The 576,716-nt window shown below is 39.2% G+C and overlaps 15 protein-coding genes and 1 long non-coding RNA gene across 19 annotated transcripts in view; 6 read left to right on the forward strand and 10 right to left on the reverse strand.

Annotated features, from left to right (window-relative positions):
• The first annotated feature begins 24,167 nt into the window (after positions 1-24,167).
• elovl6 (ELOVL fatty acid elongase 6) lies at positions 24,168-40,832 on the forward strand. The gene is made up of 4 exons (XM_054597471.1): positions 24,168-24,364; positions 37,792-37,923; positions 38,589-38,740; positions 39,134-40,832. The coding sequence occupies exons 1-4, from the start codon at positions 24,282-24,284 to the stop codon at positions 39,574-39,576; spliced, it is 810 nt and encodes a 269-aa protein (XP_054453446.1). The 5' UTR covers positions 24,168-24,281; the 3' UTR covers positions 39,577-40,832.
• Positions 40,833-43,857: 3,025 nt separating this feature from the next.
• Positions 43,858-48,357, forward strand: LOC129090087 (uncharacterized). Its single transcript, XR_008531179.1, has 3 exons — positions 43,858-44,075; positions 47,511-47,617; positions 48,029-48,357. It is a non-coding gene; the product is annotated as an uncharacterized LOC129090087 (long non-coding RNA).
• Positions 45,262-63,756, reverse strand: egf (epidermal growth factor). The gene is made up of 22 exons (XM_054597594.1): positions 63,568-63,756; positions 63,122-63,303; positions 62,033-62,260; positions 61,735-61,937; positions 61,488-61,601; positions 61,255-61,377; positions 59,000-59,125; positions 57,991-58,116; positions 57,721-57,857; positions 57,251-57,399; positions 56,804-56,908; positions 56,403-56,626; positions 54,055-54,222; positions 53,577-53,726; positions 53,073-53,240; positions 52,857-52,973; positions 52,173-52,297; positions 51,681-51,844; positions 50,690-50,854; positions 48,662-48,764; positions 47,515-47,611; positions 45,262-47,362 (listed from the first exon to the last, which is right to left on the reverse strand). The coding sequence occupies exons 1-22, from the start codon at positions 63,748-63,750 to the stop codon at positions 47,157-47,159; spliced, it is 3,363 nt and encodes a 1,120-aa protein (XP_054453569.1). The 5' UTR covers positions 63,751-63,756; the 3' UTR covers positions 45,262-47,156.
• A 7,924-nt stretch (positions 63,757-71,680) lies between these two features.
• On the reverse strand, positions 71,681-77,736 carry lrit3a (info leucine-rich repeat, immunoglobulin-like and transmembrane domains 3a). Its single transcript, XM_054598226.1, has 4 exons — positions 77,621-77,736; positions 76,072-76,538; positions 72,931-73,236; positions 71,681-72,708 (listed from the first exon to the last, which is right to left on the reverse strand). The coding sequence occupies exons 1-4, from the start codon at positions 77,734-77,736 to the stop codon at positions 71,681-71,683; spliced, it is 1,917 nt and encodes a 638-aa protein (XP_054454201.1).
• Positions 77,737-81,359: 3,623 nt separating this feature from the next.
• On the reverse strand, positions 81,360-97,788 carry gpm6aa (glycoprotein M6Aa). The gene is made up of 7 exons (XM_054597753.1): positions 97,738-97,788; positions 85,681-85,873; positions 85,272-85,428; positions 84,092-84,245; positions 83,265-83,341; positions 82,916-82,981; positions 81,360-81,512 (listed from the first exon to the last, which is right to left on the reverse strand). The coding sequence occupies exons 1-7, from the start codon at positions 97,772-97,774 to the stop codon at positions 81,360-81,362; spliced, it is 837 nt and encodes a 278-aa protein (XP_054453728.1). The 5' UTR covers positions 97,775-97,788.
• Positions 97,789-104,727: 6,939 nt separating this feature from the next.
• On the reverse strand, positions 104,728-107,078 carry spata4 (spermatogenesis associated 4). The gene is given in 7 exon segments (XM_054597136.1): positions 104,728-104,760; positions 104,762-104,823; positions 104,991-105,095; positions 105,212-105,432; positions 106,075-106,193; positions 106,537-106,666; positions 106,978-107,078. Coding segments are annotated over 7 exon segments (771 nt in total).
• A 1,053-nt stretch (positions 107,079-108,131) lies between these two features.
• asb5a (ankyrin repeat and SOCS box containing 5a) lies at positions 108,132-113,146 on the reverse strand. Its single transcript, XM_054598069.1, has 7 exons — positions 112,942-113,146; positions 111,422-111,501; positions 110,382-110,489; positions 109,994-110,144; positions 109,440-109,574; positions 108,525-108,716; positions 108,132-108,352 (listed from the first exon to the last, which is right to left on the reverse strand). The coding sequence occupies exons 1-7, from the start codon at positions 113,144-113,146 to the stop codon at positions 108,225-108,227; spliced, it is 999 nt and encodes a 332-aa protein (XP_054454044.1). The 3' UTR covers positions 108,132-108,224.
• Positions 113,147-115,655: 2,509 nt separating this feature from the next.
• On the forward strand, positions 115,656-125,200 carry ctso (cathepsin O). 2 transcript variants are annotated; one of them, XM_054597758.1, is made up of 8 exons: positions 115,656-116,022; positions 118,297-118,402; positions 118,536-118,660; positions 121,249-121,416; positions 121,818-121,939; positions 123,195-123,358; positions 124,313-124,405; positions 124,532-125,200. In XM_054597758.1, the coding sequence occupies exons 1-8, from the start codon at positions 115,843-115,845 to the stop codon at positions 124,564-124,566; spliced, it is 993 nt and encodes a 330-aa protein (XP_054453733.1). In that variant the 5' UTR covers positions 115,656-115,842; the 3' UTR covers positions 124,567-125,200. The 2 variants fall into 2 exon arrangements, with proteins under 2 accessions (XP_054453733.1, XP_054453734.1); XM_054597759.1 differs by having other exon boundaries at positions 123,195-123,354.
• A 96-nt stretch (positions 125,201-125,296) lies between these two features.
• On the reverse strand, positions 125,297-129,767 carry tdo2a (tryptophan 2,3-dioxygenase a). The gene is made up of 12 exons (XM_054597757.1): positions 129,664-129,767; positions 129,444-129,549; positions 129,198-129,288; positions 128,768-128,838; positions 128,051-128,178; positions 127,728-127,914; positions 127,428-127,535; positions 127,206-127,317; positions 126,986-127,043; positions 126,666-126,745; positions 126,223-126,313; positions 125,297-125,899 (listed from the first exon to the last, which is right to left on the reverse strand). Exons 1-12 carry the CDS (start codon positions 129,696-129,698, stop codon positions 125,746-125,748), a joined length of 1,221 nt encoding a protein of 406 aa, XP_054453732.1. The 5' UTR covers positions 129,699-129,767; the 3' UTR covers positions 125,297-125,745.
• Positions 129,768-140,348: 10,581 nt separating this feature from the next.
• Positions 140,349-266,578, reverse strand: si:dkey-237h12.3 (teneurin-3). Its single transcript, XM_054598066.1, has 29 exons — positions 266,062-266,578; positions 263,692-263,967; positions 215,291-215,516; positions 206,666-206,904; positions 199,286-199,411; positions 197,311-197,525; positions 193,112-193,322; positions 191,955-192,056; positions 191,031-191,225; positions 189,757-189,957; positions 184,661-184,846; positions 182,218-182,238; positions 181,745-181,768; positions 180,474-180,620; positions 179,771-179,987; positions 173,428-173,547; positions 171,456-171,717; positions 170,234-170,501; positions 168,733-168,876; positions 160,357-160,606; positions 155,085-155,317; positions 153,137-153,291; positions 148,924-149,801; positions 147,684-147,859; positions 147,003-147,238; positions 145,972-146,268; positions 142,317-143,928; positions 141,722-141,852; positions 140,349-141,156 (listed from the first exon to the last, which is right to left on the reverse strand). Exons 1-29 carry the CDS (start codon positions 266,330-266,332, stop codon positions 140,404-140,406), a joined length of 8,172 nt encoding a protein of 2,723 aa, XP_054454041.1. The 5' UTR covers positions 266,333-266,578; the 3' UTR covers positions 140,349-140,403.
• A 57,591-nt stretch (positions 266,579-324,169) lies between these two features.
• On the forward strand, positions 324,170-336,158 carry aga (aspartylglucosaminidase). Its single transcript, XM_054597474.1, has 9 exons — positions 324,170-324,306; positions 327,263-327,416; positions 329,388-329,500; positions 330,237-330,349; positions 331,770-331,878; positions 333,208-333,283; positions 333,926-334,033; positions 335,194-335,327; positions 336,058-336,158. Exons 1-9 carry the CDS (start codon positions 324,201-324,203, stop codon positions 336,156-336,158), a joined length of 1,014 nt encoding a protein of 337 aa, XP_054453449.1. The 5' UTR covers positions 324,170-324,200.
• Positions 336,159-336,592: 434 nt separating this feature from the next.
• Positions 336,593-345,278, reverse strand: neil3 (nei-like DNA glycosylase 3). The gene is made up of 10 exons (XM_054597473.1): positions 345,041-345,278; positions 344,847-344,956; positions 343,366-343,500; positions 342,772-342,985; positions 341,744-341,818; positions 341,258-341,424; positions 339,646-339,809; positions 337,459-337,873; positions 336,953-337,133; positions 336,593-336,777 (listed from the first exon to the last, which is right to left on the reverse strand). The coding sequence occupies exons 1-10, from the start codon at positions 345,143-345,145 to the stop codon at positions 336,595-336,597; spliced, it is 1,749 nt and encodes a 582-aa protein (XP_054453448.1). The 5' UTR covers positions 345,146-345,278; the 3' UTR covers positions 336,593-336,594.
• A 30,898-nt stretch (positions 345,279-376,176) lies between these two features.
• Positions 376,177-419,037, reverse strand: pdgfc (platelet derived growth factor c). 3 transcript variants are annotated; one of them, XM_054597814.1, is made up of 6 exons: positions 418,816-419,037; positions 392,225-392,417; positions 387,665-387,845; positions 378,413-378,620; positions 377,954-378,171; positions 376,177-377,299 (listed from the first exon to the last, which is right to left on the reverse strand). In XM_054597814.1, the coding sequence occupies exons 1-6, from the start codon at positions 418,925-418,927 to the stop codon at positions 377,186-377,188; spliced, it is 1,026 nt and encodes a 341-aa protein (XP_054453789.1). In that variant the 5' UTR covers positions 418,928-419,037; the 3' UTR covers positions 376,177-377,185. The 3 variants fall into 3 exon arrangements, with proteins under 3 accessions (XP_054453789.1, XP_054453788.1, XP_054453790.1); XM_054597813.1 differs by having other exon boundaries at positions 377,954-378,174; XM_054597815.1 differs by lacking the exon at positions 418,816-419,037 and adding an exon at positions 407,354-407,441 and having other exon boundaries at positions 377,954-378,174.
• A 13,376-nt stretch (positions 419,038-432,413) lies between these two features.
• glrbb (glycine receptor, beta b) lies at positions 432,414-455,487 on the forward strand. The gene is made up of 9 exons (XM_054597774.1): positions 432,414-432,535; positions 435,607-435,713; positions 437,075-437,142; positions 442,062-442,288; positions 444,672-444,754; positions 445,320-445,460; positions 447,725-447,877; positions 451,856-452,148; positions 455,131-455,487. The coding sequence occupies exons 1-9, from the start codon at positions 432,414-432,416 to the stop codon at positions 455,425-455,427; spliced, it is 1,491 nt and encodes a 496-aa protein (XP_054453749.1). The 3' UTR covers positions 455,428-455,487.
• Positions 455,488-464,338: 8,851 nt separating this feature from the next.
• On the forward strand, positions 464,339-512,184 carry gria2b (glutamate receptor, ionotropic, AMPA 2b). The gene is given in 17 exon segments (XM_054598088.1): positions 464,339-464,423; positions 464,633-464,773; positions 488,566-488,805; positions 497,420-497,616; positions 499,942-499,995; positions 500,109-500,267; positions 501,929-502,096; positions 503,653-503,757; positions 503,931-504,038; positions 504,490-504,696; positions 504,784-505,151; positions 506,485-506,683; positions 507,381-507,628; positions 508,951-509,045; positions 509,048-509,064; positions 511,218-511,352; positions 512,020-512,184. Coding segments are annotated over 17 exon segments (2,691 nt in total).
• A 64,239-nt stretch (positions 512,185-576,423) lies between these two features.
• gask1b (golgi associated kinase 1B) overlaps positions 576,424-576,716 on the reverse strand; it is a 10,428-nt gene continuing 10,135 nt past the window's right edge. Inside the window, exon 4 of the mRNA XM_054597638.1 lies at positions 576,424-576,716. This exon is cut by the window's right edge and continues 2,064 nt beyond it. The gene's annotated coding sequence lies outside the window, so the exon portion shown is untranslated.

The raw sequence follows: 576,716 nt of genomic DNA on the forward strand, positions 1-576,716 counted from the left end.
CAGTTGTGTGTTTCTAACATATTATAAATTTATTATTAATGTCTGTGTGAATATCGATTTAGAATAGCAATTCTGGATTTAAAAAAAAAAAAAAAAAAAAAAAGCATCAAAAAAAATGTTCCTGCGACAAAATGATTTGGGTTTTTTTTTTTTTTTGCTCTGTGTATACTATTTGGTACGGAATTATGTTTTTTTTTTTTTTTTTTTTTTCAACATCCAAAAAAACTATTGTGTTTTATTTAATGGAAGTAAATATATTGTTCAAAAACATTCTGATTTTTATTGAATCTTTGTGTTGCTTAGTCTGTTAAGTGGGGTGTAAAGCAATGACAAGTCTGTCTATAGCCTTTCGATTATGTGAGGTGCTTGTGCGGCTAATCTATGGAGGACAACAATGGGCCGTCCCAGTACACACAGCAGAGAGATGCTGCTCAGATTAACTGCTGAATACATGTCTGCCGCTCAGCCAAAGGGCCTCGGCTGGTCACTGGTGCTTGAAATAACACGGGAATCAACAAACAGGAGTCGGACCACACAGTCCATTAGGGTTTGTTTTTGTCTCCCTGGGTTTGAACTCAACAAGACTTTGTAGTCCTCTGAAGGGGATTATTATAAAACCTATTACAATCCACAGCTTTCAAAACATCAGTTGATTCAATTACTGCTTTTTTTTTTTTTTTTTTTTTTAGGGATTATATCTTTTTAAAAAAAAAAATGCAATTTTCTAAATTAGATATTACTGATTTATTTATTTACATGATGCGTAAAATGTAATTGTGAGATCTAAATCAACCAAACAGAACTTTTCTTTAGAGCTTATATGTTCAAGGGCTGCTTTTTTTTTTGTTTGTTTGTTCCTTAATCTAAATTCCCCTTTATGCAGTCTATACCTGACTCACTAGTGCATCTGTTTGCTTTTACATTGTGGCCTTTCTTTTGTAATTTGGCACTTTTTTTTTTTTTTTTTTTTGTATAGTGCGTAAATGCGCCAAAGCAAAACAAAGCTACGGTCGAGGGGGGGGGAAACTATGATTCACAAGCTTGAGCAAACAACCGAGAGATACAGAGGTATGTGGGGGGGCCGAGGCTGAGTGGAGGAGGCCGGGGGACGAGCGGTGGACACCGGGGAGGAAGCACCGCAACACTCCCCTCAGAGGAAGGAGACGGGCTCAATAGAGACTCTGGTGGTTTGCAGGCATTTCTTCCAGCCTCGTAATGTTAATCATGTGTTTATAGTCTATTAAATAACTTTTCACTATAAAATCAACTAGAATATTCAAGCAAAAAAAGGAGCAAATGCGGCTTGTTGAAGGAGCTGATTTGGGATCTGATGTCATGCTAGAGGCCTCAGGTCACCCCCATCCCTCCCGAGGGGAGGTTATTATGATGAGAAACAAATCAGTTAGTCCAAAAAAGCTGCTTAATAACAAACACAAGAGAAGCATCCTGCAGACTGAACTCCTGAACCCGACCTCCAGAGTTAGATGTTCCTTCTTCTTAGCAAAAAAAAAGAAAAGCTGGGGGGGCCTTTGAGTGTCACCTTTTGATGGAGTCGGTAACGCGGAGCAATAATCAGCTGACAGACTGGGGGGGGGGGGTAAGCCTCGGCTGCTGTAGAGGCGAATACGCAAGTCTGCAGTCTCAATACACATCCACACAATCCACATGTGAGCAGAGGATGACCCGGAGAGGAGAGGCTTCATTTGGCTGAAACGGCGCACAGGACTGCGGACCTTTAGCCTCTCTCTCTCTCTCTCTCTCTCTCTCTCTCTCTCTCTCTCTCTCTCTCTCTCTCTCTCTCTCTCTCTCTCCTCTCTCTCCAGCACAAGGTAAGAACTTATTCACGTTTAATTGGGAAGCTGCATGTTCACAAATGTTTATTTCCACCAAATAAAGCATGTTTTTGCTGCTTATATTCTGCTCACGTTTTAAGCTGGAATTAATATTCTAAATTCAGACGCTGCAGTCATTTTATGCGTCAAAGCAAACTCCTTTTCTTTTTTTTTTTTTTTTTATATAAAAAAAAAAAAAAGCAAGAGAACTACATGCTTCCTAGTCATAACCATAAAAACAATAATACCCTTGAAATATATACAATAAACTTTATAAAACATACAGTCCATGTTCAAACAAAAAGATACAATTAGCAATGTCTTTGTTTAAAAACGAATTCAAATTGGTCCTGCCTCCGTTTTCGGACACATAAAAGCACACTACTACATCTTAATGTGAGATTTGTTCCGCCTGCTGATTTAGAGAAGAGAAAAAATGAAAAAAAAAAAAACACACACACACACACACACACACACACACACACACACACACACACACACACACACACACACACACACACACACACACACACACACACACACCTCCACTCCACTGGGAATTCAAATAGAAGGCGAGGAAGTGCAAATATCCAAACATGTATGGTTACACCTCTCAATCTAAATAATTAACAAGCTCTCCATATTCATATTATTCATGCAGCGGCGGCATTAGGACACGAGGCGGGTTGTTCATGTTTTTCTAGTGAACACGCTAACGAGGACTGGGATTCAACTATTCAAGCATTTAGACCTGAAAAACAAACAGGTTTTTGCTCCAAGTTCCATGACATGTTTGCGTAATTTCAACCAAGAGAACACCAAAACAGAAATATATATTTATGTGATGATTGCTTTCAAAAACTAACGCAGGAAAACCACAGCAGCATTTAGCAGGTAAACAGTTAGAATTTTTGCATGTTATTATTAGACATGGAAACTATTGAAGCTTCAAAGATATATATTCATTATTTACAATTTGGTATTCATTTCCGATATTAGCTAGAAATAAAGACATATTAAGACTTTGATTTTGCATTTGTGTCTCCTCTTCAAAAAAAAAAAAGGTGTGCAAATCCTTTTTTTTTTCTATTCAAACACAAATGATATCCAACATTCATTTAAATCAGTGTGGTTTTAGGTTGTGTTTTATAGTGGGAGCTGTGGGTTAAGGGTTAAGGAGATGAACACGGATTTCAGGGTGTTTCAGAGCATGGAGGGGGGTCTGATCAATAGTGTATTTTTGTGGCAGGCAGTGATGCAACAGGCCAAAATTAAATAACAGCAGGACCTAAAGTGCTGCAACCAAGCAGCTTTCAAAACCCAACCATCATTATTTTGGCTTGCAGACCCTTGAAAAGGTGCAATTTAGTCATTTTCATGTTTTAGAGTATAATTTGTATTTATAAAGATCTGCACATGCCTCAAGAAATACATACAAATATTGTAGACTGGTAATAGTATACACCTTTACACACAAACAAACACACACATATGTGCAGTATTTTGCTATGTATTTTATTTAGCGCTGCCATAGAAGGGACTAAACTCTTTCTACATATATTTCTGAATAAATGTAGGACAATAGCAAGAGAAAAGATTTACAGAACGCACCACTGATCTCAGCACTTTGCCCATGAGTGCAGCGGTCAGGCAGCAGAGATGGCTGCTGCTGTGTGTCTGAGGGGGGGGTTTGGCTCTGGACCAATGGCGGCCCAGCGGCTACAGCCAAAGGTCACATGGTGTGACCTCACACATTCTCACCCTCACCTCAAGGCCCGAGGAGAAGTTCTCAATAACAAGATGCACCGACGTCCATCTCAGCTGAGCTCTGGACGCCTCCCAGATCTTTTTTCAGCACGATTATGAAATAGAAATTGTTTAAAAATATATATATATATATTCTCACTGCAATAGTTCGCACACTGTAAAATAAATTTCAAAAAGTTATACGTCTGTGCCTCTGGCTGGGATTTAAAGTGTGCTCTGTGTGAAAATGTTGAATTGCTGGTGCCTGCATGCTTGAGAATAGCCGAACAAAGGTATGCAAACTTGCTCACTGCGGATGACTGTTGCCTGTATTTTGGCTATTATGTTGTGTATCTTTTGTGTGGCTCTACGTGTATGTGTGTGTGTTTGTGTGTACCAGTCCCTCTCACAGTGGAGGCTTGGTGCTGTTTGAGGGCAGGCGGCTGGCCAGAGCGTGTGAAAGCAGATAACCAGGGCGAATTTCATGACGCACACACTTCCTGCTCTCTGAAGTTCTATTAAAAAAAGGAGGATAAAAAAGAAAAGAAAACGCACATCTGAGATGTTTTCCCTCCAAATCAATTTCTACACATTGAGCATGCGGAAAAGATCAGTAGCACGGCTCTCATGGACCTTGAAATGATCCATCAGGAAAGGCCTGTAAAGCTATTTGATAGATGAACCATACCTTGTGTAAAAAAAAAAAAAAAAAAAATCTTTGAGATTACAGTTCACCTGTCGTCTTGTTGTGTAGTTCACTACTGAACCTTCTACCGTAAGGTCACGATCTGGAGCGCCAGCTGAAGACCTAAAATGTTGTTTGAGGCGTCTCGAAGCCATTTTGCTCTCTGAGGTCCTCAATTGTACGTATTAAAACATTAAACAAGAGCAGTGAAAAGGCACTCAGCACCCAATCAGTCCGTAAAGAAAAGAAAAGCTGCTGCTGGAGCTCCCTGATGCGTCTGTGTTTGTGTGAGACGGGCTAAGAGCTTGCATGCTAAAACATTCTGGGGGAAAAAAATGCCGTTCAAGTGGCATTATTGAGCTTTAAGGCTAAATATAGTAGACCTTCGAAGCTGCAAGAAACACCTCTAATGCCCTGTTGTCCACATGAAACACAGACACAGCGTGCCTCGGATTGTTAAACGGTTGGATTTTCAAAAAAAGCACACGACCAAATGTGCAGAGAACATAGAAATAATACCAAAAGTCTTCCTCATGCCCCTTCACGTTAACCTGACAAGTCTAAAGCTGCTAACATTTTAGCCATAGCTCATGCATCGTGTTCAGACACCTTCGGTTTACACAGTCTGCCCCAGATGGCATCCCTCAGCACTGTTTTCTTTAGGCCTGTCATCTACTGTAACGTCTTAATTGACGTTTACCTCTGCTCGCCGCCGTCAGCCACCCGGAGTCTGTGTCTGACGAGCAGCGAGGCAGGATAGTTTCCCAGGCTCCAACTCCGGAGCGAAGATTACACCTGGGCGCTTTTGTTTGTTTTTGAATTTTCCATTTTTTTCTCTCTTCTCCTTCCCCTTCATTTCGTGTTGTGCAATTTCCCCCTTCAAATGCAGGTTGAATGTTAAAAATGCTGTGAGGATTGTCAAAGTGTAGCTTCTACCTTCTGTTTGTTCACTGGCCTGAGTGAAATCCTGGATATCCATATCTTATTTCAAAAATCCAAGATTCGGATTACAGCCCATTTTGCCATAACGGAAGCAAACCATGAAACCACTGCATGCATGCATGAGGACTTTTACTGTATGGCAATAATCCCAAACTGCTCCGTTAAGTACTATAAGAGGTTTCAGAAAGGTCGAATCATGCAAAACATACAAATAATGTGGACTCTAATACGCTCCACCGTTTGCATTGTGGGTTTTCTTTTTTGTGGAAACAAATGAAAAACGCTCTCAGTGTTAAATTCACACTTGACACGTGGATCGGACTCTCCAGCTGTACAAACATGGCATCTTTGGGCATAAAATGCACAATAATGTGGAGGGGACCACTTAGAGAGAAGCTTTACATCGTTTATCCCCCTAATGCCACGTTCAGTTCAAAGCTAGAGAAGTCAGGAATCAGTTTCCTCAATGAAACCTCTGGGCTTTCATGTGATCCAGTTATGAGGGAAAAGGAAGAATTATGGACACCCACCAGCTTTATATTATACAATGACTAATAATAAAAATGTCTCTTATGCAACAGTTAACTGTAACGTGACGTTTTTTGGGGGGTAACACTGAAGTAAAATCTATTTTAATTATTGCAAGAATGTTAAAATGACTCCTGTGTAGCATTAACAGAGTACACAGTCATGATACTGCAGTGCATTATATTACTACAGCATTATATTTTCAATAAAAGGAAGTGCTGACGCCCTGGAATGGGGAATAAAAGTTGAGCAGTTAACCAAAGACATATTGAATATTAAAGTTATGTACAGTCTTTATTTCCTGCCCTGGACCCAGTTTCTGAAAATACTAGCCCACCATTACGGTTGCAAAATATTGAAAGGCAAATAGCAGCTCAAATTTTTACATCCATAACTATGACTTTTGTCGTTTTACACCCTTTACTTAAAGTCTTTTTGGTTCTATTTTAACATTAAACATTAAAGTTACAACTTTGCAAAGTTTAAGCAAGTTAAAATCAGGCTTTATGCAGCCAGATATTTAGCGTCAGTATCCTTTCTTATGTATCCTACTGTGTTACATCTGGGGACAAGCAGAAGAAATATAACTTCATTCTTCTTCCAAACTTTAAAAGATTAGTTACATCTTGTTCAATATAATGAATGCAAAAACATAATCTTTGAGGTTTTTTTTAAATGGTAGATTGTGCCTTGTATCCAATATTTACATGACTTTTGCCCCTTCTTTGTGATGTAAATCTAAATAAAATCTCACAGATTTAATAATATTACAATGTGCCCCTTTCACGCTGCATCTTCTGTTAATAGTCAAAGAAGGTCAAATTTGAAATTTGGCAAACAAAAACTCAAAATCTGGGAATCACCGAATGTGACTGCAGACAAAAATAAAAGAAACTCAGTTTTAGAATTTTACAGCGTGCTTCACAGAGGAGCCAAATAATAACTCTCAATCCGCTGTCCTAGTGTGGAATTAATGTTGGCGTGAGCTGAGTGAAGTCTAGCAGCAGTCAAATCAGAGCCTGCCTGTTAATAAACACATGTCAGCCATTGTTTTTATTGCAGGCCATTTGTCACACAGCTAAATGGTGTAATTAACTTCCTTGTTATATTGCACATGGCCTGAGATCAACAAGTTCTTGTCCATTACTTCCAGGGCCAGTTGCCGATCGTCTCCAACCTGCCAGCAGCCGCTGGTGGTTTCCAGCCTCCAACTGTCAACAACCAGTGCATCCATCGAGAGCGAAACTTTTTGAAAAGCTCGGTCCGTCCAGACACCGTAAGTGTTGGCTGATTTATAAAATGTTTACTTCTCGTAAAAATATATCTATTTGGATCGCTCTCTTATTAAAGCCAGATGTTGCGAGTTCCATTTGCCCCGATGGTGCAAATATGGAGCCATTTGTTTCTACTTCAATTTCTGGCATTCATTTTTTTCCATCTCTACACAAACCCAGTGATCAACAGTCGTGCACAGGTTTATTTTTTTCCGTTGATAAGCAGCTGTTTGAGAACAGCAACTAATATATACAGACAGACGTAAACTATACAACATGTCTGTTGTCTCGTTGTTTAAAGGTAATAACATAAATATTCCGCATTTCTCCCAGTGTTATTGTTGATTTAGTCCCTTCTTTGCACATTTTAAGTTCAGCTTATTAGTGATTTTCCATTTTTGTGCAATGTGTTTTGTTGCAATCCCCGTGTATTATTATATGATGATGCCATTCATGATGTTTAAACTTCAATATTTTCACAATTTTTCCATTATGTTTGCCATTAATCTCTTTTTTTCCACAGTGTAATTCCAAAAAGTAATGTTGACTATAAGAAAAAATGTATTACTCTTTAATCAAAACTGTATAAATATTAACATTTTGTAAACTAGTGCACTAGGACTCACACTATTCCACTAAACAAACTAATTTGTCAGGGAGGGACACTGTTAAAGAAATAGTTTGACATTTTGGAAAACTTTTTTGCTTTCTTGCAAAGAGTTAGACGAGAATGTTGAATACCATCCTCATGTCAGTACGGTAAATATGAAGCTACCACCAGTTAGCTTAGCTTAGCTTAGCACAAAGGCTGGAAATGGTGGTGGTGGTGGTGGGGGTGTGGGTGACAGCTAGCCTGGGTATGTCCAGAATTACAAGTAAGTACATCTGTTTACACAAGTCAGTGTGAAAATGACACATCTGCAGAAACTTCCTGGAGTCTGCCGACCCAACCTCACCGTGGCAACGAGACCGGCCAAGAAATCGCTGCCGGTTTTAAAGTAACTTGATGTTTTTACACTTTGTTTTTGAGAATCTCTGAGCTTAGAATAAAACCTGGTCATGATTGGTTTTGGCCGCACACTTCTTGCTGTGTATATCTGTAGATGTGTCAGACAAGTGGGGAAAAATAAATTAATCAATTGAATTTGACCTGCCAGACAAACAGCAGTGAAATAAAAAAATAACTGGTCAAAAAAAAAAAACAGGTGAACACTCCACCTGGTGTACCTGGTGGCTCCACTCATCCACCTTCTCCCAGCCTACAGCATTTCCAGCCCAACAAGAACAGACGGTGTGGGGAGCGATTTATTGGATTGGATCCCACCCAGCAGAGACTTATATGCTCAACCTATATGTCACAGATGGTAGGATTTCAGCGTGGTTGATATAGGAAATCCACTAAGGAGTATTGATCTTTCTAAGATCTGCTCTCTCTGCCTGATCTCCACAGGATCTGAACATCCACACAGACCCCGGGTGCAGGAGGGAGTGGAGCCGCTGGAATCTAAAGTCAAAGGTAATATGGAACATTTTCACAAAACGTCACCCAGATCCATCACTGTAGCACAATGACGGTTCGACCTATAGAACCGCTGATTACAGGTTTTTACAAATTTCATTCATGTTTTCAAATGGTTTTCGAATAAACTGAAGCACAACTGGGCCGATAGCATGACTTAGCATTAGCCGCCATGTCTGAACAGGAGAAGAGAAAATAATTCCACCTACAGCAGCTCAAACTGTAACCACCGAGAAAAATCCAAGGAAACGCACTGTTGACTCACTGTTTGCTTGCCAACGGATCTCTGGGGAGCTTAAGTCCAAAACCACAACAGTAATAATCAGTTTGCATCAAAGATGTCACCAACATGAAGAAACTGGCAGATTACTCCTTTAAGAGTTACACATGGGATATCTAGGTTCAGTGCCATTTGTTTTACCAACAGGCATTCTGCTGGCACTAGACAATACATCACCTGTTACACCTCAAAGTACCAAGTCAAAAGCAACTTGGTACCACATGTCTTCTAAAAACTCAATGCTTATACTGCATCGATGATGAGTGGTCATTTGAATTGGGTAAATCTTGGGTTTGCCATCCATTAAATCTTCTACCATGATGATTTATTTATCATAAACCATGTAATTACCAAATCCTGTGTACAAATATTGTCATATTCTGTACCTTTTCAAAGCGATATCCAATCTGTGTGGCTGTAAAAAAAAAAATATCCTGATCATTCTAATACTCATGTTAATAAATGCTTAATTTATGCGTACCACTGTTGTGTTGTCTTGATATGTATTCCTATGACATTCTGTTGACAGACAGATCAAGAAATGACTGATTTTGGTGTTGATCCCTAAATCAAACTTCCAACATTAAAGTATCCTTTTTGGTTGTTTTGTTTTTTGTTAGATAAAATAATGACATTTATGAAGATCTGAGTTCTAAATATTGAGCGTACGTGTGCCACAAGTCATCTGCTCATCTTTGGGTGCAGGTTTTGCAATCTCCAAGTGCCCTCTGGCTGAATCACTGCACAGATGTGACACCTGAGAGACTTCCTATATTTTTTTTTTCATTGCTTTTCTTTGATTTCCTGGACCGTTAGCCAGCGATCTGGTGTTCAATTGCACAAGCAGCAGGTTGATGGAACAAGTGCATAAAGCATACTAGCCCCCTCTCTCTCTCTCTCTCTCTCTCTCTTTCTCACTGTCTCTCCGTCTCCATCTTTCTCAGACAGTTTTAATCTCTGGTAAGACAGTCACGTCCAGATTTGTCATCTGCCGTGTAAACTCTGGTGGAAAGCGACCCCTCCGCCTGCGCCTCCAGTCCCCACAGCTCTGCTTCATTACTGCGCACGGTGGGAGAGCCAGAGCGCACGGTGTGGTAATCCCTGCTGGAAGGCATCACCATATACCATCATTAATGAAACGGAAGACACACACACACACACACACACACACACATATATAAATATATAAATATATATATGTAACCTACACACACATATGCATGTACACACCCACAGTCAGGATTGGCTGAAAGATGACTGGTTGCAGCAGCAGCAGCATCTTGTAGAACCGCAGCTAAAGGTTTAGATCTCTCTGCAGGAGATGTTATGTCGGCTCAGATTCATCCTCCGTCAGTTATGGGCATGGACTGCTCTTATTTGTTGTTGTTGATGTCATCTATACAGTATGTGGTATACTGCTGTGAGGTCTCATGCTGTTTGCTTATTTCTGTGTAATGATATCGCCCTTCTCAGAATCTGAAAAAAAATGATTTGGTTTCTTTTAAAAGCCTACAGGGATTTCAGTGGTGGAGCTCAACTTTGCATATTTTTTTGCATTTGTTGCAGAAAGTCTGCTCTTGATCCTCCTTTAACAGAAAGTGTAAGTCTACCGGTGGAGTGTAGTTCAACCTTACTAAACCAGTTATTCACAGGGGAACAAAAACAAACATTAAGGACATTCAGAGAAATTAAAGATAGTTTTGTGTTGCAGAAATACATGTTTTTGTTTATCTTGTTCTGTTCATCACCTCACAAGCCAACAGATTTATCTTGCAAACCCCTTGACCCTTGACCTACAGAATATGGGTTTTAGGCTGATCATTTTTGGATTTTATCAAACTATACTGCTATTAATTTATGCAAGGATTATTAAGCATTAATAATGGGATCACAGACGTTGACTAGTGAGGTATTTGTTTGGCGTACAACGTCAGTTCCCCTGTCGGGCCTTTATTATAATATGATGTGTAATAGTATAAAGACGATAACACATTTAATTTCTTATTATTATTATGTTGTTTTTGATGTTGCTATCAATCATTTGCTAGTAACTGTCTCTATTTGAATTATCAATATACATTACGTTTTGTATCATTCATTTACAGTAATAATAAACAATTATTAGAGGCTTCAGGCTGTTTTATGTAACCATTTCTCCAAAAGGTTTAGCGGTGATAAATAAAGAATGAAAATTAAAACTTTTCAAAGTTTCATTCTTTATGATTTGTCATTGATTAAGTCATTAAGTGCAATGTTAATTGACGAGCTTTCATTCATTCAGGCATGCAGTTTATGTGGGACACTCCGAGGGACCAGCAGAGGGCGCCAAAGATAATTAAATCTATTAAAAGAGCAGTTTGTCTTGTTTTGAAGATTTGTTTCGTTTTTTTGTGGAAACTCAGTGCTCCAACAGTTGATGTAGTGTTTTTGCAACACTGATATGATATTCCTTTCGTATGTCTGTTCTCCATTCTCACTTTATACTTTGGTAATTAATGCCTTTTTCTAATTTTTCTACAATTAAATATTCTTAAAATATTTCACCACATCTTTAGGACTTAAATCATGAAATTACTTACAAATAATTCAAATGCATTCATCATTGGAACCCTTATGGTTTTCTTTATGGTATTATTGCATAGCGGTATGTCTTTTTTGACATCATGGTAATTTAAGTTATATCTAACAGATCTACAAGGTCACAAAGACATACTCAACACAAACAAAGTCAAGCAGACAGTCTGAATCAAACATCAAGTGGTTAAAAAAAAAAAATGGAGAGAAAAAACCCCCAAACCTGCAGCTCGCTTCTGTCGTGACACCAGCACCGTCTTCTCCTCAATTTATGAGGCATCATGGTGTGTAATGAAGCGGAAAGGTCAGGGGGAATATGTTTTTATCCGCTCTAAACCAATAGGTCAGATTTCCACTTTCCACGCCACCACTCTGTGACTGCAGCTGGTGCCCTTTTTTGCTTTAAAACAATACATTCACCTTGGCCACTCATACATCATATCACCAATTCTCCATCTTATTGGCAATGTCACACAGACGGCTGGCAGATATTACAGAATAGATTTACTGCAAGGTTTCAGCCTCAGATATGATATAAATGGCGTGTAATGTAAGCCATACATTATGAATCCAATTTGTTTGGCCGGGATCAGAAAATAGGTCTCCTAGGATGAAGGTCACCCCGAGAACCGCTAGATGGCAGTGTGCTGGAGAATATAGATAGAATATGGAGCCGATTCCTCCACTGAGGCCAGTTTGAATGGATCATTTATGGATCATTTTCTAACAAAGATATCCATTAAAAATGAACAGCAGCCTTTATTCTTCAAATTATGAATCCTATTTTAGAAGAACATCAATGCAAAACAATATTTTCCATCAATATATAATTGAAATATTATAGAAATACCATAAAAAATGGCAAATACCCTGATGTATGAATGTAAATATAACAATATGAAGAACACCAACTGTTAGAATGCAAATTCAAAACTTGTAAACTGTAATATTGTTAAGTGTTCATGTTATTTTAATCCCACATTTTATATATTAGCTTTGGGAGGGGGCAAAATATAGAGATATACAATAAGGTGTGGACACACTTAATAGATCTACTACTACAATTCACATGTCGAGTAACCAGCTTTCTGACCAGTATCAACAACAATATTTGATCACAAGCTCTGCAGGGCTATTGCATTGGACTCCATTAGACTGCACAGCTGGTAAAAATATCGAGTGTTTTATTTTATTTTTTTCGTGCTTCAGGCCTTTCCTGCAAGGTTGTATGTATCTTAAACGACTGTCACCACAATAACAGGTTCACTCCCGGCCACAGATCCAACACATTACTTTTGTTTTTCCAAAAACAAGAGTGTCCAAACAGCCGGGCTGCCACTGACAATTATTGCAACTATCAGTTTACCTGTCAACATGCCATTGTCATAATTAGCATGGTAATTATAAAGTTTCCGCAAAAAAAACTGTTTAGTGAAGTTACATTGACCTTTAAACCCCCAAAATCAATTCGCTCATCCTTGAGTACATGTCAATATTTTTTAAAACATTAGAAAGAAATGTGCTTATGGCGTTCCCAAGATAGAAAAGGAATTAAGCAGACATGAGGTCACAGTGACGTTGACCTTTGACCACCAAAATATACACCGAGTTCCAAATCGCATATTTTTTCTTTCTACTTTTACTGCATCTGCCATTAAAAAGTAGTACTGTTGCATGCAGTAGGCCTTTAATTGGGAAACACTACCTATAGCCATGACATTGCACCTTGAAATTTGTTATGTTTCTGAGATATGGCCTTCACAAGCGTAGAACGGATGGACGGACAAAAGAAGCCAAAAGTGACACCAATAGTCAAAAAACAAAAGTATTCAATTTACAATACAATTAAATAAAGTGGAGAAAACTGCTCACATTTAAAAGATGGATTGCCATTTTTTTGTTTGATTAATAACTCAAAGGATTAATCAACTATCAGCATTAATTGTTTCAGCACTTACTTCCATACAGCATCATGCTGATACTGTGGTGCGGGCTTAAGGAGGAGCTGCACATACACTTAAAGAGCACAACTACAACTTAATCCATCATAGCGTGAGCGCCTCGGTGCGCCCAGATGGCCGAGGAAATGTGTTCACAAACTTTGCGTTTCAGAACAGATGGGTTTTTGCCTCAAGGACACGACGTGTTTAAAGAACACAACGTGTTTAAAGAACACAACGTGTTTAAAGAACACAGAGCCAAACAGTAGGAACAAGGTGTTATGTGAGGAAGTGCTGATTCTAGGAAAGGCACAGGTCGGGGATATGAGGACGGAGTACGCGTCATGCTCTCTTCCTTCAGAGGAAAACACTACAGTAGATAACACACTTGATTAAAAAAGCAGATATCCATGCCTCTTAACTGCATCAGATAAACATCAGCAATGTGGAGTGCAATGTACAGCACAGCCAAGAGGTCATTTCAATGTCACGGGTTATGAGATTACTGGAACTGCGTGATTACTTTCTCTGCTCTTCTGTGACGATGTCGACATGATCTAATAAGGAAACAAAAGCTTTTGTTTTGTGGCTACAAAATGCTGATAAACCGCTGAAAAATATTTTGGTTTCCAACGCCGCTTATCAATGTGTCCTCATATTTTTTATAAATGTTGTACATTTTTTATCTATTTTGTTAAATATATGATGTAGAACAACTGGTCACTGTGTAAAAAAAAAGGTCTTTAAGTACTCCGCCTAAAGATACGAGGCCTGATTTTGTGATGATGACATGATGGACAATAGAACTTTGCAATAGTAAAAGGCACATGGTTGTGTGGCATAATTGAAATAAGACGAGCAGTCTTCGGTCAGTTTAATGACATAGCAAGTTCACCCCGTTTGGAGGGTCGATTGAGATGAAGGGTCTTTGTAGATTACATACTTGGAGTTCAAAGGGTACCCTTTGCATACGGGAGCTGCTAAACATGCTTTAATGTAATGGCTTCGGGCAGAAATCTCGTTATGCAATCTCGATAACATCCACGTTGTTGAAACCAGCTAAATATTCAGCCATGACGTTGAAAATCTTTTGGATAGCACTAAGCTGCTCGTCATGTACTCCGACACATTGACAACACGTCCTCACTACAAAAACTTATTGTCCCCATTAGTCACGAAAACATGGGGAAAAAAAGGGTTCATGTTGAAAAATACCAAAGTTACCCTTTAAGTATCAAAATTAAAAAACATCCAGAGTCAGTGAAAAACAAGGTGAGAAATGTACTAGCAAACAAAACCATGTATGGACCCAGAAAGGGAAAAAGAGTGTAAGTTATAGAATGACAGCAGAACAATGTGAAGAACCCCTCACAGCAATTACAAACATCTGTAATGCCCCAAGTCCCCAAAAAATCTGTGTTTTCTGATACTCTGCAGCAGTCTCTCTCTGTGATTTTGTCTTATTCTCTTTCTGTCTGTCTCCCTGAATTACATTAAACATCCATAGCACAATTATTTAAATATTAGAATATTAGATGTTTGCTAAAAACTCACAAATACACTTTTCAAACTATTTTTGGCTGAACCAGGATTTTAAGCACTAGCCTACCTAACTACTATTCGAACAAAAGCGGAGCTGCAAATTTGAATGCAAAAATGTATTTGAATCTCTGTAAACGGATTTTGCATTCATTTGCAGACACATAACACATGCAGCAGGAGAAGATTTTGGCCTTGCAAGTGTTCAGGTTTCTGTTTCTAGTTTGAATACTGTTCACAAATCATGTCTGAGAAAGTAAACAGTCCGTGTGGAGAGCAAAGTAGGCGCAACGGATTGGGCAAAATGAAATCTCAGATCCCACTGGCTACCCGATGGAGAGGACTTAGCTTTTAATTGCTTTAGAATTTTCTCATTAACCGGCTACCTGTAAAACAATCAGGTTGTACAAGCTCCACATTTACCGGCTCTGTCTATGGTTTGTGCTTTTATTAAGAAATGTATAAAATAAATGAATCTATTAAATGTAAAAAAAAAAAAGAATTAAAAAAAACTGTATTTTTTATTTATTTACAATGAATAAGAGCAAGTAAATAGTTACCATGTAAGTGCTCACATTGGAGAAACTGAAGCCAAATAACATTTTCAGTTGCACTAAAAAAACAAATACTAAATCCCTATAGATAATACAGAAACAAAATCGTATTTTTATTATTCAAACAATAAGAGCAAAAGCGCAACAGATATTTAAGATGTTCTGCTTTAACGCATTTCCTCTTGAAACCAGTACTGAAGGTAACCCTGCAGTCCTAAAAAAACATTCACATTCCCTCGCATATTCACACGAGTGACTTTACCGGATTTCTAAAGAACACAACTCATGTTTTGCAGAAACTCCCTGTACTCTGAAACACAGCGATCCAGATGCCTGACATGCCAAACTTCACCCTCGAGGCCAGATACACACAGGTGCACCCACTAAACACACAAAACCCAACAGAGATGCAGGTAAACACATATGTAGAGACAACTACATTTACACAACCCGTATAGGATTCTTCAACAATGCTTTATTTGTTGTGGAGAGAATGAACTGGGATGATGAAATCCCAGCTCATTCAGCGGCAGTTCACTCTCCACTGGGAGATTTTAAGATGATTTGTTTATACAGACGAGGTGAGAGGTCACACCGTTCGGTCCTGCAGCTGAATTACACTCAAAGACACTCGTGGGGATGCTAATGACACCATGATATAACCTAAAGCTGGGTATTTTTGGAAGGCGTACGTAATTAGGTAACAGGGGAGAAGAGTGAGGAAGGTCCCTGAACATAAGTGCAGTTCAGCAGGCCGTCTGAGGTGGAGCAGATTAATTTATGTGAACTCGGAAGCCCATCCAGGCTCTGACCTCATCAGTGCCTGCAATGCCTATAGATCACCACAGAGGAAACTGTGGAGCGACAGTTATTAACTCATGCCACTCTGCCATGAAAAATTAAAAAAACTGCAGCAAGACATGGCAGCTCACTTGCATTCATAATAAAATAATTTATAATCGCAGCAGACACTCTAAAAATACCATATAGTATTAGTAAACAGCAGATGAGCATCAGTAGGTGAATACCAACAATGAATCAGAGTGTCGCATCAGCAGAAACCCCAGCAGCTGAGCAGTTAATACGTTTATGATAATGATGGCAAACAAGCTATTTCCAGTGTTTCTAAAATGATAATTCAGCTGAATCAACAAAAACTGAACATTATAACCTTTATGATAAGCATTTGCATGACTGTTGTATTATACTACATTAGTTTTAGCTAAATATTCCTTATGCACTGGCAAAAATATGCACACCCCCCTGCACAGGGTTTGCAGTGAGCCAACAGCAAACCCCCAAAACAATTGTAGCTTTCTGCAGAAGGATATAATGTAACCAATTCAGCCCATAACACACAACAAAATGGCCCCCAAACAACAACAGTAGTAATAATTAAACATGATTCATATTGACCCCAAAGTTAATAAGCAGTAAAGCATCACAATGCATCCACCAAACAGAAAGCAAAAGCCACAAGTTTATGAATAGCACGTAAAGAAAAAAAGAAGGCACGTGCAAGATGCAAGATTGTAAGAAAGCAGCAGAGCAGAAAGCAACAGCCAACAGCCAGCAGCCTGCAAGACAGTGAGCACAGCAAGAAACAGACAGGCAGGCAGGCAGGCATGCACGCACACGCACACACACACACACACACACACACACACACACACACACACACACACACACACACACACACACACACACACACACACACACACACACACACACACACACACACACACACTGTACAGAGACATTGAGTCATAATGTGGAAGGAAACACAAGCAGCAAGAACCTACTTGGTGATGTGTCTCAGGGAAGCTTGAAGTATTTGCAGGCCGCAGCTGATCATCTGACTCTGGGGGGGGGACACACCAGGAGAAACAGCTGATGGCACCAAACACATTTGTTTGTTTATTTCCTCTGCAAAGTCATTCTGAAGCGACATTATGAGTGTAAACAGAGGGGGATTGGTTATGAGATGTCCATTGAGCAGCAGCATTATAGCAGCTAAAGATTACAGACATGTTTAAGCATTGTTAGCATTGTTTTAGCAGCTTTGCAGACCTAAACAGAGGGCAAGGGCACTGCTGGTTCAAAAAGGCCGCCATGCTGCAACAGGGTACGTTAATTATATGCCACAGCAGGTGAAGACTGTCACGTGACAGTGTGGCGCCATACCTGGATTAACTGGGAGCTGTAAACTCAATTTAAAGGGAAATTCACCCTAATCCTAATTTTTTATTTTTTTTAACAAGGCCTTGCTTTATTGTTTGTGATGTTTGCTGGTGATTTATTATGTATGTGTATATATATTGACAACATAACAGTAAAGATTAAAATAATCAGAATCAGAATCAGCTTTATTGGCCATGTATGCGTAAACATATAAGGAATTTGACTCCGGTTTCTTACGCTCACTAATACAAAGAGATCCAAGAGGATCAAAGGGTAGACATTTAACCATTAAGTCAAAAAAGGAGTATTTGACTAACGGGTGGGTTCAGGATGCATGATTTCCTGAACCCACCGACAACCTTTGTTTCAAATGCTTGTAAAACATTTTGTAAGTAACTGGTTTAAAGTCAAAGACCTGAAACCCATCCTTTTCCCTCATTCAGGTTTTTCAGGGTGTGTGACACATTTGTGTGAGAGAGACACTGGCATGCTGGAGATGTTGTAAGCAAGACACCATATTAACCATTTCAGTCTACTCAATATGTCTATTAAACTGCCTAATTGTTACAAGAGTACGCTCCAATTTATTTTAACAAACATTTCAATTAACTTATGTCAATAACTCTTTTAATAATAGATAAAACCACAAAACAGATAATGTCTTTTTACAAATTTCTTTAAATTATGAAAACTGGCAATCAGTAAATCAGCTACATCTTTTACTGACTTGATTTTCCACATGTATGTGAGAAATTTAAATAAGCTTAATAACAATTACATAATGTAGCAGATTTTGAAAACATATAAGGATTTATAATTTTGACATCTTCAATCTGATGTGAACCACCATCCTCGACATTACAGCACCGCACAGCCAAATGTATTATTCTATTTAATTAGTTTGTAACATATTGCAGAAATGCTGCTTTAAAGAAAATGCTGAAAGCGCCCCAGTTTCTTTCCCCAGTATCTGAAAACACTGTCCCAGTTTGGCAAACGACATCAGCAAATGTGGGACAGTGCTCCAACGCTGATGAGTCAAATTAATTTGCCCGTAAACTTCCACTGAACACATGCCAACCAGTCTCTCTTTGATTTTTAACCAACGCCTGTGCAATGATGAAATAAATGTGTGTCTAGTGACAAAATGGGGGTGTGGCAAGATTTTGGGTTCCATTACATCCAAAGCAAAGCAAGGTAATGCTTTTGTTAACGGCCTACTGTTGCGAAACCCACCCTACATATATTGTTAATATCAGATTTGTCTTCAGTCCCTGAGACTTAAAAGGTGGAGCTTCTCTACAGTCTCACCCATTTGTTCAACAGTGTGGTGCCAATATCTTGACAGACTCAGTAGACAATGTATTGCAACAGGAAGCAATTTTCTATTTCGAATAAAATGATGATATGTATAAATTCCAGTCCATACACACAAAAGCACAGATGTCTATATCACACTAGAAAAACATATTTTCAATGTAAGACAACATGTAATGGATGTAATTGTAACTGCATAGTCCCGATGCATTGTTATAATTAAAGTATTTGACGTTTCGTTTTATAGTCAGTCAGTATTGGGAGAATATAGACCGTGGGTGTTGTGGTGATTTTGGTGACCCACTTTCAGATGTGAGTGCAAAGACGATTCGTTGCTGAGCTGATGCTCTGCTCTGAGGAGCTAATAAAGAACACGGTTGAACGGGTTGAACTGGAAACTCCGACTCGCTGAGTTTTCGTTAGAGGAAACATTTCTATAGCTTGCCACAGTATTGTGGGTCTCCCTTGCTTGTGAAATTCAAAAGTTCTTATCTATGTCAATTTCAATGTGGCAAAACTTTTATCCAGATAATTTATTGAACGGTTTTGCTGACGATGAGGTAATCTATCCTATCTGAAGAGAATGTCACAAGCAAAACGATTTCTCCATGTTTGAATCAGGAGATGTTTGACCCTGTGTTTGATCATGGGTAAATGTGCTGAAAGTCCAAGTCAAGCTGCAATATCATCAGAACACATCATCAGCCCACCATCCAAAGGACAGTCTGCATATCAGTGGTGAAATAGTTCAACCTGCAACCAATTCTGGAGGAAGCATCATAGTCTGGGCTCCAGGTATGCACGCATGCGGTCGCCTGCAGCCCTGTAGTTGGTATCTAGGTGAAAGTTCAATCGGGCTGCATGAAAAGGGTTCACCGCACCTATTTGTCTTGATGAAGAAATAGCTCCAACCTGTATTGGGTGATAAGGCAGTCGTTACAACACTAATTTTAAAGATCTGGAAACGGCTAAGGATTGTGCAACAAAGTGGCAAAGCCAGTCATTCAAAACTGACTTGGTATGATATAATCTATACCTCTTATCTATTTCTGCAGAACTGTATTTTGGAGGCAATAATGAATTGAAAAAATGATGAAAGAATGCTGCTTAAATATTAATGCATCTGTTCCAATAATATCAATGCAATCATTTCAATGAAAAAGAAAACTGACAGGGTGCTTTTTCGTTGGATACTTAAAGTACATCAGACATACTTTGAATCATTACTTTTAAAGGAGTTGGCTACTCTAAAGGATCTGAACACTTCTTCCTCCACTGCTAAAGTGAAATATAATTCATTTTACAGATTGAAATAGAGCTGACAATAATCAGATAGTTGGGTGAGAGGGAACTGGAAACTATATTGATATATTTTTTTATTTCAACAAGCAAATCTATGATGTCATATTGGGCTTTTAGAAAAAAAAGATGAATGATTTTCACAACTGTCTGACATTTTAGAGATTTATAAGATGATTCAAGGGAAATAAACATTAGGTGCAGCCCTAGATTGATTTCCTGATTGTTTTGAAAGGAAATGAGCTGAAAAGGCCTCACTGAACATTACAAAACTGAACTGACTGATGTAATGTTATTGTCAAATTATCTGTAAATAATTTTAATTTGTGTTTTGTTATAAATTATTCTATTATACAGTACCAGTCAAAAGTTTGGACACACCTTCTCATTCAACTACTTTGAAGAATCTAAAATCTAAAACATATTCTGGTTTATTGAGCATTTGTTTGTTTACCACATAATTCCATATGTGTTCCTTCATAGTTGGGATGTCTTCAATATTAATCTACAATGTCTGTCATCATGCTGACCAGCCCCCCCCCCCCCATGTGGATACACTGTACATTTTTATTTTTTAATCTATTTTATTTTTATTGTATACTATGTTGTATTTATTATCTGTTTCTGTAGTTGAGCTGCTGCAACCCCCGAATTTCCCCCCATGTGGATCAATAAAGGAATATAATAATAATGTAGAAAAAAATAAAAATAAAGAAAAAAACATTGAATGAGAAGGTGTGTCCAAACTTTTGACTGGTACTGTATATTAATTATTAATTAATCAATTTGCACTCAACATATTCTCAAAGCCACTATTATGGCCCGGTGTGTGAAGGAGAGGTACCGCAGGTCCTTCATTCCTGCTGCTGTCAGGTTGCACAACCAACTCTGCTCCCAGCAGACCACATGACACTAAAAACCTGTGCAATACATTACACATTACACTGTGCAATAATAGTTAAAACAGTTAAAATAGTTGGGGGTTTTTTCTGTCTGTTTTTTTTTTTTATTGCTTATTTATAATACTTGTTTCATTTTTTATTTTTTTATCTTGTCTTCTTCTACTATGTCTCTTGTGTGCACTTTACTCTATGCTGCTGTAAGCCTGCAAATTTCCCCGCTGCGGGACTAATAAAGGATTATCTTAACACATATTTAAATCAAATGCTTTTTGAATGAATGGATCATATAAAATTGACTACAATGTGTGCATTTATGTGCAATAATAGTTAAAATAGTTTTTTTCTGCCTGTAAATATTATATTTCAGTTGTTGTGTTTTTCTACTGTTTTTGTTGCTTATTTATAATACTTGTTTTTTCTTTTATTTTTATTTTTCATTTTTTTACTTTTATCTTGTCTTTCTTTGCTATGTCTCTTGTGTGCACTATCCTCTATGCTGCTGTAAACCTGCAAATTTCCCCGCTGCGGGACTAATAAAGGATTATCTTATCTTATCTTATCTCTTATCTTATCTTATCATATCCCATATTTAAATCAAATGCTTTTTGAATGAATGGATCATATAAAATTGACTACAATGTGTGCATTTATTTCTCAAAAACTGAGTAGAAAAAAAAACAAACATGACAATAAAAACCTGTGCAATACATTACACATTACACTGTGCAATAATAGTTAAAAAAGTTAAAATAGTTGGGTTTTTTTTCTGTCTGTAAATATAATATTTCAGTTATTGTTGTTTTTTTCTACTGTTTTTTTTTATTGCTTATTTATAATACTAATATATATATATATTTTTTTTATCTTGTCTTCTTCTACTATGTCTCTTGTGTGCACTATCCTCTATGCTGCTGTAAGCCTGCAAATTTCCCCGCTGCGGGACTAATAAAGGATTATCTTATCTTATCTTATCTTATCTTAACACATATTTAAATCAAATGCAAAATATAAAACATATTCTGGTTTGTTGAGCATTTGTTTGTTTACCACACAATTCCATAATGTGTTCCTTCATAGTTTGGATGTCTTCAATATTAATCTACAATGTAGAAAAAAATAAAAATAAAAATAAAGAAAAACCATTGAATGAGAAGGTGTGTCCAAACTTTTGACTGGTACTGTACTATGAATATTGCAAATAACAAACAAAAAGGCTTGAATGTATATTTAATAATATTTGTGACTAATGTGACATAAACCTGGCTCTTTTGTTATTGCCCTATTTGTATACTGCATCTATAGTATGTCCTGTTGTCATACAAAATATATTTTAATTAATAATATTATATATATATATTACCAGTCAAAAGTTTGGACACACCTTCTCATTCAACTACTTTGAAGAATCTAAAATATAAAACATATTCTGGTTTGTTGAGCATTTGTTTGTTTACCACACAATTCCATATGTGTTCCTTCATAGTTTGGATGTCTTCAATATTAATCTACAATGTCTGTCATCATGCTGACCAGCCCCCCCCCCATGTGGATATACTGTACATTTTAGTTATTATTCTATTTTATTTTTATTGTATAATATGTTGTATTTATTATCTGTTTCTGTAGTTGAGCTGCTGCAACTCCCGAATTTCCCCCCATGGGGATCAATAAAAGGAATATAATAATAATGTAGAATTTTTTTTTAAAATAAAGAAAAAACATTGAATGAGAAGGTGTGTCCAAACTTTTGACTGGTACTGTACTATGAATATTGCAAATAACAAACAAAAATGCTTGAATGTATATTTAATAATATTTGTGACTAATGTGACTTTTGTTATTGCTCTATTTGTATACTGCATCTATAGTATGTCCTGTTGTCATACAAAATATATTTTAATTAATAATATTATATATATATATTACCAGTCAAAAGTTTGGACACACCTTCTCATTCAACTACTTTGAAGAATCTAAAATCTAAAACAAGGAATATAATAATAATAATAAAAATAAAGAAAAAACATTGAATGAGAAGGTGTGTCCAAACTTTTGACTTTTTTTTTATTATTTATTATTAATTAATCAATTTGCACTCAACATATTCTCAAAGCCACTATTATGTCAGAGGAAAATTAATTTTAAAATGTAATAAAGGATTATCTTATCTTTGTATAGTATGTGTATTTATTGTCTGTGTAGTTGTATAGTATGTGTATTTATTGTCTGTGTAGTTGTATAGTATGTGTATTTATTGTCTGTGTAGTTGTATAGTATGTGTATTTATTGTCTGTGTAGTTGTATAGTATGTGTATTTATTTGTCTGTGTAGTTGTATAGTATGTGTATTTATTCTCTGTGTCTGTGTAGTTGAGCTGCTGCAACACTAATTTCCCCATGGGGATCAATAAAGGAATATAATAATAATAAATACTTGTTTTATTTTATTTTCTATTTTTTATCTTGTCTTCTTCTGCTATGTCTCTTGTATGCACTTTACTCTATGCTGCTGTAAGCCTAAATTTCCCCGTGTCGGGACTAATAAAGGATTATCTTATCTTATCTTATCTTAACACATATTTAAATCAAATGCTTTTTGAATGAATGGATCATATAAAATTGACTACAATGTGTTGCATTTATTTCTCAAAAACTGAGTAGAAAAAAACAACCCAAAAAACATGACAATAAAAACCTGTGTAATACATTACACATTACACTGTGCAATAATAGTTAAAAAAGTTAAAATAGTGTATGTGTAGTTGTAGCCTATAGTATGTGTATTTATTGTCTGTGTAGTTGTATAGTATGTGTATTTATTGTCTGTGTAGTTGTATAGTATGTGTATTTATTGTCTGTGTGAGCTGCTGCAACACTTGAATTTCAATAAATAAAGGAATATAATAATAATAATCTTATCTTATATCAGAGTAGAAAAAAAAAAAAAAAAAAAAAAAAAAAAAAAAACCCGGCGGCGCTAGGACCCGGAGTCCCCTCCCGCAGGAGGAGGGCGTCGGCTCGCTCCCCGCCGCTCGAGAGAGAGGAAGGTGTTCGCGACCGGAGAGCTGCTCGCGCGCAAACACCCCAAAAAGGTTCAGACAGCAGCGCGAGCGATGCGAGACGAGGGTCGCGAGGAAGCAGACTAAGAGCGAGAGACCAGAAACGCGAGGATGTCGGTTCTAGCCCTGCAAGAGTACGAGTTCGAGAGGCAGTTCAACGAGGACGAGGCCCTCCGATGGATGCAGGACAACTGGTAAGGCTGCACGCGAGCGGCTCGAGACGGCGCCTCGCTGCAGAATGCGTGAGCTCGCGCAGGCCTTAATTGGATTCTTCACAGGATTTTTGTTCTTGATTTCCCGAGATTTACCTTCTCCGTGCACGAGTTACCGCGATACTACAGCAGCCTGAGCCGATCCCTCTCAAAGCCAGCTCTCTGTGCTTCAGAGTTGATATTAATACTTTGTTTTTTTGCAAACTGATGGTTACTGTGTGTGTATATATATATATATATATATGTGTAAAGACTACAGATCAAATAATTATTATATTATATTCCTTTATTTGATCTGTAGTCATTAAATTCAAGTGTTGCAGCAGCTCAACTATATATGTATATATATGTATATACAGTAACCATCAGTTTGCAAAAAACAAAAGATTAATATATATATTAAAGATATATTAAAGATATATTAAAGACTACAGATCAAATAATTATTATATTATATTCCTTTATTGAAATTCAAGTGTTGCAGCAGCTCAACTATATATATATATATATATATATATATATATATATATATATATATATATATACAGTAACCATCAGTTTGCAAAAAACAAAAGATTAATATCAAGTTATATATATTAAAGATATATTAAAGATATATTAAAGACTACAGATCAAATAATTATTATATTATATTCCTTTATTGAAATTCAAGTGTTGCAGCAGCTCAACTACACAGACACAGACAATAAATACACATACTATACAACTACACAGACAATAAATACACATACTATACAACTACACAGACAATAAATACACATACTATACAACAAAATAAAACAAAATAGAACAGGAATAAAAATAGAGAGGAAAAATGAGAAGTTGCTGCATGTTATTGTGAGATCACCATCTATTCTGAGCAATTTAATTTCAGCTCTGCATGAGAGAAAACTGTGAAGGCCTGAAACCAACACTTGTTTTTCATTATCGATCCATCTTGTTAGACTATGAATAATATATCAGGATATAAGAGAATAAGGGCCATCACAAGCTCCCGGGCGCTTTATTTCCCCAACCAGGAGTCCAGAACCTAAAGATATTTTCTTTGTAATGAAACTTAGATAAACAGAAACTGAAACAGTTAACCAAAAACTTAAAAAATGTTGGCAATTCTCCCATCAATCATCAGATCTATTCATAGACCTGGTTAAGAAATGAAAGTGGTTTTCCGGTAAAAGAAGGAACAGAGAACACTGAAAAAGTTATGACTGATTTAAATATACTAACAAAGTAGCTTGCAGCCTATTTCATGAAACCTTGTAATGACTGAGGACTGTGACTTAAAATGAAACTATTTCTTGTACATGTTTGCCGAGGGCAGAATCGCCCACGCAACGTGGCTCCTTGGATTTAAGTAAATATCGCTTCCTGGTTCGCTCGCATCGATGAATTTTCATATGTAGGTCATGTGCTGGTCCATTCCAACCGTCCTTCGCATGAACTCGCTGAAGGGTCATTATTGTCCTAGTCGGTGCCAGGTTGAGCCAAGAAACGGTCGTAAGCCAAACAAAAATGAGTCATGCGTTAAGTTTGCATAGGCTTCATTAGGCATTCAGTGGCACTGGGTTTGTGGAAAGCTGCACACGGTGAGCAGCAGGCATTCATCTGGCTTCTTCTATCATCTGCTAAAAAGAGTCACACATACACATTCAATATTCACATACATTTGGATTTAAGTTTAGTCCTTGCAGACAGTTTTAGAAGAGTTTTGTTCTTATTCATTGAAATGAAATCTGTGTTGGTGTGTGTGTGTGAGAGAGAGAGAGAGAGAGAGAGAGAGAGAGTGGAAGCATGGGAGCAGTGTGTAGGAGCTGTCCATACCCTGGTACTGACAACCGACCAATAGCGTTAATCTTCTGATGTCGGCTGACAGAGCGCTAGCCAATCACGTTGCAGCTGATCTGTGCTGACTCTTCTGCACTGCTCCTTTTGGTGGAGGATGTCAGACTGGGCCCCCAGTGCACATGGCTGAAAGAGGCAACAGCTGCAGAAAATGGGATTTGATGGGTTGTTTATTACATTCTGAATGTTCAGGGAGAGACTGACTAGATGTGGCGTGTTTTTATGTCTTAAGGGTGAGACGGAGAAAGAAAAGAGTGAGCTAGTTTGAAGGCAAGCGTCATGGGTACATAGAAAAACAGGAAGCTGTTTTATGACGGTTAGTTCACTTGCAAACCAACTGCAAAGCTTTTTCACCATTCAGTGACTCAAATCACAGACTTGCACAACACACATTTGTTTTTTTTATTTAGCCTGGGGCAAGGCACCTTCATCAAACATCTACTACCGTCTGGAAATAACATCAACTAAGCCAAGTCAAAATTCCAGTTAGATTAGTTTTCGGCAGACAAAGGGTTGTGTGTTCATATGTAATTGTCTCAGACTCTGTCCATGAATTCCAAGTTCTGGCTCAACTTTTGTTATGTATTTTGATCAAGAAAAGTAAAATAAAAATAAGCCTATTTTCAGCAGATTGAGGCTGCCGTAAAAAGTTGTTTGTAATAAATGGCAACATACTATTTTATTGATATTTCCAATTGAGTGTAAATTCTTGTCCATCAAAATGTAAACACCATACAAGTGCACTGATGCGGGTCACAGTTCAGTAGGTCTAAACTACTGTTGCACTGCATTCAGGTGTCTTACCTTTTGACTGCTATGACATCACTGTTTTGGGTGTGGCCAGCATTGCAACATGATTTTTTAAGTCTGAACCAGTTTCGACAAATTCAGTATTGAAAGTGAACAATTAACGTCTCCTTAGATCTGATTTTAAAAAGAAAAAAAAAAAAAAAAAAGAGACAGATATGCAGACGGTTGCAGGATTTATCTGAAGCACAAAAACCTAATTTGTCGCTACGGAGACGGAGCTGAGGATCTCTCTTGATAAATGATGATCAAGAAAACTATGCAGACCTCAAAGGTAAGATATATATATATATATATATATATATATATATATATATATATATATATATATAGTTTCAATATTGCATTCCATTTAATGCAGCCATTGCTTCTGTAGTTGTTTCAAGTTGGTCATGAAATCAGTTAAAAAAGGGAGAAGCATTATTTGTGCACTTAAAAGAGTGAGAGAATCAGCATACAATCGGATGCACTAGACTGTTGGTGTTCAGGAGAAGTGATGTTGACGACTAGTTTCCTCTTTCTGTCCAGCAGTTTTAACTTAATGTGACAGTTTGGACTCAATTTGCTTTACACTGCATTATATTCTTTGCAGTGCGCCTGTTACAGGTACATGCTTATCTCATAGTGTTGATGGAATGATACGGTGTTCGGACCTGGTGATAACACAAGCCAACTAGTGGCTGATTTGGGTAGATTATCCATTTTCTCATTAGTATCAGAGCCAGATGGTAGCTAGCTGAATTTAGCTGCAGACTGCTACTCTTGCTACGCTCAAACAGATATTGAAGAAAAACATCTTTTCTCTTTTTTTAATGAGCAGGAAATCATTTAGCTTCGTTTGGAAGAAGTCCATCTCTTATTATTCTGTTGATGGGTGCTGTCACTTTTCATCACCATTAGGGCTGATGCATACATACATACATACATACATACATACATACATACATACATACATACATACATACATACATACATACATACATACATACATGCATACATACATACATACATACATACATACATACATGCAAATACATACATGCAAAGTGAGATGTTTGTTTTCTGTTCAGGCTAAGTCCTTAGCTAAGTTATGTAAAGCATGCCTTTCAAAACAGGAACGGTGAGACATCTTAAGACACTATGAATATATATATATATATACACACACACTGTGCATCATTGTTCTGCAGGGATGAATGGAGACTGGTACATTGATCCGATGTGTTCCCTGGAAACTGGCAGCAGAAAGCTCAGCATTGTGAAGTAAGGATGATTAAGCAGCCAGTTGTCAGAAGAAGAGGAAGAGGAAGGAGTGGACATGGACCTAGATGTCATTGTTTAGCAACAACATGAGCGCCATCCTCTTTACCTCCTATAACCAGCATCATGAAAGTACCAGAGACACTTCAGGTAGTGTAGGAGCAGGACGATGGATTGGATGTGGATTTGAAAGACATGCATGTAGTGCAAACCTTTTTTGAATTTGCTGCACAAACGACATGGTAGGGGGAATATGGGCAGCCAACTCAAAGTCATCAGCAATTGTAATAGACGTGCTGGAAATGTGATAGCGTAGACCCAATAACACGGTCGCTTCTGCAAAAAATGGACATCAGATATTGCTATCGTCAATGCTTTCCTATTATCAGGATTGTCAGCAGCTTCACTTAACACCTGGGACCTGAGAAAGTGCAAAGAGAAGTCCGGTACATTTTGGAGTGAACCTGGCATATCAGCTGGGTGATATTAACTTGGCATTTCACTTTTTACAATAACATTTTTTTTTTTTTTTTTTTTTTGAATCTAGTGATGTCATTTAGCCAGTACACATTTTCTGTCCAAATCTATTGGACTGCATGCTTTTACTTGTGTCACAGTTCATTAGTAGGAACTGCATTTTCAAAGTGGTTTAATTTTCAATGATATACTACAGTGTAATTTTAAATATGTGATCTTAAATTAAACTATAAACGTTGCTGTATGTCATTATTGAAATAAACTGGTGAAATATAGTGCAGTGGGCATTTTCCCAGACATATTCTTTGATAATATTTGGACTGTAGCCATTAGAGATAAAACATCTGGTATCAAAAGCTCAACTGCTTGAGCAGCATATAATATATATAATTGAAAGCATATCGTTTAACAGGCTGATGGCTCAGTGTTTGAGTGGTGAAAAAAATTGAAAATTATCAAATTAAAATGATCCAATATCAGACGTTTATGTAATATAGTATTTATGATTTTGTATGTTGATCAGTGTGAGCTTTTGCATTATGTAGATGCAGTTTGGGATTAAGTATTTTCCCTTTATAGTAATGCATTTGTTGTGATTCTGATTCATGATGGTAAAATCTGCTGTTATGTATCAGGATTATGTTTGCAGCGTGGCGTTAGCATCCAAAACAGAGCTGTTACCGTCTGTTACATACACATCTTCAACCTGCTGACTCACTCTGGGCTCACACAGACGTCATCCTTTCCCCATTACCATGCAGGTTGCTTTGAATCTGCATTCTCTGCTTTTGAAAAAGCAAAAGGGTCTCTGATGTATTTGCCCTGGACTGATAATAATGGATGCAGAGCCTGAGATGAAGAAAATGCTGCAGTGAGAATGAACAGTGAGATCCTTGTTGTGGTCTGTTCTCTGTATCCTCCACGTTGATGTCTATTACCACGGTTTATATGATTCTGCTGAGGGATGTATAGCAACGTTGGTCACAAGTATCACAGCTCATTTCGAAGTTCAGGTTCCGATTGGTTCTTGATGAGATGAGGAGATACAGTAAGCCTCTTCCTGACAAGTCTCATGTTGCTTATCCAGTCCAAGAGCTGTCCATCCTATTGTTCCAGAGCACTGGAGCCCGGCTGTTGGATTGATGAGACCAGTAAATATACACCCGCCTTACATTTGGCATCGGGGTATCATTTCAGTGGTCAGTGGGTTTCCTTCCTTCTCTTGTTAAAGATTCAGTCGAGTCTTTTTGTAATTGGAGCTGTTTTAATATCTGAAGAATGAGTTGGTGATTTTCTCCATAATGTTTTTATGGTTTTTACACACAGAAATAATGTAATAATGCATTTCTAGTTGGCAGCATTACTGCTGGGCATCTATCAAAGGGTTTATAATACAAAGCCACAGTGTTAACAATGTGGTAAAGGTGGTTATAGTTAATTCGGAGCCAATTCAAAATGTTTATTGAAGAAATGATTTGTCAGGTCAAACCGGGGTTTAATGCAAAGCTTACAATCCAAATGACCAATGACATTTTTCATTATGTGCTAAATCAAATGAAAGCAAACAACGCTGTTTTATTATTTTTTGTTTCCCCGTGCAGTTCTCGAAGGTTCCTGTCGATGGTCGTGCAGTTCCATTCACAAGGTCTTTCCTCTCTGCGTGCTGCCACGTTAATGAGAGCGACGCGTGCTGACGCTGATCGTTTCTGACCGCGTTCACAGAGTCCACCGCAGGCCTGACGCTTGCTAGGCTGCTCTCCTTCTCACGGCCGGTTCACTGAGATGAAGATGCGGGCTGGCTCCTCAAGAATGAAAGTTCTGCCTGGAGTGTCATTAGGTCCGGTTTCACTTTCAGATTTAATCAGGCTGTCAAGGAAAAGCTGCATACAAAGAGAGGAAAAAGAGGTTGCACAGTATTTTATATCCTATGCAAACTGCAACGTTTCCATTGGATACAAGTCTTCCTCCTCCACGCCTTAGCTGACCATGCATCATTTCTTGGCACTTTGTTTCCATCAATTTTCAATTAGTGGAATAGCATTCCTAGCATACATCACATAATTGCATTACTGCCCCCTTGCATTTCCAGGAAATCGTACTTAGTCAGCCTTGTGCTTGACCGTGTACATGCGTGCCATTATCAGGTGCTGGTCGAGCACACGATTGGTCTTCATCACCACCAGTGGTCGGCGGTGTACCATTTTGTCTGAGATGACATGTTTGGTTGGACAGTTTGATCCGGAGCCTTGTAGATTGAGGGAGCTTCCATCACTGTGAAAAGAAGCCACTGCCTTTCTAGGCTTTATTTATTTATGTTATACAATAAGTGGACAGTATAGAGGTGCCATCAAGGTGCAAGCGTCCTACAAGCCATTTGTGTTGCTTCTTTAAATAAGCATGACTCAAGGTGTTCTTAAGCGCATAACAAGCTGATATAATTACCACTCAACTAAAGAACTCTTCTGTGCCTTAAATGTGTAAATTCTCTTTCCGTGTGGGCGACCAGATGCAGAATGAACTAAACCAACACGTGATAGCATCTCGCAAGCCTGGTTATTTTAAGTTCCCTCTAGAAATTGCATGCAGTAACTGGGTCTGGTGGGTGTGCTACTAACTGGATTATAAGAGGCTGCTTCCTGGAAGACATTATTATTCTGCGACAGCCAGGTCTTACTTCCAGCACCTCTCGGCCTTATTTAGTGGTCCGCTGCTCATCCTACACGTTGGCACAGCAACTCTGATTGCCTTTCCTCTCTCCAGACAACAGTGAAAATGAACTTACAAAGGAGTTACAGTCCCCCGAACTGACCCGAGTGACGTCGTGTTTTTAGACACACATAAATACACACACACTTTTTGTTGTGCATACATTTGCATACGCTCGTGTGACACTGCACACACACACACACACACACACTTTGGTAAGGCAGTTGGACACCGGCTCAGACGCACAGGCCTGCAGACTCACCCTCGGACAGCAAACTCAGGATTACGTAACGGGTGAAATCTCCTGGAACAGCTAATACAGATCCAAGTTTCACAGCAGGTTATCCAGCAGCTTTGTACAGCACTGTGAGTGGGGGAGGGGAGGGGCTGCACCGCCGACATCCCTATTATTATATTACGAACTGTACTATATAGGCAGGAGACCAACTACAACCACAAGTAAAGAGCACACACCCGTATTGTGATGAACTGATACAGTACTTTAAGTAGATGTCTATGCCGGCTTGTTTATAAATGGTGTATGTGATATGATGCCTTTTCTCAGTGGCAGTTGTCTACATATCTCTTGTATGTTAAGTGGAATCTCGTATTAACACGGATCCTTGCTTTGTCGGCTTTGTAACTTAATGTTCTTCATATATAAACATCTTTTTTTGGGTATCTCAGATTTTCAGAATTCTTTGGCTCCAGATCAAACTGGGCCCAGGCCCAGCGTCTCACCCAGCATCTCACCCTGTGATAACAGTCACACATGGGAGTAAGAGATGGCATACCCACCTAGATTTTCTGAAACCTAGATTCTACTTGCATACGGAGTGCAGCAGGGATGATATATATATATTTGTAGGCCAACAGCAAAGTCAGCATCTCACTAGTTCCCTTGACAACAAGCCAATGGGATTTTTCTATGGTTTAAAGCTAACTTTAAGCTATAAATGAACTACACCATGGTCGCATGACTTCAGGTAACCGCCACTAAGATTAAGACAGACTGGTGATTGGCGTGATGATGTTTTGTAGTCTCATTTAAACACTAGTTAGTGTTCGCCTTTTAAACACATTAAAAACCTTCAAAGCCACGAGTTTGGTATTAACTAACATGTCTTATGTCGTAGAACAAAATGTTAAATCACCTCAGCTTGTACTAACCACAGACTTTATTTAAGGCATCGAACCAAAGATTCCATTCAAAAAAAAGAAGAGGGAGCTGGAAGTACAAGAATGTCAACTCCATTCCTGGGTTTCAGGACAGGAGCATTCCATTTTCCTGGTTACATATAGTGATCGTGGTCTTTTCAGACAGTGGTTGTTATCTAACATTTTACTCATTACGTTCTTTTTAATCAAAATAAGGAATATCTGATTTGTGACCAAACCGTAACAAACGGTATATTTGTTATGTTTTGACGCTGTATCTTCTGTAGCAACAGAAATATAACATTTCTAAATCTATTACAGTATATCAAACTTTGGCTGCAAAAGACCATATTCATGTAAACACTTCTAACACGTAGAACTTATGCAGTGGATCTGGGACATCTACTTTTTCTAAAATGAAGCCACTGCTGCCTTCTGTTATTTTGAGGAAAACTCGATAGTTTCTGACCTTGAGCCAGCAGGAAATCTCTGCTGATTCTGTCACTGCTCCATGCTGATCCTCTCCAAAAAAGAGCTCCGATTTTGCACTTTTTCCATTTGTGCTGCCTCGGCCCACATTGACAAACAGCCGAGTTGAGCCTCTCGCCAAACACATCTAATTTATTGCCCTGTTGAGATAGAAGTCAGGTTCAGAAGTGGTGGTTAGCACTTATTTTTTTTGCAATTATTGGGTGATTGAAAGTGCTCATTTATACAATATTTTATGGGCTTCGTCCATCTTTTGACACAACTCGAAATCCTTATAGGAGCTTGTTATTTCATCTCAAGTTCTTGCTTCTATATTAGTTGCTGGGTTGTGTTGTGGACATTATTTGCTCAGTGAACTGAAAGAAGTGTTGTTTCTGAGCCTCCGACTCTCTAAATACACACTGTAAATCCCAGCTACAGAGTTATTACCAGAGCTTGTCTGCAGATCCAACGTCTTTCAAAAAATCTTCATTATAAGTTACAGATCCTATGACTGTGACTTCATGTCATTTTTGGATTGTCAAAGCAGTTCTAATAGATCTTTTGGCCCTTGGATCATTAAGGAAAAATGTATCACCTGCCTTTTGGCTTTCATTTTGGAAAGTTCATCTTGTTTCAAGTAGGACAAAAGCTACTTTGAAAGTGTAATGTCTGGTGTTAATCTGAATAGTGAAGGTCAGGAGTAGCGCTGTAGAGGATCCTTGGAGCATGAAGGGATGATGTGAATTCACACTGATGTCTCAAATAGATTCCCGTGACTGTAGACGTAGCTTGGCTGCAGCTGGCATTTTGCAAAGACAACAGCAGCTCCCCCCAACACCCTCTACCAACTTGTCAGCTTTGACCATGCCCTTGGGTTTCTTTACCCTTTCTTTTTTTTTTTTTTACTTTCTGACGCCGTAATCCATCTTCTAAACATAACATGGTAGGCCTTGCTCGTCTTAACCTTTTGGCTTAGTGTACTTGTACATGATGATGATAAAACACCGAGAGTAAGACAACGAAACCCCTCCATATCTTTGTGCTCTGGCTGGATCATAAAGAGCAACAGGTTGAAACAATGTTTTAATATTGATATCATCTTTTGTTCCTGTCTCTGTTTTGGCTTACATACAGAATCACATAGATAAGACATGAGAAACAAAGACATGATGAGGGTACATGATCTTCCAAAAATAATAACAAGAATACCAGACTTGGTCAGCTTATACAACACTTTTTATAAACTGGTATAGTTCAAAAGGGTCTGTATTGTAAGACATTTTTTTTTACTTTAGGTAAAGTTCACAAAAGTGGCTGAGGTTATGATAGCTGGAGCAATTGTAATGTTGTTATATATGCCAAAAGCAAGCACATCTTATGTCTGAATATCATAACTTGATAAATAACTTAAAGTGACTCTATGTAACTTTTGGTTAAGCACAAAAAAAACAACCCACACAAATGACAATAACACATTTCTTCAAACTCCTAGCCTGTCGGCGTGCAGCACCTAATTTGTTCCGGCTAAAGTGAGTTATGCGAGAATGGTCGTCCATAGCATGTGAAAGGTTTGTCATGAGTGATTACCGGCTGCCTGATCAAATAAATTGCCGGTTACGGTACAACGCACCATAAATAATGTCACATACTGTAAAAAGCCACCTTCCTGACATGTAATGTCTGCTAAACTAGCTAGGATTAGCTACATTCATGTCACTTCTCACTCAATTAGTCAATGGGGGAAACTAACTAAATACATTTGCTCAAGTACGACACCCATGTACTGATTTATGATACTTGTACTTTCCTCGTGCATTTCCATTTTCCGGCAACATTGAGGCTGAGAGTATTGAATATAACAAGCGTTTGTTTTGATGCTTATTAATTAACATTTTAACTCGTAGAAGGGAGAATATGCCATTCATTCTGTCAAAACACACGAGGTGACACTTGATTACAAAAAGAATGATCGGCAAATTAACTGCAGAAGGAATTCTTCATGGTGTGTACTTGCTAGACACACAATGAAACATATTGCCCAATGAATGTCCTATGCCACAGCTTTGCAGATCATCATTAGACGTAAACAGCACTCTGCAGGATCAAGCCTTAGGCCGTACATCAATCTGACCTGTCAGCGATGACAGCAGTAAACTTTGAAATGCTGAGATTGTTGCTCCTCTCCAGTAAAACCGGCTTGGCTACAGTGTGTAGGCCGCTGTGTGCTCTGCGTATAGCTCTGTGTATCGCTCTGCTCTCCCCACCTTCATGTGCAGTTGAGAAAACACTGATGTCATTCTGCAGTCCAAGCCCGTTGTCATTCTGTGAAAGCTGCTCCTTTTTTCGACTTTGACTGGACTGCTTTGTCCTTTGTTCTGTGGAGGTGGCCTCAATCGGTCTGTGGGCTTCCCGCAAGAACAGAAAAGTGGCATCTTTCATCATCGGAATACTGACGAAACAATGAAGCCCTTTTATGTTAAACAGCTGACACTGTTCTTTTACTTTTTGTTTGTTGTCTGTCTGTTCTTAATCAACTTGGGTAGAGTTATGATAGCAATAGTTGCGAGCTTCACATTCTGAGCATCATTTTCAGATGGAGGGGGGAAAAAAGAAAGTTAATACACAAGTATACATGAGTGTAAGTTAATACACTCATGTCATTTCTTAAAATATACAGCTGGCCATATTCAAAATGAATCTGAAAGACAAGTGGAAGTGGGAAACATTACTGCTATTTGGTATCCAGCTTAACATGACTGATTCTCCTAAATGGCTGCCACAAAAGCATAACAAACTCGCCTCTTAAAAATATCACCATGGGGGTTGTATAAATGTTTGTGTGACACCGACCTAATAAAAACCAAACACTAATGAGAGGTTTCCTGTTACACATCGCGCCCTCCCTGCGTAACACACAACCACATTTATCAAGTTTGAGTGCGAAGTGCTAAGCAAAATGCACACTTTCTTTTTTTTTCTTTTTTTTTTTTTTTTTTTTTTTTTTGTTTTGTTGCTCTTTTCTTGCTTAGCTCCACAGCTGATCAGCAAAAAAAAAAAAAAAACCCAGTGCTGCCGTCGCCGTGCTCTGCTGAGGCTGCGGAACGGAACGGGATGGATCGCTGTTCACAGGCGATGTCACGGTTCTGTGAGAAATGTTTGCATTTGTAACATGATCCAATATACCAGTGAGCTACTGCACTGTACATTACAAAGACAGTTGACCTTGAATATGTTCCTGTCCCGAGGAATACCACACACACACACACACACACACACACACACACACACACACACACACACACACACACACACACACACACACACACACACACACACACACAGTGATTTTTAAATGAAATAATGAATTCCCACTGAGTAATACATTTATAATTTGGTGATTAATGTTGCGATCATGTTAAGCTCTTTATTTAACCTCTAAAAAAAAAAAAAAAAAAAAAAAAGCAGCACAAAAACAACCTGACTCCTGGGCTAGTTTTATGCAACTCATCATCCCCATGGCTGTAAGCTCCAGAGCTCCCAGAATGCCTCTCATTCCTGGTGCCAGTGCACTGTTCTTCTGAGAGCAAACCTGAAAGTGTTATGTATTATTGCCAAGGGTGTAGCTGCACATGTTTCTTTTCACAGTTACACATGTCTCTACCCCTGGCTGCTGAGCGCTCCACTGCGGGTCTGATGTCTTACTCGTTGGTACTTGCAACGTTTGCATCATAATGCGTTTATTTTCCCTAATTTCTTTGGGGCTAATGTTGCTCCAAACTATTGCTCTTCCTCCCTTTCCAATAGACCAAAACAGTATTGGAAAAAAAAAAAAAACTGCTCTACATTTAGGCAGCGTGCCCCGATCCTCTGTCGGCCCGACTCAGCATCCAGTCAGTCAAGTCTGACCACCTGCGCTTTGTCAATTGTGCTGAGTGCTGGGAAATGCTTTTCTTTCGATTCGGTTGGGCCAGGTGGTGCTTCAGCACAAGTCCTCCACTTCACTTTGGCACGGCCGTGATGTCTGACAAGTCAATTAAGGCGAACACGCGTAACAGGACGGTGGGAGTTGGAACTGAATAACAGCAACAACTGTAAACTGAAAGCGAAGCGTTGAGTGGCTCTTGGAGCTGGACTCGAATCATTAAATCATTACTCCGGGCATTGCTTGTGAAGGCAGTACAGCTATTGCTTGTGTTGTGCACACAGTGTGTTGGACTCATTATACTGGCTCTGCTGGGAGAGGAGCAGTTAGAGACTTTAGGTTTGGGCATATGTGACACTTACTACCCCCCATAGTAGTGAAGTCCATAAAGGAAAAGTCCCCCTTTTCTTATTAGATGTCACCATCTTGTGATGTGCATAAAGTGTAGTATCATGGGCCAAGAAATGCAATGTTCACGGTCAATTTCCAACTAATTAATTGCTGTTTGTACAGCAACGTTAAAGCTGATAAGCTTTGTGCTATTTTTGTCACATTTCTGCCATTTTATCTATTTGACTCCTCACATTTGTTGCCCAGTGGTTGTATGAATATTAAGCAGATACATTGCTGGAAAAAAAAAGACCAAACACAATCGGCACATTACGCCGTGTAGTTAAAGTAAATGAGAAGTGAAATAAAAGGTTAATCTTGGATATTTGTTTTTTTTTGTTGTGTGTGTTCACAGGAAGAAGTCGTTTCTCTTCGCTGCACTCTACGTTGCCTTTATCCTCGGCGGACGCCATGTCATGAAACAGAGGGAGAAGTTTGAGTTGAGGAAACCGCTGGTGCTATGGTCGCTCACGCTGGCTGTATTCAGGTGAGAAAGCTCTAACATTATTAAAAACAGCAAATAAACATCCATTTTCAAACACAAAGAGTAAACCTAATTATTTCAAATAAAGGCTAACCGCTTATTCATTTTGTGTCCTAATTAAATGACATTGATTGTGCCTTAAAACTTCAGCCATTCATGCCACTCACGAACATTTCTTGAGCCATTTCTTTATATTTTTGACTTTATGATGGTAAAAATTCAATGTGTAATCACTTTGCGATTATAGAAATATGAGGTCTCTCCCAGTTGTCTTGTCTATATAGTATATTTATATATATATAGTATGCTTTTTCCATCCACAATGCCCAGTGCATCAGATCCTACCATCAGCAGAGGGAAGCAGGTGATGTGACGTTATGGAGCCAAAGCACCTCCTTACACACCAAGTACAGAGAGTGCAACATTAAAGTCATTGTTCAGAGTATGATTTAAAAAAGAATAAGTCATGGTGTTTTCAAACCAACAAAGAAAATTCTGTGCAGTTCTGTATCGGGGGGAAAAAATAACAGAAAACGCATATTTTAGCATATTATTAAAGCTGCTGACACATATGGCATCGACATGATTTATTGTCTACTTGACTGAATGGTACAGATTTTGCCACCTCAGTAATTTCTCATATTTGCTTTGTCTGCCTGTCCTTGTAGTATATTTGGTGCCATCCGTACTGGGAGTTTCATGATGTACATCCTGATGACCAAAGGGCTGAAACAGTCAGTTTGTGACCAGAGCTTTTACAACGGGCCCGTCAGCAAGTTCTGGGCCTACGCCTTTGTACTCAGTAAAGCACCAGAACTGGGTAAGTCGCGACCTTTTTTATATATTTCTGTGTCATCGTGTCCATGTGTAATATATCGTTTCCCATAAACCCTGTTTCCCAAGTAAATTAACAGACCGCCAAGTAAGTAAGTAGTGTTTCAGACAGATAAGACTTAATATGGCCGAATGGAAAAGGCATGTTAATGAACTGCAATTACAGTAATTCAGTCTTCCATTCATTATAAATGCTCTGTTGCCATTTGTAGTGTAACCCAATCTGACTAAACACATACACATCAGGCATTACAAACAGGCCCATAGTATCCTACTGTTCCATTAGAGCCATTACCAAGCGTAGATTTATTATACCTGTTCTCCACAAACCTCCCCCCCGTCTCCTAAACAGCCAAACTTGCTCTTATCGTGCCCGCAGGCGACACTCTCTTCATCGTCCTGAGGAAACAGAAGCTCATCTTCCTCCACTGGTACCACCACATCACCGTGCTGCTCTACTCCTGGTACTCCTACAAAGACATGGTGGCCGGCGGCGGCTGGTTCATGACCATGAACTACTTGGTCCACGCCGTCATGTACTCTTACTACGCGCTGCGGGCGGCCGGCTTCAAGGTGTCGCGCAAGTTCGCCATGTTCATCACGCTGACCCAGATCACCCAGATGCTGATGGGCTGCGTGGTCAACTACCTGGTGTACTCGTGGATGCAGCAGGGCCAGGAGTGTCCATCCCACATGCAGAACATTGTGTGGTCCTCCCTCATGTACCTGAGCTACTTTGTGCTCTTTGTCCAGTTCTTCTACGAGGCCTACTTTGGCAAGCCCAAATTATCGGCCTCGGCCGTCACCAAGAAGAGTGAGTAAAGAAAATGCCGCGAGTATGGGAAGAGGGGAGATAACGAAGAAAAAAAGGGAGTTGGTTAAGGAGGAGCTGGGACCAGTGACTTGAGATAATCTGTTAGCGGTGACTGTTTTTGGAATGAGAGATGGGTGATGCAGAGGTTAGAGTGGGGGTGGGGTGGGGTGGGGTGGGGTTGGGGGAGCCAAGAGGAGGGCTGGTGTTTGTGCTTGAGCATTAGTACTAATGTGCAGATCTAAAACGCCTCAGTGGACGCGGCGTCACCGTTGAGGGATGCCGAGGAAGCAGCGCCGCCATGATAAGAGCCATCGTGACTTGTCCACCTGAAATTTTAAATCCCTTTTTTCTTTTTTTTTTCATCATAAATAATTTTTTTTAATACCTAAAATATAACAAAAGGACAAAATCACCAGTTCAAAAAATATAAAAAAGATATCCCATCGGCCACAAACATACGTTTACTTGATATTAAAAAAAGAAATAAAAAAAAGAAATGAACTGGTACAAATGAAGATGGATGGAGTCAACTTTAACTCGAGCCATCGGAGTGTGTTTTTGTCCGTTTGTTGTCAGTGTTTGTTGTTTTGTTTTAATCTGTCAAAAGAAGAAGTGTGAAACACTGGTGAGAGGTGGTGGTTGATTTAAACTGACGGGGTGAACGGCACTGTATCTTCTGTGTCTTACATTGCAAAATGCGATAATTTTCTCAGGTCTTAGGTTTTCTCTTTCTTAATATAATATGCATATCAAGACAAAGTAGACATGTTTAACATCAGCACCGGTTTAAAGTATGGCTGAAAATGTACCCAGTACGGCCGTATAGGCGAGAAAGGTATGAATGAAGCTGATTGGACCGACTGCCTCGGATGATCACTCTGCTCCTGGGCATGATGGGAAACAGATGCTGACAGTGCCCTGCTTCACCACTTCATGACCTCACAGAAGCTGCCGACCACACTTGGAAAATGACTTGCCATTGATTTCCAAACACACATCTCTGTGTTGAAGTGAAGAAAAACGTGTCTGTTAGACACCAAAGGCTTAAATGGAGGACAAACATATTTATGTTTAGCAAAAGACAAAAATAAAATAAAAAATCAAACATTGCAAATTGTCGAAATCTGCTGTATTGACTTTGGAAAATATTACGTATCCTTAATGGTGTCTGTTGTGCTATTGTGCATTTGCACTGTATCAATGTCAAAAAAAACAATTGTTGCTGAAAAATGTAACGTATGAACAAAGAGTGCAAAAAACGTGACGTGTGTCTGGTGTGTGTTTTTTATTGTCTCAGCTCTAACATCTTGTTCTAACTAATCCCTTTTTTTGGCGCTGAACCCAAAAAGCCATTTTTAGGCAGCAATAATTAAGAGGTCTGAGGGGTGATTATCTCTTCCAGATATTCAGTGCTTCTGTGCATGGCAAACATGATTCAATGGATCTTATGTAAGTAAGTAATTACAACCAGTTAAGTGGTCTACCTGCTATGAGCTCTTACGCATATCAAGGATTCCACTTTGTGGTTTTCCCGTCGGTATCTTAAGTCAATGTTTGTCACAGCTGGATAAAAGTGGCCGGTATTAACAAGCATGCATGACGTGAGTAATTGAGCTAATTGGCTCTACCAACTCACTGTTCTATAATTACTGCTGGACCTGCATTCAATCGTGTCCACGGCAACTGTACCTGACCTCCCCCTAGAGGTGCAACAGTGCAATAAAGCTCAATCATTGAGACTAACTATATTTGTAAGGAAAAAAAATGTTAAAAGAACAGAGAGTAAGAACATTTTATTTATATTTTAAAATCGGTATTAAAACATAATATTTCTTTCTTTCCTGTGATTAATGGTTGGAGATGCTCATAAGCATACATTAAATCAATATTGCTGGATTCTACAATAGAGACTCACCTTAAAAGTAAAAACTTTACTAAAGTAAAAGAAAAATATACTAGTCCAGCCCATAGTGTTTCTTTGATGAGCCGACTATGGTTTATTTGAGCTTAAAAAACAAACATGGTCGCCGGAAGTGACCGTTTCCTCTCCCCTCTTGTGGGACATCGAATACGTCATTTCCGGCTACCGTTGTCTATGGTACGAATAGACTCGCAATTTGCTGATAACATTTTTTTCAAAGGTTGAATTAAACTAATTAAATAAGACTATTAGCCTCTCCTGTCACTGCAAACAAACAGTTTAAGATATGAACCAATGCTAGAAAAATGGCTTAAATAGAAAAAAAGGTTTTGCAAAGGTGATTCTGTTTGACGGCGATGAAGTCACAGACATGGCTAACGCTTAACGTTAACTAGGCCCCAATGTACACTTTAGCAGAATGAACTTGCCTGTTGCGAAATACCAAACTTAAATAACATGAGGTCAGCTCTATATGACATTTACATAATATGAATCAGAAATAATTTAAAGAACATTTATGCATAAAACTGCTAAAGATGGTTTCCATCACTGCAGTGTAATTCCAGCTTCCAGTGCATTATTTAAGCATTATTAACTTTCTATTTAACGTAACACTTATATAGAAAAATGTCACCCTCCACATATACGTTTTATCCTTAATGCATATTTTTATATTGTAATAACACACAATTAAAAGGTTGAATACATTGCTACCAGAGTCATTTGACTTTGTATGAAGTGGTTTTCCTTGTACACTATCGCCATCTCCTGGAACAACATGGGCATGACAAATATGTCCTCCCATTCCTCCTTCATTTTATCTGAACTCCAGTTGGATTGATGTGTCACCAGAATTTTCATCTTTTAGCTTCTCTTTGTGTTTGTCTTTATCCTGACTGTAACACTGTCAGAAAGAGTGAGCATTTACATTTCTAGAGCATCTACATTTATCAGCCATTTCTGACATATTGGTCTGTAGGCCGTTTATTAGGTCTGCAGGACCACAGGCCAGAAATGAAGATACCTAATACAACCACTATATTACTAATACAATGAAATATAAATCAGGTGGGTCATCTTACCTGAAAGCACCACTAACCCACTCAAAATAACTTAGATCTTTAGCAATGGTTCCAGCTGACTTTACTGTCCCATGCTGGTCCTCAAATGTTTAAAAAGCTCTTTCATCCTAACAAGAATGCAGTGGAGACTTGTTAGAGTTTGCATATGAATAGCCAACTTTATATTATGATGTATAAGAGTATTAAATACCATACATAAGCAGTTTCAGGACAAAATTAAAATTGACTCCATATCATAGATAAAGGCTATGTTTTTGAATGAATATATATAAAGTATTGGTTGAAAGTTATCAAACACAAATGCAGAAATACATTCTTCTGTTTGACTGGATAGTTTTTAGCTTGCAGTAACGTTCATTGATGTACATTACGTTTGTATGGGCTGTCACTTAAGGGGAAGTTCAGGCTTTAAAACTCCAAATGTTCTCTCCGACTGCCCCCCCCAGGAGACAAAAACCTCAAGGGATCCCCTCAGGTTTGTGACTTTCCCCTCCTCGGTGGTGCACCCATAGATTCTGGCTCATGTATCCATGTCCAACACATGCATTAGTCCCCCTCCCCTTTTGATTTCAAATCTGCCCAAATCCTCGCAAACTAGTGTTACTCTGTCCTGCTCAAGAGCTAGAGGGACCAACTACTGACCTGAAGGATCAGAACAAAGCCTTTGAGTGGGTAGCTAATTCCCTCTTTAGCCCTCATCAGCTGTCCTCGGGGCTGGGATGGAGGCGTGAGTGATGAAGCAAAGCTTGCCCCATCTGGCAGAAAAGTACAAAATTAGCTAATAGAGAAGGAATGAAACTGTTCTAGTTACTTTTATTGTTTTCACATACATGAAATTAACTTTGGGTAACTCAGACTTCACGTTTGTGCCTTCTCTTACTGTGTCTTTCAGATAATCCCTTGGCACAGTCACACCTCCCCTTTTTTAGATGTTTAAAGTATTCAACATCTTAAGCTAAAACTTAAACTTAAAGCTCATACATAGCTAAAACAAGCAACTTTAGTAGAACATTGGGTTTATGAAACTACAATCGTTTCCATACTTTCAACTCAAACATGGACAATTAGTCTGCTGACTGTGGGACAAATTACTGTTGCCAATAAATAATCCAGACACTTAATTTGGTGCAGAATATACCTTTGCCTTCAGTACTTAAAGTATATTTTGATGCTAATACTTATGTACTTTTAGGTAAGTAAGATTATGAATGCAGGACTTTAACTTGTAACCAACTATTTTTTACACTGTGGTTCTGCTTCTCATAATCATGCAGGTTCACCAGAAAGTCCTTCATCTCAGACTCCAGTGGGGCCTCCGGGGGCGACCAGCCTACCGCGGACAGTCACACATCAGGCTGAGCTGCAGCCTTTAACCTGCAGTTGGTCTGCCGGTCTACGCTGGGACCAAACGCAGACACCACACTGCTGCTGGAGGACCAGGCCGGATGGCTAAACCTGCTGGACAGTAGGGGGGCACGAGAGAACCAGAATCAGGATTGATCAGGTCAGACTGTCAGACCCTGCTACATTAAAACGAGAAGTTTTCTAAAGGGACTCTGCTGCTCTTGTAAACACTACCACCGTTCACAGAAAGTGAACGTTTATTTTGGTACCTTTTAAGTAGAAGATCTGAACACTTCTTCCAACACTTGACAAAACACAGTACGATACAGTAAAGAAAGGATTAGATTCCATTTTTGGCGATCATAATCCATTAAGATACGTTTGGATCAGATCTGATATTCATCCTGAGGATCCGATTACACCCATCCTTAGGATAGGCTCGGGAGATCCCTACTAGCAAGTTAGTAGCTTTTAATGTAAAAAAAAACAGGTATTTGTTCAGGTGTTAATAAATTGTCAGGTAGTAAGAGTCGGTGTAAATCTATAGAGTAACAAGCTAAAACGTGTGCAGTCTTAATAGTCCTGCATTATATTATAATGTCCAGTGTTGGTTTAAACTGTTCCACAGATGTTTTGATGATCATTTCCAGAGGATGTAGTGTGTATTGCATTATAGAGAGGTAGTTCTATTATTTTCTCCACCTTATTTATATCAGTGAGGCTGTGCTAAATGACAAACTCCCCTCTGTATAGGTGTAGTCTACCTATTTAATGGGCAACTGTGTGTTTATTTATAATAACATTTAAAACAATGGCACCCACACAGAAGATACAAGACGGAGGCCCCTCGAGGCCCCTGTTACTTACAGTGTCTGTGACTCTATTGCCCCCTGTTGCCCCAATTGAGGAGTAATACAAGATAAATTGACACTGGGCCCAATTTCATCTTTACTTGAAGGCTGAACTGCTGCTGTTTAGAGTGGTGCCCTAACCTATCTGTTAGCTCTAATGGAGGCCAATATATAGATAAGTGTGTCTTGCCAGGAAAATCAATATCGATGTGGCCCCTGATGGTTTTTGAGTTAAAGTGCTTTGTTTTCGGCCATTGCCTCGAAACAAAGAGGCTGTGGGTCCTTCTATTAACAATTCCCAGTCAACCTTGAGACAGAGCGTCGCAGTCAGAGATAGAAATAGAAATAGACAGATGGGGCGGTGGTGGTGGTGGTGGTGGTGGCGGTGGAGGGTTGCAGCACCGGTACCAACATCACTAGAGCGTTAGATTTGGTGGAGGAGGGAGAAGCATCATTGATGGAGCAAGGGCAAGAGCTGTGAAGAAGAGTGCGATGGGGTGTAACGAGACAAAGACTGGCTATGAATGGCCAAAATAATCTTTCAATTATAAGAAGATAATGTCATTAAAAAAGGGTATTTTGCAAAGAAAAGAAAGTTTGGTAAAGAAGAACAGCAAACGTTTAGTACAAGTTAATAGTTCTGATGCGTCCAGTAAACTCAGGTAGATGCCAAATACGTCGCAGTTATTAACAGAGCATGTTTTGTTGTGTGAATATATATTTTTATTGATGGAAATAAAAGCAAGCCTCATCCTGATCATTTTGTAATTCCAGTTATAGTACATAGGGGCTGAAAAGAAAACATAGTCAGAGAATTATATACAGTGTGAATGAAAACTCTGGCAGGAGGTTGTGTTTTCCAAAAAATATATTACCATTATTTTGCTTGTTTGGATATTAAAACTCATACTGACAATGACATTAACTAGAAGTCAATAACAAGAAACCTTCCCTTTCCAAACCAAGCTATCCAGTTCAGTCAATCATCAATCCATCAGTAATCCAGCTCACTGTGCCCTCACTATATTTATAAAAGCATAGATATTAATAGAGCTCTGGCACAAGTAAACAAAGATCTTTTGTATAAAAATAAATATACAATACGCTAACAATACCACACTTGTCAGGTTAGTTGTGTGAGCGGAGTTGAGTTCATGCCCTCAACGTGCTCGCCGTCACGCTCTCTAAAAAATGATCAGGCAGAATGCATATGGTGCATTTGCTGGTTTCATATAGTTGACATCACATTGTGTTCCATGAGCTGATCGACAAGATGAGCAACAAATGATTTGAACTCAGCACAAACGCTGAATTTCAAGATAAAGATGAATACAAGTCCAGTCAAATGTCACACTTCACAAAGCACGGCATGGAGTTTACAAATAGGGAGAACATAAATGTGATTTCTAAACAGCAAAACTAAACGCATCCCTTTTATAACACAAGCAAACGGTTGTTATTATTATATTCTTATGCGTTCCCCCACCAATATTTGATAATTGGGGGGGGGGCAATGGTAGCTCAGCAGATGAAACATGCGGATATATGAGTTGTCGTGACAGAAACATTGTTTGCTTCAGTGCACAAACAGCATTTCTACCTGTTCTTTCATTTATTTTTAAAAGCAAGCAATGGAAGCGTGTTTTCGTATCAAAATATGATCCGATTTCATTCTTTTTGTTTGCTAGTTATGTGTGATTCTTTTCTATATTTTTGCTGACACTTGATAATATACTAAATATCTACTTTGTAACTGTTAGAAATAGACATACTGTACATAGTATATGTATTTTACATGACATACAGTATATGCAGCTACAATATCAGGTATTCGTTAATGCAGGGAAGAGTTTTCTCCAAATACTGTATTTTAGAAAATGAATCATAATATGATATTTTTTTTTCTAGGTATTTGGCACTTAGCTTCAGTTAACATAACGGTCTTAGTGTGTTAACCATTGTTTCCTCTTACTTTGCACCACATTGGTGCAGTTACACTTTCTGCACATAGCACTCTTTCCTTCGTCATGCTAACTGGCCAGTGTTTTATTTTATGTGTAATAGAAAATTACCAAAAAAGAATGTCAATAATTTTCTGTGCACGTATTTATTTATCCTGGGTAATGCTACCAGATACTTGTGTTTAAAATAGCTTTCATGAACTGGTGTGGCATTAATAAATTGTGCGTGTAATAGAACTCTACAGATGAGAGTAGCAAACCAGATGGAACAAATAACCTTATGGGAGGTAACAGCTTTTGTGACATTACTTTCATGTGTGAGGTATGTCTTTTGGTAAAGAAACTCTTAGTTTAGCAGTTTGCACATCAGCCAGATGTTACAGTATGTGTGTGTTTTAACTGTGCAGCTGTGTCGGTCTCTCTGGTAAATTAGGAGGCAGGGGACTCGAGGCTGGGAGTCTGGGAGAGCACCGGTGGCTTGAAAGACGTACAACCATATGAGCTTGACAGAGGCGGACTTGAGTGATGGACAGGGGGTTGCTTGGTCTCCATGGCAACAGCGGACATCATGGAACACTCATACCCTCTGTTGTGTTTGGACAATGTTCCGGACTCGTCAGACGCATGATTGTCACCTTGCATAAAAAACAACATAATTTAGGGATTTTATCGCAAATATCACAGTATAGAAGATTTATCTTTGTTACTTAGTAAGAAGAAAAAAATAAATGATATCAATAATGTCTGAAAAGATGACTGCCAGGCTGTTTCTTTCGGTTTCAGGTACCTGTATCTGAAGAGCAGGATGGACAGACAGCTCTCCTGGGACAGCCCATTGCAGGGATGACCATTCCTTCCACGCCATTGTCTCCCACCATGTAGAACTGTAGGTTTGTACAGTAATTCATTTAGACGTTTTGACTTTTTATTTACTAGATGTAGCCACCAGGAACTGGTGAGTAGGGCAGGTGTAGCCAATTACTGATGTAAGTCTCCGCCCACATAACAGGACATATAAATACAGGCCTAGTGATGGCCAGCTCTTGTTGTCTGGGGTCCTACCACTTCCTGTTTGTGTTGTAAGTTGGCAAACAAAAAGACGTGGCAAAGTATGTACTTTTGGGCTTTAACTTAACAACTAAAACTGGTAGCTTTAAACAGGTTTCATGTTTTGATTGTAGTCACAGCTTTACATGGTTTCAAAACTAATTAAAAAAAACTTGGTTCCTTACTATATATTTTGCATTTATCTTTTATGTTTTGATGTTTTGGTTCATAATTGTAATTTTATTTAATTTCAGAGCCTTTGATCACATGGCCATCGGTATGGTTGTCAGCTGCTGTTTCTAAGATTTATTCTCCACATTTCCCTTTGCAAACCGGAGCCAAAGCACAAGGTTTTTATAGCTTTCAAGCCAGGCCCCAATGATCTGAGGTCCTTATTTGCTGTCACCTGAGTGAAGTGTTTATTCTATTGCATGTTATTTATCTCCACGGAATTAACTTTGTGTGTGCTTTTTAAAAGTGTGGATTCACTGCATGTTACCTATTTTATAAAAGTTGTCGGTTAGGTATTTAAGTTGTATATCACTTGTCCCTACTTCAATAAGTCCTGCTTGAAAGCTTAACAGCCTATTGTTGCAAAATGTTTGTACAATAAAAGATGACTGACTCTCTCTCCGACCTAGTGTCCTTGTTTATGATTTTATTATTTCTTATTCCTGTGTTGTAGTCTAGTAGCTTTGGCGCTTTGCTACATATAGCTCTATTATTCTACATAATACTGGCTTCTTGCTCTTTAGAATGACATGTTTAGTTAGATCAAATGCTCAGAAAATTTCCTCAGATTAATATCTGTTTCTGTGGATGACTTCCTTTACTTAATGTATGTATGTATGTATTTATATGACAGGGCTTGGTGGTGATGGTCTTACCCGAGGCACGCTGGTAGTGGTGGTCTCTGACATGCTCTCATCCGTCACGCTGGTCTCACTCACATTATCCACTGAGGGCTGTTTGTGGAAGAGTTTTCTAGTTCTGCAAAGAGAACAGTCAAAGCAAACATGCAGTATTGTTATTCATTTAGATATCCCAAGGGTCCTCAAACTCACTGAACACGTATATTAACATGTAAATATTCATATATATATATAAATAATCAATCAATGCCACAGAGGTGGTGCCCTTGCAGATAAATTATATATTCAACTTCAACATGAAAAGACTTATGAAATTGACCTGCGCTCTGCATGAGCTGTTCAGTTTAATATCCTGCACCTTTAACTGCACACACAGATGTACTGCAAAAACATGTTATATAAAAAAAAAAGGCCAGAATCTGCAACACAACATTGTTTGTTAAAGTTCTTTCAAAACACACATACTTGTTGACCAGAGGGGCTAAATTTAGTTTTAGAGATAAACTACCCAAAGGTCTGTGTGTTTAAGCTTTTAGTGTATTTGTTTTGCATATTTGAGCCTAAAAAGCCACAGCATGAGAAGAGAGTTGTGTTTTTCAGCCCACACCACTATGTACTGAATGATAGTTTACTTGTGTGTATGTGTTGCACAGGTTGTGAGTTTGGTGGTTTAGTTTCCTCTTCAAGTGCACTTGCACTCAAGTGCAGAAGGCAATTTGAGGCAGAGCTATTGGCGGCCATGTAGCGTTTCCTCTGGGGTCATACCTCACCGGCTCCATTTTGTAGCTGAGAAATGACCTATTTTTATGTGTAATTGCTGTAGAACAAGCTAAACCAAGCATGTAATTGAAAGCGTGCCTCTTCCACAGGGGAGCCGAGAGCGCAAACGCTAGGATGCAGTAGGTGGAGGGGAGGGTTGTGCTTTGTGAGTCAAAAAGAGTGGAGAATGCCAACAGCCTTGTCTGTAAGCCGGCGAAACAAACGCAAAACAAATCAGCTACTTGGAGACAGCTCAGGTGGAAATGAGAGGGAGGAGGGTCACAGCATGTAGTTTACGTATGCTCCTCACTACCGCTAACCAGCGTTGCATGATGCCATTGGTTCCACATGTGATCCGCTCCCTGACCCCCCTGCGGTCAGGCCGAGACACCTACATTACACGGCTCATGCCACCCTGGGTTTGATAGACACCTCTAAATGCTGTCAGCTCATTCATGGCCGGAGCAGCTCCGCCCTGGCTGTCTGTGCTGCCCTGGAGACTCAACACAACCCTGCTGACTGCTTATATTATACAACATTATTGCAATATTTAATGAATGGGCGGATGATACGTACTGTAACAGAGCTCTCTTCTAACCATTGGGGTGGAGAAGCCTTATTAATCCCATAACTGGATTCTCACATTTACCGTTTTAATCAAACCCATTATAAATATAATTTTGGGGACATGAGTATCTCATTATGTCCGGACAAGGTTAGCTTTGCATAATTATATCCTTTTGAGATAACGACTTGGGGAATTTATTATACGGAAGGCAGTTTTGAGCAAATTGTTAAAATGGTCCTGTAGGCTAATTGTAGAACATTTTAGCAGGGAGAATATTTCACATTCTTTGCATTTCTAACTGTAAATGAAACATTATATTCTTGTTTGATTAGTTTCTCCTCCTTTCACCAATCATTTCCTTTACGGCTCATCTCCCTTTTACCATCCTTTCTTCAATGCATTGTTCCTACTATGCTTTTTTTGGTGTCTTCTTCTTTTTAATTTTGACATTCTCCATACAGTATTTTTTTCCTTTTTATCTGTTTTGCTTATTCTTCACTTTCATTTTCATCGTGCTTCCTTCCTCATTCCTACATAATGCTTTGCCATTTGTTCCTTTTCTCTAAACCCTGATTTCTTCCTCCTTAGACTCTTAACAAAGTTCTTTCTTCCTGATTCCCTTTTTCTTCCTCTCCTCACTTCTTCTCTTCATTCAAAATTTCAGTTTTGTACGCCTTGACCCTCATTTACCACTTCTCCTCCGTCTCCCCTCTCACCCGTAACAGTAGGTGACACAGGCAGTGATGGAGAGCAGGGAAACGAGGGCCACCATGCAGGCCGCAATGACCACGTTCCTCTTCTTCTCCTCCTCAGCCTGCTGAAGCTCCCACCACTCCAGGTCACTGAATTGACAACGCTCTCCCATGTAGCCTGAAACACAACTGCAACAGGAGAAAAGACAATACGGAGTGAGTACGTAGATTCTTAATCACAATCTATTACTGAGCAAGTTAGAGTGTACCTAGAAGAGTTCCACTTATTGTGGCACATGCATACGACACATTAAACACATTAATACAATGCAAAAATATAAATACATTTCATTTTAATACATTATGAGCAAGGTTCTGCTTGAGCCTGACTAACTGCACTCATTGGAGGCTCTAAGATAGACTTGAATGAAAGACTCAAATCATAAAATGGATATAACTGTCTCATGTACAGCTGGGTATAGTTATAACATTTGATATGACATCCAAAAAATGTTTCTGCTCATTGAGTTGAAATTTATAACCTTTTTTTTCGTTTATAATAAATACGAAAATGTCAAATTCAGAATCCTCTGTGGTATAGCCTCTTTATCATGAGGTTATGGCTTTAATAATAGGACAATAGTGACACCTACTGGTTGTCCACTGTAGTGAATAACATAAGAGATGAGCAAATAAGAGAGAAAACTCCAGGAAACCTGTAATGTGTGGTGCAGGAAGTACTCTTAATATGGCCTAATATGAATGCCACTTGAAAATAAATACTTTTCAGAAATCATTTAAATATTTTTTTTCTTTTTACAGTTTCAGATACTGCATATTTCAGAATTTAACCAACTATTGTTAACTCTGAAAAGAATGAAGAGCAGCCTATAATTGAACCCATCTACTAAAAAAAACAGATGATCAAATTGTGTCAGCTTGGGAAAGCGACATTATCTCATTTGAACACAAGATATCAGTTAACTGTAAAACTTTAAGATCAGGGGTTATTTACTTGCAAGCATAGGACTCCATTTCAGGAAAGTAGAAGCAGACTCCCTGGTAGAGACAGTAGGACTCATGGGAGGACGGGCAACTCTCTACTGAGTCACTGTTGTGGTGCCGGGTGGAGACATCAGCAGGGCTGCCAGTTGTCACCCATGGAGATGTGGTCTCCAACTCTTAGGATGGGAATGGGGAAATCATGTTCTTTAAATTAGACAAACCTACAGTATGGCGCTGTTACCTTTTCATATCTTTAATAATTGTCTGCTCTTTAGAACACTAGTCCCCCTTTGAGGTGACTTATGGAAACACTGTTTATGATAAAGGGGGTTATATAACATCCTAGTAATGATAGCTGTACTATTGTTAGTTATGTTGGGTCACACTGGATACAAGCTTTGACTCTCTCAACACTCTAAAAAGTACACCAGATGATCAGTAGCAAGAGCAAATACACTTATCCTCTCAAACACAGTTTTTTCTAATACTCCAATGGAGACACACCTTGACATGTCTTCCCATTGCCTTGGTATCCAGCCTGGCACTTGCAGAGATACGTCCCCAAGGCATTTTGGCATTCTGCGTTTTTGTCACATATGTGCGTTCCATATGTACACTCATCAATATCTAAAACAAAAGGAGAATAGACATAAAATTGTACAATATTTTACAATTTTATGTATACATTCTATGCCACCAGCTCATCAAAATGAGCATTCATTATTTTCTTTAGCAATATGATCAAACAGAAGAATTGTGATTGACTTCTCCATAACTAGGCATGCACCTCTCTGATACATTGGTGAAAGTATTGTTTTTATCTATCAAATTAGTTGACACTTGACCTCCTGAATGCTGCATACAGACAAAAAGAGCAAACACACAAACTGGTCGAGTGATATTTATTGACTTTCCTATTAGCCATTTTGGCTTTAGGTCCTGTTTTAAATATTGTGACTATCTTTGCTTCCAGAGCAGCTCTGCCTCTGTGTAATGTTTTTTTAATGTTTAAAACTCAACTCCGCTTCATTCCCAGTGCTGTCAGCTATGACAAAATGTGCAATTTCACCCCACTGCTGCTGAAAGTGGGATAAAAGTGTTTCTGTGTCAAAATGTAATCCCATAAGTTTTCTTCAAGATATGTTACTTTCTCCCAATACACATTTGTAGGACCAGAAATACTCACCCACACACGACTGTCCATCACCCGTAAGCCCATCTAGACATAGACAGGTTGGGCTCCCAGCACGCAGCAGGCACTGAGCATTTACATCACAGCGATGCGAGTAACACTCATTCTGGTCTGACGGAGACGGGGACATATGGAATCATACACATTTTAGTTAGTATGACATCTAAGATTGGGAAGAATCAGAACCGATCTGCACTGTTACACTGTTACCTGAAACCATGGTGTCTGTGAAGAGAGTTGGCTCACTGCTTTCTTCAGAGTTTAGATCAGGCTCAGCTTCATCAGTTGACAGCCCGGGTGTTGTCAGGGGTGCGCTCTCATCGTGGAGTGTTTCGTTTTTGAGAGACGTTGAATCGGTGGATTCACTGTCTCCAGATTCTACACAATGAATTCATATAGTTAACACAAGCATTCATCATTAGTCAGTTGAACCTCAAAGCTTATGAAGTACAGCACCAGTCAAAAGTTTGGACACACCTTCTCATTCAATGGTTTTTCTTTATTTTTATTCTTTTCTACATTGTAGATTAATATTGAAGACATCCAAAACTATGAAGGAACACATATGGAATTATGTGGTAAACAAACAAATGCTCAACAAACCAGAATATGTTTTATAGTTTAGATTCTTCAAAGTAGTTGAATGAGAAGGTGTGTCCAGACTTTTGACTGGTACTGTATATACACTTAAACGAGCTAGGTAAAATGTAGCACCTGTTGTCCCATTCGAAGCGTCGGCTGGCAAGCAACTTTTTCCATCGACTGACAGGATGTAGCGTGACAGACAGGAGCAGTGGGCGAATCCCAGTTTGCTTTCACACACCTGGGCACAACCTCCATTCAGGTGAAGGCAAGCGTCTGCCCCTGAAGATGTGGAATGCAAAATCCCAATCTGAAGCTCAATCATACATTTAATGGATGACTTGTTTTGTTTTGATTTAGCGTTAATATCAAATGCTTTACAGCTTATTTTTTTAGAAATTGACCATCTATGATGAATGTGCAGGAATTTGTTTCGTCAATGTTTTTTTTGCATAGCTAAGTAAATTCTGATACATGTGGTAGAAAGACAGACGAGGCTGCAGAATATACTCCTCACAATGCACAATCTTCCATCTTGCGATCATCCTTTTTAAACCTCAGTGTATAATTTCTGCACGAATGGATCTCTAAAATGAATCCCTCTCTGTACCTGGTTTAGCAAGGGGATGAACCACCACAATGGACGCTGGTTGGACCATGTTGCCGTGGATTCGTTGCAGTTTTCTCCCAGTCCGCTTGTGTACGCTCCTCAGCTGCCGGTGCTCCCGATCGGACATCCACAACCTGTCCTCAAACACTGCAAGGTCAAAAGGTCGACCTGGAGGAATCGGAAGAGACACCCAGTGTTTCAAGGTGAGAAGTGTTCTATATCTTGTGTTCATATTATCTAAGACAGTGCTGTTATTGCAAGGAAACTAGTTAAAGAGGGAATTCAACATAACTGAATTCTGGGAACACATTCATTATTTTAATTTCTCCCTCTTCTTTGGCTCTTAAACTCTTAAATTCAGTTTGTTCGTCTTAGCCTTACTTCGTCAGGCTCAGTTCTGTTTATGTCTGTCTAAGGCGCACTCTGTCAGGCTTAAGTTAGCGTCTACCGGACTCAGCTGTATTACATCGGCCTCAAGTGTAGTTTTCTCCAGGTTTTGTTTTACTTTGCACTTGAGCTCTTCACGAGTCCAAAAATGTATGCCAAAGACCCAGAACTGTACTCGCCGGAAGTAAACCCGATGGGTCTATTATCTAAAACTCTGATTCATGTAGAACCGGGAAATGTCAGACTTAAATGTATCCGGGAGACACAGACCCGATCAGCACCAATTTCACAGCAGATTTTTATAAACAATTTTACGTACATTTTCTGGGTGACAGACGACAAACACAACTTGTTAAAAGTAAGCTCTGCAGTTTTGTTACAAACAACCTCTTGGACTGTTTGCAATTTTGAGCTATACTAAAGATGGCTTATTGCCACGTTGGCGTTGATCATTTGCAATCTTCTAGGCTCTTTCGAGTCTGACCTTTGCGTTCTGTCGGTCTGACCTTTAACAGTATTTACATCATTATCTGCGTGTCTGATCGGCCGGGTACTCTCAGATCCACTCTGGTATTACACATACTGTTAAAACAGACCTGGAATCCTCAGGGCGCCCTTAGTTAACCAGCTAAAGCGTTTACTATGAAGGCTTAGTCCGTAAGGCCCTGAGCCTTCCTCGTAGCACTTATCAGGCTTAAGTTAGCGTCTACCGGACTCAGCTGTATTACATCGGCCTCAAGTGTAGTTTTCTCCAGGTTTTGTTTTACTGTGCACTTGAGCTCTTCACGAGTCCAAAAATGTATGCCAAAGACCCAGAACTGTACTCGCCGGAAGTAAACCCGATGGGTCTATTATCTAAAACTCTGATTCATGTAGAACCGGGAAATGTCAGACTTAAATGTATCCGGGAGACACAGACCCGATCAGCACCAATTTCACAGCAGATTTTTATAAACAATTTTACGTACATTTTCTGGGTGACAGGTGACAAACACAACTTGTTAAAAGTAAGCTCTGCCTCAGCCATAAGAAATATCTCTTGGACTGTTTGCAATTTTGAGCTATACTAAAGATGGCTTATTGCCACGTTGGCGTTGATCATTTGCAATCTTCTAGGCTCTTTCGAGTCTGACCTTTGCGTTCTGTCGGTCTGACCTTTAACAGTATTTACATCATTATCTGCGTGTCTGATCGGCCGGGTACTCTCAGATCCACTCTGGTATTACACATACTGTTAAAACAGACCTGGAATCCTCAGGGCGCCCTTAGTTAACCAGCTAAAGCGTTTACTATGAAGGCTTAGTCCGTAAGGCCCTGAGCCTTCCTCGTAGCACTTATTGCATTCGTATTAGTTGTTGCACTTACTGTATTCGTATCAGTTCGCTGCACTTATTGAATTCGTATTTGTTTACTGCACTTATCCTATTCGTAGTAGTTTGTAGCACTTATTATATTCGTATTAGTCTGTTGCAATTATTGTTTTCGTAGTAATTTGCCTCTGCACTGTACTTTTGCTCTGGTTTATGCTTTAGGATGCTTGTTTAAGAAAGGAGATGCACTTATGACTTCTGGTGACTAGTAGTTCTCTTGAATACCTATGTTGAATACACTTCCTGTAAGTCGCTTTGGATAAAAGCGTCTGCTAAATGACTGTAATGTAATGTAATGTAATGTAAGGCAGCTGCCAGGGTTAGAGGTTTGTCCTGTGGCCTTTTGCTAAATGTCATCCCCTCTCTCTTCCCCCTGCCTTTTCTGCCCCAAAAATAATAATACAAAAAAAAACAATCGGTGACCCGAACCCACATGTGTCCCTGGTCTAGGATTTCAGTTATACCCGTAAAGATCTCTACCTTGTACCTAAAGACAAGCAAATCTACCCAGAATTGCAATATTATGATCAAACTTATTTGGTCAATACAGTGGACTTGTATATGTGTGTGTATGTGTCACACAAGCCTCACCTACTTGGTTCTCTAACAGGACCCGTCGATCTGAACCATCCAGAGCAGCAGACTCCACCAGGCCACTCCTCTGGTCGCACCAGAACAGACGATCCTCCGTGAAATCGATGGTGAGGCCGCTTGGTGACACAAGGTTGGTGCGAGCGATGACATTACGGCCTTTCCCCTCCAAAGAGGCACTTTCCACGACAGGATGGGCCCCAATATCGGTCCAGAACAGCTTCCTCAAATAGTCAAGGGAGTGAGTGTAAATTAGGCATAGGAGATGAATGAATCCCACAGAACCTCAAGGTGTTACATGCTATAAACACAGCTGTTTTTGGATGTCAGATGAAATCCCTCTAGCTGAGTTTGTAGTTTAAATTTCTGGAACTATGACACTCATACAGCCTCACACTCACTTTGCCAAAGGATGAACTGCGATTCCTCTCGGTTTTTCCAGCCCTTTGCTTACGATGGTTTCTCTGTGTAGCCCAGTTAAGGTACTGCGGTCAACAGTTGATTGGCTGGAGGTCAAAAAGACACAGAAGTGTCAAACGGAAAACAAAAAGCATATCAATTCTGACAATGATGAGCAATGCAACTGTTGCTTAAAGATACTATGAAAAACAACTACTAATGTTTACTCTTAAAAGTCAGTGTGGATTGTCCAAATTGTGGATCTGTTTGAGGTTTAAAAGAAACAAAACAGAATAATAAAATCTAATATGACCTGAGTATCAAAATCAACTGTTTTCCGAAAAAAAACACATTGAAATACAAATGGTTAGGTTAAAACTTTCAGCACTTAATGAAACAACCTTTTCATGATTTATCCTCCACATTTACTGTGTGCAAACAACACCCACCCTTTATCCGTCCAGTACATCCTACGGTGGACCCAGTCGATCGCCAGTCCCTCTGGAGAGTCCAGACCATCAGAGACAAGAACGTCTCTCGACCCGCCGTTCAAATCGATCCGCTCAATTGTCTTCTGGCTTGCACTAGCAAAGTACACCTTCAAATTGCATTCAAAAAAAATATTAAGAAATGCATTCAGTATTTAAAATAAATGAAAATATTAAAGATGTTCCGTATCACTCCAATATAAAGTAGAAAAGATAGTTTTTCATTAAACAGGCCGTCAAATGACAGTGTCTGTCCACTAGGTGTCCCTGTTTGTCTGCACAACAACCTGAATCTGGCCTTCCTAAGTTTTGTTACTCCAGAGGACTTCTGACACCTTAGGGCAGTATAGTACCAACTGTCATACTATTCTCTCTTCTGAAAACATCTGAAACATAACAGCAGTAAAAGATCTAAGAAGTTTCCACCTTACATTTTTCTGGATAGGATCATAGTCCAAAGCTATGATTGTCGCTCTTGGATCCTCCACAATGATTTGATCCCCAGTGCCTTCAGGATTAATTTGTCGTATATCCACTAGATTGGCAACTAGTAGATAAGGTGGTGGTCCTGAAGAATACAAATACATTATTTTACGATTAGATGTGCTGCAGTAGATGTAAACCCACTGTCATTTGCGTAAAGTGTTTATCCGTGTGGGCTTATCCGCCTCAGCTGACGGCTTTGCCATAGCATGACTCACCAGAGGCAATGCAGCGCTTGCCATCTTGGTGGAGCTGGTAGCCAGGCAGACAGCCACACCGCCACCCACTAGGTGTGACAGGAGTACAGAGCTGACTGCAACCGCCTCTGTCTGCAGACAAGCAGCCTGCAACGGCAACAAAGTGTGTTACACATAGTCACACAGATAAGCCTGTGTTTTCACATAGAGGCCTCATTTTCTAACGACACTTTGATACTTTACTGTATATCTTATTACTGGTAAGACAACATTTGCATGTCTCTTTCCTAATCTTACTTGCTCTATTACGGGATACAAAAACTGAAGCTATGGAATTAATTCTTATTCAGTCCAGTTAAGAAAGGCAGCTTTCTTGTTTACAGCATTATCCACTGTGCCACTGTGGCGAATCATTGGCCACAGAATATCTCTCAAATTTGAAAGAACCAAAAATCTTTAGGCAGGCGAATTTAAACCTCTAATAAAACCTCAGTCTCCATAGATCATGTATTACTCTGAATTGATTACATCACTTGTTTGATAAGGATCTGTTAGGCAGTAATGCAAAGCCACCTGATGCTTCCAGACTTTTGATCCGTCTCACCTCAGCTTGACCACTTTAATCCAACTCTTAACTACATTATATTTAGATGGCTAGAAATAACATAGGGATTACAATATTAGCTTATCAAAATGACCAAAAATCTGACACAACGTGCTGTTGCATTAAATCATTCCTAGTATAAGTAAATGTAATTAGTTTTGTTGTTTATATTATTGTACTACATTTATATTCTACTATGTTTATAGTGTAAGAAAATAAATATAATAATAATGATTCTTTATGCATTGAGCTTTAGCATTTAAACACAGGAAAAAAAACAACTTTATATACAGGTGTATTACTGAATGTTAAGCACTAAATGGCAAATTATTAGCAATATAATTAATAAATAATATAATATATATGAATATTATGTTAATTTTTATTTCAGAATAAACAGCTGATTAACTGTAATATAGTCCTTACCGGTACAGGCTTGTCCATCCTCCTGTAGTGAAGATCCCTCAGGACACACACAGACAGAACCCTCGTCTGTTGTCAGGCATCCATTGCCACACTTCCTGGTCATATTGCCATCACATGGTATAATTTCTGATAGTGGAAAGAAAATCAAGTTCTTAAAATATTGTTATTTTCCATTATTACAATAATGGTATCTGATGAGTTAAAGCTTTATGAGTTAAAATCCCAGAAAACATAGGAATGGCCAACAAAAGTTAGAGAATGTGCTCTTATAGATCAGTTCATTTCGGGCCATACCACGAGATCAAAGGGATGTTATGTGTTCGAGAATTTTCCAGGTTATTTGGAGGCTCAGCAGGTTGTAGAATCTAACAGCCGGATGGTCAACAAGCTTCTTAGTGAAATCCCTTTATGAAGTCAGCCCTAACCCTATCAAAACAGGTGAATGTGTGATGAGAATGCAGTCAAAGCCCAAACAGTGAAGGATGATGTGATGTTAGCTCACATGAGCGTGGTATGTCCTGAGCCCGCAATGGCCATGAATACAGAGGCAGACTGTACAGATATGAATCTGATGTGAAATAGTTACAGTATCTGTTGCTCTGCCTCTGACTGGTAACTTCTCCCTAGTGGTAACGGGTAAAAATGATTCTAGCCTTCCAGCTTCTTGCTGTTTTGAGGTACATTTCTTTAATGAAAAGATGTAATTTCCCTGACTAAATACTGCACTTTGAACATAATAATAATAATAATAATAATAATAATAATAATAATAATAATAATAATAATAATAATAATAATAATTAAATACACTAGGACTGTTCTATATATAAAAATAAAAAACAACTGAAAGTCAACATGAAAATATAATGCTCTACTCTCAAAATCAACGAATAATTGGGAAAATAATAATTAAAAAATGTTTTTTTCCCATTTGTATTTTTATTTAATCAAAAATAAGAGATGTTAGCAGCCCGGCTTTAAACTCTGCCACTTAATCTCTGTTGTCGCCTCTATTGTCTATCCTGCCACTTGGCTGCATGTTTGTTTTCTTCTGGACCTTGGCAAAGGTGCTTAACAGCTTAGGACAGACAAAGCTGCTGACCAGATATGTTCCCATTGCAAATGTCACCTCGTCATCTAATCTCATTGTGTATGTGAACCTCCCCCTGCCTCATGGCTGTGTGGTTAGAAGAGAAGAGATTTCCCATGTGTTTTAGTATGTTGTAAAGTTAAGTGCTGTCCAGACATTTACACTATGGTTTCAGGGTAAACTAGAACAAAAAAAATAATTGTCTTTCCAGTTTATTTAACTAAATACATATTCTCTATAAATTCCCTCATGATTGCAGTACGTTTGTGCAAAAGCATTAGATTGTCTGAGTATCTGCTCACTGAAAACAATCGGTTGTTTAATGCATGCAGACAATAGACCTTTATTATGGCAGAGAGGAATGACCAAACACAGAATGAGATCGAAAAACTATTTGGAATACCTGGATTAGTAAAACAATCAAAATATCTCCAAACAGCACATGTTTTAGTGTAGCACTGATTTTTAAGCCAACAGATATTGGTCTATTCCTAAAATGGCTGAGAATATGTTAACTAACTTAAATACCTTACATAGCTTCTCAGCCTAAGCAGAACTAGACCTTTAGTGACAAAGTGTCCCTGTTTTGACCCAAATAACTTAACACACAATTGACAGCTCACATAAGTCTGGTCCAGTATGTTTAGCATATGACCCAGCCTTTTTATTGGCTCCGTGGGGTCAAAGTAGTGTCTAGGGGACAAATGCCACCTTTCAAAGCACGACAAAAAAGAAGAGGTTCCAATCTGAAACCAAAGCTGCTTTCATACTGCTGACCAAAACAAAAGCGCAAGTGTTGCCACTATTTGACTAAAACACATTTTTTTCTTTTCTCCTTCTTTATTTGGAAAATGGACAACTCTGGACATTTATTATGCAATCCTGCTTCACATATCACTTGACTTAGCTTCACATTATATGATAGTATTATATTGAATACTAATACTGGAAATGCATGAATTCTTTAGTCTGTACCCAGTGAACTTCATCACTCCACAACAAACCGCAAGTACTAACTAGCTTTTATGCTTTAAATAACTTCCTGTGTGAAGACCACAAAAATTCTATTATGGAAACAAAAGTAAAGCTATTAAGAATCTAGACTGGATAGAATAGGATTGAAATGAGTTAACATAATAACAATAACATAATATTTCCACTATACCTCCACACGTCTTCCTGTCCGGTAGGAGGGCATATCCTTTAGGGCAGGTACAGAAATATGAACCTGGGATGTTTTCACAACCAAGAGAGCAGCCGTGGTTCCAGTGCGCACATTCATTCACATCTATGGCACAAACAGACAAATATGGTGATATAACCATATTTTCGTAATGCTCTTCTGGGTAATAGAGTGCAAATTGTGAGACTCATTCCAACTTCGGTAATGATACCAACCTTCACAATAAGTGCCTTGCTTACTGAGAGCAAAGCCTTCACTGCACTGGCACGTCTCTAGCTCGACTCCATTGGAACACACATTCACGCAATTTCCGCTGTGCTCGTCACAACCTGTTTGAAAGGGTCATTGGTAAAACATTACTAAAGTATGATCATTTGAGACGTTATTAAAGTAAATGTAAATACAAGAGGTTAAATTGAGAGAGGCTACAGAGTAATTTAAATGTCAAAGTTCAGCTGTAACCTGGAAAAGATGATTGGGAGTCTGCCATTGGCTGGCTGAGGGGATGCACCACCTTGATATTAACTGGAGGTTTTGCCATCTGTTTTATGTTAACATTCAGTGGCTCTCCACCAGCGTACTTGTTTACTTGTTTAATAACCCGAGATGCTGCATCAGTGTAGTACAAGTGCTCCAGAAAAACTGATATCCCCAGAGACTGAGACCTGACCAAAGGGGACAAAAACAAAATCATTTAATCCCACTGTGCTAACAACAATATAACGATAAATAAGTAATGGGAATACATCAATATTCTCACCGTAGTGGCTGAGCTATGATGTGCAGGACGTTGCCGTTGTAATCACAAGAGGCGATGGCACTTTCTCCTTGTAGACCAAACTGAACCCAGAACAGTCTTTTGTCCTCTCGGTCAAGCGACAGGGCCTCCAGTTGTTCTGCTATCTTAATAAGTGTAGTTTTCATCCGTCCGTTCACATCAGACCGCTGGATACTTGGGGTCATCCCGCCAGACAGCCAAAAAAGAAACCTGCAAAATATTAGTTTTGAATTGAGAAAGGACTTTGCAACTAGCCATTTCCAAATTTCTCTATTTTCTTTTTTCTAGTGGTTTGCTCGCTTTGTTACAAAATAGTAGCTGCTTCTACTAATGTCTCTGTTTGGCTCTTTTCTCCTTTTAATACGTTGAGTTGTCATGTCAAAATTTTGGTAAATTATGATATTGTTTTTTTTGCGTCGTGGCTATAAAGATATGATAAGGCTATATACCTTCACACCTGTTCTTTCATCATGGTGGGCACCTCTCCAACACTGCTGTGCCTTCCTCACTCACACTCTCATATGAATACTAACAGGAATGGCCCCAAATCGCTTCATAATCCTTTTGCCTCATAGTCATATTATAGTAATGTTTAATAAATTATAACACACCCCACAGTCATTTAAGTAAAAAAAAAGTAAACCTGCTCTTGGCATTTTATTTCTTGGAGAAATATTCCAAATGTTAATATAAATCCTTCACTTTTGCATATCCACTCAGGGGCATGAATATGGACAGTGCGGGGCAGAGAGCAGGCTGGGAAAATGAGATTAATTCTCAGGAATATGCCTGAATTCACAGAACTCACTTTAACTGAAAATGGTGCTATTTGCTATATAAGCCCTGGTTAAGGCAAACCCATCTCCATCATAGTTTTCTTTTTTTGGCAGGGTAAAATAATAACAAAATGACATGCTTATTCGTCATGAACTATAAAACAAACTATAAATGAACTATATGATATATGCAAGGATTGCTTGGTAGTGTTGACGTTGTCTAATGTTAATCTGCCTATATGAGAAAAACGTGCCATCGTGAGAAACATTAAAAGTGTAATACAGAGTAGATTACCTGTTAGTGGGGTCAACGTTTATAGAATTTGGTTGGGTCAAGTGTCTTAAAAGAGTCCTTTCATTTTTCCCATTTATATCCATTGTTTTGATTTTTCCCTTTTCTCCACTTGTCCAATAAACACGGTTCCAAATCCAGTCCACTGCAAGGCCCGAGATATGTTTGCCAGATGAGTACAGTTTCTGGAAAACAAACATTAAAATTAAAATGATCCTAATCAAACCAAAGAGGAATTCATAATTGCTGAATATCAAGAAACATAAGTATAAGATTTGAGTTTTGGTAGTTTCATTTTAGGAAGGGTCTTCTTTAGAGTCCTATATATTTGTTTACTCTGTTCATTAACGGCTATACTGATGCGTTGAATGACTAAATCTCAGACAAGGGACTGGAATCTATTCGCGGCAGCTACGTTCTCTCCAACTTTATAGTAGTTACATATTCACCTGTCGTGGTGCTCCTCTCACTGACGCCTTGTAGATGACCCCAGTGTGTTTGTCAGCCCAGTAAACTCTCTCCTCTCTGAAATGAAAGTCGAGCAGGATGGAGCTTCCCACTCCAGCTAGTAGCCTTCTCTGGTTCTTCCCATCGAGGTCCATCCGATGAATAGCTTTCCCATGGCCGAACATCAGGAACGGCTGTGAGGCTTTACAAAATATAACATCACATGTCTGTCGTAAATATTATGAATTCCATTCTTAAGGCCCTAAAACACAAAGCAAATGTACTTTCAAAGGCTCATATTTGTTGACTTGACTACATTTGGTTATAGTGATTATTTGAATTATATAAATGCATTAAAAATGAAAAAAAAATGAAATCCGCTTGATTGCAGTCAGCTACAACATTGCAAACATGAGTTTATGGTATCAATCCCTAGTTTTAAGTCTTTATCAGCATGATGTTCATTTAGTAAATTATGGTCCCATTTAGTCCCATTCAATGGACAATAAAGCGGGATATGATTTAGAGGGTGGCTACCTTGTGATCAACGGTTTGCTACCACGGTTTTTGGTTTGGGAGTTGTACATGTTTTTCGTCTTAGAACTTAAACCTCCAGCCTCTCGTGTCACTTGTGTTTGTAAAAAGCCAAGATGCCGATGGCCAGAAACCAAGATAGCATTGGCCAATGTCTTGAACTCGATGCTTCAAAACTGCAGTCCACAAACCAATGGGTGATGTCTCTGTGACTACCTCCACTTCTTATTTACACTTTATGGATCTCTATTGTGAAAATAAGTAACGATAAAGCTAGACTTTAAAAAAAAATATCATTAATATAAGCACCAGCAGGTCAAATTCAACCCTATAGAGAATGCAGTCATCTTTGTGCTGTTCATTTTGCGTGTATAGATTAATCTTTGTTGCTATAGCCTTTTTTGCCTTTTGTCTGCTACTTCAATAGAGCTGCGCCATAAGTCATAGGCTAACCTTCCTTTGATTATGATTGTTGTTGTGAGTAGCATAAAGGGACGACAACTATAGAATGTCATTATACAACCCTGTGTAGAAAATCCATACATTCTACTAGCGGGTACATTTGACTCGGTGGTATACAGCCACCTCTGGCAGTTCTAGTATTAATGAAATGAATTCCAGGGACAGGAAGGTAACCATGGCAGCATTTAACATGTCAACAGCGGCTTCTTCCCTCTTTGTGTCACGCCGCAGTTGTCGTTAAATTTGTCAAATTATCTTGTTAAATAGCCCATTCAAGGCTGTAATGGGATGAAGTTCAAGGCAGACTCGGCTGCCTTTGGATAAAACATCATCCCTTAGAACCAAATCACTCACTGAATCTTTTGATTCTCATAATATCTGCAATGAATGAAATGAATGGCTCAAGTGGTAAAAGTTAGGTTTCTGCTTCAGTACATAACATTCACATACTATGGTTCTGATAAACAGTTTTGAGCAGCAAAACATTTCTATGTTTGTAAATGGAATGAGTGGACGTCCATTCCAACAAGTCAGTTGCTGGAAAGACTGAGTTAAATTTCATAATACAGAGATTCAGTTTGCTCTAGAGCCCATTAAACTTTGACAAACTCTGACGTGAGGCCAAATCTGTGGTCGCTGTCTGGATGACTTTTGATGAAAGGTTCGCTGTCATGGGCAACCATGGATACCACTCTTAACTCTGTGGAATGAAGAAAACAATGAGAAACCCCAGATAAACAATATAATGAATGTCTGGCCTGGGATCCCCAAGATGGCTACCGATAAGTTGCTCGGAGGCATCCAGATGAATCACTAATTGACAAGTTCACATGGTGGTCAGCATGATTCTTGACCTAGTAGATCAGTTCATTGTTTCTTATTGGAAAAAAACCAAAACGTGAACTCAAACCAACATTTTCCATTCTACGAAAAGACACAAGAAAGCAAGCGCTTCTTAACAGCAACGCCCAACATCAACATCTGCTCCTAATGCATGGCAAAGCAATCTATATGGATGTTGATATCCCAGTTTACATTCTTATAACATTCATTTGGACAGTGTAAGTGGCCATTTTGGATGCAAAGCCAGTTCATTGGGTTAGCCTATGCAATCCTGTGGCTCATCAAAAGAACCAAATACTTGATTATTTGATCTGTGGATTAAATGTTAAACCCTAAATGAGCAAGACTGAATATAGACAGTTAGGGTTGGGCTTTATGACAACAAATACAATACATGAGACAATATTTGTTTGAGATTTCAGCATACTGCCTTAAACAACCTTTATACATTTGGAGATATGTGGTTGTATTTGGCTCTTTATGTTGTAAATAACTAAGCAGGGCTACTTTATGGTAGTATTGGATTTACAGGCTTGTTGCATTAATGTGTTGAACTTAACTCTGCCATCTGCCATGACAGAGGTTATTCGTACAAGATTTTGGACATCAGCCTTTACCATCTGTAAGCACTTACTGATGTCCTTGTGGCATCCCACAAACAACTTGGGCTCAGCCTGAGATACTCCCACTCAAGCACAGGCCACTTTACTGTCCCTTTGCTACAGTGCATAGTATCGTCTGGTTAGCAAAGTTTACTTTGCCACACATGCTGTAAAGTGGCTGACATTTACACTCCGTCTCTGCTTTACTTTATGGGGTAGGGGGGTGGGGTACTTCTTGTTTGAGCAACTTGTGTTTTATTTCACTTGATTTATTCCAACTAAGAATATTATTAAATGTCTATTGTTGAAATTCAAAGATATACAAACTAGATATACAGACATGAACTTCAAGTAATACTAAACTTAAAATTGTGACAGAAAATTGATCAAATAAAATGTTATGGTGGTCAAACACTTTTTTTGCTGTACACTGAGGATTGGACATAACAAAAAGATCTTTGTGCAGTGTGGCTCTGTGCATTTGTATACATAATAATATTTAGTCATATATTGAGCATCATCACATTTTACCAATATGTATTTGTGCCTTATGAAAGCAGTTCTTCTTCCCTGGCCAACCTGCCCTGTCATATTACTGAACAATTTCACCAGAAGTCCCAACTATACTGAGAAGATACTGTTTTGATTGTTTGGGTTCTCATCCTAACTACAATCCCAAAAAACTTCTGGCACACATGGTTTAATGATAAAGGACCTAATACACAGCAGAGTATACAGTTCTCTAAAGCACTGTCAGCATCCCCTCTGTCAATATAATGAATTAGGAGTATCGGTCTAAACAGGAGAAGTTTCAACCAAACTCACCCACACAGCTGCTGTTTCTCCCCGCTCGCGACAGTCGTTCATCCCAACATGCCGTTCCGAGGGCCAGGGCTCCAGAGCTTTGCACCATGAAATAGATGAGCGCTGCTGTGATCGTTGCAGCCAACATAATCCTGCACGCCGTCCTCGCCTCAGGAGCTGCACTTGTTCACTTTTTCTCAGGCATTCCCACTTTTAGCACCGGCACACAAGAATTCCCCAAAATTAAGCAACATTTGTTTATGGACTGTTGGCATCCTTGTCCAAGGCTTCAACTTGAAGAGACAGTGGAGCTTCACATAACAGAAGATGTCGCGCTAAAGAGAAATGTAATACCCCAATGAAAAGATGGAGTACGCCGAATGAAGAGTGTAATACTGTCAGTGCAGAGTTCAAGAAAAAAAGAAAAGAAAACGGTGTGTGGGATCCTCCTCTCTCCCCTGTTTGGACCCCAGGCTGCCACTCTGTTTTGGAAGCAAAGATTGAAATTCCTGACACCCCCGTGGTAAATTTTGCACATGCTAGTCCAGCATTGGAGCAAGATCTTCTTTAAGCTACAGTCAGTGTCTCAAGCAGAATGTGGAATATGTAAGAAATGAAGCAGGGCTGAAGAAAGGTCCCACATAATAACAACATCTTCCCCCTCACCCCACCCCCTGACCCATGTCCTTTATGAATGTGGATGGATGTGTCTGTCTGAGTGTTTGTGTCTGGGAGAGAGAGAGATTTCGAGGTGGACATTGCATTTAAAGCTATTAGACTGAACAAAACCCCTCAAATATTCATTTATTTATTCATTGGGGATCTAATTTGAACTTTTTCAAACTATAACAGCATTCAAAAATGACAAACACTTACAGCACGAGAGTAATTTACACACTACGCACACAATAGACACACTGTTTTGTGTCTTGTGCGTGAATGAGAAGTCAGACTGTCTCCTGTTGAAGGCTACTTGGGGGGAATCGGTAGAATGAGTCATTTATAGAGAACGAAAGGAGGAGTGGAGCAGATTATCCATAAATTGTTTGTCCTCTTTTTACCCATGAGAACAACCAACAGACTCCAGGAACCAAAACCTCTATTCATTCTCTCCATGACTAGGATATTGTCAGCAACAGCGTCACCAGTAACCTTGTAGAGGCGCAGTAAAAGATGTACACGGCTGAGAAAGTTGCCTCGTCTCCAGACTAATGTTAGCCGTCTGAAGGGCACTGACCTTTTCCCACGATTTCACCCCCTGGCAGATAACAATGAAAATGTTAATGTCTATAATTTCACTTCAAGTGACCGGTGTGGTGAATGTCAATCACACATGGGTTTGAATCATCAGGAAAAGTGCGTATCTAGGAGACGGCAAGAGTGTAGATGCCGCTGTCATATTTAAATGCCACCTCATGTCATTGCTTATCTAAAAATAATAAAATAAAAAAATAGTTCCAGTCCTTAATTTCAGCTGGGTGAGTCACCTTCATGCAGTTACAATACAAAGCATTTTAGACAAAACTCTTTTTATTTAAATAATGCCATGCTGCCAAATTGTCACTCGTACTAACATTGTCTGCTGCCTAAAGCCTGCTGTATATATTTAAAAAATATATACTACAGTATTGTTGTAATAATGTGTTTATTTCGGCTGCTTAAATGTTTTCTATGCGTTTGTCAGGTAACGTTACCTTACAATTCCATTTTTTTTTATGATTTCAGTAAATAATATACTGAGTTTCTGTACATAATATACTATGCTCTTTCTTTTTTATATATATATTTTTGCCACATTGTTAATATACTCTTCAAATGCAACCTTACTGTAGGTGCTCCATAATGTTTGCAGTAATTTAAATGAGTGAAAAGTAAATGGATTGCAGATTTACGATCAACCGCACTGACTTATCAAGCTCATCAATGGCTTTGTGCTTCCCCTACGGCTTAAAGGGCTAAGGATAAGCTCAGTGTTTCACATAAACATCATGCTGACAGAAAATTTGCTTCCAACATTAATATCATTAATCTCTTGTATTACAAAATGGTTCATCAATCTATAACGGCGCCAAGTCGTGGTTGGCAGGAAGTTTGTGGTGTGATTGTAAAGCCTCCAGAGAAGTGTCTGGATTTGCTTTTGTTGACCACAGCCCAGCAGCAACTGGTTCACAATTAAAGAGGAAATAGATTCATGGGAGGCAGAGCTCCGTCTGCAGATGAACTTTAGTCAGAAGTGTCGTATTTGTTCTGCCGTAGTCTGTTTATCTTTACATTCAGAGGCAAGAGCTGAACTGGATAAAACAACGAGAGACATAATTGGCATTTGCAAAAATCAATAGCAAGTTTATTTCTATAGCACATTTCCAACACAGGAATTAGTGTGCTTTAAATAAATAAAAACAAAGTGGGATGTCTATGTATAATATATGCTTAAGAGATAACACAAAGTATATAAAGAAGTTATTAAACAAAGAGTAATATAATTAAAAGATACAAAATATGAAAGGAAATACAAAATTAAATTAAATTAAATAAAAGATTTACAAAAAATTGTAGCTGGATCATAGGCTTGTTTGTTTCCGTTGCATAAGGCATAACAGCTACATTGGCACATAGCCAAGGTGTAACTAATTGAAACACTCTCCCTAATGCGAACATTTTTATTCTATTTATTTCAGTTTTATGGCAAAAAAAATATGGTTCTCAGTTTCAAAGAATGTTGTAAGCTGTTGCCTTTTGGAAAAGAGTTAGTTCAGTCGAGTGTAATACAGAAGTGTTTGAAATGTTCTTTACTTTTACAAGGAACTTAGTTGCCAGCAGGTAAAATTCTACCTCAGTCTCCAGCAGGAGGTTTATATCTGTCTTTGACATTTTCACTACTGCCTTGGGCTATTAGGATAGATCGTGAGTGTGCAGTCGGAATAACAGACAGTGTACAGTCAAATATGTTAATTTAAAAGTGATGAGAAAAAAGCTTCTTTCCTCTGGCAGTTCATATCAGTCCGTTCATTGATCCGTTGTTCTGTCTATCTCTCTCTTCCTTCTCTCTATCCTCATAGCCCTCGTGCCTCTGAGAGCTATCCATCAATCCATCCATCCATCATTCCATCCATCCATCTACCTATCTATCCATCCATGTACCTATCTACCTCCTTACCTACCTACCTATCAATCTGTGTATCCCTCTGTCTATTCATTCATAGTTTATTTATCATTATCAGCCCAGCCCTTGTCTACCATCCGTTCTTTCTGTTTGTCAAAACAGCCTGGTTGTTGCCATGATAACAACACAGCTGTTGTTAGAGATTACTTAGTGCTGCGGGCTCATACAGCTGGTGGCACAGAGGTATCCATGGAAACAGTTTTCCACATCTACCCATCATCATAGCGAGGTTTTACGAAAGCACCTGTTCAGAGGTTCAGAAAGCGTGACAACCGTGACCCATTGATTTTCAGGATGAACACGTCTTCTCTGGTTCATAACTGAGACATGCATTGTGTCCGTGTTGTATAAAGTATTGTGTTTGAGTCATAACTGACGATATGCAGCTTTTTTAAGCACTCTTTTCTTCTTTGTGTTTGTGTGTCTTAGCCCAAGCACCAGCATCGTACACATGGAAATCGACTGTGCAGTCCACACAAAGATAGTATATGATGAGCAGAGCATCCTCATCGTATACTACTGTGTACAGTACATGGAGTACAGTTTGCATTGTAACACTGGGATTTAGTTTCAGCTGGAGAAGCCCAGAGAGAGCACACAATCTGCTGCTGAGATAAAACTGAGAGATTATGGGAGAAACTAATTCTGCAAAATTCAAAATGACATAGATTTTAAATGTACTTGGAGAATAGTATGGTGCCAGAGAAGGGTGATGTTTCTGGTGGGGCTTTTGACATCTGAGTCGTATTATCTTAAATGTGTTAGTCTTTAAAAAATGTCAAATTTATCCATTTTGTTGCATCAGAATATTGCTGGTATATTAGAGAGGGACAGTAAAAGTGTGTTCTTGAGGCTTTCTATCAAATACACAAATAAATGGCAATTAAAAACACCTATTGGCATCATTTTGAAAATTGCATTCGAGAGTGCACCTGTCTACGCCAATAACACAGATAGCATACCACACATAGAATTTAACAATTCTAGTTCAGTTTATTAAAAACCAATGTACAACTCCATTTATAGACAAATGCACACACAAAGTCATAGAAACTGGCAATGTTTATCAGACGAGACACATATTCTATCAAACACACTGAACATACTTTCTTGTCCATTAAGGCAACAATCAGCTTGATGCTTAAAGTAACAATAATGTTGTAAATGTGATGGGAACTGGATAATGGGTCTTTTTTTTTTTTTGACACCACCACATAATATTCATTCTGACACTTCATCTTTGGCATTGGGTACAACATAAAATGCCACACACAGCTAACGGACAGGCTCTTTTATGGTACTTTTTATACATTATATAAGTCCACCAAAGATGCCGTGCTGTAGTGACAAGCATTCAAACTCTCTTTATCAAATATAAGGCTCCATAATAAATAAGGACATGACATTCAGTAATTGACTGACTTAAATGGGCTTTTAACAAATCCCTAAATAACATGAAAAATGTTACCTGCACCTTTCTAAATCACTATTTAAATCTTTATAGATTAATAGTTGATGGAATATGCAGAAAGTGTTCAATACTGAAATTGATGTGCCCCAATGTGTGAAACAGATAGATTTGTATAAAGATTTATGAATTATTTCATAGTTAATAGTTTATCAGTGTTTTTAAAAGGCATATAAAGAGTATTTCATAAAAATGACTTACTAGCATGGTGTTTGGCCATTGACCATGGATTTCTGACGTCAGCAGAGATACTCAGAGCGGGAACTGTCACTCTTATAGGTCATCTGAGAGTCGATGCTTGACCGAGAGCACAGCAGCATTCGCTCTGATTCATGAGTTGCTCTCCTTGCCCAAAGCTCAGTTGGATGAGAGTTCAAGGTCCTTTGTTTCATTGAAATTGTCTCAAACTTGACATAGCTGTCTTTTTCAAGCTCCTCTTCATCTGAAGCCGTGTCACGTCCCTTACAGTACAGATCGAGAATCTTGTAGATCAACAGTGCAATAAGGGACACAACCAAAGCACAAGCAATGCCGCTTATGATAATGAAAAGCGAGCTCTGCCCACCATCCTCTACATTGTCCAATGTGTAGAAGTCAATGCAAGGATCTTTTCCAGCAGTACTACCTTTTGCTACGAGGCAAACCGAGTACCTCATCCCAGAGGACAGTCCCTCGAGAAGCACTTTTCCACTGCCCGCATTAGTCTCCAGTGTCCTTTTGATGTCATCCTCATCATAGGGTGAGTATACCACCGTTAGTGGGGCATCATTTGGTAACCCATCTGCTGTCCAGAGCAGCACTGCAGTGTCAGTGGTTTCCTCTACAATCTTAAGGTCTTTGACAGACATTGATGCATCACTTTTCTTGCTCTTTTCATCTGCTGCGAGCTTTCTCCCATTACCTCCTGGCTGGGGTTTTGCTTGTTTCGATGAGCCTTTCTGTAAACTGGTGCTGGTGGTAGTTTTCGGCTTCTTAGGAGCGGCCAATGTCGACGTTCTTGGTAGAACTGTGGACGTGGTGATGGGCGAGGTGGGAATGTCCGTGGGGGGAGTTATCGTTGTGCTTTGGCTAGTCGGTTCGGTTTCGATGGTAGGCGTCGGTGGAAGGATGGTGGTGCTGATGGCGCCAGCAACCGAGATAGAAATGGTGGCGTCTGCATTGCCAGCAACATTCTTGGCTTTGCAACTGTAGTTCCCGGCGTCTTTGTGCAATATTCCGTGCAAGCTCATGATGGACCATCTGATGCCCTCTCCAGGTGACTCCTGGACTGTAGAGGGGAACAAGAACACAATAGTGAACAAGGATCAAGTCTTTAACTGCTTTTCCATTGGATTATGACTTTCCGGCACCTTGCTCCTCTAATGCTTCCCACACACCAGACAATGAGAATTTACACACGATATATTGTTACTAAAGGTTCAATAAATCTGAAAACAGCCTTGTTTCTGCTATCTAAAATGCTTGAACTTTAATAGCCTGCATATTATACCTGTGTTGTTGACTTGTGTGCCATCTGACTTCGCCCAATAAAGAGTTGGTGTTGGAAACCCTGTGGCGTCACATCGCAGAAGGACATTGCTGCCCAAAGGAGATGTGATCTTTGTTGCCGAAGTCATGACCGAAGGCTTCACACAATTGTCAAGTTCAGCACGCTGAAAAGGGACACCAGCCAGATTCTCTGGTCCACCGCATACTAGAGATAGGTCCATCAAAACTACTTGTGTGCCAGACATTTTGGAAAGCTCAATCAGCTTGGATATTTTGCAGTCACAGTACCAGAGGTTGTCTTGGAGGCCTGCAGATGAAAAAGATTAGACAAATTAAGATCAGATTGCTGTTTCATACCAATGCAGTGTCAAACAACATCCTTTTAAACAATATATATTTCTTTAAAGCACTCTGTTGATCATAATTGAAAGAATAGAGCACACACATGGTACTGAATTATGTTACAATATGGCTTATTGACATTCAGACAACAGCTGCAATGATTTTGGTGCTATGAAGTCATGTTTGGAGAAAAAACTTCATAAAATGGATAATAGTATTTAAGGCAGCTTTTAAGACTCTGCAAGTGTTGCTTTATTCCATGGATGGCATGGATAACCAGTAGAATAGCAATAATAGTGTCTCATTGGCAAATTCATAAGTAGGTCACAAAAACCCCAAACCAGAAATAACTTAACGCCTAATAATAAACTCAATTGACTACCAAGCAGGTAGTTGCTACCATTCGGTTGCACCCATGCAGGCAAATGAACATACCCCTTATACCTATATATATATAATATATATATATATATATATATATATATATATATATATATATATATATATATATATATATATATATATATATATATATATATATCTCCCTTACACATTGCTGTAAACACCTGCTGCACACAATAGGTAAGCACATGTACTGGTTCATATTAAAGCCCTTTAACCAGATTAGTTTGTCTTAACAATAGCAAAGCACCTAAGCTGGCTCTGGCCTCCCTCGAGTTTGTAGCAACACACTCTTTGCATTAACCTTTCTCTTGGCATACATGCGAATAGATCACTGACAATTTAAACACTTTATTATCCATGTCTTAAGATCCCTGAAATTCTGGTTTCAAATCCAAACCCTATTTTAATGTTTTATATTTTAGAATTATAAAAATGAATAAAGACATCATTCAAAACAGTAAATATACCTCTTAAAAAAATGTAATACACCTCTTTTATAATACGAACGTGAAATGGTGGGAAGAAATGCTAAAGAAACTGTCGTTAATTAGTGTATGGATTTTTCTCTCTCCGTATGGCCTAATCCTGTTTCTCCTTCAGGTAACCAAAGTACACGGCCATGTCTTTCGGAGCGGATAAGCTAGCTTGCCCTCATACAGCCTATTAACAATATCCCTCCCCACAGTACATGCAACACAGAGTGAACAGATAAACAAATATTGTAAATTGTATATGCTAGGTTGGTAGAATCTATAATGGTAGAATCTACCTGCTCACATTCAGTAAAATGCAAGGAAGTGTCAAATATAAGGCTATAATAAATAGATTATTAAAAAACACAGAAGTAATTGTTTTACTTTTCCTACACAAACATCCTTTTCCCCCTGCTTTGAAACAAATACGCAAAATTTCCATCTGCATATTTCCTCCCTTCTTGCCTCCCCTTTACTGTTTCTCATCAATGAGGGACAGGGCTATAAATAAGTTACCGTTGGTTAAAGATATTTAAATGACAATTCCAAAATCAGTGTTTTTGTTTTCGTGCCAATGAACAAACAAGAGATTGTCGCTGGTAGTTGTTGCGCTTTCTAATCTATCAGCTCGATCAGAATCCATTTTACTATCAGTGTATGCTGACATATCGCCGTGGTAGCCCGAGCTGTATATGCACAAACGTAGGGAACACCACTCTGTTATCAACTGATTGCAATCCCCTGACAAGATGAATATAGAATAATTTAACTGAAGTCGAAATACTGTAACATTTACTTTGGACTAAACCTTAAAACACTTTTCTCTCATTTTTGAACCAAAGGTGTATCAGTGTAAGTTTGCTCTGAATTACCAAAAGGAAATAAATCTGCTCTATTCATTAATCACTACTGTTTTTAGGAATGCACAGAAAGTTTTTGTAATTGTCTCATTATAATAATAATAATGTCTGGATAAAGTAAATTATAATGTGCACTCAGTAACTGTAATGTAACTTAAAGCAGTTATTGACTGAGAATAAACTGCGCAATGCAGTATATTGTGTACTCTTAACTGCAGCATCACATAATTGTTAATTTCAGTGTCTTATGTACACTCTTAACACTACTTCAGCACTAAAGAGAAAGCCCTATTCATTTTGAGCAGAGCTTTTTTTTTCTTCTTAAAACATGTAACCATGTGTCTCGCCACTGCAAGCTATCCTCCATATACAAATGTTGCTCAGGCACAATTAGCATAAGTGTAATCTTGTCACTGTAATTGACTTCAGCTAGAATGAACTATGACACTAAATCTTGGAGTGTTTGGGTTCTGGGCGTTTCAAAATGTCAATGAAGCAACTAACAGTAGGAGTATCATAAATTGTGATAAATGTTTGAACACTTGAAAATATCACAGGTCAACTTTGCTTGAGCTTTTCACACTGCCCTTAAGGGGGCTGTAGCCGGGGGGCTGAGAAAGCTTTCACACTGGCGCAGTCCTTAAACATTTTTGCGGGCCTTTCCCCTGAAAAATCGGAAAAGTTATCACGGAGCCAAGAGCCCTGGGCTAAGAATAGGCAGTGTGAGGAAATGCACTTGCTGTACTTGGTTTGTCTAATTTGTTCAGCTGAAGTTGACCCTGGCTTGGATCGGCAGGAAGCAGTCTGTTAAATATTTAACAGTTGATTAGGAAAATAACTTGATCGTGTGGATTGAGTGGCAACTCTGCCAGTACTTAGAATAAGCTAATTTGATTGTGACCTGGCATTTACTGCCAATAGAGGTTTGAGTTAGTTAGTCTGACTGGACGAACAGGTGATGGACGGAAAGTTCCTGAGGTAATTACGAACAACCCCAAAAGTATCCTGCTGTGGCCCTAATGTGTTATAAAACTAAGCCGGACACAACCTTTCTACCCTTACCTAACACAACTTTCTGGGTGACATTAGCGGAGATAGGTGCTCCATTGAAGGGGGGCCAGATGTCCATGAGGTCAGAGGGCAGGGTGGCTAATTTGTTGCTGGAAAGATCCAAGTAGTTCATGTTGCGGAGGTAGGGTATGGCCTCGTTGGGAATACTAGCGATTCTGTTGTTGTGTAGATCCAGTGTCCTCAGCCTGGGCATCTCTTTGAGAGACTCCCAAGGGAAAATGGAGATCATATTCCCATCCAGCCTCAGCTCGTGGAGCACTTTGAGGTTGTAGAAACTTGCAGTATCCACTGAGCTGATGGAATTGTAAGTAATCCACAGGTACCGCAGATCCACCAGGTAGTAAAAAGCTTCTGTGGGGATTCGCCGCACCATGGTTTTCTCAATGCGAAGTTTGACCGTATCCACAGGGACGTTGACAGGGATGTCAGACATGTCTGGATCATTGCAGAGCACTGATCTGAAGAATAAAGATAAAGAAAAAAGATACATGGGTTAAATAGTTTGAATGTATCCTATGTCCAGATAACATAACTGTTCTACAAAGCGTAAATCTATTATAGTCATGGATAAAGTCCTATTTACACGAGAATCATTTGCATTACTTGATTACCAGCTATTACTTTTAGCTTTTGGTGGCTATGATGATGTTGTCAATAGTCCTGTACCAGTACATGCGCTGATATACCTTTTTATAATGTCATCTTTATTAATGTCACTAATGCCCCAGTCACCTTTTTCCCCTGTTTTGTAACTGGCAAATCAAACTTCTCACTCTTGTCTAACTTTTTAGTGAAAATCCCCTAATAGAAACCAAACCAACCCAAGGAATTCTGAAATAGCATGCTGCTATTTAGAATTTCCTCTCCTTTATGTTAGACTCCACATTAAGGACTAACCTTGTCCTTTCTTTGTCGCCAAAATTCGACCGCAAGGTGATGGATGCTATGTGGAACAGGGTTCAACACTAATCAGACTGATTATGCAGGTGGCCATTAGGTCTTCCTCAGGGATAAAAGGATTGGCACGTTGCCAGGAGACATACATTATGTCAATACAGGTCGGTACAACCTGTTGGAAATTGTACTGTGGTGCATTTTTATATCGTATCTATATATCTTTATATTGACAGTACAATTTTTTTACTTTAGATGCAGAGTTCAAAGCTACAGTACAATGACTCTGCATTTTTTTCCATTTGTTGATTATCCAAATGGGATCACAATAACAAAACTGGTTTCACACAGTGATGGAGACGGCATGGCGGAAAAGGTTTTAGCTTTGTTCTCCTCATCAAAAATGTTAATGTAACTCATTAAGTGCTTCCTCTTTACTTTCCGTTGATTTAACACAGATAACACACCAGGCGGTCTGCGTCCGGTCGTACTTAATGTTGTGCTCATTCAGCGTTTAGAAGGATCTCTTTTATTTGTAAATTAAGGTATAGAGAAGGTGACCTAATTAGACAAACTTTATTTTTTTATTATAATTTTCCAAATTGCAAGTGTGTGTGACTGAGAGCACAATGAAAGAACAATTTACCTGGTTCCTGTTCCATCGGTACGTCCGTGGAAGACACAGGTGCACTGGGACGGACAGAAGGGATGAGCCATAGTGAGGCAGCAGACGAACACATGCACATAGAGAAGCCGACGCATGGTTTCACCGAATGCACCCACAGTCCTCACATCGAGAAAAGATCAGGAAAAAAGACATCCGGATTCATTGAAAACCTGAAGATTTATTCTTCCCGGGAAAACAAAAAAACAAATGGAGAATAATGAAAAGAGCTTTCGAGGTCCATAGGAGGTAACAGGCTGAGGATCTAATTACAGTACAGGTCACCTGTCAGATTGACTGCGTGGGGGGTGGGGAGGGTGGTGGATTAGCGGAGGATTTCTTAGGTTTGACAGGGTCACTCAAGCTAGGCGACGGGGCAGGACCACTCATTTGGACATGACGCTAATCAGCTAATTCCGGAGAGGTTTCCCATCAGGTGAACAGCTACGCCTTCCTTAATCCATTCAGTTCCTAACCTCACCATTGCTTATTTAAATTTACCTCACTGATGTTCGTGCCCTCACATATGTCAAATCCATTGTTTGACCCATGGGAACACTTTTAATATGACGCTATGTACAGCTTGGCCCTGCTTACTTATATCCAATCCCTGTGCATTCGTAATAAACCTTGGCTCTGACTGCAGATCCGAGGTGTTTCTTTGCATTCTGACGTAGGTTCCTCTGACTCTTGAGACATTTCTTAAATGTAAATGGATTATTGAGCTGGAGGCCATTTGTAAGATGTGTGAGTGTGTTCTGTCTGGCACTAGGGTGCAAAGTGTAATCTTGGATGTGATTTATTACCTGACTGGGTGCACCAGTGACTCAGGACAGGGGGCCGAACTCAACCTGCCTGCCAATGATAGATCCACAGTTTATCCCTTTCATATTTCTGTGCACACGTTGGTTTAACACTGCTTTGACTCCCAGCTCATTTTGAAAGGGTTGGCTTGAATGTGCCAGAATGTGATGTAAGAGTATTTTCTACCTAGCTTTTGTTATGTTGATAGAAATTTAAGCGTTGCATATGTTACAGCACATGTTTCTCACATTTTGAACATTGCCCTAAAACCCAGATAGTGCAAACTTCCTCTAGTTTAGGATAAACCTCAATCTTGATGGTTCTCCTATTATTAGAATTGTCCTTGATTGTGTTACTTTGCAAACGCAACTTTGGGATTTGACCTCTAGTATTATTATTTTTTTATTTTTTGTCTTTGCTACAGAACGATATATATTCAATATCTGCATCGCCACCAAAATCAATTAACCTAGACTAAAAGTTATATTTATGAACTACATTTAATGGAATCTGCATTGTTGACAGCCAGACATACAGTACAGCCTGATAATCAACATGTATTTACTGTATCAGGTCAATTGTTAAACGACCATCTATATATATATTCTGTATTCGTTTAAATTATAAAAAAGTCTTTGAGAGGGCCTCATTATACAAATCATGAAGGTGTAATACTGTGGTGTCCCAACTTCTGGCTCCCAATACTTTATTTGAAGCGACTAAGAGCAAAGGGAGACATCTAGTGGTATGAGTTAGTAATAAGTGTATCTCCTGGTGATATACATTCATTTCCTTTATTCTCTTAAAATTGTAATAGTCTCTCAAAAATCTAATCCTGCCTAACCATATTTGACGACCCACCTGAACAGGGATATTTTGGCTCATGGGTAAACTATTACAAATCCTATAATATCACCAGCAGGACTGCTAAATCATTTTAACCTGAATGGACACAAGACACAAAAAGTATTTATTAACAAGTACACAAGTGAATTTTATTAATGCAAGCAAATTTGATCATACAGGTCAAATAAGCCACTTCAAGCTGTTGGCACATGAATGTACAAAACATATTCAATTTAAAGCCTGCTACTAAGCATTCGTAGTGAAAGTACAAAAGACTAATACGAGGAGAAAGCTGAAAGCAATTTTTCAGATTACAGAGTAAGCAATGTTGGTACAAGTATTAGTTTTAAGACATGGTTGAGAGCTCATCACAAACTAAATAGACACAACTCAAAGACTACAGTCTCTAATATCAGTAGCATAACGCGGTAAGCGTGGGAGATTTATTACTGCACATATAAACAAAGGGTTGATCCAGCAAGACAGTCAAAGTGTGAAAATGAAGAAGTGAAATAAAGTAACTTTTGAGTCAATAAGACTATATTAATGCATGTCCATGCCACGAAAAACATCTAAATTCACAGTCTTTACTAACAGTACAGTTATCCAACTTTCAGTTGAACACCAATGCACTTACATCTAGAGAGAGAGAGAGAGAGAGAGCACAGAAATGGTCAAATAAGTGCATGAAACTAGCTTTTAGGAATACCGACAAAAAATCAAATTTTGCCAGGCAATGAATCGACAGGCCAACCTTTTGTAATGGGATGGCATCAGGATGTGTAAGCAATACAGTTACCGTCATGAACAAAATTACTGTGACACACATCTCACATCTGACAATTCACCAAGGAGTGCCATTACACCAACAACTGTCAGGGTTTCTTTTCGGTTTGGGACAGATAGATTCTCAGTGGACTGACCCACAGTGACCTCTTTCTTATTCTCACGTGAATTGTCCTTAAACGTCAGTGCTTAACATATAGGTTTGCTTTCATATAGCAGTATATACAGTGCAGAGTTCTGCAAAAACAGGAGTTTTGTATTTATAAAGTTCAACTTTTAAGAAATTAAAAAAGGGGCTTATGAAAGTATGTTTGCGTGTGCTTTTGTGGCTCATGATTCAAAGACCATGGAATTCATTCACAGTCCTGCAATACATTAAGTTGGCAAGATTATCATAAAATAACAGATGATTTATCTTTAATTGACTAATCACGTGTCTGATCTATCAAAGTCATTGTTTCCTGTTTAACAGGCTTGGCACATCTAGCAAATATTTGTTTTACTCTAATGATTTGGTATTTATTACTGTGTTGACTTAATATTGTATAACTTCAAATAGAAAAGCAAATTGAATTACTTTCATGTGAAAGCAGTTTTGATCCCTGCGAATACTGGTACGACAAAAGGCTTGTGATGCCTCATGGTTGCCTTGTGAGTTTTAAAATATTTCAAAACTAACCACCCGTTCACATACAGTACATAGTTTTTGAACATGAAATCTCCAGACACACGACACGAGAAATGTGCTTGAAAACCCTTATAAGCCCCTGTTGACCCCCTCAGAAATCAGCAAAAATAAATTATGCATGAGAGCAAAATGACACGTAGCATCAAATAAAAAATAAGAAGAAATAAGAAAAATAAAACAACTATACGCAAATCATTCAAAGTAAAAAAAAAAAAAAAAAAAAAAAAAAAAGAAAGTGAAATACTACTGCTACTTCTTATTCTACAAACTACACTATTACTACTATCAGCACTAAACAACTTTTATCAAGATCAATATAACTGCCATAATGATAATCATAACACCATCCATGAGAGAGGTAAAGGGGCTTTTTTTTTTTTTTTCATCTGAAATGCTGTTTGTGACTGAGGAGGTTTGTGTGACGTCCCCCCCAGACCACATTGTCATATGACGCACCAGTGACATCAGCGGTGGCGAGGGCCCTAGGCGCCATCCGCCCCCCCTCGGGAGGGGATGGTAGAGAGAGACAGATAGAAAGACAGAAGAGAGAAAGAGGGAGAGAGGCCGGAGTGGCAGGGCCAGGCCTCCCGCTGGTCTTTATGTGTAGGCGTTGAGACGCTCCTTGGAGCGAGTGGAGTGGATGTCGTGAAGCTCCTGCTCCTCCTTTGACTTGATGTCCTCGTACTTCTGCATTCGGCAGGCGTCCTTCACGTAGGCCCAGTTGGCAGACAGCACCATCAAGTAGTGGATCTGTGAGAGGTGGAAAAAGATGGGGAATGACACCAATGCAAAGACTTTTAAAAAAAAAATCACATAAGATCTGAACACTATGTTTTGTGTTCATTATTTTCTCAGTTGAATATACAGTACCAGTCAAAAGTTTGGACACATCTTCTCATTCAATGTTTTTTATTTTATTTTTCTTTTATTTATTTATTTTTTTCTACATTGTAGATTAATATTGAAGACATCCAAACTATGAAGGAAAACATATGGAATTATGTGGTAAACAAACAAATGCTCAACAAACCAGAATATGTTTTATATTTTAGATTCTTCAAAGTAGTTGAATGAGAAGGTGTGTCCACACTTTTGACTGGTACTGTAATTGTGAAAACACATTATATATTCCATTACATCTTATTAGGATATAATGTAGATATTGTTATTCATTTCTCAGTTTCATTGTCTTTCGGTGGATCTTTATATTTTACAAAAAAAAAAAACAATGAATAGACTTGTAAGCTTTTTAGGGTGTATTGGCCCTTTTAAATTAAGGATTTCCAATGACCCAGCAGGTGGCAGCATAATGCTAGCTGTTGTCTCAGACTTGCGTTACCATGGCAGCTAAGAATATAATGAATGTATTGTGCTTTAATGACTGAGGTTGTAACACAGCTTCTCCTTTCACAAGCACTGACAGTTTCATAGCTGCACTGCTCTTTGTGTCTGATGTGCAGAAAGACCAATTAGGCGACTGAGATTCAAACACTGGATTTTGAAGATTTTTTTTTTTTTCCACTGATTGTGTTTGTGGCTTTGAAGCTGTTTTGAGGGCAGCTCATTATTGGGATGCATCAGTGTTTCTGTGTTGATATGATAGCTCATAAAAAAAATAAAAATAATAATCAGTATGTACAGAAACGATTCCTGCATCATTTGGCAACATCATCCTCGAATAGCAAACACTTTTTGTTTCTCAGAAAATGGCTCCTCACAAATTACTGAGTGATGTTTGCAACAATCTCCGAGCCTTTCTTCTCCCTGTTTCCATGACAACGGCATGACATGCCTGGTGCCTCCGAAGGAGGGAGGGAGGGAGACAAACCCTGTCTTTTTCACTGCGCCAAAATGCCTTCTCTCCCATCCACAGCCGTTCTCTCACAGGCAAACAAAACACAGGCCAGTCATGAAAACAAGCCACAACAAAACACAGCTATTCACCCAGCTGCTGTATTTTCCCACAACTACCATTATGTTTAAGGGTAAATAAAAAAAATCATTAAAAAGAGATTCCTTGCACCAAAGTAGATATTAGAGAATGTGTTCTTCTGTTTTGAGGTTGATTTTTAAGGATTGTAGTTACTGTTTTGAGTTACGTTGTGATTTTTCACCCCGGAGAGAGAGAGGTTCGAGTTTTATTGATTCCTCACCATGGCAATAACAGCAGCTCCTGCTCCAGCGAGGGCGCAGATGAACAGGTGGAATGTCATATCCAGCTGTAGCAAAAACAAATCACAGCACATATTACTCTTCAAGCATTAATGGACGACTCTGCCTTGAAAAAGCACCGGTCAGCATGCAGTTCATTCAGTTTTACATCCACAAACCCTGTGTGATGATAAACAACTTCATCATTTAACATTTGTGAAAGTGTTTACTTAGATGTAGAATGTTGTTTTGAATTTCGCATGTAAGTAGAGTAGAGGCGTTATTCTGAATTTATGTAATCTACACTATTTAGTATCATCGTTCGATACTTGTACATTACTTTCACCTTACCTCATTGGATTCACACATCTTGTAGAACTTCTCTGATCCAGCACAAACTGTTTTCGCCTCAGCAATTGGCACAATACCTGAAATGAATAAGCAACACTTGCATTGAAACTAATGTGCTACAAAATGTAGACAAAGAGCAGAGAGCAACAATGTGCAAAAAGCAGAAAAAAGGTTCATGTACAATTAATCCATTATAATACAGACTTAATGTACATCATGTCGCACAAAGACAAAACATAGGCCTCCATTATGATGGTGGCAGCTGAAATGGTTGTTGACACAGAGGCAGTATTAATGGCCGCTGGTGGCTAATGGTCTGAAAGATGTGTGGCACTAATTAAAAGTAATGAGCCGGCCATATAAGCTGCTGATTTAATGGACCTTTATCCAGCTTTACACAATGTGAATGTGGACCATTAAAGTTTTCAGGACAGTCATTTGTGGAGCAACATTGGATCAAACATATTTAAATATAAAAAGATTTCACTTACAGTGTTTACTCTGAAAGTGTGAAATATATCATAGATTATTAGACTCTTGTGTAGGAGGAGATGAGTTATGTTATAAGCCAAAATATAACATGGCTCACAATCAGCTATCCATAACCTTAGTAACTGCACTTTCCATCAATAATTTACTTTTACAGAAACAGACTGGGGGGTTGGGCTTGTTTAAACCTTATAGTCTGCCAAATGAGTTGGAAAAGAACAACTTTTTACAAGAAGAAGCTAATAAAAGCTATATCCACAGTACAACAAGTACAAGTAGATGATATTGAGATCTGAACATAAGGGGGTGGGGGTGGGGGGCAGAATATCCATCCTTACCATACTGGCGTGGGTCCAGGCAGAGTGTGGCCCCCTCCAGCACGGTAGCATTTTGGCAAATATTCCAGATGTTGAAATAAATGAAGACTGGGAGGGAGGTGAAAGCAGTCACTCCAAGCCAAGCCAGCATGAAGATGTATGTCAGCATGATGAACTGCAGTGGCAACAGAGGAACACAGATCACATTTAGGCACTTTAAGTCATAAATATTACTACCACTGTTGTAGAACGGGTTCCAGTGCATTATGGAAAGGCACATGGGTTCTTGAGGGGAACAAAAACTGTCTGCTGTGAACCTGTGCCTCTTTTACAAGGTGCTCCAATGCCACCACTAGCTCATTTCAGCTAACCGGTCTTATTTTGGTTTGGATATTTCCATTGGGGCACAAGATTAGTACATACACACTTACTGACCCCAATGACCGCAAATACCACAGCACAGCTCATTTCCTTTGCCTCCCTGTGGAACTTCAGATTTGCTAAGCAATTATTATCCCAGAGATAATCTTGTTAGGATTGCTGCAGGCCCTCTGATTTGCTCCGTATGAGAGTGCTCCTAATTTTGTATTGTGATGACACTGTAATGAAATTATTTTGATAAATGTTTTCAATGTGTTTTTTTTTTAGAGCACTTCAGCTGCGTATGTATCAGGAATAAATTTTTTTCAAGATAAGCTACACAGATGCATGAAAATCAACTTATCATTTTGTGCACAGAAGCATTACCTTATGTGTTGCTGCCTGATATTTCATTCTTACTCAATTTCTACACGTTCTACATATTAAGATGGCTTGTAATAAGCTAAAGTGATCATCCATAATATTTGATTAACATTTGATGTAAAAATCTGTTACATTTTTCTTTACTTTCTGTTGAAAACATCTGACAGTGTCAGGCTAAAGTGATTTGTTAAAAAAAACAATTCAATAAGAGCTGGACACACAGCATTAGTGAGTGATGACTGCCACCACGACTGAAAAAAGAAACCTTAACTCCCTGGTAAAAGACCTGACATTTTACACTGTTTGATTACCAGGTGATTCCTTGAAATAATCAGCAACAGTTGAAGCGTATACACATTAGTAGATATTATTATTATATCAATGAACAGTGGATACAACACAACCAAACCCCTTAGCTGAATTGCACTGTTGATATGCACTTAAACTGTAGTCGTACCCAAGCGCTGACACAGCGTCCGCAGGTGGTGATCTTGAAGTCTCCGTACAGGTCTTTGATGGCTCCACTGGTGAAGAAGCCCTCCACCATCAGCAGGATGCCGTAGACGAAGAAAGCCGATGCAATGCCGTAGATCACGTACTTGATAATGTCAATCCTGGAGAATGAATAGAGAACCACTGAAAACATCAACGACAACACATTGTTACACTTTGTTTAGCGAAAATGACAACAAGTCTTCAGGTGAAGGACGGGGAGATGTAGTTGTGGGTCTATGTCTATGTCTGGTGCAGTGTGGGTAATGTCGTGTTTTCCCCTTTTTGGGTATGCAAATTGGCAATTTTTTAAGGGTCAATAATGTTAACAACTCTGTGACCCTTGAATCCGATGCGATCCTTTTTCCACTCACATGGTGAAGACGTCCAGTGCATCCACGGGGCTCCGCACCACCTCGAAGTAGTTCTGGAGGATGGTGACGGTGCCAGACAGGGCCTCATGTCCACAGCCGCAGAACAGAGCCACGCCCGCGTACAGCAAGATGGTGGCTATGAGAGATGGGTACGGGATCCCACCCAGGCATTTGATGCAGCATTCAAGGCATCCTAAAGACACACAAAGAGATAAAACAATTAAATCAACTATTTGTCAACAAAAAACAGAAAAGGACAGTTGAACTTCTTAAACAAAATCCAGGTTGGATGGACATGTAGGTGTAGTGTGCTGTGACACAAAGTAAGACAGGATCTCACCAGTTTGCAGAATTTTGAATAATTTAACAAAACTTTGCCATTGGGCGAATACACCGTGCTGCCATTTCCTTTTTGAGAACCTCAAACATTCAAACCACAGTTGGGGGGCAGCGCTGCACGCATTCATGCACAAAATGCAACAACTTGACATCTGGACTACAGACTACAGCATTTGAAGCCACAAAATGGAGTAAGAGATATAATGGCCGCTCAATCTATGCAGTGATCTTGCTTCACATTTTCCCCTTTATTTTTTGGTTTGTGCAACATATTCGTTGTGTCAGTCGTGCAGCCCTACAGAGGATGCTGACATTTTATCCAGCACTTAAAAAAACTGAGCTTTACATAGTGGTCCTGAACTTTAACCCCATTCTTCTTTGCTTCCTGTCCCCGGGGGCCCTTAAGGTGACTAATCGCTGTTCGGCCCCAACTTCAATCTCCTGTCGCACAGATTGCTCACAGAGAAGCTGAGTCTGTAAATACTTGTGCATGCGAGTGTGTCTGTATGAATTGCTTAGATTTATGAGTCTCCCCACTGTGCTTATGTATGTGTGTGTGTGTGTGTGTGTGTGTGTGTGTGTGTTTGTGTGTGTGTGTGTGTGTGTGTGTGTGTGTGTGTGTGTGTGTGTGTGTGTGTGTGTGTGTGTGTGTGTGTGTTTTTTGGGGTTTCTGAGACCGCCATTTCTCAGAGTAACAACAGGAGAAGTGGAGTTTATTTCCTGTGGAAGCACCGAACAAAACCAGACTTAATAGGGCTTGCAGTTCGCTGCAGTATATTAACCACACAGACACATTTTTCACAAAGCCCAGCCCTTTGTGAATCTTTTTTTTTTTTCTCTTCATTTAAAGCCGTAAACATTGTAGAGCTGCTTTTCTAAACGTGCATTAAATGTCTGAAGTCCAAATCAATACACGCATGCGAAATGCACCAATGTGATTCCATCGTCGTAGAAACGGAAACTTCCTCTTGATCAGTTAAATCCCTTTCATGGCCCCGTGATTTGATTCATCTGCATTCACACGGCCGTGCTCGTTGAGAAAAGAGGCTCCATGACAGCGCAGTCTGTTTTCAATCGTCAGTTCTAGAGATAAAATAAAATATTTTAGGATTGTCAATCAAGGGTGTTTGTAGCACCGTCTCTCTCATGGTTACCTCGCTGTCTTCACCTGTGTTACGAAAGCGGGTTTTGGATGAGAGTCAGAAGCAGAGAGTTGAGGAAGAGGAGGAGGAGGAGGAGGAGAAGGGATATTTGCTCAGGCTCCTGAGTGGAATACCAAGTAGCTGGTCCTCCTGCTGGGCTGCGCTGAGCGCTGCGATGCTTGGTGCAGCTCAGACTCTCGCCCAGGCTTTCCTACATTATCTGCATCCTCGCTGATGTAATCCAGTGCTAGACTGTGGAATGTCAATCTGCCTCCATGCACTTTTTCTTTTGTCCAGGAAAGGTTTGCTGACAATACATATGCTATTTCCCAGTATCCTCTGCAGCTTCTCACACTTAGAATCCACCCAGGTCAGCTGTAGTTTTAAGAAATATAAATAGCTCAGTAAAAAATAGTCAAAATTTAAAGTTTAAGGTTACCAATGCCTGTTGGACTGTTGGGTTTCTGTTCTCTGTTTTTTTATTCCCTGTTTGTGGGAGTTTTCTGGGTTCAGTGGTGCACAGTAGGAGATATGCCCAATTAATGCTCAAGAGGATGGTTTAAACAGAAGGTATACCTCTGGATAGGTGCGCAGGATTTCTTCCAAAGCAACAGGCTATGGTGGCTGTGCCGCCAGCTGTTTGCTGTTTATAACGTTCCTGAATCCTCGCTGCCTTGGTATTTCTCCATCACGCCCACTCTCTCTGCCCAGGGGAATGGGACATTACCTGGCAAGGGATATCAAATTCAGGAAACACCTCACCTTTGGCGCCTTTTAGACTATCAGGTACTGACGGTGCCATCTGACTTCCACTCCCGGGTGCTTTCACACCAATTCACACTTTAATTCATGTCACCCTGTCAACCCGCAGTGGGTTTAAATGGCTGGGACTCCCTGTCTGGTGCTGCTTCTTGAATGAGGCAAATTCAGTCCAATGGAAAGCATAGGGTTGATACAAATATGAATCTCTCTGTTAAGATTATTAATGTGAAACAAGTTATTGCTTTGTCATTTTGTTGTCACCAATTGCCCTCAACGTGATTGTTGTTAGTTTTTTTCCTAGAACACTTTTGGATTGATACATGTACATTATTTGAAAGTGTTACTATTCAGCAGTGGGTTAGGAGTGTTTATTGTTGTCTTTATTCAAAATGCTTATATTCTAAATGGAAAAATGTACTTCTGTCATTATCATTACGCCTGCACTAGAAAGACATCAGGTTGACTATACTTTGCCAGTTATGCGTCGAAATAATCAGTATGCGATTCATTACGTTTTAACGGGGGATGGATCGTTCACCATCGACCCCCCCCCCCCGAGGACGAAAAATCGGGACTTAGAGAAAAAAGTCGCAATAACAAATCTGTCTGCTACTTCAGCACCACAGACAGCGCTGCGTCACGTCTGGTGGAATTTTTGATGGCATCAACCACCCCTCCTGTCAAATCGCCCACTGGAAATAAAAATATAAACAAGCTTCATTAAATGAATGTAACCAGAAATGTGCGGTACAGTACCAATCGCTTTTTTTTCAATATGTCTTGGGCTGAAAGGGATTCTCTCATCACTCCTTCCCTCAAACTCATTATATCGAGTTACCTTTTCATTTCAGTGACAGTATTTATTGATGCGATGATGATTTCTGACAAGGTGAGAGAGGGCAGTCACATTTAGCCTCTGTTCCTGTTTAAGTAGGTGTAAATGGTCAGACTGTCCAGTAATTTGTCTATATATATATATACACAAAAAAGTGACTATTCAGAAGATTAAATACTCTAGATTGTCCTAAATGACATATGTGAGCAAAGCTGTTCGGGTTTTTAATGAAGCAACCTGATGGAGCACATTAAACTTCATAAAAGTACAATATTTATTTTCATTTGTCAAATTCGGTTTTTGTATTTATTCTCTAAAATTGGCTTTTTCTTCGCTGAAGTAAGATAAAAATTCTAGTTTTTAACAGAACGTCTTACAGAGATCCCCTGGAGCGGGAGCAGTTACTACAACCTTGCATGGTGAGCAAACTGTTTTCATTTTTAGAGGAAATTCATGTCTTTTTTCCTTTTAGCCACCTTTGAGACACGCTGGTTAATTTTGGTGCTGAAGATGTTCGGAGCTTGTGCTCATCTTTCCCTCATGTAGACTCTACATGAGGGCAGATGAGCAGTAATATAAATGATTTATGTCATGGCCTCAATCAAGGTTTATCACCTCTGCATTATTTACATTTCTGCACACAGATTAAACCAACTGGAGCTGGCATCTTGCTGTTCTTCACCTTAAATGTATTTTACTTTTCCCAGATGTACGTCCGCAGCAATCAAATCAACAGTCAGGAGTAAATACTGCTTATTACCGACACACATATAACAGACCTGGTTGGCTCGTTTGCATTATTAGAGTTTAAGAGCTACAACAAAACAAGTAGTCTTGTGACTGACTTGACTGGATGGAAGTGATGTTTCCATGGAAACAGTTGAAGATAGAGTTACAGGGTAGGGAGGGAGCATTAGTCAGTGGATGTAACAAGAGCAATGTTTTATTGATTGCCTACTTTTAATTTTGTGGGGTGGGGGTGGAGGTTTATTAGGAAAAGGCAATTTAAAAATGACAGGTTAAAATGACTATTGAATAATGAATATTACATCAGGGTCCTTCAGATAAAAACATGGAGTCTCGAGTGGAAGATTCAGTCAAGGCTACAGTTTTGTCTGAGTTTAGTCTTGCATTCTAGCGTTTTCCATCTCCTTGGACAAAACCTCTCATACCAGCACCTCCGCTCATTTCCTCTCCGTAACTCGTCATTGATCTTAACTGACTGCAGATCGAGCCGGTGAAAAATGGCAAGTGGTGACTCTGAGAGCTACTGGATGCTTGATCCATAATTTAGAAGCGGCACAGAGCAGCAGAGCACAAGCTTCTCGCATTCATTATTCATGCTTTCTGCTTAGCCCAACATTACCTTTCGATGAAAATAAAAGATCCCCTGCTTGATGAAGACCAGCAATTATTTGAACTGATCTTGTTCACAGATGTAGTACTGCTTGTCTTTTGAAGCACAGCGGGAGAGCAAGTCAAGTTGGACCTTATTGACTTTGGCTTTTTAAACGGACCAGTAGAGGCAATGATGAAGACTCTTATGTGTGCTCTTTAGTTGGTATTGTTCATGCAGTAGACAATATGGAGCAATTCTATTATTTTGGGGTATTATAAGTTATTGTTTTAGTCCCAGAATAGGCAAATTGCTCCCTAAAATTTCTTTATTTTTTGACATTATCACAGTCTGGAGGCAATCCCTAAATCATTGAAGGTTCATGAGTTTATAAAAAGGTAATTATTTCCAAGTAACACTCAGATTTGAGTGTCTTTAGTTCTATATTTGACTCCAACTGAGTCTAAAAATCTGATCATATTTTTCCAACTGAGTGGTAATCAAATGAATAACACTTGCCAAAATTGAAAATCTGGCAACATGAGGATTAGTCTGATGAATTTTAAACAAAGAGACAGGATTTTAGGAGACGGTGGGGTGTTAGATAATTTATCCCCCGACACAAAAAAGCCTCTGTTTTAACAAAAAAAAAAAAAAAAAAAAAAAAAAAAAAAGAAGCCTACGTGACCCCAAACACAGAGGTCCAATCAACAGAAGGCATCTCCCTAATACAAAGAGAAAGGATGGCCCCCTCCCAAGGCCCCTCCCACCTCCTACTTCTCCTCCATCTGTCAGTGTCATATCCGACAGGCAAAAGGGACACAAACACTCACACACACACACACACACACACACACACACACACACACACACACACACACACACACACACACACACACACACACACACACACACACACACACACACACACACACACACTCTCAGACACTCTCACTGACCCAGTCAACACACGAGGGATGAGGTTATCCATAACTGAATGACGTCCTTCAAAGAAAACATGACTTTAACCTCCGGGAGACATTTGGGGTTAAATAACAAAGCATATGCTGCCATTTTGAAGGCTCTAATGAGTTAGATATTGTTCCTTTTTATTGATAATTGCAATATTTTTCAAGTTATAGTTGCATTATGTTTAGATTTGTATTTTACCAGGGTGGAGCATTTATTCAAGCATATTCAAAAGTTTTAAGAACCACCAAAGCTCTCAGATTTACCTTTAGTGATTTAAATATAACATATTATTCTTCTATCAAGCTGAGAGCAAAAATAACTCTTCATATAGGCTTAATCACTTCTTTTTGTCTTTTCTCCTGAGTTGCTGATCAGCCATGTGCAGACCAAGTATTTCATATCTATGATGTGTACTGTACCAGTGTCAGTAAATGACCCTCTAAACTCAAATCTTACATCGATGCAAAAGGTTTTTGGCCTATCAGTAATTTGTGGAAGCCTTTATCGATCTCTGAATCGTGTATTTGTGACACAACAGTCAAGATTTCACTTGTTGTTGTGTTTGTAATGGAACTGTTTTCAGTGCCTGTAACTTGAAATTATTCTTTTTAACTGAGCTTCAGTAACATAGTGATCTTTACTACTTTAGCTTTGTTTGAGTCAATACCATCAGCAAAAGAATATTGTTTAAAAAAAATGTTCATCCTGCTGGAAGGTCGGATTAAGACCAATATACAATGGACATATCTGATACTTTCTGATTTGGCCTACTTATGCTTTTGTGTGTGTGTGTGTGTGTGTGTGTGTGTGTGTGTGTGTGTGTGTGTGTGTGTGTGTGTGTGTGTGTGTGTGTGTGTGTGTGTGTGTGTGTGTGTGTGTGTGTGTGTGTGTGTGTCTTTATCATATAAAATATAAAATACATATTGTATCATATAAATATATATTATTTCATAAAAGGGCTGGTCCCACAGCAGAATATAATATTGGGTTGATTCCATATAATTACTTTTTAAAGATTAAATTGGCCCATAATGTCTTTGTTCATGCATCCTTAATTAGAATCATTTGGGCTTTACTTTTTATGCAGTTAAAGCCACAAAGAAAATTAATAAAATTCCTTGTTAGAGAAGGAAATTAACAAAATAAAAAAAGGTGCTGAAAGAAAAGAAAATGATCATCTAAGTTTTTTTGTCTAGTGCATGTTGTCTTCACATCCACTGCAATAGATCTAATCAGACTCCATTTTTGCGCATTCAGCTAGCAGTTATTAGTTCCTCGTTACCAGAAAAAAATGGTATGGGGGTGGGGTGGCAGTGAGCCTGGTCCTAGATAGAGAGAGAGAGAGAGAGAGAGAGAGTAGGAGAAAGAGAGGGAGATCTCAGTGGGGGGATGGTGTGTCTGTGTCAGTCTGAGAGTAATGGGTGAATACATGTCTCGTTGCTTTCCTATATTTAATGCGCAGCCCCCCTTCCCCTGAAGCGAGCAGGTTTTTTTTGGGGGGGGGTTTTCAGTTCCCTTACACCCCCCCATCTCCTCTGCGCATGTTTAATCAACCAGTATGGTTGCCATGTCAACCGCAGCGCAAAATCTGAGAATAGACCGGGTACTTCAGAGCCATGACCCACTTACTGTATGTCAACAAATTCAGTGGGACAATAGTGACTGAGACACATTACACAGATAACCCCTCTGGGCAAAAAGGACGTTACAGGCCAGGTCGGGAAAGCTCAGCCACTGATTTCCTCTCTTTCTTCTGCACTGAGGGATGGAAGAGTCTGAACATGACTGCATGACTGCTGAGCAGGGACGGGGTCTTTTGTCTGTGCCGAGTTCACTCCAGGAACTGCGGAGCAAATGTCAAAAACTCAGGAGGAGACACCAGGGTTGTTCTTTTACTTTCAATTTGTGCATTTTTAGGCGTGCAGCGGGGTGAAATCATCTTAAATGTCTTGATCTTCAACATTTTACGCAGCAAAAAAACCAAGGGGTGTAGGGATTTAAGCCACAGCTGCTAAACAATAGATCATAATAGTAGAATGTCTTCAGTGTATGATTGAATGTGACAACAATCTGTACAGTTGCATTCAGTTTTTTTATTATTGATTGCAAATACGCTTTACTTTGCATAACCTACATTTTTAAGCTCGATCGAAATTTCTTACTTTAACTAAATTTCTTAGCTTCTTTGTATCTTTGATATAAGCCTCAACAATGAGAACACCTCAGCAAGTAAATAAGTATATGTATTGTAGTCCTACTATTAAAATAGGACAATGCAAAATCACTATTATGTTGAATGGCTGCACTATCATATGATACTATTTACTATCAAATGTAAAGATAACAACATTGCAAGGATCAGATAAGGTTTGGAAGGGTGTCAAATTGCATCATTATGTTCTGAACACCTGTTATCCTCTATCTAAAAATCAACACTGGGGACTTATTCCTGCGAGAACAATGAGGGAAAAAAAACCTAAAAAGTTCTCCACTAATAGCTCAGACGAATTTCATTAGAACAATTGGTGGAACTCCCTCGACTTCTTCTGGGCCGGGGCAGGTTAGGACTCAGAACAATGAGTGAGAGAGGGAGGGAGAGATGGAGCAAGGGGAAGGGTTGAGCACTGATACTGCTCTGTGAGTGAAAGCTATTATGTCAGAGCGGTATAGCCGCGGAAAAAAAGGATTTAGGCCATCATGAGACACAAACTCCAAAGTGAAGTCTGTTCCAATTTAATTCTTCAGGGTTGGAAGCTCTTTGAAACGAGATAACCAGCCCCAATCGATGCCCAAAAAAATCAACTCTTGGATATTGTAGTACTTAGAAGTTAAGGAATTTGTTCATGAATGTTGTACAAATTGATATCTTAAAAAATAATAAATGATACACCCTTTAAATATGTTAAATTAGGAATCAATTGTGGTCTTGTATATTGACAAACCATCAGTTCCACCACAGCATCTATATTCAAAGCAGCCTGTTTTCTAACTCATCGTGTCTTGACCTCAATACAGGTTTGACATTTATCATGGGAGCATATTTTATAAAAGTGTATAAAACCAGATGGACCATTGAACAATACCACAAAACTTGAGCATTGTGTCTGCTGTGTTCATGTCGTGACAAATTCGTATGCAGATTGACGGAGATATCAATGCGATTGTCGTCATGTATCGACTTGCCAAGTTAGTGGCCTGATCAAACTGATCAAACAGAAGGACAAGCGGTGCCTTGCAGAGTAGATTCTTGGCTCAGGAAATGCTAACAGGTGTGCCTTTTCTCAGTTTTTCCATTCAGCGACGATTAACAACACCAGTGAGAGCGATCTCCAGAATGTGTTTCGGTTTATTGTTTAAAATGATTGACCCGTCTTGTGCCGATTTGCAGAACTTCGCTGCAAAACTTCTATAATTTCACATTAGTGAAAGCTGCTTTTGCAACCGTAGGGCGTTGGTTTGCTTCCCGTTGCTGATTGGGCCCCTGTGGTCCATAGTGTGCACTGCTACATTTGGCTAGCAGCTGAAGTGAACAGGGCCCACCTGGTGCATCTGACTCATAATCTGAGATTTGCAGCTTCAGAAGAGGAAGACAGAAGGGCATTAGCGGGCTGCGAGTGCACTCAATGACCCATCCACCTTTTCTGCGGAGGAAGTACCTATTTGCAGTTTAATTGACTTTTAGCAGGGGCATAAATTTCTCATAGTGAATATAAAACACCGTTGGCAATAAAAGCCCCAGTAAATGTCAACACAGAGCGGCCCTTATAAAGGTAAACAATGTTGCGTGACGTTCATAAGCTTTTAAAATTGTCATGGCTGAACTTTGTCATAGTGCTTGTGTTTAAGCAATGTTCGCTTGAAAGCCTTTAGCGTTTTCTGCCCAACCTCTGATTTGGTCTTTGATGGACTGTAGCTTGCTTTGGGCCAGCATCAAAGTGACTTCTTCATGCTATCCCTGAAAATATATCTATTTTTCCCCCACTTAGTAGTCAGCCTATTTATTTTCATGTGGTTTCTGGTTGCGGCTTTCATCTCTCCTGAAAAATGAGCAGTGATTCCTACAAACCATTACAGATTTTTACAGAACGAAAGGCATGAAATCAAAGTGACATGGAACGAAACCTGACAGGGTGGCGTCATTGTTCACCGTGCTTCATCAGAGCAATCATCTCAATCATCTGTTGTCTTCCGGTAGCCAGTAAAGGAGCTGACAGTCACACATGGTTAGCAGACCTGTGAGCCCTGCCACCTTGTCTTAACATATCTATCTTACATTGTGTCATGCTTTATCAACCAATAAATGTTGTCATGATCCTATTGTAGCCTGGTCTTTAAATCTTCTTAAAGCACCAATTTTTTCACCCAAAGGAAAAAACCTTCCAAGCCCATGAGATTGATATAGAAATATATTTTACAAAACCCCTTGTTCCGAAGTATTTTTTGTGTTTTTATTCTTGTATAAGTCGAGGTAAATAATATATATTTTTAAGGATCTGCTTAAATGCCTGAATGAAAGAAATTGCTTGGTAGGGCCTTGGTTTTTAACTGGCCTTAATCAAACTTTTAATTGGTTCATCTTTTACTCCCCAGATGTTTCCTTTAGCATACTATACACTTCACACACACTATACAATCAGCTCTGACGGCTTGCATCGTCTCCACGCTAGTGTATATATGGTACGGTAACATCAAAGAATGAAGAAATAAAAAGTTTGAAGCAAATCATTTAACTCAAAGAAACAAATCTAACTGTATCCTTATGTTTGTTGTGACTTGTGGCCAGTGATTCATGAAGGCATGTCGCCCAGGTGACTGCATTCATTTGTCAGGCAGCTGGACCAGATTGAGTGTCAGCGTCTGAGGTAACAGGTCGGTTATTTACGTTGTAACAAACGCTTGTTGAATGGCGGGAATGTTGACAGCAGTATCACACAGCGAACGTTAGCCAATGTTGACATTTTTCCTTATTTTTCTTTGAGCAACCTGCATTTTATCCATAACATCTTTTCCCTGCTTGAGTTTAAACGTCAAAAACCAATCCTCTCTAACCATCAAAGTTTAACAAGCTCCAGAAAAACAATTACGTCATCTGCAAAAAAACTAAAAATGACGTTCCTCTTTTGCTTCTCTGAAATGTTTTTTTCTGGGTTTTTTTTTTTACAATCTTTTAGATATTCAGAAGAAAAAGGTCTAGATGAACAGAGCCCACAGTATATGAGACTCTAGCTCAATAAAACCAGAGCTTGGCCCAAATAAATGGACATGGCACACAGAAATTCATGTGCAGCTTGCATGGCTGCACCTTTCAGTTGGTTGAGCATTTCAGTTAGTGGCCAAGGCTGACAGATTCTGCTTTCTGAATAGGAATGCCTGAGTACACACCTAGTAATGGCGACCGTGAAGAGCTGGATCAAAATCTCTTAAGGTTTACGGTGCATACGCTAAACATAACAAATCGTCATGGTAACAGCGGCCTCATAAACGATCTTGCAGTGATTTTTAATCAAAGGGGAACAAAACAGAATCATACTGATTATAACAACTTATAATCAATCATTATTCTCTCCCTGTTTTAGAGGATTGTTCCTTCCTATATTCTTCCAAACCTTTAATCTCTCTTCCCCTTCGCTGTGTCTGTCACTCAATTTCTGTCAATCTGACTTTGCCTCTGTACCTCTCTCCGTCTCTCTTCCTCCCACACTCTCAGACACAGTGAACTATTCCTGTGATACTGAAATGTCATCAGCAGGAGTGGGTGAAGAGAGAATAGATAATGACTACACTTGGCCACTGCCATGGCAACTGTTTTAGCTCATGTGTGTGCCTGTGAGGAGCGCTGGGTTGCAGGGATGAGAGGGGCGGGAGGGGAGGAAAACACAAACGAAGCCATGCCTGTCTCACCAAGTAAATCTGAGAAGGAGGCAGACGAAGGGAGGCAGAGACAAAAGGTGTATTCTTCAATACACGACAAAAGCATCCCGTCCGTATCTGCTCATGTATCGTTTAAATTAGAAAAAGGAACATCGTTATTCTAAATGTTGATGCCCACGTGTAAATAGATATAAACTCCCACTCTCTTGCTTTTGTGGCTTCCAACCATACACTGAATCATTCATGCAGAGAAAAGGTGGTGGTGGTGGGGGGGGGGAGTGTGAAGTAAAAATAGCAATACCACTTTGCACAAAGCAAAAGCTGCTCCTCTGATATGAACGAAAGAAAGAAAACCTTGCTCCTGTCAAAATCAAATCCTCACTGAATGTCCCAAAACAACGTCTGGGTATTTGGGCACAAAGGAGAGAAACCCCAAAGCTGATGGATTAATGAGCGTAGAAGCTTGGGTTGCTTCTTCACTCTTCGTGTTTCCCTCTCAGCCATCACGACAAGCATGAAAGCCTGATGGAGGCAAACAAAGACAGTGCACCCCTCGCCGAGGCGGTTCACACCCCTCTGACTACCCAAACAGCTCATATAGACGTGCACTCTTCAGTGGAGTGCTGACACTCAATGGACAAAGGAATCACCACAAACAGCTGCTCTCCTATTCATAAAGGGAAGGGCTAACATTTGAGTGATTGTCTCTGCAGAGGCACCACTGGCACACTGAGAAAAACACCCATGTCAGATCTACTTTGGGAAATCTCCCCAAACATGCAAAGAAATACTTTTCTTACCTTTCTGGGTCTGCCCCTCATCCAGGTCTTCTTCCATTGTGCTGGATCTGTTTTTTTTAGATGCAAGGAGAGATATGTGACAGAAAATGCCTGTTTGGGCAGATACACCTTATTTTTTTTTTAAGAGGTAGTCCACACGGCACTTCCGCTTTCTTTCTCCCTGTCTCACTTCTAAACTGCCTCTGGATGTCCCCTACTGAACACCGAGATTGCCTGTCAGTTGTGGTTTCTGTCAAGCGTCCGGGGCGATGTGAAGGATCACTGAGTCTTTGTGGTGCTGTCCATTGCGAGCTGCCGTGGCAAGTGCTGAAAACCTCCTTGGTCCCTGGTGGAGGAGGAGGAGGAGGAGGAGGAGGGGGGGAGGGAGGGAGGGAGGGGGGGGGAGAGGGGGGCTGTTTGGAGCAGAGGGTGGTCTCTATGGTAGGCAGGAAAGCGCATGTGTGATGGGAGAGGGGGTGTGCAGCTAGAGAGGCAGGTGTGTGAAAAATGTGAATTAAAACACTGAAAACACCATAAGAATAAAGGCAGAGCAGTGATTCTAGACCTTCTGACTGGGTCATGTTTGGACAGGGGTGTTCACGAGTGCGGGTCACCACTAATTGCCCGGCCCACCCTAAACACCCCCTGGTTTTCTCAGACAGAATGGTTAAACCCGTCGCCCCCCCGCGGCCGTGACTCTACTGCATTAACTCAACCTCTCCTTAAGTAAGGGAGGGGGGGGGGACATCTGATTTCGAAATGGGATTCTCCTAATCTTGTTAGTCATACAGATTCAATTATACGATCACCAAGGAGGTGTCATTGGATTCCTATCATGTAAAAGGCATACTATATGTGTAGACAAAACCCTGCTTATGAATGTTGTTGCTCACTTTGGGTGATTTTAAGATTCAAACTCAATGATTATGTTGTCTAGTCTGGGTTGAGGTTTTACAGCTCATGGTCTTATGCAACTCTTTGGATGGCCGATAAATTTGCTTTTTTCCCCTAATTCCTGAGAAAAAATTGACATATTGGGAGATATGCATTTTGTCATTGGTTAAATATATGTAAATACATTTGGTCATCGGTTAAATGTATGTAAATGTTTTTTACACTAAACAAGAAGACTTCCATGTTGGCTTCCATATTGAATATACTGTCATGTATCTAGGAAGGTTGTGCAAACGTCTTGAGTAGGAAGCAGTGTGGCGCCATGGCAACAAATGCATAATACTGTATGAAACAAGTATTTCATACAGTACTATGCATTCTGTATGCATAAGTTATACTTAATTTTAATCGATGCAAAACTAATAACTCAAGATTTAATACTTAATTTCCATTTCAACGTAGGAATTTGGTTTGGTGAGCTCACACAAGGATACCTTACACTCATAAAGACCAAGGCCATAAAACAAACATAACAGATATTGACGAATTGAGAGGTGGAGAGAGGAATGGGAGCCACAGAGGAATAATTGGAAGATCATTGAGGTACATTAAGTTGCTGTGGGATGAAATGTGCGGTATGAATAGAATCTGACTTGACTTGAAGTACGGACAGATGGCTGTATGGATGGATGATCAGACAGGTGGATTAGATGAAACTTTAATGATCCCTGTGGGGAAATTGAGCTTCTGCCGCAGCAGAGAACTGGAAAGCAGTGAAATAGGAGGCCAGTAAAGAGGTCTGAGAGTGATATAAGTAAACACGTTAGCTTCAATAGATTGTAAATAAAACTGGGATAGACTGGTGCACAGAAAGACCAATTTGAACAGGTGAATTACTTTTAGAGGGATGGTTTGACCCAGCAGACCCTAATTGTCAAATAACGTAATGGATGGTGGCAATTTATAGCTTTACTGGTGCAGGAACATACTGAAAGTTTCCTAAGCCGTGGTGGCCTACAGTATGTCCTCCCTGATTAAAGGAACTCTAACAACGTAATAATTGCGCCTTCTAGAGGGACCGCACCATCATCTTGATGTTTTGTTTATTGTAATTATGCTAATGTTTCAAAATGAATGATTTATTGATGTTAAAATGTAATGCTTCATAAATGTTTGATAACTTAATGCAACATATTTAATTAATATTTAAATTAGCCTCCCGTAGTAGCATATTGTCCAAACAAATGGTCTAACCTCCTGTGTACCGTACCTTTTTTTTTTTTGATTTAGGAAAAAATCTTTATTAGCCCTGCTTGCGACATGGTTTGTTGGTCGGCCAGTGTTCGATATCAGACACATTTTACCTTGTATCTTTTATGATAATGTCCTGTTGCTTGTAGTGTCCTGACGTTTTCCATTCATAATCCTGCTCAAATAGATAAAACACTAGTGAAACATTAAAAACTGTTTTAAAGGTGCTATCTATCGCCTCTCAACGGCTCTCATCATGGCGGTGGCTAAGCCCGCGGCTTGCTAGCTAACGGTGCTAACAGTGCAAACAGCACCAACAGGGCTGACGGAGCAAAAGGTGTTTAGCTGATGGGGAATCAGAGGGTGGGTGCTACGTTTCCACGACGACACCTACAGTCGGGACGGCATTATCAGCTGCAACCGCCGTATGAGAACAGTGCATAACGGCGGCCGCGAGCTAACCAGTGGCGCACGCTCACATGCACTAAAAACACACGCAGCCATCTTCATTATGTAAAGAAAGAACATCGAATCACAGATAATAACACATACACAGAGAGAGTGACTTCATTCTCTGCTCAGGTAGACATATCTTTACATAACAAATAGTTATTTGTGGCTATATTAATGGTCTGAATATTGAATTTAGCACCTTTAAATGACTTCAAATAAACTTGCTATGAATGCAGTGTCTGAAGTGTAAGGTTAATATCATATAAATATCTATATATATATCTTTTATTCTGCTTTCACTTGGGCATTGTGCTACAAGGTATTGTTGAAATATTACCAACTAGGTAAATATACTGAGTGTTGTTATAAGTGAAAGACTGAAAAGAGTAAATGCTTGGCAGTAAGACATTTTCTTTTCTTGCTTTTGACCCAAAATATATTTTGCCTTGTATTTTTACATTAACTGTTGCCCTTTCTATTAAGTAAGTATAACACTAGCGGAGGGAGAGTGGTGCCGTTTTCTAGCATTCAAAGGTTATTGTGTAATCTTGCTTTCACTGTTCAGAGGTATTTAAGCTCCACTACTCATCTGTTTAGTAACCTAGGTCTCTGAAATGTGTTGGGCTTACTATATCCGTTCTTTTTTCCCCCTGTGCCAGTTATCAATATTCAGAAACTTAATCACAAGCCTACTGTGTTCACTTAGCGCACTGTAAATACAAAGCCTTTCATTTTGATTGTTGTTATCTTATAAATATGTTGTAATGCATATAATAATTTAAAATGTGTATATAACAGTAATCAAATGAAGTCCGTCAGCGAAGGAGGTGAATTTAATTCCAATCTAATGAATAATGGTGTATTATTTGTTTAAGGACTATTGTTTGCATGTGGCACATAAAAAAAGAAAAAATCTAATTTGCACTTCATTATCTTTAGTCTCTAAAGCCCAGCAGCTTGTTGGTGACTAATGCATCGTAGCTAAATTGAAAATGTATGCATGAATAAAAGCAGTTCATTAGTGGTAACTGAATATATATATATATATATATATATATATATATATATATATATATATATATATATATATATATATATTTATACATATATATATATATGTGTATATATATATATATATATATATATATATATATATATATATATATATATATATATATATATATATATATATATATGTATATATATATATATATATATATATATATATATATATATATATATATATATATATATATATATATATATATGTATATATATATATATATATATATATATATATATATATATATATATATATATATATATATATATATATATATATATATATATATATATATATATATGTATATATATATATATATATATATATATATATATATATATATATATATATATATATGTATATAACATACACACACATGTATATAACATACACACACATTTCAGACACACAAAGTGCCCCACCCTTGGCCTGGATAACATGGCCACATACTAGCTCTCCATGGCTTTGTGTTAATAGGGGTGGGAGATTTGCAGTGGGGGAATGGGGGAGGGCCTTTTTTTTTTTTTTTTTCTAGGGGAATCCTTAGCCTACAAAGACTCACAATAGCCCCCCCTCCCTGGCTAGCCGTGTTACTGTCTGTGTTTCCAACGAAGCACTGACCCTCCCCCTGCTGCATCCCATCGCCTTCGCCACTAGAGCTTCCTCCACACTGTGGGTACCATGACGCCGATAGGGAAAATCGGCAGATGGCGAAACACTTTCTTAGGGCATTTGAGACATCCTCATCCTCTTTTTCTGTTTTTTGTACATGAATATTATATATATATAGCTTTTTTTTTTTTATGCATGCGTGTGCTCCTTGAAAAACCTATAGCCGTTGCCTGTACACTCATGACCAACAGAACGAGCCAAAGAAGCTCACAGTAAGCTTATTAATGTCTCCTGGTCGCTCTCCAGTATGGGCTTGCTAGTTGCCATAGCAACCAGGACCTAGATATTGTTCAGTGGGAGAGGTGTGTAGATGTAGAATAAATATAAACATCACCCTGTAACCCTGGCCAGTGTTTATCATGTAAAGCAACTAATCTCACTCACCATTATTAGTGATACTTGTAATTTATTGAATTATGAAAATAATGTATCAGGACTCTGGCTATTCTGCAGTATACACTTCATTTTCTTCGCATTTCTATTATAGCACTTGCTGCCGATTGTAGTTGTAACTCACATTCTGGATTTTAAATACAAACCAGTGCAGCTAAATGTGAGGCTCGACACTGAAAAACCTAAATTCCGATGCTCATCTCCCAGCGCCTGCAGAAATCAACAGGCGACAGCGCTCTTCGTCTTAAGTGCTGATGTGTGTTCACGCCCAGTCAAGCTGAGGGGAATCAAAAGACACTGAAAGATTAAGGAGGTCAGGTTTTACAGCTCCACTGAGGGAGGCAGGGAAAGAGGCTTTACCAGCCATTGACTACCATGGAAAACGGGATGGGCTGCTTTTCAAAGAGACCCTGAGATATATTAGAGGCTGGTGGATCTGTTCAAATGTCAGATAACCACACCTCCTCTCTTTAAATGGTTGATGAATAGATTTGTTTTGAAAATGTGTCATGTTACAACATCTTGTTTACGGATAAGCATTAGGTGTTGTAATTGTTTGGTTTTTTGCAGTTGACCCAAATGATGCTCTGCTCCACAGCAGCTTTAAGAGTCACATTCTGGTGTATAATACAGTAAATCTCACGGTCATCTGCAGCTAATAGTCTGTTGAAACTGTGGAGATCATATCATTACAGCGTTGCCCTATCTCTCTATTGAAAGCCCGGTCTCTAAGACCACATGAGAAGCCAGGCAGTCAGCCAGAAACACTTATCATCCTGTCATCCGTTTTTCACTAGCTTCACAGCTCAATTGTGCTCTACACTGAGCATCCACGAGTGCTTGGAGGTTTGGGGCCAACGGAGTGATCTCAATCTCAAAGTGAATCTAAGTGGCTCTGGCACCAAAAACAATAAATGTTCTCCACTAAGTATGCAAAAATAGGCATATACAACGGAGACAATAATAGAATTTGTTTTGCAGGATTATCATGGATGCATATCAAAAATTCAGTTCAATTGGTTTGAAACTATACACCGAAAAGGACAAGTCAATAAAGTCCATAGCACTATTCAGCTATACACTAGTGTGTTGTTAATGCAGTTTAGATCAAACAGTTTCCCTCAGCAGTCAGGTAATAACTGTACATTGTACAGTTGGTTTATACATAATTAATCACGGATATGTTCACAGTGATTAATGTGGCAGCAGCAGTAACCATGAAGCAAATCAGTGGCAGAGTTTAATATTACACCATTAGACAAGGCTGTTAAAGCTAAATGACCAGAGTAAGAATCAAGAATCATGAATACAAAATCTCCAGTTGTTTTATAGTAAATGAAATACAGCTGATTGTGTGTGTTTATCCCCATTCGTAGATTTGTTTACCCCCTTTGAGGGAACCATAAAAAGTATAAAACCAAACAATTTTAACTTAAGCTTTAACCGAAAGGTAACTTGATTAAGCTCAAAGATAAATCCATCTTGCATACATTAAGATGTGGGAAGCGTTTGTTGTCAACCACCAAACCAGGAGCAGAATTACTCTCCTGTATCTGGCTTACAATGACTGTGAGGGCAAGAAAATCTGGAGCAGTAAATGAGAAACAAGACAGAAAAAAAAATCTGTAATGTCTACATGTTACTGTGACTCATTGTTCCCCAAATCTAGCAAACCAATCAGTTATCAGTTACATAAGTGGTTCCTACCACGGTGAATGTAAAAGGTTTCCCTTGTCATTCAGGTAAAAAAGGTTTCATCCTGTAGCATCATTTAACCAACATTTGGCAGGTGCCTGATCAAAGTCTCTTAGAACGCAGATTGAGAAGAAGATCTGATGCCTCGGTGATGATAACAAAGGGTAAATGTATGTTCCGTAATGGGTGAAGGAACTGAGGAATAGCTTCATGGTGAGAAACACAAATGGATGAACAGTATTCCAGTCAATTTCTGCAGCATACAAGGATTTATATCCTCTTTTTGTCAATGGTACACCTACAGCAGTGGGTTTCAGTCTAAACCATTGATGAGAGCTCTGCTCACGACTCAATGCTGCCACCTACTGGTACAAACAGACATAGCACAAACATGATGGCAGACGCACTAAAACATTACATAAGCCAAAACAAACAGTGACGTCTTCTGTGTTTCAAAAGAAATCATACTCCAGAAAATACTTTTGATGCATAACAGTTAAAATCGGCTATTATTTTAGATAATAACTACATCAAGAGACACACACACACACACAATATAATTATAGAGCACAGATTTCCACACAGTTCATTTAATAGTTAACCAAGGAGCGTCGGACAGGCTGGGTGGACCTTTATCTCCTTAAAGGAAACAGCCGCTCCACTCCATGTTGAAGAGAAGCAGAACTCTAAAACAGAAAATAGATCGGTTAGGGATTACTAGGTCTCAAAACAAAACTGTTCCAATTCGCCCCCCAAACAAAAAAAGAACTGGTTCACCCAAACAATGCACATTTGCAGATAGAATATTCTCTGCTGATTATTGCTGCAAGACAATATATGACTCAACACTTACTGGATGAAGTGTCTCTAGATGAAGCAAAGCACTCACCACGGCGGCTGGACGGCTCAGGATGTTTGGCTGCCAGCCGACCCAGATTAGGCTTCCCTTTAAAACGTCCTGTCACCAAACCAAAGAAATTGTCCAAAGGAAAAAAAGAAAAATTAGAATATTAGAATACAATAATTGAATATTTGCCCCTACAAAAAGCCTGATAGCACACCTGCGTGACTGACCTGGGTTAAGGACCCTATCTGCCGCCCTTTGCTCCAGGTGCCTGTGGAGGATGACTTCTGCCTTCCATTTGTTTGTGCTGATGTCGGGCTCCGCCATGATCTCTGTAATCCTCAGGTTGTTCTTGATGGCCTTGGAGGCCGTGGAGCGGGCCAGTGTGGGTAGAAGCTCCTGGTACTCTTGGTCAGTGAAGTCTGACTCTGGGCCCTCAACATCTCTGATGCTGGGAAGGAGTTAAAAAAGATTAGGATTAGAATACCTACATGATTCTGTTATTATTTTTGTGATTTGGGAATATCATTTATACACTGAGCAAATGTGCTGTTTGCCAACTGAATAGCATCCTCTTCAGTTGTGTTTGGTTGGATTCAAGTGCACTAGAAGCGCTTTAGTGGAGTGTTGATGTTTTTTTTCATTGCCCCACCTATTGTTATGAAATATCCTCATTATCTAGCAAAAGCCAATGTACAGTATCAGCATGCTTATGTTTTCAGTTGAAATAGGCAGTAATGTGTATAAGGTGTAATAGCAATGTCAGTGTTAAATGATGATTACACTTATTGTTTAGTTTTATGTGTAGTGACATTGAACACATTCCTAAGGGAAACATAAACTAAACCATTCGGCAATTTTCAATTCACAGTAATGTCTCAAAAATAAGTGCAACACTGGGGAACTTTTGAGCTATTAACACCGACACACAGAGAAATATATACCAATATCTCACTAAACTGTTGACAGTAATAGTTCTTTTTTTTGAAACTCCAAGATGCTATATAAACTTCCTATCTGTCTGGAGATGGCAAGAAAGGATCTGCCTCAAACAGTGTTCATTTTCCAGCCCCGGCTCCCAAACGACACTTACCTCCGGTTCGTTAAAATAGTATAAACCTCCTGCACCAACAGTTCAGCTGCTCCTGGTTTACAGTGGATGCTTCCATCAATGATCTCTTTCATCAAGTGCAGATTCTGCTTCTGTAAAGACTGTGACAATAACAAAAAAAGTGTTGGTAATTATCTACCTCAAAATAAGAACTTCCTGTGTCAGATCCCTCAAGTACATGTAAGTAAAGAAAACATCATAACGGGTCTTCAGTATAGACTTCATATGATTTAATATTTAAAGAGTTGTTTTCTGTGCTGGTAGGTAGAGCTTCCTCACAAAATGTGGGTTAGACACCTAGAAGCTGAGTCATTTTTAATACTAATTTAGTTAGGCTGCATCAGGGGAAATTAAACCACATTTAAACCACATGCCAGCTAAACTGAACAAAGAGACATTTCTTCCTCGCTCATTATATTTTTGTAGGTTCTCTCCTCCTCTTACCCTCTCTATCTGGCTCCAGTTCCTCTGTTTGGCAGAGAGTGATGTCCCTTTGTCATACGAATGCACCAGAAAGTCTTGGGGGTAATAACGAGACAATATCTCTGCCACCAGGTAACCATTGGAAAAATCTCTGCAAAAATAAAAAAAAAAAAGCAGGGAGAACAATCTGATTTATATTTTTCTCTACCAGTGAAATCCTATTTAAACACTTTGCTGTCTTGGCACCATTGCAAAGCAATTTTTTTTTCTCTGATCTGTTCTATGAGCCTTGATTATTTAATCATATTATATCTAAATAGACAGTATTTAATTTAATTTTAATTTTTAATTTTAATTTTAAAAAAAAAAATTAATTATTTTTTTTATTTTTTATTATTTCTCACTGATAAATCTATAATATACTGTTATATGGTGTTAGATTAAATTAGTTTAATACTTTACCTGCGCACATTCCTCCAATGAAATGACAGCTCGAGGCTTTGCAACCATTTCATGACTTCTCTTTGCAGTCCTGTGTTTTTGGGAGACTTTGCAAAAGACATGCTGCTCTGAGCCTGATGATATCTAGTAACATATAGTGTTAATACTGTGAACTATACAGTCAGTCGGTCCATGAAAGCATGCCAATTAACCCCACTAGTTTCCTCTACAAAGTGCCTGCATGTGTGTGTGTGTGTGACGCACCTGGACTGTCTTTGTTTACATTGCCATAGCAACGACACGACACACCTCTGGAACACGTGGTTCGGTTTATTATTGTCCATCAGATCATGAAGCATTAATAAAAACAAACTTGCCTAAGAAATTCCAATTCATTATTTTCAAACAGTATTTAAATTAAAATAAGACATTATGAAATAAGTCATGTAATAACACTATACCATTGGGAAAATTGCAATATTTTTTTTTTTTGAAATTCAGCCCAATATTATGAAATGTGATTTTTAAACTGCGATTTAAATCATATGGCTTTGTTCATATTGTCTTTGGAGCTTTATTGAATTGCGGTATTAGCTATTGAAACAAACAACTCTTCCTGTTCCACTCTCTCTTGCCTTTCCACTCCCTCATATTTTCCATTTGGGACTTAACAATAAAGACAGCTGCCTCCAGTTGTCAGTACTCAGTAATCTAAGCTTAAACATGTCAATGTATTATTGTTTTTTTGTTTTTTTTATGTTTGTATTAATAATTCACCCTCTGCACCTCTAACACAAACATATTTTGGAATGCACCAGGTTTCAAAATATTTTTTAATCATATAGTCGTGCGCAATACATTATATATCAAACGCAAAACTATCAATACTCATTCACACACAGCATATTGTGCATTAATATTACATTCAAATCTCAAAGTTTTCAAAGTGCATCACTCTTTGGTAAATATTGCAACTATTAAGGCTTCTTCTAAATACAGCAAACCTGAACTGCAAATAATATTTTATTTATTATATTTTTGAACCATAATTTATCCAGAGAAGGCCAAGCCATGAACTCATTTGAGAGACCCCCTGCTTCACATCCATCCAGGTTCACAATCACAAATGTGATGCAGGCCAGCTCAGCACAGCTTGGTACTGCAGGTACTCAGTGGCTACTGAGTCACTTAATTGACATAGCCACAATTGAAGGAAAGGCTTATTTCGGTAGATCCTATTAAGGCGGGCAGTTTGATTCTTCTGTCTGTCATTGGTACTGCAGGTAGTTCCGTAGCCTGTTGGGCAGGGGGAGGTGGGAAAGAAGGTGGAGTCTGTCACGGCCGACGCAGCTCCTGATGCACTGACGACACAGCTGGTTCAGCCGTCGTGGTGTAACTAGGAAAATGTGACAATGAAACATAATATGAGCTGGTCCTGATTCATGGACAACCTTTATATCTAATGATGAAGTTGTTCGAACGAAGACATAAATAGAATAAGGTAGACAAAATACAAGCAAACATAGGCTTGTAGTGCCTTATAAAGCAAGTTACAAGCGTTCTTGTACCTTCATATATCAGTAGGAAGCCCTCTGTTACACTGCTGGGTGGAGCCACGTCTACCGGCCTCTGAAACTCGATGTTCCTGGCATTAATGTCCGCACCAAAGTCCAGCAGCAGCCTAACTACAGCTGGGCAATCTTTTTCTGCAGCTGCATGTAAGGGTGAATCCAGGTATTTGCCTTTCTGTACACTTGCACCTGTATGGAGGACAACTTGATTATCCATTTTTGACACAGTTCTGATGTAAAGGCTTCAAGGTCTGATGAGTCCACTGTTAGATATCATCATTGAAACCCAGCAGGTACTCTGTGACTATATATGCCTATTTTTCTTTATTTTTTCTTTTGCATACTCTAATTGAATTGTCCTTATATGATCTCTACAGAGAAACGAATAGCAGTTTGAGGAAAAGCTGACAGACCATCATCTCCCGCTGGAGGTTATCATTGCCTTGATGATTCACATAACTGACAAATAATAAAGCTGTGTTGTTGCTGCTGTGCGGGGAATGCCTGTCACCTGCAATTAGGTACTTCATCATAAATAATGAAAGCAAACCAACATAAGGCTGAAAAAAAATTCTTATAAAGAACTGCTCACCTCAAACGATTATATAACTCTTTGTTTGAATGTAGAGCTTTTGTGTGTCGGGGTCTAAATGCTTTTTTAGAGGCTTTGAAAATCGACTGTGCTTACGTATGTTTATGATTCTGATGTTTATGAACAAATGTGCTTGTGTTTCTGTGTGTGTGTGTGTGTGTGTGTGTGTGTGTGTGTGTGTGTGTGTGTGTGTGTGTGTGTGTGTGTGTGTGTGTGTGTGTGTGTGTGTGTGTGTGTGTGTGTGTGTGTGTGTGTGTTCATACAGGACGTGTGCCTGTCTGTATGGAAATGCAAAGATCCGCACTGTGCTGCGCGCTGACCTTCCCTCAGGAGTTTCCTGGCACACTCCAGCTCTTGGCAGACGCAGGCTGTGTAGAGCGCTGTGCCCAGGTGAGGAATGTCCATGTCCACATCTGCCCCCCAAGTCACCAGAGCCTCCACACAACCGTAATGACCTGGAAGTAATGGAGCATGGAGACAGTAATCAGTAAGTGACAATGTGAGATAACTCTCCAAGCTGTCTGCTCGGGTCCTGTTGTGATTTATTTCTAAAGCTGTTTTTCACAGGTTTAATAGCACAGTAAAGGACACAAATACAGGTTGAAGGATATGGAGTAAACTGTAATTAGTACAGTTGGAATTCTATATTGGTTCATTTTATTTATTTATAACAGACATATAGTGGTAATGTGAATATATTGAAAATCAGCAGCAGACACAGATACAGATAGTATTGGTTAATCCCAGAGATGAATGCATTGATCCTGAACACAATACTGTTTAGATACACTATATTCAAAACGTCAATAGAAAACTACCTGATATATTAGTTGATGCATTCCGTCATAATGCAAAATATTTAGTCACAATATACCTTTACTGGTAGCTTCATGGATTGGTGATGGATGGTATATAAGGCTCTGGGGATTTGCTCCATTTTCCAAAAGAATTTCAGTGCATGCCACACTGCCCGCTGTACAGGCGTTGAACAGAGGGGTGACTCCATCAATTGTAAAAGCATTGACCTGCAAAAGCATTTTCTTAAATTGTTATTTTTAGGCCTTGTTTAACCGTGCAAGTTGACTAATAGCAACAGCCTGGGGGAACAGTTGAAGGGGAACAAGAACTTAATAGCTCTACAGTGACTGTGGAGGAAGAGCAGCAGTGCTCATTTGTTACTTCTACCCAGATTCTCCCCGGCCATGGAAATGACATTTGACCCTGTGCTGCATGGCAACATTAAAGGCCAATACGTGACTTACATTTGCTCCTGCATCAATGAGAGCTCTGGAACAAGCGGCATGGTCCCCGACACAGGCCTCGTGAAGGGGTGTCACATGGTCTATAGTCAGAACATTCACACTGTGACCCTGGAAACCGAATCAAACAGCCACAGATAATACGTTGTTATATGGTGCATTAATACATGACCTTTGTCAGCCTCTAATGGTGAACACCCGGAATTGCAAGAACAATAGCTTATCTTTTCTCCTAAACCAGACCCGTTATGGTTGTCAGTAATTGAAAAACTACACTGTACAGTCACATTTGAACAATAGCAATTAATAAGCTTGCTAATTAAAGCACAGACCCAATAGAAGGCTGGTTAAGAGCTAATAAATCACCATGCAAAATACTGTAATGCTACCACAGCGTTGCAAAGAGCTTGTCTGAGTTGAGAACAAGGCATTGTTGGCTCTGTGGCTGACATGTCTTACGCTCTAGTCTCCCATTTATCACTATTTGGCATTGATCAGCGACTTTGTCAACGTCGTCACATACTGTATATAATGGTTACGTAATACTGTATATTGTGATTTTTCTGTTTTTCTGTGTGCATTGACTTAAAAAACATGTTTTAGTGCCGTTTTGATATTGTAAGCTAAAGCTAACACATCAAATGCCAACATTTTGTATTGAGAAGTAATGGAGGTGGATACACACAAATTCAATAACACTTCTGTGTTTGAAAGTACCAATAAGATAATTACATGTTTCCCAGATAACCCTATCTTCATTTTCTTTAACATCTAATCCAGGAGTCTACAAAGGCATTGATACAAATGTAATGGCCCAAGGGACAGTTACATCAGTCCCCACGTATACTGATGAGAGGATGCACATAACTCTACCAGGGGGATCGTGTTCTGCACATGGGAGAAGTGTGCCTTCTGCCAGAAATCTCCTTAGGTTTAAGCAACAAAGCTACTGAGTTAGGTTTAGAAAAAATATCATGACTTGGGTTAAGATCAGAAAAAAGCCCTAAAGGCAAACTTCCTCCATGTGTTTTTGTTCTCTTCACCTGTAAAATAAGGTTCTTCAAAGCCAGGAGGCGGCCCTGACACGCAGCATCGTGGACGGGTGAGCGGTTCGCCCAGGATCCTGCAGTAGGAATAAGTAAAGTAAAATAATCTTTTAATGTTATATGAATATAATCAAGCATCATGCATGTACCAGTGAAAACAATTGTGATTTCAGGTCTTTATGAAATCAGATTTTAGTTTTATCAAATCTTGTTGATTCTTCATGTCTTGTATCATAATCCCTTTATTGTTAAGCCAATCATGGCTGCTTTATGAAATCCCAACCACAAATCTAAATGTATCCATCATCTTTATATGTTTATCAATGTCATGTTCCAAAAGTTAATGCATGGGTCAGCTTATTATTATGTGACTAATGATGCTTGAAGTCCAGTATAATTCATCATATTAACACTCCATTCACATAAGACCTTATATAAACCTGATAATTGTGATATAGACGTTTGATTGCAAAAAATCTGATAAAGCACACCTGAGTCAATGTCCAGAATAACAGCCGATACATTCCACATGTTATCATCATCATCATTCTCATCTCTCTCCATTTGAATCATAATTTAGATAACAACCGATCTAATGTTTTTGTCTAAAATTCAAGCTTTTTTTATTCCTGGAACCTATTTCCCGTGACTGACATTCATTTGAAATACAATATACAATACAATAAAAGACCCAGCTACGGACATCAAACAGATTTTCTTAGAACAAGGAAGAGCATATCTACAGGACTGTGACTAAAACACTAAGCTTAGCTAATTAGTATTCCATGGAGTAGGTCCACTTTAAATTAAACACCCCCCTTGAATGATAGATACAGATTATGTTGTCGTCGTGTCCCTCTTCCCCCCCCAGAATGTGCCTCCAAACTGCCTGTCCCCGAGACTGAGGAGTGTTGTTTTGGTTGCTGTCTGAGTGTGAAAGGGTGCACCGCATAGCTGGGAATGGAAACTAGGGCAGGAGGGGGGTGGGGGCGTCAGGAGGGGTTGGGGGGGGGATATCATGACTGTGTTCTAATAATACATCAGAGAAAAAGAACTGCCAGCCTACGGTGTCTTCGCTTAATATTGAATGTGCGGTTCGGGATGTAAAAGTAGATATTAAGCTGACGAAAGAAAAGTCATTCATATCCACAGTTTGCTTGAATGTGAATACAATTCACGGCTTTTATACTCATTGGATTAAAAATGCTTTAATAGCTCATTTGTAAACACGGAAATTGTGAAAGTGTGGTTGTGTGTGAGCAGAGAGTACTTCAACTTAGTTTTAAAGAATACAATATTGAATTATATTGATATATCCTACCTAGGTACGCATCAGGTAAACATGTTGCATGGTGTATAATGTACACACAGTTGTATTGTTCTTACATTTTACACCAAATGTGCCTTTAGAACACAAACCTGTATGCTTAAAATGATTCAACTTCTGGAACACACAAACCACCTGAAGACACAAACAACCCTTTAAGGCTTTTATTGTTTCTTCTCCGAGTACTCACTGTGTCGTTGGCCATAATCATAGAACTCTGCTGATATCCTGGCAGCCTCTTTGCGGTTCCCACGGACAATGTAGAAGTATGTCAGCAAGTTGAGAGAGATCTTAACAAAGAGCTTAAAGCAGAACAGTGCCAAGATGCTAAGGTAAACACTGGACAACCGGGCCACGAAGGGCTTATTGGAGAGTTCCTCTGCTGGCTCTGACATTTCCTCCGACACGTTACAGAGAGGCTTTGGTTATGATGAAGGCAGGATCAGATACCACTGCAAAAAAGCACAAGAGTAGTCTGCTTTTTCTCCCAGTGTACTGACTGACTGGTTGGCTGGTGCGGACTGGAAAAAAAGTGCCCTGCAGCTGCTACTGTGCCTGAGAGCAAATACTCCAATGTTAATGTACAAAGTGTTTGTGTGTCTGTGTGTGCATGTGTGTGCGTGCGTGTGTGTATGTGTGTGTGTTCACAAGTAATACAAATTAGGTTTTACCCACAGTGGTACCAGTTCCACTTGCAAATATGACATTAATTACATACAATATAACTTATGATGATGTTTAATTATGGATAAATTGTTACCAATATTTGCGTTCATTTCAAATAATGGTAGTATTTAATTCAGGATAAATTATGTAAAAATGTTCACTCATGATAGCATGCAATTCTAAACAGAGACCAATCAATTGAAATGAACCCAATCGCTTATAAAGCACATTTAATCTTTTAATTAAGTGAGTGAAATTTCATTTATTCTGATTATTGTATTGAATACTGTAGTGATACTGATCATATAATGATTTGCAATGTGTGGAGGACACTGGATTTTATGATGATTGTGATCTCAGGAGCCTGTCTTGTCTGTATGTGTGTTTTAGTATTGTCCCTTTTATTTTTAATTAATTTGGCTATTTAAATTAATATGGTTATTTTTCATATTTATGATATACAATTGGATGCTGTTTATTGAATATTGAAATGCCTATTCTCTATCGGTTCTTCATTTGACAGTTGAACCATTGATAATCAGACCAATATAAATCACCTCTGAGGCCAGTCAGCTCATTTCTATTTGTTTTATATTGAAAGGGAAGTCCAACAGTTCCAACCTAGTGGTGTAAGCCATGTGGGTGAAGATCAAATAAATAAACATTGCACTATAATTGCAATAAACAGCATCCAATTCTATATCATAAATAAATAACCATATTCATTTAAATTGCCAAAATCAAAATATATCCAAAGTGCTTATTCTGTTGTGCATAGCTATCATTAAATTAAAAACAAAATCATCCTATTCCCACTTAGTTTATTTTATTTTATTTTATTAGGATCCCCATCAGGCAGCTACATAATTGCAGCAGATATTCTATCTGGGATCCACAAAACAAACAATACATTATGACGATGCAACCATGAAACTTGTATAGAATAGAGTAGAATAACATTTTATTTTATTTTTTTAAGGACCAGCCTCACCCAGCAATATATATATATATATAAAAGGCCCACAAAATGAAAACATCACATTTACAGAAAAATAGTTACTACATTAAACCCACAGTGTACATCCTTCACTCTTCTATTTAAGTTTACTGTCGTTTGTTGCCCACATTGACTACATTTGGGATAAAGGAACCCTTATAGATTATTCTTTATTCTTTGCCAGGCGTATTCTACAGCGCTACCTTGAGGGGAGCCACTCAAACTCAAGTGGGGTGGATGTGTTTTGTCATTGATGATTGACAGGGTTCTCCTGTGTACAGTTGTGATATAGAGGTCATCTAATTGCTTTTGTTGGCGGCCCACTATTATCCCCACTTCCTTGACAATCCTGTTAAGCTTTTTTTGATAAACTAAAGTCAAGTGTCGATACAGGGCTGACATACACGTTTTCTTTACAAAAAGACTGACCCTACACCCTTTCAGCCTCCTAATTAAAAACAGTCTCTCACTAACTTCATCACATATAAAATCAACATTTGTCTTCTATGTGTGTACCTGGATGCTTAAAACAGATGAGTTTCCAATGCTTTTATTCAAACGGCATGTTATAGCCAACTCTAAGTGCAGATTAAAATACATTTTTCTAGCTAAAAGAAAGACAACACAGTAATGTGCATGGAGACATTTTAAAATACCCTAAAAACAAAACCATGAATGCTGTATTCCTTTTAAAACATAGGGTTGTGGTGTCGAAATGACTATTACAACAACAAACAATTTACCTGACAACATTTTTATTTACCTGTTTCTACACATTGGAAAAGGGGAAAAAGTAACAAGTTATTTATTAATGTTTTAGATAAGATAAGATAAGAGATAAGATAAGATAAGATAATCCTTTATTAGTCCCGCAGCGGGGAAATTTGCAGGCTTACAGCAGCATAGAGGATAGTGCACACAAGAGACATAGCAAAGAAAGACAAGATAAAAATGAAAAATAAAAACAAAACAAGTATTATAAATAAGCAACAAAAACAGTAGAAAAACACAACAACTGAAATATAATATTTACAGACAGAAAAAAAATATATATATATTTTATTTTTTGCCAGACTTTATGTGCAGGATTATTAAAAGGCAAAAACCTGTTCTTAAATCATAAATACACAACAACTGAAATATAATATTTACAGACAGAAAAAAAAAAATATATATATTTTTATTTTTTGCCAGACTTTATGTGCAGGATTATTACAAGGCAAAACTTTCTTTTTCACCTGTTCTTAAATCATAAATACTGGAGAAAACATAGATCACACTAGGATAACTTATTTCTTTTTGTTTGTCCTCTCAGTGCGTCTGGCCTCTCCAGGAAGCGCCTCTGACCACTGCGCATGCGCCGTAGATTACACCTCACCTTTTCCGCCAACATCACTTTCGTATTTACTTCCCTTTTATAATCACTGAATGTGTTTTACCGACTATCTAGTTATTATATCGACCCTTAACACTCTCCTCTTTCCTCTTTGCTGTCAAAATGTGAACGCGGATCAGACTGCGGCTGATTTCGACTCATTCATGGAGCAGTTCGGCCGCAGGTCCGAGGTCAGCGGCGAGGAGCGTCACCGCCGCAGTCTGTATGTCCAGGTAACATTTAAGTGCTTTAAGGAAATCAGAGCAACAGAGAGACAGAAACGTGAAGAGAGAGACTGTTCATCACTTTTGACCCACTTCTTTTTACCACGTTTATAAATAAACAGCTGTGTGTCACAACAAACTTCCCCCTCTTGTGCAATTAAGGAAATGTTTGTGGGGGGGGGGGGGGGTAAAAAAATACAATTTAATTGTAGTTTAATGTGCAATAAATAACGATAAAGTCCTGCAATTCAAAATTGCACTTAAAAAAAGTGAAGTGATAGTATGTACAGTACCAGTCAAAAGTTTGGACACACCTTCTCATTCAATGGTTTTTCTTTATTTTTATTTTTATTTTGTTTCTACATTGTAGATTAATATATTGAAGACATCCAAACTATGAAGGAACACATGGAATTATGTGGTAAACAAGCAAATGCTCAACAAACCAGAATATATTTTAGATTCTTCAAAGTAGTTGAATGAGAAGGTGTGTCCAAACTTTTGACTGGTACTGTATGTATATATTTATATATATATATATATATATATATATATATATATATATTATATATATATATATATATATATATATATATATATATATATATATATATATATATTTATATTATATATATTTATATATATTCTACTTTACAACAACTGTGGTAAAAAAAATGTTTTTACGATATCACAGTTTAAAAAGTGCAAGTAAAAGTCCTGCATTCCAGTTTAAAAAGATAATATCAGAAGTATTTGCTACAAATCTTAGCCTATCAAAAGTAATAAATAATCATAATGCAGAGTGGCTATTGTCAGTGTTATACCATTGGATCATTGTTAATCGTGTATTTATACAGTACCAGTCAAAAGTTTGGACACACCTTCTCATTCAATGGTTTTTCTTTATTTTTATTATTTTTTACATTGTAGTTTAATATTGAAGACATCCAAACTATGAAGGAACACATATGGAATTATGTGGTAAACAAACAAATGCTCAACAAACCAGAATATGTTTTATATTTTAGATTCTTCAAAGTAGTTGAATGAGAAGGTGTGTCCAAACTTTTGACTGGTACTGTATGTTATGAAAGGGTCAATACTATTATTGACATATTTCAAAGAAACTATGAATTACCAAAATTATATAAACCTACTGCGCATGATTATTCAGTTCCCTTACTCTGTATGAGAATAAAATTATGGTGGGAATTATAAGCTGAATATAACCAAGTTGCTGGACTATAGGGATTTCTTAGTCAGTTCATTGGCATTGTGAGCAGTCTATATTTGTGCTACTGTCATATTAGGTTTTAGCATTGGCCGGTAAAATTATTGACACTCTGTTCAGCAAAAGTTATAGTTTTAAAGGTAAATCTTCAACTGAAAAGTCCCCCTTTCAGAGATCTTTAGACTCAGATACCAGTCTCTTAAGTACAGCGAGGTCAAACTAGAGCATGTAATGAAACGTCAAGAGTAAATCTTTATGAAGGTTACAATGTTCAGTTTTTATTGAAACTGTTTTAAAGTGGTATTGATTACATTTTCAAGGTAATTTTGAAAGCTGTTAGTTTCTTGTGTGGTTGCATTGTGTTGTGTGTTAAATTGAGAGGTTTCTAACTTTACCTTGAAGGGGTCCGTAACAAAACCTGAATATTGTAACCTTTATGAAGGTTGTCGCTTGTTGTATTAGACTGCATTCATTTAAATTAGGTGAACTCGCTGGCTAATACAGTAAACTAATGGTAACTGATTATAAGTATTTTATAATTATTTATTTTTTATAAATAAAGCAGTAACATTGAGGCAGAATGTCGATGCTGTAGTCTGTTGATGTGGAAGTATGATTCATTTTCTATATTTTGAATCTGCAAAATAATATATATATATATACATATATATAGTGGAGAAACTTTGACAATATTTCCTTCTGAAATAGGGGATAGTTTATTATACAATGGAAATACTAAAGTAAAGGGTTATGTGGTACAAATACAGTGTGTGTGATCGTATTTAGTTCTCTTCCACCACTCGTTAGTAATTCAATACTAAGATGTAGATTGCATGTGGGATGTATTTCAGACTCACTCCTGTTGTGTTATCAAGAAAAAGAAATAAACAAAGCGGCTTTAGACCTTTTGTACTTGTTTTTCCCTTCACTTTTGAGTATTGTTTTATGCAAGAAATTATACTTACACAACGCATTTTGCCTCCAGTTTCATACATTTTGCTGCCCCCGCAGTTAACAGTATCCCACCCAATCTGTGATTTGTGTTATTGCAGGATGCTGCAAAGCGGCATGCATACCTTAACGCATTCTTCAAAGTACCACAGTCTGCCAAGTATGGCATTAACCGGTTCTCTGACCTCTCCCAGCAGGAATTCAGAGGTAGGCTGAGAGATCAAGTGAAATATATTTACTTATTTTGTATCTTAAATGTAAATGTACTGAGCGACTGGGCAGGATAGTAGTAACATCTTTGTACCCAGGAATGACTCTGAACTGTAACGGTCCTCCACAGATCTCTACCTGCGAGCCAGTGCAGACAGAGCTCCTCTCTTCTCTGGACTGAAGACAGAGGGGCTCCCAGACAAATTTGACTGGAGGGACAAAGCAGTGGTGGCACCGGTCCAGAACCAAGAAGCAGTAAGGTTTACACAGATGGATAATATATCCTCTTTTATAGACATTTTTTAGCATTAACAAATAAAGCAATCAGATGATTTCATTACAAACAGGTGTGTAATAGACAACCCAAAATCTAAGGGTGCCTTTAACAGGCCTCAGAAATGACACAGTCAAAATGGAGACGTTGGTCCTCCACTCGTGTTTTCCTTGCTTTAAACTTCATACAAAGGTTTATGATGCTCAGTGAGACATATTTTCAAGCCTCAGCTGTAATGACAGATGTCAATTTATTTAAAAACTTGGAATGATAATGTGTGCCGGATATTAGGCCTGCCACAATAATTACTATAACGATTTATTGTACAATGTGTGGACATGAACTCAATACATGTTTATGTTATTGACTTATTGTATGATATATGAGCATGACCTCAATCTTTTTTAATAGCTTTGTTATCGCCCGTATATGCATGTTTTTTTTACATAAGGATGTCAAAAACATTTTAGCTAGAATTATGCCATAATAAATAGCTTTTTAAGTAAAGATTTTAATATTTTTTCCACATTCCAAACCAATGTCTGAATATCTTTCAAATTTAAAAGGTTCTTTGAAAGGATTTGTGCCTGAATTATTATGCTATTTAATTATAATTATATAAGTGCCATAAAATTGTTTAAAAATGACAATAATATTGTTTTTAGCAATTATGTATGGGACAATATATCATCCAATAAAATGAGTTATCAAGACAGCCATACCTGATAAATTATCTCTTTTAAAAATAATAGTTCAATTTCATAGTTAGAAAATCTTTTTTAAAATGACATCAACTCCTCCCTAATTGAAAAATCCAGCATCTTTAAATAAACAATAATTGCCTGTTTCAAAAGTTGAACTACTGGACACATGATGTCTCTTACCTCACTGAAAAGTCCAATATCTATGTATGTGTAGCGAAGGCTTCAGTATTTCACATCACACAACATGATTGGCTTTCAATCCTTATATGATAACACAAAATCGTGATTGGACGTGTTCATCTGCAACAGATTTAAGGTGAGCCCCAAAAAACTTTACCTCTTCAGCAGATGGATTTGAAAAAAGCCTTCCAGCCCAAGTCAGGACATACATCATTCTGCACATGGAAGGTCAAATACCCAAGGGGATTAACAATAAACAAGCTGCATATTTCAGTGGACAGGTGCTTTAAAAAAAGTGGTCAAAGGACAAACTAGGCCATTAAGTGTGACTCTAAGTGAGATGGAGCTGTTGCTCGTCCTCGCTGAAGCTTCACTTCCTGCTCCTTGTTTCGTCCTTTATCTCTGTAGTTGGTCAACTTGCCTTTAGGGATAACATTTTCACTGTGAAACTGTTGCCCTGGGGGAGAGAGAGCAAACATCCTACATCACAGCATATCTTTTGTTCTCTTGAATTCAGGAAAGCTTTACCACTCCAGGGAGAACCCGAACATGATCGCACTCCTACCAATCTGATGCAGTGCTTTTTATTTTTTTCTCTGGTCCTGTCTGTGGACCTGCCTCGCCTGAGTTTCCACAACAGATAGATAAACAGAAAATGAAATGCAGAACCATGCACAAAGACACCAAATATCAAGCCACTCACACCTAAAAAAAAATGTCTTTATTCAGTTTCCCCTTCTCTTGATTCCACTTTTATGAGTCGAGTGCATTTCATCACTTTAAAGGAGAGAGCAGATGGTCCTAATATTTTGTACACTCAGCGCATACTTATCTCTAGTGCAAGCAATAATTACTTATTTTGGATTCAGTATTGATTGTAAGCCATGGAACCAAATTGAGCAACAAAATATTGGATTTTTACACGGAGAGCTGAGGTTTTTATAACATTGCTGGGAATTAATGCTGAGCAAGTGAACTCAGCAGAGTCTGATGCTGTTTGGAGAAAGAGATTGCCTGTGCAAGTGTTATACAGCTTACATAATGAAATACTGTGTGTTTGACTGGCTCCGGGAAAGCAGTGTCATCTACATGAGATATGTTGTACAAGAGCAACTTTTGCAATCGAAATACCTCAAATGATCCTCCGACTTTAAAGCTGAATACATCAACCGAGGCAGGGTTGAACATTTCATGCGAGACACAGCATACCTGAGGTGTGTCCGTCAGTAGATGGCAGCAGAAAACAAACAGTTGACTCAGACCGGCCAGATCATCTCACCTCAGCACGATGAACAGCATCCACTCTCGCTGTAGATTCCTGTTTTCCAAATGTTATCAAATCCAAAGCTGTTTTTTTCAATCAAACCTTTCAATTTTTAGTCAGTGCTTTACCCAACAATTTAACCTGTATTAAACTTTAATGTTATGTTGATATTACAGTTTTTTTTAAAGATGATTTACAACATTGGTTTCAGACAGCAGAAATTGCAGAGAACATCATTCAACATTAACCAAGTCTAGTGTACTTCAGCACAACATCAACCTCTTTTTTTGATGGGATAAGCAAAATGACAATTTCTTTCTTCTGGCTATCATAAAATGGGATTGTATTTGTGAGTTTAATTCCTTAACTTTATTCCTATGTTGTTCTGTTTTCCCTGATTACTGTCAATTTCCCTTTGCAGTGTGGGAGTTGTTGGGCGTTTAGCGTGGTCGGTGCCACACAGTCCGTCCGTGCTATAGGAGGCTCGCAGCTGGAGCAGCTCAGTGTGCAGCAGGTTCTGGACTGCTCCTTCCAAAATGGAGGCTGCAATGGAGGCTCCACATCCCAGGCCCTGAATTGGTTAAAGCAAGTATGTTGATTTTGAAGTTGTTGTTTTTTTTTACACAATTTTAGGTCTTTAAACATGTTTTCAGTTCTTTAACAGAAGCTTCCTAAATGGTCTACAGTGAGTACAAAGGTAGCATGAACTCCCAATACTTCACAAACACATAAGAGATATAATGAATACTTGTGTCCTCCCAAAGCATCTGTTTATGAAAGAAGAAACCTGTTTGAGGATATGTCCATTTAGCGTTAGGTAAAAGTGTCATGTATTTTAATTAGAGAGAGGCAGTAGGCAAAATAAGATTGCTGTCTCTTGTCAGACATAAATTAGAAAACTGCCTGTGCCCGGATCTTTCATAAACGAGTTGTGTGGATATTTTGCATTCAGGTAACACACTGACTGAGACTAACAATTTGTTTTTCTAGACCAGAGTGAAATTGGTGCCTCAGTCAGAGTATCCCTACAAGGCCAAGACTGGAATCTGCCATTTTTTCTCTCAGTCACATGGCGGTGTTGCTGTGAAGAACTTCACTGCACATGACTTCAGGTAAAAGACTCATTTTTTTCCCATTTGTCTAGATGCAATAAGGACATAAAATGAATAGCGCTATAGTTTGGTAAAATCACATGGATTTTAATGTTGTTTTCAAAAAGTACCAAGGACAAATCAGAGGTGAGGTAAGTTGGTCCTGCGCAATGACACACCACAGTGTTTACTGTGTCAACTCAGGCACCGATTGCTTAAGTAGCACAGAGGTTCATCTCTCTGGTCACAATGACTGGCCTAGAGCTACCTTGAGTTAAAGTGAATCAGACCCTCTTTATTTAATATTGAACAGGATCGTGACTCTGACTCATGCATCTGTAATGCCTTTTATTTTTCTTGAACTTCTATGATAGCAAGGATCAGGGTCAGCTCTGAAGAGTTGATGGACTTTTAAAGTATTAGTGAGCAGAGTTTACAAGATTGTTACATTTGCCGACCTAATGTGACACTTTTTCGTCTCTCCTTTTATGTATAGTTTCTCTCCTTACAAACAATTTCTATTGGATGTAGTTTTTTATTTATAACATTTTGAAATACAATATTTGTTTTTTGAGCATAAGCTACAAGGACAGCATGATAAAAGATGCAATAGTCGAAATGTCCATGTCATGCAACTCTTTATTACCTCTTTATCTTAACAATCCACTAATCCCAGTATGAAATGTTGCCCTTGTCTTCAGAAAGGTCAGAGAACTGTTTAGTTAAGTACTTCAAGCTGCTTAAAATGTGAACTTGTGCGGAGTGAAGACACAAGGGGGTCATGGGGCTTCTGATGCCAGACCTTTACTGCTGCAAAGCAAAAGATAAACAGGATCATACAGTTTCAACAAGACAAGACCTCCTCTCACCATGAACAGAGTGTAAAATGGCTTTATTTAATATAGTTTTGGCACAGACTACACTCCATGGCCCTTATGTCTTAACCTGGCAGAGGAGGGCATCACAGCTATCCCCAGTGGGAATCATTTGCTGGAAGGCGGAGATGGTGTGGCAGAGGGCGCCTGCATATGTCAACAGAGAGAATGAGGAAAATACCAGTTTTATGAATAAGAGGGGTGGAGAGAGATAAGAAACGGTGCAAGCATGGCCCGGTAAAACATTGAACTTAGGTAATGTTGCTTTAGGGACTGATCTTGATTTTGCAACCCTGTGACTTTAACATAATAGTTCACATGATAATCCCACAAAATACAGAGAAATCACAGGGCCAGTCTTTGCTGCCTCAAGAGTAATTTTTTCCTCTATTCCCCCTCAGTGGTCAAGAGGAGGCAATGATGGGTCATCTGGTGGAGCGCGGTCCCTTGGCTGCTATCGTGGATGCTGTCAGCTGGCAGGATTACCTGGGCGGAATCATCCAGCACCACTGCTCCAGCCAATGGTCTAACCATGCCGTCCTGGTTGTTGGATACAACACTGTTGGTACATGCAGTCACTACACTGGCATGAGAAAGACAACAGGGATTTTATATTTTACTTCTGCTAACGTTTACCTTTTACGGTCAAGAAAGCTTTGCAACCCCTCGGGTCTGTGAAAGTAACTTAAAGCTGCACTAGGGAAGGTTTTTAGATGTAAAAAAAAAATGCCAGTCTTAATCACAAATTGCTGCTGCAACAGAGCAGACTGTCTCATCCTCTCTAATTATTTTCTAAAACAAAAGGCGAAACCTATTTCAACAAGATGTTTAGCTAATAACTGACCCCCAAAATTACATTATTTTTATTCAAGTGAAATATCTGTTGCACGTTTCTAGGGAAAATTAAGGTTTATTTTGTAATTTTGTCAGTATAGTAGTGACTTGCCTTACTAGTAAAACTTTATTGGGAAGATTTCATTATATAATGACACTGGTTAAATATTTCTGTATGTTTACGAAAAGAAAAAAACAAACTTTGGACTCCTTTGTCCTGGTTGTGTGCACACGATTTCTAAGTATAGAGGTTCCCATTATTCAGTTACCTGGTAAAGCTCTGTGTCACGAGTTTAAGACATAAAATCAGTGTGAGAATTTTTTTTTAAGTTTGTGAAAGGTTGAATTTAAAAATAAATGTGATTTTTATCAGCAGTTTTCAGAACATCATCACAGCAACCTCACTGTTTATTCCTTGGCATTGTTCACACACATCGGTATTTGATATTTCTTAACATTAATTATTTCACACACACTTATGTTTTGTGGGTATTACACAAGGATTATGTAACAGTCTAAAATGGTTGCAGCTGCAGTGTACACACACACACACACACACACACACACACACACACACACACACACACACACACACACACACACACACACACACACACACACAAACATCTAATGCTCCTCTTCCTTGTAAATAATTCAATCTTAAAATGCATGTTGTCTATTTTAGGGGATATTCCATACTGGATTGTGCAGAACTCTTGGGGAACCACATGGGGAAATGAGGGCTATGTTTATATAAAAATTGGTGGAAACGTCTGTGGTAAGTATGATCTTTGCCTTTTGTCTTCCTCTGTTTGTATCTGCTTTTAGTATGTCGTATCCATGTTTTCTGTCCCCACTATCCCCTCAGGGATTAATACCACATCCTTCGGTTTTCTCTTCCCAGGTATTGCAGATTCTGTGGCAGCAGTTTTCCTTTGAGGAGATCGTGTGTATCAGTGTCATTGTTTGTGTGAGTGTGTGTTTCTGTGTGTGTGTTCACCACTGCCAAAAATCAAATCAGTCATCTGTTTGCCTTCAAGAGTCACTTTAAATAAGGTTTTTATTGAAATGTCACCTGATAAATGTAAAACAACTCGCACAACACTGCGCAACAACAATAATAATAAGATAAATGCACAGTACAAAAATTGTTAGATACATGTTTTGGGTGATATGGCTAGTAAATGTATCTATACATAGATCAATCACTGCATAAATACACAACAAAATTAATGTAACACAATATAGCATACTATACAAAACACATTATTAACATTATGTACAAATGATATAGTTTGTGTTTTGAATTTAGGAAGTGCAAATTGTTCTATATAAGATATTGGCATTGATTGTTAAAACACGGGTTTATTAAAATTCTATGTATTCTAGTATCAATAGTCTGAAATTGCTCCCTCGCTGACACCTCCTACATGCGGACATGAAAGATAATGCGTTTGTTAAAACCCATCATAGCCACCAGTTTGATCACTGCTCTCACTGATCCATTTGCTTTCAGGTCAGTCACAGTGAATTTACATAATTGTACTGAGAAACATGTGAGCAAATTTTATCAAGGAGCCATCTGCTTTGCTTGTCACCGGTCATAATTGGAGATTAGAGTAAAATAGTCTCACTTGGCCATCACAATGAGATGAAATGAGAAATGAGATTAACTTGCTCTACATTAATGTCAACACATTTTGTTAGTTTTCTGTATTTACATGTCACAATTCCAATACTAGAGGTCTAGATCTAGACATTCTACATGGTGTCAAATGTCTCTCCATAATGGATTTTGGGGTGTTCCGTCAACCATGACAAATGACCCCACCCTGTGCCATATTTCACTCCAACAGCTTTTTTTTTTTTCAACTGGAACCCCCTCCCCACCAAATTAAGATGCAAGATGCTCCAAAAATGCCATCTGGTTTAAAAAGTTTCTTGGATCCTATGCAACTTTGAACTGTTGAGCATGCGTTTCTTGTTGCTTGTTTTTATGGCCACCTATCCATCTACGCACCTGTCACTGAAACTTTTCAACTGTGCAAAGGATCTACTTTTTTAGGGGGTCAGTTACAATGAAAGACGGGAAGGCAGTAGAGACGACTGAGACACCCGCTAGTCCGAGTCTTCACTGCTGAAGTAGGAGCTGTCGTTACATTCGGCCATGTAGAGGAACTTGTGAATGGTGGGATTTAGCTTGGGGACCCAGTGGCGAGGCACCAGGAACGTTGCCAGATTGAACAGATCCACAAACACTTTGTAGCGGTCACTAAAGGGAAAGAAAGTCATTTATTAAATACTTAACTCATGCACTCTCCTGGTATAATTGCACATCTGTTACAAATTGTACTTTCTGAAGGACAAAAGCAAAATTAAACTGCTGCCAAAATTCAATGCAAAGCCAATAAAGAACTTGTCGCTCCTTCTAAATGAACTTGAAGTATAGTTTGTGCATGTCAGCCGGAAGTGACCATAGTCACCAAGTTAATTTAGATAAGCACAGAGTAGAAGTGTCCTGTCCTTATCTAAATGAACTCTGAAGTGTTTGAGATAGTGTTTAATCAGTGGCTTAAAGTTTGGAGCATACAATACCTGACAGTAGATCTCAGGTAGTGGTAGCCAGAGGAGCCTCCTGTGCCGGCTTTGCTGCCAATCATACGATGCACCATGCATACGTGATTGTCTAAAACAAAAGACAAAAACATATCCTCTGTTGTATGAGCATTGTTTTGGCTCTGCATGTTTTTTATTTGAACTTTAAATTGTTTAGACATCAGTGAGACATGGGGAAAGTAGAAGTTTCATGGGAATAGGTTGTTGGATTGATCAGCTGGCAAAGAGGATGTTGTAACAATCTTCTGACTCTGAGGTCTTGACCTAACTTAAGCTCTGTAAACTCCCTTGATAGTGCAGCTCTGCCCTCGGGTGAAATGTGAAAATAGTTGATTCTAGAGTTATTTTTTTCCTGCACAATTTTCTGTAATTATTGACTAGTGAGCACATGGAACCAGGCCAGGGTTTCTACACAAACTTACATCGCCATTTTGTCATGAGGGTGTCAATATCCATGAGGGATGTGAGCAGCTGGAAAGGAACCTGGAATCTCGGCTCTTCCCTGAAAGGTAAAAGAAGATTTTAGTATTTGCTTTATTTTATTTTGTTTAGGATTTATGATATTTTGTACAGATCATTAAGTGGCATAAGTATTCTGGGTGGTGTTCATAGAAGTTGTAAAACAAAAGCGATAACAGCGACCGTCACATGACACTGCTGACTCTTGTGTAGCCTCGATGAATCTTGTAACGTTGCGTCACGACATAATAAAAGATGAAGGAATGCTGTAAAAACCACAAACCTGTAGAAGAAGATCATCAGGGCGCCTTGGAGAGCCTTGTAAGAGAGCCGCCTCTCACCTTTTCAGCAAAATTTTAAAGGTGTTACTTTTTAAGCAAAACTAATTGTCTTTATGTTTTTGTTTTTTTTTAGCATAATTCACAGAATGATACTTAGAATTGATACAGTTTTCAGTCAAATCTAGACCACACACATTCTTTCAATTTGTGGAAAGCTCTCACCTTTGCTGTAGAGATGGTCATGGCGCTTTTCATCAAACAGAGAAGTGAACACCTCTTTCTGTTTGATCAGCTCAGCCATCATTTCCTCCTTGTCCTCAGAATCTTCCATTTTCTTTAAAGAAAAAGATAAAACACAAAATATCAACAACACTCTTTCAGTCATCTGTGCTCTCCGGGGGAGAGCAAAGAAAGTTTATTCTGGAAGCTTAAGTCATCTCTTACCTCGATTTTCTCCTTCTCCAGTTTCAGCCCCTTAAATATATTGCTTTCCAGCCTTTCCCAGAAATTGAATCCATCCACCTCCAAGCCAGGAGTTCTCTCCAGCCACTCCTGTAGAAACAACAACCAATGGTTTTATCAACTTTATACCCTGGTGAGTAGCACATGGGCTTATCCAGAGCAAGATACAGCAAATAAAATCTTACAGAAAACATATACAGAAAAGTAAAATGATGCCTTCTTCAATTAACTAGGTAAAGTTTAAAAGCTGATGACCATGTGTTCTGTTGTTGTAAGATGTACCTCGACTAGTTTTAGGAGTGTCGGCTCCCGTTCAGTGGCGAGCAGCTGCTCGCTTTCCTGACCCTTGAAATTGTCTCTGTAATGGCGTCGGTTGTATGGAACCCTCAGGTTGTCAGGGACCCCAATTTTGTTCTCCAAAATCCGGAATTGGAGGCTTTGGAATCCGGAGGCTGGTGCCAAGTAATCTCTACATGCAAACACACACACACACACAAGTAAGCGTACATGCTAAAAACACAGAGTGCACTATCATGTAGGAGTGCATCTTAAACAAGTTTGAGAGCTGAAGTAGAAAGGGGGCTGGAAGATCTTTATGAGCTTACCTAAAGTCAAAGAAGTCCAAGGCCGTCATCGTCTCCAAAACCGTGAACTGGTCCACCAGCAGTCTGAAGATCCTCACAATCCTGTGGATGCGGTTGTTGACTTTAAGCATATTGCGTTCATCTCGGACCTGAAGGGATATTAAAATATTGAAAGAAGTAATTAGAAATCATGGAATACTTGTAAGCACAGAGCGTCAAACTAAAAAACTAATAAAAAGTTACTGAAATAATTAGAGATTAGATATTTTACATCTATATTTCATCAACCTAATGTGTCACTCTTCAGGAAAATAAATGTTAATATTTCAAACTGTTGCTTTAATTTTAATGTAGAACATCAGCCCGAGTGATGCACAAAATGTATTATTTTTGGCTCACTGAACTCCAAAACCAGATTGATTGAATAAATTTATTCTGATTTGATATTACTTGAGATCTGACTATCAAAATGTTGTCCTCTGAGGATTTTGTGCTCTACTTTGGGATTTCTTATTTTGAGCAGGGTTCAATCTTCAACACTGACGGTTCACATCTAAAAGTTCTGAATTTAGTGGAACAAAATGTTCTTCTCTACTTCAGAAATAATCTAAAAACTAGAAAATATATTTTTCTGGATTTGATCCGTGCCATTTTACCTTCTGTTGTCATGAACAAGAAAAACAAAAACACATTCACATAAGGTTTGTAACATTCTTTCAACAGAGAAATGTGACTTACGTGTCCACTGATGAAGATGTTTCGCACTGAATCAAGTTCAAACAAAATCTGTTTGAACCACAGTTCATAGGCTGAAATAAAAGACATAAAAGGTTTAAGCATCATAAACATTTAAGCGTAACTTTACAAGGTAAACAGGTCCATTAAAAGTCAGGGTCAATTACACTAAAACATGTACATTTGAGCAAGTTACTCTCTTGTATTCAGTCGTATACATTTTAAAGTAATAATACAATTCGTATTGAAAAAACAACCAAAATACAAATTTATATTTTTGTTATTTTAACACAAGTGAAACTGCATTGCAAACCAGTTAAAATTGCCAAGACAAAAAAAGACTAAATACAAGATTAATACAACTTAATAATTTTATTTCTGTGAGACAAGTAGAAAGAAAACATCTCTAGAAACACATTAAGGCTGGTTTTACCTTGATGGGTGACAATGAAGAGGTGCTCATCGTGGATCTTGTTACCCTTTAATTCACTCTGCAGCACCTGAGCTGAGGTTATTTTGTCGAGCTGGGAGTTGAAAAGAAATGAAGCAACTTAACTTAACTTAAAAGCACAAATTGAAATGAAAACAAATCTAAATTCCAGTTCTTATCTATCTTTAAATAAATAAAAAAAAGCCAGACACAAAGAGTGATTATTATGATAGGTAATGTGTTTCATACCTGCAGGTAGTCTCCGTAGATGATTCCCCCTTTACTGGCCTTGTTCACCCCGGCCTGGGAGGCATCCCCCTCTTCCTCTGTTTTGGGAGGCTTGTTTTTGAATAACCTGCAATGAGAAGAGAGAAGCCGTTTGGTTATTTGATGTTTTTCCCATCATCAAGATTTGAACTGAATTGTTGAGCTGCAATTTAGTTGAATTTGAAAAACAATTTCAACGTACAAATGCCTCTTCTCAAAGTACGGACATCCACTCATGACTTGTGAAAATCAGTTGCAGCAAAGATGTGTTCTTCTTTCTTGACTAGTATTTACTAAAATTGTTGTCAACGCGATGAGGGGTTTTAAAGACTCACCTCATCCAATCACTCACGAGGATACGGCCACCATCCGGCCCACCTCTATTTGCCCCTAACTTCTGGACTTTGTTAGATGTGCTTAAAGAACATAACAGGACCCTTTCAAAAAGAAACAAATATATATATATATTTTCTTTAAAGATAGATAAGAAATTGGAATTTGGATTTGTTTTCAAAATGTGTGCTTTTAGGTTTAGTGCCTAGCAATAAATGTTTAATTATTGATTGAGACCTTTATACTTCAATAAATAGAGTATTCGGGAAACTTCTCTTTTAACATTGACGTCTCGTTCACAGGGTCATCTTCAGTGTTTACTCTCCATGCTTTGCTCTGCTGTTTATGTCTGTGTGTACTACCTCTTACAAATAGGACACTTGATTATGTAAGCCTCTGACTGAAAGTAGTGGAATCCTTACTTATATTTATTGGCATCAAAGGTTTGATGCTTTGGCTGGCAAACCTGATATGCATTTCATACCCTTATTATTATTATTATTATTATTATTATTATTATTATTATTATTATTATTATTATTATTATTATTATGCCAGTTTCTAAACAATAAACTGTATTTTAAATAGAGGAAGATTACAGTGTAGCAGACATCCACCAAGACATTATAAACCTAAGGGTCACTTTGGGTCACTCTGGGGTCACTCCATGTTTTATTAATGTTGACATTAATGTTATCCATTAATTTATTATGCATATAGGTAAGATAAGATAAGATAAGATAATCCTTTATTAGTCCCGCAGCGGGGAAATTTGCAGACTTACAACAGCGTAGAGTAAAGTGCACACAAGAGACATACACATACATGTATATCTACATAGCTCTGTCTGTGTCATGATACCAATGTCTGTCTATGTTGTGTAATTGTTTAATTCTTTCTGTCTTGAATTTATCAGGTTTTATTCAGTGATTTATATCAAACTATTTGGTATCATTCTGCGGAATAATTAAAACAACTTTTTAAGCAGCTGGTATTAATTCGGTAAAGTTAGGTTAAATGAAGTAATGAAAATAGTTTTAAGATGGGAGTGGTTTGTAAAACTGCACCCCTGCTGCTACAAAGGGGGGTGAAGAGACGACTCATCCTCGTGCTGAGAGAGATGAAGACGAGGAAGAACGGTTCAAGCCGAACCTCAACGAAGAAGACGACCAGGTTAGGAAGACATCAGAGAAAGCCACTGAGCGGGAAAATGGAAGAGTGAGATTCAAGAAACTACAATCATCCAACCAGACGCTGAGACCTTCAGAGGAACAGCCGCCATTCCATGCAGCTTTACCTCCAATCTGCCCATCAGAGCCATCAGGTGAAACAATACCATTTCCAGATGTAAACGAGTTGTATGTTACTAAACCAAATAAATTTAAGTTGCATTGTAAAATAATCTTAGATATAAATATCTTGGTAAATATCCTCTTTATTTAGTTGTGGTTCATTATTTATTGTACTCTTTCCCTTTATTTTGTTTATTTTATCATTTATTTTATGTTTAGTACGTTAGTTATGTAGTTTGTCTAATAAATATTTCATTTATAAAGGCGGCTGTGGTGTAGTGGAGAGCAAGGTAGTTCTCCAATCAGAGGGTCGGTGGTTCGATACCCGGCCTCGGCAATGTGTCCTTGGGCAAGACACTTAACCCCAAGTTGCTCCTGAAGGCTTGCCATCGGTGTGGACTGGATGTTGCATGAATGTTAGTTAGAGTCTGATGGTGGCACCTTGCATGGTAGCCTGTCATCAGTGTGTGAATGGGTGAATGATATGTAATATACTACTGATTGTAAGTCGCTTTGGATAAAAGCGTCTGCTAAATGACTGTAATGTAATGTAATAAAGAACTTCATCATTTGATTTGTGTGTATATGAAATAATAGGTCACTGTACACCTTGAGAAGAACTCCGTAGCAACCCTGAGATTAAGAACAGATTGATTAATATCACATTTAGAAGTTTTCCCTATTTTTCCAATATGGGGTGGCGTCCAAATTAAGTTCTATGTCAAATGTTAGTTAAACTAATGATGGTAAGTCCAAGTACTGTCGTTCTTTTTTTAGTTACATGTCCTGATATTAATTACTTATTATTTATTAAATCTGCTACCAGCAAGAACACTACAACAATATGTGAAAAATTCTTTAAAAGAGCTTTTTTTTTGGAATCACAACAGCCCATTACATTCAATTTCGGTCAAACTAAAAACACTGGAAGAGGCTCAAAGACAAAAGTTAAACTAACTTATGTAAAAGTTGACTATTTTGATATTTTTTAATTTTCAACAACTCCTCTTTTGACATTTTTTTACCCGTCGCTAAATCATAAACACCAAGTCATCATGTTTGTTGTAGTTGAAGTCATTGGACTCATCTGTAAATATTTGCTATCTGGTTAATATTTTATTCCCCTCAGTTGCATCATTGGAGATGTGTAGTTACTTAGGTCTTTGACAGAGTCTATAGACGTTACATAAAGCACACAGAGCTATGTTTCTGTGTGTTCCTTTTGAATCTGACAAATAGTGATATGATTCTGACCATTTATAGCTTGTTTGGAGATGAAAACCGCCACTCCTATTAGGCCTGCATTTCTGGCTGTCATGTGAAGTTCATCAGTAATATTTGTTTGTTTTCCTTCTTATTTGGCTAGATGGGTTAAAATGATTACAGGCTTGTCCCTCCCAACCACCCGAAAACCCCCACAACAACACACTGTCAATCCGCAACGAGAGCATTCCTTTTGAGCCACTGTTAACCCAGTTTCATCAGGGTAAGACTCAAAATCCTCAACCCACTCTCTCTAAATCCCTCAAAGATCATTAGCGCGCCTGTTTTTCACCCACATTCTCTCTGGACTCCTCAAGTGAAGTCCCAACAGCCTGTGCAACTGTCCTCAGAAGATCAGAGGGATGATAACAAGCAGCTATTTCTGAATTGGGACATGGTGCAGACTGAAGAAGAAGAGAAGACGCAGCCCCAAAAAACGCTTTGTTCTTGTTCCTATTTAACTGGGATGACTGGGATGCAGTTGAGAGAAAGGGGGTACAGCAGATGAGATGCCTGAGACCTGATGAGAGCGTTCGTGTAAATCTTGAGAGCTTTAACAGACCTGTCCATCTCACTGATAGTGTGTAACGACACGTGCCTCCTATCTCCAAGGTCTGAGCGAGTCACTGATTAAAAGAAAGCATGGCTGTGGCCTGTTTTTGCCTTACTGCCATGTAAAACCCTCAATGAAGGTTTAACTGTGGTCCTCTATATACCTTTTATCCTTGACCTCAGCAGTTGTGTTAAACGTCAGCCCTGCCACTGGCTACCTTCATCTCCATTTTGATTTTAGAGTTTTTGTTACTCTGAAACCAACATTTTAAGTGCTTCAAAATTCATTTACTCCTAAACATAATCAATGGGTTAATCATTCAAGTGGAACGTTTCTTGTTGTACGTTGTTTTAAATGTTTACATACTTAAATTCCCTTGCCTCTTTTATAATTTTCACTCACAACATAACTGTATTACTATACTATTTTTTTTGATATATACTATAATATGACTTTGTATTAGTTTCTTTGACATTCTATACCGACTTTTTCCATGACATTTTAGTTACTTTTTTTTTTACATTCTATACTATGACTTTTTATGGTTTTATTTAATGTACTATACTATGACTTTTTATGACTTCATTGACATACTATGCCAAGACTTTTTATGGTTTTACTTAACATACTATACAATGACTTATTTATGACTTCTTTGACATTCTATACAACGACATTTTTCGACCTACTATAATATGGCATTTTTAAGACTTTTTAAAAAATTTATACTATGACTCTTTCATGACTTTTTGGACACACAATGACTTTTGTATGATTGTCTTTTTTCGATAAATATTCTAGTATGACATAATGATTTTTTTTCTACAAAGTATACCCTGACATTTTTTAATCATTTTTTTTCGAAATGCTATTTTATGGCTTTACTGTGATGTCTTTGTATATTTGTATATATTGGATTGTATACATCTTTTGTGATGTTTTTGTTGTAAAAATTACTTTTAATGACATGCTATACCATTTTTTTTCAACAATTATACTATCACTTTATATAGTTTTATTTTGACCAACTATATGATACTTTTAATGGATTTTATTGTTTTATTGAAAAGATTATGACTTTTTTTTTTACATGATTTAATATTACTTTTTCAACATGATATAGGAAGACTTTTCATGACTTTGTTCCATATACTATACTTTGACTTTTTTATGACTTTTTAAGACATACTATACAATGACATTTCTTCGACATGCTATAATTTAACTTTTTTAACTGTTTTAACATACTAAACCACGACTCAGTAATTACTTTTTTTGCCATACTATACTGTGACTTTTTATGACTTTTCCGAAATATTATACTATGAGATTTTTCGAAACTATACTATGGCATTTTTTTGACTTTTTTCAACATACTAAACAGTGACTCTTTTTGCCATATTATTCTATGACTATTTTGGACATGCTATAATATGAGTTTTTGATCACATTTTTTTCGACATACTATACTATGGCATTTTTCAGACTTTTTTGACATATAATACTATGATTTTTTTGCCATACTATACTTTGACTTTTTTAACTACTTTTATTTGAACATACTATACTATGACATTTTTATAGCTTTTTTCGACATACTATACTACGGCATTTTTATGACCTTTTTTGACATATTATACAGTGTCTTTTTTGCAATACTATACTGACTTTTTTAATTATTTTTTTCGACATGCTATATTATCACTTTTTTTTTTTCGACATACTATAGTATGACTTTTATTTGAACATACTATACTATGACTTTTTTATAACTTTTTTTTATAATTTTTTTTGCCATACTATACTTTGACTTTTTTAACTACTTTTATTTGAACATACTATACTATGACATTTTTATAGCTTTTTTCGACATACTATACTACGGCATTTTTATGACCTTTTTTGACATATTATACAGTGTCTTTTTTGCAATACTATACTGACTTTTTTAATTATTTTTTTCGACATGCTATATTATCACTTTTTTTGACATACTATAGTATGACTTTTATTTGAACATGCTATACTATGACTTTTTTATAACTTTTTTTTGCCATACTATACTTTGACTTTTTTAACTACTTTTATTTGAACATACTATACTATGACATTTTTATAGCTTTTTTCGACATACTATACTACGGCATTTTTATGACCTTTTTTGACATATTATACAGTGTCTTTTTTGCAATACTATACTGACTTTTTTAATTATTTTTTTCGACATGCTATATTATCACTTTTTTTGACATACTATAGTATGACTTTTATTTGAACATGCTATACTATGACTTTTTTATAACTTTTTTTTGCCATACTATACTTTGACTTTTTTAACTACTTTTATTTGAACATACTATACTATGACATTTTTATAGCTTTTTTCGACATACTATACTACGGCATTTTTATGACCTTTTTTGACATATTATACAGTGTCTTTTTTGCAATACTATACTGACTTTTTTAATTATTTTTTTCGACATGCTATATTATCACTTTTTTTGACATACTATAGTATGACTTTTATTTGAACATGCTATACTATGACTTTTTTATAACTTTTTTTTGCCATACTATACTTTGACTTTTTTAACTACTTTTATTTGAACATACTATACTATGACATTTTTATAGCTTTTTTCGACATACTATACTACGGCATTTTTATGACCTTTTTTGACATATTATACAGTGTCTTTTTTGCAATACTATACTGACTTTTTTAATTATTTTTTTCGACATGCTATATTATCACTTTTTTTGACATACTATAGTATGACTTTTATTTGAACATGCTATACTATGACTTTTTTATAACTTTTTTTTGCCATACTATACTTTGACTTTTTTAACTACTTTTATTTGAACATACTATACTATGACATTTTTATAGCTTTTTTCGACATACTATACTACGGCATTTTTATGACCTTTTTTGACATATTATACAGTGTCTTTTTTGCAATACTATACTGACTTTTTTAATTATTTTTTTCGACATGCTATATTATCACTTTTTTTGACATACTATAGTATGACTTTTATTTGAACATGCTATACTATGACTTTTTTATAACTTTTTTTTGCCATACTATACTTTGACTTTTTTAACTACTTTTATTTGAACATACTATACTATGACATTTTTATAGCTTTTTTCGACATACTATACTACGGCATTTTTATGACCTTTTTTGACATATTATACAGTGTCTTTTTTGCAATACTATACTGACTTTTTTAATTATTTTTTTCGACATGCTATATTATCACTTTTTTTGACATACTATAGTATGACTTTTATTTGAACATGCTATACTATGACTTTTTTATAACTTTTTTTCGACATACTATACTATGACTTTTTAATGACATTTTTCTACATGCTTTTTACTGTTTGGATATAGTATACAATAACTTACTAATTACTTTTATTTTTTTTTACTTTTTTTTTGACATACTATACTATGACTTTTTCATGATTTTTTCGACATGCTCTACTATGACATTATTAAATGACTTATTTTTCGACATACTTTACTATGACTTTTTTTTCCATTTGAGACATACTATGCTCTGACTTATTTATTACTTCCCTGATGCTCTTAACTTTTACCCTTTTTTAAGATTTCTTTATTACTTTTTTGACACGCTTTATTATGAATTTGAGTAAATGTCACTTTAACCTCACATAACATTTTACGGATATGATTAATATGCTAATCTCATACAAATGTGTAATTGGACAACATGAAAATTTTTTAAACAAACATCAACAACTGCGAGGTAGTAATTCTTGTTTTCCTTTGCAGTGGATGTAGTAAACAGTAAATTGGTTTAAATAGCATGCAGCATCTAACAAAAATAATTACAAGGTCATGATTGCAGGTGCAGAATTAATTCTAGTACTATTGTACCAAGCCTTTCCATTGTTTAATTATAATTTGTTAAATCCAAACTAATTTCTTTCACAAGCAGCTTTCTTGTCTGTTTTTCTAATTATACGTGCATTGCCTTTTGAATACGCCATTCCATTTAATCTGGTATCATCCCAGAGAAATGTTTTTTTTTACCTTCGTTGACATAGATTAGCCGAGGTTTAACTTTTCCACAACTAAATTCACATTGTATTTGAAATCCTGCAAAGATCTACTTAAAATAAATTGATATGGAATATTGGTTTGTTATAGTTCAGTTTATTACATACCTCAAATTTGATTTATCGCTACAGGTCCGGTTGAGAGAAAGAGAGACAGTCCACAAGTTGTCAACTAAAGGTGAGTAAAAGACATTAACACTGACAAAAACATGTTAAAATGTATACCACCAGGGGAAGGGGGGTGCATTGGAGAGCTCAATCTGTTGACTGTGTTCATAATCATCCTTCAGCTTGGTTGGTGCACATTTCTTATATCACATCACCACTTTAAATCACTGTAGCGTTATTTACTCTCAGCTTACATGATCACATGATCATCAAACCTGTGTGTTCAGAGTAGCTTTTACAAAAATTCAGAACATTAATCCAGAATCAACTCCTTAAATCCAAGCTGTATGACATCACACTCAGGAAACATACATGATGTTAAACTTCCTCTTTAGGGCTGTAATGTTTAATTGTGAGTCAAAGACGGGATAGACTACAAAATCATGTTTTAAAGTGTGATTCCATATGGCTATCTTTACGTTACGTGGATAAAATGGGGCTCAGTTGAATTATGAATGATGCATTTTTTCCATTGCTCTGATGTGGTTATTGCGTGATGAGTTTGGGTCTTTGATGTTCTTGCAGTCGTGGCATCTCTTTTATACAAGGCTTTGAAGTCGATCTACTTGCACTGTGTAGTCCTATGCCGCACTGTTGCTGCTTTGGCAGTGCTTACTGTGGTCACAGTGTGATACTGCAGCAGTACTGCGGATCATTTAAATAATAGTGTTTATCTATTCTATTTGAAGCTTCTTTAAATTAACCTGGACTCGTTTTCATCTGGCGAGCTAATCACTAGAATGTCAATGAATTAAGTTGAAGCTTTTTCTGACCTCTCTGAAAGTACAGTGATGGCTGCTGCTATTATAAATGTAAGGTTACATGATATGTACTTTAAACAGTCAGCTGGAGGACTGGATGACTTTGTGAACTATGCATCATATACCACTAGGGAGCATCAGAGGACTTTTAAGAGAATTAAAGATTTGATTTGATGCTTCATATCTGACAGAGCTGAGTTTGTATTTGAAGATTTTTTCAGCAAGGTTTTTGGTGGGGTTTGAAACTCTTTGTACAGATATATATAAAAACAAATGGTTCACTGTAATTTCAGTGTGAAGGAACAATAGACAATAGCTCACTGGAGAACTTTAAGAAGATTTTTCAGGAGGGTGGTATATCCTAAGGGAGTCTGATGAAAACTTTGAAGGCATGTATTTCAGATTTTGAGCTGAGAAACAATCAAAGAGACGTAGCTTTGTTGATCTCTATATGTCATAAAAAATTATTTCATTTCTTAAACCATATAAAGAATCTGCTGGATGTTGGAGCAGCTGGGAGTGGGTCAAAAACAACAGCATAAAACAAGCTGTGAGCAAAGAATATTCTGCACCCATTTGGTTTGAAATGCTGTTTGAAGTTTACCATGAAAAATAAAATCACTTTCATGTGAAGTTGTTTTCAGAATTATGAGTTCTATCATCAGAACTCCGTGCTTTGATGAATAACACTGAGCGTGGGAAATGTGATCACAAACCGAATGTAATTTTAAAAGTTGAGTTATTATAATCTTAACTCAGATTTATACCTTTTGGTTTTGATGACTCAGTAGGTTGTTTTAGGCTACTGTCCATATTTCACGTTAATTACACTCAAAATCTCTTCAGCTACCATTTACACACTTGAGAGTTCAGAACAGCTTCATTCAGCTGACTTCAAACTAATCCTGTATTTGTCTTCTTTGGCTTTGTAGCAAAGAAGATGTGTTTAATTATTAATGTAATTTGTGATTTTGATAGTTTTTGGAATACCATGCATACTAAACTATTTGGAAAGACTTTAAGCGTCGTTGATATCCAAATTAGTGTCTGAGTAACTTGCCAGCTAATACATTTCCACACATCTCTTATTCATTGTAAAATGGAACAGTTGATTAGTTAGATGATTAAAAAGAAAAAGGCAGAACTTACAATCCAATTATTAAAAAAACAACACACCAAAAGAGAACCCCAATATCATTTTAATCCATGAGTGCATTTAACATTCAAAAGAAGTATACCTACCGAGAACATGGATGTGATCTATATTTGGATCCACTGTAACCTTGTTGATGTGAGATGGGTTCATGAAATATTTGTGTTGATGAAATATTCATTGGACAGGACGCCAGGTCAAAAGGCATTATGCCCAATAAACATTAAATTTAGTGGAAATAATAGTTGATGGCATGTTATAGATACATCACCACTTGTAAATACTTGTCACTACATGCACAGGTTTCTGTTAGTTACTTAAACAGAGCATTGTGAAGAAGCCCCACATAGCCATATTAGCAGGAACGTAACATAAAAAAAAATGTCAGAAAATAAAAAAATAAAAAAAATCAAAATCAGCTGGACTTTATTCGTCATGTATAAACACAACATAAATTACTGTTAATATGACGATTACAGACATTTATTCAGTTTCTTAAAAAAACGCCATAAAACTCTTGCATAATTTACAAAACATGGTGTCCCTGTGCTATCGAAGACACATCTGTGCCTTTTCCACCCCAACAGAGTTTGGCGTACCTTTACTGTCCTTTTTTTTCCCTCCACAATGAATATTGGGTATTTAAACATAGAAACTGTTCATTTTTTTCCGTTTGAAAGCATCTCAAAGAGAATAAGACATGTTTTCGATGTTTACAGTGCTAAATCTGGTATACATAGTGGTTGTTTGGTGAGGATATCGCTTGCATCAGAAGTCTCTGATTTAATAAACAAACATTTGCTCAAGGACACCGCTTGCTCTCGGAGTGTGACCTCTTGAGCCCCATACTTCTAGTGAAGTGCAGATATGCATAATGTAAACATTTCCTTTGCTCTAATAATACTTTCGTTTGAGCAAGACTTTCTTCGATGAAAACGAAAACAAAAAAAAAACATAAAACACCTACATTAGCTCACTGTTTCCCAAAGACACCACTATTCCTCTGCTTCAGAGTCCAGAGTCCAAAAGGCTTGTGCAACAGAGGAACTGACCTGTAATTGCCATGGTAAGGCTTGGTGTAGTTATATATTTACTCTGTAGTCCCTAGGTCACAATGCACAGCATTGCTTTTGACCCCTTGTATTTTTTTATTTTTTTTCAAATGTATTATGTTTTTTTTTTTTTTTTTTTTTACAAAAACACACGACAGTCAGGGTACATAGCAGCAACCCTTTATTACAGTTGCTTTTTCAATTTGCCCGCACGTATTTCTCTACCAAAACTAAGTCTCTTTGGCAGAAAATGCACCTCGTAATGTTACCTTTTCCCAATTTCACTTTGCCGGAGAAAGTGAATGTTATTAGCGCTGTCTGCTAATTCCGGGTACTGCTCAATGGAGAGCACATAGTACCCGTCGTACCCCAAAACTTTGCCACTACTCAGGAGCTGCCTTTTCTCTCCCTCTGTCCAGGGGCGGACCCCTTCTTCGCCATCTCGCACTCGCTGCTGTTCCCTCGCCCACGCACCTGCGAGGGCGCGCTGGCGAGCTAGCTCAACAACCCGCGCTTTCTCCTCGTCCACTGTGGACCCATAGCGGATATGAAGAGCTAGAGCACCGGCACGGATCTCCACATCTGCGAAACGCCGCGTCCGACTATCCATGACTGTGGTGGATTGGGAAACGGTCACATTGACGCCGTTCTCCAGAGTTTTGTGTCCACTAGTGAGGTGCAATGCAGCAAGGTCGCCATCCGGAAGGCCTGGCTTGACAAAGTAGTGTGTGTCCCGCCCCTCTATAGTGAAGTGGAGATCTTCCAAATAGAAAGCGTTGTTGAGGATTGTTGCAACCTTGATACAGTCCTCACTGGCCACGTTGAGTGTGTGAGTGTGAACGCTGCCCTTGTAGATAGCAAACATAACGGCTCTTCCGATGGGAGACATTGCCGCCGCGAACCACAGCCAAGACTTTTCACCTCTGCGACCTCGACTGAGATGGACCTCTGGCAGCCGCTCGAATGACAAGAGAGAATGGGCTTGTCTGGTTACTTCCTGCTGGACCCCAGAGATAGACTGTAGGAAAAGTGCAGTGAAACGTTAACGCTTGAACATGGCAGAACCTGACTCTCCAGGCCATTTAGAACCGGCTCCTGCTCTGCTTCAGAGAGTTTTTCATCCCTGTCTAAGATAATGGTCTTTTCAAGCTGCGTTCTCAAGCCAAAAGTAGATAAATCCCCCATGACAATTTTACAGCAACAACTTTTTGTGTGAAGGCCTTAAACCAAAGAAGCTTGGCATAAATAGCCTCAAAGGATTGTTTAAACAGAAGCAACATTAAGACAATGTTAGACAATGTTGAAATGTGTTTAGCTGGTAAATCAAAAACAATACAGAGGAAATAAAAATTTGTGCTTATTAAGCATTTATGGAAATATGGCCCAATTAAAAGTGATATGTCCTACAATACATAGCAATCCAATTAAGAGATGGCAGCTTCAAAATACTGATGTAAGAGAATAACAATGTAAAGAGAAAAAACTTTTTTTTGGTGCCTGATCCCCTTCTCTTTATCCTCATACATGCTGGCTGCAGTAGTACAGTTTCTGTTTTCATTATGCATGAAAGATGTTAAGTTTACCGGCAGATCATCCCAGCGCTGACTCTTCTTCAGTTCATAGGATGGCATGCTTAAATCAAACTTTGGGACCGGAAACCCAGGAATGGTGTTGTGAAGATGAAAGCCAAAGGTTACAAGCCAGCTGTTCACATCTGTGCAAGAAAAATAAATGATGCATTTAGTAAGTTACAACATGAATGCTTGTTGGAAAAACTTCTCAACTGAAACATTTAGATACTGTATATTGAGAAAACTTGAACACTTAACACTGAGCATTTAAGTCAAGTGTTTCATACCTGTCATAGAAATGCTTCAAAACCATGAAACTATTTATTACCAATAAAAAAAAAAATCATAATAAATAAATAAAATCACCCTCAATTAGTTGATGGAGAGAGAACATGGAAATGGATTTTTTTTAGCTGTGAGGATCTGCTTTATTTGTCACATAAGGTAGTAAACTGAATATATTTGGGCGAATGGTCAGATAAAAAGTAAGACAAGATACAAGACTGAAAATACAAGATAAAATTCACTTTTCATAGATAAAAAATAAAAAAAAATAATGAAAATAATAATTATTGAACCCTAATTATCATATTTAAATGTGTCTTACCTGCAACATATTCTCTCATTTCATGGACTTTGCTGATTGGATTGTTATTTCTGAACATGTATAAATTAAAAGGAGCTGGCTCTTTGCCAACTTTTTGCCAAGTAGAGACATCCGGAACAGTCCACCTCCCAGACATTATGTCATAGTCCTGCTCCCCGAAGTGCAGCAGTTTGGTCAGGGGTTCATAAAGTCCTCCGTGAAACCCGAGCACGAGCTGGAAGTCTGGGTTTGAGTCGAAGTAGACCTCGCCGTACGCTGTGTACTGGAGCTGTTTGACCAGGAGGCCGTTGCTGGTGAAGACGGCCAGAGGTGTGCCGGTGTTATCGCAGGCGATGTAGAATTCCTCCCCGCTGCTGATCTCCATAGCAAACAGGTGGCCTTGGAGGTCATAGTAGAGCGAGGTGATCTCTGAACTGGAGTGGTTGTATACATGTGTAATCCTGGCCGGGTAGCTCAGGTCTGCGTAGAAGTACTGCAGGTGTTGGCCCAAGCTTGTCTTGGTGGACACCCTTCGTCCGAGTCCATCATACCGGTACTGAATAGTCCAGCCGCTGCTCTTGCTGTAGACCCGCACCAAGAGTCCTTTGGAGTTGTACTCAAAGATTTCCGCTCCCCTCTGACGGAGGAAACCATCTTCATCCATTCTGTATTGGATATCTCCGAGGCGGGTGATGCGGTCTCTCAAGTCATAGCGCAGAGGAAGAAGTCTGGCACTATTTCCTGCATTTAACAGGTGCAGATTTCCATTAAGGTCATACGTGTAGCGCCACATCACTTTCTCGTTCAGGTACACAGTCTGGAGCTGACCGTCCACGTCATACTCGTAGCTGTACTTGGTGGTGTTGGCGAAGGGACCGATCTTGATCTCGCGCTTAATGACTCGCCCCACATCGTCGTACTGGAAGGTGATCCAGTACATGAGTGAGCGGAATATCTCGTACTGGATCTCCTTGATGCGTCCATGTGCATCAAAGTGCTTGGTGTAGGTCATGACTGCAGTGGATATGATCTGATTTATGTCGTAGTAGATCACCCCAAACTTCCCAAACTGCTCCACCTTTCCTGAGATGTCATCAAACTGGTATAGGTCGATGGGTAGGGGTGTTTCGTTGATGACGCCTTGCACGCTGGTGACACGCAGGCTGCTGTCGTAGGTGTAGTCAAAGCGTGCATTGACCATGCCGTCCTCACTGAAGCGGAAAATCTGCCGGTCCACCAGGGGACCCACTTGGCGATAGCGGATGGAGCAGATGAATCCTTCGTTCTGCAGGTTGACGGTCTTCAGAACTCCGGCCGTCTCGTCGTAGGTGAAGCTGACCCTCGTGCTGTCGTACAGGATCTCCGACAGCTTGTTCTGCCGGCGGTACCTGTACAAGATCCTCCGGCCTGTGCCGAGGTGAGCCACTCTCATTAGGAGGCCGTCTTCGCTGTAGTCCACGGCCACTGAGGCGTTGCTCTCTGGGGGGTGATAAAGGTTCCTGTAGTAGCCCACTGACCGGATGGTCTGCATGGTGTAGCGGGCGACGCTTGGCATCGTGACAGCAGAAAGTCGGTCGAGAGAGTCAAAATCAAATATGTACTGCCGTTGACTATGGAGAAGGAGAACCATGGACTAAAGGGAAGAGAGCAAAAAACAAACCTTGTTATCTCGAGGTTACATAATATTAATACACAATATATGATTAATGCCAGGCAATGTGGGTGCAGTTAAAGAGAGTGGAAATGTAATGTTTGACAAAAGAAGAAATAGAGTATATGAAAAATCTACCAGGTAGCATTATATATCAATGTTGTGAGACAGCAGCTAGCAACTGCTCTGCCCACTGTCTGCTATCTGTTAATATCTGTTAATGCAAAATGTACACCACCCTTTGTAAGTGTGGTATTGATTTTGAATTCTACACAGAGCTTCTGTCAAATAACATTTACCAAGAACACTGGTGAAGAAAACTTTAGGTTTTTCAAATACTGTGTGATCAACTGTTAATGAGTGTCTCGTCGTCAACACACACACAGGGATGCAACATAATACGGGTTTACTTTTAAACCCGTATTACACACAGAGACTAGTTTAATTAATTAACAGCGCATGCATTTTGGAGTGCAGTCTGTCTTCTAAAGGTTTACCACCCTTTCTGTTAAAATGTCATGCCCAGTCATCCGTTGCGACATAGAGGTTCCCTGTGCTCCCTGAGCTCTCTGTGTTCCTTATGTCAGTGTGTTGACATTGCCTCTCCAGGTCACGCAATGAAAGGATGCGGCCAGGAGTGGCTGATGAAATCTCTCTCTGTGTGTGTTTATAGCTGAGCATCTCAGTGGAACCTGAAATACGGTCTACAAAACAACTTAAGGGTATTTTTGTGAAAGAGATGGATGGCATTTTGCTGTTTGACATGATAAAAGCAGCAGAATGCAAAGATCAAAAGTCCTGTCAGTTTTGTGGGTTTCAACAGCTTTACATTATTAAATAGAAAATGTGTGCCAAGATATACTCCTTACACTATGTACATAATTGTTATTTAGCAGGGAAGCGGATTCCTATATCTTCCAAAGAATATTATAAATCTAGGAGAAGGCGTGAAGACAAGGTGAAAACTACAGACATCACACAGAAATCAATGACTCTTTCCCAAAACACTCGAATATTTTTAGTTTGCGGCGGTCAGAAAGGCGCACACATATTTAACGACTGTATTTACTCAGTTATTAAATGTGAAAACTGCGCTCTGGCAGGATTTCATATAATTTTAGCCTGCAAATCTCCCAGTGTGTTGTCTCTGTCAGTCACTCTCTAAGACACTAAATATCACAATCGTACTCTCTGGGCGCTAAGACCTAAGAACAATGGAAACAGTCATTAGAAACCGTGTAGAGTTCAGTTCAGGGTTCAGGTTTCAGCTATTTAATTAAAAAAAAATTAAATAGCTGAAAACTAACCTAATTAAATCACTGGGACCAGATCAATATTAAGCATTGATGTTACCACTTGATGAATTGTACCAGTTAGCTTAAAGCTAATTATGCAGTCCATAAGCAGGTCTCAATTAAAACATAGTGATATAAATGCACTAAACAAACAGGGCAGGACTAACTACACCAAAATACACACAGCAGTACATAACACGGTTAGTCTTCAGGTCTATTCCCAGCTTTACACACAGTGGTTTAATACTCTTCTATTGCACATGCACTGTATACTTTATACTGCTGCCAGAGCTTAGGATACCGCCAACCAGTGCTACCTACTACACATTTTCTAGGACAAGAAAAATGTTACTGTGGCAGTTATGGTAATGAGACCGACTGTTTAAGCCATTTGTGGCCCTAATTTCCTTAGTTAACTCTGACATACTATACTATATTCGACATGCAGGGTAGAGGTTGAGGTATAGCTCCCTCTGAACATGTTTATACCTAAAGCTTTTAAATGATGCTCATGCATCTGCTGTTAGTGTAAAATGATTACTGTGCTCGCTAAGTACCTCTGTAAGAAGCAGAGTTATGTACCAGGAGCCGGTGATTATTGCAAAAGAGGCCTCTTCAGGGTGACCTCTGCTACATGTCAGGGTCTCCTATTCACCCTGCAGCGATAATGACTACGCTGCTGTAAAGTATATATTACATATTGCTTCCTCAGGTCATGTTATTTCCTCACCTGTTCGAGGTAGGAGTAACTCCATATCTTCCCATCAGCAAACACCCTGGAAACCAGGCGGCCTTGGGTATCATACTCCAGTCTCTCGGTGGTGGGGCCTCTCTGCAGGGCACTGATTTGCCCACTGCTAGTGCGGCTCACATTAACCGGGAGTAGCTTACTGCTGGGCACCCAGAGCACCGGATGGCCTGCTGTGTCGTATATAATCTTTAAGAGGAACTTCCTGTGGTCATCATAAATCTTCTCCGTCCTCAGGGTACGATCGTAATCGACAGAAAGAATGTTCCGTCCGTTCACCTGTGGGAAAGATTTGATTTAATAATGCGTTAGAGAAAAAACTACAACCACTCTTTCTACTGGCTACTACGAGAGACAATAAGACAGGACTAACAGATGAGACTAGTTCAAAATTATACAACCAATGTACGTTGATTACACAATTCTTGTCTTTGTCTGGATGGCTCTTTAAATTGTATTCAAGTTATTTTCACTGCAGTTGTCACAGAGATTAACACCTCCCTCATAAGGCCCATTTAACTGAGAGACACTCTGGCGATTATTCAGGTGCCCTTAAATCACAACCTCCTAAATTTAGAGGAGACAAAAATGACTCAGAGGCAAAGTAACCACCCAAGTTAAGTTCATGAAGAACCATAAATCATAAATCCGAGTGTCAGATTCTAAGAAGGAGGAAGGAGAGGAGGTGGACTTATGTACAGTAGTTGAATTTTGATAACCCTCTATATCAGGAACTAAATGTTCAGGTGACTCGTAAATTTAAACGAAAAAAAAAAAGAAATATGGAAATATTGTTTCAATGTTAGAATAAGGACATAAAATAACATCTGTCATATTTTAGACAGTTTGGCCTGACTTTTGCTTTGACCTAAGTGTCACTGCCAGACTCTATCCAACACTGAGGTAGAGCCAAAGGGAACAAACACGTTTGTATTCATGGCAAGCTGATCATCTGAATGTCCCACAAGCAAGAAAAAAATAAAAATAAAAATAAGGAACTGAATCAAACATACCCTCAGCTTGCGTCCAAACACGATCACTTTCCCTCTGGCTTGTTCTTTGCGGAAGCGCCACTCAACCAAGTTTTGCCCACTCTCCCCTGGCAAGCTCATGTTGCGTCTGGCTACAGTTGGGTTGGCAGCGCCCGCCAGGATGTGGGGCTCTGTCTGGTAGTGGGTGTCCATCCCGTTGGCATAGGTAATCCTCAGCGAGTTGTCAAAGCCCACTTGATAGATGCTTCTACATTGGTCTATTGACAGCAAAAAAAAAAAAAAAAAAAAAAAAAGTGAATACAAATGCAACTTAGAACAGAGGAATAAGTCATTATATTGTTATGGTTCCTGAGGTATTTAATTACGCTTGAAGTCCTTAGTATAAATTATGTTTTAACTCCTTAGTATTTCAAATTTGCAATTTTCAGATGGAATAAATGAACATGAATGATGTGCTGGCCCATCTGGGTCTGGCAGAGAGAAGAAACCATTCAGATACAAGGTTGATGTGTCTCCATGACACCCCGAACCCACACACTGAGAGAGTAATCATTTACACTGTCATCTGTCAGACCCTCTGAGCTGTAATGATGCACGACTTAAGCTTACTCAACATTGCCCCAGCGACCCCTGAAACAATGACAAATAACTGCTTACAATATAGCTGCCTGAGTAGGGAAGATGAGTGCGCGGTGGCCTTACCCTGAGCCAGAGTGTAGAAGGCACGGATGGTGGAGGTATTGGTGGTGATGCTGATTTCCTCCTCCGTCATGGAGCTTTCGATGTCCACCGTCAGAGCGCTGTACATGTCCGTGTACAAGTTATTCACCATTCCAGTGGGGAACGTCACATTCATCAGCCGTCCTTCACTGTCATAGCTGTTTGACGAAGGGAACGGAAAATGACAAAGCATTGATATACGATTGCTCTCAGTGCATTCAATTATCAGCTCTTTTATTCTTGTGGAGTAAGTGCATAGACTGTCACATCGCATGTCAATTTCCAGAGCATAAGTGTAAGTATATCAACCCAAGGCACAATCCAAATATTTGATATGGGAGAATGACACATCCCATCAGCTAAAGTTTTACATAATTATTAAAAAAACACACTTAATAATAATTAATGCATTGATTGATTTGTCATCTAAATCTCAACTGAAAGCGTTGCTTTTTCTTTTTGTTATAGTGGGCATATCATTCATGGCATAATGTGACATGACAGCAAATTACACAAGAGAGGCAAATTCAATCACGGAGAGGCCATGGTAAAATAAAAAATCGTTATGACAGAGCCAGGTGGCTTATTATAACAAAGTATAATCATGAGCTTGTCATTTTGTTCAACTTTAACTTTTTAGAGGTGTGTTAAAGCAAAAATTCCTATTGCAACACTTCTGTTGCTCCTCTTCTGCTCACTGCAACATTATTGGACAGACGGTTTAGTAAAGCAAAAGAAAAGAAAAAAAAGTGGCAGTTCTTTTTGTCTAACTGGGCTATTTTACAGATCTGAGGCAACTTTTAAAATTAGGTTTTCAATTAAATGTACACCCTTAAGCAGTCTGCAGGTAAGTATGGTTACCAATTATAAAGTAAACTTGTACTGAGCCGTGAGACAAGTAAGAACACACACAGGGTTTCACACATAGAACACTTTTTTTTGTCTTTTTTACATCATGTCATGAGGTTTGAAGTGTAAAAAAGGGATATAAATACAAGTGTCAAACATAATTCAGTAGTAGTAGCTCAACTGTTCATACTGCCTCCTCATCCATTAGAAGCAGGGAATACTATTTATATATTATTCCTAATAATAGTATCATCTGCGAAAACGCAAAGAGCAATTATTTAACATAATTTGTATTAGTATGCACACAGTACGAGGTGTGTTTCAAGTTTTACCATAAGCAAAGAATGTTCTTGCTACTCTCCATTATACTTACTCGTAGAAAGTTGTCCAGCCAATCTCTGATGTCTTTGTAGCCAGCAGGCCATTGTTACCATGGTAAGTAAGAAGAACTAGCTCCTGGCCCTGTGCTGTGAGTGTTTTCAGCCCTCCGTTGGTGCCCATGGTGAGCCAGATCACCTGGTTGTCGGGGGCGACGATTCGCACCGGTGTGCGGTTGGGATCTCTGCGGATTCTCAGAGTGTTGCCACTGCTGTCAGTTACAGCTGTGATGTCATTCTCCGTGCTGTAGCTGAACGTGTACTTCAGGTCGCCAGTGAGCAGGCTTGCGGTGTGCTGGTGGGTCCCATTGCTGTCGAACACGTACAGCTCCTGGGCGTCAGGGGAAGCCACCTCGTATGTATTGGCGCTGGGAGTTGGTCCATTTCTGGAGATGGCCCGGATGCGGATGTTGCCCAGGTCTGCCACGTAGAGTGTTCCATCTGGAGCTGCCACTAAAGAAGATGGAGCGTTGAGCCTCGCATCTTTGGCATAGCCGTCCCCTGTCTGGTAACAGTCGCAGTTGGCATCATTCTTGCAGTCGCAGTCGGAGGGAGAGCCGGCCAAATGCGTTATCTCACCATCCACAGAAACCTTTCTGATCCTGCTCATCTTTCTCTCATCCGTCTCCGCTATGTAGATGGCCCCGTGGTAAGATACGGCGATGGAAACAGCAGATTCTATGGGGGTTAACTGGGCCCTTTGCCCTCCAGCCACACCGCGCTCCAGTCCAGCCAGTGGGCAGTGGAGTGGTCGGCCAGCTGCAATGCTCACTTGACCCGTCTCTGTGATGCGCAGCACAATATTGTTGTCCAGCACATACAGTGAGTTGTCCATGGGGCTAACTGCTAGGTCGGTAGGCCACTCCAGAATCACCTGAAATACAGGACATCATTATCTCAAATTGAACATTTGAAATAGAGGGTTGTACCTGCTTACTCACAGTAAACATGAGCTATAATTCATTCAAATAAATATACATTTGATAGTCCTTTTCCTTATAAATAAAATGCAGCAGTGAATCAAGCGTAAGCCAAGTTCATATGCACGGGAACAATGTAGCAAATTTGCATGGTTGGATTGTCTTTCGATCAGCAAGCATAACATTTTTTTTTCACTTAATTCAAGAAGGCATGCATATTCTTCCTTATGGTCATGAATAGGCTGCCATACAGAGTGACTATAACAGTGAGTAAACTTCAAACTGACAAAGTCCTGCTCTTTGCAGCTAAACTCTGTATCACTTGTCTCCGACAGACAATTTATTTTCTCATAGAAGATTACTCGTATCCGTCGATCTCAATAGGTGCAATATATCTAGTTTATTATTTGGACATTGACTAGTGCAGGAATTAAAGGTGACACATTAGTGGCATGGTATTCTCTCTTTAGACTATGCTAGTTTGTCTTTGAATATCTAATTTAAATTGGCTAGAAGAGAGAAATAAATAATATATATTATACCTTAGGGATATAGGATTAATGCTTATCTTCTTGTGCTAGTGCTGCTGATACATGCATTTAAAAGGGAGAAATCTGGCCACAGTGACGGTTAAGATAATTTTCCATTATTGCCCTCTATCCAAACTAAACATTGACATTTTATCATGCTGCTACTGAGATTTAAAACTAAGCGAAGTTCCATGGGGTTATGCCCTCTGTGGCAATAGTATAACTGCCAAAATAACCCAGAGCATGCCCACTAACTGATGCTGCAGCCTGAGAGGGGAGCACCCCATTAAGTGATCAATTAAGTGTATCAAATTAAATCGAAATGAAGTCAAAAATCGTACACATAAAAAAAGATAGCAGTATTAACCACATCTTGGAAGAAATAACAAGTAGATATTACAATCCAGCGTCCTTTAACCACAGCCAACTATTACAATCTGCTCGTCAGAAATGTGTCAGTGAATAAAAAGCGTATTTGTCAGAGCACAAATGATTGGCCTGGCCTTTAAATACATAACTGTGTCATTAAAACTGTCAAAACGCTTTCTGAATTGTGCTTTTCCACAGGGTGATTAATAGTCAAACGCACTGCCTGTAAGGCTGCCACTAGTTAAACCGCACTGAGCCAATTCTCTAGCTGGGATGCCTGAGGATCACACAGTCTCGCCAAAACCATCTTTTTATTGGCTCAAACCAAAGGACTTGGTTAATTAGCAAAAAAGTGACAAGCTTAATCCTTTGTCTTCATGTTCTCTTATGTTTTTCCCCCTTCATGTTCACCCACACACACACGTACACACACAAACACAGATTGTCTTCTGTTCTGTTTACATTAAAAAGGGTTTAATGCTGCCAAAACACTGTTTAACTTTCTCCCAGCTCTTATTTGTGTTGATGCTATTATTATCTAACTTCTCAAAAGGGAACAAGGCCATTTGTGATATCCGCTGTCGGGGTCATTTGGTTTTTGACTGTTGCAGTCCTTCCTATCTACTTTTGAAGTGTTTTGTTTGGAAGCTGATCTGCATTAGAACATCAGAAACCTAATTAAAATGTAAATTGGCTAGTTAAAAAACACTGCTATGTCTGGTGCACACATGTATGAGGTGGGAAAACCAGATCCTGCGGCAATTACATTCACAACAGCCAATACACTATTAAATTCACTTTCTGCAGAAACAAGATATAGAGGACGCTGTGAACGCATCCATTTTCATATGCATGCGTTCACAGCATAGTCCTTTTTTTAGGTTTTTATTTTCCTTCATTATTCATCTTCCGTCAGATCTGAAAACTCTAAAGGAGTGAAATGAGGAGGGATATTAATGTTTGAGCGCAGGGAGCTGCACTTCTCTTCTTTGGAGGAAGTGCCGCGGTATTGTAATGCTATAACCTATTGTGTAGGGCCACGGTGCTGCTTTTATGTCACCTCATTCACAGGGAGTTAGTCAATTTTGCAGGACAAAGTCAGCCATCCCAAGGTGCTTCTGAAGAAAAAGGTTATATGTGCAGCAAACTGGCTACCGATTTCTGCTTCATTATCATGTATGGTGTGAGTGTCCTCAATCCGGAGCATTTCTAGTGGAACACCAAACACTAATTCAGCTCCAGCCACATCAAAACAAGTCCCCCAAACTGAGTAATTATTCTTCCCTCCATATCATCCGCCGTGACCTGAAAACTCATCTCCTCAATAAACACTTCATGTCTCCACTTCCTGACTAAATCACATCCTCCTCCCAGCATATATCTTCCTCCTGTACTTTCAAAGAAAATGCTCTGCTCTCTTCGAGTTAAGAGCAAAAAAAAAAAAGAAGGAAGAAAAATACACCATCTCTATTTTTTCCCCTTCACCAAGCACCTGATAATGTTGATGTAGGAAATGGAACTTATTCCACTAATGTCACTGTATGTCTCTCTGGATAAGATCTGTCAGTTAAATGCCTATATTATATTTAACATTTGCTCAACCAGGAATTTCACATAGAGATTACAACTTTAAAAGTGTCCTGGCCAAGAGATGCAGCAATAACAATGTCACAAGCTAACATCATAAGGAGATCACCAGATCAGAATTTATCAGAAATGGGATTATATAACCATAAATAAAATTGCCAATAAGAATCCTTTAAAAGATAAAATCCTTGAAACTAACTGAAGAGGCACTTTAAAATCAACCAAGGGCAATTTAACATCAATATAAATAAGTAAGAATGATTCTTTCAAACAGTAAATGAATTACGCTAAAACATCAAGATTGCAATATTCTTTTAAATAGCAGCCAGAAAAGAGGGCATACAATTTCTGCAGCTATGATTCAAACTCCCGGAAAGAGACCTTTTTTTTTTTTTGCAATTTTAAATGGAATTGCAGAATAATCCAGAGAGATTGAGCAGCATGTAAAACAGCTCCTCCACCTTGCTGTGAAGTCTTTGGGCATTGTTAATAATTATATAAATGATGAGGTAAATAAAAAATAAAATAAAAAAATCCTGCATGTCTTCCTTTCACTCGAAAAACAGTTGCCCGAAATAGATTAGCATTCATGAAGAGATTAGCTATACTGCATATGTAATATATATATATATATATATATATATATATATATATATATATATGCAGTTATATAACACTGCATATCAATGATGAGTCATGGGTGAGTGAATTGAAAGAGGGTCGGAGCGGTGGGGGCACAGGGTGGCGCTGTGACATGCTCTGTGTGAGCACACATCCGTCTGGCACATTTGTGTACAAGTCACCTGATTGATGTCCATGCTGTTGTCACAGGTCAGAGGGCGAGCCGATGTCAGGTCGTTGGAACCAAGGAAAGTTGAAATGATGCCGTTCTGGTCCACCTTTCTGATTGTGGTGCCGTCGACAAAATACATCAGTCCATTCTTGCCCACAGCGATGCCTGTGAACATCAGGTAAGAGGAGGGTGGGGGTGTGGGGACAAAAAAAAAAAAACTTGTGATGACAAGAAAAACATGGTAGATATGCGGCATCTCAGCTTGCATGACTCAGTGGACAGAACACGAAGGATACATGTGTCAAGCTTGCCTTCCCATTATTCAGGTCACTGCAAAAAGCACAGCCATCAATAATTCACGGGCTGCTTTTCTGGTATTAAATTATTTCGCAGGCAGAAGTGGGAAAGGCTGTATTCATACGGTATATATGCACTTGCCACGTCTTGTAACCCTCCTCTCTATAAAAAGGACCTCAGGACCGGGGTGAGGGGGTGGGGGTGAGGGGGTGTCAATGAGTGGTGCGTTTGTGAGATTTTCTTGACATCGGCAATCATCAACAATCTGCACACCATTTGAGAAATGAATGAGCGAGGGAGCGGAAATGACAGCTCCGGCCAATTTTAGATGAAAGGGGTGAAAGACAGGCCGTTGCCATGGTGACAACTGCGGACTAAATTGTCTCGATGATTGAGTGTCAGCTCAGAGTTGTAAGTTGCAGCCGAGCCAGCGTGGAGTTGCAATAACCATTTGTCCCAAACTGGGAAAATACATGAACGGGCCACGACAGCCACGACATCAGTCTCTGTGTCCCCGTGCTGCTTAATAGAGACCAGCACCTTGGGGAATTCAATCATACCTCACATGCAGAGAGACCACTTTTCATAGTTCACATTGGTTTCAACACGCCTAGGCTTTGGGTTTTGATTCTCAGATCTCAGGAACATATTTGTAGAGTGGAATATTGTTCCTTTCGTTTCTGAAGGATTTAGAATATCATGAATAAGCTTTGAATTCAGTTTTACTCCGAGAACATTATTTCTTTTTCAATGAAGACTTTTAAAAGCTTCTATGGAAGGTGAGTGGTTTGGTTTGACCTGTGGCTAGGTCTGCACAAGATTGCTTTCTGCTAAAACATTTACGAGTTGAGGGAGCCCACAGTGAATCCTTGGCGGCTGGCTATTTGACAGTCTGAGATTCTCAGACAGATGAAAAGTGTCACATTTGAGCAAAGTTCACCAAATGTCTGTGAGGCGAAAAAAAATGGAGCCATCTGCTGTTTCTTCTCTGGTCTCGGCTTCCACCCACTCCATCATTAGAGTCGCTCCCTCAGATTGCCTTCACTCATGCCTTTATCACCCAGCTGAAGCTGAGCTATTGCATTTGGCATTCAGAGTGGGCAACAACTAGCGCAAAAACAATTCATCTGAGCCTTTTCATCCAGAAGAATTTATAAAAAAGTGAGCAATCCAACCGCAAATGGCACAAATGGCCATGTGCTATCTAAATGTGGACAACAGGTTGTGCACGGCGGGTATCAACTTGTGGATAGCTGTTACTTTGAGCTTTAAAGGGCTGGAGACTTTACTTTCACAAGAGCTGCTTTGAGAAAGAATCTTCAAGGATGAAGTATACGTTTTAAAGGATATCTGCAGGTATATCAAATTCTGCTTAATAAATGATGTATTATATTATGACCTTTGATAGCCGGCAGCAGAAAACAGCCTTAATCTACAATGCTACATTTTATTTTGTTATTTTGTTGTTGTTGACAGTCCTGCTTACTTTTACACACAACATGACATAAAACTAAAATCAATCAGAAGGCCCAGACTTGGCATGGACCAGGATGACACACATAAATTAGAATTTAGCAGTTGCCACCCTTGATGGAGAAACCCATCACTGTGCCCCACCCCACCATTATGGGTACAACATCTTCATTAGTTTTAAACGATACCTTTGGGTCCAGTGAGAGAGGCCTCTGGAGCTTTGCCGCCGTCGCCACAGTGGTTCTCATCAAAGGGCAGACAGTGCTCCCCGGTTCCTGCCACCACCTCTGCGTTCGACTGCAGTTCTTTGGTCCCGGTTAAGGTTTTCGGTCTGTAGATCCTCCGGGAGTTTGTGTCCGACACGTACAGCTGCCCACTCACTGGATCAGTTGCCAGGTAATACCGGTGTGCCGGGTTGTTACTGCATTCAAGACAATACCTCAGTTATACACTATACACTGTTCCTTTTTTTTCTTTTTCCAACAATGCAGCCAAATAGTCCTTTAATTGTGCTTATTTACCACTAATGTAGTCTAAATCAATATTCTCTGTCAGATACCTGGAACAATCTGTAAACCCCAACTGACCCCTGATTAAATATAGCCTGATTTCCACTCCCAATTAAACATTTAGAGAAAGGCATATAATTAATTCCATTATACCTCTCCAGAGAGCTAACACTGGCATCACTGCATGAAATGTGTTTAATTGTGTAGATTGATAAATACTTTCAAAAATACTCTCTGAACATCGGAAGGAATTTAGAAAGGTGTATTGTTTCAATACTAACAGCAACTCCTGCATACATGTCATACATTGCTTTAAGTGTAATGGATTTAGAGAACCTTCTTCTCACTAATGCATTTTTTTTTAGGAGATGACAGAAAGTTAATGCTCATGTTCATCCAGGTTATGTTCTAGCATTTAAGCTTATTTTCTAAAACACACTGTAAATGGTTAATTATGTGTCATTTGTTATTTTCCAGTTATGTTGCAGCTAAATATATAAACCCTTATTAACAACTTTGAATTTGCATCAACATTGTCATGCACATGGATAATGAACCGAAGAGGGTAATAATGTCTATTTTTAATGTTGTGAAAAACTGTGTGAATAATTTTCACAGCAGAAAGAAAACGAGCAAGACTGAGAGTGAGAGAGAGACGGTTGAAATGGGGGAACAGGATACCACTGCAGAGGGCTTCTAGTTAACAAAGCAGAAATGGCAACTTGTGTGCCAGATCATTTCATTTGCTATCACTCCCCCGCGGGGAAAAGCCTTTGGAAATTACAGAAACGACTGGCTTATGTTAACAAAGTGCAACAACTAATGGCACTGCATCTGTTTCTGCTTATTTGCTTTCTTTTTGCTGTCTCGTAATGGATTCATGAATCAGAGAGCAAACGTGTCAAGGATAAGGAATCAAAATATTTTACAACACAGGATTGACTGATATTTAGACACGAAGAAAGCCAATTAAATTATCATTTTCTGTGAGTCCCGTGTAAACAAATTTAAAATGCCGAAAAACTAGGCATTAACCTTTCTATTGAAACAGAGTTGATACATAGCAGGTGCTTAAGTGTCATTAAAGGGCTAAAAACAGAGGCAGTTAACATGAAAAATAGCGTGCTTTACAGTGCAGTCGTAAACATGGCTTCTCTGGTTGTACTCCAGCTTAATGGTACTTCAGTCAATACTGGTTGGCTTTGGAAGTGGGATAATGCGACGGCAAAATAAATGTGGCAATGAAACATCTTTATAAAATGATGAAGATGGAGTCATAAAACTTGACAGCTATTATGAGTCAAAGTAAATGCCCAAAATAGGTGGCTGCCATCAAGTTCTTATTAAGAATTCAGAAAGACGTATATGAGTAACCCTTTTTTTTTTTCTTTCTTTTACAGTCAACCTGCAGGGGGTGGACACAATGAATGAAGCACCTGTGTGACATTGAGCAGTCCAATATAACAGCCCTGCAATAAAGACTATATTTATGAAGCCTCTCATGTTAAGGCAGATGCATGGCAGTGATAGATAGTGTCGGAGAGGAGCACAGGCTCCCAAATACAAACAATGTGACCTGCAAGCTGATTGGTTAATTCAACACTTGTTGGAAGGTGGGCTCAAAACAGAGAAATGAAAAGAAAGAAAAAGGGAAACATCAAAAAGGTTGTCTTACAAAAGTATAAAAGAGAAAAAAAACATTTGGAAGTATTACAATAACTTCTGTGCTTGTTTGCCTATGTGCCATGTTTCAGCTTTAACAAGGTTCTTTGGAAAAATGCATTGAGGCCAAGTTAATTTTAGATTTGTTTTTCGAAATCAGCGTAGCTTCATCTAGTGATGTTATGTGCTGTGCCGAGGCTTTGGAGCTTGTGTCGAGTAATCCAGGAGGTTTTCTGTGAAGCCTGTATCTAGGCTTGTATCGTTTTACACATTGAGAAATGATTGTTCCTGAACAAACACGAATAAAGTCTCCCCTCTACATCATTTTCTTAGTTACATAAGCACATACATTGCCCGGTTAAACCACTAATTTTGCCCCTTCTACTAATACTACTATTATCATATCATGATACAATGATTGACCAAAGGATTGATTGGCACACATTTGATTCATTACTCACAAGACAATTAGCTTACAGGTGCAAAATACAGTAGCCTATATCACAGATCACACGGTTGAGATCAACAGGTCGAGAAATTAACCCTTTTATGAACCAATTTCCTGGAAAGCCCCAATGCTTCATGGGTCTTTATCTTGTCATCACTAGATATATACACGCCTGTCATTCCTTTCCTAAAGTTTGGATGAAGGATATAATAATAAAATTCAAAAATACACAAATTCAAAAAAAGTTAAGACAAAAATAAATAAATTAAAATAATGGTAATAATAAGTGTTGTTGCCTTTTAGGTCTACACCATTTAAGGTAAAAAAAAAAATCAGAGCTGTGCTGCATCTGACCTGAGCAGCAAGAATTAGATGAAGGGGAAACAATACACCCTGTAGTAAAACATGGAGGAGGAAACTGCTGCTGCCTTCAGCGGACAAATAGGGCATATTAGTTTAGACTTCAAATTAATAAAATAAGCCATATATTCATATAAAATAACTCCTTTGTTACACCAGATATACTACCTTTACACCCATTCAGACAACCTTACTCTAGTTAACTCTGTGTAGCTCCTCTGGCCCTTGGGAAAACCTAATTGCCACCAAATGTGCATCTTCACTTGACGTTGTCTTAATCATGAATACAAAGCAGTTGTGTTAGCCCCTCTGGATAAGAGCATCTGCTAAACCCCATCACAGTAAATGTAATTATACTGTATGATTCACAATGGGGCTGTTTATTGCAGAGCTATTGTATTGGACGACTTTACACTAGGTACATAAGGCTCTTTTTGATATTTATACCTAGAAATACTTTAAATATGTAGATGCAGTGTGTGTTGTAGCAATTTCCTCAATACACACATTGCACAAATTCTGACAGACTGTGCCCTCTTCCGCCTGTTTGGATGTAATCAAGCTATAATTGTTGTGTTATAATCACACATGGAAATCACTGGTGCTAAAGGCGACTGTAAAAGAAAGAGTTATCCACATACTTAGGATGATACAGATGGTGATGAGTGAAGAAATCTTGAGCAACATGCACTAAGACGATACACCTACCTGTGTCTAAAGTCTTTATTTCTATGACAGGGTACAGAGGGAGCAGGAAAAGAGGGAAAAAGAATCAAGACAATAAAATTGGTTAATCTAAAAGGGATACTTTTACTTCTCACTTTTATGGTTATGGTCATTTCCCCAATCAGACGATTTCCTTGTCATAGGAATCGCTTACAGGCTTTGAAAAGCTAGCATTTTTTTTCTCCTCACAATATGAAGTGGGGGAAAAAAACAAGCAACTGAATCTCAGAAAGTCAGAGTATCCCCTTGAAGAATCACCACAGACACTATGACAACCGCAGGCAATGACAATCCGTTTGGCGGAAAGTGGAGAGGCCGGAGAGTCACAATCCACAGAGAGGGAAATATGTACTCCTATCTTCATAAAGCCGCATCCTGCATTACCACTGCTCTTCTCAATTTGGCCACTCGTATTTGAAATATTGATTCTACCACTTGATACATTGGCCACTGAAGCCAGAATCTAAACACAGACTTTACGCTAACAGCATTTGAAAGAGGTTCAGGGAGTCCCATATGGAGCATCTGGACTTTTCTACAACAAGCATGCATCATACATACCAAAAACTGACACCAAACATGGTCTGTAAATGTTTGCAATCAACTAGCACCAAAAAAATAAGCAGATAATCTGCAAGCAATGAAGATATGGTGTATTATGCACTTTTGCGTCGGTACTGGTTTAAATCTGCAAGTGGAACTGCCATCTAATGTGAACTAAATTTGGCCTCAGTGTATCTTTTGTGTCAGACTGAATTTAATTTGGCCAACACTACAAGTTTTCACAGTAGTGTTTTTCCTCCTTGTAAACAGAGTAAAATAGTTGCTTGGAGACACAAACCATTTCTTAAACCATTATTTATCAAGGAAAGGGTTGCTGAGCATGCATGCTCATTTACAGCAGCACTGTGCCTCCCATTCAAAGTGTTACACACACATCTTCACATTAGAACTGCCCTGTAGGGGCCGATCACTGCACAGGTACAGCGGAAGGTTCCTGAGATGGAGAGGATGGTTTTTAAATCCCTCTCTGATATTAATATTTGTTCCTTGTAATTTTAGCACTTACTCACAAACTGCCTGATTTAAAACTACCCACGAACAGTTCGGTGACATTCGTCCTTTTTACGGCAGTTCTCATATGTTTGTCATGTATGTGTCTCATAGAGGATGATGGCCCAATGTACATTTAATCAACATCTGCCACTTTGAAATAAGCCAACTGGTCGAATGAGAGTCATCGCTGACAGAAGCCAACTTGGCATGAGGGCGTAAATCATCCCAATTACACGCTGAAGACAGGATGTCTTTCCTAATTATGAAGACGGATAGGGAAAAGATTTCAAATTTCTATGGGTGGGAGAAAGATGTGTGTGACTGAAAGTCTGTTCCCCCATGCCGTGTTAGTTTCCCTTTCCACACTGGAGGCTAACTGTAGAAATGTAAAGTGGGATCCAAAGCCTTTAACTGTGCATATTTCACTTTTTTTTTAGGGGTCAAATACAGTATGTTGCATGTTTTTGTTTGTTCCTGTTGAACTGGAGATTGAAATAGAATACATTTATATACATACATATACAATCACTATTAATGCTGATACTATAACACAAAATACTGCAATCAACTTTTGTCCTTTCAGGTTATTGCTTTGATAAAGAGACAAAGGTAAAGAGTCGACAGGTTGCACAATAAATGCCTTAAACTAAGTGTAACATGCTATTAAAAATAATCCCAACAAAAAGGCTGTGATCTTACCGGAGCTCCATGATACTTGTGACATTGCCCGACGGGTAGATGCGTCGGATGTAGTTGAAATCTCCGACGTACAGACTTCCATCGATGCCCCATGCCAGAGCCACCGGCGCCAGCAGCTTGTTGCCTTGGGCCTGCCCATTACAGCTGGGACAAGAGATGCTCCTGCGCCGCCCGTTCCCCATGACAGTGGAGATCACAGGGGGCTGGAGGGAGATGAACTGGTTCTCCCCGCTGCCTTTGTAGAGAATGCCTGGGAAAAACAAAACAGCAGTTATTTGCAGGTGTGGAACCATGATTGATGTTTGACACTGGTAGCCGGTACATGACTCATCATTTATCCTTTAATCAATCGGTAAGTCTCCAGAGAGGCATCTCTCTTACACAAAGGACCTGGCTAAAAAAGAATTACACAGTAAAAGAAAACACACACATTCAATTGACAATACCAATATTTAACGTGCTTGACATTTTGGTAAATGTGCTTGCTTGATTTCTTGCCCGGAGCTGATGATAAAAACTATGCCCACCTAATTAACCTTGTGTTTCGCTTGTTGAGTCAGTACAAACACACCCACAAAAAAAAGTGGTTTTAGAGAGAGTTATATGCTGTACACATTTATTTATCTCTCTTTTCCAGTCTCTATGCAAAGCTAGGCTAACCACGTCCTGGTTCTAACTCCATACAAAACTAGTATAGATCTTCTTATTGAACTCATGGCAAGACATCAAATTAACATATTAAAAACAATTGCTTTCTAAAGACATATATGAAACAAAAAGTCTCCCGTTTTAATTAATAACTCTCATCTATTAAGGTTAAAACATTTACCTTGTGAAATGTTAAATAAACCGTGAAACTTATTGTAAAGTATATCTGGCTAATTTAGTTCAATATGCAAGAAGATATTTATTACACTTTAGTTCTAAATGCACACAAACTCTGCAGTAGCCGACTAATTATTGCCGTCTAAATGCCATTTCACAAACTTGGAATTATCAAACAATTTAGGCGAGTTTAATTATGTTCTCATAATCACTTTAACTCAACCATAATCAAACATTCTGTTCATTAAAAACAAATACAGTACGTCCATTGCTAATATGTTTTTTTCATAAAAGTTATCAATTTATGGTTTACACCAGTTTTGTTTATGTTGTTGTGAGTGAAGATTAGACAATGATGTGATTTAAATTCAGTCGTGCATGGAGTGTTTTGCGGCACACAGACAACCAACTGACCATCAATCCATCTGATATGCCATAATACTCCAGTCCAGTGCATTACTATAGAACTGCTCCAGTGGGTTCCTGAAAACTTCACACAAAGCTGAATTCTATTTAAAATGATTTTCTTTTAAGTCATCGTTTTTCCCAAACTCACACAGAGGTGGTAAACATTAATACAGTGGAGTGAACTTCCCCTAATAACGGTGCATACATTTCTCTGAGGACTCACCAAATTCAGTGACTCACTACAGATTAATATTTTAACAAGAGGCAGCTATAACCGGATTTTTTTTTTGGGGGGGGGCTGATATAGTGGGACTCTCTTCAAAGGCGGAAAAAAAAAAAAACACATCAAAAGAGAAGAAGTGCATGCTGGAAGCAGTTAATTATTCACATCCAACAACTTGTTTGAATTCACATTGCCTCTGTCCTAATTAGTGGATCTATGACACCACGGAATGGCCAAATAATATCGTTCCCCAACAGCGTTATCCCGCAAGCCATCGTAACCCCTCGATGTATGTGAAATTGAGCGTGCGACCGTGCTGCTTGTCCCTCCGCTGATTAGTTCCTTTCATTGATTTAATTGATTGAAGGGCAAATCCAAATGAAGGCACGGTCTGGCGAGACTCCTGACAGGACGATCTGACCAATCCGTCTTTTGTATGCGAGCGCATTATACACGAGCCTCTAACAAAGACAAATAGGTCCGGGGGACGGCTTTATGCGTGACGCCATCAAACGCGCGACCTTGGGACTTTAATTGAACTGTGATCCATGTGTCTGCTCGCTGAATGAACACGATGTGATGAGAAACTGAAAGCTGCAAGGTTGACGCTGCACACAGAAACATAGCTACAGATAAGAAATATGCTATGTGATCTGACTAGAATTTTGAATGTCTGTTTGTGTAATAGCTCCTTTAACATTCTCTGGAAAGACAGACGTTCCCTGATATCCGGGAGCCTAATGCAGTGTGTAGGACATGGATCAGTTGCAGCAGTCTAGCAGTTTGGCTGACGTTCACTGCTCAGGTCATTTTGGCAAGCCGCCGCGGCCTTCTCTATTTACACTTCCATCACAGCTTACTGTACACACACGTCTTAGCATAGGCTATTACACAGCGTGATGGAATGGAATGAATGCAATTTTCAATCATTAACTAGCCCTCCTGAAATCACGGCACACTTAGTATGGAAACTATACTCTTTCATTTTTATCTTTATCACACACGCACACAACTTCGACTGCTCTCAACTTAGAGTGAGTGAGGAGATTAAGGTTCAGTTTTCTTCCCTCAAGGACACTTGGTCATGACACATTACCGCTGATGATTGTTCCGAGGATCAAGCTTGTGACGTCTCAGCTGGAGTGCTGCACTGATGGGATTTTGGTTTCTGACTATCTGGGGCCCCAGGCTAAAAAGGGGGACTCCTACAGTGTCCAGACTAAAATGGCTTTGCATTCATGCAGTTTATTTATGAATATTATTTTACTTTCTTTCCAACCTGATTTTCAACAAAGTTTGGCTGAAATCCCCCCCCAAAAAAAAAAAAAAACCATGAACAAAACTTTCTCATAAATAAAATAGTGCTACTGTTGTTATGTGAGACAAGCAGAAATACAATTTGGCAATGATCTGTTTTTCTCTGCACATGCTGAAACAAACTAGTGCTCCCTCGACAGATTTTGCAGAGGAGACTTTAAGTCAAAGTACAAGTATGGCAGCTGAATGGATCAACCATTAGGAATGTGTCTGCTCATTGAGTAGTACAAATGAATGTGTGGAGGCGTGTTTGAGTTTTGGATAGAAGTTGGTGGAAGAGAAAAAGTCTCTGTTTCGCCTGGCATAGTGAGAAAAGGCTTTTCAGAAAGTCTGAATCTGTTGTCTCTTTTGCTCCATATCACTCCAACGCTGCTCCATCCAGCCAGGACAGGACACAGCCCATAATGTAAGGTAACTGCACTTCACACAGCTCATTATTAAAGGTGCTGCATTCCAAATCCAGAGCATTAATATAGCAGCAAATAACAGTTCGCAATATTAAGATATACTGTTGGCTCTCTCAGTACTGTTCATTTCCCTGTTCGTGCTGTTAGCTGCTAACAACTGAATCATCCGTTGATATTTTGAGATAATCTCTCAATCATAGATGTGCTAGACTGACAGAATCATTGAATTCACAAATATTAATTAAGAGATATTGAAAACAATGCAAAATATAAAAGTGTAGATTATTGAAAACAACATAACGAGCCATAACTATTTACTATCAGTAAATAGAACGGAAAATTAAAAGAGTCATCACAGAGACATTTGATCAAGGACAGGAAATTTCTGTTGCTCTGCTCTCTTCACATACTCTGACTTACATCTGTATATAAAACCGATCATTTCTCATTACGCTGTCCGGAGCTACAAGGCCACCTTTCTGAATATGCTCAGTTCCTTCAATTGATTCCTTTATTAGAATCATTACAGAAGGAAATCATCCTTTTGATAAAAGGCTAATTTGAGTCATGTAGTGGGAGAAAAATGCTTCAATGCCGACATCACAGCTTCCAGGAAGATTAATGGTACAAATGCAAGGCCGAGCCTCCATACCTGATAAAAAAAACTGAAGCGCCCTGAGCAATGTCACCTTGGTGACACATAGAGAGCTCAGAGATTGGTAGGGGAGGGGCGGGAGTGTGTCTTAATTGCACCCTGTCCTTCTTTGTTCTCCTTTGCACTGTGTCATCCTGTAAGATACCACCCAGGCCCTCGCTGAGCCACCATGATAGACGCTAAAAGTGGGCAGGAAACCACTCGGTTCTTCAAATGCAACAGTTTCCTGCCATGCTGTAGAGTTAGCCCACGCCGTGACACTGAGATGCTGAACTCTGGCTGTGTCCAAAAAGAATCGGCTGTGTTACCCTCGATGGAGACAAGCTGCAGATGGAGGGGAAGGCATATCCACTTGTAATGAAGAAAGGAGGGGCAGGAGGACATGACTAAAGCACAGACACCAGCAATTTGCCTTATCTAGTCTGACAGGCTCTGGAGTGGGTGCAGAGAGAGGGAGACGGCTGTTGCTCGGGTCTTTTGCCACAAACGACGAGAGAAAAAGTCCTCAGATGTTCGAAGTGGTGCGAAAATGAAGCAGGAGTCACAACAAAGAGCGATGGCAAAAAATGTCTGGAGCTAAAACCAGTGTGCAGCTGCAGAGGACCACGGCTTGCTAACATGTGGGGTGAGGACATTAGTCAAGGTTTACAGCATGAAAGAATCAATACTGGAGCAGCAATGAAGGCAAACAGTGATATTTGGATTCATCTTCACGCTGGCAAAGGATATCGAACTGCATTCCTTGCCCAAAAACCCACATGGGCCATAAATCTGAAATGTCAAAAAGTGGCTGAATGCAAGACTGAGTAATTCAGTTTGGATTAGAAAATGCAAGAAGGCCGACTCCCCACCTCTCTACTAAAAATGAATGTGTGAGGACAATGAGAGATAGAATTACGGATAGGGTACAGATACTGGAATGTGAACACACAGTATAAACTAGCATACCGAAGTCACTGACAAAAACATTTCACACTTTCAAGAGCTCCCTGTCTTTGGGTTTGAGCTAATAGGATTGCGGCATGCAACCCCTTTAAGCAAATTGATTAAGCTCCTGTCAGACACAGGTACATGAAACAGAGCAACACTAGTCTGCTTAACTGTTTTTGAATCTTCCAAAATTAGTTAGACTTTGCGATTTATTTTTGGGGTGCTGCTGTGATAGGACAAGTGTGAAAAAAAAAAAAAAAAAAGCCTTTGGGGAGGCTGCAGCATTTACCGCACAAAAAACAAAACTCGACACCATCTGGTTGTTGTTTTATTTCTGTCATCACCGTTTCCGTGTACAAGTAAAACCCTGAACATAATGATTTTACACGAACAGTAGCGTACAATTTTCTGATAAATTCCAGACACACGCAGCACGGCTCAGTCTAATAAAGGATGCAGCGTACATTTGCATATCACACGTGCTGCATCTATCTGTTGATCGCAAGAGCATCTCACAACAACTCCAACGGTGATGCTGCCACAGTGAAGGCTTTGGAGATGGGTGTGCTTATACTTTGAGACAGGTGAGATGAAACGCGACGCCCCGGCGGCAGTCAAGCTAGAGGCATATTTCAATGTTCTTTTTGCACACTTCACAAATCCCATGTTTTGGATGGCTTGACAGATTGGGTTCGGCAATGGGCCCTTGTGTCTGGTCTTTTAATGTTCAACAAAGAAGCAGGACAAAGTGGCACCGAGGTTTGAACGAAGTAAAGGAAGACTCAGTTTCAGGAACTGATTCTCTGACATGTTTTCCACAACCGCATCCGACAAAAGACAGATTGTGCAATCTCTGAGATGTGAGTGCACTGTTATACATGCTGAGTTCATGGATGATATTACTGTGCAAACCCACAGAGTATTGTAGGATGAAGAGTGTTGCTCTTGCCAATTGTGGGTGTGCATGTAAGATGCTATAAAAGACTAGATTCAAGATGTAGGCAGTTCTAGTTACACAATCAGTCCTACTTAAAAAGACAACCTCCTCTAGTTGGCAAAATATCTAAGATGGGAAATAACTTCTGAGGTTTACTTAGAGTTCGATGAACCGGTCCAAAGAGGCTAAAGCAAGATATATAACGTTGTGTCAGGTGGTCTTCAGAGGATAATGAAGGATGCTCTGAAACTCTACCAGAGCTCATGTAAACCTCCTCATAAATGTAACTACACATCAGGGATGGGGAGATGCCACATGGCGACCACAAGAAATGTGATTGGTCAGCTTGGCCTGCTTTCATTTTCCCCAATGCATTTCTGATGACAGGAGAAATGATGAGAATACATGTAGCGATTCAAATTCAATACCAGCCCCATGAATACATATTAATAAAAAACAGTAGTCTACTGTCATGCACAATTAGCCACACAAACACTTTAATAACGTGCTGTTTAACAAGTGAACCTCATTAACCTCTTTACCCTCACTGGACCTACTGGTCGGGCTTTATAAAACTATACTATTTATTCACACGCTGGGGTGATGAATACATAACATTTAATAATCATTTCATATTTTGTCATTTAGGAACCAAGCCTTTGAGCATCAGGCATTTCGCATGCAAGAAAATAAATCTATTTTAAAGTGATTTATCTATCTACAGCACATAATCCAAATGCATGAGTGGCATAATAATTACTGGCAACTTCATGGTGATGTACACTTAAGTGATGATAGCTGCTGATGGCAGACCTGATAAAAGGCTCACTTAAAGCTGAATTTGGTTTTTTTTTGCTGCTTTTTGACGAGTTTATTTTATTTTTTTAAGCAATCAGAAATGATACTCCTACTGGTTAGGTGAACAGTACGATATCTAGGGGAGTGAGCTTGGGCTTGCAACTCTAAGGAGTGGAAGCTTGTGCCAAGGCTTAATAGGATGTTTTGTAGGAATGTTAATACAGATATTATTGCATATCAGGTCATTTTGGGGCCCTCCTGACGGTCATATAAAGGAACATTATCTTGAAATGGGATTTTGCACCACAAGAAGGGACGTTGATAAATGCTCTTCAAATGAAAAGTAATGTTTGAGCGTTTATCTTCCTCAGAGTGATGGAATTTGGTTCATCTTTTCTTCAGCACAATGACCTCTAAAAATCAATGACGTGATGATGACTGAACATAATGGAAGACGTTAACAAGACGCTTCCGTCTGCATGCAAACATGCCACACTGTACTTCTCAATCCAAAAACTCCCACGCGCTGCAAACACACCTAACTGCAGCTGTTATGTGACTGCCTCCAAACTTAAAACTGAGGAACGATGGATTCGAGAACAACTGGTTCATATCTATTCATTGCATTAGCTGTAACATTTGCACTGCGTTACGGTTTCTCTCCCCGAATATAATGGGAATTAAGTTGAACGAGAAGCAAAAATCAATCATAACTATGCCAGGCTCCTCAGCAGTGATGCTATCTCTGTAAGAAACAACAAAGGAAGCCCCCAGAGTCTGTGGCTCACACACACTGGCTAGTTCAAGGAAACACATAACTACAGGTAATTACAGTTTCTCAGAAGCATTTGTTTATTCACACAAGATCTGACTTATTCTGTTAGATGCCAGTGGAAAAGAAGAAATCCTATATTTATTTCTGTCTGCCATTTGGATATGTGATTTGGTGATAGCTAAAACATGCATCCACGACTGTGCAAATGCAGGTGATTTAGCACTTTTTTCATATGGATGAGTAAATTATGTTTGAAAAAAATCAAAAGACACGCATTAAATGCTCACTAAAACAAAACAAAGAGACAAACAAACCTGGATCTTAAACAGTGTCAGACTGAGGACTCTGCTGACGACCATGAATATCGTTTTGAATATTTCCGAGATGAAAGGGACACAAATGGTGTTGGACAACTGGAACAATGATGCTAAGCTGAAGTGGATTTAATGTAAAAACAGAGCAGCCTGGAAAACTGACAATGCACACGACCCTGAGGCTCTCTCCTTATAATTGCAGTCATACTGTCTCCATGGTTGTGTAACAAAGAACTGAATCCACCAGATTACAGAACGTGACTTTGTGGTACTGTAACCCACCAGTGACTCTGTGCTGTATGTTTCATTAAACATGTTTCACATCCTTGTGTCTCTGCACCAGCACGACAAAGACCAACTCCTGTCCATTTATTGTACTTGGCGATTAAAGCCATTCTGATTGATGAAAGAACGAGAAATGAATTCAGTTCGTAAAATTAATGAGAGAATTAAACATGACGCCTGTTCATCAATAGCACGAGCCTCCGTGTGCAGCAAAACTCCGTCTTCTTCCCAAAATAGCTGAGTCGTGTGGAACCGTAGCGAGCCCTGCGCCCTGGTGACTTAGTCTCTGATTTATTCTGTCATTACCGTGAATGATCGGCCCTTCAAAACTCTCCTCTATTATCTGCCGATGGGATGACGAACCATATTTCATTTTGATTCACGTATTTATTGCAGTGATTCAGGGTAAAGACCACCTGCCTGTAACCCTAAGAGGCCACCTATCTCCGCCCCTCATGCAAACACAAACACACTTACACTAGATATATGAGTATCTCCTTACCGTTCTGAATGTCCAGTATGTGGTGTTTGTCTAACATCCACCCTCCCATGGTGGAGGCATCCAGTTCATAGCCTTGCAACACCGCCGTCCTCTTCTCCCAGAGCACCACATCAAGGCAGGACTCGTATTCATATCCCACTGACACTGAAAGTAATGATGGCAGATACCTATGGTGAGCAAGGTTGTAACCTCCTTACCTGACACTTAAGGCAGCAATGAGGCTTGTAGCCAATAAGACATTCAGAACACGTTGCGGTTGTTTTTCTGTATTTGCGGGTTCTGCTTTCTCTTTGACTATTTCATTTTCTCCAGCTGGTATGATTTTAGAAGACCTGTGGGGTTTCTGTGTCTCACCTGCACAGTTTGGGATTTTATGCTCTCTCCTGTCATTTGTTTTAGCTTGTGTTAATGCAAATAAACAACGACATAAAGTGGCATGAATGATTTGAATGACAAAGATGGAGCACATAATAGTAAATATCATAAACACTGCAATATGGTCCAGTGAATCCTGCTGATTGTCAGGGCTGTGAGTTTATTTTTTTTCCTGTAATATGTAAGCTTGAGTGCTCAAACATTCATCCTTCTTAACAAAATCCCCCAGATTTTTTTTTAGACTTTTAAAAGCGTGTCTGCAAAACATTAAGATGCAAGTGCTACTGCATGTAGTTCTGAAAAAAACAAGTCTAACCAAGTATATGTGTTTAAATATTAATCAAAATATCTCTTAACAGTTAATATAAGACTCATCATCTCAGTGAAATATAGGAACTTGTTTTTAGATGATCTTGAATATCTTACATATGCTATGCTACTTTTGAGCAATAAAGGCTTTTTATGACACACAACACTTCCTAATACTAGTGAATCATCAAAGCTAAATTTAAGATCTTTTTAACTTGGGAGAAATCTTACCATCGTTCAATTTGCAGATTTGTTTAACATATTACTATTTTCTTAATGGTGTTTATTTGTTTTTCCAGTGTAATGTATTATAACACTCAAGATGACACTTATTAATATATATATATATATATATATATATATATATATATATATATATATATATATATATATATATATATATATATATATATATATATATATAAAACATAGATAAGATATTTTATCATGTATATCAAACGATTCTGTTATTATTTGTGATGCTGGATTTTTTTCCTCAGGCTACTGCCTCATAGACAATATTTTAGTCAGTGCACTGCTGCTGAAATATACATGCAAAACAAAGAAGTCAGCAGAAGAGCAGTGGCCCTCAAAAAATGCAGTACTGGGGGGATTTTCAGGATTTCACACCACCTGCTAAAGCTTTATTGCACATGGTAACAAAAGCGGTCCCTGGTTAAATAATCCTCAATTTAGAAAGAAAAACAAAATCAATCTTCAAAAGTTCACCCAAGGTTCATTGCCTGGAGGTAGTGTAACTGAGTGAACCTACGCTTACATAACATCTTCAGCCCGCAGCTTCACAGCAGGTACTCACCCACAGCCTCTGCCAGGCCGAAGACCTTCTGATTGTAGGCGTCTGTTTTATCCCAGATGAAGGTGTACGAGAGGTCGGGGAAGGCCGGGAAAGATTTCTGGAACTGACGGCCCATGACGGCCACCATCAGGTGGACCTTCATCAGGCCGAAGGGGAGACGATCGTGGGTCAGCAGCACCTTGAGGATGGGCTTGTAGCCAGCTGCCCTGGAGCTCAGGTAGACCAGGTTGAGGTCACTGCCTGGTATGGCCACTTGCTCATGGAGGACCTAGGATTTTAATTAGCAGTCAGACTGGTGCCAAATACACAGTGTGGTGTATAGACTTAAGTAACAGGAGTAACAGGAGTTTGCTGGTATTTAATGAAGAGGGAAACTCTAAATAAAGTATATAATACAAAACATTTATCAGATTTGATTTTATAATATAGTGCACTTCCTACAGTGGGCTTGGCTCTTATCACTCAGTTAAGAACATTCCAGTCACGTAAGGAAAATTGTGTTTACAGATATACAGGCTTATCATTTATATATAATCTATGCAGCACAGACAAAATCAAACAAAGTTCTTACTTATACCAAACACAGAGTACAAAAGTCTATATGCAAATTAAATAACTCCACATGAATTCCTCATTATTTGAGCCTCTGAAAAGAAACTACTTTACTTGAACGTGACAACTCCAATAATTGACAAGTCTTACTTTCTTTCATGTTGAGTCTCTTTCACCAGGTTTCACCTCACTCTGCCACTGAAGCATGGCTGGAAATGTTTTCCCTCAAATGTAATACAGATCTTTTTTGTTCTAATCAGTTTTAGAGCTGCTGAGCCACATTTTGCATTCAGGGATTTTCTACTCTGATTTGGGCCAAATGGATATAAACCAAATCCTGAGGCATGTAACCTCCATGCGACGTGCCCTCAGAATTTATCAGCATTACTGTGAGACAATTTATGGCTTAGTATTTGGGGAGACGCCTCAGTTCAATCAGAGCTCAAAGGCAAACTGAAAGGCAAATCTGACTGTGTTTAAAATAAGCGAGAGAGGGCCATGGTAAAAGGAAGATAAGAGCATTATGGTTACTCTGTGTTTGTGCATTTTCATCACAGCTCCATGTTATGTTGGGAACAAACATGGGTCGACTTTTTAGAGTCATTCAAAACAATTGGATATGAGCACAATTGTGGAATTGACCATAAAAAACCCTGCAATGTGATCTCACCTGGGTCTCCGGGATGACGGGACTGTCCTCTGGGGACGTCTTGTACAGAGTGGAGAGGGGCGTGGCCAGGATGACGGGGTTGGGCCGAGCCAGGCCAGTAAGGTAGCAGCTGGGGATGTCGTTCTCCTCCCGCTTCATCACCACCGTGTCCATCACGTGGAAAACGTTCCACGGCAGCCACACCGTGCGGTGCAGCGTGGGGAACGGGGCGCGCTCGTAATTCAGCGTCAAGGAAGCGCCGCCGTTGGCCAAGAGGTCAAACCTTAACACAGTATCGTGAGATGAAAAAACATCACTGTTATGGTATTTTGCTTAGTAAATGAATTACTTGGATATGGGAAACATTTTAATGATTTGAAATGATCTACCACAAGACTAAAAATAATGGTCAAGGTTGAACCCGGAAGTGATAGGGGTACACCTGAATCCTTTTTTCTATATCTCGCTTCATCTGACTTCTTTTTATCAATGTTATAACTGAAAGCAATGAAAGGCATAACTATGGAAATAAGCCTCCGGTTGTAATAAACTGGAATTTCACTTTAATAAGTGCAAAGTAAATATTTATTTCAGGATTATTTTTCAATGGAAGAAAGGACTTTTCCTTAAGTAAGTGTATTCTCTCTGCACAGCCTCCACATATTATTATCGTTCACTGAATCTAATTTATGGCTTTTGTCTAACCAGGCATAGTGTGAGAAGACACTTTATGGTTGAATTTGGTTTAGAGTCTCGAGTCCTGGGAGTTCTCTTTGGTGAACTGGGTTTAATTAGTACGACATTACTCAAGGAAAAGTTACTGGTTTGGAAATGAAGGGCGAGTCTTTGAAGTGCTGCTCTATATATTCTGCGAGCTCCACTACCCAGGGGGTAAAGCATCTGTCTGGTGACATTGCATGCATTCACATGCACTAAGACACACACACTCTCAGATTTCAATGCTTATGCACGCACCCATACCCACAACCACACACACACACACACACACACACACACACACACACACACGCGCCAACAGCCAAGCTGTGCAGCTGACCTAAAACAGCTTCCTTCTCAAGCTCTCTCCACTTTGGGCAATGGGGAGCTCACAGCTGCAAGAGGCCAGGCTTTGATGCTGCCCCCCCCCTCTTCTTAACTCCACTGAGCGGATCTGTTGGCTAACCAAGTGTGATTATCCCCAACCATTTATCACGCTCCTTGTCAGAAGAGTTACAGGGCGGAATATCTGAAGAAATCAGCTAATCCTCGGCTATCTAGGGACCCAAGGATTGTGCTTCATAACAACAGCTGTGCAATTCGGTGCCACTTATAAGCCTTTTATTCCATACTGGCAACACACAAACACAACCTCTAGCTACTGAATTTGAATGAAAGGCCTTGGTTTACTATCTCTGAAGACCATCAGAAAGCTAAAGCTCCAACCTGAGGTGAACCCTTTCCTGTAAATTCTGACATACTTTTGTCTTGTATGTGTTTGCACTCCCATTATTAAAGACCCGTCTGCGGTAACAGCAGGAGAAGGTCAGACAATAATCCCTTGTTTTACTACACTGCGGGCAGATTGATTCTACCCTCGCTGATTCAATGCATTTTAAACAGCCCGGTTCAAAATGGCCACCACCACTGTGACATTTGCATGAGGAATTGTTCTAGGGCACAATGTGCTGCGGTTTCAATTTGTTTTGAGCACTTCTTTTTTTTTTTTTTTTTTTGGATAACTGCCAGGACGACTCTCCCACTGTCGGACAGCTTTTTCCTGCATTTTTTCCATACTGGTCTGGGGACAGCAGTCCAATGCCACAAAATAAATTGTTGCAAGGGCAACGGTTGAACCTGAGGGCTGAAATTCCTGCGGGAGAGTACTCATGTTTATTTGTACATGTAAATCAGTGTTGATGAATGCAAATGAGTCGCTGAATGTCTACGCATGCTGCACCTCCTGAAGCATGTCTGCGCAGAGTGTCTCACTTACATGCCATCCTGCCGCGTGACGGTGTATCCGTACTCCGGGTAGTGCAGAAAAGACACGTTGACTCCAATCAGCGGCGTCCCGTCTCCAGTGAGGACCTGACCCCGGATGACTGATGCCAGACTGTGTGGGCAAACAAACACAAAGAGGGCTGAGTGAACAAACAATGCCAGCCGGCGTCAAGGCGCGGCCACATCACCGATTCTGCATACAACTGTCACCCGGTTGCCAACGGCACCAGCAGGGAGTTCTGATTTACTGACCGTTAGGAATACACACACACACACACACACACACACACACACACACACACACACACACACACACACACACACACACACACACACACGTCAGAGGTTGTTATTCATGAAAATGCCATCTTACAGAGCACCTCTCTGTCTCTGTTTACTGCTTTAAAAGCCCATAATTCAGCAGGATGAGGTTTTCCCAGACATGGAGTCCTGTTGAGATTTTGCTGCATCTTGCACGTGTGATGCAACATTTATATTCCAAGAGATCACAGAAAAATGACTTTTTCTTCACCCTCAAGCCATATCTTTATTTAAAGCATTATTAGTTTGAGGAAGGGAAAATTTAATTTGCGAGGCCAGCGCAGAAAACAGTGGGCTTCTAGGCAAAGAGTGGAAAACAGTGGACATTATCTAGCCAACCACGTTCACAGTTAGATGATAGTTAGTCTGTGGAGTAATGCCAATTTAGTAAATGAACAATACCCAGCCAGAGGCATATCAAATGAGATTCATGAGCGAAATATTCACAGTATTATCACCCTGACCTCGCTGAATTAAGAATTTCCCCTAAGTTGTATTTTCAAGAGGGTGTGATCCAAGCGTGATTATTCTTGCAAGTACTTTTACTTCCAAAAGAGAGCCTCTTGTCAGTGTCATACCCGAGTGTTGTGCTCACTTGGGCGATACATGTCTGTGGTAATACTTGCGATGAAAGATAATATATCAACAAGAATTGTGTCAGAACGAGCTCTTCAGCTCGGTTACAGATATCCTCTTCATGTGAGAAGTTGCAAACCTCGGCGTCTGATGTGTCAAGAGGCACTTTGCAGGAATTCAGAAAAACTAAATGCAACAAATTGTCAACGAGAAAAAAAAGAAATGAGAAGCGGTGTTAAAAAAAAAGGAATGCAATAATCCGAAAAAGATTCGCCACAGCTGTTTAAAAAGGTGAAGTCGTAAATATTGTAGATGTGAAAAGAAAAATGCAATTTGAATACAAGAAATGTAAAATGTTCAGCGGTGAAAAGTCAAAATGTTATGGTTTTAGGCAGATTTGAAGTCTACGGAGGAAAAACATGCTCCCCTATTTAAGAAATAAATGCAGGCGAGGCTTTTTGAAAAAGAAAATCAGTATTTTGACATAGATTCACACCTAGTGGCTGCGGAGGTTAAATGTTTCACTTGAGGGCACCTCTATGGTAGTTAGTCTAGCATGGGGGAGCATTACTCATTCACTTTGCTCACCCAGATTTTCCCTTCTGGCAAATGGATTTGCTTCTGGTCAAAAGGCTCTCCACCTTCAGCGTCCCCATCCCTTGCTTTCACCTGAATAACTGTATTTTATTTGGCATTTTTGCTTCATAAATCACAGCAACGCAAGCTTCATACATGATTAAAGCCTCAGATACCCTCTGCGATTATTCAACATGACTGCAGGACCTTCAGGTAAAACTTGCCAAGCGATGCTTCTGGTTCTAAAGTGTGAAGTAATTTGTTAGGCCAGCCCTTTTGTTTGATGGTAAAAAAGAGAGACAATACGATATTTCTCCATCAAGATTTAATCATTCCCTACTTCTCAGCCATAGAGATGAATTTTAAAAGTGTTCCCTCTGCATTTGTCACTGGTGGGCGAAAGATGTCTCATTTTGCCACTTTATCTCCGGGTCATTACGTATATGAGACTGGGATGATCAACAGCTTTAGCCTCTCTTATTTCCCCTCCCGCTCCGCGCCCAGCACAACCATCTCCCATCCTTTATTTACCGGCTCGGGGAACAAGGCCACTTAAGAGGCCCGGCGAAGGTTCAGTCTTTCTTTCCTGTGTCTCTATTAATCTTTTGAGTGCATGCTAGAAAAAAGCCAAACCCCCCAAACAAACGCCAAGTCACACCACCTGCTGAAAAAACCCTGAAAAATGAATCATGTAATTCATGCATTCTTATCTGTCATTGTCTCACACCGGCTGTAGAAAAACACCATCTGAAAACCCAATGGGGGACTTGTGTAGGGACATGTGATACAGCTTGGGGAGTAGTGTGTGTGTGTGTGGGACACACACACACACACACACACACACACACACACACAAACACAAAACCACAACACTCGTTTTATTCTCTGCGCAATACAAGGGACAAGTTTACTGCCGAGTTCTGAAACCTGACCGCACGCTGAAATCTGCACCCTTTCTCTGCACTTTCACAATGTCTTCTTAAAAAAAACAGGAGAGGAGTGACCTCTAAAGTGTTTCCAATATCTGTACCATTAGACATCAGATACTCTACAGCGAGACATAACAGTCACCGCTGCGGATGGAAGTCTTGATGCTGTTCTGGCTTTGTTCCAGTGCTTCACAGACTTTTTATTTTTTATAATGTATACTCTGCGAAGGTTTGTCAATAAATTATTCACCCTATAACCTCAAATGAATGTTTGAAAAACTATTGGTCTCCAAACAGACTTTTCCACCAGTACATTCTACTTCATTATCCAACTCTTTCAAAAAAAAAGAAATAGTTTGAGCTGAAGGGATACAGTTTTTTAAAAAAAAAAAGAAGAAAAAAGGTAATTAATTTTGTCAAATGTACGCACGTTTGCAGAGCCTATCAAATGCACGATGCACTTTTGACTACAAAAGTAAGTTCTACAAGGAGATAAAAGAGGCAAATGAGTATTTTGAGCAAGAGAGCTAATGCCACTGCCAGACATGAAATCGACAGTAAGCTGAAGACAATGAGCATGAGGATTACTGAGAACCCGGCTGAGAAGGGGGTGGGCTGGGGGGGGGAGAGATCGTCTCATTCTATATTTTCACTAAAGCATGCTATTTACATAAGGATTACTTTAAACTATTGGAAGAAATATTCCCAAAGCCTTCTGCACACAGCTGGCAATCATTTTCCTCACCACCAGTCACAAAACAAACGCCACTCGTGGTTCTGAACAGATGTGGGAGTTTTTTTGTAGGTTTTGGTGAAAAAAAATATAACTCTGTGTCTCAGTTTGCACATCGATGTAGCCCACTAGTCTATTCATTGGGTAAGATATTGTCTTCCTTTATATCAAACTTTTTTAATCAATTCTTTTGAAGCAACTTTAAACTTTAATTCTTGTAAAAAGGATGAGAAAAATGGGTAGTCACACCGCAACGGTGTCACGATGAATAAAAAGCCGGTCCCGACACTAGAAGGTCACAGGTTTTATTAATGTCCACCAATGTCAAAATGTCTTTGAGAGACATAAAAACCTCTTCTGCTCCGTGGGTGGACACTGTGCAGTGTATCCAGGCAAGGTCATTTTTATTATAAAATATAAATACAGTCACACATTTCAGACACGAAGGCAGGACAAATTACTTAACATAATCATAGACATACAACAGAAAAAATACAAAAGGAAAACAATAAAAAAAAAAAAAACAGGTTCAAAATACAGTAGATTCAAAGGATTTTTTAAATGTTGAGGCGTAGAGAAATAAAAGAATGTAACAACTTCAAAGGCCCTCAGGAAAGTGGCAAACAGAAAAGTTTTAAGTCTCGATTTAAAAGAATAAAGGGCTGGAGCAGACCTCAAGCGAACTGAAAGTTTAAACCAGATCTGCAGTGCATAGAAGCTGAAAGCTGCTTCTACATGTTTGGTGCTGACCCTGGGGAGAGTGAGCAAGGCTGTCCCAGATGATCTTAGAGCTCTGGAAACTCGTAACAGAGCAGCATCCTTTGGCCCCAAACCATTCAGTGCTTTGTAGGTCAATAATAATTATCTTTTTAAATCAATTCTTTCATTCATAGGAAGCCTGTGCAAAGCTCTGATAACTGGGCTGATGTGTTCCACTTTCTTGGTTTTTAGTGAGGACTCGGGCAGCAGAGTTAAGAAAAAGCTGACGTTGTCGGATTGATTTTTACATAAAAAGATACATATAATTCTTTCACATCGACCTGTATAGACACTGTTACAGTAATCAAGTATTCTAAAGCAAGTTTCTCTAAGTTGTGCTGTGACATGAGTCCCTCAAAGCAAGCTCTATTTTAGAGGAAGTAGTAGTGTGGTTTTGTAATTCTGTTGATGTGGGTTTTGCAATTTAGGTCTTAGTCCAGAACTTGCCTCTAGACACAGTTTGAAGTCTTGAACATGAGGGCTTTGAGATGAGCACTGGCATTCAATCATTCCTTTTTTGACACCAATATATATATTTTTTTTTAAATCTGGCAAATCCAATCAGTGATTCGTCCAATGCACTTAGTGCAAACTCAGGAGGTCAGTACAAGTTATTTGCCGCTTAACATTATGGTACCTAACTTGAAAAGTTACAGTTATATTGAAATATTTAGGTTGTATTTTTTTACCTTGGTTTTATTGGTGGAAGTCATGTGTCATATAAGCTCAGTGGGCAACTTTATGGATGAACGATAAGGGTGACAAAACAAAACACTGTGAAATATAATACAGTGGCATGTTAACGTTATCTGTTGATATAGAAGCGCGATAAACACGTGATTTTCCACCTTAACACACGTGATAAGAAACATGATTTTCCACCAATGTGTCCTGGTGATGGAGTTTGTTCCCAGCTCAGGAGGTGCCTGAGCCTGAAGCTCAGTAGTGGGATGATACTGTGATTTTCCCCAGAAATGGGAGGGTGGGGGTGGGTGGAAACAGGCCACTGCAGTTTTCAGTGTTTCGGGGGAAACGGCCTGAGAGAAAAGAGTTATATTGACTATCTCCAGGAGGTCAGATGCCATGCAATTAAAACATTCTTTACAAAGCTTGTGGGAAGAATATCAAGACAGAAGGAGAAATAACTTAAATGTAACACTATCCCCTTCAGGGTGTTATGGCTGATGGGATTAAATTGTTTCACGGAGGCAGAATTAATTTCAAGAGGAAGCATGGAAGACACGGACCCTTTGCCCGATACAGAGGCACTGACAGCTTCTCTGATTTTTTTTGTCTGTGTAGAAGGAGGCAAAGTTGTTGAATGATTTGGTAGAGTGTTGTTGGGGGGCTACTGATATGGGGGTTTTCATCATGTCAGAAGCTCCAAATTAGGCACAAGCATTATTTCTATTTTTGGTAATGATGTCAGAGGGAAAAAAAATGTCCTGTATTTCAGTTCTAAGTGTGACTCTGCTTTGGTTTATGCCTTAATTTGCCCCTTAGCTGCACTACAATCACTGTAAACCACACCCTCTTATGGCTTATTGCTTAATTATTTAATATCAATGATAGACATCCATCCATCATCCATCCACCCACCCATCCACCCATCCATCATCCATCATCCATCCATCATCCATCCATCCATCCATCCCATCCATCCATCATCCATCCACCCACCCATCCATCCATCCATCATCCATCCATCCACCCACCCACCCACCCATCCATCCATCATCCATCCATCCACCCACCCACCCATCCATCATCCATCCATCCATCCATCCATCCATCCATCCATCCATACATCCATACATACATATACCCATCCATCCATCCATCCATCTTTAATTAATTTCACCTTGTTTGATGCTTAAGTACTGAACACCTTTAACTTGTTGGCTCTTTGCAGACTCTCTGTGATTGGTCTGCTTTATTGTGGTTTTCTGTTGGAAAAGCAGTTCCTAGAAAATACATTTCCTAGCAAATATCATAGAGCAGTCTATTTAAATAAGCCAGTCTCATATATTCAAATATACTCTGTAATGTGCAGATAAAAGATGCACATTAATGTGCAGTGAAAATGATTTCCTCAGAGACATGTTTGCTGTTCCTTTCTTTCCAATTTGGAACACCACATGGTCCTGTTATCTCGGTGTGAGATACCTTATCCTCATGTTGTCACAGTCACAGGGGCTGTTTTTAGCTAGCATCGAGCTCACTCTTAATCTTGACTGGTGGAAGAAATAAACGCTTGTGGCAGCGACACCACTGTAAACACACTTGTCACTGTGGCAGCAAAGACAAAGAGATGTGAGATTCTTTGACGTTTTGGAGTGGCTTCACAAACACAGTTGCCTCCCGACTGGTAATGAGACAGCAAACAGCCAACGTGATGCAAAATAATTAAAGAGCTGTCAGTAATTCATTAAGCCGCTTACCTGCTGTTGAACGGGTTATCCCAGGGTATCACGTGACTGCCGCTGGGACCAATCAAAAACCTGACGCGCTCGTAAAAGCCCTTGGATGTGGGCTGAGCGGCTGAGCTTTGGCCCTGGCCGGCGATGGCAGCGGGGTCAGGTGAGCCGCGACAGTAGGTCTGACCCTGGCAGGCGATCTGAGTGCAGCAGTCTGGGTCCATGCAGTCCACGAGCCCATCTGGAAAACAGGAGGGACAGTTAAGACAGGGAAGGGGGGGGACACACACGCTTTGTTGACCTGGATGTATTAGAGCATATTAGATGACTTTGAACGTGAACTTAAACTCAATAAAGATCCTGAGCTGACATGAAAGTATGAACTATTACAAAGTATGTCACCTTCTATGAACAACAGAAGTTCTGAGATTGTTGATCAGCAGTTCAATATACATCTGGCAACAGAGTGTTGATGTATATGTATGTATATATATAAACCACTCTTTATAATTGATCTACTGTATATTTAAAAGCTTTCTGTTTAACAATCTGCTCTGCTTCTCCATTTGCATATTCTTTCCAGTGATGTTTTATGTATGATTGATTTGTTTTGTTTGTTTGTCACTGAGGAGCCACATCAAAGCCAATTTTTTCTTGCACAAAAAAACGAAAACAGCCTTTTCCGAAGCTAAAAGACGATTTGTAAGAGGCTTTTCATTCTTCCTACCTCCCTCGTTATCCTTGCCATCTGAGCAGAGCGTTTCCGTTGCTACATCGCATCCCAGCCCTCTCCACCCCGACTGGCAGATGCAGTGCCAGACGTTCTGATCCAGGACGCACCTCCCGTTGTTGTTGCACAGCCCGGGGCAGCCGTCTGTCAACGCATCATGTACGTGTCAAACAGCGGAGCAAGTCAGAACAAGGAAATCAGGAGGAGAAGGGGAGGAAGACAAGAGTGAAGGGGGCATTTAGAGTGGACAGGGGGCAGAGGAGGGACAAAGATGATAAAAGACAAGTACTGAGTGAACATACAGTACGATACACCTCTGACAGGACTTGGGATGTGGGGGAGGGTGTGAGGAGTTACTGTCGTTTCACATGAGTTTAAGGAGCACTTACACCCACGCTGGAAAGAATAATGTTTGGGATAAAAAGAAGAGGAAACCTGCTGAGCTACTTATAGTTAACGAGGCCAATGGGAGACACTGTGAATGCATGTTAAGTCAAAATCCTTGTGGCAATTGGAGTTTTTTTTTGTGTTTAAATCAAAGTAAGAATGATTCTCCAGGAGTTCACACATGACTTGTGTTTTGGTTGCATGAATTCTCATATTGTGCTTCTTTTTTTTTTTTTAAATTGAGGTCTGACGTGGAGCCAAATTCCCCCAAATGTTCTATTTGAATCAAGCTTTTTAAGTGTTCCAAGTGAGTTCAAAGTTGCACAAGTCCCATTTAAGAAGCAGAAAATCAGTGACTGTCTTGGAAGTTTATTGCTTTCGCCTGAAAATAATTAGAGTAGGAAAACTAGCCTATCGCAGGAACACTCATGTGAAGTAACAGCAACATCAAAAGGGAAAGGGAGGGATATGTGTAAATAAGGGGAGAGGTGTGGGAAGAAGGAAGGGGGGGGGGATCAGGACTCTCCACATTTACAGAAAACAGAGCACTTGCTGCCAGATCGCATTCCTTCTGGTGGAGGGTGAAGACAGGGAGCCGAAAAACATGACTAAACCGCACCAGTTTTGGGGCGTTTAATCTGGCAGACACAGGGAATTAAGACAGGGTGGAGGAGAAGGGACCGTGGAGTCTGCGTGAGACTGGTTAAGACGGACAGGAGATGAGGAAACATATCGGGCGAGCGGGATCACAGCAGGAACATTATGATCGACTCGGACATAGAACAGGTGTATAAACGCCGTGCTAGGAAAGACAGAGAGCAGGGAGGGATTGTTTGTGACAATCTCCCTTGGGGGGTGGGGGTGGTAGTGGTTCAATTTACCTTTATATCCTATCTTGACTGCTCCTATTACACAACCGAGGAAAGGGAAACATTTGGAAAAGAAAATTACTTATCTCCTTGGTGGCAGAGGGCTAAGACTGACAAACACATTTACTTGTTGTAACTTACAGGGAGCACAGACAGTGAGAGCGAATGCTGGCTTAAAGCTGATGCACCTGCCAACTTGCTATGAAATATTTGGAAAAAGAAGCTTTGCAGGTAGTTTTCCCCAAGATTATAGTTGGCTTCTCCCCGTTTTTAGTTTCTGCTCTAATTTCAATCTGTCGACTGTGTATGTAAATCATACTCTTTATGGTGATTGAGCCGAATAGATAATACTAAGCATGAGTGACAGGATATGGCTGGAAAGTTCACTTTTTTTTCTTTATTTAGGCACATAAAGGTGCTCCGGATCAGAAAAATGAAACATCTTAAGAGTATAATTCTCAAAGCAAAGTGAAAAGTGTTTTTACCTGATACTCTGGAATCCAGGGCTGTACATGTAAGCCAAGAGGGAGTTGGATAGAGATAGATAGGCAGACAGGCATACAGACATAAAATGGAAAAGAGAACGGGTATAAGTAGGAGTTAGGCAAAGAAATGCAATTAGAAAAAAACAGGTAGAAAATTGGTTTGAAGAGAGGGAGACAAAAGAGACGGAAGCTGCAGGTTTAGAGGAGTAGATTCAGAGTTCAGCTGCAGTAAGAGTGAGAATTAGAGTGTAGATGTTAATAAAAGCAGCATGTCATTATTCAGAATTATAGATGCTTCCATAGTTAGAATCATATCTTTCTGTAAAAGTGCCCTTAGATGGTGTTTATACTTCTGTCCATAGGAAGCAACATGAATGAATTCAACCCCTCAAGCATTGTAAAATATTCATTGTTAACACTCTTCCATCTGCTTTGCTTTGCTGAAGCAAGGCAGGCTAACACAAAGAGGAACACATGGTCTCTCTTGATATCTGGTTGTTAAAACAGACTCTATTAGCCAGTTTCATCTGGGCCTGCTTCAAAACATTTTACTGCCTGCTTGTCAGGAGGTCTGTCGTCTCACCCTCAGTCTATTACGAACGCATCATGAAGCAGCATGCACATATAAATATATATATATATATATTTATAAGTGCATGCTGCATATTTTTTCAATGTTGCCGTCACCTCCAATTCGGTCGTTTCAAAAAACTGCACGGCAATGAACCAGCAGTACACTAAGACGAATCAAAAACACCTCCAGTGGTAAACTGCAGCGCTGAGAAAGCAGTGACAATGGGTTAAGCCTTGCATATAAAACAGGATCTAGATGCTGGTGACAAAAGAATGGCCGAGGAAGTCCTCTATTCAAGCCCTGTCCATGTAATGTGATTAAAAGGCGCTTTGTGCAAATGGCAGTTATTCAGGGTTTGAAAGACAAAATAAGCTCCCGGTTCTCCAAGAAAAGGTAACGCACGGCCTATTCATTCCTCGTTGCAGCCAAAGCGAGGAGTTACTTTCCTGGCTGGAGCCTTAACCAGGAGGAAATAAAGGGAGAAATGGATGGTGCACAATCAGCCCTGAGGAGGGAAAGATTAATACGATCAGGAATGTGACCCCTCCAACAACCCCTTCACTGCATTCTCCTCTCCCCATCCCCCTCCCCCACCGAGATTGCACCGGCGCTCTGGACCGAGGATTTCTCATGAGAGGACTTGTAAATACGTAATTAGGGGCTGAATAGTTTGGAGTGCCAGGTCTTTGTTTCACAGAGAGTATGTTGTCATTGAGGGGTTGGAGATGACACTTGGGGGAATGCGTTTTGATGCGGCGTGTCAGGGTTTAACTACGGGACCTTTGACAGGGGGTAAGGTGTCGAGGAAGTTTGAGTTAAAGGTCAATAGGAAGTGACATCTCAGAACTCATTATCCTCATTAATGCCAGGTGAAGCACTGCCATTTCAGAAAAATGATATTCCAAAGAGGCCTACCCCTGGCTTTCCGGCTCCCTAAATACCTGCCCTTGACTCGCTTATACAGGAGCATCACTTCAGCAGTCTAAAAGGTGGAATATCTAAATGGATGAGGAGGAAATTACAAAGTTGATGTGGTGAGGAAGTGTTGCAAAAAATAGACTTTTGGAAAGAGAGAAGGATAGTGAAGAAAAGCTGGCCAAAAGCAACAATATATCACATTTCTTTTTAGAGATAGAGATGCTTAACGGCTTAAATTAAGGTTAAATCTGCCACATTTTGCTTTGACGTCAAGCTACATTGATATAAATATAATGCCACAATTGAATATCGGTTTGACGCATACCAAATTCATTCAATCATCTCAAATTGAAAGTGTTAAGTAACTCTGGGTAAGAATAGATTGCTGCTGAACAGGTGTTGATGCTTCCCCAAGCAACAACTTGCATTTGAAAACAAATGGATAAAAAAACATAACAGTTAATATGTAAAGTAATAGTCACCATGGCAAATACGGCAAATCTAGCAATAACACGATATACATGTATACTAAAAGTACATGTCCCTCTGAGATCTGGTGGGCTAGAAGTATAAAGTAACATAAAATGGAAATACATAAAAAATTGAACTTAAGTTCAGTACTTTGGTAAATGTTCTCAGCTCCTTTCTCCCTATTACTTTGGCTAGCCAAAAGTGAGAAATTGAAACACAGTAGTTAACTTCTACGCAGTGAAAATATCCCTTAGTTTGTCGTGCAAAGGTACTTTGTAGTTTGTAGTAGGAAGGCAGCAACATAGGTGTGTCACGATCTGTGTCTTTCCAACAGATGCTCGAAACTGCACAGAAAACACCGACAGTCACACTCCAAAGTTGCCCCTTTAAGCCTGTCCATAAATGAATTTCCTCTGTAGTTCGTGCCCTCCTGTCAAGTGTGTGTAGGTGTACAGCGCTGCATGTGTCACCGTGGCTCACCGATGGTGCAATGTTCACCCGTCCAGCCCTGATGGCAGTCACACTTGCCCTCTCGGCAGACTCCGTGGTCGATGCAGCGTGGGTGACAGTCCCTCTGCTCACATTCTGGTCCTGTCCAGCCTTCCTCGCAGTGACACACACCACTGATGCACAAGCCGTGGGGACCACAGTCCACCACGCACACCTCTGTTGCAAAAGAAGAAGCCACAGAGTCATGTCGCTTCTGTTCCTGTTTTTTTTTTTTTCAGTACTGGTGTATTTTTGTATTTTGTGACTGTATAGATGCGTCTGAAAAATACTCTGATGTTTGCTGAGGAGTGTTGACTAGATTGAAGTGGGCAAATACCTTTAACTGTAAACAAGAGACATTTTTATCACTATTAGTGAAAAATTGGTTGAAGAAAACCCTGAAATTGCGAAGGCAAAAAAGAATAAAAGACATTGAAAGAATTTGCTGCAATGTCTGAAAACCTTTAATCCGAAGAGGCTTATAATTACAGCCATCTAAAAAAAAAGAAGATTTTAAGAAGCTTTACTTTAGATGGGGAAAAAAAGCAGCACTTCCTCTGACTTTATTGATCACAAATTGAGATCCATAAAGCAAAGCAAAAATAATAAAGGGTGTATAGCAGGACACACAGTTGACATACGATATGTTAGGGCATTGAAACAGGTCCCCAATCAACTTTTATTTGGCTGCCACTTTTGTCAAATTACACAATGAATAGTTGAGAAAGAGGGAAAAAAGAAAGAATAAACCTTCCTGCAAAAACGTAGGAAATTAAATTTGATATATAATGTTATTACTTTTATGGGTTCCGGCAACAATAAAGTCCCTTAAATTCACAGTGCTTGACATTTAATCTGTAAACTACATTCTCCACAATACAGGACAGAAACACCGTACTGTCATCTTAATATAAAGCACATTCCAACGTAATGAGTGCATGTTAGAATGAGATAAAAACTTTAAACAGTAGGGCAAAAAGAAACACCGTGCGTGTGTCCGTATGAAGCCAGATGGATGATAACTGATTCAGTGTACAACTTATTTATGTAAAATCTATTCAGCAACAAACTCTGGTGGATTTATATAAGCTTATCAACAAACAGGTTCCATCAGTGTAACGTCCACTTTTTTAACCATCTTTGATTTTACACGAAAGCTTATCAAACAATATATAAGTATAGCTCGGAATCCCTGAGTGGAATGATAGGAAAGACATTCTTAAGATGCAAGAGAAACACCGGTTACTATTCAAATTGTCCTTCCTGCAGCCACTTTAACTCATCTCTATCAAAGTAATTTCATAGGCAGCTTTATTTTTCCATGCAGTGCAGACGCCCTAACATAAAATAAAACCTGTCACAAGAACAGTAAAGCACAGCAATTACTTTGTGCATCCAAACACTTCCAAAAACAACCACTTTTCAAGTTTTACACAAGCTCATTTGCATGGAGTCTTGGCAGACTGAGGCAAGGGTTATGGATTTAAGCAGGTTCTTGTCTGGACTCAGAAATGTTAGATCAACATGATTTCCTCGAGCAAGGAGCAACGGAAACAGCAGAGCATCTGTTATGAATCCGTGTTATCTTCAGAGAAGTAGAATTCAAATGATGGGATCCATGGGTGGTAAGTAAATCAGTCTGTACCGGGCAAAAAGCTAGCGCTCAACAAGCTGTGGCTGCTCTGAGAGAATAAGAAATGTTCATTTACTGGAACCGAGCTTCTATCAAAGCTTTCCAACAGACGAGCCATAAAGCTTTCCGTTGTGACGGCAGCCTTCAGTGTGCTTGAGGAAAGTAGCTCAAGTATGTCCTCAAATTGTGATTGACTAGATGCTCCAGGAAATTGATATAGCCCCAAACATGAAAAGTTGTGGACTTTTTAAAAAAATGTGTCTAACCTGAGGAAAAAGCAAATAAACCAAGAGACTTAACTCTGCCGCACAAATGCAACAAGCCATGGAGAAAATATCTAATAACTTTGTTCATGTATTTTACTTTATTTTTTTAAGCTAATCCCCTTTGCTTTACCCACACTCTCCTTTACCAAGGCTCTTTAAGCAGTCCGTTTCCAGCCCTCTGAATAGAGTTTTTCTTCGATTGAGGGACCTTGGATGGTTCTGATTAAGTCGGGCCGACACTGTAGAATATTAAGCATGCCTCTGGAGGGGAGTCATTTGATTCCAAAGGGAAACCTCCTTCCCATAGAATCTATGCAATCAATTTTTCATTAGTCCAAAAGTGTTTATCTGCCTTTAACATGCCCCTGACTCAAGCTGGATAGGGGTTGTGGGCGGTCGATCCGTGCTGCTCGCTTGTTAATTAAAGTTTATTTAATTGAAGAAGAACCTCTGCATTAATTAAGAAGGAACGCTCCACCCGCCCAGGTGGGTAAACCGTAACTTCTGGACCGGCAGCAGTTCAGTCAGTTCTAGTATTGACAAGCCTGAGATATCTTGCTGAGTGGAAGCATTGTGTCTTGAATTCTGAATTCTTTAACTGAATAACAAATGACCTCTCCTTAAAAAAAAGAAAATAAAGCAGAACACAACAGCAAAGAAAAAGGGAAGGAAAGAAAAAAGAAAACCTGTTCTCCAAAACAATCATTCCTCTTGGGCAGGCTGCATGCTGCTACAAAAGCTCTGCACACGCATCTATCATCTCCAACGCACCATCTAGCCTACTCGTGATTTAATTTACGATTGAATTTCAGCCAGGAGAAATGCATTCAACGGCCTTCTTATACTGACAGAAACAAACTGTGACTTCTGTTTTTAATTGTTCGACTCAGTGGGGCCATTGTGTCTCTCTGTGGGTTCGGCACATAGAGAACGAGTCTATTCTGAAGTAGGAAACGACGCATAAATCACCCGAAACTCAAGCACAGATAACAGATGGGAGGGGCCAGCCTTTGAACTAACATGTCACCTACCTGCGTGGAAAGCCAAACCCTGTGAATACAAAGCTGCTAACAAATGACGAGGCTCTGCCGTGAGCAGATGGGAATACATGATTGTCTCTTCTACTCTCATAAACCTGAAGCTGTAATAAAACACACCGGCAAAGATTCTGGACAAATCTATAAGTCATTTTTAAAACAACACACAGTTGTTTTGAATTTCAAGGAGAACATGCGCTGGGTCACACAACGTGTGGAGTCGGAGCTTTGTTGTGAGCATATGCTCTGTTTAAAAAATAAACCAACATGTGCTACAAGTGTTGATTATCAAACTTTAGGAGTGTGATCACACCCACAGTTTGATTTATTTAATCCAAAACATAATGAAGCGGATTTATTTAGGTTCCTGTTACGAAGTAAATCAAAATTTCTAACGACTGCAGGCTGCTTGATCATGAGTATCAAAGTCACAGACTTTAACTTCTCTGGTGAACATTCTGTAGTACAGAACACTAACTATGAGCAGCAGTCCAGACTGAGGTTATCAGATGTCAACATCCATCTCCTCATACACAGCTTTTGTTATGGGCTTGTTATCTGTAGTCGATCCGGGTTCCTTTCTTTCTCCTGCTCGGAGAAGAGCTGAGACGTTGGAGGCATTTCAGCGTGTTTGTGTCGTGTTTAATTGTGTTTTTCTCAAATGGATAGATTCATCAAGTTTCTCTTGAAAGTTCGAAATGTGCCGATTTTAAACCCGTCCTCATTATGGCTTTCTTGCAATATGAAAATATATACGCCTGCTATAATTTCGGCCCATCACACCAAAGTTAAACTTTACTGAAGATGATATAGAATGTAACCTAGCGCTCATAAAACACAGCACTGACAGAACTGTAGCAAGAGTGGATAGCTCATGAGAAACTTCAGTCAGACAGGTGGCCATTCATCACATTTGGAGAAAATCCAGACTTTTCAATCATTAATTTTGTTTCCTTCATGTGCACTGATTAAGGGAGAGCTGAAAGATACGGATTTGACTGTCTGTATTTTTTAATTTTTTTTAATAGTTTCATTTCGTAATGTGACATATTCATTTAGGAAAACAAATGGTTCTCGGATGTTCCCTAAATTATATTTCAAAAACAGAGGTGATTAATAACCTAAAATTGTGATTTTAAAAAAGAATTAAAAGATTAAAGCATATATCAATTTTTTTCCCCCTTCTAAGTTTTTTCGGGGATTCCAAAGCTGATTAATAGTTCTTAAAGTTTCTAAATAAAACACCCACATATAAACATAATGCTCTGTTAGAGCTGGATCTTGTATTTCAACCAACAGCTCGTTAATAAAGGGTCATACATCTGCTTTCATGGACACCTGGGGTCTGCAGTGTCTGTGCACAGCAAGGGGGAGTCTATTTGTAGTAAATACAGAAATGATTTGGTGCCAATTACTTGTTAGAGAAACTCAAACATTATCTACAAAAACAGTTTAAAAAAAGCATTACAGAACTGACTGCACTGTTTGCAAGGATCTGTTAGTACAGTGCAAATAACTCTGCACTAATGGCATCGATAACTGAACGAATAAATGAAATAAAAGACCTTGAAGATTACAACTCCAAGTAGATTATTATGCCGTTTCATTATTTAAAAGCCAATGAGTAGAATTTGTAAATCTCCCCATAAAATGGCCTGTCACATTTCTTTATGAAGAAATGATTGCTTGAGAATAATTATAATCACATTAGAATTTGATTTGAACGATATGTTGATCAATTGATTAGTCGATGGAAAAAAAACGATCTCCATCTATTTTGATAATCGATGAACTGTAATTAATACGATTTATTTCTAATTATTAATACGATTTATTTCTAATTAGAAAGCCAAAGAAAAACTAGTTCCAGCTACTCTAATGTGAGGATTTGTTACTTTTCTTTTTCTTTTTTATGTGATTGTTCATTTTATATTTTTGAGTTTCGGAAAAAACAAGCAGGAAGATGTCCACTCAGGTGTTAGGAGAGTGAGATGGGCATTTGTCGTTTTCTTAAACCGACATATTAATCAGTGAAGTTATTGGCAGATTCATCAATAATGAAAATAATTGACTGCTCTACAGTAATTAAAATGAAAAGGATACATAGAATATGGCTTTATGTGATGAAATGAGAGTGAAATGCGTTCTGACCTATGGAGCAGTCGACCCCTGTCCAGTTGGCCTCGCAGATGCAGGTCCCCGAGTCGGTGTTGAACGTGCCGTGACTGGAGCACTGCTCTGGACAAGTGCTCTTCAGGATCTCACAGGTGATGCCTCCCCAGCCCGGGTTACAGTGGCACTCACCGTGATGACAGGCTCCGTGACCTGAGCACGTCGGGTCCGAGCAGTCCACTGAGGACACAAAAGTGAGGACGACAACGATGTTAGTTTACCGCTTCTAGATAGGATGTCAGACCTAACTATTTACCACAGCCACTTTCACTCTGCTACCAGCCAAATTGCATTTTTTCTTTTGCCTGGAAGTGCTTCTGCGACAGATGATGGCTGATGCCACAGCTGAAAATGTTGCAGTGTTTAGTGGTGGCTGGTAGCAATTTTCCACCCTATGTTCTAGCAGATCTTCGAAGGTATATTATAGGGTACTTCCAATATACTGACAGCATAATTATGCTCCATTATAGGCACTAGGAACAAGGGCACAATTAGTGTCTACACAGATATAATCAATTACTATTAACAATTTGCAGATAAACTTGCTGATCTAAGTTAGTAATTGGCAATTATGACCAACATAATCAACCCATAGGGATAATAGCAACGTCATTGTGCTTCTCTGCAGCTGATTGCTCTGTGCATTTCCACATCTACCTGGACACCGGTATTGATTATTATCCAATTCATCACAAGCTTGGATCTACAAATGCTCCTTCCTCCCATCTATGTTTCCTTCCTACAGAGATTTCAAAGAACTGCAATACACTCATTTAGTAAACTCAACAGCTTTCTTACGTGCGAGGTCAACTCGCCGCACATGTAAATCCGAGCTGATAATTGTCTTTTGTGTGCATGGGGATCAATAAAGTTAAATGCACTGAAGGCAAGGGGGAGGTGGAAAAGGTTAAGGAAGAAGAAGAAGCGCTTTCTCAATAAACGGAGGAAGAGAGGCCATTGACGGATCGATTAGAAAAGGTGCCATCAACCGTGCAGCATTCCAATAGGTGACTGCATCGACGGGCCCCGCTACTCCAGCGTGTACCCTCATGTGGTCTAAACACTAAAGAGGGAGTTAATTTATACGCACAATATCAATATCAACATCCAAAGCATTATCCGCTCGGTGGAATGGAAAACAACCGATTGTTTCACCAATGGACTGTGTCAATCCCCCTTGAGCTTCACACAGAAATATGTTGCATCTTGCTGCTTCCGATCCAATGGGAAGATGCTGTTTTTACTCCATTTACCTTGTTCACAGTTGGGTCCTTTGTGGCCGGTGTTGCACACACAGTTTCCCGCCACGCACAGTCCGTGTCCCCCGCACTGAGGATCGATACACTGCAAGGCAGGAACGTCACACTCGGTGCCCTTCCATCCGCTGTAGCACTGGCAGCGCCCCCTGGTGTACTGGCCATTCCCGCTGCACAGGACCGGACAGGCAGCTGAGGAAAGACAACAGGTTCAAATAATTAACTTTGTATAATATCAGGGGGGTTGCTGTATTATATTTTGTTTCAAGCAGATGTCAAATGATCTTCAATGATATCTCATTTATGGTTAAAACAACAACTTCAGATTTGAAATACTGCACCTCTGGTCCACTTTCAAAGGAATACTTCAAAATGTTTTTTTGCAGAGTTAGATGAGTTCGACTGATACAACTTTCCTGTCTGTACTAGACATACACTGATGCAATTTTCTTGGCCATTGTTCATGATTATGGGCAGGTGCACGCTGGTCGGCTGTTGTTATTATCATTTCAGTATAACATAATTAGGTTATGAATAATTTGATATGCTGCCAATAGCTTTTGATGTTTATTTATACTTCATTTAGGCAATGCACTCAGTGCACTGTGGCCGATTTAGTTAATCTAGAGTAATGTGCAGATTCTTTTTTTCCACCATCGACCAATAGTTTGATTGATGAGTAGGCAGAGTTTTTTGTTAACCAATATTTTCTTGGGTTGACTACTGCTCTAAAATGTACCCACATCATTTTGAAAGAAAGCAGAAATTTCTGAAATCTTGGCCAGCAATCCTCATAGCTGGATACCACCATAGATTAAGAAAAAAAAGATAAAAATTTAAAAAAAGAAATTGGCTAACTGACCTTTTAAATAATAAGGCTGGATTGACAGTATACAAGTATTATATGATCTTAATAATTACCTCTGGAACAGTACGGCCCAATGAATCCTGGGAAGCAGTGACATGAGCCCGCCACACACTCTCCGTTCCCGTAACAGTTGTGTGTGCACTCCGTGACAGATTCTGTGGGTACAGCAGTGAGCAAATCCAACTATTAATAACTCATCGCATGTCATTTTACAGCAAATCTGAGATCCCACATTAATATAACATTTAGGAGTGTACAGTCGGATAAATACTGCGAGACAACTTGGATACTAACTTGTCTTTTGAATAAACCTAGGCTTTTTAAGCATCCCTCATATCAGGCATGGCATAAATTCACAGCTATCTATCCACGTTCCAATGAGGTCTAAGCCTCCATAACATGTATGCTGCAGCCCGACTCTACCCATCTAAGCCATGTTAAGTAAAACCACACAGGCATTTTAAATTAGACCCAAATAATTCCATTTCCTTGACACAATTTGCTTTCCTCCTGTCTCCTCTATCGCCCTCCACCCCTTGAATGACTGATCATGCCCAAGCCATGCAATCTCCTGAGTGTTTATAGCTCAAATCCTCTCTGAGTTGAAGTTAATCTGACATATCCTACAGACAGATCTTATGTTCATCCAACAGACCATAGCTCATGAACGGCAACCCCCAAAAGGCCAGGGCCCTCATTTTGATCGGCGTTAAGAGGGCAAACCTTTTTGTTATTACTCTGACTTGTATTGGATGTTCATCGAGCCAGTGTCGGACCAAGGCAATTTTGACCTCACACGTCGATACCTTCATATTTGTATGGCGGGATCAACGGAACTCCCCAAAGAGAGAAAAACGTTAACTCAACTTTAGTGTTTTTCCTACCTCAAAACCCACAAGGAAATTTCACAGACTTCAGAACGCTGAAGAGGTTGGAAGGAGGGAAGGATCAATGCCCCGCGTATGGTCTCGTATTGTAGTGTTGAGCACAATAATCCACTACCCTCCAATGAAAACTTACATCTGCCTGATAGGTGGCTCAAAGTTTTAAAAGCTCAGCTTGTCGGTGCGGTAGCCAGAATTTTCAACAACCTAACTCTTTGCTCATGCAGGCGCAGCTGTTTTAAGGAAATTAAAGTCTTCCAAACATGTCATTACACATCATCCCAATCACACTCATTAGGCATCGCAGCAGATGTGTGTCCCCGTACCCTGGATGATGGTGTTATAGGACACTGTCTCCGCGTTCCGTCCGTCATTATAAAACGCCAGGTGCCACACCCCTGAGTCCAGGTACTGGATGAATCCCGCTTGGTGGACGGTGACCGGATGATCCAGCCGGGTCCTCGCCTCTGGTTCAATCTGGGTCCGATGCTCCTTGGCGATAAGCCGACTGCCGTCCAATAGCTCCACGAAGTCATACTGCAAAAAGAAACACAAGGACAGATTCCGACAGATGCAGATGATTGTTATTTTAATGTTGGTGTAATTAAATCAGGCAGTGGAGAGGCAACAGGGTTCAAAAAGTTTATATTTTCCTCTGTCGGATGCTTTGTATGCAGCTCCTCTACTGATTTCCTTAGCAGTCTGAGAGGAACTCTTCAAAGTCGTAATGAACCAAAGTCGTAACCAGAAGAGGTTTGTGTACCCAGCAAATATTCCACTATAATAAATGTTGATTTTTCAGTGACAGTTATTTGGAGTTGATAGATGTTGTTTGCAGAGTTGTTTGTGTACTGATGGAGCAGATACGGCTCTGGGGCTAATGCTCAAAAAGATTCCAAAAATATATTGTTAACTCAGACAGGAGTGCACTTAAAGAGGTTCTGGAAATGTGCTTAATAGAATCTGTTAAATTAACACTGATAACGTACTGTGTGGATGAGTGTACTTAACATTCAGAGTTACTCACTGCTTGTGTGCCTGCACAAAATACAAATAAAAGGATAAACTAAGTGAAAAGCTTTCTTCAATGATTTCTAGAAACAACTGCATGTATCTTCTTTTTTATTGATTTTGATGCAAAACTGTTAATATTGTTTGATTTGTTATAATTGTTATAATGTTTTTAATACATAATATATATACCAGGACTCTCTGAAAAAACTAACTGTATATATGATATCTACAGTATATTTAAAGCCGATATGTCCTTGTTGGTAAGGTCAGAATAATTTTACTAGAATCTAACAGATGGCCATTGTACAGTACAGTACACACTATACATATACAGTATATATAAAATAAACACAACATGGTTATATCGCAGGCTTATTTGTCTTTCCTTTATACGCTGGGGTTGCAGCATAACAGCCACTCTCTATTTCTTTCAGGCAAACATTGATTTACGGGGTAAACAAGGAGTAACGAGTCATCCCTGCCAAGTGAAACGAGTAAAGTGGCGCATCTGCTCTCACTGCACCTGCTCAACACCTGAACCTCATTTTGACTGAGGCTGTACGGTACAGAGCACTGCAGCAGAAACCACTGTAACACATACCAGCCATCCCCAGACAGGATATAGGCTGCAGAGGAGCACAGATGTAGACAGATCCCCTGGCTAATGCGTTGTTAGCTACGCAGATGTACTGAGCCTACAGTGAATACTCGGGGTGGAGGAGAGTCTGTGGGCTGCTTAGAGTCTGATGCATACACATTGGCACTGTAGCTGGTTTTTAGAAGAGCTTGGATTTAAATCCAATGATGTGGCTGTTTGCAGAGAGCTTTGATGGACTGCTAAGCCATTGCTTTTTGACTGATGCACAGTTGAGATGTTTGTTTTTTCTTTTACTTAAATTGCAGACATCTGCATTTTATAATAAGCAATACAGTTTAAATTTAAATACATTATACAACTACCACTTAAAAAAAAAATTGCTAGTTCATTGAGATGCCTCCAGTTATAAATTAAAGAGAGAAAAATCCCTTAATTTATTGCAGATCAACAAGAGTCCACACTCAAAATATTGCAAAGATCCAGGAATATTGGTGTTTTAAATTTGTTTCCCTCATAAAACAACATGCATTTTGCAAGTATTTCTTATAATACCAAAGCTTGATTTATCAATATGATTAAAAGTAGCATTCAATGAAATATCGACTGTATAAACTGTATGATTTTTATCCCAATACCTGATTTCAACCTAAGTTGTCAGCTCTTTTGGATTTTCTTTTTAATTGGTTTCCTGGCCCAATAACACATCAGAACAATTTTTCCCAAGAGTTGTTGGACACAAAACCAGAACTAAAATAATAGTAAATGTTGGACTGACATTCCTCAGGTGGACGGAGACACAACTCCAAACAAATGCTGGTGTTGCTCTGTTTCTGTTTGATGTTTGAGTCGGCCACTGCTGGCTGACACTTTAGGCAAAACGACTTAATAAGCTGTTCATATGTCAGCCCTTTCCATCTGTCATCTTTTTATTGAGTTATTCTCTGCCTGGTGGCCAAAAAGTTATTATTGCAGCTTTAAACCAGTATGTGCACAATATCCAGCCACATGGAAACACAATGGGCTTTGAAACAGTTGAAAGAAAAATGCATTAAAACAGGATTTAATGCTCAGGAAACACAAACGCCAACCCAGGCAACCTTTCAGTTGACTTGCAAACGACAGGAAAGAGAGCATTAAGCGGGGGGGGGGGGGGGGGGGCAGGTGAAGTCAACACTGTGATTTAAACCCCATTGAGTAGAGCAGGGGGGGGGCAGGGGAAGGGATATTAACCTCGTGGAAGTTGACTTCATTGTGTTGTTGGCTTGAGGGGGAAGTAATAAAACAGCTCATCCCACGAGCCCTAAACCTCCTGGCTGAGTGCATACATCTCGATTAGCCGATGAAAAAGCCCCCCACCCCCTAACTCATCTCAATCCAACAATACCAGTAAATAAGAGGCAAGAGACCGAGCACGGAGAGTCGTGGATGCCCAAAGGACAGAGGAGGAACGCCCAGAGCCTGCAGATTCTTCAGAGTTTAGATTGAGTGAACTTAGTCTGGTACTTGATAACAACGGAGGGCCGATTCTTTAGAAACGAACGACAAAAGTTTGTTTTTTCCTTACTTGTTTGGTTTGTATCAGCACAGACAGACACTCAATAGCAGATGGGAGAAGTCTATGTTTGTGAAAGGTGGAAAAGCTGTTGCACTTAAATGTTGTCTTGTCTCCCAAGCTGTGAATGCGACGAACAGTCGATATCTCTCATTGGGGTCTTTCATGCTCAGTTAAGTAAATGCATTGATTTGTGCCCGTGATCCCTGAACAGTACGTGATTCAGAGGTGGCCACAATGGACACAGTGTCCAGCATTGACAAGCTTGAGTGTCTGTGCAACAATTGCTGGAGACATAGAAGCAGTGTCTTGTTAATTAGCACCCTTTGGTCTTTGATTTTTGTTGGGCTTCCTTTTTTCACCTTGGAAATGCAATCCAGCTCACCTGTTGTCACTCACATCAGACTTTCTTCCATCAAAGAGTGGCCCTAACTGTCTCCACTTGAGTGAAGCCCATCTTTACTAAGAGAGAATGTCAAGAAGGTGAAGCTAAGAGCTTTTGCAGTCAAGTGTGGTGGAAAATAGCCATTGTCTGAGTGCTTCCATCACCATCACCCAGACATCGGACATTACGATGCCCAGAAATGTCATTCAAGTGACACATCAGACATGTTGGAAACACTTCAATTTGCAAATGGCAGATATTTAGTGGAAGTGAAAGACGTGCATGCCCACACAGGAAAATCTAGCTGAGAGGAGAAAACTGAAAATAATCAAGTCCCAAGTTCTAGTTTGCAAATGCATAAATGTCATGAATTTAAATAAGGGACCAAATAAGGGCAGATGAAGAATACGTATTCACAGTGTTTGTTACATTGTTGGGCTCAGAACTGACAGCAGTAAAACTGAGTATTTCAGACCAAGGGTGGATAAAGGCATATTCAGACAGACAGTATGAGAAATACAATGTTTTTAACATTAAAATCTAAATTCAAAAAATGATTAGAATATGTTCCCTTTGAAATGCAGCGAACTGGCCTTTATTCTTTTCTGATCCTTAGAGCTGCTATAATCTATTTCTTATAGCATCATCTGATTATATGGCTATATATAATGTGAAAATAGTGAATATCCCAGAGAGTATTAATACTATTACAAGATTGTTTTCTTTCGCTAACATTAACCACTGTAAGCTACTGGTCAAATCAAACCAAGTAAGGCTGTAGCTACAAAAAACCTTAGTGTATTAAAATAAGAAAAAAAGTTTACTTAAAAAATCTACTTAAAAAATAATTTGTAAGAGAAATAGTTTTTTTTTTCTTCTTCAAAAGTCACATAGACGCACTTTAAAGTGGCAAAGGTGACAGTTTTATACTGTCCTCAATTAAATTGATTTAAAAGCAATAAAAAAAAGACTTTACCTGAGTGTGTGATGGTGCGAGACCCTTTCTTCCATAGACTCCGACCAGCGCGTTCTTCTGTACCGAGATGTTGAACTTCAGGAAGCGCGGTTGCTCCATGCTTAGTTGAGAACGCCAGAACACGCCTGGTGGGACGCTCTGACCCACCCTCTTCCCTACGTCGACCTGTCCCGTATCGATAGAGTTGTTCTCCTGATGGAGCACGTTAGTCCTTCCTAGAAGACAGAAACACCCCAACCCGCTCAGATGATTTGTTACAGAATCAACCAAGCACAGTTAAGGTAATACGGTATGAATCATCATCAGTCATCACAGAGCCTTTCATGCCATCAGATAAAAACCTTCACATCTAAAATACCACCGTGTGTTTTTTTGCCAGTCTTTGATCTTTGGATATCAGTAAATGTTGCATCCTATCTTTTTGCTTTCCGGTGCAATCTTATTCCTTTATTCAAGCGGGGATCTAACAATAATACGGTCATATCTTTTTTTTCAAATGAGCAGTGACCAAGCAAGACAGGATTAAAAGTAATGGTTCCCTGTGGTCCATGATGCACTGCTCACGGTAAAAAAAAATAAAAAAAGACCAGATATAATTGGCTTTTACAAGACTCTAACAGGCCACATCTCCCATCTTTTCTCTGGTCATGATGACTCATAGAGAAAGGCCCCATCTCAGATAAGGTCTAAATGGAATCTGTCAGATATAGTGAGCGCTACCTTCCCAAAGCAATAACAGCAAATCAAAACAATTTAGCAAAATGATGTCCTTAAACTGTGTCCTTAAAGCGCCAAAGATAGAGAGCTGGCCGGTTTTAATATGACTCATGCTCACATAAAAAATTGCAGTCTGTGAGGTGCAATTACATGAACAGATTACATTGTTAAGAAGAAAAATCTGCAAAGCGTTTTAAAGTCCTCGCCGTCAAAAGCTCTATTGTAGAAGGAACACAAACGTGCTCTTTACGATTGACTGTGGCAATGACTTGTTGGGTGGATGATGCAGAGTTGTCCCGCCAACTCAACCTTTTTTCTCCCGCCTCTTGTAAGAAGCGTTTCAGTGTGTCAACCGGCGTATACTGTTGCTTTGAGTGTATCTGCCAGTGCCAGGCCTCCATTATTTGCATCCCTCAGTGTTGTGTGTGTAATGAAGCCATTGCCTGTCACTTTAACTTCAGTCAAAGCGAAGACTGGAAGCCAAGTTTACCTCTGGGGAGAATAATGGCCGGCTATTGATTGCCTTTAAACAGTCCAAAACCTGCCTCATGCCATCTTAATTAGCAGTACTTATGAGGATTTAAATCTAGCAGAGTTTAAACAATTGAGCTTTTGTCTGCCCCTCTCAACTCAATTAATGCTTCCATGGCCGTGCTTTCTAAATACCGCAATGTGCTTGGAGATTAATTTGGTGGCTTTTACTGTAAAGGTGAGCTGAGAAGTCCTGCTTGTTGTTGAATACACAATGTGGCCCCAAGATTATGATTAGGTAGTACAAATCTGTCTGGAATAGGTCAATTAATATTCAGAAGGTAAAGTATCTCAATAAACTGTAAAGGCTGCCTGGGCATCATTGACGAGGCCAAATGGTTCGCTGTCGCAATTTGTCTTTCTTAATCGTCATTTGAACCTTTACTTGATTTAATTAATTAGTGTTCTTTAACCTTTTCTTAAGCCAGCAATTCATTTCAAAAAGCATTAATTACACACAGCTTTATTTCTTTTCATTAGGCCAATTCTATCTCTTACTACTGCTGGTCAACACCCTGCTTTTGCCAAGCCATCAATTTGCTATTAGTTTGTGAAGAAGAAAAATAACCCTGATAGCACAATATTCAAAAAGCAATGCCAAACACCTTGACCAGAATGCAAAGCCATCAAAAGAATAAACAGTCTCATTCTTGTGCATTCAAACTGTAAAGGCTTATTGGAATGTTAATTAGCGGTTTAGTGAGATGTCAGTCTTTTAATTCCTCACCGTCAGCAGCCAGAGCTGTCACTACGCTCGACTGAGTGGGCCCCGTCTTCCCAACTCCTCCGTTTTCAAAAGCCGGCTGGTTGTCCAACTCTTGGAGCTGCCAATTGAGGCCGAAAAGGTGCATTGCTGTGAAATACACACAAAAAAAAAAAGCTGTGTGGGCTTCTAGAAATGGATAAACAAATAAGCAAATAGCTGCACATAAACAATCAGGCCACTTAAGAATAAAAGACCTGTGGGAGAGCACAATGGGTGGATTCAATGCAGGAAGGAAAAACACTACAGTTTAACTTCTAACATCTCTTTGCTACTCTGCGATGGATGTTTTTTGTGTAAACACAGCACTGATAGAGGCCAGACAAAGTCATGTCCATCAATACTTCGGAACCCTGTTGCTCTATCATGTTTCCTTGGGGAGCACTGTTCATTAATGTGCCACAGTGTCTGCACACAAACAGTGACTCTATCAAACAGAGCAGGATTTCTATTTTGACACAAAGCTCTCACTTCAGACAGGCAGACGAGATACAATAGAAAAGCGTAGAACTCTCCAAGTCTAATACAAAGCAGGAAGGACGCAGAGACGCAGCTACACGTGTGCGGAAGATAAGATGGAGGAAGAGAAAGAAAGTGAGAGTCTTTTAAGAAGGAGCGAGGCAGTTCATTGAGACAGACAGTCGCAGCAGGAGGAGGAAGTGAGAGAGTAAGATGCTGCAGCACTCCTTCTTGTTGGCTTTCAGTCAGCCAACCCGCTTTATTGTGTCAGTATCGGATGCAATCAAACTGTGTTCTTGTTGTTTTTGGAAACTGAGGTGCTCCTGTGAGCGCAGCAAGAGGGCCAATCTCCTTCAAAGTCACCAGCCGGAGAACATGCTGAGGAAGCATCTTGATTTCCGACCATTTGATCTGAGAGAAGAACTTTTCTCCAACACTTGCCGTTTGCTGCAAGATGGATATTGACTGCAGCAAATAACTTGAGAGGTGGATGAGGGGGCAGAGAGGATATCAAATGTGAAGGAGAACAAAAGAGAGATTGAATTCTATGATGGATAATGTAACAACGTGTGCTTTGTTAAGAAATAAGGCATGCGTTGTGTTAAAGCCTGATGATGAATACACTTGGCATCGAGTGTATTCACTTGCACTGTCCGTAGCCTTGACTTCCAATCAAATAATACAGATTTAAAAATGAGTGATATTGTTTTGTTAAATAGTACATTCATCCAGCATTTATCCGAGTGTCAGAATCCATTTCAGCTGAAGGTGAAGCAAACCAGTCACATCACAAGCAACACAAATGAATGCCGACTGGTCCATCAATATCTTTGACAAGTCTGACTTTTCTGTCTTAATGGACTAGTCTTGACAGAACCTCCCAGTGTGAGATATGTGCACTTTTGTTTTCTTTTTACTTCACAGGTTTTCCACCATCAATGCAATGTTGCTGTTGATATCATGGTTTCATCCATCTCCAACCAGATTCGGATAAGTCTTAGTATGTTAAAATTAAATAGCAACAAACACAGACACAGATAATTTAATCTACCAATAATCATCACACAATTACCAAAAAATTGTCTAATTAGTCCATAACACTGAGTACATTCACCTTGAAATGTAACAATCCTATATTCATATTGACCTTTTCAAAGTGCATACTGCGTAATTATCTTCATTTCTCAGACTAACTTGTTGATGGCTTTAAACTGACGAAAGGCTCCAGAATCCTTAGAAAACACTGCATGCTGTGCTGGAGCACAAATTGAAAGGATCAACTGAGGACATGGAGCATTAACCCGAGGTGAAACACTCTACCCGAAAAAAAGTGACACCTGCTCTTGCCAAATGATTGGCAACGTGAAATTAAAGCAGGTGAAGGTATTACTTAAGGAATAAAAGGTGGCATAATCTTTTACTCAACAAAACCTGTATTTACAAAATTAGCATTAAGTATTTTGGAAAATGAAGCCTTTTAATGCTGAGAGAAAAATCTCTCTCTAAGCTGACTGGCAGAAGGCAAGACACCACACTTTATCAAAAGAAACAGGGAATGATTGACAGTGCTCTAAAACACAAAAGGGTTTATTGACTTATAGCTGAATGTGAAACACGCTTTTTTTTTAAAGAGTATTTTTAATGCTTTAATGCTAGCAGCTGTGTGAGAATTTACTTTGGTTTTGGGTTGGTTTGAGCTGATGGCCAACATCAGAATGCTACAACGACGTACCCACAGTGACAATGCTAAACTGCACAGTTACTATGCTAAAATGCTAAGATGTTCATCTTAGTTTAGCCTGTAATCATGCTAACATTTGCTGATTACTGCTTAACACAACGTACAGATGAGGCTGATGGAAATGCTATTTAGTTCTGCAGTTATTTGGTTACGAACCAAAGAGTCAAACTTACAATTGACCCAATGATGGCGCCAGGTGAAAAGTCAGTCATCACCAACCTCGTTAGAAATTCATCCACTAGGGACAATGAATATTCGAAACAAATTTCATCCAATAGCTATCTAGATACATCACTTTAACCAATAAATGTCAGAAGTAAAAGTCAGATTTAAAAGAAAAACATCTCCACTGGCTTGGCTCCTGATTGTAAACTCTAGTCCATTTAACACGATCAGTGCAGAGACTCTCCACAGGTGAACATTGCACACTCACATCTCTAAGTGTCACCACATTTCCACAGAGTGTGGCAGTGGGCTCTTGTTTATCAGACACATCACAGAACCACCAAGAGCCTTCCCCTCTTCACTGCTCTCAGTGCGCCAAGACCTGAATCCCCACTTAGCTCATCAACAAATTGCTTTGAGGTGAATAGCCCTCAATTTATGAATTTGCATAAGTTATTCATGCAGCCTAGGTCGGTTCAATTAATATTTATGGGCCATGAGCAATTCTCTTCCTGAGCAAGAAACTGAAAAAAGCTAGACGCTATCTCTAAAGTCGAAATGTGCCCCGGGGAAAACCTGCACCAACTATGAATGGGAGGTTCAATTTGTAAGTTCACAAGATGTTTGTTTGAGCTCTGACATCCACATGGTATTTAGTGTACAGAAACATAAACACACCTGTGAGGGGAAACAGCCAACACAAGCCCAAAATAATAATCTGCTCTCACGGCAAATCCCCCATCTTGTTCACATGGTTCTTCGTGGTGTTGTTACCTGGAAAACGCAGGGCTAATTATGCTACCGATGAAAGTTTTATCTCTTCTTGATTGACAAAATAAATTATTAATTATTCAGCTAAGCAACCGAAGGCAATAAAAAAAACATGAATGAGTATAAAACCTCTTAAGTGTTTCCTGTTAAAATATGCAGAGGACGCCATTCTGATGGCCAACCTCACCAAGAATAATTAGTCCATTTGCCATAGAGAGAGGTGACCCATCTGGAGTCACAGTGTGCCAATAACAACTTGGAGCTCAACACACTCAAAATGATTGAGATAAACATTGTTTTATGCTGGAACCTGCCTGCACATCTCCCCGGAAACATTCCTCGGGGACTGTTTGAAATAAGCCACGCTGCTCAGAGCATGGCTAAGATGTTCCTGTTTTCGGGGATAGTATCTGCTACCACCTCAAATGGAATGACAACATCTGTAACACAAGATCGACCAAGACAGGGTTTGTTTGTTTATTTGGTCCTGTGGCAATTGAAGCAAGCTCCCTGTCTCCTTCTGTATATCTCTGTGGGATTTCTAGGTCTTTTTTTTTTTTTGTAGTAGTATTAGATTAGTATCGAAAGAAAGTCTTTGTTTCTTCTCTATTCATCACCGATGATATCATCCAATCACATGATTAACCGCTGATTGATTTTCACACTTTTCTGATAAATAAAAAAACATGTGGTACAAGGTAACAGCAAATTTATAACTTTCAAAAAGCATTTTTACAAGGCACAAAATAATCCATTTTTACACTTTTTAATTGATATATTCTCTATGTATTTCTGACATTCATAATCAAATCGCAAACCGCCTTCTATTTTAAAATCATTCTGATCAAACATGCTCAGTGCGGATGTTTTTTTGCATTTGGTTTTTTGTTTGTTATTTTGAAGTGCATTTCCAAGAATCCACATGCTGTTTCTGCACCCAATCAGAGCATCAAAGCTGGACTCGGTCCTGATTGGCCTCCCCCCTGTATCTGAACAATTGCTGAAATTCTTCCAATCAGGCCAGTTTGCAGAACTGGAAAGCCTCACCTCAGCAGGTTTGCCTCATTTAAATTACAGGAGCTGCTGTTGTTGGTCAGCCAGGGTCCAGTTTTGAGACCGTTCTGCACGTTGTTTTTTTCAAATCAATGCAATAAAAGAAAGCTGAAGTATTTGGTTCTAAAACAACAAGAGGAATATTAGTCTAAACCTGAGGAACAGAAAAAAAACTGAATAAAAATTCAAAAAATTGAATAACATGGCACAGTAAACTTCAAACACAGTCCCATTTGAACATAGAACAGATGCAGGTGTGCCTGTGTTTGTCTTTGAGTTTGTCTTTGTACTAATGGGACTATGCGAGCTGACGGTGGAAAAGTATTAAAGCATGAGCGCACATTGTATCTATTTGAGTCATTGCACCTGGCAGGAGAATTGGCGATGGATGAAAGAGAGAGGAAGTGGTGGAAACACTATCAGACACCTGAGGCAAGTGGCAGAGAGGGTGCATCTGTTTAACTCTCACACACACACACACACACACACACACACACACACACACACACACACACACACACACACACACACACACACACACACACACACACACACACACACACACACACACACACACGCACACACATTGAATGAGTGGGAGCACCAAGCATACACTCTGGAATCAGGCCAAAAATACAATTCCCAAACATCCGACAGGTCTGCAATTAAACAAGTCGGGGATTGTTGAGATGAAAATGTTGTGAATGAATCCAATCTGCTACAGCGGTTAGTGACAACAGCTGAACAAATGACTCCTTTTTCCCTGAGTAAACGGAGCAGAACTGTCACAGGCGCAGGTACAAATAAAAATAGCAACTGATTTCCTACACACAGAGGAGCAGCTAAGTTATATGTACATATCCATACTAATTTAATGACATAAGATCATGAACGACAAAAAGTAACAGAACTGTTAGTCAATAAAGGGAATGTGAATATTGATATAGCACATTTATGACCTCTCCTCCAGTAGAGCACTCCCCCTTCTATCCCCCAATAAAACACTGGTTATAGGATCTTCCCAACAACCCCATATTTCTCCTTATACAACTGTGTCACATTTCCCCTGCCTCCAAGCTGGATGAATACTTATATATCCGCTCAGGGAGAGAGGCACAGCGTAAAGATTAAAGGCTTGGATGACAAGGGACGGCATGAGGAGACATGAATCTGTAGCAGGTTTATTGCTGTGGTCAAGATTCTAAAGGTTAGCAAGAAGTCAGTTACGACACATGCTGTTAAAAAAAAACGTCTGAGGAATAAATGCCCAAAGGAGGGAGAGAGGATGAGCATTGGTTTATCTTTCTGGCTGAGATGAAAGCATTTCCTGTATAAGAAGAAGATCCTGGTCCAAGCACAACAAAGCCTTTGTGGACCATGGTCTTCTATAAAGAGCAACTGTTTGCAACCGTTTCCTTTGTTATAGGAGTTCAGCTCCCCAACTTGTGTTTCGTTTTGACGTTGCCATCTGTGCTGGCCATTCAAAACGCCCTGCCTGTGTTTTCACATGTTCCCCGAGGACATAAATTCTGTGAACTGGGGATCAGAAGTGCGGAGATGATGCACAGCCCGCTGTCAAAGGGAAACAGACAGGACTGTCTTGTTGGAAACCGTACTCGGGCCATGTCTGCATATACATCTAACTGAGAGCTTAGTCAGACAGATGCTACTGAATCATATCAGGACATCTGCAATTTTTGCAGAAAGGGAAAAGGCAGTGAAATAGAAATACTCCTGGCAGAGATCAAACTTCATACAGATTAAGAGGCCTGCTGGCTACATTCACTCTAGGCAACTTGTCTATCATTTGTTCCGTTTGACTGAATGACATGTCTGAAGATTGTCTAATGCCACCGCAGATAATGGAGTCATGTTTTCTCTCCCTAAAACTGAAAGACATATCTTGCTTCTGGCACAAAAATTGCTTTTTTTTTCATGCACCCTGTGTGACAGGTTGTGCTGCACATCCACATCTGACAACAACAACAGGTATTCAGTGGCAATATTCATGACAAAGCCTCGCTGTAAAGTTAATTTATTTGGCTAGTTGGTTGATTTGTTTCAGATGCACAGTATTTAGATGTAAACACACCATACTGTGGAGATCTAATGGGGTTAACACAAAGAGTCACCCATCCCTAGAAAAAACAAATATCCTCATGCCAGGCTCAGCTTTCCAGGCTGATTTCTCCAGAGAATTGAGGGGAAAGTTCTGGTCTAAGCCCCCAGCCGGTACAGATGTTCAGCCTAGAATATATGTGGTAAATGTGAGCAGTTTACAGATGAGATTTTCACCTCCTGAACTGCTTTCAAACACGATCAGGGACCGAAGTGGACCAATGTGAGGAGGAAAATACTTTTTTAAAACTGCTCCCATGCATGTGGTGTAGACTGCAAGTTTGAAGGCTGGTAGAAGTGTGGCCTTGAACTTATGATGCCAACGTCTCGTCAACCATATAGATTAAGAGTTGGGGGGAACATGTGGGTAAAAGTGAGATTATATGATTGAGACAGAGAGAGAGATATAGGAGGAGCAGCTTTTAGGTCTTTTGGGGACGGTCCAAATCAGGCATGAACTCTATGACAGTCTATGAAAGTCCAAGTCATACACTTATTAATCTTCATAAACAAATTGCAAGTCAAGATGAAAATACTTTTAGGTCTGTAGGCTGACCATTAAAATGGCATGGTTTATAGTTCTGACATTTTCCTTTCAAAGCTGCTTTAATTGTGGGTTTTTTCACCATTGCTGACTGGGAACTAGACAATTTAACACATTGGTCTAATAATTAAATATGCCAGGACTCACTGTAGCAGTCTTGTTTATCTTTTATTAGATACGCCGTCTCAAATCTAAACTTGAACATTTTTGCTCTCAACTCTCAAGGGCGAAGTCAAGACTTCAGGCAGTCAAGTCTCAAGCAGTCTCTCCCGCATCTAGCTGCACATTCTAATTTTTGTGACTCACTATAAGTCTGACTGTGGAAATGTGTGTTTGATATGTATCTCTTATTAATATGATAATCTCAATAATGTCTGCCAAAGCTTTCTAACGTTGTCCCATGTCTGTTTGTGATCTGGAAGCAGAATAACTATGAATTCTCCTTCTGCATGCGATTTCAAAATGTCTGTCAAACACCAAACCTGATCCTTACCAATGCAGTAGCAGAGAATGATGGACAGAACCACAGCTATCCCCACAGCGATCAGGGCGGTGCACTTCCAGGAGCAGTGCTTAGGTGACTTCTTGAACTTGAAAGCCCCTCTGGACAGGCTGTTCCTGGGCAATGGGCGCGCCGGCGTGGAGTAAACCGTCCCCGTCGCCATGGTGTAACCAGGGGCCGCCGCGCCAAAGAAAGGTGTCGTTCCTGTGCCCGTTTTAAAAAGGAAGTGCCTGCAGAAGGGGGAAAAAAGAGGTATTGTGTAAATAACGGTAAAATAAGTGATGGTTCAAAACAGCACGCCCAAAGTTAAAGCCCTGAGCTACTTAATTGATGTTTACATCTTCGTAAAATGTCCTTTAGCTCGATAAAAGACCCCCACATTTGTTCCTGACCCCATTCTAATTGCCAAATACCCAAAGAAATCACTAAAATACAGTGTACCCTACAACACAAGTAAATCCCATGTGTATCACACGGCAAGAGGAACTGGGTAGAATTACATTATTCAGTTTATTCCTGACATTGGAAGAGGTGAGCAAAAAGTACCTCATAAAAACAATCATCTCCCACTTGCCCTTTTACAACTGGGCCTTTGCTAATAGCCCATTATACCTGGGGTAATTAAGAGGGTTTAATCAAATGCACTACAGAGTGATTGTCCTATTAACTTTTAAACCCCACGTGAAAAGCTCTTAAGTAAATGAATTAAGCCTTGTTGCCACTCTTGCCACTACTTAGAGATTAATACCCAAATGCCTCTAGGCTTATGGGGACAACCAGGGAAATTGGACAGATTGACCATGCATTGCAAAAGCTCCTCAATTCCAGAACTGTACAATTCCTTCCCTAACACTTTGCCCGTTTTTTAATAAAAAAATGAAATGCATTGTCGAGCAATAATTACTATTTTGTAGATTAATGTTGATTAGCTACTTTCTTTCAGATAAGAACCTCTTGAATTCTTCACCAAGATGACTGTAGGAGTTCATTTTAAAACATGGTCTGCTGATTAATAATACTTAACATTACAAACATTAAAACATTTGAATAAACAATTTATACAACACAACCTTTTTTATTGAGGTGCTGGTTGCTCTGTGCAATCTTTTATCACACTAACAATAACACACAAACATACACCTGAGAGTACCTGCCTAGCACCACCAAAGCAATATTTATTTTAAACTGGAACAGTTGGGTTTAGTGCCTTGCACAAGGGCGCCTCAACGTAATAAAAGAGGGGGTAAGAGCTATAATATCATTTTGGAATAGTAAGAGACAGCTAAAAGTCTAACACAAAGTTTTAAAGGGTTTTAAGGGTTGTACAGATTCAAGGAGGAACAGGTTGCCATGGCAGCCGTTAATTTAAATACACCCATGAACTGATAAAGCAGTGTTTGCTCATCAATTATTTGTGTGGCATCTGTGAAGTCTCTGTGTACGTTTTGTATAGGCTTTTTAATCCCAACTGTGAATCTGTACTAAAAGAGCTTGAGAACGGCTAATTGGGCGCATAATCTGAAGATTAGCCATTAAGGACTGAAAATCCATGTAGTGGCACTTACTTATCACAGTTTCCCTGATTATGAGATAGGAACGCTGGGTCAACAGACCTAAGACGGCTTCATTAACTGTAATGTTCTTTTAGTCGGACTAAGTGTTGATTTTCAAGACTTTCCACTGCTAGGGATCCAAAAACGTAGCCAGGGAAGTCAGCAATCAGATATGTGTTTAACGGTTTTAACAGGTTTGTTTTACAAATGACACATCATAAATCTACACCTTAATGCATTGCTCCTATTTCATCCCTGCTGCTGATATTTCAGCTACTTCCTATCTCCTGAGGGGATATCTCTAGTCTAAGACCTCCTCTGATCAATGCTCGACTAAAAAGAACAAATGTCAGATTCGGATCGTCTGGCTCCTTGATGCCCCGATTGACACGTGCTGTCATGGACAGATTCCATTTAAAGGTTACAGCGTGTCACTGCTGGAATGACAATGCTCAGGACGTCTGCAGACCTGGGAGAGGTTCAGATTCTTATATCTGGAACAAGCTGTACTGATGCTGAAGCAGACACAGACAGTAATACACAGTTGGGTATGAATTGAGGTCAGAACTTGTCTGAGGCAGACGCGTTGTCAGATGGAGTTAAGTGTAAGTGGATGTTATCTGATGAGGTATCTGAGAAAAAATGATCCTGTGAGTTCATGTGTGTGTGAGTGTGTGTACACACTCTATTAAAGAGGGATGACTAGCTGCTCTTTGCAACTTTCAGAGATGACGTGGAGACAGTTTCTCCTGTAAATGAAAAGATCTCAAATCTACCTGGGCTCTTATTTATGCAAAAATACAAGCACATATTTATTCTCATGAGCTCCAAGTCAAATACACTGGAACTAAAAACCAGTAATAATGAATATGTAAAATAAAAACATATGTACACAAATTGTGAAATTGTTTATTTGCACAATTTAGTTGATTGAACAATCCGAGTGCACATATAATTACCAGAAACATATGGCACGCTGTCGGTGGTTACAAACTAGAGAGTCAGCTATATTCCAGTCATTTATATCCCCTTTGCTTTGTACAACAGAGTGTAGAGTGAAACTAAAAGCTGTCAGAATCTGTGTGTACCGGCATTACCAGAACAAATTCCTTCACTGGACATTTATTGCACTCAGCGTTTAACGTAATTCTGCTGTTGATGTTTTCCATGTCGGCCTTTCTTTTTTTTCATTCTTTCTCTACAGAGCAGACTGAAGGGGTCTAAAGATGAAATGCTGTTGGACATGATTAACAAACAGCGGACCAGTGTAAATGTCTGCTGGATGACCGGCTAATTGATTACAGCCAGTGTGATGCAACAAGGCACATTACTATGCTAATCCAGCCAGCCCCAGTGATAGCAACGTGGTGCTCTTTGAGCGAGTGAGCGAGAGAGACAGAGGAGGAAAAGAAACAATCAAGAGAGTGTGAGACTGAGAGGGAAAGAGAGCAAATGAATGGCTGTGTGTCAGTGTGATCGCAGTGTGTCTGCGTGCACGCCTGTCTGTCCCATTGAGAAGCCTGAAACACAAAAGCAGCAGCCAGCCCGGCCTCCTCTGCTCTCACAACACTGCTTGTCATCGGGATGACATTTGAAAACATCCTCACAGAGGACAAAAGACTAAACAGAGAGTGGGTGGATTTGTCTACGGCTAAGCTCCAGCTGGAAGGGTGAGAGAGCACTGTTGAAACAATGCGAATCGAAGCCCTCAGAATATGTAATCTGCCTATTAGCTGCTGTTCTGTGTTAGCATTAGCATTTCAAGGTGAGAGCTTGAATAATCAGGCTGCTCCAATTCGTGGTCGGAGGAAAAAAAAAAAGAAAAGAAAAGGCTACAGATGTGGCGGGCATTGCGATGGCTCGTTTTCACACTCGCTGCCGTCGCCGTCGCCGTCTCCGTCGCCGTCGCTCTCCCCCAGATCACCACCTGCCCTCTCGACGGGAGGCCAGTTAGCAGGTGCTATTCTGGTACCGCTAGCGCCCCATCCATGTGATGGTATTTCAGTGGCGGCAAGCTTTCCTGTGCCTGCCCGCCCACGGAGATCAGCATGGGGCCATCTGCAGTCGCTCAGATTGTTAGCACACGGAATGTTTTACTGTATATTGAACAAGTTTGGTTTAGTTTTGCACAAGTGGAGCTAAGCTCTAATGTACATACATTGGAGATGGTCTTTGGAGTTTAACTCTAGGCCGGAGACAGTTACTCTGTGGTTTATCTTGAGGGGCAATTGTGGTAAGATAAGATAAAATAAGAATAATAAAAAAATCCTTTATTAGTCCCGCAGCGGGGACATTTACAGGATTTACAGCAGCATAGAGGATAGTGCAAACAAGAGACATAGTAAAAAAAACAAGAGCAAAATAAGTATTATAAATAAGTAAATAAGCAATAAAAACAGTAAAGAATTAAAAAAATAAGTAGAAAAATCCACAATTACTAAAATATTATATATACAGACAGAATAACTATTATGTTGCACTGATGTTTAGTGTTGTGTGGTCTACTGGGAGCAGAGCTGGTTGTGCATTGGTGCGTTGTTGACATGTATTTTAGCAAACGTGTCATGATGTTTGTTATATTAATAACAATTCAGATTACTCCTCACTATACATCCTCTGTTCATAACAGCTTTTACATTTGCTGGCAAAATTCATCTGGACCAGATGCACTTCACGTTGCCAGCAGCAGCAGCAGCAGTTTATACAGTAGCCTAAAATAAGAGGAAAATATTGCAGAACTCTGGAACCACTACAGAAATGTGTGCTTGGCACTAAAGATGTTGGCAAAATAAATGAAAAGGAAAACACACGAGAAAAATGAGAAAATGCGTCTCGAGGATTACCACTTTGTCTACACCAGCATCCACTTTGGCAGGTAACCAGCCATCCCTGCAAGCTCCTTTCTATTCCCAAAGGCCAGTTGGCTGGTAGTGTACACGTGACTAATCAGTCCTGGTGCCATCCTGACACCATGGCTCGTGTACAAAAAAAAAGTTAGATTTTCCTCCTCTGATATGAAGCATGACTGTCTGACTCATGATTTATATGTGCATCCTACACAAACAACTACACACACACACACACGCGCAAAAAAAAAACCAAATCCTACTTGGATTACATCTGCGCTGCTTTTTCGCCCCTGAGAACAATTCTAACATGTTTTCTATCAGGAAAATGTACCGTCTGTGGGACACTGTACCACATGATGATGTTAGAGCTGAGACATAATTTCATTTCACAAAAGGACTCCCATGACACGTGAATCCAACGGGGATTGACAGCACATTTATAACTGCAACGTGTGGCTAGGCAGGCCTTTCAAAAGACTCTGAAATGTCATAACGACTGTTCTAGCTGCATCTCATTGAATCTAAGTGACAAAAAAAAATACTCAAGTGGGCTCCAAAGGACATACATATGTAAGAGCAGATAGCCGATTCTTATCCAGCAGAGTACTTATAGATCTCATAGCTTGCACCATAAAGGTGTCAAACATACTAATTTCACACATACTGGTGTCTTCCATTTGGAACAAATGATTAAGTACTGCTCAAGAATAATTAACGTATATGTGTATTGGTCTCTTGAGGGACACGGCAGTTCATTGTCTAATTCGATGGAATAATTGAAAATATCTCAAACAACGGTTCGGGTGAAGCCAAGTGGTTAGTAAGGGAAACCCGAGGGGTTGATTAAAAGTACTCCACATACTTTAAAGATCTGAATGTCTCCTCTGCACAACGAACAGCAAGCATAATCACTGCTCTGTTGCGAACTAATTGAGCCCTTTAAATGGAGGAGTCTGTGTTTGAATAAAGCAGAACAAAAGGTAAAGTATAGAGATTTCATAGAATTATCTGAAGTGTAATATCTGCATTCCTCATAATGACAGATAACTTCTCCTGATCCAGTGTTATAACTTATAAATGCTCTTCAGAATTGCTATACTTTGTCTAAATTTCACATTTTACAGTTAAAATAAGCTTGGACCGTTGTTTTTGTTATCTTTGCCAGGAGATTATGCATTCGGTCATATTGGTGTGCATTCATCTCTGTGTCTGTCTGTCCACAGATAATCTAGCATACTGGACCCATGAACCCAACATTTATGACTGTGATTCACACTTTTTGTGAAAACATATCTTATCAACATTAATGTATGTAGGCTATAACTATCTCTTAGCAAAGGATAAACTAAGCCAAACTCAGTCTATAAACACAGGGAGGCGAGCTCGTTAGCTGTTACATGCTGGTGGGCAGCATTGCCCTGGTGTAGGTTTGGCTAAAAGAACTAACAGCTAAAGGAACTGAACACACAGAAGGACTGACAGTTTTGGTTCAGAGGCAGCGTTTAATAGTCATAGTTGGGTTTTACACAGTGACCTGCAGTTCAGCTGCAAGGAGCCGGTGCAGACAGCCGCATGTATTAAAATGAGAGCATATCGGTCGCTTGAGAGTATAAAAACGCGTCTAATATGTTTGCGGCCTAGACGAGGGGGTTAGTTAGTTAGTTTGTATTCATTCAAACATTACAACAGTGGTCGTTGCAGAGATACGTGGCGGAGGCACTTTTTCTAGTTAGCTGTTTCCAAGTTGCATACCGCTTGAGGCTCGTTTCCCTTTTTATTTTTCTTGAGCTGAAAAAGAAAGCTTCTTTTTGTCTGTCTGACTGTTTGATATTCTTTAAACTGCGAGAGTAAACGAGCCCAAATCAACCTTGGTGTTTTATCACAGCTTTGACAGCATGATCAAAGTGGGATCGGTGACTTCGCTCACTCGCCGTATAATAACGAGCAGTAGTTCTAGTAGTTAGTGAGTGCAGCACTTCACTCATTTAGAATAATGCTGAAAGCTATCCAGAGTGAAAGCTAGTATTGAGTCAAATTAGCAACCTCTTGCTTTGAAGAACAGCACTTTTATGGGAGGTTTCACACATATAATTCATTACTGCTAATTGCTGTAAAAGTAGCTAATGCTGTCAAACGAGCGCTTTATTTTCAAAGAGGTCAAGTCAAAGGAAATATATTAAACAAGATCATAACATTGTGATTCATATTCGACACTTTTTTTTTAATCAACTGTCAAATAATTTACTGTCTGCACATTTGACCACATCTTCTGCGCTGCATGAGGAATAAAATCGCTGGCAATGTTGAGGTTTCAAGAGAGATTCACATTCCTGCCATACCTGAGGCCACCTATGTACAGTATGTGCTCTGCCAGGACTTCCCAAGCCTAAACCCCCCTGGAGGCATCCTAATAAATACTTTCTGGAGCTTCTGTTTACATTTCCCAACCTGGTGGTTTTCTTGACATCTGCAATTATGTGGTGAACCGGGTCTTCCCTTTTGGCCCTGTTGGAGTGCAGCAGCCCTCAGTTCCCACCCACTGACAAGCACTTGATTTAGAGTCCACAGTGGTGATAGTGATTTATGCCTCCGCTGATGATAGGTGTGCACATATTGTTTTGTCGATAAGACTAAGACAGCTCAAGGTCATGGCGCGGTTAGTATTCAATCACTGCATCTTCCCCAGAAAGTGAAACTGTCACAACATATAGCAATTGATTCAGTCAGATCATAAGAGGTTGTTGCTCCATGCTGCCACAGACGAAATTCAAAGTTTACAATCATCTATGCCTCGGAAAAGGGGACGCCGTGCCAAGGAAATATCAGGCTAGAATGCAATCATCTACTCAAGGCCATTTCTGAGTCAGAGCGCAATGTACCACACTTCATTAGCCAGGATAGTTTGAGCTCCCTGATTAAGAGAAATGTAACGTATGTTTCAGGGGGAGAACTTGGCAGAAGCTCTTGTGACAAAGAAGTATCTTGCACAGCAATTTTTGATACAACACACAATCCCCTTGACCAAGTTAACCTTGATAAGTTATAGCCTCTCTGATTTAAACTGGCAAGCGCTCTGATATCCCCAACGTTCCCTCTAATCAGGCACTCTGCTTCTGAGGGTAGGTCTATCTAATTTGGTGATCAGCCCTTAATTGCGGGTGCATAAAAAAAGCAAAAAGACTATGAACACTTGACAACGTTATTCTCGACAGAGGAGAAAACACGGAACATGTTTATCAAACTCAGCGGGAAACATATAATGCCATGCACAATTTGTGCCATGATAATTTAACCCTGATGAGGTGTGGAACTTAAAATAGGCTAAAACTTAAATACCTAACATCATGGGGTGAATAATCATTTTATAATCCATTTATTCTCGGAGGAGTAGCAATAAAACATGAATAAAATCATCAGGTGTTAAGATTTATTGTTACTTTATTTATTACTTGAAACTTCTTTTTTTTTTTGCCATTTAGTAAATGCCAATTCCCAGTGTGTTCCACAGCGCCGGTTATTGCCAGTTGCCTTGGAGAGGATGTGGACTACCACAGGACCACAGGACTCATAGACGCTAATATCCCAGCACTTCTCTTCAGCAGGCGGCAAGAAATGTCACTGATGGAGTTTAACATGTGCTGAGGGTCACGCAATCCAATATTGAACATGATACTACACCAAGAAGTGCGATACTTATTGTGTGCTTTCCTGAAACCTTGGATTGCATTATACAAATGATAAAGGTTTGTGAGCATTAATATAAAGCTGGTAGCTGGTGAAAAGGCAAACAGCTGGTTCAATCACGACTGGGTGAGTCACTGTTAACCCCCATTGTGAGTTTTATGGACATGGGCCAATATCTGGATAACACATCAAACAGTCCAGTGGATTAAGCAGATAGCACTGGTAGATTGGTGGTCACCAAATGAGGCCAATAAACCATCAAATTAAATGAGTGAAATATAGTTACAGCTACTGTTACCTTCACTGATTTCCTAACGTAAAAAATGCATTCAATTTAAATATAGGTGAAGTCTGAGAGTACACTTCAAAGTCGCAACGATATACTCACACTGAAATCAAAATAAACGTTTGGAACAGCAGCTCATTTATTTCACATCAATTTCTTTTCTGAGTCAGTGAAAGCGGCTTCATAATAACACCTGGGGCTGGATTTTCCCCCGCTCTGATGTAGGTCATTGTGGGTCACTCACCTGCTCTCCAGGGCCACATTGCTGCCCAGGACCCAGCTGTCCTGCAGCTGGACGCATTCCGCCGTACTCTGCAAGTCGGTCGCCAGGCCGGCTGTGGGCGGTGGGCTCGGGCTCCTCTGATTGGCCAGTGAGCTTCGGCTCAGGGACGTGATGGACGGGTGCTGCTTGTGTGGGGGCGGGGCTGGTGGGAGAGGAGGCGGGCCCTGCTGACAGGATAGATGGTCACCTGGAAATGAAGCAGAGGGACATCAGCATATTAATTTGTGTATTCTATCAGTAATTTGTTTTGCCGATTTAAAACTACACCTGAGAAACTAACAGAGAGCAGATGGGTAAGAGTATTCATCTGCCTTGTATAGAGGCAAGATATGACAGCATACAGCTACCTAACAGACCCCGAAAGGTAAATACAACCAAGAGCAAGACATTAAAATGAGATGCAACCACTGCAGAAAGGAGGGAAATAAGAGCTGCTTTTATGGCGACACACATAATAATTGTCGCAAAACGCCACACGGCTGACAGTTGGGTTCTCTTAAACAGAAGGTCACTTAGAGAGGCAGCTGTTCTTTTATGGGCGCTTAACGCAATGTTTCACGTTTGATTACAGCCAGAGAAGACTCTCAAATAACTAATGACCAGAACATCCATTAGAGCTCTGAGAGAACAGGTTTTCCAATTTCACACAAAGCTGTGTAATTGGCCCCCAGAATGGCATGTGGTGATTATCTATCCATCTTCCCTGTTTAAAAGGTAAAAAACCCACAGTGCTGACAATTCTGATTTGCTCCAATGAGCCCCAAATGTGTATCGTCTTTCTTGCCTTACAGAGGCTTGGAGGAGATTGAGAAAAGCTGGGACTTGTGTCTTTTAAGAGCTGTTGTTTTTTTTGCATTGACAGCATAGTTTTGTAAAAAGCCTTAAGGAGTTCAATTCAGAGCGTACCAACGCTGTCAGTTCTGGTGCATGATTTAACCTTTGCTTTTTCAGCCATGCACAGAGGCCTTGTGGAAATCAAAACCTGCTCATCACTATGAAGCTAGACCGAACAACTTCATTGAAAGGACATCGTTTCCAAAAGAGCTTTCAATAACCATGCAATTCTTGTCCTTGTCCTTGCATGTTTTCGCTTTTCACTGCGTTCTTCTATGAATAAAACAAGCTATTCATCTCAGGCAATTGAGCCTTGTATTTGGTTCCAAAGTGCAAATAGGAAACATGTATGCCATCCAGAGCTCGGAAATCATTTCCACCGCTTTGAGGTAAAAACCTGCTACTGTGCAAGCAGGCTATTGATAGGACTGAATATTATTTCTCTCGTATTGAAATGGAGGACTACATCAGAAATACGGTGTAAGGAAGATTGTAATAAGAATGATTACCCAGAGTAGAACTCTTCTCCATGAGTTAATTGCAGAGATAGTTGCAGCTGTAATAAAGTTTAGCAGGGGAAGGTTGTACCAATCATTTTTGTGACTGATTATTTTTTTTTTTCTTAATAATATAATGCATTTTTACAACATGTTTGATCTGTATCGAAACAAACGGACAGATAGACAGACGAATGATGAAAGATGAATAGTGTGGAGCCGAATCAGGAGTGACGAGGGTGCACAGTGGCGGCGCAGGAGGCCAATCTAAGATTAATTAATTTCCGATTAGACTGTGATCAAGCCAAATCAAATATGATCCCCTCATCAGACCACATCACCTCGCTCAAAGTCAGTTCTGACTCCTTACACGTGAATTAACCGAGACATCTGCATTTGAAAAAAAATATAAGTCCGCCATGACTTAGTGATCATGAGTACAAGACATGCCACTCCTCTCCTGGGCTAGACTGTGAGCCCCTTTAGAAAAGTGCTAAGTAGGCTAATAGAAAATGTGGATCACCTACCAGCGCTGGCTGGTTTTACATCACCTCTGGGCCTTTTTCCATTGTGTAAGCCTGCAGCAACCACGAGCTCCACTTCACTTTTCAGCAGAAGCATTTTTCATATAATCAGCACACGGTTCAATGTCATGGGGGAGGTGGAGGGAAATGAAGGAGAGGGGACAATCAGATAGACTCTGAAAAACTGAAAAATGATCCAACATGGAGGTAAGTGGAATGTTGATGGCTGGAAAGTATTATTTTTAGAAGTCAATTTTCTTAATTATCACTAAAGACTAAAAAAAAAAGGCTTGGTAACACTTTCTATGACCCACATGTCTATAAAGCAATCTTAACATACTCATATTGCATTATAATCCGCTTATAGCGCAGTATAATTTATACCGATAATCAGAACAGAAAAAGAATGATTTATATAATCCAAAAAATGATACTTGCTGACATGTTTTGCAAGGATCATAGTCTTGTATAATCCCCATCATTGTAACATAGTATAATCTTTTATAATAAATACAAATCACCAGTATAAGTTACCGTTTAAAGTGGAAAAAACATAATTAAATCTGTGAAAGAACAACACACAAAATGTTGTGAAATCAATTTTTAGCAAAGAAAGGACCACTTAAAACTTGACGTGTAATCACATCATAATGCATTATAACAGTGATTATACTGTGTTATAAAAGGATTATATTATGTATTACCTCTAGGGGAATTATAATAATCTGTGACCGTTGCAATCAAAAATGTCAGTGAATAACCAGCATTAAACAATGCTTTTTAATGTGTTATGACTATTGTAATAAAGCATTTTGCATACTTATGAGTGGGTATTACTAGAATTATACAGTGCTATCAGCAGATTTGAATTATAAGTAGTTTTATCATGGGTTATTGACATGGTCGTCAAAGAAGGTCTTAACCAAAGGGTATTGTCCAATTCATGTTATCTAATGAAATGAGATTTCAGGGGAAATAACTGCAGCACCCTATTAAAAAAAGAAAAAAGCAGACTCCCTCTTTTTTTTTAAAAAAAAAAAAAAAACAGCTGTCTTTGTTTTGCTTTCAAAACATCATCTCATTATCACACCCACACATGATACAGTCAATCCTGGTAAACAATTCGCCTTCCCTTTTGTGCATTACAAATGAAAACACAGGACAGATATTGCACAAATGAGTGTCCATTTATCTTCATGCCTACATATTGATATATTGGAATATTGTTCAAGCCAACATCTTGATTGCCCTTGTTTAGCTTGCAGGCTGTCCTGCTTCTGAACTGCTTGCAATGAGAATGCAGCTTTCTGTACAGTAACATCATACACATAAAGATGTATGTGGTGCAGGTGCATTATGGTTGATGGGAATTGTGCCGGCACAGCAAGCGCAGATATGAGTTTCAACAAGTCAAAAAGCTCTCACTGTCAAGACTTTATGGTCAATCTTGAATGAATTTCTGATGAATCATGGTGTAAAAAGGCACAACTGCAACAGGAAATTGTGCGTGTTTTTATTTTTGTTCCTTCTTTGGTGAAAGCACATGCTGAGCATAACACAAAATCCCCAAAACCTTCAAAGGCGTAGGATTTGACATGCAGCAAATCTGACTGCATAATCCCACAATGAACTAAGGGAACATAAAACCCCATGAACTGAATTAAACCTACTGTGTGCATACTTTGCAAAAAAGCACACAAAGCCTTTGGGTAGAAATAAGGTCCTCCACTTGAAATGATGCTTTTGAGTTAGCCCTAAAATGATAAAGTGAAACAGTGATACCGTTTTGGGCTTTGAGTGAAGCTAAAGAAGCAAAAGTGTACACTCCTAAAATACAAGTGTGAGAATATAACGTTTTAACACAGAGAAGGTTCGGTTGGTCTGAACAAAAGTGAGAAAAGCATGAATCAAATTATTTTCGTCTTTATCCTCAGAAGCCCCAGTGAAACACAAGTTAAGGCGTCTTCTAGCTTTTTTGCTATGACGTATTCCCCAATGAAACATAATATTTGAGCGGAGTACAGTTACAACAGGGATTTAAATCAAATAATTCCCATTTGATTGGACCGCTAAAAAGGGGGCGGGCTTAGTATGAAGCGTGATACGGAGCACTCACACCTCCATTTTTGCCAAAAGTTGCAGATCGATTGATGGATATTGTTAAATATTTGCAGAATATGACAAAAGATGTGATCTAAAGAGGTTGAAAAGGCATTTTTTTCATTAAGAAGTTGCTTTTTTATATTGTTCAAATGACAAAAACTAATTATTGTTTTTCTTTACTTTTATATAAATCCCTTAAAAATATCCAAATGTTTGGTAAATGTATCCACCATATCTAAAGAAAATAAAGCAGCTGTGAGAACTGATCTAAAATGGCTTCTCTCCCACCTTTCAGAAATACACCCACACACCTCCGAGTATACGAGCACACATAAAAGTCTAAAGGAGGAACTACACTGGTCACTTAAACCTTTGAGTTATTACTGAACACCAAGTTATGCCCTTTTAAACATCTAGATGTGAAACCTGACTCCTTGTGGATTTTGAGTGATTGAATATGCCAACTTTGGTTTTTTTCTCAGTAAAAGGATTGCTCACATTCCCTTAATCTTTTTTTTCTGTGAGATCCAGATCAAATGGAGACTTGTTTATGAGTTATCTGCGCAGCGAATCGAGTCTGAATTTTGATGTCAGGATTAACATTTTAATTCAAACACAACTTAGTTCAAATAACATTTGAACGTCTGGACTGTATGCTGGTCACTTTTCTCTAATGTCAATTTCTCTGCACACAGTAGGTGTCTGTGTCTCTGAGTGATAACCTCAATGCGATTCCATGCGAGTAAAAATATAGCTCAAGCAGTGCAGTGGTTCTGTGTGCATTCTGTGTGTGCTTCACTGGCAGAGTTAAAGGTTTGAAAGCCACGGGGGCCAACCATGCTAAAAAAATATGGGCTTTTTGGCACCGCAGCCCTTTGAATTAGATTATCCACCGGTGCGCATATGCTGGATTGTGTGTTTTTAAAAAAAAGAATAAGCATACTAAACAATGAACCTTTAAGAAAAGCGTGGCATTGTCTTCTATCGGGGCACACAGGGAATTAAGCTGGCCTTTAAAGTGCAGGCTCACTGACTGAGAAGCCAGATGAAACAGCTGTGTGGTTTATGGGGTTTTGCTTTGAAATCAGATCAAGACGGATGCCTCCTTTGCATAATTCCTCAACGTCAGCTTATCATCATCTCAATCAGCAACCTGCTTTAAAAGCGACCTTTGTGATTAATACTGCATGCCAGCGCTGAAATGACAGACTCATTCCCTTCTTAATGATGCTTGCAATATCTATGAAATTATGTTTTATGAAGCATTGGTGTTTTCACAGAAACACCTCCTTGAGTAGATTTTTGTTTTAGTTGCTGTTATTGCTTTGTTTTTAGGGGTTTTTAATGTGAACATTGACTCCTTTCACAGTGTTTACTAGATTAGAGGAAAGTGCAACGGGCTGTATGAGTGAACCGAAATTGCAGGAAACAGTTTCTCTAAATACTAAAATTGCGTGGGCTTGTCCATTAATAAAATTCAGTCCATTTTAAATAACTGTGTCAGAGGCTTTCACACGAGTTCACATTTCTTCATATTCTTCTTGAACTTTTTGATGCCACTTCTTAAAACTCAAATGTTTGTGCCTATTAGGATTCTATGAGGTTCTCCTCTGAAAATATCTCTCTCTTTTTTTTTTTTTAGAAAGCATTGACAAGCCTTGAGTACTGCGCATAATGTTCCAACACAGAGTTGGGACACAATTAAAAGCCGTTTTGCACTCACTAAGCTTTGCAAGCTTGGTGAAAGCCTTTTCATATTCATTGTGTAAGTAATGCAAAAGGTCTTGTGCCATTTTACTCTCCATTAAGAGACTGATTCAACTGCTAATGGAATTGAAAGGGCATTTGCTTTGACTGGCTTGCCCTTCACCAATAGGAAAATTGCAGTATGCGTGCATCACAAGAATCCCAGCAAAATAGATCACCGAGCTCATCGAGGCCGCAGCAGGTCTATTACAACCTATGTTTGTATTTTGATAGAAAAATTGTCATAATTCACAAATGCTGCGTCTCCGCACGGCAAAGTTTGAATTTCAGAAAGAAAAAAAAAAATAGTAAAACAAAAAGAGAGAGACATCAAGCGAGATCCCAGTTTGATTTTATATGAAATGAATAATGGATGGATTCGATAATAAGACATGCCATTTGGACCAGGTAGGATGTTTATATATGTCAAATCAATAAATTCTTTCTCATCCACGCCCCGGTTTTCTTTTTCTCCTCGGCACAGCTGTGGCCCTGGTTGAATGCAGTCGCAGGATTCTTTAGTAAGAAAGAAGAGACAGCAGCTTCTTCTCATGGGGTGAGGCGGGGGAGGAGGGGGGTGGGGGGGTTTGGGGATTCTGGAACTCAGGACCATTTGAACAACCTTGCCCTTGGTGAGTTTTGGGGATTTACTCTGCAAAGAGAGTTGGCAATTTTCAGTAGCTTGGGGTTTGGAGAGAAAAAAAAAAAAAAAAAAAAAAAAAGTGGAAGCTGTGTGAATTCCATCATATTTCCTGCCACATACCTTCACTGCTCTCATTGCTTTGCCCACTCTTCTGCTGACTTTCTATCTGATCAAAGACAGAAATTTCTTTCAAGCTCTTTCTCTGCAGAGGGGAACCAGGATGTAACCAATATTTCAAGGATTACATAATCATTGCGTTTCAGAAAAAGAAACGATTTCTTTTACCCATACATAATGCGCTCCTAACTCAGCCATAACGCAGACATTCATCAACTCCACATCTGATGCAAATCCTAGACTGCCGTTCATCTAAAATGTATGATTTGTAAATACACTTACTAAGTTGAACCTACTGAAGATGCGCTGTGAATACAAGCAGATTCACATCGCTGTTTGTCCATCTCTCTCTCTCTCTTTCTCTCTCTCTCTCCCCCAGACATCGCTACAGATGGCAGATCATCATACAGATGATGACTGCTTAGCAGTTCTTTCTGACAGCTCTCCGATTACATAGCAATTACACTCCTTCTCAAAAGCTGCTTTGACAATTAGCCTGCTGACAAAACACTCTGTTGTATTTATTCATGTGTGGACAGCTTTGGCTTCCCTGTTTGTCCAGAGAGATTGTCTTCACACCTAGGTAGAACGCTCCTGTTCCAAACTTCGACGCAGACAGCGCGGCGTTTTACAGTTCAGTACCGACAAATATTTTCTTGGCACAGTCCACAGGGAAGTTTGCCAGTACTCACACTTCTAAAACACATTTGTGTTCAGACATTAACTTCACCAACCAGTCACCAAGCATTCATTTTAAACATGCAATTGGTAGACTTTTACCATTTGGTAACCAGGGCCTTGTTTTTAAAAGCGGCAGTCTGCAAATGCATAATGTTCTTTACTACTGTAAGGGAAATTCCTCTGATCGTGAACAAAGTAATCACGTTAACTTTCCCCTATGTTTGATCCAGCTGAATCCTGTACAATGTAACCTTTGCCTGAATGAATCCTGCCTAAACTAAGCCGTTGTTTCCCACCTGGATGTCATCAAAAGCTGACCAGAAGGCTAATGAACCCTTTGTCTTTTGAACAAAGACATGCAAAATACTACCTGAAAGAGGCAACCAGAGGGGGCTGACCAACCTGAGGTACAACGGGAGAGAACAGCTCCCCATCAGGGTGCACATTTCAACCCGACCCGTGTCCCGTGTACCATGCTCTGAGCATTAAAAGTGCAAACAATAGAAGATTTTTTGTCTCATTCCTTGCTGTCAAATTGCCAAAACACTTCATAATGACAGCAGGTGGGTTATTGGGGAGTGGGTTAAAAGGTTTTTATTTATTATGATGTGTCTTGACTGTTATGCTGTGACTGTTTGTTGTTCTGTCATGAGCACAATGAGGCAACAACTAGGTTTAACAGCAATAAAGGATTGAATCTTGAATCCGTCAGAGCTTGTTTTGATGAAAACTGCTGCATGCATCTGTAAAGACGTGGACAGACTGAACCAAAAAAATGATGGAGACCGGCTGCAAAAAACAAAACACAAGTTGAATAAATGCTAAAAAGCTCATTGGATTTGACAGTTACTGCAGAGTCTGGTGACTTTTCTCTTTAGGTCAACAGTGCATCACATTCTGTTTAATAAGATACGATTGGATTTTGACATAGAAATGAGAAGAAAATGTTTTATGGCTTGAAAAGTCATGTTTAATTTAATCTTGACTTTAAGAATATACAGCACTAGTCCCATAGCAACTGTCAACCACTGACATTTTTCAGCATATTGAGAAACTAATGAACCTACCCAGCCTCTAGTCAACGGCATAAATTTGCAATCGCAGCCTGCCGTCCCCATCGCAAACACTCCTGATAGCTACAAAATTCTTGGCCTGCCAGTTTGTTTGCATCTTTGAAGTGCAGTTACAACAGCAGCAACCTGCCACGGCATCATTCTTTTTGATCCTGGAAAAACACAGTGGGCTACAATGTCCCAAACTGTATAATACAAACAAATCACCAACAAGGAAAAAGTAAATGGAGACACTGGAGAGACATGCTCTCATCCAAATGTGCCTCTGCTCAGCACTTCATTGTGAATCTGTTTTGAAAGGGATGTTTTGGCGCTCTTTAAAAAAAATAACAAGCTGCCAGTTTCGATCGTTCTCCTCTGTGTGTGTTTGAACTGAACTGGCCTTCAGAGTTGTCATTCACTCAATCTAAATTGCTGTGGAGTCTTGAATGGCTTGTGCCTTCACTAAGAGCCAGTAGATGCGAGAGTGGCCACATGAAACCTTGGTAAGGGTGGTCTCTGCCACCTCTGTGGAGCTTTTGAACATTCAGAAGCGTGCTGAACGATTTCAAGTAATTTATTTTCTAAGAATCACCAACACCAACAAATCCCTGTTATCCAGTTTTCTTTTCTTTTTTTTTTTCTGAGCTGTGAGTCACTTCTCTGACTCAAGCAATATAGATTTGAATTAGTAATTGCACAGCAAACGTTGTGTACATCATCTCGGGGGTCATAGAAATGTGACGTGTTTGCCGGAGAACTATTCATGTGCCTCCCCTTTCATTTACAGCTCGCTTCCCCAATCACTTGAGAGAAAATGGTTGCGGTAAAAAACACTCATGGTTGTAGTGGCACAGTCTTTTTCCAACGGCTGCTATAATTGCATTTCCTGTGCAAATCTGCGAGGAGACCAGACAAAGGAAACAGTATCCATGTAAAAACAGGAAAGCCTATCTTCTCCTGATTAATTGTTGGCATATTGTTCTCAACTAGTTGCACTCCACTTGCAGACATGACAAATATTCACCACCTCTGTGAGACAATTTTAGGAGAATTGAAATTCATACAGTGAATATCTTTCACACCACGTTGAATACGAAAACAGCACAAACCTATATACTATTCTATGGAGGTTGATGTGTTCATTCTCTGCTTTTGCATGAGGAAATAAAGTTTCAGCTGAGGTCTCTATTATCTAATCACATTCCAACAAGGCTCTATTGAGATAAAAAAAATGACATACTTAATGGGAGACCCGGACAAGACTAACACTTTATCTCAAACAACAATGCCTTAAAAAGGACACAAAATACAATACAATTTAAAAGATTCCAAGTGGAAATTAAACAATGTTGATCTGCCTGTTTGGAAAAAAGACTATTGACTGACTGCGAATTAGATTTTTTTTAAATTCACCAACTAGATGAACATGAGGCAGCCGTCTACCAGCAGAACTATTGTACTAATCTTGGCTTTATATTACTGCAACAAATGATTATTTTGATTATCAATTATTCTGCAGACTATTTTCTTGATTGATCTATTCATTGCTTTGCCTTTTGAATAAAAAGTGACAAAACCCCCCAAAATATTAAGTTTATAAGACAAAAGAAATCAGATTGAAAAATGACTCAAATGAATTGGCAACCAACTGATTGCTCATTTCTTAGTGGTTGATTAATTTATTATTTTTTTGATTGACTGAGCTTTTAATCAAACATTAATTCAGGTCCCAAAAAAATAAAAACCTTGTTTAAAAATCTTAGTGTGGCATTTATCTCCAAAGACAACACAATAGAAATATAAAACTAACTTATGAAGCACTTTATAGGTCAGCATATAAAATGGTATGTTATACTGCAAAACAAGCAGAAAGTCTTACAGCTGATAAATACACGGTGTAACCTTGTACTGTATGCATTACATATAGATTCATCATTTCGCATTGCAAGTCTCTTTTATCTACAACTACCATGAACAAACAACACATGCTGGTGCCTCTATATCTCCTCCTTATCGACTCCTCCAAACATTCCCACATATAGTTCTCTAAGACAACATTTCTTGCAAAGTCTGGCGCTGGAGCTGGAGCTACAGCAGCACACAGGCTGAAAATCCCTCTGCTTTCCAAAAAGCTTCCCTGAGGCCAAGGCTATGAATTGATACCCCATTGTTGCATTACTCTTGGCCACAGAGCAGAGCACGGGACGAGAATAATAATGGGACGGATCATTGCCAATTCTTATACTGCTCATACAGCTAGTACATCATAAGGTTGTCATATGTCAATATCCCCAATAGGCAAAAAACCATAAACTTAACGTGTGCAAGCACATGTTTAGATATACAGTTCATGGACGTGCTCACACACACACACACACACAAACACACACACACACACACACACACACAAACACACACTTTAAAGCTCACTGAGAAAAGCCTTCCAGCGCTACTGATGTTTGGGAATTCTCCGTCAGAGCACCCTTTGCTTCTCTCGGCAAGAAGAACTAAGATGCAACCTGCGTACCCTCTGAGGCTTGGTGCATGCTCAATCAGCAACATAATATGGCCCACGGCTCTGTGCTGAGGTCACTGCTGGAGTCTTGGAGACGGATCATGCATGAGGTAGCAACACAGTCTTCCCCCCCCCTCCCCATGCTGCTTCTTACAGCCACTGTTCAGCAGCAGGGACTGAGCTCCGCCCCGAGGAAACCGGGCTCTACCTCAAACTCTGTGTTCTGTGCATCGGAGTGGAAAGTGTTTAAACAAATTCATGCACAGCCACTGAAGTTAAAATCAGGCCAAGCTGTCAAACATCACTTATCTACCCTTCAAACAAGAATTACAATATTGAATTTTTGGACAATATTTGGACATGACTTCAATAATTTTTTACAATATTGACTTATCGCCCACAGCTCCAGAGTGGGAACATTTTGGGTTAAAGCCATGTTGTTATATATATATAATTTATAGACAATATGGTTTCACTCTGCATCCATTAAGAAATTGTATGAGCAATATGGACGGTTGAATCTCTATAACCCTGTGCTAAATGTTTAATATGTATTCAAGTATTTTTTTTTAGGGGGGGCCTGAAAATCCATTTCATTCATTATTTTGGTTGTGTAGTTTAATTTTCATCTTTTATTTATTCATGAAAGGTTGTGTCTTTTTTACATTCAAATTCCAATGTCTGAATATTCTAAAGAATGAAAAATGAATTGCTCTTGTGTACTTGCATCAATATTCTACTATATTATAATGATATCAGTGGCATAAAATGTGGCGCAAAATGACTTTGATATTGTTTAGTGCAATCATTTCAAGGACAATATATTCTTCCAACAAAAGCAGTCACCGTGCCAGGCCTGGACTCACAGAATTTTAGTCATGCTACGAAAAAAGGACACTGTTGTGATCTGAGGACAAATCAACTCTAATCAAGATGATTTTACTGTTGTACAGATTCGGTCGGCGACGAGGTCTCTAGAGTGAACATGTATTACAATTAATTAGTGAAATTAGCCTTTAAAGTTTAATCTGCCGTGCAGTAGTTCTTCATTTTGAACCTCCCACCCCACCCCACCCCTTTCCATTTCAGAGTGGCTTTCCAACACGTCTGCAGCACGTTAATCAATAATACAAGTAGTCAGAGAAGTCAGATGTACTGTCCTTCAAAATCTCTCTAATGCTGCTTTGCTTGACAACAGAAGACAGGGCTGCCTGCGTTCCGGTCTTCATTCACCTTAGAAAATACCACCCTAAGCCTCATCTGTCATGTATCGGCTGCAGCCTAACATTTCACTTTGTTTGGCAGACATTGATTTTTACCTCCAAGGTGTTGTCAAGGAGGCATCCAACTCATACATACCTCCTTTTGCTGTCTCTCCAGAGGCTGCTTTAGAAGGAATTGCAAGAACACACACACACGCAAATACAAAGGGAAGCTCAGAGAAAAGACCACATTTGAAGGTAGCCTAAAATATTGCCAAATCTGTTGAATAAGGACACTGGTGGAGGATAAAATGTGTGGGTGATAAGACGTGGTTTATCAAAGCAGCATTTCTTAGTGCCTATTCCTGTCACGTATTTAAAGGTGTCTTTGTTCATGTGCTGTTATAAGCTTGGCAGCATGTACTCCAGATACAAATATGTATTGTAAATACATATAGAGATACAACCTGATAGGACGAGGATCAGTGTTTATCAAATTCTATCAAGTGAGGACCTATTGTGGTTTTATGGGTGTCGTCCACGCCAATTCACGTAGGAAAACACTCTCAGGACAACAGACGTCAAACCACGTGGTCACTATAATGCCTTGAAAGTATTTCAGCGGATTTATCCAATCCTCCAGCCATATGTTTTGGGTATTTTCCACCTCAGCAAGTCAGAAAACAACAATTCATCAACCACTGTCTTTCTTAGCACAACCTCAACACTGCACTACACACTCACAAACACACACGCATATTTGCAACCTAGTTGAGCAACACTTTATATTCATTAAGTGTCAAAATTTTATAACAAATAGCCGGCTTGAAAGAGCAACAGTATATCTTATTTAGGAATTATTTGGCACCTATGATAAGTGATCAATGAGGTAGCCTTGAAGGTAACATCCACAGTTTGATCAAATTAAGCAGCAACACTTATTAAAACAGAGTAGATACGCTTTGCACTTTTGTTTAGGTTTAGTTATAATGATCCGGCCAACTTCATAAATCGCAGAAAGCCAATAACACACTAATTAAAAGCACTGCTGCCACATATCCAGAGCTGAGAAAAAGGAACTAGTTTGAACTAGTTTTTAAGCAAAATTGAGAGTCTACAGCCAAGCTAGAAGATCTGTGAGGCTGTATGAGGGCTGCATGATTATTGCCAAAATTATAATCACAATTATTCATGGATTTTAGGGAGAAAATATTTGTATTGCACTTTCACATTTAAATGAACAGAGTACTGCTTTCACTCCCATGTTGTGCTACATATGTGCTAATGGGCAAACCTTTGCCATTAAAGACTAGTCCTTAATAAATTGAATGGATTTGTATTTGATTAATTGTGCAGCCCTATTGCACCTTGCATTTTAACATTTGGTCGTTAACTCAAAGTACAGCTGAGGCTGATGGCAATTCCATTAGTTTCGCATATATTTGGTCACAAGTAAGAATTTGACAAATTCAAACTTTGACCTGACGATGCCGCTGGATGAAAACTTAAAGGTTTACCAAATTTATTACAAATCATCCTTAAGGGGGGGCATGACTCCATACTAAATGTCATGGCGATCCATCCAATGGTTTTTGAGGCATTTCACTCAAAAGCACAAATGTCAACCTGCTGGTGGCGTTAAGGAAGTGTCGCCAAAGTCATTACGATACATTGTCTGGGAGCCACTAATGTTTGCAAAATGTTTCACAGCAACTTCACGGGAGTTCATTAAACAGTTGTTGGGATACTTCAGTCTAGACAAAAGTTTTGGTCCAACTGCTCGACATTTAATTTGCTAGAGCCACAACGCTAGCATGGCTAAACACATGTTTTCACAAGTATCTTGACCATTATAGAAATAGGTATACATACACAAGAACTGACAAACAGTCTGCATAGTCTGTAATAATGATAACAGATTTTCTGTAAAAAAAAAAAGAGGTTGCAGGAACAGAACTATTACAAGTTGTAAATTGTACTTCCTTTAGGTGATTTCATCCGCTGAACAAGCCTTCCCTCTTTTGTCCCTCCAGGTTCAGTCTCAAAAAAAAAATACTCAATTTCTATCTCTTCTTATTTCCAAGTGTTAACATGTGTACTTTGTGTGTTTTTTTTAATGTCCTATCATCAGTTCAAGAAAAGGACAATAAAACATATTCCATCAGTTTTGTACCTTTTGTTGAAAGAATAAGCCCTAATGATGACACAGTGTCAGTGTCTCATTTTCCAAATGAGAGAGAGAGAGAGAAAGTCACAGGCAAGGTTTGCTTCTTGCTAAGAGCAAGCATCATGATAAATATCCTGAATATTTATGAAAATGAAAAAGACCGGGGAGAACAACCTCATCATTCCTAAAGTTGACTGGCTTACACATTAGAATTCCCCTTCGAAGGAGGTCAAAAGTCCAACAGCTAAATCTTTTCACTGTGCAAGACACTGAATTGTAACATGGCTACTCATTGTGACTCGCTCTCGAAGAACATCAACTAAATGTTTGATATGCAAAATGTATTTTTTACTGCAGCTAATAGCATAAGTAGCGAAAAATATCATTTAGGCTAATGGTTGCAAATGCAATCATTACTATCTAATGGCTTTGATGAGTATATGTATAGCAGGCCTGTACTCATAAACCTGAGGAAACTTTTGTGTCCATAATAGAAATTAATCTGCATCTCTCTCTTCTGCAGCTTCAGCATATGATGCAAAGTCATGTTTTTTTTCTGAACAGCAACTCCACCGATATATTTAGGTGCATTTACACGGATAAATCAGCTCAGGTGAATGTGTGTTTGTTCCTGTGACATTATAATGTGTGTGTGGGGGGGGGGGGAATGGTGTTAAAAAAATAAGGGCAGAAGGATAGCAGGGAACTGATAGAAGCCAAGTGTCGACAGCATCCATTATGCTTCTCCGTGCACATTCCCCATTTAGCCTCTTCATATGATTCAACAAGGCTAAGCATCTCTGCAGTTTGGTTGCTGTACGTGTAAACTATGCAATTTGCGTTCCATGCCACAGCAGGCATCAATTAGCACCTCTCTCACGCCTCTACATCTGAACTGCACCAATTTTTGTTCTGTGCCGCTCGGAACATGATGTGAATCTGTCACGACTCGACTGAAAGGAAGGAAATGTTCAAAGCGGAGGAGCTCGCTTATTGCTCACCTTAGGCTTTTAAATCAAGAATAATTATCAGACATTGTGCTTCACGGTTACAGATTGAAACGGTATTCATCACTGTTGGTGGTCGTTTGTGTGAAAAAAGGGTACAGTATGATGGAGAGAATGAAAAGATATTTTGTCTGGGAGGCACCTGGATCTTTTAATTATACAACACCTGTGCAAAGCAAGGCCTTATTTGCACAGTTTCCACAATATTGAAAATAAAGGATTATCTCTAAACCGTTGCATTTCTCAAAAACATTCACATGGACAATGAAATTATTCAAAATCACAAATGCCCCAGATACAGCTGTACAAGGGTCATGGTTCTCATCAGTATTACCTCCACAACTCGCTGCACTATTGTATAACTGTTTACAATTTACATAAACAGTCTGACTTGTATATACACAATGTATATATTTACATAATAGTAACGCAATTATGCATATTATATGGTATTTGTCATATAGTTATGTAAGCTGTGACTTATATAACAGACTTTGATATTCCCCCTCAATTTAACCATGACTTTAACCATGACATACCGCAGGTCCTTCCTTCCAGCTGCTGTCAGGTTGCACAACCAACTCTGCTCCCAGCAGACCACATGACACTAAAAAACGGTGCAATACAAATACACTGTGCAATTATAGCTATAATAGTTTTTTGGGTTTTACTGTTTTTTATTGCTTATTTATAATACTTGTTTTTTTATTTCATTTTTATTTTTATCTTGTCTTTCTTTTACTATGTCTGTGTGCACTTCACACTATGCTGCTGTAATCTTGCAAATTTCCCCGCGGCGGGACTAATAAAGGATCATCTTATCTTATCTTACTATGATCCTTCCATAACTTACAACTAAGTAGTTTCACTTGAAAAAAATTGCCCTTTTCCATATTTTTTTCCTTTTCCGGCTGATTGTTTTCTTAGTATGAATAGTATGTTGATATGCGATTTCCAAACACAGCCTCACTTGTTGTGTTTGAATGCACTGACAATGCACTGACATATTTTGAGTTTCTTTGAATTTGTCTTTTCTGGAAAAACAAACTGGTTTGCAGCCGTGGGTTCTGGTTGAAACAGCCACTTCATATTGTCATGAAACTGCTGTTTTTTTTTTCCCCTCAGCAACGCACGCAGCCGAACGTGCATGACTGTGAAACGTCTCTGCGGTGGAAGACACTGATCGTCCTTCAGCTTGGGCCTAATCATGTTTGCTTCGCCTCAATTAGATAAGGGAGGTGCGTCGTCAACACACACGCTTTTCTCGTGTCTCCCCTGATGGTCCCTGTGCTTTTCCCTCCCGCACACCAAATGGCAGCAGTAGGAGGCAAAGGATGGTTCACGTTCACACCCGGCTAAGTCATTTCACACTGGAATACATCCATCAGAATTAGGATCATAAAAAGCCAAGACGAGACTGACAATGGAAACTGAGGAGTGAAATCTGAGAGAAAAGGCGGCAGCGGACAGCATATGGCTTAGTGAAACCATAAGTTGTCAGTTTATAAAGGCAGCAGCTGGTTAAATTTCCTGGCTAGGCTTGATATTGTATGACCGCACTGTGTATTTTTCACTCTTGACCAGATTAAACGGCGCAAATTTGTATTGATACAGCAACAAACCCACAGTTGGCACCACAGTCTGCAGTCACACTTGTTCCCGGTGTCATATTTCAGCCATAATGCACAATGGACTGTCACTATTTGCATACGCTTCCATTGTGTGTATCGATAGCATCTTTCCTTTTGGCCCCTGTAGATCCCATCCCACTATATGACGTCGGATGCTGACGGGATGCAACACTAACACAATCTGTGCTCGAAGGATTTTGAAGAAGCTGAAGCAATGTCGCAGTTTAGAGCGGCCCCGGCAACAGGGACGATAACAAATCTGGACCAACATGCAGCACAGGCAGTCAATAGTCACACTTCACAGCCAATCTGCAATGCTGGACACAATCTGATACCACAGCTAATCACACAATAGCATCCTTTCCCCCTGTCAGCGCTAAAATGATATCAAGATCTAATGTATAACGTTGAATTATGCTAATTTTATCAGATGGAAAAATAACCATTCCACACGAGCGAGATATGCCCCGCTTGCTCTAACGCCTCAACGTGCTCCGGACGCTGTGAAAATAATGAGCGACCTCATCCTGATGTTTACACAAGACACTGTCAATAAAGTAATCCCTATGATTTAGTTAGAAAATCACATCTGCCACATTCAGGTGAAGGCCACTTTGTCTGCTACATATTCATAAGCAGCAATATTGACTAAATGTCTTGTCTGGCTAAAGACACAATGGGAAGTGTGAAGCTAGAGGATCAGTTGGTGTGAATATAAGCAGAAGAGAAATGCATACAGGAGATTCTGGGATTAGCTCTAAAAGCGATACGCTAACGCAGGTCTCTTCACTCATGCCTGGACACTCGCTGACACCGAGGAATCTCGCTGTGGCAGACGTGCTAACAGCGGTGCCTCAACGTCCTGCGGTGTCTAAGGAGTTAGAGAGACTTTGAAGTATCCCTCGCCGTTAGTAGCTAGCGGTCAAAAGCATGCTTCTGCTCTCAAGACTTCACGCTGTAAATCATACCTGTAGCGAGCTAACCCCGCGGCTGCGGCGGCACTCGGCGAAAAGAGGTCGATAACTGTAGAACTACACGTTTACCGAGGATCGCTTATGTTCCCAGAGTGACAATAGAATCTCATTGTCAGGTGTTTAGCCAGATAAGGTCGCACACCCGAAGGGATTAGCGTCTGCTTTTCATCAATGTAATGCTTTAAAAACAGGTTCTGCAAACGTGCGGTGGATCAACCAATTTAAATGCTAAACCTCTTTCTCTCTCTCTCTCTCTCTCAGAAGATTGGGGCCGAGGGCTAAACACATACTGATAAACAAATCAACCTAGCTGTAAGGACTATGAGCAAGGGAAAGCAAATGAATGACCCTCGCAGCTTTATTTGTACAGGGAGTTCTGGGGAAATGGTGATATAGCTTGCAAAGTGTTGAGGTGAGAGGCCTTGTTTGGCGTGATAATACTTCCAGTGTCAAGTTCCTCGGTTTAGAAAGAGTCATCCTGAGGCACTGTACTCAACGCTAAATATGCAAGCGGGGCTTCAGGAGTTTGTGATAACAGCAGGAGGAGGCGATACAGAAATGTCACCGCTTCTGGTTTAATATAACACAGTTGTAGCCACTTGCGTGTACAGTAACAATATGCACCACCACTTCTCGTATGCCACGCACAGCTGTAGTTGAATTAGAAGCTGGCTGGATCATGCCGGGAAGTGACATTACTCTTTGAGAGCAGCATAATGATCACTATCAATCTCTTCATTGTCGAGTCACATTAGTGAAATATCAGGGAGGAGTACTGGAAAGGGGAAGGAGACCGCCGAGAGACATCCTCCAGCATGGCGGCATGGCAGTGCATTAATCACAGTGGCGGGACCCTCTCTGTGTCCAGGCTGAAAACTGTCAGGGTAAACACTTCATCCGATAGAGATGCTACTTTTATGCCGGGGAACAAAAAAGAAAAATCTCTTCTGGTGTCCCACCACATTGGCAAACAGTGCCAGCTCTCTTTGTGCGACACATAACTGCCACAGCTCTCTCATTCCAGATTCTGTTTTTTTTCTCCTCTCAGGCCATTTCAAGCGCCGCCGCTTATATCTTCAGTCGTCTGTTTTCATCACATACGAAGCCAGGCAAGGACGCAAAACTGTCATTATTTCATAATCAGCCAGGCTCAACAAAGATTTCCCGCTGCAGATATTCAACTCGGCCATTCTGAATGTAATAACAGGCGGCGGAGATGCTGTATTTAAAACTGTAATACCACATCTGACATGCACCATGAAGCAGCTGCATGAGCGCTTTATGTCTTTCAAAGCCTATACGGAGCGCAATGCCGGAGAACTTGCAACGATTTCATCCATTAACTCCATCAATCTGCGTTTGCTCCATCGGTTTCAGTTAATGTTGACTGTTTCGGCAGTCTCTGGCTGAGAGTTGCTACAAGTGCTCTCTCTAGAAGGCAGATTTTTGGAAGTGAAACTTTTTTATTTTTTTTCAGTCTTTCCGTCTAGTGTAGCGGCACACATGTCATAGTCAAGTGGTTTATGAAACCACCCGTTCCCCGACTCCGCTACTGCCATCTAAATAATGAATACTCTGCCACTTGCAGTAATCCTCCAGCAGCCATCCCCAGGAATAGAACAAAGTCAGACAGAGCACTCGTTCTCTCTCCTTCACTTTTCAAAACAAATATTGCTGATTCCTGAAAAACCCATTCAAATTGCTCCAACTCCAATGATACTGCATGTTAACGACTCGCAGCTCTCACATTTGCAAACAAAACTAAAACTATGTAGTGGACTGTTGGGTTGTTGCAGTGATTCGACATTCTTGGCCACATCTAGGTCGTGACTTCAAAGTTTTTCTTAGTATCTATCTGAAAGAAACATCAAAGCGTGGGTAAGCCAACGATTTCAAAAGGCATCAAGAGCTAACCAGAAAGGTACAGTTACTGCGAAGGGCACCTTTGGGCTTCCTATGATGGATGATAAGAAAGCGAAAAGACAGAGGAGGCAGGAGAGTCGGGGCAAAAAAGAGAAATTACGGGGGGGGGAGAGGTGAGCTTATATGAAAGGTATCCTTAATTAGATGGAATGGTTGCCCTCTTCCACAAATTCCTTCATGTGGTGCCAGAAAAAAAAAAAGACCAATGCTGATGAGTCTTCGGAGAACTATCTGACTAAGTGTCCTTTTATTGAGGGATAAAAAGCTCCTCTTTGCCTCTGTTCCCATCCACTGGCCCTGATTATGGAAGATGCGAAGGCGGATGAAAGGAGGCCAAGGATTTCTGACATGTCCTATTGTGTGCAGATGCGATGACAGGGTCTGGCATTTGGCAGATGACACCTATGAAATGCCTTCTGAGAACTCAGCCAATTACGACAGGGAAAAAAAGAAAAAAGGAGAGAGCACAAGAAATAATTTGGATTGAATATATATCATCAGAGGAAAGCCTGTTGATGACGTACAGATCAATACTTAACACAACAACACTGTGCTTTAATTTAAGGGTTTTGGTAAATATTTTTACTTGCATAGGAACTAATATGTCAGACAGCATAATGGTGCAAGTCTCCCACAGTTTTCTTCAACTTCGTGACTGCAGCCAAACTATTATTACAATCCCACAGTGGTGTCAACTGTGCAGCCTGCTTATCCAAATTCATATTAAACGTCAATTAAACTAGACACGAGGGGAACCTGCAAACAACTATGATCCAAACTGGTGTTATGGTTAAGTACCTCCATCAAAAAAACGCGTCAAACTTTGGCACTTGCAGCAGAGTTGATTGATCAAGCGCCGCGCTAATGAAAGCTGCGAGACTGAGGGAGATTAGATGACTGCTAAGCTTTGACCCTGGATGTGAAAACAGCGAGGGCTGGGGATTGCTATCATAAAGCAGCTAAATGGCTTATTTCACCTCCAGCTCTGGTAGCCACCCACTGGCATCACTGTTTGGATAATGATACCCGTAAATGTCTGCAGTAAACAGCTGAGGAACAGGGGCTACGGCCCTTTTCTATCACCATTACATGAGGTAGGGATGATCATTACCTTGTGAGCTCCGGACACTGTAGCAAGACAACCACATACACAGTTCTGAGTTAGCAATGAAACAACAGCACAGACATAACGCAGGCCGACACATGTTAAAAAAAAATATTGTTGGTTATAGGGAAAGCTTTGGGGATTTTGATTTAATAATGTTGCCACCCTGCTAGGGCTACAATGCTAGAGCAAACTGAATACAACTTAAAAACTTTGCTATGAAAAATATGAAAATAATTGATCATACAAAAGAAAAACAACAGTAATAGACATTTGAAACTCATATAGTTTGAGTCCTCCTGCAAACTACACAATACAGCCATATTATAACCACAATTGTCAAGTCACGTCAAAGTTTATTATCGAACAATTTCACAAAGTATGCCACGAAGGGCAAAACTCACAATGTATAAAAGAAAACACACGAAAGAAGCATATGGTGATTATTTTCACCACAGTTTGTTTTTACAAGTAGATAACAAATATATGTTATTGCGATCCTGTATTCCTGTAGGCGATTAACAACGGACATACAGTATTTGCGTATTCAAATTCTTACTTTACACTTCTCCCCAATATTTAGGAGGGAAATATTGTTCTTCCTCCATCGCTAACAGTCTGTTGTTATTTTAAATGCAATCTTTTCTGAATTCTGGCAAATAACAGCAACAGCAACACTGACACTTTTCAAATCAATATAATTTGTATATTGATGTAATTTCATCTGCCAGCATATTTTTTTCTGGTTCATTTTTTTTCAGTTTTCAAACTTGTTTTGAGATGTGAGCAGCTGCACTGCAACCTTGGAGTTTTGCACATCAGTGGAAACCAGCGTTCTGCTTGAATCTAGTTGAGTGTTTGACAAGATGAACAAAACCCATCAAACAGCAGGGTCTATTATTTATTCAAAACAGAACAAGTTTACTGTTAACTAGGTGGAATCTGTATTGTATATCAGTATTGTGTCATTATTGTAAATGATCTACATGGTCTTCAAATTAAAGTTTTCCTTTGTAATTATAAAACATATTTCATATTTTAATTAACTTTTCTCAATAGACACTGGTTGAAGCTTTCAGGTGTGCTGATTTCTCATCCACATTATTTGACTGAGTTTTAATTAAAAACAAAGACTCAGTGTCTCCCAGATGACATCACTCTGTGGACAATTTCACACTCACATGCTTTCCAAAAGCTTATTAAGATCATTTCAGATGTGGATATGAAGATAATGTATGAACAGTAATGTCAGCTTTGTCTTAAGAGGAAGCAGACACAAGCACCTTTTTTCTGCCTTTCAATCAATCATGCAATGTTCTACCTGCATATCTAATGAAGGTTATGTGTACACAGAATGTAGGCCTACGGTACACATTTATTGTATGTATATATTTATGTATGGCATGTATGTTATGTGTATACAACATGCATGTATTCATCCATCCATGTATCCATCTGCAGGTATGTGTTTTTGGGACAGGATTAGAATGCAAAAAAATGTCCATACAATAAATCCTGTTAAGTAAAACACATCAGATTTTAATAAAAACACATACACTGCCATTTTTTAAACGTTTGTTTCATCTTGCTCACCTTGAGGGCACTTTGTGTCAGTCTTTATGAAGAAAATAAAATGATACTAACTGGATCTTTGGGACTACTGAAAAAATTAATTCAAATCATTTTTTATGTTTTGTTCTGACAGTTACAGCTGCTGCTGTGGTTCATAACAGGATATGTTTTTAACATTACATGATGTCAGGAGGTCCACATGGAGAGATCCAGCCCTTCCAAATAAACAACTAACAAACAAATAGTCCTCATTCAGACATTACATAAATTAAACAACAGCTCATCCTTTCATTACATAAATTATGGAACAGTTCATCCTGAAACCACATCATAATGCACAAAAGCCTTTGTTGGCTGAGGCTCTCGCTGGCCCTAAGGTCCTGTCATGTGTTTGCCAGTAAGACTATGAGGCGAATAAGACTTGCAGAGCTGCCTGGTGAAACATGAGATAAGAATATTGGAATAAAAATGGCTAAGACCCCACTGTTAATGTGAATGCAACGCAGCTTTAGTCCACAGAGACATCCGTGACACAATAGCAAGCCTGTGCAAAGTATTGATAGTCCATCGTCATCCCATAATGATTTATGCTACTGAAGCTGTTATTCTGATTGCACATGTGCTGAATGTCACCAGGAAAAACTTCTCCTCTATAGCGTATGGAACCCGGCATGTATGGAGGTACATTCGCCTCTTTCTCCAGGGACACGAACCCACTTTTTCAACGTAATTACCGCTGACATATAAAGATGGCGAGATCACAATACACCAACCTCCTCAGCAGTGTGCCCACCCCCTCAATTACCCCTTCACACCGCTCCACAGGCAAACATGGCCAGAGCCCAGCCATTGCAAAACGAATACCACCATGAGACTGCAGCTTTTAAAATTACACAACTGATCGGTCTTAAAATGAACAAATAAATGGACGATGTAATTCATCATTTCCCACTCAGTCAGGCAGCTAAATATATACCTACCTTGCTCCACAACTCACCTTATGGCCAGAAGAATAATTCATTGTGATGCCTCATAAGATGCAGTGCCCGCGGAGGAAAGGCTCATTGCATTTACCTGCTCGTATTTACCTGTAAATGTATATGTGGGACTGCCAAGGACTGTATGACCCTTTGCAGCACTCAGACTTATTCCTGTGCTGATGCATCTGCTCTGCTTACATTGGCCACCACTCGCTACACACCAATTACTCTTCGTCTTTGTAGCCATTGGTTTGCTAAGCACTTCAATCCATCTCTGTCTCCGAGGCCGTGACGTCAACCCCAAATGATTAATCAAAGGTAAGTCAACACCCCGAAAGCAACACCTAGGGTACCCTGTGTGCATACATTACATATAGTGCTTCATTGATGTCATGTTAAATATGGAACGTGTTTCTAAATACAGTAGCCGTTTCTTGAGCATGAGCCAAGAAATACATGTATAATGTCTTATCGCTCGGATGCAGTTTAGAGAGCTTACGGCAGTATAATGTAATATTGTGTGAGATACAATATTAAAATCCCTCTTTTCCATTTGTTCCACACAATCAAGCAGTGCATCTGATGATGTGAGCAAAACTATAATCATCAGACATTGTGTGTTTATGTAAAATAGCGATGAAACTCTCCACAAAGCCCCTCACCATCAATGTTTCCAGGTGACCGTAAAATCAACTTGACCCTGCAGATGTCCAAGCTTTGAGCATGTGTAAGACGTTGTATCATCAATGTACACGTGTTAGGCTGCAGTACCATTTTAAACACACCGCCCACTCATAATAAAAAAAAAAGAAGAGGATCCACAAGGGGACTGAAAGGATTACAATAGACTGTAGCTTTCTACGGTAACAATAAGGCCCCAGTGTACAGAGGAGCAGCCGGTACACAGCCCTCCCAATGCATTAAACATTATTCCGCCACATCCAAGTTGTTGACAGATGCAATTCATGTTCAACTCCGGATTTGTCTGCACGGATGTCCAGCAAAAAAACAAGGATAAAATACTGTAAAAAAAAAACCAAATAGGATCTGTTAATTTAACCCAGATTAAAATTAAGGTTAATTTCTTTAGAATAGGATTACAAAGAAGTTACCTTAAAGATTGCGTGCAGCGATCCCCCCACTGAGGCTTTACAGTATCAAGGTCCACTTCTTAAGCTGCGATGCCGCTTTGTATTGGATGTACAAACGCTCCGGATCTCCTCTTCCCACTGTTCCTGCACGAGCCGCACGCTGCACAAGAGCACACTATCGCACCGACACATGGATGGCACTCAAGCGATGTCAAAAGGGTTAAAACCTAGTGGACCGGAAAGTCACACCAGCATCGCTCTAGTTGCCAGCCGCCGCTGCCTGCCGCACTCTCCAACAGCTCTCCACCACCACCACCACCACCACCACCTCCTCCTCCTCTTTTCCTTTTTTTTCTTTTTTTCTTTTGCTCAACCTATCTCATGGGCTTCTCCAACCCCCCCCCCCACCCCACCCCCTCCTTATGTGAGATGGTAGACGAGAGCGCCGGGCGATTTGCACCACTCTATCATGGATCGTGTTACGCTGTCTGGCTGTAGTGACGGTCACAGATGATAGGCTGAGGAGCTTTGCGTGCGTGTTTTCCCCCTCAAAACGAAGTAGCGGGAGAAGAGATGGAGAGGGAGGGAGGACGAGGTGGGCTGCCAGCCTTCAAACAGCAAAAAATCTGGAATGTTATCCAAAAAGATTATCGAGCTATAGGTGACAGGCTTTGACATAACACCTTGATGTGCATTCATTTGGGAGAGTGTCACTGAGTTACTGTGTGCAGACTTTAACGTGACACTTTTAAACGCTTCCCCTCCAGTTTTACATCATCTGATTAATCACAATAATGAACAATCCGTGATTTATCTTTGTTTTGCTCATATACATAATGAATATCCTTTGTCTGTCTTATTATTTAAATATTTAATGACATCTTAAGCCCGTTAGAATACACAGTGGCGTATATGTGATACATACTGCTGCATAAAAAAGCAATATATATATATATATATATATATATATATATATATATATATATATATATATATATATATATAGCTCTGATGATTTGATCACAGAAGATCGAACATCAGAGCGATGAGAATACCCCAAAAAATATACATGAATTAATGGCTACTTCTATACTGTCAGTGCTAAGATGAGAGCTAAAGTTATACCGTCCTTGTTTTGATCTTGGTCTTGTTGACTAGATTGTCAGCCTTGTTTGTTTACTTTTGACAGCATTTTAAAAAGAACACAAAATATTTGACTGACTTTCTAAGACACACTCTCTCCAACTGCGGCTCCTAATCAAAAGAACAAAGTTTCTTTCCCACAGTCCTCTCTGAACGGAGAACGGCCGCTTCCTCATTAGCTTCTCAAGAGAAGCGCAGGATTTCTCTAAATGTAGCCTTAATAAAGGGGGGTCTAGATACTAGTAAACAGCATCACCATGTCCCTCTGTTAGATGGTGCTATATCTTATCATTTACTGCTTCCATGCTGAGCATTTTTTTAAATGCAATTAAAAAAACAGCCATCATTGAAAACGGTCAGGTCGTATAGCTTCTCTAAATTTAGATTGCACTATATCGTCTCAAATATCAAAGATGTAAACACTGGTTAATTAATAGAACATCAGCTTCTGGCATGTCCGTGACTTTTTCCTGACTGAAAAAAAAATCATTCTTTTGCTTCCTGGTGAAAACGGTAATCTAACTCACCTCCAGCTGAGCGCATTTCGTCAAACTCTGCCCTCTATTAGCGGTTCAGAAAACTGTCCAAGACTGTTGTTGTGAAGGTCCTCCTGAAGCGAGCTGTGAGCGAGTCCATTTTCCCCAGATTTATGCTTTAGACGTGAACTTAAAGCTGAACTCAAATTTAAACTTTAATAGAAATCCATGAAAAAATCTATCTAGATAAGAATAAAAAAATATTAGGCTGACTTTACCTGTTTATTTAATATTACATTTCCATGAAGCTGTGGGACTCACAGAAGACACAAAATGGTCTGAAATTGAGGCAGCAGCCGAGATATTTTGACATTTAGTCCATAATACGGTTCAAGCTCCAGAAAAACTGAATCCTAGCTTTCCCATAATGCAACTGGATAGCATCTTCCATTCGACCATCCCTGCCTCCTCCTAAACCACACATCCAGTTTGTAACTCACGCTTGCAGTTTAAAAGGTCAACTCTCAAACCCAGTCACAGATAAAAGGATTCACACTCTTTTCTAGAGATCAATTCCAGGACTTTTCCAGGACATTTTCAGTGGTGATATGACAGACACTACAATATTTCTCTCAGTGGTAGTTAGATTTAAAAGACACTTATCTATGAAATCATCTCTTACATGCTTCCAAAAGTACGTAGAATAAAGCAAAGCACTCCCCTTCATTGTAAAGCTACCACTATATTTTTTTTACATTTCATGTCATGTTATGGTCCATTTGACCTTAACAGTACAGCATTGAGTTTGAAGAGACGATGCGAGCACTATTCCCAGTATTCAGCCCTTGTTTGGGGCTGCCATTCACAGTTTCTACCCCCGTCTTCCATTGATTATTATCCATCTCTCTCAATACCCAACACACATTTCAAACCATTGCTCCTAGTTTGATTAAATCACAAACCCTATACCAGCTTGCAAGCATGTCAACTTTAGCAACTGTACCAAACATGCTAAGCATTTTAACATTAATTAACCATTTAAATCAAGTCGGGAAGAAGGAAACTTCATGTAAAGTGAACCAATAAACCACCGTTTGGACATTAATATGATCCTGAACATTACTTAGCTCCTTAAAATGACAGTTAAGAGTTCTGTTAGATATAATCCTAGTTCATTCTCAGCTTTAGGAAAATAAGACGATGTTGAAATCATTTTCCAGGGCATTTTACTTTTTTTTATATTTTCCCTGCATTTTCTATCACAGGAAAAAAACTGTTTTCAAGGTTTTTTCCGAGGATATGTGGGTACCCTTGATAATATTATATATTATACAGGTGTTATCACTGTCTGAGTAGTGATCCTGTGATGAGTGCAGTGAATTTGGATAAATAAATTGCTGATAAATCAGCAGATTTACAGCTTTAACTCCCTGCTCTAAAATGGGAACGACAAATAACTTGTCGCCGTCTAGGAGTAGAAGCAATAAGTGATTCTCTAAAAAAGCAAATTTCCATATATTACCATTTCAAAATCTATATGATTCACACTCTTTAAAGATGAAATTCTTATCAATAATGTTTGAACAAACGTTCTGCAGGTATTGGTATTGCAGTCAAGAATCTATTAAAACAAACACCCTTTGGTCATAAATAGTGGTATTAATCTATACTATGAATTATATTGGACTTTGACTTTGAGCCTACAATTTATGATATGATATGTAGTATGATATGAACTTGTGTATACTACTGTGTAAATTGTAAATGTAATCTTTTGATGCACATGAAAAAAAAAACTTCTTCCTCAGAGACGTCTAATGAGTCATACGCTGCTGCAGTGCATCATATCTGCAAAATCAACTGGGCATTTCATAGATATAATAATAACGTGGGCCCAGCAGTCTGTAATACTCCACTTTCATTAATGACCAACAACTAAAACAGCAAAGGACTGATAAGACTCCTTTGAAGGTGGACATCAAAAGTGATGCCTCTGGGGTTGAGAACAAGGGAGTGCTTCCCAGTGCAAGCACACATTGGCTCAAAGAGCTTGGTCACGCCTGTGGGCTCAAGTGGGGGAAATATGTTACGAGTTTGGACCGCAGTCCTTGTAATCCAGGAGTGCCCCAGTTCCGGACGGCTTGAGTGAAATTCATATCGAGTGGCCCAAATGATTATATTCATCATCCATCCTGAAGAAACGGCATTCGAGACCAGGTATAGGACAGGCTATTTTAAGGTGGAAGCATTTCTACATTAGTCATTTCAGAACACCTTGGAGATAATGTCGATTTCTATTCTTTTGGGAATAACAAACGGCCTCATTATGATTCCCACAGGGTGTGTGCCTTAGTGAGTCGGAAGATTTAAAACAAGACACAGTAACGTGGGTATCCAAGAAAAGTGTTCATATCAGATTGGACACTGTTTTCACAATACAGTATTTGTGCATGTATTACACTGTTGTTTGTAAAAATAAGAACAAGGGAGAATGGGAATATAGTCTACAGGGGGCTTGGTAAGGGAACACAGTAATTGGAGTTGGGAGAGTAACTGAGGACGTAGTGGGCTTGGGTTTGGGGAATAAATATGAATCTGTTGAAATACCAGACAGTCATCCGTCTGCGTTTATCCATCGCCTGTCAAAGAAGGATTACGCCAAAAGCCCACCTGGATACCGAACAACCTACAGCCAAGTCGCTCATTTTCGCTACAGCACCATGTGCAAACAAAGAGGACGGGTGAAGGAGGAATCCGCACTGGCAAAGATGCTGCAGTCATTTTCACCCGGGTAAACAATATGGGAAAGGGGCCAGGATCATTTTCACATAATACGCTTAATTCTCCAACTAAAGGGGGGAAATAGACTCGTATTTCCACTAAAGAGCTGTTGCTAAATAACGGCTATTCAACCCAGTTTCAATTTTGACATGCCAAAGCTGTCTGAGGTACTCAGTTACTGATGTGGGCGGGGATGGTAGGTCTCTTTGCTCTCCTTGTGCTCCATGGTCTCAGTCCAGCTGGCCTTTAGAATATGGATTATGTGTTGCCGCGGCAAGGCTCTTGCTCCATGGGGGGCTGGACAGGGCGCCCAGCTCCGGCGGACTCCCCACCGAGACCCCTGGGTGAGAGGACGCCGAGAGCCCCTTCGGTTCTCAAGGCTGGATCATTGAGAATGCAGCGGGTGTTTCCCACACCAGAACCACACGTCAGTGTGTGAAAGAAAACGAGCAAAATAAAAAAGTTAAATAAATACAAGACGGTGAATAGGGGGATGGCGGTGGGTTTTGGGTGGGGGGAGATCGGGGTGTGGAACGTCGAGCGAGAAGCAGAAGCAACAACCGTGATTGTGGCACAACTGCAACACTGCATCACTGCCAATCACAATGCCTGCTCAGTCGGGGGAAAAGAAAGGGGTAGAAAATAGGAAAAAAAAAAGAAGCTTGGGAGTGCAGCTGTGCGGCAGATTTACCTTTCAGAAAAAGTCCGGGGCCATAATAAGTATCCAAATGACAGCTCTGTGCCGCTGCCTTCCCGGCTAAAGTTAACCAGAGGTCCTAATGTCGAGTGCCAGCAGCAGACACAAAGGTCTAAACAGTGGGGTGCCGAAAGCAGCTAGCACAGCATGGCTAAATGGGGCAGGTGATTTCCCATCTCCTCCACTGCCCTCGAGGCACAGCCAATCACTGCTGGGGAAAAGTGGCGCCCCAGCCTGTAAGCCAGGCAGCCAGAGTAGAAGGGCTGGAGTCTATCTGGGACCATGCATTATTCACATGCACCGCTACGGCACTAAGACCTCCACAAAAGAAAGGCCTCGGGTTCCATCAGTGCCGACATTGTTTCCAATCTATTATTGATGGCAACACTACACCCTATACTTTTCCCTGATTTACTGGATTCTATCATTGTTTCTATAATAAAGGCTATTTCCAGTAAAGTCAGAGCAAATGAGTGGGATATTTCCAAGTCCAATGCCAGTGGGTGCTTCTTTTCAATGAATCTTTTAGAATCTGCTTTAATTACACAAATCACGTGCAGCACGACTCTGTTACTAAAATGAAAGTCTTTTTTTGGAAGTGTGTTCCCACACTTATATACACACAGCGAAACCCGAAACCTTAGTGCGAATCATCCATCATGTCAAAGGTAGGTTTCGGTGCTAAATTAATTCCAGCGTGGAGACCTCCAGCTAGAACCTAAGTGAAATAAATGAGCCATCCAATTACCACATTATGATCACATGTAGCCACCGTAAAAAAATGCACTGACAAAATGTCCCTATCAACAGCTCCCAAGTATCTAAAAGTGACAGTATGCTAATGTGCAAAACTATAAAATTCTCCAAAAAATAGTTTATAACTTTTCACACAGGGACTGTCTCTGTGCCCGCTTACAGTGCCATCTATTTTATTGTTTAATGTGAAAGGGTAAGGGACACAGACTGAACCCTCACAACACAGAAATGGAGCTCTCATTATTTTTACTAATATCAGACAGAGCCGTAATGAAAATGTGCACTCATCTTGCTTTGTGAAACGAACCAAGAACTTTTATAGGAGTAATGTGATGTAGCGACGGAGCAAGGCCGGTCATCAGATATTAAATGATACCACTACCAGCATGTTTATTTATAGTCCTGCTTTGTACCTTAAAGCTTAATTATCCTTTATGTTGATATTTTTATCAGAGTATGTTAAAAAGTGGTAGCTCTTGAACTCAGAGACAGTTGCTTTGAATTTCATGGCAATGTCCACATTATTACCATGCACACATCAAAGATCTCCCCTAAATCTCTGCAGGAAACATAATCAATCTGCTCAGTATGCATGGCTGGGACAGGGGGCCATCTCTCCCTTTGAGGATGTCGACGCATTTGACCGATGTGCAGTCGATCCCCCAGATTGTGGCTAATCATCATTACCGGCTGCTGAAACAATGACTTTCCTTCAGCCTGTTCAGCTTCAAGAAGGACACAAGGGATCTGCCAGTTTTTCTTATGGTGGCTTAACATTTGAATCTGGATTTTGAGGAATTAAGGCAGACTTGGACACAACAAAATGTGCACTCTGATCATCCATCCAAGTCATCAACTATGGCCCGGCTCGCACTGTAAATCTGTCTCATGAATTAAAGAAAACTCAGCGATAGGTTATTGTATTTTTGGGAAGGTGTGGTAGAGTTGCCGTTTCAGTCGAGGGAATATAATTTTGATCCCCCAGAACAAATGATGTCTGCTGCACATTACTAAAAGGAAATAAAAAAAGATATAGAGAACAATAGGAGGGAAATGAGGACAGATGCATAGAAGGCGGTATTTGGGGAATTCTCCAAAACGGACAGCGGATTATGAAAAATGACTTCTTCCTTACAGTGCTTAAAGGTTAGGTCTCTATTACACAGAGAGCAAAATGTCAGCAGTATCCCCGGAAAGAGTGGACTATGATATTAATGGAGAGTCCAGGGAATGGGCTTCCCCTGACTGAGTTTCCCCTCCACCAGACACATTATTCATTTAGTTGTCAGCCAGCACCTGGCGCATGTAACACTAACATCTACAAACTAAATGATGGAGAGAATATGGCCCACCCTGGTAGGCAGCCCGTGGCGAAAATAAATGTTGTTCATGAAGTATAATGGAGAGTAAAAGTACTGCTACCAGTTAATCTAGGAGCGCTTCGCCCAGGCAACTGAAGTTGTCGCCCAGGACTTATTAGCATAATGTTCAATTTTCTAGCTAATATTGTACTTTCATTTGGCTCTTAGCTACCTCCGAGTCTAAACTAGGGATGGGGAGAACTAAGCACAGGGGCTGTCATCACAAACCGTGAAAGAGAAACCTTGATTTAACAAAGTGAAGACGGAATAATTCTTATTTTACGGCGGAAAGAAGTGTTAAATCTCCAGTCCATCCTGCATCAGCTGACAAACTGACTCCCCAAAAGTGTTGTAAAATATTAAAGAAGGGAACGAGTTGTCTCTTGTTTGTACTGGTGTAGGTATTGGTTTATATTTAGTCATGACCGCGGACGCCCTCATCGAATTTCTCAAAGCAATCATTGAAGCATTTTTCCATGTAATCTAACCGTGCAACATCACTTAGGACACAAATGACAAAGAATGTTGTGTTGTACGGAAATGTGATGAACCCGGACAGAATGACAAGATGATTTAATATATTACAGAGCCAGTAATCAGTCACATAGCCAGGCACTTTATCTAAAATGCAAAATGGGTTGTGTGTGAGGCATATGTGGCGGTGGATTATTTGTGAGTAATATTATTTTGCCGTGGTAAATATATTGTGTCATGAAGCAGAGGGTGGAAGAAAAATTCTCTCTCAAGCTGTTTTAATGAAGTCCCAAATGTCATCCTCATACGTCTTTCAAGAGCAAACTCCAAGAGAAGCCCGACTGTCCCTCAGTGAGTCTCCAAGTGATAAGAAAACAAGCAGCTTCAGTGGAAGACAGCCTAACAAGGAAAACATAAAAAAAATACATACTATAAAGGGGTCAGCAGTGGGCAGTAAACAGGTGGTTTGCACTATTAAAGTCGATCTTTATGATTGGAGACATTTTGAGGAATTGTTGAGCCGTGAGCTCTGATTAGGTTCGGCTGGGAGTCTCCAACGCCACCGAAAACTAGTTAAGTAAAAGAATAGTTTGGCCAACCCTGTGCCAAAAATGACTTTAATCATCGCCATCTTATAATTCATTTGCAATTACCCCTTCCTGCTACATCTTTACAAAGGGGCTAATAGAAAAAGGGATTTCACGGTAACACCATTATAGTGAAAATTGTCTTTTAGTGGGTTTTCTTTTGGTGGGTGCAGCGAAGAGCGTCAGAGGCTGGGTTTAAATTAGAGCCAACACATTTTCCTCGCAACAATAGTGAGGAGCAGAAGAGAGAGTGTGTGTGTGTGTGTGTGGGGGGGGGGGGGGGGGCATCCAATTACTGGGGTACCGTGTGTGTCATCTTGACACCACATTTGGGTTTCTTCGACAATGTATTAAATACACCACGCGTAAAGAAAATGATTGAAAGACTGAGACTTGCTATTGTAGCTGTTATTGGGGGTAATCATGGAGCGGTTTCACATAAACAACTCGGTACAGTGTCAATATGTCTATTTTGACAACTTGTGTCAACATGCTTTTAGTCACCGTTTTTACTGCATCTGAAGACAAGAAGAAGCAATACACAAATGCAGATTTATACTCCCTCTTAATTTCTTTGTGAATCCAATCTGGGAAAGTGTAACTTCACCAACGGCATCATTTTGCAAAAAGCATAAATAGACATATGCTTGCACAATGGAACGACACTCAAAGTTTGATAGAAATAATACATACTATTTTATAGTAAAACCTGTTCTGCATGTAAATCGAAGTCAAATTATGTAACCATGTAATTAGGTGGCTGGATACAGTAAACAACCCGTGAAGGTTATCTTCTCGGCACAAATAAATATTATTCAGGAAGATGTTAAAAAAATGGCACAAAAAATGTTGAGGCTGCACTGCCGAGAGTTCCATTGTGTGTACACTTTCCAAAGAAACAGTCAATTGTCAATGTTTTGAGGTCACGTTTGGGGTTGTGCACCTGGAAAGCTTTGAGAACAGGTAGAAAATTTTGACTGGAAAAATTCAGACACAATAGATAAGTGGCCGGCTGTGGCGTAGTGGAGAGCAAGGTAGTTCTCCATTCAGAGGATCGGTGGTTCGATACCCGGCTTCGGCAGTCGATGTGTCCTTGGGCAAGACACTTAACCCCAAGTTGCTCCCGAAGGCTTGCAATCGGTGTGGACTGGATGATGAATGTTAGTTAGAGTCTGATGGTGGCACCTTGCATGGTAGCCTGTCATCAGTGTGTGAATGGGTGAATGATATGTAATATACTACTGACTGTAAGTCGCTTTGGATAAAAGCATCTGCGAAATGACCGTAATGTAATGTAATGTAATAAGTCCATACTGTTGGACTCTTATGTCACGATTGGCCATGCAAGGTTTAACATTTTGTGGGAAATGTAAATTATAACACAATCATTGATTTGTTTAGTCACATTCCAGTAATATAAATTAGTAAATTGCTCAAAAAACTATTTAAATGTGAAGCACCTCATCGTTTTTGACAATTTTGAGTGAAGTAACAATTTCTCAAGCCAACGAAAGTAATCGCCCATATTTCAAGATACTTTCCTTTTTGTTATTCTTTTTATTCTATTCTTAGATGAAGTTAAAGTAGATTAAAAACAAGTGAAACTGTCTTACATCCTTATTTAACTTGTCTTAAATGTCCACTGGGCAACTTTGCACATTGGCAGCTCCAAATGGCAGCAAATGTGAGATTCAGCTCTGAGAAATCATGTAACATGACAAGAGCAAACTGTAGGCAGCAAGCTCATGTTTGTCCAGCTGGTCTCTCTGATCACTTTATACCAAATGATACCAAAGTGAGGAGTGAGGCATCAGATCAAACTTTGTTGAGTCCAGCTTTCTCTGGATGGTCACCCAGGGAGTTTGTAAAGATTATAATAAAGTTTGTACGGAAAATGAATCGGTCATTCTAAAATGTCAATATTTGCTGTTTTTAAGTAATCTAGGATAATAAACTGAATATCTTTGGGTTCTGGACCGTGGTTTGTTAAAAAAAAGAAAAGAAATTGACACTTTATAGACTAAACCATGAATTGATTAATTAAAATGAAAATAACTGGGGGATTTATTGATATGAAAAGAATTACGAGTGGCCATCTTAGTTGGTGAAAGACATTTGCTGTGTTTTGATTGATCAATGTCTTTTAGTAGAGATGAGTATAAACTGTAACATTGCTGTGTGATGATGTTCAGTACAGTATGTTTGTGTGAGCTTGTGTATTAGAATTTATTTTTGTCAATTCTGTAATATGTTTATTTATTATGTTTCACAAATTTCCACTTGAGAACAATAAACTTCAAGCTTTAAAGGGGAGGGGGACGTCTTCTTTAGAGACTAAAAACACAATGACAGCTTGTCTTTGACGAGAATCAGGATGGACAAACTGTAAGACACAATATTATTTTGCTATGTTCGCTTCTTAGAAGGAAACATTCTTTAGAGTATCACCCCTTCTGTCCCTATTTACGTCCTCCCAACCTTTAGAGCTGACATGCAAACCCCCCCCCCAGACAGCTTCTTCGGGTAATGTAGAAAAAGACAATAGGTGGAAACTGCTCTAACCTATTTGCCAAATGGTCTGTCATCTAATACCCCCGTGCTGCTCCGTTGTCTAATCCTACTGCTGAGGCCTCTAAAAGGATACATCGGCCTAATAAGATGAATGGGCTTTGACCCTGAAGCTGCTAAAAGCCAACCTGGCCAATTTATCTGAGTGACCTCTACTCTTGGCAGAGACGTCCCTCACCTTTCTTGGAAGCCTTAAGGCGGGATCAATACCATAGAGGCAAAACAATCCAAAACAAAAAGTGTCTGTAAGCTGGGATACAATCACTCAGTGCCTTTTAAAACCCTAAATGAGAAACTTAGTGTCAAGAAATCAACATTTTTGGTTGTTTCTTTCAGTATTCAATATTAACTGTTTCTCTGCTCTGGAGACAACGGAACCCGAACAACTGCAACCGTCTTTACTGTAGGAAAACATGCATAATGTGATTTTGGTTTAAGTGAGTTTTCTTTTAAATATTTACATTACAGTAGGGCAACTTAATCGGCCCTAACTCAATCAGGTACTCTCAAATCACAAATGGCCAATGTAAAGCAAGATGTCAGCTGTATACTGATTCATCAGTAACTTTATTATCCAAACCACAATCAGGACTATTCCAGGGCCCATTGTAACGTCGAGAAGTGCTTTTTCAGTTAAAATAAGATTCTGTCGACTAAATTAAGGATTCTGTTTCATGTTCTGTTTATTGGTGTTGGGTTGTGTTCAACCGAGATAAAAGGCCCGGCTCGGATAGGTGGAGGCAGGATACGAAGAGGAGACCCTTTTACATGAGAATATGTTTTCTCTCTTTGGGCATGAATCAGTTTACACGGTATACAATATCAATCGTTGGCCTCAAATCTATATCTGCAAAGTGCTTAGGTTTGCATTGGTGATTAGATGAATTGAACTGAGAACAGTCTGTTACTTGAGCATCCCTTCACAGCCCCGGATACCTAATGCCTTTCCCCCGCCTCTGAAGTGACCACAGTCTCGGGATGCTTTGCTCTGGGCACTTGGCCAGAAAGCTTTATGTATTCTGATACCATTCATTTTTAATCAGGCCCAGAATATCCTTCCAAACCTCATGCAAGCAGCCTTTGGCTACAAGACATCAATTTTGTTATATTTTAATTGATTTGGCAGTTCTCCTCGTTGTCGTCTGTATAATTTGATTGTTAATATTGCTTATATTCCAAGCAAGGACTGCTGCACCACTCTTTTAAAATGCTTTTTAGTTTTTTTTCCTGCATTTCTAGCTGCAGAATCATGCATTTCCCCACTATAGCATATACGGTAGCGAGTGAAAATATTGTGTGTGTTCAGCACATTTCACTTGGCTTTCCACGTCGACCTGCCCAACTCGTCTCGGCATGCAGTGGAAGGGTTTCTTCACATGATTGCTGAGGAGAAAGGACATGAAGAGCAGGGGAGGGGAATCTTCTTCTGTGGTATAATGAGTTTGACAATGAAAGTGACACTGCGTCCTCCCTGGACCTTGCCGAGTGATCAATCATAACAATGGCTCACCATTTCCTCCTCTGGATACTGACCTTTCTCCCTTCACGAAAGGAAGTGTGTGTAGACTGTGTGTGTGTGTGTGTTTCTCTAGATTTCATTGCGCCATCACCCTCTTTCCAATCTCCCTTGAAGTCCTTCTGCATAACCCTAAATGTGTCCTTTAGCATGGGGGCTTTTTCCCCCCTGAACCACAAAAATGCCCAATTGAAGAAATACAGATGTATTTTATTCTGCGGTATGAACTATTTTAAGCTTAAAATGTCTTTCTTTTCAGAGGGGTGGGAGACATTAAGCTTATATATTTAAAACCCCATCACCTAAACAGCTTACAAGGCGATTTGATGCCGTTACTCCAGCGAGGAGAACTGCCAAGATTTCATGCAAATATCAATGAGTGAGATTATTCTAGGCTGGTTCCCTCATAGTTCAGTGCCCGAAACTAAAGACTGACAGAAACTGAGCCGACAGGACTTATCAGCAGCCCACTTACTGTTATTTCTTTGGTTTCTGTGTCCTTTTTTTTCTGTATGTGTTCCACTGCTTAAATAAAACATTAAAAATAAATCCTACAATATTGGTACTATCAAAATATCAAAATATCTTAATATGCTTCAGCCACAAATGTCCCACGTGGGCAATAAGGCGTCTAGACACAATTTTATAGCCATTTTTATGCTATTCTTAATTGTTGCTTTATCTGCATGGTAGAGGTACTGTCTATAATGTCTTTACAACTACATAAAAATCTGATCAATACAGAAACAGATCTGTACAATAACTCATGTGAACAGGTTTTCTTTTTTTTTTTTTTAAGCTAGTTAATTTTAGATTGTAAAAAATGAATTTTATGTTTTTTTTATGATGGTATTTTCATGGATACTTCCAACTGGGAGGGCTCTTGGGATTAATCTGCAAAATAGCACATTGAATAAAAATGAATGCATTATGGAGTCAATAAATAATGAAAAAAATTAAGCATATGAACAACAAACTACAAAACAAAATACATATCTAAATCTAAATATTTATATATATATATATATACTGCACACTGCCAGACTATTGTTGGTATTATAAGGAAATGCCCCTTAGAAATAAAGGTTGAATAACTACTTTTACCCTTAAAATATGCGTAGGTGTTTGGAAGCCCTGAGTGAGGTCTACAGGTTTTTCCAAGGCTGCATCCAACCCTGACAGCCTCAACCAATAAGTTAGTAACCTGCCTGAGAGGGGAGCTCCGGGGTTAAAACAATGTTGACAAGCACTCGCTAATTTACTACTGTGAGTGCATCCTACTAATCTAAGGCGACTCAGGTGAGCATATCAACAGCTCTATAAGGTTTTATATTCTTTCATCTGGACAGTAAGAGATCTGGGGTTGGGTATCATTTGGGTTTTATTTATTCTGATTCTTAAAGTTTCCTGATTCTGATTCTTTGAGATGGTCAAAACAGGTCACATGCATATTTCACAGAAAAAAACCCAGTATAATATTATTATATAAAACTTTAGAAAATGAATTACATATAGTTTTCTTTACTTGTTTTTGTTAAATGCCATGATTCAATAAGAATACATTTTCTCTTTATTTATTTTTAGTTCTGATTGTATTTAGTGTAATTTGAGATGTTACAACTGCCCCCTTGATACGAGTGGCCCCATTCAAGTAAAATAAAAATAATAATAATTGTATTTAAATCATTTTCTAGACTTTCATAACTGCTCTGCCCATGTCTGGCTCACAGTCCGGGGACTAAAGTGTGAAGCTTTTGTTTATACCCGTGTTAGGCATCGTTACGCCGGCGTCCAAAGATGGCGTGTGAGCTACAAGCACCCACAAAGGCGTTTATACATATATGCAAATGAGGATTTCTAAGATCTCCTGCTTTTAAAGCACTTAAAAACAAACTGGGCGTCTTCCTAATTCCTTATTTTATTTCATAATGTAATTGCTTCTATCTTTATGTGGCAGTCAGGTGCCTTGGTACAAAAATTCAGAGGTGCACAACCAAGCGCCCTTCGCACATTACGGACAATATGTGTTGATGACGACATTGCGCCAGGGACACTACAGTGAGCAGAAACCCGGTTTAATCGAGACTAGTGTGCTCACAACTCTTCAATTCAGTCCAGAAAGAGAAACAATGTGTGGTTGTTTAGCAACTGATAAGAAGAACAGAAGTTCTTTTTTTCTTTTTCTTTAGGTGCCCAATTTTTGGCATTTAATATTTTGTCCTAATTTGGAGTCGAGATTCTGCAACCAACCCTTAAGAGAACACAGCTTGAGGTCATTTTAGGGAGAAAATCCATGCCGTGTACAGGAAACTGCGCACTGCAGGGTACATTCTGTGTAGAAGTCTCCACCAACATCTTTCAGCTTTTTAGCTCAGGCAAACATTAGAGACTGATCTGATACAGGAAAACTTAATTGAGATCGGAACCCTTTGATTTGTGGTATTGTTAGTGCTAGATGAGACACTCACATGACGAAAACCCCCTGAAATCCTGACTGAAGTCAAGGCCTTCTAATGAAACATTAATTTGTGCACGAATAAAAGACTCCAGCACTCTTCCACTGCCGATGAAAAGATCCAGCTGTATAATTTGTAGTTAAATTGTGCTTTTAATCCTGTGTCGAAAAGGAAAGTGGGGCAGAACAACACAATTAGGACAATACATTTTGCCCGTATTTTCGTCATTATACTTAGTCAGTAAATTGGACTATTTCAAATTGTTGAGTTATTAGGTCCAATTTGACTTCACTATTAATAAAACACTGCAGTCAATGCTGTCAGCTAGAAGCTAGCTACATCTCCTCCTGTACTCTCCTGACCAATCAGAGTAAGATGGGAAGGTAGTAAGATAGAGAGTGTGTGTTTGTGTGGTGAGAGGGAAAGAGAAAATAAAAAAATGGATAATTGTAAGTGAATAAATATTAAATGAATACTTTTTTATGGGAGAAAATGTGTTACGTTACACCAAAGTCAGTTAAACACAAATGTGAGATTACAAAATAGTAGCAGGTTTTAAAGTACCACTTCGGCTTGTGGAGGGAAAAAAAATGATTTCCCTCACTGCTTTTATTGTTTTGGTGCCATTTGTTTCATAGATTTCTGCAATCCTGCAGGTTTGTGCTCAGTGAATTGCTGAAGGACACAGTGGAAACCAATGCACAAAATACTTTTTTTCAAACCCAATATTTAGAGGCAAGACAAGCAGAATGACATAAGACTCTGAGTACGACAACAAGCAGAACAGACGTTTCCTACATTCAGATGAGTCCAAAACGGAACTATCACATTGACTTGCAATTTTTTGATTGCAGACATCAAATACTAAGGGGCGCAAAGGTCAAAGCCACAGCACCATGACAATAGATATAACAAATATTTCTTGTGTCCCAAGATAGGGGTGAGAAAGGAGAGGCTGAAAGGAAGAAGACATGAAACCAAACAGATCGGTGGGTTGCTGCTTGTCTGGGGACGATGTGTGAACACCCGACGGCGCTCCAGGAAAAGAGAGAAAATCTATTTAACCCAACATGAAACGAAAAAAAAGGACCCGGAGAATACAGTATATCCTGACTTGTCAACTTCTGTCAGTCTTTTCCACATTAAAGATTGTTTACTTTAGGTTTACACTTAATGTTTTTTTACTTGCTTCCAATAGGTGCAGAAAGTAAGCTTTAGTTTACTGATATCCACTTTACAAGCAATCAGTGTAACTCAGCTCAGGAGACTTAAGATGGATCTGGGTTTGAGAAAAACATTCATGGTTGCTGAGAAGACACCAGTAATACACTTAATTATGGACAACACATTTGGACCAACATGCTAATCCCGTTCTTCCATTGATATTCATAGAGTATAAAGCGGCTTCCTGACTATTTCCGCATTGCATGGTAATACAAACACTCAATTAGGCTGTGTGATGAAGTGAAATGAGCCATCTTCTCTTGAGGATGGTAAATAGTGGCCCTCGTAATTGACAACTGCAGAGTAATTACTAATCGTAATAACACGTCCTGCGGTCTGGCCCCCGCCAGTGATTGAACAGAGCAGAGTACGGGGCTAACACAGTGTTGTCAGGGATGCTCTGCAGAACTGGGTGGATCTTAAGATGGAGAGGAAACTGTTGATACTCAATGATTAGGTGACAGAAAATGGATGTTGGACAGAGTAAATGGTTGTTATAAGGCACAGCTGCATCTCTGCAGTAAAACTACTTGACTGTGTGGTAAAGGTCTGACATTGACCACCGTTTCAGACTGAGTTCTCCTCCACTTCTGCTAGATATTATTTTAAAAGAGCACAGTCGCTCCATCCTGGGCTTAGCGTCGCCCAGGAGGATTGTGATTGGTTAAAAATTATAAAAACAATCAAAAGTGGCTTTTTTCTTCCTGGAAGTGTAAAGAAAGGTCTGGCTTTGCAAGACTAATGTCACACTTATCATGACAGGTTAACCCAAAGAACTCATTAACACAAAAGTGCTCCACTCGGACCTGGACTTCTAGGCACAGCATTGTAGGTTGAGAGTCAACATTTGGAAAAAATGTGAAGCAATCAGTTGACTAATCCATTACTGTGAGTACAAAAATGTATCGCCAACTATAATGATAATGGTTTTAATCATTTGAGTCATATATGATGCAAATTGTTGGTTCCAGCTTTTGATTCAGCTACTTTTTTATTTTAAATTCATCATTATAATATAATTGGGGGTTTGGACAGTTGGTTGGACAAAGTGAGACAGTTGAAGACATAACCTTGGGCTCTGACAAGTTGTGGTAAATTCAAAACTAGATGATCAATCATATTGAAAAAAGAAAGACAACTCAATCACCAATTAGCTTTTGGAAAGTGCTAATTTACAAAGTATCCCTATTTTGAACCCTCCAAATGGAGACTGAAAATTCATTTTTTTTTTTAAATAATTAGCTTCCATCATCCATAATTATCTTTACATAAGCTATGCCAATTATTGAAGCTAATGAATGCATTAATTACCAAATATTTCTACATCAACATAATGTGTTTTCACATGGATGATATATGTATGAACTCTGTCTTTATAGAAGGGATATAGTAGTTTCAAGAAAATCTGTTTCCCCTTATTAATATGCAAATGTATTCGTCAAGACACTCCAAAGTCTAATCAGATCATCCACTCTGTAGGTGGTAGCTGTGGTGTGAGATGAAAGTTTTTCACCATGTGTTGTTGCTGTTCTGTTAATGTGTGCACAAGAATGTGTCTACACAGGCAGAAACACTCCACCGTAAAACACAAAAGGGCATCCAACCCATGCAATGCATCATGGGGTGCTGGGCAGCAAAAAAGGATCAATCGAAATTGCTATATCGGTGGTCAGTTTTGTCGTTTGCGTCGACAAAGGTTCAAATGTCGGCGACCTTTGCTCCGCACAGAAAGAAGGACGACAACCTGCTCCAGGCTTTCTCAACCTGCTCCAAAATAGAACTCTGTTTGCAACACTGATGAGCACAACACCTGCTATGGCACCTCGGCACATCACCGCCGCATCCCCTGTCACCCTGAGCAGTAACAATGTGAGCACTTAACCGGTGACTGCGGAAGCAAGCGGGGAAGTGATGACAATAAATGACGGCAATCAAAGCGCGCTTCCTATTTTGACGAGGCACCAGATGAAGCTCAGACATCTTTCCAGCTCCCATTAGCAAATGATGAAACTGTTTTCTATGCCAGTGTTGGAGTGTTCTTCAAAAAACATCAAAGATGGTCAGGCCTTTTGACCAGTAAAAAAAAAAAAAAAAAAAAAAAAAAAAAAAGAACTTTCTGATGTTATTTATTCTTTTTGTGGTCGCCGGCTTGTGCCATATTGAATTATGAAAGTGGCGAGGGAGGATTTCTGCCTGCTACGATCAATAGGCTGATTCCACTGTCACAATACAAAGCGCAGATCTGAGACAGGAGTTTGACAGATGGCGTGTCACCTTCGTCAGCGTGACGTCCCACGCGCACACGTGTGCGTGTAAATGCTAGCATTTTTGCTTGATTTTTTTCTTTTTTCTTTTTTGGGTATCTTATAGTGATAACATGCGTGTAACAAAGTAAGATACGGCCATATGTGTGTGTGTGTGTGTGTGTGTGTGTGTGTGTGTGTGTGTGTGTGTGTGTGTGAGACAGGAGGGGGGGAGAGATGCAGAGTGAGAGAACACGAATATGTGCACACAGGGAAGCATGTTAGAGGATGTCTGATACGCTTTCATACTCCCACCCAAAAAAAGCCTTTGGTGCTTGCTGTGCTACAGCACACTTTGCTGTGACTCCTCTACTGATTTAATTAACCTTTTCCTGGCACTGTTCACACAATGAATCTGTGAGCCATACTCGACTGTAAAACATGTATCACTGCAATGTAGACCTGTGATTTGTTTTTGATTTTTTTCTTTGACAAATTGAAAATGAGTTTTCTGATGCATCTCCTCGTAAACAGTCCCGGACGTGAGCGTGTTACACCCACACTGGCCATCCTCCATGAAAACATCAAAAGGGACACAGTGGGGTTTTTTTTTTTTCTGCTCAGAAATGACTTTGGACAGAAGGTGCAGGCCGGAGCAAGTGATGCCTCTTTAACAAAGGATGACAGGCATCGCAGTGGAAGTCCCTTTCTCCTAGACGCCGAGCCCCTCACACCAGACAATAAACCCCATGTGTGACGGTTTCCAAGGCCGAGGAGGGCCGTCTGTCACGACGTGCTGCAGTGCTGTAGCTGCAGTACCTAACAAGTCGGTGTGCGCTTTTTCACACCCTATTAGGAATACAACTCAACTGGGCCATGCTATGTTTCTGATCCGTGCAGTCATTCATGTTTTATGAGGGGTATAATATTGATTCTGAAGGCAGTCAACTTTAAGGTAGGAGGGGGGGGAAAAAACAACCTTTCACCGTGTTCACTTTTACACAGCAGCTATACGTTGACCTAACGGCCCTAAAACATGAATATTTATATCACGATAACTTGAATCTTAAATATAACCATTTAATATTAAACCATTAAAAATACATTGCAGGAAAGCCCCGTAGTGGCCTGGTAACTGCAGGATGGCGGCCCCCGTTGGAAGTTTCTGCGCCACATTTGGCTTTGTTCTCATAATGATACATGCACGTTTTTTTATATGGAGAGATTTTGTTTCCAAATTTAATATTGATTATCGTCAGTGTTTGTAACCAGGACTGGCAGTGCAGGGCCGCTAAGGATGAGTTCATGTGTATTTTTGAGGCTTTAAATCTTACATTTAAAAGGCATTCTCAACTATAATATGTTGAGAAAATTACATTACAGAGCATGTACAAATTCAATTTTACAAGAGGAGCAAGAGTGCATGGTTAGTTCCATTATCCATTTTCCAAGACATTTAAACTAATTCCCCATTTGTCCGACAGCTGCTTGCTTCCGTGGGACTGAAACACCCAAGGACAACATGTGACCCATCCAGTACAAAGAAAGCTTAAGTAAATAATAAGTACCATTATGAAATCAGTTCTGTGTCTTGGTATTTCCATCTGTAATTACTGTTTGAAAAGCAGCTCATAAAAATATACAAGAATATTTCAAACACATTGATTCCATTGATTTTTTGTCAATTATAAAAGGGTTGGAAATAATTTCAAAAATGATCTGGGCCACCAGTGATTTCAGTAGGTTGTACAACCCAAGATAAATGCATTTCCCATATTGCAGATGGAAAAACATTTAAATAACATGAAGTTACCTGAGTATACTGGGGATGGGGCTTTAGTTGGATGACCTTTTTGTCTCCTAATCTTCTGCAGTTAATATGCTTGCAAAAAATCTGACTGAGAAGAACTCTAAGAATTTTACTTGCAGTAAACTGTTTAAAGATCCATTTTCTCTCACTTCAAGTGCAAACATTTATTTTTTTTATATCATGGTGCCACTTACAGCAGCCTTACTCTCCCTACAGACATGACGTTCCAGCACTACACAGCTGGTTCATGTCACAGCGCTAATGTTAAACAAGACACTAAGTGAGCATATGTAAATGTGTGTGCATGTATATATATATAGATATACACACACAAACACACAAACACACACACACGCGTGCATGTAGGTGTGGGTATTTGTTTGTGTATGGAAAGCTATCACTGTCAGTTATAGCAAAGTGTGGAATTAAATAATTCTGCATGAGTGGAAATAGCTTAATCTTTTTATTTATGTAGTATATCAACATCAAGAATGTATATATTTAAAAATTGTATGTATATATTTTAAATTATTTAACATATTTTTAGATAATATTTTAAAAATTATGTGAATTTACACATTTATGTTTAATGTGCTTTTATATGTGGGAAATAAATTACAAATAAATATATATATTTTTTTTTAATGCATGGAGAAATTAAGGGTCTCTTTTGTTCCTTTGGTCAAACCAAGCTGGACTGTGTACCATCTATGTAGTGAAAACGATAAAACGATATATATATATATATATATATATATATATATATATATATATATATATGTAAGCAGGATGGGAGTGTCTATTGAGATATACAAAGGACTGCTGAGAATTACACGGACATTCTTACAACTAGAAAGCCGATAAAACGGACGCTTTAATCAATCAATTTTGTTTTCAAGGGATTCTATCACTGGCAGGGGATTATCTTAAGTGTAAAATCAATGAAAGCTGCTTAACAGATTCTTTCTCTTTTTTTCCTACTTCTTCATAAAGAATAAATAAAAAATCCAACAACTTCATGTTATGACATAAATAATCAAAGAAAAGCAGTTATGTTATGAGCCACACATGGCTATTAGGGGCTTGGCCTAATGGCATTATATAAATATATAAATAAATTCTTTATTTTATATATAATAAAATAAAGAATGTATTTATATATTTATATAATATATATACATATATATATATATATAAATATATATACATCTTTATATATATATATATATATATATATATATATATATATATATATATATATATATATATATATATATATATATATATATATATATATATATATATATATATATATAATTATGAATTATTTCTTAAATAATATATATATTTTTTTTTAAAGCCAATTATTTCATCACAAGAGAAGCAATTAATGTCAACATTGACACATGATAAAATGTTTACACATGACCTTAAAAATCCTTGACTACACAGAACTTAACTCAAAGCTCTTTCCCTGGCTGGGTCCTCTTTATTCCTCAGAAATGGAAAAATATGCTTACAAATGTATCACTTTAGAAGACAACCCCTCTTATCCCGTCTCCGTGGCTGCACTCGACAAGATGCCCGCTCTAGTTTCACTTTTTAAAAAGGTGGAGCTCTTATTCTTGAATCACGAAGGTTAACACTTGCAGATGCCGCGCTCTATGAATGCGCCGTGGCTTCGGTACTTGTCTGTGTCGAACACTCTGTTGAACAGAGCGAATTAGAATGAAATATTGAGTTCATTTATGAATAAGTGGGGCTGAACGGCCCCTTGTCGGAGCTTCTGCATGCATATTCACTTGATGGAAACCTTTGGATGGGTCATTTCTCTTATAGCTGCTTCATTAAATAGTGAAAGTCAAAAGTGCAATGCCTTACATGCTCCTTACATTAAAAAAAAACAAAAAAGAGACCAAGATCTATAGAGGTGGAACAGCGAGACGGGTTTTCCTTTCCTCCTGCTCAAAAATCTGGATGAAGAAAAGGTCTCCAAAAATAGTTTAACAAAAAAAAGGAGTTAGAATATTAAATAATGCCGTGACTCACATTGTTCTCCCTACTTTGCTTTTCTAGCATATTACAATTACATGCAGTTAAAGGAACAAAGAGCAAACATACTCTAACATAAATAAATTAAATGTTTTTGATTTTGTAAGATTAGGAAAAAAGGCATGGCACCTCTAGCAGGTATTGTTTATTTTACCTTTAATGAAACTAACTGAGGCAATAGCGAGTTGGATGAAGTCTCAGTGGGACGTTGTGCTAACTGGAGCCAATCAGCAGCAGCTTCTCGAGACGTTTCCAAAAGAAGAAACTCCAGAGGAGATATGCCAGAGGGGGCGAAGGCTGGTGTGTGTGTGTGTGTGTGTGTGTGTGTGTGTGTGTGTGTGTGTGTGTGTGTGTGTGTGTGTGTGTGTGTGTGTGTGTGCTCATGCAGTATAAGTGTCGGGGGGCAGGTGCAATCGAAGCTCAATTGAGAACCTATTGAAGCTGGACTCAATTTTTTCCTGGAGAACGGAGCATCGACTCCACGCTTTTATGATTGGCCTCTAGTGCAACAAATATGACTGGAGTCTGGCGTTAAGGAGTCAGGGGTTATGTTTACCAGCAGCTCTTTGGTCGGGGTGAGCTTTAAGTCAATCATAAACGATACAGTGCATTGGTCTAAAGCAAAAGCTAGACACTATGACCAATGCATGGGGTTGGGTCGGGGAGGCTTTTTTTTTTTTTTTTTTTTTTTTTTTAAAAGGTAAAAGACTTCAGCCCCCCTTCCGGAGAGACACGCTCACTGTGATGAATATCGCCATTAAGAAAATGACTTGTCTCAAATGTCAGACGGCGGCAAATGTTTTCAGAATAAAAATTGATAGCACACGAACACAAGACATTTTCCTTTTTTTTACCCTCTCTTTAATGATCTCGCCAGCGTAATCAAACCTAATTATTTTAACTGCCTGCCACTCTTTGAGATCATGGCTTCCTTAAAATAATTAGAGCTTTACATTCAATGTGTTTTAATGGTGATGGCTCGCACTTTTGATGATGAGGAATGATGAACACTGTCAGGTGCTCTCAACACCACAGTAGGAGTCTTCAAGCTGTACACTAAAACATATGAAGCTGTGAGGATACACTCTTAGACAGGATGAATGCTTTGCTGACTTAAAGCATGAAAGCCTGAGAGAAGAAATACTGCTGAAAACCAGCACTAAATGCCTTTTTAAAGCAGATTACAGGAGACATAAAGGATTTTCCAAACTGCAAACTATCCTTTCAGGAAGTAAGGGTAACAAAACAAACAAGAACGGGTTTTAAAAAGTGTACCTTTCACAACAACGTGCAGCTGCCTTGTATGCATTTGATGCAGCAAAGATTTGCCCTCTTGAAACACAGACCCTCTGTCTCAGGTTTCCAGCATGATCAAATTTGCACTTCAAACCTTGCTACCCATTTAATCAGCCATTGTACGTGCCCAGTCAACCACCGCAGAATTTCTAAGCAAAATCTCAGAGCGAGGCACACAAAGCTATCTTTGATTATACGCTAGCCCATGGGGAAACTTTATCAAACTCCTTTGCTTCCTGTGGAGAAGGACCAGGTGACTAGGAGCTACTCAATCGGAGAGCCAAATTCTTTTCCGCATGCAGCTAGGAATCACGCCTTTGATCCGAAGAAAAGGCAGCTGCAAATGCCTCTCCAGATACCGGCCCCACCAATCGCGCTTCCACTTGCCTCCACCAATCAGGGCCCTGTCTCCAGCGCCGAAACCATAATCCAACCTACTGCAGCCTTTTTTTTTTTTAACCTACAGATTCCTCCCCTTTGCAAAGCGGTGGAAGCATGATCGGCAAACAAGTAAGCATTTCAAGATTCAAAAAAAGAGAAGTGTGCCCTACTCACCCATCTCATTGTCCGATTTATTGTCCATTTCCGTGTCAGTGAGCGTGAGCGCCGAGTTAGAGCGACTGGAGAGGCATGAATCCGGTCCAGACTTTGCTCCCGATCCCCAGAGAGTCATGGTACGTTCCGGTGATACAGGTTCATGGTTTTCTGTAGCGACCGGCCCTCTGGAGTAGCTGCTGAGCGGGTGGGAGAGGCCCGTCTCGGGGCAGATCGCCAAGCCCCTGCGAGCCGAGGGCTCACAGATTCCGAGTTGCCTCAGCGAAAACGTCTGCCCTGTGAATGACAGAAGTTGTAAAAGTTAACAAACCAACCCACAACACGGTTAACGGCCAAGAGCAGGGATACTTAAAAAAGAGGAGCAGCTAGTTGTTAAAATGAAGGCCTAACAACGTCCTCCCACACCCACCAACTTATCAAGATGCTCAAAAGCATTTTCTAATACTGTAAATCACAGTGCAGCTCAAACTAGATTTTGTAATTAGGGGAGCTTTTTAAGATGACCCACTTTGCTCAGATATTTGTAAAAAAAACAAAAGAAATTACCAGAAATCAAGCTTTGGTGTTCATCTACACACGTGAAAAATTAACAATTATTATTATCATTTATTGTTTTCAGTCTGTTTCAAAGAAAAAATCATTATCATAAATTTGTTGGTCTCATAATTTGGAATGATTTGAGGCTCTGGTGTTCACTGGAAATAAAATTGTTTTATTTAATTATTATATTATTAATTAATTAAATCTAAGACGCAGAAATATTGCAAACAAACACAAAGACCTCATGTTGACCTCATTAGGAAGCTCCAGAAATTATTAAAAAAAATTCTTCATCATCAATAATTTGATATCTATCATTACATTTTATATCTAGTCATCCATTTGTAATATTTTTTTGACCTCTGGTCAGTATGGCACTAATACCCCCAAAACTATTAATCATGTGATCAACCTGAAATTGATCCTTTACTATATTTTTTATTCAAACATATTTTAGAATGCTTAATATGTAACATTTATTCACTTACACAACAAAATAGGTAGTTAATCATTAATTATTTTTAGGATTTCAAGGTCAGACATGTCAACATTGTTAAAACTCATGCAGCAAAACTTAAAATATGTTCACGATGATCTAATATTTAAAATAAAAAAAATAGGTCATCTCATATGTGAGATGACAAAGAGAGTGAATTCAGTATTTTCCCTGGATATGTCCCTTTGAAATGTATTTTGTCTTGTTGGAAATGGTGCAAAAAATCCCCCATCTGAAAATGTTACAGAAAACAGATTTCTTCACATTAAAATCCAACACATTAAAAATGATCGTTAGATAACGACATTTTCATCCACCATCACTCACACACACACACACACACACACACACACACACACACACACACACACACACACACACACACACACACACACACACACAGCAGGATGAGCAGATACTGTAGTATCTACACTCATTTACAAAATATATTTTTCCAGAACAAGATGAATAACACTGAATCTTACATTCACTGTGATGTATAAACAGTCTTTGGCATTAAATGCCCAGATTTTAAAAAGAAATGACGAACAATAGCATTCCTCCCACACCTTTATCATAATCCCATTAATTCTGAAATGGGCACCAATTAGCACAGTGAAAATGTAAGGGAGTAATGGATAGATTTTCTAATTGCAATAATATGAGCCAAAGGAGTGCTATAAAATAGAATAAACTGCTCAAACTTTTTTAATTACAGAAATTAGAGCAGTTTCAGAACAGCCAATTAAAGGACAGAGTTATTCACTGAGCATTCTCCCTTATTATTTTAACGTGGTCCAGCAGGGTTGGAGGATCATAGTAGCTGTATCCCACACAATGTGAGATTTTCCTGCATGTTTGTGAAGATAAAAAACTGCCTTTGTTTGATTATCACCTTATTGTGTTTAGCTCTGCCTGGCATCCTGACATAGAACATATAATTATTGTCAAACCTGGATAGAATCAGTGGAAGATAAAACTGGAAAATGTTAGAATTTAGTTAACACGAAAAACAACAAAAGTCCCTGCATCAAAGCTCATTTTACTAATGGTGCTTTTACGTTTCACTGTTAAACATCAGTAAATGAACATGGTTATGAGGATTTTGTTTTTTGTCATATTTATATTTGTTGTGTATAGTATTATAACTCTAACAAACTGACACCTCAGATTCATCTTCACATTTTCTCTCCAGAGATAAAACCGTGAGTTCCTAAATCAATACAGACATTTTAACTTAATAACCTGAAACTTTTCAGCTCACATTAAGGAAATTCATCTTGAAAACATGAAAAAAAACAAAAAAAACAGAGTGAACATCTGTTCTCGCTAACCTGGCCTGCTGTACTCTGCATTCTCCTTGTGGACCATCTCCTTGACTCTGCCTCCAAACAGCATTCGTGTAGGGTCATGGTCAAAGGCCTGGAGCGTTTCGCTGGAGCTGTAGGATTGCTGAGTGGGTACGCGACAGGCTCCCTCCTCCCGATCAGACGAGGAGGCGGTGTATCGGCGCTCCCGATCCTTGTCTCTCTCGCAGAATCTCTCTCGGTCTCTCTGGCTCTTGGACAGCGAGCAGAAAGGCCGCTGCTCCCTCACCCGTTCCATGCTGCCTGCATGCTGGGTATCCAACTCCCTCCCCTTCACCAGCGACGCTCTCCTGAGAGACTGGCCACTGGATTATTTGCCTATTTCCCTTTTCTCCCTCCTCCTCTGGTTGTGATTCCGCACCGCTTCACCCCCTCCCCAAACTCCCCTCCCCACTTTTTCGCCTCAGTCGGTCTCTTCTTCAGTCCACTCGGGCCTCCGCTCACTCTACCTGGAGAAAGAGAGAGAAGAGAGGAAAGGAAGCAAGGAGCTCAGATAACACTAATCCATCTGCTTCATCTTCAAAAGCACACACTTATCCCCCTTCTCACTGCCCCACCCCCACCGCAACCTCACCACCCCTGAAACCTCACCCGTGAACTCTTGTCATACATGACTTCCCCTCTTAAATAAAAGATCACCTCCTCATTCTGCCTGCTTTAACCTTTGACCCCAAGTTCATTTCCCCATAGGTTGAGTTTTAAAGTTGTCCCCATTTTTCACATCTGGCAAAAGCAGTTTTAGGGAAACCAGTAGTATCACACAATAATATTTCCATGAGTGAAAAATCTTCAGCCTTTCAATCTCACCATGACGATAACCTAAAATTAACATCCATCAAGTGTCAGATGCCGGTTAAATGAGGGATGAATCAATACATCACGGTGGCAAGTGACTTTTTGACACAATCACATCGGGCTTTCATTTCTAATTTAAACTGTAACTCGTGCAGAATTATAATTTGGACCAATGATATGCATGTTAACCAAGTGTCAGATTGTGCACACTGAACAGCAATGATAACAAGTGAGATGACATATTTCACTGAAAAATGCATATCTGCTGTATATAGATTTTTTTAGTTGTGACGTTACACAAATATTTATCTCGATTTCTGACTTCCCACAGTTAAATGAACATGATCGACTGTGATATTGACTTTTAAAATGCTTCCTCCGCTCATAGAAAACTCTGCTGCATTTCAAATCAAGCGCTTCTGACAGCCTGCCACCAGGGGGCGATCAAGATGATTTGGCTATATTTTCGAGGAGCTGTTTATGTCGCTGGGTGTGCACAACATGCGAGTGAAAGCAGTGATTCGTTGTGAAATGACAATTAAAAAATACCTTGTCCCTCAAATCAATTAATAATTGATACATATACATATAATTATAATCTCAATATTGATCAAAATAATGTTGATTATAATTTTGGCATTTCTCTATGTGATATCTACCTGTGCCGCTCTGGTTTTATTTGTCAAGATTTTCCAATACGTCTCTGAAATTATGCATCCCCCCTCAAACTTCGACTAAAAAACTGCACCTCATGCAGAAAACAAATTATCACAGTGTCTACTTGTATACCAAAAATGCATTCGTTTAGCAGCCAGCGACAGTTGACTTGCAAATAGTCCAATACAATTGCGGTGAATGGAATTGTTTTGTGCTCAACGCTTTGAAAAAATACTATCAACTAAATCGACATCATATTTTCATGATCTGCAGAAGTATCTATCTGCAGAAGGAAGTTTTTTTGGACTGAGCTGACCCTTTAAACCAGCTATTCTTGCTGATATGCCTCAAAGTGCCATCTATTGAGCTACAAATGTATTTCTTTTTCCTAATATACAAAGCTAGTTATTTTTATGTCTAAATGTGCCCAAGAATTGACATGAATAAAAACATAAAATGCTACTGTTAGCTAGCTAACGTTTTGTCGGATGCAGTGACACAAAATGTATTGGTTTTATTTTTTAATGAAAAAGTGTTGTGGGAGACAACCCTGCACCAGTAAATGCACCAAAGCGTGTGGTGAGGATTTATGACCCAGAATACATTAAATATGGATTCATGATGGCAGGCAGTGATGGGTGCGAGTAAGCAGTATATTTATTTTGGTCATACAGCTGACAGAGGAATAAAATATTTACAACCCAGATAACTTTATACACGTTATGTTTCTTTTCAAATTTGTCTCATTGTTTTAACAACCACGAGTGAGCCTTAAATTACAAAAGGTTCAGTAAAACTCCTGACATAACTGTATATCTCAAGGAAAATTCTACCTTCAACCGACTACACTGTATGTGAGAATGCATGCTAAATAACACACATAAAACAGCAAGAAGAACAGTTATATGACATGTAGCTATCAAAATAAGCAAACCTGCATTATGTTTTATGACAACGTTCTGTGATTGGTTCTGTGAGAGCAAAATAATTAAAATGTCGCACACTGCCAATGACCCAGCTGTGCATCCCAACCTCTCTGCATGCACGGACCGACTATGTGCTTCACATTAGACAAAAACGTATCTGTAACGCTCTGTGTATGCAAACATCAGAGAGATGAATGTTGATATCCTTAACTTGTTAACAATTAAAATAAGACACTTTCAGAGATGGAGAAAAAGGCTCTAAAATATGGACAGGGGGTTTGAGAATGGCGACTAACTCGCAAAAAACCATTGAGTGGAATGTGGATGGGAGCCCCGGAGTGTCAGAAGTGTTTATTACCAGCCATTTTCCAATGCCTCCTCACACACACACACACACACACACACACACACACACACACACACATTAATTTCTCTCTTGGCTGAGCAGTAAGACTAGAGTATCAGACTTCCGTCTTTCCCCAAATGAGATCTACTTCGTTTCACATCAAGCATCAAAACCTTCCGATGAAGCCAGAATAGCGTACTGTTACGCCGCGAGAAAAGCACCGGTCCCGGAGAGACTTTCCCAAAAAACTGAAGCAGTCGCGGGTGGAGTACAGGATGCAGGGATAATGAAAATTGTGAGCTGTGTTCTAGGCCTCTTCAACTTATTTTTTTTCCTCCCCCCTTCTCTCGGAGTTACTGGATATCATTCTGTTCCCCCCGATGGGCTGAGATGCAATCAGTGACACACTCTCTTGTAACCCTGACACTCAACTCTCAACACCCCCACACACACACACACACACACACACACACACACACACACACACACACACACGCACACATACTTGTTTTTACGATGCCACAGGACATCTCACTCACATCTCATCACTTTCAGGAAATTGTACGCACCCGTCCAGATTGGCAGATTAATGTACAGGATGAGTGCGAGCAGACACGCCCAGAAGCCTCCCTGATTACGATCCCCCTCTTCTTTATAGACTTGTAAAGAGATTCGCTGTCTGAAAAACAGTCTTATCCGCTGAGCTGCGAGCCCCCCCTCCATAGGAGGAATTGGATTTGTGTCCTAATCAGCTATAAGCCCTCGAGTGACCAGGCATGTCCCCGTATAAACATTTACGCTTTACTCGGAGGACCTGAAGGTGCCATCTTTTTCACGCCTCATCAAAGTGTCCTGCCTACACAGGCGATGCACACGGGGACTCTATCAGGACACAAGAGAGACATTCATGGTTGTTTTGAATTATGTACAAAAGGTCATGAAGCCTCTTGGGGGGAATATATTCTGTGTTTCCGCAGGCTTTAAGTTTCAAAGCTTTTAACTGCAGTGTGAACTTAAGACCACTTTAAGCAGGGAACAATTAAAGCCAGTGTGTCTTGCCTTGATTAGGCAAAATCTGCTTCTACTTACCCTACTGAGAGTACACAGTAATGCGCACCCATCTGTAAAAAAAACGGACAGAAAAGTCAAAGTAATGTGACGATGTGTTCGATTAAGTCCGAAGAGAAGTTTTTGCATGTAAAAATCACAAATTCAGTAGTAGATCTATGTTCCTTTTTTGTTTTTTTCCTTTTTTTCTTTTCTGATATCACTCACCGGTACATTCCCTTTTACCTTTCATCATGCAGTTGAATCAGGACAGTCAGTCACCCATGACCACTCAGTGGAACAGTCGACACTGCAAAATTAGTGTCACACAGAGATCCTCTGGCAAGCCAGCGAGGCACGATAAAAAAAGACAGTTCATGATCTACGCAGCGCAGCACAACACGGCCCAACGACTCTCGTGCCAGTTGAGTACAGTCCCCCCGACGCCTGGTGCTGTCCTACACCTCTGCACTTCTTTGAAGCATAAACCATAAACCATCTGTATAATATGGTGTGATGAAATGGTGTCCAAGTCAATTGGCTCTTCAGGGCAGTTGGAGGAGTTTCAAGGATTGAAGTGAGATTTACTTGTTTCATGTCTGACATTCAGTTATTCATCAAAGATGAGGGCTGGTGTGTTGTATGCCTCCAACTGGGGAGAGCAGCATTCTAAAGAAGTCCTGGAACCAATAAGTCGTTTTATTTCAAATTAAATAAGCAACTGTATAACTAGGTTATTCATCAAAAGCAAAAAAGGAAAGATGTTTTCTGATGCTTCAAGCAAGGATGGCCACCAAGTAGAGTGACTTTCTAGGCATGGCTGAATCGATAAGTCAGTGGATTGGTGCTGAAACCATTGATCAATTAATTCATTTGTAAATTCACAGACAAATAATCTTCAACAAGGACCCATTCCATTCTCTGGTTTTAGCTTCTTCAATGCTTTTCTAAGTTTTATGTGAATTGTTAGATGAATATCTTTAGGTTTTTGACGATGTCACCTGGGACTTTGGGTTGTTGCTTTAGTTAAAGAATATAAAAAAAATCATTATCTGCAGTCCCGTAATTGAACAGCCCACCATCAAAAAATAGTTAGCAAAGGTTTTGATAATTAATTATCATTTAAAGACCCTGGAAACTACAAAGATTCAGATCGCAACTATTCCTCTGTAACATTAAAGGATTTGGTGACATCTAGTGGTGAGGTTGCAGAATGCAACCACCTGAAACCCTTGTAGGAGAACTATGGTGGCTGAAGTAAAGCCAATAATGGCGCTATCTAGAGCCAGTGTTTGGTTTGTCTGTTGTGGGCTACTGAAGAAACATTCTCATTTCAGGTGATTATAAAGCAAAGAAAACATCCATCCATCCATCCATTTTCCGTAACCTGCTTATCCAGTTAAGGGTCGCGGGGGTGCTGGAGCCGATCTCAGCTGTCAATGGGCGAAGGCAGGGTACACCCTGGACAGGTCGCCAGTCTGTCGCAGGGCTGACATATAGAGACAAACAACCATTCACACTCACATCCACACCTACGGGCAATTTAGAGTCTTCAATGCACCTACTGCATGTCTTTGGACTGTGGGAGGAAGCCGGAGAACCCGGAGAGAACCCACGCTGACACGGGGAGAACATGCAAACTCCACACAGAAGGTTGGAATTGAACCTGGGCCCCTCTTGCTGTGAGGCGACAGTGCTAACCACTACACCACCGTGCAGCCCAAAGAAAACATATTTAATAATATTAAATTCTATTTATTTGCCAATAGATCCCGCTAAATACTACACTGTTCCTTTATATATATTTATGTGTGTATTTGTTTGGGAAGGGTTGGGGAGTAACTAGTTAAATGTAATTGAGTTAAGTATTTCAATTACATGTAAATATCATCAGTTAGAAAACAATTAAAAATATTTAATTAAATTGCAATTACTAATCAAAAGATTGGTGATACAAAGGGGTTACATATGAATATATTATTTTAAGTATGACAAATGACATTAATTCTGTTGCTATATTCAAATCTTGATGAAGTTATTTTGAAAAACATTTAATAAAGGTTTGACAGTAATCAGTGTTGAGTTTACTGTTGTTAGGTTTACACTGCTTGGTTTAAATTGATGTTTTTTTTTACTTTTCAGCTTTATGACACAGTTTTGAACATTTGTTAGAAAAGTAATCAAAAGTAACAAGTGACCCTACTTTGATGAAATAATTAAATATGTAATAAGTAATGTAAGCTAACTATTTTAACATGGTAAGTAGTATCTGTAAGCTATTACATGTCTTAAGTGGCATTCCCAACATTAGGCATCATTTAGTAAGAGTTTCAGACTCAAAAACGAAATTCAGCTTCAGGACTGTGTGATTGTGGTTGGATCAAAATGATTTGATAGTGAACAAAACAAAATCAGAATAAAATGATGCTAAATCCTGACTGGTGCACATCTATATGACATCACATTTTTTTTCAACCAACCCCGCCCATTTCAAACCAATGAATACATAAAACAAGGAAGGGTCTTTAAGTCATTTTGACTCCATTTTAATTTTGCAAGTACCGATATAGGTCCAGATTTAAAGGGGCATGTCAAATTTAGCAATTGGAAACAATATTGAAGAGAGCTGGCTAACAATAGCCCTCCTGAATATTATTTTATATCATTCAGTTTGAGCTTGGTTAGTAATTGATAAAAAAAGATGCTCTATTAAAATCAAATACATGTAGAACATTACCGCCTTGGTACCAATGTAACATAATGTGCCTTCCTGGTATAATAGGTCTCTTGCTTCAAACCAAGTAGAAGAGCAGAGAAGAAAAAAATAAATACTGGCATCTCTCTTGTGTTCAAGCTGATTGAGAAAATACTTTTTCAGTACTTTTAATGTATTTTATGGAGAAAGCCAAATCCAGCTTCTAAACTGTGATGATTTACTTTTTATTAATCAATAGAAATGGAACACCAGATTTTTGTTATAGTAATTTGAAGATATCTCATTGGGCTACAGGAAATTTGACTTTTTGTTATCCCATTTGTCTTTTACTTCAATCTGATATGGTGAAGAAAAATAATCAACAATGGAAATAATCATTACTCAGAGCGTTGTTTCCAAGACATCTTGGAACTGCTAAAGACTTCTGTGCAAAATTGACTTAATAAACAAATACAGCGGCTGTAAGTGTGTTTGCACACACTCCTGACTTCAGCACACAAAGCAGTTTGCAAAACAGGAGTCGCCTCCGCTGACCAGAATGCTGAAATGGCAACTCTTCACTAGGCCTTTGTTCGGTAATTATATTTCCGCGGTGCTGCCGTACAAATCAGCTCATATCTCCCTGTCGGTGACCTCTGTAAATAACGGTAATAAAGAGCGTACTTGTCGTTGCCGTTGTGTCCCTCCAAGACAATCCACCTGTCACCAAGTGGCCCGGCCCGTCGCCCCCTACCTCCCCCCCTACTCGCCTTGTTGCTGGCCATTTGCCGGAGCACAGATCAGACGGCTCTCCGCCATGGGGAGTGGTGAGAGTGGTTGATGGAGCTGGTGAAGATCAGGGCTGGCTCCCTTTAACACAGCCAGCACCTCCAACAATAGCCGCCTCTGACAGCTTTGCATAATTCATCTTGTCGAGTCTCTCTCTCTCTCTCCCTCTCTCGCTCACCCCTTCCTCCTTGACGCTCCTCTCTCCCTCTCCTCTTTGAGTTTCTCTTCAATTCTCCTCCGGTTTTATTTATTTTTTTATTCTTCTTTTTCTTTTTTTGTGCCTCCCGGCGCTTGGAGAAGGGGAGAAGGGAGAACCAGGGCAGTGTTCCATCAGATGCTGCCTGTTTCCCCCCGACACCAGTGATTTTGGAGACACAGAAGTGTTTGTCTGCAGCACGTTGCCCAGACTCTGTGAATTCTGGATGCCATCTGAACCAGATTGTGTTCGTTATTTATCGAGGCTCAGCGCCTTAATCCCTTGCTGCAACATGAAGTGCGGAACTATTACCCAAAAATACACGGCAATCAGAGTCAAGACGATCAATTTCCGAGAGGCTGATCTTTTTCAATGCAAGTTTCGAGGGGATCTGATTAAATACCGCTTCCACGTTGTTTAATTGAGTTGCATTGTCTTGTAACGTGTATGGAATCATTTTGGGGGGTTTTGTAGATTACTACTTTGAGATTTCTTAATCTTTAAATATGACTGTCAGGTAAAAAGACAAAGAAAAAGAAGAGAGGGAAATATATAGCGAGCAATATCATGACAGCATTTAGTGGCAATTAAATTACAGTGGCAGCTATATCCTTTGCAAACTTGGTGACGGATGAGCTTACTACACTCAGTGAGACTCTGAAGATGGATGATGAAATCCTGCTCCATCCTAAATCTCTTGTCTCAGTGTATGATGCAGAATATTCACAAGTGGGGTAAAGTGATGCAAATCTCTGATAGAGCCACTTCAGATTATTCCATGCCCGTGGCGCTTGAGACGTCATCGCTCATAGTTTCAGCACATTTAGAAGACCAACAGAGCTACTGTGACTATGAAAAACAAACAAATCACCAAAAAAGCTGAGCTGTACTCAGTGTTTTTTGGGGTTTTTCTCTTGTCTGTCACTGGTAAATCATAGCGGTCAACCTCTAATCCTAACCATTATTGTTCGCTTTTTAGTCTGTGAATTAAATAATGAAAAAAGCTGTCTGCCGGCACCAGAATACAACATAATAAGCTGAGCAGGGATGTTTACAAATCCTCCAAATAACCCTTCACCAGTGACAGTAAGAGATATATATTCATTGAATCTTTAGTGGGGAAAACCGCTAGCACAGTCAAATCCATTTTTTTTAAATGTAATTGCTAGGTGAGGACAATTGGAATATAAAAAAACAGGGATTTTTTTCTTCTTCTTCTGCAATGGCTCCCTCAATCGCAAGTGGTAATAGCAGGTTATTCAGTGCATTCATACATGCCAGCTCCAGCATTTATCTGTATCCAAGACTACTAGTATTGAACCCACTAGCTTCAAGATAGGTGCTCCCTTCCACATCACACAGCCAATTACACACAGACGGTCTTAATTCAATGGGCCACAGTTTGCCATTCTCTCAAACTGGTACCACTGCAGTTTTATTTTCACAAAGGGAAGCTGAGGAAGTAATGATGTTCATGTACAGTCGCTTAATTGAGGATCTTGCAAGACGATGTCAACAATTGCCATCTAATGCTTAGTCGTAATGAATTGACTCCATGGTGCGCAGAAATAAAATCAACCCCACGGACCTGTGGCAGTTTGCAGGCAAATCCACGATCGACCCATTGTCACGGAAATAAATTAAATTGAGGCGCAACCGCCGCTGCATCGTAATGAAGCTGCGGAGCAATCACAAAGCCGGGGAGGGTGATTGAAAGAATGAAACTCGGATCATATTTGTCCACAACGTAGCTGGTAAACAAACGGATAAATAACAATCATTGCAGGTATCTTATTTATTGGGATCGGCGGTGTTGCCTTGCTAATTACAAATTCTCAATCAAACGCGGGCCTCGCTCGACTATCCAATATGTTATTGTTGCACTACTGTAGCCTGTCAACAGAGCACTCAGACAGCGGCTGAAAATCATTACTCAAACTACATTTGAAATGCTGGGAGCATACAAACCTGAGCTACCAGATAAAGAATTTCAGACGCATAGAGATATTCAAAAGTGCTGACATCGGGCGTCATTCAAATGCATCTCGCGTGATAGTACAACAAACTGGCCCTCCCTCTTTTTTAGCGTGTGCAGAGGGAGAAGGAATATACACAGCAATCATATAAAAGAGGCAGACGGCTGAAGAGTCTGAGGGAGAGCTTCAATACTGCAATGGGAATGCAACACCCTGGTGCTGCTGTGACAGGGAAAATATCGAAAAAATATCAAATCTGACCAGATAGAGACTTTAACCGGCTTTTGCAGTTGTACATCTATATCACTGTTACGGGAGGAATCAAAATACTCACTTCAAGGATAAGTTATTAGAAGAAATACAAATTGCATTCATACGATGCTTTCAAGTTTTGCACTTTACAGAGAATAATATATCGAGTGCGTTTTCTCTTCAGGCATACGGTGTCACATTTTAAAAAACTCTATATGTAAAGAATCTGGAGGATTTATTCTCTTGTTGTCAGCGTTTTAAGGAGTATGTAGGTCATGATGGCACACTATCGGAATACTGAGAGACTGCAAGGCTTATTAAAGAAACATCAATCTGAAAATTCACCAACATTGCACTGGTTTCTCTACTTCCAGGGGTGAGACTTGGAGAGTCTGCCCTGTGGTGATTGGCTGAGACCGACTTCTGAATACACACGGTTCTCCACTGGAAGTCAAAGATTGCTGACCTGTATACCATTACACTGACTCCGAGGCGCCAGTTTTACACTCTTCAATGGTCTGATATTCAATATTTTCTCCCTCCTCACCCCGCTGACAATAAAAAGACAGAACATGTCGGCCAACATCCGTCCACATCATCGCTCCTCGTCACCCGCCGGACCTGCGGCTTTCAGCATCACAGAGGTCGCGTCGACAGAATTATTGAGGCCCGCCAAGCAGCTCCACTGACAAGCGTAGCTGAAGCCCCAACTTCCCACTGGGCTGTCCAGGGGCCACAAAAGACCAGACCTGAAGCCCTTGGCAGGTTGAGGGTATTCTGGGAAACCTCCTCCGGGGCTAATATTGCTTTGTGCAATCATTGAAAAAACATCAAAAGAAATCTGTCAGGTTAAGGCCCCATAGAGAGCAGAAAATACATGTTTTTAACTTGGAAAAGAATAAAAAAAAAGGTTATTTTAATATGAGCTGGACACTGCGTAATGATGGCTTGTTGGGCAAATCTGTTTGTGCATTGTAGTTAGTGCCATGAGGTCTTTGCTTTGTAATGGGCTTTAAATATGTAACATTTCCTAACTTTGAATATAATGTCTGTATTTCACAATGGTCAACCTATAAACGGCGCAGGTATTCACTCAGGGCAATTTTCACAAGCAGAGAGCACAATGCGTTTCGATTTTGTTCTCCCTATGACAGAACTAAGCACATTTCTGTTTGGATCTCCCCGCCAGGCTCAGGCCCGGCGCACACGGGGAGAGTTGTACTGTTACAAAGTCAGACCCGCTCCTCGATCACGCCACTTGTTCTTGACCCAGAAAGTCCACCAGAGCACGCTGAGCCATAAATGTTAATCTGTAGGTTACAACAGTGTGAAGCGGTGCTGCTCCCAGAGCTGGACCAGCAGGACGGCGTCCTGCGGCTAGTCGCAGGTGGCTTTCATCTCGGCCTACTTTGGCCAGAGAGCAGCAGTACATGTTGAAAAACAAAACCGAGAGCTGTCATGCTTTGAATCTTGGTCTTTTTCCTCAATGGAGTAGCCCATACGCAGCTTAACAAAGGGCTCCCGCGATGACTGGCGCGGCTGGTTTTTTTTTTTTTGTCCGTTAAACCCTACTCCCAGACCATCACCACCGACTCATTGACACGTATGTTCACAATGAGATGCAGGAATCAATCAATTTGTGTTATGCACAACACATTAGCTCCTGCAGTGAGTCTACTATAGCCATGAAGCGGGTTCACCAGTTGTTCCCTTGAGGACGCTCCTCTCTCCTTTCCAATCAAAATGCAATGGCAGGTATCACATTATACTGAGCAAATATTCGGGATGGAAAACACTATGTAAATCCCTCTTTAAGTTAATAGAAAACTCTATTTAAATTCTTAGCTGTTGGTAAAGCTCTATTCGGCATCCATATTTTTCATTTCATTTTAAATTGGGGAAAAGGATACAAAGAGATTTAAAAACACATCATCACATGACTTCAGAGAAGGGACCAGGCACATTCAGTCCTAGACCTGCTCACGTCCATACTGTGTTTTTTTTTTCTTTTTTCTCTTATTCTCTCGTGCAGCATACAATGTAGTTAAGGACCACAGCGGTAATGCATCAAGTGCTGTCACTAAATATCCCTACTCTAAGCACATTTCAAGAGCATGCATTGCCCCTCCTCCCAAATCCCCGGGTGACTTTCAGCAATAATTTGGCAACTTGCAGGAAAAACTTTGCTGCAAGTGTCACATCACTGTGACAAAGCCAAATAATCCTCTGATTTAAGGTCATTAAAGGCAAATATGCGAGCCTGTCCGTCCATAGAGATCTCGCCATCCCGGAGTCTGGTTTCTTTCAAAAAGAAAAAAAAAAAAAAAGAAACATCACGATCCTAAACGCATCATGGCATGCTTTACTTTCACGCCAACTATTCATCATGGCGTCGGGCTATTCTCATAGGAGCGCGTTGGGGGGAAATGCACTGAGAGAGAAAACAGGTGAAAAGAGAGTGCAGCAGACAATAGCCAGGCAGGCAGTGTGTTAATAGTAACAGATTAGAGGGCAGCAATTATGTAAAGTAAATATGACATGGAACCCATCCGTCGAGCCCAGGGAACTGTGGGTAGTTTGTCAGGCTGCATTAACCTTCACGTGTTTGCTCTGATGTGTTGAAACAGGCGACTCGGCCACGCTGTTTGCCATATCAAATGTTATAATTCATAAGGTCATCTTCTGAGCCACCGTCGGCATAAACAAGTAATAAGGTGAGATATTATAGGCGTATGCCCGTGCATCGACTCTGCCTTCCATATCTCTCAGATCTGAGAGCAGTTATTTTTACAGAGGGAGCGAAGTCCTCTTGATTGCCCCCTAACGATCTATAAAACTGTTTGGAGCCGGCATTCAAGCCGACATCATCCCTTAAGGAGGCAGTTCTCATCACACGGAATATTAAATTCTCCCCAGGAATAATGAAAGGGGAAATTACTTAAGGATAGCAGCATGGAGTGACAGTGTTGTGTACACAGTTCTTCAAATAATATTCCTGAAGTCATTTCTTTTTAAGCTTCCATAGCACCAGAGTCTCAACTGCGTCAGAAATTGTAGTCACCTGCTTTGATCAGCGGGATTAGTTACATTATGGCACAGTGCGGCCTCAGACCAGACAACTACAGGGTTGTTTTTTTTCTTTTGCTTTTCACTGTAGAGGTGTACAAAATGAGTCGAGAGCCTAATGCTCACTGGAGCACTTGTTTCACTCCAGGTGTGCTTCTGAAAAGTGAAAACACAATGCTCTTCATTTATTAGGATTCTGTGACAGTCTGCAGAACATCGGTGCCATAGATTGTGATGTCTGATTCAGCAAAGTCACTTTAAATGATTATCCATGCCTAGGACAAAAAAAAAAAGAAAAGAATATATATAGCTCTACTCTGGAGCCCTTCTACAAAAACCACATGTTCAATATCACCCAATGAGTGTCATTGTAATGCCTTTAAAGGCCGGCACAGTGAACAGACTGGTAGTTTGGAGCTGTTTTCTTTTCTTTTTTTTTTTTTTTTTTTTTTTTTTAGTTCTTACATGGCCCCTCGACACAGCCAAAGGATAAAGATTAGGTGAAGATCGATCACTTCAAAACAAAATTCTTCACGGTAAAACTTGCCACTTTCATTGAACGAATCCCAAACGCCATTTTGTCCAAGGTAATGGCAGCATGTGTTGTGATGTGCCTCAACTGCTGCAGTTCCTCAACAGCACTCAGGGCCCGGGCAATAAATCAATTTAGCTGGACAGATATACTTGTCCTTCTGAGCTATCATGTGGGCTTCGGGTGCGCTTGTTTGCAGATTGCGTGTAGCATGATCCATGGCACAGTGAAATCTGATGACATCTCTCTCTGCTCATGCCAAGCACGGAGACAAGTCACCATGTCTTATAGCCGATACACAAAACAAAAGAAGGAAATAAACCCGGATAACGTCTAAAACTGTTTCGTTTAAATAACAGCACCTCCTAAAGATCCCTAAATCTAAACTGCGACTGAAACATAAAAAAAAAAACTACACATTGCATACTGGTTGTCAGGCAACGGCCCTTCTTTCTACTAATGCAGAAAATATAACCCAAAAGTTGTGGCTTCTGCAGGCACACGTCTCACCCAAGAAGCTTTGAGTCCCTGTGGCAGACACAACCTTCCTGCAGGCTTCTTTCAAATGTGTTCAAAGGCTCTGATGAAAATTTTCTCTACCTCCTCTGCACCTGAGGCCGAGACCACAGATTGGGTACAATTTAACAAACTGTGTGTGTGTGTGTGTGTGTGTGTGTGTGTGTGTGTGTGTGTGTGTGTGTGTGTGTGTGTGTGTGTGTGCAAGCACTTCGACACTTACATTATTGGTGGATTGAGCGGGGGTGATCTCTGTAGGTGATTTACACCCCAGCGAGGCTTCCAGGTTATTTATAAATATAGAATTTATTTTGCAGATAGGGACACATTTTGGAGCAAAGCCATCCCAACGTGTCAGCTCCTGGTCATAGGTCTCTAGGAGGACACACCGGGGCCAGGAGGTGATGGAGGCTGGGAGGAAGGCTGCGTTGTGTTGAAATGTTTTAAAAGTAAACGACGTGGAAGAAAATATATTGACTTCAATGTAACCTGCAGCAACAACATCTATTCATTTCCTCCCATGTGCCATTTTTAACACAACATTATAACAAATGACGCTTTTTCTAAAGCTCAGTGGTTGACTTTTTTTTTTTTACAAACTGCATCTTTTTGACTGTTGAACTTTAGGTTATGATGATGTATTTCTGCCCCAAAATTGGACCGGTTCAGAAACGCATACAATCTCGCCCCCCAACACTTGAACTCATTAAAGCGGCAGTTTTTGTTTTTTTGTTGTTGTTGTTGAGAATCCAGAGGTTGCGGATGAAAAGTGAGTCGTTATTGGTTATTCTCACGGTGCTGATGGGAGAAGAGGGATTGATGCTGCTCCAACATCTTCAGGGTGGACTCGGGATGTTGCAGAACAGAAGCGTGCAGAACAAATAAAGACACCATCACTGAAACAAGGACCACCGATTCTGCCATTTCAATTAAATCACGTGGGTGACATCGGATATAGAGCAAGGGGGATATATAAAAAAAAAAAAACCACTAAAAGCACACCGACCTGCATGAAGCTTCAGCGAGCCCGTCCGAGGATGCAGCGGCACATAAACTTCCAGCGGCGCGCTTTAGTCCAAACTTGCGGTGCGTCGCGGTGCGTCTTTATTTTTTTTTTTTTATAGTAGTGTGCGCAATTTGGGCACAGTAGGAGAAAAAAAAAAAAAAAAAAAATCTTCACGAACACCTCTTTGCAGAAATCTCTCCCCCCCCCCCCCAGCATTAAAAAAAAAAAAAAAAAAAAAAAAAAAAAAAAAAAAAAACCTTCTCGGCTCGGTAACACGTCGATAGGGATGAGGAGGACTTGGTTGCGTGGATGATGCGCGGCGCGCTGTGGCGTCAGGAGGAGCAGGAGGAGAGCTTCAGCCTGCCAGCTCCCGCGTGAAAACGTGTGTCGTCCCCCCCCCATCCCCCATCCCTCCACCTCCACCCCTCCACCCCCCTCCACCACCACCGCCACGCTCGGAAATAATCGTCCTCCTGGCTCAGCTCAGCCAATACTTCCACCGATGCATGTGGTAACACAGTTATGTGGTTTTTTTCAGCAGCAAGCGGTGCAGGATGGTTGTTTTTTCTTTCTTTTCTTTTCTTTTCTTTTTTTGCTCACTGGGTAAGGATGCGGAGGCTCACCAGCCGCTCAGCTGCTCTTTTGTCCGATATGCATTTGTCAGCTGATAAACTGCGCATCCCGTCGCTCTCCTCAGCACCGCCTCCGGTCTGCCTATCACAGACCGGGGTAGAGGTGCAGGCCGTTAACATGAAGGGAGGTGTCAACTATGACCTCCAGCAGGCTGTGCAACATGCATATATATATAGCTGCACGTCTGGATAAAAGTAGTTCCATTATTAGATAATAATAATAAAAAAATAAATACTTAAAGAACCAGTTTGATAACGCCTTCCAAATCAAGTTTGTAGTCAATGATAGGAAGAAGATGTCCATGAATGCAACATGAAACAGTGTTTACTCTGAGCTACAGCATCCTCTAACACATACCTGTCTCTGTACCTGTTTCCCCCCCTCAGCCTGCTCTCCCCTCCTCTCTTTTGTATCGGGGAGCTGCTCATTAAGTTTACCTATGGTCTCGCGTTGCCACATAATTGGCTAACTCTCAAATCTCCAATTTCTCACCTTCAGTCTGACAAAAGGAAGGAGAAAAAAAAAAAAAAAAGGAGTGACTGATGTAAATAAATGTGTTATTTCTCACAGAAGACTAGCAGCTTAGGTTTACCCAAGCTGTTAATTAAACCGTTAGATAAACAAGAAGGCCTAAACGACTTGTTCAAATTGAAATGTTGCTATTCTAGGCTGACTGTCGAACAAAAGCTTGATTCATATTGTTCTGCTCCATCCACCATCCGTAGTTGATCAGTTGCAGCAGCGGTGGGCAATAAATATGCACAATTTGAGTTCCATCAACCCAAACCATTAAGAAACGTTATTCTGATGCATATCATTTTCAGATTTTGTCCCCGTGCCGTTCACATTAACATGCACCGGCATGCTCCGAGGGTTCCGATAGGCTGATTTCACAAACAGAGTTGAAATGTTTCAGTGTTTTGTGGGTGTGAGAACTTCATCTTGATGAGTTCCAGTTACAGAGATAAGTACACTTGCCTTTCGGCCATTTTTTCCGTCTCCGGTCTTAAACCAAAAACCACATTAGCTTTGTGATTGAAGAAAACATATGAGACCCTATCTCTCATAGGCTTCAATGATAGCATTTAGAGGATGGAGCGTGGAAAGCAGAGTTTCATTAATAACAAAAGCAACAGTCCACTAATCCCACTAGAAAGGCATTTCGAGGCAGAGTCCTTTTGGTTCTGAGGGAGAGAGAAGAGAGAAAGACTAACAATACCAATGGTCGATCACAGACCTTCAAGCTATGGTCTGCAGGCCTCACAGCTCAATAGGGGGCCAACTGCTGCAGCTCTGACTGGGCACATTTTTTTTTTTTTTTTAATCCCCTCCCTGAATTTAGCCCATGTCCGACCACATGCCGTGATGAAGTTATCACTGAGGACAGCTTTTCTCCAAGCAAAATCAGCCCTGGCCTCCGACGCTTGATTCTTCTATTATACCCGGAGCACATCAAAAACTTGCCTCCATCAAATGGCATTATCTACATGAAAGGCAACTGCCCAACAATCTATCTCCAACTCTGTCATTCAGTCTACAGTCAAGGGCACTGCAAAAAAAAAAAAAAAGAAGAAAGAGGGGAAAGAGAGAAAGGACATAAAGAAGGAGAGGAATTCTTGTAAAGGCTGCTGAAGCCAATACCCCTCCATTTTTCCTCTACTTGAAATGAAACTACTTTTTTCTTTTTTTCCCCCTCCTCTGTAATATTCTTAGGGGCTTTTCAGAGACACTGTAAGTTAGTTACTAAGCAACATATTCACACATTTTATCCAAATGAAGGTTCTGTAACGTTTGGTACACCAGAGGGTTTATGATAGATTAAGGGTCCTTCACTTTCTTGAACCAAAGAAAAAATTGCCTATTCTGTTAGAAAGAAAAAGGAAAATTCACTTATGATAATATGACATCTGGTCTTTGCATCCTTGATTCAGATTTTTTTCTTTTTCTCTGAGACCTTCAGCAGGGCTGTGGTTTCTCTCAGTCGCACTGTGAGCGTGTCCATGCAGTCAACTGTGCCCTCTATTGGAGGCCAGTCACTTTCAACATCCAAATTCAAAAGACTAAAGCACGGCGTGGTGGCTGTGCTCAGGGTAAACAATGGTGTTTTGCATGATGAAAAGAACATTAAAAGGAATTTGAAATCAGCATTTGAGTGATATGGAGATTTAAGGATTTAATAAAAGAAAAAAAAGACGTTTAGTTTCAAACAAATGCCCCACAGACACGATATACATTGATGATAAAGTTTCCAAAAAGAATATCATTTTATCAGTATGAACATGCAGTGCTTGATTCGTGCATCCTGTAGTGCAGCACCTTTCTTTTTTTTAACACTTTCTGGTAGATTAAAGTCAGTTTGTCACTAAAATGAAATGCAGCAACACCTTATCATTTGCTTCCTGGGCTACCTATAGCTTGTTGGGAGCGTGGCTGAATACACAAAACATGAACCAGAAACTTCACATCTGAAGCCCAAGAGCATAGCATACATTAAAGAATAAAAGCCTGTATCTCTCCTCAGCTCCGTATGTTTTACACATGTTCAGTATCAGCAGAGAAAACAGATGGGCCACACCGCGGGGACACAGAGACCTGTGGACATTAGAAAAAAAAAAAGAGGAAACATTGACAAATTATGCATACACATCCTTACTCTTCCCGTGCATGCAGGAATTTGTCCCCGAGGGGTCAGACAGCGAGTCTGATGCGTTCGACACTGCGTCTTGTCTTGTTTGATGTCTGTTAAAAAGCAACGGCAACAATAGATGCACGCTCTGTATATGTGCAGAGCATTATATTCACACTGTAAAGGCTACTGCCTTTTGTTAGTCTAGTATTGTGTTCGGCAAACTAAACTGACATGTATAAAGGGATTGGACAGAACTTCCCTTTTCATGTGGAAATTAATCTCTTCCAAAGGGACAAAACAGCTTTCACCCTTGGTTATACAGTGAGGATTTTAGGAAAGTACCTTTTTTTTTTTTTTTTTTTTTTTCTTTACATCTGAGGCAAAGGCAAATATTTAATGCCCAAAAAGAAAGTTTATGTCAGGCAATATCAACAATTTCTTTTTTTTTTTACATTTACATAATAAGAATATTTGAAGAGAAAATGGAAGCTTTAGCAGTCAGATTTATTCAGAGGGGCCGAAATCTTTTTACTGTCGTCTACGGTGAAGGAGGACGGAGATGGATGCCTCTCTGCCAAGTTTTTAAATCTCAGAGGACACTTTGAAATGAGGTGGGAGGGCCTTGGGTTTTCTTCTGAGGCCATTCTCTGACTGAACATTTCTATTGATTGTAGTGGGTCGCTATAGCACCACCAAGTCAAAGGAGGAGAGCTGGAAAACCGGAGAAACCAGACAGCTAGAAAGAAATCTTCAGGCCAATGAAAGGTAATTAAAAAAACTCCCCAGCAAACAGATCAACATTTTCAACTCGGATTATTTCAATAACTTGGGTTTAACTTGAAAATATATACGTTTCTTGAAAATAACAAGCTCTTTTTATACTATACTATCACAACTTAAGGGCACACAAAAAACACATTTTTGCTTTTTTTCCTGGAAGAATTTATTTTCATCAGAATATAAGAAATCCACAACTCTTTAAACTTCAACTAGAAAAAAGTTCAGATTCCCAATATGGGGCTAAAAAGGACCTGTAGTAAAAATTTCAAAATACATTTTGAAATGTCAAACATGCTCGGTGTCGTTCTAAATGTTTCGCATGGATGTGCAGCCTCAAAGGGAAGAGGTGGAGCAGTGGGAGACCTTGAGAACTGCATTCAGTTAATTTGAAAAGGTTAAGCAATAAGCAAAAAGGGCAGCATCCAGACATAAAACACACTCTGACCACCTGTTCACAGACAAGGGCTCTGTAGCACACGGGAGAAAGTTTGCCTTCAGGGCTTTCTGCCAGATACCTCCTTAAGTTAAGGCAACAAACCTTGGTTAGCTTTAGGAAAAGATCATGTTTTTGGTTAAAATAAACCCTTTCTAGCAGAAAGCCCCGAAGGCAATCTTCTCCTGTGTGCTGTTTTATTCAGTCATAACCCGACCATCTGCCAAGCGCCTCTCAAATAGAAACATGAAAGTTGCCAAAATAATAAGATAACGAAGTGAAGTGTAGCTTGCAGTGGAGTAATCAATGTGTTTGGACCATGTCAGCTCCATAGATCCACAGACATTCAGTTATTTCAAGTAAATACATCGACCAGTAAAACTAAATCCAACTCTGGACTAAATTTTACCCCAAAAAACATTTCATTAATGTATCACCAGTATAATCTGAACCTCAATGTTTTCTTGAGTAAATACTTACTGATGGAAAAAAAAAAGGCAAAGATTTAATTTGTTTTTTCTGCTTAATCGCACCAACTGTACATTACATTACTCAGACATTACATTTGTTGATTTAGACTGGCTCATTGCTTTGTGCACATAAAGGAGTTTACAACTATGTTTTTGTATATATATATATATATATATATATATATATATATATATATATATATATATATATAGCTGTAGCTTTAATATTTTTATATATATTTTTAGCTTTAATATTTTTAGATATCATTTTTCTTTTCTCTTTTGTCTTGAGATGTGTCACATCAGTCATCATCACTTAAAAGTATATAAGAGCAAACAGCACCATGCGAGCATGAAAAGAAAAACCTTGAGCTTTGATGAAGAGGTGCTTTGCTTTATAAAATGACTGTATACAACTGGAGCACACAACGGGAGAGAAAATGAGAGACCGGCAAGTCATGAAATAAATAACTTTTAACTGGTCATAAGGTCACTGGTTCGTGTTTAAAGCTTGAGGCGGATAAAGTTGGTCATCCAGTGTTGAGGACTGAAGTGTTTACCAGGTCAACCGTCTCAAACCTCCCCTCCTGTCAGTTTGTGAGCAACACAGACATCGATAAGTAGAGCGTAGGACACCGACCAGGTGCTGCTGTCTTTCAAGGAAGTCATTGCTATTCAATGCATCGTGCTATAATCACTACCATTCAGTTAATGAAGTTTGACTTTCAGTGTCTGTCCAGGCTGAGTGGCTATATCAGTGTCTGTACTAAACATCCAATTATTTTTTCAATTTATTTTGAAAACAAACTTGTGTTTCCTGCTGTAAGGATGGAATACAAACATGCTGAAATGCACATGGAGTAGTGGTTAGCACTGTCGCCTCACAGCAAGAGGGGCCCGGGTTCAATTCCCGGGTCAGACAACCTTCTGTGTGGAGTTTGCATGTTCTCCCCGTGTCAGCGTGGGTTCTCTCCGGGTTCTCCGGCTTCCTCCCACAGTCCAAAGACATGCAGCTTAGGTGCATTGAAGACTCTAAATTGCCCGTAGGTGTGAATGTGAGCGTGAGTGGTTGTCTGTCTATATATGTCAGCCCTGTGATAGACTGGTGTACCCTGCCTTCGCCCATTGACAGCTGAGCTCCAGCACCCCTGCGACCCTTAACTGGATAAGCAGGTTACGGAAGATGGATGGATGGATGGATGGATGGATGAAATGCACATGGGACACCAGTGGTAACCAGCCACTGGAGAACGGCTATCCTTAAAGCTATAAAGAACACAGTATGAATTATGGAGGGAGTCCATAGTCATGCAACATAATGTAAAGAGCATCACCTGTTTTTCAAACGAACACAAGACTCTCAACCAGCAGAACGGTGTCCGTGTCCCCTGTGAAACCAAAAGTCACCGTTTACATATTTTAACTTACGTACGCCTTTAATTTAACATAGTTTTTAAGGTGTTTTATATTTTTTTATTCACAATGTTTTAAGATAAGATAAGATAATTCTTTATTAGTCCCGCAGCGGGGAAAATTACAGTATTACAGCAGCAGAGAGGATAGTGCAAACAAGATACAGAAAAAAAACCAAGATCAAAAGAAGTATTATAAATAAGTAAATAGGTCATCACAAAGTAAAGAATAATAAATAAGTTTAAAAAAAACGTTAAAAATCCACAATAACAAAAAATATATAAACCAGTTTGGTCAATCAAACTACCTTGCGCGTTGAAAAGTGACCCCAAGGGCTCCTGACCAAGGGTTTGTTTGTGACGAGTTGGGATTAAGAACTTGTTTGTCCACAAAAGAGCACTGAGAATTTTATATTTCAACTGTAAAAGTGTATTCTGTATCTAACCTCGTAATAATAAAAAAGATCGGTATCGACAGTTTGTTTGTGTAACGGGTTAATGTTTAAATTATTACTGCAAGCCTATATGTGGTTCTCAGTTTTTGAACTTTTTTGAAGCATGAACATTGCGAATTGATGGGTTCATGGTGCATTCATTGCACAAGAGACCAGTTTGATGCACGTGTTGGACAGTAGACTAAACCCTCACTATGTCCCGCGGAACTGTTCTTAAAATATAAATGCACTTTTACAACAGACAAGCCTGTAGCGATAGTAATACACCAAAGCTAACCCTGAATGTACTTGCTACATGTATTTTTTTTTTGCTTCCTACACAAAACTCACTCTCAAACTTTCGATATATTGATGTCGGGTCAGTCTCCTGTCTTAGTCAACATTCTGCCTTTTGTGAGTGAGAGCCTTCTGTGTGTGTGTGTGTGTGTGTGTGCTTAGTATACTTCCACTCTCGCATTGACGGAGTGAACCTAAGGCTGTGTCAAGCCCATCTTAGCTGAGTCCAAGTCAATTTCAAGACTAAAGACCAATACCCGGGTCCTATTCAATGCTGAAATAGGCAACAAATTGTGCGCATGTCTGTTCGATTGCAACATATTGCTTGAAGTCACACTGGAATGAAATATTACATTTTTTGGGCATTTCTGCCTTCCATACAGCTATTGGACCAAAGGGCATGTAAAAAATTGATGAGAATGTTTTTTTATGTATTTGAACATCAAAATCGTATTACTTTCCCTTAAAATATAAAATCACAGGTGGTGACTTAATTGTAAACCAGGAGGCTTACATTAAAATGAACTATAGTAATACCATGACAGACTTTTGCTGAATCCCAACCCAGAAGGTTTGTATTCTATACATTATTGTTATTATCATAACAGCTATCGTCTCTTTTTATTCAAGAACATTTCATATTTTCTTTCGATGATTTGAATCGTAAATTATGCGGTTCATTTTCAGACCTTAAACTATGTATTTATTTATTTGACAAAACACATTAAAGTGGTTGCCAAGCTTAATATATTTGAAATTACACAACAGTGTTCTGTTATTGCATAAAGGACACTACGGACTCCCAAAGCACTCGGGACCGCGTGTTTGCTTCCATTTCCATCAAATCAACCTCTTCCTAACTGATATAAAATTGGTTTGTGAATTGGAATGATATCTACGGTGCTGTGTTTTGTACCGACATCTTGTTTCAATCAGGGGCAATGTAATGTGTCAGTGATAAGAGCTTGTAGTGTACTACTCACTACTATACTACTGCCTTTTGATTCTTTTAAGTGTTTTTGTTTCTGAGACTGCCCTCAAACAACTCTAATTCTAAGAGTGGTAGACACACCCCTGATTTAAATGAGAAATGTCTCACATTAAGGAGGCAACACTTTGTCAAAATAATTGCACATACAGAGATGTGCAGAAATCCGGCACAGAAAATGTTGTATAACAAGGTCTTTTGGATCCAGAGGTCGTTCTTTTTTTTTTTATTCTTTTAATTGCCTCAGAGTTTAAAAAACACACTCCCCCAGAAAAGACACTTCTGCTTTGTTTTCCATCTGGGTAAAAAAAAAAACTTCCCTTTGTTATGTTTGTTGTGGTGTTGATTATTTGGATGAAAACTCAGAATGCAGTGTGTTTACAGAAGTAAAACTTCAAGCCTGACCAAAAGCTTATTATTATTACTTATTATAAGGGGGACAGTTTTAGTCATGGTCTGTGTCCTCATGTTAGGGACTGTGTGAAAATTACTATGGTGAGGAGGTGGGATGAGCATAATCTCCTCTTGACTGAGAGAAAGCTAGACACCCCTGGCGAAAATGCACTAAATTATGTGATTTGGGGCATTTTGGCATAAAAAAAAAAATCCAAAATACACATTTATTTCACTACATTGTGTCAATTTGCATTTGTAGATTGACCCTAAATTCATCAAAAGTTAGCTTTAGATAATGCCTCAACTGCATATTCAGACATAACTTTTCAGAAATCATCAGTGATCATGATATCTATTAACCATACGTTTTTACCCTATTCACCTGTAGTGTCGTGCAGAATGTGTGGGATTTTACAATGCGTATCTTTAAAGGCCGTCTTTTAGAAATTTGATTGTTGTTTTTCTCAGGCTCTCAGCCAGAAATCTCCACTTCAGTAGCACCTACATACACCAAATTTCCTTTCCCATCTATTTTCTGAAGGTTTTTACTGAGGGGTTTGCTCATCTATCAATTATAGCCTGAATTATATTGAATTATATTCCAAAAACATATTTTTTTTGTTTGTTTCAAGGACTCAAGGTTAATTTATTGTCATCATGCAACACAGAGACGCACGATGAAATGCAGATTTAACTAAATTACATCACTAAGAAAACTAGACAAAATAACTGAACGACACAAAAAGAGTTGTGAATCCCATTTTTTTTTAAACTTTCATTACAAAGAATTAGAACAGCAACAAAACAAATTTCAGGGCAGATAATATAGCCGGCATCTTGACATTAAAAATGAAACATCAGGGAAACATTGTTTGAGCAAAAAGCATCAATGATGTAAACACAGAGTTCCACAGGAGTACTGCTCTCTGAACTGTGGTCCACCCCGTTAAGTGCAGCTTGATCCTAGATGCCACGATGGAGCCGTCTCTCTGCTACGATTTGGAAACAACATTCACCGACCTCCTGTTCCTGAGTTCGCCTGAAGTCTTATTTCATCCCTCTCATTTTCCTGCGACCGAACATCAGACAGCCATGAGTAGGCTGGGTTATGGAGTAGCCTCAGGTCCTAGCTGGGTTAGCACAGCTTCCATAAGAGCTCTCCTCCCTGGGGCAGTTGACTCTGCTTTAAGTGGCATTTGGTCTGGCAGGTCTGGCTGGGTGATCGGTCGTGGCCGGTGATCCTAACAATATCCACTGTAGTTTATCCAACTCCAAGCTTCCTTTTCAACTGTTGATGAATGCATTCTATCATACGCCATAAGTGCTCCAGTATTAAAAAACGAAAATACAACAAACTGAGACAAAACTGTTGTTTAACATGTGAGCTACCAGCCCCAGCATAGACATTTACCACCGTTGCCGTACTGTCGACAGTATTTTCTGATTTGTAGAGAAAATAGTCCAAAAGTGAGTATGAAATATACTATAAAAAAAACCATAACCCTCTCCATTTTCAGCACCCACCCCCTAATATTTTTGTACAGTCCCTTAGTCATCTTAAAACAGAGACGTGGCTATGTGATATTCTGTAATTCAAATGTGTTGCTGGTTAGACTACAGGTGAGCAGCAGTACTATGCTATTATAACCTTCTGCAGCTTTATTGGTTTGAAGTCGGATGAAAACACATTTTCTCTGCTGGATTTTTTATTTTTTTTGTTTTACCCAGTCTCTGTGAGCTTGAGCTGTGTTCCAGGGACTTAACATGAGATCAAGGTTTTTGACAAAGGTGTCTGCTCTGCACGGAGCATTTTCACATCCAACAAATCCCTTAGTGGTGCTGATTCGTACTAAATCAGTAGTTTCATTAAATCCTTTGTACACAGTTGTAATACATGAGAGAAATGAAGGTGGTATAAAGACAGTACAAACAAGGCCACTTTGTAATAAAACCCGGCTTTACCTAAACAGCAACTGCGCTGCAAGATTCCTAGCAAGTAAAAAGTGATTCGGATCTAATGTAAGCTAAGTACACCATTACGGTCTCCCTGGCTGGTTATTGCACTTAGTGCAACAAGCAATAACATCCACTCCGAGAGGACTTGGTTAAACGTAGGCAACTTTTGTGTGCTAAAAGTGCCAGGGTAAGAAAACAGCACTGCGTTTATCAAAGCCTGAGTGAACGCTACTGTACTCCAACACAGGGCTAATGAAGAGATATGTCCTCCATTACGGGGCCATATTCCTGCAGCAGCGATTAGAAAACTCTCCAGAGGGGCTCTATCACAGGCTTTCATTGAGTCTGGACCTTTGCAAATCTTCATATCCTGCACAATTTTCATAAATTGAAGTCTAATGAGCGCGGTTGACATAACTATGATTTATTGTCTCAAGAGGGTTACCAATTTCACCGCTGCACTGCAAATTATGAATGTCAAGGGTTTAATCATATTCATATATATTCTCAACAAGGGGAATATGACGCGTCACGTGAGTGAAAGGGCTTAAATGTCTCTGGTTTTTTATTGTAGGTGTGTTATGATAATACTTGCAAACATGCAGAGTGCTAACAAGCTCCCTGAGGTGGTCTGATATTGTTGAAGGCGAGCACAGAGCAATATCTTTCCAGGGATCTCTTTGGGACACACTTTAGTGTGTTGTGGCATGCTGCTACATTATGATTGCTCCGTCTTCAAAAGGCATAATTACCATAACGCCATTGTTAATGTAATGTCCGTAATTTGTGGTTTAGCATCGATGTTTTCATTTCGTGATTGAGTTTTAATTTTTTTTCTACACGCTGTACGTTGGACAGTTTATATCATTAACCGCCGAACAGGGGAGATGTAGTCCCACTTTCGTTGTGAAAAAGCCCTGAGCTGCTTTCACGACATACATTTTATCAGCTCACAAATAATTCTGAGGCATAATTGCATTGCCTCTGTGAGTTAGTGGAGCTCTTTTAAAAACTGGCACTAGTGAGAGTGAGAGAGTGGATTTCAGATTGAACTCCTGTTTTACAAGCTGAAACCAACATGGACCCCTTTCATTGATAGCTTTTCATCTTCTCACCAGTCTATGACCACTCCGCAACGGTGTGAACGGTCAATTTTTTCAATTAGCTTTCCCCTCTCACCTTAGGAACTACCAAGGAGGGGGTCTGCTGTTGAGCGATGGATGGCGATGGATGGCGTACAACAGACCTACAGGGCTCGGCCATTGTGAGAGCAAAGCAAGCATTGATAACGGCCCGTGGAAACTATTGACATGATAACATTTCAGTCTGCCGGGCCACTGTGGCACTGAGCTGCAATAAATTGAGATGAATGATCAGTCGATGACAATTTCCATAATCGTTATACCTTCCGTAATTCATCAAGGTAATGATACCCGTGTCCCTAATGTCACATTTATTCCATTTTGCGCACAGCGGCAGGCACAGAGAGAGCACCACCACCACCCCACCGCCCCCTCCTCCACCTCACTCTCTTTCCAAAAGGATTGATTAAACACCAACTGCTTTTCGCTTCTGCTTGTGAGTGGAGGAGCAATGTGTTATTTGACCAAAAATAACAATGAAGGGGATGGGAAATGCAATCTAATTCCGCTCATTCAACTTCCTCTCTCTCCTCCAGTGACAGGAAAACAGGAGGCCATTAGAGTTCAGAGCTGGCGTCGTTTGCAAACCAGAGGGAGAAGAGTGATCTCTGCTTCCCGGCTCTCTGGAACAGACCGAGATTCATCATTTCTACATTTCCTCGTCTCCTTTTTTTTCCCCCTCACCTCTCCCTTTCCTCCACTCATTAATGACATAGATTCTCTTTGACAATTATTCGTCATTATTTGGCAAACGATAGCAGGGTGAACGAGCGCCGGGGTTCAATTACAGACGCGGTCATTCAAGATGAATTTCTGGTGTTGCATATCGCTCTAGACATGAGTTTTCACACCGTGGCAAAAAAACCCCCCCAATAACTCCTTTCACAGAGGCGGCATCATATTTTTCAAAATGCAGTTTCTGTTCTGCTCAGAACTCCACAACAACACTCTCTACTCCTTCCTGCTTGGAGTCTCTCATTTTAGAAAATAGGCTACTCCAGCATATCAAAACATCATTGTTCAACATCATCTTGAAACTGACGGTGTTGTGGAGCAGAGCGACGGTGCAGAATGTCTTGTCCGCCAATAACACTGAGGGAGTGCTTTGGTTCAAATGGCTTTCTAAGACAGTAAGAGTCTGAGTAACGATAATAAACTCGGCAGCCAGCACTGCCGTTTGGTTCTCATTAAGCCTGCATAGACTACAGCCATGTTGAAATCATCAAGGCTGACACAGTACAATCATTAAACGACAATATGGCAGATTAATCCGGTTACATTAATACTCGCATTATGAGAACCTAATTGAAATGCCTGACTGAATTCCTAATCTGGAATTAATTGAGCTACAGTGAGATGTAAACATCTTACTAGCTTTACTGTGATTTGTCATGACTTGTGTAGAATTGGATGGGTAGTGTCTTAGTGCAGAGGAGCAAGCAGGGAAGTCACAGAGGGCAGTTTGGACCGTGGCTGCATCTTTTTCTTACTTATTTGCTGGTCGACTTCTCTATGCAGCAGATCACAGGTAGGGGGAAAAAAATATCTCTGTTTTCATAGAAACAGGTCGATCCATAGTGCGGCACTAACAGGGATAGAGTTTGGGGGTAAAAAAAAAGTCATGTGCTAATATCATGAAATCATGTCATTATTAAACTAGTTGGTGCAAAAAAAGTTCATTGTATTGAAAATCTGTTTGAAAAGAGTTTGTATACTTTCCCATATTGAGGAATTGATCAATGCCCAATACTGGATTTTTAAGGCCGATAAAGATATCGATATCCATTCATCTTCAGTAACCGCTTATCCAGTTAAGGGTCGCGGGGGTGCTGGAGCCTATCTCAGCTGTCATTGGGCGAAGGCAGGGTACACCCTGGACAGGTCGCCAGCCTATCACAGGGCTGACATATAGAGACAGACAACCACTCACACTCACATTCACACCTACGGGAAATGTTAGAGTCATCAATTAACCTAAGCTGCATGTCTTTGGACTGTGGGAGGAAGCCGGAGAACCCGGAGAGAACCCACGCTGACACGGGGAGAACATGAGAACCCGGGCTCCTCTTGCTGTGAGGCGACAGTGCCAACCACTACACCACCGTGCAGCCCCTGATATCAATATTTGATAGTTTAAAAATCTGGTAATCATATATTGGCCAACATTTTTATTCTTTAAAAACAACATGAATACATGCATTCCAAAAATCTTCAATTTGGTTATTACAGAATTGGCAATAAGCATATGCTAATATATGTTAAACCAGCAACTGTTTAAATAAAAACAGCAGGGCAGGTTTTTCTGTCAGTTGTTATCATTTATATCAGACATTTTTCTTACTAATATTGTGATACTGATTGTAGGCGGATACTGAAATTGCTAATTCAGTTAAAACAAATCTGGTAATGATATAGATTGGCCAAAATTTGTCGTCCTTTTTTGGGTTTTTACGACAAACATTTTTAATATGATTAAATAATTCTATTGAGCAGCACATTTTATACCTGAAACGTAAACTTGTTAGTGCTTTCTGGTGGACAAACTATGTAATGGCATCACTGTTTCTAAATCACATCGAACTTGGAGTACTTTCATTACCATTTTATTGGCCGAGATATATATGGATATATCTGCAACCAGCTACTACTGTCTGATTCAAAACAGTAGAGCAGACTCATCAGTCAGTGTTAAATATTTATATCAGGCATGTTTCTTAAAAATATTGTGCCATTATTTTCAGTCATGGTTCCCAGGAGCATGTAGAGTGATTCAACTCAAATAATACCTTGAATTAAGAATGACCAATGTCTGGGTTAGGCTTGTTTTATATGATGTGTATTTATTGTCTTATCTATGTAGCTGTTGTGCAGCACTATGTGTGGAGCACACAGACCACCGATGCCATTCATCTCCTAAAAAATAAACCTCCACATCAAAGCCCACATACAGCATTCAAAAATGACTGACTGGCTGCCTCTTCAGGAGGATTATTATATTTCATTTTTTATTCCTCATCTCTGGCAGACTCTTACTTTGACCGATCACTTATTCTCTCCCGCGCCTCTGTCTGCGTACAGTCAACCCTCCGTTACTTTCAGTGGCTGTGGAGCCATTTTTGCTGTGATTTTCCTTCTTGGTGTAAATATAACCCACATACATTCATTATCATCATCTCCTGTATCACATCAATATACGATGCAGATGTGTAAAATTCCCTACACAGCTGGAAAATTGAAAACATGTCACAGAGGTATTAAATTATTCTGAACCCCTATATAGGAGCCTTTTGACTGTATAGATGCTATTTGGAGTGATGCAAGCGAGAGTGGGCTAGAGGCTCCAGCCTTCACACGCACACTTGATTGACGTGTTATTGATTTATCTCTCCAAATCCTAAGACAAACTGTCAATACCAATGTCTCAGGAATGGCAAGCCCGAGTCAGATTTGGTAGTGATGGACACGGTTTGAGAGGACAGCAGTGGACAGCTCGGGAGCAAACTCAGAGCAGCGGATGAATCAACAGTCCCATTAAAAATAGCGGTGCATCGGGAACTTAAGTTTATTAAGAAAAATAATTATCTCAACATCTTTGTAAGATGAGAAGAAGTTTCACAGCAGCTTGGTTGAGCACTACAGAGGGCACAAGCAGCGGGGAGTGGATATAATTGAGCTGAAATTGGTCTCCCATGGCAGTGATACTTTGTTCAATCTAATGCTCTGCAGTGATTGGATGATCGGCCTCTTATTCCTCCTCTTGAAAAGAGGCTCATCTATGAGGTTGCCTACCATCAACTCTTTGATAGAAGATGGCTTCAGGGATAACAAAATGTTTTTATCGGCCAGATCACAATGCTTTGAATATTATCTGATGTAGCCATGTCTACGTCACTTTCTTTACTGTTGTACATACTGATTTCTTTGAATGTTGGCCTAACATTAAAAAACATGTATTTTGTAAAGAACACAGGGTACATGATGACATCGTGCATGTGCCCTGAAGATGATGTTAGTGTTCAGTAATTTGTGTTACACTGAAGCAAGGCTAATGTTCTTATGTGAGGCAGAAAATCAAACTTGTTTATATTTTCTGACCTGAACCAGTGTTTGAAAAGAGTAATCGATTTCTCATGCATCTCTTTTGGATCAATATTTAAATGTGGGAGAGCAGGAAAAAAAGAAGCTTGCAGGGGTTCCACTGGTGTCTCCATAGATACAGAGCCATTTAAAAGAGAGTGGAGATGAGCTGTCTAAATAAAGGTTCTGATTCCTTTGTTGTTTTGTATTAAAGTAATGGCGTAGGCTTGGCCAACAAATGTGACTGTTAAACCCTGAGATAAGCTCCTCAACAGCTTTTCAAATGTCATATAACCTGGCGTTCATAAATACTGATATGATTTTTGACAGAACTGTTTCCAATGAAATTAAAACGTGCCCAAATTCCATGGCCCATAGCTATTTTCAGCCATTGTAGTAAGGTTAAATGTAGCTTAAGTGACATATGCAGTGACATATGCAGTGTTAAAGCTAAATAGTGCCAGCATCACTATAGAACATTCTATAATCTGGCTTTAAAGGATGAATAAACCCCCTATAGAAAGTTGCATTTTGTAATACACAAGGTATCCCGTTACAGAAAACAATTTTGTGCATCTTCCAACAGTATGCAGCTGGATCAGGTGCTTCTCAGATGGAGGAAAGCAATGCTGTTTTCTTTGGTATTACTGTGCTTATAAAAAGAAAACAGTGAAGCTGTGTTGAAATCATGTTCCATTTTAGCGAGAATCCACATTTGTAGTAGATCTGACCCATTGATTGAGTTAATACCTGGTTACACTGTATCTACCAGATGTGTTGTTGCTATGGTTACCTGCAATGTAATACACCTTGCACACTGGTTTAGACTATTTTTAAACAGTGGGTTAATTGGGAACTACTCTTTGTTTGAGGTATCCTTTTAATGCTATTTTAATGCACACATGCCGGCCAATCACAAAAATATGGTATTAAATATGATATTTCTTTCCTAGACATAATTACTGTTAAATATTCCAGGTGAACTGCACTTAACCTGTCTCTTCAGCCAACCGGTCTCAGAAAATATGAATGAATATTTTGCAGCTGCACACCCTCTGGTCAGAGAATTGTGTATATCAGACAATAATACTGATGACACTTTTAATTTCTTCTTTTCTTCAAAAGAATAGTCAGTGGTGGGACTTTCTTCGGTTATCTGTATTAACCTTTATCAGAGAGCCCCTTTCTTTTAAACAACGGGCACCCATGATCCACTGCTTTACAATCATACATAATAATTAAGAGCAGAAGGATAACTAAATAATACAATAGGGCTGCACATTGAACCCAGATTTTCTTCAAATCGCATAATGGTCTACTGCAATTTTCAATGAAATTGAGAATAATGATGTAAATCAATTTGCGACTGCAATATCAGTCAAAATAATCGCAATTAGATATTTTTTCAAAATCACTCAGCCCTATTCAACAGGGTCAGAGACGTTACCAATAGTGGTTAATCATAATCACGTCACAGGAAAGTAAGAGGCAAGTTGATGACATGTAAGTTATAAGCATCGATATTTAGAACATACGTCGCTGTGTGTATTTTTGATAATTGAATCCATATTTTGAGAGGATCGACAAAAAGGCTTTAAGGAGCCAAACGTTTTCTTTTCGTCCTCTTTGACATCCTCAAACTCCCGTGTCATAAATGTTGCATTTTAACTTTTGACTGCTGCTAAATGACGCGTCACTGAAAGACCTAAAATACACATGCAAAGAACATGAACATGTTTTATATCTGCACTCCTTTTTTTAAAAACAGTCAAATTAAAGAAACAGCAACTATGCTGGTGAGCCTGTCGCTGGACTGACTGACATTTCTCATGATAAATTCATGGCGGCGACAAGGCTGAGTGACTCTCGGGGCGTGGGTTAATTTGTCAGGAGGCCTACTGAGCTATGAGTGGTGGCACAATGACAAAGCACAATGTCACCATTTCGTTGTGGGAGAGAGAGAAATAGGCCGTGAAATGGCTGAGTCTTGTGGACCGGCATACGTGATACTAGAGATTAACATGCTCACCAAGACACGTCTTAAAACAGTGGGAGTCCGGGTTCATCTAAATCTATTTTCAGCAGCACTCATTGCAGCGTCTGATCGATGACCAGTCATTTGGGTTTTGAGTGTGTGTTTCATCAGGGAAGCAAATGTTCTTGCTCAGGGGCTGCTGTTTGCTAAGTCCTACAATTTTAACAGCCATATTGACAATGGAGGAACATAGGTAAATTTACTCAAGCACAGTATTTAAAGAACTCACTTTTTCATTGCTTGTGCACATACATTTGAGTATCTGGAGTGCATTACCAATCCACACATTGTGAAAAAACACAATCCAGTCATCGTGTTGTGGGCTCCCTGGATCAGAAAACATGGGATTCAACAAGCCGTTCGGATTTATGTCAGGCCCATTAAAATATACCGCCTCCCATCGGAGTATTTCTACCTTGGCGCGATCCCAATGTCCCCCTAAGGACTTAAGCCCTGAACTGTGAGGGACTTAACTGACGTCATCTGGTATATCTTGAGTGTGGAAGGCTGTAAGAGCTTGAAATAGTAAAAATACGAATGGGAGAGCACTTTGCGTCACCATATCACGAGATAGATATCTACCTAAAACAAAAATGTTATGTACAATTGTGTTGTTTGTTATAATTTGTTTAATTGTCATATAATATATTTACTTGTTTTTGTCAAAACACCTTCAATAATCAAAATTAAAAGAAATGGTTGATGAATAAACCAGGTGTGTAATTTAGCGTTTACTTGCATTCCTCTGATTTGATGTGTTATTTTAATCCACCCTCATAAATCCTTAATGTTAATGTTGCTGTGTAAATTTAATATGCCAGACTGAACGCCCATGCGCCGCCCTCTTTGTTTATATTTTGTATTCTTTCGCTATGGGTTTCCCCCTGGTGACCCTGTGTTTAACGTCGCAACACTATGACTAATTCCGTCAGACAGAGTCTGCAGAAATGCGGCCCTACAGAAAGTTTGCATAAAGAGTTTAAAATGTCTGCTAGACAGCTCTCAAGCACTTGACTAAATGACAGTGAGTCATACCTAAGCCCTCACAGACTTTGCAAGAGCACGCTTCAAAGTGTGAGAGTCTTTTAGTGTGGAGATTGGGATTAGGCCAGCGAGAAGCTTGAGAACTAATTTGCAAAGGTGTGCCGTATTTATCTCGCCAGCCAATCAGAGCAGACTGAGTTTTGGGGCTAAATTTAGTGACAGGTAATTTTTTTTTAACATTAAAGCATCTAAATGTGTTCTAGTTGAAAAAGTATGAATGAGTAAATCAACATGATATGTCTCCTTTAAATACATTTCTGAGATACTTGTTCTTAAATTGAGTATTTTTATTTTTAGCAACTTTATAATTCTACTCCCTTCATTTTCAGAGTGACAAATAGCCATTCAGATTTTTATCAAAATATATTATTGTAGAAAACATTACATATTGTTATTGATTGAGGTACCAAGCTGTATCAAAAGTAGATTAATTATCCTTACATAAAGAAGGGGCATTCTCCCAATTGAGTATACTTACTTGTGATAATGAAATACACTTTGCTACTACTGATTCTGTACTTTTACATATATACACCTTTCAATGGAGGACTTTTACTTGTAACAGAGTACTTTTAGTGTTATTACCAATACACTTAAATATATTCGATGAAGAATATACATTTACATTCAAATGGGGGGATATTTCTGTCAATGTACTAGTCTTCACCTGGGTGGTACTGAAATGAGCTGGAGGGATGAAACTCACATTAACCCATTGGATGATATTAACTGTCTGTGCAATCAGCTCTTCAATCTCCTTTTCATGCAAATACAAGCAAAGAAGTATACTTTATCTTGCCTATTTTTATTTTTCAACACCATTTTCTCCCCATTTAGTTGCTTGGCAACACGAAGTGCATACGGCATACTACATAATGCTCCTTGTATACATAATGAGCTGTCTCTATTACCAGCCGTCTTCATGCGTGCACCTTGCATTTGAGCAGGGAGAGAGATTGCCTCCTGTTGGATCGCAGCTTTAACATGAACTTAGTATTTCATGGTTTACAGCTGGTGTGTTTCCTCCCCCCCCAGGTATGGTTGCCTTGTTTCAGCTCCATCAGGGCAGGTCAGAAAGCATTAAATTGTACATCAAGAGCCAAGTCACAATCCATAAAGCGCAGGTCCAAAGTGTCATGGAGTTAGCTCTATGAGACGGATGAGGGCTCAACCTACTCATCTTGGCCAGATGAAGGCTGGGAAATCTCGAGTGGACTCTGTCTTTCGCCCGTTCTCAATTAGCCAAACCCAGCTGCAGACACAGACGTCGGGTGGCCGCCGTCTTGTATAAGCTGCCCAGCACATCACTTCCCCATTACCACCAGCATATGTCAGGTGTTGCACCACTCGCAGACCACACCGGACCACCGTATCTCCAACTCCACTCAAGAGCAACCTCCTCGGACAAAGGCTTAATCCAAACTGCTGTCCAAATGCGGAATAGCCTCCCAGAGGAATGTGCCGGACAGATAGCAGACACTGGTCTTCAAGCCTTTAAGTGCAGATGAATAGAAAACAGCCTGACCAGACCGTTAACAGAATTTGATTGTCGAACGCCAGTGAACCGTGTCATTGGTCAGCCCCATGCGTTTGTGCAATTTAACTTGGCTATTGCAATCAATTAAAAGAGAAAAAAATATAAAAACTCCAAATCATACTGCATTAGCTTATCACATAGTATGTTTTGCATGCTCTGCAACTTTAAAAACTGATAAATGTATTAAAAGGAAAAAGCTCAAAACTGTCCTAGTGGAGTTATAGTGTCGTATGAAGAAATACCTCAAACTGTACTTAAGTACCAGACCTTTGGCTCTAGAGGGGGACTTCAGAGTAAGTTTTACGACAAGCGCTGTTCTTGATAGATGGTATTTTGTCTATTTGTCAAATAGACAGTTGGCATGTAGCCCCATCATTATGGATGGACATAATAATGGCAAAAATGTAATAAAATGAAGGGTTTATTTGCAAAGTATACATCTGTTTTCATGCATGTGCATTCCAGGGGATACCAATTGTATCCATTATTGCAAATTAACTTCCGAAACACATTAAAAGGGTTTTCGTGGCATGTTTGGGTCTTCAAAGTTCACCAGCTGAAACACGCCATCAAAGTGTACTTCAGCATGGTGGCGCTTGCTAATTACTGCACATTCACAACGAGCAGCAGAGGGGTCAAACGCCTTGTTCGGGGACACGCTTAAAGTCTAAATGAAGAAAAGCTTAAGAAGACAAAAGTTGAAGCCTATTAGTGATGAAATGAATTGAGTCACCCATATCATTGTTGCGTTTCACTGATAAGAATAAATAAGCGCCGTCTCTTTTATAGTCGATGAAACTTGAGGCCGAGACCGTCTAGTTTCTCCTCATCAAAAGAAGTCGTGACAGACCGAATCCTACTAATCCATCCTCACATAGTTCAGAGGAGTTGTGCAGCTATCACGGGTCACTGTGTCCTCACCAGGGAATTAGAGAGCAGAGTGAATGTGTTGTGATTAAGATGTAAAGGAAACTGCAGAGGTAACAGCCTCCCCATCTGTCTCCATCACCAGGCGTTCATTCAAGTGAGGATTCTGGTCCGTGGTTGTTTTAGGCTTATAGGATGAATAAATAGAATATGATTCCCTGACATCCCTGTCCATCCCTTTTTTTTTGTTTCATTTAATTACTTATCAAAAAAAAGCCTCAAGGCTGAACAATGTTCATTAGTTCAAAATTCAAAAAAAAGGAATCAGAAGAACAATTGGACGTGATAAAATATCTCTGCTTAAGATCACATGAGGTTTCATGCTCTTTTAATCATCTTCCGATCACAAAGGACCCCCCCATCCCCTCGGGGATCCCAACCCTAAACTTCACAGCTACTGCCTTAAATGCTGCCCAGGTTTCTCACAGTGGGGGTGTTGTAACAGACGAGCCACCTGTACGATGTGTTGCACCGATGCAACCCTGGCCTCCCTCCCACTCAAGAGTCGCATCTCAAACAGCAGATTTCTTCAGCTGGTTTTTAATCCAAATCCTGACATTTACTTAGAAATAGTTTGGCCTTTTCATTATGTCAGCTCCCTTGGTGCCTGCTTACTTGTTTTTCCCCCACCTGCGACAATGGCGGTGAAATGAAAAACACGATTGCTAACACAACATGTGTGTTAATAATAGGACACGGTGGCTGGGTTAACACGGCAGCTGTGTCCCTGAAGGATTCGGATGGTTCATCTATTCGATCAATTTTGTCAATTATCAATCAAGCGAGAGGATTCCCTGCTGCTGTACAGGTGAGGGGGTTGTGTTGAGGTTATTAAATAATTTGAATGAGTGAGATGAGGAGGAAAAAGAAGAGGGCAATTATGGAGACTCTCAGAGCCTACGGAAGTGGAATCAATATGCTGCTGGTTTCGACAGGGAACTTGCAACCAAACAGCATGTTTATTTTTGAATAAATTAATATCCCATTTTTCTTGAGCTCCACTGAATGCATCAAAGGGAGGCTGTATTCCAAATGCATTCAAATTTCTGAGGCACAACTAATGTAGCCAGAGCCCACATCCACTCATTCAAGCCTTTAATCGAGTTAGCACAGTCATAATCACGTTATCGCGCGTTCTCTTTCTTTTTTTGGTGAACTTATGTGCGAGTCTGTTGTTGCATTTACTTTACATCAGCAGAATGCCCCTTTTATAAAAAGAAAAAAAGGAAAAAAAAAAGAAAATCGGTGTCAAAACAGACGCTATTATACTCTCCCTACACACGCAAAAGACATTGATTATGATTATATAGTGATTATGTATTCTGCATGCGAGCCGCGCAGCAGAAGAGTGGAGGGGGAGCATTAAGGGGCTTGGCGACCGTGGGACCCCCTGCTGAGATGAGAGGGGAGGTAAGAGCCAAGGAGAGGGGAGTGTGGGGAGGGCTAACCAATCGGCTGTGCGCTGGGAACGGGACCAATCACGGCTACAGCTCGGGGCTCTGTTGCTCCCTCTTTCTCTGTAATTTTGTCTTACATCTCCGTCTTATTTACTCCTCTGTTCTCTCCCCAACTCTTACCCCTATTCTTCACTGCCGTCTGCCTCGTGAATCATGTGATCAGGCCTTACGTAGTCTTACCACAACCTCCCAAAGTACAGCCCTCCAATTCCCCCTTGAACCCCATCCCTCCTCCTCTACCGAACACTTTTCCTCCCCCCTGGTTTCTTATTCACCGGCCACCCCTGCTTTACACAGTCCATTTGCCTCCGTCGGATTATTATTCTGTCTGCAGTCACTAAGGAGATGCACATACCATCCATCACGATGTACAAATTCTCAGTGCGCGGATTCGGTCGGGTCCTAATTAAAAAGCCTTTCCTACTCGTTTTCTTGAGAGATAATTAGACTTTCATCTCACCAGGATGCCACATCCATAGATCCATTCTCTCCTTCCAGGAAGCCCTATAGGAGACCGAATAAATTCAAGGGTCTTTAACCACTCTCCTCCAGGGCACCAGTCAATAATTAAAGATATATATTCGTAACACAAAAAAAAAAGTCTGCCCTGAGTGAATAAAAAAAAAAAAAATGAAAAAGAAAGACTAATATCTTCAATTCCTGGAGAACATTAGTTAAACTGAATGGGGACTTTGAGAAACTTTCTTTTGTGAAAAGGTCGAGGTTACGCCGTGCAGTGATGAGGCTTCGTATTGCAGAGTTTAAGACATTGATTTTTTAGTAACAACATTGGTTCAAGGGTCCACTTAAAGCTGGTCCACTGCAGTGCCTGGCTATAACTCTGATGTGAGCTTGGGGGCCGTGGAGCTTTGGGCCTGATATGAGACAGCTGGAAGGGTTGAATTATTGAAGAGCACGGACCAGCTCTGAAACACGGGCCATGTCCTCCCAGCTGCTCCGTGCGCTGAAGCCGACACTTCAGCAGTCGTCAGACGTGTGCAGTTAACGGGGTCCATCTGTTATTGAGGCGTAATGAACACAGTCAGAGCCGTGGAGAAATGAATCACTGCCACTTTATTAATGTTCAACAATAGCAATGATTGTGCCATCCGTACAGACGCAATGGTAATAATTATGATATCTTTGATTATAATGATGATTGGAATGCAGATGACGGCAGTGGAGATGATGATGATGATAATGATAGGGATGTGTGTCTGCTATGATGATGACAGTGCACAAATACACGGGTTGGTTTAAAAAAAAAAAAAAAAAAAAAAAAGTCAACATGGTGACAACATTCACATTTATGCTCATTATGCATGCATGAAACAAAAATGATTCGCATTTTTGTACCAGACGAGAGGACCTGCAGGACCGGAAGAAACAAAACAACAAAACATTAAAGTTATTGTTGCTTTAATTGTTGACAGTTTCATATAAACACCTGCCAAATTGAAAAGTCATCATTCTAATGTAGAACAGGCCGGCGATGAAAAAGCATGCAGAGTGTAACCTCCAAAATCAATATCCAGCCTTCCTTTCATTACATAAGTGAAATCTGTATTCATCTCATAGATATATATTTATCCCACTTATACCCTTGGCTCGGGAGAAAATTCATTTAGTAATGATTACCTGACTCAGGTAAACCCAATTTCCATTCACTTGTTACCCCGAGTCGGTGACAAGGGCGCATTCAGGGTCACTTTTCAGCAGTTTTTTGGTTGCAGGCGCACCATCAGCACTTGATGTCATCGACTCAGTGTTTGTGTGAGAGGGACGTGTGTTTGCATGTGTGTGAGGGGGGGGGGGGGGGGGCATCCATTTGCCATGAGACTGTCAAAGCCGGTGCGTTGCAATGACACAAACCTGGGTAGTGCATGTTGCTCGGTTTGAAGGCTGCCGGTGAGGCGGCGTGGGCGTTCGGCAGTCTCACTCCCCTCGAGAACTGCACTCAGATAAAAATACTCCACCACTCTTAGACGCCGAAGGGTTTGTGGTGTCTATAGAATACGGTTCGACGTGGAACTTGGATAAGTGTGGGAAAGTATCTTCAAGGTGAAACAGGGCTTGATTTAAAGGGTACACGCTACTGCTACAGCAGGAGAAGATGAGGAAATACCTGTCAACTTGAAATACTTTAGCCCAAAAGGTAGACGCCATAGCTTTTTGTCATTTTGAAGGTAATCCTTTTTTCTCCTTCCTCCTTTGTGCTACATTCTGCGAAAAACCAGTTTGATCAAACCAGTCAAAAAAACATCTAAAGAGATCAGATGAGAAATTTGCTTTGCAGATTAAATAAAAACATAAATACGTGGGTCGATACTGCACAGTTGGTTTTAATATATAATTTTTAGACTTAAATGATTACTTGTAAGTGAAAATGTTAAGATTTGTTTTTGGCCTTCAACGTCAACTTTCCATCAATATGCAGTTGGAAAAGTATTTTTTAATGATGAACGTGGTACCAAAAGAGATCCTCCGAATAAGATATCAAGACGCCAGTCACTTTGGTAGACACGATGTTTCATTATGATTTTTCATGCTGAATGACTCATTTCCAAGAAACTTATGAGCCCATCTCTGAATAAATACAAGATTTTAAAGTGGCGCTCTTATGTGATTCTTTTCGGAAAAAAAGTTTTATAGATCTGTCGATTAAATCTCATGACTTTGAATTTCTTTGGCCGAGGATCGCATTTCCCCGAACTCTTGGATATAAATCTATTACTATAGCTGATCATATATTATGAACATATAATATGTGCATTAGTCTCCCATAGTCAGACTATCTCCACAGCACATAGGTCTGGCTCCACACATTTTCATTCTGTTATAGGGGGGGAAAAAAACCAATCACAATGGACATCTTGGGCGGTGTTAAGAACAGGATGCAGAGATTGCATCCTTGCAATAAAGCTAGACCAGATAGTGGAATGGGAGGAGAGATTAGCCTACGCAGCCATAATGGATTTAGGATAATGTAATGTTTTACTCATCGGATGTGTAAAGTTACGGGATTGGTTTTATGTTAACACCAATCTCACCAACCCGGCCTGAAAATGTGTGAACCTAATGGTGCTTTCTGTTTAATCGTCTGTTGAGATTACATTACACAACTTAACTTACTATTGTGACGTAGAATATGAATCTATGATTATCAGTGATTCATTTTGAGTAACTTAACGACACAACTGCCTGCTCAGTCATGTTCTATCAATAACCTATAGCAGCGTAGGGTGTTAAGAATGTCTTTAAAACTTAATCATGTAATGTGTAGTAAAAAAATGTTCAGTAAGAAATGACCTCATTGTATATTCATTCATTCATTAGATAATATAAGACAATACATGTGTTTTTGTTTCCCCGATACAATTCAAATCTTAACAAAAGACAAAACCTCTGAGACCGTGGCTGCCAGGCTCAGCGCCAACAACACGAAATTGGAGGGAGGCTATTCTATTCCATTCTCATTTTATCCAAACATATTATCAAGCCATCCAAACAGAACTGAAATGGGCCACGGGGAAAACAGATTTTAATACAGATTCTGGGGTGTTTTCTATTAACTAAGGCACTGATTTTATGGTAGGGTAAAATGTGCAGGGAGTAACTTTCAGCTGTATTCAGCTCTTGTGGAAGTAAAAAAGACTTAATGAAGTTTATTTAACTCCTCAGGCCCATCCAGATAAAAACAGTTACCAGCTGCACGCCACCAGGCTACATTTGGAATTTCACAGATCATAAGGTTTGCTCGCAGTTTCATTTACACAACTATTCAATTTGTTTCTCTCCATTACAGACTGCGGAGATAATTGTAGCTGACGCCATCAGCACTCATTCTGTCCATCGAGAGGAGGCATCTTTGCATCGGGAGATAGTATAACACAAGTTTGGTCTCCAGTTCATGTAATTACCATCTAAATTAATGGTTCCTTAGCCTGCGTTCAGTCGCTGAACTCCCTGCGGTGTCAAAATTAAACATGTTGCACTCTAGCAGCGAGGGCAGATGCATGCTCCTACACGGCATCTATCTTGTTCCCACACAATTACTAAGGATCTAGTGCCTGATCATACACTTAGGCATATGTAAACCAAACTTTCATCCTCCGGGATGTTGCTCCAAACCATGGGAGTTCTCATTAGCGTTGCTAACAGGTAGAAGTAGCGCAGCATCGTATGCTTGATCTCTATCAACTTACTTTACCTTTGTGGGGAGTTCTGTCACACACACTGTTACTCTCACACCAGTGTCTTTGGTCTGTATTTAAAGGAAATTCTTTGAAGTGCATATTGTTTACAGAAAACTCACATGATATTTCTTTTCCCATTTAACTACCTAAGGGTGGTTATATATATATGGTGGGATTGGTTCTTGTGGATCTTAGCCTCTCACTAATTAGCTGCTGTGAGCATCTGACAGGAACAACAACATCTTTGTTGCTCTGCGGGGGGGGGTCAGGCAGCACCGAAACAGCACAACACAAACACATTTCAGCCAAACAGCTAAATTTAGCTTTGCAGCAAAATTCATGCAAAAAAAAAAAAAAAGAAAAAATCCACCAGTTGTATAGCGACATACATGTGTATTAATCTAACTGTGAACATGGAAATCCGGGTAAGGAAAGTCACAAGGAACATGCCTGTTGTCATGTCAGAGAAGCACCTAACCGAACAAGGATTTGTTTTGAATAACGAACAGTTTCGAGATAATTTTGGATATGGAACACTGTGGCGTGTAGGGCGCATTAGCCTTTGCTTTTGATTCCTGAGCTGCTTTAGGGGGAGATGTTCAAAGCTCTTCCACGGCAAAATGCCGCCCGCTTTCAAAGACCCCCTGCTGCTCGTGTCAGAGCATCAGTTCTGTCTGTACTCCATGAATTAAAGTTATCCCAAATGTCTCGTGGCATAAAAATGGAAGCTTCAATCCTCTGCACGCATTAATTAGGACTATAATACAACCTCGCCGTATCCTCATGAACACCAAGTGGTTTTGTAACAACTTCAATGATTTTTTTTTCCCCCCAAAAAAAGGTGTTAAATTCAGTTGATCCATATTACAATGTGTGGAATCAGAGTCTGCTGGTTATAAGCCAGTGGTTGAAGCGATGTCACCATCTGTTATTGTTTATCATCATCATTATTGTCTTGCTCACATTAAGCAGTATTCAGGTGTAATCCAGGTAAATAGGGAAGAGACTTTTCACAAACTGTTAACAAAATATCAGGTTAAGTGTTCTGTAAAATTGTTGAAACTTTGCCACCAATATCTGTGTTTACAATAAAAGGCTTTGTTAAATAGAATATTGATGAAAATGCTGTCCCCAGGGAATATACATTATTGCATATTCCCACCACAGAAACCCCAGAGGTGAGAAGATTGATTACATTCTCCTGTCTTCTCATGCCCTAATTAAAGATCTAAGGGATAGCCCCTCATGGGAGGACTAACTCAACCGTTTCATCTGTATGCCACATCCTCCTGGTTCATACAACAATGGCACACCTGCTCTTTTACTTAAATACTTAAGGTCATTTGTGCAACTGAGTTGATTTCGATTTGACTATTTATCGGCGAGCACACTTGCTGTATGTAACTGGTAATAAAGCATACACTGCAATTCAAACATCTACAGCATGTGATTTACTGTGCTCCCTCCAATATGACATTATGCATTAATTCATCTCGAGAAGAACAGTAAATGACATAGCCCTGCACTGCAAAATATGCTCATTTAGGCTTCGAAAACTGTCAGAAAAAAAAAAATATATGTGACACAGGAAGGGAATTATCATAGCTTCTTCCCACTCATTCAAATACCCGTACTGCACGACAATATGACAGATGGCGAGGCATAAATGTTAGTCAATTCCATTGATTTGGCGACAGGTGCCAATCAAAGTGCTGTCGCTGACGACTTTGATGACGGCGGAACGCAGACTTAACATGCTTCATTATGCTTCGTCATTATCTGGAGCGAAGCATGCCAGAAAGTTTCGACAAATGAACCTCTCGCCTTCACAACAGCTTCAATTGAATCCAAATCAATAATTCTCTCTCCAACCTGAAAGAGAACAATGATCAAAACAGGGACTCCCAGTGCTGGGAGGCCTTTAGCTTTGCAAAGAAATTGGCCTTAAATTGAGTTTGGAAATCAGCATGGTTAAAAAAGAAAATCTTTACTAAGCAAATGGGTGAACATTGTCTTTTGGTATCTGAAGTCAGCGGGGAGAGGAGAGGTGTCCAACCCTGATTGGAAGCTCTATTGCCAACAAAACAATTCAATTGAAGTACACAGATTGGTTATTTGTCTCAATCGTCCAAATGATCCCTGCTACATTCATTCTAATTAACTTCAATTGAACTGGCTGTGTTCAAGGAAGCAGTGGTAACGGTGGTCAGCGCTCAGAAGAAACTGATTTGATTACTTTGCCATTAATTATATTCAATTTTCCATCCCAAGTGTTTTTAAAAACAATCCGTGGAGTTAAAATAAATAGTTTAAAACGTTTGAGCCATTACGTTATCTGTAAGGATCCGACAGATATTCCTTTAAGGCTGCATTTCGAGAGGTTTGTTCGATACACAGCAGAAGACATTTTTCCTTCTCTTTCATCTCAGAAGTATGTCATGGTCAAATACTATTTGAATGACACCGGCAAATAAATACTTGTAGAATATGACCCTCACAGCTGTGATGGTGATGGGTTGTAAATGAAAATTCACAAACTGTAGTAGACAATATACAATCAAATCAGGATTTCATTTAAGAAATCAATTCTGAAAAGAGGATAACAACATACCACAGTCGGCCGTGAGGGGCCATCTTCACATAAAAACATTCTATACTAAGGTGGAAAATAATTACCTTTTTCTTTTTTTCAAGTTAAGTCTACTTCAGTCAACAATATGTCCACAGGGCAAAACAATATGTGACATCTTTAAGGACAAAATTGAAATTTTAGGGAATACACTTAGAGTTAGATGAGAAGACTCATATCTGTAGGCTAAATATGAAGCTTAATTAAGGACAACAGACTGGCCACAGGGACTATTTTTTGGTTGAGACTAATAAATTCCTGGAGTCTCCATTAGTTGCCAGGCAAGAAATAATTTGCACATAATGATCTTCTCATCTAACTGGCAGCAAGAAGGCATTTCCCAAATTTACAATCTTTTTTCCTTTAAATCATAGTTTTTGTCTTACTAATAATATATTGAAAATGATGATTGGATTCTTTGTTAAATAAAACAATAATGGTATAAACATGGGGAAAAAAAGGACAAGTCCTGTTCAGAATAGTTTGCCTCATAATTTAATCTACTCAATACTCAATTAAATTGTTTCAGCACTATACACACACACACACTATCTGAAATACAAGCGATTTCTCTCCCAAAACAGAAATCTTACCAAACGCCGATCACTCATGTGTGTTACTTTGGACAAAAACATTTTGACATCCACACCACCCAGTCCTTCATGGATGGGTCATAAATGCATTCAGTCTTTAGCGAAAATCTTGACTCATTGCCGCCTGTCTACTTTACAAAGCTTGGACTGACACTTACATTCCTCCATTGGAGAATTTCTAGTCGAAGTTGTCAGGAGTTTTGACAAATTGCCTCATAACCAGCCAGTCAAAACGCAGCTGTTGTCATAGCTGTTAGAATCCGCATGAATGGCAGCAAAAGAGCATTTTCTAATGTTCAGAACTGTCCACAGACACACTGTAGCTTGGCAAACAGCCATGATGAATTATATTCACTACCTGCACATTGTCATAAGTTCTCAAGGCTTTTGTGTGTACCTGTGTATAAACATAATGCCTGGTCATAGTTCAAAATGATACCAGGGCTTGTAGAATAAAGAAATGCATTCTGTCAGAAATCAATCACTTTCTGACCTATTTTTTTTCTACACGTTCATACATCAATGATGACTGTAGACATGTGTCTTTAGGTGGGTTAGGCTTCAAATATTATTCAACTTAGAGGGACCCTGTCTCCTGAATGGGTTGATCATTGTTGTTAATCAAACCACGTTCCAACACTTTCTCATTTAGGTTAAAATTTGTTGAAAATTTGAAAGGGGTGAGGTAAAAATAGGGATTGATTTCTGACTGAATGCCCCATGTCTGTCACTTTAGAGCTGAAAATGACTTTCCATAAAATTAAATCATGTTTAAATGAAAGTTAAATAACTACATCTAGTTATATAATTATATCTAATATATATATATATATATATATATCTCTAAATTTATATTATATATCTCTAAATTTTGCCAATTTATCAAACCACAAATTAACAAAACAAAATAATGTTTTCCCTTCTCTCATAATTTAAACATGATAAGTGGCATTTGCTCTTTCTATTTATTCTTGGACACATTTATCTAAATGGGTCTTACAGCATGAACATAGGCATATATACTTTTCACATCAGTAGTTAAATACAATGCTAAAGAAATGATTCCCTTACAATTATGTTATAATTATAAGGGTATTTAATATATTATTTAATGTAGATCCCCACGCATTAAATACATGCATTGAAGTTTAGAGGGCAAGGATTAGATGCCTTCACACTGCCAGTGCAAGCATTGTTCTTGCTAATTAGCACATTTTCCGGCATAATGTCCTCTAAGTAGGTTATTTACCAACCCATTGACGGCCATTACTTTACCAGCTAAATGAAGTGCAGATTGTGTAAGGCGAGAAGGTGATTTAAACAGATGCACTACCGATAACTTTCAGGCCTTTAATACATTTTCTAAAGAAAGTAGGTCATGTAATCAGAGGTGTAGAATAGAAACTTCAAAATCAGTAAATTAAGCATACTTTGCTTGTTTATAAACTTTTATCCTGTTACTTAAAGTGTTGCATTTAGGGAGATGTTATACTTTACATATAAGCTATTTACACACTTTTAACATGGGAAAAGTTTTAGTTGGTTGCATTCTTCAACCTTACAGCTAGATGCCGCCAAATCCTACACACTGTACCTTTAAGAAGAACTCGAACTCCTGACAGGATGCATCGTTATGCGTACATAGCTGCCTCCAAAACTTCCCCAAACAGTGAATAGGCTGATTTATGTGATTCACTTTAAGTCTCCTTTCATAGAAATTAAATTAAATTAAAATAAAACATATTTTAGCTTTGTTAAAATAAGTAGAACTTTCCACACTCAAACTTCACTCTTCAACCAAATGATACACAAACATCACACGTCCATTTGGGACAATGAATGGATGACATCACATCTGTGCAGTGTACCAAAGATATCAACTTCTTTAAAACCCCTCATTGATTTGTTATATATCAATCACAAGTTGGCTATAGACCAAGAAAGACAAGTTATTGATTTGCAGTAGAAAGAGGGATGGCTATTACTCGCTTAGCAAAGAGCCACTGAGGCCTTAGAGAATTGTTCAAAGTTAATTCAACATGTAAAATGATACGAGTTACTAGAATTACACGTTTTTGTCCGCTGCCCCTGATAGTTTGACCCTGGGGACTGATAATGTATCTATTCATCACTGCGCATGTGAGTGTACTTTGTATTGCCATTGTTATTTGTATGAATATAATGAAATTAATCTGTTTTCAGTAAAACTAATGAATGATAAGTCTAAGTGGTATGCAGGTCTGAAAGTGAAAACAAGTTAAGGTAAAAGGAATAACCGAACAACTGTAAGGAAGCCAAACCTTTCATTTATCTGTTTGTGCAAGTTAGATATTCAAATTGGATGTACTTTTCCAATTATTTGATAACAATCCCTTGTCAAAAAGTCTTTCGACAATTCTTAAAATCCTTTAGGAATCAAATAGGAATTTATCTTATTTTGGAACCAATCCTCTAAGATTCATTGCCCGGAGAAAGATCTTTGGGCCAAATTCTCCTCTGCTCCAAATTCGTTTTGGCACTCCGAGGGGTTCAAGAGTAATTTTGAGATAACTTCCCATATTAATAAAAGACATGATGACATAAGACCTAAGAAGCAATTATTTACTCATTAAATGGGTTACCAGGTTGGCCTAAAGCTGCAAAGGCTAATTAATAAGGTAGTTGGCTCAATCCCTAATGGGAGGCTGTATTCCCACCGTGAGCCGGTGACTGAGCTCTTCCACGAGTTACTTCTTTAGGAAAGAAAAACACTGATACAAAGTCAGACGAAGGCCCTTGACCCCAAACTCATCAAGTATCGTCTTAAGTTTCCAGAACACAAAAGGATTACTTGGGAGGACTACAGAGAGGTAAAGGCTGATGTCAGACTAACATGTTGGACAATGAGAATATCTATTTTCCTTCATCTCGTTAAAAACTCTTACATGTTTTCATATTCGGTGAAAAAGTTCCAAACCAATGTTTCAATAGTGAGAATGCATGAAAAGCAAAGAGCGGAGTGGGGTTGTGCTTCAATACAAGTCCATCATAATTTAACTAATCACACAATAATCCTCTAATATACCATGGTTTGGTCTTTAAACGTTTGCTGCTCCTTTTCCTTCATTAGGTTTGTTATTAAAAAGGCGGTGGCATGAAGCTTTGTATTTTGAAGAGTTGTATTGAAAAAATAAGACTATGGATATCTTACATTCCCTTATTGTCAAGAAGTCCCATGAAAAAGACCAAAACCAATAACCGATTGATCCGACCACATGTTAACTGTGTATCTAAACTCTATATGTGGCTTATTCTTCTGTGCCATAAACCTTTAAACAGAAACACATCAATAAGCCAAGCTGGGCTGACCGGCTGACACATTTGGTGACGTGTTTCTTCAATACTAAGACCTCTTCATGTTCAGACAATCAAACACTGGCATTCAGTTGTTAAATGCTCACTAGTGTAGCAAACGTCCCCAACAAACGCACTATTAACTAGTTTGAGTGACCTTTGTTAAACACTATAATGCCCAGCCGTTAGTGCCCAGAAAATGATTTAAAAATTTTTTTTGCTGAGATCTAGTCTTCTAGATTTCAGTTTTCACAATGAACCAATCTGCATAGATTTTCTGCAAGAGAAGGAAAGAATTCTCAACATAGCTCCAGCACTAGAATGGCCATCCAGTAGCTGTGCTTGAGAGCAAATTACATGTCTGCCGGTAATACAATGTCAGAAATAATTTAATCCCTACCATCAATCACAGTGGCTTGGCAGAAAAACTGGAATGGCCCCACCATCACAATTTTCCAGTGCAACATCAGGGAGTTAAAAGAATGAAATAAAAAAGGAAAAAAAAAAAAACAGTTAATCAGTCACTCCATCAAACAATCTGAATCCAACCTCAGCATGCTGGGGTTATACTCCTCCCCAAACACTTGTGTGTCTTATCAGGACTTCTCAGGCAGCAGGGAATAGAGAGCGAAAAAAAAAAGAAAAAGACAGACGTGCCACTGCCAATGCTGGAAAAAGTGCCTCTTCTTGCTCTCTTATGCGTGAAGAGGAATGTAAATCTCCGGAGTAATACCTGTGGTTTTTGTGATACATTTACCGAGATGTTTTCTCCTCTAAAGACATCTCAAACCCGTCTAAAACATATTTCCAGGATGTTTAGGGATCAGGTTTTTGCACTAGTTGAAGCTAGTGTAGTTGAAGAATCCTGGAGTTTCCCTTGTGGGCAACACTGTATTTTCAGGAGAATACTCCAACATCCAATTTTTTTGTACTAAATGCTGTTATGCTGGCTTTACAATTATTCAAGCACCTCAGACACATCAGCAGGCTGTCACCTTAGCCACTTGGAAATCTGATTGAAAGAATCCAGTGTTGCCTCGATGTGAGCTGCAATTCAATTTTAAAATCATGCGAGAGTCATGCGAGGGCAAGACTGCAGCTTTATCATTTGACACACTGTGGAATAAACAGAATAGCCGAACAGCACTGTGTGGTTAATGCTTCAGCCCCATCCTCTGGATCAGAGGCACAATTACATTGTGATTGACTTAGCCGGATCACTAAAGCTACTGATGAGCACTGTTCTGTCACCTCCCTTTGTCTAAACAGCGCATTCCCCTCCCAGCAGAGTGACTTTAATAGACCCGCAGTGTGTGGAAAGCATCTAAATCATTTACCGAGGTGTTTAAATGTATCAATTGTGACAACAAAAAGCGGAGCAGTGAAGAGTGATTCCGATAAATGGAAAGAGCAGCACAGAAAACGCACCTAATAGAATTAAGGAGCCTTGTCCCAGGTGTAAATACGCAAGGGACCTTTAATGTATTTCTTTAAATGAATTCCCAGGTCCAATCTTTCATTGGTGTGTGTGTGGGACTTCTTTTGTTGAACTTTGTTTAAATTGATTACTGAGGAGATGAATCTCCTTTAAGTGAAAGAGGAAAACATAAATAAGAGTAATACTTAATTTCCTGTTGCCATTTTTCATATATATGGCCAAAAAGCTACAACTTATTGGATCATTCATCATAAAACTGCAGCATACAGAAGAGAGTACATTATACCTTGGTCCTAGAGAGTACAGTGTAAGGAGGGCGTACACATTGACCAGGTCAAGATTACACATTCTCTTGTATTGTCTCCAGATAAATGTTGCCTACATTAAAGGGATATAAATAGTCAGTGGGCAATTTTTGTCTTGTGCCATTGGGTAAAACATCGATACACTCGAGTATCGCAATATTTTGTTGCGCGATACTGTATGGATGCTTAAATATGTAACTGAATTTAAATTAATAGTTTACATTCAAATATTTGTGTATATATTATATATATATATTTTTTTTTCCTGTTGCTGTGATAAAACCAAATGCAGCTCCCCGGGTGCTTCTTAGCAGCCTACTGCTCCTAAGAGACGGGTTAAATGCAGAAGGGGAAATTTTGTGTTTATATGCATTTATGTATGTACGTGACTAATAAAGCTGATATTCATTATTCATTCATATTCATATATTCATTCATGTTCTGATTGAATAAAAAAAAATAAACCATGTAACAAAACAATATTCTTCCTAATATCGAATTGAAACCCCTGTATAATGATATATGTATCATATCGCCAGATTCTTGCCAATACACAGCCTTAATGCTACCAATTATTGAGGACACAATGCTAAGAAGAACAGATCAGGCAGGAGGAATACTGTATAGTGTAAAAAGAAGAGCTCCAAGGTTTGTAGCCTGGGAAATATTGGCATAGCGCATGAAAGCTCTAAAATATTTCTATGCTACCATTACCTCAAACCAAACTTGGAAGCAGATATAGCAGAGTACGCTGTGCCCTACTGTGCACACAGTTACAGGCTCTTTATTCATTTGTATTTGTTAGAGGAAAAAAGGTTGTACATTTCTCCCAAGAATTCATCCACCGGCAGACAGGGTTGTATCACTACATCAAAGCATTATGTGATCCACACTGTAAAGTATACTCTGGTAAACTCGCGTGGTTTTTTTTTTTTTTTGCCCTGGAACTGCAGCACAGTGTAGATGGCATCTCACTGGGCAGCATCTTCCTGTTAGTTAGAAGTCTGACTGTTAGTTAGAAGTGCATGCATGGATTTATCTATAATCCGGCATGTCTGACAGCCTGTTCAGCACGCTTCAACTCAATGAAAAAGCAAACACTGGATGGCCAATCCTAGTTTGCAGAAGCCTCAAACATTCAATCACAAATAATACAGCTGTATCTAAGCTCCTGAAGCCTCTGTGGATGGCTGACTGACTATGCAGATTTGCTAACATGATCTCAAGAGCTGACATGACTGGATGCTTCAAAAACATTGTATGGTTTATACAACAGATTGGCTGAAATGAGGAATTGTTATTGAATGACTGATATTTTCAACATGATGTGCATAGTTTACAAAACTCTGTAGGACAGTGTTGACAGGAGGGACTTTACATGCAGAGATATGCAATGTAGGCGTTTGTGTGACTTATTTCAAAAACGCCTGAAAACATGTGCATACTGAAAAGACAGCTCCTAACTAAAACAAGCCGGGGGGGCGTTGTTTTTTCTTTCCCTAAACAATTGCGAGTTAAAGATCTTAGCAATGACTTTGAGAAAGTACATTGAAATAAATGAAGTTACCACTTATTTTGTGATCATTTTTTTCCTTTTATTGACATTCGTTTTAAAACATGCAACAATGGAGGAAGAAAGGGGTATTTACCAAATGAGTGTGTATGTATGTATGTATGTATGTATGTATGTATGTATGTATGTATGTATGTATGTATGTATGTATGTATGTATGTATGTATGTATGTATGTAACAGCAATACACAGAGTCAGAGTCGAAAAGAAAGCAAGAGCAACAGCAGCCATCATCCCACTTAAAGCACACCCATCTGGGTGAAATACCAAGTGCTGTAATTATTAAGCCTCTCAATGTTTCATTTGATACAACTTATCTATTATATATTAAATCAAACATGTATGAATATATCATATATGTTGTACAAAACAAAAGGGAAAGTTGGAACGAATGTCAGCATTATAAAATATGGTAAAAACCAATTTTGACTTCTAAGACTTTTCATGTAATTGTGAAGGTATTCCTCATTATTGTCAGGCTAGTAACCCATTATTATCACCATGTTATACACCAATATAACCATTTATTGTTGGTAGTTTACCACATTGTAACCAAAATATTACTAGTCTAGTTTTGTCTTGTTACAATCTTTTAATGCATTACCCCGTTACTGCCCTTTGTTCTGGTCCCCTTTTACCCTGTTACATACATTTTTAGTCTAATATTACCCAGATATACCCATTTTAAAACCAAGCATTTTCCTTGTTATTACTTTGGTAATTACTTAATGATTACTTCTTTTTCATCAAACTATTACCCCACTATTAGCACGTTACTGAGCTGTAATGTAAAGTGCTACAAAATTAATTAAATGTTGATACACTTGTATAAAACAAGGTTCTCATTGACAAAAATTACAAAGCTTATAAGTAACAAGTAACCCAAACAAAAGCACAGTGGGACAATAAACGTGTAAAAATAAATTAGCAATTAGCTAGGTAATTGGGATTTCTTGGCTATGCTTTAAACAGGGAAATATTATGGATAATTCCTCCAGTATTTTTTGTGCATTCATGAAAAGAACTTTTCAGGTGGGAGTACTTTATAAACTGATGTTGTTTGATAGATTTGGGTTTTCTCTGAGGACAGATCTGTTCTACGGAATACTTCGTCCAGTGCCAGCCATAAACTTAGATTTTTTTCTTCTTCTTGTGGCTGACAGCTGGTATCGCAGCTTACCTAGTTGGCATTTTACCCCATTTATTGCCTTTGAAAGTCGACTGATCTTTCAGCGGACCTGTCAATGCTGCCATCTGAACTTTTCCGTTTGCAACTTTGTTACAAAGACAGGTCTCTGGACAAACCGTCGTACCATCTGTTTTGGACACCATGGAAAGACGTACAAAACGAGCTAATTGACTTCGCTGGCATTCAAGTTAAGTAGAAGAACTCTTGGGATTGCAGTGGGGTTTTTGTGTTCCGTCTACGTTTTTCTGTGTTCAGAGGATAAATTGCAAAAAATGCTGATTTGCTAAATTGTGTAAATATCAGACAAAAAAACCCACCGGGATGGAATTCCCTCAACTAAACTCATTCATTAACTGTTCATTCTCAGCATCTACAACATCAACAGGCCCATGAGGAAGATAAAGTTTAATATCATGATGAATAACAAAATGTTGACATTTTGGGCACAACTTGTTTACATTGAAACAGAAAGAAATGGAAATAGAATCTTAACCTAAAAAGGATAACATTATTTTCTATAATTTCCTATCATTTAAATTAATTAGGAACTATACTTCAATTTATACATAAACATAATTTGTTTTGAAACTATTTACCATATATCCATTGGCTTAAACATGGCCCACTTTTATGGCCCAATTATTAACAAGACCAAGATAACCCTTTTGTTTCTGTTGATACAAATCTTTCTATAAGGTCTCTTCTCTAGGCTAAATAAGATGGGTAAAGTTACAAGTATTAAGTCAATGAGAAAACCCGGAAGACAGAGTTGCTATTGGATTTAATTGGGACAATATCCATGCATGGCACATACAGTATGATTAAGGTAAGTATACTTAGGCAGTACAGTATACTTAGGCAACTTGTAACTAGTCGACAGCTAGTTAACGAGAAAATGCAGTAGAAATTTCAAAGGTTTTTGGTCATATAGAAAGTGTCTAATAGTTTGTCCATCAGACAGCAGTGGTAAGTTTTTATATTTATTTTCAAAGAAAATCCAGCTGATATATAATTGAACTCTCAATATAGTAACCGCCTTAAGAATCCAGTATCACCCAAGCTTCAATTTAAATCCCCTACTGTACATTGCATCAACATTCAGCCAGCAGCTGTCCAACGGGAAGCAGACGTTGTTCATCATGTATTATATACAGCGGTGTTGTGGTTTGGATATCCTCACATCTTTTAAGATGCCATTGAACTCACCCATACTGACATTGCATATGCCTTCTGAGTCCGTTATGAAGGACATTATGAAACAACTTGAAAGGACATCGGTGACTGATGAAGTTATTATTAAAAAGCTATTCTTTCAACAGCTGTTGTTTAATTTCGATCAATAACACAGGTGAAAGTAATGATACTCTCTCTCTCTCTCTCATCCATTCTCTCTCCGTCAGACACCCCTGTCAAAACCACACTAGGACTTCCCATTGTTTAAGGAAAAACCAATGAATAAAATATAAGTGAAAATTGTATTTTTCATATGAATAATGTAAAAGAGGCCACGCTGTTGGCGTCCACGTCTCAAGGTTAGACTATATTGTTAGTTTCCCCCGCCTGGCCTACGCTTTGTTCTTGTCTGGCAAGAAATGAGAGGATCCAATTCTATCAAGTTTTCTTTTCTGAGGGACACTTTGCCTCCTCTGCCGGGGTATGTTATTCCAGGAACTTGAAAAGAAAATTCCAAGCCCAGCAGGAGGTATGTAGTGTCAAGGCACTGCCATATGGTATGACTTGGAGAGTATGCCAAAACTTCTCACCACAACCTGTTTCCTTCACTCTGTCACCATCAGCTGCTTCTTACCAGGAGGTAAATTGAAGGAGATGAAGAAAGGACTGATGCAACATTGATTTATATGCTTGAATTATTAAAAGATGACACTTAACTGATGACTCGATGCTAAAACTGCTCTACAAGGACATTTTAGCTTGATGTGTGACTTGTAATCAAAATCCAAACCATTAAATCTAAAGGTTTGCATTCATCATTGGTCCGCTCATTGATAGGCCAATAATATCTACCTTAAGCAGCAGAGGTATGAGTGAATTGTGTTAGAGGGTCATGCAATTTATTTTTATGAACAGAACCCAGCAGGGAAAACAAGGAGTGGAGCACACTTTTGCAAAGGACTAAAACTAAACTGCCACTGTAGGCCACATGCACAGCGAAGGAAAAGACAATCTGTCAGCCCGTTAGACTTTTCTGGGCTTCTGTATTGATTGTCTGCTCCTTATTTATAGCATACAGACAAATAAAGTAATCAATCATGATACATTTGGGCTACAGTATATTCCATTACAATAGGGGTTATCGTCTGTTTCCTGCAGTCCTTTATAGGACTGCCCATTTCAAAACTGGCATTTTTTTATTTTGATACTTTAGATTTGTTTTAGGCTTAACAGAAACTTTGAATGAACCACAGTAAAGTTACTTTTTGGGACTTTGAGAGTGTGGGATTGACGTTATCCTCGTCAAAGATATTTATCATTTTATGTGCTCTTTTTATCTCATTGACTTCATCTTTTTTTCGTAATCATTATTATCATCATTATCCCAATTAACAGCTGGTACACTCTCTGTTCATTTGAGAGAGCAACTGCCTGGTACCAACTCGAATTTTTTAACTTTACGAGTTGATGAGGACCGCTGCCTGAATGTCCAATTAGTTTTGGTCTCTGGTTAGACCATCTCATTTTGGGGAAAGGTGGAGGCTCAGACTAGACTTCAGATCTTCTGAGGGACAAACTTTTGTGGAGGCACATCCTTTGTAAGATCCAGCCTCTGAATCGAGACACATCTATAGTATTTGGGCTTTCAGCTTTCATTAGCTTTTGATGTACTCTGTTAGCATAAGATCAGTCAGACACATCAAGCAGTTGCCTGATTATTGTGGCCATACAGTAATGCTCTACTCTCTATGGAAACTTCACACAATCCAAGCAGCAAAGCCCTTCTCTTTCAGGATGTAGCTCAATAACTACTCTCAAATGAACATGCAGCCAGATACAAATAGTATATTCATACAAGGAACATATGCTGTAACTAAATGTAGATGCACGCAATGCATGCTGCTATCAGAGGAAATCAAGGTGCTCACAATACCTGAAAATGAACCAAATTAGCCGTTTGATATAAAAGAACGGTAAAGCCCATACAACTTAATACTCTCAGTAAACATATGTTCTGATGCTTTTAGCTGAACATAAAGTATGTGGAGAAAAACATGTGAATATGACAAGTTATAGTATGACAATAGCCATATGTTCCATTTGGCCCAAATGAAAAAGAATTACACCAATATAATACCAACATAATATGAAGCCCTAGGCCAAATTAGCGCATAATTACAAACATATGAAGCCGTACAAATATTCAAATAGGAATATTCACATTTCACTGGTGACATCAATAGCATGAAGTCATAACGCAAGCACCGTACATGAAACAAATACAATAGCTCGGATGCTCAATCAGTACCTTTGATGTACCTGTAGATGCAGATGGTTGATGGTTGATAGAGAAGCAGACAGAAGGCGCTATGACATCTACTACCAGCACATCTGCAGGACAGCCATAAAGACCCCTGCAACAAATTCATGCCTTTGACAAACTGAATTGTTGTAAAATCACATTGAAACTGGACAGAGAAACAGTCAGCAACAAGGGCAGCTTAGTCAGCTTGCTGACATTTGCGAAGCACAAAACTGAGTGTCCTGAGCCAAGATCTTTACTAAAAGCACAAGCAGTAACATCAGCTAGAAGCAAATGCTTACCTTGGTTTCCCGGCATCTCCGCAGTGAATGAACCCCTTGAGAAAAGTCCCCACGATCCCGAGCTGCCAACAGCACAGTCAGGTGGTTTCAGCTGAAGTGGTCTGAGCACTCTGGTGTGAATGAGAGCGAACGGTGAAAACTGCCAGGTTACAAAGGCCATCCCGCAGACCTGTATGAATTATTGGATGTTAGTTCAATAAGTGCGGCCCAGTCAACCCACTCATTTCAGGTGCAATGCTCGTTAAAATTCTTCGCTGGAAGAAAGCTGAAAATACAAACTCACTGGGGGGGAAAGTGAACTTCTCACTAGTCTAACAGGAGAGAAAAAGTGAATGTCAGTCACATAAAGAAAATCTTACGCTGATAAAGGTTAAAGGTGATTCCCATGAAAGTACCAGCAGGGCCTTTCTGACAGCAGACATTCTGACTTGACAGTGGAAAAACATTTTGTAAGTGACAGCTCAGTTCCTTTGAGCCATACAAATGAACCAGCATGCACACCTGAAAGGAATGCACACCTTGAGGATATTACTTTTTATTATTGTGGATCCTTGAAACATGTGCTATTCTTTCTGCTGTGACGTGTCAAAATGGCTGCTGTAAAATTTAAGATGGTACATGAGTTCCTCATCACCTGCTCATCTGCTGCTCAGTGCTGCCACTGGTGGCTGGACACCATAATGCAACAGCCTATGGCCCTGCAATTAGCAAAACAGCTATAATTCAAACATGCTGACATTTGGCATAATAATAATAATAATAATAATAATAATAATAATAATAATAATAATAATAATAATAATAATAATAATAATAATAATAATATGGCACTCCAGGTCACCTTACAGCATATAAAATATGTGGTGAAGCACAATGGTGGACATTAGCCTGCCTACATAGCTAAAAGTGTTTGGGGAGTCACGTTTGATTCCAACACATTTTCTATCTAATTAGCATGGCTAGCCACTTTAAAAACATTATTTCCTTTAATTGACTTGAATAATTGACTAGCTTTTATATTATTAATTAAGAATTACCTTGTATATACAAATACACAATTACCTTGTGTATACAATACAAATACACTGTGCAATACTAGTTAGAATAGTTTTCTGTCTGTATATATAATATTTCAGTTATTGTGGATTCTTTACTGTTTTTTATTGCTTATTTATAATACTTGGTTTTTTTTTATCTTGTTTTTCTTTTACTATGTCTCTTGTTTGCACTATAATCTATGCTGCTGTAATCCTGTACATTTCCCCGCTGCGGGACTAATAAAGGATTATCTTATCTTATCTTGTCTTATATACTTATTTTCCTCCCAATTTTTTTTTTTTTTTTTAATTTCCATAAAGGCAAAGAAGAGTTGACACTTCAGGCTGCATTGGTTAAATGTATAAATGATGTAATATGTAGGCTACCTGATTATTTATTGTTATCCCTGGTCATTTGTATCATAAAGCCTCATTATATTGGTGCATGACAGAATCTCCCTGTTGCAAAGTATTTGTGCTTCCCCTTTAAAGAGGAACCCGCCCACTAAGCATGTGACAAAACAGGGAAGTCCACACTGCGTCTTTGCAGGAAGTTTGAATGCAACATTACATTGAAACCAAAGGGCAACATGTTGTTATCGGTCATTTCCGCTTTAACGGTGCTGGTCCCTCTCGGGCATTCAACCTTACCTCTCGTTATCAACACATGGCCATTCAAGAACGCAACGGCTGCAGGTAAAATACAGTTGCGTTACTGAGTGTTTATACGCAACAGTTTCATTCAGGAGAGTTGCAGTCATGTGACATTGTTGCCAAAACAAAATCTCCCAATCTCTCTCTCTCTCTCTCTCTCTCTCTCTCTCTCTCTCTCTCTCTCTCTCTGTCTATCTATATATATTTGTATATATATATATGTTGTTTTTTTTTTATTGTTATTCTTTTGAACATAGCTTTGCTTCTGTTTGTCTCTGGGCGTTACTTAATTAACTGGACAGATCAGATATACAGACAATTAAGCAATAAATAGCCAGATGTTATGTAACAGCACTAATCTGCAATCTGTACTTTGTATTCTATTCTATCATTTTCATTAAGATAATAAAAACAGTCGTTTGGTCACCAGATGAGTTGTAAAAGTTCCTGCAAAATAGTATTACAAAATAAAATCAGTATTCTGTAAAGTTAAATAAAGCTTTTTTTTTTTTTTTTTTTATATACACCAAGTGGAATTATTTCATTCAGCAGATAAGCCATTACAAGACATGACATTTAAACAAGGGCTTCATCTGCCCTCCTGTTGACAGTCGGATGATTTGTTGTTATTCTGGGATATCTTCCGCTTTGTGTTTTCGTGACATGCATCTACTTTGATTTGTAAAGTAACATCTAATGTCTAACAGGCTTGTTGCAGTGCAGGATCTGTAGTTTCATAAATGAATTTAGTAGCATTTGGTCATAACTGTGCGCTTTCTTTTTGCTATTAGATGACTCATCATGCCCCAAAAAACTGCATGTAGTTGTAATATCTAAGTGAATGAAGAGATGAAGGACTATTTATAATTTAATAGGCTTTAATGGCAATGATGTTTATTTTTTCCTTTCTCTAGTATTAATGATTAATTTGCTTGATATTTTTCTCATTTTATTCCTGATTAGAATTCTGATAACATATTCAGAGCTGAAGCCATTAGTCAATGGGTAGAACATTAATCACGCAACTACTTTGATCCACCAATTAATTGTTTAAGTAATTTATCTGTTAAATACATCAGCCATTTGTGATTGTCGCAGTGTTATCTCCTTTTTTTTATGGCCGTTGGTCAAAAAACAAAACCCAAACATTTAAGACATCTCTTGGGTTCTAAGGGCATTTTTTCACTATTTTCTGTCATCTTATAGAGAAAAGTATTAGTCAAACAATAAAGAAAATGATTCCCAGATTAGTTGATAATAGAAATAATTGAAATGGTATTTTTTGTCTAATCTTAACGTTTATTTATGAGTGCGAGATCAAACCCTATGAGCAATTTTCCATCATGAGACATATGTGTAATCCCTGGCAGACTCCATAACTATTATTTTCAGGATTTTCACCCTCACACTATTATAAAGTGCTTTTTTTGCAGTGTACTTACAACTCCACAACAGCTTAACCCTTCAAGTTTGTAAAACCATCAGAGTTGGGGACGGTGGATATAGAAAAACGGGCAGAACCCCACTCAGCTTCATAACTGCCTTTGCCGGGTCTGCCCTAACTATTCGATTTCCTTCAGGATGATACATTGGACATGTTCAAATTGAAACCGAAAATATTGTGACTTATCTGTCAAGTGGACTTCCACCAACTGCACAGCTCAACACGAACAAGAAATGATAGAAATGGTGTTCAAAACATCTCAAGCGGGTCCATGAAAACCTGCAGATGATTAAAGTTAACTTAAAAATCTCACCATTTAATAGATGGATAGCCTTTAATTTATCCGATGTGCGTCACCTATTTTCCCTGACTAAAAATGCTATCTGTTCTGTGGGGTGGATAGTTAAAAGTGTAGTCTGTGAGCCTCCATTGATCCGCCCATGCAGATCTCTTTTCCTTAGGGGGCTTACAGAAGCAGCTGAGAATAGCAGGCTAATCTCCTCTTCCATTCTGCTGCATTTTCTGAGTGTAAAGGACTGTAATGCTGAGTATGATATGTAAAAAAAAAAAAAAAAAAAAAAAAGGAAAAATAAAATGATATCCTGAGACAAGAGCACTTACCCAAGATGATAGACGGACAGAATTCATAGATGGATGAATCATAAATGATGAGAGGGAATTGGTGGTGGAATCACACTGAACACAGTGTGATGGTCTGAGAATTCAGTGGCAAGCTGGTGACAGAGCTACCAGTTGGTATTTTGATCCCCCATGGGCACTTGGGGGGATCAGTGACCAAATGCTTGTCAGCTCACATTCCATTTATTAGAAAATCCATTGTACTGGTCATCTCATGCATAATTTGTATATCATGTTTATACACATATTCATTTACTACATTCATGTTTATTTCAGCTTTTTCATTTGCAAATTCAAATGTTCCACTGTTTTATGTTTACTTGCGTTATTTCTTTTTAAACACATTTTGATTAGCATTTTCTGATGGAGCTTGGGACCCAAGATTTTTAATTGACAGCAACTGCTTCTGTATATGTTTGGCATTTGATAATAAATAACTTGAAACATCTGAACCTTTAGCTCATCTGTGCAGATATGTAAATGTATCTGGACACATGGATTCATTCATTTTCCCTCATTTACCCTACATATTTATAGCATAATTAACCATTACTTGTATATAACATATGACGCTCAACTGAAGCAATATCTGGTTTGTTAAATGTGTTTTCTGATATATCATTTTACATTAGCTGTCAAAATTGTTATAAAACAAGATGTAAACTATCACAGTAAAGTCTCAGAACAGGATGCAAACTTTTCTTCAGCATTGTTGTTTATAACAGACCTAATCTTACCTCTCCTAAAACGAGGTTAAGCAGCAACAGTGTTTGTTGGAATACAACAGCATGGCCCAAATTCACTGTAATGTCATGTGACCAGTGGACAGTGTTTGCTTCCTGTCCTGGGTTTGATGTCTGTCTTGTACTTTATCGTGTGCTGAATGTTTCACTGTGCTCCGTTTTTATGCTGTAGCATGGAGTGCCCTGCAGTCTGGTGGCTCAGTGTTGGATGCAGTGGAGATGGGCTGTGCCCGCTGTGAAATGGAACAGTGTGATGGCAGTGTGGGCTACGGCGGCAGCCCAGATGAGTCCGGAGAGACCACGTTGGATGCCATGATCATGAACGGGTAAACAATGGACATAAACTGTGCTTTTAATTAAAATTAAAAAACGCAAACTGTGATGGTTAGGATTTTGTTTGTTCCGCAGCATGGAGAAGCAGTTGATTGAAAATATTGGCAGCATGTGAAAATGTGCATATGGGTATTGGAACAGCTGTTTTGTTTCTATACAGCTGCCATTTGTGCTACCTGAAAGCAGCTGTGTAAGACCGCACAAGCCCAGTTGTATCTTTGCAAATCTGTTTTTGCTCGAATCTCCAGCAATGCTGTTGTTCTGAATTCCATTAAACTACATTAAGCATAAGATAGATGAAGCCTAAATGACATATATTTCATTAAAAATGTCCACACTAATTATGCACCTGCAGCTGTCAGAGTATTGTGTCACTGTCACAATTTATGCTGGTGCTCTCTATGCTTCTTTAAATTGTTCAGCTGTAATGGGTTGACCTTTCCAGCCAGCCTCTCTTTAATAAAGTACAAATTAAGATTCTCATTAGGATCTGAAAGCTTGCCAGTTATTAAATTCTTAGCTACAAACATTTACACATTCAGAAGTTAATCGCGGGAGGCAAATGTCAGCCTGCGACGACAGACAAAGGGCAAGCAAGTTTGTTATTACTCTATGGAATGTTCCTTCTTCCATTTGGCAGGAAAAGTTCTGGTTACATAGTCATGAATACATCGTGGGAAGAGGATAGTCTCCCGCACACTATCCAATATACCTGCATAAGAATCACCAGCAGACATATTGTACACTTTGACTGAGCACAGGAATCGAAACACCTGTAGAGTTAAATGCAATCCAATGGAACACCCCTGCAATAAATATGAGCTCTGTAATAAATTCAAAGTGTAATGTTCAATTTTTGATTGTGTGTCTGGGAGACACTTAACTCTATGGCAACGTGGAGACTTTAGTTTGTTGTGGTGAATAAATATTAGAAACACCTCTATGATGCAAGTCATTTCATCACCACAACAAGCTGCAGCCTCAGAGGTTTAACAGATGTAGTATTTATCGCAGGGCATTTCTAGTGAATTGCATCACACTGTAAAGGGAGTTTCTATTTTTCTGTATAATTATCCAATTGATAAATATCAGACATTGGGTAATGTCATGTTGGCTTTGTAGCATTGTATGGGCTTGACAGATAGTGCTGATTAGCTAATCTCAACCACAATATGTATGAGTTACAGATAATATCTAGAAACGTTTTTCTTGCAAACACACAAAAGTTCTGTTTACAATCATCCATCCATCTTCCATAACCACTTATCCAGTTAAGGGTCGCGGGGGTGCTGGAGCCGATCCCAGCTGTCAATGGGCGAAGGCAGGGTACACCCTGGACAGGTCGCCAGCCTATCACAGGGCAGACATATAGAGACAGACAACCACTCACGCTCACATTCACACCTACGGGCAATTTAGAGTCTTAATGCACCTAACCTGCATGTCTTTGGACTGTGGGAGGAAGCCAGAGAACCCGGAGAGAACCCACGCTGACAACATGCAAACTCCACACAGAAGGTTGTCCAGCCCGGGAATTGAACCCGGGCCCCTCTTGCTGTGAGGCGACAGTGCTAACCACTACACCACCGTGCAGCTGTTTACAATCAGTGTCACCAAAATATGAATCCTTGAGTTCTAACAAATAATCATTTATAATAAATAATAATAAATAATAACGTGATGAATGCATTTCCTTCCTCCAAAAAACATTTGCAAAAGCTGATATTTCTAAACTTTGAAACCTGCATCCGTCATAGATCAGGGGGACAATGTGACATCATTGGCAGGAACGTGAAGGTTTTCACGTCACTTGTTTCAATGTCGTACAAGACTACAAAAGCGGTGATCCACGTAAACAAAACGTCTCCATATCGCTACAAGAAGTCAAAAATTTCAAATCTCTTGCAACTTGCATCCATTAAACCAGTATTGATCTTAATGTTCTGGGTCTTCTTTGTGACCAGGGATACAATGGAGGTGGGGGCAGTTGCAGACCTGAGAAGAATCAAGAATGCCATTGGAGTAGCGAGAGCTGTGATGGAGCACACCGACCACACACTGCTGGTGGGAGAGTCAGGTGTGTGAGGATCAATATCCACAAAAGTTAAAAAAAGAACAAAAAAATGGTTAATGGTAGAAGGGATTATATTGACATTTAAAAATCAAGTCACATATTTCACCATGTGTGTGTGTATAAATGAAATGAACTGACCAACAGAGATCTAACACATATGTTTAAAGGAGACACCTTGATATTTGAATTTGCATTCGTGTTTTTTTTTTTTTTTTTTTTACAGCTCTTGAATAAGCTTTGATCCAAAGATCATGAACATCAGCAGGGGGCGATGAATGCGTGGCCTTCACTTTTTTTTTTTATAAAGGAGCAGCTCATCTCTCTGCAAGTAATTTAAAAGAAACTGAAGGCCAATGTTGAATCATTTTATTACATTATGATAAGTGACTTGTAAACCAAATAATACGACTCCTATTTCAAGATACCCCCCCCCCCAAAAAAAGAAAAAAAAAAAAAAAAAAAAAAAAAAAAAAACTTAAACTTGATTCAGTTTGTTAAATCAAATATGCATCCTAATTGAAACATCATTCTCATGGGGTCGGTAAGGACACTGCTGTTCAAAACAGTGGTGATGTGGGACTCGTCCTCCCTAACAAGCCACAATGAGAAGCCTAAAATGAGATTAGATTGCCTCCAGCCCCTCCTTTGTTTGTGACCCCTTTGTTTTTCTTCTAACCCAAGGTCAACGCCGACCAGATTGTGTAGCGTGACCCTGAAACTATTGCCTCTCTCTTTATAGCTTCTGTGTTTGCTGAAAACATGGGCTTCATCGCAGAAGACCTGACTACCAACAAATCTGTGAATATTTTCTCACAGTGGCTGAAGGGCAACTGCCAACCTAATTATCGAAAGGTGTGTGTGTGTATTAGAGGGTGTGTTTTTCTCACTTGTATTGGCTACAGGCGTGCTGCTTCTAAAAGATTGATAATAAGCAGGGCAAACTGACAAGCATACTAAAGAAGTTCATAAAAAAAAAAAAAAAAAAAAGGCAGCTTTTGTGGTGGAGGTGATGCCTTAGAGCGCCGGGGTTGTTTCTATTCTTTAAAACCAACCTGTTCACTTCCTCAATAACGCCCCCTACAAATCTCCAGTATAGGATTTCTTTTTCTTTTCTTTTATTGCTTCAGAGTGTGTGTGCAGCGCCCTGTTGATCAAATGTACACCCTTTTTCCACTTGGTGCGATACACAGTACACAGACCTTCACTGATTGTCACTGAGCTGCTTTCAATACAAAATATAGGAGTTAAATGCTTTGTTCAAGGTCATCTCTAGAGTGGTTGATGAATAGAAAAAGAGTAGCACTTCAACCAACCCATGTTTTGCCCAACCGTCCATGCCAATGAATCGTTTTGTTTAGCGAGCGCAGTGAGGTTATAGATTTGGTTATGAGTTGTAGAAAACATGCAGCAGTAAATACTGACAAATAGTACAAGATACAAAAGAGTTGAATGTACAAAGTATTGGTCTCCATACAAGTATGCGTTCAGTACTTTTTTTTTTCTCCAATGGGATTGTTGCTGAGGTCACACGAGAACAACTGAAACTCCATCCTGTATAACTAAAGAGAATGTTTTCAAGGTTTTTTTTTTTCCTCCACCCTCATGGAATGGAATATTTTAGACTTTGCTTTATGAATTATGCACAGGCTTTTTCATTTAGCAGACTAGTTGCTCCCAACTTTGCTTTATTAATGACACGATGGAAGCCCTGTATAAAGGTAATGCTGATGTAGACACATGCTATATGAAAAGCCCTTTGCTTTAACATTTAAGTTTACCTTTTTTTTCGCCGCGTTGTGTTCATTTAAACTCACAATTTGACATTTTCTAGCAGACTTCCACTTACGTCTAACATCAAACGAGCAGGATGAACTTTTTTAACACCTCCCTGCAGGTTAAGCTGGTGCATCAGTCACTCGTAAGAGCAGAGAAGACAACTTGAGGTAGAGAGACAGGGAAACCTTTACTGAAACTACGCTACCCTCAGGTACACCAGTCCAGTCGGTCTCAATTAAACATGGGATTTGACTGCAGCGGGGATTTAAAATGAGTTGGTTTGTTCATTTAATGGTTCAGTCACTGCAAATAAGATACTAGAGAGAGTCCAAACAGGACAGCACTCCTGTTCATCATCAGGTGCCAATCCACTTGTAAAATTCGAGCCAATAGCTTTATTTCATTACACGACAGCAAATGGCTGCATCTTATCACACGCCTTGATTATGAAATTATGCAAACGATCGATGATGTTTTTTTTCTTTCCTGCCAAAAGAATGTGTTTCCAGATCCCTCCAAGTCCTGTGGACCCTACAAGCCCAGGGCGACAGTGAGACAGAACAAGAGGGCACAGCACGCCAATACGCGCTCCCACGACACCATAGGTAGGTTTTATGTGTGAACGTGAAGCCAGCTTTCCTCGGGCATTTTATACAGTTTAGTATGTAAGCACTTCGTTGAAACTAGGCATGGATGAGAGAGTGGAGCAGCATAATGGGCCAAAAAGGAACACAGACAGAACTACTGGAGTTCTGATGTAGAGGTTAGCAGGGAACAATTCACTTCTGGAGCTCTTACATTTTTGTTTCAGTCTAGAAGGTCACATTGTTAAAGTGGACATGTGCTCGTTTTCAGGTCCAAACTTGTATTTCTGGGTTAGTACTAGAACATATATTCATGCTTTAATGTTTTAAAAAAATCCCATTCTTTTCCTCACACTGTCTGTCTGAATATACCTGTGTTCACCCTCCGTCTGAAACGTTTATTTTATCAACTGTCTCTTTAAACCCCCCCAAATTTTTTTTCAGTCTGCTCTGATCGGCTTGCGAGTAAAACATGGCTCTCCTTCGCAAATAAAGTACTCAAGCCACAGGCTGCATATTCTAATGAGCCTACATGCAGAACTGCTTGTTGAATCACATGTCTTCTGATCCAGTCAGCCCACAAAAACAAACACACTGGGATAAGTTATTTCACAGTTTGTGGGTTTGGAGGCATTCCAGGTACCCAAATGTATGAACACAAGTAGTGGAAAAAAAGCAAGTTTTCCATGATTCAATTCAATTCAGCTTATTTTGTATAGCCCAGAATCACAAATTACAAATTTGCCTCAGAGGGCTTTACAATCTGTAAAAACCCTTTAACAGGGAGAGAAAAGGAAGAAACCTCTGGGAGAGCGACAGAGGAGGGATCCTTCTCCCAGGATGGACAGAATGCAATATATGCCACGTGTACAGAATGAACAGCATAACAGAGATACAACACATTCAATGTATAAGACATAAATGATTCATATAATCACAGTAGTAAGCAGAGTAACGGAGGACAAATTAAGAATACTGATAAAAGCAGCAATGACTATAGTAGAATTAAAATAATGATATAGGGAATAGTATTAGTAATGTGACTAATAATAATGATATATCCCCTTTGGAAAATTAAATAAAACTTAATTTAAATTTAATTCAATTATTGTACCTACACAAATTGTATTTTTTTTTTTACCTGCCCCAATCTTAATGTGGTCTGAGCTGGACCATTGTGCTGAATAGGGCACCTGGAGTCGTTAGGAATTTAATATTGTGCTGTCAAAAACCTTGAGCAGTATTAGCGCTGCCTCACACAAGGGCTTTAAATTACTTTTTCTTTAGCTAAAAGGATGTCCTGGGGATGGCTGACATTTCAATATCACTTTTTTGGTTTTTTTGCTCCAGGGATGCTGGCTCTTGATGGAGACGGTCACCTGGCTGCTGGAACATCGACCAACGGACTAACTCACAAAGTTCCAGGGTATGTAGACCACTGTCATAATCTACAGCAGTGGTTCTCAAATTGGGGTACCTGTACCCCTGGGGGTACGTGAAGGCACTCCAGGGGGTACGTGAGATTTAAAAAAATATATATTTAAAATTAGCATCCATTCAAAAAATCCTTTAAAAATAGTTATTTAATAAATATTCAATAAAATATAAGTGTAAGTTCATAAACTGAATTTAATGCAACAATGCAATCGTCAGTGTTGACAGTTTAATAAATCAGACACTGATGGCAGAGCGCTGTGTATTACATCTTTTTTTCAACCAAAAATGCTTTGCGCTGGTTAGGGGGTACTTGGCTAAAAAAGTATTTCACAGGGGGTACATCACTGAAAAAAGGTTGAGAACCACTGATCTACAGAATATCATTTTTTAACGCATTCTTTTTTTCAGTTGTATAACATTTTGAATAAGTACATATATGAGAGTATTTGGTAGAGCTACTTATTAGAGCAATATCTGTGGAAAGTGCTTACGCTTTGGGGATTTTTTCCCCCTGTTTGACAAGTTTTAGTTTGGTTGAAAGGGTTCCATAATAGATTCAATTAAATGAAAAATGTTCTGCATATGTGGCATCAATGTATGTTTCAACCTTGTTCTCATTCCTGTCCTGCAGTCGTGTTGGGGACTCTCCTATCGTCGGAGCAGGGGCCTACGCAGACAGCTCAGCTGGCGGTGCTGCTGCCACCGGAGATGGAGACCTCATGATGCGCTTTCTGCCAAGGTACCTGTCGTTTGTTGTGGTTTCTAACTCGGTTTCCAAATGCACACAAAAATACCTTCCTAGCAAAAATAGTCATCCATCAGAATTTTTTCACAACAGTGGTGCATTTCAAATTCCATGAGAAAAAGTTGACTGGAACTCCTCTTTGCACACTAACCAGGGTTTATTGGTACTTTTTTTTTTTTTTTTTTAAATTATAGGAATGTTATTGTTATTTTTTTTTTTTTCCACAGAACTTTGTTTCAGTGACTATTGACATCTGTGTCGAATACAGTTTTCCACAGCCAATTTGAGGTGTGAACCTCTTGCTGAAAGTGCAACCACAGTATTATAGAGTGGAGGTGTGACTGCATTGCCCCAAAACTGTCATATGTACATTGCACAGGAGAAGTGCTATTTCTTGGAGACTGAACTTGCTGTTTGTTTCCAGGCTGTGAGAATTTGGCAGTCTCCAAAGGGTTATATATTTTGTTTTTTTTAAAAGATTTATTTAACTGGGATAGTTTTGGGAGAACACGTACTGTTTTTCTTTAAAGTTTCACTCGGCTTTACATTCACAGTCACGCACAACCACACCTGAGGGGCCGCCTATTTCAATTATAGCTTTCTGATTCACTTCCTGGAAAACGATTGAAGGTTGCGTTTTTCAAGAAGACCTTGCTACTAGAGTGGACTGAAGTGTGTTTATCTTTCATTCTCAATGCCAAACACATTTGTTGTAAGTATGATCACAAGCCTTGCTAGGGACTGTCTAAATGTAGCAGTAACACATCACCAACAGTAGGCCTTGTTAGAATCGGTCATGATGGTCCAAAAATCCTGAACCTTTCCTATAATAAGTGTTATGAAATACATTTAAATATAAAAACCACTTCAAAATCCCAAACTATTACAAGGCAATTTTTGAATTGATTAATTATTGTTCTATACATTTGACTGCAAATGGCGTTAATGATGCAGTTATGGTCAATGACAAAAACTTTCTCCAACTTAAAGTATTGTGAGGCTGGCAGTTTAAAAAAAACAAAAAAAAAACATAGATTTGTTTGCATCAGATTTAACACACACCAAGCACTTCCCCATCCTCATCCTGGTTGGTGGCCTTGACAGCACTTGTTAGCTTGCGTACTAATGTGTACTACATGTAATCCTGCCAACAGTTACTTGGCCGTGGAGCTGATGAGGGCCGGGGCAGATCCCTCGGCAGCCTGCAAGACGGCCATTTCCCGAATCAAGAGGCATTACTCAGAGTTCTTTGGAGCCATCATCTGTGCTAACACAACGGGCCATTATGGTGAGTGTTAAGGTTCACAAATAGGGACTGCTCAGACACTGCCAAAGGTGTTAAGACACACACGCTCGCAGCTACAGGGATGTAGACAAGCAGATGTATAAGCGTAGAAACATTGATAAGGGCAGTATTTCTTATTCAATTTAATTTGCTTTAAAGTTTTATGAATAATTCCAAATATGTTAAACTTCCATGATCATGTTTTTGAAAAAAAAAAATATTTAAGATAATAACAAGACAATCTGTTGTGAATTAGGTTTGAACAGATGAAATATCTGAATAAAGCAGGTTGCTTTTAACCTTTCTTTAAATGGTGATCATTAAAATATTATTGATACTGAGTTTTCACATGCTTTTAGATTATTGGCACTTAATATAACATTTTGAGCCAAAAGTTATCCAAACTTTGAGTACACAAGCATTAAAATATTTTTTATATACAACAAATTAGTGTCTCTTACATAGCCTTACTACAGTGATCTCATAGACAAAGTATTTAACATTGCCTGTTTGGCAATAAAAGGATGAATCAAACGTGATATTTGACTCTGCTTTCACAGATGTTTTCAGAGGTCTGTCTAATAAAAGGGATGTGATAAATCGTATTAGCTCTTATATGGGTGATCTATATGCAGATCACAATTTAATAACATTTTAAATTTTGCCTTAATGGGAAGGGAGTACAAATGTTTGACCTGTATGTGTTTAACTTGTTTCTCTTTATTTCCCTAAGGTGCTGCCTGTAACAAAGTCGCTGGCTTCTCCCAGTTTCACTTCATGGTGTCAAACTCAGAGTCAGACACACCACTGCTGAAATCTGTGGACTGCTTCTAAATGGTGTATTATTGCCTGAATCCCTTTTATATACTACTGAAATGAAATACGACTCTCCATCCTGTATTTTTTAGGCTTGTTTTAATTCAAAACTAAAATGAAATTTAAAAAACACAAAATGTCACAGTGCATGTAAATTGATTCTGCTTTTACTTGTTTGTGTTCTATATTTATTCATAATTATTGTGATAACTTTGAAACACATATTTGAAAGATGAACATGATACAAATACAACGCACATTTTTGTACAAACAAGCAGTTGGGTGTGATCTAAAAAGGTCACACAGTTAAAAGATATTCTCCATTGAATGGTTGTTCAGTAAAAATCTGTGTATTTCACGACGTTAAAGAGTCCGTTCCTATATCATATCCATACAAATGTATTTATATGGAACATATAGACTGCAGAAGTAATGCACTGCTTGCTAAAACACGTTAACAACCAGGGAGGATTGAAACTCCCGGTCCATTCTCTGCCCACTGGAAAAAGTCACACTGTTTACCCTTTTGAAAGCTGCAAATGTAGAAATTCCGTCCATTGTTGGGTCCCAGTTTCAGAACTGTCCTCATTAAACAGCGTTTCCCGTGGTGACAAAAGGGGAAGTGCGAGTCAGCCCACTGCAGCAGAGGAAACAAGGTTTTATTAACTATGTTGTTAGATTTTATTTCAGGCATTTAAATTTGATGCCAACATATTGCAATGGTTGTGGCTAAGCTAAAACTAAAAGATACTTCAAAAAGGGATTATTCAGGCTACATAATGCCGTAGAGATAAGTTGCTTTCCATATTCACCTCGAAGAAGTTACACTTGGTTTCTCTGGGAAGCGAGCAGGAGTAGAACTGTCGTCCCTTATTCTCCCCGTCCTTGTGGACCACTCTGAGGACAGCTGGGCGACCATGGGATGCACAACAAGGGGCACTGGGACTGGGGGAACCGGAGGGGCTGCGGCTTGTCGTTTCCATTTTGCGCTTACTGACAGGAGTGAAGAGCACAGTCTTATTATTTTTGAGACAAATAGAAAAATAAAACACAAGTGAACCTGTCACATCAACCCTTATTAGCGAACAAACAACCTCTCTTCATCCGTGTGTGCTGATATGTGTTGGTAATAATGGTATTTGCATTGCAAACCCACTATGGCTATTCATCAATCTTAACTATTGTTTTTTTTTTTAACAATGTTGCATTCAAATTCCACAGTCAGACGCTTTTTCATCCCACTTATCTCCCTGAGGTTGCAAAAAACTTCTCTTATTAGAAACTTATTCATGAAAAGCCAAGCGAGATCTTCACTCACCCTGAGTTGGGGGCTCCATTTTGAGCATTGTTACTGGGAAAGGGGCTGTGATCAATTCTCATTTTCTTGGATGGGTGACTGTAGGAGGCCAGTGATTCCCCATTGGAGAGCTCGGCACTTTGCCTCTGCCAGCCACCAGAGGCATAATTGGGGCTTGTTGTCCCTTGGCAGACGCTGTATTTATATAAACCTCGCTCCGCCGCCAAGGAATTCAAATGACTGCCGGCCGGGGAGAGCGGGGAGTTTACGGGCTTTGGCTTCTTGCTCAAGTCGGAGAAAACAAGGGTGGAAGTCCCGAACGCAGACCTCCAGTTGACTTTGAGCTCCTCCTGTGGCTTCTTGAAGGCAGTGCAGGGGTATTTAATCAAATCAGTGGTGAAGGGTGATGCCTCAGTGTTAATGTCATCTTTGTGGACTGTGGAGAGACGGAGCCAGAGAGAGAAACTCATTTCATGTTCAGCAGCTGCAGCTTATTCTGATGCACTGGCTGCTCCCATAAAAATGCAGGTTGTTGTCGGCTTTAAGTGGTTATCTTGCTATAAAATTTACCAGTAAGCAGCAGACTGCCACGCTGTGTCGTCAAAATAAAATGTCACACAGTCTGTTGTGCTGAAGAGGCGCTTATGCAAAAATTCTATGGAATGATCCCCCCCCATTCTAAAAAACAAGTAGGCGGTGTTTGCAGTAATGGTGAACTATGATGCCTGACATCAGAGTCATCAACACAGAGCTGGGGTTCAAGTATCACTCTTCCCCATCCTCAACAACCATCGACGTGCCCTTGAGCAAGGCACTTAACCACCAGCTGTTTTAGTGAAGCAGCTCAGTTGTCAACAGTAGAAAATGTCAATCTATATAACTGTACATATGAAAATCTGAATATTTAAGTCAACTTTCTGTGGGGAAACAAGTGTCCGTTATTCATTTACCCCCGATTTTTAAGGAATAGATAATCCAAAAAGGTGTCATTGTATTTTGCAAATATGTTTGGCACATGTACAGTTAGTGGACTCAAGTACAGTCCCTGTAAAAATGATTCACTCCCTTAAATCTTAGGGCTGCTATTCTCAACACCTGGTGGAACTCAGAGAGCCATCTAGTGGGGTGCTGAGGTACTGCCACATGGTTAGATTGGCAATCACAAAAGCTATTACATTTTTTTATATCTAAATTTACTCAACAATTCACATAAATGAAAAAGAAAAACTGTTATTCAAACAATGCATAATTCCAATGACCAGTTAAATTATGTTATTTCACCGATCAGGCAGAGATGCTATTAGCTAGCTAGCGTAGCCTCTGATACGCAAAATAGATCGGTTTTTGACACAACCCTGTACCAGTAAAGTCCTTTACACACCGGGGATGGGTTTTTTTTTCTGCGATTGATTTGCACGTCAATAAATGTATATTTTTTGGGACACTTTGAGTATTTTCACACAGTGAGCATCTTGTGAACATCTAGTGAGCCTCAAACAGGTTGAGAACTCATGTCTATGGCAAAGTGACTCTACAAAGTAATCTAAATTCATTTGAAATGTCTTTTTTTTTAAAAGGCACCGTAAATGCAGCCACATGGCTGGCCAAAGTCGGATTTGTTTGGGTTATCTGTACCAACTGCAGGAGTCTAGGCCAAAACAAAGGTTGGCATTTGACAACCAGCCATGCTTGGAAAGCTCGGCACAATAAAATGAGCCATGGGCAAACTATAGTCTTGAGTGGTCTTCTCTTACAGCTGCACGATCAGCTATCATTAAAGAAAAAGAGTGATTTATTCAAAATTTGGCAGTATGATCGGAAAGAAAACAAAAAACAAATACAAAGTAAACCATTCGGCTGGGGTTTGTTGGTTGCATCAGAGAGACAGCAGGGACATTTCCTTCAAACACTGGTTCACTGCTGCCATAAACTCAACATAGTCAGAGAAAAATGGCCAACTGACAGTGTGCTGCAATATACTGTACACACACACACACAACTACTGAGTCAGTTTCACTTCAACAGCTTGTATTGGTGTCTGGTGCCTTGCTCAGAAGTACTTACGCTTCAATGGCAAACAGTTATCATTCATGGGTCATTCAGCTACACAGTAAAAACTGCAGCTACTATCATTTGATCTCTTGCTAACAAGGACCTTCTGTCACCCCATTAAACTCAGCGACCGTACAAACAGAACATTTCACTCACCCTCAGGTCTCGGAGTGAGGCAGGCGTCACAGGCTTTTGCCGCTGGCTGGTTGACGAGCGTGCAGAGTTGACAGGCCCAGTCCTCTTCCTCCCTCTTAGCCACGTTATCGTTGGTCCTGTCATTGCGGGCCCAGTTAATCAAACTGTTCCTGGCTGGGAGCTTACTGGACAAAAGAAAACACAAGAGGGACAACGGTGAAAACCTTCTGACGCTTAAACAGAGCGTACTAATGAGTCACACGTGTTCACTGCAGATGAAATAACGTTGCTGTGGTTTTTTTTTCGCTATAAAAACTGGATATTTACAAACTTTAGGCAACATGTTTGGAAGATTTCTACATTTTCTAATAATTTGTCCACACCATTTATATCAATGACGGGGTGCTTAACATTAGAAACACCTCTTGGTATAACATAATTACACAGCAGCACAACATACAGACCATACAGTTGAATTAACAACTTTCTAGAACAGTTTCAACAAAAACGGAATATTATATTTGTAATGAAGGGAGGATTTCTGGAGGGACCTAATAAACTGGCGACTGTATTTCCATTTATTTTTGGGAAAATTTGTCTTCCATGCTGGGAAATTTGACATAAATGACTGTAAATTTCGTTGCATTCATTTACAGTTTTTCAAAATGATTTACAATGCATTTTTATGTAAACAAATAATCTGGGTTATGTTTATAACAGGTATTAATCCTTAGTAACTGCAAAGTGCAAAATGGGCAGTAAATATAAAATATATAACATATACTGGTATTGTTACTCGATTCTAGAAAATGACAGGCAAAGAGAAGAGGCAACTTTAACTCGACAAACATTCGCAGTTCAAGCAGAGGATGAAGGTACGCGACAAGGCAACGGGTTTCACATAATTGCTCCGAGCATACATGTTAGTGCTCTGACATGAAGCTCGACTATGTTTGACAAGAAGGCAAATCTGCAATGCCAACAGTCATGGAGGAGGAAAGTAGCAGCGGCTTTCAGGAAACTTTCCTCACAGATTGCTTTATCAGCTGTGTAATGCGTTGTAAGGGCTTTAGGCTCTAACCCCTCGCAAAGCTTTGCTCAAATACAACCCAGGAGGTGTTGAGCCGGTGCCCTGTCTGGCAAACACAGCCTTATATGCGCATTAATTCCCCCCCCCCCCTCCCCCCCCTCCCCCATAACACTACCCACTCCCTGCCAAGCCCATCTGTCTGCAAAGATGGCCTCGCTAAATTTCAGCGTATTATCTAAAAGGCTTTAGAACTTTTTTTGCAAAGACTAGGTTTTGAAAATACACACCGTGTCGCTTCTTGGTTTTCGAATCAATAATATAATCATTCAAATGTTTTAAGTAAAATCAAATGTAAAAAAGGTTTTTATCCTATATTGGAATAGTTTATCTTAAAGATGAAGCATCATCTAGTTCATTCTAAAAAAAAGAAAAAAGTAAATACACAAAAATGTCTTATTTTTCTTACTTCAGGTACTGGAAACATTCTTGGTATGAACTATTTTTGAGCAACACCGAGACCAGACTCCACTGAAACAATCCCTTACAAGAATGCAAGACAGTACCTTTTCAGTCAAAGTGCCAAATGTCTATGAGGATTTCTACCTGACGTCGACCCCGCTGGGATCTCCCTTCTGACAGCTCCCGCAGAAGTAAGTCATCCTGCCGTTGTCTCCAAGACGACAGACCGTGATGACATGAGAGCACTGGCCGCACTGGGGACGCTTGTAGACTTTGTAATGTTTGTAGAGAGGAGAGCCAGATTTGCGACACTGATAGAGATGAGGAAGGCAGACGAGAGTGAATAAAAAAAGATGAGGATAAAGAGCAAAAGGAAAAAAAGACACCCTTACTTATCTATTATGCATGGACAGGAATGTTTGTTATATCTTTTCTCTAGGCACTGGGGCTTTGGCGTTTTCTCTCCTTCCTCTGCAATGCTGGATTTTAAGTTAATCTTCTATTGCAAGTCAGTCTAAATGAGGTGCTAAATACCTACAAGTAAATGTGCATGCACACACAGAGCTACCATTACCACAAACACTATTGAAAACACATCTGTTTTTTCTTATTGATTTAGAAACATCTAACCTTGTAAAACAGAAGAGTGAAATCACGCGTCATCTTCACCAAGTGTTGGATCTGCTCGTCTTTCAGCTGTTGAACCTAAAGAATCAAGAGTCACAGTTGAGCTCCGGTTCTCCGCCAGAGAGTGAGCAAACCTTGTTTGTATAGCTCTTCATTTCAAGACAGAGATGAAAGGCACTTCACAGTCAGCAAATCAATAATACAAGCATATAAACAATAAAAAACACCAGACGGGAAGGAGAAAAACTGGATTTAAAATGATGCAACGCGGAAAAATGACATACAATGTATTTTAAAGACTTGAAGCCCAGGCAGTGAGAACCTGACACAGAGTAAAGAAAAAAAGATCTACAGCACACAAACATATAGCACTTGTAGCTTTTTCAGGACAGCTAGGGGCTTAATAATGGAGCTCATAAAGATTCAGCGCTCCCAGAAGAAGGGGCCAAAAGTCCTAGATTAATGTTTTGTTCCAGCATGCTATATTTTTAAACCCCATCTAAAACTTTCCAAAGGTGAGCTGAGCCAGACCAAACCCCTGGTAATAGGAATAGTAATAGCAGTATCCATGCCACAAAGTGTCTCTTACTGGCAATGGATAGGTCACAAAAAAATGTAACATAAAAATCCTGCTATTCTTCTGCAGTTTGCTTTATGAAGATTTTCTCTAAGATAATTGTAAAGCACTGAATCTTCGGATTTTATGCGATCTGATTTCCATATCGTGAATAGTAAATATAAAAGTGATGTTTTTTATAAAAATGTTGAGAAACTCTATTTGAGTCTCAACAAAGACGATATATATTCATGAAAATAAATGAAAAAACATCCCCGATTCCGAACGGGCATATCCGTGTCGCACTGCGCTGGTTTGTCTTTTCCCTGTTTCACCCTCCTCATTGCAATGCATCAAGAGCTTAAACATTTTTATTTATTTTTTCCTGTGAGAGTTGTCTTGGCATTGTTATTCTCTTTTTTATTTTATTCTTTTGTGTTCCTCTGCTGAACACAATCCATCATCTTTCTCATACCTTCACGGCTGGATGGAGGCCCGAGTCAAACAGGGCTTCGTTTTTAATGATGTTGCCGACTCCCGGCATGACGGCCTGGTCCAGGAGAACGTCGCAGAGCATCCTGCTGCTCTGGCTCCTCACTGCCTCCACGGAGCGGGGGAAGCTGAACTTCGGGGAGCACACATCCAGACTCTCCAAGGTCCTCACCCTTTGCTCACAGTCCTCCGTCAACCTGCAGGCAACAGTGGAGGAGTTTAGAAAAACCGCTGCTATTGAACGGGGGTGCCGCGAGGTCAACTGGTGCATTCTCGAGGTCACGCCTCTCGAAATCGTTTCATACATACTGTTTCGGGTTTTATTTGTTATGAGCTAGGACAGCGTAGGTTAAACCTTCAGACGGGCAGAAATATATGTCTGTCTGGCTACTGAATAGTACTCCGGGACCTTATAGTCAATGAACAGGATAAATGTGGACGCTGTGTTTTTCATGCAACAATAGCCGCCGTCTTCAGACACAGACTAATGTAGGACATGCCCACTGAATGAGACTCATACTCCAAGGTGAACTTCTGTCACCTCAATCTATCTGGGCGACGCTGGTGTCCCTGTTACCTTATTTCCACCGTGCTGTCAAAGAAGCACACAGTGTCGTTAGTCAGGTGTATTTGCAGCACTGGTGCGGAGCCGGTTCTTTCCTTCCTCTCAGCGGGGTTTATACGCATTGATCCGTTCATCCCAAAATGGACTCTGAAAGGATGTGAGCATTAGAAGAGAAAAAGGAGGGAAGACAAGAAATGACACATTCCACTTACAGACAGCATGTCTCAATTTGTATAGCAGACTTGGAAACATAATGACAGCAAGGTGGCCCGGTGGAAGTGTTCTCAGGCGAAGCACCAACACTTCAACCTGCTTGCTCACTTCAATCCAGCTGTGTATCCTCTAAAGGGGAGTGATTGATTTTAATTTGATGATTAAAATAAGTCTAAGCTAAAATTGTGACAATAAGAGCTAGGTTACATGAAGACATATACCGCGTATATACTGTGAGACTGTATCAACTCATAATACAAGATAATATTGTTTTTACATTTGAAATGATCCCTTTAATATCTCTGGCTGTATTAGACCATTGCAAATCAATTCAATAAGTATCTGGACTTATTGAGTATTTGATTCAATGGATTAGCCAAATACAGACAAATCTTGTTTCTCAATTGTCTTGACATACTCTATTGCTGAAATCTTACAGGTAATATAAACTGACTGTGTTACAGAATTTGGTTTAACTCCAAAACTCCAGGTAGTATTGATGGAGCTACAGGTAAGGTTGCTAGGAGACTGTCACTGAGTTCCAAAAAGTATAGTTGTTTTTTTTACATACTACAGCTAAAAAATATGAAAATATGAACTGTTGCATGCAGTGTGCATTCAATTGGGAGGCATAACATTGTACTTTGACCTTCTTGCTTATATAGCATTGTACATTTCCCCACTGTGGGACTAACTAAGGATTGATTATTATTATTATTATTATTATTATTATTATTATTATGATGGGAAACGCCTGGCTGTCGCCTGATCAAAGATTCTGATTGGTTCTTAATTTTGACAACAAACACCCACATTTTGTCTTAAATCCAAATTCCCTGTGTAATTTAAGATAAGATTGTAGACTATTAATCTTATGTTGCACAATTGAATCTGTTAACAAACAAATATTGTGTGCTTGGTAGTAATAAATGTTGTTTATATAAAACAAAAGTGCTTTACATGACAGATATATAAAAAAAAAAAAAAAAAAAAAAGGGTACAATACAATGCCAAATACACACATTTCCACATGTATAATGCAAACAAATTAAAATAAATCTGAAGGTGGTTTACAAACTACAAGGATGTAAATATCACTGTAACTTCCTGATTATTCTCTATCACCTGAACGCAGCTTTCTGCAGACTTGATCTATTAACCCTTCATTTCATCTCTCACCAGCCTTATCTTTTGTCTCTTGCATGCTATATATATATTATGGTGCAATGGGTGTTTGAATGCACACATATACATTGTAAATGCACAGATATCCACATTACCTCAATGCTTTCCGACCAAAGTACATGAAGAGCTCTTTGCCCACAGTTTGCACTCCGGTGTATGCACAACCAACAAAACCGTGGAAGGCATTTCCTGCAGGGTTGTTTTTCTGTGCAGAGACATAAAAAAATGGAAATATTAAAGCAGCAACAGCTTTAAGACTTCAGTGGTGTATTCATATCACATGACTTACTTTGGATGTCACCAGGCTGCCTCTGGTTTCCTTTAGTTTCTGTCCCTGTTGGACTTTACAGCGGATCTTCTCTCCGTTCAACGTGCAGCCCGGACCTTCAACCATCTTCCAGTTCAGATTCAAACAAAAAAAGTAATAATTAGTACAGTGAAACCGTCCTGCAGAGGTTGAATGGGGAATAAATAAAAGTTTGTTGTTTTCGTCTCGATTCCCCCGCCACGGGATTCAACTGTGCGCATGTGTGGTGCGGTTTGTATCCGGGAGGAGGCGTGACATGAACGCACCTATTACTGTCAATTATCTGTACTATGAAAAACATTATAACAACTCAGAATATCACTGGTACTTGAGCATTCATTCATACTTCAACTATCAGTCATACTGTTACTTATTACTGGTAATATTACTACAGAATATTACTGGTAATAACACATGTAAACAGCAATAACATTTATAATTACATACACTTTACACCACCTTTTAAAGCTTATGTACATTACTTCACTGTTTACATTTTAATAGCAAGAACATTTATAATTACATTATAATACACTTTACACCACTTATAAAGCATTCATATTGATGTATTACATACATTCATACTGTCAATTATTACTATGTAAAAAAATGATAACAACTCACATTTATAATTTACTTGAGCATTCATTCATACTTCAACTATCAGTCATACTGTCAATTATTACATGTAAACAATTATAACAACTTAGTAATGGTATTAATTTTAATAGCAATAACATTTATAATTTCATACACTTTACACCACTTATAAAGCTTCTGTATGTACATATTGATGTATTACTGCCTTTTTATTCCTTTTTACTTCAGTTACTTGAGCATTCATTCATACTTCAACTATTGTCAATTATTACTATGTAAAAAAAATGATAATAACTCAGAATATTACTGCTAGTTACATGTAAACAGCAATAACATTTATAATTACATTATAATACACTTTACACCACTTATAAAGCCTCTGTATGTACATATTGATGTATTACTGCCTTTCATTCAGTTACTTGAGCATTCATTCATACTTCAACTATCAGTCATACTGTCAATTATTACTATGTAAACAATTATAACAACTTAGTAGAACACTGGTAGTTACATTTTAATAGCAAGAACATTTATAATTACATTATAATACACTTTACACCACTTATAAAGCCTCTGTATGTACATATTGATGTATTACTGCCTTTCATTCAGTTACTTGAGCATTCATTCATACTTCAACTATCAGTCATACTGTCAATTATTACTATGTAAAAAAATGATAACAACTCAGAATATTACTGCTAGTTACATGTAAACAGCAATAACATTTATAATTACATTATAATACATGTTACACCACTTTTAAAGCCTCTGTATGTACATATTGATGTATTACTGCCTTTCATTCAGTTACTTGAGCATTCATTCATACTTCAACTATCAGTCATACTGTCAATTATTACTATGTAAACAATTATAACAACTTAGTAGAACACTGGTAGTTACATGTCCACAGCAATAACATTTATAATGCATTACAATACATTTTACACCACTTTTAAAGCCTCTGTATGTATATATTGATGTATTTCCTTCAGTTACTTCAACTATCAGTCATGGAAAGTTAAATGTGAAATTACAATGCAATGGAGACAGTAGGCTATATATTAAAATGTATCAACTTGCAGCCCATTTGTAAAGCGTACTCCAAGTTATTGCATTCAAACCTTTGATACAATGTAACACATTACTTAAGGCCTAGTTTTAAATATATTAGGACTTACTTTTGTCTTACACTGTTCATTTTTGAGACACTTTACACTTTTTTTTTGCCAATAATATGTGTTACATATATGGATGGGAGTAATTGTATCAACTGTCCACATGAGAGCGCTAGTGTACCATTCTTGGTACACAAAGACATGTCTATGATTTAAACTGAGATAGATAGATAGATAGATAGATAGATAGATAGATAGATAGATAGATAGATAGATAGATAGATAGATAGATAGATAGATAGATAGATAGATAGATAGATAGATAGATAGATAGATAGATAGATAGATAGATAGATAGATAGATAGATAGATAGATGGATTTGACACACACATTCGAAGGTATACATACCTATTTAGAGGAATGTCAATAAGCATTCAAATCTTTAACTTTTTCTGTTTGAATTATAAATAAGTTGTGTAATTGATCCACACACATTGAGTCATAGCTCACAATGTTAAAATATAAAGAGCAAGTAACTAAGTACTGGACCTTTATTTCCCATTGCATGGTCCATTCAAAGTGTCCTTAAATGCCCTTGATGTGTCTCACCTGGCTCCATCCATTATTCCATCACCCCAGGTTTGATTTAACGGCCAGATGTGAGCCTTATGGCCTTGTCATAAGAAACTTCCATTACTCCAACAGGGTGTCCCATCTGGCTGAAAAAAAAAATTCTGAGGAATTGTAATTTGCATTATTGTCAAAAGATGTTCTGCCTGGCTTGCTTCCGTAATTGCAACAACTTGTTTGCTCTGCAGTTTCACCATCCAGAAGCCCTTCTGTGGGCCCAGATAAAAATAGATAGACTCCATGTACTCCAGCCAAGTGTACAGCCATGCCCTCCTTCAAAAAAAAGCAGCACTCAGCAATATTGTGTATTAACATCTGAAGCCTGCTCTCTCACATTGGCGCCAAGGGAAGTGGCATACTTGTAGTTGTGTCTCTACCAAGGAATTATAATGTAATTCAATCCAAGTTGCAAAAAAAGAAAAAGAAAGGTTTGTGCCCTCTTGCAGACTTTAGGACCTACAGTATGCCAGGATAAAAGCATAATGGTGTCCCTTCATATCTGTAGTGTTCTGTTCTCTCCACAGAATGAGACACGTTGAAGATTAAAGGGACACTTTAAATGGACATCGGATATAAATTACCACAATGACCAAAAAGATGAGCAACAACTCATTTAATACGTACAGTATATTCCATGTTCATGTAACTTTTCATAGTGTTAGCAGTATGTGAAGTTCTCCACAGTGCTTGTATCCAATGTTAGAGCAGTATGTGGTCAAAGGATCAAACTGGGCTAACACAATCAAACATATTAATGAAATAACTATCTGGAGTAACTATCTTATGCATTAATCTTGCGCTAATGGACCCAAGCTGGATTCTTTGTAATGAAGTAGTATCAGCAGATAAAGACAGACTGATGATCATATACTAAACTGCTTATGTGTATAATCCACTTTATTGTAATCTATTGAGATCTCCAGATTTCACCTATAAAAAACCCTTCACTTGCTTTCCAAGCGTAAACTTGATAGCTAAGTTTTACATCTATATTTTTTACCCTACCATCTATTGTACGTCTTTCACTCTTCCATTCCACTGACAGTGGGTTGCTGTTTTCCCTGCTTTGCTTTATGCACCAGTTTGAACTGTGAAGCTTTTAGTTTCTGATGTGCCCCCAGACCAACCCCTCACCAAGAAAACTCATTGTTCATTTTTGTTTTGTTGCCAAGACAGTGACATGTGCTTTGTACTACCATAAGAAAGGACAAACTGTGGGCTCTTAAACGTCTTTAAAGGGATTTTTGCTCAGTGCAACCTAAGACGAAACTCAACTACAGACTCAATGGAGCGAGCAACACAGGGCCTTGCAGTTTGTCAGCTAAATAACAAAAAAGTGCAACTACAGAAGAACAGTATTGTGCGAACTAGATGATCATCCAGGCGTGGCCAGCAAACTGATGAGCACTGGGGGGAAAAAGTGTCAAGGTGTGTCGAGATAGATGCACCGTGTTCTCAGGTGTGACACACAGGAGGAAGCCAAAGAGGATCCTCAGAATGTGGAATTGGACAGCTCTACCTGGTGCATGTACAAACAGAGGTGTGTATGCAAGTGTGTGCGCATTTCTGTGGGTCTGTGCACTCATTGTACACGTGGAAATTCTTCTGCAACAACTCATTTAACTTATTTGGCCCCAAATTTGAGTTACTATGATGATATGAGGATTATTTTACTCTCAGTGAGTATTGCAAACAATCATTGATGAAATAATATTTTGAATTCATCTTAGCTGTTGGAAATAGCAGATCCCAGATCCAGCAGTAACAGATGGCTTATATCAGAAGACTTTAAATGTCTATTGACAATGTATTTACATCACAATTTTCATTGCAATTTCATAGAAATGTATTGGCCAGTTTGAGTTAAATTGTTCAGGTCCAACTTGAACTTTATTGGTTTTATTAATGTTTTGATTATGGTTTGATTTGAAAAAAACAAAAGGCCTTGGTCGAGTCCACAGTTTTCAATTTGCATGCTAATAAATGACCTTTTTAAATATATAAGTACCAATTTCCTTTTAATCAGCCTCCCATTTGACCGTGTGTTTATACTACTACAAAATCACATCTGGCAATCATTCATTCAGTGTGCCCAGTCCAACAACTCTAAAGCTGCTGGCCAATGAGCTATTGAAGTTTGAAAATGATCTACCAAAAGGAAAAGATGTTTGTTTTCCAGAAAATATAAAATTGATACACCTGATGGGAGCTCAGGGCCTTGCTTTGGCCGGACCGATGATTTTCTTACAACAAACCACTCATAACTTTAGACTTTTGTTAAAAGTTGAATAAAGAACGACAGTCTCTGCTGAACAGCACATACTGACAATGATAATATTTTTGGTACAGCTGTCGATCAATAGCAGAAAGTCACTTTCAGACCTGGACTCTGTGCCTCAGAGGAGCATGGAGACACATAGATGTAATTTAAATGAAGGTTCAAGCTTGCACAGCGACTCCAATCCACAAATTTCATTGAATTGTTATGAGACTCTTAATGGATAAAGCAAACTTTCTTGAGACTTGCAGAGATCTTCTATTGGTCTCCTAATTGTTAAATTAAATTTGGAGATTACAGGTAGGTGTGCAGCTGTTACTCTCTTTTTGGTGTCCATACATTTATGTGTATGTGTCTTTTTGTGCACCCATCTGTGGACACATACTGCATGTATGCACGTCTCTCAAATGTGCATGGCTACATGATTCATGTGTGTTTTTTTATATTGAGGATATTAAAACACACAACTCTATAAACTGCAGTTCTGTTTGTCTATATGGCTGTTTGATGAATACTTCACGAGGTCTGAAGTAAAATAGGATTTCATTGATTAAACAAGAGTCAAAAGCCTATTTAATTGCTGGGAAGGTGAGTATAAGGCAATGAGCTGGCTTTTGACCTGCAGTGCATAATTATATAGTTTAACACTATAAGGAATGTTGAGTCAACTATGTAATTTTACACATTTCTTATTCTCTTCGTTATAGCTTATCACAAGGTATTTATATCACTGTTCATTTGAGATTTTTCTGGTAGTGTTTTTGTATGTTACAAGGCCTTCATTTTAAGCATTTTAAATAAATATTGTAGGAACAAATTTACCATGGACTGTACGGAATCCGTGGATGTTAATTACTCATTTGCTTTAAGACCATAGCTGCAGTATAAAGGGGGTGTGAAAATGGCACAAATTGTTTTAAGAGTGTAGAAAAATAGGGCCATACTCTTCAAACAGAATGGTGTTTATGTTTTTCTCTGGAAAAGTTTACCGTATAAAACTGCCTGTAAAGCAAAAATGACAGTTGTTTCTGTGGTGGAGGGAAGCTTAACTGCAGATGGAGATGGGTTGCTATGCAACTGGGATTTCAAAAGTACTTGCCGCACCAGGGTCACATTTCAATGTCTATCTCTCCCAGCTTGGCAGGAACTGATGACATCTAATAATGCTATTTTTAATGCCTCTCATTTGCAAACCTCCAAGTGTGAATATTCTATAGAATATACTGTATAATGTGGTAAGATGGTATATTATTCAGGACAAATGGGAGAACTTCTGGCTTTTTTACTCTGGCTCCTCTGACAAAATGTAGTGGCACTGTACATATTCATATTGCAATTATTAAATGCTACCAATAATTTTGGCAAACCACAAATTTAACGTTAATCAAACGTTGATCTTGTCAGTAGCAGAGAATATTAGCTTAAATAAAGACCTAAAAAAGATCCTATAAGACCTTCCTGTTTCAGAAAGTCTTCATTTTGACTTATCCTGTTATCTTTACAAATACATCCGTTTCCAAAGGGCAGTCCATTTTTTCCATAAACCCCTTCACCCCATCTCCTATATGTATTAAATGGACATCATACACAATATGTTCATTGTGTCACCCAGAGGATTTTTATTATTGTTCCATCAGTATTTTCACTGGTCAAGGGTTTTGAATAGCACACATTTGGAAAGGAAAAAAAACAAAAAAACTTTGCTCCATCCTGAACACACGCACAGACCCTTAATACCTTCATAAGAAAGTCCCCCTTGTTTGGCCCTCTCCGCTGGAAACATCCTGAAGAGAGCTATTTCATACATGTAAATGACAGGTCACGTTACTCACGCTACCCAAAGACTTTAAAAAATGACTTGTTTAGATGGAGTAGAGAGCTGCTTCCACCACATCAAACCACATCCCAGCACTCAGCTCACACACGGCACCTTTCAGACGTGGAGGCCTACTGGAAGCCCGAGAGGTCAGCTGAGGAGGGCGGGTGCAGCCCTCTGAAGTCATGTACCGAGTCCACCATGGAATGACCTGGAAAACAGGAAACACCTAACACTGTTTCTTTTAATGGGAAGTCAGTGACTGCAACAAAACAACACACAACATCACAGGCACAAAAACCATACACACTTTCCAAAAGGCTGTCAAAGGAGAACAAATATTGTGGAAAAAAGGTTAAACCAGCAGATACAGAGACACCCTGCAGCTCTGTTAATAGCACAACACAAAAGCCAAGTTAGTGGCTTTTGACATGAGCGTGATTAATTCATTTAGAACAAAATGGCTGCAGGGAAAAGCGACAGTTCAGTATTACAGTAAGATATTTATCCTCTAGGTGGCAGTGTTCCCTTCTCCATCAGTGATTCTCTCTTCTGAAAGGAGTTGGACAAAAAACACTAATTTCTTCCCCGCCGCTCACACCAGGCTCCACTTGTCCCTGGGAGAACTGGTGCAGCATCAGGCATCCAAATAACTGCATTAGTTTAGATCCAGACAGCCAGCTCTTTGAGCTCATCCAACCGCTGCTGTCAGGAGGAAAAGGTAAATGTCAGTTTACATCATCAAGCAATTCTATTACCCCCATACAGAGCATAGCCTACTGTTAGACTAATTTGACAATGGCACATTTGATTAGATGTAAATGATGGCACTTGGGGTAATGGACATGTGGCCAGCTCAGTGTGGAAATCTCACTACAAGACCAGATCAGGGTTCAGACCCAGAGTTACGATCCTGAAGTGTCCTTAAAGGGGACATGTCATGCTCATGTTCAATTTTATACTTGTATTTTGACATGCCTTAACTAGCATGTCAACTAATATTCACATATTATTTTTCTCAGACAGTCTGTCTGAATATACATTTATTCCTCATACTGCCTAAAATGCTTTTCAAGTACCGTCCCCCTTTAAAGTGAATTAAAGGCTGAGGAGCAATTTTTTTGCTGCCCCCCTCTGGTTGAAAGTTTCAATCCACCTGTAATCCACTTGTGCATCACTGCAGAAAGGGTAGGTCAGTAAAGACAAGATTTTCAGGGGTGTAGCCTGGAGTCCTGATCTATAGGTGACCTTGACCTTTGACTTGTGAAGGAGAAAAAAATAAAAGAGTATTTTCAGATGATATTACTTTTATGTTTTTTTTGCAGAATCATAACACAATCTTACAGTGCACATTCAATAAGCGGAGTTAGCTTAAGTGACATCATGTGGCATACAACGTATGTATGGTACTATTCATGTGTTAACAAATGGCTGCAGGGCGAGAGTCATCTCCATGATCTTTCTCTGCGAGGTTTTCTTTCATCATAAAGTGATTCACAATAGAAAATACCGCAACAGACATCAAATATATAGACTAAAGAAGCTGTTTTTTAAATCTCCACGCATGTCCAAAGTCCAAAGGGCGACAGTTCCAACGTTTAGAGCCACAGCATCAACTTCTGCAGCTTTAAATCTACAGTGAGGAATAACCAATAAACCTAATCAGAGGTAATAGTACCATACTGTAGGGCTGCAGTATATCTCTAAGGCAGACAGGAGCCTTGCAGATCTCTATAAGGGATCACAACAGCCTTGAACTTAAGTCTGAATTTGATGAGGATGACCAGTAGTCTGCTTCCAGTGTCCATACAGTCAATTATATACACCCAGGGTCTTTGCCATTTCACTTATGTAATGGCCTATTGCAACTCTACATCCTTGAATTTATATTTTCTTCACAAAGGTCAAGAAAGCCCTTCCAGGCTCAAATATTAGTCTTTGTTTTCATGTTTTCACTCCACCAAGAAAAAGTGGTACCATTTCCATTATTTCTATTTTTTCTAAGTAAAGGTAAGGTTTTGTCTTTATATTTGTTTTAGCACTTTGTGTTTCCAAGTTAAAGTCCGCTATATCTATTTTACTTGTGCAATACAATTATTGTAATTATGGAGACTGTAAACATTACATGCAGCAGAGGATATGATAGCCTTAGATGAAAAACTTTGAGCAGAAATGTCTAAAAAGAAACCTACTGAAAACTTTCAAAAGGGAAAGGGGGAGATGAAATGATGATATTTCTTGCTGGCATATATTCTGAACATACATCAGTCTTCATTTGGGTGAAAATGCCATTCTTAATTACACTGTGCCTCACAGATCATTTTGCAGAGCTTGCTGTTCATTAATTCCAAACAAATCAACAGCTGCCAAATGACACTGGATGATTAACTGAACATTTCCTGTGAGGCTGTAGAGATGATTTGGGGATTTAAATACTACAGTTATGACAGTTTTAAGCCATTTCAGATTTAAAAGGCTAATAAATAAAAAGATTATTGGTCAAAGCCTTACATGGGTCTCATCAACAGGTAGCATGTGATTAAACCAACACAACCACTGCACATATTTCACAACTAATACTCAATCAGACAACACAAAGCAGTCAAATAGCCACATTTCTATTGTTAGAAATGCTAATTCACACATGTTGCTCCATGTGTATGTCTCATGTAACAGCTCCTTACACTGCATTTGGATGTTACTAAACATATCTTAATTGCACTGCAACACAGTATCATTACAGTCAGCCCAACAGCTATCTTTAGGATGTTTTAGTAAACTATACAAGCAGGTCAAAATCCAGAACCCACAACTTGAAATAAGCCTTTAAAGGACTCAACTTTCTTGTTTTTGAATCCCTAAATCTCGTTGACAAATATTCTGTTTACTGTTCTCATCAGAATTGAAATGAATTTATTTGCAGCGCTCAGCAGTGCACATAAATTTGTCTTGTTATTAACTGAGCAGAGACACATTCACGTCTTTATTACATGGAGAAACAACACAGCAACTGTTTCATAATTTTGATGAAACAAAACTCATTGTTTTCTGTACAGCTGCAGGAGCTCAGGTCAGTGGTTTGGAGCAATTTGTAGACCACTAGGCACTCCGTTTGAAGACGTGAGCCTTCCCGCTCCACATTCAATAAATCCAATTCTCAAAAGAAGAGAGTGTTGTTGCACTTGAAATCGATATGTGCATATTTGATGCTTTCTACAGTTATCAGCGTGCACAGTGCTCCGGATCATCACTTCATGGAGTTTGTGGTACCCACGTACTCTTTGAAATAGTTCTTTTGAAGCAGACACTACAAAAAGAATGTTCCAGTGCTTATTTCCAGGCACTTTCTCTCAACTCCAACTCTTATTTACTTTGGCTGACATTTTCAATTAGCCGACGTTTCAATCCCCAGCCGTTGATAATTCATTATTGATTACAAGAAAGTATACGATCGGGGACCAATGAGAGAGAAAATGTTGCTGTTCTCTAGTGTCCAGACACATCTGTTTAGCTTCATGCTCAGGTCCATCTGAGTTTCAACATCACACAGCAGACTTCAGCTGCATTCAAAACCACATGAGTCACCAGCTGAAAACCTCTTACTCATGGATATCCTTATACATCATCCTGTTTGTCCGTTTAGCCCAAGGATGACTCAGTGCAGCCTGAAACCTTTGCAAGCCCTACTAAGGCCTGGAAACTCCCACTTAAGTTGAAAACAGATTAAAATAGTCCAGAAACTGTATTATCTTGACGAAGTTTTAATGGTCAGCAGGAAAGTCAGGCGTTGCAGGTAACCTGTCAACCCTGCTGTTTCTGTCTTCTTGCAGTGGCCTTCTCTTGTCATGTAAGGGGAAAACATACCCTTAGCCTTTGACTTCAGAAAAGGATGGAAAGCCAGTGTATGATTATGCAGCTCAAAGACAAACCAGGCAAATGGAATTATTCCATATTTAGTTTTGAATGCCACCTTGATTTACCAGCAAGAAACAAGTATAACTTGTATGTATGTACTGTATGTTTGTATGTATGTATATTATCATAATACGTTTAACAATCATGTTTTCCTCACAGTACGCTAAGTATCAAACTTCACACCAGAAAGACTTAAGGACAGAACAGCAAAAATATAAAAACAACAGTCAAACATAGAAAACATTTACATAAAAGGGAATTACATTCAGTGCTCAAATGATCCCTGATCCCGTTTTTAAAATCTTTCATGCTCATGAATTGATCTGGATTAAATCTGTCTCTGTAGCAAACTTTCAAAACACTTACACCAAAAACGCTGCGGGTTCTAGGAATGACAAACAGAAATTGTTCGCATGATAAGAAGTTAGTTGAGTGGACAGTGTGTGTAAACCAACTTTCTTATACAGACTGTAACGATCTGTGCGGAAACCTGAATCAGAGACACAATTTAATCCAGCATGGTACACTGAATCTGACAAATCAAACGTTTTCATAAAAGATACAAAAAAAAGACTGTGAAAAATGAAAGAAAGGGTCCAGGTGTCCCGGGTTAGGGTTAATGACCCCTTAACAGACCTCTCCACCACTACCACCACATACACACACAAACTCCTCCCTCCCAGTGGATGACAGTCACGCATGAATATTGTCATCCTGTATCGTTTAGATGAAATATGATTACAGGTCACACTCCGAAAACAAAACGAAATCAGTCGTGACTCAATCAGTACCACAGGTTCTTCTACCATTTGCCATTTTAATTCTATCTGTGTGTGTCTCTCTCGCTCACACATGCACAGTTCTGAGATAAAAACAAACACACACACACACACACACACACACACACACACACACACACACACACACACACACACACACACACACACACACACACACACACACACACACACACACACACATTCAAAGCGCACGGTCATTACTTTGCCCGGTGCAAAGATTTCCACAGCTAATCCTTTGATCTGAGGCCTTGATTTTTTGGGGAGCGGTTGTGTTCTCCGCTGCCTCGGGCTGCATTTGAGCTCTATTATTTATCACCAAGTGACACGGGGCCCAGAAGGGAAGGGAAGACGAGGGGAAACAAGTCTCATCTTCTATTATTCTTTGATACACCTCCTCACACAGCACACGGGGAAGCAAGTGTGCTCGGTGTGAGTTTTAATTGGTCTGGTCCAGTGAGCAGCAATGCTTTGGCAGTAACGTTTCTCTCTGTCCATTGTTTCAGCAATAACAATACGTATTCAGTTTTGAGAGTTCTCAAGTTTGCTTGGAGCTTCAACATGCCCTGTAGATACAACCATTCTTGGTTTAAGTGTTTTATTGATGCAGCGTATTACTTTGATGTGGCTATAATCAATATTTTGTATTAAACTTTAAAGCAAGGTATTCTTGTTTGTTTGTGTGTATGTGTATTAAGAACCTTTCATCCAATCTACTTCTTCTACACATGTATTGCTGGGGACCCGACAGAGTGTCATATTTGGTGCAATTTGCACATGCAACATGTTAAATATTAATAAACCTTTAATAAACAAGCGGGCAGCGTTCTGTGCAGCAGTGGGGGCGGGGCTTCAAGGATCTGCAGACTAAGTGAAGCGTGTCGTCTGATAAATTACAGTTATCTGCCGCTATGGTTAGCCGCCGGCATTAACTGTTAATTTACATGCGAAGGATGAATATTTAACTGTATGTTACAGTTATTATGATATACTGTTAGATACCGTAGTAAATCCACCTTCAATGTTCATTACAGTTTAGATTTAAGCTACACGATTGTATAGGGGGCATTACACACCCATATGCTTTATATTTGCATTCTAATTGCGTTCGTGTCTCATGTAATGTTTCATGGTGATGAAATTGTACTTCAGCTGAGTCATATTCCTTTTCCAATATTAGTACCCATGTGTGACATTCTATCTTTGGTCATTTATAAATGACAAACTCAACACTTCAAAAAACAGTTCCACATTTTGGGAAATGGGCCTATTTCTTTTCTGGCTGTCAGTTGAGAAGATTGACTACTATATTTACCAGCACCCCCTTAAGTTAACTAATTAAGTGTTTATATCTTAATGGTTTAATCCATGTAATTGTGAAAAAACAACAATTTGTCGTTTTATGATTTCTTGACCACAATAGTCGCGTAAGCAAATTCAAATTGACCACGAGTGTGAATGTTTGTGTTAGCCCTGTGATAAACTGTGAACTGCCTACTATTTTTTCACAGGTTATGGATAAATGCAAACTACTACATTCATTATTATAGGGACCCAACATTGACTTTTAGTTCTCAGGCTGTCCAACCACCACCCTGACAACCACATCCAGGTAATTTCCTCCTTTGGCCCTTAATCTAAACATACTGTAAAAATACTGTAACATATATTTAAAGAAATAGTAGCCTACTTCTAAATAACAACACAAACTAAAATAAATAAGTGAGAAGTTGTGCTTGAATTTGAAGAGAAAAGTATAATTTAGTTCCACAAATGTCCAGTTTTGAGTGCATGCAACAACCCAGATGCATCCAGACATAATTGTTCTCCACAGTCTGCAGTAGTAATGACTTGGGTTAAGAGAGTAAACAACTCCTGTGGCGTGCTGACAAAGACAAATAACATACTTCTTCTTTTACCCTTAACCCTCATTTTTTCCCAGAGCATCCAGCTGGGGCTACAGCGGAGACGGTTACAGATTTCAGGTTCCAGCTTACAAAAATCATTTTTCTGAGCTAGAGAAAAAGAAGGAGAAGCAGAGGAGAAGACGGGAGACGGGATGAGAAAAGGATGCTCTAATTATCTAATTGGCCACTTGTGGTCTTCCCTCTGTGGAAATGGCCTCGTAACGGCTCTATAATGGGCTCTATATCACACAGGTGTCTTCCCAGCGCGACTCCATCCACTAACACAGATGGAGGAACTTCATCTTAGTCTTTCTCGTTTGCCATTTTTTATTTCGCTGTCTGTAATTTAACATATCATTTATAATGCTTTCCCTCACTATTCTGTCTTCTAACTGCATGGTCACTACATTAGTGCACGCTCACTAATTTTTTCTATATAGAAACTTTATATATTGACACTAACTCTTCTTCCAGTTTAATATATTGCTGTTAGACAGTTGAATATAAAGGTTGGAAAAAAAACTTAGTAGTTAGAAACTAGTCTATACTTAGAAGACTATAAATAACCATATATATATATGTATAAGTATTTGTAAGAAACTATATGCACAGCTTTAACTTAGAATGAATGACTATTTCGACATGAGATCTATGATCGAGATGGCAAGTTGCGTAAATGCTGGCTTGAGTCAATTTTAAATGTATTTTGCATTGCAAGTGTGGGTTGAATTCATCTTCTGACCAGACAGCAGATCTATAACGAGGCCTAAAATATCTCATCTAGGCATTTTAATGGGCAGATTTTCCAGGTCTCAACACTCACCCACAGGCACAATATAATGTCAGAGCCAAGGGCAGGAGAGAAAAAAACAACAACAACCTCGTATTCTAAACTCAATTTGAAGCATGATGTCATTATCTCTTAGCAATGGCCTCATATCAAACGAAAAAAGCACTTTGATGGATTAAAGTCAGAGACAGGGTCCAAATTATACGGGTTGTCTGTCAACTTTGAAATAGAATGTTTTAGGTGACAAACTGTCATTTAAAGCAGAGATATGTAACAGATATATTGCTGTTCAGCGGACAACGAACTGGGATCAAAGATGAATACATCTGGCCTCAATCAATCATTCAAAATTCATTGCAAAGATACGTCATGTCTGAAGCAGAAATGATCAAATTACTGAAATCTACAACTGAGTGGAAACATTAACTTATGTTATTATCCTAATAATCATCATTGTCTTTTTTTTAGAAACAATCATGTGTTTTAAAATCATACAATATTTTATTATATTAAATAAAGCTACTCTTTTTTTAAAGATTATATTTCATGCTTATATTGTCAATACTGGCGCAGCTGGAGAATGACAGGTAGGGGGGTATGGTGTGCAGGGTCATATTTAAACCCTGGCCACTGCCAAGAGCTCAGCCCATGTGGGGCATGCACTCTACCAGATGGGCTAGAGGTCGTCCCACCACATGGCCTCTCATCATGTTTTAAACGCCTCATGTTTTTGTTGACAATCATAGAATTCAACCCTTTTTTCTTTAGCGTCTTTAGGGTATTTAAAGCTACACAATATGTGTTTCTTAGACGCTTGAAGTTTATCAAAGTGGATACAAAGACATACATTCACTTGTACATTGTACAGTTATTTTGTAATTGGTCTTACAGACATGATGCAGCTAACTTCGTGTCAGGAAGGTCTGTCTTAATCTGCTGGGGGATAAACCAGACCTGAGGAGACAGGAAACCTCTGGCGTTTTCACAGCAAACCCGTCCAATTCCAGCTTTGTCAGTGCCTTCTTGGCGTCAGATATGGAGGCAACCTTTAGAGTCTATATGGGACGCACCAGGCTTTCAACTAACAGCAATGTAAACCCACCTGTGTCATTATTAGACGCTCAGACCAACTGATTGTGTCCATTGTGTGATAGTCCACACAGAGTGGGGAGGAGGAGTGTTGGATGGGTCAAACAACCACAGTACTTTCACTCAAATTAATTTGAATTGATGTGGGTGAATCAGGTGTGTGAGCTCAAAGGAACTGGGATTCTGTATTTGTCGGCATGTTTCTCTCTGGCTGACAATAACAGAATGTACTTTGTCTCTGTACATTTATAAAGCAGAGTCATATAGTCTAAGCATAAGTGCCAACCAGGCTAAATGTGTTTCTACTCATTACTTTTCATTGGCTTTTTATACTGTCTCGTTACCTAAACATAACTATACATGTGTGTTGTCATAGATAAATTCCTCTGACTGGTAATATGGACAATTTACAATATAAAGCTTATTTTCTGTTGAACCCACAGTATAAGACACTGCAAGAGCACCACATAATCAGCTAAATGTGGGTGTCTCTTCTTAATCGCCGTTTAAAACTCCAGGCTGACACCATCTAAGTTTTTTAAATTAAATGCCTGACTTGTGTTTGGAAGGCTTCCTGATGAAACCCACCGTGGAGGAAGGTTTAACTCATGAGACTTCAGTTCCAGGAGCTGGCAGTGTGGTTGCCTGGCAACCTGTTGCAGTCACAAAAATACAAACCCACTCCTTTTTTAAATTACTAAGTGAGTTTTCTTTCTGCCAAACTGGCATACAAGTGTCCCTGTTCCATGATTGTCGACAACAGTAACACTTTTTGCTCTTAACACCTTATTTTTAATTCCTTCACTCATTCATACAGTCACCTCATAGACTGCGTATGAGAAGTGGACTTGACATATTTTGACACGTTTATGTCTGCCACATTAGTCACACAACTTGCTAGTCACGTCACATCAGTCATTAGTAACAGAAAGTGTTAGTATCTTCCTGTGAATCCTATAATTTGCCAGTTACAGGATATGACACTGTGGTTGTTTGGCAGTGAAGTTTTAGATCAGTTGCACTATGCATGTTTTGCACCCATTTGTTTCTATGTATGCATGTGTGTGATTGAGATGAAATAATTTGCTTTTCACTTCTGTCAACATTTGAAACATTCAAGTAAATCCTGCCTTGTATGATGGCTTTATCACCCTTTTTCGAACCACAGTGCTCTCAGTATTTTTTTCAGTCTCATTTCTGTGTTGCCTGAGGTGGATGTTTGCATGCAGGAACTGCTGCTTATAAAGGAAGTCTCTCTTTTGTTCCAGCTAGGATGCCTATTTCCATAGCAACGCTATCTCTAAGAAAGCCAGAGAGGGGCTTTTACCAGACAACCAGGCTGTTGCACCATCCCTGCTTGTTGTTTGTAACTATGCATATCTGATCAAAAACAAGAAAGATTCTTTTATGAATTCGCAATGCACTTATACAAGGGCATGCCATAAATAATGTCTTACCGTTGTGTATTCAGTGGACAGATTTTAGAAGATTTGTTTAAATGCCTGAGACAAAAAGATCAAGCCATGTTGTTATTGCGTTTAGACCGTTTTTCTATTGAAACTACAGGTGTGAGGACTTGTCAAGTGAATGAAGAAGGGATTAATAATCTATATGAGGGAGTTATGCAGAGCAGAAATGTCCATTAAAACTGATTAGTCTCATATTCAGTGATTCAATCATCTCTTTCTGAATATAAGTGAAATTAAAATCTGCCAAAAGGATGAGATAATTGCAGATGTTTTGTGTGCAGATTCGACAGTTTGAATATCTGGTTTATATTTTGACACATGGCAGCATAGATCTTCCATCAAGTATGTAAGAAATGGCAGTTGATATGCATGAGAAACAAATGTTAGTAATGCTCACTGGAAGAAATTACTTTTCCCATCCTGCCAAATATGGCAGTGAGCTGCAGTATTTTATCTACTGTATTTTAGATGGGGTGAACTAAAAGGACACATGAGACTCAACATCTTTGTGCTCATTTTCTCACGATTAGGAAGGCTTTGGTTATTTCCCTCTCAAACCAGCACAGATGTGGACACAGAGTGGTCGGAGCACCAGTGGTCAGGGGTGGGGCCCGGCAGCATGGAGGAGTTTGTTTTAATATGTCCACTTGGAAAATCCTCAGGGGAAATATCATGGATTGTGCTGCAGATGTTTCACTGTGTTTGCATGCTTGGAATTGGGGTTGGGCCCCTTTGATCTAAATGAAAACGCACCGCAGAGGTTTGATGCACGGGCGAGCCGAAGCTCTGCTCAGAGAGCAAATCAGAAACCGTTCCCACCTCCGGATTTTCCCAGGTTCCCCTGCAGAGTCTACCTTCTGTGATCAGAGACATGGGAATACCACGGCCCGTCGCCTTGATCCATCTCTCTCTTGGCACAGCTTGCATTTGGCATCTCCAGTGGAAACACTCTGAGTTGGTGCCAGCAGTGGCAGACCACCAATGCCTACATGCTTCCTCCCACAGAGTTCATTTTTATATCAACTCTGCCCTATCATCAGTCTGTATTCTCTCCTTTCAATGCAAAATAGTTAAACGATCAACCAAACAACAGTAGATCTACTACAGGAAAAAGTGCAACATCACCACACTGTTATTAGCTGTAATGAAATAAACCTAATAATCTATAACCATTGTGGACGTCAACGTACAATTAAACCGCATTAATAATTTCAAGGTTTTTAATCAGATTTACACATATGACTCACAAACTCTCACTCAGATACATTTTGGATTAGATACGTAAATGTAGTGTAGTGTTGCCAAATACAACACAAGTAAGAGTACGCATTTGTATGTGGTTTAGGTCCACTTTACTTTAAGTCCCCCTATTTAGCATTTATAGAAATATTCAATAAATGGTTTATGACAGACTGTGATGTGTGTAAGCAGCTATAAGGACATATTCAAGTGGTATTAATGTGCATTTTTAAAACTTCTCCTATCAAGACATTTAAATCTTTTTACAGATGTATTTGAATATATATATAATACCCATCAATAAACACTTACATCAGCTTCCAACTACATTCAAAATATTTAATAAATGTTGCTTATAAGTACTAGATAAAGGGACTGAAAGTGAAGCGTTACTGTGGTTATTTGACTCCACAAAGATCTGATCTGAGTGATGCATCAAAAAGAGTGGTCCCCGGCCAATGGCTGTGGTCCGTCTCTGCTCTATTGGACTGTTCAAACACAGCACTGGTGTCTCCATCGGGATGGTCACACTCTCTTTTATTAGGTTACCTCAGGAAACCATTACTTGAAACAAACTTATTTTCCCCCAGAAGGCAAAAAAATGGTCCCATAATCACATTTTTGGAGCATCGTGATCTATGAATCACCGTCGCTCTCCCTGTTGGAAACTGAACTCAGGTCCTCTTGAAGAGGACAGTGTTGATTGTCTGTCTGGACTAGATATTGATTGGTTTATTTTTTTTTTGTTGGTGGTTGTTGTTTTTCCTCCTGCTTCAGGTTGTAATGGTTATATATATACTGTATATATATTTATCCAGGAAGTCTCATTCAGTTATTAGAAAGTAACTTTAAGTGGAAGCATCTAGATGTATCTATTAAAAATTTGTTGTTGTCATTTGCAACACAAGTCTATTTGAGTTTTGTCAATGTTTGTGATGACCATCATATATTTTAATACATGACAACTGTGAGTGCAAAAGCTATCCTGATGCTGATCCAGTTCTCTAAAGGTAGTGGTAGCAGCATGAGCATATATTATAGGATATCTCTGTAAAAAAACCACAAATGAAACCACTTCTGATCACTTGCAAGAATCCATTTTTATGTTTCCTTTCAATTTGTTTAACATGACCACAAGATCAAGTTATCAATATAGTACATTGAAGGGGGACCCAATATTGATCCTTGTGGGACACCATTTTCAACATTTCGGGGGCTTTATTTGAAATGATCCACAGTTTGACTTTCCATAAAGTGACAACAGGTCAAATCATATAAGTAGAATGGTCCAAACCTATGGAAAGCAACTTATCTCTTATCTAAATGGTGTGATTGGCAGTCACAAATTATTGGACCCATGTCCAAACAGTGGAGCACAATGTTGCATTTAAACAAAATCTGAAGTCTGTTATTGAATAAGGATGTGGTAGTCCTGATTCTTTTCAATTGCTCTGTATGCAGAAGATTTCCCTGGAGACCATTTCCTGAGAGTTTGCAGTGTCTGGTTGTTTTTCTACTTCACATTTTATGATTACATTACAATATTTTAAGTGTGTTATTTCCTTCAGCCACCAATAATATATGATTTAGTTTTTTAGGCATTAGCTAATACACTCTGACAGTTAAGTCCTGATATCTTTACATTAGGCTAGAATAACTGGATGAACTTTTCTCAAATTAATCTTACATTTCTGTTATTGAGGCTGTATTTGGCTATATTTCAAGGCAGACATTTATATTAGCAGATGTTTGACATTTATGAGGAATTAAGTTATAAAGCTTTTCTATCCATATCCTCAAACACAATTATTAAAGTAATTTAGAAACTATGTGGTTTGGCTGAGGTGTGTCCTCGGCTTTTGTGTGCCAGACATTTACATTTCAGTCTTAACACAGTTACTATAAATGAATTACATTATCGTTGCACCATTATTACATTACAGCAAAATGTACAAGAGTAATGGCCTGTGAGCTCCATGTAATATTGAAAATAGTTTAAGGGGACTTAAACAACTTTGTTAAATATAGTAGCTGTATGTTTTTTTTTAACTGTAATATGCTATGAGCACAGGTATTGTTTTGGTCCAATCTGAGATATCCACAGAAGTGTACACAGACATCATCAGCCTTCGCCCACATAATCTATCAGATAGACCCAGGACTCATGCATTGTGCTTTCGTGCAACGTAACATTAGAAATGTTTACAGTTTCTTTCAATAGGGCTTTTTTTGTTTTCTTAAGTTGTGGGATGCTGCATGGTAAACGCACATCTTGTACACATAAAGCAACAGCATCTGACTTACACTCCCCTGAAGTTATTTTCTCATTAAATACAGGCTCCTACCACAGATGTATTTAGTTGTAAATGAGGTAGCCGAGACTGGGTCTTGAGTCCCATCACATTTGCCACAGTAATATTCAGCATAACTATTACGAGGGTTCAGTGGAATGAGCTAGTAACACCTCGTGCATCATTAGGTGTTGTAAAAACCCCAAACACATGTGGAGGTGAAGCTTTAATCAATTAGATGGAAAGTAAATAATTGTTTCGCGGTTAAAAATAATTACAAAGCAACTCACTCACTGTTGTTAGGTTGAAAGCAAAGCCAGGACCTCACAAACTATTTAAGACACTGCAGACTATGCCTGCTCTAAACTCTCCCTGAGCCAAGCACCACGGAGCCAATAAAAACAGCCCCATTTAAGCTGCAGTTCCTTGGCACACTGTATCTTGGATGAAAACAGCCTCTACGCCCCGTCAACTTCATGTAGTGCTGTGCATGTACAGTGTGCAAGCTGGGGGAAAAAATATCGTAGTTATATGTAAAATGAAGTCAGAACTTGTTCTTTGAACAGTCAATATAAATTACAGAAGGCCAAGACTCTGTTTAAAGGGTTTGCCAATGCCAAAGTACCACTATTACGAATATATTCAACAACTCTGCCTCTGGAAAAAGGAAATACAGAATTCTGTTGCTAGAATATCCACTTTTTTTTTACATTTGCTATGCCATTATCCAGATTTTGATGACAATGTTGATCCCTTTTTTAATGTCTCTGTGGATGGGTGGCTGGCTCAGCACACAGAAAATGTTGTGTTGCCACAGAAACAAAAGCACAAAAGTTTTTTTTTTTTTTTACATGAGCAGATTGCTAAGTTGTTTAGAGTTGCATTCATTAACCTCAAGCTCTTCAAAATTGTTGAATACTTTCACTGCCATTACTCAGAAAACTCTTTCTGTTTGTGAAAAGTTTACTTGTTGGAGATGCGTGACTTTCAGAAACAAGTGGTACATCACTGATGCACAAGTCCCATCATGCTACTTTAACCTATTCAAGCCAATACCTGGGGGAGTCAGAAGGCTTTGATCCCTTTACAGACAAAGAGCTGGTGGAACACTTTTTTAATACATTCTGTATTTAATAATTCTGTAACAGTTTTACATTGGAATGTTTGATCTTATCTGAGTCTGACTTCAAAGACATTTTTATTAGGAAAATCGCAGCAGTTGATAGAGTATAAAACCCATGCAGCCCACTAAATGCCAGATAGTCTCAACAGAAAAGAGAACTGGAGAACCAACGCAAAGTTTTATACTGAGGGCTGAATTTTTGTCATTCAGACATCAAAGGTTATTCTTTAAAACACCTTTGAAATCCTGATTGCAAATCTCACAACAGGTTGCGACAAATGCCTTTATAGGAAAATGAAAGATCACCAGCAACAAAAGATATCATCAATTTACTGTAATTTTCTACTGGATAATTACCACAGCTGCACCACATTACAGACAAAAACATGATGCAATCTTTTCAGTAATTGCAATATGTTTGCAGTAACTGTGGACACAGTTTTCTATTTCATTTTATTTCATAATTTAAAACAGTTTCCAGAGAAACTTTAGGAGGCAAGATATTCTTATTCTTTTCAGATTGCAGTAATTCATTTGGGTATCAATTTAATTTGAATAGATACTTTTTCGTGCAGCCTTCATGTTAAGAGTATATCCAGAGTTCTGGGGAGCAATTTGGAATCAGGTGGGTTTTCAACAACCAGTTTCAGGGAGAGTTTGGGATTATCATTGTTCTAAGTATGCTGACATTACTTAGAACAATAGCAAACACTCAGAAGCCTCTGTGCCTCTGTTGCATTTGATGAAATGAGTGTTCACTTTGACAATAGCTGTGTCCCAGTTCAGGGACTGGATCTTGAGTCTGCATTTTGAGCATTTTCGAGCATTTTTGGTCTGTGTGCGGTGTGATGTTCTCTTTTGGATGGAGGTGCAGGTTCAACTTGGCCTTCAGTTCGTCATTTTCTAAGCGATAGTTATAAATACATATGCCTACATGCAATTGTCTTATCAAGGCATTACATTACATTACATTACAGTCATTTAGCAGACGCTTTTATCCAAAGCGACTTACAGTAAGTCAATAAGGCATGAAAATCAAGACAGGACCAATTCATAATCTGAAGGCAGATAATAATGAGAAACCATCTACACAAATTTATATCAGTCAAAGACAGACTAAAATGAATCACTTTGCTTTATTTAGGAACATGAATAAAGAAAGTGAGATAATTAATTCACCCTAAAGACTCCTCACAACCTTGAAATGATCACAGCTGAAGATACGTACTAAGTCCGTCTCCCCTGACAACTGCTTAGAGGATCACAGCTGGTGATCAAAGTCAAGAGCACCCCTTAGGAACAGACTGGTCATTTATGGATAAAAATGCTACAGAACATGATCTGAATGGAGGAAATATAAGCAAGCAAAAAGAAACAAGTAGTGGTAGTACTGAGTTTAAAAATGTAAAAAACAGAAAGAGGCAGAGTTAGTTTAAGAGATTGGCAGGAGAGACCAACACTTGGCATCTAATGTTGTCTTTGGTCTCCCTTCAAAGTGCATGTTGCCCACGATTATGTTTCAGAAATGGTGGTATGTTCAAACATTGTTCTTTCTTCCTTAAAAGGAGACTGGCCGGTCAATGTTTATACAGTTATGTGATGGGATAGTTTATTGTAGCTTTGCTCGGGACTTAATTTGAAATACTTGTACACACTGTTAACAGAGAGAGGAAACACAGAGAGGCTAACTTATTCAGAGCTCTCCTTTGGTGTGTGCCTCATCAAATAAAACACAATATTTAAGGGCTGCCTTTAATTTCTAGATTGTACAGTGTGCCTGACTGATTTAAATAAAGATAGACATTTGCTTCAGTTTAGTGCTGCACTGATGCTAACAGCACTGATGTTGGGTGTTCACCGGTACCTTGTATAATTATGAGCGATGTTATGTTGAGATTTCCCAGAAACTGAATGACTGTAAAGTCTGAAGGAAAGAAGACGCCCCATGTCATCAACCAAAAGCCGGTTTCCTAAATTTGTACACCTTCTCTACCGGACGGAGCGTAATCTGACCCCGTCCGTTGTGTTTCTTTTCCCAGTGACCACATCAGACGGGTAGATTTTTAAGAACTGGCTCAGCAGGGCCTGGCCATGAATGGGACATTTAGAGGACTGCTGACTGGGACCTCTGTTGTGCCTCACATGTGGTCTGTGACCCTCATTTCAAACAGTGTCGAAAAAAGAAAACAGGATGCGTAAACCATTTGACTCGGTCTATTTCTGTGTGTGACTAAAAGTGAGGCAATGGGGCAAGTCCAGGCATGTAGAAAAGAAAACAATTCAGTGATGGTCAGAGTCTCCGGTGGCTTCTGCATGATCTTTGATCTAAGGCTGAGTTCCTGAAATGCAAAGCAAACTTTAAACTCAAACCTTTGACAAAATCGAATATGTTTCTTTTACAACAATTTTACAACAAATGTCCATGCCAGTTTCTCAAAGCCCAAGGTTATGTTTTTAATGTCTTGTTTTGTCAGTCCAAAACCCAAAGATATTCAGTTAACATGGATATAAAATAAAGAAAAACAGGAAATCTCCATATTTGGAAGACTTTAACCACATTCTCTGCCATTTTTGCATGAAAAATTACTTGGTTGATCGTCAAGACAGTAGCCGATTAATTTTCCACTATTTGACTAATAGACTACTCAACTAATATATGCAGCTCTATTGCATAAATACTGTATTGCTTATGAAAAAAAGAAAATAAAGCTGCTATCTGTTTGTCTGTTTTTATGTTTTGTCTGTGTATTGCTGTCTTTTGAATGTCTCTGTTGTAAGTCTGTTTTGCATAATTTCAGAAAATGTAATCTAAAACAATTTCAGGGACAAAAGTCTGGTCAGTGAATATTATATATTAAACTAGAAATTTTACTTATCTTATGAGATACTGCAATTATAAACAGTTCCTCTTAATCTAACTTTATGTGTCATCTTTTTATCTAAGAATTTTTTGTCTAAACTTCAGGGCATTTTCTCACTTCCAAGAACTTTGTAGATAACAGTGAAGATAAGTTCTACTTATCTATTTTACGCTTTGTTATATCTGTTTAAAAATATGATACTGTGCATATGTTTCTTGATTATGTGCTTTCCCCTCAAATCTGTTTACAAGATTAAAATCAAGGGGTCATCCATGCAATGCAGCTTAAGATACTCTTACACATCTCTGAAACAACACTACCCGGAGAAGTCTTGTTTACATATGGTACCCTGTCACCCTTTCACCCTCATGAAGAAACATAAAGTGGCATTAGGAACCATCAATCTCTGTCTAGCGTGTGACAGAGAGCCCCTTGTGTTTAGCTAATACTCAGATGTAAAAGCTAACACGGAGCAGCAGTCAGCGCTCATGTCCTGACTAGCTGAGTGAAGGAGGCAGTCACTGCGTTTACCTTAAAAAAGACGTGACAACACAGAATGACTATATGAAATTCATGGTTTTATTTTTATGAACTAACTCTATAAAGGAAACTTGTTGGATTTATGTACAAGGCATACATTTTTTTATTTTATTGAGAAGGAAACATATATCTAAATTTGAGCAACCACAGACTCAATATCGTATGCTTGTCATCAGGGTGCATTTTTGCCAAGTCAAACCATGGTACAGCAGAATTACACAAAGTGAGATTTGTTCATTGATGCAGAATTTATGAGTTTTTAAATGATATACACTACTTCCATAATGGGATAATTCAGTTGTGATATGAACTAAAGCAGAGAACATATATACAAAACGATTCCCAATAACATAATGATAAGAACAAACTTTACCTCATCACATGTGTAAAAAAAGGTTGTGTAAATCTAACAGTTTTGCTAACTCCAGTAAGGTGTGCCAGAAAGCCATACCAGTAAATAAATGTTCTCAATACCAGACCCCTGGCACTAGAACAGCTAAATGTCAATAATACTCACTGCATCTGTGTTTGAGAAGCCAATTTTATACAATTACAGCTGCCCATTGCCTTAATCAATATGAAAGTGTTGTTGTAATGACTAATCTTAATCTGTACTTCAGTAATCACAGGATTTCAGTGGAGGGAAAACCTGCCCTCCTCATTCCCACACCCTTTGAGGTTGGTAGTAATTATGAATATGTTTGCCATTAACTCCAAGATTTTATCTCTAAAACAACACAAATAGCAACAACAACAACACACATTATCACTTGACATGTTGAAAAAGCACATTTTAGCCATTTTGGAGAGGTTATCGATGACTTTAGCTATATCTAAAGAGTTTAAAAAGTTTAATTTTAGGAGGCCCACTGTGAAACAAAAATAATTAGTGTGTTTTATTTAAAAAAGGGTATTCAATGTCCTGTACTTCAATGGAAATGACTAAATTCAGTGACCAATGCTTATTTTATGGTCTCATTTAAGTCTCATTTGCCAGTGTCAGGGAGAATCCACTCTGATATCTTTCAGTGTCACAGGATTGTTGGGATCAAGGTCCCCTGGCATTCACAAGGAGCTCCAAGTGAGTGATTACCCCCAGGCCCCTGGAGACTCCCACTCACATCATGTGACCTTTACCACCTCAGGCCATGTGGAGCACGCATGTGTCTCCTATGTGTCCACAACACATCAGTCACCTGCCATGGCAGTGTCCAATTCCGAGTAATCAGTGAAGAACTCTTACCTGATGAGGTAACTTCTCTTTTGCAGGCCCGCAAATTCAGGCTGATGAAAACTGTGTATTTTAACATTTAACAAAATGAGTACAACTGTATTGTTCAATTTATAAATGAGTGTAGCTGTATAGACTTTATTTCCACAGAAGAAGGTTTGACTTATCAGGAAAGGTGTAATCCATACCATTAACAACGCCTTCATTCCCAGTAGGCCATGTCAACGATCCAGCATGCAAAAAACTTGGGCCCTGGAACTGGCAGCCATAATGATGGTATTAATTACACCTGTGCTTTTTCTGCCATGTCATCTAAAAATGTCTGCTGTGGCTTGTGCATGGTTAATTCTGACAATTTCATCTTAATTACCACTTGTGAAACTTCCCACTTCAATGTCAGTGATTCATACTTACTTAACCATGCCCAAACCCTTTTTCCATTAGGTTGCAAAGCCTACGGAGGATACAAAGATTGTTGAATAGGATAATTTATGTTCATACATTCTGGTTGACTGCTCAGGTTTGGAGCTCAAGCATCTTTAGTTTTACTCCAAAAAAACATCCACATTTCTTTCATTCCCTGGAATTTTTATATAATGCTTTTATTTCTGCCCTTCAGAATATTAAAATAGCCTGCCGAAGACTAAAAAAAGAATGAGCTGTATTCCCATTAGTTTGAATTCATCATCAGAGACTCGCAAAGTGTTCCTTCAGGGTTTGCAAAAACACACAGCCAATTAACTGGATGAAACAGGAGTCCGTGACTTTTGACCTTGCTTTCTATTAAAGATGCATTTCCCTTATGGCCGTCGGCTGGGTTGGACGTCTGTGAGTAATGGCGTCAGCGGTGAGAGCCTTGTCAGAGCTCATCAGTAACCGTTCCCTCGGTGTATCTACAACACTGCCACCATGTCGTGTGCGTGTATTGTAGGAGATAAGCTATGACGTGAAAGCAGCTCACACACTATCACTGGCCTAGATGTGCTCGGGGATAATGTGTCAGTTTGATGCCATTTGCTGAGTGATTTAAGGCATCTTGCCCGAGTCAGTGGAATTTACACCTCATGACTTTGCTTTTAAAAATTGTTGACAGTTGCAACATAATCTAAATGTTAAACTTTCTAGTAGTTTCAATACATACAGGTATAGTGCCTGTGGTTTTTCATTGTCGCTAACTGTACAGTTTCATATGTGATTTATGGCAGGATGTTTAATGTATAGTGCATTACAGAGTTCAGAGTAAAAACCTTTCATCTTGGTGTGGTAATGTGGAGTGGTTAAACGTTAGACGTAATGAGGAGATGAAGTCTGCAATGGGAGACATCTGTCAAATGATTCAACCTACAGTATATTTAACATGGAGATCTCCTCTGCTGGGCTGCGCAAATGATTTCCTGACCCATGATTAATACTATACTAAAGTCAAGGACCTTACATTCCCAGCAACAACAACCGGTTCCCCGAAAACCGCTACTGCAGCACCCTATAATTATGAAAACATAACATGCACTCGTCAATTTGGCCTTTCCCTTCCATATACTGCGAACCAATTAGGGATGCTGGAGATGTCATCTGGATGGGGCTGTTATATTTTTTTTCCCATCAGTCTGTGCTCCAAGACCAAGCAAGGTTATAAACGACCTCAAGTTGCGATCGATTCCCAGACTGCATGTCGAAATTTATAGTCAGTTGCCAGTTACAGGAGATGGATTGTTGCAAATGTGAATTCTCTGTAAAGACTGCAGTGAATCTTCCAAGATTTCCTTCTTGTAGATACAACAATGGGAAATGAAGGAAAATAGTACGGGGTTGTAATATATCCTTTTCTGGATCGCATCCATTTTTTTTTAGAGGCATAGATGCAGCCCAGTTGCCAGGAAAAATGTTGCCATTGTACGTTTCTGCAAACCATTAATGTGTTTAATGTGAACGTTTTGCATCCGCTCAGAGCAAGTGATGTAGTACAGGAAGCTGTGCGTAAAGCAAGTGATGTAGTATATATATATATATACTTATCTTATCTTATCTTATCAAGCAACCATTATTGAAAATTCTGTGAAATAAAAGTTACGTTCTACAATAACGAGTACAACCCACAAGAAAGTACACAAGGGGTGGTGGGTATGTCAAACAAACATAACTTTCACCCAGGAGACTGCTGTTGGTGTCCCTTGTTAAACCAAGTTTTTTAAGCAACGTTGTGTTACGTAATTCTGTGTTACGTAACACTGCGTCATGTAACGCTGTTAGGCTTGCTACTTAACTTCACATAGGAAAGTGTGAAGTTGTTGTTTATTCACGATAGTTACGTTTGTTACGTTGTTACATTGCGTTGTTAAGATATTATTTAAACACAAGCCATGTGGCCCACGATGTTTTTTCCTAACCTTTATCAAGCACTTTTTGTTGCATCAACCTAAGCAATTGTTTCACAATGTCAACAACTTATTATTGTGTGAATCTGCAAGTGTGATATGCAGCTTGGTTTGCAGAAATGAGGAATTTCAGCTTTTCTTTTATGCAACTGGGTTGATAGGTGATGAAAAAAAGCTTCTTTACTGTGCTCTGTGCTTTATTGTTCTTAAAATGTCTTGTTGGCATTATAAGCATTCTACATACAGGCAAAGCTAACAATGCACTTGCAGCAAGTTGTGACCAATGGCTGTATTGGGGTCATGCTAACAGCACTTCCAAGCCACTTCAGGGAAAACACTTAGACTAGATACAAAGACAAACAAATGTCACCATATCCCTTGATTGTTAGGAGAGTGTGAATCGAAATGTCAGTTTTCTTTGAAGGTAAATTTAGATTCATATATTTGGAGATAGTGCATAATGCATATTTAGCGACAGAGTGTAGGAACAGTTGGCAGTAATGGGAAATGACAGAGATAAGTGGAAACTGCAACACCATAGAGTTCTTATGGTTTAGATTTGAGACAGGGCCAGAAGGTTTTCAAGCTCTTTGGAATAGACAAGTATGACAGATGAAGTTTACCCTCGATATTCTGCAAAAAAAGAAGAAATAAAAGAAGTCACTGCTACTCTTTGACAACGACATTATGTAACAGCAGCAGTGACTTTGTAACCTCAACACATTCCATTGAAAGAAAAATGTCAGGGACAAGTCTTACATCTTTGAAGCAGTGTGTTGAGTTTGGATTCATTATTTTCTCAAATGATGTGTATAGAGGTGTAGGAGGCTCCATCTTTTCAGCTAGTTGGATATGAAGAGCAAAGGTCAAACCTGTAATTTATTGGAGGTCAGCCTTGGGATTTGAGTATTTGAGGAGATGTGGGAGCTGAGTGTGTTGCGCCGGTTGTAGAGATGATTCATGCGTAGAGAAGGGAGAAAGAGACAGTCATTGTGCCTCAGCCTTTGTTCAGAGCAAGTGTCAAACTCCATAAGCAATGGAAGACTTCAGCCACTGCGATTCTTTGCTTTTTGTTATAGTGGCAAAATCTTTTGTGCTGAGCAACCACTGTTTAGGCTGTGAAATGTACTGCACAGTGACAGTGCAGGTTGCAGTTCTTGATAGAGAAGTTTGAGGTTTTATTTACGCTGCTCTTTCTTAGTCTCTTCAGCCCACAAGTCAACTAACACTTCTATGTTGGGTGCAGGTTAAGAGTTTATTTTTCCGATGAGACAAAATGTATTTCTTGTGTGAAGTAAAGACATTGAAATAGCACCGTGATGCTGTGGTCTAACCTGACTGAGGCTGCTTGGGTTTAACAGAGAAGGTGGCATTGAGCAGAGGGTGGGAGGTGGGGGATTGTATTTGGCCACGCACACACACACACACACACACACACACACACACACACACACACACCTACACACACTCACACCCACACAAGCATACTATGAACCAGACAAACTGCCCATGCTGTGTCACATCTTGTGCCAGAGCAGTGAGGTTTCCTCTGAAAAGAAACACTGCACCAACTGAGGAAGGCAGTCTGTTTAATATTACAAAAACCACACTGGGAACTGGGAGCCGACGGGTTTATGCAGTAGCATCTGGCGTCACCGCAGATGCCTGCCAGGGCGCACATTAGATCAGAATAATTGGCCAGGACAGCAGCGTGAGATGGACAAATGAGAACCTCCTCCTGGGTGACCTGATGGCCGATGGGGAGAATGAACAACCCTGGTCAGTGTCTGATAAGGACCTTGTGAAATAAAGAAAATATATATAAGGTTTAATGGAGCGGTGCTGCCTCTTCAGATTTTTAAGTTAATGCTTTTAATATTAAAATGTTTCCAACGCAAACTTTAACCTACAGGTTTACTCTTTCATGCACAAAGCCAATAAATAACTTTGTGTGCCAAGTATCAACGTCTCCACGAGCACGCTGAAAAAAACACTTTGGCATTCTAAATGTTTCCTGATTCTTTGATAAACACTGCCTGGTGGTTACTTTTTATCACTCAGCTCACACACAGCTTATGTTTATCCGTGTGCCTATATACAATCATGCAACATCTAAGTCAAGTTGTAAATTTTGGCATTGAGGATAGATGTAAGGAATGATTTTTGCCATATATGGTTACACAAGTGAGGCACTTGGACTCAGTTGCTCCTTTGTTGAGATCATAGTATAGACTGAAGCATGAAGGGTCCTAGCACCATCAGAAAAAAACCTGGATAATTAATCAAGTGGGATACGCCAACTTGGAAACATCATTTTTTGTTAAATTTCTTTGCAGATGATACCATGTTAAAAATGTCCCTGGTGGCTGGTGTCACACCGCTGATCAATAATCATCCTTCATCCAATCATTTTTTAACATGGTGCTGGTTCAAATACAAAATAGAAGGTGCAGATGGAGATGCCCACACACTCTATACACCAACTACTTGCACTTGGCTATTATTATTACTATATAAACTGAGGGTGAAAAATATTAAACCTTGGGGGCAATGCAATCTTATGCATCGTGGTAGAAACGTACCTGTGTATTCCTCTCCCTCAGGGCACGGTCATGCCTGTGCCTGATTTCAGATTTTTTTTTTTCTGCACCTTCAAGTCATTTTCTGAGGTACTTGTGAACTACATTATGGGAAATGCTATAGAGAGAGAAATGTGTTACTGTTATATTTGCTGTTTTTGTGTTGAAAGTAAATTCAATACTTTTCACCTTAGTTTCACAGAGAACCTTTCAAGCCACTTATTTTCCAGTGGTCGGAGTTTATCCCACCTAGCTTGTGATAATAGCATGCCAGAAATAGATATTTTTTTTCCAAATATAACCATCATTTCTGCTATTGACCTCTTCAAACACATATCCAGCATTTGGTGTCTTTGCTTTAGGACACTTGAAAATACAACCATTTGGAATTGTTTGCTATAGTTTGGGATCGTCTATATCTTCTCTGCTGAGTGTACCTACAATTACAAATGGAAGCATTTATTTTTGATGTTCAGTACAATGATACACACAAACAGTTATTGCAAAAGTAGAGATAAATAACTTTGGCATACAGAAAATTGTAAAAACATCCATGACACAATGGCAATGTAAAATGGCTAAGAATGAAAACTGGAGGCTAATACTACTGTACAGTGACACATGTAACAAACAAGACATTTTGGACCTAAATTTCCCTTTCATTAAACAAATAAATATTGACTAGGAACAATCTCAAATGTAGCATGAATTGCTTGAAGCTAGGCATTCCTGAAGCAGGCAAATTTGAGATAGCTGAGATGGGTCGAAAGAAGAGTTGTTATAAACACCCAACTGATTCTACATGTGCAACTTTTATCTTCTCCTTGAGAATCTTTGGTAGAAAAGGCATGATAGTACAGAAAGAAAATGTAGATGAAATATTTACACATAATACAGTTTCATTAGCAAGACAAATCAGCATTACCATGGCTGCAGATTCAATCTGCAATGAAACAAGAGGGGAGTAAAGGAAAACTGCTGACGAAAAAGCTCCTTTCTTTGTCTTGGTGGTAAAGCAGAGGGAGTAAATCAGCTGGAGCCAGCTCTCGACATAAAAAAGTACTTGAACAAAGAGGCTCCCATTTTCCATGACACTATCAGCCCACACTGGCTAAACTTTAAAAGAGACCTCAAGGATAAGAGGCAAAAAATACCTTATGTTCTGATCTGTGAGCGTAAGAAAATAGTCTTCAGAGCACATAGGTAATAGTCCAGATCTGCCCCAGTGCATTTTTGTCTCTCTAAAATGCACTCAGAGCACACCATTGCTATTCCACAGCAGTCAGATCCATTCAGAAGATTTATTAGATTCCAGTCTGTTCTGCTTCATCCAATTAGCGTAAGGACAACAGGATAATGGGACAATCTAGTCTGCTCCAAAGTGGACGAGATACAGAACGCTGCAACAGCGGCAGACGTCAATTTCTAACATCCTGTGTGATTCCAGTGGTAGGTATTACACTTGTCTGAGGTCAGTCCCAGTCATCTTTGCACACACAGGCACACTCCTCATGGTGCTCCAAGGGCACATCAGTCATGGACTTCTGCAAGCCCCTGACACCGCTTCGGTGTTTCAACAGCAGAACCTGTCAAAGAGAAGGAGGCTTTAGTTAACAGCTGTACTTCTTTCAAACAGTTCATGTAAAGACTGCTCAGGTGGTACTTCATTCCGAAATGATGCCAGTTTGTTTACCTATACATTTTTACAAGTTTCAAGGTGTTCCCCGAAGGCCTAAAAAGGACAAAATTGACCCATTGCAGAAAAAGGTATTTCTTTTGATAATACCAGTGACCAAGGCTCAATCTCTATTTCTAAGCCATACAGTTGGCAACCGATGAAGACATTAAAGTATTATAGTATTTTGTGGTGTACATTGAAGAATGCTTTTTTGAGAGCCTTGCTACCACACTGGGTAAGTGGTTAAACATGTTAGATCAGCCTGATTGTGGTACTACATAACAGTTCATGAATTCACGAAATTAAAGTATGAATGTGCTCAACAAATTTCATGTTAATAACATTATGCTGTTACTTGTGTACGATTAGAAATACTGTCAAGGGTGGAACTAGGATCCTGGGATCATGGGATATGCACAGAAAGGTCAATGTTTTGTCATGAAAACTTATCTAGTTGTCATAATTTAAACTTCAATGTTTGATTGTTTTAGAATCCAAAGACTCTAAATAAAATGATCACAATTGCATGTTTCTCGTATTTCATAATCACATTGGTATTTACCTCGTGGTATTTCTTGGTCACCCTGGCGGGAACACACTGGCAGTCAAAGCAGCGGTGAGAGCAGCAGGCACAGTTTCCACCACAGCGCTTCACCAGGAGGCAGCTTGGCCAGAAAATGGCATCCGTCCTCTTCAGCTCCTCACGCAAGGACACAGAGAAGTTACGTGGAGTGCAGCTGTATAGTCGAACATCCTCCCTCAACAGATTGAGATCAGTTCCTCCTCAAAAAGACACAGAGAAGTCATGATCAGAATCACTTTCTATTGAAACAAACTTTGCCATTTTTTTTATTACACAAATAATATAGTTTGAGTTCATATTCAATGGCTCTTCTTATATATGACATGTTTTTATTTAAAAAATGTTTTATGATTATGAGTGACTCAACTGTAAACTACCATATTGTTTTCTAAATTGTAGTATTTTATTTCATAATACACAAGTTTAAAAGTTCCCTACCTCTGGCTTTCTTATTATGGATAAAGGATTTCCCCAGCACGTGCCATGTAGGTTTGTACAACTCCTCCATATCCAGCTTCCATCGCTCCGGCTCCAGGTACTTCATGACCTCCTCAACGGTACCCAGACCTGCCACAGCCTCTGACAACTCCTCAATACCCTGCTGGGATGGAGGGAGAACTGCAGGGACCTCGGTTTCTGATACACTCTGCGGGAAAACGCAGCAGATAAGATGAAGAGAGACGGAAAGGAAAGGTCATTTATTCAGCAAATACAGTATTTATCTATAAAGTTACAACAGGGAAATATAAAGCATTCATATGCTTCCTTTTTTGATGAACCTGTGCACTGGGAAAGTCTTATTTAACGCTCCCAAAGCAACATAATGTTTGTGTCACAGACATATATTGTAGCTTCCACACCCAAAACTGCCTCATTGCACCAACTGCCTCAGGATACTTACAGAGCAGACACTTTCTGTGACATTTAAGAGCTCTCTTGGTTACGAATACTTAAACAGGAAAATAACACAGAAGGAACAAATCTGTCAGCAGTGACAAAATGTGCTTTATTTCTGCTGTGTGAAAAAAATGTTAAGGTATAAAAAGAAGGGGAGTTTGACTCAGCAACGGTACATTGTATGTCATGGTTAAAATTGTATTTAATTTGGATCTGGGCTCATTAAATGCTACAGTGGTTTGGACTCGAGTTGAGTTAAACAGAAACCACTACTGTCCAGGCCAGCTGGGACCCAATTTAAACACTATGTGGTAGACCTGATGATGTAAAGAAGAGTTGTGACTAAAGCTCCTGACATTTACAGACACACTTATGTGTCTTGCAAAACATTCCCACACTGGCTTTGGATAAACACTTTATCATGAAGCTAAATCGGTGAACTGCTGGGGAAGTACAAAACATACACAGGAATATATATGTATATATATATACATTTGATACATACAATAATCTATAAATCTTGTTCAATCCAGTGTCAATCCAATGTCAAATGCAGCCAAGCACTATGGGAATGTTGGGTGTCTACGCGCCTCAGCTAAAGTCTTGTCCTGCATATAAGTCTGGGACTCCACTACTTATCTTTGGTTGAGAAAAAAATAAGCATCTGAACTCCAACAAGACCAAAATGATAATTACTGCATCCAAATTGTTTAATGCACTGGAGTTTTTGAAGAGCAGCAAATGTCACTTGATGGCATCATTTTGTTATGTTGTCAAATGTGATCACATCTCTGTCACATCCTCTGCCTACTTTGCATAACAACATTTGTCCTTTTAGCGCCTGTCGGTGGTAGTATTTTTTTTTTTCAAGCTTCCAGCCCTCCAGGCTACAGCGTGCAGTCACAGAGAAGATTGATACCCGGGGTATCGGTCTTCCCAAGAGAGAAGAGGCTAATCTGTGAAACCTTGCAGTCCTGTGACGCTACGTTTGTCCAACATGTCAGCTCGCTGGTCTTTGTAATCTTTTGTGACTGACAGGTAGAAGGCAACATTGTGACACTTACAAAAAAAAAAAAAAAAAAAAAAAAGAACCTTGTGGAGCATTGAAAACATCGGCTGCTGGCAGCTGTGTTTTTAAGCTTCGGGAGAGGCAGAAACGTTTCAAAAGAAAAATTGATTCCAGGAATCTGTAGCATCCCTTTGATGACTCATAAAGCTGAATTAACAAAGAATTCAGGGAGAAATGGGGGCTTAAGGAGGAAAAGATTTCCTTTAGTCAGAGACCTTGGCTCTAATGTTTTAAGGATTTGTGGTTTCATTCTCATTTACTACTTATGTTAAAAAAAAGGTTTTTATTGATGGCGCTGTAAATCCACCTGGACAAAAGTTATCCATCGGGAGGCCCATTTTATTCTGAAAGGGTTTATTTATATCAACCACCAGTAGAGCCAGCAGAGATATTTAAGATGGCTATGTAGTCCTTTTTTTAAGATCGACTAGACCAGTAGTTCCTCTCCTATCAACCCCTATATTCAATTCATAACAATAACACTACAGAAAACTGATAAACTGTACAATTAAGCCAACAAGTGAAAGCAATAACTGCAGGAAGTTTATTTAAAATTATAGTTGATTTCTAATACAACTCTCTTCCTGCATTATGTACTTTTTAAAATTTTTAACAATCATGCATAGGCTTCTTTTTTGACAAAATCAGGGTTTCCTTCAGTGGTTGTTTTATTTTATTTGCTTGTTTCAATGGCGTACTTTAAAAATGCAGTACAAGAATGTTTAGCAGAGGGGAAGGCTCGGTGACTACAGCTCCTGAGGTCTTCACGTGACCTTATCATGTGTAATATTTTTAAGTTTACATCTTTAATAATAATCCCCCAAAAATTCAAATTTCATTCAGTTCCTTCACAGAAATAAATGAAATGCTGAGATAAAGGCCAACTGAATATAATTCGTTTTGCAACCACTTAAAATCAAAAGGGCCTCACAACCGCCCTGTGAAGCTATGGTTCACAGGGGGCTTGTGAACAGGGGGTTCACAGGGGGGTTGGGAACACTGGTTCCTAACCTGGGGTTGGGAACCAGACAAACAATTAATTAGCTAAACAGACCAGTAAGGGTATTGGCATTTTTACACTTAATAAAATGTGTAAGACGGGAAAAACCCATGAGCTGTATTGAAAGGTTAAGTCTGTGCAATACACTCAGGATTTAAATCTGTTTGGCGTGGATTTTAAAATAACATGCCAGTGGTTTGGACACGGCTGCACCACAGGCTACAAAAATACAGCTGATGCACAGCTGTGTTCATACCACAGATAAGACTCATTAATGAGGCTGCCTTCATAACCACGGAACATATCTTTGATTCATTAGGCACCTACTAAGAGATAAGCAGACACAAATGTGAGAGAAATGCTTGTGGAAAAAGGACCATATAAAGTATGAGTACATCGAACAGGTCTGTCTCTGAGCAGAACTGTATTTCCAGACAATAGAGGGAAGCTCTGATTCTTATTAGTTGAGCCTTGGCAGTGGCTTTCAGCGAGGACTGGAAGCCATTAACAGCTTGTGAATGTCGATGGTGCAACATTCCCCCAATTAACGACACTATGCAAGCTCTGCTTCAGATAGAGAAGCCAAGCAATTCCTCAGAGACACATCAGGATGATGTGAATAAAGCTATAAGGAGCAGATGAGCTTCTGTTTAAGACGTTCACAAACAAAGTAATAAAATGGATCACCAACAGTTGCTGGCATGAATTGCATGCACAGTGTCAATGAGTCAGGTTCCAAATATTCAGATTTGGTGCAAGTATTGGAGTGGTAAAGGAGTAAGTCAAATTAAATAATGAATCTAGATCTATGATTTGATATTCAGATCTATGATGGATGATTTTAACGATATCTTTTCTGCAGAAAAAAAACAGTGTTTGAACCAACATAACTCAAAAGACCTCCATTTTTTCACCAAACTTGTTAACATTTTAAAGAACATATAAACAGAAGTGTGAGTCTCTAGTCAGTCAAGGTAACGTCAACCAGAATCTTTTCCTAACCCTAAGTGGTTAAGTTGACGCAAGACATAACTTTATTTTGGAAAGACGGAGTATATAAATGTGTGCCATCCCTGACTCGTCAAAAATTGATGCTAGAGGGGTACCTAAGCATCATAGTTTGAAATTTAGGGCCACTCACCAAACCTCAGTATTGTAAAGATTATAAGTCTAGTGAGGATATTTAACTTTCTTGGACCAAATTCAAACATTTTCTTGTATATTTCTGAACACAACTTGCTCAAAATTAGCTACAATTGCAATTGTTATGGGATTTGTGGTAGAGGCAAATAGGACCCAAAAGCAGACTCAGACAGGCTGACGCAAAGAGAAATTTAAAGTAAAACACAGGGAGAGACAGCCAGCAGACAAAGATAAACAAAGCTCCATGGTGCAATGAAGACAAAGATGGCGAGCTGACAAAAGACAAGAGGAGCACTGAGACTAAATACACAAGAAAAGGAGGGAGATAACGAGAGGCATTATGATGTGACGAGCAACAGGTGAAACTCAAAAGGTAGATGATCACACAGGCGGGGAACAAACAAAGGCAGGAAGTAAAACAAGACAAGACACAAGAGGAGAGGACTTTCAAACTAAAACAGGAAACAAACTATAACAAAAAAACGTAATGAAACAAAATGACAGAGTCAGAGGAGATAACATGCTCAAACCAATGTTCCAAAAATGTTCAATTGTGAATATTGCAATATAAGTAAACATATATTTAACAAGATTACAATGTACAACTCTTTCGAAATAATTGTGTATTTAGAAAAGAGACAAAGTGTAAAAGCTTGTAATGTTCCTGTTATCACTGAGGAACTCTCTAACCCCCTGCCCCTCAAGAAATAACCTCGTTTTCAAGCTGTGATTACCTCGTTGCCAGCTCTTTTTGTTCTTACACTGCACAACCACATGCTCTTATTTCTGGTAACTAAAATGACAGGTTCAGCTAACTATGTTGAGATGAAACCTCTGAAATAGCATCTTGGGAGAGCTCTGAAAAACAATATCTTCCCTTTCACATGTCGTTGCAAACCACTTCCTTGCACAACAGAGCTTTGAGTAAGCAACGAGGTCTGTTGTGCGTGAAGAAAGTGTTTTTTACTCTCACTATACGCCACACACTGCAATTGAGGTTGGTGTAAAAACAGACCTCACTTTGTCGTGCCAACGGTAAGCATACTGGATATCTTTTGACGGTCATTGCCATCTGCTTTCACTAGCATTTTATTCCTTATTTATTCTGTCCTATCGCCCCTTAATTCAAGTCTGAGTGTTTTAAACTCTCTTCCATCTTTAAATAAACAAAGCTGGTAGAGCAATCTTCAGTAGCAGTGGGGTTTAATTCTGGATTGGGACCTCACAGAGACAATGATGTATGTTTTGTTTGCTCCTTAAACCCACCACTCAACACCCCTCATGCTCCCTTCAACAGACTCCTTCTCTTCTATGTTTTAACAACCTCTTTGCCTCGGCCTTTTGAGCTTTTTCCTAAAATCTCTTCCTGTGAATTACAGACTGGGTCTTATTTTCTCCCCCTCTTCCTTTCCATGGAAGTGGTGGGGAGGAATTATTGCTTGTTTAAATATAAACTAAAGTGCCGGCCATTGCGTGGCACGAGGTTCCAGAAGCTGCTAGCTGACCGCAGAGGAAACAGAGTGCTGCTGTTCTAGCGTGCGCCTCCTCGGTCGGAGGAAAGTTCAAAGGGAAGCCAGTCTGAACGTGCGGAGGCCAAAGCTTCCTTTTCCACCCTCATGGTTTCCACACCTTCTATAGTGGGAATATAAAAAAAAATATAAAGACAAACCCGGTCTCTTATTCCATCATATACTTAGTAACAGACTTTTGAGCACCACAGAATAGTTTCATTCTACTGCAGAGTAATCAAATTTGACTTTTAAATTCCATAGTTGAGCGATGCGTCTTCCTTTCAAATTTAAATATTTCAGAAAATGTCTTTTTTTTTTAAGCTAATGCAGGAAAACCACCTTAACCACCGCTCTACCTTATCTTCACAACGGTGCTAGAAGTATCAAAACGTCCAAACTGATACCCGCACACTGTACGCTTTATTTGAGTTTTCGACTTTTATCACATTTCTTTAGCTAAAACATTCACAGGGGTGTCACACAAAATCATGGGCCCTTCACATAAGCATTTTCTCTGTCTTTTGGCATGCACACAATCTTTCAAAGTGCACACTGCCGGGAGGTTCTTGTACAGTTCCGAACCTGGCTAATAATATAATTGTATTATTTGATTATGACACTATGTTTTTTAAGGTCAAATTTTGTTTTTGTAAAGAAATGATTTAAATCCCACCAAAGTGCACCGGTAGAAGTAACACACACAACACACACACACACACACACACACACACACACACACACACACACACACACACACACACACACACACACACACACACACACACACACACAAAAAGCTAAGCCTCAATAGGTCAAAAATGAATCTGCAGCCCATTAGGCCTATTTTCAACATAATTTAACCATCTAAACGGGAAAAAAAAGAAATTTGAACCATAGGGCCAATTTTAAAATATCCCTCTGCCTGCTAAGGATCACTCAGATAATAGAATTTGGAATTTAAAGATCTTGGTTTCCTTGGTGTTAACACAATTGTCATTTGAAAACTGTTGCAAGTTTTTAAGTTTTTGCAAAGCCGGTGGACTTTGAGATTGCAATGAATCAGTTGATAACTTACTCGTCATGCTAGCCTACTGGGAAAGAGGCTAAATATTTCCACAGAGTTTAAACTGTCTTTACTCCGAGGTCCAAAACACCTCAATGTAAAATGATTGCTTCTGTAATAACTTCTGAAAAACCAAAAATGAATGATAAAAAAATCCCTGTCTTGGGGAAAGACATGGCTAGTGTACGCCATTGTTGCTAGTCAGAAGCAGCAGTCACTCAGCTCGTATAGCTGCATTTAGAGATGAGCAGAGGGGCAGACTTAACCATTTTGTGGGTGAGAGGGACCTCAGAGAGCCTCCATTATTTTTTATACAAAGTTCAGTCTCTCAAGCGATTTATTCAGCCAATTTTGATGTAGTTACGGCACTAATCACATACTAATTACTTACTCTTTGTAACAGTGTCTTATTCGATTAATCCCTCTCCATTAGATCGACTAAGGCCTCCGTTGTGGCTCTAACTTCACTACTGCAGTCTATTGGTGTAAATATATTATACAATTTGAAGCAATTCATTCCCAACATGAATTATCTTTACTGGAGCTTAACCTGATTTTCAGTGACTTAGCGATCTGCATTAACTCAACAAAATGTATTGGCTCTACCACAGGGAGCTAGTCCACATAATGACTGACTCTCCCCCTCTCAACATCTCTGTTTTTCTGAAAAAATACAGCTTGACACTCAGGTGTGTTTTCAGCATGTCAGTTGTTTTGGGTTTTAAGGGCAAAGAAAGAATGCTGTAATGACGTGTTTGAAGAAAAAGGGAACAAAAAAAAAGAAGCTTTTGAGGCAGACAAATAAAGTTGCAGACAGAATACAAAGTGCCGTCAGTGACCTCAGTTGCCTATTTGTGCTTGTCAGATCCCCCAGTGCTGCAGGCCATTAGGGATTAATGAGGAGTAGAACTGTTTACTTAAAGCAAGTGAACAGAACTAAAACATGACAGGTTAAAACATGGCAGTCGTCTCTTCAGTTTATTTCCAGGCTTTTGTCAGTGAAAGCAGCGGGGAGGATTCTGTGTGTGTGTGTGGTCTCAAGAGCAGGACAGAGAGAAGTGAGACAGTGAAAGAGAATGAGGAATGGGGAGAGGATGGATCAAGACAAAAATGGCGATAAGTAAACTGGGAGTGAAGTCTTAACACTTTTTTATATATTTTTACAGAAGTTATGCGAGCATTTTTGTGGAGGCAGAGCTGCTCTATCTCACTGATTAAGTTCAAATTCAAAGGATGCAGCTAAAAACTGTAGCTCCTTTGGTAACCTAATGTCCTTGACATCTGAATCACTGCCCACACGTTAAGTTTGTTCAGCAATTTTACTTGATGTTGCCCAAAGATGTTTACCTTGAAAATAAGATAAGATACGATTTTTGGTGTGAAGAGAACCTGATGATAATCTTCAAGGTACTCTAGCATGTCTTGCTCATCTCCTCAGTTGTAGGCCTATGAGCCTGTCACCACTACACTGAATCAAAAACTGGTATTTGTCCAAATTGGGCAGGGGTCTCAAGATTGGAAGCGTTATATTGGTCCAGTCTGACAGGCAGCTTTCTGCTCTGTGCTGACTGCAGCTGCAAGGGCCAAGCTGGACCCATGTCACGTCTGAGGACCATTCAGTAACTACTGACATCGTAAATAGAAAAATAAAAACTCCTGGAATGAATCGGCCATTCGGAAGTCTTCCCATCCGCCCGATGGCCAGTCCGCCGCTGTGCTGAATGCATGAAGTGAAACAAACTGGCAATTCACTTTGAACATTTGGCAGATGTCTGACTGAAGTCAATGAGAGATCATGAGGCGTGGAAAAGGAAGGAGCTGATAAGAGCGTCTCTCTTTGTTATTTACTTTTTGTTCTCACAGAATACTGAGACAAATATTGCTACTTTTGCTGCAGTTGTTGCTTGAGGTTTTAGCTCTTCACTGGTCTTTGGCAAAGCTTGTGATGAGCTGAATGAGTTCAAGCTTATGCTTTGCACACACTTTTAATTTAATTGGATAAATATCTGCCAAAGATTAGCAAGGGTGGGACTAGTGATTAAGGTCTATGTTGCAGGAGAACACAAGAGGAATAACAGGAAAGAGCATAAGGGAGGACAGGTTGTTTTTTTTTGCCAGAAATACATTTCAAGTACAAAGTAAAATACCATTGGTATGTTTGTGAAGTGGGTTACTGAACAAACACGTAAAAGAACTATTGTATGTGATGATTGCAAACGAGGAAATGAGACAGACAGACAGCACTGTGACTATTTTCCGCACAAAAAGCACTTCTATCTCTTAATTCCTGCTTTCATTTCAGTAGCCTGAATGAATCCCCCCGAGGGTCAGTGGACCTCTTTGTGAATGTGAAGCCACTTATTTTCTCCATCTCAGATTCAAGAAACAGTGACATTGAGACACCTCATCTGTCTGGCTGGATCTAAAGACACAGGGCAGGTTAAAGGGGTTTATGGTTTTATTTATAAGGGTTATATAGAACATAATAGTTTGCTGATTTGAAAATGGAAACAATACTAGCCCCAGAAAATGAGAAAATTACAGAGTTTGAAACCATTTGAAGTTCATTTATTTGGATTTGATGTGTACTTTCTAAGGTTTTAGAACTATTTCAGGGTCCATCACAAACAAATCCCATTTCAATCATTGAGAAATTGCTTAAGAGTCTCATTGCAAAGATTGTGGACATTTTGTTTTCTTTGTGTATAAGTGTATAAGCTACTCATCATAACACAATAACGTTAAAATATAGTACAGGTGCAAGATGTTCTGAAGTGCTTGAACGTAATTTCTCCCCAACTAGCTTTAAACCTTGGGTATGCATAAGCAGAAATGGCTGATTGCAAATTAAGACGCAGTGTTATGTAACAAGCAAAGTATTTTAATTGTGCTTGCATGGAGATTCATCGTTTACTGCCATGGGAGTGCAAATTGGAGATAGAGGCAGAGAAATGCTGTGACAGCAAACTTACAATTCAAAACTCCTGACTATTGACACCGTACGTACCACAGGGAGAATGGAGTAGCGGATGCAGAATCCCGGCTCGGAGGGGAAGTACTCATCAGAGATGAAGCGGATCCTGATCTGACTGCCTTTAGAAGTGTGACTAGCTGGTGCCGACTGTGACCCACACCAGCGACCCAGGATGGTGTTGTCAGTCGGATCCTCTATCTCCACAAAGTCGTACCTGTTGGAGTGAGACAGACATGGTGCAGAAAAACTGTTAGTTTCAGTCTTTAAGACGTCACCAGTTATTGGGAGACGCTGATTGATTATTTATGACATTGTCTTTGTCCAAGTTATAACACAACTTCCACCTACCATCGACTTTGTTTAAGGTCTTATGTGGTAAATTTAAACTCCCTTTCACATGAATGTTAGTTGACTTTAATGTTTTGCTTGTTTTAAGCTCGTCAGCACCTTTAATGTTGGCCTCAGTGCTTTCTCCTCAGCTCTGCCTTGCCTTTCTGGATGTGAGATTGTTAATATCAATAAAACTGCCAAGGGAAATAAAGGTTTAACCTCATTTAAAAAAAAAAAAAAAAAAAAAGAAAAGATTTCTATAGTGCAGCTGTGAGAGATGTGAATTGTTTCTTACTTACTGCCTGAATTAAAAATAAATGAAATGAACTGAATAATGCCAGTGCATTGAGGACACATCTCAGGTTGGTTGACAGTGCACAATTAGCATCTGTTCATACTATTAAGGTGTTATGGTTGCTGATGCAGCCCTTTTACAGGCCTATTACACAGATGCTACGTGTTCTCAATGAAATATAGTTTTAATTAAACCTTGAGCTTATTACACTGTGCTGTACGCTACTGTGTGTGGATCGTGGGAGACTGCAGGCCTGGTTGTTTAAAAACACACTTGTTAATCATTCATCAAATGTATATGATTGCTGCTATGTGCTGTATCAACTTATAAATCGGGACATTAATATGAAAAAGTACAGAATGCAAAGCTCAATGAAGATATTTTTCAAAATAATTGTGCATTAATGTGCTTCTATCTCCTTTATTACATTGACTACTCGCAGTCATATTTCTATTTTCAATGTCAGTAGCTCCTCTTCGATACCCACATTAAATAACCTGTATAACATTGTATATTTACTTTACCAAAATGATGATATGAATTAAGATTATGAAAAATATAAACTAAAAGCACCATTTTGCTTGTTGTGGGGATCCGACTTTGTGACCCTGTAATTACATGACAGTCTCTCTCTGCACTGGCCACCCTGCCAACCCATAATACCAGTAAACATGAAGGGCAGGAGCATATGGCCACGATCAAGACTCCTTTGGTGTGCCAAGGCTAACATCGACCAACCTCAGCACTTAAGACGCGCAGTTCAGGAGTTCAGCCTTTTTTATTTATACCTGTGTGTAACCAGTGGCTGCACTGCATTCAATACAGCCTTGTTTCACTGACTCTTCACAGTCTGGGATTAATCACTTTGCCATTTGCGTCAACAGGCACGCTAACCTCTCATTCAGCGCTGCCAATGCGGATATTTGGATTCCAAGGACATTGTTTACATTTTGCACAGGCTTGACAGATTCAGTTCAAGCTGGTTTCAATAAAACAACATGGAGGGACATGAGCGAAACTAAAAATGGATTTTCTGTGATGTTAAATAAACTGAAGGGGGGGGTCGATAAATTCCCACTCTGCTGCCTTTGATTCTGGAAAGTTATACAGGAAGTTTGTAATCTGCACAAACAAACGTATTGGGTAAGGTAAAACTGAAAGTGTGCTTTTTGTAAAACCATTTATTCAGTTTAAGTGTACAAATGTTAGACAACTGCATGAACTGTTCAACATCATTTATATAGTACAAACCAGTAGTGCAAACCAGACTGGCATGAAATGTTTTTTTGGGAAAGGGATAAAATATCAGTTTAGCTTCTCTCTGCCTTCTCGATGGAGGTCAGTGAAGAGAGAAGCCATCCTTTCTGAAAATCCGCTCTCAGACAGCTCCAGAGCTTTGACAGATGGCTCATCAATAATGCAGGACGCCCTGATCATTACACATCGCCATGTGTTCAGAATCACCATGTCGAACAGCGGTTTCTCGGATTTACAAATGCACTGACATACATACCAAACTGTACGTAGAGTCCCGGTGACAGGATCAGAACGACAAAGGAAATCTTATAGACAGAACCAGCAGATAGGATTGCCTTCGTGCACAGTGCAGGGGAACTGTGTTTAATATTCACAAAGCCTTCTCCGACAAAGTGTTTTTCCTTGTACATTATTAATAGATACAATAGCTACCACGGCCGTGACGCAGATTAGCAACACAAACACTGTTTTTTTAGACCTCTCCTTTTAGACTAAAGGAAGAGAGCAGAAATGCCTTTTCTGAGAACAGTCCTGTCTGTGAGCCGTCGAGCACGACTCTGCTGCCATGCCAACCAGCAGCAAGACCAATCCCTCTCCAATACGCCTCTCCTCCAGTGGATTTGGTGAGAATGCTTTTCATCGCGTCTCAGACAAACAGAATAGCAGATGAGCATCTCGGCTACGCAGCTTCCCTCTCATCTTAGCAAAGGCTTCTCGCTCCAGGCTCGCTACCAAAAGCTGAACACATCTCCTACCGTTGTTTGTTTTATCCCCTGCCATTGCTGTGAATCACTGGACAGGAGATTACTGGTCTGGTTAATTTGCATCACATTGTGCAGTTATGAAAGGGTAAGAGCAGCGTATCAATAACACTGTTTTTTTTTTATTTTTTTGCCATAACAGTGGAATGAAGTTCAAAGGGGGCATTTTGTGAATACATTTTTAAACACATATGAAAGATGAAGAAGATATGCTGACTAGGCCCGAGGCTTGTGCATGTGAGAGTGTGTATGTGGGGCAGAGAATGTGTGTGTGTGTGTTTGAGAGAGAAAGAGGGGGAGAGGGGGAGAGAAAAGACAAGTACATACACTTGTGAATGTCTGTTTCTACTTGTGATTGCATGATGCATTCATCTGTCTGCCAACCCTGCAAAGAGTGTGTATCTTGCGATCCGATCAAAACCTGTAGGGCCTCAATCTGGGGAAGGAGTGAAAAATGTGAAAGTGGGAGCGATAGAGGTGGCGATGACTCGCATGACCCTTGAAAAGGATGTTGTCATTGTGTCTCGGCCCTCTCCCCTGAGACGCTGACTAGTGCAGTCTTGTACAAGTAGGAGGGCACAAACGTTGTCAATCGGCACCCTGTCCCACACTTGAACTTTCCCTCTCAAGGTACAGAAACACTAACCTCAATCGTCAACATGCACAGTAGTGTGCAGAGGGGCTCACATTACCTGCACTCACATACGGTTCTTTTTGTGTGTTTTTCTTTTTTTTTTCTTCACAAAAGCAGGATACAGGAAGTATTTTGTCAAACAGAGGCATTAATCCTGAATGGCAGCACCTTTGAAATCCAAATCCATCTTTAACCAGACTGTGCACCAAAATCTGAGTCAAAAATCACAAACACCTCAATGATCACTGAAAGTGGATGCATACTGATGAAAATCCTCTTTTAATTTCCTGATATGTACGGATGACTTCTCAAAAGATGCAACATTAAAACTTTGCACTGTCATTCACCCTGTCATCCATTAGGGGGCTCTCCAGGAATGACTAGCGAGGTCACCCTCCCCCCGGCGATTCTCCACCCTCCAGTGATTGGGCTCCTCCATGCTAACCAGTCAGTTGTAATAAATCGACAGCAGGGCACTGAGCATAATGCACAGAGGGTAAACCGATCGTTGGGGATCGGGATTCTTGTTTAAATTGAATGGCAACAGAGGCAGACACAGACAGTAATTGAAAGTGGGCTCATCAGTAAAGCAGAGGATATAACTTTTGTGTTTGTGTGTGTCTATGTGTTGCTAGTCAGAATGTGTTTCAACATGTCTTTAGAACAATCCCATGAGCAGCTAAAAGTATTGACCACATCAGGTAAAATATGCCGGTCTGAACCACGTCACCATGACGTCCTGGACGAAACAAATCACTCTGCTGCTGAGTTTTCAATATTCACGATCTGCCACGGCAGACCAAAGGCAATTTCACAAATGGACACGCTCTAAATCTTTAAAGATGGTGGACAACACAGGGAGGACACGTCTTAACCCCTGCCACACACGTATCTGGCATGCCAACCGGTGAAGCATATATTTGATGAGAGCTGGACAAGCAGAGGAAACTTTTAAAGAAAACCTGTGCATTGCTACAGACATCTTTTAAAAGGAGATCATCCTTTTCATGAAGTTAAACAAAGAACACTTTCCTTTCCTTTCCTCCCTTTTCCTGTCTGGCAACAATAAACCATTTAAACAAAACACTGAGCTATTTGAAGGTTTGCACATTAATCAAATCAGTGATAAGGACCCTGGGAGGAAAATGACCGATGTATCCAAGCGTATGTAGTGCATGCTAACCCTTTAGCACACAATAGGCCCAGAAAACCAGCCAAGGTAGGAGGACAGTGAAAAAGAAAGGACAGGATCTTCTCTGACAAATATGTTGCTAATTATCAAGATTTAGTATAGAGATAGTGAGAAATATTCTTACTTGCATATGCCATCTTCTGGGTCCTCCAGACCAAACTTCTCATCGAAGGTGAGCTGGATCCTCATGTTGTTGGTCGTCACTAGTCTCCAGACCAACGCAGTATTCCTGGGATAAGTGTGTGGGAAGTCTGGGCTGTGGACCATTCCCTCTCCAGACACTGTTATGATCTTCTCCTGATGGGAATCTTGCACTCCTAAAAACAGAAATCAGATTGTGTTTTGCATCTACTGTAGCAGTTTTATTGGTTTGGATTAAATCAATTAGAACCCAGGTGGATTGTTTTATTGATGTGGTTTGGCATTTATCTTATGATTTGAAACCTGAACATGTCAAGCACCTTGCAAAGAGATATGATGCAGTATGAAATATTGAGCAGGTGTCCAATATGAAAGGTGGGACTTTGACGAAGGAACACCAGATTGACAATCCTGTTATATCTGGCTCATACTCGAACATGGTATTATTATTTATACAGGCAAATCATAAAAGGATTGGCCAAAATCATTGTTCTATTGGGTTTTGTCTTTAACCTAACATGCATAAACAAATGCAAGACAATATACAAACACACAACAAAAAACTTCAACAGCTCTATGGTAAGAAAATAAAGCTTTTACAGAAATCTAAAGGACTAATTTTAGAGAACTTAAGGATATTTGTCATTATTGGTTTTTCAATTTGTATTGATTCCATTATAGGAATCGCTGAGGTGGTCTTAGACCTCATTGGAAGAAGCCTAGAATTTCAGCTGGGTCATACTCAGGGCTTTACTCTGATAAACACAAAGGTTGAGGGGCAGATATGTGTTGAGTACGCATGAAGAAAGGTGGAAATGGATCAGAGGGGTATTTAGTTGGGTCCAATCTGCTACACACCACTAGATGCCACTTAATCTTACACACCGGGCCTTTAACGTGTATATTGCCTTATTGTTTGCATGTTAAGTCTATGACCTGTGTTTAACTGCGTGTTGTTATCACCGCTCTACAAATCTGAAACATTAGCTCAATGCAGAGTACTTCAAAGGGAACGCTGCCTGATGGGATTCAACAAGCTCCTCTCATAAAGCCATTAGGGCCCACTGGGACAAGTGGCTGCAAGATTAAATCAATGCGACCAAGCTTGTCACCGAGCCCCCCAGGGTCCCATCAGAACTCGTCTCGTTCAGGAGAAAAACTGCCGGGATGCTTCCACCTGAGCCTCAAAAACCTCTGTGACGACAACACCCTGAAGCCTCCCTGATTACAGGACTGTTTTCAATTCATCGGGTCAAAATGATTTATCAAATATCAATACATGAGAAAAAAGATATTACCGTTTTAAGCAATCAAATCAATGTAAAGTAGCATCAGTGATTTACATAATAACTAACCTTATAGTAGTTTTAGAACACAAATAGGCTAGTTTAGCACAAGCACTGGGTGCATGTGGACAGCTAGTCTTTGACATATGTAGAACATTATGCCTTTTGTCAACCTGTTAGCTAGCACATTTGTAACTAAGTGTCAGTGTTTTGTCCAGAGATATGAAAGTCTGCAAAAATGTAAGTGTAGGACTTCTGTCAGTTACCCCCTTTTTTTAAAAATACATAATCTTTTTTTCTTTGCATGTGAAATGTGACAATTTTCTAGTTGGAAGAATGGATGCACTTTTGGTGAAACTAGGCTAGCTGTGTTTCTGTTTCTGTTTCAGAGATTACACAGATAGATGTCCCCCTTCTGCAGGCTATTTCAATTTGTACCACTGATGATCATTCAGTATGCATAAACCAATCCAATATGTCTAGCCCAGGAACCAGCGGGGGAGAGGGAGTGTGGTGCTGGAAGTTTGTTAGTGCATTAAACGGATGAGTAACCATTTCCCCAGTGCCACTTGTTAGACAAATTTATATTTGGAACACATTTTTAGAGCTTGGTTACTCTTTATTCTGTCATAAATTTAATTTAAAGGTGATTCATACCCTGCGGCTGATTCATTCTGAGTTTTTTTTTCCTGCAATAGAAACAAAAACACAGGCAGGTTAAGTTTGTGCCATGTTCTCACCCTGCATAATGTCAAATTACTGCTCCACAGCAACTCTGAGTCTGTCAGTACGGTTCCAAGGACAACAAATCTGTCTGAAGGAGTGGTCGCTGAAAATAAGTGAGTGAAACCAACTTCAGCAGGGTACTTTCTGTTTCACAGTGTTGTATCATTTAAAGTCATTAACAATTCATAGAGAATTGAAAGTCCATCACCCTGTCAAGTTTGAGGATGAAAACGATGGCATATTTACCACCCAAAACCACTTTTGAAATGTATTTTTTATTGCAGTGTAGAGCTAGTGTTAGATTAAGATTCATGCGTTATTGCTCATATATTTAAACAGTATATATTTTTCACTTTCAGTGTTACAGGAGAAAAGGCGTGCAGGATAAGGACGATCCAGTGTTTTCATTTTTTGCTTTTGATATGCCATTTCATATTGCGACAATAGACGCTCAGAGCAAGTGACCTCATAGTCAGGTGACTTCGTAAAGATGAAGAAAATTGGTGTTACAAGGAGGTCAGGGTGGACTTGTGGGTCAAACAAATACAGGACTTTCACCCAGTAGACCAATGTTTGTGTCCTTCGTGAAACCAAAAGTCAACGTTTGACTACAGAACGTTATGTTTGTCGTTGATAGAAAGGTGTCCAACCCCTAAAATAAAAAAAACAGCATTTTAATCAAGATGTAACTTGAGGACATCCGCACTTTCTGGCATCCCCACTGATTCTATCCATCACATAGCATAAATAGATACAGCAACGATCTCACTTAACTAAACAATTGCTTCATATAACAGATATCACTTTGATGTTTTCATTTTGCTTTGGTGGGGAGCCAGGTGTGAACAGATTGAATGACAGTGTGCCAGATGCAAAGAAAAACAAAGCCCAGTGTTGACTTCTCAATGAACGGGCTCTTTCATAACTTTGAGAAGAGTTTGGCCTCAAGCACAAACCAAGTAAGCGCCACCTTCTTCTGGGAAATGAAACTTTTTGACAAATAATACATGCACTCCTTGAGGATATCAAATTTGCTTTTTATGTAGCACTGGGTTATAAAATGTCCTTAAAAGCTATATTTTATGCTTCAGGACGACACCCTCTTAACTGGGTCAAGAACAACATGATCATGTTCAAATGAATCTACCATATTTCTTGCCCCTGCAGTCAATATTTATTTGATTTCTTTACAGAAAGTACTCAAATAAATGGATCATTGCTCTTTTAATCCTTGGTGCAAGTAGAGGCAACGCACTATGTTTGATTGACTGTTTTTTTATATCCATTTGCTGGCTCAGGAGGAAACAAGCTTTCATGCTATTAAAGCTCGGCCCTCAATCACAATGACATGTTTTTAATTACATCCCATTTACTGTGGGCTACAACATACAGGATCATAAAGTGAAAATGAATAATGTGAAAATAAGAGATTCTTTAATATATGAGTCCAGATGTATTGCATTGAATGTATGATAGCAGGTACAGGGGGGGAGGCAGAAATAAATGCCTGGACATGAAAGCAATAGGTCCTGATGAAAAGATTTTCCAGAGATCTGCATGGATCAAATCATGCTTAATCCAAAGAGTCTGCAAATATCCTGCTTAATCCTCAACGCACTCATCACAGGTAATTGCAGTTGGTGGGGGAACAACGTGTTTGCATTCCTCTCCGGTGCAGGTCTTTGTGCACGAAGCTCAAGAATGAGCTATCCGTGAGATTCTTCGCTGTGGCTCTTTTGTTCGCTTGCATCAAAGCAGAAACTCCATAAGAGAGTTCTCCTTCAGAGAATGTCGGCAAATCAATCTTTGATTAAGTTCCACAAGGTCACAAACCAGCCTCCTTCCCATTTTCTCTCCTTAAGCTGTTCTTTATCTTTATCATGAACAATAGTCTTTTCATGCCTCTCTCTTTTCAAACTTCCCATTGATATCCTCCCTCTCTGATTTACCCTCCCTGTACTGTAAAATGCAAAGACATGCTACCAGTCGGATTGTGGGTGTAACTTTGACTTGAAAATGACCTCACTCTTGGGGTTAACCAATGTCATCTAATGATCAGAGTAGCGGTCCCCTAGAGTGAATTACCTCAAACATGACTTTTTCTTGACCTACTTTTTCCCTCAGTGTGGAAAGTAGACCCGACTATTAAGGGAGGAAGTGACTCTGAATAAATAGGAGCCTATACAGTGCAGCCATTGTGCTTTGTTCACACGTTAGTGGGTGAACCATTCATGCTGTTAAACATTAACCTTTCCCCTGCCAAAACTAAACTGGCGCGCAGATGAAGAGGACCATGTGCACACTGCTAAATTAGTGTATACAAGCAGTGAACTATGTAATAATATTTAATACATATTAATTACAAATACTACTACAACTAGTGAAAGTCAAAGAAAAATAATAGTTGGAATAAATGATTAATACACACAGGAATATATACTGAAGCGTGCACCTAGCGTACTTTACATTAGCAAATGTACACACAATCAAAACCCCATTCCCCGTACACAAACTCACAAAGCCCATGCACACACAGACACACATGCATGCATATCCAGATGCATTAATAAATAGATGCCCTCAAGCTAAGATTAACTAATGAGAGCCCCTTGTCCAGACTGCTGCATGTTCCTCATAAAAAAAATAACGGGAGGAATGAGAACCATTCATTCTGGCTTCTGTTAGGCTCACTAAATTCATCTTTCCTCACAGGATATCATTACAGTGTCCCACTACTTAGCTTTGGAGTTTATGTGCTGGTCATACCACATGATATAGTAGACATAGCTATGCCTTTCTTCTGGAAAAGAAGGACAATTTCGGCCTGAGAAAGTAATAAATATCTCTGCCTGCCTCAAATATGAGGTCATACAAGATACTTGTACCGTGAACAGCTAACTTTAACTACTACTGATTAAAATGAAAAACGCAAAAAATGTGTTAAACTACTATGCCCAAATTAAATTGGTATGGATAACACTGCCTTTGAGGTTGCATTTTCCCAGTAAATTAGCCAAATTGTTATTTTCACACATTATGATTGGTCCAGTACTACATCGTGTTCTCCCAGCAGCCTCGTACATCATGGATAACCATTCAAGACAGCTATTTCCTGTCCTGTAATCGACAGGTGAGTCACTGTGACACTAAATCCAGATTGTTTTTAATTTCAGCCCTGTTACCTGCTGATCAAAATTAATGTGAGGCCCTGAGCAACAGAGTTGAAGCAAATTTGGTCTGGTGATGAAACTGTACCGAACAAAGAATTCCATTTTTTTGTTCCATGCCTTTCAGGCTTGATGCAATCACTCCACATCTGTTGCTTATTAAGATGGTGCAGTGGTAAATACAGGTGCAGTAAATTCCCCACCCTGCTCAGGATATTTATTGCTTTTGGGTTTACAGTCAGTCTGGCAAAAAAAAGGGGCTGAAACACGCCATGGGAATCTTTCATGCCATTAAGAAATAATTTGGCTTCGTGGGACCCTTCTTTTATCTGCCAGGCACATGCTCCTGTGTGTTGTGCTGATGAGGAAGCAGCGTTTGACGAGTTTGACACCCATATTCCCTGCAGAGGTTGCTGAAATAAGGGCAGAAATGTGGCAGGAGCTAACCAAAACAGGCACTTATCTCGATTGTTGAATTAATGTATGTTTGAGTGCATTAGGTACATTTAAAATACACAGCCCAATCCTCAGGAAATGTTTTTGGCATTAGACATTTAACGTTGAATGTCTTCATTTTTGTATTCGGTCAGAGCAAGTTACATAATACATCGAGTGACCGTTATTGAAAATGATGTAGTATGAAAGTTAAATGGTATAATAACCAGTACAACAAGCGGGGAAGTTTACTAAGGGAGAGTGGGATGGATGGTGGATGGGTCAAACCAACACAAGACTTTTCCCATTGTCTTTATCAAATGCACGTACTCTGTACATGGTGTATACAATGTTGATGATAATGATTATTAATAAAATTCTTTCTATATTTGAATATTTTTTGAATCAATACAGTGTGATTGACAGCAAGGTGAAAGCTTCATAATCTTGCTTATCTCCACACACGACTGGTCCAATGATTAGAGACCATCTCATGGCAGAATGTCACAGATAATATTGATCACTTTCTCCACCAAGAACTGCAAATACTGTCTGACCTGCAAAAGTGCCCTTGAGCCAAAAAGTAGAATTATACCTCATTAACTAGAAAATTACTTTTTTTCCCACTAATGAAATAAATGATGATGCTAATGGTTTTTAATATATAATCAGAAGTCATTATGTAAGTCACGGTTTCAATGCATCAGTTGTTTGAAAGTAAATATCCAAGACCTCTTCTCAGTCTATTTTCTTTAGGTAATTTACAATCAGCAAAACTTTATTTAAAATTAAACTCTACTAATTTATATTATGCTACATGTGTCATGAAAGCTCCATGAAATCTGCATACAAGACATGCAGATTGTGCAAATGCAGTTGGGCCCAAAACCCCTAGGGGGCTCACCAATACTAACTGTCCTATCATCCACAATTTCTCCACAATAGTAGTCACAGTATAAATAATATCAATTAAATATACATACTTTTTAATGAATTCAAATGTTTGCCAGGATTTACAGCATTCAAGGGAAGGGCAGGCAAAACAACCATTTTAACCTGTTTTTCCTCAAAAGGTTTGTATGATTACAGTCATTTCATTACAGTCATTTTAGCAGACGCTTTTATCCAAAGCGACTTACAATCAGTAGTATATTACATATCATTCACCCATTCACACACTGATGACAGGCTACCATGCAAGGTGCCACCATCAGACTCTAACTAACATTCATCATCCAGTCCACACCGATGGCAAGCCTTCAGGAGCAACTTGGGGTTAAGTGTCTTGCCCAAGGACACATCGACTGCCGAAGCCAGGTATCGAACCACCGACCCTCTGATTGGAGAACTACCTTGCTCTCCACTACGCCACAGCCGCCCCATGATGATGGAGCGGCTGAGAGTTTGTGTCTGAGAGTGATAAGACCCATGACAAATATATTACATCACTGGTCATAATGGAAGATAAGAGCAGGCCAGAAAGCTTACTAGACCTGTAAAGATCCATTAAGACAAACAGTAGCAGGGCTCTTAGACAAGCTGTTTCCTGCCCTTTATACACCAAAAGAAAGTAGATTAAAAAAAATGCAAAACTTCACACTTATAATCTTGCATACACAGGCCAGAGTACTGCTCCCTGTCATGTCTACTTCACTTTATAAACATCTAATCTTCCAGTCCTGTCATCAACAGGTGGACAAATATGACCCGTGAAAGCTCTTTAAGTGAAGGGGTCAAAGGTCTCAACAAATGTAATCAGGCCCAGCACTGAAAAGTCTGAGCCCCTTGGTTTTGCCATGTTGTAATGTAATAATGTGATACTTTATTGATCCCTGCTATGAAATGCTCCATTTCCATGCCCTTCTATCTACAGGGAGGCTAGACCAGTGACCCTAAAAGGGTCAGGATTGTTAATGACCTGCTCAGGAACACTTTTGCAGGGCAGATCATTTCCAGCAGGGGTGCTGAAGGGTGGTCTCTCTTTAACCATGAGGTCAACCTGGCCAAGTGGGCAGGACGGACATCTGTTGGCACCTGCTGCAATCGCAAAGCTAAACATCTGCAAATCATATCAGATGGCCTCACCCGATACCACAAGTTTGCCTGTGTGTGTTCCTAACTTAGGCGACCTTAAGGGAAACATTTCCAACTAAAGACCAGTTACTGGGGATGAAAAGCTGATTTTGGGGTCTTTGGTAAAGGTTAGGGTTGTTTTAAGGTTAGTGTAAGTCTCCAGGAGAGCAATGTTAAAATGTAATGTCCCCAAAAGTAAGCTAAGTAAACATGTGTGTGTGTGTGTGTGTGTGTGTGTGTGTGTGTGTGTGCTGTGTTTACCCGTTTTGTGGGGACATAATACTAATTACAAAGTCACATTCTAGGGACTTGCACTTTTATGGAACAAAATAGGGACAACTGCACATTCCTATGATGTAAAGCATTACATTTTTTTGAGGTTAGTTAAGGTTAAGGTAAATTTAGGTTAAGGATTACAACATACAGTAAACTGTATCTTCATATGTGTTGATGAAAGACTTATAGCACAACAAGAGCCAACATCTAGTTCATTTCCCCGTTAAAAATAGCCACAGTTGAATACTATCAGATGCCCTCGAGGCCATGAAGGATTAAACTTCCATACCTGCTATGAAATATACCCTTAATGCAATGCACAATGTGTTATCCGACACATGTTTACAAATTGTGATACGATTTTGTAGAGTCACAGCTGCAGGCTGCAAATGATAGTGAATGCACAGAGGTGTGCAAGCACAAGTGATGTTGTGTGAAAAGCAGACACACCAGAGTTAAACTTAAGTCTTTCAACTCCTCAGGCTTTGGCCTGTTCAGCACGGCGACTGAAACCGATCACCACACACCAGCTTCTCCTCAGGTTACAATGCTTTCCTGCCCCCAAATCATTTCCTGGTGCCTCCAATTAGTGCCAACACTTGTGTTTGGCATCAGGAGAAAGGAAGATTGAATGTCAGTCTTTTCGCTAGAGCCGTCTATTTGAGTTAACTCTCTGGTATTCTGCATCTTAGCCCCTGAGCCTGGATTTAGACATTATATCAGCACCAAAATCGGAATGAACAATAAACCCATCCAACCTCAGTGTTTATCCTTTTCATTTAAAAAAATAAAGTGCAATAAGCAGATTTTGTTGAAGTAAAAAATATCTTAAAATGATCATCTGTTTTTATAAAATGTCTCTCAATTGCCTTTATTTATGAGGCAGAATTTTTGCTAGCATCAAAATCTATTTGTTTTTAAATAAAAAAATGAATTGGATTGGTGGCAAAAGAGCTATTTCTACCACAGAAAAAAGAAAAGCATGGCACTCATTGAAAATTTCATCACAACGCTATTGACTATGATAAACATTGCAAATGTCCCCTCTGCGGGACTAATAAAGGATTATCTTATCTTATCTTAACTTAAACAAGTGATCTCTTGGAAATACGGTGCAGGAACACGAAAGCAATAAGCAAGAAACCAAGAAGAGTGTACAACAAAGAATCAAAGCAGTTGCTAATGCCTTCAATAATGAGCAATAATCTGAAATGCACAAATATATTTCATTTGCTTGCCTGTAGGTCCACATAACAAGTTACAACAGTTTATAGGCTTGTAAGGCTCTCATTACAATCAAGGTCTGCACCGGCATTACCGCAGGGTGTCCCATATCATCTTCAATTTCCTTGTCATCTGTCAATATCAAAGTTAATTATTAAGTGGCTGGAATGATAGTTTAGCACAAAAAAAAAAAGAAATTAAAACGGCTGTGAGATGTTTCTCACTAAATCTGTAGACGGGCCTGACTTAACTTCCCCTTCTGGCTGGGAACCAGGCGTTGACAGATGAACCACATCTTTTTTAAACTTCTCTCCACAGCTGTGGACGGAAGCTCCAGGCTGCTTTGTAGTCGCATCTGTGAGCTGGACAGCTGGATGTTTGGAGAAAATTACAGTTTGATCTGTGGCGGGCCAGATTGGAGGACAGCTTTGCCATACCAGATCCAGACACAGCAATTAAGACTGATCAAAGACGCAGGTTTTGCAATTAACTGTAGCCGAGAGGATTAATAGCTGATCACGATCCACTTTGTAGCTCCAAGACAGAAACAATCAAATCTGCCATGAAGTTTGGAAGAGGTCAATAAGGTCCTCCAGCTAATGATTTTTAAAGTGATCTGGGGCTGCACATATCTGAGCTGGAATCTCTTAAAAACTAGGTTCTAACTAGGACAATAGCCAAGTAAATCTATTTTCACACATCGTCCTCCCCTTATCCCATTACTTTAATCTTATCTTAAATCCTGAAAATCCAAGTAACAGAGAAATCCCAATGCTCGCTATATTCAATTTGTTGGCTCTTAAGAAATCAGAGCATTGTAGCCCCAAAGTAATATCTATCCAATCACAACAGCTGTCTGGAATCCCCCACCCCCCCCAAAAAAAGAAATACATAGCAAACATAACCTCTGAACAACCCTTTAAGAAGCTTGGAGCAATGGAAGCAAATCTGGGTAAAGCCTTCAAAGGTCTGAGGAGATTTTCCGCTGTAGCAAATTGAATGATTAATCCAAATAAAAGAGAAGGAGACAAGGAAAAGAACATTTTAATTGTGGCAGTTTAAGAGTAAAATTCTCTGGTGTCTGGCTGTGCTTCCAGATACAGATCGATTTCTTTAAACTGATTGCCCTGGATCTCTAATTACTGCCACCCCACCAAGCCTTCATAACCTTTTGGCCCAGCTGTCTAGAGAAGAGTTGGAGTGCAGAACTCAGGGTAATGAAAGTATATTCCTTTCAACCTCTATTTACCAAGGGAGGATTTGTCTGAGCACCACTGCTCTTTTCCTGTAACATCCTGCTCTCGCTCACACAGACACAAGCCTGTTGCTACCCACTAAAGCCACGGTTTTCTTGCTCTGGTCAAATGCACTGTGACGGTGGTTTTTGAAAGAGGTGAGGAGTGTGTCTAATTCACTTCTCAGAAAATTATCACAGGATTCAAACTGACGACCCCCTGGTCAAAAAGCTTCCTTTGCTAATAATTAAGTCACCACAGCTCACCCACCCACTCCACCGCTTTCCAGCACCAATGCCAAAAACCAAAAGCATGCCCTCCATACTCCGGGAAACAATATCTGTGCATACATCCCAGCATAGGAAGTCGCCAAAGGGCTGGCTTTACTAAACCAAGCAAGTTTGTACCTGATTCTTCTATACTTCTAGAGTTAACAAGAGTAGCAATTTTGGGATTAGACAATGGGAAAATTGATGTTTCTGAGGGGAAACGTCTGTAGGCGAGGGCAGTGACTTAGTGTCTGCAGGTTAATTCCCATAAAAGAGGGTAATAAAATGATTATATAATTGCAATGTTGCTCACAAAGCAGCTCTCTATGGATCTATTCATCCATAGGCTTCCAAAGGACTTGTGTTTCAAACACTATAGCAACTGTTTAAAGAAATGCATGTGAGTTTATACAAGTTTTAGAAATCAAAGTTACGACCTCTGAAAGTGTAAATCTTTCCAACGAATTTCGTCATCTCTTCCTCTGCCTCTTTACTCTAACTGGTCTTAGCACTTAAGGACTGCAGGCGTTGACCCCTGCAGTCCTTAAGTGATTTTCACATAGGACAAAGTTTGGGTTCACCGCACATCATGGTTTTGGCGCCGCACAAGCCATTGGAAATAATGGGATTCAGAGCGCAGTTGTGCCGTTGTGTTAAGGGCCCTTTATAGTTGTTTGCTTTGACACTTTTTGATTCACAGAAACCTAAACTCATTCAACTCATTGAAGTTACTCTTGGTAAAAGGCATAGATGTGTAGAACGTGTAAAAGCTTGCCATTAGACATGATAGGACGATACCACAAATGATAGTGGGAGTACAAAGCAAATAAACTCTAACTCTTTTTTGTCAAATATTGTTTACTTCAGAAGCAGTTTGAAATTCAAACCACATTTATTGCTCTAGAACTCAAGTGGCATTCAAATTTTCAATTTGTTTACAAATCTGCAATCTTTATATAGGTTTGATGTTGATGGCTGTTTCCCCCTCAAACAAATGACCAACCAGATATAGACAAAATTGACCAATCAGGGTTCAGGTTGGACTAAGAGTAGGGACATCGCATCCGATATAGCTAGTTAGCTACCAAGCTTCATTCATGAAAAATATCCACAAAAAATTGTTGCAGTTGTTCAGAACATGTTTGTTTTTTTATATTGATATTTTGTTTGTGAAAAACACAACAAACAATTGCTGAACCTTACTTGATTTGATCTGTCTGCTGTTTCAGACTAATTCAGTGCAAATAATTAAGGGAAATAATATGAAACCAGCCGGCTCCATATAAACGCCTCCACCAACTAAATTAAACACCTGCCGCTGTAATGGAAAAAGGTAAGTGATTATGATTAATTTACACCTTATAAACTCAGTGGTATGTAATCAGTGCTCCGGATGTCATTGCAACTCATCAAACCATTAGTATCTTAGTAATGGGAGGAATTTAATCAAGTCACCTGAACTGCAAATAACCTCTTTTTTTACCTCCGATCAACTTTACGTCTTCCAAACACACTCTGCGGCTCTCATTTGAACGTGTCTGTTTGGGGAATTGTTATAAGAAATATTTTGCCTTTTTAATAGTCTACACAGGTCATTAAGCCTCTGACCGTCCACCGTTTCCCACAAGGCGTCCCAGGGCTCATAAAAAAAGCATTTCAATCATGTGTGTCTATTTGCCTCCAAACAAAAGCCAGCTGTACCCTGTGCTATTGTCATCAGTAAAAGACATAGACAAGAAATGGGAGAACACAGCCAGCCACTGAAAGCCTTATTTTATTTTTGGAAACAATGAATATTCATGTAGCTGCACTTAAGGATAAATAGCCGTGTAATTACATCCTGATAAATGGTTACAAAACACATGCCTTTCTTTCCAGTGCTTGTAGAAAGTGGATATGTACATCTGGGTAAATACTTTAAGCTGGGGTCTAAGCAGCAACCAGTAATTAGCATGGATATGAGGAACAGCTGAGTTTGTTTTTCTAAAAAATCATAAATGCATTACTGACTAGTGAATTGTTGGGTGAATGATCAGGAAGAGCTGCTCTATATTAGACCACCAAGACTGAATATTTATTGTCCCTTCATACAAATGAATAAGTATTATACCTGGAAGGTGCTCCAATCAATATTTTGATATTAACAATGGATCATCATACTGTGTGGGAAAGTTGCGAGGAATCAGCACTCCACAAACAAAAGACAGACACAGTTAGCAACTGAGCAAAGAGGAGCATTTAGCAGCAAAAGAGACAGATAATTATCTCACGAGTTGGTGGAAACCAAAACAGAGATTAAAGAAGAGTTTGGGCTTGCTAAGTAGCCAAAACCGATTCAAATTAAATCATAATGTCCGTATTATACACTAGATGTGTAAATAAGTAACTTTTTGCTAACACTCACAACGAATCAACTTCATAAGGTGATGATATATCTGCATTATCTTAAGATCTTGCTGCTTTGTCCCAAAATTGGCCAGAAAAACAATTTTTGCATCGTGAATTACTCCTAAATTTAAGATTGTATCTCATCTCTCACTACCAACAAAAACATGCTAAACAGTCTTTTGCTACTTTATCTAATAAGCTTAGAGTAAAGTCAGTATTGGTCGGCAAGACATTTTTGGAGGGTTGTTTGCTGTCCCCAGTCCACGACATATTAGCTTGGTACAGAAGCTTGAGTGAATAAAAAAAGTTGTGTTATGTAAATAATCGTGTGTCTTTTTTTGCTGCTAGTTAACCACCGCTTATCCTACAATTAAGTTATCATCCGTTTTTGGGTCAGTATGTTTTGACTTGTCACAGCAGGGAAAGCACAGGTGAAACTAATTATTCAACGATGCCAGTCGGTTTCAATGTGATCAATAACACCTGTGCTGTTCCTGCTATGACAAGGCAAACATGTCTGCTGTGAAAATGGTCAAAGGCAATAAGCTGATAATTTATGCCCATTATCAATGCTTTTTTGTTCACTATAACCATCCGTCAGTGCTATGTAATGTTATTAATATGAGTACAAAATTTAGCAAAAAGTGACCTGCGGAAAACCGATCCATTATCATCTAATAGCTACAAAATAGTTATTTGTTTAAAAGATGAGCATTTCAAGTTGACTCACTTGTGTTGTGAATACATAAGATATCATTTTTATTATCTTAGTAACAATGCTTTGGGTAGTAAAGGGTCATTATAGCCACAGCCCTGAAATAATAACTATAGCCCACATTTGGCACGGAATCACCTTTTTTATCTATTTTTGGCTTCAGTGCCCTCTGCGAATGATATGTAACTAATGAGCTCATGAGAGTTCTCATCTGTATCTGTAAGCAAAAAACGGCCTGGTACGATCAGAGTGATGAATTGACTTCGCTCAGCATAATAGAAATACTGGCAGCAACAGAGTGGTGAAAAATTCTTTATGTCCACAGCATGCAAACATGTCAATGATCTGCCTGAGATCCATCACCACGAGCATCCGATGCTGCAAACTGCGCCAAAAACAAACCAACTCGGTGACCCTCTTTAAATCTGGGCTACGGCCTGTCAACAGGTGTGACGGCAGACAAAGTGTTGCACAAACTTTGGCTGTCAAGGCAGAACATGAAAGATATATTTCAACAACGGAGTTGGGCATGACAGATCTGCCTTGTCAATGGCATCTCATTAGTTGGCATGGTTCCGGGGCCATTTTAATGCCGTCGTCTGTAAAAGCCCTAATTAGAGGCAGCTGAACAGATGTAAGATATGGAGGGGAGAATAAAAAAAGAGTAGGGGGAGTAGAGGGGACTTAACACCTTCTCTGCTAACTGGTTGGTAACCTGTCATACTCTTCTGACAGAGTCTGTCTTTCTCTCAGCATTACTCATTCAGAAGGCGTCCTTTCAAGCTGTTATCACACAATCTTCCCTGTGAAGAAGAAAATGGAGTGAACATGTCTTGTCAAAAAAATGTGAAGAGAGCCAGTGAAATGTTTAAAATTCTGCTCAGGCTCTTTGTAAAAAGCTTTAAGGTAGTAATCTGTAGAAGAACATGCATATCTTTATATGTTTTTTATTTAATCTGAGCAGTTATTGCATGTCACACTGATGTGTTACAGCCTTGAATGTTTAGCAAGTGATGTAGGCCCGAAAAAGGATAAATCTGAAAACAACTGCTGACAGAACAGAATACAGCAATCGTGTGTGCACATTAACAAATGTGCCAAGGCTGGAAACGTTTCCTTTTCCTAAACACAGATTCACTCATTCCAGACGAAGAACACTTTCTTTGACATTTAAGATTAAAGGTCTTGAATTTTCACAACTTCATTTTTTTACCCTACATTTTAAGACTTTCTTTATAGGATTTCAAGACACTCATTTGTTTCTACTTAAGTCTCCAGCTGTCACACTGTTTTGTGTAACCAACAACACTAAATTGACCTTTCTCACGGTGAAAATGTCCACTTGTAAATCACACGTCCAACTAATAACATTTAGTTATGCCAGTTCTGGGACCCCTGTGTTGTGCATGCAGACCCGTTGGCACGGATTACTGGCACACCTAAATAAAGTTGAGCCATAATTAAGGTAATTAGATACACCTGTGCTTTTTCCTGCTATGACAAGTCAAAATGTCTTCTGTGAGAAACGCTTATAGCTGGCCAAACGCCCCTAGGATTAAAATTATCCATCTAATAATATTTGTTTCTGAACAGTGTAGCCAAAATACACCTACCTTCCAGTTAATTAGAGCATGCCCACTATGTCCTACGAGACTGGCTGATGTGATGATTTGTGGTGGGCTTCCATGGCAAAAAAACCCAAAAACTATCAACCAACTGGCATATATCACATTACCTCCAGCTCTAATCTTATTTGACATCCTCAGACTACATCATCTAGTGTAATTGTGTGTAATTCCGGATCGTCTTTAAACTTGCCTACGTTTTCACCACTTGACTGGATTTGTCATATGTTGTATTCCTCAATTGGTGCTGAGCGCCGCAACATCTGGGCACTGAGCCGTTTACCTTTCCACACCTCTGCACCAAGAGTTACCACAACCAGAATCAGATTCCCTTTTTAATCATCAAGTAGGCTGCATTTATAAGCGTTTAGCATGGAATCGTGTGCAGGGACACACCAGCTACTCACTGCACACACTGGGACACGGTGCAAGGACTTGTAGAACGAGTGTAACTGCTGTAATTTCATCGGTCAACTAGATTTCCCAGTAACGAGAGAACCAAATGTGAAAAATAACTGGGCATCTCCAACTGACTTACTGGAAGAGTCAACGTGTTTTGGCATAAAGCTGTTGAATTAATTTCTTCCAGTAAATCAGTCAGGCCAAGTTCTTTTTTACATCATACTACAACAAAGTTAAAAATTGCACGTTGTATCGCATCATCACAATAGTTTCCTCAATGAACAATTGGGAGTTGTGTCAAGTGGCAGGATACTACACCCTGTCCTTAAAAAGTCATTTCCAAAAATCACTGAATGGTATTTAAGTATGTCCTCTGTGACCCTTGGTATCAACCACCCCTTTTTTAGTGAGTGTTATGGTAAAGTTCCAGATCACCAGCAGTGGAAGCTATACCAAAATAGTGACTCCAAGACCAAACATTTTCCAGTCAATGTGCAGACAGCTACACATAAACATGCACACTCTCACACACACACACACACACACACACACACACACACACACACACACACACACACACACACACACACACACACACACACACACACACACACAGTTGGCAAAATCATTCCAGTAAGTGAAAATTCCTAATGGCTAATGTGCATTTTCATTCCATTTGGGCCATAGAAATGGATACCCTCCCATGGGGATCCGATCGTAAGCATGCCGTGGCAGAGCGTTTCCAGTCTGCACCGAAAACCTATTTGTGCTTTGGGAAAAGCCATACATTCTCAAAATAGTATGTGTGATTGGGTTACCGTCTCTGTATGCCACTGGCATAGTGTCGTATATCACATCTCACCATGTGCTAGGTGACATAATCCAGCCAGCATGGGACCGAGCTACGCCGATGATTACTGGGACAGGTGTGCCCACCCCCACCCACCCACCCTAAATGCATTATAGCACGGATATTTCACATCTCTATTTAATAGCTTCTGGTACTTTTCTCACTCTCCTCCGATGGCACATAAATAAGACACAGTGGCAGTTTGATTTCCATTGGCATGCATGATTTATGAGTTAGTTTTGTGAGTATTTTTGCTAATGGAAACTGAAAGAAAGAAATACGTTTTTCCACAAACACTATTTGAGTGATAAAGCACTGCTGGGATGCACCGCATGCTACATGAGAAATGCATGGAAGAAAAAAAGGTGATTCTGTCAAGTTTTACATATACTATGAATACATGAGCTCCAGCAAGCAAACAAGACCAGTGTCCCAGTGGTATCTCAATCTGAGGTACATGAGTCGGCAAAAAATACACATATTGATTTACTGTAGTATTGAGTCTACAGTTTACTTACAGAAGAGGTTAAAACAATCAAACTGAGTGTAGATCCAAAGGTAAGCTTTTCTGAGCTGGTGCACAATTCGATTAAATACAGAAGAAAATAACAAACCAGTACTGACTTATAAAAATACAAAAGAAATCGCCAAACCAGTTGTGGAAAATCAAGGGGTTCATTGGTCGGGGGTTATGTACAGAAATGGAAATGTCATCAACTGGAAAGATGAGTGCACTGGTGGGATTATAAATTACTCTTTCTGACATTTACTGGAGATATGTAGCATCCGGTCATGTATCAGTATCATATCAAATCACATATAAGGTGTGCAATTTCAATAATAAGTATTCAGATCATTTACTTAAGTAAAATGATAATACCATATTGCGAAAATAATCCACGACAAGTGAAAGTCAAAACCTTACTAAAGTAAAAGTAGGTAAGTATTATAAGCAAAATGCAATCATGTTTTTGTGCTAATTTTAACACATTTATATACTGTTGGGTAGTTTAATCTACAGCAATGCATCATATCATATGAGATCATAATATGTTTTCTAGAGTTTCTGTCCTGTGAGAACCACATATATCTAGAAAGTCAACTTTTCATGAGCTCAGAAAGTACTTAGTTACTGTACTTAGTTGCATCACACCACTGAGTGGAGTGAAAAATAAGTCAACATTTGACAAGCAAGTCACCTTCTCTACTTCCTTGTAAATCCTTACCTAGTTAATATCTGATCGAGCCCAGACCTGAGCAGCAGTTCACTGTAAATCCATTCAGTAACTGTGTAGCATACACAATGGGTTTCAAATATGTTTAAGCATTCATTATGTTATTGATTAGGCTCATTATCGTAGCTTAACTTAGTCTATTCCAGGGAGCATTAAATGTACCATAATGCATTCTGTAAATACAACACAGGCTTTTTATTTGCGCTATAATGTTTCGAAGTTATTAAAAAGCTGTAACTACTGTCACATTTTCTTTTTATTCTCCTTCCAACTAGACATGAATATCATATTTGCACTGAGGAGTGTATGCTCTAAACTGTGTGAGGCATCTCAAGCATCAGTAACTCTCATTGCTGCTTTCTAAAATTAGCATCATTAATGATGGTGCTTGATAACCGTGAAATGTCTCTGCTGCATCGCATGAATCTAGTAGCTTGGTTACAGAGATGAGGAACCCTTTGTATCATAATGGAGAGGAAGGAAGACACATTTTAGGCCATATTGATGGGTTTGCATACTACGACCACTAAGATTTCTTCTATCAAGCAATGTGGGATCATTGTCTCCAGTGTTTCTGTGGAATTCCTGGAGAAATGCAACATAAACACCTTATTTCATTAGAAAATATGACAGACTGAAATTAGTTCAGGTGGTCACATACATGTTTTGTTGCCAAAATACAGTTTCAGAATGAATGCATGTCTGGTGAAGTATAAGTGATTTTAAATATAAAATGATTAAATTGTTCAATTAATGGAGTCATTCTGTAACAAATGTTGTATTGTAGGTTAAATCGTAGCTATTTCTTTCACAAATATGAACATAATGGAGCACAAATAGTGGCTAATATGCACATTATAAGGACTTAATGGTTGGTTGTTGGTTACGTTTCATTTACCACCTTATATAGAGCTTATCAAGAGTGACGCATTAAGATAGTGGCCAGTACGTCATTAGACACTGGTTCATTAACATTGAGTCTAGCCGTCGGGTCTCAATTAACTTTTATAACGCTTGATTCAGGAACTCTACCTCATTGTAAAATTGTACCAAGAAAGTCTTATTCCATCATAAAAGACACAGCTGTGGCATTCTTCAGCACTTGATCTGGGTCAAGCTCCCTGTCAGCCAGTTGCTGAGCTGATGCCCATGAAGCCCAGTGAATTGAAGAGTATAGTCATTACAGGACACTTTGAAATACCTCTATGATAGAAGGTGATGACATCTGCCAAGCTATGCAGACGTGCCCTCCAGAGACGATAACCAAGGTCAACTCATCTCGCTGCCAAGATTTTTCAGTTCAATGGAATCCCAGTTGCCATAAGACAACCCGTCCTCACAGGACGACTGAGGTTTATGTAAAAACAGTACATTACTGCCAAAATGTCAAACCCCTCACAGCTTCAATCTGATCCAAAAGCTTTATCAATGGAAGAGTCTGTTTTAGAGTTGTTATAACAACAAGAATGATAACCTTTGTTGCCAGCATTTACAGTAGATCAAACAAACTTTCAGAGCTCGTTCTGTTTTTCACACTATCATAGTTTTTGCTTCGAGATACACACAGTTTACTTGCCTTGACATGCCCTGGTTTCAATGCAAAATTCACATACATCACTATTTGTGTTACTTAAATTCTGATGCATCCCTTAATGAAGATTACCAAAAATGGAAATGTGATATGTTATGCTGATTATGTTTTTGAGGGATTTTTTGGTTTAGTTAGGGTGACTCTGTTTAATTTTTCCATGTTGTAACAGAAATAACAAAGGTTTTTGACCCTTAGGTCCTTCCGAGCTGCTAAAAAAGCAAGCACATCTTCTTTTGTACTAAATGTGTTATTGACCCAGAACAGCTCTGAGGACAGTAAAACAGCAGGCCAGGACGACAATCAGCCCAGTAAAAAAGCAAAAAAAAAAGCTAAGGGAGCTGAGGAAACAATGTTAACTCGCAGTGAATGACAGGTATTTGCTCTGACAAGTAAGTAATCTTGACTTTAGGCAGACCTACTCCACCCTTCATGTTTAGACTGCACCAGGCAGACACTCTCAGCCCGTCAGAATCAATGTTAGCATTGGGACTATTTACAGTGCTGTGTTTAGAAGTCTAAATTTATAAACTGTACATTTTCTGCTCTGGGAGCTCTAAGAGGCATGCACTTGACTCGCAATTGCTCGTTTTCTTTTTGCTCTGTTTTGTTCAGTCTGCTTCATGTGGAGCTGCTTTGCTCAGTGCCAGCTGGTCAGACTGTCGCTTTTCGAGGCATTGTGCAGAAGCAGCTGATAACATTCACCAAGTCCTTCCGCTAAGGAAGCTAAATTGCTTTTCGATTCAAGTAATTTCATTCTGTAGATAAGGTAAAAAAACATGACAGAAATGTTATCTGTATTTATTTTGCTGGAGAGAGAATGTGGTGATATCAAATCTGTACAAACTGCCAAAGAAATGGTGGCTTTCAGAAGACGCATTTGCAATGAAACATTGACAAAGCCAAACACTTGAAATGATATTGCCAAGCTGTTGGTGTAACCCACAGCTGACATCCTTATCTGCAAACTGCTAACATTTCAGTGTGTGTTTCTTATTGGAGGACCGCTAATGGCGGCAGGACAATGAGACCACTACAGAACTGAACCGATAAGAAACTGAAAGAGGAGAAACTCTGAACCACATCAAAGATTTCATTTGAGGACGTTATTTATCCGGGCAGTGTTTGCTGAGCATGAATGCATTTCCTCACCAACACCCTGGTTTCTATTCAGACTGTTTCGGACACACCTGGGAGCTACAAGTACACCCACTGATACTGGCCAGTCAGTAGCTTGGGGTTAAGTGTCTTGCATAAGCACCCCAGTAGAAACCAATATTGAGATAAAGGTGTGCCTCGTGGCATTAAGTACATTTGCTAAAAAATATGATTATATTTTGTCAGTTGGTTTCAGTGATATTCTTCAGTTGCTAGTAGCAACCCCTATGACACAGTCTTATTGCAGTTTAACTAACATTGGTACAACCCCCTTTTGTCAGATCTGTGACCAAGCAAATATTGACAAACGTCTTATATCTACTGTCCAAATATCCTTGTCGGGGCATTATCTGTATTATTTATTCGTTAATATTGGTTTTATATTATCAGTATTATCAGTTTACTGCCGCCCAAAGTAGCCATTGTACTAGCTGTCTGAGGATAACAAGTTGCTAATACAACATGCTATGTAACTGTTGTCTAACTGTTGATATTGTGTATTATAATCTTTTCATTTTTACCCAAACTGTATGTCTATAAGACCAAAGCTAGGGTGGGTAATAAGATAAGATAAGATAAGATAAGATAATCCTTTATTAGTCCCGCAGCGGGGCAATTTGCAAGCTAACCTGGCTATAGGTCATATCGTTGGGTTGCTAACTGTGAAAAACAAAACATTGAATGGCGGATGGGAAGTTTTTTACGCTGCAAAAGTGGTGGCTTTGAGCCAGCAAACTTTTTTACAGCCACTTCAAGTCGACAGGAGATTAATCTTTCATATTTGAAAATGGTTGATAAGGTTTGAGTACCACTTTAAAGCTAGCCTATTAAATATTTTATATTACAGAGAAGTATCACCCATTTTCCTCTCTGCTCTACAGGTTTATTGTATTGGTTCTGTTATACCACTCTCACCAACCTTTTTCTTTTTCTGCAGCAACAGTGAAAATGCTCTTACAAATCCACTTCGAACTACCTGCTCTGCACTAAACAGTGCCAGAGAAAGATTGTGACTAGCTGGTGAACAGAGTGGAGAATTATGCAACTAAAGAGCCAGATATATCCCCCAGAGGCCAAAAACTGATCTTAAAGGAAAGTGAATATTGTACCTATGATTATCAGATGGTCAGAAACAAGACTATGAATGGATGAACTGTTACTTTCCCCCATATCAACTTTACATGGTAAGAATATATCACCTTTGTGTTTATAGCTTGTTGTGCTGCCCCCAGGTGGTCAAAAAAAAATCTGTTATTGCAGATTAAAAGCATCACCATCATCCACTTTTTAAAGCATTCCTGTATTTTCTACTCCTGAAGACCATCACTGGCCGAAGCATTGACTGTAAGCGAAGAAAAACCTCACTAACATTGATTCAGTCAGGCACAGACAGACTTGTCTTCTCCTCCAGTGGAGCCTAAACCTGTGACCCAGATCCCTTGAAAAGTCCCTTGGCTGCTTGAGGAGGCGGGGGAGAGACTGTGCTCCCGCGGCCTGAAATGACAAACAGCAGGCAGGCGGTGGCATGCTTTGCTTGCCAAATACAGCACTCCATGTTCAAATAGTGCTGACAGGGAAAACATAGACACTGTTATCCAGGGTCCCCCTACTCTGCAGTGAGATGTTGAGAGGAAAAACTCCTCCTGGCAGTAGACATAGACCTGTCTGTATGCAGTGCTCAGGGATTTCTACTGCCGCTAGCGTGGAAAAATCACTGCAGATTTGTGGATTTTTCTTGTTCTGACTTACATTTATGACTTTCAGGATGGGCGGCCCAAAGCGTTAAAATCCATTGTTCAAATAAAAAAAAAGCATTGGATTCATTGATCATTTTAAACATCTAGGCAAACTTATTTTTATATATGTAGATTTAATCTGACAGTAGTGATACACTGAGTAGAATTGTTGCTCTCTTAGCTTCCCGCTGAGTTCATTGAACCTTCGACCCGTCCCTTTTCTCTGCCCACGACAATGATGAACTGCAGAGTGCTGCATTCATTCATTCAAAGTAACTGGGAACAAGCTTTCCCAGGGAAGCCGGCTCAGGAAACATCTGACCTGTATTAAAGAACGCATGGATATTCCAGGACCGGCTAGTTTTTATTTCACTGCTTTAAGAGGCATATCGTAATTTCAAATTAAACGTTACAGTTAAGCGCTATGGAAACCACTTAAAATAATATAGTTTGGTAACTGAGAAGGGGAGAAACATTTTTATTTGTCTCCCCTCTCCATAGATATATGATTTTAACCAACGTTATGGTGCCTGACCTTTTTAATGTGAGAAAAAAAATAGTTTCAAACAACTTTAGAGCTAAAAGTGTCAAACAAGTGAAGTGGGAGGACCCGCTTTTTTTTAATCACTGCATTTTTCCTCAATTCAGAAACATGACAGTTTACTTATATAATAGGTTTATGATATGGCCATCAGAATCTTTAATTATTTCAACTTTGTTTCTTTTTTTCTGTCAGTTTTGTGGAAGATGGCTCTAATAGAAACCATAGAGCTCTAAGGGGACGGAATTCAGAATGTGTCTGTTAATGCAACAGTTACTGACTGTATCTTGAACTGACCCAAAATCCCAAACTCAATTATTTAAAACAGTTGAATGCATTAGCAGGTTTCTACAAAGCAGAGTATGTAGCTTCACTTCAAAGTTAGTGGCACACCCAACTGAACTTTACACTCTGTGATTAAATGGTTCTTCCCTCTGCATCTTAAGAATTAAAGTTGACTTCTCCCCTGCAGTTTTTGTGTAAAGTATGCAGGGTTATACCTTTGACATTTGATGAAATAACCAGATATTTTTCTATTCCAGTTGCTAATCTACAAGAGAGACACAAGCCTTAGTAGTGCTTCAACTGTCAATCACCTCACATTGTCTTTGTTAAAAATGAACGTGACGTTTTTTTGCAAAACCCTGAATGACAAAAAATAACTATTCCCACTTTTCTACTTTTTAAGTTTTCTATTAACGACTGTTCTCAGCCATTTATGAATGAATGTGTGATGCAGTCTGCACTGCACAGTACACCTGAAAGGCCACCCAAAGTCTTTCCTGTTTTTAAGCCCCTACTTTAAACTGTTTGTCTGCATCATAATCTAATGAATGCACAATGCACCTCTGTATCTTCAACCCTCCATGCAAGTATATGTGGAAAGCTGCACACGCTCCCCGTGGGCCTGTGACCCCTATAACCCCAGTTCTCCCCTTAATCTCGTAATCTTTAGCAGAACAGCAGCCTCTGTGATCATTGGCAGGTCTAGCGTGTTGCATACCTTCCTCCAGTGGCGCTCAGGGGGGAAATGCAGGAATATCTGCAGGTAATCCTCATCTCCTACTAATATTTGCAGCCGGATTTCTCTAATAAGACCCGGGCCTGTTCTTATGGGTGGGCTGGGTTAGGGGTGAAAACATGGCCTTCTACGGGGAAGTGAAGCCAGACCACTTAAATAAGAGAAGAGGTGCCCCCTGAGATGACCTGTATTATTGGGAAGCTGAGATGCATCTTGTGACTTGTTACGCAACTGTCACCTCTGCCAGTGAATCACAGGAAAATGCATTGTGAACACTTTAGCATGAACAAAGGCCATGTCAGTGCAAGGAAACGAGCTTATATCCTTTAGTTAATACGCCTGCAGACAAGGTGCAGCTACAGCTTTATTGTGATGTGCCTGAGTCTATTTGCATAGACAGAAGAAACTCATTTATTGAACCTAGTATAAAAATGCTGCTCTATTAAATACACTATAAATCCTGTAACAAATCACAACTATATCTCCGACAAAATACATTTATATACCACTAATAAGCTTTGACGAACGACTTTTGGAGGAAAGGCAATGCAGTCTGTGGTTCTTGTCCTGAATCACATTTTTGGCAACTTAAAATACTTGGTTAATATTTGGTTAAGTGTGGAAAAAGTCAATGCATTTGGCTCATAATTGACCTTATCAATATTTAACCCAGACTAAAACTTAATCTAGGCAGCGTTACAAAACATATTTGCCAATGCAAAATAGTTTTTAATGAGTCTGATATCCTAAAATGCAAACACCAACCTCTGTAAAACAATTCTGAGAGAATGAAGAGGGTAACTTGTGGAAACAACCAGAGACTGCGGCTGTGCATTTGATTTCCTGAAACCATACAAAGCATTTTTGCAGTGAAACTGCAGATGCCATTTCTACCAAAGTTTCTTTCTTAATAACTGTGAAACCTTATAGCCATGTGGCAAACACATGAAAATGACATGTGCGATACATGTTATTGTAACATAATATCCCTAAGCGGTGGAGTAAGGAAGTGTTCACATTATTTATGACCACAACACAGAGTGCGTGCCCATCCCGTTAGCCTTTTAACGACTTTTGTCCCAATCATTTCTTTTTTTATTTCTGACAGATGGTTACTTCACACAGCACCGGCCCTGACCGGCCCCCTCTGATATCTTATGGAGTCATCAGCAGCCGCTTGCCAAGTTTAATACGACCGGGGACCATAACTCTCTCTGCAACTACTACTAAACATGCCAGACAGGTCTGGCTCCCTCGCCTCCCTCGCCTCCCTCAGATCGATATCAAATTGTCTTGCAGAGCATCAGCAATCATGCACGCCAGAACGGTGAGCGCTCAGTCAAAGGTTACAGACGGCCCCGGCCAGCTTCGCCCTCAGCCAATGTGTGACCGCCTTTTCAAAGAGTTCTTTGACAAGTTCAACATTGCTCCACCCCGCACCGCCCGCCCCCCTCTCCACCTTCATCCCTCTTCCCTTCCCTCCCTCCTCCACGTTGTTTTCTTTTCTCCGGCGTCCTGATTAAACCTGGAGATCCCGGCGGGAGGCTCTGATTTCTCAGCCCTGACTGTTACTGTAGTGAAGTCAGCGCTGCATGTCCTCACACAAGGCCAGTCAAACCCACTGGCTATGGAAGGCTGAGTAATGAATGAAGTTTGAGCAGGGCAACATCTGCAGGGTGCAGGCGTGTTGCTACTTTGAACTTGAGCCTGTGAGGTCCTGATGTCTTTTCATGTTGTTGGATAAATCCCTGTCAATATGTCAGTCCAAGGCAAATGTTTGACTATGTACTGAGCTTTTCTGGTAGTTAATTAATACTTTACTAATGCTTTATAGATCACCTATAAGACTTTTTTTTTTAAGAACAGCCTTTTAGTTTCCAAGATTAGGAGAATCCTCCTGCACAGCTCATGCTTTGTCTTTTCAGCTTGCTCTTTACTCAACCAGGGGAAAAAAAGTTGTTGGACCAAAATCCAATTATTATTATTAATAATAACAACTTAATTATCTTAAAATCTGCATAAGCAAGTGCATCAGGTGCATCAATGGAAAATCTGTTGTTTTATTGAAGTTTGAAAGGTTTCCCCATGGCTCCCCCTCTACACTATTACCAAATTGCAAATGATAGGAGAGATATGGAGGGTAATAATTAACTTAATGCAACTCAACTTCATCTTAATGTGGACGTCAGATTAAACATTGATGGAAGTGGATTCCTGCATGTGATAGTGCGGCTCTGTGCACAGCTATGAGGGGAGGCACATTGCATCGCCCGGAGCCACTGCTGCATGAATGGAGCCTTTTTTTTTTTTTTTTTTTTTTTTTTGTGTGTGATCACAGGGAAAACTTCCCCCCGGGGGACGTGGAATTTCAGAGGGTTTCCCCCCCCCTTAAACATACACGGGTACACTTTAAAGGCAAAAAGGTAATTTTGCACTTCCTCTCCTGGATAATGCAGCTTTAACTGAATGAAACGCTCCCATTCATTGCAGTTTGAACTCAAGCAAGATGTGCATTTAAAACACAGGAATTGTTTCAAACATTTTTTTGTGTGTGAAAAAGGTTTATGTTTCATGTCACTCAACTCTTCTAAATGTTTCAAAAAAAACAACAAAGACAAACTCACCGTTTTGCTCCTTTACACCTGGGGGGTGAAGTTTACTGACATGACTTGATTCAGCTTCCGTGCCATACTGTTGGAGAAGCGATGCAAGAAGGAATATGAATGGAAGGATCATTTGGATGGAGTGGTGGTGGGCGATCACAAAGCGCTGCTGACGGGGATGGGTTTTGGATCACCACATACGTGCGTCGTTTACGGGACACCAGTGCTGTTTCGGACACATTTGGAGAGGGTAAAGGCAGAGTAGAATCCACATACTCTTTATCATCAGTCCTTCTGGGGGAAAAAAAATGAAAGTTATATGTCCTTAAATCAAGACCAAATCCTCATCCAAAGACTTGCGCCGCTGCTGCGTAACGCAATTGCGCACCTGTTGGTTCTGAGAAAAGTTGGTGACTGAGTTTGGACAAAGCTCAGCTCAATGTGATTATAATCCTGGCATTAGTTGTAAAAGCAAAAAAAAAAACCCCCAATGCAGGCATGTGATCTATGGTAAGAGATCATTAGAAAAGCACAGATGCATTTTGGCTAAAGTGCGCGTCCACGGTGCGGTCTTGTCTCCGTCTGCGTAAATCCCCGGTTGATCTTTACGCATTACCGCAAAGGCTCACACAGAGACAGTGTGTGCAGCAACCTGATACAGTCTGTACCCAGAAAAAACCCCCATTCGCAACACCGAGACGGTGTTCTGTTGTTGTCCTGCGAGGTCTTGAGTCCTATAACTCGGTGGAGAGTGAGATAAAGTGTCGCTGCTCGGCTCGGGGTTGGGTTTGTGGAGACTGCCAACAGACGGCACAACAGGTGCTGTACATAAAGTACAACTTCCCAGCTGAGGAAACTCCCCGGCGAGTTAACTGTTCCGTTGCTGCTGCTGCTGCTGCTGCTGCTGCCTGGGCCAATGAGGTGTTTCACCCACTTTCAGTTAGAAATTGTCATTTTTTTTTTTTTTTTTTTTTACATGTTTCCATTCCAGGAAATGTGTCTCCAGATAAATGAAGCAGCTCAGGACAGTCTGTTATGAAGAAGAAAGTTGATACAAAGGAAACATTCAAATCATTTTTACAGACTTCTTCCTCCAAACTAGAAAAAAGTAACTGTAACACTCATATACCAGATAGTAGTGGATATTTTTAGAGCTCAATATAAAAAAAAAAAACTAAAAAAAAACACTTTAATAGTCTAATACTGTTGGAGTTATTTTTCTCAATCTGATTCTTCTTCAGAATAATTTTCCCACAAATGCTGAAATATTTCAAAATGATCAGTGAGAATGAATTAGTGGCTCAATGTTACACTTGTTCTAAGAAATTTTTTTTTTCTCAAAGACTAAAGTTGAGAAGATATATTTGTATTCTATGTAGAATAGTTCACTCTCTGTCTCATGCAATACTTAATATTGTATTACGATGTACATGGTTTTTTCCGGAGTTTTGTCTAGTGACGGTGAAAAAAAAAAAAGCGTATTTGAGGAAGGACAAACGTTCACTTGCTACTGTTGTGTGTCTCATTTGTTCCCTCCGTGTTAGTGTTCATAACATAACTCTTTCTATTCGGCTACATCATTGTGTGCCTCTGTGGGCCACTAACATTTTTTAGCCAGTGCATCATGGTCCATGAAATTCACAACATATACATGATTAAACAATGAAGTCCGCAGAGTCCATAATCACATCAGGAAGCTTGGCCATCCAAAAGGAAACTTTCCATAAGAAAATATGCATAAATAACCTTTGTTGTAACCACGGTGTGATTGTTTAAAGACTTGATTCATTTGTGCCAACACCCGCAGACTCTTCAACACGCTGTGGTGCATCCTGCCTAAATGTTTCTGTGGAAGGAAATGTTTAAGAGCTTCTCAATTTGTCATATCAAAGCAGACACACCGCTTGGAACAATACTCCCCTCATGTTCCCAATTTCCTTCCTCCCCCTCACACTGTTGTACCTCATCAGCAGCGTTTCATGTGGTTCCTCCCGTTCTATTGTATGGCAGAAATCCGCAGAGTATCCCCCCCCCAGTGTATGGTAAGTCTGGTGCAGCACAGACACAACAATCAAAGGGGAGCTGGAGACATGTTGAACTCATTGAGCCAGACACATGATGCAATGCTGCAGCAATTTACCCCCCAGTCTCGCATAGCTCAGAAACTACCACCTCAAAGAGAGTTGCAGAGCAGCCATCTCCCCCAGTATCAAAGGTATGAAGGGAGGGTTTGTGGTTTTAATCAGAGTTAATGGCTGGGAAAAGAAGGCACGGGGCATTGATACAGTCATTTCATACGTGTGTTGCCCCTGTGGAGAGGGGCATATAGAGGTCTTCTTGTGCCTGCTGCAAGGGCCAAGGCCCTTTGTGTAAAGGAGAGTATCACATTCCAGCCCTGCAAGGGCCTGCAGCAGATGTCAGCACTTCACAATGTGGAATCCCTCTCTCTTTCGCACACTCTTACACACTCATTCTCCCCTTGAGGTTTTGTCTGTAAAAGCTGGGTATTTTGTCTCGTTGTCCACATTTGATTGCCGCTTCCACGGTGGTCTTGGGAAAACGTGGAGGCTTTGATACAAAGAAATATAATAAACAGAGGAAATTAGAAACAAGGCAGACCTTTTTGGGTCACGGCTAACACACAGAGGCATGCCAGCCAGGAGGGCTCTGCGTCCAGCGAGCAGGCTGGAGATGGAAATGTATACAAAAGAGAACTCACAGTGGTCCGCTCCAAGCTCAAAATCCCATTAGACCTTTTCGGGACACATAACTGTCAAACAAACAAATGCGCACTCTCCCAATCAGTCCGCGTTACGCAACGCATCTGTCACTTTGTCTGCAAAACACCAGTTTGGTTCCAGGTGATATGAAGTGAATCACAAGGGAGCGGACACGTTTGCCACATCCAGATCGCAGCTCATTATCACATCTTGAAGGGAAAGAAAAAGGTCTTTGAGATGACTTCATTTATATGGTAAAAACCTCCTGTAGCAGCAGCAGGAGCTTTTTCTGTGTGGTCCTGCGTTGGAGGAGTCGAGGGAAATGTGTCAGCAGAGGAATTTAGTAAGAAATGACTCACGTCTTCTCGGAATTCATAACAAATTGAAGTCTTTCACATTCATCGTTATGCCTGATGAGTTCTTATCATTGAATCACAGATACAAGGTTGGTGCTAATGCTCTGAGGGTGCTTTGCCCTTCAGTGTGTGGACACACACAGTGAGATATTCTGTGAATTTTAAAGTGGTGTGCTTAAGTTTAGGATTTCGGTAATTGCCCCTGGCTGCACTTGGCTTTGAAACCAGAGCCCCCTGGTGGTGCCCCTCAGAGCTACAGTCAGTCAGGAATTTGCCCCTTGAACACTTACATTACATTTACATTACATTACATTACAGTCATTTAGCAGACGCTTTTATCCAAAGCGACTTACAATCAGTAGTATATTACATATCATTCACACATTCACACACTGATGACAGGCTACCATGCAAGGTGCCACCATCAGACTCTAACTAACATTCATGCAACATCCAGTCCACACCGACGGCAAGCCTTCGGGAGCAACTTGGGGTTAAGTGTCTTGCCCAAGGACACATCGACTGCCGAAGCCGGGTATCGAACCACACTTACACACTCACACTTACATTACATTACATTACAGTCATTTAGCAGACGCTTTTATCCAAAGCGACTTACAATAAGTGTATTCAACATAGGTATTCAAGAGAACTACTAGTCACCAGAAGTCATAAGTGCATCTCCTTTCTTAAACAAGCATCTAAAAGCATAAACCAGAGCAAAAGTATAGTGCAGAGGCAAATTACTACGAAAACAATAAGTGCAACGAACTAATACGAATACAATAAGTGCAACGAACTGATACGAATGCACTTGTTGAATCCACTGTGGAAAATTGTCTGTGGAAAAGAAAGCATTTCATTTAACTCCAGTCTCACTTTAAGGAAAGCATGTCATGATATGATTCAAATAACATGGTAAAGCGTTAACATGCTGTCTTCTACATTCTCTAATCTGCTTATCATCTTCAGCTTTGCAGAACTGGAGCCTTACCTTTAAGCATTTCAACCTTTAGAAACACCCATCATTAGTACAGTATAGAGGTTATACTGTTGTTTTTCAGTGCCTGGTTTGTAATCGGTGTTAACTCTGACGCAGAAACCCCAGACCTTCTCTGTGGTGATAACTCGCTGCTTCTGAAACAATCTGCTTGTGTTTTTTTTATTGGCTGCTTATAATCTGCACATCTAGATATATTCTGTTGCTGCCTTTGTTGCACTCAACTGCAAATTGGTGACATTGTTCGTGGGTGGAAGCCTGTTATTGATATTCAACTGGTCTAAGTTACATACCATTAGTGTCTGCATCTCATTTTCTCCACTGGAAGGGCACCCTAGGAGGCACTTCATCATGTTGTATCTGCCATAGCGGCATCCAAGACGGCACCTTTGCTGCACTTCCTTTGAACATGGGGCACCAAGAGTCAAATCACTCCAAACACAGCAAATACACAGAAGTATTATCAGCAAAATATACTAAAATATATTATAATTAAAATGACCCCAAATACATATTACCACCTTTAACAGTGTCACAAATAATAAACTAAACTAATGTATCTATTTATCATGTTTTTTTTAGTGCTGATGCATTCACTTGGAACCATCTATTAAATGTTTTAGCTGGTTGGAGTTGGAGTCAATTGTAAGCATGTTAAATACCATTGGTGAGTTTTATCAGGCATCACATAATATCTTATCACCTGATCATATGTTTTGCATGTAAAATGTGCAAAGTAGCTTTCCAATTCAAATGAATTTTAGACATAAAATAGTACTAACTAATGCTTTGTGTCAACATTATGGACAGGTAATGGAAATAAAATGAAAGTCAAATTAAGATTCAAACCGTGACCTTGAGTTTTTAATTGTTCGCTGAAAAATATTAGATTCCAGTTTGTTAGTAAGTCGTCCTCATAAATCAAATCATTCATATGTAAGATATTTCATGTCATAAAGTATGACACTGTTAACAGAAAACAGCACTTACTCTAGTGGCCTCAGTGGGCCGGTACAGACTGAATTCAGAGTGTCAGTGTTGTGCTCTTTTCATTAATTACGCCCAAAACACGGATATTCTTGTCAGAGGCATTTATCCTTTACATTTGTCTGCAGCCAGTGTTTCACAGCAGAACCTGAACTTCACTTGTTCATTTTGGGAAGCTGTCTGACTCCGGCATGCTCTGAAAATGAGACAGGAGGAAGTCTGCAGTGTGATAGCACACGCTGGGAAGAACAAACCACAAACCACATTCAAATGTATGTGTTTTAATGTGATGTTGGAATAATATAAATATCGAAAGAAAGGAAAGCTAATCGCATGAGGTGCTGTATTATAATATTAGTTTCCTGTGGAGCCATTAAGTTGCAAGCATATCGCTGTTTGTTTGATATAAATTTCATATTTCATACTTTGGAAAGAACCTCTTTCTCTTGGAGGATTCCTCTCGTTCACCGTCCAAAAATCCTCCCACTGGACAGCCTTCTGGCTTCATGCCTGCATCATAATCTTTGTTAGCGTTGCACTTTCTGAACATCTGCTGACATGGGAAGACTCAGATTCAATTATGCCAACCTGCTTATTTTAATGATCCTGGGGTCAGATCTATACTGCCAAACTTCATCAATACAATATAGTACTGGAGCCCAGCACTGCGTGGTGATGAGTTGTCTAAGATTGAGCATCTGCAAGCCTGAAACTCTTTGCATATGTCTGCTCTCATATTTAATTTACAAAGTATGCATACTGAGCATGTGCAGTTCGGATTGAGTGCACTGTTTTTCGTTGTTGCTAATGTATTATATCTGTCTTGGGTTTAAGTGCTTTGGTTGTAGAATGTATAATATGGCTTCATACATGTTTGGTTTATAGGTCAGACAAAGGAGAGCATGCAGACGGTTGATACCTGATCAATAACTAAAGGGAGAACTCAGCAACCAGGAAGGTTGGCGATCTCTGAACATGTCAATGTTCTGTGAAACTGCCTGTTTACTGGGCTGCTGTAATGAGGGAGTTCATCCGGAAAATATAAATGTCTTTTCTTCCCAAACCAGAAAGAATTTATTATTTTACAAATTATTTTTGAAACGAAAAAAAGGAATCACAGCAAAATTCTAATAACACTAAATTAACAGTGAGCCAGTGGTCTGGTGGGGGTATTGAGTTGAATCCTCACTCAGCTACTCAAACTATACATACAGTAATATACAGTAATATTAAAGAGCATTCATTGTAAGACCCTGGTATCACTGTAACAACAGCTGATTGTTGTGTAACAGGAGTGAAAACAAAGCTAAACAGTAAATGCAAATAGGAAAAATAGGTGACTCTGTAAATGTATGTCAGTATCACTTGCTTTATATACAAATTTCAAGAACATTAACTATTTTATTCTTGCTATGGGGTGCTTGTAGAAAAAACAAAAAAAACAACCTCATCTGTAATTAATATGATGGATGTGCTGGCAAGGAAAAGTGGTTAATGGTGTGACTGCCCTTGACGATCCCATCATCAATATTTTTACAGTACTATTAACAAATAATAAATCATACATCCCTACTTACTATTTAGTTTTTTCTTATTTATGCCTTTACCAGAAAACATTTATAATGTTAAAATCCATCAAATCCAATCTTCGAAATATTCAAACCCCATCAGTCCTGCAGCCCTTTGATCTTAATCCCTTGTGATTTCCATTAAAGTCTCTTTTCCGTTGACAGCACATAACATCTGCGTCTTCCTCTTCCAAGGGATTTATCTTGTCACCGATCTGAAATTGTGTCCATGAACTTTCTCTGGGAAAAGAACTACCCATCACTTAGCAGCACATAGTGAAAAATATGTTGTGCCAGTCTCCCTCTGTCAAAAGCTTTATTTTTCATTTGAATAAGAAAGTGACAACACGTATAACTCCCCCGAGCTACAGCAGTATAGTAGAAATGTGCTCTGCATGCCAGGTATAATACCACAATAGATTGGCTCAATCCATCCTGACATATTTCTGGAACAGCACATGGTTGTCCATCAGACTCATGGCTCGGAGCCAGTGAACATTTTTGTAGACGACACAAAAGAATCCTTGTGCTATGCTGCAAGCGTCTTGATTGTAACACCAGAACCATGCCCTGTGACATAAATCATTAATCTCTATGCATGTGGTTCTGATTAATTTGTGTACGCGAATGGAATGCCTTGTCAGTCAAAATTATACCACGGGGATCGACGTGGAAAGGCCGCCCAAGTTGTTTGACATGAAGCGATGGATGAATGAGATATGGATCAAAAATCGTGGGAAAAAATTGCCTGAGTTGTGTTCTGCAATGGATTTCATTTTCACCGAGAGAACAAAAAAGATCTGGCTTCCTGTTTCAAATCAACTCGCAAAATGAATGAAAAATGACAAACTGTTCTGGCGTTTGGAAAAAGTTCTTCATGTGGTAAAAAAAAAAGTAAGAACCACAAGCAAATCCAGGCGCATGCTGTGGTTTGTGTTAACGAGTGCCAAATATGTTGGGGGAATTCTGTTTGTAACAGACAAAATATGATTGCAATTTCTAGCATTACCAAGATAATCAAATCTATTTGGCGCCAATTTATAAAGATTCAGATTTTATTACACCGCAGTATATGAGCCATATGGAAATCCAACGGCAAAACTGGAAAGCCAAAGTTCAACAAGAAACAGCAAGCAGCGGATAGCTACTATATACCAACAACAATACTTTCTTGTCCATCTTTTTAAAATTAAATTCCTTCAGGTGAGGTAGCAGGCAGGGTAATCCACCTCACCGAGTTTTTTAAGATTAAATCGACAATCTGAGGCTGCTCAAGGAGAGAAAACTCCATCATATTAGCAGTTGTCGACATAACTTTAAGCTGATCTAAGCCGTATACACACACACACACACACACACACACACATGCACACACACCATTCTAACAACTGAGCAGTATTTTACTTTACTTTTTTTGTTCGTCGGGCCTTGAGATTTTACACACCACCAGCAGAAAGCTCAGCTCCCCACAGAATACTTTGATCTTCAGAGAAACATCAATCATGTGTCGCACAAAATTAGTCCTTAACATGCTTCATGAACTCCAAGGCTTTATATGAAATCGATTAGGAGACCATATTAAGTGAAAATATTTGGGGAGCTTGTAACTCTTTCGTCCTTTGCCAAATATTTTCATTCATGTATCCCTCACTCTGTCGGTTATCTCTTCCTTTGTTCATTCACAAGCACAGGCCAGATTTAACAAAAGGGTCTCACACCACGGAGATCAAAAACACACATCAACCTGCAATAACTCCAGAAAAGCATAGCTGACAGCTACATTTTAGTTATTGGGCTTGGAAACAGCAGTCAAGTCTCTGCACCACTCACAAGCTCCATTAAGTAGCTGTTCTGGGGTTCAATCACATCACATTATCTTCATCAGCAGATGCAGTTTGTCACTTAAAGGTCTTTATTCTCCATCTGCAGATGATGATCGAGTGAAGTGATTGAAATCTTCTGGAACAGCAAGTTATGGGAACTTGATAGTTTGAGATAGTTTGCTCAAAGGTTTTTTTTTCAGTTACAGCAAGAGAACTGTGGAATGCTATGCCTATGTATAAGAGGTTATATTAGCTTCAGTCAGTTTAAAACAAATGTTAATAAATGGTCGAAGGACACCGTGTAATGTTGTCATTAAAGCCTGTCCTAAAGGCTTATCAATGTGGATTAACAGGTTTTCTATGCTTCATTGACATACAGGTATTTATTAATGTAGATTTCTCTTTCTTTTGTTGTTATACATGCATTTTAAACATGCCCAGGTAAAACAGATGAAATTAAGCATTGTGCTTTATATAGTACAAAACATTTAATGTAGATCAGTAAAATAGGTCTATAACTTCAGTTACGATAATATCTACAAATATAGGTTGATGTGTGCTAAAAAAAAAACCAGATTGATCCTTAATTAATCGATTTATCTCACATTAGATAATCTTATTTCCATTGAGTGGTGCAGGAATATCTTTATCCCAAGATCACAAGTTAATCATGTCGTTATCTAAAGAAAAAAAAAGGTTCTTTCCTCTATTACATAAAATGTTTGGGTCAAATCAGCCGACGGTAAATGCAATCAAACAGCCAATTGCCATAGGTATTCTGTAAATAACCTTGTTGACGTCTTATTTTGAAAAACGGACGTAATCACACGTGTATCCTTCCGCCAACTTCACCAAGTCAATCTGAGCCGGATAAATCTCCTTATACACAGTCTATGGGTTGAACACATTTACTGTCGAATGATGATGTCATCAATTGGTTATGTTGTGATCTTTAGATAATAAAAAAAAAAAAAGCTTATTTTATCCAGATAACGACTTAATTATCTCGAGATAATGATATAAATTATTATTTTTTTAAATTCATATCTGTTTAGGGCTTCTTTAGAATATCAAATAATGCATCACAACACTGGGCTTGAGTTATAATACGCCCCCTAATCTGTCGTCAGTTTCTGCTTTATGGTTAAATCAGCCCCTCCGTTCACATGCATCTGCAGCTTAAAACCAAATTGCCATAAATAAGTGAGGCGTTTACACCCATCAAGTAAACGAGGACCATTTATCCCCCCCACCCTGCTCGTCACGTCACGTTTCATCGTTTAGCAGCGGCTCTGGAGGAGGAGGAGGATGTGGAGGAGGAGGAGAGCTGCTGTCCGTGGTGCTGATGATGATGATGGGGAGGAGAGAGGAGAGAGGAGGAGAGGGGGGGGTTGTCGAACTGATGCTCCGTGCAGCCGCTACTGCGCATGTTGCATGACAGGTACCACGCAAAAGAGAGAAAAAAAAAAAAAAAAAAAAAAGCCTCCATCTTGGGCTTCCCGAGCTGAGGGGAAAGGGCAGCAGCCATATATACACAGTGCTTTTCCAAAATAACAACAAACCGGGGAGAGGTGATAAATTAAAAACAGATTAACAAAAAAAAAAAAAATATTGACAATTTGCCCAGATTTCACTTTCTCAAAACACAATCATCAATTCATCAAATTGCTTCAGCGGATAGAGAGACACAGAGAGAGAGAGAGAGAGAGAGAGAGAGAGCGCAGCTACAAAATGGGAGAGGAAGACAGCGACTGGTCCGGGAGGCTCTGGTAAGGGCTGATGCGCTGTCAGCCTTCACCCCGGCGTGGTTTTCCAAGGAATTGACAGCTTGACACATCCAAACGGTGAGTGGTTGGCATGATTTACGCGTTATTTATGTTTCCCATAGGTGCGCTCCTGTGATGCGTTATTGCGCCATTGCTTCCATATGTAGTGGCATCTTCTTCCAGCATCCCCCTCTCCTCCACCCACCACTCAACCAACCCGTCATGGTGGTCTTCTCTGCTCCAGTGTGACACCTCTGCTGCTTGACTGTACTTATGTGTTGAAGGGGACCCGGTGCGACCAGCAGCCACAGGTTGTGGGTGCCCCGGTGGTCCGCGCGTAAAACTGGCTGTTATGCATTGTTTTTGCATATGTATTTTTGATAAGCATTAACACAGGCCTTTCCTCCTGAGTGAAAGCATTTCGCAGCTGAAGAACACCAGATATCCTAATCATGTGTCATCATATCCTTTAAAGAAATGGTGATTCACGAATATTATTGACACCAAATCGCACAGCTTTATTGTACATTACATTACATTACAGTCATTTAGCAGACGCTTTTATCCAAAGCGACTTACAGTCAGTAGTATATTACATATCATTCACCCATTCACACACTGATGACAGGCTACCATGCAAGGTGCCACCATCAGACTCTAACTAACATTCATGCAACATCCAGTCCACACCGATGGCAAGCCTTCAGGAGCAACTTGGGGTTAAGTGTCTTGCCCAAGGACACATCGACTGCTGAAGCCGGGTATCGAACCACCGACCTTCTGATTGGAGAACTACCTTGCTCTCCACTACGCCATAGCCGCCCTGTATTATTGTTACTATTTATAGCTTATAAATAATAATCAATCGTTCACCCATGTATTGTACATCTTCTTACGTGAGTTATCTTTCACACAACCACGTGATTAAGGTCCAGAATCAAAAAGAATGGACAGTGTGTGGAAATAATGTGGGCGGAGTGGAATTGCTCATTGACCTTGGACCTGAGGGGGCAGACTGTGTCAGCCTGCCTGAGTCACTATCAGCCACTTTATGACAAAGCCTCCGCATCTTTAACATGGCCAGCAGAGAAACACAGCGAGGGTAATGCTTATTCAGTGGTGGCACAGTTGACTCTGGCACTGCCAAGGTCAATTTATAGACTCGGCCTCGCTTGAACCCACATTTCTCTGGACATAAGTCTGTTTAGCATGGGTGTGCATGATGGCCCCGATTTTTTTCTTAAAATGTATACAATTCTACACACAAGTGCACAAGATCCACAATATAAAAACAAATCACTCAAATCTGCTCCAGTACCGTAGATATGTGTAAATTAAGAAAGTGTGATAACTGCTGGAACCTGAATGTGCAAGAACTTTGGCTCAGACTGCGTTGGTAACTTCGAAGCTAGCTGACGAAATAAACACAAGGCCAAATACGTTGTAAGTATTTGAACTGCTGTATTTAGATAAAGCAAACAGCAATTAGCACCATTAGTTTTATTTTATGCTGCTCTCAATGCATGTTAGCTTATTGCTCACTGCAGAGTGGACTGACAGTAAACTATTTACACTGTATGTGTGAGTGTGTGAGTAATGCTGGCTTGCTAATGCGTCTGGCTTTATGGGCTGTCGCTGTAGACTATAAATGTTATTTGCAATGAAAAATTGCTCACTGATGAGATTGTGTGTGACCGGGCCGCCAGAGCAAACGCAAAACTCAGACGCAAATTGTCAAACTGCATTACTACATTGCCAAATTCTCAAATGTTTTCAGAAATGCATATATGTATTATGACTTTTCTAAGTAGTTTTACCTTGACAAACTCTAGTCCCTCAAGACCAATCTTAAGGGTAGTGAGATAGTTTGTTGTGACATTCTTCTCTTTTAAATAGAATTACAGAAGAGTCTTACCATTTTAGGACTAGAAACGATTAAGATCGGGAAAAGAATGCTGCAGTCTTTGGTTAATCTGCTCACATAACCTGCGACCAAGGATTGGAATAGGACATTGCCTTGCTTTTAACGTACAAGGCAAAAAAAAAATGTGGAAACAGTGCCACAATGTGCGGTTTGTTGATGCCAGTGGTCATATTTTGATGTGAGTTCTCATGAGAAGAACTGCTATAACAAATATAGGGCTCAGGAATTGTAGGTCACTTAAGAAGTGGTTCCTAAGAAATGTGCTCGGCTGCCAAGTTAAACATTCCCCGTCACTCCAGCTGCTGCCATCTGATATGTGTGGGTTTCCACTTTCTCCTCCACAGTGGGACAACCCCCACATTCTGCAGAACTCTTCCAAATCGATAAAACTATGTCGAGATAACTTAGTTCGATGAAAAGTGTTTGCATGGATACAAAAAGGCGCTGAACTAAGCGGTGGAAACGATTTTCCACTGGAGAAGACGATGATCAATGTGCAGGGCGAGGAGCAGTCTGGGAGTTACTGGGCCAAGGCAGTGAGAAAGTGGCAGAGCGTCTCTGTCTAGACAATAAACTGCTTCGGTTAATACACAGTCTTGCTGGCAGGAGGGGGGAGGATGAGACTGTTGGCTTAGCTTGTGGTCTCAGGGTCCCTATGCAATGAAAGAGCTACGGTTTCCTAGAGAGGGAATGAATCACACAGGTTCTCAGGCTGCTAGCTGATTAATGGCCCCCGTATCAGGAAATGCAAAAGTGCACTGCCTGTGCCTAGAAGTGTGCATATATCGTTCTGTTTAGACTTTTTCTAACAAAAGAGATTTATGGCAAACACAACGCACCATATTATCTCCTTCATTTTAGTATTTGTCGCGTTATAGTGGATTGAACTATAACACCACAGCTATCATAGATCAAACCAAATGATATAGTTTATAAAGACGGTGATAAACAACTGTGGCGACAGAAAAGAGAATCTACAGCTGCATGAAGAAACAGCATTATTAAGCCTGCAGGTTCGAGACTGAAGCAGAGGGTATTTCAGGGTCACGTTCACCTTACGAGTCCTGAATGATTATTCATTGTTATTCGGTGTGCATTACTCCAGCTGATTGTATTCATTCCGCCACTTGCACAACATGATTAAACCATGTCCGATTGATTCATTTACATTTCAGACATTTACTGTAATGTGACATGCATTGGGAGAAAATGGGGATGCATCATGTCAGGAGAGCAAAGTGTTGAGAAAATAGATAAAGCACTCCAAAGCCTTATAGTCCCATTGAAGACAAAGCTTTAGGAGCCGCCGTCTTTTGTCACATGTGCAAATGAATGCTGAGATTTGATGAATGTGACGAGAATACATTAAGTGCGTCTTGTTAAATTGCACGCCATTGTGTATGAGCCATTTAAATGCTGCGCCCTCTTATCTTTGTTTTGTTTTTTTCTCCTCCACAGGCTCATCTCACACCAGAATGGGCACTAAGAAGCTCGCCATCTTTCTCCTGGTCCTCTCTCTTTGTCTAGAGGGAGGATCAGCCATAAAGAAAGGAACAAAGAAGGGAAAGAAAAAAGGGAAGCAGGTTTACTGTCCATCGTAAGTATGGGACGAACAACACCATGGACTCTCATACTGTACAGTGGAACTGACAACATGCTATGCCTCATGTAGCCATAATAGACATAAAACTACTGCCATTGGCTTGGTATTACCCCAGCAACTAATAAACTGACCTTTATATGTGAAAGTGGTGGAGTTCCCCTTAAATTACCTTTTGAGGTGGTTCAGGGTCGCAGTGGTTGTTAAGCCACACTGAGACCCGGTGGATGTTCTCTGATCTCGGCTGATATAGCTGTCTTTAGTTATGATTTAATGTGAACCTAGACAACTGAAGGCATCCATTGGTACCAACTATGGCATACTACCTTGACGAGAAAGAAGCCAAATAACAATGCAAAGTTTGGCTCCCACTACATTTACATTACATTACAGCCAAATAACAATGCAAAGTTTGGCTTCGTCGCCCCTTTACAGATATGCCTTTTCATGGTAATCCAATGTAGTTTGGGGGCAAAAAACAAGCAGCAAATTTCACTTATTAAATGAGTGACTAAAACAGTCTTGAATTGCATGAATTGGGTTTAACTGGAAAGCTGAGATTCTTGTTGATCCTATTACCCCAATTGTATTCATGTTAGTCCCCATAGTAGCCGTTCCACATAGTGAGACCATTTCTTGATATGTGACCTGTTATGACCTCTAGGATAATCACAGCCTCATGTATCTTTACAATCCCAAACTTGAAACCTAGGACATATGGCTTTCCTATGTATATTGAGAATGAGGGGGTTTCTGAGGATTTTCCTTGACAGAACTGCTCGCCATCCTATTGTTATTCTTGCAAATCCAAATGCAATTCTTGCAAACAATTTCAAATGTCAAAAGTATTTGTCACCAAATCACAGCATGGGTTTTTCTATGGTGTTCCTTAAGGTCTTGGTGGCTTAATGTGGTATTTTGGAGGGAGTTTTACGATTTCTATCACTTTTTGGTGGTCAAAAAAGGTTACATTTTGAACCAAAGCTGTGAAGCAAATGGTATCAACACAAAAGTTGCTACACAACTTCTGAGACATAATTGGATGGGAATGCCCATCATATACTTCTATAATAATTTCCTAAGCCCTTTTACACTCTTAACTTTCAGTATTTGACTAGGCGCCTAACCAAAACACATTTTTTATAACAGATGTATAACTTGAAAAACCTGAAACACAGACCTGCATCTCAAAGTAATTCATGGGTTCATGGGTTCCCATATATAGTTGACCTACTATGCCCCCATCAAGATCCCCTTTCCCTCCCTAAAAATGGCTTTATGAGGGTCTTTAAGGACTACAGCATAGTTTTGTGTATTTTACACCTGATGGATCTTACTTCCCAGACTATATCCACCAAGCATTTTTGACCAGATCTCATCAGCTGCTTCACTGCAGAGCTATTCAAGTATGCTATTAATCTGAAACTCAGTCAACTAGGATCAATGACTGTCCCAGAAATCAACATCAAATCCACCAAAAGCATGTGGTGTTTAAAATACTGAATACTTGCAAGCCCAAACGTCCTGCTTTCTGTACAACACTGATGCTACCTTGGCAACTGCTTTAGCATTTCCTTATTTAGTATTTGCTAACCGTCTCCAGCTGTCTTGTAAAACTATGGAACTGTTTAAGACAGTATCAGATAAATAGAGAAGTTGTAAGATAAATGATCTGTCAAATAAAAGAATCAACATCAATATGTCCTAAAATTCCTTTTTGGACTGTCCATTGTCTCCATGATGTGGTGAGCTACACACGCTTCTTCCTTAAATGGTAACAAATGGCTCCACAATGAAAGTTCTTGAAATGAGGGAGAGATTGTTTGATGTAGTCCCAGTATTGGCAAGTGTAAGCTGTATGACATATTTCGAGTTTAGTGCTGCGGATGCCTTTGTGGATCAAGGGAATCACTTGGTTCCAGTTTCGCTGTTGTGCTTGAGGTTGTCAGAGGGGTCTGTTAAAAAGAGAAGAAAAAAAAGAGGTTTAGTGGATTGGAATTATGTGTTTCACTTTGATCAGAGGAACCGCAGAACATACACACACTGCGCAGCATTCCTGTGGAGCACTTTAACTCATCCTCGGTGCATGATAAGGTTTACATAATGATATGTAAAGTGCTTTGAGAACGGGGAATTCTTTGGCAGGAGAATCATTGCCACCCACAAGGAGGCTTTCTTTTCCTCCTTTCTCTCCTGCCAGATCCTGTTCTCCCCTTTCCTCCTCTCTGTCCCATTGTTTTTACATCAGTCAACCTCAGACAAAAAATGAACGTCTCTGAAAGTCATCACTTTATGTTGTGGCGGTAATTAGCAACTGTAGTTTTATTTTGTTGCTATTTTGCAGGATGGTTTGATGGGAAACTTTCAACGTTGGTTTCAATGAAAAGTGGAAATACACAAAAACAAATATACCGTTTGCCTTGGCAAGTCATGTGTCCTCTTTGCCAACCACATTGCAGATTCACTGAATCAAATATTTAAAGGATTTTCACCAAGCAACTTCAATTTCGTTGCAAAAAATGGGGTCAAATGTTTCTTCACTTTTTTACTTTGCATATGAAGTTGTTACAAGAAAATTGCTTCTACTGTACTGTGTTTGTTGCTAATTAGCACATGTTAGCATGGCAAACATACCTTCTAAATATAAGCATGTGTAAGCACTGTAAATGTGAGCATCTTAGCATGCTGACATTAGCATTTAGCTCAAAGCATAACTTAAACTAAGCACAGCCTTCACAGAGCTGGTGGTAGACGCATAGCTTTCTAAGAAAAATTATGCTAAACGACTGCATACATTAAACATTTTTTTTATCAAAAGGTGTTACATAATTGTTCTAGAAGGTTGAAAAATGTCTTCCTGAAGGATCACGCCAACTTCCCCAGTCAACATTGCCTGCGTGGACCAAATCTTAAAAGCTAAATTAATCCAATTAACTGGTAGCTCTCTCAGGTTATAGTTCAAGCAAACAGTGTACAGAGTAGAAGTGGGTGCGCTGTGCATCTGCCAGGAATTTGACCTGCTAATGTAATCGTGCCTGCTGATCCCTCTCCGTCTTATTTGTTTGCAGACAGCTGTCACCTGAGGATCTGGCCCGAGTCCCTGAAAATTCAACCAGTAACATCTTGAACAGGTTACTGCTCACCTATGATCCCAGAATAAGGCCCAACTTCAAAGGCAAGTCTCATTACCCCTTCATCTGTCTCTGTCTATTCTGAATTTACATTTTTGCTGCAGTGCTGTCATGCTAATTAAAGAAACAAAGATACTGTAAATATGTACCTCCAGTTATCTTCCATAAACCTGGTGCAGGGACAACTATCTGCATTAATTATGCGTGAAACATTAATGTAAATGTGTTTCCTGTCATGCATACACTTGCATATTTAACATGTACTACAACAGTGTAACTAGAAACTGATGTTCTCAGGTTGGCTGTCTATTCCTCAAAAACAGTTTGACACAGTCTGTTATGGGAAGGACATCTGTGACTTAAGACAGTCTAAAATCTTTAAAAAAAAAAGAGCATACAGTGTGAATTTTGTATATTATATTTAACTACTATTATCTCAAATTTTAAGCCTCCTGAATTCATTCTTTACCCTCAACCAAGTATCCATCTTTACAGTGTTTACAGTGTAAATGTCACACTGTAGCGGCCTTCAGTCTCACAGAAACAGCCATAAAAATAACGTGAGAGGTGATTGACGACCTCTGCGTCTGACTGATGGTCTTCACAAGTCTTCAGGTAGTTTCCGTCCTCTGGCACTTGGCAGCCGAATCTGTATCTGGAGAATCACTGTTTGATGTATTGTGAGCAGAATCAGCTCCCTCTCTGACTGCCTGCGACCGCTCAGGCTGCCAAACATCTGCTCTTGATTTCAGGTTGGGCCGAAAGCTCCCCGTCCATTAACATCCATGTCATAATCTTCCAAATTACATCCTAAACTGTGCCTTGTGCATTGCTTTGCCCAGGCCTATAAAAATGGAGAGCTGCTTTTATAGGCCCTATAGAGAATTTTAAGCTCACAGCAGAAATGTTTGTGGAACATTTGTGACTGCTTGGTTGCATTAATGCATGGAAGTTGTGAGCTATAAGCCAACTCTATATTACGCACATTAATTTTGTGAATTGCATGATCAAATTAAGGCTGTGAAACACCTAGGGCTCCAGTAAACACCTCAAAGGACATCATTTATTCAACAGAGTGTGAGCAGGCTGCATTCATCAAAGGTTTTATTAGTTTATGCTAAAGGCTGCGTGGAGCCAGTATATATGTTTACAGCAGCAGCTTAGCAGAGAGAATAAGAGGGGGTTTTATATTGCTTTGCGATGTTTAGTCTTTCATAATTCCCGATCAGTCACACAATCAATTGAATTGCCTGGTACATTATGTAGAAATAACGATCTGCAGGGTTTCAAAGCACACTGACACATACTGTAAGCTACATCCACAAAAGTACCTCGCTCTCATTGCAAAGCAGCTGTAAAACACGACTGAAAACTACAAACTCTTCTTTCCTCTCTCAAAATCCAGGAATTCCCGTGGAAGACAGAGTGAACATTTTCATCAACAGTTTTGGCTCCATTCAAGAAACGACGATGGTAAGAATTTACTTCAATTCCATTTCAGCCCGACAGTATTGATAATCAATACGTCTGCCAATCAGATGTAGTGAATCAGAGCTGAAAACTGCTCTGCCCGACAAGTTTTGAGATGGGATGCATGAGCATGTTTGCTGGACGGTATCAGACCATTTAGCAGTAAATCATTATACAGGCCTGGGGTTTCCATGCTTCATTTATCTGATGGCTTAATTGCTGATAAAGAAGTGCAGTTTTTATTTGAGTGAACAGATTAAACCTCAAGGACGGCGCTGGGTCGACTCCTGATCACTTAGGAAACAATGAAAGGAAGATTCCTAAAGGTTTTCTAATGAGCCCGGCTTACTGGCGCGTTTTAATTTAAAGCTGCTGGGAGGAGCCGATGAACATTAATAGTCTCTCCTTCACTAAATATGTTCAATAATGTGACAACATAATTGAAATGAATGCAGTGCAGTGTGACAGAATCCACAATATGCTTGATTCTATCTCACCTGACACGATCCTCTATTCAATGCAGCTTTACAGTTTGCAATCCAGGAGTTTTATTCCATCAGAAGACCCACATTTTCACATAACAATTGATAGCAAAATAATAAAAACTTCCCTTTAACATGTAGTCTTTTCTTGGCACTTCTTGGGCTTATGGGTGACAAGGTGGATCATGAAGCCAAATCTGAAAAAACATCAGAATACAACTAAATTGCTTACAGAATATCAATATGATACTTTGACCATTAATATAGAAGACAACAACCATTTGGTAGCATTTAGTGTTAGGTTTAGGCAACAAAAGACATAGGTTTAGGAAATAAAATATCAAAGAAATATCTCGTTTGCAAGCTCAATACATTACTAAAGTTACTACAATAACTTAATTGTAGATAATTCAATATTCCATATGCCACATGGCATTGTTCACAAAAGGGTAAAGCCGTTGTTTATCTTGTTGTGTATTTAGGGGCCACGTAGAGGCTTTAACAAACCAAATGTTTTTTGGGACAAAAATACTGAACTAACAACTGAAATTAAGACTATATATAATTATACTAATAATTGGATTTGTTTGCAAATGCGGTCAAATGCAATCATACTCGCAAGTTCATTCATTTAATTCACAGTGTGAATAAACTGGCAATGCTTGGTTAATGGTATTCATGCCAGATAAAGATGACATATTGTGATTGGGAGCAGCACAATTTTCATGTTCCACAAACAAAACAGTTAAAGATAAAAACATAGCAAGCATGAGAGCCTTAAATATGTGTGAGACATGCAACATAACATTGTAGACAAGTATAGCACTGAAACCTGCTATTGCTTTTGTTTGAACAATCCAATTTTGGTTATGGTCAGTCTGTCTTCACTGGAACACATAGAGAACTAGATTTTGGACCTTTGCTCCCAGAGTCCTGTTGCAGTTCTGGACAGTATCTCAGTCCAAAGCAGTGATCAGCGTTTTCCTCCCTCATTTCATGACACTCTGAACAAAGTCTTAGATCTTATATACTGGAATCGGAGCTGCATGAAACTATACTCTGGAGATATATTTCTTCTGGCTGCAGATCAGTAGAGTGTGTCCGCTTGTTAAGTCTTCCAGTGGAGAATTTCACACCAGGACCATTTACAGACCAATGCTGAAAGTGTGAAATCCCTAAAACTTGGGATTTCAGCCCTAAAGTATTTAGAGCTGGAGTGTGTGGATGGTAGAAGAAAAGAAAAAAACAATAGGAGGATACAAAAAAGGCGGAAAAGAAAAGAGGAAATCAAGGATAATGATCGGAAGAAGAACGAAAGATCAGGAAGGAGGGCGACAGGAAGATTGAAGCTGGAATAGAGGAAGAAAAAGAATATGGGGCAGTAATCAGAAAGTGAAATAATGACAGAAAGATTGGCAAAGGGAAGCAAAAGGAAAGGGAAGGGGAACAAAGAAGGAAGACAAAACCAGACAATAAGAGACCAAAGATGAAAAAGGAGGAAATTAAGTGAATGAGGAAATTGAGCAGGGGGAGGGTGGGATAAATTATATAGAGTGGAAAGGATAGAATAATGGAAAATCAGAGAAAAGAATTAGAATTGGAAGAAATAAAAGCCAGATGAAGGTAAAAGATGGAATTGAAAAGGAACAAGTAAAAGCATAAGACTGAGACAGAGAAAGAAAGACGAGGGACTCGCAGATGTCAAATCTGTATTCCCTCTTCCCGCTGGTCAAGAAAGATTGAGAGATAATGAAAGTGAAGAAGGTTCTAAACGAGTCCAGGAGGAGTAGAAAGAGGAGACAGCTGGTCACCTCTCCCTCTCAATTTATCACTCTGTGGGGTATCTGATCTCAGGAAACCCTCTCTCATCATTTCCACATCCCAAGGCAGTACACCACCTTGTGTCCACTGTAGTTCAAATATTTATTTTCACTTTGTGCTTGTATTCATCAGGAGATGAAGACTAATTTGATGTTGTGAGGTGACATAAATTGTGGCTGTGTGTATTTTTTACTGCCTCTTAGCTCGAGTTTTCCTCACTGATTACAGCGAGTGGTTGTGTTAAATCTCTCCGGAATCGAATGTGGTACAGGCAGCTTGATAGTGAGCCAGAGGGAAGATATATCTCCTTGTCTGGTTTTCAGGAAGGCTAAGGTGTGGGAATTGGCCCGCGTCTCTGTCAGACAGAGAAGAGCCAGCAGAAGCTATTTGTTCTGTCGCTCGCGGCCCGGTTGGAGACTAAAATTAGGTCGTATAGAAACGACGGCTGGCTTTCCAAAATGAGATATCAACAATTTGACCACTGCTCCTTCTCCCAAAAAATGTTTACTGGCAGGAAAATAAAGCACATTCTGGATTACGGCTGAATTTATAAACCATACTAAGACCTCTGTGTATAAACTTGTGTTTGCTGACTTTTTGAAATCCTGTCTATTTTGAATGCATATACAACAGAGAAGAATGAAACCCTTCATTTGGTTTCTTGTCTCAAAGACAGTTTGCATCAGCATGTAACACTCCATGTAATTTGTTGCATGGATCAATCAAAGCTCGTATCTTATCTGTATTTTTGGCAGGAAAATGATCCGTGTATGCACTGTGTACCCTGGATCAACCCCGTCTCCTAAAACTCAAATTCCCACACAACTAAACTGGAATCGATAATTCGTTTTAAGGGAAATATGTGTCCTCCTGGAATACGGACGCAGTTTAAACATGTGGTTGACTTTGTGGAATGGAATAAAACACAACAAAAACACCACAAAACTACATGCTCAGGCTTAGAAAAAGATTATGGTTTTGCTTAAATTATTAAACGTTTGTTAATATATCCACGGCAGAGGAAACAACAGCATCAGACTTTGTAAAACTACTGACACACTACTAACAATTTGAACCACTAAGTCCATTTTTTTAAGGATCACCAACAGCTATATTAATATATTTGTTTGTGTCATTCACCTGGGCCAGCAGTGGGTCAGACTGAACCAGAGAAAGACAAAAGCATGCTTGTGGAATGTGGATGGAGGAGCTGGGTGAGCAGATGTCATTTGACAGCCTGGTCTCCTAAATGAATTGTTTCCAGACAAAGAAACTGCACTTACGTTTTGTGTGAAACATATTTTCTCCTGGATTACAAATGAGTTTCTAATCAAAGTCGGCGGAAGTCCACGTTGGCAGGAAGTCGGGCCAGATGAATGGATCAAACACGGGACTTACTTATACGTTTCCCTCAACACCTAACTGAAAATTCAGTTTAGTTGTATGGGAAAACATGCTTATGAGACAGGGTTGCATTGCAATGAATGCAAAACCATGTCAGACCAACTCATCCAATGTTAAGTACATGTGTGATTCAAAGAAATCAATTTCTTTGCACTGACTTAAATTTGACTCTAGAATGATTTGTCGAAGGAAAACTAACAGCTACATATTGTGTTGCAGAAGGTTTAATCCTGGTAGAAATTTTGGGTTTTAATAATTCAACCGCAAATGATCCTTTGTGGGTCCGGCTGCTGATTTTATGAACACCTACTAAACACTGTGTTCCCATGAGAAAAATTGCACCGTTTTAAATTTTAAAAACACCTGAGTGCCGAGCATAAAGCAATGATGAATGTTGTCTTTTAGCAGACTCTGCATACGGTGCTGCATCAAAAAAAAAAAAAAAAAAAAAGAGGCAACTAATATTATAAAAACTGGAAACAATAAAAGGATGGAAGGTGGATGTTCATTTCTCACGCAGGATCACACACACACACAGACTCATACAGCTGGTATTTTGGGGGCTTTATTTGACATGTCATCCATCTTCACACTCAGCATTAATGGTCCTTCCCAACACCTGGTCCCAGAGCAGCTTGAGGCACGCCATTAAAGCATGCACAAAAACAAACCTCACTGAGAGATATGTTCCCACCAACGAGAATGTAGAAATTTCGCTAATAAGTTCTCCAAAGAAGCATTTGCTGTATCACATGTTGCTGTATTGATAACTTTTGACCCTTTGATTGTGTTTCCGCTATGTTTACAGCTTTAAAAGAAGATGTCATGAGATTCTTTGCTGCAGGTGTAAATTATCACTCAACGCACATTTAAGTGGACTGTTCAAGTTATTGTTGAGAAGTTTGCAGTAAGAAAATACTGCTTGTCAGTGACTTAAAAGGAGGAAATGTAGCTTGTCAATGTCTTAAAAGGCAGTGTAAGAAAGATGCAAACAGGAAAATGTCCACTTCTTTTCCTGTTTTTTTTTTTACTGCATATCAAATGGTCTGTGTCAGAGAAATATCTAAAATGCTTTTGAGAAACATCTTGCAATATTACGAAGCGATATCTCCCCAAAGATCTTGACATTAAAAAGACCATTTAAAGCACCAGACTCCTGTCCGTCAGCACTAACCTGATACAGACATTAACCATGCCTGGTTTTCTGCTGTACAGGATTACAGAGTCAACATCTTCCTGCGGCAGCGGTGGAACGACCCCAGGCTAAAGCTACCGCAGGACTTCAAGTCTGATTCTCTCACCGTTGATCCAGGGATGTTCAAATGTCTCTGGAAACCTGACCTGTTCTTCGCTAATGAGAAAAGTGCCAACTTTCACGACGTTACCCAGGATAACATTCTCCTCTTCATTTTCCGTAACGGAGACGTCCTCATCAGTATGAGGTAATGATCTTCGATGTTATTCATCCATTTAAGATTTCACTAGTCTTTTTGAAGCTCTCATGGAATGTTTGGAATGTTAATATATCAGATTATTCAAGCCTAATTAAATATCTTTCATTTGTTGTTTAAAAAGTTTTTGTAATTGTTACAGGAAAATGTCACATGACCATTAGAGTGGTTTTTTTTTTCTTCATATTTTTAAATCATCAACACCATGCAGGGCGGGCACCTTTGATTTATAAGTGTGATTGGCAGTTTCCACATTATTTTTTCCCAGCTACATCACTAAACCTGATCTGACTGGGAATCCCCCACTGCAGGCGAGGAAATCCACACCGACTCAGTCTTCCATAAACGAAAGAAAGCAAAGTAGCATATATTGATTCATTGATTTTATTTCCCCAGGCACCGTAACGAGTAAAGGGAATCTGCCTCTGGTGAAGCAGGAAAGCACAAAACAGACTGTCGGCCTTTTATCAATCAATGTTCACTAAACACAAATTTAAATGCAACACTTTTGTCGTCCCCCATTATTCACAAGTTTAACTAAAAGACCTAAGATTTCTTTTGTCATATGCACACAAAAATAACTTTTGGGATTTTGAAATCCCAGAATTTGAAATTGAAATCCATGTTAGTGAGCACTTCTCCTTTCCAAAAATAATCCATCCACCTGAATGGGGTGTGGCATATCATGATGATGAATCAACAGAATGATTACTTCACATGTGTACCGTGGGCTGGTCTCAGTGACAGGCCGCTCTAGAATGTGCAGTTTCATCTGGAAAAAATAAATGTATTGTTGCATCAGCTGCCCAGATGGTTGGTCTACGAACTGCGGCAGTGTCTAGTGTGATAAAACTGCACATTTTATATTGGCCTTTTACTGAGACCGGACCAAGGTGCACCTGATAAAATCGTCTGGTTTAATCAGTGTCTTGATTTATTCTTTGTTGATATGATTATTCTCTAAACAGGACCGAAAAAGAAAAAGAATGGCTGCCAGGCTTCCCCCACCTGCCGAATTCCTTTTTCACAACGAAATCAACATTAACTCCCATCTCCCTGTGGCCTTTATAATTAGAAAATGTTGCTATGATTGTCTTGAATCTTTGCAACACATCTGCCTTTCATCACATATCTCACAGTGACCCTTTACTGACATGATATTGGCCTAATGTTAGGTACAGACAGGTCTCCAACCACATGATGAATGAAGCGGTACGAGCGGTTTAAAGTCCATTTACAGAAATAACAACACCTCAAGCCAAAGCTATGCTTTCTGCATCCGTGAGGTTCCACATGATATACATTTCTTAATCAGAGGGTGTACACTTAGGCTTTGTACAGACACATGCAACCAATTAATTGTAACAAGACTTGTCCAGACTTGTCCCTGCAGCCACTATGCTACAAGTGGTAGTGTAGCAATCTACTGCACATGTGTGGAATGCATCCTCCAGGCAGACAGTATAAATAGAACCACTACGCAGCCTGGTTGTCCTGGCTGTCAGTGTACGCTTCCGTTTTTGAGTATAACCGAGGCTTGAATCAACATATTTTTTGGATCAACGTTAAAAAAATGAAGTTAATTCCTCCTGAAAGCCTACTACCATAGATTCCATGTCAAGCAAAAAAGAAAAGGATACGACACTTGCTACATGAGCACAATGTCAGGTGGAATAAATGAAGAGTAACTAAACGGCAATTCAATGGCATCATCAGGCTCAGTGCAAAGCTTTCCTCCTAATGTCGCTTTAAATACGTGTGAACACCAGACTAAACAAACACATTATGTGATTCAAGGCCTAGTTGGACTATTACCTGGAGACCCTAATGTGATGATACAATAATTGGTCATTTGTGTTCTTAATGCGCAGCAAAATCTGCAGTGATTATTTTATTCTTGTCTGCATATCAATCAGTTAGGGGAGACTTGTTTCCCTTATTTGCTAGGATTCCCTGGCGTTTTTTCATTTATTTACTTTCTGAATCAAGAATCATTGAGGCTGCAGGCTACGAGAGCAACATTTTTAACATATAATGAGACGTGCAAAGCATTCCGTGAAAAAAACAACATTTTTATCTTTCATGGGGCTCAATTTAAACTAGTTGGGGATAGAGCTACACTCTGCTGTGTCTGGTTTCAGTCCTCTCCAGAGACCAGATAATCCTTGTGGATATGTCTGTACATTTTGAGTGTAACATATTTTGAATACCTCATGCAAATGCACCATAAGGTTCAAACTTTAAATCCTTTTAGATCTCAAGGTAATACTAATGTCATGCAAACAAAGCTTGGTTTTGAGGAGTGGATAGAAGAGGGATACAAAAGCATAGTGTAATGAAAAACAAAAACTGAATTTTCTTCATCTCCCTCCAGGTTGTCCGTCACCCTTTCCTGTCCTCTGGATCTGACATTGTTCCCTATGGACACACAGAGGTGTAAGATGCAACTTGAAAGCTGTGAGTTTTCCTGAAATAATATAACCATAAACCAAATATTCACTTTGTAAATGTGATTTCAGTTGGTCTGCTTGTTTGTATTTGGGAGATACAATATTTTTGAGGTATGCATATATTTGTTGTTTTTATTAAACTGTTATTTTGGGGTAAATTAAAGCATTTTGCTTGTGTTTAGAAGGCAATTTGGTGTGGCGAACACTTAGAGAAGTGGAATAAATCATCATATTTTAAGCTTGCTTGTGAAAGTCTTACAGCTAATTGAGCTTGACTTGTTTACGAAGGAGTATAAACTTGATTCAGAAAAACAACTTCAAGCCATTTCCCTCTAATGGCTTTACCCGACTGCTGAGGCATATAGTTTTCTGCCAGTCTGTGTGCATTCATAGGATATTTTTGTACTCTGATTGTATGTTTCTGAGTTTGCTTAACATGCAAGCAGATATTGTGGGCATATACAAACTGTACATGTAAATATGCATTTGTGTAACCACTACTGTGGCTTCGACAGTGAATATGTGTGTTTGTGTATTCACATTGTGTGTGCCTTTGTCCCCCTTTCATACAGTTGGCTACACAACAGACGACTTGCAGTTTATGTGGCAGACAGGAGACCCAGTGCAAATGGAGACCATCGCTCTGCCACAGTTTGATATCAGACAAGAAGATATTGATTATGGAAACTGCACCAAATTCTATTCGGGAACAGGTATTGTCCTTGTCCAATTTTCTTACATATTTTTAATAAACTATTTTTAAACCAGTGCTAGCCAAAAGTTTAGGTCTTCCTGTTGGAGCGCAACTGAAAGTGTATGGCAAAGTGAAATATTTTCAACTACTAAAGATGTTTTTTCCAGTAATTCTATTAACCACAATGTCTTGAAGCAAACAGGGTTTTGACTTCAGTGCTGTTCCTTTCATAAATTCATTGATTTTTTTCTTCAAATTTCAGTTATTTTGTTCAGGGTATGCTCAATCAAAGCTCTACTGTCATAGTCTAAGAAATCTGGTGAGGGTAATGGGTCTTTTTGTTAAGAAAAGATTAGTTGCTTGCTGTTGATTGAAGGATGAAATCTTAACAGATCTAATCCTGAGCCGCAGCGAGCCAGCTTCAATTCAATGTTCTTATCTGATTAAAGGGGATACTGTGTGACTTCTTTATTTTTTTTCTGGTTAAGGCCAAAATATTATTTCATCACCCTACTTTGAAATTCTATTTAACTCCAGTTTAACAAACAATATTTTAGGATAAGTCTTTTATTGTTTGACCATTTCAACTACAATCCAGGAGGGAAATACATTAATAACGGATTTATAGTCTGAAAGTATAGACTCTTGGCATGGCAGACATTTTGACTTGGCATAGCAGGAAAACCACAGGTGTCATTGATCATTGATTATGTCTCTATTCCATTCAGGTGTGTCAGAGAGCCAGCATGCACAGCTCTGGCTCTGTTGCACAACTGAATGGAAAGAAGTAATTGATAATGTCGTGGCTTAAGTTACTCCTTTAGCATCGGTAGGCACAAGTCTCACTTTGCATGGGAAAGTTAAGGTGAATTGCACAAATCGACCACATTTTAAGTGTCTAAATACGTAGATAATTCCAAGATTTTGGGTGGAGGTAGCTATAATCGACTCTAACATACTGAGACCAATGTACAACATGTCACTTTGGACTTTTGCCAAGAGTATTCAAACTACAAAAAAAAAAAAAAAGGTCCTGGTAGTGTGCCATACATGTATTGAGAATAATGCGAGTACACAGCGACATTCACAACGAAATGGAAAATCTCTATCAGCCAAAAGAGCTGGTATGACCTCAGTGCACTCACACACTGCTGGCAATGAGTCAGCCTTTTTAACGGGTTGCCATGACAACCTGGCCAGACACAAAGATCACCTCTGTGTACGACTGGTTCGAGCCTGCTCTGCGACACAGGCAGCCCTTATTATGCTGCATAAAGCTCACCCAGAGATCCCAGGGCTAGTTAAATATTACTTCAGCCCAATCCACTCTACCATCCCATTGGACCCAACAACCAGCCTCAAAGAGCAGGAACACAACGCTGCTGTAGGAGGTCTGAAGTGTATTGATACCTATTCCATACTGCTTTAAGCCCGAATAATGAAGACCACAGTCCCAGTAGAAATGGATCGGTTTGAATGGATCATTTATGAATGGAAATTGATGCTGCACTGTTAATAATGATAACCTTCTGCAATCAGGAACTTGTTCCTATCCACTAAGAATAGGAACTTGCAGAGAACAGATCCATTTCTTCTTCATAATAGGCATGTTGTGAATTGAAAGCATTGCTTTTTTGGGATGCTGCCCTGAGTGCTCAAATGGGTCCAAGCTTTAACAAAGTTAGATGACATGATGTTAAATTCTTTATGCCCATTGACCTCTTTTTTTTTTTTCCCCCTCTTGTGTTTTCTGTATTAATAATGGTGCAGCTGTGCTTTGCTTTTTGCTGGAGCCAGATCAGATACAGGACTTAACCCGGCTGCTACCTTTTCTCTAAAGCCCAATGCCGAATAAACAAAGTCAGTATAAGGCCAAACTATCACCTGCTCGGTTTCAACTCAGGGGACGGAAGTTCACATTTCTAGACTGAAATAAGCCCCGATAGGCCAACATCTTTCAATTGGAAAAGATGGTCTGATACTGTGTTCATGTCATATCGTTCAGACCGTAATTACGAGCAGCCAAAACAGAAAATATGTTCACGTCAGCCACCTTCTGTTCTGAAGAGATATTGTGAAATTTCTAACAGCGACAATATCGAATATTAACACTAATACAATGATATCAGCTTATTTTAAAAGATCTATACGCTGTGTGTTTGTATCCGGTTGGAACTCAGTTACCTTGTGTATGTTGAATTATGATTGAATTTCAAAGCAAGCTGTGTTCCTTACTGAAGTTATTTAACTCATGTTTGACCATAATCTCCTTTCCTCATGCAGGGTACTACACTTGTGTGGAGGTTATCTTCACCCTACGGCGACAGGTTGGCTTCTACATGATGGGTGTTTACGCCCCCACGCTGCTCATCGTGGTCCTCTCCTGGCTGTCCTTCTGGATCAACCCTGACGCGAGTGCCGCCAGGGTGCCTTTGGGTACGGATTATTTGATCAATTCCGCCACCTTCCACTGACATTTACCAATGCACATGATGAGTAAATATGCCGGTCGAGTGCATGTTTGGACGTTAGATCAAAAAGAGGAGTGAGAGAGAGAGTGTGGGTGTCATTGAGGTAATTAGGTGTGAAAAAATCCATGAGGAAAAGATTGTAGTTGATCAAAAACAACTCTCTCTGTAGGATTTATATGTTTTTTTAGTGATCACTGACGTTGCGGCCCCAATCATACATCATGACAACATCAATCACTTTGACACAATGAAGGACTTTATCTATCATCCATGGTGCCATGTCCAGTGTTGCTCTATATGTGATAAATCACTGAATATCGCTGTAATTGACAGAAGGGACCCACCACAGCGGTGCTTTAGGTACATTAGTGCTTAGAAGTAGCACTTATTGAATTTCCTTCTCAATGAATGGGGATTTGAGTCCCTGTTTATGTGTAGTTGCTGCGTTTTTTGCTGTAAAAGTTATTCATTTTTTGTCATTAGAAAGAACCTAAGGCTAATAGGTTTGATTTCCACATCGGTCATTGACCTGCCAATGCACTCAGTCACATCAAATCACCTAAATGTTTAAAATCTAAAATATAACCCCACTCGGTTTAATAGCCCTGTTGATGTGATCCCTGTTAAGCAACATACACAGATTTCCACTGCCAAAATTTAACAAAATTTAGTAAATATTGGCTACTGGCTCAGGATAAAAATCTGTAGGTACAAAATTTAGATTATGGCAGGAAACTATTACAGGCTCTTGTGTATCTGTCAAATCTTTATGTTAATCAGTGTGGGCAAAAAGAGTTTTCAGGAGACAGAGAGAACCAGGACACTCAGCTGGCCAACCAGGTACACCTGATCCCTATTAACCCAAATTAATGAAGAGGTGTGCTGAGGCTCATGATGAGCAGTGCTGTTTTTTTTCCAAACCAGAGGAGCACACGATCTGTCTAACCTGAAAAGGTCCAGCTAGATTATTAGGCTGTTGGCCTGAGCCTAGAGGGGACGTGAGAATGGCTGAGTACTGCCAGTGCTCAATTTAAATTGTGTTTTTGTTTACACACTGAATTAATCACAGATTAGATATCTCAATAGTGTTCATCTTGCTTTCAAGTGTTGGTTGTTGGCACAGACCCAGTTTCACCTGCATGATGGAAAAAAAGGGGCAGCAACTCTCAAACACGTCACACACTTTGTTTGGTCCAAATGGAATACTGATATGAAAGTGATGACTTCACCTTATTAAAACCACAGTCTTCTCATCACATCTTCATGATTCACCATTTTCTTTCTTTTCTGCAGCCATCCAAATCCTGTAATCATGACTGGTACTTAAAATAACCACATAAACTAAGTAAAATGTAAACAACGTGACATAAGTAGGGAAAGCATATCAAACACAGGTCGGGAACATCGGCCTCCTGGTTGAAAGTCCTGTTTGTGTAACACATCCAGCCCGCCCTATCACTTTATTATTTATTTAAAAGTAACTGTGTATGCTACAAAATTACGTTCTCATACTAAACTAAACTGCACTCTTTATTAAGTTTCTAGGGAAGCATATATTATTCCGACGAACGGTTGCTGATTTAACCATTTCAAACACATGGATACATATAGGCTATAATAATACAACTTGATTATGTTCAGGCAGCAAAAGTGCTTAGGTCACACAGGACACGAGCAGCAGACTCCTGTTTTAGCTCTGTGTTTTGTGAACTACATCCACCTCACCGACCACCTCCCCATGCAGACTTACGTTGACTCATTTGAAACGTAAAAGTGATACATCATAAGCAAACATAATCCATTACGAAACGTAATTCACAATGCAGTTTTGTTGTATGGGAACGTTATTTTAAGGAGACAGGGCTGTTATACTACATCATCACACACCTGCAACATTTTCACTGAGCGTCTAATAACGGGTATTATGGGTATCATGAAGTTGATTGAAACACTAGTGCGACTCATACAGGCGCTGAAGGGTGCCTTGGGAGTCTGTATCAGACGCCAATGGGTGGGAGAAAATGTCGATTATTGACACCCAAGGAATGAGAACACGCTGAATTGACGCACAATATTAACAATTCAGACCAATATTCTGTTTGCTAGAAAAATGTGCATTCCACTTCTTCACCCCTTACTTTTCCCCCTCCATAATTGAACCTGTGTGTGATATGTCAGTGTCACCCACAAACATTACATTACACCTCTGTGTGTGCAGGGCTGCATGGATGAGATTATCTGTTGTTATCCCACCACAGTCTTCCACTGCCTCCTTTTCTCCATCCTCCCCTCCAGTTGTTTATCACCACTCTCATCCCATCATCACTCCAACTCCTCCTGGAAGCCTCCTCTGACTTCTCTCTAAATGGGATCAGTCCAGGTCAGTCAACATTTAGGTGTGTGACTACACTCATTCATTGCTCTCCTGTGTGTGTGTGTGTGTGTGTGTGTGTGTGTGTGTGTGTGTGTGTGTGTGTGTGTGTGTGTGTGTGTGTGTGTGTGTGTGTGTGTGTGTTAGCCTTTAAGTGTGTGTCCATGTGTTCGTGTTGATGGAGTGTTTTTTGTGTATTTTCATCTACACTCGGTGTGTTGTCTTTACACATAGGGGGGTGTGAGTAATTGTTACATTAAAATGGCTTTACCATTGTATTTCAGGAATATGTTTTTTTAGATTTTCTGTCTGATATGAAGTCCAGGTTTATTTTGGACACGCAGCTGAGTGTGTCATCGGGGAACAAGACGAACAAAATCTATTTTAGCATCGCCACCACTTTCATGTTTCTCTCTCTTCATGGATAGTAGTTGGGCTTCCAGGATGACAATGCTCCTTTTAACAGTTTGTTCCAGTGAGGAAGAGGCAGTTTGGGTTCAGAAATCCTGAACCCTGTACGAACTTTCCCTTGATGAGTGACCCAAATGAGGACCGCAGGCAAAATCCACCGGTCATTCCATTGTATTTATTATCTCTCTAAAGAATCATCACAGGAGGAGAAAATGGGAGCGAAGCCATTCATTGGTGGTTATAATACCATCTTAAAAAAGTGGTTTGAATTATTTCTGCTGTAGCCTGAAATAGTTGCCGCTGTGCAGTGGGAATCTCTAACCTGTAATCGCGTTAGCTATCATAGATAAAAACAATTTCAAATGACTGCTATTATAGGCTGTCTGAGCTCTTGGAGACATCCTAATGAAGGAGGTAAAGGAACGGTCATGAATTTCTAATTGCATTCATGTTCTCAGAAACCCTGTGTGGATGTGAACATTTTATTACAGCATATGTGCATATTGGAAGATTAATTTGTTCTGTATTTTCTGCTTTGATGAGAAAATGAATCGGTTTTTGTTTCTCTCAGCAGTAGGTTGATCAAATGCTTTTTCCTCAGTGGAAACGAACATTTAGGCAGCACAAGCAGGACTTTATTATATCAGCGATGTTTGTTTCCGACATCGTTAAACTCTCATATGATTAAACGGAGCAGGGTATTCCTGGTAAAACCTCAATACTTTCTTGGCCAAAATATAAAAAGTCGTCAAGTACCAGAAGTTGACATTAGCTGTGTTTCCATGCATATCTTTAACATAACAAAATGATGAAGACCTCTCTACATTTCTCTCTTGAAAATGGGTGAGGTAGCCATGGTGACTTGTTTGGTTTCTTGATGTGTACTGGCCGATTACAGCCATGCATGGCTAATACTTTCAACTTCTGACCAAACTACACTGTTACCCGGTTTATTTGCTGGGCAAATAAATAGAAACACAGCCATTGACTGCCTAGTCAGTCATTATCTTGTCTTACTTATTTTTGGATCACATCATTAGATGACAGGAAGTGTAGAAGCAAGATGTATTAGACAAGTTTTCTCTAATTTAAGTTTTCTTACATCCAACTTCTTCTCACTTTGCTGACTGACAAGGTTAATGGTCTTCCCTCTTTGTTCAGGCATCCTCTCGGTGCTCTCTCTGTCCTCCGAGTGCACCTCCCTGGCTTCGGAGCTGCCCAAAGTGTCCTACGTCAAGGCCATCGACGTCTGGCTCATTGCTTGCCTGCTGTTTGGTTTCGCCTCGCTGGTGGAGTACGCAGTGGTCCAAGTGATGCTCAACAGCCCAAAGCGCATCGAGGCCGAGAAAGCCAAGATGGCAGCCAAGGAGAAGGCTTTGGGAAAGAGCCCCACTGCCAAGAACAACACGGTCAATGGGACCGGGGGGACGCCGCTCCATGTCAGCACCTTGCACGTGAGTGAATCTTGTTTGATAACTTGAGTGTGTTTGTGCGTGTGTATTTGTCGCCATTCATGGATTTCAAGAGCTGCTATATAAACTTGTTCACACCAGAATGTGCAGACATAATACTTATACTGCTGAAATCAGATGAAACTTCTCTTTCCTTGTTGCCCCCCAGCTTTATCATTCCGTGTTAAGATGTTTTTCATTGTTTTGAAAACCACACATGAAAAAAACTAAACTATTAGAAATTACTTCAACTTAAAAACCAAGGAAAAACTGCCTTGGGAGTTGTTTGTGTTTTTCATTGACCTTGGAAATATGAAGTCATGCAATCATTCCTACTTTCAATTCAAACATGACTTTGTCTGCATCTTTCCTAGTGGGAACATACAGTCCAATATATGAATCAGATTTAAAGTGGCCCTATTATGCTTTTCTACTTTTCCCCTCTTCTTTAGTGTGTTATATATATTTTTGCACATGTAAAAGGTCCGTAGAGTGTAAAACCTGAAGTCCACGCCTAAAAGGAGTTACCCTCCCCCTCAGAAGCTCCTGAGCTCCTGAAACGACTCCATTGAATTCTCTCCTTCACTTCCGTAACTTTATGAGGTCATAATGTTACGGAAGTGACGTAAAAATCCTTCCGGCCAGTTTGTCCCTCAAACAACAAAAGAGAGAGACAGAGCTGAAACTCCGGAGGAAGAGTTTTTATAAAAATGTGAAACGTTGACCAATCATAACAGAGCGGGCTAGCTGACCAATCAGGGAAGACTTCTCTTTCTGGAGGGAGGAGCGAGCGCTACAATGGAGTGTTTCAGAGAGAGGGTGAGAAGAGGTGCTGCAGGACAGCCAGGATGAGAAAAACAAGGCGGATTATGAGCATTAACGCATGTAAACATGTTGTAACTGTAATTTAAGATAAAAATATGCACCCGGAAAATAGCATAATAGGGCCTGTTAAAATATGGAGTGTATTACTATCATATCCATAATTATAAAGAATGTCCCCTTGGATATTGATGCTGTAGTTAATAACCAAACCATTTCAGTGATGGTGCTTTTTAGTTGCTTAGTGTAAGTGTGGGTTTGTACTGTATTTATGTGTTTATGTGAATAATTTTAAGCAAACCTCCCACCTACTGCAACAACACTAAGTACAATGAAAAAAATGCATATTTCATATCAAACATCCTCAGGCAGGTCTGTAACAGGGAGGCATAGAGATCTAATCTAAATGCAAAACACGGTAATCCAACCATTGAAAATTAGCATTGTCTGTTATACAATCATACTCACAGCTCAGTCAGGACTCAAGTCCGACACTTGCATGCACGTCATGCATGCAGTATGTTGTATGGGTTTCTCAATTGTACGCCTAATTGAAATTCATTTACCTCTGAGTCAACGTTATTCCGGACCACATTCGCTTTAGAGAGGATTACACTATTCTATTGAGGTCTAATGGGTTTCTTTGTCAAAACCAAATCAAAATAATGAAGCTCTAATGAGCTTAATGACTTCAGTGAGTAAGCATCCATAGTCTGATTAGATCCTGTTCACCCCGCAGGCCTTCAGGGAAGCTCATGAAAGGGATTTTTTTGGACGACAATAAATTACGTCCCTCTACTTATAGTTCTCATGCTGTTTGTCCACTGTGATAACACACGGAGGGTGTATGGGGAGTTACAAGAATCAAGATGAGACATCCATATTAGGCAACATTTTAGAGCAAATGGTAAATCGAATCTTGGCTCTAAAACCATTCTTTAATCTCATAAAATAACAGAGATTTTAAATGTATCAACATGAATTCTGTCCAAGCTTCAGGATCAAATAGCTTCTTTACTCGGGTTTTCAAAGTATCGTCTGTTTTCAATCGAGTCCAACAGCCTCATTTAAATGTTCCTCACACTTTAGATGAAATATGCCTGCTGAGTGGATGAGATTTATCAGAGACACTGTTGCCAATGTATATGATTGCAACACTTTTTTGTTTAGTTTTTCTGTGTCAAAGAGTAGACAAGGACTAAAGTGAGTGTAAACCAAGGACATAATGGACCACATTAAGTTAGATGGGTAGTATACATTATATCTTGTTCTAGCAGTCTGAGTCTTATGGAATATTGTCTGTCTTGTTGAAAAAAACAATGTATATTGTTTGCAAGGGGTTGTTTTTTGCATATATTTATGTAACTCTCAAACTGATTCCCATTTAACAGAACGTTTGAAAAAAATGATTTAAGTTGCAACGTGTCAGATATGGCCACAGCTTTTGTTTAGTACATTGGAAAAAAATGATCTAACGTTATCAACAGATGGTGAGAGGTTGAAGTGTTGTTTCCCATTCAGTATCACAAATACATTTATTATCATACTCTACGGTACAAGGAGGTTACAATGGATGGGATGATCAATATTCCGTTATTTCAATTTTTCGTTGGAACTTCATTTACGGAACAAACATGATTATATTAAACCAAACCTAACCAAGTAGTTTTCTTTTGCTAAACATAACCAAAAAGCTTTGTTGCAATTTTTTGTTTTGTTTTCAATTTACAGTGTTAATTAAGTGTTTTGAACTGCGACCATAATCCAGGAGAAAATATGTTTCCCTTGAAACGTGAGAATGCAGTTAAGTTGTATGGGAAGGTTATTTTGTGGGAGACGTATTTGCTGCTAGTGTACGGTAGAGATGAGTAGAACTGGAGAACAGTTGCAATACATTTAAGAACCACTGTTTTTAATCAATATTTTTAAGAATATTTATTCTGCAGAATGGAATAATCTTTGTTAGAATCACGAGTCAGCGTTCATGGCTGTATTCACAGTAATCCAAGTCTACTGCTTAGTCGGTCTTTAGTCTGATCACACAGCCTCAGGGGCTGCCAGCAGCTCTTTCAGATTATTAGACTAATTGTACCTTGGTTAGAAGAATTAGTTCAGAATTTCATAAATATTCTGTTTTGCCTCATCATCTTCTCTCACACCCAGGTGGCAGAGACTCGCTGTAAGAAGGTGTGCACGTCCAAATCAGACCTACGGACCAACGACTTCAGCATCGTGGGCTCGCTCCCGCGGGACTTTGAGCTGTCAAACTTCGACTGCTACGGTAAACCCATCGATAACGCCGGTGCTCACGGCAAATCTCAGGCCAAGAACAACAAGAAGCCTCCTCCTCCCAAACCGGTCATCCCCTCTGCTGCCAAAAGAGTCGACCTGTACGCCCGAGCCCTCTTCCCTTTCTCCTTCCTCTTCTTCAACGTGGTTTATTGGTCCGTATACTTGTGATTGTTTTGAAAATATCTTGTATTGTAATACCCCCACTTTACCCCCCACAAGTTCTTTATTGACCCGATTAGCTTCAAAAATTCCAAAGTGAATGCGTTTACATGCCAGTTTCCTGGTTTTCAGTCTTATCCTGTTTTTGATCGTATTCAGGATATGGCGTTTACACGAAACATGAAAAACCTGGATATTCATTACACTGTATACATGATTATCACGGTATCCAGGTTTCTGATCGTCTGCTTGCAGGTGTTCTCACCTTCTCAGCCTCTATGTTCTAACAAAGAATACTCAGAAAAAAAAAGGCCGAGGTACACTGTTTCTATCGGAGTACTCCAGCCAGCATATCAAGTTTTCTGAAACCAGGATATGATGTTTACATGACCAACGGATAACAGGGATATTCCAAAAAAATAAAATCGCCCCCAAGGATGCACATGAGTGCGCGAATACATTTTAATGAATCTTAAACATACAAAATAATTGCTGAGAAGAAAATAAAAATGTGTTTTTAAATTTATATTTATGTGAAAATAGACTATCATGATTTGTGTAATAAATAATGATTATAACATAATATTTATTTAACTAAAATGTATATACAGCATCTTGTATTGAAATACTTAATTTAATGATAATGATACTTGAGCGGTTAATACAGGATCGACTGTTGGAAAGTCCACAAAGACTGACTGCGTAAGAACCGAACAGAACATGCACAGATCTATAAAAGAGCATTTGTAAATAGAGAATTAATTTCACCTTTGCCAAATGGGAGTCTGCCCGCAAGTTTAATAAGTTTACACATTTATTTAAGCTTCACTGCAAAGTATAACATTGTAATTACTTTGCATGTTAAAAAAAAAAAAAAACTGCATGTATATGAAGACAAAAAAAATCTAAATATCTATCTATAAAATATTTATTAAATTTTATTATTACTTATGATTTGCTCTTGAGAAGATAATCGGATATGTAAAACACTCCGTTCCTGTTCAGATGGTTTTGTGACACTGCCACCTTTCCAACAAATGTTTGACATCACCCACCTGTAGCTAGTGTAAATGGGTCACTAGTGAGCTGTGACCATGTGTTTGTGAAATTTACACGCAAAGACAAATAAATGACCAAAACACTTTTCACCATTTGATGTGATTAAAATTGTAATTCTTAAAAAGTCTGTCTGCATCTGCCTTTTGTTGTGGCGACATGAATCCTGCACATCACACAACACAGCTGTTTCTTCCACCGAGGTTTGACCTATCCTAATCAACCATCCCCAGCCATCAATTATTCATGCTAACCTGCTTGGAAAATGACCCCTGACTATCATCTGCAAGACTTCTCATATGAAATCTGTCTCCAGCCTAATGAAGCCAGATAGATGCTGACCTTATGTCATGACAACAGGGTCATATTAATGAAGTTTGAGGCAAATTGGATCAGAATTGCTCATGAAAAGGGGGGCAGGGATCATTCATTAAATTAGAAAACAAGATTTTTTTTCTTTCTCTTTATGGCTGCCATGGTTGCAGACATGGCAAAGGATTTTTTCTCTGTCGCTACAAAAAATATCTTGCCTGAGACACAGAATGGGAAAAAGCCTCTAAAATCACAGATGAAACATGAATCACCAAGCATATGTTTTCAAATACTTATCATTTTTATTATTGTAGTTAGGTTTGACTCATCTGTGGACTAATTTCCACTCTGACAGAATCTTAAACGAGAGAGATTCTGCATTGCAGTGCCCTCCAATGGCCAAATCCAACAATTTTAACTCTAACAAGGAGCTGAAATGTTCTCCTGGGAAAAAATACTAATGTAGCGTCAGGTTGTGTGTAAAGTGTGATAATGTCACTGCCAGAAAAAAAAAGCAGGGTTGAGTTACATTTCATGCTAAAATACAGGTAAAATGTTTTCTATTTGGTACATAAACCATAAAATAAGAGATTAAATATCATATCACAGATATTTTCAGTGGTGAGACTTCACTGAATTATTAATGTTAAAAAACCTTTAGAAGAGCTGAAGCTGTTTTGCATGTTAGCAGTTAGTTAGCATCTTACAATCCTGGTCATTAGCTGAGGCTGTTACCTGCAACAAACACAACTATTATTAAAATATGCTCATAGATCAGATAACAGATCACCAAGGAAGCTATATTAAGGGGTGTAACGATTAAATCCACAACACCAGGACTGTATCAAACAGTCCTCGTGACTCATGTGCCTCTTTGTGTGTGTGTGTGTGTGTGTGTGTGTGTGTGTGTGTGTGTGTGTGTGTGTCGGCGCACACCCCCGCACCCCAGCACCCTGCTAGCAGCACAGTGCAGTAACCTATATCACACAGGGGGCTTTCTAATCCAACACGACCTCTCACCAGGCCGCCACCCAGGCCACCAAGAAAACCACCATGACAGTCAGGCAATGATTAGTGGAGGAAGAGTGGAGGGGAAGTGGGCGAGGAGAGGCCACAGGGCTTATTGGAAGCTCATTTACTGTGAACAAGGCTCTCACACATCAGTGTTGTGCTTTTACAACCCTGTCCTAGTCCCAAAAATATAGAATACAGGGTAAGCATTAGATTTCATTCAAAAGAAGTACGTTTCGTACCAGCATCCAATGTAATGATAACGCCAGTGTTTTTAAATGTTTTCTAACAAAATATTATATCCTAAAATCAAGCGTATATTTTACTAGTATAGTGATTATGTGAATAATTTCCCACCATTACCATTTAACATCTGTCACTTTTGTTAGCTTGTTTCTTTGTTTACTTATTGTCATAGTGTTGTGAGGCAATAGCCATGGTTTTATATGAAACCTGAGACATAATAGGATATTTTTCCAAATGCCACAGTGGATTTTAGGTCAGCCACTATTCCCCATTCCCTTGCAGGCAGGGTGGCTGTTTAGCGGCAGTCTTTTTGCAGAGCTTGAAATGTGGAGATCTAGAAAGTGTGGAGGACGCCATTTGCTGTCAGTGGTCAACGTAGCGAGGAACTCAGTTCCAGCCAGACTCGAGCACTCTGTAAAATAGCCATGACTGTGGGTCCCGTCATAACAATTAGTTCTGCCCACACCAGGGGAAAGACAGGGTGAAGTCTGAAACGCCTGATAGTGGAGGAAACAGAGGATGGTTGGACAATGTGCCACTCTATCTAAATTAGACTGTTGTGTCTTTACTGTGAATTACATTTTCAAATATTCAAATCAAATTCACTTTATTTAATGCATCTTTTACTGTTTTGTAACAGATATTTTGAATGGGTGTTCATGACCATAGGGTCATAAAACAACGACTGCTCAGCTGGAAACATGAAAAACATCAAGCAGCAAGAGGTTAAGGAGCACACATCATTAGTGAAAGGCAAAGGGAAATAAAAACAAAAATGGATGCAAGAGATGAAATACACAATGCAGACAGCTGGAAACTAATAGTCTAGTTGATGAGCGAGTGAATGCTGTTTACCACACCTCTTCACATTTGCACATGCTTTCATATCTAGGAGCCCAGTTTGAGCTCAAAGTGATTAAGTCTGTGCTTTTTGGTGAGTAGATAAGACTAAAACAGGAACCCATTACATGCCCACCTCTAATGCAAGAATCAGTTTCAAAATGCCATCCTTATTTTTGAAATAAAAGTTATGCATTCTTCTTAAAAACAACATATACACATGAACATGACTATTCCCTGAACAACACATTTAATAGGTATGACTTTAATATTACTTATATAAGGATTGAATGGGTTTTAGTTTTGAACCTCTCATCCGATCCGAGGCTGAAGCAGTGTTTTAGAGGTCAAATTATAAGAGGAGCTCAGAGCAACATTGGTACAGATTGAATGGTATTGACGTAAGCTGATGCAGTGAAAAAGTGTCCAGTCTCAGCACTCTTTTTCTGACCTTGGAACCGATCCCTGCAGGTTTAACTCCCAAGAACTGTTCTAATGTCAGTAAATGCTTGGCTTAGCAACTTCTGTGCGTCCAAAGGCCCTGTTGTGTATTCACATCACCTCTTTACTTTACTCTCCATCACTGTCATGTCTGCAGCGACTGTGTACTATAAGTCTGGTTTCAAACGCCTGATCAATTTACACAACATAGAGAATCACCAAAACCATGCCATAATAAAGTGGAAAGATTGGTTCAAATGTTATCTTGGAGTCATTAGTGTCATAACTTCCAGTTGCAGTTCAGATGTGCCTCAATTGTGCGATTATCACTAAATACCTATTTATTCTCAAAATTGTTGACATAATACATATTACAGATATAACATGCTCCTCCAAACGCTTTTTGTTTGTACTGTTGGTTTCTGTTGTCTCGGCTGTTTAATAACCTCCACGCAAGAAGACATGTTGCTAATACACGTTTCTTTAAACCACTGGATAAGTTGAATGGTGACGTTTCTGAACCAAATTTTTGTTTCATACATTTTCATACATTTCTTATCAGCCTCGTATCACAATTGCAGAAGCTCACAAGGCCACATGGTCAAAGTTGTGAAACAATTGGTTTAGGCACAATAACTACTTGAATAAGGTTAAAAAAAAAGATACATAACTAGCTTAAATAGATAACAACTACCCTGATAAAAAAAACTTTCTTTCGCTACATTTTATAAAAAGCTTAACAACATTAAGTATCAAGCGTGAAGTCAACATTTTGTTTTGGTTTCATGCTAGACTCGAACAGAAGTCTCCAGGGTGAAAGTCCAGTTTGACCAATCCACCACCCTTCTCGACTCTCTTTGTGAACTGTATCACACTTAACTATACTCTATTATATACCACATAACTTTCAATTAACAGCCAAAATACTGTGTCACTTGCTCGAGTGTTGTTTTCCATAGTCATGCAGTCCAGAAGTCATGAAAGTGTGCAGTGTTTCTGATTTACACAATTTAATACTCCCTACTTCCTGCTCAGTGCATGCCAAATAAATTGGGTATTTATTTCATTTTAATTATTTTTTGATTTAAAATCTCTTGAGATTCTCTTTCTTCAACTATTTTTTAAAGTTAGTCCAAACATAATTACAAAATGTGGAGAAAAAAAAACAACAGAGGAGAGAAAAACAGGAGTCCTTTTAGGCTCCTAATGGACTTCTAGAGAATATTGCAGAAACACTTATCCATTGTTTATGCGTACTGCAATGACGGCCAGGTATTCATTAAAATCATTACACTCTGTTACCAAAAGGTCATGTGTCAGATCCCCACAGTAACAGCCGGCGTTTGTCCATCACAAGCTAAGTGTCTCGTTGCGGAGCCCTTGACTGAAACGCTAAATTGCTACCCATTGTAAGCCTCTCTAGATAAGAGCAACAACTAAATGCCAGAAATGTAAATGCTTTCTAGGAAGCAGTCCCTGCACAGGATTTCTGGGACATAGAAGATGGTGGTTAAACATTTCTCGAAAGGTCACTGACTTGGTTTGAGCAGCTACAAAGTGCTGGATTCTGCAGGAGATCCAAATGTTTTCATTTGCATGTGTAAAATGCCCATCTCACTCTTGAGGTTTATTTGTGTAAATTTACTCAAAGGTAAACATTGTCACACAGCCAGCGGGCTCATGATTTGATTTTATGAGTTGTTCTCATTTCATTCCTAAAAACTCATTAGAATGCTCATCAGCTGTGCAACAGTTAAATTATCTCGCAGGCTGCAAATTCAGGGAATTGCGAAATGTGCTGTAAGATAATCAAACTGAAATTGCATATCAATCTAGCAGCAGCAGCAGAGGGAATCCATGCATGACAGAACATCCAGACAAGGTCAAACAGATGAGCATATGTGGGTTTTGTGAAACAAAAGCAGCTGAGCATGATATGTATTCTGTCCCGAGTAGGATAAACAATGAGAATGACACCAGAAAGCAAATGTTTGGATGTTCAGTTCAAGTAGAGTGCAACAGGTTTGGCACTTAAGGGGGGATTTCTTGTTCCATTCAATTTGAGTCTTGTTTCCATAGTTTTGGCCATTGTTCCCACTGTTAATATAAATACTGTGCCTACCAAGTTAACTGCTGAAATCCATATACTCTATATTACAAGTGGACTTAGTCACCAGGATGTCTCCCTTTGGCTTGTGGACTAAGATTTTGAAGCCTTGAGGTTGGCATTTTGGAAGTCGCCATCTTGGTTTTGTGCAACCAGAGGTAACACAAGAGGGTACAGCGACGTACAATCGAACGTGGGATGAGTCATTTTTAGTTGACCAAAATGTCACAATTAGCTTTCACAAACTGAGAACTCCCAGACCAGACAACGTCGTAGTTTTATTCACTAGGTAGCCCTAAAGAATAGCCTTAAAAATAATAATTTCTCCCTAATTTCCAGGATGTTTCCTGTAATGAAATGTAGATTTGTACTAATTGTAGGGTAACTATAATTAATTTAATACTAATTGATAATGCAACTTTGAGATTATTTTAGTCAGTGAAATTTGTCCACAGACAAGCATACAATTTAACATGAAAAGTTAAGTTTATAATAATAAATATCTGATAAATTATATTTAAAATGGTCTCAGTCCGCCTCTTACTATAAGTAAAGTACTCCAAAAATTATTAAAATGATTATCTTCCAAAAATAGCTTTCACATTTCTATATTTGTGTTTTTGTTTGAGTTGGCCGGGGACATAAAGTGATGTCACATTGACTAAAAACTTTCAGTTTGCTTTAAATGGAAAGTCTGAAGTTATGAAGAAATTATTTGGATACTACAGATTTGAACCTACCTGACCTACTGCATCTGTTTTCCTTTGCAACAATGAATTATTACTTGTATTTCCGGCGCTCCCACTTTCTTTTTTATTCTTTTTTATAGTTGAGGTAATAGTTTAGATAATCTGACTGAACTGTTGACTTGTTTGCAGCCTATATGATCATCCGATTTCTTGTTTGTCTTATGTTATATTCAATAGAAATAATGGCCAAAACCAAGAAAATAGGACCCAACTAATCACAAACCCAAATGTCCTTAAACATTCACACCCCAACGTTTACTCACAGCTCTAAATGAAGACAGTGTTGTATGTGCTGTGCTGTCCATGGTGCTGAAATATGATACACACTGTTGCTTTTAACTGTCCCCAGCTTGAGTTCCCACTCCGTCTCCGCCTCATTGGTTTGCTCCTATACGACTGTCCAATGATTAATATACATCTGTCTATGCGGGCTGAGATATGCATATCATAAAACAAGGCGACAGGAATGCCATTCATTTCCTGTTAGCTGTGAAGCAGCTCTCCTCCATTTAACCCTCCTCTAAATGGCAGTCACAACCAGCCACAGAGTTACATTGCATTGATTTGTATGCAGATGGTTAGAATAAGCGCTAGATCAAAGTTAAAGAGGAGATTCGCTCTTGGTGGGCAATGAGTGATGGCCTCCAGCTGACGCGCTTGATGAGTTTTCTCAGTATGAAGTGTTGGCCTTTAACACTCCGCGGAGGAGACGTGTTTTTCAAGTGACTGAACAACATTTGCCGCTCTCAAATCAAATTGTCTTGTCAATATATATCTTTTGCTGCTTTTCTGACATTTTGTCAATTATACAAAACAGTTAAATTCAAAATATGTAGGACAAAGATATTAAACACATTGAGTCATGTATACATCTTCAACGTAACTGTGGAAACGGTACTTTTAAGGTCATGAGTCTGATACCTGCAAGAGTGAAGTGATCTACAGCAACCTTTATCAGACCCATACCTGCTTCATTCAGAGCGAGTGCTCTACCTTGTGCCAACATTAGAAAATGCTCTACTGTGTTGCTGGTGAGTAAACATTTCAAAATGACACTACAAACACATTTAAGTCTGTTTATTGGTCTATTGACTTTTATATTAAATCAATCAATGGGTTAGGAAAGAGGAAGGTTCAGTAAACACATGTTTGGTGAGAAAGAGGTTCTGTGTGTTGTGTTGATAAGCCTTTAGGCAATTGAGCTTTGACATTGTCGTATCTTTCATGCGACAGTGCTGTTGAAGTGATGAGGAAGGATGCTCCGCGGACACTGTTCTTGCTGGTATAATAAAGTTTATTACAAACAAGCAACACATGTCATGACGGACGTCTAGAGCGCCCGGAGGTCTCGAGTCGAATGTGAGAGTCCTACCTTTCGGGTTCTCACACCTCCTTATATAGGGTACATGTTATTCACATTTGGGCTGAAGTCCAGACCATGTATGGGGCCCCTCATTCTACACATTTGCCCTTTGGACCCTGGTATCCTGCACATCTACTTCTTATCTAAAACAAAGACACATGGGGCCTTCGCTGTATTGTGCAAGACCTGAAAATATACCACAACATAAAAGTAGAACGACCTGTTGAAAAGAAAACTGTGTCTAGCTGCACATATAGTAACCCTGGGATGTTATGAATCAACAACGTGCCATGTGTTCATACCAGATGCTTTTTTTTTACTAAAGCTTGTGAAATATAAAACAGACCAGAAGTCTATTCCCCACTGTAGCTGGAGATGCAGTGTTCACTCTTATCACAGAGTGGTTTGCCAGCTCGGCTCTTTCCGTCTCCCTCCGCCTTCCCCATTAACGTCCCTCACTTGTGGGTGTGAAGCTGAAAGGAGACGCGCAGTGTCTGTGTGCGCTTAGAGGAGGCATCAGCTGCCGGCAGGAGGGGAGCGACGAGGAGGAGCAGAGGAAGAGACAGCAGACCTACATCGCAGGCGACCATTCCTTCACTGCTGGCGTCCCTTTTTTATAGCTAGACACCTGCAAGAAAAAAAAAAAAACGCTCCTTTTGCTGCAGATTCTAATTGTTTTTTTTACCCCCAAAAAAGCTGAAGGTGTCCAAATATGTGTTGGATCTAACAGCTCCAGAGACATCGAGGAATATCAAAACTCTCCTCCCGGTGGATGTGGACACCTAAACTGTGGACATGGAAACAATAGTGAATTTATCCGTGTCTGTGCTGCTGGTTTTATGGGGATGCGCGCACGGAGGCTCGCCCAGTGTCCAGATCGGTACGTATCCATCAGTTCCAACATAACCACCACCTTGGATTAAAAGCAAAGGATTTTTTTTTTTTTGTGCGTAAAAAAAAAAAAAAAAAAAAAAAAATGATGAGATTTCTTTTTTTTTTTTTTTTTTTTTTTTTTTTTTTTTTTTTTTTTTTTAATTGCCAGTCAAACAATGTGAGAGTGTAGCTCATGTTTTGCATTTTGGGTTTCAGGGGGACTCTTTCCCAGGGGCGCGGATCAAGAGTACAGCGCATTTCGGATAGGCATGGTTCAGTTTGGCACCTCGGAATTCAGACTGACGCCCCACATTGACAATCTGGAAGTGGCGAACAGTTTTGCTGTTACCAACTGCTGTAAGTGACAAACATATCCTCCCCCCCCCCTCCCTTTGTTTTAATAAAACACATCTTTCTTACAAGTGTTCACATCATCCATACAATGTGTGTGCGTATTTGTGCGTGTTTTGGATGCATGTATGGGCTTTAATGATGGAGATGGTAATCATCTGTGCTGGAGGACGAATGAGCATTGTGTAGGCAGGGGAAAGTTGGTTCAGTCAGTCTCATCCATCCCATTTTCATTCCTTCAGATTTCAGAGATCAAACAAAGCAACGCTGCAGAAATATCGATCCTTCTGGTTCTTTTCATCCACCTGCCTTTTAAACCCAATGATTCCCACTGAAGTGAGTGGAGAAAACCCAGTTAACACCAACCTGTTTCTGTAAACCAAATGCCATTTCTACTGGGTACCAATTTCGAGATCTGGCTGTTTTTTTTTTCTTTCTTATTCCATGAAAAAAAAAAACCAAAAAACTGCACTTGAAACAAAATAGATTAAATCTATCTCTTTTTTTTCTCTCTCTCTTATGTTTCTAGAAACAAAAAGCGAGATGTGACTTGTTGAGATGGGTGTGTAACGATGTCACGTCTTTTCTAAGCTCAGGAGGAGCGGTGTTCATCCATTACTGGCTTCTCTAAAACAGCACACGTACACAGATTTACATTGAGCGACGCTTTTCCCCCCCATATATAGAGGATTAATAGGATGGGTTGAATTAACAGCAGAGGCCTCTTAAATGAGGCTGCATGAGTTGCTTGAGAAAATACAGATTACAGACCAAATAACGACTCAAAACACAGCTTGATTTACATCCAACTCCATCACTTCTTAAACCTTTTTCTTTATTTTTTATTTATTGGCTATTAGACCACAGAGTTTTTTCTTTTTTTTGTCAGAATCACTTTCAATCGTGACTGTCTTGTATCATAAAAAAAAAAAAAAAAAAAACCCAAAGCTGCTGAGTATTTCCTTTGAAACAACAAAAAGCATCAAATGGGTTCTAAGGTCGCTATTTTTTTTTTTTAATAGGCACAGCTCGTACATTTCATTAGGCGGTTGCCAAGCGACTACTCCTCTCAACAGTCCCCTTAAACATAAATCACACGCTTCTGATTGGTGCTCGCATCGGTCCAATCGATTTCATTACCATATAAAAGCTTCCTGCTCGGAGATGTCGATGTCCAACACACACATATCAATGGCAACGTTTGAAAAGATTGAAACTGAAAAAAAATGAATCTTTAATCTTGAGGTTGTACAGGAGGCTCTGAAAATATTGTTTATTTATTTACCCCTTGACAGCAAACTACATTTATATGTAACAACTAATTCTATGAGTGCTTATTAACTGTTAACCATGTTTGACTAATTTGTTTTAAATGTATCTCACATATTCAAAAGTGCATATGAACCCCGATGTGTTTCCTTCTACCCCGGATGTGTGTGTGTGTGTTACGTAAACTGGATTTAACTACATTAAGCAAACAGTTGCTTTAAAACACCTAACTTGGTTGGCTTAGTATGATCAAAGTCACAGTATTCAATTTAGGCTAGTCTAGAGGCATATAATTGATTACCTCAGTCTGATTTCTAAACATGTTTTTATTATACGCTCCAGAAAGGTCAGGGAGTGAACCTGATGCAACATTTCTCGAAGTAAACACAAACTACAGCATGAAGCAGTTCTGGAAAATGCAAATCAACACCAGCGTTTTTTTTATTATCCCTCTCTGGATTTATGGCACATAAAAACCCTGCTGGCTTCCACATATGCCTCTACAAGTCACATCATGCAAAGCCAGAGTTTTTGCCGAAATCAATGAATGACAATACGTGTAAATTATGTGAGTTTTATTTTGGCATTTAGAGTATTTAGTGTGCCTGCATGATGGTTTATCCCAAGCAGCGGAAACATGTGATATTGTGAGGCCACTTTAACAAAACAGCTCCACTTCAGTTATTGTTGGGCTAATGACTAAAACCTGCAATCAGTCACCATTGACCCTCAATAGGCAATTAGTGGGTATAGAAAATGGACAAATAAATTGCTGAAGGTAGATTTGATTTGTTGTGTCCAGCTGAGTGAATGGCCGTCAGATTATATATTGAAAAAGGATGATAATATTATGTTTTTTTCCCCCGTCTCTCAAACACAGCACCCAGGCTGAATGTGTTTTTCCCCAAAATGTGTGGGCATGAACACTATCTTGCTGCTCTAATCGACTACTTGTGTGGGAGTTAGAATAAAGAATGGTGAGATTGGGGGAGGGGGTTGTTTCAAGCCGGCAGATGGCAGTCTGCCTCACAAGCCACCTCCACGTGTAATTATGGTGTATTAACGCCACCACTTTGTCTTTTGTTAAAATGTACTTTATCAGACTGCACACAGTGGAGAATAAAGAGAGGACTATTGAAGCTGACGTGGTATATTGAACGACTAAAACATATCCTAGGTTCTTGTAAGCTTGTTGTTGAGCTCCTCATACACTCCTTTACCAAGGCGTGATGTGGCTTTGTGTCAGTTGGTGAGCTTTCATTTTGGATCCAACAAAAGCATTTTTGTCCTTAATGAAGAGGCAGACATGATGGAAAACGTGGAGCTAAATCACATGTTATTGAACTGGAGTCCCCAGAACTGAGCGATAGATTCGCCCTCAAAATTGTTGCTTCCTAAAGAAAAGTGGAACATTGATATTTTTTTGAAAACTGATTCTCAATATTTTTGAGTCCTGCTGCAAAACAGTTTTAGAAATGTCTAAGGAGCAAACGTTGGCGCAGACCTCTTTTTTAATATATTTTTTTATCAGATATTTCCTGACTTCTTAAAAAGTATTTTAGTCTTTTATTTTCTTTCCCGTAATATATATATATATAATACAGTATATATCCAATATAAAGTAAAGACATTATTTAAGATCATTAAATAGGATTTCGACCAAATAGATCTGAAACCCACAGACATATCACACTCTGTTGTACTTGGCCTGCTCAGCAGCATACTTCATCAATGCAGTGTGTCAGAGACAGTGGGAGGGAGGATGATGCATTCCTCCATCAATAACAGTTCAACTGGACAGGCGTGCATCTGCTGCCAAGACCAGGGGATTCATTGGGACTGAGTGTGTGCATGTACAGTGTGTGTGTCGTGTGTGTGTGTGTGTGTGTGTGTGTGTGTGTGTGTGTGTGTGTGTGTGTGTGTGTGTGTGTGTGTGTGTGTGTGTGTGTGTGTGTGTGTGTGTGTGTGTGTGTGTGTGTGTGTGTGTGTGTGCAGTGGTGTGCTTTCCACCCAAAGCAATAAATTGAAAAATATTCTTCTTTGCACTTCCTAGAATAGATCATTTCTTAGACTTCATGTGGTTAATGACTTATGCACCCTAATACACTATACTGTTGTTAAAAATAACATATATATATGTATATATATATATATATATATATATATATATATGGTTGATGATGAAATTCTGGAGTGTTAGTGTTTGGTCTTGTGTTTTCAAACTAATATTTTATTAATGTTTTATAGGTCAGCAATAATCTCTTAATAAGGACAATGTTTTACTTGCCAGGTTATGATCTATAATACATGAATTAATTATTTTCCTACCATTAATAAATGCATGAGATGCACATTGCCTCTTGTAGAGAATTCTATAAAGTGGTACTTTCTTATTTTTCCGTGGACAAACTGTCAATGTAGACATAATGGTGGTTATTCCAGCTTGGCCTAAACTGTCAACACTTTTAACATAGAGCGACGTTTAGTTTGAAAGCTGGTGGAATTTGCAATGAGGGGTCTAATGAACGACACTATGACGTTTCATTATGGGAAATGTAGGAATGAGTGTATTTAAGACCTTGACTCATACTACAAGTCAAGAAGTATCTGCTGGGATTTTGACCAATCTTTTTTTCAAGTCCCCCAGCTATATAGCAATATTAAATATGAGAACAGCTCTAATCAGATCAAACATTTCAGATGTGTTAAACCATCAACAGAAAAGAGTAGAATTTAGTTTCAGGGGGGTTTGAGCCTACGAGGAGTCAAAAGATGGGGTAGTGGTACATTTATAAGGGCTGAGAAATAAGTCAAAGCATTGTGCTACAAAGAATGATGCTTGTTTGTAAGCTTTAGCTCCAATTTTTGTGAAATACTCTCCTTACATTATTATAAAAATGATTAAAATGAAACAAAAAGGAAATTCACTCTTCAATTGAACTCTGAACTCACAGTTCTGCACCCTCTAATGAGGGTTCACCAGTAGACATTGCTTTGTATAATTGGGTCATGAGCATGAATGGCTGGGAGCCTCTCTAAAGCCTGAATTTTGAATGAACTTCCAATTATCAGTAGAGTGCAACGCGGCTACATATTGCACTTTTGTCATCATGCATGGCAAAGCACGATATGACACCTTTTTTGACACATTTTGTGACTAAGGCTCAGCATTGTCCTCACATTTGTTTTCTAATTGGATGAACCACCTACACAACTGCAGCACAAGATAATTGGAATGAATTCTGGGTATCACACAAATCGTTAAATGATCTACACCAAAATGGACACAACCAATTAATGATAATTACCAGTGTAAGCTTAGGGATGACCTTTTCCTTTAATGCAGTAAAAAGCCTTTAATTCACTCTGTCCACTTGGCTATGTGCACATGTGTTGTCCTGCCAAATGAAACTTGTTTATTATGCTATAGCATGCTCCCATGCATTTATTTTTCACTCCCACCTCTTTCAAAGCAAACCGCTCTTCCTCCTCTGAGAGCAGCAGAGCAGTGTGAGGTCACTGACAGCCGGGCAGCGATTTAACACTTCAAAGTTCGAGTTTGTCATGGTTGAATCACGTCATACTGTAATTTCATGCATCTACATGCACATTGCATCTCAGAAACGCATGCATTCAGGGTCCTTGCTGTATGATCAAAAGCTCAAAGCGACCATATATGTGCAGCGGAGCATTGGTTATAGCAAATTTATTGTTCACACTTAATTAAGTGCATTCTCCTCCATTTCAGCGGGAGCTGTGCAATATTAAATAGGCCTGGGAGCTGGCTGGTCAGAAAATGAGGCTAAAGAACCCTCTGTGGATCTTTGCTTGCCCTGAATACAGCCCCCAACCAAGGCCTTATCACTCTGTCCTCATAAAACACAAGACTGAGATAGCTTCACTTAAAGCTAAATCAAAGGCTCCCAGCTGGAAGTCCCGTCCTGTCTCGTATCCAATGACTTACTTTGCTCTGTGCCTTTGAGGAAGGTGGCTCAACAGCAGCTTTTGCCCTAAGCTATACAAGACTCAAACATTTTTGTCCACCAGCGTCACTGGCTAGTGCCTTGCACAACTCCCTCAACATGTTTGAGCCCAACAGCACATTCAAATTATGATTTAGCCAAAATTCACAGAATCATACTGGTGGCTTATGTTTGTTCTGCTCCTGGCTTTAAGAGAGTCACCAGAGTTTCACTTAAACAATATGTTTCATGACAGAAATGCACTAAACCCCTCAAAAAATGTCAATAACACAATCTTAAAGATAACTATCGGATCTTGATTTTAAATATAAACATACACACACATTTGTTATAATAATCTATATAAAGGTCATTTTACTTGCTGTTTTCCAGGGCTTTCAACTGTGTCAGACAGTCTTCATCAGTGAAAAGAGTTTATTCAGTTGTCATAGAGTCGACTTAGTTGTCATCACACAGCATAGGTATGGAACGTAAAGTGTTGACAAATGAGTCAACTTCATTGATTGATGTTACCATGAAATCTCGATTAAATCTCTGGGGGTAAAAGCTAGTATGTGGAATTTAAGTTAAGATCATTGAAATGATTATTTTTTATGCTCAATTTCAATTAATTCTTTGTTTGTTTGGCATTTAACATATATGTACATAATTTGCCAGTGACTACTCATCCCCTGTATAGTCACAATGAACCACAGCCACTTGATCATAAACACCATTTAACAGCAGCAGGTTTAAAATTAGTTCATGACGCACAATTTATGAGATATGGCGTCTCCTGAATCACTTGCATTGCCAGATGTAAGGTCCCGTCCTTTAGCTGAGCAAGCACGCAGCAGAGAAAAACTGACTTCGATCACTAGGATTTGGGTTTCATTCATTCATTCACAATGTAACAGTAAACAAATTCCTCTCTTTCTACCAGCACTATGTGTCTTTGCACCCGTGCAACATTACTTATTTCCCAACATGTCTTTTGAAGGCAAAAAGAGATCCAGAGATTGTCGGCGTAGAACACAGATCCTTATCCTAAAAAGATGTAACCGAGGCTTTATCCTTGTCCCACTATCTAGATGTCCCCTCCCATATCTTTCATTTGAAAAATAAAAACAACTCAGTTCCTTCTTCTGCAGCCTTTTATCAAACTCTAACAGCTTGTACAGCGACAACAGCATCGACAGCAGCAACCATTCACTCTATGTGAATAAGTGAGGTTTCAGAGTGGGGTGTCGACCTGGCGGAAGCTAAATCTATCATAAGAGTCAGGCGCTTTGTTGTGGAGAGGCAGGGTAGCTAGAATGATTATAGATCAGCTGTCATCTACAACTCATCACTGATATGATGAAGCGCATCACTCCACAACTGCATCCATAAGCCTGAGGTTGAATGGAGAATCAGTAACGGCTCAGCGACGCATAAAAACATAAGCAGCTGGTCATATGTTTATCACATTGAAGTCATTTAGGTGTCACCTTGGAAAATATGAATGAATTAAAAGCAAACCAAGGTTATATAACAAAAAAAATATTCTGAAATGTAATACATTCAAACTAATTTTCTTAAAAACCTGAACAAAAAACAAACACAATTAAACTACCAGAATTATGGTTTTTTTTTTAATTATTATTCTCATTTTTTGCCAAATCTCATGGCCATCATCAACACAGTTTTAAGGATTTGACTTACTGTAAGTCCTTGAACTTTTGGAATACATTAACTTGGGGCCAGTTGTTCACCTATGAATCTGACACTCAAATATTTTGTAGTCAACTGAAGGTTCACATAAATAAGAAATGTACTTTAAATCACCGAATGACCTTTTCTGCTGAAGGGGGGGTGCTCATTAGCATGCATAGAATAGAATCTGTCCTTTCCATCATTGAGGTGATTAAGATTTGATCCGGTTGCCTTGTCTGGTCTTATAGGGTGTTCTTGTGAAACTTATTAAGATTTGAGTGTGTGTGTATGTGTGTGTGTGTGTGTGTGTGTGTGTGTGTGTGTGTGTGTGTGTGTGTGTGTGTGTGTGTGTGTGTGTGTGTGTGTGTGTGTGTGTGTGTGTGTGTGTAAGTGGGAGTGTAAGGAGAGAAAAGAAAAAAAAGATAAAGAAATTGGAAATACTAAATGAAAAAGACAGGATAGAAAGACTTTAAAGTATGATAAGCGGAGCAAGAGTGAAGTGGGTAGACAGTCATGTCCCTGCGCTCTTTGTGGCTTTACTGTTATGCCTACTGAGCAACATTTTAAATGTATAGGAGGGATTGTCTTCAGCTGTGTCCTTTAAAAAGCGCAGGATGACTCAGGCTAAAGGTGGATACGATCAGGGAAAAACTGTGTCTCAGAGTAGGTGTTTACCTCCAGTGTTAACCAGCAATAAGCATATTTATCTATTAGTAATTTACTTTATTCACAAAAAGCTAATCTATGCATACTGACAGTGCTTCGTTCAGCAATATACATAATGATTCCAAATGATCTAATTATAAGCATAATGCATCCTCATTCTGTGTAATGTCATTCAGCTGTTTTCTCCCCTACTTCACCTATCGTTAAACACTGTGTCCCTGAAAAACCCACAGTGTCATGCCTCCAAACAACCCAATAAATCAACACCGGCTGAAGAGTACATTACCTTGAAGGTGTGCTCTATTTTTTCAGCCCTGTCTCTTAACTTTGTCCACTTCATTTAGAGCCTTGATCCACTTGAAACATTTCTTTATGTTGTCGTCGGGGCTGCGAAGCAATTTCTCTTTTGCAGGCAGTGCTTTTGTGCTCTCGTAAGAACTTGTCCCCTGATGGTCTGACTACTTAAACAAAAGGTCTCATCTGGACCGGAGCCAATGTATCTCAGCAGCTGTTGGCCTGTCAGTTGGATTTTCTTTCAATCGCAAATAATTTTTCTCACGCATCAAAAGGTGCGAGCTGTGAAACTGATGTACTGTCTCTGTTCCCAGCGCTTACAGAACATATCAAAGAAAAATAAATCTAACTTTAGATGATTTCTTCAAATCAACATATGTGATGTTGCATAGGGATATATTGTTATAACATTTTGTGATCTGTGTATGTACTGGACTCACATTCTCTTTGTCTGCCTTGTCAACTTTTGGAGCTACTCATTTCTTACAAACCCTAGAAATGACCTCAGGCATTCTTAAGAAGATGGTCCGTACATTTCAAACATTCTGACAATTCTAAAAGGAACAAAAAATGTAAATGTTGCTGCTTTGAATTTGGTCTATTGAGGCTTAAACTGATGTCTAATAGGTATCTAAAAAATGTTCTTAGTTTTGAATTTTTAGGGACCTAAAAAATAACTTACAATAAAGTTAAAAAAAGTTCCAATGCAAAAACACTTTATTATCTTTACAAAGTTTTGTCTTTGTTGACTCACAGGAAGTGTTGATTTGGTTTTCAGCCACATATCCAACTCTGTTGCTCCCCCACTGCCTGGCTCTAAAAGTATTGTTTGTCCCCATGAAAGGAACCATGAATGTTTCACCATGTGAAGGCCTGTAAGGCCACAGTCTAAGGGCAGTTTCTTTGATCAGGGATGGATTCAGTGGAATGTTCATGGTGTACCTGGATTGTAAACAGGACATTTTTTTGTTTTTTATTCTGGCTATGCAGTATTTGTTTCATTGTGTCTTTATGTCAGGGTGGTCTGTGTGGAGGAGTTTTTATGTTCCGGTGTGTTTTGGTCTATTACCCTGCTGCTCTCGGAGATAAAAAGGAAACAGAACAGTCTGTCCCCAACCTGCAATATAATTATTAAAGAATTTCAAAATCAGACAAAGCAACAATAATAGCAGGTGGCAGAAGGGAGTACAAAGAACCAAAATGTTTTCCAAGAATAAGAACAGCTACAAGTTAAAAGAGCAAAACAATGTCCTATCATGACACAACTCTGTTTTCCTTTTGAAATCTTTTTTTTTTTGTATACAAATTTTCTATTTCTTATATTTGGTTAGACTTTGAACAATCATTCCTGTGCATTAGAATAACTGAATCGGAATGACATTCCCAATTTATAGACGGATGGTTTCTCTTCATCGTGCCAATTAAATCAATACATTTGCCTACAGAAAAAAGTAACTATTCTAATGACGACATAAGTCTGACACAAAGAACCACATACTTTGAACTGTTAGCTTTTCAGCTAATGTGTCCTTATCAACAAAAACATACCTGATTGGTCATTTTAGACTTAAAATGGCATGGTCTTTATTTTTCAAGCAATAATATACGGTCTCTCCTTGGCTTGTAAGCTATAGTTACCGGTGAAATGTGTTTACATTTTGTCTTGTTGCCCCTGTAAACTCAGCTGTCAATCAAAGACATACTGGCATGCCCACTCAGAGGCCTGGAAGCTAAATGCTGGAAGCATTGTTCTTCAACAATAGCGATAATCGAAAAAATATAAACATTAACTTCTTTTTCAATGTTTTCTCTGGCGGTGACTGGCCATGCAAACATTTTGGGTTTTATTTATCTACTTTATTATCTATGAAAGCTTGTGATGAATTTTTTGGGAGAAAAAAACCCAATATATATATAGATATATATAGATATTTTGGCAACGATAATATCAAAAACCTGTTACTGTGAGAACAGGTGTTGGAAACAAATAACTTTCAAACTCATGTTGAGAGGGCAAATAAACAGACACAGACTATATTTTATAATGTGTGTGAACTGACCCTGTGATATGGTATTTAATAGTTATTTATATTTATGGTAGTATTAGTTGTAGTCAGCAGTAATGGCAGCAACGCTTAAAGGAAAGCACTTGATCAAATAAGGCTGTCTGTAAGAGCAACTAAATCAATCTCAAAACAATATAGTGCTTTGTGTAAAAACAAAAAGTCGAAATATATATATTAAACAAAGCATATATTGAAAACCATCATTTCGAACTGAATGTAGGGTACCCCCCACTGTCTCCCTCAAACAACTCATACGGTTTAATTCCAGACAATAATACCAATTGAAAGAGCGATAAACCCCAAGGACAGACAAGAATGTAATAGGTACTGGGACAAAACCTTTAAGTGGACAATGACATGGACCGTTAAGAGATAAGAAAACGAATACGAGTGAAATATGACAGTGACAGATAGGAATACGGCCAGCGGCGGGCACAAAAGCGAGGTCAGCAGCAGTGTCCTCTGGCAGGTGAGATCATTGTGTGCAGCAGGTGTCTGAAAGAGAGGGCAAACAAACAGACACGTACAGACACACTCTCAGAGCAGATATATTCAGCCGCACACACACACACACACACACACACACACACACACACACACACACACACACACACACACACACACACACACACACACACACACACACACACACACACACACACACACACACACACACACACTCAGGCAGCAGACGGGCAGAGAGTGTTATGCTGCAGCAGGCAAGAGGCAACTCCGGACTGGCTCTCAGCTGTCGTCTCCTATTTTAACACAGTGAAACTAGAGTAAGGGTACAGCGTTTGGAACAATATGGGGTTTGGACCTACAGAACGATGTAGCAGTCATGTCCAGCACATACATTTAGAGATTACACATGCTGAAAAAACAGGCCTCACATCACTAAGCCGCACCACATCCCACCTGCTGTGATGAAACAGCAGGAGAAACACTGCGAAAAGAGGGCAGCTGCATAAATTATACGACATTTTCTGATTTCACCATTTTCCGACCGGAGAGAAAACAAAGTAATAGCGTTACATCCAATCAATGTATGTAATCAGATGATGACCTTTTATTGTCTCTTAGCTCTGCCTAAAGGCTTTCAGGTGAAGAAACACAGGGATTTTCAGATTTGTATCATATTGCAAGTGGGCTTCATCCTCATTGGACCATGACAATTTCATCATAGTCTATCCAATAGTTCCGAATATATTTCAGTCTGGATCAAAGTGTTGGATCAGCGATATAATGTTAAGATATTTATTTCAAAGATCTAGACAATGGAACAAGACAACTCTGCCAAAAGTCATCACCCATGCCAATTTATTGCAAATTCATTATCCAGACTTCATTGCAGATATTTTGCTCAGTTTATTATCAACTCAAACACATTAAGCTGCTCAATTAAGGAAAGTTTGATTGAAAAGAGTAAGGGTAATACCGATTGAGAGTAAAACTGTGCAAAATCCTAACAATTTCCACCTAATTACTATCCTAATCACATTAAATACCTTAATACAATGCTACACTATACATGCTATTTACTTTTCAGCCATGCAAAAAGATTACTGCTTAGGGAAATATTACTATGTCATGGTGCATTGTTCTCTTAACGTTCTGTTATGTATCGTGCCTGCACAACAAAGCAGCCTCGTGTACGACAGGGTTGTTTGTCAAAAACAGTCTGATTTGGATGAAAATCCCTCACAGTGAGGAAGACATCAAATGCCTTGAAAGGGCCACAGCTGCAAACCTCAAGCTTTCTTTTTCAATGCTCACTTTATGGTTGAAAACCGAAGACTCCGGAAGGTCACAACTCTGTTTGCTTCCTTTTGAAGTAGTAATGTAATCTCCATCTTTTTCCACGGAACTTTACTCCGGCACTTATTCAGAGCTTTGACAAAGATACAATGTCAAAAGTGTTTTAAGCAGCACAAGGGGAACGCATTCTCCTTTACAAATACTGAGGATTGATCAGTGGTCCTGAGTTTCAAACCATGTTGCTTTAGGAACCCCTCTGGTGTCAGATTTGGTAGTCATCAGGGTTGTCGCGTCAGTTTCCACGTGTTACATGCATGGTGTCTAAATCACAAGAAGTTAACTCAAGGCTACTCAACCATTTAGTTCGAATTAAGAAAGATCGTGGTTGAATTTCGACCGACTATCAACTCACATGACAACTGGTGAGTGACGACTCATGGGACTAGCGAGTGACTCACGAGTCAGTCGCTCTGACAGTTAGTTGAAAAATAAATTCATGATTCAGGACTTGCTGTCTTCTTCCCCGTAGAATCATGCAAATACCAGACAGTTTCCATTTTACCATCTCCTTTTATACATTAAGAAAATTTTCATTATGTCATATATATGTCATATGGTATAAATATAGCATATATTTGGAAATATAGGCCAGGAACTTACAGTACATTACTTACCTTACCATTTACCTGATAGTGCTGTATTTAAAAAAAAGAAAAGGCCAATATGAGATACAAGCCTTTATTTCAAATGTATCCTGTTTTATGTGTATATCACATATCTCATTAGTAAGAAGTGTTTTCTGATCTGTTCCCGTTTTAATCTGCAGTTGATGCTGTGTTCTGAATGCAAATTTGAAACACTGTCCTTGTAAACCTGTTTCCACAGTACTAATTCCATCTATACAATAACAGTTATTGAAAAGAAAGTACATGATTTTGATCGGCAGAAGGATGTTCCCCTTTTTTCAAATAACCTTACAGTCTCATCACTGCTGTGATTCTATGTGTTAACGTGGAAGTAATGTGTATTCTAGGACTGACTAAACCATGTAATCATTCACGTATTGAAATAAATGGATGCTGGATAGTGGTGTAAAGGTCAGGGACAGAGGGAGGAGCTAAGGGCCATGAAAGAGGGGAAGAGTCAGGGGTCAAATGGAGATGGTGAGCTGATGAGAGACCTGGGTCATTTTGAGCGACCTAGGGAGATGATCATCCCTCTACAGAAGGGAAATGAGAGACGAATGAGAAAAAAATTGAACGTGTTCCTGAAAAGATTCAGTTTACCTTACAAAGTATTTTAAAAAGGAGCCTTCAAAGAGAGTATCATGTGTTTTGCCTCTTCGCTTTTGCTCCACCCTGCTGATTCTGTCCTTATTCATCTTCCACAAACACTCAGTGTCTGGTTTCTATGGCAGCTGCTCCCTCGGATGTTGGATGAAGCAGGGTTTTTATAGATGTAACTAATTTTGCTCGGACAGGTTCCAAGATCATTAGAACAGAGAACTGCAGATCTCAGGTCTGCTTTGGTATTTCCGCTAAAGGTCAGTGGATGTACAATATGTTTTATTACAGGAGGCAGATGGAATGCGAACACAGTAGCTGTGTGTGATGTATGGGTTGACTTCACAGAATCAATAAGGCTGCAGAAATCTGTATTGTGCCTAGCGGGATGGATTGGAGTGTATTGTGCTTAGTGGGATGGATGGGTGTGCTTGTGCATAGCTACACAACTCAGTGCTTTTCTTTCTTCAAATGTAAGGGTTATCTGTGTTTTTAAGATGGAAAAATACAAAAAATATATAAGATAAACTGCATAATTATAGAGTGTAAGCTACAAATCTGCCTTTACAGGCGGCTGCTAGAGGGAATTTAGTTTTAACCTTTTTTGCAAGATTAGGGTGTTACTTAATCAGACGTTTGGGAATCTCATGTTGGAACAATAATAGTGTTACTTTGAACTATGCATTGTTTAAAAGTTCCAATCCAGATCAGTGTTTAAAACTGGTCTTGCATGGCGGAACTTAGAGTTACAAGACAATCACTTTTACTTAGCAGATTACTCTGAATGCAGCTCACACAGTCACGCACTTTTAGTCACTGAATTCCACTTTGTTTAACGCTAAAGGGGTTATCCTGGCTTCATTAGAAGATATTAGGAAAGCTAGTTGTGATTATTTATACAGATATAAAAATAAATCAAACCGATGTTACGTTAAAAGAGTCTTTTTGTGCTTCCATACGTTGGGTTTCAATTCCTCAGAACACACTTTTATCAAGCTCCAAAAGGATCACACCAGTGCAAATTGAAGACATCTTTTTGTTCAAATTTATTAAAGAGATTTGTCCAAGCTAAAATAACCCTGGGGTCATCAATTGGATTCTTTTTTTCAGACGTGAAAAAGCTCCTCCAGAGCCACATAATTATATTAAGTGGCTGAATAAGTAATCATGAAAAAACACTGACTTGTATGTATAGCATTAGTGGAGCTGTTTTGACATTGTTAATATTAAAATTCACAGGAGAAATGCTGGTAAGTAGAGTACATTGTTAGTTAGTACTATGTGATGGTGCTACTCAACTTTCTCATTAACTGGCATATATGGCAGCTTTCAAGGCTCTGCACACAGTCACAACTCACCCCATCCCTTCGGCTACTGCAGAAGCACTCGAAAGTGCCTAGATAACAACAAAAGCCAGAGCTGAAAGGACGATTGGGACATTTGGGAAGCTGTACAACAATAGCATATTGGGCCTATAGTATGGAAAACATTCATCAGACGCCGTTCTTGTGAAACCTACATCCTCTATCCACAGCCTCAGTCAGAAAGCCTCCAGGAAACAGGTCAGTGAACAAAGCAAGAGAGGGGGAGAAAGAGAGGAGACAGAGAGAAATAGGATGGGAGATGGGAGGAGGGGCAGTCAGAAATTGATAAGAACTGAGCTGTAGTGTTCTTCTCAAGACCAGCTGCCGGAAGAGCAGCTCGAAGGCAGACAAAAACACCTCCCAGTGCGCCTCGATGGCTCACAGTGACACCTCCCAGAAGTCTTCCCATCGGCCACTCAAAAGGCGTGACTGAGAGCTGTCACCCGAGGCAACAGCCTGCAGTGCTGTGGTGCATATATGCCTGCCTTACCAAAGAAAGAATTGAATAGTGACAATATTTTCAGAAGTTGAGCTGTGGAGCAGGAATCCAACCCATTTGGCTAATTTCTTTAGTTGCTTTCAGAAAAAAATACATTTAAAGCCTCAACACTACATAAAATGACGTGCCGAGGTGAATATTTTCTGCAGTGTAGCGGGGGAACATGGCTGAGATATGTTACCCTGGCAACAGTCTACAGAGAGAATGAAACCAGATTAGGTTGTTATGGGCTGCAGACAAAGCTCTTCGAAGTTATAAAACACTGTCTACACTCCTAAAATTTGATAGTGAATTGAAACATATTTTGATTTCCTCACTAGTTGCAGGTTCCAATTTGTTGAATCATATACAGTTTTTTATATCAATTAAACCAAAGATCATATGACCTAAAGAAATACTTAGGAATCGTGTGAAGCGGAATTCAGCTGAGAACTGAACAGTGTATTATTTGAGACGAGAATAGAAGATATGACTCAAAGTTGTTTGTGTTTCAGAGCTTCAAGTCAGAAACATCTCTGTCTGAGTTGTAGGGATAAGGATGCAAATAGTCTGAAATTTCAAAAGGAAGACAACAGTCATTTTGGTTTTGAAAGCATCTTAGAGTTACTTCAGTGCAAGGCAGAAAGAACATGCTATAAGAATAGAGTAGTTCTCATGCACAGGTTAAATAGTAAGCTATAGAGATGCTGGTGGGCAGATCTGTTGGCTTTGAGCAGAGCCATGCTAGCCAATACCCCTCATCCAACTCTTTTGCAGGATTAACAAATGATATATGTTTACAGTGAACATTTGGCAAATCGGTTCAATATTGAAACATAATGAGTCGTATGAATACTATAAAACAGTTTGCTGATGACAATGTCCTGTACATGGCTAAGGTTTTTATGGTACAAGGATGCCTCTACAATATTTTGGTGTACACTCATTGACGATGACATTGCCCACAAAAAACAGACATTAATACAACTGCATTTGCAATAATAATAACCAATATGTTTTAATTTAATATCAAATGCAGAAGAAGCATGTAATATACTATTGCAAAAAGCCTTATTAAGAAATCTGGAGATATGGGTGCCGTGTAGAAAGCATATGAATTTGACACTTGGGATTGTGGTTTCTATCCTGTTTCTCACCAAAAGTCAACATTTTGTTTTATTGAATTCTGAAAGTGAGATTTTTTCTAACTTTACCCAAGGGGTTTTAGTTACCTAAACAATACCTTAAATATCGGGTAGCAGCCAAGTTAGCAATCCCTCACAAGTTGTTTTGGTCATATGGGTCGTTTTGGATGACTGACAAACCAGCTAGTTTGTAGAGTTTTTTTGTGTTATACAAGGTCAAAATCTAGCCGTGCAGCAACTATATCAGTGACAAATGTGCTCAGGTTGCTCTGACAGAACCGCCTCGCCAACTGGTGACGGATCAGTTTTACATAAAAGTCCCATAGCCCAGAGGCCTTTTCTCTGTGGTGAGAACAGGAGTGTTGGAGTGGGTGAGATATCTAACAGTCAGTTCTCTTCGCTGTGACTGGACTGCAGATGATCATTATCACAGTGACGTGGTCTGTGTGTGTGTGTGTGTGTGTGTGTGTGTGTGTGTGTGTGTGTGTGTGTGTGTGTGTGTGTGTGTGTGTGTGTGTGTGTGTGTGTGTGTGTGTGTGTGTGAGTGTTAAACTGATTCATCATTTTGCTAATGCAGTGGGCCTCTGGTGGTCCTCCATTAAATATCAAATATTGTTGTCCTCTGCTGATTCAATGAATGCCCTCTCTGATGATTAGAGCGGAATAAAACAAACTACTGTAAAGCCTGCAATTAAAACTTTCTTTTTTTTTCATTTTGTTAAAGTTCTTTTTCAAACTAATTCTTAATTAAAAGGTCTAATCTATGCCAAAGTTCTTAATAACATTGAGTAACTAGGTCTAAATGTTGTTTCAGATATGTTACAGTCTGAAAAAATGCTGATGTCTTTAAGCCTAAGTATGGTAGGAAACAATCACATTTAAACATGCAGGAAGTATTAATAAAATAATGGCTTTATAATCATTGTCAGCGTTATAACACCTTGGTTTAATCATCTGTCTGTTTTGGTGTCTCATTTGAGATAATCAAACTAAATGAAAATGCAAAGATGTGAAGACAGAAATAAAAAAAGGTTACTAAAAGAATAAATAAATTACAAGTACCTGTCATACACTTTTAACACTGATATTAGATGCCAGCTGAATTTAGGTGTTTGATTAGCACTTAATTTATGCAGGTTTAATCTCTGATTAGTGACCCAGCAGTAATGTAAACAGTGTTGGAGTGGTGGAGATGCCTTCAGTGCCGTTGTGGTGAAAAGGAGGTCAGCTAATTGGGACGGCTAAATATATTTCACAGGGTGCACTTTCTCCTTGGAAGGTGAAACACAGAGCCAGAGTCACAGCTGGGACAAATTTAACATGCTGGTGATAATGAGGTGATTAGGACCTTCTGATGACCACAGAGTGTCTGACGGGTGCTTCTATACTCTGGTATAAATAATATACAGGAGCTGCAGGAACAATTTATGTGATTGTTGCAAAGGTAATCTTTTCCAGAGTTTAGCCGTTAATCCAACACAAATTTCAGTCAAGACACATTTAAAACTGACATGACTTGAAATGATGAATGCTGTTGTCTGTTTAATGCTGCGGTTTGTCTGATTGCACTTTGAATCAGACAAACGGTTTCACCTGTGGTGTGTGTGTCTGTGTCTTTGTGCTTGCTACGTAGTGAGGACCAAAACAAGTTTTTACCAACTGAGCGAGGACCTCTTTGGAAAGTGAGGACATTTTGTCCGCTCCTCACTTCATCAACGACCTGTTTCAGGATTATGAAGAACATGGTTTTAAGGTCCAGGTTAGAATTAGGTCAGGGTAAGGTTAAGGGTGTGTTGCTGTGTGTGTGTGTGTGTGTGTGTGTGTGTGTGTGTGTGTGTGTGTGTGTGTGTGTGTGTGTGTGTGTGTGTGTGTGTGTGTGTGTGTGTGTGTGTGTGTGTGTGTGTGTTAGTGTGTTGAGGGTAAACAATTCCACTTGTAGGCATTGTGGGGTTATAGATATATACCGTATTTTCCGCACTATAGGGCGCACTGGATTATAAGGCGCACTATCAATGAATGGTCTATTTTCGATCTTTTTTCATATATAAGGCGCACCGGACTATTAAGCGAAACAAAACAGTCAGTCAGTCAAACTTCCTCCACTTCCTACCATTGATTCATTAATGTTGAATTCTCTCGCAGCTGCTCTATTCCCATGTTCTACTGCGTGACTGATAGCCTTGAGTTTTCAGTCCGCGTCGTAAGCGTGTCTCTTGACAGGAGCCATGTTGGGGTCCTTATACACACACACTGTAATATTATGGTGAAGTATGTATTACTCCGCGACGCTCCTGACTACGGTAGCCGTAATGCTGCTGCGGTGCGGCTTTGTAGTTTACCAAAGTCGTACTAAAACATGTTGACAGAGCGCCGTGTACCACACAAAATCGCTTCGAGGTCAGTAAGCACAACCAGAATTAATCCATATATAAAGCGCTCCGGATTATAAGGCGCACTGTCGGTTTTTGAGAAAATGAAAGGCTTTTAAGTGCGCCTTATAGTGCGGAAAATACGGTATTTGCAAGCATCAGCATTTTTTAAGTCCAGTCGAAAAAAGTCAATAGAATGTCAAATTTAATCATACATTTTATGTCTTGACCTTTAATGCAGCTCAGAAGTTCAGGAAACCACCATTGTAGGATCCAGATTTTTTTAAGCTGCTGAAGAAAGCATTTTGGTCTGAAGGTTATGAGAAAACCAACGTTCTCACTGAAGACCTTGGTGTTTCAGGTTCCATTATACTAATTCTGAAAGCAGCTTTAATGAAAAAGTAATTTTTTTGCAGACATTCCAATGTAGAAAGTGTGGAAGCATGGCTGTCTTCCGTTCCACACTTTTGGAGCTATTCTCTTCATGTACTTGATATTTTTCTTAAATTACATAACTCTTAAAGCCATTTTAAATGCGGCTGATTAAATCATATATTGTTATAACTGTGACTTTTACATCATCATACTTATAAGGCTCATTTCCTTTGTCATTACTGATTCACTGATGAAAGAATTAAAATATTTTAAAAGGAGTTTTTAGACCGACCAGCTCCCACAACAACAACCAAACGTAGAAAAAACAGTGTGTTATGCTCGATGCATTTTTGTCTGTAACTACAATGTCAGTATTACAAGTCGACAGTGTCTTTATCTTACTTAAACATTCCCAGATTAAGTGAGAACTGCATTTAGTTTTTTTCATTTTATCTTTTTTAACAGAAAAATAGAGGGACAACTGAGTCCATAGCACAGCTTAGAGACACAGCAGTGAGCAATAATAAGATTTGTTTCAACATTTTGCTCTTGGTGACTAATTAAGGTGACCTCATCAACACTGGGGAATAAAAAAAAAAAATTACTCAGTAGTTTCTTTTTTTTCTGAGTTCGGAGGACAATTTCTGTGAGCAAACCTCCCTGGTTTCATTGAAAAGCAGTCAGATGTGAAGGAGGCTTAATGGCTTTTTCCACAATCCTCACTGTTTTCTAACGTTGCTGTTTGTGACTGGCTTTTCTTCCTTAATTAAACATTTCTGAATTCCTTATTGAAGAGTCACACGTAGATGTCTCGCCCATTAAAAACCTCTTGGTCCTCATTCTTTGGCTGTCATTTTGAAATGCCAGCAAAATCCTCTCTGAACAGCCGGTGCATGAAGAAATGGGTAGTGCGTTGCCTTACGGATGTGAATTACCATATTCGGTAATAAAGTAACATGTTGTCAAAGTGTTCGCTCTGGCATAAGCTGCAGCCCAGTCATGGAGGATATCCAGTCTCTAAGCATGAGCTCAGAGAGTTTTAATCCTGGGCAAACTCAGCAAGCTTGCCAGCGAGAGAGGGTGCCAGGAAAGAAAGCCTTAGAAACATGACAATGGAGGGACGCGACACAGGGACAGGAGGAAACTCAACAGCTCTATTAGCTTCAGGGGCTGGCAATGAGGGGTGCTAGAATATATAAATACTCTTCTATGATGCCATAATGTGATGGGATGTTTTTTTTTTTTTAATTTCTCCTAAGAGAAGATGTGAGCTTTCCCAGGCATCCAAGTCCCGTCATTCCTTTGTTTTGGAACACAAAATAAGAGATAAACTTACATGAACTCCTATTTCTTCTGCCACAGTAAAAATAATAAAGAGGATGTAATGCTGGAGAATTAAGGAGAATGAAGAGTCTACTGTGAAACAAAGGATAAGCATTGTATTTGATGTTGCACTTGGTAAGAACTGGGCACAGAGTTTAAACATTGTCTAATAGCTTTTTTTAGACATAGTCTGAGAGAAAAACATGTTTATTTCTATTATTATAATATGGGTGAAAATCAGAAAGAAAATAAGTTTATGTTTATCACTGTGGCTTCTTCTTGCAGCAGAAAACAACATTTGAACGCACAAATAAATAAAATATGTCCAAAAATCAATGTAAACAAATTTATTATAGTACAGTATATGTATCCTACACTATATATAGTACAGTATTATCAGCAAAATGTTTCAAATTATAAAAACTAAAAGTTCTCATTAGGGGCACAATACCTCCTGTCCATGTTCTATAACATTATGTTATTGGATGATACATTAATGTGTAAGCAACATTTTACTGTTGCACTTGGTTGAATTGAACTAATTGTAACTCATTTATATTATGTACAGTAGTCTTAAATATAGCAACATGCCATTGTTTGTATGTCTATCTATAAAGTCATTTAGAATGGATGAAAGGTTTTACTCTCTGTCTCATCATACATGTGTATAATTGAACTTGTTGTGCATATCTTGAATGAGCCCATAACCATCAATTTATTGTAGCCGTTACCTCTACATAGCAAATGAAATACAAGAAAAATAAATGGTTCAGGTGGTTTAAGTTTCAAAATGATTACAGAAATGTTAATTAATGGAGACTATGGGTATAGGTTATTTTCCCTTTTATCACTGTCACTCCTATTTCTCACTACATTTGGAGGCAAATCTGTCCTAAAAACTTTAAAAAATATATAACCAAATTAAATTTGTTCACATTTGTAGCTCATAGACAGAGTCCCATGGCTTGTTTAACATGTAACCTAACCTCTCCTCTGAGGAATGTCTCAACCCGCACACTGAATTGTACAGAATAATTTCCAATTAGATTGCGACAGTTAAACAGACGACGCTCTTTGGGTTCTATTAGCTCCCAGTTAGACAAAAGTGAAATTAGATTAGCGAGGTCTGATCTCTCTGTGGTCACACTGTCGTCTGCTAAAAAGATTAGGAATGGTGCCACAGACTGATGGTCCGCCATTAGCTGTTTGTCTGAGAAGACAGTGATGAACAATTTTATTGCTCCAGTGGATGGATCGGTAAAGATTTGGGCAGCACATGTCTACTGGCAGTGGATGAAAGCTGGCCCTGCCTCCATTTATTCTAGCCCATTTTGATGAGGTCTGCATGTTTTTGGACTCAGGGGAATAGGCTTAATGATGGGGAAGTTTACTTTTTATTATGTGGTGAATGGTTTGAATACCTCAGACTCATTAGAAAATCGGATATTGAACTTCATTAGTTATACTCTCACTGCCTCATAAAATATCGCTTAGTGTACTAAAGTAAAGCGAACTTAAGGCTTTTAAACACACGTGGGCATGACAAATAAACAATACAAAAAGCAAAAGACTATATCTAGGGCTTTTATTGTGAAAGGTATGAGCAGAAGGAGTGGATCTTATCTCGCTAAGTCTGAAAGGGGTTATAAAGTTTGCTGTCTTTGTTCTGACTACAGAGCCTCCATGATGTTGTATTATAAATAAAGACGCAACTCAACCATTCTGCACAAATTGATGCCTATTCATGTGATGCAAATTGTCCTTGTTATGGGAATAAAACTGTCACTTTGGTTTCTACGTAATATTTGCGTTCTGTGTGAAAGTATTCATGACACTGCGTCCGGGATGTAGAAGTGTACTCTTTGATGTGTCTGTACGTCATGACATCACCGTTGCTATGGAGAAGAGGCATGAATCAGAGCCCTATGAATTTAATTAAGATGCAGCTATTTCAGTTTTATAACAATCGTGCTATTCAGTATCCGACAGTTGTCACATGATCTAAAAGAATCATCACATTAAACTTCATTTTAAGAACCAAAGTGCACCTTGGGAGTATTAGTTAACCAAAGACTTGTACATTTGACTCTTTAACGAAGAAACCAGATATTTTCTACGGCAGATTATTGTCTTTTTTATTGATTATTAAACCAGAGAGGCATATCCATCTGTGCTATGAAGAAAATAAATTGGACTTCTACTTTAAGAACATTGGGTGCCCCAAATACCTCCTCCAACCACACAACTCTATTGGCAACAGAGGTTTAAGTTTAATTTGAAGTTCTTCGTGGTCAAATTGAGTCTGTCTTGTTCAGCAGAAGAGACGAAGACCGAATACTACAGGCTACTTGATTCATTCGCCGGAGACAAATTTTAATGAGCTGCTGTTCATTTTGACCCAAACTTCACTAATTAAGATGCTCAGTGTTTACCACTACAAGAAAGGGTCTGTAACGAGCATTCACTGTGTGTATGCGTGAAACATTAAAGCAGGGAATTGTATAAACCTTACCTAAGCATTCCGTCTCAGCATAAAGGCGGAGAGCAAACCTTCAATGAAAATCTGTTGATACCATTCCCTCATTCCCATGTTGCTAAACCCACAGCACACACTCTTTATGCTACCCAGCATGTTTCAATTCATCAATGAAAGCTACCACAGCCAGTGCAGAAGTGGCAGGAAGCCTACAGTATTAAAACCAAGCCAGCTAATAAATGATATATAGACTCCACTTCCCTCTGTCAGCAAATCATCCCAGTTATATTGTGGAGAGGGAAATGACTCATTTGATTAATTGCATTGGAGGACACATATGTCCAAGTCAATAAGCCTGATTAACTTACATTTGATCAATACACATTTACAAGCAACATGCCAATCTGCTGACCCTGGTACGCTGTTTGAGAAACAGCCTGCAATCTCAGGATTACTTAGACACTCAGTGTTTATGTTTATCTCCAATGCACAGTGCCCTTTTCCAGTCTGTGCATAATGGATGTTGGCAGTCAGCAAAGGTACTGTACTGTATGTACCTGAGCATGGCTCATGAATTATTGAACAAAGGTAGTTTTGCAGAGTCAACAAAATGAGGTCCCAATACAAATAATCTGATGCAAACACACAGTCATCATAAATGCTGGTAGCGTACCGTAAAAGGATCCTAACAAAGGTGATCATTTAGGTCTAATGTGCTTTAAAGAAGATGTATTAAGTACTGTATATCTACTAACGTGGATACATACATTGTTGATAGGTGGTGGTGAAGCTGTGCACTATAACATATCTGCCCTAGCACATATTCTCATAGGAGAAGCCAGAAATGTTTTTCTCCCTGAGCAGAAATCAAACAGAAAACAGCACCATTACAGCAGATCATGGTACAGCATGTATTGACATCCCATATGAAGAATTAATGCGCAGTTTTGGGGAATGCTTGATACACTCAACAACGCTTATTCCCACTGTATCAAAAAGTCATAGGGCAGCTCATAAAAATTTCACATAGTGACTGGCGTACAGTGGATCTTTTACTGCTGAATACAAGCACTCCCCTGGCAGAGCTTATGGAAAGCTATCCATAAATCAGCAGAAAGAGAAACAGAAAGTTGCGACCCTTGATAGTTGTGTGCGGCTCTAATGTGCTCTAACAGTCATGGATGTATACATTGTTGTGAATTATGGCAGAGAACTTTGACAGCATCACGAATAAATGTCTGCCTCACCTTAACAATCCTCTTTCCTCTGCTTCAGTCTGTTCACAGTTCTCAAGAGGAGTGTACGCCATTTTCGGATTCTACGACAAGAAGTCTGTGAACACCATCACGTCATTTTGTGGGACGCTCCACGTCTCCTTCATCACTCCCAGCTTCCCTCTGGATGGGAATCAGCAGTTCATCATCCAGATGAGGCCCGATATCAAGGGGCCCCTCCTCAGCCTTATCGAGTACTACAAGTGGGACAAGTTTGCCTACCTGTACGACAGTGACCGAGGTAAGTCATGGACACCATTTTTAAAAGGATCTTTTCAGACCTGATACACCAAAAGTTACCATAAATGTTGGCATGACAGAGTCTAACAGATTACATATGGGCCTATAAATAAGCAAGTCAACTACCAATACCAATGCTTGTTCAGTGGCTACTATAACTATGACACTCTAGTTCCCTCTAGAACCCTGGAAGGCCTGTCAGTTTCTGCTCATTACAGTCATACATTACTCTGTCTTTTGTACAATAACCTTCAACATAGGTTTACTAAGTTTGTAGGTATACTCACGCAACATAACAACTTGGTCAGGTAGGCCATAAAAGTAATTGATTAGGCTTTGGAAAAGATTGTAATTTGGGTTTGAATAATGCAGTTTGTTATGTAAAATAAGTACCCGCTGGGTCGTATCAGGGGGTCGTATCAGGCGCAGATGGGCACTGACTAAGCTGCTGTATTCGACGGGTAGCGAGGGAGAACAGGTTCAGCTACATATTTAGAGCAGTCACTTATTTCTACCTTGATTGAAAACTGCAATGCCCTTTGAAAAAAAACATGTTTCTCATTTTAACGTGTCATCGTCCATTGCCCTTTGTTTAAACAATGTGATTATGTCTCTTTCAAAAAAACGGTTTAACCTAATGCAATCCAAATATTGTGTTCAAACTGCTTTTTTTCAGCTCAAACACCAGTTATAATGCAAAAACACACTGACATTCATAATGTTACACAGCACAGATAACTCCAGTTAAAGGGCATTTTGGTTGCTAACAAAGAGCTTGTCACATACAATCAACTATAGCACCTCCTGTGTTTGGGAGTCTGTTTTACGTAATATCAAAGGCAGGGGAGGCAGTCAGAGTCCTCTTTGACACACAGTAAAGGTGATGTGCCCTGCAGTTGTGGACTTCCACACTCGTTCTACATAGAGGTGTGATTTGTTTGCATTACGTGTTTATGCTATGAACACTGGCGACTGAAATAATGTATATCTGGCTTCACAGCTAAAAAAGAGAGCCCATTATAGTGGTAGAGAGGGGGAAATCTATATGAGGGCAGCTGGTTGTTTAATATTATTGAGTAGTACCAAAGGAGAATATTTAAATGCAAAACAGGACCTGTCATTGCATTCCTTTGATCACTTGTCTTTATAATTGAAGTACATTATCTAAGGAAATTACAAATTTGGAATGGTCTGTAAAAAGATTTCGATTTGCAATTTGCAAAAAACAGTTGTTGTATTGTGTGGGATTTGGGGAGTGGTAGCTTTCCAATAACATGATGTGCAATTTCAAAAAATAATGACACTGTTCCAAACAGGAAGGCTATTATTATTAGATTTGTTTTTCTTCAAATAATCAAAATATTCAAAGATAACTTAACTGTTGCTTTTTTGCATTTGCATATTAATGGAGGGCATTGTTGTGTCAATCACCAAATGCATACAGTAAGTGATATCAGTGGAAGGTTTTACTTACAGTTATCTATTCTTCACATCTGATACACACACAAACACACGGGTTAGTAGATGGTGATTATTTGGTAAATAGCTCTAACTCAATGTAAAGCATCACCAGCCTTCTCTGTCAATTTATTAGTATCATTATTACACTAATTATTTATCAGTCTGCACATTTAAAAGTAAAGAAAAATCATTCATTTGGCAGTTTCCTTCTGTGCTCAGCCTGGGAGTGCACCTTTAATAGTGATTCCAGATAAGATCATCGACTGATTTTATGCAAGATGGAAAATGATCCACCCTGAAACTGTAATATCCAGACTTACTTCATATTCAAATCTATTCTTTGATCCCTTTCATCTGTGATTATTTTTTTCAATTCGAGATTGATGCAAGTCTGGAAATTTTAATTTAGCAAATGTTTCGCTCTCTGAAGGCACCCTTACCTCCTTTATCAGTCTTTATATTTTAACATTTTTTTCCCCACTCACACCTGCTGTCTGAATATCACACAACATGGTGTGTAAAGTGTAAAGACGATAACGGCAAAAGAGCTAAATAACCCGCAATTGTTCTTTGTGCGTTATCTCTCTTTGCTGTTTCATGTTACTCATTTCATTGTGTCATCTGCTAATTGGGATTCAGTGACTTGTACCCTTTGAGAACAATGCAGCCTCCTGCAGCACAGAGGGACCGTCCAGCACTGAAAAGGAAATCTCCTACAAAGATAGTGTTCCATTGTATTTAAAAAGCTACTGCAATGAAAGAAGAGAATTAAAACCTCAATCATATCCAGTTACAGTGGAATTACACTATCAAGTCTTTTTTTTCTTTCATTCTAATAGGGTTGTTCGGCTTTCAGGTTACACTTCGTAAGCCCCTTCATTACTTCTCATTTTAGAATGAAAATCATTCATTATTTCTATTTTCTGCACCCTAAAAGAAGGAGTTTTGGGATCACTTTCAAAAAGCACTTTGCAGTTGTTGAATGATTCTTGATAAATGCCCACATATGGCTTACCAGAAATGTAACTAAAACACAGAGTAGCTTAAAGTAATAGGAAGTGGGATCACTTTTAGTGTTTAGGCTGATTACCAGGTAGTGCCAATGGCTTAGAAGGGATTTAGTGCAATTCTGCTCTGTATAAACGTTAACATCCCTTAAAGTCCAACTACAAATGCTCTGTCTTCATCGATCTACAGTATCTTCTTTATGCTGTAACTTCATTCTCATCTTTTTCCACATGCTCCTCTTTCTCTTCTCCCAGAATCCATTGCTAATCCTCCCAGTTGGCCTTTCCCTTACTGACAACAAACCCAAATACTGTCCCCCTCCAATTTCATAGAGCAGGTTCCAACCAGCTGTTTTAGATTGTCCTCATGCTAATGCTAGCTCTGACCTGCTGTCTCTACTGTACGTCTGCTGTAGCACTAAAGGGCCTGTTGTGCATATTTCATCATTGCATGGCTGTCTAATTAGGTCAGTGTGATCCAACCATTCCCATGGCAACAGAAGTGTGGAGAGAGGCACAGTGTGAGAGAGAGAGAGAGAGAGAGAGAGAGAGAGAGAGAGAGAGAGAGAGAGAGAGAGAGAGAGAGAGAGAGAGAGAGAGATTGTAAGTGACTGAGCAAGTCAAAGACGGAGCAGAGGAAGATAAGGCAGTAGAGTTGCCACTGGTTATGATGAATTCTATTAGCACATTGAGACTAATGGCTGAACCAACACTACCATTGTCAACTGTTGTCAGATAGTCAGTTTAGATAATGGATGTACTGTATGTGGGCGTATAGGCACTCTGAGTGTTGTGTGTTGCATTCCTTTGGCTCACTGAATGCCAACATGTTCTCTCTGATAACTTTGCACTGCCACTTAGAATAACAGCTAATGCACATAATCTGGGACTTTAATCTACATTCCTATAAGGATTTGTGTTCGATTCTGCACTTACCGATTTACACAAATCTCCAATGTTTAATGGCATTTAAGTAGTGAGTGTGTGTCCCTCCCCGACATATAATTTAAAACGTTGTCTTGTATCCCTAACCTTGATCTTTCCCTAACCTTAACTAATTGTTTGCTTACCTAGTCAGGCGTTACACTTAAAACTGCTTTAAATCCAACACAGTCTCACCTTAGTTTGTGAGATTGTCACAAAATACAATACAGTCGTTTTACTTTTTCCATGTCACTCATCACAACTTCTTTTCGGGACAACATTAAGTTATAAAACAAAATGTATATTTAGGCAGTAAACCACTTAGTAAGGTTTAGGAAAAAGATCATGGTTTCGCTTCAAATAATTACGTACAGTTAGGTTTAGGCAACAAAACCACTTAGTACAGTTTAGGAGAACCCTCACAAACTTTTAAGCGACACAAACACAACTACATTTTCTCCACAAGTGCTGTGTTTTTTGAAAAAAACTAATAAATAATAATAAAACAGCCTGCGGGAGCAATTTGGGGTTAGCTGAAATAGTCTCAGCGTCTTGCCTGTACTCATATAAGAGCCGGGTTCTGCCAAAAGGTTGCCCTGTGGTCGCAACTAGTGGCTATGGCTACAGCTGACTCATGACCTTTGAATAAAGTGGCGCATTAACTGTAACAGCTAAAAACGCAGGTTAGTTCTAAAAGAAGAGTGAATATTGGTCCTACATTCGTAAGGTGGTCAGAAACAAAACTACAAATGAATGCTAATGTTGCTCTGTATCTGCAGGATATGTAAACAAGCAATAGTTTGCTAAACGCCCTATCTACTTAAAAGGTGGTAATATATCGATGCTGTTTGCTGCAGCTTGTCTCCAATGCAGCTAAGGGGCTATAAACCAAACCAACCAAACATTGTGTTTTGGTTGTATATGAATATGACAACATTTTACTTACCTGAAAAGGCTGATGTTGCAGTATTTTCTCACTTTTGTTGATAATGTATGTATCCATTTGCATGTTTTGATTGTTATAATGAGTATTTTGTTTTGAGACATTTTCAATTTCAAAGAATTCAAAAAGTAAATTACCATTCGCAGATTCAAGTTCCTACTTTTAAGGCAGCACTACTGCCACACTGCTACCTATGACCACTTACCAATAGATTTTTTAGTGGTGCTCCAATTGGGAGTATGCATGAAGTGGATTAGTACTATATACCTGGGGAAGGATGTTCAACCTTTACCACTGTGGATGAGTGAGGAAACAATAGCTTGAAGCAAAGAGATTATAGCTCATATGAAGCTGGTATTGAACTGCTTTCCTCTATGCATTATTTATGAGCCTTTATTTGCCTCATTTGAATAGTTTTCCATCATATTTTGCATATGATCACACAGCCACTGACATGAACTCATCGAGATCTTGTTGATCAAGGAGTATGGATTTGAGCTTTTAAAGTCAAGGCTGCATGTGTGATCACTAGGAAAATGAATAATACTCTCACCTGGAAAAAGGAAGTTATGGTTTACTGTTACTCCACCTTCACATTTCTGATTATCTCTATGCTTTATCATATTGTTGAATGACAAAATGCCATTTTGCATACTAGTTAATGTTTCGTATTTATCCCCTGACCTATTAGATTCAGTGCAATTTAGTAGTAAATGCTGGGTCACATCAGTACAATGGTAGCAATCTGCCTATTTAAATGGATGGCAAAATGTTGGCTGCAAGCCAAGACACAACATATGTCTCATTCTAAAGAGGAGCGATAACAAACCGCTCTAATCCAAGGGGAACATGCTGCATACAGCAGTCCTTGAACTGCAGAGGAAACCAGCAAAGCCAAGTCTCTGCTTGAGTTCTGCATTTAGAGGAGCAACAATGGTTTTTTTTAAATGTATTATTATATCACAAGGTTCATTGTATAGATGGACTGAAAATACCTAGAATAAACTGATGTGCAGGAGATTGGAGAAATAAATCCAAAACATTAAAAGAGCATAAGCATGGTCTAGTGGTCTAGTGGCCTTATGATTGTTTTAGGGCTATTAACTCAGTGGTGTAGAAACACCTATGGAATTATTGTTGGATATTAAACTGATAATATACTTTACTCTACTCCAGTCTACTTTAAAAAAATGTAATGTATTACTACTCGTTTCAATCACTAATCCCGTTTATTATTTCAACATTATTGGGGCCAACCTGTTTACAATCATCATAACTTAGCTACCCGGCTAAGAACACACTTGCTATGCTATGCTATGCTTTGGCTATGCTATGCTATGCTATGCTATGCTATGCTATGTGATTTCTTATCTGGCTAGCTTGCCACTAGTAAAACGTAAGGAATTACTGTACTAGGGTTAAATTCAGAGTTGAAGGCTGTGTACACAGCTTCACTGTGAGAAAAATGATTCCTGGAGTGCTGTGCAGAGCTAAGCTAACGTTAGCTTGTGATGTTCAGTAAATCCACCCAAATTGTTGGCTGGCTGCTTGTAAACCAAAATGCACCATAGTCAAATTCTGCATGTGTTAAGTAGTGAAGTTGCGGCATGTATCTCTGAAAACTTTGGAATTTTTGGAATCAAGTAATTGATTACACTTTTCAAGTAATTTGCCCAACACTGAAGGCCTCTTGCCACATGGTACAATGACAGATCCGTTCAAATCTTCATTTAGTTTTTATAGTGTGTTTGTGGCTATTTTCACTCATGATTAGGTCCATTTCATTGAAGAAAAGAAAGTCTAGTTACGGCAACATGGTTCCCCTATTTAGGATACTAATTACGCTATATTTCAGATATCTAGTTATCCAGTTTTAATGAACACATGCCAGCCAAACAGAGAAAAACATTTTCTCTGACAATGATATAACTGAGATGGTTATCAGATGTAATGCACAAGGCAACAACTGTGACCGCACTGACATGAAGCTCTGGGTAATGTGCCTCTGCAGCATGCATTTTTAATAATCTTTAAAGAGATTTCTTTAGACCTCAGGTTGGAAACAGATTGCCATGAAGATAAAGAAAAATCTATGTTTTTATACACAGTTTTCCTTTGATCAATGTGTTTTGGCACTATCTTGTTCAGTTGTTGTTGGGTAAACATTGCTATCTTGCTGTGAGCAGGAGAAGCTGTAGCTTTGTAACAGCTAAAATGATTAGCCTTGCACCTTTGAGTATTAATTTACAAAAGTGATGAGGCTGCTACATACGAGTAAATCAATGTTTTCAAGACATACTGACAACAGATAGAGACACATTTTACACTGACATGCATGATTCACGGATGGCCCTACTTTCACATAGGCCTACTGGTCAAAGACACTAATCAAACAGAGAATTATCATTTAACCTTAACTACCATTAATGTAGAATCATCCTTTACGCTAACATTTTGCTTTTGTCCTTGATGTATCTTCTCTGTAAATTATACTAAATTCTAATTATCTCATTTAATAAGCATTGATGAAACAGTCACCATTAACCACACCATAATGACCTTACTGTAATTATGATATATAGTTCATTCAGATAAAACTGCAAGCTCCCATTTTCCTCCCCACCATCATAAACCATCGCTGCATCGCATGAAATTGATTAAATCTGTAATTCACCTCACTGTAGCAAGGAAACGCTCAACCTTTTTATCAATCCGTTCTCAAACGGCCCTTTGCAGACCAGGGATCAATATCAGAGAGATATTCAGCTGTGGAACTAGATAGAGAGGGTGATATGAATATAAGTTCAAATGGAGACTGTAGTCGTTGCCTTTAATAGATTTTACTTCAGAGTGATGGAAAGGCACAAGATGAAATTGAATGGAAAACTACAGCATGTTATTTAATGTATCATTTAGTTTTATTGTTTTTTGGAGTAAAGAATGAAACGCGCATAGGATGGTATAGATATAAAGATTGTTTAATCAACACTCACCGACTTTGGCTGGACAGGCTCAGTGCTTCCGACTAAACACATTCAGTAATTTCTACTGGTGGGAAGCCAGTAAGGGATTAGGGAGGGATGGAGAAAGCCATAAGCGTGTCTACACCTTATCTAAAGGCCAAAACAAGGGCGTGGAAAGGGAATGGACATCTGGCAGTCCATTCTTGAATTAGGAAACAACCGTTCTCAAAACAATCTCCATTCAAGGTCTGTTAACTCGCTGGGACTGGCGCTTTCAGCCATAGTATACAATCTAAATCTGTAGAGGAAGTTTGCTCAGTTGTCATGGAAATGTAGATGTTCAAATTCTCTATTATTCTGACACGCATTTATTGGTATTATATGTATGACCACTGATAACGCCATTTCAGTCGGCTGATAACATTCAAAACAGGTGATCCTGAGCACTTTTAGGACTTCTCCCTTTACGTTGGTTTAAACATTGAGCTTGACAGCTCATACTTATCTTCATGATCAGTGAACGTCTTATGAATAACAAGAAGTGAATAAAATAATGGAAGGATTATGTAAGGCTTGAACATCTATAGCACCACTGAGGAATCTTCCTCTGTTGATGGAGGCTGTTTTATATGGTGAAAAGCATAAGTGGACCTAAATACTCAAAAATTGCCTTCAAACATAAATCAACAATATAAAACTTTTGCTTTTGGTGCATTCCAGTGTATTGTCAGACCCATTTTACTCCCACATGTTGGTCAGCTTCATGCCAGAACACCTGTGAGTCATCCTGATGAGCTTTTTACATAAGCCATTCAGTCTCTGTGAAACCTCCAAAGGGCTTGAATAAGCAGACAGTCAATAGTCTGAAATGAAAGAACTGTGTTCACACATGCTTTTGAATAAGTCTTGTCTGACACATAATTTGTTTTGAGTTTATTTTCAAACGTTTTTCTGTTTCTGCCATTAGAGTTCATGGTTTTCCTTCTTTGTGGCAACTTCTAAGGTTTGAATGTAGCTATGCACTTACAATAACACACACAGGAAATTAAATACAACCAAAATTACCCCTTTACTGAGAAGCTGGTTTTAAGGAAATGGAAAAGGGCAACACAGAAGAGATAATGATTATGTGCAGAAACACAATGTATGGAAACCTTTTTTCCCTACCTTCCCAAGATGATGGTTTTTGGTTCAATTTGTAGAAAGATATATCTAAAACGTGGAGTTTTCCAATGTTCTTCAGCAGCAAATAATACAATGGATAAATCAGTATTCAGAGACTGTGAATAATCTTTTAACTCCACTTTCTGCCCTCAGGCCTAACAACACTTCAGGTTGTTCTGGACACAGCAGCAGAGAGGAAGTGGCAAGTGACGGCAATCAACGTGGGGAACCTGAAAGACGAGAGGAAGGACGAGGCCTACCGCTCTCTGTTCCAAGATTTGGAAAACAAGAAAGAGAGGAGGGTGATCCTGGATTGTGAACAGGACAAAGTCAAAGACATCATGGAGCAGGTAAGGAGAAAGTTTTTTATTTTTATTTTTGACAGCTTGTTTGTCCAAATCAACAATGTTAGCACAGGGGTTTTGGTGTTGTTGTGTTGTCTCTTTCTCTGATATGTCAGTCAGTGAAGCAGTTTTGTATTTCCCTGCTGACACAACACTATCAAGTAAGTTGGCTGTACTGGGATTCAGGTAAAGGAATATGGGATGCCTGTGCCATGTTTTCATCAGTTGGAACAAATAATGCACTTACTGCAGCAGACGGCTGTCAGGAGAAAGACCGCTGAGGGTTGCTCAGGTTCAGTTTGTCCTTTTTTTTATACTTTTCCATTCCACATTTATGTGGCTTTTGGAATTGGCATCTGAAAGGAATTAAATATTGCAGTGAACTGGGTGAGGCAGGCATATGATTTGATGGCAACTTATGGAAGCTAGCATATTTTCTTTACTTATGATCCTGTCTTGACTATCAGAGACATGGAGGGAACAATAGTTCACATGCTGCCTTTTGTCTGCTTCAATATTCTTCATTATTCTTCAATCTCGCAGCATCTGACTTTTTTTTTATAACATAGGATTTTTGTGACACTTACACTGCTGTCCATAAAGGCCTCTGGTTGGATTGCTGCTGATATGATGTACTGAGTGATGCTTGAATATGTTTTGGTGATATCCAATTTCCAAAGATAATCAGAATGCAAATAAGTACCATTGCATTGGATGTTTTCGATATTTTTCTGTGGTTTTGTATCATATATTTGCTGTGCTTGATGTTGCAACCTGCATGACATATAAAATTAAGAGGTCTGACTTGCCCACCTGGGATGTTATATTATTATTTGAATTGTTTCATCAATGTGGAATTTTACAAATGTTCTGGTAAATATGACTACAGCCTGTAAATTAGTGTGATTTTGAGGATTTTTTTTCCTTTTTGTCTTTTGCATCATCTATGATTTGTGTGTTTAGTGTTGCATTAGAACACTTAAGTTAGGACCCACCTGAAAGTGAGACCATGTAACTATTGCTGAATAGTGGTTATGATGGGAATAAAAAGTGGAGAAGAGCCATGAAGTCAGAGAACTGACTCCTTACTGACACAGCAATATCAAACTTAAGTTTGCTAATATAAGCTACATTAGCAACCATTAGCTACTGGTCATACCAGACGAAGCAAACTATATAAAACACAACCACAAACCCATAATGAAACCAAAACAAGACATCTTTACTACTAACTTAAATCTGCTCAATTTGAAAACAGCCAATAAAAAGAGACAATTCAAAGTATTTCATTATGTGAGGATAGAATAGAGAAGTGTAATCAACATTTGGAAATTATCTGCAGTATGTTTTAATTAGTTTAATGCAGAAAATGCTAACAACCCTATTGTCCTTTAATTTATCCTGCAGGACAAAAGTGTTTTTCAGCCGAAATATGTGCATTTGATACAGCACTTAGAAACATGGACCTAGCAGCCCAGCAGATGTGGAAAGGCACCATAATAATTACACTAATTGTTCATTTAGGCTCTAAACAAAACTGCAATTAAAGGCTAAACTGAAGCATATAAACAAGTTATATTTACTTCTCTTTTTACCCAGGAGAGAGGCTTATCGATTAGCATTTAAAGCATGCCAACGTCTGTTTAACCGAATGCTGAATGAAATCAATGCTCGCAGCCTCTGTGCCTGTTTATCTGGGAAAAACAGAATCCTTTCAGGTGGAAGTTTTTTGCTTCATGTCAAAGACATTTACGTGGGAGATACAAGACATTATTATTCAAATCTGCTTCAAGTAGCGGCCCTGACAAACGGAGGTGCCAGTCAAGCAGCAGGATTAGGTTCAGGTGTGTCATTTATAAGAGGAACAGAAATGCTACATAGCTGAGATATTTCTGTTATTTTCTGCTTTTCTGCTCCACTGATAAGAAAAGTGTATTTGCAATTGGATATCTCTATCTAGCAGTATTTGTGACTGTGAACACAACAGTTTTTTTTCATTCAGTGATAATAGCCAGGACTGTCAGCCATGTTAGGGTTGGTAGTGACAAATTGCAATGTCTGAATATAATGGTAGATTTGTATTCATTACATTTAAGATTGCTTTATGTCTGGTTATCAGACTCCTGGTCCTTCAAAGAATTGCAATGAAAATGTTCCAAAATAATAATGATAACATATACAGCATTGGAATGGTTATTAATCATAGGGTTAGTTATTTTAAAAAAGACAAAAATGTCTAGAAGAAACTTTTATAATGCTATCTTGTTTGCTCAAGATTTGTTTCTTTATTCCTGTGGGAGCTTATGTTTTGTTTGTCTCATAACCACACAGGTCATCACAATTGGCAGACATGTTAAAGGCTACCACTACATTATAGCCAATCTGGTAAGTTGACACAACTTCTATATTTGTTCAAGGATTGTGTCATCACTTTGTATGTTTTCAAAAAATGCTTCTTGTAGAAAAATAACATATGTGTCCCAATTTTATGTTTTCAGGGTTTCATTGATGGGGATCTGACCAAAATCCAGTATGGCGGAGCCAACGTGTCAGGCTTTCAGATTGTTGATTTTGAGGATCCTTTGGTGTCCAAGTTTGACCAGAGATGGGAGGCCCTTGAAGAAAAGGAGTATCCTGGTGCAGACAATAAAATAAAGGTGAGTTTTCTGTAAATTTCTTTATTTGCAGGCTGGTATGGTTCAGTGAAAATATCATTGTAAGCACTTAAAGTGGCACATTTGCTTTAATGTAAGTAAAGTATGCTGTTTCCATCAGCATCACCCAACTTCACAGCCGCAAGTACACACTGTGTGCATTATTTAACACCTCTCGTTGTAAAGATTATTATGCACTGTTACACTTACACACAAACATTTTCCCATGAGCTTACTGTTGGCATGTTTAATACAATTTTTATCATATCATTTGCATGCAATGTAAATTAAATCAGGATGTTATGGTATTGAATCGTGAAAATTTATTCTATTTACCGCCTATCCTAGTCCTTTGATGTAACTAATATAGTACCAGCTCTCTCTCGCCTCCCACTCTTTGTCTCTGAACTACCCACTCTAAACTTCTCACATTTGAAACATCAGCCATCGCCAAACATACTCTCCCACAGTCTGTCTCCAAAATTGTCAAAGTTCAAGATCTGTTTTATTGCCACGCAGCTAGGCTGCTGGTGAAAAATCACTCTGACATTTACAACGCAGAACAAACTAGTGCAGCACAGACCATAAATACAGCAGGACAAATAAAAGACCACCCGACATATGCTATAATTTGCACTCTATAATTAGGACAAGATGCTTAAATGCCAGGGAGGATGAACAGAGGGTGTGTTGCGTGTGTGTTTAGAACTTCAGAGGAGGATACTTTATTTTAAAAGTGGTTCATGTTGGTCCTCAGTGGTTGGTAAGTTGAATTTAATGGCAGAACTTGGAGTTAAAGCCTCTTTTGTCAACTCATTATTCAAACCCTAAAAAATTGATGAGGCGCAGTTGTGTTCAAGATCCATGGTGTGACTTGAGGCACGGACTATGTAGTTTGACTCAAAACATTGAAGAATAAAATGTAGTCGCATGGATGCAGTCGAGAGAAGTCACAAAGCCATCTCTAGTGAAGTGTCTCATTCCTGCTAATTGAGACCCTGCATATTTGTTCTTTCTACCCAAATGGAATGAAGTTGTTGGGAAATCTGCCCAACCATAACAAGTGACAAAAAATAACTACGTCCTGGAGGCTCTCACCCACCACCAGTGTTAGATCTTTTTCTTCTCATCTCTCTGGTGTCCTTTGGTATCAAGCAACGTTTGACCAGCTGTACTGGTAATCATGAGCTGTCTGCACAGTCTGCAGTTTAATGTCATCCGTTTTGTGATTTTTTTCTCTGTCTCTGCTTAAAGAAAAGACATTTAAATAGTTTCATCTAAAAGAATAAACTGAAATAAATCCCAAAAGGCCAAAACCAATAATATTTGCTTTAGATTTTAGCAAATGTTACTAAACTAAGTGTCATATTTAGTGTTTTTTGTTTTGGACTATTTCCAGTTGTGGATTTAGAGTTTATATGAGTATTAATGGCAGCAGGATACATGTGGGTTCAACTCAAACTGAACTATAGTGCCAATGAATATTATGTAATAAAATAACTTGTCAACCATTGGGATGGAATGGCTGATTGATGAGTTTTAACAGTTCTTGAACAACACAGGAATAAGCTATCATGGATAGTAGAGAGTTAGGGCTAGGCGGAAGCTTTCCTACTTCTCTGAAAACCTCATTGCCAACCTCTTTTTCCATTGTTCGGCTCTAGTACACATCAGCGTTGACCTACGACGCCGTGCAGGTGATGACGGAAGCCTTCCGCTACCTGCACAAACAGCGCATCGACTTCACCAGGAGAGCCAACAATGGTGACTGCCTGGCCAATCCCGCTGTTCCCTGGGCTCAGGGAGTGGAGATCGAAAGAGCGCTGAAACAGGTAACACATTACACATATACACACATCCCTTTGTTGGCCGAGCCTTGTTGCCGTGGTAACGGCAGATATCCTTCAGGAAATTAACAAAAACACCCACAGAAAGTACTTCACAATGAAAGACAGAGGTTTTCACAATGCTCAGATGTGCTGACAGCTATTCTTCAAGAAGAGAAACAGAGGTCTACCCACAGACTGTCCTCTGAGCTATGAATCAAGATTAAATTCACTCCTGCTGAGAAATGAACCTTGACAGCCAAAGTGAAGCCAAAGTGTTTTGTTTTTTTTGGTTGTAGTTACAAGTTCTGAACTTGCAAGTGTTTCTGCCTTTTAAGCAACACATAAAAGATCTTAATATAAAGTCTGGACTTCATGTACAGGTATTCATATTCAGAAAACATTTACATTATCTGGAATTACAATATTCAGGGGAAAACTCCAAGAAAGAAGTACCTGTCAAACACATGAAATATATGTTATGAAGGGAAAAGCCTATGATGTTTCACAAAGGGTTCATGTTCATCATCTTGGATATTGATAAAAGCAATCAACCAATTTATCAACCCTGTCTCCTACTTTCCAATACAACTAAAGTGCGCTCTCAATTACGTTTCAAGGGAATTGTTAATGTTAAGTTAGGTTGGCATCAGTCATGTCAGATGATAAGTCCAAACATTATGCTCATGTGTTATGAGAAATTAAATCCATTCAACATGTTTTTGAGGCTTCAAGGATACACCCCCAGTGTGTTTTGGTAAGAACACTGCGTTTAAACACGACTGTTTCAACATGAAAACTCCACAGGATACCTATAAGCCTCCTTCTGGTCCTTCCTGTTTTGGCCCATTTCTTATTTAAGTTGGCTGCCAGTAAGAGAAGAGATGGAAAAAAAATTCAAGTGTGTCTCAACACACGCTGAGATCTCCTCTCCTATCATGTCTTTCTGCTGCTTTGTAGCTGGCCATGAAACACCATTTGAAATCATTTGGATCGTGGCTCTAAGGCTGCATTCACAGCAAATCAGGCGTGGCGGCAATATAGAGCAGGGTATTGTGGCGCTGTGGAAGTCTCACTCAGTGGCCCATTAAAAACAATCAACTGCACAACAATTCACATCTTTTGCTTCCTCATGGCTGGGTTGTACAGATTTGGATCGGCAGTCACGCAGCCCCCCTTAGCATGACGTTTCTCCAAGAATTCAGTCTGCCTAACAGTCCCGACCGTAGCACGTTTAATGCACTCACATTGTAATGATTGATAGGACTGGAATTTTTCGCCGCAACGCCTGATTTGGTGTGAATTCAGCCTAACTTTGTAAAAGAGGAGAAAATAACCAAATACACTTGGACAATAGGTAGAGTTCAGAGACTTCTCCCAAGCTTACATGTCCCCTTACAGTTTAGCTCACATCAAGCTACCTCTTTCAATTAGAATGCAGAATGAAGAATAATGCAAAACACAAGAAGCTGTTTTCATGCGACAGAGGCAGTCGTTGTGTACATGCTGTGTCAGCTAGTTAGCGGATGTCATGTTGTAAAGTTTTATTATCTGTCTCTCAGGTGCGTGTGGAAGGCCTGACAGGAAACATCCAGTTCGATCAGCATGGCAAGCGAGTCAACTACTCTGTGAACATAATGGAATTAAAAACCAACGGTCCCGTAAAGGTCAGCATCTGAATGGTTATCCAGTTATGGTTAACTCATTTAATATAACTGTTTTTTTTTTTTTTTTTGTGGATCGTTTCAATTTGAGGTTCAGATTATGCAAAGCAGCATTTTTACAGTTGCACTCAAGATTATTGGTGTTTCATGGATGTTTTTGTTTTTCCTACCAACAGATTGGATACTGGAATGAAGTTGACAAAATGGCTGTCACAAAATCAGATGTCTTTGCAAATGACACAACAGGAATGGAAAACAAAACAGTTATTGTCACCACCATCCTGGTAAATATCCTATTATATGATTTTATAATCTCCCTTCTGGTCGTCTCCCTTCTGGTGTTAAGTAGCTGGAGAAACAGTTGGCTCTTGATCCAACATATGCAACATTTTTAAATGCCAATGAGAGAACTTTATTTGATTTAGACTGATATTGGCTTTATGATTGAGGTATTCTTTAATCTCACATTTTCTATGACTGAGAGGATAGTATTTTTACTCTAGTAACAAACCATGTCTGTATGAAACCTTTATTCAGAATGACAACCAGAACACCAGGCTGCTAATCTCTTGCTACAAGTATGTGGTTTGTGTTAGACAAGTGCCCGTTATATTAAGTTCTCATAATGAACTATCAGCCAGATCTGAAACCCTTGTTTTTGTTGTTGCTTTTAACGTTGTAATTTCAAACCTCTTGTGCTGAGCGCTGTTTTCTGTTTTTGTCTCTGTCCTCCAGGAAGCCCCGTATGTAATGCTGAAAAAGAACTCTGACCTTTTCGTAGACAATGAGCGCTACGAGGGCTACTGTGTAGATCTGGCTGCGGAGATAGCGAAGCACTGCGGCTTCAAATATCAACTGAAAATAGTGGGGGATGGGAAATATGGGGCCAGAGATGCAGAGACCAAAATCTGGAATGGGATGGTTGGAGAGTTAGTGTACGGGGTGAGTGTCTTTATCAAGAGGTAACTTAAGTCTTTGATTAATTCCACATGCAACTCATTCTGATTATTTTGTTCTTTGGTTTGATAGAAAGCAGACATTGCAGTGGCTCCTTTGACCATCACGTTGGTCCGAGAGGAGGTGATTGACTTCTCCAAACCCTTCATGTCTCTGGGAATCTCTATCATGATAAAGAAGCCTCAGAAATCCAAACCAGGAGTCTTCTCTTTCCTGGACCCGCTGGCCTACGAGATCTGGATGTGTATCGTTTTTGCCTACATCGGTGTCAGCGTGGTGCTGTTCCTCGTCAGCCGCTTCAGCCCGTATGAGTGGCACACTGAGGAATATGAGGATGGGCAGATCCAGACCAATGAGTCGACTAACGAGTTTGGCATATTCAACAGCCTCTGGTTCTCCCTTGGAGCCTTCATGCGCCAAGGCTGTGACATCTCACCTAGGTAGGTCACAAACATCATCGGCTGCCATGTTTTTCTCTGTTTAACTAACCAAAAATAACTTGTGACTTCATGCATTTATAACTTGGAATATGAGTTTGCTTCATCAGATTTAATAGCAACTGCTTACAGAGGTTGTTGCCAACTGTAATTTAGCAAATTGGGAGTCATCAAAGTGTCTCTTTTGCTATGAAAGCAGACAGTTGGTCCAACACTTTAGACTAGACTGAAGAATCAGTATCTTATTAATGGACTTGAAGGGTTGATTCACTTTGACAATTCCCTCACATTTCTATCTACGCCAACAAGTCTGATTTTAAACTTTCCAACACTTTAGTCAATTAAAGGACATTTCTAAATCTACTGCCAAAGTTTTGATCACTCTCAATTAACTGTTTACAAGTTCATTTTAGCATAATCACAGGCTAAATATATATTTCATCATATGCAGGTCCTGATGTGTAATTATTTATTCATAAAAATATATATAATAATGGTGTTTCTTCATGACTTTAAGGTCAGATACATTTTTGAATATATAGATTTAATAACTTGTGAGAGCAGGCACTAAGTAAGGTTTGAGTCATGTATTCCACAGAGATGTAAGATGATTCAACGTGTCTTCTACATCTCATCCCTTTGATGTGAGGGGTGTCAGCATGACTCCAAATCAGGAGACAGAGTTATATAGTGCTCTATAATGTTAGTATATATATTCAACGGAAGCAGGGCTGTCCTTCTTTGTTTGAAATATTTCTTGAGCTGAGGCATGTTATTAAACCCTAGATAGAACTTCAACATATTACTTTTAGCCTAGATTTTGATTTCTTGCACACTGAAAAGGGTGCATAATCTTAAGTAGTTGTCCTGTATGATGATACCAGGGGGGAATATAACTTTTTCTTTGTTTGTGAATGCATTCTTTACAATGGGCAGGATTTTGAGAAAACTCTACGATGAAACGTTTTGACATAACTAATGAAGTGTTCATAGAAGTGTGTCTCAACTATGTCCAATAAAGATGAGATGTATCATTGATTGGGTCACATGGTGGCTTAATTTGTAGATTATCATGTTTACTTTTATAACCGTTTTTTGTAAAAAATATAGTAATAATGTGAGAACATAAAAAAGGTATTTTGTAGCATTTCCTGGACTATTATATCACTTGCTTTACAATAGCCTTTAAGAAAAGTGTTTTAACATACATGAAACTTCAGTGAAATTACGTCCATTCACTGACAGTTACAGATGATTTCATAAAACAGAGAGTGTCAAGTACTGTTGAACAATAAGAAATGCAAGTAAAATATTTCTTCATTTGTTTTTTCAATAGATCTCTGTCTGGACGCATTGTTGGTGGCGTTTGGTGGTTCTTCACTTTAATCATCATCTCCTCCTACACCGCTAACCTGGCTGCTTTCCTAACTGTCGAGAGGATGGTCTCTCCCATTGAAAGTGCAGAAGACCTGGCCAAACAGACTGAGATAGCCTATGGGACCCTGGACTCTGGGTCTACCAAAGAGTTTTTCAGGGTAAGAGATGCTGTCTTTGTATTCTATACCTCTGAAAACAAGGCTTTAGGTTTTAACTTTACTAGCTGAAGTGCAACTTACTTCACTTCTCGATGAACCATACTCCTCTGCTGGAAATTCAACTCGGTGAAGGAAATTAAATCTTTCTTGGAGGATTAACTTGAAATTCCAGTCGGTGAGGTTTCATCCCAAGACATAAAAAAAAACTACTGCCAAGTAATACATCTTACAGTAGTAATTTTACGCTTTGAAGCAGTAAAAATCATATAGGCAGCACATACACTTTGGAGAATGAAATAATGACATTCTTAACACCTTGCATTAAAATCTGTTTTGGGTGATCGGATTGCAATTGGATAGTGCTTTACCACATGAAAGTCTGCGTACGAAGTCTCCATGATCCCTCTATGTATGCAAGGTCAAGCGTACCTTAGATTCATGTTTGAGGGCCCTTCTTGAGGCTTGCGTTTTAATAGCCCTTTTGTAGACAGAGTGATCAGATCTCAATTGAATCTCAATGTGGACACTGTAGACCCATTAATCAAAACCAGAGGTAATTGTAATCATGTTAAATCTTATCTAAAAACAATACTTATTTAAATGCAAGTCTTATAGAGGTCAATGGGTCTTGAAGTTCTTATAACATGATTGTACTAACAGCAGGTGCTTCTACCATTGTCTTTTTTTTCCAAAACAGCGCTCAAAAATTGCCCTCTTTGACAAAATGTGGACATACATGCGCAGTGCGGAGCCCTCTGTGTTTGTGAAAACCACAGCCGAAGGGGTTGTGAGGGTCCGCAAGTCCAAGGGGAAGTATGCCTATCTGCTGGAGTCCACCATGAATGAGTACATCGAGCAGCGAAAACCCTGCGACACCATGAAGGTGGGAGGCAACCTGGACTCCAAAGGCTACGGGATCGCCACGCCGAAAGGATCCTCATTAAGGTGGGTGGAATAGTATAACAATGTGTCCAATGTTGTTATAGTATCCCACCTACCCTGATGTAGCTTTGCTTATTTGTCTCTGGTTTGTATAAGGAGATGAGGTAATGCCCCCTTCCCCTTCAAATTCTTTAAAAAACATTGCAATTTATTGTAAGTCGATAAATTGCAAAAAAAATGATGACTATTTTTTTATGTATAGAGATTTTTGAATCTTTGACAAATTTGCTGCAATAGTTTCCCAAATTATTATTGTTAATGATTTAGAGTTTATTGAGACTCATTTATTACTTATCCAGGCTGGATTTCAGCTGTTTTTTTAAGACATATTCTAAAAATTACTCATCTTAATGAGATTTTGAATTTCAATTTGAAACTTTTCTATTGCTTTTCCCATTTAATCTTAATGTAGATATCTCTCCTATAGTCTTTGTCTAGTACTGTCCTAGCTTATGTCTTTTTCAATGTTTCTATATGCTTAACATGTTGCCTTGTTGTTCTGCCTTTTTTTCTCATTTGATTGACTTTGAATGATTGATAAGTTTGTATATTTCTGATAAGATATTTTAGAAATGTATATTTAAATGTCTTATTACTTACTGTGTTTTGCTAAACCCTTGCAGTACACTTGTTTTATTTAATGACTTAATGAACATTTCCTTTGTGGAAAGAAATTGGAAGTTATCAAAAATGTTATACCACCAGTTAATTGTGGCACTGCTTGGGTTTCAATATGTATTTAATATGTATTTTCTAATGTGAATATATTGAAGCTATTTAGATATATGTTAAGATAGCAATAGTCTTTTATTAAATGTGCCCCTCAATTGGATCAGTTGCACTAAAAACTCCCTCCATCCTAAAATATAGTATAGATTTATATTATTAAATGGGTTAGTTGGGTTAGATGGTAATTTCTTAAGGAAATGTTGCATGTTTTTGACATATGTCCATGAGGTCTAACCATTTTTTCCCCATTACTGCTGTTTTGCTGTCTCTCTTTTAGTGGAGTCACTTGCCAGACACTGTTATATGTATGTTGTGGATGTGAGTACGTTGCTGTAGCCACTAGTCCCCCTAGTCTTAGCACTCTGTCCTCTCTGTTGTGTTACGGCTAAGCTCTGCCACCTTTGACAAACATTCATGTTGCACTCACATTTGATGAGAATAGCTGTTTTGTGATAGACCTACGCAAATACCATGAGAGGGGAGGGGGGGTAATAGACTAAAAATTAATTTGTTATAGTCTCTAAAATGAGGGAGTGATAGACAGACAATTGATAAGTGGCTCACCCTGTCTTACAAGTATGTTTTATCGTTTCAAGAAATGCGGTTAACCTCGCAGTACTAAAACTGAATGAGCAAGGCCTGTTGGACAAATTGAAAAACAAATGGTGGTACGACAAAGGAGAGTGCGGCAGCGGGGAGGTGATTCCAAGGTCAGCCCCAGTGAGCAAAGTGATGGGTAACTCAATGCAACTCCCAAAAGTAAGCAGCAAACCAGCACAGGGTCCCAACCCACACTGACAGCAGGCCAGTCCCCTGCTGAATCAGCTGCACAGCTAGCAAGCCTCAGCAACGAGAATCATCAGCACGTAAACATGCTGTGGCTGACAATCAGGTTATCTAAAGAAAAGTGCAAAACAAGTACAATGCATTCAGTAGTTTGGCCTGTTCCCATTGGCACACTGTACTTAACATACAGTTTATCTGTTGCCCTTGCTGCTTACTTCAGGCGATACGTTAATGCACATTTGGCTCTGCAAAACTCGTTTTTGCTTAGGCCAAATGGCGCATCAACGTCTATCGCCACTGCAACGGAAAGAAGAGAAAGAAATGTAAGAAAGAGAATCAAAGACAGAAAAAAAAGTTTAATCAGTGTAAATGTAATAATAACATAAAATAACATTGATAATGTTATTTATGTTATTTTCCACGTGAAGAACGCCAGTAAACCTTGCGGTATTGAAACTCAGTGAGCAAGGAGTCTTAGACAAGCTGAAAAACAAATGGTGGTACGATAAGGGTGAATGTGGAGCCAAGGACTCTGGAAGTAAGGTTAGTCGCTGCAGGTTCTATGTGATTCAAGCACACTCATAATTATTAGTGGGAATGACCCCATTTAAAGTAATGATAAATCATTTCAAGCAAATGCACAAACAAAGCATGAGATGCCTTGGTAAGATGTAATTTACTAATGCCTGCAGACCTACTAATGATTAATACCATTTATATTATTTTAATATACAGTAATGCATGCGATGTCATTCTTGAAATGTGCACTCCTTTATCAAAATGACCCGTTAAATCCTCTTTTTCCAGCTCCCCAAATTTCCCAAAAACAAATGAAATAGAAAGTTTTTTTCTTACAAAAAAGCTTTCATGAGATATTTATGAATTTTAAAATCTGGACACAGCTACACAAAAGAAACGCTCACAGCACAGAGTACTGAAATCTGACAGTGATTGGCTAATCTCTGGACCATCTATTAAGGGTGTCCAATGGTGTTAAATGTCCTCTCTGTTGTATTTGTACCACTGTCTTCCACTGTGTAGTACTGTGTGAGTCTTGTGTTTTTTTTTTGTTTCGTTTTTTTTTGCGTGGCCTCGTGTTGATCTTAGTGTTGTTATAAATGGAGTTCACACTGATTTCACAGACAACAGTTGTCCTCTCACTCCTATCACTTAAACTATATCACAAATGATGAGAAATCCACCATTGTTTGAAATTCAAATCAATAGAAAACCGCTCCTTCACCTACCCTTTTTTTCCAACGTTAAGCTCCATGAAATCAATTATTAATGAAATGACCCGTGTGAAAAAAACCTAAAATGAAGCACTTTGTTCTGAGTGATTCTCTTTCCTCAGCCGGCACTTGTTTCTTTTCCTTGATAATTGATACTCACCGCTGTCTTGTCTCTTAGATACTCCCAACTTTAAAACATGTAACTGTAACCGTGTTGTCTATGGCTGTCATGTTGTCACTTTCCCACACACAGATATATTGTGCACCACTTTGACAAGGTAGAGCCCTATGTATCCATTTGGCGTCCACCTTAAATGAATACATGGGTGTTTTTATAAGCTAAAGAAAACTCACTGTACTGTATGTGTCAGACCCCAATTGGTTTATTACTAAGCTGTCTTCCTTCTTGTCTCTGTCTATAAGTAAAGGTCTTTGAGCACGTTTGTAACAGCTTAGCCCTTTTGTGATGGGCAACCCATGTAAATGGTCCTTGTACAGTACAAATTTCGGATGTAGATCCACAACACATAGACTGTATATGCACTGCATACAAACTGCTGCTGCATTTCATTATGATTACAGTACTAACCTTACCCACTACATTGCTTCAAATTTACCCAAAATGAAAAAGCACCTGTGTGTTATGTCTTGTTATTTTCTGTGCTTTTTAGATATTATTGGCTGTCAAAAAACTGTATTATCATTATTAAATATAGTGGTGCATTTTTGTGCATTTTTAGTTCTCTGTCGTGGTTGTGACTGTTTTATTCATGTGCATTTTTCAAATCTTTCAACCTTTTCAATCATGCCGCGCCGCTGACCTCTGTCTCGTGTGCACTTTTCAGGAGAAGACGAGCGCCCTCAGCCTGAGCAACGTGGCTGGGGTCTTCTACATTCTGGTCGGAGGACTCGGTTTGGCCATGCTGGTGGCCTTGATTGAGTTCTGTTACAAGTCCCGAGCCGAGGCGAAACGAATGAAGGTGGCAAAGAATGCACAGAATATTAACCCAACTTCCTCGCAGAATTCACAGAATTTTGCAACTTATAAGGAAGGTTACAACGTATATGGGATCGAAAGTGTAAAAATTTAGGGGGTAGGGAACGAGGATTTCATAAATTCCCCCCAAATGCACGCTTTTTTGGCTCCATCCGTTACCATCCTTCAGTGTTAGTGAATGAAGAGGTTGGCCAAAGGATCGTATGTACTGGTGACTTATGATTTAATGAGAGAGAGAGAGATATCCCCCTTTTTAAAGATTAAAAACTGTGTTTGTCCATATAAGTTTCCTTGCTATTTTGAAACCATTTTCATGTATGACTGTTGATGGCCATGCTTGTTTATACCTCTGTCCTCGTAACACATTTCAACAATAATGCTTGCAATGACCATGCTTAAGCCTTTACATGATCATTTGAATCTTGCATTGTGTTACCCATTGAGATCATATTTAGTTCTCATCTACATTCTCACGTTTTGAACATTTATAATCTTTTAAGCTTACAGATGTGGAGATGCTCTAACCTAACATGTTGCCTCCTTGTTTGTGTATGGGATTCTTGTGTGTGTGTGTGTGTGTGTGTGTGTGAATGTGGTTAATGTTTGTGATTGCTTGTGTCTGCGCGTGCACGTTACTTTTGTGTGTTTAGATGACCTTTGGGGACGCCATGAGGAACAAAGCAAGACTTTCCGTCACTGGGAGTACTGGGGAGAATGGTCGGGTGATGACTCCAGAGTTTCCTAAAGCTGTCCACGCTGTCCCGTACCCGAGACCTGACATGGGACTAAACGTCAGCCTAACAGATCTGTCCTGATCAATGAGAAACTTCTGAGTGCCTTACAATGGTTTCAATAGAGCGATTTTTTTTTTTTTCTGTCCTACCCTCCCTCCTTCTGTTCTGGCGCTTTTTTTCTGTTTTTTGTCTGGTGAAAAAGGAAAGGTAGGAGATGGAGGCTTCATTTTGTGTCTCACAAAGACTTGTATTGTTGCTCTCTGTCTCTATTTCTCACCATATAAAACCCCTCTCTCTCTCTCTCGGGGTGGAATTACATCTCGGAATACAAAAAGGGAGGCTCTTTTTTTCTAAACTGATGACACCACGCTTTCCTATCTAACTGCCTGGATTGGACTGAGACAGAAACGAGGGCTTGATTGACGGCAGCGGCTGCTTCTGGGAGTCAGAGTTTCAGTCATCTCAACTGTGTGAGTGTGCGAGCGTGTGTGTGTGTGTGTGTGTTTGGAGAACGTGGGGGTGTGTGCGTCAGGGGAAGATGTCGTCATAACACACTGTTTCTGTAGCCACCACCGCCAAACAGGATTTTCAAGCACACTTGATATCATCTGCATTAAGATGTGAAATTGTCTTTTTTTTCCAAGAAAATCTAGAAAAAAGTTTATTGAAAAAAAAATATTTTTATGTATTTTCACAAAATAGCTTTTAAATAAACTTGCTTACATACTGGTTGGATATAAACATCTTAATGTGTGAGTATTAAGAAATAAAAAAAAACTAAACAGCTTCTAGTTCCATATTTTTAAAGCCAAATACATTGCATATGGGGCTGAGATGTTAAAATCATGTAATTAATTCCTACTCTAAACTTTCCTGTATATTTTATTCTTTAACATTTGGTGTTGATATGAAATATATGTCAATGCTTGACATTTGGAATCAATCCTTCTATGTTTTTATTGTTGGAGTTGGTGCAGCGGATTTGCTTTTTACTTTTGTCTCTTCGTTTGCTTCAGTGCTTTTGTTGTTTGTGTTTTTTCTGACGAGAACCAGGCTTGTTTTAGTTTGAAGAGAAAATTGACCTGTTTACATGCCATCAATGCAAAATGAAAAAAAAAAAAATAGTGTGGTCTGGTATTATCGCATCACATTTTGAAGTGACATCAAAAAGAGGCATCGACATCCACATGGTTTAAGTGGTGGTTTTAAATGCCAAATAAGTAAGAGTGCCAAATTCTAGTGCCAGTAGACATGAATATAGTCTTAATATAATCAATCACTGTCATCTCAGTGAATGTAAATGATACATTCTGTAACTTTTGTAACTAGGTGTACAGTTGGTGGCAATGACAGTGCTAATACAATAGCCTTTACGATTTTTTTTCCAGTCTCCATGTATTTTGCATTGATCTGACAATAAAGTAGCACCAGTTGCATGTTGTTGCCGCAAATACTACATACGTTTATTTCATTACTGCCAAACATGCGTTTTCATTTTAATGTTGAAGTTGTGAGGTTAATTGTTTGAAATTGGAAATACAATGTTAGACATATATCCAATATATACATATATACATATATTTTATATAAAATGGTTGAATATGAAAAATCTATAGCCCCTTTTCATTATGGCCTCCAAGCTACTCTGCTTACACGAAATACAAAATTTGGTTACTTATTCAAAAAATACAGGATTATTTTTTCAGTGATTATTTATTGTTTTTCAGTCTTACTTGCAAACACTTATTTAGACGAATGCCTCTAATTATAAGACACTTTTTTTATTTTATCTTCTTTTCTGAAACTGACCCATGAGTAGTCCTCCACTGCAGCACAAAGGGAGGTAAACTGTATTATTATTATCACTGTTGTTTTTGTAATCAACAATAGAAACATATACCGTAGTCGCTTATCAATTTCATCGCATATTCAGGCTATTCTCACTGACATTTTGTATATGGAATGTGTGCTAACTTGTTTATTTTTTGGGACTCTTTCTAAATAAAAGTGGCTGATCTCTTGTTATCTCTGTCTGTGTCATTTATTCAGGATGAGTTTCTATTAATCCTGAGGCAGGCCTCACAGATCAAGTGATGTGATTGTTTTTGCTTGCAATTAAATGTCTTTAATGAGACGGAACACGATGAGTTACCTTACTTAAATACAAACAAAGGTTAGTTCTGTTCGTCTTTCACATTTGCAGCAATTTGCAGCAATGATTGCCAGAGTCTTAACTGTAGAATAATATGTCAGTTTATTAAACTAATTTAGACGATTAATAATAACTTTAATTATTATGTCAATAGATGTCAGTACAGTCCAAGGACAGTGTACTATTGTGTATTGTTTACAGTAAAGGTGAGCCTTAAGGGAAACTCCATCAAAAAGATTAAGTTAAAGATTACATTTTTTGATAAAATATTACTTTTCTTTAAGTCATTATAAATAAAGTTGCCGACTGGTTGTGTAGTTTAAAAAAAAGCATGAGCATTATTCGGCTGATGTAAATTGGTTAAGTACACACCAAACCATGGTCCAATCACAAATGTGTCAGTTATTTTCACTGATTAGACCTCTCCTCAGGATTGTGTGCAGATGTGCTTGATTGACACCACTCTGAATCTCCTGTTAAAAGCTCTGCACACCCACATGTTTCCAATTTCTCTGTCTGATTAGCCCTCTGCTCAGGTTGAGGCTGGGTGAAACTGTGTGACGTCACCAAGCTCTGTAATCTAAAGCTGCAGTCACTCCACAAAGTGACATTCACGCATCCATTTTGTCAATGGCATGAATCTGTGGGTTCAAAGTTAGCGAGAGTTGAACTGGTTGTGTGTCATTGGCCCAGATTTGAAGGTGGTGTGGATGGGCATAAAGGGCTTCTAACAGTTTTCAGTTTAAGCGATCCCAAGCGGTGACTGTGTCCATCAACAGTTCTAGATATAAGGACCACCAACAGCCCATTTGCAATCAAGACTGAAATAAGCAGAATTCAAGCTAGCACAATTTCCACTGCTAAAATCATATTTGACAACAAACTCAATGTGCACAATTGTCATTCCATGTTGCCCCTTGCCACAACTGGGTCCGCATTCTGCTCTTTTTACTTATTTTGATGAAAAAGAAGTGTCAGCGCTTTATTTTTATTTTATGTTTTTGCTACATTTTAAAAAGATGAGTGCAGTGCAGATAGATTAGCTCCACCCAACTTCAAACGAAGCAAAGATCTAATTAGCCAGGTAACTGAAAACTCCTGTGTAGGTGTGAAAATTGTACCATAGTTTCACATGATGAAGATAACATTCTTGGTTTAAGTAAAGAGGTTAAAATAATATTTTTATGATTATTTTAATGTTTTTTATTTGTACTGAAACAGTTTTCCACCCAAAGTTATGTCATTATATCAAAATAAAAATCAGAAACACTACTTCATAGTATTTTAGGTCAATGTAATGTTTTCCTTTTATACTTTATGATACTCTAGTATTCACTGCCGCATTTCCAGCTCTCATGACATTTCAAACTATGTGAATTGGGAAAAAACACAATTAATTATATTTTTTTAAACCTTTTTTTTTTCGCTCACCAACAGCAGCATGGTAACTCAAGACAAAGCTTTTGAATTTTATCATCCATGGAGGAGAAAAAATCTGCCTCATGAGTTTAAAGCAAAGAGTGATGAGGTGCCCTATTTAGTCAGCTCTCCTTCTGCTGAGTGGTAATGAGTGTCACATATCTCCATGAAGATGGTTGACTCTCCTCTGCTCCATAAAGATAACCCCTTTTTTCTCCCAATCAGCCCATATTTCCACATTTTTCATCGCACCTTGAAATTAATTACATCATATTAAAATCCACATGATCCTTACAGTAAATGGACTGTCCCCCATGGACTAATGATCCAGTAAATGTTTTACTTGGTGTTGTATCGACTGTTTCTTCAAAACTCAGTGTTCTTTCAACAGCAAACAAAAACAGTTCCCTGTGTATTTCCATTTATGTTTTTTAGGATAAGAGGTGGTTAAGAGGTCGATAGTCTGACATTGTTAAGTTAGAATAGGTTCTTGAGAACTTGACATGATTTATAGGCTACAGTAACTGTTATCAATAAGTAACTGTTATCAATAAGTTACTCTCCCAGGCATACAACATTCAAACCATGGCAACTGTTAACCTAGTGTGTAAATTATTCAGTTTTTCTCTGATTAGGAGAACAAACCTTTTTTGTCTCTCAATATGATTTCCATCACATTTCTTACCACAATTATCCAGCTTGTCAAAACAGTGAAATAATGTGGCAACATCTGAATATAATATATATATATATAGACATATATATATATAGGTGTCCGTATATCAGGAGTTAATGCACACCCTGCAGCCAATCAGAATCGAGTATTCCCGCAGACCGTGGTATAAATATATATATATTGGATATATACCTATTTGAAATAATTGACCCGGAAGTATTGAAGAGGCTGCTATGGTAAGAGCTGATCAAATGATTTAACTGCTAAGTAAAGGTGTCTCAATGCTTCCTTTCTTATCTCCTTAAGCTTAATGAGCACTGGACCAGCCTTTACAAAAGGAAAGGAGATCATTTTGTCCCATTTTCCTTTGCGTTAGCAATGCATCATTTGGCCATCAATAGCATCAGCAGTCGCTGTTTGATTGTACACTATTGGTAACCTGGAAACATCCCTCTTAGGAGGTGTGATTCAGTTTTGGACAGGAATCCTTATGCCTTTGTTACTTTCCGCAAAAACGGTCAAACGGACATGAGCTGACGTGGAACTATGACAGGGAAAGTTTGGATCTTTTATACTTTGTCAGTTCTCTCCTCATGGCTAACTGTCACTCTGCTTTAATTGGATTGTACAGTATTGAGTTTGTCACTGTAGAATACTCATTTTCTATGTGTTGTTACAAAAAAGGTAAATAGCTAAAAAAATTGAAATCAAAATATCTGCGGCCGTGTAGTTGGATACTCTTAGCACCGCAGTTGTCTTTTCCTAAGTCCTTACGAATAGTTCTTCATGTCTTTCCTTGACCTCATTAAGTTTTCCATCAAGGAGAAAGGAAAGTGGTAAGGAAAAGACATGACGTCATTTTTTTTGCCTATTTGACTAAGTCTTCCCATGATTCCAAAGTGAGTCCCCTTTGGTAAGATGAATAGCGGTTCACTTTCACTGTTGGAGTTCATTCTAGATTTCACACTTTGATCTTTTTACCCACATACATTACACTGCAGAGCATGTGATCTGTCTGACTCTTGCTATCTTGAAGAGTTAGGGAAGACAAACACTTTGACTTTCTTTCACCATCTAGGGTTTAGTTGGATCAGATGGCTTACGGTTAGTGGAAACTTCTGGCCAGTTCAAACATACTGTATCGCGATGATGTTACCAGGTGGACAGCGATTTGAATTCTGGTCTTACCCAGAACAGTCGTTTTGTGATTGCTATAGTTGCAATGCATTTGTGATACAACCTGTTTTAATCATTTGTTTTTTTTGCACAAAAGAGCTGTGACAAGCTGTGTGACCTTCTGAAATGAATGTGTACCAAAGCTTAAGAGTAGTGAAGACATCGATTCTATAACCTTTTTATGATTTATGTAGAATCTATGGCTAGGGTTGTAATATGCAAGAGATTTTTTGATAAAAGTTTAAACCAAGTGCACGTTGCAGCAGCCATATTTCACAACATGTAAGCATGAAAACAGATACAGTATATCCATCCATCCATCCATCTTCCGTAACCTGCTTATCCAGTTAAGGGTCGCGGGGGTGCTGGAGCCGATCCCAGCTGTCAATGGGCGAAGGCAGGGTACACCCTGGACAGGTCTCCAGTCTATCACAGGGCTGACATATAGAGACAAACAACCATTCACACACACATCCACACCTACAGGCAATTTAGAGTCTTCAATGCACCTAAGCTGCATGTCTTTGGACTGTGGGAGGAAGCCGGAGAACCCGGAGAGAACCCACGCTGACACGGGGAGAACATGCAAACTCCACACAGATGGTTGTCTGGCCCGGGAATTGAATCCCGGCCCCTCTTGCTGTGAGGCGACAGTGCTAACCACTACACCACCGGATACAGTATATATAGAGATTAAAGTTACATTTGTCTACAATTAGGCTGCATCCAAAGATTAACATAATTGTATTGGCCCTTGGGAGTTTTTTGCAAACAAGAAAAAGGCGAGAAGATGATTGGTTTGAATATGAAACCATCTCATAAGATTATATTAAATGAGAAAAGTAGGTAAAGTCTTGGAATTTGGAAGAAAAAAGTACGTGAGAGTTACTGTCCCTCCACAGCTTAAAGGTGTTGAAGAATTAAGCCTTCCTGTTGTATATCTTCTTGATCCTCATTCCATTAAAGACGGAAGGATTTAGTAGCAAATTAGATATATCCAGTTTGAAAGAAAGACGTACTCTTATAAAAAAGTACTCTGCCTTTAAAACTGAGTAATTTATGCTTTTAAAAGTTGAACACAAACACAAGCAGATTATATTCAGACATTTTTTTCCATTGAATAATGTTCAAGTTCCCTTATCTATTTCAGCACTATATTGCTGTTTGACTTTTAACCAAAATAAAGAGATTTGCATAACCTTAATCAGTCCAGCTTTTTGTAGTTTTAGCCTTTACTTTAAGACCAATGACTTTATAAAGGTGAGTACTGTCTCATGGCTACATTACAAACATGTTCCTCCTCCATGAGAGAAGCCACAGCCTCAGGTTTCTTGCCATTTATTGCTTTTGAACTTTGTATATGAGCAAGAATGAGACTTATTATCAGTACTAACTAGTTCTGCAAATATTAGGGAATATATTGTTGATGCCTTACATTAGAAAGTGAACCGACCTTTGATACTATTTGGTTTTTCCTTCTCTGTGGAAATAACTTATTGAAGTTACATTCCCCAGGAGCAATGCTATCATTCCACCAATCAGTCTCACCACCTTTTGTGCAATCAAGTGTGCTTATGGGCCATTAGTTCAGCCAATCATGGCAGGAGGGATGGTTAACCAAAATTAATCTTCACCCATGTGAGCAATCAGCCTGAGAGGCACGGGTTCTCTCTCTCTCTCTCTCTCTCTCTCTCTCTCTCTCTCTCTCTCTCTCTCTCTCTCTCTCTCTCTCTCTCTCTCTCTCTCTCTTCCTCCTGTGTTTCACATTGCTGGTTGTCAATGGTTGCTCTGATAGGATCCTCCCTGGGCGGAAGCTAATGATGACAGAAGGTACACAGGGAATGGCCTGGATCTGCCACCTCATATAGGAGACATCAATAGCACAGCCAGGGCAATGCTTCATCTTCAGGTTTATTAACTAAGGCCTGACCTCCTACCATGGCCTCATTAAAATCCAGTAATGGCACAGAAATGCTCATACAGCAATGAGGGTACAGATTTATGATGAAAGAGCTTTTTTACAACCAAAAGTGGTGACAAATTTCATCAACTAAGCTTCATATACTAACATATACTTTTAAGCTTTTGTTTTAGCTGATTGAAAGAATGCCATTTTTCTATCTAGTTAAAAATAACAATCATTTATGAGCAAAAAAGCGGTTTCATTTATTTTCTTATCCATCCATTTCACCTTGAGTACATTTCCAGTGACATGTTTGGTTTGTCTTGCAGTTTAGTAGTCCGTCCGCCAGCTAAACTTAATGAAGGTGACCCCTCACCTCAATGTCACCAGATAACAATCAAGGTGACGATATACATCAAGTCAATACTGACTGGTTTACCCATTTAAGAAGCCAATGGAACATGGAATGTGGATATGACTGGACTAAACAAGTTAGAAATTTCAAAAAATTTCATCGCTTAAAATGACAACGATTGCTCTTCCATCTAAAAGAGCAGTTCAGGTTTGCATTCAGAGGGGATGAAAGGCAGAGGACGGCAGTGTCCAGACCTCTTAGCACCTGAGCGGGTAAGACAGCAATGCTAATACGGGATCACATTCATTTACATCACAATGATTCAGAAGGCTGTGGACAGGGATTTGTTTGTCCCTTGCAAACCCCCAACAGCAATGTGTTGGTTACAACAAAGCAAGATTACAAAAATGAATTTGCTCTGGTGGAATTAATTCTTTTTGATGAATAGGCCACACATAATTGTTTAACATAATCAATTTGGACTCTTGTTTCAACTTAGTGATCAATAGAATTAATTGTATGCCATGGGAGGAAGCCTAGAGATGTGAAATTAATAATTTTCTCATTTTAAGATTTTGTCAGAATGAATGTTTGCATTGTTATTTCATATTTTCTCAGGGCATGAGATAATATGACCTGCGGTCCTTGAACCAGGATTGAGCAGGAGAACCTCTACTGGTGTGTTATACTTATGCATTAGCAATTTATGAATTTGCAGATTATTAACTGGTTGAGATAGATGACATTGATTAGCCCTTGGCGTCAATTAACCAGAAATGCCTCCTCCCGCTAGCCAATCAATTATCTTGTTGTCAGGGACAATATGCAAACTAATTAGTAATTTGACAAGAAGAAGGATGATACGAAAAAGCATTAAATCTGTAGTGCGATACAAGAAAAAAAAAAACCTGTCAACTTTCATTTACACTTCATTTATGTCATAATTATATTAATAGTATCATGACTGATAATATAATAATAATCATCATAATAAGACAAAGAAGAGGAAGAAAAAAAATGTGTACAGAATTTAAAATTTCAAAAAGGAAGTAGCATTACCAGATAAGCTATAAAAGCAACTTACATTGCTGACACTATTAGCCCCCAAAATAGCATGAAGACATTTGTCCCTTTGAAACCTATTTTGCTTTTACCTACCTATAGTGCTCTTTCCAGGAATCATGATCCCAGTAACTCAATATAATCCACAGACCTTGTTATGAGAAGTTTCATGTAGGAAGTATGGTTGAAAGAAATAGTTCCTAAAAATATAGTCCCTTTCGTAATGATTTCTGGGAAGAAATATTACTGTTGAGATTTTCAAATGTATTTTTATGTTTTCCTTGGTGATTTGAGCCCTACCATGTGTGCCATATAGTTTATTCGAGAGAAGGGAGACATCTCTACAGCCAATATCTCCAACACTCTGGACTCACACCAATCTAGATTGATAAATAGCACTACAGGTAAAAGGAAACATTATGTATTTCAGATTTTCGGGTGAGCTTTCCCTTAAGAATTTTATAAGGAAGAAATTGCTTTATGCTTCTTCTGTTCATGTAAAAAAAACATTCTGATTGTCCAGCTGCTAGATCACAATGTCTCTGATAAAATATTGACATCATAAATGATCGACTGATAAAGACAAACAGAGAGGATAAAAAGATAATGGTTAGGGTTGGGGTACACCTCTTTAAAAACCAATGACCTGATGTGACATTTTCAATTAATGCCTGCTTGAATAATGCACAGCAAACAATAGAATGGATTATTAGTTTACTCCGTTCATTTGTCCATAGCTCTAATGGATGAAGAAGACATCTCTTTTACTCATGACCACAGTGAGTGATTATAAACCCTGAGTGACTACCAAAGCATCTCACATCTCGCTGCCACAAAGAGCAAAGAAGAGCAACATATTCCTGAAGCAGCCAAGGTGGTGGGTGGTGTTATATGCTGTAAAACAGTTATCCTCTGGCAGGGTTGTCATGGCAACAGTGTTAGCTGGGTTTCTCATGTTCCACAGCGTGTCATTCCTGTAGCTGCACGTTGGCGTGCGAGGCGGGGGGGGGGGGGGGGGGTTTGTTCCTCCATGCATACCACCATTTAAAGTCACCCATGAGAATAAAACAAACAGCCGTTAGGTTTTTATCGCAAGAGCGGGTCTATAATCATGTGTGATTCGGGATGGAGGGACAGTGAGGGTGATTCAAAATGAAGCTTCTCTATTGAACGAGGTCGAATACATAACCATGGTAACGGACAATGGCAAGCTGTTGTTCTGTTGTTTTCTATCGCTTCGAGCACATCGAAGGTGTGCGAACTGCTTTGAGGTGGCATTTCTTCTGCAAATGTCACAGATGCAACCTAACAGACGCAGCAGCTGTGTTTAATGGCAGTGACATTCAAAATGAAGCAAACTGAAGATTTGCACTTTGATCACATTTGTTTAATTTATGAGTTTCCTCTGCTGTGTGACAGGTTAAGTACTGTATGTGCGGCAATCAATCAGAGGTCTGCATGTGCGTCCAAAAACAACAGACAGAAACAAACAAATCTATCTTCTCTCGCAATTTATCGGTGGATAATTTGTCCCTCTCCTCTTACAATTTTTCGCATTGTTCACGCCCACTTGCTTGCCAATGCTGGCTAAGCAATAAACTAAAGGTCTGTATCATAACGTTGTAGGATATCTGACGATGTACAGAGGGAGGCCATCCTTGGATGCTGCTGTGAGCTCTCAAGAAAATGGATCAGCTTAGAGAAATATACTGTAAGGATATGCACTCTAGATGAATGATTTCTTTTCATTTGACCAAACCCAGGGGAAAACGTTGTATGAATCAATAAATATTTATTTTTATATTTCTGTGTCATGCACTCAACTATGATCAGCAGCAAGCATGAGCTCACAATACACTCATTCATTTAAGCCAGACCCTACGTTATGAAACAATACTACAAAAAGAGTCCTAAAATGAAGTAAATAAATTAGAATATTACTTTTCAAGCAAATTGTTTTAAACAACTGCTTCAGTTTTTGATCATCTGTACACGACGATATTTCAGGTTTTTCTCGAGCTATTTCATGAAAATTGACAAATCATAAACGTACAGTACAAAAGCTGAAGGGATTCACCTCCCTTCTCCCAAATCACACTGATCATACAATCTGTTTTGCTCATGAATATTGTTTTTTAACCTGCTGACCTCAAAAGCCAGGTAAATAATAAAACTTCAAAAAACTTCACTAAGCAACTAAAGATCCTTGGCTTTTAGACGATGGAGGATTTAGTAGATATTAGATGTCAAATATGCATGTATGTCCTCAAAGAGAAACTTTGTAGATTTCAATCAGCTTGTATTGTTGCAATGTGAGTGGTTTGTGAACATGACGGCTTCTTTCCGTGTTACCAGGGCCAGAAGACTCCTGCTTATTCAGCAAACATTGCTCATTTGAACATACCACCTATTTGCATCGATACTAGTCAGCTTTTTTTTTTATATATATTGGTTTCAACATGCTCAAACCCTTCTTCGACAAACATGGAAATATGCAGTCTTGGGCCTGACCTGTAGCATTACACTACAGAGACACAGGCTAAATAGTTCACACTCCTGTTTTCTAAATTTCTAAAGTCATTGTAGGTCAAACCTCATCCTCATCATTCACTGATGGCCAAAAAAAATTAACATTAATTTGTGATGTAATAGAAATATGGATGAAAATCAATTTTAGGCATTTCTTTAGGAATATTTGTGAAATTGCACGCACATGTTTTTCACAATCAGTGAGGTTCAGGGCTGCCAAGGTTCATAATAGATATTTCTGATTATTCAATACAGGAGGCATTGAAACATCAAACCGCACGTGTCAAAACAGACACCTAATTCAGCAAAATGCCACCATGAGTTGATCCACTATAAATTAAAAATGAAGAGAGCTTCAAAATAATGATGACTGTGAAAGGATATTGGTAAACAACATTGCAGCTCATTTGACGAAGGACAAATTATGCAGCAGCTGTATGGGGTGTGTCATAGTGAGTTGCCATCTGTGCAAAAAAAGTCTTGAGCAGTAAAACTCAGTCCCTTGCTATTTCCAGCCACTTCATTAAAAAACACTGAGTTCTACTGATAATGACCTGCAATTAGAATTTGAATTTTTTTTTTTATTTTATAGACATTTAAAAAAAAAAAAATCTTTATCTGTAACTGAAGTTGTATTCATGTCAAAGTTTCTCCGACAAAAAATATTAAAAAATCTTAACTTCAATTTTAATAAGTGAAATGGTTACCATAGGTCTGAGGCGGACATCTCGAAATGGGACTCATTTGGTTATCAAAGGAAGATTCCACTCTCAGACAGACACCATCTGCCTCCGAATGTCTGGGTTGCCGATGGAGCTGGCATTGTCACGGACGTTAGGGGAAATGGACCTCTCGCCTGGGAAGATGGATCTTCCATGTCCACTGAAGACCACCGAGATTAAATCTTTCATCACACTGGCTCCTGCTCTGATTTATGTTGCCTATGTAGATTGCTGTGCTTTTCACATGGGCAAACTACTTTTCAGCTATGCATGAGAGGAGGCTCATACTGCTGTTGATCAGCAGCTGAGTGTGTGTGAGAATAAGGGTGAGGGATTGGGTGTATGTGTATGTGTGTGTTTGCTTTAGTTCCTGCATCTTTGCCAGGACCATTTGGAGTTTAAGATCTTAAGAGTGAGTACGTGTTCAGGAAGCAAAGGCATTCTGGTCTTTAATCACGGCTTCAAAGGGTTGTTTATGGGTCAAGTTTATCATTAGGTTAAGATTTTATTTAGGATTAAATAAAGTTGTTATAGGCAGGTCCCCCCCCCCCCCATTAGTCAAATACCACAGCTTGGTCAGCGTCCGGCCCCCCCACCAACCAATTCTGATTCCCAGGGCATCAAATACACTTGTTTGTCCACGCACAAGGCACCCTTTGGTGCCTGTATGAGACGCACTGGGCTTTCAAGTAACTGCAATATAAACCTATCTGCATCATCATTAGACGCGCAGAGAAAATGCTCCAGGGGGTGATGATGTACTTGAAAGATCTAAAAACCCATAGGGAGTTAGGGGGTGGTGGATGGGTAAAACAAAACACAGGACTTTCAGCCAATAGACAGCTGTTTGTGTACCTTGAGACCCACAGCGTGTTTCTCTTTGTGTTCACAGTGTAAAGTTTCACTTTCACTTTACGAATATAGTACTTTTAACCCAAATCACATCTGTTTTTCCTAAACCTAAGTAAGTGGTTTTGTTGCCCAAACCTAAGCACATTTTTTGTTTGAATTTACAACAGGTAGTGGAGTGTCATTGTTTGACGTGCATGTGGTTATCTCCTGCCAGGTTAGACATTATTAGCATTACCAGTTTATTAGAGCACATTACTATAGGTTTTTTACTGTTGCTGCGCAGAGCAGCCATCTTGGGTTTTGAGGTTGGTTTGGGTTCATCAGACTATCTGAGAGGGAAATTTGACTTCAGGTGGCATTACAGATGACATTTTTTAGTGGGAACTCCCAATTACCCATTTCAAATGGAAGCAGAAGCCTTGGTTGAGGAATTGGGAGTGAGAATGTGTTGGTATGGTGATTGAGGAAGGCCTCTGTCAGCAGAAAGCGGCACAGTGAAATGTATCCGTACTTCTTCTCAAAATATGTGGTCGTAGGAGCTTTGTGGTACTAACATGGTTAGTTGATAAATTACTGTAGTTGTTGAGTTTACCACTGGCACACTACTTGCCTGTTTTTTTTGTACATCATTTCAGTAAATAAAGAGTCACCAAAGAGAGAATAAAAGCTCTCCAAGCTAGGAAGCAAACCATGCCTCTTTTGAGGAGCAGTTTTCATACCCAAACACAGGGGGGTTACATAAATGTAGCTTGTACAACACGGCTTATAGTTAATGCTTGCTTTCTCCATCTGGCTCTCTGTTCCATCAAATTTCAGCACTGTCATGGTAGCTTGTACATTTTTAACAAAACAAATTTGCATGACAAAGTGCATAGATTTTACCACAGAACTTTACCGTTTGCTGGTTATGGGACCATGGCTCTATAGGCTAACAAATGTAATATGTCAATGATGGATGCTTGTGTGTCATCATGTTTTTTCTATGAGGTTCAGAAACATCAAATACATTCAAAGTCGTTTGGCATTGTTTTCTCTATTTTGTGTATTCCTTTTTTTCATTTTCCATGAGCCCAGGTGGAAACATGTAATGGTACCAGGAAAGGCTATTGACATAAGGGCTGGTTTGGCAATGAGAGCCAAGGTAAAGGGTAGAACAGAAGGCCAACACTTGGCAGGGGAGGGGAGGAAGGATTGACACTGTTTCAAAGGATGGATGACCAGTTATACAGACTCCTCACCAGGATTTCATCGTTGTTTTCACTCTCATAAACACCTCCTCAGGAGGAGGCCCATTGATTTTCCTTCAAGAGGATCTAATTCATTCAGTGGGGCAGCCGGCATGCAACCCTGATGTATTTTCAGAGAACATACCATCAGTTGGATGCTCTCTGATGAAGTGGTTTGATGAAATTCGTATCTAATTTTGCTGTGTTCAACCGCGGGGAATGTTCTTCTTTACTCCACATATATATTGAGTTAAATTAATTGGACTCAGTGGCTAGGTTAATGATTGTGAGATTAAATATACTGTTAGATACTGTTGAATAAAAGTCTGTATTCTGTAATATTATTTAATTTATTTTACTACACCAGCCAGTCCAACAGAGGGAATCAAACATGGTGGCACAGATTAGTAACAAACCTAGATGGCAGTAAGGAAAAAAAGAGAAGATTTTAAGTTGATGGCCACATATCCACCATCACATCTGGCCTACACTGACCATCCCTATAGATTAAGCTGGGCACAAGAAAGGAGAGAGGACAAACTACATACATTTAAATACTGGGGATGTGTTTTCAAAGCCCTTCACACTAAAAACAAAATTGCCTGTCATAGGATGAAAAACATTCCCTCTGAGACAACCCCTACAGCAACATACTGGTACTAACAACATTGAGTTTTCCAACTGGATGAATGGTCCCTACTGTACCCAGTGGAAGTCAGCAGGACATCTGCAAAAGCAATGCAAAGCATTTGCTGTTGGGCATGATGAAATACTAATATGAAAGAAATTGAAGTCAAGATGACAGGAAATTCCTCCGTGATCAGAGTAAATGGCTTCTTTGCTGCAACTGTTTCAGTATCACTACTTTCTGCTCTCTTCCACAGAACACAGTGTTCACACAAATCTTAAGTATTCAGTTTGAAATAAATTAAAGATTTACTGTAAGCAGAAATTGCATATCATGTTTTTCATCATGTCAATTGGTCCAGACACTATTCGGTATGTTTTTGAGACCATCCAGTTGCAGTATCTTCACTCTACCTTGAATGTCTAACCAGTATTAAAACATCCATTCAACCATATAAATGTATCTTGGAAATCAGAAGATGTTTGAAAATGTGTTGTTTCTATGTTAAACATTTTTAACAGGATTTACCAAGTCATCCTCAAAAGTTTTATTTGGAACCCCATAAAGATTTGAAGGGCTGAAAAATATTTTAAATTACCATCTTTTGGATGCTCAGTTGTCCAGCAGGCCATAAGACTCAGAAAATACTCTGTTTTGATCTTCCGATCATGTTGCGAATTTAAAGTAACGGCTGCTTTGAACAGCTATGGGCTGCTACCATACCAGCATATGTAGATCGACAGAAACTTGACAATTTTTGTGCTGATTTTTTTTTTCCATTTTGGTTTCATCCACTTTTCCCCTTATATAGTCATAGCCAGTTAGAATGTGTATTCATGCTTGTCCTTGCCAACTCTAATTGTTGGCCTGGGGAACAACTTCTTCTCACCTGTCAGCGTGGGCTTTTGTGAGAGGGGGGTAAGGCAGGTGGATACTACTATCTCCCCCTGACAACACAGGAAGTGAGGAAATGCTTGGGTGGCTGTGGGTGGGGTAGAAAATAAGAATCAGAGTCAGAATCAGCTTTATTGGCCATGTATGCGTACGCAGAAACAGACAAATAAACAAAGAATAAAAAAGGATACCCATGGATGGGATTGGATTGGGACAGGATGTGGCAGCAGGATGATTCCCATCCATGAGGAACAAGTAATAGCACTACGATTCATGGATGGGGCTGCCAAGGCTTTCTCCATTCCCTCCTTTTAGCATGAGCTAAACATGAACACTCTTGTCAGTACCAAAATAAAAACAAACACCAAAAGCAGCAGCAGCAGTGCAATACAACGTTTTCTTTTCCTTACTGACTGACAAGGAAATTAAATGCAACCAAACACGTTGGAAACCAACTTTGTACGTTGGACAAGGTGCAGCTCAACATCTGATGTTGCTAGGAGGTCTGTCAGCAGTGCCAGGTTTTTTGGCACCATCACTGATTGGGAAGCAGGGGGAATATCCCGCTAAGGTGTTATATTGTTTCCTTGTCTAGGTCTACAGGGGGTAGGTGCAAGCACAAACAGAAGTGCGTGTTTGTGTGATCTACTAGCTTTTGTTATTTTAGTAACCACCAGCAGTACAGAACCCTGGCACATTGAGGCAAAATGTGGAAGAGAGGCTGAATACGTTATTAATAGTTGATCTGTGATCCTGTTCAGTAAGATCAGTGCCAAGTAGTGAGGTAAAACAGTAGTAAAGGTGTATCACTTTGCTGATTTGAATCACTTTGTTCAACTCAAAGATTCCTACTCACTGTTTTGGTCACATGAGGGGAAGTATAGAGCATAAAGGAGGTTTTGACATGCAGGACTCGTTTTGGCAACTGCTTTCAAATGAACGATTTTTGGCCTGAGGAAAAGATGTTCAGTGCTTTCACACCTGACTTCTTTGGCTCTGTTGGAAGACAGTCTGGTGGGTGTGCCCGTTAGTCTGCTCCATTTGGGCTGTCAAATGAACTCTGGAGCCGCCCAAACAACTGCAGCGTGACTGCCTCCAAAAGTATTGGGTCTCACCTGTTCCAATCAGGTCTGCTTAATGTGTGGTCTATGAAGCAGACTATAGCAACAGCATTTATTGCTCTTTAGTAGTCTTTTTGGTATGAATGGAAATGCTAAACTACATTTAAATTCATCTGCTAATCTGAAGCAATCTCTATAGGCAACTACATAATTATGCCAGATTATTTGGTAACCATGTTAACATATATGCACATCGGTAATCAGACAATGAAAAAGGGGGTTGAAACAAAAGTGTTTTCGTGATTGTGTACTGCTCTGCACATTTTGAAAAAGGTGTAATAGCATTGCAAGACAACTATTTTTCATCCAGTTTTTACATGTGTCTTGTGTGTTGTCATGATATATGAAGTCTAGCTGTAGTCTCAGCTAAATATACTGAGCTCTTTGTGAACAAAATAAAGGCAAAAAACAGCTATTTTGGACCAGTGAGCACCATTGATCAAGGATGATACCAAAACTTTTTGTTTTTCTCCTTGGTCTGGGACAAATGAAAACAAACTGCAGGTGTAAACGTTACATAAGAGATTCTCTATTGTTTACCACTTTTACCCTGATTTAATTCTGTATTTATTTATATAACCAGTTTGGCTTGATCGGAAACGCTGTTAAATTATATCACATCTTTGACATGCTGGTTTGCAACACATCTCCAGTCCATACAGATAACATTGAAAAACCTATGAGCTGCTTCCCTAAGGGTTCAACTCTGAATCTTCTTTCTGACAGACATACAAACACCCACAAATATTCAAGGTAGTCCAGACGGCAAGACAGCCCCACCTTGTGTGAAGCCTGGCGCTCAGTAGATTTCCGTTTGCCAGTGATGTCCCCCTCACACACCACCCTCTCTAAATCTACAAACACACACATGCACACAGTTCCCCAGAGGGTGATGGATCTCAGCAGCTACTCTCCTCTGTCAGGCTGTAATAAGGCTCCCCATGCCTGCAGCCTTCGTCTATTTGGCCCCTTATCTATCAAGCCCATGCCAAGGTGTCAGAACCTATTAACCAGAAGACCCAGGGGCCACGCCCATTAATATTATGTTTACGCTCATTGCTCCAGATAAACTTCATCTATCAACATTTTTCCAAGACAATGCAGAAAGACACACATGCACAGGGTATAACTCAGCGATACAAAAAGTGTGGATGGATGACCTCGTATAAAAGGACCAGCCCTGTCCTTGAAAATGGCACATACGAGTGGGTGTCCCTCGTTAGAGTGTCATCCCACTGATTATTAAGAAGGAGTGAGACATTAACCTAGCCGTGTTGTGCTACATGGGAAAATATAGCATCCATAGATGCTTCAGAGAGAAAGACGGAGAGAGAGATGTCACTGTGAGAAGGAGCTGCAGTTGTAATGAGACGCGGAGAAGCAGAGATAAGGATCGACATCAAACATTTCAGCCGTATACCACGGCCACAGATTTGAAGCTTGCAGAGCAACACTGTGGAGGTGGACAGATTGTGACGACAGGTGCTCCTCAGCAGTTATCTGTTTCTAAATGGAAACCCACGCCAACCCCCAACCGCCGCTTTATTCCTGATCTAGCCTAGCATTTACATTTAGACCTCTCTCTCCTCTCTGAGTCTGTAGATATCTCTCTGTACTATGCCACAGAATCAACAGCAAACCAACATGCAGACATTGAACATCCTTTCCTCAGATTTGGACAGACTAATGCATCAACAATTAACCACAACTTTTTAAAATACCACCTCCTCCGATCAAGTGGACAAATAACCAAAATGAACCCACACTTGAAAGATAACCACATGCAACAATAAATACTCTCAAAATGTGTGGTCTGCCTATAAATGCAACAAATGGAGGAAAGCAACAAGTATTTTTTTACTATATAACAATATATCATAATCAGAAATCAGAATGTGTCCCTTAAAGGTCTACTGGGTAGGATTTAGGGGTATCTATAAGAAATGGAATATAATATTAACAAGTATGTTTTCATTAGTGAATGGTCACCTGAAACTAAGAACTGTTGTGTTTTTGTTCTTTTAAAAATGAGCCCTTCATATCTACATACGGAGCGGACTCTTTTACATGAAGTCCGCCATGTTGTACTGCCATGTTTGTAAAGCAGTTTGTGAGCACAGTTGGTTACTATCTGCCAACTTGCCACTAGATGCCACTAAATAATACTTACTGGACCTTTAAGTAGCTATAGTTTTGAGAAGGGCATGTTAACTGCAGCATATAGCCTAATGGACATAGCCTTATAATTATCACAGATGTATTAAGAGAGCTAAAATAAAGGCGACCAGCATTGCAACCATTTTGCCCCTGTGGTCAAATGTTCTGCAATAAAAAAAATAATCCCCTGCAGCCCCAAAAAAAGCATTTCCCTCATAAACCACCATAACAGAAAAGGCATCTGTAAAATTGCTGACAGTCTTTTGACTTCTTTTTAAAGTATGAATTTTTAAACCATGAAGGCTTAAAACTTTCCCAGAGCCTACAACAAGAGTTATTTCATGCATTCGAGGTCATTGCAATGTTAAGTACTATAAGCTCAGCAAGACCAAGCAAGCATGGCCAGGGAGACCAACAACCAAAAATGTTAAGTCATTAGCAGTGACCAGAAACTATCCAAGCATCAGTTACCCCGCAACCAACACATCAATCACCAATAAATGTTTGCCATAATGTCATAAATCTGGCAGCGAATACCAAATATCTACGTCATTATCCTATAACTAAACCCAGCATCAATAATTCATCATTGGATTTTTTGTTATTATCCCTCATGCCATTGATCCATGATATACTTTTGCATCACCTCTCGTAATACAGTTGAATGACCAAAGTTTAACCACTGCATTTAGGCCCTCACATGGAACCGCAATCGAAATCCTCACTGAGGTTCAGAAAGAGACAGAGGGACAAATGACATGCCCTTGTCGCACTTCAAATGGGAATCCCTCCTAATGCATTATTTAATTGTTGAAATTGAAAAAACTGCAAGACATGTTTTTCATTCTCGCTTTCATCACAAGGGATCAACAAAACTGTTTGAGGGAATTTCTCTCATTTGATAGTTTTAAAGTGCTGCTCAGCAAGTGGTAAATTATTAAGTAAATCAATAGCGTTTAAGCTTTAGAAGAATTCAATATAAAATAGAAAGATTATGCCATTATATTGATATCATTTCATGAAATATTATTTTTTTAACAATAAATAACTTCATCACCAGGATTAATAACAGTTTTATTTTTTGACTTTTAATATTATACATAAAATACATTATTGGATTTTTAAATACAGTCATTGTGGGGATATTAAAATAAAAATACTGCCATCTTATTTTTTTACACGTTCTGCAGCTTCCTACACTTCGGCGTAGCATTGTAAGACTCCAGATATAAACCTTAACAGCCTTTATCATCCTCACAGCACAGTGGGAGTTTTTGTGGCTTTGATGGAAAATTTGCTTAATGCTGCAATGTTCTTATTTCCAATTAAAGGTCCAGGGATTCAGAGATGATGGGCAGGTATGGTTAATGTTATTAATATTGTAAAGTGTGGTCCAAACTAAAAATACCCATTGTAGTAGCAAGTTAATAATTCAGGCCAAAAGAACAGAATCATTCGACCGCTGCAAATGTGTTTTTCACAGCATTGGCATTAAAACTGTGTGTAAGGTGCCTCAAAACGGCAACTTGATAATGTTCATAAATAAAGTGGCTTCAACAAATATTTGGTATTTTAAGACATTATTTACACTCAATTCTGATTGTGAATAATCTGCCTCAAAGACCTAACAGGCATGAGCTCAAATACTCACCAAAAGTCATTTTGTAACCCCAATTAATAATTAAAACCATATTTCATGATGCAAAAACAGCTGAGTAAGGAACATTCAGTCAGTAACTTAAAACCAATGATATCAAATTCATCAGGGTTGCAGCTAGCAAATTTTTCATCCTGCTTTTAGGAAAAAGCTGTGAGATTTCTAATTCAAAAGCAAACTGAGGGCCTCTTTTGACAGCCAGCCAATAAGTGAATCTCTGTATTCAAGTTTAAACAGGAAGGAGGACACTGTTAATTAAAGATACATTCTGGTTTTCCAATATTAAAAGATTTTCATTTTCAGAATTGGCATTGATCTTTGACGGTAACTTCCATTTCAAATGCATCTACGAGTATTACAGTTGGCCTGTCTGGACCTCTGGAATATTTCCCATAGCAAATCTCATTATTGGAACTACAGTATAGTGGAGCTACTTATGTCAAAATATGAATGTTGGGAATTATGAAGCAAATAAAAAAAATACATCATCCAGGTTTAATAAAAAAAGGAATATTTTCAATTTGAAGATTTAAAAGAAAAAGATTTCTGATGTTGGTTTTGCAGTATATTTTACAAGAACCTTGAGCTATTGCAACGAAATGTCATCCAGTTTGTTCCGTGTTCTCAGATTTTTATAAAAATGAATCCTGATTGCAAATCCTTTCTCCTTTTTTTTTTAAAAAAAGCTTCCCCCCTCCTCAATACTTCCACACACAAACATCCACCCCATTTAAGGACTGCATTTTATTTTGAAACCCCATCTTTTACTAACTAAACACATCTTGTCTCTGCCTTTCTATTTGTTATCGTTGCTGATTCTAAAATTGTATCTCCATCCAACCCTTGCGTTGTCTGATTGCTTGCAATGTGTGTGCACTTAATGTAGGTCAGTCTAGATAAGAGTGTCAGATGAACAATTTCCTGCAAACAGCTGCGCTTAGAGCAATTACTACATGAGTGCTGCAAACGATGTTTTCCAGAAACAACATATTCCAGTATTCAATGAAAAGCTGGAGTAGTGTACGCTCAGGATATAGTATACTATTAAAAGATACTGCTGAAGTGAAGGGGGGGATGGTCTGTGAACAGTCTGCCTTTAGGGCCTTGAGGCTATTGGAGATAGAATCCTGGAAATCCTGATCATTGCATAGTTAAAGTTACTTGGCTTATTTTCTCTCAGTTCACACATTATAAGGGAGGTAATGTGGGGACAAATATAATATGATATATACATTTTTGCCTTTTCAGTTTTATAGTTTATTATATTATGACTGTTGTGTAGTGTTTCCTTCACATGACAATTGCTCGTTGCGCAATAAATCCAGTCATTAGTTCTGACAAGATACACATATTTTCTTGTAAGCCTTGTTTGAATAAAAAACTACAAAACTTACAAATAAGAGCATGAATCCATAGTAACTTTTTTTCATACCAATTTGTTTTGTTGTACTGAGTATGACATCAATGTCAGCGAGGAGTAGCCTCTCTCTGCAGGGTGAATTTAAATAATTGCATTCAAAGTACATCATATGACACAATATCCCTGAGGGAAAGTACTGAACCGTCCATGATATTTCTGTTCGTGTACTCTGGAAATGCCTGCTGACTTATGCTACAGAATTGGGTTATAATAAGAACATTGGTAACGTTATTGACCCCGGTGACCCCAACCATCAGTGTGGGTCAATTATAGTTTATCCAGGTTTTTTACTGTGTTTGTATAAGATAGGGAGTGTGTTGGATACATTTGTATCTTTTCTTTCTTTATTTGAACCCTATATAAAATAAGGAGAGATGTAATGTACCAGGTTTTAGCTCATTTCTATTTTCCGCTTATAGGTATGAATATAAAATAATGCAAAGAATTTAATTTACAACAAGATTAGACATCCAAAAAGCACAAAAATGCCCCCATCCCCACTCAACCCCAAACACACAAAATTAAGACATTAAAGGAGTGTCAAAAACAGTACAAAGGTAGTCTATAAAAGTTTCCATGAATTTTAAGAGCATTTTTAATATAATTGTGAAATTGGTCGTAAGGATGTTTTACCAGCCTGAGACCTAGTTCTAAATTATGACAAATGTTAAAGAATCATTGCATTAAATAGGTATTTGATGCCTAAACTGTAAGGGAGTTCCTTGTGTCTGAATTTCCAGCTTTTTACTAAATCTGTTGGATCAAACACCCAAGTATTCAAATTCTTCCACATTTTCAATTCTTTGCGAATTACCTCAGTTTTTCAGGACAGCCTTTTAGCTTTTATCTGTTGGAAAAGTACATAGTTTTTTTTAGTCTTTTCCGACATTTAGAGAGAGAAAGCAGTCATTTAGTATTTGGCAACATTTTCCATTTCCTTAGTTTATATAACGGCAACTTCAAATGTGTTTTTCTCATGGGTGTTTAGCACTCCCGTGGTGCAGGTTTTTAGGGGTTATAATTTATTGTTTTTCCACACAGTGTTGTTGGACACTTTGGAATGATTTAATCAGGTTTTGTTTAGTTACGGAAAGGTCATACTTAACCAGTTTCTGATTAGAATTTGAAGATTTACTGTGGCAAATGCCCAGGTTGATGAAGATTGCTCCCACCAACCCTCATTTATATAGGTTTGCTTTAATGACTTCAACTATGATGTTCCCTGTTCTTAGCATCATTGTATGTTCAGTACAGATTGTAGGCTCCTGTATGTGCATTGCAATAATATGAATACATATAACTGTCAGATAATCTCAGTGGAAGAGTGAAATATTAATTTCCATTCTCAAGCTGTGCTTCAATGGTCTCTTTTGTCGATCCGTCTATTGCGTATTTCTTCATTTCCCTTGGGAAAGCATCAGAGCTGCTTCGGTGGAGGAAGTAACTCCTGAAGACCCTAATTTAGTAATACAATCTCTGATAACGACCCTTATGAAACTCTTAGCTCAGTCCTTAACAGGAAATATAATAAAATGTGTTAGCTAACTGCGACTTCAGGTGCCAATCAAAATGGGTCCTAAATGAGGCATGAATCAAGCATGATGCTAAAAACAGCCACGCATAGACGGAGAAAAGCACTTGTGTTTAGTCAATAAAAATTTTAACGAATACAATGAGGGTGCTTTGTGAAGCTCAGCAATGAATGATGCACTCAAAGAGAGAGAGAGAGAGAGCATCAACCTGCTGGTTCAGCACAACTTATAAACCTTTATGCATATGTCCATTACTTCACAGTTGATGTTTTTTTCCTCCCTCATACTTTAAATATAGGCGAGAAGAGACAACATGTCCCAGGCTGGACTCAAACCCAAGATGATGTCATTAAATTAGATCCATCGGAGACTTCGAGGCTACCAAGATATTCCTGAGCTGATGTAATGTGACGTAATCTGCAAGAGACTTTGCTGTATATGTGCAGCTTCAACCACTCAATGCAATTTTATTATGCGCTAATAACTAAGAAAAAACGCATTATTTGTTGCTCTTATATAATATGTATGTGGCATCCAAATGTTAAATTTCTTTCAAAATGTATGGTGTCTAAAGTGCTATTATTGTAAAATGTGACCTTTGTTTGGAATTAAAAATTGTTTAGATTTTGGCCATCACTATTTGTAGAGCTACAGGTGGCATTTTTTTTCAAATGGTGGAATCTCCTCTTGTGATCAAACTCCCAGCTGACTTTTCATGTCCTTTACCTTGAGAGTTATGTGCCAGTATACTGATTCCCAGCTCGCTCCCTCCCTCTGGATGGACAGAAGTGTGGTCATTAAAAAAGCATGAGCAAGGAAACACCCACAGGGGCCACAATATGGGACTGAATCACTCTGATTTCCAGCCGGCGGATTAAAAATAAATTGTGTCTAAAATATTCAGGGGGACGTTATTAGTGCAGCTTTGCAGTTTCTTTCCTCCGCCGAGCAGCTCCACGGTCGAACTGCTTTGCCTGCCCGGGGTTTTGCATTCATCCAGGCGTCTGTAAACTCTTCGAAAAAAATAACATATATAGGGAAGCACTGGGAAAAAGGGATAATGGAGAAAAGAAACAAGCAGAGAGAAAGGAGGTGTTGAAAGAAAGACAGAAAAATATGGTGAAAGAGAAAGAGTATGAGAGTTTGGCAAGGGACTTTGAAGTCTTCATTACATCAACAAGTTGTGTGGTGCTTCTCATTAGCTCCTTGTCGAGGTTGATATGGTAAAAGGTTTGAGACAAAGTCACACCGAATACAACAATTTTATATAATAGAATTATAGAACTTTAAAATCAAGGTACCTGAACAGACAGGTAGAGATGTTCCTACAGTTTACATATATATTGATAATTATTGAATGTCGTGTACGGTGATGAGGAGGCAGATGAAGACAAAGAGAGTGACACAGAAAGCCACAGAGACTCAGAGAAGTCAGATGTCTCCGCTGTTAGCTGTAATAGTGCTGTTCGCTCAGATTTGCTTCATAACATGAAAGTACGTTGAGACGCTTCCAGCTGTCTGGGATTCCTCCGCCGACTGTACTCTGCATGTCACGTGGGCATAAAGCTGCTCGGCTAATTGGACAAGAGTAACCGTGAAAGGGTTTTATCTGTAGCATGCCATTTGAATCACGAGCAACAGCACGTTCGTGTAGGCGGGCTGGGCACTGTCCATTCTGAGAAATAAAAGTTAGCTAATTTTGAAATATTCTGAAAAACTCTGATAATTTAGATGTCTTTACCTCATTTACAGTTAACATTTATCCTAAGTGATCATTATTTACTATTTATAGGCAAAGAAAAGAGAGTATAACTTATATATTGGACTATGTTTTTATATTATAACATTTATGTCAATTACTAACTAAGAGTAGGAGAGATTCTGCATCCTTGGGAATTACAAATTGGCACCTCATGTTTAACATCCAGTACCATTGATCAGAGCCAACGCGAGAGCAGTGAACCGTGTAAGACAAGGCAAGGCAAGTTATTTTATGGAGCACATTTCTGCAACAAGGCTGTTCAAAGGGCTTTACATAAAACATCAAAAGACAAAGTGCAAACAAAACACATGATAAAAGAATATTTCAGTACCATTAAAAAAAGAAATAAAAAATCCAAAAGAAAACAAAATAAAAACAAGCTCATATTGAATAGGACAGGTTTAGTTTTGACTCTCCGAAAGCAGACGCGTCCAAGATGACTTGAGAGGTCTGGATGGTCCACAATATAGCAGAGGATCAGAAATGAATTTTAACCCAAACCAATCAGTGTTTATAAACTAACAGTTGTATTTTGAAATCAATTCATGGACTGAAAAAGTAGCAAAGTGTAAAGTAATCATGCGGAGGTTGTGGGTGGTGGATGACTGTGTATTGCCTCTGATTTTCATGCAGGTGACTGGAATTTGTGTCCTATTGCAGACCTGCGATGATTGTTTGCCTTTTCATCAACTATATCTACAATTTTCAGCTCATCTTTCTTAACTGTAACATAGTTGCCATGCACAGTTGGAATTAGACATAGAAAAGTTATGCTTCTGCAGGTTAAACAGAATCATCCAGTATTGATGTCGATTCTTATATCACAATTCATCTTGCCTACATGGAAACGATGACAAGACACTATATGTAAAATGATCTACAACAGCATGTGAACATTCAATCAAGAATAAATTCATCAAGAACAGGTGAAGCTACTTCTAAGAGACTTATTATAGCTATTTGACTAAAAGAAAATACAATTTAGGACCAAAGAGAGTTTGTCTCCCTCTTTGTTATGGTCAAGATCCTTTAGAACAACACTGAACATCTCTCCTTAGTACCCATGTTCATGTTTAATATAGTAAACTAGACCACATGCATGCAATATGGAGAGAAAAAATAAGCACAAATAATAATAGTATAATCATTGTAACAATAAGCCTGATTACAAAGTGTTCCCGGACTACTTTACTGAAGCTACAATATTCACATTAAACAGGTTATCTAGTGTGCATTATAAACAGCTACATGGAGTTCACATATGATTCAAACACACACACACACACACACACACACACACACACACACACACACACACACACACACACACACACACACACACACACACACCCACTAAATGGATGGCAATCATGCAGTGATGTATATATCAGTTTTTTCCATTCAACATTAATGCATCGCTTTAGTGAAGCCGCAGACCTGCTCCCTGTAGCAACGAAGTTGTGTGTCTTCGCTTGTCTGCGACGGACCCCTTCCGACCATCCCACCCACTCCGTAGCTTAACAATAAATCACTCTCCACCCACTCCCCATCTGCACGCACCAACACCAGCAGCCCCATTCAGTCACTTACCGCTCTGGCCATGAAGGAGCCTCGTTGCGTTGCATATGTTTATTGCTTTAAGTGTCCACACAGACAAAACTTTTGTGAAAATGAGTGTGTGCACCAATACTGAGCTTAGCACTCCAGCTGGTGGAGGAGCCGCCAGCTGGAGTGCTTAGCGCAGTATAATTTTAAATTGTGTGTTGTTTTCTTATTGATGCAATAAGAGACAGTGAAACTTATGTGGTTAATTGTGCTCAAAATGGTTATAATTGTTGTTTTTCTTTTATCCTTTCAAAATGTTCACAGAACAAATGTTTATCGGAAAGACAAGTCTCCACATTTGTACACATTTCCAATATCACCCTCTACCACCATCAATCCATAGATAAGTCATGTATTGAACTGCATCTGTTGACATGTTTCACTTTGCCATAAATGTATTTCTTATCTATTATTTTAGATTAGGACCATCAAATACAGTACGGTCATTTCAGTGACTTTTTCTAGAAAAGCTCCGTAACGTCTGAGCGATGTTTGCAACAGTTTGGCTAATGCATTAAAAAAAAGTTGGCAGCAAACATCCAGAAACAGGAAGTGAGCTACATGTTGTGTCCAATTAAAATCAAAACTGCTAATCTGACAGCCAAGCCTCAATGATGCACCTTTGCTTGGTCATCACCTCACTGCAACACCCACACAGACAAATCCATCCATCCCCCCGGTTTCCATTATTGCAAGCGTTGCATTTACCATTGTCCTTGAACTGTTGTTGGTGTCTTGTAAGCCTCACTTCTAATGGAAAAGGACGGCGAAGCGAACCCGTCACTTCGCAGATCAAACCTAATCAGGCATTCAAAATGGCCTCATACTCCTGTGTAACCTGCAGCCCGACACCGTGTACTGATTAATCTCACCCCGCAACACTATTTGTCCAGTTCACCATCCTCCAGCTCCATCTTAGCTGACTTCCACCGCTTTAAAAGAGAAAACAAACAAACGGCCTGTGTGTACAAAGTGTGAGTGCATCCATGTCTGTGTGTCTGTGTTTGTGTTTGGGAGTGTGTACACGCCATCTGCTCCAGCCATGCACATCAGCAGTGGATATTACAGGGTGAGACGGGAGGTCCTGGAGCAGATGTGCCAGAGGAGGGGGTTGACATTGACTGAAATGGGAGCAGAGGTGAGATAGCCAGAGGAGTTTATTAGCATTCCACTGAGCTCATTAACAAAACCCATCATTTGTATATATATGAATATATTTCTTCTCATATCCCAAAAATACTCCAAAACACCTCCTAAAATGATGGTTTGACCCCTGGCCTCAGGTTGTGAATCGCACATTTGGAAATGCATAAGCACTGATGCAGTACACAAAGAAAACTGAACCCAAAGACATTTTTTAGTTGGTGTGTTCAGATACGTGTTTGCAAAACATTTAGATTATAATTGTTAAAATTTCAGCCCTGGTTGTCCTCGTGATACCCATGGTTATTAGGTCAAGAAATTGCCAAAAATACTCCAGAATATAGTATTAGTAATAGAGTATTAGTTCTTAAAAAAACAACAAAGTATGTTATTATCTGTTTCTGTGCATTATGTCCATCAGACTGTCCTAAGTTGGTCCTTTGATCAGGACTTTTGTTGGACGCCCTATTTCTATTTATTCTTGTCATTAGCTTTGAAAGCCTGCAATGGAGGAGAAACGGCTGACTTAGAACAAAAACCTCAATAATATGGCAACAGGTTTGAGGGATATTGCATGAAAGTTTCCTACTTGCTGTTTGCTATTTTATATGTAATTTCCAGTAAATATCAGAATATTAACGTTGTGTTTTGTGTTTAAAAAGTAAAAACGTAGTTGATAGCGAGTGTCAATTCAACCGACTTTTAAATAGTCACATCTCCAGTCTGAACTGGAGTGCACAGCTGATAGGTACGTGGTTTGTTTACATGATGTAATGAAGCAGTTGCTGTGAGGACACAGTGTCACTCTCTCTGCCGCTGAGCTCCACGCCTTCATTACAGCTGTTGTTGAATTACTTCTCGTTCAGCTTGACCTGACGTTACATTAGTTTTTCAATGAATGAAAATGACGTTGTCAGACTCCCGTCATGTGTAACGGTCAGTGTGCACGGGGCTCACTTGTCTTTTTTCCACAATCGAACATTAATTTACATATTTTGTTTAGTACTTTTAAAATGTATATTACAATTTTGAATATTTGTTGACAGCCCCTTCTGGTTAGTTATGGAAACAGCAAACACTTTAGCACATGAGCATCAACTTTATCAAAAATACAAGAAGAGAAGCAAGGTCATCTTTGTACAATTCAACCAATCAAAGACGTCTGTTTTCCAGACAACAGCAGTGTGTAACCTTGCTGAGATGCTGGAGGTGTGCAGCATGCAGCCCTTCGTTTAACAGATAACAGTGGCTCTCTAACTCCTGCAACAATTAAAACTGATGAAAATGCTGAAAATGACTATTGTCTTGTTTCATAGATGCTTTTCCGATGACCTCTGTGACTGGTTGAATGCTTTTACTGGGAGGCGGCAGCAGTAGGATGTTTGGTCGGAGTGAACAGTAAACACTGAAGCTCGCATTAATGAGATCACATTAAAAACAGTACGGTTGGAATTCATGCATCATCTCCTGTGAATCCTGTGTGCGTGTGAAGGCAATTTGAGTTCCGCAGTGAAATGAGGGACCCTGGTAATAAAAATGAAAACTACTGTATAGGGAGGATTGATTTACAAAATAAGTAAAGGTTTAAAGCCAGTGAAAATATGTTTTTTTGAACTATCTATGAACCCATTTATTTAAAGTTTAACACAAAAAAAATCTGATAATCTGCTTGATCACGACTGTGTAGTCGTGATTCGACTATGGGAGTACAGGCAACGTGATCAAACAACCTTGTAAATATCAAAGTTTCATTTAAATGTGATCAAAATGTGATTAAAATCAACTTTTCCAGACCCCTATTCTGTCCCACTCACAACAAACCAGTGAGAAAAGCAACGACAAAGGCACAAATATAGTAAAAATGATTATGTGAAATAAGGAAAACGGTTGTAGTTTTTGAAGAAAATTGTGTGTCTTTGTTGGATCCTATTTCCTCGAGAAATAATCAGATCAAGAAAAAACGATTTTTGTCAGGGCCTTTTAGAAACTGTGGATGGGAGCACATGTTGGTCAGATCTGTGACCTCTGAAACAAGGTGTCAACCTGCTTTTGTCGCCCCGCTGTAAAAGGTACAATGTCATCTCAGCCAATACTGGCAGATAAATGAAGAGGCTTAGGATTAGTTCAGCCTTTGTGTGGCATTTTTTTTTTTGGGTCACTGTGTGCGTCAATATACAGCCCAGCAGGAGCGTTTCCAGTTCAATCCGCATTCACAACACATCTAACAAGCGACATAGAAGCATCACAGCCATTTTTTCTTCTCTACGCTATGGAACAGAAACTAAATAAAATCTGAGAAAAAAGTCTGCTGGTTGTGCTATTTGAAGTTGATTATTCTTTTTGTTCAAAAACCCGAATTTCAATTACACTTTTAACTGCAAAGTTAAAGACATGCCATAATGAGGGAAAAGAAGGATTTTTTTTGTATACTTCATAAGAAGTTCATGTTCATGGAAGCATTATTAGTCTTAGGCTATATTACTGCAAAATCCACTGCTATGAAATATATTATGAATAATGACAAACAGGTAAAGACGGGACTAAAGGACTTGTGCATTAATTATTATGAGCTCATTGCTGTGGGATCACTGTTGCACACTTTTTAATGGACTTAATAAACTGACAAAGTACACAGTCGGACACAAGCACAGCAGTTGTAATAGCTTCTGATCTATTAAGCAGGGAAAATACCCACCCTGACCTATATGTGTTACCATTGTTACCAAATTATTTTTCTTTCTAATTTTGCATTTTGAGAATAAAGCCGAACATGTCTATAATAAAAACGAAATTTCAGTCTAGGGCTGACACTGGTTGTGTGATTTAATCTCAAAAGCTTGTTTATTATTGACTTTTGTCTTTATTCTCTAAATGGTATTTCAACTTGTTATCATCATTTTGACTGTATTCTCGACAGTTAAACTTCTCCTGAACTTACTTCATGATCAGCGGATGAATTTATTTGAAGTTAGCTTTTGAAATCATGCTCAAAGTCACATATCTTCTATGACAAAATACTGTGGTTGGTTTGTTTGCTATTATACTAGAAACAAAAATAACTTGACAGCGAACTGAGACCCACATATTCAAGCGGTCTCAGATTTTGTTTTACCAAACCAAACAGGTTAGGTTTCAAAGCACCCTCAAATCACTTTGTCAGAGAACAGTAATAGCAATATTGTTGGTATATTCAGAGATGACATGGTTCTCTAGCAGAATGGATTCAGGTTCAAATCTTTAACCTCATTTATATTTGCCCCATTAAAAAGTGTCAAAGAACCCCCTGCCTCCTCTGATGAGTCAGCGTTCACACACTGTAACAAGACTTCTCCTGTGAGGATTGAACAAAGCAACACATCACAATCTTCATCATATTGTATCATCAGAAGTCAACACTGTACAAGTCAGTAAAAAAATGCAAGCAGCCAACGACATCGACCTTCGATCTCCAGTGTATCCACAGTGGAAGAAACTGAGGTGAAACTCCAATTACCCTCCTGCCTGCTGAGATGAGACTTTTTTTTTTTTTTGTTCAGGGGGAGAGGGCTGAGCCGCAGGTGAAAATGTTTAATCAGCTTTCGCACTAGGAGATAAAGTTGTTCATCAAACATGGTGGAAGTATGGGGGGGGGGACTCAGCTTTATGATGTTGCTATCAGAAATCAATGCCGCCTTTCTGTTGGAGCCGACAATGAGGCCTTTCAGCTCCTTGCATGTATCTTGTAAGTGATATTGTTCTAATATGCTTCTGTAAAAGTGTAGTTTCACAATTTTTTGACACGTAGATAGATGTATTAATTGACATTTAGAGTGGAACAAAGCAACATTTTATGAAAACTTTAAAGATTTGTAATAAAAAAACCAACTAAAAATGACATTATCCCTCAGATTCAGAGCATATACTGCAGAGTTTATAAGCTAATACAACAGTACAGTGAGAAATCCATCATGAAGAAACTGAGATATTAATTTCCCCACTGACAGTCGCCTCAATATACCAGAACACAATGCAGCCACAATGTCTTCAAAAGAAAAACCTCTGACTCCACTAATGTTATCACTATTGCTCTCTTTGTGTGAAACCCAAAGCTGACAATAAATACATTCAAACATACTCTCTCCACAAAGCAAGTCCTGCTAAATGTAGAAAGTAATTGAATGCAAGAAACGTGGAAGATAAGGAAAATAAGTAACAATAAAAAATACACATTCATATGTTCTCCTCCCAGTCTTGTCATGGACCATGCACCAGGCTTTCAAGTAACTACAATGTAAACCCATTCACAGCAATAGCAGTTTCTCAGAGCAACTGACATTGTATAAAGAGCAACACTGGGTCAAAAAAACACAGGACTTTCACCCAGGAGACAGCTGCTCATGTCCAGTGTGAAACCAATGATCAGTGTTGGCTTATTTTAGGTGACCTAAGTTATAATAATAACTCTATTGATATAGCACTTTTAAAAACAAAATGTTACTTGCTTGAATGTGTTTTCAATTTTACAGAAAGAGATTAAAGCGTAAGATTATAGATTGGATTTTCTTATTCAACTAATAAATATTGTTGACACTGATATTGAATAGATTATTGCATTGATGGAAACGGATGACTCATACATTCATTTCACAGCCTGCACATTTAGGAAACTGTTTTTTTTTATAGGAGAAAGAGCAGTTTAAAACTAGTTATTGAGATAAGTTAAACCTTTAGTAGTTAAAGAGCTTGTTTAGAGGTATGTTCACCAGATGACCAGGTTTTGCGATGATTGTCCCAGATTCAAAATTGGTGTCCCAAGTCCTGACATACGTATATCTGTAAAATTCTAAAATGCCCCTGTTTTTAACATTCACTACCAAATTATCCCGGTTTTCACCACAACTATTATGTTTATATTACTATTTACAATTCAATACTTTTTTTCAGGACTTACATAGACGTTTATCATGTTCTTTCTCACTCGCTAAGCTTACTTTTATCTTTGTAAAGAACCCAGCCACGAAAAAATACTGCATTCTGGAAATGCAGATATAAAAGAGTGTATTAGCCAAACATGTTTAAAAAGACGGCCACCCTAGTTGGTGAAGACCAAAACACAGCTGTTAATGTTAAAGTTTATATTGGACTTACATGCTTTGGCTGGTCGAAAACACTGCTCTTAATAAACGTCATTGCTGCTATGCATGGTTAGTAAGTAGGCAACTGTTTGCTAACACACATCAACAATGCACCAACAATAAGCTTATGTTATATAACTGCATAGTTTTGTTTCTGTCCCCTTCTGGACAAAAATCTGACTTACTCAAAAACAATGGAGAAATGTATTAGAACCAAATACATCCCACAACTTTCACATCACAATGATTCACTATCATTGGTTGTAATGATAGAATATGTTGTTTTCAAAGCTTATTCCCTTTCATTCTTGTGTTGGTGTATCCTTTAGATGTTCTACACTATTCTTTTTTTTTTAGGGAGAAACTAGTTTTAACTGACAAGAAGGTTTAACAGGAAACATATGACCAGACTTTAATGTGTTTGCCGGAGTTACACCATTTCTCAGAGACTTTATTTGCAAAAAAAAATTTAAACAGTGAAGAAGGTTACTTAAATATTACATCCATATGATTTAGTGCTTTGATATGATAATCCTCACATCATCAAACCCTTATGGATTGTGTCTCTACGTTCATTTTTGGAGTAGGCAGACTGGACACCTTTTGTAGAGAAAGCTTCTGGCAAGGATTCAGCAGATGAACCCATTTGTAGAAAAAAAAAAAGATAAAGTTAAATATAGGCAAGATGTCCCAGTTTCTCAGAAATATAGTCAGGCATCAAATTATAAAAGCCTGCTTTGTATTGAACATTCTACATTGACACCGTTACATAAATACTACGGTTGTTACGGAGACATAGTGATGAATCACCAGAAGATGAATTGTCTTTTCGCTGTCTGATTTGGCTCAGTTAGGATGAGGAACAGATGCCTGCTTCAAGCTAAACCACAACTTACAGCTGCCACCTGTGGTGCATAGAATTTGAAGCTGTAAAAACAGGATCTATCATACATGCGTTGCTCTTAATCTTACTTGATATCTAAGTAAAACAGAGATTTAATTTTCCTGAAGTATTTTTGTCTATTTTTTTTACAATTAAAACTCAAATTAAACACATGTATCTTCTGAGTTGTTTCATGGCACTTACAAGTGAAAATACAATATATTTGGTACGTGTTTGCTGCATGTTTTCCTCTGAGACTAAAAGCTCGTTGTTGATTTAATACATGATAATGAGATGATGACGTCCCCTTCGACCTGTGTTTACTCGAGAACAGATGTTCGGCCTTGGTTGAAGATTTACATACATTATTTTCTTGGAACAAAATCATGAGGGATAGAGATGAAAAAAAAAATCCTTTGACACCTCTCGAATCTGTGCAAAAAAAATAACTGTGAAGTTTTCTCTTAATATTCAAACCTGTTCTGAAATCTTCCCAGGCTTCAAAGTACCTTTTAGAATATTAAGCTGACATTATGCATAACTTTCCATGTTCATCTTAAACTCTTCAAGAATCAAGAGTGTGCCTAAATGAACACAGCTGAATAAGTTCAGAATTTGGGCATTAAGTATACATCTTGGAAAGTCTTCATTTCACAGAAGTGCTAAGTCACATTTTCCATTCATGAATCATTTCAACGTCCACCTTCAGTAATCTCTTCCACCTTCCTCTCCATCTTTCTGAAAATGCACCAACAACTTTGTGTCCCCTCATGACATTGGCCTGTAAACCCTAAACGTGAATCTTAATTCCTCCTCAATAGCAGCCTTGCGATGCATTCACCTCAGGGGTGCCAAAGGGGATTATGGTTAATGGAGTTGTCCAATACAGAGGCAGAATTAGCCCTAGCTGATCTTCCTGTGTGGTTTCAGCTCACGTTCATTGTGTTCCCGCAGGAGGAAGCAATGAATAGAAATTACATTTTGGAAAGGTGAGGATTGTTTTTAGCCCGGTACCTGAAGTAAAATGCTTGTTTCATGTTTTGGCTATTTGTGTTAACAATGAATATATATTTGTGTGTATTTGAGTCAGCCAGACATAAAAGTGTTCAAAGGTGTGGGTGAAACGTCTCCTCATAACGGTTTATACACTGGTTTGTATGATATCTTATAAAAAGTTACTCCACATTTTTTCTTCGTTTTCCTCTGAAAGCCAGCAACACGTCAATTTCTGCTTGTTACATGATTACGTTATTTTTAGCCTTTCTTTTAGGCAAAAATAAATACTTTATGAATAGCTCCTTGCTAGGAGACTTCTGCTGCACTTCATGAAAAGAAAAAAATCCCTCCAGCTTTCGATCTTTGGATTAGAAGTCTTATGCATCATCTGATCATAAACTTTTACACCATTTCCAACCCGTTCTGGATAAATTAGAAAATATGACACATCAGTACTGTCGCTGAACATTATGTTATGTCACCATGCACAAAGTCTCTTCCAAACCTTCTAAAATAGCCAATACGAAACCTGTGACTACAGTGACACCTACTGTCATAAAAATGAATAAAGGGCGTTGTGGTTAAAAGTTATGAGTTTCCTATCCAACAACAAACAAAGCTACTTGACCATGTTTTGTGTGTGTTTGTGTGTGAGTGTGTTAAAGCACAGATCAGTGTCCCAGTCAATCTGTTCATCTATCTGTCAGATTATACAAATAATAGAGTTTACTTAAATTGGGTGGTTTTATTTGTGCTATGGTCTGTTAAAAGGGGTCAGACTCACTGTAGTGATGTATTATGTTTGCTGTTTGTGATGTGTGAGGTGTGGATTGCCCGATCAATCAGGGATATTGGAAACAGGTATGCATCATTAGGTCGCCTAAGTAGTGACTGATTGGGCACTCTCAAGTTGTGGAAGGAAGGGTAAATAGTTCTGTAGTTAAAGAAATTCTGTTAACACTAGTGCACTCATGGGTGTGCATGTGTGTCTTTAGGTAAACAGAGATTTCAGCAGTAACTTAGGAATTTTAAATAAATGCATTTTATTGTTATTTAGATTACATTTTTTTTGTGTGTGGTTTGCCATGTGCTCCCCTGGGCAGATGGTACGCTCCAGGTGTGGCTGAGATGATAAAAAGTAATTTCAGTGCTTGACTGTGGAGATATCCTCTGTTCTCTTTGTCTCTTACCTTAGGATAACTTGATGCAGTCCTGTATCATACTCATCATCGTGTACTATATGAGAAAGTAAGCTGGTCCTCACTAGCAACAAGAAAAAAAATCTACCTCAGCATATAATTTGTCTTCTCTAATTTAAAACCACTGTTATCTCAGGCATGTTTAACTCTAGTCCTCCCTTGGGCAAATCCTGAACTTGGAAAGACTGACTTTCACTATTTTAGTCCATATAAATGGAATTATATACAGAGGATTTAAAAACTTGAATGTCTCATCCCACAGGCTGATTTTACATTGTTAACTTTAGTTTTGGCTTTGTGTGTTTTTATCTCTCTCTGCTGTTTTCCGGTCTCTCTCACAAAAGCGTTCTTGATTTCAGTGTGATTACATGATTAAAAACGTTTTATATATTAAAGTAGGATGTTTAAGCTTGCTGTAAGACTGCAGGCTTTAAGTGTTTTGTTTTCTTTGTTCCCTCAGTTAGAATTACATTTTTTGTAATACAAAATGACAAAAAATTTGTTCATACATAACTTGCAATCGATCATTTTGTGCCCAGGTCTTTAAAAAAACTACTTTTTGTAAGCGCTCTTCGATTAAATGCTTATTTTAATTGTCTCACTACCCACCCCACACATTTTCCCACACAACAGCTCAAACCTTTGCCTACCTGCATGCACGCTGTGTGCATGAACTTGGAGATGTCTGAGTCCGGCGGCTTGCAGTTGACCGTGCAAGCAGCTAACAGCGGTAACAGTGCTGACAGAGCTAAATGTTTAGACCTAGGAGGGAACTAGAGGACAGGCTTTACGCTTCCTTCACAACGCGGTCCCGCCACCATGGGTTGGGTGAATTACATTATCAGTGGTAATCGCTGTGCATTGCAGCCCGTGGAACACACACACACACACACAGCTTCCGTTCACATGATGGATATCGAATGAAGAAGTATTTTTGTATCGGTATCACTTTAAGGTTACTTAAGATAAGATAAGATAAGATAAGATAATCCTTTATTAGTCCTGCAGCGGGGAACTTTGCAGGCTTACAGCAGCATAGAGTAAAGTGCACACAAGAGACATAGTTGAAGAAAGACAAGATAAAAATAAAAAATGAAAATAAAAAATAAATAGAAAAATAAAAAATGAATTAAATTAAAAAATACTTGTTTAATGGATGCACGCAAAGGCACTCACCCACTAGGACACTTTGCACACACATCACCAACACTTATATCGTTAACAATGAAGCCAATATATCAACCACACAACAACGCAACAACTTTGCCCTGCAACAGAATCCTCTCTCACTCTAACTCAACGCCCACACGCATACTCGAACCCAACACACACACCTCATGGACGGCAGGTCACCATCACAACTCAGTCACAGTAACAGGCTAGAGATCTAAAAATATTCTACCTTACCATAGTTTTTTTAAAACATACATAACATTTGCACAACGGAGCATTTGCAACAGCGCCACCCATCGAACCTTACCAGAAAATAACCGGGTATAAATTGGCAATATAAGGAGGATAAACCACATCAATATTTTTTCTGTATTCATGTTTTTGAATGAATGTTTTGTAATAAGAATAATGAATATTGCTGGACATAAAAAGCATTTTAAATGTTTGGCAATCACACCCAAAGTCTTGACGTTGAGGTTTTCAGGTGGTCTCAAGTGTCAATCAATTGTATTTCACACACTGGATAAGGCCATTGCGTTCTTACTGTTGTGCTGTTGTATGTATTATTGTCTGACTTTTTTGGTGCTGTGGAGAGGAATATCCGCTTTTGGACAGTACAGTCTAAATTTATCTGTTAAATCTAGGTTGGCCTGGACACAACATTTGGGGTATATTTGGATACAACACAACGCCCCGCAGTGTGTCTTGTTGCCATTCAACAAAAAGGGCACAAAGGTGCTGATCCAAACTGACATTTAAAGTTGTTCCATTCGAACGGAGTAGGCGGCCATGCGTTCACTCATAATCTGTCACTGTCTCCTATTGTTGCATTTAAAAGAGAGAAGAAGAGGAGACCTTCCTGACTTCAAGCAACTCCCAGAAACACAGTCAACTGTCAGCAATGTTCAACTTTGTATGTACGTCTGGCTTTGGTTCAAGCGTTACCCAAAGAGGCGTGATGATCTCTTAGTAAGCATTATTTTCCTTTTTTCTATCAGAACAGATTGTCAATTTCTTTTCAGAAGCCAATACTTTGCACAAACAAACCTTGAATTTGAAATCCATTACTTTAATTCTGGCTGCGATGCAGAAGATAAATGTGTTTTTAAGTATGTGTGTGTGTGTGTGTGTGTGTGTGTGTGTGTGTGTGTGTGTGTGTGTGTGTGTGTGTGTGTGTGTGTGTGTGTGTGTGTGTGTGTGTGTGTGTGTGTGTGTGTGACACATTAAGAGGCTCAAGCCCTCATCTGCTGTGTACACCTGCTAGGAGTTCAATGGGCCGATATTAAGCTTTAATTGAATCTCATTCTCCCATGGAAGCGCCGGGCACAGTGAAAATCTGATCTTTGACTGGGCGTCATTCCATGGCAGGTGGGAAGCAAAATAACTTCTGGCTCACCAGCTGTCATAAAGTTAGCGCTGGGACTTTAATATGTTATTGGCTGTGAGGGTTTCCTGAAACTGTCACGCCATGATTATTATAATTTTTAACTTATTTACAGGATGGCAGTTATCTTATTGAAGATGAATCATGGGCAACAGAAAACGTCCTTAGGGCGCCAGCAATTTGGAAGCAAATCATAGTGAGGCATTGGAATATGGAATGTACGTAAAAAAAAATACTTTTTCATTTTGAGTCAAAAACGTGTGAAAAATAAAAGTGCCTGTGATGTAGACAGATTCAAAAACAGATATTCCTTTTGTGTTTGAAGTATTACAAAAAACAAAGGAGAGTAATGTGGTTTCAAGGCTCCAGAAGGTTCAATAAAAGACAAAGAAGTGAGGACACATTGAAGGTTATGAGGGTGAAGGCAGCCTTTATTGTAGGAAGACATACTTTAAAGGATGATGAAGCTCCGGTTCACAACAGAAGAGCAAGAGAGCAGGGACATTCACTATTTACAATGTGCAGAGTGGGTGGTGGAGCCTAATGGCATTGCATTAAAGGCCTCCTGTAAAAAGGGACTTGTTAAATGAACGGCATCACTTTTAATTATAGAGGATTCACTCAGAAAGCCTTGGCAGAGCAGAAGCATCACTACCACACAGATAAGAAAAGGATCTGAACAAAGCCGTTGTTTCTGTCGACTTCTTTTGATTTTCTTTTGGTTGTCAAAGTACAAAAGACATCAGAAACAAGAACATTTCATAGTTTCATAGTTAATACATTTTTGGGATGTCAAATTTTTGCTTCCTACTAGTTGTGGTATTTACGCAACAAAACCAGTTGGTTAGGTTTAGGCAGCAAAACCACGTGGTTAGGCTTGCTGTATGAGAATATATGGGCTTGAGATAAAATAAGGTAGTTATCTAATGTAAAAAAAATACTTCTCTTGTCACGTATCTGGCATTTGTGAGTTAGGTACAAAAACTATGGTCAAATAACTCAACATTGATGGTGGAAAATGGGTGAAAAAAGAGTAAAAGTCCTGTGTTTTTTGACCCATCCATGCATCTACACCTCTTAACCCAACTAAATATTTGTCGCAATTCAAACTACATCACTTGCTCTGACCAATAATGATGCGGATGGTTTTACATTGGAGATTATAAAAGCCTGGTGCCTCCCTTACAGATGCTAAAGGTTGCCTCAGTGCACTGCTCACGCTGCAATACTTGACGCATTGGGAGTGAAAACAATGTATTTTGCCTGCAAAAAATCTGTTTGTAAATAACTCAGTTATAATTTGATTGATCGGGACAAAGGACAATGTTGAGCTTTTGATCCATACTTAAAATCAACAGGTCTCTACAAGTTTGAGTTATGACCACAGCCCGCTAGTAAAATGATTCTTTGAGAAAATATAACCATCCCGTATGAATAACAAAGTAGCTCTGCATTGAAAAACTGTGTCGCATCCCTTTCAATTAAAACTTTAATTCATCAAGTGCAGACTGTTCCCCATAATGAAGGGCACATTAACACGGGAGAAAAAACTGTCTTCTAAACAGCAGTGATCAGAGCGTCCCATCCAGAAAAAAAGTCTCAACTCAAACTCGTTAGATCTTTTACCTCTTTCATCCCTTTTGGTGTTAGAAACATCACAGACGAGCTGAGCTGGTGAACATGAGCGACCTGCGCACATTTCACTGATGTTGGGTGTTTCTGAATATTGAAGTTCAGATTTTTTTCAAACCTCTAGGGCCGCCAGCTGCCAACGTTTTCTACGGCAACTTTAATATTTTACTGCATCTGTAATCAAACCACTTTCGGAACAGATTTGGTTTCTGCGTTCCAACAACTTCCTTCAGAAATGTCAAATTATTGTGCACTGATTTGCCGGCTCCACTGACTGTCATTGAAGGGACAGTAGGTCAGCTCTCTGACGCTGCAGAGAATGTGGCTAAAACAGCTTATCCTTAACATGATTAAGCCTCTTGCTGTCTCCATCTCTCTCTCTCTCTCTCTCTCTCTCTTGTCACTTTCTGTTCTATCTCTCTCTCTCTCTCTCTCTCTCTCTCTCTCTCTCTCTCTCTCTCTCTCTCTCTGGTCTAATTCCCTTTCCAGTGGGAGTAACATGTCCTGTGGGAGGGAGTGTGTAACGGTGGGAGTTAATTTAATCAACATCATGCTTGGGTAAGGCAAGCCATTTCTCAGCCAGTCCACTCACTGACCTCCAGGTAGTGAGTGTGTGTGTGTGTGTGTGTGTGTGTGTGTGTGTGTGTGTGTGTGTGTGTGTGTGTGTGTGTGTGTGTGTGTGTGTGTGTGTGTGTGTGTGTGTGTGTGTGTGTGTGTGTGTGTGTGTGTGTGTAGAAGCAGGAGAGTGATAGGGGGAGTCGATTGTATCAGCTCACTGTCCATGGAGACCACGACTCTGTACTCCCTCTGCACCTCGATTCACCTCCCTGTGTCTTCATCCCGAGCTGTAGGAGATGTGGTGGTGTAGTGGCCTCTCCACCTCTCTGTTTGAGTCTGCAGGTAGCCAGCCAGGCACCATCCGGGATCATCTGTGAGGTAGAGCACATGGGGGTTTTTGTTTTACCCTTAAATCAGCTTTCCTACGGGCTGAAATAATTAGTTTGCGCAGCATGTAGCATTATAATCAGCGTTGAGTGGTAGCACAGCATGAAAAAGTATACATTAGGGATGCACAGAACTAAAATGTTTTCTAATAGCCAATAATTGATCTGGTTATTTCAGCTGATTCTCTTTTTTGTACGGATTTATTTTATCAGTGAGAGTAAGAGGTTCTGTGGTTTCCTTCTATGCAGAGGCACTATGCTAGCTTTTCCCCTGGTTACCAGTTCTTATGCTAAGCTAATTTCAATGGCTTCTAGCTGTAGCTTCATATTCAGCGTACAAACATGAGAGTAATATCAATCTTCTCACCTAACTCTTGGCAAGAAAGCAAATAAGTAAATTTCCTAAAATGCTGAATTATTCTGTTTCAAGACGGGACAAAATATAGTTTTTGCTTCAATTACTCTCTGTCAGCAATACTGATAAAGATATCCTTTCCCAATACAGATTCACTAACTGTCACCTTTTATTAGATTTAGTGTTTTTTTTTTAGGTATGAGACCATGTTTACCATGGGTTCTTTTGGAGTCTCCAAATGGCCTTTTTTGGAAAAAAGTTAACCTTGGATAAGGCTTCATGCTTTGGTCCTTTTGTGTTTACCAGCTAATAAGTCCCAGCTATAAATCATGGTATTTTATTTTCAGAAATAAAATTACTCAATGCCAGAAGAACTTACAGGGATTCTGTCTGTTGAAGACAAAAGAGTGCTGCATTTCAAAAGAGACCAAAACCATGCATGGAGTTCAAAAACAGCTTTCAATTAACTTTTGGCATGCCTTGGATAGACTAAGATCTTTGGTTAGAGATTAAACAAAAAATAGCATATTATTGCTAAAGTAAACAAAAAGATGCAGACAAATGCATTTGTAAAAATAAAATAAATCCTGAAATGAATTATCTACACTGGTGTAAATGCCTCCTCTAGTCTTCATCCTAGTATGTTAACGCTAGTGATGCAGTTCTACTCTATAGCAACATTCTCTCAACCTGTCTCATTACATTACATTACATTACAGTCATTTAGCAGACACTTTTATCCAAAGCGACTTACAATCAGTAGTATATTACATATCATTCACCCATTCACACACTGATGACAGGCTACCATGCAAGGTGCCACCATCAGACTCTAACTAACATTCATGCAACATCCAGTCCACACCGATGGCAAGCCTTCGGGAGCAACTTGGGGTTAAGTGTCTTGCCCAAGGACACATCGACTGCCAAAGCCAGGTATCGAACCACCGACCCTCTGATTGGAGAACTACCTTGCTCTCCACTACACCACAGCCGCCCCACGCTCGTCTACTAATTTCCTACATCTCCCACAATGCTCTTCAACCACCCCCGGAGAACGTGCTAGACTCGAATTCAGCTGTAGAACTAATGAGTAGGCGGAGAGGGCAGGAATAAGAGCTTGAGTTGCAGTTTGAGAGCACATGCTGCGTCTGATGGTGGAGAAATATTGTTCTCTGATAGACTATTTCCTGTATGACTGTCAAATGTCAGTGCAAATGATTAATCTGAATATAAGCTTTTTTCACATTAGATTCTCAGGGACTTGCACCAAAACCATCAGCATTTCTTATAGCTGCTATAGAGAAGTGAAAAAATACACTTTTGCTGCATTAAGAATACTGTGGCCAGAGAAATAAGGAATTCAAATCATTAACCATAAAAATGGACACATTAATACATCACAAAAAGGATTCCGTCTGCACATTATTACCATTATTAGAGTAGTAGTAATGATGACATTCAGCGAGGAGCACGACTTAGGAGTGGATTCTGTCATTTACAGACTTGGGTTTGTCCTGCACTTGTGAAAGAGATGTTTAACATGTCTCCTAAAATCACTGTTATTTTGAATTCAAGGATTCATTTTCAGTCCTTTAATCATTGATGATAGATATACTGTATTAGACTCTGGGTTGTGGTGAACAAATAGATTTTTAGTTCTGACCTACCAAAGTTCCTGTTCTGGGAGTGGCAGTGGTTCTCGTCTGTGTAATAAATTAGTAATCTGGGTAAGCTTGTCAAATCAGGCTCGTTGTTCTGTTCGAATTAAACTTTGATGAAATCTGCAGCTTTTAGCAGCACGTGATCATGTGGCATCCTTTCTTGAGAGTATTGTGTTTTTAAACATGTTGGAAATCTTTTGCAGTGCACGTTAAGTGTCGTTTCAGTACTGCTGCATGTAATTATAGTGCCATCCTAAATCCACGAAATGCAATCTCTCTTTGTTGCATTCTTCTTCGAGCATCCACTGCTTTGTCAGCACTTGCCCATGCGAATATATTGTCTCTGTGACCTGTTGATTCAGATCCATTGCAGTCTTCAGCTGGGTGCTGTCTGGTTTTAATTGCAGCCGTGTCCTGTAACCTCCCCTCTTACATGTATTTCATTCAGATTCACTGCCTCTGTAAATCTTTTGAAAATTGCTTCGTGAACTCCCCCTCCTCCTCCTCCTCCTCACATAAGTTCAAGACGGCCTCCTACTGACTGAGAAGTGCAACAGCACAACCTTGTGGACTCAAGTTTATCAGTGATAGAGGGAAGAGTGGCTAAATCTTTCTAGTGCGTCTTCCTCTTCACTGAAGACTGTCTTCAGCATCATTTTTTTGCATATTTCCCTTTGAATTTGCTTCATCTTTGAAATAGTCTCTTGTTCGTATTCGTCTCCTTATTCTTTTCCTCTTCGTCTGTCATTTCTGCTCACCTTCCGATCTCCACCCATCTCCTTGTTCTCTCAAACCTTTTTTATCTCTGTCTGTCCATCTGCCCATCAGCCTTCTCACCTGTCTTTTTTATCACCCCTATCACACACTTTACATATATATATATTACTTTACTATATATATATATATATATATATATATATATATATATATATATATATATAGGCTTCTTGAGTGGGTGATATTTAATGTATTAACAGCTGGCGCTTTACACGATGTGCTTCATGCAGCACAAACTGTTCTTCCTCAGCAGTACATATTTGTCAGATGACTCATTTTATCTGGATCTATTTTTTTCTTCTCAACAGCTAACTGATGATGTGATGCAGTAATGGAGCATCAATAAAATTGCAGATGGAGGAACAATAAAGCGTGGGAGTGTAATGCTTTGATGATTGACGACATGAACATGGGAGCAAAATAAATTCAGACATAAATCCATTTGTCTAAACTGTAAAGCATTTCCTGTTATCAAATGTTAAAAATATGTATAATAAGCTAATGACGCAGGTGCTGTCTGCTATTTGTTGTGTGTAGATGAAACTGAATATTGTATTCATTCAAAGCAATCTGATGCTTAGTTTAACCATAGTTCACTCTAGATTTGGATGTCTGTGTTACTACTTTTGATTTAATCAATCCTTATGTTGGACTTAAAGGTCAAATTAATGATAATAAAAACAACAATGTACCAAAAAATAGAGAATAAAAAATATGCGTCAAACGATGACCAAAAGGTGTCGGCGGTCACCGGCCACAACGTTAAATCGGGCTAGGGGCGTAAAGAGGGGGGACCAATGGCCCCTTCCTCACTTCCTACCCCCTAATTCCTACGCCCTTGCTCGCATCCTCAAATTTGGTCTACATTATGATCTCTACTACCCACCTGCAAAGTGTCGGGACTCCATCTAACATGGTTGAGGTGCTTTCGCCTTGACATTATCCGTCCAGAGACAGACAGACAGAATTATAAACACCTAGCAAAGTGTTCTCAAACGCCTCTGTGGGGGTAGGTGTCTCCACAACCACATTATGCCATAATGACACACACACACACACACACACACACACACACACACACACTGTATGCCCTCCGTTCTTACATAAAAGTGCAACATTTTGTGAATACACTTATTTGCTTGCTTGCTTGTTACTGTAGCTTAAGACTGGAAACAGAGGAAACACCTCTCATTAAATAAATACTAAGGTGTCAAAGTGACACTTATGCTAACTATAGTTTTTATGTATTCTCACTCAATTAGTGTCCAGGTGTTGCAACTGACTCAATATGTGTGTATTCCAATATATTTCATCATATCATCATTTTTATTTGTTATTACTATATTAAAATCTTTCTACACACTTTCTTATGACTGCAGAAGTGACCCATGTTGGAGTCATGGAAAATAAGCTCTACCAGGCTTTTGGCTACACGGATTATATACTTGCTTGTAGAATTGGTTTTGGTCCTTGCATATCATTTTTAGAAATAAGTAAAATATACCGCCAATCCTATCTTGTAACGTAGCTGTTTTTTTTTCTTTATCATGGTTCTAAAGGATCCAGTTACATAAGGAAATATTATAATGTGAGGATGGATTGCTGTGGTGTGCTCTTTTACACAACTCTAATTATTCCTTATGGAACATGACTTAAGATTGCTGTTCATTTGTTGTGAGAGAGACATCAGATATTACAGAAATGTAAAAATAAATGGGTATCCTGGGTGTCAGAAGACATGTAGCATGTAAATGAAACGTGATATCATGTTTGCTGTGCTGATGGTGGGAGGAAGCAATCTCATTCTGACTGGTGCATGATGGATGTTCCCCCCAGATATCCAAGGATTCAGCCCTGCCCCGTGTCAAGTTCAATCCCCAAAGACGGGACATCTCATACCTTTCGTCTCTCTTGATGTATTTGTGAACAAGAGAGTCTTTCTCTCTTGTTCTTTTCCTTTGACTTTGTCTCGGTGCCTTGTCACCATTTCTGTAGATATCCTGTGAAATCTAAGATATGATGGTTATCATATCTATGAATAGCTGCACCATTACATCATTTTACAAGTTCCCCAAAATGTTGCCTAGCATGTTTGGTGTCTGGCCATGACTTAAATCACTTTCTTGCTGACAGTTAGAAGCTAGTTAGCTTAGCAAAATGACTGGAAAAGTGAGAAACGGCTAGTTTGCACCTCAAAAACTCACAGATTAACGTTTTATGTTGTATTTGTTTAATCTGTACAATAAACAAAGTGTGAAAATTTACCCGACCAAGAAAAAAATAAATTTCTAAATATAATTAATGAGCTTTAAATGCTAGATTCGGCAGATTTTTTGTTTGGACAAAGCTAGGCTAGTCGTTCCCTCCTGCTTCTAGTTTCTATGCTTTTATGCTAAACTAAGCTAAGCTAGCCGGACACTGGCTGTGGTCTAATATTGAACAGACAGATATGAGAGTGACATCAAACTGCTCATAACATTTTCAGCAAGAAAGAGAGACTGTGTTTCCAAAAATGTTGAGCTTTTCTTTTAAATGTTGAACGTTTTAAAAGAGGTTTAAAAAAGCTGACATCATATGTCATTTTAATTTGCATAGTCTCTGTCCCTGTAGTCACTCTCACTTTGTATTTTCTCTTTGTCCTCTCCTCTAAGAGATTAACATATTATCACAATTCATTCTTTTTCCTCTTCTCTCTCTCTCTTTCTCCCACTCTCTCACTCTATCCAGCTCTGTTATTATTCTCTCCAGTCCCCAGAGGAGGGGAGTGGAGAGGGGAGGCCGTGGTGCCGACTTTGTACTGTCCAAATGTTATTTCATCTCATTCATCAGTGCCAGCTTCTACCCTCAGCGGAGAGGCAGGATGCTGGTGAGAGGGAGGTGATGAAAGCGCTTTGATAGACAAGCTAAATTACCGACAGTCCCAGTTCTCCCAGGACCTGTTTCTCTCGGATACCATGAAATCTGTAATGCCATAATTCCACTGTTAATTAGGTTTTTCTTGAGATGTCACATATAATAAAGCAGCGCTCAAAAGAAAAAAAAGGAAATTACACTTCACAACAATGATTGTGTTAAATGGACATTGACTCCCAGAACGAAGGGAATTCACACATTCACATTGCAGGCTCCAAATATCAAATCTGACCTCATTGGTTGGTTGCTCATATCTATTCTAGGGTGAAACGCACATGTAATGCGAACTGTCAGTAATGTCAAAACACATGCAATGACACACTCTACCATCGCCTCATGTGCTTTTCAAAATGTGCCCTTGAGGCATCTCAGGGAATCGCACATACCAGTCATGTCAGCTTACCTTTTTGTATTGTAGCCGCTTGTTGTGAAGCAGACGGGCCTCAAAATCATTTTGTATGTCATCAACGTATTTTAGTCCTTGAAGTCGGAAGTTTATTTTGAATAGACTGCATGTAATGAGTTGAAATTGACAGATATTGCTGGACTTTTGTAGAAAATCGCTCAAAAAATGAGGAGTAACTTATTGTAAGAAATCATAAAAACCGTTGTACGAGGATACGTTGTGTGAAGATAAGAGTGTTGGTTAATGGTGTCTTCTATCGTAGCACCAGTTTGCCCTACTTGCCACCAAAATATGGTCATATGAATAACACAAGATTTTTGTACTTCATGACAGCTTTAACAATGATTTCTGCCTAAATAACAGATTTTGCAGTATCTACCCCATATGGTCCAGAATAAAGTATGATTAAGAAATTAAACATGCATTTCCATCTGCTGCTTTTTCAGCTCAGAACATCAGAGCTGATGAAAAAACTAAAGCATTGGGACATTTAAGCTGCAGTTTTTAAAGTAACTGTTCTGTTATCATCCTGTCCTCCAGTGCCTGCACAATGACAAACTCTCCTTTAGGCCACAGGCATAAACATGCTTGTGTGCTGTTTAAATCGGCAAGCGGGTCATTTTGACACATCTCAAGCCCGATACGGAGCAATTAATTTCTGGAGATCAAAACTGCTATTCATGGGTGCATATTTAGCATTTTCCTGCTGTTCCTGGAATGAGGCATTTATGTCAAACCATCTGTGTAAAGTGGTGACAGCAGCCTGCCAACCAGTGTCCTGTCTCATTATCTCACACCTATCCTGAACTCATGGCGCTAAGAGAAAACTACCTGACATCCCCAAAGTCAGATGAAGAGACTTTACTGTCAGATGTATTCCAGTCAACTTGAAGACATGTACAAGTTTTAAAAAGTTCACAAAGAACTGCAAGCAGGAAGACATCAACAATTTTGATTGTAATTAATTGTGGAAACTGGCGTATCTAAATTGGGAGGCAAAACTACCTGACATCCCCAAAGTCAGATGAAGAGACTTTACCGTCAGATATATTCCAGTCAACTTGAAGACATGTACAAGTTTTTAAAAGTTCACAAAGAACTGCAAGCAGGAAGACATCAACAATTTTGATTGTAATTAATTGTGGAAACTGGCGTATCTAAATTGGGACGCACACACAGCAAACAGCAATGAAAACACATATATACTGTATACTTTGTAGGGTGTCCAATACAACACATTTGCAATATGTTAAAAAATAATTAACTTAAACTTTAATAAACTATCCTGCTTTGTAAATACTATCGGTCATGCTAGGGATGAACAGTGTTGCTTTGAGGTAAATGCTAACAGCTCAGCATGCTAACGTGAAAATTTGATAATGAGACCATGCTGATATATCAGGTATATTGTTTACTTTGGTCACCATCTTAATTCCGCATAGTAGCATGCTAACATTTACAAGTACTTCTGTGGCTGATTGGATTTGTGTAGCAGGTGTTTGGTCATAAACCAAAGTTTTTGATACATTTAGATTTTGATCTGATGATGACATTACAGGAAAAATAAAGCTATGAGCTCTCATGATATTTCAGTAGTCAAGCAACCAATTGGCACACAGGCCGACCAACATTGCCAGCCAATCGGCAGGAAAAACTGTTGGCATTGTACATTTCTGCAAACCATGGATATGTTGAATATGGACATTTCTTATGTAGTACACAAGCGTCAGGTAGAGCAGGTAACGTAGTATACTAAGCAACCGTTATTTAAAGTTACCTGATATAATACGGAGTAAAACATAAACAGATCAAACAAACACAGGACCTTCACCCAGGAGTCCGCTGTCCGTCTCCTGTGAGAAACCAAAAGTAAATGTTGACCCTTCCCTTGTTACGCACCAAAGATACACTTGTTACACAACGTTACTCAAGAAAGTACGCTATGGGTGGTTATGTATTTATACTAGATACATTTTTAGTTACGTTGCAGCATTGTTATTTAATCATAAACCATGATTATTTTTTTAACCATAACCAAGTAGTTTTGTTGCCCAAACATAATCTTTTCACAATATTTTACCACATGGCATCGTTCGTTTCTGCAAGTGTGATACAAGGCTGATATGAAAACTATTTATGGAACATGTATTTGGTTCAGTAACGTCAATATTGAAAGTATCTCGTGGCCAAACGGCATCTTTATCCTGAAACATCAAATCAACTTTAGTCTCAATCTTTGTTTTGTAGGATATCTAGGGAGCCTAGTGAGCCCTGTTCAAGTAAGTGTCCTTGACCAACATGCTGTTCTGTACCTGTGACATGTCCGTGGTATTAACCCATAAGTCTTCATGTAAAAAGTCCTTGGAGGGCTGAAAGTTATTTTTCTCGGTCAACCTCTGCCCTCTCTCTCAGCCATGCATTTTAAGAAAAAAAAGGTTAGAGAAGTGAAGTGGAGCGTTCAGCTATTGTCAGTTTATCACTGTCAGCTGGGCCACCAGAGAGCTTCACCCTGCGAGGCGGGAGGGGTTTGACACAAGGAGGTCGAAGTATTTCTAGTTTCTCATCTCCCAGAGGAGAAGGCTTCATGTCAGAAAACCGCATGAACAGAGAGACAAGAGAGAAGACACTCTGTGGGTGTAAATGATGCATTTTTCATCACACAGTGTCCTTGTGGTTCTGTTTAGCTGTGTTGGTAGAAGATGGAACAGCGAGCATTTCAGACAGTGTTTGCTCCCTAGTTCCAGCTACAATCATTTGAAAAAATCAGGACATTTCAAATAAAAGCTACCAACAGCTATCAATATTGGATTGTATAGACTGATTTTAAAACAGTGAGATACAAGTGTGTGTTGCCTGATTATGGCTTTGTTTTGTTCTGCAGAGACAGAATTGATGACACTTCTGATGTATTTTAGACAAATGCATTTTTTAAATGGGATTTTTTTTGTGGTACTGGACTTAAAATGGCAATCCTTAAAGGGCCATCATTATAAAAATAGATTTTTTTTTATTGTAAAGCAGGTCTAAATTATCTTCAATACTGTGAGGGTTGAGACAGTTAAAGCACATTCAAGCAAATAAACATTTTCTAGTAGTTACCAAAAACACAAGTATGAACCTGGATATGAGCACAATATGTTTCTTTTAAGATTTGAATCCTGTTTAATTAAACATTTTATTTGATTGAAAACAATAGAATTGTGCTATATTGAGTATTTTTGTTGATACAAGAGCTCCAGGTTTTCACTCACAGAGGCACAGTTTTTAACACTGCAAATATATAAATATTGCAATACTGTTATCAGTGAGCCATTGGCTCAATCACCATTGTGTTACCTCCTTTGGCTATAGATAATTACTTCATGGACGATAATTTAGATGAAAATATTAGAACAGTTATTACCACCAGACAATCAGGCTCCTTAACTCATTAACTTGTATATATTCCACATCACATTAATATTTACATAAAAATGCACTAGCATCATGACTGCTGCTTTTGAAGCACACACAATCCTCTGTTTTCCATATATGTATAGGTCATTTGTTTTGCCATTCTCTCATATCCCATTATCTTTCCCTCACTATGTTTGTGCAGGATTGTTGGAGAAACTCCCATTTTCAAATGTGTTAATATGATATTTTAATTTTCTCTTACCATTGTTTTTTTTATATAATTGTATCTTATTATTTTCATTTCATCTCATTTTATCTTTGATATGATAAGTTCTCTTATTGCGACTCATGCTTTTATTGTTCAGCTGATCCGCTGTTAACCTACAACTTATTCAACCAAAACTTTACACTGATTGATAGTATAATGACCAACAAACAAAGTGATTACCTAATGAGTAACACCTGATATCTATATGGCCTCTTTATAATTGGTTATATGACTTTGGCGGCTGACTGATAACTGAAATCCTTGTTTTCACCCTCTTTTACTTTTTGAACCATGTAAGCATCCTGTTCAAGTAAAGAAGATTCTTTTTTTAGCCCTTACATCTTGTACAGTTTACATAATGAGCAATGTGCAGAAATTAATTCAATGCATTCATTTTGAGACAGCTGAGTCAGACATCCACACAAGAGACAGAACTCAAGGATACCATTCACATTTTGTATGAGGTGTGACAGGAGTTGAGAGTGCGCATGCAGTGTCTGGGACACGACTTCCCACATCTAGGTGGTTGCTATGGTAACGATCACACAAGTGAAAGAAACTCTCCACTTTAAAGTGATTTGGTGCAGATAGACAGGGCTGATGAAGAACACACAGCAGTGATTTCTACAGTCTTATTTCACCAGACACACTTGGGAAACAGCAGCTCATCAGTTCAGTCTGAACGTACACAGAGGAGAAGGCACATGTAGGAGCTGGAGGGAAATGCATTGTTAATGCAAGGCAAGCACAGTCACTAAATCTGACAAAGACATCTCTTATATTATTCAGTTTGATATTCACACAAAATGTGCCAGACCTCATTGTTAGGAAAACCCACTTTATAGAATATTCAGGGTACAGTAAATCTGTTCAAAACTCTTATTTTTATGTTAGTTTATCATGGGTTCATGGTTCAAAAGGACCACCCCATTATAGCTGATTATAAATCCATATTAATACAAACGTAATCAGCTAATGTTGTGTTAGATCTTCTTTTCAATTGAAGTCCTTGTGAATTATACACGTTTTAAGCTTTTATTTTTCTATTTATGGCCTGGAGGCGACATTGTCCTAAGCTCATAAAACTTGTTTTTGAGCATAATAAGCATAATGTATGGATTATTTTGACTATAATAGATAATTGGATGAAACATATTGTGCTATTTATCAAAGACTACTTTGTTTTGAAACCATTTCGACCTTGAAATAGAGACACAAAATAACATCTGTTGTTTTCCTGGTCAAAAGTGACGTATGATTTCATTAGTAAAGAAAGGAAATGGGCATTGTTTGTCTCTTGTTCTGGATCATAATTTTTCTGTGTTGTCTTTATCATGCCTTCTTACTCTAATGCATCTTCACCGTTGGCCTTTCTCCTCCTCACATAGTATTTCATTTGGTCTTTGTGCCGTCACAGAAATAACGGTGAGCATGAAAAAAGCTGCAAGTCAACTTTATATTTTTGAAAATATGTTGTGATTGTTTGTGTTCCAGCAGTTGTGGCTCCTTTGTGGGAAAGGTTCCCATTGCCATGGAAACAAGGAACAGAAGTTAGGTGTGTGATTGGTTAAACAAATATGCATTTCAGGGCTGTGAGAGAAAGTGTGTCCATTTGATGAATGGGCACACTTCCTCTCCCCCCAGTGTATGACCAGAGGGAGGTACCCACGGCGACAGCCTGATAGCTTTGTGATGGCATTCTTATCCATATACAGCATGTATATGCTTTGAACATTGGCATTCCTGCATGTTAAGTAAGTTTTAATTCTTTACTAATGTTTGTAAAAAGTTTTGAGTGAGCCGAGCTGAAGAAAAGCGTAGGACAAATAATTAATCTGCTCAAATAAGAAATATATACAAGAACTGGGAATATTATTGGGAGAGTTGCTTTAATGGGATACGTAATATATATTGATATATATATATATATATATATATATATATATTGATATATATATATATATATATATATATATATATATTGATATATATATATTGATATATATTGATATTTAAATTTGCATTTGGGGATTTCAGTGTATATCAATCGTTGCCATTTCTTTAAAAAATGACCCATATTACTAATGCATTTTTTTGTTACTGTTGTCACAACTCGCGTACCGCAGTATGCAGTGCAGTGCAGGGCAGCAGCTGTGAGCTAGCCAGCTATGTCATCAAAGCAATGAGAAGCTCAGATCAGACTTCATGGTCAGAATACCCCATATTTTACCTTTAAGCATTTGAACAAAAAAATGAACAATTATTCTGTTTATCTGATGAGAACAGTCTCAAAACAGGCATCACCCAGAAACTCAATATACACACTCTAATGGGCCCCTAAAGACATGTGTAAATTAATAAAAGCTCTTTATTTGCACATCATAGCACAGGCATACATTTGTATGTATTAAAGAGCAATTTTAGTCTCACATTCAACTGTTTTCATTAAATCTGGATTAACCAATTTGCTTTATTTTGCTTTGTATCAAAATAGGCCCTTTTCTTCATGGTGCTTCTATTAAGGATCCACTAGAGGGCGGCAGGGTAGCACTTTTAAAATGACCCAACATCTCTGCAAACCCACACTACTATTGAAGCTCCTACAGTGAGTTCAGCTTCAACAAGGACTCCTGTAATGACTGACTTCACTCTGCCACATACCAACAACGAGCTCATTTAGTCTCAACGGTCTGTGGTATGCAGCAACCTTAGAGGCACATGTTTATATATTTAACGTGGCTTGAGGATGTATTAAGCTACACAACTATCAGTGTTGGAGAGGATATACAGTATTTTGGAATGAAAAGTAGCAAAGAAAACTGGTTTGAGGATGGAACCCTCTACTGAGGCTTCAGGCAGTCAAACAGTTGTGTGTGGCCAATACTGTTATGTGGTTTTAAATAGATTTTCTGTTTGAAAGGCTTTAGATGGCACTGTTTTCCTGTGTTCACACATTCACACAACTGGTTTGCAGTGCCTGAGAGGTGCTTTATTTTTACACGTGTGTTTTACTTTACTCTGATCAGCAACAGCCCTTCCATTTTATGTTCATAGGTTTTTCACTTTTGGCTCATTTAGCGGACTTCTTCTCAAATTATGAACAAAGTAAGATCAATATCAGATCATGAATTTGTAAAATGTAATGTGTATTAATACAAACAACATGAAGTAAGATTATTATACAAAATTAGAGACTCCCTAAATCAGTTAATCATTCAATCAACCTTTTGAAAGGGTTATGGCAGTCCAAAGTGCTTCACAGATGACTGATAAGCCGAATATAAGATAGAGTTAGTGTGGTGCGTGAAAACAACAGAAAGTCTACAGCAATTCAGCAGTATGACAATTTGAGACCAAAGCACGTGAAAATACAAAATGATAAAATTGTTATGAAATAAAATGAATAGCCATATAACAGTAATCATGTTAAAACAAATAAAATACAATTATAAAACTAAAAAACAATAAAAAAATAACATAACTTAAGTAGGTTTTAAGTTTACCTTCAAAGATTTCAACACTTCCAGCATCTCTCAGATCCTCAGGGAGCATAAAAGCTAAGAGCTGCACTTTGAAACAACTAAAACTCTGGTTCCAGAGGACCTGAGAGGCCGTACCGGCTCATACACTGTAAGCGTGGGAGAGAAGAGAAAAAGTTTGAAAATCAATACGGAAACTGACAGACAATCAATGTAAGGTCTTTAAAACAGGTGGGCACCCCTGTGGCTTCTTTATGAACAGAGCAATGTGGCATCGACTGAAACAAACTAAATACTGACTTCACCAGCAACTGAAGGTATACAGATATTCAAACACCCGCTCAAAAATAATAGAAATGTTGCCTTTTCCTTTTACAGTAAAATTCAATCAGCCGCTGTTTTGTAGTCAACACTTTTAAAACACAAACTAAGAATCTTCCTGTTCAACATTTTCTTGGCTCGTGATACCAGTAAGGCCGGAGACTACTGGGCACCAACTCGATCCACTAGACTGAAGGAGCCGCACCCCGAGGCCCGTCTCTGTCATTTCCTTTCTGGCCAGCTCTGTGCGCCGGCCTGGCTCGAGCCAAGCTGTTCCTGTTTGGATTCCTGCAGGAATGGGTAACATTCACCGTGGAAGATTTTGTTTGGAGTGTTGCCTCAGCCACAGTGGTGACACATTCTTTCCTCTTCCTTCTTCACACAGGCTGAAGAGGTGAAGCACCATATGAAGACTCATATGAAGCGGAAGATTAAAATAAGAAGTCAAACAAAACGGTGGAGTTGTATTCCATCAAATTTTCAAAACTATTCCTCTGCTCCGTGAAGCACATGGGCTTCCTGGGGAAATATTTTTTTTTTTCCGGAGAGTAATGAAAAGACATTCATATTGCCAGCTCCTGGTTAGTAAACCCGGATTACCATTGTTTCTACATGTTTATGTTTCATTTAGAAGTATGCATATGATCTTTTATTGTCATTATTCATTTTACAAGTGCTATAAAAATGAGATTGTACAAGGAAGGCCACAAGATGTGCCAGAAAGTTTGAAAAAAAAAAAAAAAAAAAAAAAAAAAAAAAGTTTTCTGTCATGAATGAACATTTAAGCTTAACATATTTATCGTTAGCATTTCACTGGAAAATACGTGATTTGAGTTATTTCAATGTAATAAAGGCATTTTCACAGACCGAACAGAAAAATTATATTGTAAGTGTTCCACCCATTGAATTTATATAACAACTTGCTTTAATCCGATAATAAGCAGTACAGTAGTTTTACCAGAGGAGTAAAAGCTTTCTTCCAGTTGGAGGTCTTAAAGTCACAGTGACCCGGAAAGGTAATGATGTTTCATTTCTTCCTTTTCAGACCAGTGTTGATTCATTTCCTTAAAAAACAGCCTAAACGGGGGAAAATAAAGTCTTAACTCTGTCCCTTTCTCTCAATATTAACTCGCTTTGGATCTCCACACACGGTCATCACATTCCTCATTTTCTTTGAAAACACTTGAGTCATTGTTGTTTGCAAAACTAATAGAGTTTGGCAGGTTTAGATTTATGGCCTTAGAGTCCTGCTCTGACCAGTGCTCATTGTATGCACATAGCTTCTCATCTATGCAGCCAGAATAGCATCTTCATCGTAAAGACTGGCATAGCAGAACTAGCACTTTATAAATCATAACTTGTAAAAATGCTTTTTCAACAATATTTCATATATGTATATTCTTATTGTATTTGTTATAGTATTGTGACATTTTTATATTGTATTGGTGGAGGCTTCAAATATGCCCAATGGGCTTTCTGCCTCTTCCTGCACTGTAATATTATTTATCTATGTTATGTTTTTTTTCATATTTTTCAATCGTGCAAATAAAATAAACATAAACATATGGCGGTAGCTGTTGTCTTGGAGTTTAGTGTGTGAAAAAAAGATTCTTGTGAATAATAAATCAACAGCAGACGGACCACACTGCACTGTATATGCAAATATTTGTCCGTACAATAAATGTTTCTTACCTTTAGCTTATCACAGGTTGATGCCAAACTACAGCAATTGTACTTAGCAGGTTTATGAAAACCTGTACATTCACTGCACTGACTGATTTAGTGGATTCAAAATTTACACAAAAAAAAAAGGTTGTGTGCACAGGCTGTTATTTTCACTCTGTTTGCTGAAGCAACAATACACTTATTGAGAAGAAAAAGATAGTGGTGACCACAATAAATGTATAAAAAGGGAATTATCAATACAATAACTACCAAACATACGAAAGATTTTGCTGCAATTGAACGAAGTTTAGATTTCCCCCTTCATCTCGTAGCAGGTCGATAAACATCACACCACAGACACCTGCTGTGTATAATTGTACAATTAGGACGCAGGATGGGCGGTCATATGCCATGGACGACCAGAGTCAGCAGGTTGTTTTTGGGAAAGCCAGAGAGGAGAATGTAATCCATGATATTCCCTGCTGTGTTCTTTACTCCCCTGCCTTTAGAGCAAGCCTTTATTTACCATCGCTGGTGTATACCGTAAATGCCTCTCCTGTGACTTCAGATCTTTCTATAGCTCATGAGTGAGGCCCAGCCAAGTTCAAAGTACTGCTGCTGGGACAGTTTTGACCTCAGATAGACCAGTCAGGAATGGGGGTAGGTGAGGAACGTTTGGCGTCTCTTTCTTTAGCCTGTTCACACCTTCAGTCAGGGACTGCAAATGCTTGTGTCAGTTAAATAGAGGAGTATGCTGGCAGTGTGACTAAGTGACCAGTTTACATCGTAATGGTTGTTTCTTGCCTTTTTCCCCCCCCTCTGGGTCCTCATTTGTTAGATGGGATGTTTTCCACTAGAGATGAGTTATGGATGGCCGGTCAGTGGGGAAAAGCACCAGCTGCGTCTGCACGGTCCAAAATGGGACTGTACAAATTATAGACCCAACAGCACATGTCCAGAAGCTCTTTGGCACATAGAGTGTTACGTGTGGCAACATTTAGCATGATTCTATTCGTACTGTAGATTTCTATTCCAACGAAAAGGAACTGTCTCATATTCTCTCATTTTATACTGGCTGCCCACATGCACATAATCACTCTAAACATGTCTGACCTACTGTTGAGACCTGTTGCGAAAAGTGGTAGTTCACTTTTACCTCTGTTATTTTGGTTTGAGATGAAAGCTTTGTCTGCCAGTTAGAGATATTATCACATGCTCATATGAGGCTGCCAAGAAGAGCAGAGCTCCTCACCGTAAGGAAAAATATTGCAGCAATCATCATTCTGTGCATGGAGTCATTAAAACTAGTTTACTATGCACCGGAGAAACAAGTGATTACGGTTGTACCTCATTACGTATCTTTCATAATCAGGTTACTAAAAAAAAAAAAAGGGAGAAGAAAATCATTTTCCCGTCATGTGACACATTGGCAGTTAAGGTCTTGAATCATTTCAGCGTTCATCCTGAATGGTCTCAATCAGAATGTGCTGCATTCTCCACATGCCACACCTCTCTCATCACAAGATCTCTAAATATAGAATGTGACATATTCAGCCCACAACGAGCAGATGTTTGAGATGCCAGTCCTTGGAGTTGCCTCACCCCGCTTTTAAGCTTGAGTTCTCATCCCTTTAATGCAGTGCCATGGCTTTAAATGACTCAACCTGGGTTTAGAAGGTTCTTCTCTCACCACAGCCTGTAAAACCCTCAACAGAGTCCACAGAAGATGTGGTCTATTACCTTGACGTGAAGAGTAGTGAACCATAGAAGAATTTCATCAACATGAGTTTTAGTCAACCTGTTACCACTGTTAGTTCAAGCCAGAGTGTAATTTAGGGGGAAAACTGAATTTGTATTGAGTATCGGAATAAATTATGATAAAATTAGGAGGTGCTCTAGGCAGAAAATTTAGAAAAATTGATCTCTCCAGCCAGGAAATATTTTAGCTTCCTTAAATAAATATATTATAATAAATATTTTAGTCAAACATTAGTCATGCAGAGTTCAACGCACGTCTCAAAGCAACTAATCTTACAACTAATCATACAAATCTTTTATTTATTAAAAGTTTACTTTCTGTACTTCAAGGCTAGATTGCCAACGACTATGTGTCAATTAGTTTGTGATAATTTAATTTATTCCAATTTGTCTTTTAATATTGTACCACTAAAGCACATTATAAGGGTACATCTATTTGATACCAAATGAGGCCTTTTTCTCATAGAGGGGCCCCCGTGTACTTTATCAAGTTACCACTTAGCAGCAACCTCGGGTGCTGAGAAATGGCTTCTTATGGCTGACTCCAAATATGAGATCCCATAGACCAGAAAAAAATGGCAATTTTTACATCAGAAATAAACATGTTTACAGCCTGGTGCAAAATTCTGTTTTTTATTTCCACTGATCATGACAGCTTATCAAGGATGAGGCCACTTTGAGTGACAGATGGCTGTCAACTCAGGTCGGTAGCTGCCAGCTGTCTCCTCTGCCTCTGGCAACGATCTACCTCTTTGCCCATTTCTGGATTAGCCAGGAGTTGGGCTGTGTCTTCACTGACAAGATGGCGACAGCTGGCACCACACTCTTTTAGCTTCACAACAGCTCTTGAGAAACCTATGGGTGAAGTCACAACGTCCATTTTTCACACAGTCCATGATTGCCACATACAATTTTTTGTACAGTGTGAACTCTGTTTAACTTGTTGCAATAAGTACAAACCACAGTCTACATTGAGCATTCAGTTGATGTATGAATCTAGGCCAATATTGAATGCTTCACGTAGGAGGTGAAGGTCAAGACTACTGTGGGATTGAATTTATTTTTTCCACAAAACTGCCTCCGTCTCAGCTGCAACTGAATGGATTAAACTGACTGTATTGAGGAATTGGTGCAGTAAAAAGGAGCTGTTCTCAGCATACGATGTTGACAGGGAAATTACTCCCCTAAACGTTTTCATTGCAGTTGCTAAATAAAAGCAGGGTAGAGGAGTGGTTAGAGGGGCTGCCTTATGACCAGATGGCAACCTCCGGCGTCTCTACCACGGCATATCTCATCAACAGCCCAAATATGGTCACTTCTGTTCACTTGTTGGCAAAAAACAAGATAGCGATGGCCAAATTACATTACATTACATTACATTACAGTCATTTAGCAGACGCTTTTATCCAAAGCGACTTACAGGAAGTGTATTCAACATAGGTATTCAAGAGAACTACTAGTCACCAGAAGTCATAAGTGCATCTCCTTTCTTAAAGAAGCATCTTAAAGCATAAACCAGAGCAAAAGTATAGTGCAGAAGCAAGTTACTACGAAAAAAATAATTGCAACAAACTAATACGAATATAATAAGTGCAACAAACTAATACGAATACAATAAGTGCAACGAACTGATACGAATACAATAAGTGCTACAAACTACTACGAATAGGATAAGTGCAGTAAACGAATACGAATACAATAAGTGCAGCGAACTGATACGAATGCAATAAGTGCTACGAGGAAGGCTCAGGGTAGTACCAAATAAAAGGCAGAGCTCAAGGCTTCAGACCGTAGTCCAAAGTCTGACTATGTCCATTTCTTATATACAGGCGTTGCTTAAAACGAACACTTTGATTGGTCCACTTTGACCTCCAATGTCCTGCTCACAAGTCCTTGAGCAACGCACTGATGTTTGATTCAGCTGCCACTGACTCCGCTCTTGACCTTACAGACCTCCATCAGAAATCATAAAGTGTAAAATAAGCACAGGTAGGAAACCTTGGATGTGATCAAACATGCAGCTCACTCGCCTCATCTTGGTCTGTCACAGCTGAGCCTGAAGCTATTATCCTTCAACTCTTCACATATATCTAATCCATATAATGTAAAGACTTTCAAGCCGTTTAAAAATCGAAATCCTCCAAATTGAATGTGATTGTGTTACTATTTCAGTGCTCAGGTGAAGTTATTCCCGACCCACGGCTTTCATTAAATCGGCTTTTAAAGATTATTTAGTGTTCTTACACTGCCTCTGGCAAGACTGGTTCAAGTGGCTGCATTCTTACCTGACAGAGAGCGTTCCACTTCAACAGGCTTTCGAGCTGCAGCCATAGTTTTAAGCAAACTTTTGGTGGGATAATTCAGTTTCAAGTGCAGAAAAACCTGCTGACCAGAAACACAAAAGCTGCCCCAGGAGGATTAGATTTTTCATTAATCAGAATTCAACAAAGAAATAGTCATGGCTGTATGGTTTGGACTACAGGTGAAACAAACAAGCACTCTGCCCTGAATCGGAAATGTGCTCTAAGAACGAGTAAAAACAAACAAGAAACCAAACTGTTGTCTTCTGGTTATGTCGCAAAAGAAAAAAGATGAAAAAGGGGATGTTTGAGAGAGGAAATAAAGAGCAAAGAGGAGGTGTCTTTTCAACTGACAGTTGATTGTAACCCGAGGGTGAAGAATTTCTAAGTCAGGACAGCTGAGCAGCTAAATCCCCTGAAACTTGCTCTCTTTCACAAAGAGGGGAAAAGATTACAAAATCCTGGTAGCGTGCCAGGCCTGTAAAAAAATGTCAATCCATGTAGCGAAAGCCATTAAAAAAGACATTACTCATTGTGTGCCCTGATTCCATAAATCTTCAAACAAAGAATGATGTGACTATTTAGTGAAACAAGCAAGCTTTGACATGACTTCATGTGACGTGTTAACATTCTTTCAATATCTCCTCCAAAGTCCTTATCAGCGAAAAGAGAATTTGCTTCAGTTGTGGTGTAGTGTTAGAGGCAACGTGGCAGGAAAACAGGCAATCATGTTGGTTCTTTGTATCTTCCCATGTAATCTACCTCTAGAGTGTTCTAACAGTGACCACCCATGATCTGTGTTGTTTAAACACTCCTAGAGACTCTTGGCAATGTGATGTTCCAGATGTTTCAGAGACTGCATGGTCCAAGAATTATGAAAGCCTTCTAGAAAACAGCGAGACCCTTAAGCCTCTAATGAAAAAATGTGAGCCGCTCTGGGTGAAATGTAAAAGCAGATTTATTTTTCTTTTCAATTCATATAATTCCTATGTTGTCTGTGTGTGTGTGTGTGTGTGTGTGTGTGTGTGTGTGTGTGTGTGTGTGTGTGTGTGTGTGTGTGTGTGTGTGTGTGTGTGTGTGTGTGTGTGTGTGTGTGTGTGTGTGTGTGTGTGTGTGTGTGTGTAACAACACAGGTAACACGATTTAAAGGGGTAGTTTGACAGTTTGGAAAATATTTATTTTAGCTTTCTAAAAATTACCAATACGTGAAATAGTCACAGAATAAAATCTATCGTTTTCATGTTCAGGGACACAAATTGCATCATTTTTATTTGTGTCATTCTGCACGACTTTCTTTTCGGGACGACTTAAGTTTAGGCAACAAATCCATGAACGGTTAGGTTTAGGCAACAAATCCATGAATGGTTAGGTTTAGCCAACAAATCCATGAATGGTTAGGTTTAGGCAAGAAAACAAATACTTAGGTTTAAGCAATAATACAGTGTCGAACACCGGTCTCTTGGTTGTCCACTTCCCCTCCCACAGAAGTGTTTTCTGGAAACTATTAAGTATGATACTTGCTCCAACTGTTGCTTAGTCACATGGACGCATTAAATTTGTGTCTCCACCACAAATAATGCTCCTAATTGACTTTTCATTGGCTTTATTTTCGTAATGAGCAACACGAAAATAACAGAAGATTTGTGTCCCTGGGGAAATGGTTAGCCAGGCACATAGCCCCACATTAAAGTTCACAAGATACATAGTGTGTAAATTAGTGAGCTATAGAGGTGCTGGTAGCTGTATTGTATTACCTTTGGACGTAGTAAAGTATGCAAAAATGTGTCCAAAACAGCAGCGACCAGCTACCTGAAAGTGTCCTGAACGAGTACTTTGCTGACATTCTGTTAAATGTTCTCTGGATCCCTAAGTTTTAATTTTGCAAAACAGGATGTTGATAATGTGTTTAGTTCTTTGAGCAACTACAAGTAGAACACAAAATAGAGAAAACAAAGTCAAAGCATAATTGAATGAATGTCATAATAAATACGTTACTCTGACCAATTTACCCAGCAGGCACATGGTTTGCTTCTTTTTCCTTTTTTTTCAGAGTTCATGAAGGTCAGTGGCAAACTCTAGAGAGCAGGGAATGGGAAAAGTGACATCATGGTAAACCAGAGTGATTATCAGTGCTCAACTGAGGTCACAAGAATAAAGAGCTCCTCTGTTTGGATGCTGTTTGGACTCTGAGGAGGCAGCAGCCAGCTGGGCACAGCTGGGAAAAACTGTCCCAAATGATTCTCATCCACTGGCCAAAAGACAAAATCGTCTTAGTTTATGAACTCCCTTTGAAACAAGAAGAAGAGTAAATATGTGAAACTTAACTTAACTTGACTAAGAAGAGGCAGTGAAGGGAGAAGAAGAAATTGTGGACAAAATAGAAAAAGGCAAAAGGCTCATTATCCGTGTAAACAAGAGTGGAAATGTCAGGACTGTAACGTAATTGAATGTATTCTATACATTTCACAAACCATACCTAAAGCTAAACCTTGTGTAATTTCTTGAGAACTGTTAAAAAATCATCCAATTTACCGTCTTATTTCACAGTGCTCAAGCCAAAACCTGCTTAACATAACGTGGAAATTGAAGTGCAAAGCCCACTGCCTTTAAAGGTATTTAAATTTAAATGGCCTGCCAGAGGACATATTATTTAAAAACACTGTATTTCTCTTAAGGCAGAAACTTATTAACACATTTTCGTTTTTCATTTTCAACTTTCACTATAGATTTAACTAATGCATTTGTTTGTTCAGGATCAAATGCAATGTCTGTGTTTTGCTAAAAGGGCCTTAACCTATAAGACTCAATGTAATCTGTGGGGGGAAATCCAAAGTGTTGAGCAAATGGAGCTATGATAATGAGCATAGCACAGTGTTATTCTATATCAAGTAAGTATTAAATGTATAGTACAAAATCCAGTCACTGGTGTCTCAACTGGTTGCTTGACAACTGGCCCCAGACAAGAAAGAGTCCGACACACAACCCCACAACAAATGGGGAATTGTCATTTTCACACATCCAGTTTTTGTACAGATGAGACCAAATCCATATACCAGTGTTAAAATACTAACAATGTTGTTGGCTCCCAGGTTCTGGAGAGTCCCTACCAGCCATATACTACCATTTAAAGTTGCTGTCTCAAGCGGCTTCTCTCCTGCTGAATATTAGATTTAGCCATAATACTGTAAAGATCCTTGTCCATAACATCCTCTGCACTCCTATTTTTGGATGACACTTTTGCTGTTGGTAACGTAACAAACTCAGAGAAAGATGACTTTTTTTGAATGCCGTTGCGCCAGATTGTGCCCCACAGCTACCAAACGCTGAAGCACACTATAGTTCTTCCTTGCCACCGGCAACGTCACTTTGATGTCACTGGTTAAAGGAACAGATTTTGCTGAGACAGCATCAGCAAAAATTGCTGGTGTTTTCCAGCCTGTACCCCTAACTCAGAAAGATAGAGATCAGGTTAAAGATCAGTGATTTTTTCTTTTATTGTACCAATTATTGTTTTCTTCCCTGCACTCTTGCTGACAATGTCAATATAGTCTGAATACAAACCATAAAAGCATCTGCTAAGACATTGTAATGTAAAAAAAAGTTAGAAACCTAGTATGAAATATTTTAGCATTGTAAATCATGTTACTTGAGTGTGTACTTTCACCACTTTAGCAAATTATGCAAATTAGGATTTAACCAGGACAGTTTTATTCAGCAACCCAGATAATTCTACACATACATCACATACACCATGATTTCTTTGGAGTGTTGTTTTTTTCATCAATACCTGCAGTGCATTTTTAAAATTCAATAATGCTGCACACTTTTGCTTACTTTATTCATTTGCAAAATGGAATAATAATATTTTTCACGAACCCTTGGCTGAATGTGGTCGATGTTTGCAGTGCAGCACTTAACCTGCAAAACACTACACAGTGTTTTTACAGTGGTCTGATTTAACTGAGGTCATAATGCTTGCCTATGTGTCTGTGGTG

The sequence above is a fragment of the Anoplopoma fimbria genome, chromosome 4, assembly GCF_027596085.1.
Source record: "Anoplopoma fimbria isolate UVic2021 breed Golden Eagle Sablefish chromosome 4, Afim_UVic_2022, whole genome shotgun sequence".
Lineage (NCBI taxonomy): Eukaryota > Metazoa > Chordata > Actinopteri > Perciformes > Anoplopomatidae > Anoplopoma > Anoplopoma fimbria.

Bases quoted from the DNA above. Each gene is read 5' to 3' on its own strand.
- elovl6 (XM_054597471.1), top strand. From the start codon at position 24,282: ATGTCGGTTCTAGCCCTGCAAGAGTACGAGTTCGAGAGGCAGTTCAAC. The intron at 24,365-37,791 runs GTAAGGCTGCAC...GTGTGTTCACAG, and splicing joins CGATGGATGCAGGACAACTG to GAAGAAGTCGTTTCTCTTCG. The intron at 37,924-38,588 runs GTGAGAAAGCTC...CTGTCCTTGTAG, and splicing joins CTCACGCTGGCTGTATTCAG to TATATTTGGTGCCATCCGTA.
- egf (XM_054597594.1), bottom strand. From the start codon at position 63,750: ATGTTCGGCCATGGGAAAGCTATTCATCGGATGGACCTCGATGGGAAG. The intron at 61,602-61,734 runs GTTACAGCTGAA...CCTTTCAAACAG, and splicing joins CTCCCAATCATCTTTTCCAG to GTTGTGACGAGCACAGCGGA. The intron at 57,858-57,990 runs GTGAGTCATGCT...TGTATTCTTCAG, and splicing joins CAAGCGCTGCATTGCCTCTG to GACCACCACCTTATCTACTA.
- lrit3a (XM_054598226.1), bottom strand. From the start codon at position 77,736: ATGCGTCGGCTTCTCTATGTGCATGTGTTCGTCTGCTGCCTCACTATG. The intron at 76,539-77,620 runs GTAAATTGTTCT...TTTATTCTTCAG, and splicing joins ACCGATGGAACAGGAACCAG to ATCAGTGCTCTGCAATGATC. The intron at 72,709-72,930 runs GTATAATATGCA...TCCCCTCTACAG, and splicing joins CACACAAGTCAACAACACAG to TCCAGGAGTCACCTGGAGAG.
- gpm6aa (XM_054597753.1), bottom strand. From the start codon at position 97,774: ATGGAAGAAGACCTGGATGAGGGGCAGACCCAGAAAG. The intron at 83,342-84,091 runs GTAAGGATGGAT...TATTCATTTCAG, and splicing joins CCTGGACCCACGCCAGTATG to GTATTGTGCCAATTGCTGAG. The intron at 81,513-82,915 runs GTGAGGAATCAA...CACCTCTCACAG, and splicing joins GAGCTGCTGTTATTGCCATG to ATCCACTACTTGATGGTGCT.
- asb5a (XM_054598069.1), bottom strand. From the start codon at position 113,146: ATGTCAGAGCCAGCAGAGGAACTCTCCAATAAGCCCTTCGTGGCCCGG. The intron at 110,490-111,421 runs GTGAAGAGAACA...TTCGGTTTCCAG, and splicing joins TGAAGAACCTTATTTTACAG to GGTCACAGTGTGAATGTTCT. The intron at 108,353-108,524 runs GTACAAGAACGC...ACATTTTCCTAG, and splicing joins CTTCCTACTGATATATGAAG to TTACACCACGACGGCTGAAC.
- ctso (XM_054597758.1), top strand. From the start codon at position 115,843: ATGTGTTTTACCGACTATCTAGTTATTATATCGACCCTTAACACTCTC. The intron at 121,940-123,194 runs GTAAAAGACTCA...ATTCCCCCTCAG, and splicing joins TTCACTGCACATGACTTCAG to TGGTCAAGAGGAGGCAATGA. The intron at 124,406-124,531 runs GTAAGTATGATC...TTCTCTTCCCAG, and splicing joins AATTGGTGGAAACGTCTGTG to GTATTGCAGATTCTGTGGCA.
- tdo2a (XM_054597757.1), bottom strand. From the start codon at position 129,698: ATGAGTGGATGTCCGTACTTTGAGAAGAGGCATTT. The intron at 128,839-129,197 runs GTAAAACCAGCC...CTTTTATTTCAG, and splicing joins CTTCATTGTCACCCATCAAG to CCTATGAACTGTGGTTCAAA. The intron at 126,746-126,985 runs GTTTGTGGTTTT...TTTACCTTTCAG, and splicing joins CTGATGATCTTCTTCTACAG to GGAAGAGCCGAGATTCCAGG.
- si:dkey-237h12.3 (XM_054598066.1), bottom strand. From the start codon at position 266,332: ATGGAACGGGTGAGGGAGCAGCGGCCTTTCTGCTCGCTGTCCAAGAGC. The intron at 199,412-206,665 runs GTAAGGATCAGG...TGTATTTCACAG, and splicing joins CATTCTCTGCTACTGCATTG to CAATGCACCTTTTCGGCCTC. The intron at 191,226-191,954 runs GTAATTATTAAG...GTCTTTCCTCAG, and splicing joins TGGGCCGTACTGTTCCAGAG to CTGCCTGTCCGGTCCTGTGC.
- aga (XM_054597474.1), top strand. From the start codon at position 324,201: ATGTTGTTATCGGTCATTTCCGCTTTAACGGTGCTGGTCCCTCTCGGG. The intron at 324,307-327,262 runs GTAAAATACAGT...TTTATGCTGTAG, and splicing joins CAAGAACGCAACGGCTGCAG to CATGGAGTGCCCTGCAGTCT. The intron at 327,417-329,387 runs GTAAACAATGGA...CTTTGTGACCAG, and splicing joins GATGCCATGATCATGAACGG to GGATACAATGGAGGTGGGGG.
- neil3 (XM_054597473.1), bottom strand. From the start codon at position 345,145: ATGGTTGAAGGTCCGGGCTGCACGTTGAACGGAGAGAAGATCCGCTGT. The intron at 341,425-341,743 runs GTTAGATGTTTC...CATCTCTATCAG, and splicing joins TCACTCTTCTGTTTTACAAG to TGTCGCAAATCTGGCTCTCC. The intron at 337,874-339,645 runs GTGAGTGAAATG...GTCTCTCCACAG, and splicing joins CCTCACTCCGAGACCTGAGG to TCCACAAAGATGACATTAAC.
- pdgfc (XM_054597813.1), bottom strand. From the start codon at position 418,927: ATGATCCTTCCATTCATATTCCTTCTTGCATCGCTTCTCCAACAGTAT. The intron at 392,418-418,815 runs GTGAGTTTGTCT...TTCTGTTTTTAG, and splicing joins AGGTGTAAAGGAGCAAAACG to GAGTGCAAGATTCCCATCAG. The intron at 387,846-392,224 runs GTAAGAATATTT...TCACTCCAACAG, and splicing joins CCAGAAGATGGCATATGCAA to GTACGACTTTGTGGAGATAG.
- glrbb (XM_054597774.1), top strand. From the start codon at position 432,414: ATGGGCACTAAGAAGCTCGCCATCTTTCTCCTGGTCCTCTCTCTTTGT. The intron at 442,289-444,671 runs GTAATGATCTTC...ATCTCCCTCCAG, and splicing joins GACGTCCTCATCAGTATGAG to GTTGTCCGTCACCCTTTCCT. The intron at 444,755-445,319 runs GTGAGTTTTCCT...CCTTTCATACAG, and splicing joins TAAGATGCAACTTGAAAGCT to TTGGCTACACAACAGACGAC.